The following is a 470,308-nucleotide window of genomic DNA, read 5'->3' as shown; positions in this document are numbered from 1 at the left end:
GCTCTGCACGGGTAGATAGGTACATACGTGGTCGGAAACCGCTGACATTAAGGCTGGCTGCGGGACGTGGCAGGGCGCGACGCGAATAAAAACATCGCGCTTGTGTCGCGTTTCCACTGCCGGGGACCGTGAACGAGCAGAAGATTTTGTTTCCCGAAGCGGAATTTGATGGAGCCGATAGATCCTGAAAAGTGACAGGGACTCTTTAACGCCCGAAGGTGGTGAAGGCTTTGATTTCCCTGCTGCTCCCGCGGCGGCCCCGCCGTGTAACGCAGTGCCCTCTGACACCACAATGCGGCAATGAGGGTGCTGCATTTATTACGCTTCTCCTCCGGCTCCGCTCTGTCAGCTGAAGCCGCCTCTTGCTGCGGGAGACAGCGCGGGACTTCGCGGGCTGGTCTGTCAGCTGCGTTTGAGACAGAGGTGGCTCAAGGACAGAGCCACCTTTAAAATAACATTACTGATTTGATTAAACCTCTGTGCGCGGAGGTACGCGATACTGGAATAGTATCACAGGCAGAACTGTTATTCCGGCACTTGCCTATCTTTCAGACTTATTTGTTTTAGATGGGGTTATTTCAAGTTCCGAGCAGCAGCCATCACAGTAACCTTATTTCGTCCCTTCAGCCTTTGCCTTCTCCTCCACCAGTTCCAGCATTTCCCCTCCCATCTCCCTTCTCATCACTGATCTGGCTCCAGTGTTGTCCCAGAGGACAGCCTGGTTTGAGGACAGCAAGAGTTCTGGATCATTGGGTAGGGCTGCAAAACAGTCCTAAGAGTACTTTCCTCTTGGCCATGTTTCTTATGCAACTCTGCATATAATCAGCATAGACGCCAAGTCTTCCTGTACTCTTTCACTAAGTGCGTGACTCATTAACTTAAGGAGTTTTAAGTTCACTGGGAATTTAGATTAGCTCAGTAGGACTGTGAGACCACAGCACCGGGGTAAATTTTACCTTCCGAAGAAACGCCTTAAAAAGTTGATTTGAATTAGTCGCAATTAACATTACTGCAAAATTTGGTCAGGTTGGTAAGCTTTCTAAGATATAATGTGATTTCTCCCTTCCCTAATCTCCTTTTCTTCTCTCTCCTATGTTGAAAGTTAAAAGTTCACATCTGAGAGGAGGAATCTTGAAATTTATTGTTTCTTCTCTCACTTCTGACCACAGACGCGCTTTAGTTTTCCACACAGTCTGTCTCATTAAATCTGAGACCAAGCTCTGCATAAACCAGCTCTCTTTACAGGAGATTACAAGTGATACATATAATCATAAATACAGCTCTTTCTGTATGGACACGCATCAAGCTTCCGTTTTGCCTAGAGCATTGTCAAAGCTGGAAATCCTCCCTGCCAGAACACTTAGACCTTCTTCAACCTCAACATCAAAACAGTCATTCATCTCTTTGTATGGTCAAATAATGCTCAAACTTGTTCAAAGATTGAAGAAACAGAACAGGAATTCAGCGTAAATCGTAGCGCTCTCTGGTAGAACTAAGTTCATACTGTGATGAAAGGGAATTCCATTTCAGCAGAGGACAGCAGTTCAACCTGCAGCCAGTGGTGGACTGACACAAAAAAACCCCCAACTATTCCACACAGAGTTGACTGAATACCACCTTGTGCCCCCAAAATCACTTCACTGTGCACAAAAGCAGTGCCAATCACATATATGCTACAGCCTGTGAAAAACAGGGCTCACATTCTTATATTAGGCCAGTATGGGGGCAACGACTGTAAATGGAGCAAGATATGTATATTCAGGCCCTGAGTCTGGTTGCAAAAACTATCAGACAGTCTTTTAACAACGAGGAAAATAGCACCTTTTTCTTCAAATCAGCTATTGCCATGCATCCCATGCATGGACTTCGCTAGGCCTCTGTGCTGCTTATACATTTTATATATATTTTATATATATTACTTATTACTTATAGCATGTATATATACATTGTATATATTTTATTACTATATTTACATATATATTTACTGTATTTACATATATATACTATACTACTATTTAAAAAATATATACCTATACATACAGGTACAGTAAATTTAGCTCTCATGTCATAGTGCAAAGGCAGTGGCGTTGTTTTCGGAGTCCTCTTCATGTGGAACTTAAACTGGTTCTGCCTTCCAAGGGAATGGAGGGTGATCAGAAATGAGTAATTTACACAACGTCTTTGTACCAACAACTGGATTCAGATTTTAACGCAACTTGAGCAATAACAATTGTTTTCCAACTTTTAACTTAAACATCTTTATGAGTCTATTAACTTCTTTATAAGTCTACTAACATCTTTATAAGTCTATTAACATCTTTATAAATGCTATGAAGTTATAATTTTAAAGATAAAAAGGTAAAGGCAGGACTATTAATTGGAAAAAAGTTAGTTCACCAAAAGACAATTTATGTGAACCTTTTAATTTACTATTTGGAGGTTTCTCGAGGGACCACTTTAGGGAATAGTATTTTCAAGCTGCTGAATATTCTCTTCTGGTTACAAGGTGTTTCCTATGCTTTTTACATTTAGATGAAAAAAGCTTAGACACCCTTGGAAGCCAGTAAGACAATAACAGCTATCAGAATTTTAAAAATACATTTTTATTTGTAAAGTTTTTGCCCCTTTTCCAAGTGTACCATTTGAAACAATTCAGAAGCAACATTATTAGAGTTGTCTTAGTCTACTTTTTGGATCAACACTATTGACCTTCCTGTGAATTACCTCTATATATGAAAGCTGAATTTGTCTGCGTGGGGATTAATGTACATGCTGGTGCAGTAATTTGACTTCATTACTTATAGTAACATAGTTTAATATATGTATAAATATATACTGGCTTGAGGCCACATGTGCTGAATAAATACATATATGTACTTGAAAAACTGCTTGGGGAAATACCCCTCAGTGGTTAATAAAATACTGTTTTTTTTCAATTTAAAAAATGTAAATTATCTTTATGCATATTCAGACACTAAGTTTTTCTTGTAGTGAATTAAAAGAGATTAGTGGTCTAATTATATCTATCATCAGCCATGCAACCTCCCAGCGTGATGACACTATTATGATGCTGTAAATAATTTACTGATAGTCAATCATACTTTAACATATTAATCTTTTCGATTTTAGTCTTTTTGATATTTTTTTCCTAAATATTAAAAGTCAGTTGTTCTCTGAACATTTTCAGTTATATTCAGAATGCGTCATCCTGGGAAAGACTATCTCAATCTTTTTTCTTAGAAGAAAGGCTGGCTAACAGTCTATGCAGCCCCACTGGTGAGCATTTGATTTAGACTATTAGGAACAGGACAGGAAGTTTCTGGGGAAAAAAAAAAAAATCCTCTCATTTTAGATAAGTATCCCACGGTTATTTTTACTTTTAACACAATCTATTTTTAAATATGCTTCTTGTGTCTTCTGCTGTCCTCAGAAATTCCATGTGTCCTTTTAAGCACTAATACTTTCTTTGTAAAGAAATTCTGTCTCTTGGCTTCACTCAGTGCAATTTTTATTGGTGTTTCTTGACTCTTGCAATAACATTTCAGCATTCTCTTCACTTTTCTCTCTACCTAAGAAAGCCGAGGTGTTATATATATTTATTTATTTACACTTTAAATCTAAATTTAAATCCTGAACCGTATTTTGACTGCAAATGTAATGCCATTAGTCATTATATATGCCAACCAATGACACAGAATTTCAGTATATTAAATTTAATGCCACTCAAATCAATTTCACTGTTTCACTGCCCAGCTTTCACTGGGAAAGAACTTTTCACATATGAGACATGTTCTTGACTGAAACATTCTTTATTATGTCCTTGTTTTTCAAATTAATGTTTTTAATTAGTGTTTCATACTGTCCAAACTTTTCTATTTCACAACAATTGTCTGTGATTATCTCAGATGTGAATGATATGCTTTTAATAGGTTCAAAATTTAAGAATAATTAAGGCATAGAAGACTCTCTGTCAATGGTAAAGATATCTCTATGTCATCATAACAGTTGGGAAAGTTCTGGCTATGGACCGCTTCAAGTACGGGGAGTTTCTTTGAGCTTGCCTGAGCTTTGACAGCAACTTAAAAAAAAGTGAAAAAAAATACAGTCTAGCACAAACAACTTCCTACTATTCAGTAAAAACAATCAGTTTTCCCAAAATACTAATTTATATTCCTTTTTCCTCTCAATAATCACATTTTTAACAAAATTGTGGCTAAAGTCAGCTTTTCCCAGCTATACATATTTAATTTATTATCTGCAGAGAATACAGGAATAACATTTTTGTTTGTTTTTGTGAAGGAACCCTACAGGTTAGCATAACTAGCTATGGACACCAGTGTTAATTTTGATACCTACGCACCAGATGGCACGGAGTCTTTCCCACTGACCTGAAGGCTTGAGTGAGCTACTTTAATAAAGCAGGCACAAAATGTTAGTTGCCTTCTGTTTTTTCCACCTAAGTAAACTGAACAGTAACTACTTCAGAAACAGCACTAGTTTATACTGACAGAGTAAAGCCCTTCCTTTACTACAGACAAATGAGCTCTGCCTGTCGTGTTCTGCTGCTGAAACGCAGGACTATGTATCTTCTGTGAAATGTCTATTGTTTTGCTAAGTTTATAGCAGGAAGTGAATCAGGAGACGGGGAAGTTTTAGGCAGAAGTTCTATTGTAAAGCTAACAGCAACAAAGTAGCTTTAGGGATAATACTGTTTCTTTTATTCTAATTAAGTTCCTAAAGCCATGTGAAGAAGCTATTCTGTGGGAATCTTATTAATTCCTTCCATGTCAAAGAATTAATAGGGAGAAAGGTTAGTACCCAGGAAGCAAGCCCCACTATTCAACTCTAGCAATAAGCTCCTTCTACACTGATGTCATTATAACAATTCCCATAGCTGTTTAGAGCATGTCTATTCACACAATACTGTCATTATACCAGTGATCACTTGAGCGTATGAAGAACAGTATTTTAGGACTGAGACACACGTTTATTTTAGCTCTGCCCAGCAAGTTATTACACTAGCTGAAGTCAGAACTTTTGAGCACTGTTATTTCTGATTTATTTTGCTCCACTGAAAGCCAAACCAGTTTCTTTATCCTACAGTTAGATACATTTGGAGGATGACTGGCCTAGGGCCAAAGTTTGCTTGTAGCTTGTCTGCTTGCAGTCACTCAGATTTAAGCCCACTTAAGCCCTCTCAGCCAGAGGTAAAATAGTCTTCGATCTTTTGGAGAATTAGGCTCTGGCAAAAAGAGCTACCTTACCTTTGAATAAGAGCATCCACACGAGGTTTAACGTCTTATTATACAAGTTAGCATCACACCTTTAGTCAATTCCCCTTAACTCGTATAGCAGACGCATGCCCCAAGTGGTGTATACATCTTTCTAATCACCTCAGTTTCAGCTGATAGCAGAGCATGCCCCAGGCTATTATCAGTTTCTACACCACTTTGTACCATTAGTTCTGTGCTACTCCAGCAATAGATTTAGTTAAGGATGCAGGAGTGAAAGGTTTAAGATTTTATCCCTGTGTAGGCAATTAAAGTTTTCATTTCCAGTTTCTCTTCCCCCTTACCAGATTTTCACCTTTACCTTTCAAGGCCATGTACAAACAAGCACTTCACAGGGTAATATCCACATACTACACTCCTCTCCCTCCTCCAGAATTATTAGCTATGACTGCTTTTGTTTCCTTGTCATCCTCCTGTTTCTGAGTCTGCAGACAAGCTGCTTCATGCACAGAGCAAACTCTCATTCCAGCTAACACAGAACATGACCCTTGCCTTATTCAAATTCCTTCAAAGAAGCATTGTATTTTTCAACAGGTTTTATGGGGAAAAAATAGATATTACATATCAATGGGTGTTCCTAATTTTGAGTTTCTCAAGAACATTTCACTTCAGTACGTAAGGCTCCAAGTTCTTCATAGAAAAAGGAGACTTCCTTCTTGCTTGCAAGTTTTTGGGGGTTTGTTTGTTACTGATAATCAGAAAGCCAGTTTTAGTCATCTAGAATTTAATCTTATTTCAGTTTTGTTCCTTAAAACTCCCTTTGCATGCATAGGTTTTTCATGTATTAGAAGTGAAAATATAGTTAGGTCTTCAACCTCTGCAAAAAGCCTGTTGGAAAAGGAAACGAGGAGAAAGTCTGATGTAGCTAATCACTAGTCTATTGTTTTTAAAAAGAAAGTGGAATGCGATCAGGAAGAGAGGGTCACTGTATCTGCAGTCCGTTTGACTTCTTGCTCTTTAAAGAAGAACATTGCATTACTGAATTCATGTTTGGGTCAGCAGGATGAATTACTAGCAATACATTGGTTGGAGATATAATGTGTAAAATGCGACTTCAGCATTTGAAATCTAAATTCTGCTTCTGGGATTAAGTACTATACAGCCAAAGATTCCTATTGGAGCTTCCCCACCCCATAAGACTTTAATGTTTTGATTTTGAGGTAGTAATGATAATTTACTAGATATTTTACAGAGATATTTCACAGAGATATTTCATCCTCAAGTGTTTGAAATATGCTGCCCCAATACTACAGTGGCCAGAGAGAAGGATTTGCTTGTTCCAAATCGACAGTTCTGCTACAAAAATATTTTCCATGTAAAATACTGCTCTGCAAATACTATACGTGAATGAAATATATCTGCTACACACTGGGACGGTTGTTTGAAAGCAATAGTAAGACTTCCACTGATTTAACATGATGACAATTTTTCAATAGTTAGGACTGTAAGAAAGAGATGCATTATTATACTGAGTAATAAAGAGTGCAAGCTCAAATGAGTTGACATTTTCCAAGCCATTAAAAAACACCCAAACAAATAAATAACAATATTCAATATTAGTAATATTACAGGTAGTGCCATTCCCATTCTATCTTGGCAATGTCTGTTTTCTGCAGGCCCTCATTCAATTCACTGTCTAGCTGTAAAGACACCATTGCCAACACCGAGTATCATCTACAAACAAGTTTGGAAGAACAAGATTATTTAGATGCTACCATCAGTTTTGGTTCATTGTGAAATTACAGCTAAAATGTATTGCCTGGATTAAGTCTCCAAAGCCTTCTACAGCAATAAATCCTAATAACCCAGACCTGTTTTTGCTCTCACATTAAGCCTTCCCAAAAGGGAGGCTGAAAGTCACTGTAGCTCAGTTCGTATGTTATGGCTTCTACATACTCAAAAAGTAACAGTGTGAAGTTGACTTTTTTACCAGAGTCTACATTTCTCAATATACCTCTTGCCCATAAAGTCCCATCAGTGTAGGCTGCATGAACAGGAAAGAAGATAAAGGGAAGGAGTAATCATTCTGTTGTAGCCATCTTTGCTAGTGCTGCTGTTACGACAGAACAAAACTACAACAGCATCCTTTGTCCAAGCTACTAAAGAAACTAATCATAAGCAGTGAAAACGCAAGTGAGAGAAAGCTCCATTTTCCTTCTAGCAGAGTATCCTTGTTGTGTTGCCTGCCTATAAGAAATATAACCATACTACAAAATACTATGTACTACAGCCTCACAGTTCCTAAGGCTGTCACATACTTCCTAGTAACAGGCAGTTGGGGGTAAAGCCAGAAACATCTGCCCACTAAATACCACATCATTAAAACACCACTTAATATCTGACCACACATCTACTTAAGAGTAGCTTACCTGTCAAGGTTCAAATATACAAGAAAGACTCACACTTACGTACTAAGAAAAAAAAAACAAACCAAACACAAACCTCCAACCCCAAAAGCTATGAGACCTGGAATTTAGATGAGCTTTACTATCCTGCAGTAATCTCTTTTCTTAGCCTTATTTCAAGAGCCAACTTGAATATGCTTTTGTAGAGGCCAGTGAGAGATTCAAGTCTGATGACCAGAGAATCAGCTGGATTTTGGTCTTTATTTTAATGGAACATATAAGATTAATCAAGATGAGGATTACACTTAGAGTGACTCATTCAGTCTACATATTTCATTCTTTGCTGCAAGGATGAATCCCAGGTCACGTGTAAGGGTACTGGTCAGCCCAGCCCACATCTGCCCTCCCTCCCCAGCCCAAACTGCTCTTGCCGGATTGTGTTCAGACTGAGAGTCATCAGCACCAACTGTCCCAAAACCCGCAGTTTGCAAGTAGCTGCACTCTCCTATGAGGACCTTCAAAAGCAGGAAAATGACTGACATTTTCTGTGGTGCAGGTGGTCTGTTTTATGTGTTCAAGAAACACAAAACTTTTGGGAGAGGTTATGTTTACTTGGCACGCACTTTAGTGGCCTGCCACACAGGAGGGCAAAGCATGTGGCCTGCTGTGGCAGGCAGAGATTGAGTATCGCTGCACTCGTGGCATCTGGATTAGGGTGTATTATGGCTACACGGACATTTGCAACTCTCAGCCTCCTTCATCTTTCTCTCCACAATACTCCACCATCAAAAAAAGAAAAAAAAAGGGAGAAGGGGGAAGGAGAATAAAGACAACTAGAACTGCACATTGACATTTATAAATAACTGCCCAATAACTGGTGGAAATGCAAGTGGAAGCAACAGCCAATCACCGACCCAAGTAGTTTATTTATATGCTATGCTGTTAGAAGAGTGAAATACCTATTTTTAACTTTTGCTCTATACATTTTGGTAGGTAAACATCACAGCTTTTGTTATCAGAGCTACCAGAAATAGCTTACCATGTGCAGCAATGTTTTTGTTATAGCGCGTACAAAATATACAAAAATATACAGATATTGTACTTATATACATGCATAAATACACAAAGAGATTCTGGTGCAAATAAGGATTTATCATCAGCTCCAAGCAATGAGATTTATTACAGTATGTAGTTGTTCTGTTTTTCCACAGACATGCCATACCTTGAAATAAAACTTAATGGCTAGTGAAATAATGCATCAATATACCATTTGAAACACTCCCTCAGCCCATGAAACTTTCTACCTTTAAAGAGTTAGCAATTCAAAACACTTAAAGGAAATTAAAAAAAAATCCTCAGCATATAAAGAGTTGCTTTTCAATTTCTTAATACTGGTTGTAAATCATTAGCTGCATTAACTGACAATAGCCTCAATGTCCATGCATTGCTATTTTTACTAGTTACTCTTCTTTTACTAGCAAGAATCTGAACCATCATTGTGGCAATATTAATGCTCACCACTATCACCCTTTTACAGAATCCACACCTAGTTTATTATAGGGAGTTAGGGACAGGCTACTATAGGAAATAAATTACATCCAGAACAGCAAGGGGTTTCTTTCAGGATGCATATTTTGAGTTATCATCTTTGTAAAGAAAGTTCTTAATCACTACTGAGAGAATATTGTGTATATATATATAAATAATTATAAATACATGCATGCTATATATATTATTGTAATAATCATCAAGTCAGTGTACGTCTAGTACAGTTCCTGGTTTTAGAGTGTTTGTTTCACTTCTTTTCAAAGGCTGTATTGTCCTCTTTTAATATTTGCCACATGCAATGTAGCAAAATAGAGGTATCTGTTCAAAAACTGCATTTTTGTTCATGATGTCTTCCTACCAAGAGTTCAGCTGCTTTTTCTGCTATCACTTCCAGGTGGTTAGTACTGGCTTTCCTGAATCTCTTGCACGATTTGCTTTTACTCCAGTGGATTGCCCAGAACGACTTCGCAAGTCACGATCAGGGCCATCGCTTTGCGCCATCTCTTCATCATATCTGAAAAAAAGATAACCTGTTCAATGCCTTGTCCTGCTATTCACTACAAAAACAAAGAGTGGGTCCTCTCTATTCTCTTTGGCTTAATATCTAGCACTGAAATTCAATACAAGCTGTTCTACACACAGGTTTATACATGCATAGTTTGAGACGCAGCTATTATTCAAGGAAATATACTACCACATGATGTTACAAGACAGATCAACTGAAATATCCTCAGCTACTTTTTCAAAGAAACAAATCATCTGGCAGCTTTGGTTAAACTCCTGAGTTTGTGAAATTTTATGCTTGTGAAATTTCCCATGTACTTCTGTATTTCTCCTCACTACGTAGGTCTGTGGTTAAGCAGGAACATCAGACTGCTGGCAGTTTTAATAAAGTCTTAAGCTATTGCTTCAAATAGGATTGTTAGCTGCAGTGTTAAAAAACTCCACTGTTGCATCAGAGAGCGAGTAGGGAAAGAATGAGGTGAACAAACAACAGTGCACGTAAATTAAATGCATTTGATGACATGTATTTTGTAACACACAACCACAGTGACAAGTAGTTCTTTAAATATCTAAGCCCATTATGGCCTCAGATAATCTCAGTATATACTTACCTCTCAGCTGCTACGCAAATTCCAAGAAGAAATTGGCTACAGATGCATAATTATAATTATCAAAAGATGATACTACAATATTTTGTAGAACTGTCATAATATATACTTATATACACTACTCTACAGGTATTCACAGCTACCATGTAGAGAACATTCACTAAAACTTAAATCATACTTCAGCCAACACTTATACTGTCTTTACTAGTATATAGAAAGAGTATTTAAGATCAGTATGAACAATGGATCAACAATGTACATAACTACATTCCTGACATACTGAACAGTTGTACCACTAGTACTAGAGAACCTATCTAGTTTGAGACAGAACACTGTCTCAAAAAATAAAAGAAACTGTACCATCAATGTGGCATTTAAATCAGTGTTCCTCTGCACAAGACCAATCAATCCTATATAAATCCTTTAGACACTCCAATATAAAGATCTCTGTGTCCTTCATTTCTCTCTTTGTAATAGAGATTGGGGAATTTAAAAAATATCTGACAACTCATTATTACTACAACCATGAATTACAGGAGTCAAGAGGCATCATTTCTATGAACTGAAAGAAAATTTGTATCAAATAGCTATTATATCTATTTAACTACCATCTATATATTACACTCAATACCATTAAAGTTCTATACATGTAGAAGCCTAACACTCTCTTTGCCTCTGTCCCTCAAATCTAGGTGCTGGAAGCTCAGAAGGTGCAGGCAGGGGCTTATCAGACAAGTAACATTCCCTCTGGAGATGAGGCAACTCTGCTTTAATGCACTCCCACCTCCAACATTGCTATTGCAGCTCCAAAAAAAAAAATGAAGTGGTACTTTGTGCCCATTTTTCACATCAGAATGAAGTTCACCTTATCTCTGTGGTCTACATTACACATTGAAAAAGTGAGGTGACTGAAAAACATTTGCATTTATACAGAACATTGATAAAACTTACAAGACTTCATAATTGCCAAGAACCTCTTTTGGTGGAGATTTATTCCATTTACAGTCTGGAATTTCCCCATTAGGCACAGCAATGTTAAGTGTGTCATTAATAAGATTATACTTCAAGATGCGATCATTAGCAGTACTGGAAGTAAGAGAAGGGGAAGCATTAACCTACAAAAGAAAAAAAAATGTCAGCATCGATTTTTTGAGTGGTATATAGTTCTCCAAACAGCATGTGTGATGACTATACGTTCTATTTGTGAAATTAAGAGTCAGCGTCTCAAAGCACATCTCTCAGTTCCTCAGACATTGGAAGGAATCCCCCATTGGGCATTTTTCTTTTTACTTAAAAGCAAAAGCACCATACCACTAAGTGTCTGCAGTGTCAGCATGAAGATTTTTGTTCAGACTAGATTCACCAGGGTTAATCAGACAAGACATAGATGTTTAATTTTCTAAGCTTACATGGATACCAAACCCATAAATTTCAGTGCTTACAATTTGCCTGGTTCACTCCAACAGCTGTCATCTACAGGAATCTGTGGTTTTCTTCCAGCTAAACAGCTTTTACTTATGTTCTTAATCTGAGTTCTCCCCTGTTAAACTGTGAGCTGGAGAAACACATACGTGCACTCTATTCAAAGCACTACATTGCATCTTGTTTTAATTAAAACTGATTTCAGTTTTATTTAAGCTTCATTTAACATATGTCTTGTGTTCCACATTTATTATGGAGAAGTGGTATCAGAACAATAAACAGATTTATTTATTTATTTTTATAAAGTCCATTTACCTTTGATCTTTCACTTCCAATTAGATTGAGAAGGAAGAGGGCTGGATGAAATTTATGTTGAACATACAAATCCAAAGTTAATATACTAAAGAGAAATCTATGTGGAAAAAAAAGTGCCTTCCAAATATCCCAATTATCCCTTGTGTGCCCCTTTTCTTTCCTCTCAACCTGCAATATTAAGGCCATGACAGAATTTAAAACAATTTTGATGTTATGCTCCATTGAGCCAATGCCAATTTTCCAGCTACTGATACAGTATCTAATAGGGCTGCTAACATTCAGAGTGCCTCTGAATTCCAATTGTATGGATGCACTGGATTTACAAGACAAAACAGAGAGCCACAAACAAATAGAAACACCAAACAAATCAGAAACAAAAGCACACGCTAGCTTGGTCATCACATGGCATATTTTACTTTCCAACATTTTTCTTAATCCACTTACCTGAGGAACAAAAGTTTCAAAAGAAGAAAGACTATGTTGAAATCTACTTAGTTTTATTCTGTGAAATGAGAAGGAAGTTTTTTCCTGTATTTTATGTAACTTTACCTCAATTAGCCATGGTTTAAGCTTGTCATCAATGATAATGTCATATCCATAACACTCAAAGCAGTGTTTATCATTATTCATTACAGGCTAAAAAAAAAAAACCACAACAATATGTATTAAAATCAACAATTCAGCAAGTAACCTGATGACACACTTTGTTTGCTAGAAATCACATGCGATTACATTATGAATCTTCTACAACATTTTTCAGTGTTGTAACTCTAATATAAGCTTGCCAACTAGTAAGTTCAGGATTGCCTCTTTTTTCCAAGCTGTAAGTAAATATTTCAATATTAATGATTGCATTAATGCCAAGTACTAAGTTACATTAATTTTCCATTATGTTTCCAGCATGAAAATAAAAGTATTTTCATATTTTGCAAAAGTAATAACAATATTTAAAGCCTGCATGCATCAGGAGAAATCAGGAAGTTTTAAAATTTACATAATACATAATCATGAATTCTTTAAACTTCAGAAAAAGGAGACATTCCAAGACATTTATTTTATTACGCTGCTGTAACTATGCAGAAATTTGAGGTCAAACATTACAAGATACATTTTCAAAATTATAATTAACTCAAGTCAACTATGATCCCGAAAGCCAAGAGAGGCCACAGACCAAGTTGTGCTTAGATGCACATCTTCTAGAGGATCAGTAGTTTTCCACCATCTGCTAAACATTTGCAGTATCCACGGTAAGACTTTTCTTCTATGTAAATCTTATTAGATCTTTTAAAGAAACCTTTTTAACAGGTCAGCGAGATGCCTTCCCCTACACTAATTGTCCTGGTTTCGCTAGGATAGAATCACAGAATCAACTTTCTGTTCAGAAAAGCTGCACTTTTGAGAAGACTGCAGCACCTGACACAGTGGGAACAAAGTTGATAAGACACTTTGTTTTAGTCTGCTGCCAGCCATGGCACGTGGGTTTCCATGGTGATCAAGGCCATTAGCAGTTTTGAGCTAGCCAGGTGCTTAAGCTAGGAGGAGCGAAAGCCAGGGCAGCTGGCCCAGGCTGGCCAACGGCAGTATTCTATACCATAAACGTCACGCTTGCTATAAATTGGAAAGTTTGCTGGGGACAGCCCCTCTCTTCTCAGTGGTTGCCATCCCTGGAGGGTCTCGCCCGTCATCCTGCTCCCGAGGCCGCTCTCCCGCTTGCTGTGACTGTCGTGCTGTCGCTGTCGCTGCGGTGCTCACCGTGTTTGACATCGGGCATTCACTGCTGGGACTGCACAGCTCGCAACCACCATATGGGCTGAGTATAACTCTGTGTGTTTTATACTAGCATTAGTATTAATATTGGTTTTCTTATTTTATTAAATCTGTTTCCATTTCAACCCATGAGTCTCCCTCCTTTTCCCAATTCCCTTTCTTGTCTGGGGAGGGGTCACTGGGTGATAGAACAAGTGGTTATTGTTTAGCCCTGGGTGCAGGCTAAACGGAGACACTAATAATGAAAGCTTTTCAGTTCTTCAGGGAGTGAAAGGGGGAAGGAGGAACAAGCATCTCTCATTACATTTGCCATTGTCAGAAAGACAGAGGATCAAAACATTTCATGCTCAATAATTCTCAACACTTTTTCTCTTCTCTTTTAAGGTTCTGCTAATATTTGGATTAAATCCATTTTCTTCTCACATCTGTTTTCAAATATGGTCGCACAGCAGAGGCTGAGTTGAGCCATGCTTCCCCACCTCCCACTGATCCTAGCTTCATGATCTTGTTCCTCTTTCTCGTGCTGATTGTGGTGTTCCTCTGGTCCTTCAATGAGGTGACTCAGCTTACTACACTGGCAGAATACTAACCCATCAATAAAGCAAGATAGAAATTGTCAGTTGGGCAAGTGAGCTGATTCAGCTCGTGATGGTGCCAGGACCAGCCCAAAAGAGATGAAAGGACCATGCACTTGGGAACAGGACAGTCCTTGGCACCAGTTCAGTTACCCCAGCTGACCCACACAGCGATACTTGCTCTCTAATGTAATCATGGGATATTACCCAAACACTAGAAAGTCACTCAAGCAGAGAATTGGTTGCTACTTTTATTTCTTTTAAATAAGAGTTCATGATAACTAACTCGTATATAAAAAAGGTAAAAGTAAGTTATGTAACTCTGCTGAACTAATAGTCTTACATTTTCTTTGATAAATTGTCCTCCAGAGCTATTTTTTCTTTGACACATTTGTTATTGCTGAAATGACGTCACGCGCCTTGGCAGAGCTTAATACTATTCACAAGGGCAGTATCAAGTCATATTAAATAGTTCACAGAGCCCTCAAGGAAAGAGATTCATTCACTTCTTCAATATGTGCAGATCGCTCACCCATCCACCCGCCTACCCAAGATTCAAGTTCACTCAGCTCAGTGAAATCAAGAGATAACAGAATTGCAGAAATCAGCATCAACATCGTCACTCAAACAGCAAGAAATAGATTTTAGGGGTTTTGATGGCAAACTCACTTTCATGGTTATGAGAAGCCTGCAGCCGTAATGTATCGCTGGCAGCGTTCCAGGAACAGTACTCACCGCAACAGCCTTCAGTGACTGCACAATTATCCAGTGAATTTCATCAAATAATTTGTTTGTGACTTCCTTTCCACGGGTGCTCTCCAGATACAGGCGTAAGTTACTCACTGTCCACTTGCCTCCATGGATATGATTGTAATCATCCTGAAGAGTTAAGGAGTTAATTCAGTCTGAGATTTTGAAGTTGTTCAGCAGTTTTGTTTCATTCACGCAAAAAGCCCACTTACACTTACATACAAGTACTGCTCTAAAAACAAACTCAGCAAATTGTTTTTACTATTTTACAGCTTTATGAAGACTTCAGCTGTACTTTGAACTGCCCTCTATATAAACAACTGTTTTTATTATAGCTGTATGTGTTTATATCACACATTGCAAATCAAGTAATAAATCTTTCTCAGCAGAAAAAAACAACTGGTGCTTTGACAGTTTTATAGTAAAACATAATTTATTATTTGAAAATAAAAGTTTTAAAATGTGAAAGGAAAGAATTGAACTTTTTTCTCCTCTGAGGATAAGGGAGAAATAATTAAGTGAGCAATAGCTAAATTTCACTGAAGTTGGCTGTTGTAAAATGCAGCACTTGAAAGTGCTTGTCTGTGTTTATTCATTTAAAATGCAACTTGTCTGTTTCCCAAAAGGCAAACACAGTGTCGTCTTAATGGTGCTACTGACAACAGTTCCATTCAAGAAGACAGTGAAATGACACCTGAATTATTTTTAAAGGTTAAGTTTTCAAGTAATTCAGTATTTTGGTATAGAAAAACCACTAAATGCTACTGAAACAGAACAGGGGAAAAAAGGAGGTTACCTTATATTTGTCTTTTCAGAGGCTATCAAGGCTCTTCACTATATTCTCTTTAAATGGAAAGACAAGAGCAAACTGAGGGTATTCTTACTGATGGAAAGATGCTCAGCTCTTGAATAACTCCCAGGACAAATGCTTTGTCTCTTTATAAAGGTTTTCCTCAGAGCATTTCTAAGAATTAATGATTGTATGCCTGCTAAATTATAAAACACAGAATGCATAGAACAGAAAAAAGTTCTCAGAGGAACGAAATCTGCCGTCCTCTAAGACAAGGTCAGAGAAGCCTCTATTTTTAGGCTTTTTCTACAGCTCCCCCCTTAGTAAATTTGGAAAACTGAACTGTACAAATAAAGATCTGAAACACGGTTCTCAGGACTTGCTGCATGGAAAAAATGTCTTGAGACCAGAGTCCAGCAAGGAAACAGAGATCAAAGTTTCAACCCTCTTTGCATTTCAGAACAAGTACTCAAATCAAAATAGATTGCACATGGGTAGAGCATTACACAATCACAGCTGTTTAATTAAAAATATTAAAACAATATAGAATATTGCAGGCTACATAGAAGATCACTAACTGAAAATAATTAAGTAGAAGAACTACTGTTGTTTCATCTGTATTACACATGCAGTGAATAATGACTTAGAGCTGTATTTTCAAGCACAAACATTACGATGAGTATACTGACTTACCCTCTTACCTTCGTTTTACCCTTTCCCTCTCCCTGATATTGACTTGTACACTTTTCAAATTAGGGATGTTTTCCCATGAGCTTGCAGGGTACAACCACACTGGAACTCTGAAGTTCATGTAGGGCTTAGAGTAGAGATTAACAGCTAGAACTCAAAGAGTTTTTCTAGACCTCATCATAAATTTGATAAATTACTTGACAGTTCAAATTAGGTTCTTCTTCTAAACCTGTACAGCCTAAGTGCCTCCAAAGTTACAGACACATTTAAAACAGAAGGACAGATAGAATGGATAGAGTGGCTTTACATTGAACTTCTCTCACTTCTTTCTGCAAAACTCAACAGATATTAGTGGGTCAGAATTTATAAAAAGTTTTTCAAATACTCTAGCAATGACTCCACATTTTTAAGCTGTTACTTCTATACCCATTTCTGTTGTCCTTTCTTCTCTCAAAGTGACCTCACCACTACTTTCACTTCTACTTTTATTTGGGAGAAATCTCGAAGGCCATTCTTTAACTGGTGGAGAAGATGAAAGGGCGCATAATAATGGGACAGGCAACATATCACGTGCCTCACCTCTTCCTGCTACTGGCAACACCACCAGGATTTATGCTCTAAGTTGTATGGGATCTGTTTTCACCACAACTAATTCTCAGTGTGCCCTGTCAAACCGTAATATGTTTGAAGCACTTCACAAGTCAACATCTGAGCAAGAAAATGTTCATACTACTGAAAAATGCCACATTCTGACACTTACCCTGGTTTATAACTACCATCATAAGTGACATTTATAATTCACATCGTTGTTACAGGAATACCCAGATAAGAATAGTTCTGCTACACTGCACATCTTACAGAACAATAATAGACAAGGCACATTTAGCAAGGTTGCAATTTAAAATACATTATATGTATCCTGTGTGCGAGTGTATGTGTATACGCATATGAATATATATGCATGAGTGTATGTGTGTGTGTGTACGTACATACAGGTTTATTTTCCACACTCTTAAAATAAAACCTATGAAATTAGGAAGTGCGACAATAGAGTTTTAATTACTGTAACAGAGGCATGGTTTATAAATCACAGACATCCGCTAAAAACGCAAAAGGGACAGTCATCATCATCAAGTGGATTCCCTGAAGAAGCAAGACTTGGTCAGTGACAGTGTATGCCTATCTGTCCATGTCACCCCTGACCCACTAGCCTTTCCTCCCACTGCTGAATTTCAGCCTATTTTGACGTAGGGAAGTGCTGTCAAAGCTATCAGGTTACCACATGTTTTATGAATGTCAATGGCAAACTACAGGACAGAACTGTTCTGCAGGCAGAACTCTGTCCATTCAAGAGGAAGCCACCAGCTGGCCAGGCAGCAAATATTTATCTCCAAGCTCACAACTGCACATTCCCTTTCTTACCCAGAGAAGGAAGGTGGGGGTGGGACGGGAAACATAGGAAGAAGCTGGAAAGTACTGTAATGAGTAAGTGCTGGAAACAGGAAAGCTAAATTAACTGCATGGGAGAGAAAGAGGGAAGGGGAGATCAGGAAGGCAATATTGAAGTGCTATTACAAAATACAAATCCACAGGAACCAGGCTTCATTAATTCCACTGCTCACAGAATCTATTGCTAAGTGAGCCTATTAGCATTTAAATGACAGGAGACTTGAAGAAAACCCCTGCTTTCAACAACTGCAAGTCAATACTGAAGATCTCACAGTCTATTACAGAGCTGCAACTCATTATCTTGCATACTTTTCATCTGCAGTCTTCTAAAATTTATTTATTTTTAAGTTCAAGTTGAAGTATTTTAATTGCAAGATGATGAAGAATATGACAATTAAAACCTTTTTATTCCAAGTTTTTGGGACAACTTAAGAAAATCAGTCTTGCTACAGAAGAGCACCTAAGAACTCAGTACACTTACCCCATGTTTCTGAATGGCAACATTTGTAAGATGTACAAACATGTTATCCAGTTCACTTGTACTTGGTGTATATTTCACTGTGCAAAACCGGCAAAATCCAAGTTTATACCTTAAATGCAAAAAGTCATTAAAAAATGTTAAGCTCCAAGAAGAAACAAGGAAAAGAGCATCCTAGGATACCATGCACGTACTAAAATTCTTTGTGCAGCAAGCATAACATTATTTTGACTACATTAAACATTCTCTCAAAACAAAACACAAATATATACAATCTTACATGTAACATCTCAGTGGACGATATGTAGATACTAAAACATATAGACGAAGATCAAATTTCTTTCCACCAATAAGTAATGGATTGTTGATATAGAGAGAAATCACATAGGCTTCTTTGGAAGACTGAGATACAAACCTGAAAAACACAATTCATGTTTCAGATATTGCAGAAAGATACAATCTGATAAGTCTTTTTCTTCTTTAGAGGCAGTCTGCAAATTTTGGATCGACCGAAATCTTGCATCTTTTGCCAAGACAATGTATGAAGTTGTAGTGGTTAATAATACGCACTTGGCATCAGTCATTATATACCAAAAAAAAAGTTAAAAATACTAAACAGATGACCAAGATCAATTAACCATTTAAAGTCAGTTTTGAAGATAACAGGGTAGCTGATCGAGCCAGAGCAGAATGATCTGTAGAGCAGAATGCAGCTCTACAAGCCAGTCTTTTCCTTGGAGAGCACTTATTGCTTGGCAGAATGCAGATAAGCAAAGAGTATGTATTACATTACCTTGATTAGTTAAGGTCTTATACTCCTAGAATATCTTATTTATGCTTGGTGTGCAATTGCAAATCACTGTGAAAACCTAAGATAACTTTCAGATTGCGACATTCTTCAGATTCCAAGTCAAATAGAAAAAAAAAAGAAGAAAAAAAAAGACTCGAGTGATATTCAGCCAGTCACTTTATAACAGGAAAAAAATTAACATTAGTTGTGTGATTAAAACTTTTACTAGTCAGAGAAAAAAATAGATTGCTAACCTGTTTCATACATTTGGAAGTAGATCACCAGCATGAGGTGTACTATTTTGTGCTCCGAATGGAAAACATATTTATTTCATATAAGTGCATTCTTCCTTTGCGCTAATTTTAAAAGTGAATGAACATATATTAAATAAAATAATTATTGAAATTGCTTAGGGAAAGATTTTTCTCTTGCTTCCTCTTATTTAATACTATGAAGCAGAACAATTAATTTTTGTGCAGTTTTTCCCCCAACAACACTGAAAGCACTTTTATAAAGAATAGTTAGTCGAACAGTTCTTTGTACCTCCTCATACCAAAACAAATCATATTAAAACCTGTTTGAAGGAGGAAGTCAGATAACAACTAAGATTAAATGCAAAACTAACTATATAATGACAAAGCAATAATAATGGAATATTTTTGCCATGCATCAGACAATTAGCATGCTGATGTGGTTCACCTGATTATAGAAAGTACAATAAAGGATACGGGTTTTAAGAACTTACGAAGATGTTTTGCTATCTCGAGACCATTTTTTAATTTGGGAGAGTTTATTGATTAGAAATATTCCTTTTCCTTGAGCTTTGCCACAAGGTTTCATAATCCAAGTGCTGGAGGGATTTTTTCTGAATTCTTCAACAAAGAGATTGTAATCAGCAGGAAGCATAAAAGTAACAGGAACAAAATCTGAGTTAAGGAAAAAAAAGGTGCATAATTAAGGACACTATATCTGATAAGGCTATTGACACATATAGACTAAAAAAAATTTCTTTGAAGTTTTCCAGTCTAGCATGATCCACCTTTACTAAGACTCATGTTGCTTTTTATCTCATTTAAATTTTAGGTTTTATTTTTTACTTAAACAAACAATTGCAAAATATTGCAGGCTGCTAACTTCAGATTAATAGATTTTAATTCACATTAATAAATTTTCTTCTTCTGTTTATATGCTGTGAAATTAGAGTATTATATACCACTCCAACTTATCAAACTTTCTCAATTTCCTATGTCAGCTTTTACCATACCACTAACCACTGTATCATCCTCTTCGCATGCAAAAATGTGAACGTTGATGTTGCTTCCTCTTTGGATGTGGTAATTTTTATTTCCATATAACTACCATTAGTCATTCTTATTCGCTCCCACAATCAGTATTACCATGCTTACCGAAATCTAAAGAAAAGCATTTCTCGCTTTTTGCTATCAGATTATCTTCACTTCCATCCACACAGAACTGCTTCTTTCTTACACAGATGGAACAGTGCTTTCATTTCACTTTCCCAAGATGTAAATAAACTCAACATATCCCCATCTCCATTTCACTCCAATGCCTTCGGACCTCCAAAACAACTTTACTCTCCTCATTCCTGATCTATTGCTGGTTTGGTTTGGGGTTTTTTTGGGGTGGTTTGGTTTTTTTTTTTAATTTTATTTTCTAGCAGTCATTACTTGTTTTCCAACTTCCCCCAAATTTCTCCTCTGAAGAGTTTGTTCATTCAGTTCTGTCCAGAGCCTTTCTGCAAAAGTTTATTTTAGTTTTTGCTCCACTATAAGATAATGGTTTTTTCACTTTTGAATTAAAGAAACTCCAAGCCTGTCTCATATGAAGTTCCAGAGCCCTTTGGTTTCACCACTAATCTTATTGCAATGTACCTTAATCCCACAATTTTCCCTCTTCAAAATAATAATAAAAACAAAACAAAACCAACAAAAACCCAACCAACCAACCCCTCCCCCAGAACTCCCCCCCAACCACAAAAAGCCTAGTTACAAATCTATTTCTGTACCCTCACATTTAAAAATAATTACTTCATTATCACTTCATCCAATGTTGCTTCAGCTAATGCCGCACTGTTCAGTCTTCTTTAAGGACCTTACTGCTTACAAAACTAAGTCTAAATACAACTTCCATGCACACAAACTGTATTTGTGCTCCTCCTTCAGTACTGCTGAATACTAGCAAGTACACAGTGGAGAAATTGGGCCTTAGTGCTGTGGTAATATGACAGGGAAACAGAAATGTTCAATCTTTTATTCCTGCTTTGTCTCTAATTTCAACAAAGATCCTGAACGAGTGGCATCCCATCTATTCCTCTCAGTTTTGTAAAATATTAGCATTATCCTTCAAAGTAAGGTTTGTGAAAAGCTTTGAAAATGTAGTATTTCATATGAAATATTCACTAGTACTGTTTTTATCACTTTCCCTATTCCTGTGTTTCCTTATACTCTAATGGCAGATTTGAGGGGGGGGGGGAAAGGAGAAGAAGACAGAGAGAGAAGGCTGTTATGTTTGCAGAATGCAGCAAACAATTTTAGGATAAAGTGCACTTTATTTAATTGACAGAGACAGAGCACTTCAAGATAGTCACTTTAATGTTCTAACACTTCAGAGGTTCAGTGCTTTATGCTCAGAAAAGCTAGCTCAATTCCATGTTACTGACCACAGAGGAAAAAAAAGATTAATGCTGATAATGAGAACCACATACCCAAATAAATATATTTCCCATTTTCATCCTTTTCTGCAAGAGGACTTCCTTCTTTCTCAAGTTCTTTCCTATATCGCTTGATATTCTTTACCATCAAATCTTTTCTGGTCAGTTCATAGTGGTTTGGGAAATGATTGACAATTTGGTCATCAGAGAGGCGGTAACCAGTTTCCACACTGAAAACATTTCTGATTGTTTGTACGCTCATCCTGAAAGCAAAGACAGATACCAAATGAATTTATTCCAAGAAACACAATTCGGGAGGACAAAGTTGGAATTTTTTCGTTACACTCACTTCATCTTTTCTCTCTCTCATTTCTCTTTATAGTAAAATATTTTGCTGCAGTGACAATCCAACATATCCTGAACTTCTATTAGCAAAACCAATGAAATCCTGCCGGAGGTTTTATCGATCCCTCTTCTACTACTGAAATCGGCACAGAAAGTGAGGAAAGGAAGATGACAGCTTGGCCCTACTGGATTCTGGCTTGTTGATAGTCAGGTCAACCCCCAGCAGAGCCTAAAAATGACTGATGTGCACCCAAATGCTACAGAAGCATCTTTCTAAATCTGTTACTTCACTCTCTGGAAACTCAGCTTTCCTCTTAAAAAAAAAAGCTACAAAAACAATCTCCTGCTGACTACCTTGCTATTTGGATTGTAAAGGACTTCAAGCACATGAATCGAAATCAGTGATTCAGAGATCTTGCTAAAAACACCTGTAAAGGCCAGATGAGAGGGCTGCAGTGACAAAGTCATCACAGCAGTTATCTACTTAATTTTTCACAGAAAACAGGGCCACAGATACGAAGAATTTTCTGTATTAGATGTCTCACATTGGAAATTTAAGAATATTTGCTGAATGCCATCAATCTGCTACGTTATCATTTCAGGAAAAAAAAAGCCCAAAACCAAATCAAAACAACCAGTCACACAACAGTTTCCACAAGTGCCCTGTTCCCCCACTCCCCCCAACCGCATTCCAAAAGCATGAGCAGATTACTAGATTCCTACCCATTTAAATAAGTGGTTCACAAAGGGTACACTTGGCAGCACAAACCGCCATTCTGTCGTATTTGAAAGGGACAATATAAATTGTTTGGTTTACTTAAAGAGTATTGTTTCTGCCAATTAATAGATTACTGCATTCTAGGACAGCATTTCACAGTCTTGTATTAGCCAAATGCCAAATAAGAAGCTAGATTATTTACACTCCTCCTTTCACCATTATCTTGATTTAATTTCACATTCACTCTCAGTATTGAAATGTTGAATAACTAGCTTGTATATAAATCATTATCATGAAGGAGAAGGAAAGTACAGTTCTCAAGGCCTTTATTACAGGAGCCTGGACTCTAGTAACAGGGCAAGCCTCCGTTACATTGATAAAAGACTATTTTATCACATATTGTAACTGTGTACTCTTGGGTTATTTTGCTTATGTTGTGTTGCAGAAAATTTTGGAAAAAGATACATTCAAAGATCCCCCTCAGGCCACAAATCCCCTCCAACAGTAAAGGAAAAATTCTGCTTACTGCACACACAAAAAAAATCAAATAAAATCAGGTATCACATTTCAAAACAAAAAACACTGAGCACAGCCTTTCCCCTGGGCTTTTTACAATTGGTATTCCCAGATGTGATCGATATCTTGCTAGGTCACTGACTTTCCACTCCCTGACAAAACCTTTGGCAAACTGCAAAGATACATAAGATCAGTTAGCATGGGAATGGATCCATGCAGATGGGACCTTCTACCCTGAGGAACCTCAATGACTTTAGCAGGCCTGCACAGATCCAGGAATCTACCGATGCAAATCTGAACAGAAGACCAGCAATAGCCTAAGGAATTACAGAAGCAATGAAACAATGTTACACTCTTAGGAGCACTGCAGTGAATCAATTATAATTTCTGCATCTTTTATTTTTCAATATGCATTTTGTTTTATTATTAATGGTATTAGCATATTAAAATACTTCACAAATTTTAAAATTGGTATTTTTAAGGTACTTACCAATAAAAATTCCAGTCTTCATTTTCTGTCACCTGAATCCAGCCTCTTTTTTCAAAGTTGTTTATTAGGACAGATTTTTCTATGTCAGTTACCCACTTTACTTTTCCTGCCATTATCCTAAAGCAGAATCAACCTGTTAGTAAAGAAAAGTTTAAAGATATGAAGTTGAAAACAGGGAAGAATACAAACCAGGAAAGGCAAAGCAGAAGAAAAGCGGCACCTAGAAAGCACTTCAACATTAAGTAAGATAGAAGAAGTAAATTAATTTAAAAATCAAGGAAAATAACATCTTAGGTTCAGACTGAAACCCTGCATTTGTCAACTCGACAACTGCAAACAGCCAGTCCACCTTTTACGAATGAACACACAACTCGTGTCTCCCCTTAAATATACTAACGACAGAAATCACTATCGTACACTTACTGGGTAATGTTTACAGAACCAAGTGTAGAGCACAGACACTATTATTTCTAACCAAGACTTACATGCATATAATTTTTGCTTTGTTTTGAAGTAGGAGACTTCATATGGATCACTCGGTGACCGTAGAAGAAAAGAAAACGATTCCAAGAGAAATCCCTTACATGCTCTATCAAGAATCACGATTTGCTATACTGCAAGGAAGGGAACCCAAGTAACGTTACCAACTTTGTGTTGTCTTCTCTGTATTTCATGCAGCCATGATTTTACCTTCTGCTCTAGCTGGGGGGATATGGATAAGCTGATATCATTAAACCCTTGACAGCAGGATTTCCCTAAACTTGTTAGCACAGTGCTTATAAGCTGCATTTCAATTCATGACACCTAGGTGTCACCTTCTACATTAGAGCTCTCACTTGTCCAGATCAGCCTTTTCTGTTAGGATCACACCATCATTCTAGCTGGAAGGGACCTCAGGAGGTCTCTTGTCCAGCCTCCTGCTCAGTGAAGGGTTAGCTATGAGGTCAGACCAGGTTGCTCAGAGCTTTACCCAGACACGTTTTGAAAACTTCCAAAGATGGAGATAGCACAGCTTCTCTGGGCATCCTGTCTCACTGCTTGACTGGCCTCATGGGGAAAAGTTTTTTTTCCATATATTTTTCCACATATTCTGAACCTCTCTTCTTTCAGCTTATGCCTGTTTTCTCTCATCTTCCCACCCTTCATCAGGCTAAAGAACCTGGGTCTGTCTTTTTTATAACCTCCTCATAGGTACAGGCAGGCTGCTATTAGGTGACCCCAGGGCCACCTCTTCTCCAAGCTGAAGAAACACAGTTGCCCCAGCTTCTCCTCACCAGACAAGTGCTTCAGCCCCCTGACCATCTTGGTAACCCTCCGCTCAGCTCACTCCAGTTTACTGATGCCTGTCTTGTTCTGGGAGGCTCAAGTTACTTTTGCCATTCCTCTGATATATTGTGTTACATCCTTGCCCTTTTTGTTTGAGAAAGACGGCCAGGTCTAGCAAAGTGGGAACGCACAACAAATGCACTGAAGAAGGAGGCAGGACAAGCCCATCATCCACAATTGCCATGTCTCTGAAGGGCAGGCTGAAGCTTTCTGACAGCAGCAGGCACTCACCAGCTTGCACTTCCCTTTACAAGGGCTGTTTGGTGAGATCCCCTTCACACGGTGTCTCATATCATGCATTAATGTAATACCAATGAAGGTGGGAGCAAAGAAACACGAACTGAAGCATGTCGTCCTTCATGCATACATAGTCTAAAGCCAAAAGCCTACAATCCAGTTGATGTGGACAGAACACTGTACTTAATACAACGAACAACATATTTACCCTGTCTCTAAGTAAGTGGTGAAGCCCAGCCTCCCAGGAGCTAGGCCTGATTAATATACAACTATTAAGCAAACTAACATATATTCCTGAGCAAATGATAATAACTGATAAAGTCAAGGGCAGACAGCTCTCATAAGCAGCTTCAATGTTGCTGTTTAGTCTTCCTGCAGTTCATTCCACAAATTAGTTTTATAACTGCAGCCTAGTGAATTTTCATAGTTATGTTTCACAGAAACCAATTGCAGAGAAGTGCTAATTCAGAAGAAAGTCTCTTTGAGCCAAAAGCAGATTCTTTGGCACATGCCTCTCCCAAAAACCACCATGCAAGGGAGTGGGAGAGAGCAGAGTTACACGCACACATCTAACACTGTCTACTACTCCCTCTACATACAATTTTCCATTGAAAAGTCAATTAAAACTTCAAATCACCTTTACTAATGTAGTACTGTAATTAATGCAAGTAATGAATGTAGTTAATACTATTTCTGCAACTAAGATACTGGACTGGAATTCATGGAGTCTTCATTTTCCAGGACTAGATACGGAGATCTACGTTTGCCAGCACACTAACACCCCTGCGGTTTCTTTCTTCCTGGGAGGCATAGTGCATTATATAGTGCTCCTTCCTTTCCCTTCCCAGAGTATTTAAACTGCCAAATTCCATAAGGCAGAAATGTTTACCATTGACTTTGATTTTAAAGAGTTTTAGACACACTTGTTTTATTCATGTAGGTAAAACAAGTTGAAATCAAGCTTAAATAGACAGATAGAAAAGAGTATATGAAGGCTCAGGGTCTGTCTTTTTGTGTGTGCTTATACAACACCTAGTTCTACAAGGTCACGATCTTTCTCTGGGCCTTCCAGATACTACCAAAACAAAAATAAATGAAACAAAGGGATTCATTTATTTGTACTGTAGTATGTATGATTCACAATCAGTGACTCACTTGTACCACATACCATCTTGTTGTGGTTTTAAAAGTTCAGGGATTAGTCAGCTTGGAATAGAATTGTCCCTTCAAAAGGAAATGCATTAGATGCTACAATAGCATTAACCAGACACAACATAAAATTCTCAAAAGGCCTTAAAACGTGTCTTCCACATCTCCAAGCTACCCCATTAGGTTTACCAACATCCAATGACAATGCTATACCCATTTCTCTGTTACCTGACTCCTTGATCTGTCTCCCTATTTCCCAAGTGTGTCTCACTCCAGTATCCTTAGTACATAAGCTACAACTGCCCCCAGGGCCCATTCTTCCAGAAACGCTGCATCAGACAAATGTAGCTGCCTGCACCTCTGTCATTATAGAAGCACATAGCTGCTGTCTGGCAAAGATTAAGAGACTGGGTGCACTGCCACAAGCAGGGCTAATTTGCCAACACTTTTAATGCTGCAACTGCATTTCTACCTCGGGATGCAACAGCTGTCATAGTATCCTCTCTATAGGATTCTTTATGAAGAGATTTCAACACATGCTACACATCCTATGGCAAGGAACACTGAAGGATTGCATGTACCGATCCAGCAAGTGGATTTTGTGGTAGCAGGTGGGACTGCTTCATGACTAGTTATGCTATCTGACTCGCAGAGACTGCACTGTTTTGATTTCAGAAGCCAGAGACAATTTAACAGAGGACTTACCCACAGGAAGGTGAGTTAAAACTACACCAAAGCTAAAAATTGAAGATAACTTCTATCACAAATAAAAAGAATAATTACAAGAGTGTCATTCTTTTCCTGTTTTGGGAACTTCAAGCCTTATAGGTCCATCCCGCTACAGAAGGATTGAAGGAATAGCAATACAACAGCAGATTGAAAATTAGTCCTTGGTTTATGCAGACAGTTTGATCATCTCAGATGATGTTTAACTGGCCTGTAAATAAAATCATAGAATCATAGAATCATAGAATGGTTTGGGTAGGAAGAGACCTTAAAGATCATCTAGTTCCAACCCCCCTGCCACGGGCAGGGACACCTTCCACTAGACCAGGTTGCTCAAAGCCTCATCCAACCTGGCCTTAAACACTGCCAGGGAGGTGGCAGCCACAGCTTCTCTGGGCAACCTGTTCCAGTGTCTCACCACCCTCACAGTAAAGAATTTCTTCCTAATATCTAATCTAAATCTACCCTCTTTCAGTTTAAAACCATTCCCCCTCATCCTGTCACTACTTGCCCTTGTAAAAAGCCCCTCTCCCGCTTTCCTGTAGGACCCCTTCTGATTTTGTGTAATTTGATTACTTAAACCCACAAACAAAGAGTCATAAAAAATAACTTATATTAAGTTTTACCAAAAACTTTCTTATTTTCAATAATATAATTTTAATACAATATAATTTTCTACAGGAATCCTCTAATCTACAATTAGGTATTCTAGATACCCTGATGAGATTGCATGAGATAACCACGCATTCAAACTTCTGGTCAGCTGAGATCCTCAGCTTTGGTAAACGTCAAAGAAGAGCTGTATAACACAGCCCTAGCCTGGATATAGTAGGGTAACGGTACACTAAGTCAAATCCTTCGCAGAGCACCAGACCTCCTACTCAGGAAACAATAAGTATATAATATAGGCAAGAGCAGGCCTGACACTTCCCCAAATTCATGAGGCGATGGAGAGATCCAAAAGCATCCCAGTCGTTATTACCGCCACTACAGAAGCTACTCATGCTCATCACAGACCGTCTTTTCACGCTGCAAAATAAGCGCAAGTGGTGCTGGTGTCTGCGGCACCTGATCTAGCAAGCTCTGTTTGCTTCCAACGGTTGAAAAACGTAATTGTGGTTCATCATTAAGTTTATTACTGGAAAATCCAGTTCGGCTGATGGGGTTGTGCCACCAGAGGAGGCCGGGAGGGCCTGCCACAGCGATTCCCAAAATGTCAGGGATAAAAAGGAGCCGGAGACCGAAAGAGCCGCGTCGGGGAGCTGTGGGAAGCCGGGGGCGTGCGGGAGCAGGAGATGGCCACGCGCTCCCGCAGGGCACCACAGCGGGGGCAGCCGGGCTCGGGCCTCCACCAACGCCTCACCCGCGATGCGCGATGTCGCGACAGCCGCACGAAGAGGCTGACCCCGACTGGCTTTGCCCCCGTCCCTCCGAGGCACCCTCCGAAAGCGGGCCCGCAAGGGGAACCTGGGCGAGTCGATAACCTCCCCGCTCCACCTCCCACGAAGGGTCGCGATCCCACAGGGATCTTCAGCTGTCGCGACAGCCCCGGGGGGGAGGGAGGCCGAGTGGTTGCAGCCCGCACCGTGTGTATGTGTGTGCGTGGGACGACCCGACCCGACCCCACCCGCGCCCCCGCGCTCACCTGCCGGCGGGAGGGGCGGCCGTACCTCCCCCTCACGCCCAGCCGGCCCCGCCGGCCGCTCCCACCGCCCCGCCGGCGGCTCCGTTGCGCGGCCGCGCCCACCCCCCTCCTCCCGCCCCTTCCGGCGCCGCTCCCTAGCAACCGCGACGCGCCGGGGGCGGAACTTCCGGAGCGGCGGCGGCGGTGGGGGGAGCTCTGTTGGCAAGGAGACGGACAGCGGCCCCGCCCCGCCAGCGGGAGGGGCGGTGCAGCCCGGTGCCGCCGGCCGCCATCTTGTCTCCGTCACGGGGAGAGCTGCGGCGTCTTTCCCTGCTCAGGACTGACGGTCACGTCAGCCCGAACTGTCGGTAGCCGCGCTACGAGGGAGGAGGGGTGCGGAGGGTGCCTGGCGAGGCCGGGGCCTGGCGCAGGCCCCGCAGGGAAGGGGCGCATTCCCCTTGGGGCCTGTGCCAGGCCCCCGACCTCACCTGCCCTTTTCCGCCACCCTCCGCATGCTGACTGGAGGGCCCTGAAGCCTGCCCAACGGTCTCGCCATCATCCACGATGCCTGGGGCAGTTTTGATCTTAAGCCTCTGCGGCCTGGGCCTGCCCCATCGTCGGAAAAAAGTCCTTGGCAAACATCTGATCATGAGTAAAGGGTTTGCGGAAGGTCGTCGCGTGACAAAACCTGTCTGGATGTCACCAGAATACCTAAAAAAACCCAGGGTCACTCAGAAGCCAAAGCTCAAGTCCCTGTTGGAGCACATCAAGTGTTAAGAGGTTCATCACCATATGGCTGTAGGAATATCTGTCTTTGTATCCATACTGTTCTGAGGAAGGGTGCGAATTTTCCCCTAAATGATGAACAACTATAATTTGCAGTGAGAGAAATAGTGGGTGAAAGAAATAGTACCTAAGAAGTTATGGCATTAGTGCCTGTGTAGAGACGCCTTATTCACACATACAAAATTCCTTCCAAAACGACAGATGATGTTAAGACGCCTGACATACATCAAGGTTACTGACATTTTGTGATAGGCTTAATACAAAACAATAATGTATTACAATGAACTCCAGTCTCTGAGGAAAAAATAAAGGTAAAATAAATTACTCATTCTGTAAGACAAATTACTTATTAAAAAATAGATCCATCAAGACAGTAGCTGAAATGAGCAGTTTGCACTGTGTTGGCAAATAATTCTGATATGAATCTACATTCCCTAAGAGCCTCAATTCCCCAAATAATCTGAATATAGTAAATATGCTTTATGATTTATCAGATCATCCTATGGTAATAGGCTCAGCTTCAAGGATGCAACTACAAAGAAACAGTTAAATTTAATCATTAATATAACTGGAGCTGTTAACTATTCCCTAGTTTAACTACGAAAGCAGCCACAAAATGCAGTGTATCTTCCTTCAGTCACGTGCAGTGGAAATTTCCTGGCACCACAATACCTCTGGCAACAGAAGAGAGCATGGAGCAGCCTTCACAGCCGTCTTTCAGCCAAGAAGATCCGTCTGCTGTGACAGCTGGCAGCAAGGAAAGTGAACCTGAATCTTCTCCTTGTTATCCTTTTTTGTCCCTGTATCCATCATACCTCAGGGGAAAGCTGAAAAAGTACCACTTTTTAAATGTATTAAATAATTCATTAAGGACAGAAACAGTTGTTCTTTTTTTTTTTTTTTTTAATGTGAGAGTCTTTTAGCCTAATTCAGCAGTCCTTGATCGAAGTTGTAGTTCCATGGTATAAAAAGCTGTTGTTTTGTTCTCTCTCCGAAAATTACATTGACAGTATTACATCACAGCTAATAATAGATGATCTCATTTTTAATATTAATGCATCTCCACTTTGTAACGTTATTGTTCCAACAGGGGAAGTCAAGGAGAATTTGAGAGCAGCTCAGTAATGCTTACTATTATTGTATCAGGAAATGCTGTTGCAGCATTGGTGTGCTATCTTTACGACAGAAATCACTCCTACGATGACATTTGCGTATTTTATTTTAAGCTTGAGTCAAACTCACTGAAATAAGCAAGATCACCTATATGTGCAAAATTAAGCCTGGTTTCGGGAGGGGAACTATTATTGATTTGAAGCAAAGTAAACAGGAAAATTGAAATATCAGAGCTGGTAAATAGGACATAGTCTTGTCAAGAAGTGGTATCACTGAGGTTAATTTCCCTTTTATTATATTGTACTTTCGAAGCAATTTAATCTAGCCTATCGCATGTGTAGGTGTAAACACCATCCTCACAACGCAGCCCTTAGCATGAGTTGGAAGACAAGCATTGTCATGTCCATTTTAGAGATGAGTAAACCTCATGTACGGAGCTCAGAAGATGAGAGAAAAACATCCATGTTACAAGGAGGATTATTACACATAGTGCAAAAAAGAAGTGGTTTGTTTAAGTGTATACACACACACACACACACACAAGCACTTCTGTACATTTAAAAACTTAGCCACGCAAGTCTGTATCGCAGCTTCAGGCGGAGTGCTGTACCTATGCCACTGTTCTGCCGCTCCTGGTGTTTACCTTCACTTGCACAGAGACGAAATCATACTATAAAGAGAGAGCAAAGTCCACCCTCACGCATTACCCGATAAAGTCTCCTGTTTGACATGACAATAAAGTGTGGAGCAATAGGGCGTTTGGGTTCTTTACAGCTCTTCTGCGGTAAACTCTGCTCTGCCGGGATGGGCGATACTGACTGAATCGGTCACCACACTGCTATCAACAGCACAAAAGGAAAACGCTGGAAGTCCCGTGACCTCACTAAACCTTTCAGGCAGAGGTCAGTAGGGTTTCAGCAGCGATCTCTCTCTTTAACCCCTCCGTACCTCTGCACTGGCTGTGCTGCCAGGCCTTCTCCTGCTTCCTGCCCCGCACCCTTCTTCCTCGGGTACCCTCGGGACAGCTGGGAATGCATGCCTGCCAGCTCTGTTGCTTCTGCTAAGCTGAACAAACTCAGAGGAAAACCTGCTCCTCCCTGTTCAAAAGTGAACAGTACCACAACATTTCCAACATTTTAAAGACTATCTTTAGATTACAAAATACATATTGACACCCAAAGGGATGCTTGAGCAGCACTGATCTGTGCCACGAAAACCAAAGCCACGCTGAAGCCCACCACCAGTGTGGGCTGCACCATGCTCAGGGTGCTGAAAAAACCACATGGGCCCACTTAGAGACAGGCGAAGCCATTTGGAAAAGGAGCCATTTGGAAAAGGGTTCCTTTGGCAAAAGGGGACCGCAGGGCCTGTGCGTGCCACCTGCCATCTCCACCGGTGCGAGCGCAAAGCTCACGCCGTGGTGGCCAGAGTCCCGTCACCACGGTGGGGGCCATCCCACCATGGCGGCTGGTGCCCCACCGCGAAGCCCTTCATCCATGGGGCCATCCCCGCCTCGCCGGCTCCACCTCGGCGCGGACGCCGCCCCAGACCCTGCCGCCGCAGCCGCGCCCGGCGGCGCCAGCCCGGCCCCGGGGGGCAGCACGGCCCCGCTCCCCCGCCGAGGCGCTTCTCCTCCCGCCGGCAGCGGCCGCCCGGGCCACCGGGCCCGACCCAGCGGGGGCGGCGGGTGTCCCGGTGGGGCGGTGCGGTGCGGGGCGCGGGGCGGGGCGGCGGGCGGACAATAGGGGCAGTCTGAGAGTGACGCCGCGGTGAGTGGCCGGCGCGGTGGCGCGGTGGGGTCAGGGCGGGGCGGGGGGCGCGGGGACCCCCGTCTCCTAACGCCTGCCTGTGTGCCCGCAGGGCGGCGGTGGCTTCCAGCGCCGGGCGCCGAGCCGAGCCGAGCCGAGGTGAGCGGCGGGGTCCCGGCGGGAAAGGGGCGGTGCGGCGGCGCCTTTCCTTGAGGCGGGCGGGGAGGAGCGGGGGCAAACCGGCCGGGCTCTCCCGGGCTGACCCGCGGCGGTCAGCGAGGGGCTGAGGGCGGCCGGCGGTCCCGGGACCCGCCGCCTCACCTGCGCGCCCGGCCCTGAGGGGGGATATACCGGCCCCGGGGGTGGGTCGCGGCACGTTTGCACAGGCAGCCCGCTCCCACGCACCTCCGCCGCGCCTGGCGCCGCAGCATCTTCGGGCTCGGGAGGGGGGCATCGATGTCGTTTAAAAAACACGCCGGGCAGGGGTGAACACCGGGCGCCGAGCGAGCGGCCGGAGCCGCCGGTTGCAGGCAGCGCCGTGCCCGCGGGCGGTGGGCACGGCAGGGGCAGGGGCCGGGACCCGGGCCGGGAGGCGCCGGGGCGGTGAGCCGCGCGTCGGCAACGGAGCGACCTGTCCCGGCTGCTCAGCCTCCGGGAGGGACGTGTGTGCCCTTCCGAATGATGCTGCGGGGACCTGCGTGCTTTGTACTCAAGAGCTATCCTCTAAGCAAATGAGGAGCGGAGTACGTGTACTTTCACTCTTAGCAAAGCAGGAAATAAGCCCTCAAAATAAGTCTTAAGATGTATAGCAAAATGTGCCACCCATAAACATTGTTAAAAGTTCCTCAAGAACTCCTTTTCTATATCTGTGTACGTTTATAACAATGCTGATAACAGGAATGATGTGCGACAGCAGAGATGGATAAACAAATCCGTTTGGCGGTAAATACCGAGTAACGTTTAAGTCATTTCACAAGGAGTGATTACAGGAGCGTGGCGAGTTCTGTGATTAAGCAGGTTTCTAGGTGTTTAAATTGCAAAGTGAGTATTAGCTTGAGTCTGCTTCTCTAGGCTGTAGCAGAAAGACAGTGCGTATGACAAGAAGATGGAATGGTCTCCATTACCATTTTCTCTCACAGGTCCATGGACAAAGTTTTTTGAGTTAACATATTGTGGGTATGTGATTTTTTTTTTTTTGCCATTTAGTGCATGTCAGTTGAACAGGAGTTAGGACTGAGTATACTGAAAAAGAAAATCAATGTTTGTTCAAGGTATTTGATCTCTTTTCATGTCAAAACGTCACCGCTGTAGAGACCCTGTCTCTCTGAAAGGAGAAATTTCAGAAAATTGCCTGCTTCACCTGGTCGGTAGGTGTCTGTGGTAGCTCTTTTTAAGGATTTTCATATCAATAGGCCATTGACCATAAGGCCATTTAGAAAGGACTAAGAAAAATTGAATGCACTCAGCTTCTGCAGGTTAACAGCCTGCTAGCCAAAGCAAGGGCTGGTGTGAGTAGGATACCAACTGTGAGCTTGATCCTGCAGTTACCGAAGGGAGCAATAAAACCCCTCCTAATGCAGTATGGATCTGAAATGAAACTAGGAAGCCAAATACTGAAATCAAAATTTATATTAGTAAGGGCTACAAATCTACAAAAAGAAAATAAGTGAAGAACACACTGTGTTTGAAGGAATACAGTGGGGCAAGATAACTCCTGTGCATAAAAACTTCTTCGTTTGCTCTTCACAGTCAGTTTTATACATTTGATCTATTTAATAAGACACCCTATTTTTATTGATGGTTACACTGTCTGCAAGATGTGTGGAATATACCTTACCAATGGTAACTTGGTAATTTTGTTATGTAAAAATACCACTAAAATATTGTAGTTGAACTAGATTTTACATCATAGTCATTTTATTGCAGTGTTTGTAACACTGTTATTATCAGCATTTTACCAATACAGGAAACCTAAGTAAAACTGAGAACAGCGTGGCATTTTAGTTCTTTATACTGACGTGCAGAACAAGAAAGCATAAATAGTGAGTTAAATTTGAGTTCTTAGACTTACTTACAGTTATGCTGTACCTGCAAATCAACAATCTGGCAGCAGTAAGTGGGATCCCAGAGGCACCTGGAGGAGAAGACCACCAAAGGTCATAGAAGATGCTGAGTTTTCTGACCACAAGTCCAATAAAGTGTCCCTGTTAAATGGGACAGATGCAGGTGCGAGGTGGCAATACCTGACAGTGTGTGTGCCACGCTGCGCAGTGCTAAGAGGGACCAGGTGAGGGAAAACGGCAGCCCATAGCTATCCCAAATGTGCCAGCCAGATATGAATGATCATGTTTAAATTAACAATATTATTTAGTTCATTGAAGCTAAGCATCTGCCTAAGTATTTTTATAGATTATGACCTTGGTGATCTGCATCCTTTAATCCTCAATTTAATATCAAGGCACGAATTCCATGATCTGCTTGCTGAGGATGCCAGCAGGCTCGTTGCAGGTACTTCACTCTTCAAGAGCATGCGATGGTAGAACAAGGTCTCTTAAGTACATCAGATTTTTTTTTCAATTTAATTAAACAGATGTCAATGTTAGATTGAAGTATTTCAATTTTATTATGTAACCATATTAAGAATTGTGAGCATTGAAAGAATTTTTCTGACTACCGATAACAACTTTTCTATCTGCATCACTTATTTTAGGAGCTTTCAAAAATTAAAAAATCTAAGATACAAAATTTTAGAATAAATGTGAACAAAGAAACATTTTCTATAGCTTTATCGTTCATTCATGGATTACTGAGCTATATACGTTGTCATACTTACCTCCTACAACTTGGCCGTGCAATGCAAGTAACAATTTTAAACAAATTCTTATTTATTATAAAAATATCTTGACCTTTTGGTGAGACTGAGAAGTGCAACGGGCAGAAGATGTTTTGAAAAGGAAATGTAAATGTTAGAGCAGAAGCTTTCTGACTTAACCTAAACCTTAACTCTTTGTGAACAAGTCGAACAAAGGCGACATCCCTGAGATATGCGGTGCTGCGACAAAACAAAAATCGGAGTGTGGCAGAAAAAATGTTTTTTTTTAAATAGAACGTTTTTTTTTTTAAATAGAAATGGTTAGCTTCAGTTTGGCATCAATACATTTTTCTCTCCAATGTTCTTAGTTGTACCTGTAAAACTTCTTGGGAATTTATGTTTTCCTTTTAATAAAAGCGGACCCCCCTCGTTTCTCTGAGTATTTAGAAACAGGTTTCTGAGCACTGAAGGAACCAGTAGACTCTTCAAGGAAAGTGATACTTTGTAGGCTTATCAAATCATGGCTTTTTAATGCAGACATAACTGTACTATCTACTTCTTTTAAGGTGGAAACCTCTTGTTCTCTACAGTCATATATTAAATGTCACAGTAAGGACTGGTGCTCTCGGAGTGCTCTAACAGACAACATGCAAATGCTGATGATGCATAAAAGTCTTGAGAGCTTCTCAGTGTCTTGACTCAGAATTTCAGTCAGGGCCCCTTAAACATTTTCAGCAGAGACTGAAATAGAAAATACCTGTGTGAGCTGTTATCTTCAAAAGATTTCCTCCATTTAAAGTCCGCTGTATGCATTTCTTTCACTACTGAGGCCACAGGACTTGCTTAAGGAACACATTTTTTTGTTTTTAAATATAATCAAACGCTTCATTCCTATCCTGTTCTGAGGTAAGAGAACCTGTGTTAAATTCCCAGTGAAGGCCCGTTCTCATAGTGACTTACTGAGCATGAAAACGTAAATGAAACGAAATGTAAGTAGAGCTCGTATTTTTTAGCTTTACAGAAGTGTGCCTTTAATAGCTGTTTGAGGCAATATTAAGAAGTGTTTATGCGTAAACAGTCTCCAAGGTCACTGATGTTAAGCTGACTGGGAACACAGTATGAGACAAAGAATTAATTTATCTTTGCTCCTTGACCTGATACCGATTTAAGAGTTAATCCAGCAACCTGGTTTAACTAACCTGCGCTATTCAAAAACGAGTAACGATGACTTAATCTCTCATCTTTCTAAGAGAAACTGAGGTTGCTGATGGCCACCTTGCGATGCTTTGCCACGAGCTGTGGTGGTTCCAGATGCAGGCCCGTGGAAGCCCAGGTGTCTCTCCAAGGGAAGGGACAGAGATATTGGTTCCCACCGCCTGTGTGCTGCCCATGGCTTACGGCTTCTGACTGCAAGGGAGGAGAGTCAACAGCCGGGGGCAACCACTGCTAATCAGACAGTGGTCACAGGAGAGCCCAGAGCTTAAAGAAAAGAAAACAAAAAACCATCTGGGATCTAAAAGAGTGTATTCTTCCTCACTGCGGCACCCTGGGTGTCCAATATTCCCATTTCTCTGAAACCTTAACTAGCTCTTAGTCTTCAGTCATCTTATCGAAGACTCGTCCTTGTAAAATGGCACAGAGATTTGTATTTGCAACAGCGAGGATGATGTCATGTTTTGAAAGAGTTGGCCATGGATTGGAGGTATATATGCAAACAACCAAGCCTCTGTTTGTTTTTCATTTAAATTTAGTTTGCATGGGCAGCTGGTAGAATCTGAAACAGTTTGAGATATGCTTTGGTACCTCCGGGCTAAAGGACGAGGGTCTGATCTGGCAGTCCATATTTATGTAGGTAGGTGCTGGGAATCTTGAGCCCGAACATTGGAATTAGATTATCAGTAGTAGTTTTCTACTTTCATAACCAGCTTTAAAACATACTAAATCACATTTTGTAATTATTAATAGCTTTACCGTGTCATGTCTGCATAAAATATGTAAGATTGTATGCGTAAGACATAAAGTGCACATAAATTATACTATCACTAACTCATAAAGTACATAAAGATAATATATAAACTATAATTAATACATTCAGTGCATTATACTGAAGTATCATCGTGCCTGTCTTCTTAAAAAATAATTACCACAGCAAATCTAATTGAACTGACTACAAGTAAATTTCAGGACCTTTCATCATTTTCCCCAACTCACCTGCCGGCATACATGGTTTAGCAACATGTTCCATTTTCAAGATTTTCTGTTCTCTTTTGCTAGGTAAAAAAAGACACAAATAGAAAAAACTGACTATGCAAGTAAAGACACCATCAACATACTCTTTCTACCGAAGATGCTTCATTATTCAATCGTAATTGTGTTCATAAAAAGCCATAATTTCCATCATATAATTAGGCATTTAGAGGGCTGTTCTTTTTTTTAATTTGGAGCTAGGCCTCTATTCAGCAAAACGGTAAGTATGTATTTAACTTGAAATACATTATTTATTCTGCTGAAGGCATTTCACCATTGAAACTAAGCTTTTAGCTTGCTCTGTCAAAGCCTCACAGAGAAGCAAGAGCTTTTTGACCCGGTTGCTAGTTTGGAAACGATCTCTCTTGCTGGCACGGGATCCTGCTGCCGCCTCCTCAGAGGCGTTGTGAGGACTCGGTTGTGGTCACTTGCTCTCTAAATGACAAGCCATTACTCATGTACTCATACGACCTCTTGGTTTCTGTAAACCAAAAATCAGTTTGCCTTTTCTTTGTGTATAAATGAGAAAAAGAAGGAACGCGTGAGATGGGTGGTAGAAGATAAACATATCCTGCTTTGGAGAACCAGAAGGGCCTGTGGACTTCTTGCCCAGCTCTGCACGGATCCAAACTTGAGGAACAGAACAGGTCCATATTAACGCAGCTTTTGTGTTCATTTCTACATATACCTAGATTTTAGTATAGTCAGTAAATGGCCTCAATTTGTTCCTTACTTGCCAAGAAGGCAATTGCTAAGCTTTGCTTTGAAACTAAATTAGATGGATCTCATACATTTTCAAGACAGTAGCCCTTCCAGACTGCCTTTGGCCCAATGCTGTCTGTCCCATAAAATAGATTATAAATCCCCTCTTTGTTGGATTGCCCTTACATTGAGACAAATCGGTGGGCAAAGCCAGCATACCAGGCTGCAGCTGAGTTGTGGAGAGCATGACCCAACAGCTACGACAGTTTCTTTTTTAGCCTGTGGGAGGAAGGTATTATCATAACAGGTGTGAGGTAGCATATGTTGCGCTTTGGGCTTTTGTCATGGTATTGTATGGTTTGTTTACATGTCTGAGTTCTGTAGTGCATTGACTTATTATAGGTCTTTTTCAGAACACGGTTTTCATCTCTCACAGATATAGACATTCCCATTGTGTGGCCCTGTGAATATGAAACTAGCATCTAGTCTAGAAATGAAAAAAATCAACCCACGAAAAAACAAGAGAGAAAAAGAAAATACCTTTTTTAGATATTTTTTTTTTCCACAATGCACGGTTGTAAAGGCTAAGAATAGTTAGTATACATGTGCAATAGACAGCTGACTTTTTATGCTGGGTTTTAATACATTTTAGCCACTATAGTACTTTTTTTAGTAGAAACCTTTAATGACTTTATAAGCTGTGAAGAAACATGATCAATACATTTCCATTTGTTTGAATCTCCCTGTGGTACACACAGGCTATAGGAATACATCACTACCTATCTAGATGTTTACTTGGTACATGTGAGCATTCAGTTGGGTTTAACCTTGAAAAGTCCACCACTGTCTGCTTTGACTATTTCTCTGTGCAGTCCACTGAGACTAACTGTATCCAGAGAACTGACGCTTTGGATGCCTGAGTACTTCAGCATCCCTGGGATCCTCCAAACTTTGCTCAGCCATTCCCAGTTTATCATTCATGGATCTTCAGGACCCCTTGGAGCTCCTGCCTGAGCTCTGGTGGAGTTCTCAAACGAGGAGCTGCCCTGGGTCATCCAGTCTGTACTGCAATAGCGTATGTGTCGCATCGGACCTTGCACAAAGTATGGACAGGGATGCACTTATGGGAACATCATCAGCTGTTGACCACCACTACACCCAGTAAGCCACTGGTCTAGATGTTCCCTTGGGAAATGGAAGAGTCAGTTTAAGTACCTGCTCCAGTGAATATGGATTTATTTAAAGTTATACAGCTTCACTGTGGGGTACGTACGGAGCCTTGGCACCTGATTCAGAGCTACAAAGTCCTTGGGGTGACTGGGCATCTGGAAATCAGGTATGGTGCTGGAATGCCCAAAGTCCCTCTATGGACATTACCCATTTTTTCGTGATTTTTGTTTGGACTGGGGAGAGAGACATACACCAACACATAAAGGAAGTGTTCAAAACAGGACAGGGCATCTCTTGAGGCAAATACAGCACCTAAAACTACTATCTCTCTTTTTTAAAAGATCATCTTATTTAATTAAGCCTTTTAACTCACCTGTAAAGTATGTTCAGATTCTGCCTCTCTTACATACAAATCCATAGGTGCTGCCTTGGAAGAAAGGACTGTGGTATTTCCCCTCCTCCGGGTCACACAACTCCCTCAGCAGTCGCAATAAAATGCAGAAGGCCTGACCCCAGCTTCTCTTTGTCACTGCTAAACTACACAGCTCTTCAGAAATCTGGATATATTTAAAGTCCTAGATTATAAACATCTATAGGATTAAAGCAGAAATGCTACATATAGAAGGAAAAAACCAGAATATTAAACTACAAACAGTATGACACATGATAATATCTACCCAGCAGAAAGTAGTCAGTAGCATGCTTTTCCCCAGCCACATTAAACATCGGTAAGAGGAGCCTTCACTTCTGTAGAACCGAGCATATTTTCATTTGTTTACTATCACATTTCTGTGTGTTTGCTTATGCAATAATGTATATATATATTAATTATTAATAATTTTGCTTTGTGGAAAATGTAAATTTCCTTTAAATATTGAAAGAAGATCAAGGCTCCTTCGGGGCACAAAGGTCCAACCTCATCCCGAATGTAAAAATGTTTACAGGATTACAGAAACGTGGCAAACCAAATCCCCGCCAAGCAGCATTACGACAGATACCTTTTGCTTGGTTTAGCTCCATCTCTGGGAATATTTTATACGACTGTTATTCATTTGACCCGCAGAGACCATGCTTAAAAGGAGAAAGGAATTCAGCCGGGGGGGAAATCCCCTTCACTGCTGTCCAAGATCACTCTGTTGGCAAAGGGGGTCAGTTCTGTAATGATGGAGCTGGGAAACAAAGAGATCATAAAAGAGCTGTCCAAAAACATGCCAGATAAAAACGGAGCATCTCCAGAAGACTTTCATTTACTTCACCATCAGGTACCCTCAAGAAAACGTGCAGAGCCTTCCACCACAGCAAATGTCCAAGGGGCAGAAGGAGCGTTACCTGCCCAAGGGCGTGTGTGTGGTTTGAAATAATCCCCATCCGCAGCTCTGATGTCATTTCTGTTGATAAGCCAAATAAAACAATCGTAACGACTACAAAAACATCAGCTCCGCTCCAAGCTCTGCTGCTGGTGAACTGAACCTCTTTAGCGCTTTCAGGGAAGCGTTATCCAAATACTGGCAATATTAGAGACGCACCACTTATGCTGAAACCTGTTACGTTTTGCCATTTATTTCGCTGAGAAGACAACCACCTCCTATGAGGTGCTTACGTGCTAGAGCCCGGCTACCGGTTGCGAATAACTTTCCCATTGTACAAGCAGGCAGCTCCACTGATTTTAGCAGTTCCTACTCTCCACTCTTCCATTTGGAAAGCTATTAATCTGTTTAAATCTTTGTTATATTCTATTTCTATGATGAGCTGCTTGTCATTTCGACGGTGGTGGCCTCCAGCTGAAGAACCTAAATTAAAGACTTACAAAAACCTGTTGAAGTTGTCTGTTTTAGGTACTTTTGCTGCCCTGGGATCTCCATCAGTTGAAGTGATTTAATGCCAGGCACGTCGTTGCAAACAGCACAGGAAAGCATCTTGTACTCAGTGAAACTACTGAGAAACTATACTTATCTATGCTAGCTATATTTATCTAGATTTTTTCCCAATTTCTAGGCTGTTTTGAGCCAATATGAAGCAGCAGCCATCTAAACGCTGCATGTTTGAATTGCTGTACATCTGTTGGGTCACTGAAACTTTCCTTTGACTACTCAAAATAGTTATCTTAGCAACGCTCTCGTTCTGACTGGAGAAGTAAAAAGGGTAACGTTAAGAGCGCTTTAAACAATTTCTATCTAAACTGAAAAGACCTTGTGTTACAAGAAGCCACGGGGTTGTCTTTCATGACTCGTTGCAGAATAAGATGTCTCACACGAGGAGAATCCCCAGGCACTTTGTCCTCTCCAGCTACCCCAATGGAGCACCAGAAGAGGAAACCTACAGTAACCTCCAAACGATTCCAGACACCACAGAGCAAATGGAGTTTAATATCAGGTATCACGCCGCATTAATACTCCTTCTGTCCTCCCCGTCCTCGGCCCCCCCCCCCCCCCCCCCCCAATACAAACCCCCAGACTTTCCAGAAGACTTTGCTAAGCCAAATAATCATAGTGGATACTATTGGAAATGGAATAGATGCAAGTGTAGATAACCTGTAGTGCTTAACACTGACCATGCAAGATTATGCTGCATTAAATGTCTGTAAGTTTTTATCCTGCACAGGGACACAGATGTGGCTCTTCATTAGAAACCCACCTGTTATAGCAAGCAGCTGAGGAAGCCATTTTTACATAATTCTCTAGGCGCCTCTCACAACAAACTGATAGTGCTGCTTTGGGTTTTTCTTAATCCCATACATAGATTTTTTCCAGTTCAAGAGTCAGGGGCTGCCTTTTCCCCTGTCTGTGAAAATTCCTTTGTGTTTGTTTTTTTTTTTTGTTGTTGGACTGACCAAACCAAGTCCAAGTTTTTTTAAGCAGATCTCTAGAATTAAGCTCTTAAGCCCACGTACTATTCAGCAGATCTCATAAACAGATCTCAGCAGAAATACAAGTTAAAATAAAAATGTATAGTCATATTATTTTTCTACCAAAAAAAAATGAACAAGTGTTTAAGAGAAGCAAAATCTAATCAGAAATTTTCATCAGGAAAGTGTAACCAGTTTTTGGCATCAACATGTGCCATAGACATTGTAGTTCAAGGTTCTGCATGCCCCAGCACTTTCCTAAGAGGCTTTAGGTTTTGGTCAGTTCATACCCTGGCACCACCCATTAGCTGGAGACCCGCACTGCATTGTGGAAACCGCTGGAGTGAACCTGTGGGTGACAAAGCCAGCAGTTATGTAAGATGAAATATTTTGAAAGGTCTGACGTGCAGGCTGTTTCAATATTTTGACTTTAGGGGGCTGGGAAACAAACTCAGATGAGAATTCCATTGCCTTGTATAAAGACATTAGACACCTAGAAAACCAACATGGTTTTTCAGAAGTGCCAAATATGCAGCTTTTTATGAAAACATCAAAGCACTTCTGTATGCATACAATTACAGGCGTAAGATGCCTAATCAATAAAACCATAAATAACAAGAAAAAAAAACCCCAAACCTCTTAACATTTCACTTTTACATGCTCAGCTTAGTCCAACTGTTAGGGGAATAACTGTGCCTGACATTTGCAGGGTGCTTTTTAGAGAATTGCTGTTGCAGTATTTTCCTCTAACGTGCACATCCCGAACGCCTTACAGCTCAGCTACCCAGGTTGGCCATCAGCTGGCCTTGATCGGAGATGAATTTAACAGGATGTACCACAGGAAGTTCGAAGATACACTGCTTCACCTGGCACATGGGTAAGTTACCTTCCTGGCTCTGGCAGTCTTCAGATCCTTTTAAAAAGTGTGTTAGATAGATAAACAGTAATGTTTTGTTAGATAAACAATAACATTTCTGTACACAAAGTAAAAATTTTATTGCTATTACTGCTGCTTCATACAGAACCTGAAAAAACAAGAGAGATACTGCAGCCTGTTTTACAAGGAAGGGCTTTATAATGTAAATTGTTTCCACAGACTACAGCCATTTACAGTCAAAAGACTTAAAACAGTTTCTTCGTATTTAAAATTTCACAATAGCACAGTAGGTTAGACAGTGTCTTTAAGCACAACTGAGCGATGAGAGGTCTGCAGCCTAATAAGTGTGTGATGCTTCAGGGATTAACATGTTACTGCATGTCAAATAACCCACCCGTGCACATACAAGAAAACGTGGCTAGACTAGTTTGAATTGCCTTTTATCTGCTGTGAGCTGACAGGGTTGTCATGGATAGTTATTAACTGCCGATTAACTGACATGCAGTAATGCCCTAACCCGAGACACATAATCTGTGTCCGAACCCCCAGGTACTCACGTGCGGTTCTACCTCTTCTCTCCTTGGTTCGGGGAGAGGACGGTCACTTATTGCAGACTTACAGAGAATGCAATTCCGTTACAGCTGTGGTTCTGGATATACCATATAGTCAGATCTAACTTCTGCCTCAGTAAAGCTGGATTCACGCTGCACGAGTCCCTGTGGGACTGCTGTGTCAGTCCTGTATTGCTGCCCCGAACTTGATTCATTAGAGATCAACAGCTCTCGTTGGGTTGCGTCAAGTTTGAAAGAAGAGCAAAGGCACAAGATTGCCATTCAAGAGCTCTGCTGCATGTTTCCTTGTGTGATGTTAGTGGTCAATTAATTCTGAAACCAAATTATCTTTAGCTTTCAAAGCCCAACTAAGTTGCCAGGTCTTCTTCCTAAATATTTAGAGAAATACACATGTATACATAGACTTTCAGGAAGGAACATACTGTAGTTTTGGGTTTCTTTTTGTAGTTTTCTAAACCTTGGTATTTTATTTGCCAATTTTTAGAATAGATTTTTCTATCCCCATGCTTTTTATTTTGTTTTATATTTTTTTTTGTTTAAATCATCAGGGTTGCTATCAGTGTTTTCCAGACATGGAATGTTATTAAAAGTGTTATAAGAAGCTTTGGAAATATTTTGAACAATAACTGGACAAAGAGGATCATTGGTTATGGAAGTTGGGTATGCTCTCTCCCTTTTCTCCCACCTTTTTGTTGACAAGTAGGTAACAGCAACGCTTAACTCCCATGTAAGCATCAATGAGTAAAGCATACAAATGTGGCTCTAGGTTTGGGTTTATTCCTTAGTTTGTTGGTGTCCCCCCCTTGCCTCCTTTTATCTTTTTAGGCTGAAATTTCTCATTTCGAGACAGAATATACCAAATGTCTGCAAACAGCAGCCCAGGTCCCACACAACTCATTGGAGCTGTGGGAAGTTGTAAGAGTCTACTCTAGGGGAGATAAGCAGGGCTGCTACTGGCGGTGTTTTACCCTGTGTTTACCCCAGAGAAGAGAGGAGGATTCTTTAGAGGCTGGATATGCCACTGCCACTGCAGCAGTCCCAGTAGCCACCATCAAAACTAGACCCCGACGCGTGTTTCCGCAGCAGAACTGGACTGTACTCTCCATTTCACACTCACCTCGCACGCAGGCATTCTTGTTAGCTTTTCTGCGCCATCTTTTTGCTGCTTGTTATTTCTAATCACCTTCCCTTTTTTTCCCGCAGATTTGCAGGCTTCCTTTCAGGTGCGTCTGCCAGAAGCTGGTGCCTGCAGCCTTGCTTGTTGTTGCCTTTTGGTGGGCCGTGAATTACAGACTACAGAATTAACACACAGAATTACAATAGGAGGTCACTGCTGGACTCTGACCAATATCGTTAACACCCAGGTGGTGGCAGTTGGTTTGATTTTCAAATTTACACTGATAAAAATCTCTTTTATATTTAAAACCTAGGCTAGTGCTGGGTCACTGCTGTTTCATACCTTTTTTAAAAAAGATGTTTAAAATAAGGAGGTTGTTGCTGGATAACTGCCTGACTTGCTAGTTTTGAAATGTGACTCCAGGCGATTAGAAAGTCTGTCTTTTTTGTGTTTGTTTTAATGCAATATAAAGTGTCTATTTCATATAAACGAGTTTCTTAAAGAGATTCTGGATGTGGGGAAGACTGAAGGCATGCTGGACATCCTTTAAATTTTAACACTGTAAAAGCAATAGTAAAGATTAAAACCATGATACTTTTTTAAAATTAAATTGTTGCTTCAAATATTTCGCAGTGTTATCTGCTTTATTTTCCAAGATGGTGCTATCACACATTAATAACGATGTCATGTACATTTTGCTATCTAAGACTACAGGACAGGCTTTACTTGATTCTTATGTAGTAAAATCAGCATATGAAGAGTGGTTTGGATGAGCTAGCAAGCAAGTTGGTTGGGTTGGTACTTGAGGGCCACTCAAGCCAAGCTATTACTTTTCCAGAATTTTTCAGAAATCTACTAATAGATTTTATATTCTTCTGCCTCTTTTTGAAGTAAAACTTTTGAATTGCCCAGAAAAAAACACAAGAATTTGCAAGAGGGATTTTTTTGATGACACGTCTTTTTGGAAGGCATGTGCTTAGCGGGAAATAGATGACTAAGGGAAACTTGAGCACAGCTTACAGGATGGAGATGGTGTAGGTGTCACCCTCACATACTCAACAGGCAGCCACTGGGACACAGTGTGCTCTCGACAACACGCCCCCAACCGTACCAAGTTATTCTCTACATCTGGGTGCATCTTCCCTGCCCTTTGCTGTTGAAGCAGTTTTTCACTGTATACAGTTACAGATTCTCTCTCAGCGAAAGAAAACGAAAGCGCATATCTGTGGTTTGGGTATTCCCCTCAGCAGAGGGGATACCTGCTTCCTGTCAGGTCAGGCGACTGCTACGGTTAGCACACTTTTGAAACAGGAAAATGCAATATTTAATGGCCTAGTGATTTAAGCACTCATCTGAGAGGTTGGAGTTTCAAGTTTGAGTCCCTGCTTTAAATCAGACAAGGGATTTGAACCACTCTTTTCTTCAGTGGAGATGAACGCCAAACCCAGTCAAGTTTAAGCGGGTTGAGGAATGTGTTTCCTCTTTCATGAATGGCCCTACAATGATCCTAACTGCTCATCTCAAAAAATTCTTCTGGGAAGAAAAAAAAAGAAAAAGATTCAACTAGAATATTTAATTCAACCATTTAATGTTAAAGGACTTTGACATATCTTTGATTGATTGACTTGAAACGCAGAGCAAAAAGAAGGTACACAAGGAAGGTATGTAGAGGGTGATGACTCCAGCATACCCCGAAAGTTCAAGCAGCAGCAGAACGCATTCTAGTGTCACCTTTTTCCAAAGTGCCCTCAAGCCAATTTGCCCTTCAGCAGCAGGTAGGCAAGTTTTTCCTAGAAAAGCACAATTAGCACATCTGGAACCTCAGTCTCACTCAGGCCAGAAACTGGCCAGCTGAATTGCCCATATAACCAAAAACCAGACCAGAGTTTCATCAGTGCATTGACTGCTCTGTTTAACTCCATAACAGCAGTGTGATAGAAAACATGTTAAAGTTATTACTTAGTGAAGGGTAAAAGTTCCCATCAAGAGTCTAATAAACAATCTATGCATGCAATGTAATAAAAGTACCAACTGCCAAAAATTTGATTCTTCCCGGCTGAACCACTTTAACACCACAAAATAATTTCAGTTATTTCTAAATAAATAACCTTTATGCAGAGGGGAGCAATGATAAACAGGAGACTGCCGCCCTGTCTCTTCCACCAGAGAGCTGCGTGGGATGACTCTGCTCTTTCACGCTCTTGCGATCAGTAGTGTCACATTTTGAATCACAAAGAGAGGGGAAGTTCAGCATCCAACACGTACGGAGCAAAACACAGTCTCAAGGAATACAAAATGCAGTCACACCCATGAAACAAGTGAAACACAAAGCAAACAGCATCTGCAACAAGATGAGCACAAACTGGAGTACCGCAGTGAGCAGTAATGACCAGGCTCCCCTCTCACCTGTGGAGCTGAGCAAAGAGCCACTTAGTTCAGGCTCCGCACTGTGAGTCAGGAGACCCAAATTTAATTATCTCTCTTTCTTTTTTTTTTTTTTTTTTTTCTCCTGCATACTTCCTCATGTGACAGAGTTTACAGCACTTAATTTTTTTCCACATCCTGTTTCTGCCTGTTCCCAGGTGAAGGAACTGCACTGACTTTTCACATCTTAAACGTTCAGTTTCCAGAAGCAGAAGGGATAGATAAGTAAGCACATAAAAGAAAGGCAGGTAACAGTACTAAGATCCAGGATTCTTAATTACTCTGCATGCCACTCTCCGCCTAGCCACAGACGAGCTTTACAACACACACGAGACACCCTTCTGCTCATTTACAACCAGACACCAACGTGACATTGTGCTGCCAGGCACTGCACGAAAGCAAGCGAACACTCTCGATACAGAGGTATGAAGGCCTCCTCCATCACACTTCTCTAGCTGATATAAAGGCAACATCAGCACAAGAGTATCATACTGCTTGGCTTCTGGTTTTGAAGACCTGAGGCTCGCCGAGGAGCAGCCTCAGCAACGCACGGCTCGCTACCTCGGCTCAGGCTCAACCGCTGCACAGAAGAAAAGCAAACACCTGCGCAGTGGCCATGGTTCCGTCTTCCCACTAATTAAACAGGGCCCACAAGAGCGGGATGCTCTCAGGATACAGACATCCCTTCAGCACGCTGCAGCTGACAGAGTGCAAAGGTTATGTAATGTTCTGCATTTGCAAACAGAGATTTTTAGCATTATTCTCCCAAAGAGCTTTTATTCCAGGCAAAGTGAGCAACAAAGTGAAATGAAGGGGGGGGGGGAATTATGGTAAGAACAATACAAATAGAAAACAAGTCTCCAAAATTTCCACCAAAAAAGTCAAATAATTAAAAAAAATAGTCCAGAAACTATAAAGCACTATACTAAAACCAAAATTAGTGCCACCAACATGCTATGCTCAGTTCCAACTATCATAAAAGCTGGTTTCAAAGTCACTAACATTGCGTTTGGTCTTACAAGACGTAGTCAGAAACTTCTAACACAGCACATAATTCAGTGTTTAATAATATGAATGGGATTTAGCTGAGATATTCTAACCACCTAGTGATGGATTCAATATGCTTTATTGCATAATTAACACCTTACCTGTAACATAGGAGCCTTCACCGAAATAATTTTCTTTACAGTAACCCCAACCCTTAACTGGCAGCCTCTAAGAGTCCCATGATTAGCTGACGAATTCTTCTGTATTTTACTGATCACTAATGTTTACAAATGCCAAAAGTGGAATTTGTACTGTAAAGGTAGGCTCAGCTGCCAATTTCGGTTCACAAAAGAAGTGTTTAATAATACACTGCACTGAGCAATCATAATTGAGGCCAGTATTGTTAATTCACTTTCCCTTTCAGAAATGTGAAATTACAAAATGATTGATACTACAATTGGAAATTATTCTGCATTTCATAACACATTATTGAAAATGTGCATGGTCATTTGATTTTAGTAACATATCCTAAATTTTTCCTATATCTCTCTTAAATATACCATTAAAATACCAAAAATAAAACAAAACCAGCTAGAGTTCAGTTGAAGCTTCTGGTCACACTCTAATACACCCTTCCCTGCTTGTTTGCACATGATCCCATAGCAAATACTGTTCTCTCGTATTTCCTAAAGCTTTCAGTACCCCGTACAGACAAGAGCAAACAAAGCAAGCACACATTGTCTGTGCACCCTGCAGGTATCTTGCACAGGCAGCACCACGTTGTAACGTGACTGGACCTATTTTCATATGCCAAGGGCTGGTTACAGAATCCAAACCCATGCATTTGGTGCTAAAGTCGTTCCAAGTGCCACCTGGAGCATTGCAGGCACTGGGGAAGGTGCTGGAGGGGGTGCGTGCTTCCCCCGCAGCCAGCCAGCCAGCCAGCCCAGGGACCTGCCACCAGCCCTCACCCATCCCACGACAGTGCGTGCTGACGAGGGAACTGGGAAGATCCTTCCAGAAGGGCTCAGGACAACGTGCTCCTCTCCAGCTCATCTCCTGCTTTCGGAAAATGTACAAGCTGGCAAAAGGCTCGGTCAGGGATGACAAAAGCCCTGCACCTTTGGGGAGGTGGGGAATTTTGGTAAGCTTTTTCTTCCAGTGAAACATTTCTTGTGTAACTTAGCACAACTAACGCGGCACTGGACAACTGGAGGGAAAATTACTTCCATCCACATGTGGACTAGAGGCCTGTAACAACACACCCCACAGCATTAAAAATACCAAGAAAAGCTTCGTAGTTCATTTATAGTTTAACCTTAAGAAAATCATGTTCCTAATAACATCTTCTGCCTTACCTGGTTGCTACCTGGCAATACAGACACAAAATAAAAATAATTTTATGCACGTGAACATCCCACAAGTCAGTTGAGTTAGAAAACAGGATCACCAACGTTACTGAAAGCCGTACCAACCAGACGGCTCCTCTAAACATGCCCTTGAGTCCAGCGCTGAGTCCAGCGCAGAGCCCGCCACAACCCGGAGCAAACAGCCTGGTTCTACCCCCATATCCATGCAGAAGATCCCTGCACCAGACAGCCAAAGCTACCGACTTTAACGTGAATCCACGCACCCAAAAAAATTCAAATAAAAAAGAGAGGGGAAGTTGCTCGCAGGATTGAGGCCAAACAGGCGGCTATTTGGCATGTTTATTGGCAGTTCTGCACACGGGGAAGGGAAAAGTTCACTGCGATTATGCGCACGGTGCTCTTTTCATCATGAGAAGCCACGAATGTTTAAGACTTCCTCTTTTGGGAGTACAAAGTTATTTTAAAATTAGGCAGAAAAAACAAGTTGTGTGGATTTTTCTCAAAAGGCTACTAGGTCTCTGCTGCTTCCTCATCTTCCAGAGCATCTACATGGTTATATTGTTTCCAGGCCTTTAAATTACACTTTTTCAGAACGGCTCCTAGTTGCTTCCCGGGCCCCACTTCGTACGTGTAAGGAAATTCTGTTCCTTGCTTTCTTTCGTATACAGAATGCATGGTCTGTTCCCACATAACAGGTGAAACCACCTGCTTCACTAACAGCTTCTGAATGTGCTTTGAGTGCATGTACTTTTTGCCATCAACATTGGAATAGACAGAGACCAGTGGTTTCTGAATCTCAATCGATTTTAGGACTTCAGCCAATGGCTCTACTGCTGGTTCCATAAGTCTGGTATGAAAAGCCCCACTGACTGGAAGCATTTTTGTATGTGTAAAATAATATTTTCGGGCATTCTCCTGCAAAAATTCCAAAGCCTATAAAAAGAGAGAGAGAAGTGAGAGTCTTGCATGACAAAGGTTTACTCAGTCACCCCACAAGAACCACCTCATCAGACTTATCGTCTGGATAAGGGATTCCTTTCCCTACCCAACAGCTGAGCACACACTGGAAAAAAAAAAACCCCACAGATCTAATAGTTTGGTTTGGACAAACTAAGGCCGTACGTAACTTCCACACAGAAGTGCAAAGTAAAAGTTTTAAAAAATGAAATGTTAAATTCAACTAAAGGGATAGGTTATTCTGAAGCAATACCTGTAAGTGTCCTGCAATGACTCTGCTGTCTGGAAACAAATAGTTTGAAATTACACACACGGGGTTTTCTATACCCAGTGATTCGCAGTGTTTACGGGCTTCCAAGCAGGCAAATTTGTAATTTGCCTCTCGCCGACCGATAACCGTTAGCATTCCGCTGGGGACAGCTTCCGACGCCTTTTGCATGGCTTCGGCGCGCACTTTCACCGCGTACAGCGCTAAGGAGAAAAACAGAGATGCTCGGTAAACGTAAGCCCCGAGAAAACACCGTTAAAGGCGCCTTGCATCTGTGCGCAAGAAAGGGCGGCTGTTTACTCTCATGAAACGTCAATGCTTTTAATGCTGCATTACACATATTAAAGTGAACAGTGGAAGTAGAAAGTAAAATTTATCCTCTAATTAAAAAAAAAGCAGGAGGGAAACGGTTGTAACAGGCGATGCTTTGGAAAAAGCATGGGGCGGGGATGCGAGATCCTACTAGGGGGTTCAGCACGTTTCCCGGGCACCTTCGGCAAAACCCAGGGCTCCAGCGAAGACCAGCGCCGCGAACTCCCCCACGCTGTACCCCGCCGCCGCCACGCAGCTCTCCACCACCTGCACGGAGACAGACCCGAGGCCAAACATCAGCCGGCTCCCGCGGGGGACGCCCGGCACGCCGCGCCGCCCCGTCCCGCCCCTCTCCCCCGGGCGCCGAGGCTGTACCGAAGCCGGCTCGCAGCCGCCCGGCGGGGCCGAGGCCCGAGGCGGGGCCCGGCCTCCCCCCGCCCCCCCCCCCTCCCCGCCGCGGCGCGCCCCTCACTTCAGGCTGCTGGTGGTTGAGCTTCTCCACGGCGGCCAGGGAGGCGACGAACACGGCGGGCTGGCAGTGCCGGGTGCGGTCCAGCTCGTCCCGCGGCCCCTCCAGGCAGAGGGAGAGCAGGTCGTAGCCCAGCACCTTCTCGGCCAGGCGGTACATGTCCCGCACGCCGGGGTACCGCAGCAGCCCGTGGCCCATCCCCACGAACTGGCTGCCCTGCCCGGGAAAGAGCAGCACCGTGGCCTCCCGGGGGGACGGCCGCTCCCGCCTCGCCGCCGCCGCCGCGCCCGGCTCCTCGGCCCCCACCGAGCTCTGCAGCAGGTCGCTCAGGGTCCCCGCCCGGTCCCCACCGCCGGGGCGGAAGCTGCCCCGCCGCCGCGGTGCGCCGCGGAGGCCGCCGCGCCCGCTGCAGCCACCAAGCCGCCATGTCGCCGCGGCCCAGCTGCCCATGGCCGCCGCCCGGCCTCCTGCGCCGCCGCCGCCGCGCCCCGCGTTGCCACGGGAACCGGGCGGCCCCCGGCAACCACTCCCCCGCCGGGCGCCGGGATGTGGGGAGAGGGCGGGAGAGAGATCGGCCGGCCCCAGCACCCGCCGCCCTAGGCCCAGGCCTCACCACGCCGCTCTGCTCCTCCCGCCCGGCGCCGGAGGTCCCTCCCCGGGGCGGGGCGTGCCAGGCCGGCGGGAGGGGCCCGGGCCACCCTGAGGGCGGGCGCCACCGCTTCACGGTAGAGGAGGCGCGACGAGCGGCGGCAGCGCGGGAGCGGAGGTAACCCCGGGGCTGCCCTGCGCCCCACGCGCGGCCCTGCCTGAGGGACGGGACGGGACGGGGAAGCCCGCGGGGGTGGCGCAGTCCGTAGCTGGGCCTGGCACAGCCGCCAGACGGGCCGCCGCGGCGGGGCCGGAGCCCGCCGGTCCTGCTGGGGCCGCCCGATCCCGCCTTACCCCGGGCAGCCCCTGCGTGGGTCCCGGCGGCGGCACCGCTCCAGGAGCCACCGGTACCCGCCGCGGCCCCGGGCGGGCCGCAGGGCGGAGCGCGGGCTGGCGGAGGAGTTTGAGGAGGGCGTCTTGTGGCGAGCGCGAAGGCGCTGGCGGCAGCCCTGCCTGCCCGGGCCAGCAGGTCCCTCACGGGGAGGACGGGGACAGGCCGCGGGCGCTGGATGAAGACACGGCCCGGGGGGCATCGGCACCCGCGGCTGCCCGTTGCGTTTCTGCTGGCGGGGCCGGGACGGCACCGCAGCTCACGGGCAGAGAGCAGTTAGTCAGGCACACACTGACTGCTTTTCCGTGCCGGGATTTGGCAAGGAAAGTGCTTTTTTTTTTTAAAAAAAAAGAAAGGGAACTCAACAAGGAAGCTTATTGTTAATTTTCTTTTTGCATGTGAGTTTTCCGGTCGTTCACAGCTGACCAGCTGTGCACGCACGTGGCTTCTTCCCAGCTCTGTCAGACGCGGTGACCGACAGCAGATACCACACGTCTTACTCCTCTGGTCTCACGGGGACCTGCAGCTCTGCCGTCTCACACAGCGCACGTGTACTCTGTGCGCTCGAGGGAAGGTTATCTCAGGCTGCTATTTCAGTAAAGGTATTTTTTTCTTCAGCGTCACTGTAATTTGCTCTTAATTGGACATTTCTTTAAGGGCGAAAGAAAGGGCTTGTGTCTTTTTTTCTTCTGAATTTCCAGGTAATGCTTATAAATCAGCACAAAATGCGCTTTACTAATTTGAGCGTTCAACGGCAGGATTATTTAAAAAAAGACAAGGTGAAAGTTGCCATGTCAAAGTTGCAGTTGTGCAATGACTGCATCACTACAGGTTATGAAACAGTATGAAGCAGTGAGTCAGACTTCACAGAGCAGTTGAATAGATGAGATTGTATTAGTTTAACTCGGGAGAACGAAAATGGATCGGAATAGCAAGAAATTCTGTTGACTTTTTATTCGGGATGATTCAAAAGGGCAGATTTTGCTCACTTTTCTAATCTCTGTCCTTATGTAAGATGGTGTCCTCCAGTTTTGTCAGCCTCCAGGTAAACACCAGGAAAAGCCAGTGAGCTTCTCAAGTTAGCTGAAATATATGGGCAGTAATACAGGATATATATGACATATATATGACTACATCCCAGTCAGTGGCTGCCTCTATCTGTCATGGCAGCGGTGATACCTCTTGTGCTCAGTTAAGAGGAGACACTGGGTGCCACATTATCAGCTGGGCCAACTGAGGTGGTACCTCAGTGAAAACTCTGAGAGTAACTGCTGCTCTCGTTACGTTTAGCTTGTGCGCTAGAGCTTTTAGGCACCCTTACTACCAGCTGCCTCGACAGCCCCGACAGCAAGGGTCACCCTGTTTGCTCCAGGCCACCGGATTACAGTTCACCCTACTGGATGCCCATCAAGCCCTGGGAAGATTTGCAGTTGTGACCTTCACATTTGAGGCTTTCAGAGGCAAAGCCCAGGACAGAGTCCAGTCCTGCAAACCACTGCAGCAGCCCAGGCAGTAACGCTGCAGCTGTGAGCGTGCCTCAGTGCTACCATTTTATCTTTGGTTTGCTGCAAAGGGTGCAGACCGCTTGTAAAGCACTCGAGACTTAGCAGTGGTGACGCCCCGTGAATGTCCCACCGCTATTAAAGCGTCCCTTGGATGTGGTGCTTGTTACATTTTACCCTGTTAAAAGAATACCTCGCAAGCTGAAAAGAGGCAGGCCTAGGCAGCACTTAACTAGAAATATCCAAGAGAAACTTAACCTTTTTTAAGAATAGATGTGGATGACACTTTCCAAGTGGGTGGACAAAGAAGAAGAACCTACAGCAGGAGGTTGGGTAGCTGTTTAGAAGGAAGGTAGTCAAAGGGGTGTTTGGTCTTTGAAGTACACTGCGTGCAGAGGATTTTATGCAAACATACATAGAGATAATTAGAAGAGATTGAGCAGAATCTTCAATAAATCACAGCTTTATTTGCACAACTTGTGCTCTGCCGTTTTAAAAGAAGTGTAACCTGGGCAGTGAGATTGGTTGTCTTTAAATCTGATGAGTACACCTTGCGTCATATCCTGAAATAAATACCATGATTTTATTTTTAGTTATAAATACATATTATAAACATATACTATACACTTACTTGTTAGATATTTCTATCGTATTAATATAATATAATATATATTGTTGTAAGTTTTTCTATTTCTTGAGATCAGATAACAAAGATAAGACTGATTTTTTTTGTGGTAGCCGTATTCTGTGTCACAGCCTGTGATATAACTTTGTTTTTAGTGTTGTGACTTCCCAGGAGTTAAAGCCACAAGACAGATAAATAGTTTATCAATATAAATTAAGTATGTACCCCTTAATTCTTCAGGCAGCTATCTCGGGAAGAAGTCTTTTCCCCAGGGAAAATTTGCATGCTGCGTCTCGGACCTGGGTAGAAACTTATCTGCCCTCAAGAAAATATACTGTAGAGGACGAGAGGGAGAACCTATACCTTGGGGGACGCCCCGACCTCCAGTACTTTCACAGCTTTGTCAGTCTGCCTCAAAACAGTGGGGACTAGAAACCCCAGAACCACGTGGGTGATTTAGCCCTGCTGAGAGATTTTCCTTCATGTTTGTAATGCCATACCTATAATTTAAAGCCCCATGTGATTGGGTAGCCAGCACTAAGTTGCCCAAGAAAAGGATTAGTCAGTGTTTTTTCAGCACAGGGATACAAGAAAATGCAATAAAAGTAGTTGTCCTTTCCTTCCTTCTCCTTCCCACTGACCGAGCGCTCCCTGGAGAGCTCTCCTGGGAGCACCTGGAGAAGGGGAAGGGACCCACCTGCCTTTCAGAGACCTGCTCGAAGCAAAGAAGCATTTTAGTTAATTTTTAATCAGGCTGAAGCAAACTAGCTCCTCTGTCATGATATATCTAGTCCCTGTCTCAGTGCACCCCATCCCCTTTTTTGGGTGCACAATGTTTTTTCCAGAAAGAGGAGGACACCGAAAGCTTCTGTTTGATTTTGCTGCATGTTACACCACCACAGAGAAACAACCTGCAAAAAGATAGAAGCCCATTAGGCAGCGAGTTGCAGTATTGTTTTTTTCCTCCCTTTATTTCTCGTTACTTTATGTAGCTGGAACCAGCTTTGGGCAAGTCAGATATTTTGAATACCTAGAAAAATTATTTTAACATGTTTGTAAACCACACTGGTCCACAGCAGCCCTCACTGCACTGCTGAAACTGCCTGAAGTCAGACTAGGGCTAAACAGAAAATGGGCAGGATGATGAAGAAAATGTTTCAGGGCAGAGATAAGAGGTGGAAACAGAAATTAACAAGTTAAGTGTGTGTGGGGAGAAAAGATTTCCAACTGTGGTGGTTCTTAGAGGCAGATATATGCTGGGCACACTGCAGATATCATCCACAGACATCCAGGTTTCCTCAGTATGAAAATAAGGGTGCAAGAATATTGTGCAACCAGATCTCACCCTGAAGTGGAGCTGGGATATGATTGGGAAAGTAGTAATTATTTCTAGGTTGTGTAACATAGATGCAGCCAGAGAGGCTGTGTTAGCAAGCCTGTGCCGTGTAAGTTATCATCAATTAATTTCAGGATTATCAGCTATACACTAAAAGGAAGTCAGGGCTGATAATCCTGTATATACTCTGTGATTACATTACTTTCAAAAAATGTACTGGGTGTTCTATAAACATCGCACAGATCTTGTGCTGCGCAGCTCACCAAACCAACGCTACGGCACTGACCGAATGCACTGACTCTCCAGTGCATCCCTGCCATTTACTTATTTTCTCACCAAAGACCTACACCAAGTACCCAGAGGAAGATGGACAGGGCTTCTTCTAAAATCAACTAGTGCTGCTCCCTGAGTTAGCTACTGCTTTTTATAGGAAATTGGTATTAGCATTTCATTTCTTGGGAATTAAAATACAGGAACTCCCACTGCTGATGGACAGCTGTGGTCTACTAGGCTGAGCCTACCGGCACATTCTGATCTTGCTGCATGGCTTTGTTCCTCTTTCTACTTGGTGCTATGCAAGAGACAGTATTTTGCCATGCCTGGGAAGTCCTGAGAAATACTATTGGAAAACAGTATGTAATTAGTAGTAATAGTAGTCAAAAGACTGTGACACCAACATTCAATTCAAGCCCGTATGGTCAATCTCTTGACTTCTATTTCTTCCCCTTTCCTGGCCGTGCATGGCCTTCACTTTCCCTGTTCCTTTGTTTTGTACCTTCCCCATTTCTGTTTGCCTGCCTGATTTTCTTTCTCTCGTCACTTAAGAATTATTACAGCGTTCTTCCTCCAACATGCAGAGGGACAGATGTGTAGTACATCATTTGTTCACTAAGGACTGCAGCAGAGCTGTACTTTTCCAATTTGATAGCATTTAGCACTTTCAGCTTGCAGAACATTTTCAGGCTTTCATCCCTGGGGAGAAACTGACAGAACCCCTGACAAAGTCCTGTTGCTTAATACCTGCAGGAAACCACCCTGATATTGTTACATCCAAATAAAGCATAAACCCCTTTGGGTCCTTGCTTATCACTTAAAAAAAAAATTAGCATTTGACAGCCACACTGGAGCTGCACAGATGACCAGCACTTTACAGCGTGTGTAGAGAACTAAGCCTAGTGTTCTCTGTGTAGGCAAAGCAAGAGCGACAGGGTTAAGAATTAGTGAGATCTTAGTAACTTTAAATTTCTAACTTAACATTTGGGAATTACTTATCTGAAGGCAACCAAAGAAAAAGAATCATTGTGCTTGGAGCTCCCATTCCCGTTACACCTTGTTGCTCCTGCACGCAGCAGTTCCTTCACATCCCAGTAAAAGCAGAGCCTTCCATGTTGTCAGCGTGGGTGACAAGTAGTGTATACTGCAGCTGACAGCCTGCTCCCTCAGGAAAGTAACAATACAGGTCTAGGCGTAGGAGAACATGTTAACTCCTTTGCTCCATTTAAGATGCTCCCTGGTAAATAGCAAGTGGAATCCATTAGGCAGGAAATATGGCAACAGTGATTACAGCAATGAGCTATGCAGATTTTTTCCTCCCTTCCTCGTTGTCCATCCTCCACCCAAGACCTAATTGATACTACTCCAGCAGACTAGCACATCACTCTCCCACTTCTTCTCCCTAACCTTGGTTCTGAATTCTTCCCTGCTTAGTTTTTCTTTCACTCCTTCATTCTTTTGTTCTGTTTTTGACTTTGTTGTACTGCTTTGTCTGCTGCCTTTTTTGTGTGCATTCCTATTCATTGCCCTCCCACGACTCTCCCCTGAGGCATGCCCACAGGCCCTTTCTTGTTTACTCCCTACAAGCTTTCTAACCCTGCATGCTTTATCAGTCCCTCCATGCTCTCTGTTTTACCCTCAAAATTCTGCTCTGCTTCTATCACCAGGATCCCTTACAATCTGGCTTGTGGTCCCAGCCACTGAAATCTCTTCATTAAATCTGCAAAACTGTATGGGCAGACCCCTGAGTATAGGGACAAAAACCATGATGCAAGAGAGCTCCCTTGCTGGCAAAGCTTATACCTGTTCTCCAAACAGAAATCCACTGCACCAGAACTGCGACAATGCAACGTCATTTGTGTGCCATTTCCTATCAGTTTAAGCACATCTGTTACAAGTGGGATTTCCTCTTCCCCACTCCCTGCCTCCTCCTCATCCTAGCAGTCATAACTATAGCAATAAAAACTTTTAACATAGGCCAAGACAACAGCCAAGTCAATAAGGCACTTCTCTTTGACACGCCTCTGAAATGACGGTTGCTCTCAAACTTTATTCTCTCTCCTGGGGCTTCCCACAGTCGCTCTTTCCCCACCGCTGCAATCTTTCTTACAATTCCTTCCTGATGTCTCCCCCTCCTGCGTAACAGATGAACAGGAATTGGGTGTATTTGCCTACTGTATATTTTAAAAAATAACACGTTTCAGTTCTGCCCTTTTTTATCATACCTCTAATCTGTTTACATTTTAGCAAGCTAAACACAGCTCTTCTGTAGCATTTGGCTTTTGGCCAGAAAATCAGCAGTAAAGCTTTTTCCTGCTAACTTGCTTTTTTGACTGCTGCCTGTACTCTAACTAAAGCACCACGGCCTACCAGAACAAGGCATTACTTCGTCTTACTTCTGTAGGCAAATTTAATCCAGTACACTTCATGGGTTTGGCAGCTAAGATTGCTGCAACTGATTGAGTGCTTCATGAAGAAGCCACAGGTACTCCTCATTTATCCACCTAGATCTCCTTCCTTGTTTAGCAAAACATCATTTAAGTACTTATCTTCTTTTCCTGCCTGGTGTTTATTTTCTGAGGCAGCTTCTCAAGTGTCTGCTACTAATTCACATCACTCTTACTAGCCATTGAGCATCTTTAGCACCCTTTTAAGGCTAAAAATGCAACACAGGGTATAAAATTATTTTGCTTTAGCACAGGAAAGCACACACTCTTCTCATACTCTTGACTATGCCATTTCATTGAGTGAATGGGCTTTTTGGTGAATACAGAAATACACACTGCTTAGTGCATTTTTTTTTTCCCCAGGTGGAGTTCATATAATATCAAACTGCTTTATTCCCCTGGCATACTTATGGATGATTATATTTATGTAGGTAAAATTCAGTAATCTTAGTGCACAAAGCTGAGAGGAAGGTAAAGGCCTCACTCCCCCCCCCCCCATGTAAATGGTAGATTCCTTTATGGGGATGAGTATTGTCCAGTGAACCTGGTATAAGATCCATTAATTTCAGTTGCAGTATTTCTCAGTGACAAAGACTAGGCTGTGGATCACATCCTACACATGGGTGTATTTTTAAAATCTGCTACAAATGGAATTTTTGTAGTTGCGTTTTAAAATTTCTCTGCCAATCACCATGTTTGGGTTTGTTTCAGATTCACTGTCTCAATGGAAGTGGTACCAGCCTGGGTCCCAGCAGTGGGTTTCACACTCCTGCCCCATGCAGGAGGATTTTTAGGAAGCAGGATAACCAAAAAGGAAATCCCAGTGTGGTATGAATCTCTACAGAAGCCATCCTGGTGTCCACCTAACTGGATGTTTGCTCCTGTTTGGGGAACCCTCTATACATCTATGGGGTATGTTTTTCACATTGTATTAAGGCACTTATCTGACCTCAAAGTTGCATATTGTACAGTGCTGGACCAGAGAACTATTATTGTATTACTGTGGCTGTATGTTTGTAAGAAACTGCATCAAGCTGCCTGTTTAACAGGTAAAAACGTGTTTGGGGAGTTGTCTGTGGGTTTGTATGCGTAAGTGTCCACATCAAAAGCAGGAGTTTGAAAAGCTGCCATTAATGTGCTTTTCTCATTCATTCTGAGGGGAAGACCTGCCAAGCTGGCAGATGAAGCAAGGCAGCACTGGGATTTCTTCTATGTATGTCCTTCCGTAGCTTTAGGAGAATAAAGGGAAGAGAGGGGATTGGGACAGAACTGTTCTAACAGAGCTCAATTAAAAGAAACTAAAATCAAAATACACATGTCCTTTTGAATAGAACTGCCAGGCTGTTTAAATGTTTGAAGCCATCTACTGCCTCCTTATTTAACTAGTTTAAAATACTTGACAGCACAGCAATTACTATCAAATGAACAGGGAATCACAAGGCCAAATACCATTCCCACAGGTACCTTAAAAGTTTAATAATACTGTATTTTGGCAGCTGTTACTTTTAATAGATGTAGCAAAAATATTTATAGAGGTAGGTTGTCTCAGGAGATTGATTGGGCAGTTTCGATACTCCTCACAGACTGCTCTAGAAGCTGTCCACCCAACATTAGGTGCTTTTATGTTAACTCTGGTGAGCTGTGCTACAGAGGAGAGGTAGTGCTCTGCTCCTAGAGCCTCAACCGACGTCGGTGCAGCCCCCAAGCACAAAGTGATGCTTCGTGTCTCTTCTGCACTTGGTCATTAAGAACTACCTACATACCAAGATTCAGCATGTTTTTTCCTAGCTATCAAATATACACTGTTGCTAATACAATAGTAGTAATTTTTAGGCTGCAATATGCCTTTTATGGCTTACCCCTCCCATTTCTTCCATCATGACAGTACATTTTAAGTGATTTGTAGTTTGTATATTGCACTGGCTTAACTATGTAAAGTTTCAAAGAGACCATATCTTTTCCAAGTTAACATTACATAGGCATCCTGCAGGTTATCTTAAATACCACACCACCTGTTGCAAAATACGGCAATGATGCAATGTCTGAAACTGTATCTGAATGCTAAATTGGCTCTCACATATTCTCTCATTTTGGTTTCATTTTCTTTCCACAAAAGCTTTCTAATTTTTATAGCCTCATGTACTGTCCCTCCTTTCCCATCAGTATTCTCTTTTCTTTCTCCTCTTACAGAATGTACTTTTAAAAATTGCTCTCTCCTCTTGCATATTGTAAGAGTTTGCAGTTGAATCAGATCATTACTGTCCCGTGAATAAAAAAAAAAAAGCCTTTTATCAAAGAGACAAGAGCTGAGTGGCTTTCCCATGAAGGGCTCCCTTTAAGTTGACTGCACAATCTGTAACCCTGTTTCTGGATTCCTCATCATAAACCTGGATATAAAGTTAAATATTTTAAAAATCCAAATTGTGACAGCTTATCACTTACTTTGATAATATCGGAATCCATATATTCTGAGGTGGATGGTCCTGGTTATGTACTATACATCTAGCTCAGTGAAAACATCATCTTTATTACCAGGCCTTTTCTTCTGTAATCCATCATGTGCACACATTCCTTGAATGATCAAGACATCTCATTTCTTCAGAATCTCTTGAATATGTTAAAAGCAAGATATAACTAAAAGCAAGATTTAATGAGCTTACAGGCCTTTCTTGACACTTAGCTTCCTAGCAGATTTGTACATGATGATCTTGGTCTGAAGTCAAAGTTAGATGTACAAGCAACTGTTAAGTCCACACTGTGGCTCTGTAAATCACTTAGGAACAGATTCGGGTCTTGATGCCTTTTATGAAGACAAACTGTTAAGTTTCTAATGCTTATGCTGCCCCCTTTCTTTTTTTTTTTAATACTCTGCAATCAGACTGCCAAGATATCAAAGCTGCATTGTTCAGTCCTTATGAAAGCAATGGCCAAGAAGCAAGCCTGGGGCACTGAGTTAAAAAATCCTTCTTGTATGACCTACAAATGAAGACAAATTCCTCGCAATTACTCCTATGGAGTTTGTCTGCTCCTAAAAAAAAAAATAATGCTTACAAGTTGGCCTCCATCTTTGCTCCACTGCCAGCAGAAATACGTATGAGTCACCTGCCATCCAGCATAGTGCACAGTCCAGTTAACATTCCTGCCAAGACTGAATCAGTATTCAGTTACTAATTCTGAAACAAGGGTATAATTCCAGATGTTGGCATTTTATCCAGGGGATTCTACTGTAGTCACTTGGAATGGCTGTGCAGTCATCTGGATTGAAATCTAGCTAATGTCTAAAGGATAAGTGAAACAAGAACACGAGAAATAGTCTTAGGTGATGAATGCTCCCTATTCTAATCAGGCTCCTTCAATGCAAAAATAAACCTTACATTAGTAAATCTCCCAAATCCTGAGAATTCCTGTCTTTAGCAGCTTACATTCTGGGATCCCTCCAGTGCACTGTTCTTCTGTGGCATTAAGAAGACCTGTTCAAAATTTTCAAAACCTTTTTGGAAGATCTTTCAGTAGACAGGATCCTGCAGACAGGAAGGGTACTGGATGCTCCTTGTGGTTAATTCTTTCCACAGAACTCCTAAAATCTTTTTCTCCCCAGCTTTGTCCCCTTCCTTCTGAGAGTGACTCTAGGGTTCCTCCTGCTCTAACACCATCCATCCCTACACTCACCTGTGCTTTGGGATGCCACTCAGTTCCTACTTCTCCTATATTCATTTCATCCACTTAAAAAGTTAGTGGCTTGTGTTTTTTTTTTAATTTATTTTTAAAGCACCATCTCCCAGTACCAAAATTAACAGTTTCTTCACCATTCAGAGACTTACCTTTTATGCTTGCATCTTAGACTTGCTTCCATTTCAACACGACATTCTCTTTTAAGACTGAAATGCAGTAGGTCGTCTGCTGCTCTGCACCCAGAAGTGAGAACTCTGGCAGGACAGGGAATTTTTCTCTCCCCATAATGCTATTTGCAGCAGGTGATCAACCCTCTGCAGTCAGTTACTGTGCCAAGTAGTACTTGGATATCTACTTTTCCAAATTAATTTAGACCCTAGCACTGAAGTGATTTCATTTGATCAAGAACGTGTGGTTGCTTTCTACCAGTGTACTGAATTACGCCTTACATTTGCTTTCTCCAGATTTGGCTCCTACCTGGTGTGGAAGGAACTGGGGGGCTTCAGTGAAAAGGCAGTGGTTCCTCTGGGTCTGTATGCAGGGCAGCTGGCATTAAACTGGGCATGGACTCCAGTATTTTTTGGAGCTCACAAAATGGGATGGGTAAGTGGAAAAGTAAGTTTCTTAATTACAGGCTTCTGCTGTCATTTGCAAGGTGCTAAGAGGAACGTTTTGTGTCAGATCTTTTCTCCCTGAAAATGAGCCCAAGTACAGAATATGGCTTGCAGTTTTCTAAAGTTCTCTGTAATGCATGCCAGCAGCCACCTGAGAGAATTTACATATCTACAACATCCTTAAGTGTTTAGATTTCAAGTAGCTCTTTCTGCCACCCTTTGATAAGAGCTGTGTGTTACTACAAAAGGTAAACATTTATGCCCTAGTAAAATTCCTAGGTATCTCTGGCAAACAGCAGTGATAAGAAGCTTATCATAACATCAGTTAGGTAATCAGCACCCATTTTAGACAAACTAATTTTCTGCAGTCTGAAGAGAAACAGCGTGCCTCAAAAATAAAAATCAATAATAAAAATTATTTGCCTGATTCTCTAAATATATACGCAATGCTCTAACAGTGGAAGACTTTGCAATCCACCATTGATTCATTCACACCACCTATCTTCAGGCAGCATCTATGACATGGAAAGATTGGGTAAGTTTACTTAGCTAAGTGACTTGCTCAAAGTCACCCTGGGTTTGTAGTCAATGTAGCAGTTTCCGCTGCCAAAAAAAAGAGGGTATGGGTGAGAGGGATTTTATTCTCCCTCTCCTGCTCGCAGCTGCAATGCCCTTGTGACTGTTGTATTGTTTCATGAGTCAATTCAACTCATAACTCAGCAGAATTTTTTTCCTGGCTAGTTTTTCTGAGAAGGAACTGGCTCAAGTGCCAGAGCTAAGTGGAAATAGCCACATAAAGCCTATCTAGTCAAGAAAATGCAACAAGTGAAAACAACACTAACCACCTTTCTGTGTTTCAGGGGCTGGTGACTCTCCTGCTCACGACTGGTATGACAACAGCTACAACTGCTTCCTGGTATAACATCAATAAAACAGCAGCTTATTTGATGGTTCCTTATTTAGCTTGGCTAACCCTGGCTTCTGCACTCAATTACCGTGTCTGGAAGGACAATCGCAACAAGAAACAATCTGAATAAACAGCTTTCAGACAAGCAGATTTTTTTTTTTTTTTTTTCCACAAGAACTTTCTAAAGTTATGGCCTTATTTTATTTTTAGCCAAACTACTTACACCATTAGTTTGCTAATTACAAGTTAACAAAGCAGTACTTGTTTAAAACAAATATGTCTTTACTAGGCAAGTTACAAAGGGGTGTATGCCTGACTGGGTTTTATAGCAAACTAAGAGATAGTGCTGATTGAAAAGTACTAGTTTGCTATACTACAGCGTTACATTTTGTATGACAACAGCATTTTAACCAGAAATAAGCATGAACTCCAACATCATTACGTTCAGAGGAAGAAATACAGCCATATATTAACACAGCTTCCAGAAAGCTGCTCCAAAAAGTGGCAGGCATGATTGTAGTCTGACTCAAGTGACAGGCATGATTGTGGCCTGAACCTTCCAGTTTACCACTAGACACGGTACTTTAGTGCTATGTGCCCCACTACAGCTGCCAGATATTTATCTTCTGGTCATTGTACTCTGGGAACATTTAGGATGAGGCCTTTTTCACAATTTGTGCCTTCCCCCTTTAAAGCATTGTACAATCTAGTGTCAGCTAAATGTATTAAACTAGATGTAAACTTACCTTGTTCCTCTGTTTTTATTGTTTTTAAATGGTTTTGAGGAGAAAAATACTGAAGGCAACAGTATGCTATAGCCTCAAAGACAGCCTCTTCATCTCTTCTCACCATTGCAATGGGCAAGACACAACAGGAAATTCAGAGCACCTGGACAGAAACTGAGAGGACCTAAACTTTCAGCAGCTCCCTGCACACACCTCTGAGGCATCACCAACAGCACTGGCCAAACAGCACTAACATGCTCCACCTGGACCCTCGGTGTGATGCCAGTTCACCACTAGACCTTGACAGTAGAGCCAGCAGCCAGGCCAGGGGTGGGTCTGTTGTCCAGCAGGGCAGTACATACACTGTAGCTACCAGTGTCTCCTGCCTGCACCGTCTCACTTTAGCTGCTTAGAAAGAAGAGTTTCTCCTCTTCAGGGTTATGGTAGCTGACACAGTAAGATCTGGGATGCTTGGTTCAACCAGTTGCTTCCTATAAGATAAAACACATCTCTTTTGTCTAAGAGCACAACAACAGACTTTTTGCCCACAGCTTGTGGTCTCACTGAACAAATCTTACTACTTTTTTGAAGTAATTCGTCTGTTTTGCTAACCGTGACATCACTTTTCCCTTTGTGATGAGGGAAACCTTCCCCTTTACTCTAGATCCATAGGCACTTTGTTACGTGTTTTCAGGTACTCTGAAGGCAGAAAGTGCTTTTTGCTCTCCTACAAATGACAAATACATCTGGTGAGCAGCACTGCAATGCCCCCTTATGAACACTCTCAAGCACCTGTTACTATATTCTGTATCACAGACAAACTTCTTCCCTGCATCAGTAGTAGTCACACCATCTATGTTAAGCACTTCACCATGTTTCTTTAATCACATTTAAGGCTCTCCCTTCTGCCCCACCTGTGCAGTGACTGAATTTTCTTAAGAGACAGGTTTATTTCTCCAGCTTCTGTTCCAGTCAGTGGAAAGAAGTAGGTTGCTGCAGCCCAGCCTGAAATATCCTGATCAGGAGGGTTAACGTGCTGCATATTTGCAAAGCTTGAAGCAAGGTTTAGAACATTTATACAATTTTATAACTGTACTTCGGTCTCAAGCAGATCCTGATTGCTGCAACTAGCTTAAAAAAAAATACTACCCACGTAATACATATTTCATGACAGACGGCAGAATTTTTGCAACTTGTACATGCATACAAAGCAACATAAATACAGCCTAAAATTTCTAAATTTCAGCCAGGTACTCTGATTTGAGGAGGGAGGAGAGATTAGGAATGATTAATTTCAAACTGACACCCCATTCCCAAATACCTCTATCTTAGGCCCTAAACTTTGAAGTCCAAAGACTGCTTGGGCTTCTAGCAGTTTCCCAGATCCCTTTAATTCCTTCAGGCTTCTGCATTCCTGTGCTGCTCTAGACATTGCATCCTTCTCACTTCCTGCCTGACCACTTCTCACAAATCCAGTTTAAGGGGCAGGCTAAGGATGACAGCCCATCAGTACAGGGTTCCTAAATGTTGTGGGGTTTGTGTGCCTTTTTTTAAATAAGAAAAATGGGAAGAGCCATCAAATCTTTCATCTCATTACCCTAGTAGTTCATTGCACTAAAATACCGTACTATTTCCCAGTAGAACATTTTACATCTTTGTATAAGAGAGATAAGAAAGATACATGAATGCCAACATGACTCAGTAAATTATAGTTTTAATGTTGAAATGAGGAACTTGTGCAATGTTTCCCAGCAAGCAAGCAATCAGACTACCTGAGAAACAAGTCAATTGCTCCAGTTACTGTCCTATTTTGAGGTCTCCCACATTCAATAAACAAGATATTTGGTCAACACAAACCAATGATTTATAGAACTAAGCAAGACAAGGAAAATGCAGACAAAATGATTATCAATACAGTATATGGTATACACATACTCTTCTGGTATGACTTTTTCCTGGGTTGCCAGTATAGGAAAATAGTTGCATCAGCAGCTCATAGAACTGAAATATAAATCTTGCTGTTAAGCATAACTGGAAAGGAAATTAATAGTCAAGCCTCCTGTGGCTAAATAATGCACGTCACATGGCAGTTGTCTGTTTCATCCAGAAACAGGGTGCTGAAGACATCATTAAAAAAGGTAGGGTGGTATTTGCAGGCTCTATCACAGTCAGGATTAAAGTTCACCTCCAGGATCTGAGGCTGCATAATTCTTTTCCCTGTAAAGGGGAACACAAACATTGCCTCTTAATACAAGCTCTGCCGAGATCCTGAATCACTACCTGTCTTTAAGCCAGAGAAAATGATTGGAAAAAGACATCTTTTATGACCCAAGGTGGCAAGCCAGTAAGGTGTTTTTATTTCAGTGGGTTTGGGTTTTTTTTGAGGGATGGAGGTCTGTTCTACCATTATTTTCCAGAGGACAATTATCCAACAGATTCTGCAATCTCTGTGCTAATCCAATGCCTCATTTAGAAAGAGAATTTGCAGCAATTTAACGGAATCTCCCCGATACAACTGTCTTGCTTGACAGTCTGAAATATCTTCCAGAAAACTCTGCTTCTCCTTTCACGTTTCAGTACAAACCTTCCTTTCTTAAAGCTCTTAGGTATCTATCTTTCTAGTTCTAGTAGTCCTGTCCCTTTACGCTCCAGCCACTCCCACCTACCACTTCATCTCACTTCTAGAAGGAATTCAGGAAGTTTAATTTTCTCTTAAAACTTCATCAGTACAGTTCAGAGTTCAGAATCAAATGCATTCTGTGCAAAGAGAAACAAAGGATTTTTTTTCCTGTCTGGTGATGGGATCATAAGTGGGGGTACAAGCTTATGATGCATAGGTAAACCATACTCTGCTCTGCACAGATGCAACTAACCTATTTGTCCATAGGCTGCCTACAGCATCACAGCCATGACTTTGCCACCCACGCCCCCATCTTCAAACGGCTAGGGACCTATGCAGTTCAGCCAGGGCTGTAATGCGAGGTTCGCCCTTTTACCACAATAGTTTTCCCCGAGCTAGTAATAATAGTGAATTGCTTTGCTTCTCCCACTCAAGACAATTCTGGGACAGCTTAAAGAGCATTCAACATGGATGCAGCAGACCCAAATTCAACCCCTTGCTCCACTTGATCTGAACAGGAAAGGCTCAGCTGTACACCTCCTGTTTCTCAATCATTTCACTCCATTAAAGTGATTCAATATTTACAGAATCAGCCACTTCAGGACAGGGCTAGGGGCACCCACCCAACATACAACATCTAATCACTCCTCCGGCAAACCTGAGCACAAGTGATGAATTTTTCCTGTGTCCCGGGGGCCACAATGTCACAAGAAAAGAGTACACTCAGTTCTGTAATAATCCCCCAGCAGTCCTTTTTGTGTTGGTGCCTCTGCTGCTTTTCTACCTACAGGAGACACATGTCTGCGTTGGGCACGTTTATAGAACGTCTTTGAGCCTCTTGGTGAGATAATGAAGAATTCATCCTGTTTGGCAAACTTTGCTATCAGTGGAAGAAAGGCTCCAGGTAGTTAGTCATGCTGTGGCAGTAACACGAATCAGCTTCACGTACCTGCTCTTGCAAAGACTTGGCAACAACTAACTGAGTGACATCAACAGCACTGAAATGGTGAATGAGGTCCCTTCCCTGCTTTAGTAAGGAACTGTGCACTGAAGACACTGGGCCAAGCCTGGAAGCCACACACAGTAAGATATCTCTTTAAGGTTTTCATAAAGAGACAGGTATTTCAGACATTTCTCTCACCATAAATGTGAAAGAAAACTTAGTGCTGTCAGAGTGACTGGACTGCTGTACAGTTGGGTTTCTTTTGGGTGTGTGTGGTGGTTTTTTGTGTTGATTTTTGTTTTGTTTTGTTTTTTAAAAAACAGAATGGCAGTAGCAGGGGCACAAGGGAAGCAAGGACTCAGCCAAGCACAGTGAACAGTTCCCCCATCATTACTGTTAACCAGCATGGCAGATGCTAACCCCACAGATCTGCAACCCCAGATACGCTTTGATGTCAGTGGGAGGCACAAAGCACGCAGCTCACACTGCTTGAAAAACAGTAAGGGTTCAGACAGCAGAAAAATTTCTGAAAAGGTCTGCAAATATAAAGAATTCAACACTGAAAGAAATGAGCTTCTCACCATCTCTGCTGGTGTCCCATTTAAGCATCAAGTCAACGGCATATATTGCTCTTGATGACGGATAATCACAGATGCCGAGAGGTGCAGGTTTAGCTGAAGCAACTTGGAACAATTCAGCAAATGCCTTAAAAATATTTGCCTAACAACAGAAAAAGGTCTCTGAATGAGCAGTGATGTTCCATAAAAGCAATAAACATGTTTTTAATCACTTAACTCATATATAGAGTTTGTATAAATTACACTAGCCAACAGAGGAATCTGCACAGTATTAGCTTCAAAATGTGCATTTACACCTAAAGGCAACACAGAGAAAGTGCTGAGCACACGGTAGTATGTATGGACTTTTCTGGGGAGCAAATCAGTACTACAGACATCCCTCAAATAGGGCATTTAATATTAGAATTAACTCCCTTCTCAGGCGTTATGTACAGTATTGCACTTATGTGTAGAGGAGGGGGAAAAGAAAACCCAGGAGAGTTCTATGAACACCAGTAGTACAACTGTGAAGTTCTGACTTTTTCCTGCCTATGAAGTTGTATTCTAGCTTCATTTTGTTTTGTTCTGCAATGAAAAAACTTCTGCCCACTTACACACCTCTAAAAAGGGTGATGGGGACATGGAGATTTTAAGAACATACTACATGGTTATTTTAAGAAACAATCAGATATCCAATGTGAAAGTGAAATAAAACAGGAAGAACATACAGGTGTAAATTTTAGCACTGAGTTTATACTGCAGTGAACCATTCCTTCTGCAAATGAAAAGATGGTGTAATACTTCCTAATCTGCAGATGGTGTAATACTTCCTAATCTGCACACAGGACTACTATGGGTAACCTACGGTATATATTTTGACATCTCTCTCTTCACCCCTTGTAGCCTCTTGCAGACTATTTTAAACCTAATGCCGCAAAACCTGTCATACTCTGAGTATCATTGATTGGATATGAGGTTCTAGTTAAAACTGATGTAAATTAATTTATGGAAATCAACCCACAGTTGGGTAATTTATTCACTTTTGAAAGCATACGCACATATAAACGCACAGCTACTGTTCATTCTGCATCTTCTAGCTCCTGATAAATACGGAAGAATGCAACAATTCCATTTTGTGCATGTTTCTGAACCATCTCTTCACATTCAGCTTTTCTTTCAAGCATGAATTACAGGCAAAAATCAACAAGGCGGGTCTCATCTGCCTTCCTGCATCTTTTATGGAACTACAGTATTTGGAGCTTTTCTCTTTGCAGATAAAAGATGCCCTAGTATTGGGGAACCATCTGTTTTCTTGTGAGAAGTCATTAATGCAATGACCAGGGACAAGGCTCTCACCAGCTTGCTGACACAGAGAAGCTGAAGCAGCAGCTGGAAATTCTCCATTGCAGCCTTAAAGGCAAGATTTAATTTCACGAACAGTCGTTCTAACTTACTAGCTCAGAGATATTACATTGGTGGAGGAGGGGTCTTTAAGAAAAGAGAGAAGACCAGCCCAGCTTGTTTTCTTTTAAGTATGCCACAGTACACAAATGCAGCCTCAGCACTATCCCATCTGGCAGTATAACCCTTCAAGCACAGTACCCCTGGAGCAGGAGCAGTGCTTATTTCTATCAGCCACTTGGGCACAGCTGGGCACATCCTTCTCTTGTGAGTGAGCTCCAGTGCACCACACAGCAAGCTAACCTGAAAGCGTACAGGGAGCTCTTTAGACTGACAGCTCTGCTTAAAATAGGTAAATCAAAACCTACGACGCCATTCCACTGAGATTACTATATACTGTAATTTCCTATTTACTTTAGTTCCCTACTTGTTCTGACACCTCCTTATCTTGTGAAGCCATTTTAAACAAAGGAAACAAGAGCCTGAATACTTCAGTGGTTCAACTTTTCAGGATCAGAGTTAATATTCTGCTGAAGAGTAGTGAAGGCTTTGAAAACAACTTTTCCACAGTCACGTGAGCAACATCCGTAGAGATTAGCACACTTTATATTCTGGACTTCCCTGCCTTTTTGCATAAAATACTGAATCTTCACAACCATGGGCTTAGTTTATTGGCAACCTTCTGCAAAAAAAGATGGAACTCAAAAGAAAAAAAGATTCTGCTCCCAGGATCCCGAGGGTAGTCAGGACTGGCTTAATTACTAAGTCCAATATAAAGAATTCTCATACTGTAACCATGAAATAGAATTCTCAAATGCTAATAACAAAATGTTTGAGGGGGAATTACTCTAAGTTAATAAATGCTTCTAAAGTAAAGATTAACATTTGTTGTCCTTTGTGGAACTGATACACATGAACTATGTCTTATGAATAAAAACCAAAAAAAACCCCACCCACTACTTTTGGAAAAGCTAGTTTGCTGAGTCAAAAAAAACCCAAAACCAAACCATGAACATTTACATGAGAAAGATGAATTACTGACTTACTTGTACTGTTGTCCAAGGATATTCAGGATATTGTTTTTCAAACAGAGGAATGAATTCTTCACAGTGTACCTAAAACAGTTTAGCAACATCAAAGACTGTTTTGGCTGGGAATGACAAAGCAATCAGGTGACAAGAGAATGGAACATCAAATTTTTTTTGCCATTCATACAAACCCAGGTAGAGAACTAGAGAATTAGACAGTTCCTGAATACCTTTCTTGTTCCAGTATTTCTTGTTATAAAAGATCACACTAAAGTCTTAGACAATAATTAGCTGCCATTTTAATAATTCATTTACTGATCTCTATCAATGTGGGTTATATTCAGGATGTAGGTGTGTATTACCTTATGTAATCGCAGATGATCAGGGGTCCAGAGGGGGAAAAGTCTAGAAAAATATTTGCTTAGGGTACTTTCAACACCCTGACTGCTTGGTTTAAGTGGATGCAAAATAGGTTATTTGGCAACAGTCACAAAGAAGGCACTGGAAGATTTTCTAACAACAGAAAGGTGAAGGAATGTTTTGGAGTGTTGGCTTACCTGTTTTAATACTACACCGGGAGCGTAATTCATGACTGTGAAATGCTTCTCATAGTCATCCAAGTCATCAAGTGAAAACGCCCTAAGGAATAAAACAATTCCTTAGTTTCCAAGGTATCAGATTTAATTCTAAGCCCCTCCACACTAATGGGAATGTAATTACCGATTTGAAAAGCGCAGCCAGAACACATCATAGATATACAGCTTGAGTGGTTTTATGGACCGCAGCAATACAACATAACGGATGTCAAATTTAACCATCCCCACATCTTCTCGGTGAAACAAGACTGGATTCTCAATATATTTGCACACTACCTACAACAAAGCAAAAACACTCACAGTAAATATAATTCAACTGAAATGAAAACAAAGTGTCACTGGATCTTGATGACTTAAGGTATCCTTGCATGCATTTCAGTTTTTCTTTAGAAATGTGCATGAATACACAATGTTGTTATGCAAATAGGTATCTTATCAAACTCTGACATCAGGGTGGGGAAAGTGGGAGGCCAGAATGTACTCATTTTTACAAAAAAAAAAAAAAAATCAATTAATCTTCTTTATAATTTTGGTGACCTTGCAATTCTTTGTGCATTTCTGCATTCCAGAAAATACATGCAGTCCACACACCAACAGAAATAAAGCTGAAGTGACACTGTGATGTATGACTGCATATTGTGGACAAAATATGCAGGCAAAAAGCTCCATGATTCATCTATTGTTGGCAAAGACGGTACTTTGTGCCACTGAGCAGAGCTGTGGATCAGCAGTAACGATCAACCAGGGAACAGAAGCAATAACGTTCCAAAATTTGTGACCAATGCTAACTATAGCTAATGTGTGTTTATCTGCCAGTCTGAGGATTAGTGTTGAAGCAGCAGCACACTGGAGTATTCATTACTGTCAGGGCAAGTTTTATTTTTTAAATAAGAAAACAGCAGGCTCTGAGTTCATCATTGCAACAAATGGAGCTGACCAATTCAAATCTGAATCAATTCTGAATTGATTGAAACTGTATGCTTATGGCCAGCATATGAATTTTGAAGAAAATAAATTTCTTCCTTTGTATTTTTAGACCTCCTTCTATGAAGGGTTTTTTTCAGCTCTCCCCTTTAAATCACATTCCAAACCATGCTCTCTAACCTTTGGGCTGCTTTCCCTATGCCTGATGATATTGTTAAGGCTGTTGGTGATGTGGGTATCCAGGCTCCTGGCCAAGTTCCACGGTTTGCATATCCAGTGATTGTCTTCTCCTCTGAGAGAGAGAGAAAGAGAGAGAGAATAAATATACATTATATAAATATGTTATAAAGCTGTAGGCTACAGTGCAAGAACTAAGGACTCTTGACTGAGAGCTGGGATCAGTAAGCCTTAGGTGTAAAGGGGAGAAAAGGCAGTGGTAGCTTTCACTGTCTTTTCCATTAGGGCCTAGCATACTCTCACTGTTTATTTCCTTCTTCCACATCTGACTCCTTCAAAAGAGGAAAACAACCCATCAAGAGGGCAGCATCATCATGAACATGCACAGGTCACGGTGCAGAAATCATTCTGCCAGGAGTCTGAGAACATTCTGACAGAGTATCGTGCAGCCTTCCAGTACCTGAAGGGGGCCTACAGGAAAGCAGGAGAGGGGCTTTTTACAAGGGCATGTAGTGACAGGACAAGTGGGAACGGTTTTAAACTGAAAGAGGGTAGATTTAGATTAGATATTAGGAAGAAATTATTTACTGTGAGGGTGGTGAGACACTGGAACAGGTTGCCCAGAGAAGCTGTGGATGCCCCCTCCCTGGCAGTGTTTAAGGCCAGGTTAGATGAGACTTTGAGCAACCTGGTCTAGCGGAAAGGTGTCCCTGTCTGGGGCAGGGGGGTTGGAACTAGATGATCATAAGGTCCCTTCCAACCGAAACCATTAAAGAAAGGAAAAATATTGCAAGAAAATGAAATCACCACCTTCTCACTTTCTAGTACCTAGTCACCTCAAGGGGCAAAATTATTTGAAATATCCTTGAGGAAAACTGGCAACATGCTGGTCTTTCAATGTATCTTTCCAAGTAAGGGCAGGGTGACACTTGATGTCTTCCTTTCCCCAATCTATTAAAGCATCCTGAGAAACTCGAGATTCATGATATACAGCATAAACTCAGATGAAGTTAGTGGTGTTAACAGGGTCTGTTTTGACTGTTTATTTGAAAATTCCTATCCCCTCCTTCCCATTCCCTACGCACACATTGCATTCACAGCCAAGTCTTGATATTAAGAAGGAACTAAAACACCACAGACCAGGGATACATGGAAGGAGCGCTCTCTCCTGGTCATGCCAGCCAATAGCAGAATATGTAGAGCAAAGAATGGCCAAATGAAATGCCTAGCAGGTGGTACCTCAAACAAGTGTCACCAAAGCCACCTTTCAACCAGAATACTCCATACCAGGCATAAGAGGTTATTCCAATAGTAGTACCTAATGTGCTCTCTCTTACCAAAAGAAAATCTTAGTTTCCATCCACTCCAAGGCAGCTGCAGCAGAAGAAAGAGTGTGGATTTAAAACCCTAAAGCTCCACAACTGCTTTAGGCTAACATTAAAACTCAATTTTACTTTCATGACCTTACAGAACCCAAGTACTTTAAACATTTTTCACTCTGGCTTAAGTGCAAGAACAATTGCTACAGGTATCCTGGAAAAAAACCCCAACATTTGTTGCAAACACATTTTGACCCTTTGTATATCTGTTAAATACAAGAGGTAAAATCTTGACTAGACAAAAAGCAACAGCCTTCAAATATGTATTCAAATCATGGCAAAGTTTCTGTATTTCAAAATGCATTGCTTAACCACTCTTACGTTAAAGAAAATACCTAAAAAGCTCATACTTTCCAGGTAAAATTCACTTGAACATAAACACAGCAAGAGCAAACTCATGGTGGTGTTAACAGCTGCCAAGACCAAAATGGAGGCTAGGGATCTTTGAGGAAAGTGGGATCAAGAAAGCACAAAATGTAAGGAAGTGGAAACACAAGCCACCTTCTGTCGCGTTGCTGAAAGTAGCTGATGAACTGAGGCAATTCTGTTTGGAGGTTAAAAGTACGAGGCAACCATCTTGGCCCATCTGGTCCTCCAGCTCGTCTAGCGATGGATGCCAGGCAGTCTTTGACAGTCAGGAGATTCTCACATGGAAACTGATTCAGCATTACCTTAGGCCTTTCCTCACTTAGCTTCCTATAAAACAGAGAAGTTGTTGGGTGAAGGAGGAAGGCTGGGGAGGCCTTTGGGAACACAGTTTTTACAGCAACAAAAGAATTTGTATTATCATGGGAACAACTGCAACCTATAATCTTTGAAGTGTGAGAAGTTGTAGAGGATGTCTGCTTCTCCCTCATTGTCTGTGAATACAAAACGGGGATGCGTCAGGTTGTTGAGGACTTGCTGAACATCTGTGAAGACCCTAGAAGAAAAAGGCATATGAAGAAAAATGTCAGTTTGGTTTCTGAAACTGATCAACTCTTGCTTGAACAGAAAAAAAAGTTTTAAGCTTGGCTTCCTACAAGAATTACGCTTTACCAATACACACTATCTGTGACAATCTCTTCTTAGCCCACAGAAATATTTTAAATTTAAGTGAGACAGATTTTAAAAATTGTATTTTGAGACAGAAATCTCAAAGATAGTTTAGCTCCTACAACTTTCACAAAAATAGCAATTCAGAAGACAGTGACTAGGTCCCTGACAGACAAGCACTAACATGAATTCACTAATCTACATGAAAAGTCCCTGAGTGAGAGAGACCTCGTAAATGCCTCCATTGCTGGAAGAGCCCTAAAAATTAACCTGCTGTCATTCACAAGAAAGAAATTTATAGGAAATCTTGTCAGTTTAACTCAGTAGCTTCAGAAGACTGTTTTCAGAACTTCACACAGAGACATTTCCAAACAATCAAAGCATATGAAAGTACGTACATTACGTACGAGCACAAAGTACACACAACTTTGAGGTTTAATACAAATCCCCTCCCAGCCCCATTAAAAAACCACATCAAAACCCAACCCAAACCTGATACATATTACAGAATATAACCAAAATGAGGCAAAATGTTGTATATCTTGGGAAATTCCCCTCTCAAATGAAATCAGAGACTTGGCTATCTGACATGCTAAAATAAGCGGATAGCAATAGAGGTTATTTTGATGATTTTACACCTTAAGTGAAGTCACTTAATTCAGAATTCAGCATGATGACTCAAAATGCAAGACTGTCATAGCAAACATGGTAAGGGAACATTTAAACAGACTAAGCGACCGCTAATTTTTTCCATGAGAAACCACTATATTCTTCCTCCTCCCCAGACCTATTCTTATCAGTTGTGTAACTTTCCTCTCCTCCTCTGCTGTGAAAGATACATTCCTCAGAGAGACTTGTCTGAAATTATGAACTGTAAAAATAGCCCAGTCACAGGGGGAAATATATTCTTTAAAAAGAAAAGTATGTGAGATGTTTTGCATAGCTCCATGTGACATACTACAACAGTTATACTATTTATGCTGAAGCTTAAGACTAAGAGAGATGACTTCACTGTAGATGAAGAGAGGCAGTCTGGCATCCCTGTTGAAAGAAGTCACCAATCTTTCCCCACTGTTGAAACAGAGCAAAGTTAGTATCTTCATACAGCCTCACCAGCATTTCTTTCTGCAATATGTGGCTTCTTGGCTGCTCCTTGTAATTTTGCACACTAGGTGAAAGCATGATACCAAATTTGATGTACTGGATCCAGCACAAGTTCTGACAAACCCATTTCATATACAAGCTATCCAAATATCCAATATTAGTTGGAGCAACTTTTAGTCCTTGCTGAAGCAAAAGGGAATGGCTGCACAGCCATTCAGAGAGACCTAGACAGGCTGGAGAGTTGGGCGGGGAGAAATTTAATGAAATATAACAAGGGCAAGTGTAGAGTCCTGCATCTGGGCAAGAACAACCCCATGTACCAGTACAAGTTGGGGATAGACCTGTTGGAGACCAGCGTAGGGGAAAGGGACCTGGGGGCCCTAGTGGACAGCAGGATGACCACGAGCCAGCAGTGTGCCCTTGAATGTGCCAATGGCCAAGAAGGCCAATGGCATCCTGGGGTGTATTAGAAGGGGTGTGGTCAGCAGGTCGAGAGAGGTTCTCCTCCCCCTCTACTCTGCCCTGGTGAGGCCGCATCTGGAATATTGTGTCCAGTTCTGGGCCCCTCAGTTCAAGAAGGACAGGGAACTGCTAGAGAGAGTCCAGCGCAGAGCCACGAAGATGATTAAGGGGGTGGAACATCTCCCTTATGAGGAGAGGCTGAGGGAGCTGGGTCTCTTTAGCTTAGAGAAGAGGAGACTGAGGGGTGACCTCATTAATGTTTATAAATATGTAAAGGGCAAGTGTCATGAGGATGGAGCCAGGCTCTTCTCAGTGACATCCCTTGACAGGACAAGGGGCAATGGGTGCAAGCTGGAACACAGGAGGTTCCACATAAGAGGAAAAACTTCTTTACGGTGAGGGTGACTGAACACTGGAACAGGCTACCCAGAGAGGTTGTGGAGTCTCCTTCTCTGGAGACATTCAAAACCTGCCTGGATGCGTTCCTGTGTGATATGATCTAGGTAATCCTGCTCCGGCAGGGGGATTGGACTAGATGATCTTTCAAGGTCCCTTCCAATCCCTAACATTCTGTGATTCTGTGTGATTCTGTGAATCAAAGTGGTGATCTGAAGATACAAGGCCTTATAATGCTGGAACAAAGTCTCGAAGCATCCAACATCCTCACACAAATATGCACGCAAGATCACAGGCAACAGAAGAAATACTAGAATTTAAGTTGCTCATACAGTCCCAGATCAGTCCCTTACAAACATACCCTACAAGACACGTTATCATCCCACAAAGACGTTGGTCCTGCGTAGCTGGATCCAAACCCAGCTAATAGCTCTTAGTAGTAAGAGGATCGTCAGATCTACCCAATGGACCTATTCTGCTTGTTAGAACTACTCAATAAATGGGCACAGCAACATGTTTGGGTTTTTTTTTCCCCTTCTTGTGATTAAGCCCCTTCAGCATGGTATGGAATATTTTGCCAAAATATGGCACATTTTCTCAGCTGAAGAGCAAGGTGTTCTTTACAGAAATCGGGGATTCAGCTGAGAGGTGGGTCACCTCTTCTTGCACATCCAAAAATCCACTTCCCCCCAGTGTTAATTCACTTCCATGCTCTACATAAGCTCTACACCACACAGAAATACAAGTAGTGACCTGCATTCAGTCACTCCAAACAGCAGGCTTAAAGAAATATTCTGGTACTCTTTTGTTTTTAATACTTAACTGGGGGAAAAAGAACCCCCTTCCTAAAACCTAATACTTCACTTTCAAAAATTTCCCGCTACAACACAGAGCTGCCTTTATAGATACACAGAAGATAGTTGTACCTTCTATGATATACAGTTATCAAAGACTATCAGAAAGATTTTTTTTTTCCCCAGTAGCTTACAGCTATACAGAAGATTTCACAGAGGTGCTTTCACATGAACAATAAAAAGTCTGCTTTCTTAATCCTGAAGTCTTGCTAAGAAATAATCCAGAGTGCTCTGGCACATGAATCTTAAGACTTGCTTACAGAACACAAAAATGGAGCACAAAAGAAACAGGGGAGCTCAACTTAACTTTGCAAAGTGCAAGAAGACCACTGAAATATACTGATGGAGGTTAAGATTAGAGGGAAAATAAGGCCACCACTCGTTCCAAGTTTTTAAGTTACTCCATCCATTCTATATGCGATTCTCTTACCATAAAAGTCTTGCGACAGTTAAAGGCTCTGGAAGGTACATGATTTAATTTCGAGAATGAAGATTTCATAGAAACACTATATAAAATGAATGTATTTCACTGCCAATACCTATCACTGAGTTCAGTGGTCAGATGCCCTTAGGTACTTTAGTACATTCAGTATTAATGCATACATCTGAAAAAATCAGACCTCTGCACTGAAGAACACAGACTATAAGAGTCTGACACCTGACAACTACTGGGCGATTCCTTTGTTGTTATCCAAGGAGCACGTAAGATCTTCTGTGGTATTCCCTTGTTTTTAGTTAAATAAGTTGGTACACATTCCAGTGTCTACTCTGATAATATGCATCCACATATATACATAAAAATACAGACAGATAGAAATGCACCAAGTCCCATTCTGGGTTTGACAGATGACAGAACCTCTACACTGCAATACTGTGGTATTAGCCAACCTATTCTGGCCGTTTCATTCCGATACCAATGACACACTGAACTAACGAAGCCAGCTAACCATACTTCCTGAATGATTTTTTTGTTTCCCTTGTCATACAGAAGTCCTAGTAGGGATGCTATAAAGTCTGGGATTAAAGATATTATTCAGTGGAATTGTGCAAATAAGATAAACCATGTTAGATGTTACTTAATTTACTCAAAGCATTTAAAGCTAAGAAACAGTTACAAGAATCAACTCCCAAGCTGACAAGACCAATCAAAACAAAGAGTTGTTGTCTCATAACAGCTCTTTGGGCATCTTTAAAAACTGACTCATGTAGCTGGAGAGAAACATGAAAGAGAAGATCAAGAGCAAAGAGATGATCAAGCCCAACACAAACTGGAAGGACTTTTCATATGAAATTTGTCTTTAAAACATTTAGTTCTTTTATCCACATCAGCACAGCTGGATAGAACAATCTCCCTACTGTTAATGCTACAAGACCTACTTGAACCTGTAATTTTGCTATATCAAACTACATGTATTTGCTCCCCTGCTTTTCAGGGTTCAGGTTAAACATTTATTTTCCCATTCTCTTCCTTAGCTCTACTTGGAAACAAGATGACTGAGAATTTGTTTGTTGGTTGCAGGTCTGCAACCTCATGCATTTGATTTCTTCCAAATCCCCTAAAACAATGGCAACACACAAGACAGAGCAGGTACATTAACACACATCTGCCCAGCTTCACACGTTCCCATCTGCCTGTCCATGGTGACAGCCTTAAAACCTTTGAAGCTTTGACAGGGACCAAGAGCACTGGAAGACTGCAACTCCCGCTAGGTCATCTGGACTCTGAGATGCTACCCTGCTCCTGGAGGAACTTTAGTAGATGAAATTCAGAACACAAGGAGGACCTTCTGGCCTCCTGTGGATGGTGTTGATGACATTCCTTAGAAGCAGAGCAGGAAGGATGTGGCACATGTTTCCCCCCTCCTTCCCTCCCTGATGTGAATGCCATTCACCTGAAATATGGGATGCAAAATAAAGAGGTAGCAGTGAAAAATAAGTCAACATTTGCCAACATCCTCACTGTTTCTTTCCATCCCTATTAGAAAGCATCTACCTTCGACTCCCTTATCTGAAATAGAGGCAAGTACACTGGAGGAAAAAATAGCTTTTGCTTATCCTCACAGTCTTGTAACCAGTGATTTCAACTGCATAATAAAATCTGGACTATCATTGAGCAAGTTAACAAATGCCTCTCAACTTGAAATAACTTTGATTTTCAGTAGTTCTCAAGTAAAGCTGACCTAGTGAATAACAAATCCCCTCACACAAGAAGCTGGGGTGTGAGTATACCTACCAAATGCATTTTAGCCTAACCTTTATCCCTTAAGCAAAAAATGCTGCAAGCAAGAACTTGTATCCCAGTGTCAGACTACAAACACCCTGGAGTGCAACTCACAGCAATGTTATGTAACAGTCTGTGTTTCTGGAATACAACTAGTAATAAGGCAGTCTAGCTGTGCAGTGCCACGGCTTTTGCTCACAAAAATCCCTTATCTTTGCAATGTTCTTCCAGCTTTCTTGTGCAATAGTTTCACACCATACACTCCATTTTTGCAGTAAGGCACACATCCAATTTAAAACATCCCACGTTTTGACAAAATTCCTGCTTGGCAATCTCATCTGAAGAAGGGTAACAGTCTGTTATATTCACACAGCACAGAGAAGCACATGTACCCCTACGGACGTACATCCTACAATGCAGAAGAGAAGTCTTCAGTCTTTCTTATATACCTTAGTTATACTCCTTAGTGGAAACAGTGTTACAACACTATGCAAGTTTTCTTTCCCTCAGAAGGCTGCACATATTTAAAAAAAAGGCAAAATTTATTTTTAGAAATGCTATGACAATCCACTTACTCTGAAGAATCCAACAAGAACAACTAGTAAGTCAGACTCTTAAGCAAGTGGCTGCATATAAATACACCTTCAACTTCTCTCTGTTGTTCAAAGCTGGAAAAGGCTGTTCAGCCTCAGCACACTGCAATTATTATACTTAACCTTGGTAAGAAAGCATTTTGTTTGCAGATACTTACTTGAAAACTTTGCCTTTGTCATAAACTGGTGGATTTATTGCTATAGGCAGTTTTTCCTTGTTTTCTCCTAAAATAGCCTAAAAACAAACAAATAAAAAACCACAAAAAGTTAATACTAGGCAGAATAAATGAGCAGCCTTAGGTCAAACTCCACAATCTTCAACAGATATGAACAGCAGCTTAGATCAAACTGAATTTTACAGTGTGCATAATCAGGTTTATAAAAGAAGTGATTGAAAAACAACATAACCTTTAAGGAGAAGCTACAAGTAAAATATTCTGTATGACTCAACGTTCAAAGTATTTTATTAACTATAGCCTGTTGAAATTTTCTCAAATTGTAAACCTTTATGGATCATTTTCTGCAATTCCTTATCTCCATATCATTTGTACAGGTGCATTTGCAGTCACAGTAAAAATGACAGTCCATCTGCACATCTCACCGGTCCGTTGTCTTCAGTGCAAGTGAATTCCACCAAAGCTGCATTTTGAGAACTATATTATGTTGTGTAATATGCTGCTCAGAAAAAAAAATCAGTACAAGAGCAGAGACATAAGAGAATCTTATGGTAAAAGGCTATTAGTAAAAAAGGAACAAGAAATATGGCTTCAAGACCAGGGCTTATCAACACTGTTGAAGCACCCTGAAAAAATTCCTGTTTCTCCTAAGCATTAAACAAAATATTAAATCACAGATGATCATATGCAGCAAAAGCCAAAGTCACTGTAATTCCAACAAAATGGAAGATTGACCGTTTAGCCATGATGTTTTATTACAGGTAACTTAAAAAATTATAGGAGGCTGGAACCTAATTCTGTTCCTGTAAAAATGAGCAAAAGGCTTTTTTGCAGTTTTCAGCAGTAAACATGCTTAAAAAAATCTCACTCCATCTTTTACCCCACCTCTGACTGATAAAAGGAAATATACACATTTGGATCATTGCTGATACCCTGGCCAAAGGAAATAGCTCACAGAAACTCTGGGATGGGAGAAGTGCATCTTGAGAAACCAAAGTAGCTGCTGTTCTGCAACAGCTCCCCGAGTTCCAGCTGCTGCAGGCTGTCCTCAGAAGTTGCAGTGGTGAAATGTTTGTCCAGCCACAGACATACCTCTTTACCTTTAAGGTTGTTCTAGAGAACACAATCATACATAACTGGAAAGCATAAACAAAAGCATAATTGTAATCAAACATCTTAGACATCACCTTCTAAAACAGACTGGACAGTATAAATACAAAATAATTCCTGCAGTCACATAAGAACAGGAAGGGAGCCTGTACTTTTAAGAGAAGACTACAATTCTCAGAACAGTACCAGAGTATTCATTACTGTCTTTTCTGCAACTTGAATGCAGGGAGCTATTGCAGAACAGCAACTACTCTAGTTCCCCCAACAGATACTTCTTCCATCCCAGACACTTCATTAGAAGCCACCTCCTCTGACACTGGTTTCTGCAATCACTGCCCAATCGTTACCCATAGGACCACTTAAGTTACAGCCTTTGTGGTCTGTGTTGGAGACTAGAATTAGGTAACAGAACAAAAACCAGGTGAAAGTTAAGCCACAATGTTGCTGTAACAACTCTTGTGATTCTTTTAAATAGAACACTGAAGCCTTCAGGTTTGTTTAAAGGAAAATTAGAATAAGAAATACAACATCCTTAGCTATAGTGAAAACCAACAACATAGCACATCTAGTAAAGGAGTTGCGGAAATTGTACAGGGATAGCAGCAAATTATTTTGAAACACAGTCTGACTTGCAGAAACATTCAGAAACGTTTTCACACGATTCAATTTCCCTGCAGAACTGCTGGCTCACATAGAATCATAGAATCGTAAACAGATCTCTGAAGTTGTCTCTACTTTTTCGTGCATGCAACTCTGCTTATGTGAAAATAGGGGAATTAGAAGTGTCAGCAACATGTTATTTCTTCCTAGACATCTCACTTTTTGTGTTTAAGGCTTTGCTATGCCCTAAGCTATTCTTCCCTGGTCTGTCACCAGTTAAGGCTTTAGTCTAAAGCTAAACATTATTGAGTAAAAGAAAGCTCTGCTGGTAATCAATATTTTGCTGTCATCTCTTCTTAATAGCTGAGTGGCAGAGACACAGTAAAGAAAAAACAGGATGCTTTGAGAAGATGTTTTTAAGGTGGGGTGGTAAAGGAGAATACTGTTTGTCTATTTGCCTTATATAGTTCTTTAACTTGAATTGATCATCCTAAAACAGAATTAAAACACAGGCAAAAATTTGCCTTATCTGAGACTCAGGCACTTTTGCCAAGAGAACACCTGTAAGACGTGAACTGTGGGTGCATTGTTGTTCCTCATCTGTAAATGCAAAGTACATCTACCCCATTCCAAAAATGCAAAATCCCAACCAACCAACCTGACTTAAGTTACAAAACAGCCTAGCTATTTTGAATGTATACCTTTATTTGGCTGAAGCAGGTTAACTTCATTTCTGACCAGATACTGTTTAATAACAGGCTGGATCCAGCATTTTCTGCCTATCCTCTATCATAAGAAACAGATAGTTGAGGTACAGATTCACCTTTAGAAGCTGCACTCTGAATGCTGTTAGTGACCAGTACAGCATCCTCATAGGCATCAGGTTCCTTCATTTTTCTTAAAGAACCACCTCATGCAGACTTGGTTCATGAAAAGGAGATTTCCAAACAACATTAATTTCACATCCTTAAAATATCACAAACCTTTAATAGAAAGGAGACCTCAAAACAAAACAGAGTACTTTACAACAGTGCCATCACTGGAGCAGACATCTCTGCTTCAATATTTAATGGTTCTAAACCACGACATTAAATGAGTAGCCAGGCTGAAAAATTTAACCACTCCTAAAATAGTAATATAAATCTTCCTGTAATTCAAGACTGACTAGGAGTGCTACAGTAATGAAACCAATCCGTAAGAGTATTAGACAATGTATCAAATACCTAACTGGAAGGTGGGTACCCCATATGAAGTACCTTGTAGCATGCTTATAAAAAAGTTACACAATACCACAGTAACATATTAGAACTCATTTGTGTTGTTTCAGTTTTTATACAGTTAAATATCATATTTAAGACATTTCTTGTCTCACCATGCTTCCTTTGAAATTATTTTTTTTATTTAATAGCTATATTCTGAATCAATCTTGAAGCCTAAAAAGAAGCAAAATCAGAACTCTTGCAATGTTTTTTAGACACTGCTTCTTCTTAAAAGAGATAAAATATGAGATTAACTTGTTAAAATTATACCTGGTAACGCTCATCTGATGGCTCTGGTGTAAAACAGTTGACATCCAACACTTCAGTAGGCACCCATGGTAACAAAACACATTTCCTGATCAAGCGATCTGCTTCCCCATAAGCATAGTCACGAGTCACTTCGTCTGCAGCAAAACAAGGAGAACCTTCTAGGAACTGCCTTTCATTCTCCACTGAAAATCATCCTCATGGCATATCACACATGACAGTTGAACAGTTAATAATTCAACAACTTTTATTATTTAAATGTAAAATTAGAGATAATTAAAGAACTACCTTAAAAAGGCTATTATTTAGGATGCAAAAATTAGTCCGAAACCATCTGACTTATGTCAGTTTAGTCAGAATGCTGGACACCTATCTCCTCCACATGACTGGGGCCATAAGGTGGCCCCCAACCAAGATGACAGGAGTAAATTGTTGGCCTGGCATTTCCTAACTTCCAGTACTTGACTTTCTGACTCAAGGCTAAAACACAGACTTTTAAGGAAATTTGTTTAAACTCTCAGATGACTGAATCAGTAGTTTCACTAAGACAGTGACGCAAGATTTAAGTTCTCTGTCAATAAAACATTAGCAACATTTTCGGACTGATAAAGGCCTCTACCTCACTTAAATTATCGAAATATCAGGCAAAGAACTTTTAAATTCAATAGCATTACAAATATGCAGTCAGTTTGGTCTTGAAATATTTGTTTGACTGCAAAGTGCTCAATGATTTGTAAGAATATAGTCTGTCTTCTATTATGAGCATAAAAAAACCCCCCAAACTCAACAGGCACACACTTACCACCAGTTTCAAGGTCTCTTAAAGGCCAGAGAACAGTGTAAGCAATTTGTTGAGGCATATAAAACAGAGGTGCTGTTGCAAAACTAGGCTGATCTGAATGCTGAATGCGTGATCCAAATTCATCCATAATGTACCAGACAGGAACCTTCTCCTCTGCAGTCTGTACGATTAAAGACAGTGAGACATCCTGCATGTATCAATTGCTAGAAAAGCACTGCAAGACAGAAGGCACCAGCAGCACCCCCTACACCATTTCTCTGTTTCCTGATCTAGCTAAGATTGTGAGCAGCTGTGAAGTACAGAGTAACACTCCTACCCCTGCAACTCTGAAGCTAAGCCTGCCTAGCATCCAGACACTGCTGGGAACAGCCTGTTCCCATCTCACCTACAGTCCCATCCTCTTTCTCATGCCAGTGCTATTGCTTACCAGACCCGATTCCCCTCTACCAAACTAGCCAGTTCAGGAAGCTAAACCAGCAGAAGGCTGTTTGTTTTTTTCAGTAGGGTTAGTTTTCCTGCAGTTTACATCAGAACCAGTTGTTGCAGAATAATTTTAGTTAATTGAATTCTTTTAACTGTATTCTATTGTCTGAATAGTCTTGCTTAGCATTAGTAATTAAAAGTTGCTGAAGCCCTGTGCCACAACTGTCGCGAACTTTTGAGTCTATTTTGAACTGTTGCTCGGATACATGAAGGAAGGCCTCGAGATCAGTGCGAACTGGAAGATAAGGAGGCTACAGCTGTCAGAAGAAGCTGTAACTCTTGCAGATAACATGCTTCACAGCTTGCTTGGAAGACCAAGAATCCAGTAAGAAACAAAAGGACCCCAGACCACTAATTACCATTGGACCAAGAGGCACATACAGGGCATGTGAACAGTGTGTGAAGAGCAGGTGCATAGGTTGTAAGGGTATAAATGCCCAGGGATTTCTTTGTTCTGGGTCCCTCCCTGGAGGCACCCAGCTCAAGCGGTCCTTACGGCCACACTATTCAATTAAATTATTTATTTTCCTGGAAACTGGTGTCCGAGACTCTGCTTCAGGAAACCTAGAGCAAAGAAGTTTCTTTAACACAGTTCACTACAAGGATGAGTTCAAAGTTTACAGCTTAAAAGTGAACAAGAGCAGAACTGCCCCCTGCAACAACAGATGGATGTAAGAGTGTTGAGGCTGCATCACCAAATCATCCCCTCCTGCAACACTTGTCATGATAAAATCCTGAATGAATAAACTTCAAATTGCTTGGTAGCACTACTGTCACACTGCTACAGATGCAGAAATGGAGGCACAGAGATTAGATTTAAGATATTCAAGCAGCCCAGTGCCAGAAAGGGAAATAGAAGACAAATTCGGCTACAAGTTGAATGAATAGTCTTCCAGGAAAGCACTTTTCAAGTGGTAACACAGATAATTCCACCTGACTCACAAGCCATTCATCACAACGAGATGGAAAACAAAGACATAGGGTAGAAAGATCGAGAGGTACTGTTCAGATCTCCCTTTTATTTAAAGAAAAAAAAAACCTAGAAAAAAAGAAAGCAGTCACAACTATCCCTTTCTCAGGGATTTTTCAGGCCTGATACTACTGTGAGCTAAGCTAATACCTTAACTGACAAAGGTGTCCACTCCAGGAAACAATCTCAAGCCGCTGAGCTAATAGGTGCAAGCTGGTCATGCTCACGTTGCTCAGGGCTAGCCCTGCCCATTCTGCACAGGGCTTGGCCCGAAGAGTTTGCCTTTCTCCTCTTTAATCCAAGATACTCACAATAGCCTAGGAGGTACATTGCAGCCCCTACAAAAGAGTTTTTAACTGAACCTTGAGGGTTGTATTCCCTCAGAAATGGCATGTATGCACTTGAAGGTGTTTGAAGGCTGACAACCTGCTGGTACAGTGCTGAAGGACTATGCAGGGCAGAGGGACCAAACCTGGTGTGGTCTTATCCACACTACCTAGAAGTAGCAGCCCTTGGAGTAAACTATGCCCAGAAACACTTAGGCTCCATCTTGAACCTAGCTGGTTCTCACCTGAGGGTGAGCTCACATTTACACAGTACAGACAATCAGTTGCCAAACACAAACCAGGAAGTTATCTGACAGTGTAGATATATCCCTGGTATGTAAAGCACTCTGTACAGGTGAGGAAAACTGTGAACATAGCTGAGACACACACTTTCATGTGAGACAGTTGATTCATCACAGATTCTTTCCTTCACTGTGAGAAAGTTTGAGTAGAAAAAACTCACATAACATACAAGCAGATGCCCCCCGCTTCTAGCCCCCTTCCTTTGCAGCAGACTCTTCCCCTCTCTATAAAAAAAACCCTCCAAGTTCTCATCAAAAAGCTGGTAGCAAGCCGCTGTGCATTTTAGCCCTACATGGCATTTGCTTTCCTTCCAAGCAGAACTTTATTCCGAAATGCCTGTAAAGGACCTTTTTTGTATTGAAAATGTACATTTGTTCATAGCCATATATTGGAATGCCTTCACTCAGGATTGCTCAGAACTTTTTAGCATCCTAATTAGGCTTTAGAGACTTACCCCTTGAGAAAGCTGGTAGGTCTGATTGTATTTCCACATTTCCCGCAACACTTGCTCAACACTGCCCTCATCCGGGATCTCTCCGTGAAAGTCGATGCCCATGAGGTTTGTCATTCTGTGCAGTAAACCGGGTACGTGAAGCAGCTGCTGGCGGGCATGTTCAACACGGTATGTCCAGGCATGGTCAATGAGGAAAATGCTTAAAGAGAATTTTGGTGGCATTACAACGGTGTATTTGCACATGTATATAGCCAAATGTTCTGTGAATAAGAGCTACATTTCCCTGTCGATGGTTTGATAACTAAGTCTTCTCTTACTCCCAAAGTCTCTCCCACAGTACACGCTGTGACATTACAGGTTAGGCACGACTTCCCAGCAGTAACTTGCACTCTGGTTTTGTTCTAGAAAGCTTATTGTGCATTAGTATTTCCATGAAAATGAGGAGCAAACACAGAACAGGGCACTCAATTTGTAAGCCCAGTTCCCTTTAAAGGCTGGCAGCACAAGAGTTTCTTCCCTTTTGATCATTATTAACTCCGCTGCATCAACCTGATATTCTTGCCTGAAGAAGGAAAACAATACATTATTTTGCAAAATCTACTGTCATCTGTAAAAGTGGGTGGAGATATCTGATCATCAAAAGCCCATATCATTTGCTATTAAAAAAAAAAGGCTTAAGTTTTTTGTGATCGTTTCTCTTTGGGTTTTTTGGGGTGTTTCTCTCCCCACCCCCTGCCGGTCTTTTTTGAAAAAAATGTGTTGCATTAAAAGAATTACCAATCTAATCTGAAGCAAAATCATACACAACTCGCACACCTTCCCTTGACAAGTTTAACCCTTGTTTAGGCTGCATGATTTTTACAAAAACCACAGTTGTTCAAACAGAAATGTTCTCCATATTTTAGTTATATCCTCTCACTGAATCAAGTCAAAAAAGAATCTGAATTCTACTTGCTAAAAAAAACCCCAACAAAACCAGCAAACAAAACCAACAATTCCCCCTCAACAAAACTACCCCACCACTCATATTTCAGAAAGTTAAAAACATGTCAGCTGTCACGTACACCGAGTATCCTTGAACAATTACTGTATCTCAGATTTCACATACAGAAGAAACCTCATTTAATTTTAAAATCGAAGACTCCAGAGAATGCTACGGTCAAGCTCTTTGGAAATCTGTTAGCAAACAGGCGTGCTGGTTTTCTGCTCCTACATTCCCACACATCTGAATGCTGCAAGGAAGTCCAAGATCATCACAGGAGCTGTTCTGAACTTCATAATTTAACTGTGTGTTCTCAGATTTAGAAAGGCAATGACTTAGGCTAAAGCAGGCATGTAAAGGCAAGTATCTGTGCTCTATGTTGTTTTTACTCACCAAGGCTAAATTTAGTTTTTTGGACTTTGTATGTTTACCCAAGACCTAAAAAGTATGAAAGTTCTGCCAAAAGGCATTCTACAGAACTGAGCAGAATTGCGTTTAGATATCCAGCAGAGTTGACTTCATCTCACTGCCCTTTATTAATATATCACAAATAGTCTGTTCTATGTTTAAAATCAATAAGAACACTAAAAGCTGTGTTATAACATTAAGTTGTTTCTTCTACAACTTTTTTTCTAGTTTTATAGCTGCATACTAGCCCCACATTCATGAGAGAGAAGTTGATTCTGAAGAAAGCCAACAGTAACTTGCTGAATTCAATTATATATGCATGCATAGCATGCAATCACACGATCACAGTCTTGAATTATATTTTATCCAACTGGAAGAAATTTAATAATCCACGGATCATTACTTTGAAGCTGTTTAGTACCTCCTTAGCCTGAGATTTGTGAAAGTCACAATTATTTCTTCAGGTTTTTTTCTTTTTTCCAAGGGCACACAGTCTTGCAGATACAAAGTTTTTGTTTTCTTCCTGCAGAATCCATTTCAAGGTTGCCTTTGCCCTATTTTCTCCCTCAGTTTACTAAAACCGATTTCTAAGCATCTTCCTGCATGATTTAAAAAAGAACAACGTTAAGATACTTGCACTCCTAGTACCCTTTGCTAGAAGTGCCTCACAGCATGCACCTTTCCTCAAACAGGCACCTATGTCTTACAGTAAGAAAAGAGGATTTCTGAATAGGATCAAACAAGTTTTAAAGCAAACTGTCCATATCATTTTAGGGGTTAAGACTACTCAAAGACTGAACACTAGTTCTGAAATCACTACTCACCTATTGGGATTGGAGGCTTGAAGCCCATTCTCATTTGTTACGATAACTTTGAAACAAGGTTCATTTCCAGGATTTGGTTTCTTTTTAAACTCTTCTTCCATTTCTTCATCACCTTCTTCCTCATCATCCACCTCTTCTACTTGCATTATACCGAAGTAGTCACCAGCATCAAATACCTGAGATCGAAAGTGCATAAAATATCAAGCAGTTGGTTGAGGCAGTACCCTGATATGCATAATGCAACACTGAAAGACACCTGTAGACAATTTTGGCCTGCAATACAATAAAAATTGGCATTTTTAACTTAATAGATAAATGAACAACAGTATTTATTCTTTCACATTTTAATAGAGCTGTTTGTTTAGGAAGTTTCTTTAGTTAATATTGGCAGGAAGCTTTGTTGGTTTCTTTGGTACCAGTAAGTCTACCGATGATTGTCTATTTGTTTAACTCCTCATAAAGAATTACAGAAACTGAAAACAGAGTATCTTTGCTCAACTTTGCTAAAATCAACAATTTAAGACCTGCAAAACCAGGTATTACTCAGGCTCCACAACCATACTAAAGTACATTAAAACCCCTGAGGAAAAAGAGCTTTTACCACTCGCGTTCTGAAGAGTTAAGAATGTTTCCCCTCCTCTTTCCCTACACAAGGAACTGCCTGTGCTCATTCACCTCTGGATGAGCTGGGAGATGCCTTATACTGCTGCAAGTTAATATCTATACAGTTACCTCTACTGATGCGCTGAAAGGGATTTGTTTGCATTCTTGCCTACTCTGGATATAACATCTTGATCTAGAACCTACATAAATTAAGTAGGTCACTACACAAGTTTCCCTTCTGCCAAAATCTTGCCAAATGCTGGGCTTGCATACCTTTTGCAGAACCACTACTCTGCTGACAACTTTCATGTTTTCAAAGTGAATATGTGCTTTTAAAAAGAAAAAAAAAAGTGTGAAGTCCCAGAAGACACTTCAAATCCTTTCTGAGGGAGTTATTTTGTTAAGTCACTCACAATGAACCAGGCAGGAGCAGACAAATCATTTGTCTCAATCTAATCTCACTAGAAAGTAGCAAGGAGGAAGAAAGACCTAGAAGTGTGACCTCTAGAGTTACAGGTTTAACATGTCAAGCCCAAGTACACCTAGTCTCTGACACCACATTATTAGAAGTCATTACTTCTAGACATTGACAACTTACTAGCTGTAAAATTCCAGAGGCAGTGACAAGCTTTCATTTGTTCAAGTGAGCGTTCCTTCAGGATAATTATTTCTGCTAAGCCCCAACAAGGAGGGGAAGAAATCAACTCCAAACCTGTAAAGCAAGGCCACCTAGACAAAGCATATAGCTGCCCAAAGACAGCTAGCAAGGGATGACGGCGGTGGGGAAACATCATCTACTTCAGATCTTAAGCTACAGCATGATATCATAGACCAGATCCAAGTAGAGAAGTACCTGAAATACCTTTCTGAGGATCAGGGGATGGCATTTTCCTTTGGGCGGGGTGGGGGGGGGGGGGGGGCAGAAAAAGATGGCCAGCAATATGTTGGCTAATTCCATGTATACATTTTTCTTAATGTAAGGAAAATTACTTGTCAACCACCTCACTGGAAATGAAACATACACCTATTTTTTAAAAAAATTAGAAACTGACTTAAAATCATCCACTTCAGCAGGCATCAAAATAGCTCGCAATTTTAATTTATTCCTAGTTTTCCAGTTTTGCTAGAAGAGGACAACATTACTCAATAGTAAGTAATATCATGATCTCTTGCTATTACAATAGTAGCCACCAACGTATCTTTAAGTCTCTGCTCGGTTGCCTGTACAATTTGTAGTCATTCTAAACTGAGGTAACCACAGGCAGGTCCCAGCAAAAGGAAAAGTCCTTCTTTGTGTGGCCACCAATGGTGCTCCCAATTTATTTTCATCAGGTTGGCTCCCAGACGGATCAACTCCTTAATCTGCCTCGCCGCACAAGTGCTAATCCCAGCCCACAACAGGCAGTAAAAAAGTGCACAAGGGCATGCATATTCTACTCCTTGAAGTGATGCTTCACTGCTCCTGCTGATGGATCAAGAGCTGTCCTCATCAAGGTAATTAGCTAGCAGAAGAAACAGCAGCTAAGTGACTGACAGTCATTAGAAAATGAAAACCTCAGGTGTGATACACTGGAGCCCACTTGACACCTGCTACAGTATGGCACTATGTATGCTTTCCACACTTGACTTTTTGTCTTAAGGAGTTTGTAAGAGCGGGAATGTGAGGTGAGCCAGCTGCTGACTCAGAGATTAGCCTTCACTCACCACAGGCTCCACCCATTCACCAAACACCCATGATGAATGTTAATATTAAATCCTTCCCTAACTAAGGGAAGCTGTTGGCTTTATATTTTATTAAATATCGACTCAAGACTTAAAAAAGAAGGGACTCCAAATCCTCTAAGCCAAAGTTTTGACCTCTCCCTCCAACAGAGCATCAGTTGCATGAGACTGTAGCAGTTGCAGTTAGCAAAAATGCTCCACTTTTAATATCTTTTCAGCAGAATTACACCAAAAAAAAAATTCTCCTTGAGAATTTATAACCTTGAAAAAGTGAATTAGGTGTATTCATCTGAAGCAATTCACACTTCTTGGAGCAGCAGCTCAAGACCACCTTAATCAGTGGCTTCTTGTGATGTTTTTGTTGTTTTTTTTTAAATTCATAATGGATAATGCAAACAGTTCAGCAGTGAACTGACCGGTTTGGCAGAAGTACCTGGTTGGTAGTGTGGACACACAGCCTGTTGAGCAGGTGGACAACACTGCTGTCCTCTCTTCCTCCCTCCCTTTGAGAGGGTCTGCCACACCGTGAACCTACTAATGCAGCAGCTCCATTAAAGGAATCGTAAGCTACTTAAGCAAAAAACAGCTGGATAAGGTCAATTTGAAAAGCATAACCTTTTGCTTGAAGCAGAATAGGGAGAACTGGCATGAAGTACTCTGCCAGAGTAAGTAATAATCTCCAGAAGACAGCAAAGGGGTAGCAACACATTTCGGTGGCACAACTATTTGCAAGCAAAACATGTTCGGGCAAAATCATTCCCTCTTCACATTCAGGTGCAGTTCCTAACCAACCTAATGAACCAGAGAATGTGATAACAAAGCAGGCACATGTCATGACAATTGCCATGCACAGGCATCTTCAGCAAATTCCTTCTAGGCACAACGCAAACTGTTTTGAAGGCCACAGGTAGCCTCTGAGCAACAGCCTGCCCTCCCCTGCTCTGGAAAATAAAGTCTAGTAGTATTGATCATGCTGCATTTCTCCTAGTAATTAATTAAAAGCCTCCATTTCTAACTGCGATGAAACTCTAAGCAGTCCTTTGCCAGTGACATCTCAGGGTCACAAAAATCTTGCTGCAATAAACAGAAGCCTGCCGCATAATTTAGCATATGGCTGGAATAGAAAAAAAAAAAATATTATGAATAAAATTAGATGCTGGCACTGTATTTCCCAAGCTTATAACCAGAATATACACATTTTCTCCAGTAACATAAGAAACAACCACTGTATTGGAAATAGAATTTTAGGGTTTATAGTAAATTACTACACATGCATATGTTTTGTTTTTCAAGTTTCTGTCAGAAACGCAGAAATGTGTGCTTCCCAACAGACACTGAATGCTAAGTGCAAAATAAATAAATAAAAGCAGGTTTCTTGATCTAGCAGATATACCATGTTTTGAACGAGCAATCCAATTGAATTCATGGTTACATAATGCTCTCAGAAGGAAACTTGCTCCAGCAGATCTCAAGGCAAATGAAAAAAAAAAACAAACCCTCCACTTCTCTCGCAGGCTTTAACATACACATAGGAGGGAGGGTGTGTTCACTCTGTCAGTTGAAGCACACGTGTGTGTGTATGTGTGTGTGTTAAAAAACAGCTGCCTGAGCTGGGTTCTAGAGGTACTGATGTAAGAGAGATTTTTATCTGTATTATGGATGGAAATTTTCCAAGTTCAATGCTAGAAAGTTTTAATCTTTGCAACAGGTTAGGACAAATGAAAAATTCCTCTCACCTTCACATATGAAACAAGGAAACTCATTCTATGCTCCATGTTGCACTGATTTCTCCCCTCCCTAGTTCTTCTTTATTACCTAGACTCCCAAAACATTTTCACCCTTTCCCTTCACCTCTTTTGCTTTCTTTCCTGCTGCTCTTGCAGCCACTCCACACAATCCAGTTCTAAGTAAGGTGCTGCAGCTCTCTCTCTACCTCTTCAAGAGCTCATCCCAGTCCATAGCACTCCTCACAGTAATTTTCCCTGGACATTCGAGTCTTCTCCATATCCTTTTTCCCTTCTTCTGGATAAAACCCAGAAGCTGCAACAGTAGAGACAAGCACCATCAGCAGACTAATTTATCTTCCCAAGCACATTGAAATAATTAAATCTCTCTCTCCGCATGCACTGGAACACTTAGTACAAAAGAACACGCTCAGTCACCACTGCAAGCAAAATGAAACAGAAGGCGTAGCCTGTCACCTTAGGGCATATGCTTTCTTCATCCTGCCTTTCTCCATCCCAGTCTCCATAAAAGGATGAGGACTATGGGTCTCCTCACTCTATTCTTTTACATTCTAAATTTCACAATACCCCCCTCAAAGTTGGTAACATTCAAGGATTTCAGCCACAGGACACAAATCTTAAGCCTGCGTTATGTCACAGTAGAATTCCAAAGTTTGCCAGCTACCTCCAGCTTCGTAATACTGGCACATGGCAATGCAATAGCTTGCAACTTCAGGTTTCCCTACCAGCTTTATACTGCCTTCTATTTCATCCTGTTCCAGTACATCCCTTGTCATACCTTCCTATTTAAGCAGAGCAGTAGATATTCCCTGCTCCGAGTCACTTGCATGTATGCTTGTTGAGAGAGGAATAATACAACAGGAAGTTTGTGACTGGGCATATGCTTGAGTTAATGTAGATATATTTTCTCTGTAATACAGACATATTCCCATTATTAACAGTACCAGATACACAACAGTTAGAAAGCAGCAGGAACACATACAGACCCTTCCTGACTGTATGTGCTATAAACACTCAGATTATATCATGACTTGCTATGCTTCCCTTCTGTCTCAACTTTAAAGCTGAGATGGGTAAAAGAAGCGTTCAAGTAATTAGAAATTAGTTTACTTGTAAACATGTGTTAAACTACAGTGCCCTCTCTTTCCCCACTGTCCTATACTTCCTGCTCAAGCTTCTCATCCCATCTCACTTGCTTCTCCACCGCTCATCGTGCCCTCTCGCACCCCACCGCTAGTTCCCTTTTCTCCCCACACCTTGAGGTTCCCATCAGATCTCTTTCTCCCCCCAGGACTGAAAGTTCACCTCATTCTTATTTCCTTCTCCAGGTAGACTCCTCCAGACTCCCTGGAGCACACTCAAGTCTCCAGACAACTACTTTTGGGTTGTGTCTCCTTCCTGCCTCAGTTCCTTGTTCCTTTACTCCAACAAATCCAGGAGAGCTTTCCTCACCCCTGAGGCTGGCTGTGTATGTGTAAAATGAAAAAAATTTCTAAATGCAACTCGAGCCTTTACAAGCTCTTTGTCCAAAACAACTCCTTTTCTTAACTTTGTTTCTCTTCCCTTTCTCACCGCAAAGCTCCACGGAGCAAGCAGATGGTTGCTAAAAACATGGGCAAAAAGAGATTCTCCATCCTGGAGTGCGCCTGTGCCCCTACACTCCCTTTAGTTCAGGGTCAGGTCCAGAAACTCCTGATGTCAGCTTCAGATGAAACATACCCAGCCCCTGCAAAGGGATGGTCTGTATGCTGCTTGGGCAGGGCTACAACAGGGGAATTAAAAACGGCTCACAAAGGGCAATGTCCCCAAATTATGTCATTGCATCTATGAGCGGTGATTTTACAAAGGCTTAAAACGTGCCCAAAATTTGGCCTGATAAAAAGTCACACAGCACCACCGCTCTGACATGCTCTAAAAAGCAGTCCTTGCATTGTTATTGTTTTAACCATCGCCAGAACGTTCTTCTACCACCATCCCCCTTCTCTGCAAGCGCTGAAAGGCTTTTACTCAGATCAGGAATAAATGAGTAAATCAATGGGACAAAAACGCTCCAGAAAACAGCCTGAGACAGGGAACTCATGCATACACAAGACGAGTTAGCTCTGCACAGTTATAAACGATTGAGAACAGGGTAGACCAGTGCGGGAGTGAAGACAGACAGGAGAAAAAAGTAAGATCAGATAAAAGCCAACCCAAACCATAATACATTAACATAAGACAACGTCCTGACTTTACTACTACCACCGTTGCTTCTCTAAATTCTGCTTTGGCAAAAACGCCTGAAAGCTTTAGGACCTATTCATCACCTCTCTCCATATTGCGTCTCCAGTTACCAGGATCCCCAAACACTTTCAAGCTTTACGCTGACAACAAGAGGAAATCAGATACGCACGATACACCTCATCTCCTTTACGGTCCCAAGCTGCAGCTTCGCTAACACAGCGGGCACGGAGCTTTTCCCACCCTCCCCTGCTGAGCAACCTCTTGGCTCTCTTCTTCACTCCGGCTGGAAAAGGGGGGACCCGCTCCCCACCACGGCTCGCTTGAGAGCTTGCCCCCCACCATCCCCTCCACACCCATCTGGGGAAGCGAGGAGCGGGGACCCCACGCCGCGCCACTGTCTTCTTCACTGAGGGAAGCTCTTTCGTCGGGAAACACCGCGCGGGGCCGGGGGCGGGGGGCCCCCCGCGAGGTGCTTCCCGCCGAAAGGGCTTCCCTCAGCACCGCTCCCCCCCGGCAACGGCCCGCGGCCACCCACCTCGCCACGCAGCTTGCGGCACAAGCTCTCCCAGTAACGCGCCGGGACCTTCGATGCGCGGAGAGCAGCCCCGTGCAAGGCCACGAAGGCCGACAGATCCTCCTCCTCCTCACCGTCTCCCGACATGGCCGAGCACCGCCGCTCCCCCGCCGCCCGCCCCGCCGCAGCGCCCGGTGCATGCCGGGTGGGAGCGGCCCCTGAGAGGGAGGGAGGGAGGGAGGTGCGCGCGCGGTGCCAGGGGCGGGGCTTCGCCGCGCTGAGGGGCCGTTATGGGCGGTAGCTCGGGTCAGGGGAGGACGCAGTGGGTTTAGCAGCCACCGCTAAGGAAAAGGGGTGTGAGGGGGCTCTAGTCTGCAGAGCAGGTGTGGGTTCTGCTTGTGCTTTGCTCTTCTCCTGCCCTTAAGCATTAATAAAATCACATAATAAAAAAAAAATACGCGTCCGTGGCACGGTGCTGACCGCAAGATTTTTGAGTTTCCCGGCGTGTCGCGGTGAAGGAGGTTTTCAGGAACCTCTCGCAGCCTCTGAACTGGGTTACAGGTGGGGTGTGAGGCATGAGAGGGGCTAACTGCTGGCCATAGCCACGGGAAATGCTTTGAGTTTTGCAGAGGAAAAGCTGGCACCACAAACGGTGCAAAACAGTCATTTTTTAAATTAAAGCTTTTTTCTTAAAAACTTTGAAAGTTAATTTTAACATTAGGCTTCTCTTAAATATCTGTCAGTGTAAGAGGGATGTGTGTTCTTTGCAGGCGCCTGTAGGAGGGAGGTGGCTTCCCATTATTTTTCTTGGGTTGTTCGGAAGACATTTCTAAGAAAATCCATTACTTCTCATATTTTGTAGGGAATAGCCTAAACGAGTTTAACCTGAGGGTCCCTAAACATTACTGATAGCTTTGGCCTCAAGTCAGGTATGGTTACAGAACAAGAGCGAAGCAATGTGTCTGACACCGGAGGCTGCTCCGAGTGCAGGCCAGGCTTTGCTGTGCCTGCTGTTACGGCTAGCGGAGAGCTGTTGCTGCTGCTGGGAGCGCCTCCATTGCTTCCTCTCTGGATTGTCTGCTCCAGGGGCTGTGGAAACTAATTTTCTAGCCAGCCTATCCACAAATCAAGCCAGAGTCTGACTTCAGCTGGCACCATGCTGAGAGAGGTGTCCTACAACCCTGGAAATAAAAGGCAGGTTCTAGAAATAGGAATTTAGGGTCAGTAGCTGGTCAAGAAAGCCTCAAATTCATGGAACACAGCCAGTGGAGAATATATGTGAATGCCATGTTCAAGAAATACCTCTTTGCTTGCTGCCCTGTCTAGTGTCGCTGGACTGGTGTCCTATATAATCACCCAGACCAGCAATCCCTCTCTCTGCGTAATCACAGAGTTATCAGGTGAAGGGTCTGTAAATTAAAGTGCTGCAATAGCTTGACCAGGCACAGAGAGCACACAAAGAGATTAAAAACGATGCCTACGTGCTGTAACTATACATCACCGTTCTGCAGTTGAGGATCTAGCACAATCTGCAGGTTGCATATCTGAATAGTGAACACAGGCAAATCTTCCTCTTTGCCTGAGACTGTGTCTGCCTCACCACGTGCTGTGTTCCCACACTTCCCCAGCATAAAGGCTTTACTAGGATGTCGCTAAGGAGACCTACCTGATTAAACTGCTGAAGATCAAAATAGTTGTATTTCCAGTGTTCCTTGACTGGGTTCCTGCTATGGTACTCTGAGTTTGAGGATGTTTTTGCTAATATTGTTATTTGGAAAAAGAGAATGGCTATGGTGGGGATCTTGCACTAGTATTATAAAATGTGGAGACTATGTCACTTACCAGTCCTCACAGCGATCCTGCTTGCCAAAGAGGTTCCCAGTGCCACCCTTCCCTCATTTCTGTCTTTGCCATAGACTCAACACCTGATGGCATATTATATATGTACACAACGTGATACGGTTCTTCACAGGCTATGTCGAGTATATCAAGTTACACGACATGTTTTTTTGCATAGATTTTGCTCACTACACCAAATGTTGTCTCAAGTTGGGAGTGTTTACTACTGCTAATTTGAACTGGTTGTTTGTTTACTTTTTTGCCAGATAACTTATATAAAAATAAGAAAGTTCCCCGAAAGTATATAATAATAATTTTATAGTTAAGTAAAACTTTTTAGTTACTTAAGAAAGTCAATTTTTCCCTAGACAGACCAAGTAAGAAAAGTGGGATGTATTTTCATTTCTTTGTTCAGTAGAGCCACACTGATTATGCCCTGTCCAGAGGCAAGGGGAACGTGATCCTGCTCCAACATGAGATTTACATAATTCATGTTCTCGCCAAGTATGGGCAGGTGCATTCTCAGTGCTTGCTTCCACCTCACTTTGGGTAGGAGTTCTGGCCACTGGCCAGCCATCTGTGGTTCCAGGCTGTTTGGGTGAGTTTGCAGGTCTGGGAGCAGGCTATGCTGCTGCTGATAAACTCCGAGTAGTAATAAAACACAGTCAGAATCACTGGGGTTAAGAGTAGGTAAGACCCTGAGGCACAGAAGCAACTGTTGTGGGCTATTCCCTGACTTTGTCTAAAGGTTACCTAACAGGGTCTAACTCAGCTGCTGTCCTTGGCAGCCTACCCCACTTTTTTGCTGGTTTTCCACAACAGGAGTAATTCCCGGAGCAGAGAGTGGAGTCCAGCACTCATCACTCTCCGTCACCACTTCAGCTGCCAGCTGCAGTCGTTCCTACTCTGTGGCATAGATCACCTATGATGCCAGAGCCATAGACCAGAGATACCACTGTCAGCCTCTCATTGTGAAAGCAGGTATTTGTGGATAATCTTTGTAAAGAAAAAGTTACCACAGTATATTATTCTGATTGTTTTCTTAGGAAGAGTGACTAATTTACAGTGCCTGAACAACGCAGTCCTTACTCAGATGAAGTGCTTGTTAATGGGTTACTTTACATAGGTATTTACAGGGAATGCAAAAAATTCTCAGCAAGGCAGAGCTTACTAGCACTACCTCAGTCTGAAATAAGAGGATTTAGCCTTGTGGCACTATCTGTAGGGGACCAACCCATGCAGCCGTTGTGTCTCTCTGTCACAGCAGTCCTGGTGACTTATCCACCCGTTACCTCATTTAGTTCCTGCCCTCTAGCAGAATTTAGCATGAGTTAGCATATGTGAAGCAGCATTTGCCCGCAACACATGCAACTACAGTTTTATAAAGTTCTGTGAGTCTGGCAATTTCTGGCTTTATTCCAAATGTTTATGGCTATCTATCTGATCGCAATAGATCGAATGTGCATTCCCCACTTAATTTTCCTGTTGTTTCACGTTAGAAGCTTCCTCTTTGGCAGCATGTCATGGAAACCTTCTCCGGAAGAGAGGTAGGGATGTAAGGGGCAGAAGACACCCTTAACATAATAATAAAAAGGAGATGAGGGGACATATTTCTGGTGCATTTTACAATAAATGCTGTAATATGTTACCACAGAAGCCATTTGCTTGCAAATAAACAGCTTTCTCAACAGTAAAACTACCACTTCTAAGCATGGAAAGCTGAGATGGGGGCTTAGATGAGAGGAACATCATTGCTGTAAATACTTTCATAGCTGTATCTGAGAGCCTAAAATCTCATAGATGCTGTTACAAGAATGCAGAATGTATTCTTCTGCATCAAAATAGCAGTGATTGTGTGTAGCTTTGCTTACCTGCTTTCATGGATAGGTATATTTTTGGGAAGGTACTGCATCCCTCTAACTGCAAGAATCCCCAGAACAGCATTGACTATGTTTTGCACTCACCTGGCAGGGAACCTGTGCAGAGGCAGTGACAGCAACCAGCTGTGAGGCTGAGAGCGTGACTCTGTGACAAGCCACATAAGGCTCAGACAGCGAGGTCATCAAATCAGAGCTTTGAACTGCAGTGATGTCCCAGCATGTAGCCACACACAAATGCTGCATGTACAGCTGTAGAAAAGATTTCTGCATATGCCATGGCTAGAAGCTGAACCACTGACAGAAGGAGGAGAGAAAGATAAAACACCAAATTTAGTTAAATTTGCAACACCCACCTGTCAGCTGGAGTCCATCAAGGGCCTTATATGAAGTCTCTTTCCTGTACCCTGGCTACCATATGACAGTGGGGCTACACTGTCCTGTTGTGTGGCTGGATCGGTACCTGAGTGAGGAGGGCAACCCATGTTTTGACCTTGGGGTGAGTGCTCATGTGAGTGTGGAGTTTGGAAAAAGCCCTGGAGAAAAAGAGCCATGGAGGGCAGCATGCCAGTGGATGAATGATCTTAGCAGCTTGGACTCAGTCTCTGGCCTAAAAGTCTGACAAGAGATCAGTGTCTTAAGGGTAATAAGCCAAACAAATTGTCCGGCACAAACAATACTTTTACTCATTGTATCCCCAAGAATCATATTTACTTCATTTGTGTTATGCGCTGACATAACACACACTGACAAGTGCAAGTGTTTTAATTTCAAAGATGCTCTCTCACTGCTCACACAGAACTGGGGTGGAGGGAGGCTGCCCTCATACTGGGGTTACAATATGGAAAACCAGCTTGCCAGGCAGCTCCAAGGATCTTCACCTCATGTCACATCCATATAGGCAATCCAACCAGCTGCCCTTAGTCCCAAGGCATCCTGCCACACCTCCACAGTCAGCACTGCAGTTTGTCACAAACTGCTTGGGTGTCTTCAGAAAGGCAGATCCCTGTTCTTCCCTTTCCTGTGTGTTTAGGCATACACAGCATGTTGTCTAATGTATTGCTTTTATAAAAATATGACCATTACATAGGAATACTGTTATATACACAATGCAAGTGAGCTGGAGGTGATGTTATTCTACACATTAAGAAACGCTGTTGGAGTGTAGTGTCTCTCACCGTGCGTCAGCAGGTGCACAGCAGAGGTGACAACTGGTACGTGTGTCACCTTTGTGCTGGAGTGGCTCAGGATGCTGACAGGTGGCTCTCCAGGGCTAGTCAGTGAGGTGTCTCCTCAAATGATCATAAAAAAGCCGTGGCTGGTAATAGTGCTGACTCCTAAATAAATACTATATTGGAAAAAATGCAGAGATGGGCACTTACAATACTTCTCTTGATTTATGTTTTATACATAGAAACATTTTGTAGCAAAACTAGTCCATGGCTACCTAGAGCAAGCGCATGCATGTTTATGTTGCCTGCCTAGCAACATGATAGAAGGAAATTTATTGGGGCACAAGGCAGCAACAGCAGCAGCAAGGTGCACTCATGGGCAGCAGAAAGCAGACTGCAGCCCATTGTTAGCTTTGTGTGCTACAGGAGTTCAAGCATGGCTACATAAAACGGAAGGAGAAAGAAAATGCACCCGGGCAGGGGAATGTCTCCTAAAAATGCTCTGGGAATTATGTCTGGTTTGCAACTTACATGAAGATTTGGAGACCTGTTGTCAGCGATTCACAGGGGACTGCCCATTTGGATGTAATTTTTAAGAGGCAAAAATAGCCATTTATGATGATTGTACAGGACAGACCCCTTCTGTGACACCAGGAGTCTGTCAATGTTGATGGCTGAACAAAGAGAAAAATAAATCTATGCCCAGTGTGCCTTCGCTTACCTGCTGGGTCACGCCAGAGTGCTGTTCATCAGGCCATTATGTCTTGTGAGCAAAAATGAGGGAATTCATGGAAAGATCTGAAATGAGAATGGATCCCTCTGCGACTCTCACCAGGCAATGCCTGTTTCAGTAAACTAGAATCTTGTACTCCAGTGTGCATTGTCACAGCTGCTGAACTTTCATCGGCTTTTGCCCTTATGCGCAGTACTTCATTACTAGTAATTAATTTGACTTCCAATGACCTTTAGGAACTTTTGAGTTCAGCTTTTCTCTGTCTTTGATAGGAGCTGACTTTTCCTGTTACTCCTTTAAAGCTGTGAAGCTATAAAGACAGCTGGGCGCCGTCTCATATGGCACCGTCTGTAGTCTGATAAAAGTGATGCTCTATCTCCTTGGAGTGTAATGAGGGTAACTGCCCCTATTACCTCAGTGGATTGCTACTAGCTGAAAAAGGCAGTAATTTATTTTTTGCAGCCAGTCAGAACGGAGCTGTCTCTCTCTTTACGCCTTTCAAACCTGTCAGTGACACCAATAGTCACCAGTCATACTGACAGTATTTATATCATTTACAACATATATAAAATCAGTGGAGCATACTGTCGTATGATAAATGCTTTTTCCTAACAAGATAAACTGCTTCCATGAGAGTATCAGCAGAATACCACGCACCATGCTGGCATGTGAGGTCTCCCGTCTGTTCTACAGTCGGTGGCTGCTGTACCGTTTACAATGCTCCACGGGCCGTGCTCGTCTCCTAACAAGCACTGCTGCGTGGCAAACCTGGTATCAGGTGTTATCAATGGAATTAATCACATCGTGCTTTCTGTCTGGTCCAGCGTGCTGTGTACCCTTAATGGCAACTTGCACTTCTTAAACTGCAAAAAATGATTTAAATCTGATCTGAGCTATTGATGTCACCTCAGAGAGTCTATTTTCTGTCAGCCTGTCATCATCCATTTTCATCATTACCAGCATCAGGAGTTTCACTTGAGCCACTGATGCTTTGTAATCTTGGACTGCAAAAGTGTTAACTATCATCATAAAATTCAGCAGCAAGGAGGGCCTGGGCAAATACACTTTTTCTACAGCTGGGCTAGAGGGGGAAAGCACACTTTTGATCTCTCTTTAAATCATTGTTTTGGGTGCAAGCGTAGTTTTCTCTCAACCTAGTCCTCAGTGGGACAAGCAGCAGGTGAGTTTGGAAGTCACCAGTCTTCTCGGCAGCTTGTGGTGGAATAGCCCATCTGGCCACCAGTGGAAGAGAACTTCCTTTCTCTTCCTTTCTTTCTTTGAGGCAGTTTCTCAATAGAGGGAAAGGGCACCTGCATGATACACACATAGTAACGCCAGAGTTATTTTAAGAAATGGTTAAAGGTCCTGGAGGGATGCTGGTGATGTGGTGCTTTCCTGTAGCCAGGATTTCTTCTTGCTCTGAAAAATTCTCCTTGAAGTGTATATGGAAGGAACTTAACTCAGTGTTCCCAGCACTCACAAACTCCAGTTGTTCGATAAGAAAGCAAAAGCTCTCTGTTGCCTAAAGATGAAAACCAGACTGACATGTGTGAATGCTATCAAAAAAGAGAAATTCTCTTCTGATTCCTGTCCACATTACACTGGTGTGTGGAGCCTTTTCCATGTACACAAATAAATGGCAGGCAGATGTATCCATTCCATTTTACATTTATTATGAAAGTGATTTTAACAAAAAAGTTTTATTACATGCTTCGTTTTGAGCTTTGACATAGAAATCAAAGCTATTAATATACAGAGGCAAAAGGAAATGTATTTTCTTATAAGGTACATTTACAACAACAATTTTCTACTACAAATCTGACAGCATTGTTAAAATATTGGTAAAGCTTCAACCACTGTATTTTATTTTCTAAGTATCAAATTTTGTACAGTTATTCACTATCTTTGCTCTAAACTATCAGGTACATTTCATATGGAAATAGCTGTTTGTACATAATTTACATTGGTAATAAAGCTTAGAAGTCCCAGCAGCATCCACAAGGGATTAGTTCAAAATGTCACTCGTGCCCACTGATTTACACAGAGCAAATTGGTACAGAAACCAATGTTACACATACAGGTATCACCCCCCGAAATCTAGTCTACCAGAAATTCCTGCTTAAGAGATGATGGACATGATCATAGTGAACTTTATGCAGGTGAAACTACCACTGACCTCAGTGGCAGTTTGGCCTAAAAAAGGCTCTATGATCCCATCCAATATCAGGTTTTATCACTTCCACTGCTACGTAAGTGCACAGAGATACCATACCTTTCCTTGTCTTTATACTATATTTGGGCGTAATCTTTTGAATTCCCTTTTATTTCTGAATTTGGTTGTTGTTTGTTATCATAACAATGGAAGAAGAACTAGCACTAACTTTAAAATATATATCTTTTATATGTTATGAAGATGGTAAGCACTTCAGAATGACACTTGAGAGTGAACTCTATGAAAACTAGCAGGTTAAACTGTCCCAGAAAACTCTTCCTATGACGCCAGTGAGACTGCAGAAATAACAGGAGCAGTGATGTGGAAGGATGAATCTGACTACTGACCACATCCACCCCAGTCTCCTGAAGCACCTTTTTAATCACTGTGTTGAGTATCTGCTGCTGTCAATGCAAATTAACGGCCTTTCTAAGGTATAAAACATAGAAAACAATATTTACAAAATAATTTTAATTATAAAAGTAACAAAAACAAACTCTAAAAAAGATATTTTCACAATCATTAAAATAAAGTTTAATTAAGCAAAGCCACTTTTTTCCTAGATATTGAGAAATTCAGCTAAAATTGAATTGCAATTGTTTGTGTATCTTTAAAATTGTTATCTCCCCTTCCTGAATACAGATGGTTTAAATTATTACATCTAATGGTACTTCTGTACATTTTACTCTTGTATATTACATATTAATTTTATAGATTAAAAGCTTAGTGATGAAACAGAATAAATAAATGAAATAACAAACTGGAATTGTATATATTCGGATACTTAGATAACAGGTTTTTGACGTGAAGAGTTTATTTCCCAGTCTGTTTCTATTCAGATGAAAAACGTTATGATAAAACATGAGACTTCTCTCTAAATCCAAGTCCTGTACTTAGGAATAAGTTTATATTACCTTACAGAAATTTCCCTTCTTCCATAAATTCTTATGGGAGACAAAAAATCTCTTCCCCCAGCCCCCAAGTGCTTACAACAGTCTCTCATCCTAGAAAACGATTTCATTAAAGTCTCACAGTATTGAGAGTCTAGAGAACTTCTACAGTTACTACCATTCGAATCAATCAGTGGTTTTAAATGATGAAAAAAATGCAACTACTTGAACTCATGACAGAGAGACAAGTAACTGTGGGTGTTGCTCATTCCCAGCATTAGAAAAGGGAAAATCCAGACCCCTGAGGTGGCTGAGAAATTTGCCACTGGATTCAGTTGTTGAAGATTTTTCTTCAGCTTCTTTTTTAAGAGCACTCAAAGGTATTTGGAGTCCAGACATGGGAACTGTCACAGAGCAGTTAGGTTTTGCTGGCCAAGGCCCATCAGCAGTTGCTGTATAAGAATCATACCACTACTTTTGCTCCTGATGTTCGTAACTTGTTATCCGCAAGATTAAAACTGGTTTGTTTATACATAAGACTGACCTGATAAATTTTAATCTGTTGGGCACGCTTACAAAGGGGCGTGGGGTGGAGTTTGACTTTCCTCTTTGAATGTTTAATACATGTAAGCATGCTTCTCGTTCATGTGGCATCATCCTCGCGTTCTGCTTACAGACAGAGGACCACAGGTGAGCTGTGCTCTTTCAAAACCAGCTGACAACTCAGAATGCGGACTCTGAAAACTGCGACCAAGCCTGTATTTATTTAAGCTAGTCTAAAACTAAACTAAACCTAGCTTACTAGGTAACCTAGTTTTAAGTAAGCTTGCTTACTTTTAAGTAAGCTTACCCTAGTATGAAGCTGATGTGTAGGAAAGATCAGCCTAAATCATCAGTAGTTGTAACACGCTGTGATTTAACTTTGTTCTATGGGGGAGGCACAATGAGGAAATAAATTTCTTTTGAAAAGGTGGTCTTTAGGTAAAAAATCTAATGTATGATGGAGGAAGGAAGACAGGGCAAGAAAACAGGCTGAAAGAAGACTTCAGTGGCTTTAAATCCAGTTCCAGTGAGCTAAATCTTCAGGCAGAATAAATCTTGCTGTTGCAGGCAAGATGCAGGTGGCAATCTATTGAACACCAAATCCCAATGCTTCCTGTACTCAAACGACACACACGCGCACCTTGCCCACAGCAATCACTAACAAGCACTTTCATAGCATGACTTAGGGCTTGATTAGCAACTTCTGATGGTTGCAGTCTCCTGGACTGCGGCAGGTATGCAGGCAGTGATTTGGTGGCACATGAGAATGTTTAGGGATGAATCACCACCACCTCACTAAAAATAAGTGCAGTATTTAAAGCAGGAGGAGAGGCTTAAAACAGTAAGTGCTACAGGTGCAGCTTTTCAGCACACAGGCATTTGCAAATTGAAAGTAAAAAGCTTAGTTTGTGATGTGGAATCAGGCTATCACAAATGGACACTTCTTCAGCCTTCCTGTAATAACGCATAAACATGTTGTTGCCCCTATCCTCCATACAACGTGTAATTCTCTAAGAACAGATACAGGGCTGTATTTATTGAATATGTTTAAACGCAATATTTCACGTTTAGGGTAAAAGCCAAAATTTTGTATTGATTCATTTCATGAAGCTGGTTTTCTTAAAGGCGGCCATATTTCTCCTTGTGTTTTTTGATTCCCAAATGTGTCTAGGTCTTCTCCATGGAAGACGACATTCCTTGTTGTACTGTTATTGTATAGTAGCAATATGTTGCCTGACTTCTGACAGTGAAGACATCCTACACCTGCATGAACAAATGAAGAGCTGAGCTCACCTTTTATTTGGTGACTGCCAGTTTCTGTAGCTATAAATCTAGTATGAAAGTCAAATCATTTTTAACTTTTAAAGCCAATGTAATAATCCTGTGCTGTTTTACAAATCAGCTGGAATCGGTTCAGACAGTCCTATATACCACTTGTCATTACTTATTTCATCAGAAATTTGCACATCCAAGGGCATTTCTATGCAGAGCTGCATTCAAACCTGACTCATTTGCTAAATATATTCACATATGAAACCCCTGTATATTCAGACGCATTTCACGCTATACATTTGAAGGCCAAATTATTCTCTTTCTTTCACTGCTTTCAGCAACACAAAGTCTGCATTTGCCACAGAAGTCCCCAAGCGCTCTGTCCTGACTGTGGAGTCCACGCCCTGACGTGGCTCCGGGGAACGTGAGCTAACACATGCTCTCAGGTTGTCTGTCAGGATGAACTAGACAAAACCCTTGTTTTGTCTAATGTCGTTCTAAGTCAGGGTGAGTTGTACCAGAGCTAAATGCAGCTATATGCTCCTGTATTCACCTCTCACAGCTGTACCAAGGTCCCACTAACAGTGCTCACAACCAGGACACATTCCTCTCATGGTCGCTATCTGGCACTAAGAACCTGGAAAACTTTACGGTGCTGCCAGGGGTTTTTGGACTCGTAAGGCAATTACTTTCAGCCCTGTTCTGGGCTTGTCCTGCTTGGCACCAGTGTCATACAGTGGTATTCTGTCCAAACATGTGGGTTGTTACAAGCAAAAATTTTAGCAAGGATTTTACGAAACTCACTGCACAGCATCAGGTTCCAAAGTTTGCTTACTGAAGTGTGAAATACTAAAGATCGCTGTAAATCGTTCAGTAAATGAGGAAGTTATTTTTCTCCATATCTTTCACATCTTTTCCTTCGTATCTTTCAGTAGGATGGCTGCAATCCTGACCCATTCTAATCATTCTGGGTAACCTATCAGACTTTGAAATACTGTTTGGCTGAAGTAGCTTTTTAGCTATACACAACTAAGTACCTAAAAAGATTTTTTCTTTTTTAAGGTTTATTTTTTTTCTAGAAATAACTCCTGTTAAGGAAAAAAAATACATGTAACACTTTTTTTGTTCCAGGCGGCAACTGAATCTAGGACCGATGATATGTTCTCCTTTGAATGTCCACCTTTAGTAACCCATACTGAATATTTAGTAAAAGTAGTTTCAACATCCTCAAAAAAAGCTAGGTTTAACAGCCTTTAAAAAAGGACTTTTATGGGGATGTTACATTTTGAAACGAGGGTTAATATATAAATATGTACATATTAAAGAGAAAGCTCATCAAAGACCTAAGATCTGTAAGTGAAAAAAGAATTGTTAGAGCCTAAGTTGAAACTGTTCCGGCACAGAAGGAAAAAAAATTATACTCTTCAACAGAAAAGGAAAGAAGGCAAGCAAAATTACATGATGGCTAAGTAGAAAAACTCAACAGAATACTTAAGGTGTCTCTTAGAAATGGAATATTCAACCACTTCTAGCCAACAGAAAACAACTTTGTAAATTTAAGCAGTACATGTTCAAAGACAAAAAAAACGTGTAAGAAGTTAACCATAACCACCCTTAATGTACGTCTTTGAGAGCATCCAAGGGTATGTTAAACTACAGGGTAGATATGCAAAAAAAATTCAGCGAAGCAAAACTGTACATTAATCTTTTTGTGAAAGGATGCTGGCATGATAGTTAATTTCTCCATGTAATAAATTTGTAGGATCAAAAGGGAACATGATATACAAGAGGAAGGGACTTAAAAGTAAAGAGGCTGAAATACTAATAAAAAAAAATCTACTCTCTCACTGAAATTAGCTCCTCTGCCAGCAAACAGCAGGAAACACAGGATTTATCATAATCTCAACCCACCAGTACCTGTTGCTCTGTGAGGGAGGCCTGACCATGAGGCTCATGCTTTCTTGCAGACCATACAGTCCCCATGGCTGATGGGCACTGTGGTTGCAAATTCGTGAGAAAAGGGAGTGCCAGGTCTCTGAAGATGGCAGGGCCTGCCCTCCAACTTAAGTGCAAAACTGTGTCCTGTTCACCCCCTCACCCCCCTCAGAGTATGGGCCCAGGGCACAGGTATGTTCCCAGTGTTTTAGAGATGGCAGGTCCAACAAAAATTCCTCCTTGGTGAGCTCCTCTCACGTGTGTCGTCCTCAGGGGTAACTGTTGGTCTGCATGTGAGGGGCGCCCAATGAAGAGGCAACAGCCAACCCTTTACTGGACAGCAGTTGCATCTTAACACATGTTATTTTTCCTGAAATAATGTACGTTGAAAGAGATTGTCTCAGAGTAACTATTATCCAGTATTCTAAAACTCCAGCAGGCTCCAGGTTTGGTGTTAACGGAAGTGACAAGCACTTGGAGAAGTCATTTAATCATCTAAGCAAAGTTACAAATAGATATGAGTAAATAGGGTATGTGGGAGTAAAGATTTAAGCATGAATAATATTTACAGTAACTAAAGATAACATTACTAATGTACCCACAAATAGAAGTATATATTTATATATTTATATATTGTACTTAATTAGTTGCTCTATTAACAGAAAGAAAAACAAGACTACTACTGGTGTGGTTGTTCATTTCTCACCTATCCTATTGTAAATCCCTTCAAAGGGACCAACTCATGTACAGAAATCCAGAGCTAAACGTGTTTCAGTGAAGTAAATGACAGTGGAAAACCTCTGAAGAAGTTTAGAAGAGGACAGATAAAAACATTAGGACATCAGGGCATGGGACTCAATCTCATGGAATTCATAAAACAAAATTATACATCTGTTTCAGTTTGGTTGTTTTTTTTTCCTTTTTTTCCCTTTTGATTTCTACTTGGACAGAGGTTCCACTAAGTAACAAATGAGAAATAACAAAATTTAGATTGTTTTGTTTTCTTCTAACAATTCAAATATAAACTTCAAGTGCAATTCAAAATCCAAACATTATTTATACTACATACTTCTTTCTACAACAGAATTTATCTGCAGGTAGTTTAATCAGATTTGAACAGATTCCTTCTTTGCTTTGACAAAAATTATTTTTGATGAAAAATAAAAAGCTAGAAAGAGTATTGTCTACATAATGTAATTACAAATGGAAAGTGAAGACACACTAGTGCAGAGACAAATTTGGATCTTCAACTAGATGCACTCAAGAGATGCACAATTTTTTTTGTAGTAAAAATCCCATCCAAAACATTGGCTTTTAATGATTATAAAACATTATAGGTATTCTTAAATATACAATTGAAAATAAAGACTGCAAAAAAGAGCCTTCAAATTAGCAAATGTTTCTACTATGGAGGAAAGACGATATTTGACAGGAATGCAAAGTAACCCAAAACTGAATACCACTAGACTATTTGTATGGTCGTAGAAATCTGGAAACTTTTGATCGCAGCAGCTTTATAAATGATCTGGGAAACATCTCTTTTGACTCTTGTGCTGTGTACTTGAAATAGTTTTGTGGGTGTGCCAGTACATCAAAGAGAGCTTTAATCAGTTTCTTGTCCTATGGGAGACAACATATATATTAGATAAAAACAGGGTTTGGATTTAGTTTCTGTACAGCTTTCAAAATTAACAAACAACAATCAGGTTTTTTTTTACAAAACTTGATTCTGGGTAAAGCAGTGTAAGGCAACTGCTCCATGTTGCTGTGGAGTTTTATCTTTCTACTGTGCTGGACGTTTTTTTGCAATTAGCGTTCCTGGAAGGTCCTGAACGGAGAGGGTAGCAGCTGGGTTAACCACAAACCAGCTGCAGAAGTCAGGCGTTAAATTGCAAACTGCCTCTGACTGCCCTTCCAGCCTGTTTCACGCTGTTGTCCAAGGCCTTCCCTCCCCAAACAAGAGAGAAGTCTGGTCTTCAGTGATGCTGAGCTCTTTAAGGTCCTTCTCCTGTACCTTGGCAAAGCCTCGATTCAGAGCCTCAATGGAGACTGTGCCCGACCATATACACTGGAGTTAAGACCTGAGCGACCTCAAAGCTCTAGTGAGAGAATACTGGCAGGGCTGGGGCAGGGATGGCCAGGGAGGCTGGCTGGTCATCAGTTCCTGTCCTTCCAAGCCGTACATTTACACGGCTGAATTTTGCCTTCTGAACAGCCTTTTTTCAGTTTTAATTAGTTAGTTGTTATAGGTGGCAGCCCAGCAGCCTTCCTGCACAATTCTCTCCAATGTGTTGCTTGTGCCTTTGGAAAACCATTTCATGGACAGCTTACAATGCTTCATTATGGTTATATCTTGTTGAGGCAGGAGAGTGATTTAGGTAAATACATTTTATAATGCACAGGAAATTCTAACTTAATGACTCATTTAAGCACATGCCAGACTGAGGCTGAAGAAGGCTCTTCAAACAATAGGTCCTTCATTCTTGGCTGATTGATTTCTCTAACATACAATCATGTTAGCATACATTTCATTTAGTTCCTGATTCAGCAAAGGACGTATGCACGTGCTCAGCCCAGCTGAGCTACTGATTTTGTGCTGCTCCAAATACCAGCATAAACCTCAGAAGACAGAGAATTTAATTTGAGATCACACTTGAGGTTTAAATGTTATGACTCTATCAGGGTAATGAGAACTATCTTGGGGAAATATTTAGGGAAAGGAATTCTTGGTTAGCCTCAGATAAAGCAGAATTTTCTTACCTTTAGAATTTCTTGATGATTTTCTGATGCATATAATCGCCCATCCCGAACAATATCTTCTATTAGTTGTTGGTAATCCTCTGCAAAATAAAGATCAGTTGTGTGACTGTTTGTGACATCTTTTGGGAGGATAACAGCCAGACATTCACTAGACCTCCTCTTCAAGACAGAGCTGAGAAATTTAGTATCCAGTTTATTAGTTAGTGTCTCTCAAGCTGCTGTAGTCTAATCTAATCACATTAAAATTCTGTACTGCTTTAGAACAGTAATTTTGAATTATCCATATACATAGTAACTTAGCCCCAGAAAACTGCTCCCTCCAGATAATAATGCTTTATTATCTGCACTCTAGAGATGAAGAAACAGGACCAGGGATATGAAATAACTGTCAAAGGTTACATGTGAAGTCAGCAGCACAGTCAGGAACAGATGCTCGTTTTCTGCCCTGAGAACAGCTCTCATTTTGATTCCTGAATCACCAGCTTAAGAGAGATTTTTCTCATCATTTGCAAAGTTGTGCTAGTGTTTAGAAAAGAGATGGACTAACAGCTGCCAAAGGTATCACATAAAAGTCTTTGTTTTGTTAAAACAGAAATCATCCCAACGTCCAAACTGTACAGCTCAATGCATAACTTATATGACAAGCCAGGCTGTTTTAAAATGTAGATTTATGAAAGTGGTTACTGAAAGGATATTTCTTTTTGCGTCATTGTTTTTCTCTGTTGGACTTGTGATTTTATTAATTTGCAATTATCAAAAATGTGTGGGTTACCAGTAGGACTTGATGAAGGGGCTTCTTAAAATGCACAGCAATTAATGGTATTCTATTATGCATATGATAAATGCCAATTAAAAGGAGTTTCATTGAATTCAGTGGGATAGGGATTAAGTTTAAAAAATCTTGTGTAACTTGCTGTCCATCCTTGAAGTATTAGAAAAAGTAATACAAATAAAATCAGGTATTATTTCAAAGTCTTTGCAACTGGTTTTAAAGTAACTCACTGGACTAAAAATGAGTTACATCAAAGTTTTTCCTCATTCTTCTCTCCCTGTACTAAGTGTAAGAGAGATTCTAAAGGACAATTTTCTGTAATTCAAATATTACACAAAGATGGAAAACAATCCCATTCTCACCATCGTAAGTCACATAGGGGACCTGAAATCCTTTGCCACTGTTGCCTTCATTTGACTTGAACTGAATCCAGAGCTTCCTCGATCTTGAGGTAAATGCAATAGGTCTCTCGTAAGTCTGACATGTTTCATACGTAGTAATTGAGGTAGGAGAAGCTAGGAAAAAGGTTAAATAAATGAATGTTCTTTATAAAGTAACTTTTTGCACCCTTCCTGATCTAGAGGTCAAAAATGTCAAATCGACAACGCACTTCTCAGCTGACGTATTCCTGAGAGCAGAAGTGTTTTCTGATAGAAGGGGTGTAGTCTTTATCTGTCTTTAAGGAGAAGTAAAGTTTTCCACAAAGGAAATGGGAACCCCTCTGTCCCACTGCAAGAAGCTTAGGTAGACAGCGAGGTGCCAGAGATAATTTTTGACTTTTATAAAATTACTATCAATATTACTTATTTTGTGTACTACTCTAGCATTGAATTCCAGGGTTCCCATATGCTGGGCCCAGACAGGTAAGAACAAGTCAGCGGCACCCCAGGCGGACGTGGTAATCAGCTCCTATCTGCCCAGTTTGGGGAGTTCATCTGAGAGCAATAAACCACTTAACAGAATGTAACAGCCTGGTGTAGTGATTCTGACCAACAGACCATTGCACACCGAGGAGTTAGCCATCCACTGAGCAGTTAACCTGGGTACGGCCAGGCCTGTGCTGTGCTGCGCGTCCAGCGTGGCCCTTCAGGCCTGTGTTGTGCTGCACAGATCCCATGGCTGCAGGATAACCTCAGCCAGCTTGCTGTAACGAGAGGAACTTGCAGGCAGCTCCCACTCGGTACCGGTGATTATGCTACTGCGTGGCCTCGCCTTTATCTAAAAGTGTGGCAAGAAGCGCTCATGAGAATGTTCTTTCTGTTTGGCAGCATAAATGATAGCTAGAGTTGTTTCCTTGTAAGAAAATCCTGTAATAGCTCGAGTGACTGAAAAGGGCAGAATCTTTTCTACCGACAGGGTCTGCCCAGCATGCTGCATGAGGGTTGGAGGCCCATTCGATGCTACACCGCCTATCATTCCCACCATCAAAGGGATGTAAGATTATCTATACTATTCTCTCCTTATGATAGCTCCAATAAATAGCATTTTAAATGATACCTTACAGAGTCTCAGTGCCTTTCTTACTGGGATCATAATGGAGTAGCACCTCCCAGTGCAAAACACCCGGTTGTAGGTTTGAAAAGAAAATCTCATTTATCTATACTGAAACAGAGCTAATAGCTGGGAACCAGAAAGGCTCCCATTTGCCCCTAATGTAAGTAACAGATGGAGAGTGCACGATGTCGTCAAATCATTATGAATGTATCATGAGGCTCCTCTAAGTTGAAATTAATTTCAAACAAAAGAAAAAAAAATAGCTTCTTAACTAGTTAAAAAAAAACCACTCCAGAGTCACAGGATACTTAGGGAAAATAACAAGTGTAACCTAAAATCTCCACTTGCTAGGGCTGATTCAACTTTCACCAATGTTAGCAAAAAGAGACCTTTTGAACTGAATGGGATCTGGATTCTTGAAGTGCAAAAAAGTGGATTTAACTATAACTGCTATCAGTTTTTCCACAGTAACGTTAGCAGCTGACCTTACATGAACTACAGTAAATATTTGGTAGATCTACTCTTCTGATGCCAAGCACAGTGATTACAAGTAACAGCTCTGAAAAACTGCCTTAATTTTCCAGTGTTGCTGTTGTTTTAGTACTGTTATTGGTACTGAAGTGGAAGTCAAACTTTTCCCTGATGTGCCTAGCTTTACTTACTGTTGGAACCACAGCTTGGGATTAGAAGGACAACTGATTTGTTCTGCTACAGTAAGTGTTTTGCTTTTAAAAAACTGATCTGCACAGATATAATTTCCTTCCATCTATAGTAAGCAGGTTTCTTCTGATATACAGAGATGTCAACACAAGCCCTCAAGGATAAAAAGTTGTGAAAATTGTTTTAGCAAATAAAATACACTGTTTTAGCAAGTAAAATATGCTGTTTTAAACAAAGCTCCATAAAAACAATTGCCTTTTGGGTTTAGCGCTTCTCAGATCACCGGAAGCCGGGTGCTACATAGGACCGAAGGAGAAGTGCACCTCATTGGTGTCTTAACTTCAGAAGCTGTTGATTAACTTCATAATCAAAGACACAACGCAACCCCCACTCCACATAAAATTGGGAAAACTTTGGATTTCTTGAGGGTGTGAGGTGGACCAACCTGTGTCACTGCCCAGATTTAGCAATAACTGCAGCGTATATATACTTGCAAAGGACAAGTGAGAGCACAATTTGTTTAGATGACAGGAGATAGCTCTCCCAATATAACTTGGTGTATCTTTGCTGACTTCTAGAGTGGCAGTGATTTATCCCATGTGATAATTGGGCCAGACAGAAGCCCATTAACTGCTTTGTGATTCAGCCAAGATACTTGAATAATTAATATCACTCTGTTAATTTTTATTGTTACAGTGTTCCGTTTTAACTTGCTGTGCCAGTTCATTCAACAAGCCTTTTAGAAACACCAGATAGATGAAGACAGTCGTCCCTTCAATATGAACTTTCCACTCAGTCAGTTTGCAATAAATATTTCTACAACCCCCGTCTGGCAACTTACCGCTTTTTCTCATTACTAAAACATCACCGCATTCATCTTCAATTGGGAGAAATATCTCAGGTACTACGATGAGTATTCTCCTCTTTGGGGGTGGATTTATATTCCAAATGCATTCAACATTAGCTGGGTAGTCTCCGGGATAGTTGGGCGATTCAATGTAGCCAGTATAATCTCCAAGTTCTCCTCCACAGTGCTGGTCTGTGGAGAAACATAAATTAGCATTTGTGTTAGCTGATTAGCTAATTTCAGGTGTTTTTCCAGATCTGTCAAGATCAAGTCTAAACTCCTTGTAACTTTAGAAATGCATACATTCTCCAGCTGCCTCTTTGTTTAGCATGGAAAGCCTTTAAAGGAATACTCGATCTGCAGGGCTCCTCCAACTGATTTGCAAAACTTTAATCTCTGGTGTATGAACTGATTCAACGCTGCATTCAGGCTGCTTTAACATTTGATTAAGAAACGAACACAGGTAAGTAAACATGATGCCGTTGTGGAGGTACTCACACAGTGGTCGCTACTGAGACCATGCTGACATGCAGAAGGTATTTTGGTGTAACTTCACTTGGTTTTTAACCTGATTTAGCTGAACGAGTGTGACGATGCTAATAGGCAACATTATTTTGGTTACAGATCTGCTTTGCTTTATTTGAGATTAAACCAGTTAATAAAGAATCTCCACTGATGGATCAGTTTTACTTTTTGAGCTTTCAAAAATCCTATTGAATTTGCCACAGAAGCCTGATTCACTAAGTCACTTAAGCTTGATCTCTCCAGGCCTACTCACCCACATAAAACTAGATATATGTTTAAATATTTTGCTTAATCCAAGCCTCAAAGATTATGCAAGGTCAGAAATTGGCTTGAAAACAGAGTATCTAAGACAGCAACATGCCAAGGATGTTTTTATTTTATGGAAAATCAACAAACTCTTTCACATTCCTTACAAACATCTAATTTACTCAAATTACATTAGAAATGATGAAGGGCTTCAAAGATACATAGCACATAATCAGAATAAAAACTTACTATAGACTTGCACATTTAGTTTAGATGACATTACCTAACTATGGTAGAGACATTCCCATAAATTAGCATGGTAGGTAAGAAGAAAATTTCATGCCTTAAAGAATCAGTCTTTCACAAAAGATCAAATAAAACTACACGGGAATAACTGGGGATATTTAAAATGGTAATTGAAGATAGAAGGCCGAGTACTGCAAAAAAGCCAATGAGAAGATTTCGCTGTCATGAGCAATTACCTGGCAACTGCAGTATGCATGACCATATCTCCTAGTATTTTATAATGATTATAAAATGGCAGTTACTCTGATAGAAGATATTGTGCTCTACAGTGTGACGGACAGAGTTTGTATGCCTTAAACAACTTGTTTGACAACTCTGGCTGGAGGAGGGTATGTGTACTACAGAGGCCTGCAAGTCTGGCAAGAGATAAGGGCCTTGGGAATAGAACAATACCCCTGCTGTGCCTTAATTGTTGTGATTTACAACTCTGGCTGAAGGAAGAGATAAATCCTGCGGAGGCAGGATGGTATCTTTTCCTTGGGGCCAGCCTACATGTGCAACAACTTTGCAAGGCCTCAGCCACGCTTGTGCAGAAGCGGGGTCATACAGCGGACACCACAACTAGGGGATCACGACCACGAGGCACCCCTTGGGGGACCACGGACTCATTTCGAGAACAATCGAAGACTACAAAGCGTAGGCGTCCCAATTAGCATGGGAAGCGAGCAGAGGGGGGGAGACAAGAGGGATGTTACCACCCTCTCCTATCTCGCATGCAAATGACCTTCTCACTTGGGATGCTGGCGCGCGCTCCCGCCCGCCACCTGAGGACCGATCCTGCAAGCGATTTACCGGAGGAGCAACTCTGCAAGCAACTTACCAACTCTACAGACAACTTACATCGCTGGATCCAAGGGTGGTGATCTCTCTTTTCCTCTCTCTCATAGTCTCTATCCTCTTTCTCTTTCCTTTTCCCTTTTCTCTCTTTTCTCAATGCCTTTAGAAACCCAAGACACTTACAACCATGCAACTTTCCCTGTATTAATAAATTGTTCTTAATTTCATACCAGTTATTTGGTGTCGTTTCACCTTAATTTACTCCAAGGGATTTATGAACTAGTTGCGACCAGGTCGTAACATACAGAGACACGGAGGAACATGCATCACTGCAAGACAACTTAAAGGACCTGGGAAACCAAAAGCCCTGGTGTTTTAACATGTAGCTGGCACTCTGCCAAACTACATTAATGCTAAAACAATGATATGCATCAAGTGGTACTTTTCCAGTTCTTTTTTCTCATTGTTTTCCCAATTTTTACTATTCCCTACGGCAGTAGATATATGGTAACTCAGAAATACAGAATTGAAGTCCAGCCTGACAGATGGAACCTTCAAGTTGCAGTTCAGATCCAAAGATACGCTTAATCTCACAACTAATATAAATGCAACTTACTTTTGCAGTGCGTGACATTAGTGGAGCCATCAAAATCTGTACTTGTGTTCCCAGGGCAGGTGATGCAGTAGTTTTGACCAAACTCAGGCTGGTATGTTCCCACAGGGCATCGGATACATCTGTGTGTTGTGGAGTTGTAGTAGTGTCCGGGAGAACAATGAACTGTAAGGTATGAGGTGTATTGTTTTCAGAAAGTAGCAAACTTCAGTGCAGAGAGAACTTTACCCTGGACATACCTCATGATCCCTGTTCTGCAACATACTTGTTAGGCCATAAAAGGCAAAAAAGACAGTAGCTCCCTGTATTTCCCCTTTACAGAGGACCTTCTAACTAGAATTACATTTCAGAGACTAGAAACCCTTACAAACTAGTAACATGTGCTACGTATGTCTCTCACTGTATTTAATACTGTGGTTTCCAATGAGTTTGTAATAAATGGAAGCTGATACATATCTGCCTCAACAATAAAAATGCCTTTCACAACCGCAGGAGAGAGGTTTCCATTAGTGTCTGTTTGCCAGGGCCAGCATGTCATTCTAGTAACTAAACCAAAATGCATTTGGGCAGATTCCTCCTTCAGCATTTGCACTGGAAGTTGACATTGTGGAACACACAACGTATTGCACGCTTACAGTTTCTGCCTAGCCCACTAATAATCAATCCTTCATATAATTTCTGTAGTGTTTAGTTCTTCTAACTTGGTAAATAAAAATATACAGGACATGAAGGCTAAAGCATCGTCCAATGCAAGTTTGTCTTACTTCTTACCATGCAGTGAGGCTGATTCACTTACCAGTTGCAGCGCTGACTCTGTACCTGCCTGTGGCAAATTCCAAAGAAAACCGTAACGCCTGTTCAGGCTCTGCAGCCTCAGGAGATCATTCCTAGGTTACACGTTTCCTGACCATTTAATTTAATCACACACCGTGTTTCTACATGCAGTGAGTATGTTTGTTTTGGGGCCTTTCAAAGCCCCTTAACATTGAAACTTTCAAACAAAATGGCAAGCAGCAGGAATATGAATTGTGGAAAGATTTGAAATTCACCTTTGGTTTCACAGTCTTGAAAGGAAACAGCACCTTCGTACTTGGTCACAAGCCCACCGCCACATGGAAAGCAGAGAGTTCTTCCTGGTTCAGGCTGGTATGTACCAAGAGGACAGACTCTACAAGGTTTAAAACCATCTGAAGAATAGTGCCCAGGAGAACACTGCCCTAGAAATCAAGAATTATCATCTGTATTAGTTAGAATTATCACCTGTATTAGTAAGCTGACTTCGCTGGACAAAGTATAAAACCCACTAGTAGTTAGCGATGCTTCCTTTAACTTAAACACATAACATCAAGACAGATGCAGATCAAATTCTAATCTTATCTGATGATTTGGTATTGTTCCTGTAACTGCTTCCTAAAAACAATGCCATAAATACAATTAGTTTCTTAATAAGCTCTTTGCTACCTCTGTTTCTGTTTGTTTTTGTTTAGCAAGGGCTCTATTAAGATGTTGTTAGAATACTTTGTACTTTCACCAAGTCTTTCATCTGAGAATTTCAAAGCGCTTTGCATGAAAAAATGAATCTTTGCATCATATCTATGAAGCCAGTAATTGTTCTTTTATATCTCCATTTTACAGATATGGAAACAGTAGATCATGGGATTTACCAGACTGGATGGGACCAGTCCAGCACCCTGTTTGTGAGAACAGCTGACACCAGCAACTTTCCAGGTAGCTGTGAAAACTAGTGTTTGTCAGAAGCTCTCCTGCCAGAAAATGGTGATTTGTGTAAAGCAAAGCACTTTGTAAATGAGTCTACTGACAGATACAAGGTAGTTTCAAAACTTGCTCTCCAGGCATTTCCTGATAGGTGTTTGTTTGGCTTGGTTCTTGCTAGCTGGAGTACTTTACTCCTTGACAACCTACCCGAGAATCAGGATGTCAAGTTTTTCAAGATTATGGCATTAATGCGTACCTTCACACTACGCCAGCCTGTGAGACCAGCACTTTGAGATGTTAGGTGTTCCCTGAGGTTGCCTAATCCCAATACTTTATAATTTAGCTTCCCTAACAACTGAACAGTAGGCAGAAACAACTGGCTTGAAAACATGCAAGTTTTGAGAGCTCTAGGTGGGGCTGGGGTCTCTTAAGAACCCTGATACTTGCTGGGAAATGTTGGGTGCATCCAGCATCTTGGGTACTTGGCACTTCGGATGAACTAGAGCTCCTGAGTGAAAGCAAAGTTCAAGTTCTGTCCCCACAAAAGTCCAACTCCTATGGACACCTGTGGGACCAGGATCTATGGGATTTAGTTGCGCTTCCATCCCAGCTGGCTGGAGTATGACTGTACAAGCTGGCTGTTGTGACACAGACCTCTGAGAAATATTATGATATTACTAATTTGAAGGCAATTCTGCTATTTTTTTTGTAGCAAAACTGATCCATCTGGTCTGGTCTAACTGGTCACTGGACTTTAACATGAAGGCAGTTAATCAAGAGTGGATTTGGATCTGGATTTTAGTGTGAAAATTAAGTACTTGTGAAACATAGCTTTTACAGGAGAGATGCAGTTGGGTTTTAATACTGCTAAATATCCAATGGTTTCAGCACTAACATGTCTCAGTCCTTACCTGTATATAAGAATAAACTAAGTTGCTCCCTTTTTGCCTTCTATATTGAAATTGCCAACAAAATAAATCTGAGGTGATTTCCCTGAGAAATGCTCCAAATGACTGGGTTTCCTAATTGTGTTTTGGCCTTGTACCTACATGGATGGCATGTACCTTAAGTATCGCAGCATCTTACTCACTTGCAGCTACAACATAAGAGTTCTACGCAATAGCCACTTAAAAATCTCTTACGTACTTGTATGTGCCTCACCTGCAGGGGTGAGGATTTTGGTCATAGCTTATTTGTTACTACACAGGCATTACTGCTCCAGAAGATATGATGCAAAAATACTATTGATTACAGGTGGTGAGTACATTTCTGACAAAATCTGTGTTCACCAAAATACACTGTTTCATTACATACGCTGAAACATTTTATGGAGAGATACTGATTTTGAGAAAATCTTTGACAGGGAGGTTTATGAAGTCCAGAGCATATTCTTTCTTGCCACTTTCAGAGAAAGAGAAAAGGGGAGAGTTGAGCAGAAAAGCAGACCGTTGTGATCTGACAACAAACGTTTTAAGACGGATCCGCTCTGCATAAATAATCAGAAGGGTTTCTTTTTGTTGTGTAGAACAATAATTCAAATGCAAGCCTGGAAACAAAAGTCTGTTTCCTCTAGTTGCTGTGCTGCTTTGGTCTGTATACTATATTCAGCCTTCATAAACGCACATTTTATTTTGATAATCTATTCCTGTTGGATTTTGGATAAATATAAATCAACAGAACAAAGATGCACAGGCATTTCGAGAATTTTTCTGTGATACTTCCTTCACACAGTACATCAGCAAAAGCTACCATATGTTTGGACTGGAGACACTAGAGTTATCTTTTATTCAGCGGATGGGGAAAAAGCAGCAGTTTCTCAAGTGTCATTCATTGCGTGTTCACTCTAGAGATCCTTGAAGAAAGCATTAATGTAAATTACATGCATGAGTTTTAAAGTTAGAACTTGCATAGCAGATAGAACAGATTTCTTTCAAAGTCAAATAACGTATCTGCTATAAAGTAGATTTTGCTCATCTGTAATGAAATAAGGTAAAGAAAATAATTAACAGTTGTGTCTTAAAACCTTATCTTGATCAAGTTATAGTAGAAGCATTAACAAACTGAACTTCCCAGCTCTCTTCTGAACCAGGTATTATCATCATTATCATCTAATTTGTTCTGTCCAGGGGCGGATCAGGAGCGAGTTGAGAGTTTGTGGGTGCGAATTAAGGGGCAGGCTGGCAGGGGTGATACTGTTGTGGGTGTCTATTACAGGCCACCGGATCAGGATGAGGAAGGTGATGAGGCCTTCTACAGGCAGCTGAGAGCAGTCTCGCAATTACAGGGCCTGGTTGTCATAGGGGATTTCAACTACCCTGATATTTGCTGGGAGGCCTACTCAGCCAGCCATCCCCAGTCCAGGAGGTTCCTCCAGTGCGTTGATGATAACTTTCTGATGCAAATGGTGGATGAGCCAACTAGGCGAGGAGTGCTGCTGGATCTTATCCTCACTAACAAGGAGGGTCTGGTTGAAGAGGTGAAGGTTGAGGGCAGCCTTGGTTGTAGTGACCATGAGATGGTAGAGTTCAGGATCTCATGTGGCAGGAACAGAATAGCTAGCAGAATCACAACCCTGAACTTCAGGAGGGCCAACTTTGGCCTTTTCAAGCAATTGCTAGGGGAAATCCCATGGGACAGGGTACTAGAAGGTAAGGGGGCCCAAGATAGTTGGTTAGCATTCAAGGACTGCTTCTTCCGAGCTCAAGATCAGAGCATCCCAACAGGTAGGAAGTCAAGGAAGGGTACCAGGAGACCTGCATGGTTGAACAGGGAACTGCTGGGCAAACTCAAGTGGAAGAAGAGGGTGTACAGATCATGGAAGGAGGGGCTGGCCACTTGGGAGGAATATAAGTCTGTTGTCAGAGGATGTAGGGAGGCAACTAGGAAAGCTAAGGCCTCCTTGGAATTAAACCTTGCAAGAGAGGTCAAGGACAACAGAAAGGGCTTCTTCAAATACATTGCAGGTAAAGCCAACACTAGAGGCAATGTAGGCCCACTGATGAATGAGGTGGGGGTCCTGGAGACAGAGGATAAAAAGAAGGCGGAGTTACTGAATGCCTTCTTTGCCTCTGTCTATACTGTTGGAGGCTGTCCTGAGGAGCCCCGGACCCCTGAGGCCTCAGAAGAAGTCAGGATAGAGGAGGAATCTGTCTTGGTTGATGAGGGCTGGGTCAGGGACCAATTAAGCAACCTGGACGTCCATAAATCCATGGGCCCTGATGGGATGCACCCGCGGGTGCTGAGGGAGCTGGCGGAAGTCATTGCTAGGCCACTCTCCATCATCTTTGCTAAGTCGTGGGCAACGGGAGAGGTGCCTGAGGACTGGAGGAAAGCGAATGTCACTCCAGTCTTCAAAAAGGGCAAGAAGGAGGACCCGGGTAACTATAGACCGGTCAGCCTCACCTCCATCCCTGGAAAGGTGATGGAGCAAGTTGTTCTTGGTGCTGTCTCTAGGCACATCAAGGATAGGGGGATCATTAGGGGCACTCAGCATGGCTTCACCAACGGGAAGTCATGCTCAACCAACTTGATAGCCTTTTATGAGGATGTTACCCGGTGGATAGATGATGGTAAAGCTGTGGATGTGGTCTATCTCGATTTCAGTAAAGCGTTTGACACGGTCTCCCACAGCATCCTCGCAGCTAAACTGGGGAAGTGTGGTCTGGATGATCGGGTAGTGAGGTGGATTGTGAACTGGCTGAAGGAAAGAAGCCAGAGAGTGGTGGTCAATGGGACAGAGTCCAGTTGGAGGTCTGTGTCTAGCGGAGTCCCGCAAGGGTCGGTACTGGGACCAGTTCTATTCAATATATTCATTAATGACTTGGATGAGGGATTAGAGTGCGCTGTCAGCAAGTTCGCTGATGACACAAAACTGGGAGGAGTGGCTGACGTGCCGGAAGGCTGCGCAGCCATTCAGAGAGACCTGGACAGGCTGGAGAGTTGGGCGGGGAGAAATTTAATGAAATATAACAAGGGCAAGTGTAGAGTCCTGCATCTGGGCAAGAACAACCCCATGTACCAGTACAAGTTGGGGGCAGACCTGTTGGAGAGCAGCGTAGGGGAAAGGGACCTGGGGGTCCTAGTGGACAACAGGATGACCATGAGCCAGCAGTGTGCCCTTGTGGCCAAGAAGGCCAATGGCATCCTGGGGTGTATTAGAAGGGGTGTGGTCAGCAGGTCAAGAGAGGTTCTCCTCCCCCTCTACTCTGCCCTGGTGAGGCCGCATCTGGAGTATTGTGTCCAGTTCTGGGCCCCTCAGTTCAAGAAGGACAGGGAACTGCTAGAGAGAGTCCAGCGCAGAGCCATGAAGATGATTAAGGGGGTGGAACATCTCCCTTATGAGGAGAGGCTGAGGGAGCTCAGTCTCTTTATCTTGGAGAAGAGGAGACTGAGGGGTGACCTCATTAATGTTTATAAATATGTAAAGGGCAAGTGTCATGAGGATGGAGCCAGGCTCTTCTCAGTGACATCCATTGACAGGACAAGGGGCAATGGGTGCAAGCTGGAACACAGGAGGTTCCACTTAAATATGAGGAAAAACTTCTTTACGGTGAGGGTGACTGAACACTGGAACAGGCTGCCCAGAGAGGTTGTGGAGTCTCCTTCTCTGGAGACATTCAAAACCCGCCTGGATGCGTTCCTGTGTGATATGGTCTAGGCAATCCTGCCCCGGCAGGGGGATTGGACTAGATGATCTTTCGAGGTCCCTTCCAATCCCTAACATTCTGTGATTCTGTGATTCTGTGAATTTATATATCATGAAGTTGAGTCAGAGATGCCTCATCACTTGTCAAAAGCTACAGTGAATTCATGCAGCGCTGAAACTTGCAATCATTAGCTCTGAGTCCAGGTTACAGATCCCTGCAGCATAACTATCTCAAAATTACGATTGCTGCCGATTAGACCAGGTAAACTGCATCTCATGCAAAACATTAAATCAGCAGGTTCATTAGACTCACCAATACCAGTCCAAAGTAATCCATCCCTTTGGCTCACAATATACCCGATAAATCCTTACAAGTCGAGGTATGTCCAGATTCCATACCTGACTTGAAGCAAAGTGCTTTGCTTGGCTTGCTCATTTCCATACCATAACTCACATTGCAGCAGCAGGTCCCATCTTCTTGTCAGCAATGTCAGCGGATGGAACAAGCCAAAACATTTTGTGTATTGCTTGTAAGTGCACAGAGATTTCTTCTGTTACCTTTACAAGACAGAAGTGTGGAAGGCTCTCCCCTCTTTTAGCCTCCATGCCTCACAGACTGTGTGGCAACACCCAATCCTTTTATAATAAAATTACACTTGCCTCCACATTCTGACACATTCCGGGCACCCGCTAGTCCCTGTCCATCGTTACTTGGGCAAGGCTCACAGGTAAGTTGACCTTCGGTGTCTTGGTATGTTCCTGGTGAGCAAGGAATGCATTGATTATGTTCTCCGCTATAAAAGGTGCCCGTGCTGCAGGTAACTGAGAAAATAAAAGGGGAATCTGTATAAGGACTTTCATTTTTATCACGTCATTTGCCTTTATATCAAACATTTAGACTTTGGCCCCAGTATTATAGTAGCATATGTTTTGTGTATGTTGGTCCAGGATCCTCACCTGATGTAAAAAGGCCCACGTCCAGTGCGGTCTAGGTCAATTTACATCAGGGTGAGGTCCTTCTGCTACTCTTTAAGCCATTAAATGGCATTGTACTGCACTGAAGCATTTATCAGACATATGTTGTTAATAAAGCTGATGCAGTCTTAAAACATTATATTGCAGTTTAATTAAGGCAGTGATGCATAACGTGTGGGAAGCGATGTGAATTTTTAGTTTACACTAGGTGCATTTATGTGTTGGTTTTATGGAAGACTACTACAAAAAGTCTGTCTCCTGAGATCAGTTCTCGAGATTTCTCTGAGCGCAATGTATCCCATGTAATATTTTATGTTTCTTGACACTCAAATACCCCAACTGGAAGGCATTTTAAATATAGATATGAGTCCACATGCTTTTCTTGCTGCAACAAGGTATATAACAGCATTAAACGTTTTTCTCTGCTGGATACAGGTAGTTAAAATGTATGGGTTTCTAGACACTAATAGCAACAGCCTTTCAGTACAGTTTCTAAATCACTGTTCCTACGTGATGAAAACTGCCTCTGAACCAACTCATTAGAGGCACCTATCAGATTTGCACATAACTATTTCTTTTTGCTTGTAAATCATTTGGTGTCTAAAGGAAGCTGGAAAAATAGATATGCTGATTTTGAAAAGATGACTCCAAGTAATTAGAAAAATTGCAGTGCTGAGGACTCCCATTAACAGGTTTGCGCTAGCGCCTTGACCCCCATAAAGCACTAGAGCCTGATAACCCGTGAAAAGCCTTAAAGAAATTAGGTATTTTAAATAAAGTTAAAATGATTTCTATAGATTTTTTTTTATTGGACTTCTTCAGTGTTAAATATAAATATATCCATGGGTCACAGATTATTTGGTGGTGAGGAGAGTGAGAGAGGTGATACAAAACTAAATACACAGCATCTAGGCAAACACCATTTTATTGTTTTATAGAATTGTAATTATGTTTTCATAAGATGCTGGGAGCAACTGGGAAATAATTGTCAACATTGCCCTGCGGCAGGCCTTGATACATACCAGCTGACAGCATGGGAATGTATGCATATATATGCTGCTCTTGTTTTCCTGCAATCATTTAATGAACTCCCTTCGAAGTCTTATGAACCAGCAGTCGCCCATGCACATATGCTGCATAATATTGATCTAAATTGTCTGTTATCTCATAGATTTCCTGCCTGGCTCATTAGGGACAAGCTAATTTTGGAGTGTTTGTTTTTGGGGATATGGCTGAACAGAGTTGTTGTGACTTACCACATTTTCCATCCTGCAGCACTTGCCCTGTACTGCAACCTTCATGCCCTTCAGTAGCTTTAGCTGGCTTCTGAGCCACTTCATATTCTGTCCCAGAAAACTGAATGTAAAATTGCTGTTTATTAATAGATTTCCTCAATGTTTTGATTGCAGTTTGCAGCTTCTGCTCCATCCTTTTCCGAACACAGTCAATGTTACAGGTGTCTAGATGGGAAATGATAAGAAAACTAGAAGCAATTGAGATTCATGTTTAAAAAGAGGTGCTTAACAAAAACCTTAGCCTGCGTTGCACTAGGACACCTCTGTTTGCTTCACCGTCTCCTCCATGTAAATTGTAGAAGCAGCTCACTGTATTCAAAATCAGGCCAGAAGACAGTACACTGAGGTCCATCAAATTCAATTCCAAAGCCTGTAAGTGCACACTGAGTGCTGATATCTTATCTCTAACATTAAGAAAGCTGGTTATACTGAGTGCACAGGGAAAGGGCTGCAGAAAGCATCAATCTAGCCAGCAAAATCAAGCTGGCACTCTGCAAGAATGCTGTACTCTGTTGTACATAGTAGCAGTGACTGGTGCTTTGTGCACTGCTAGAGGAATGGTGAATTTCCCACTGTGTTGTATTTCCAGATATGCATTCAGTGTGCCACCACTAATGTTTCTGAATTTTCTCTGCCCATGCTTTACTCAGTTGATTAGGAATTCTCCCCAGTTTCCTGACCAAAATACAAGTGACACAAAGAAAGGTGCTTTCTGGCACGATTACTGTTTGAATCACTTGGCTAGTGAGGTGCCCTTCATGGGTTAAGAAACCTGCCTTTGAGGACTGACATGTTTATAGAATTCAGCCCGCATTTTCTTTGGCTGGATTTTATAGCATAATATTCCATCTCATGAATAACCTGAAGCAATTCTTCTTCTTCTTCTTCCCGAAGTGTGTTATGAAAACATGAATTTACCAAATGTGTGATAAAAATGTTTGATTCTCAGACTGAAGTTTCAGCAACTTACATTTTGGAGGATATTTTTATCATCGTTGTTGCAGAACTTCTATCTAATCCTTACGTTCTCTGTGCATCAATTAGCACTTCTGCTGTTTAAAGAAATCAGACTAAATTAAAGTACATGACTTAACTTGAGGCTTTGAAGGAATTTTGCTGCAGGTTCAATCTTTGTTCCTTTGGCTTAATTTCATACCTGATTCCTTTCAATTAAATCTCTGAAACTTTGCGTTTGGAAAGGCTGTTGAACGAGGCTTGCGCTAAAAGGTTTGCATGGCAGCTTCATGAAATAGCATCAAAGAGATGCTAACAACACACTGAGGAACTGAATTCTGATTTCGCTCTGCAGAGAGATCTTTCACAAACCTGAGACTTCTTCTGACTTCATCTCCACTTCAAACTCTGCAGTGATATGGGACACTTCTTTTGATGGCGACTTGCGGCCCCGGCGTTTTTTCTTGGAGGAATCGCACTTGAGATTCACAAAGGTCACCTGGCAGTTGTCTGTACAAGGGAATTGACCTCCTTTGCATAAGAGAAGCAACATAAAAAAGAAATCAAGTAGCAAAGTAGCAAGTGACAGGCTAATAAGCGATATCTCAGCTGGGTTATCATGAACGCAGTGACAGGCTTTGTAACATTTCACATGCGTTGTTAGACACCTCCTTCTCAGTGCAACTTTGGGTTTGCTCATTTTGCTAGTGAATGCAGGAGGCAAAAATACAGTGTGGTGATGCTAAGCTGCACAGTTGTACCTCTAATGCCTATAATTTCCTGTCTCTTTTCTGCATAAGGATTAGAAAGAGCTTTACAGAAATTAGTTAAGATCAGCAACACTATATACAGTCATCTGATGGTTAAAAAAAGCAAGAGAGTCAATTTTCATAAATTCATGAGAGCGGCAGGCCTGGGACTAAAGCATAATTGTATGGGCCTCTAGAAACTAGCAGCTGGTATTCCATCTCTTTCAGCAATGACAATCACCAGATAGCAAAGGTTTTAGAAGCCTTTTATTGGGAGGTTATGAAAATATATTGGAAGGCTTTATCTGAGGGGAAACCATAGAACCATAGAATCATTTATGTTGGAAAAGACCCTTAAGATCATCAAGCTCAACCGTTAACCTAGCCTTGCCAAGTCCACCACTAAACCATATCCCTAAGCACCACATCTACACGTCTTTTAAATGCTTCCAGGGATGGTGACTCCACCACTTCCCTGGGCAGCCTGTTCCAATGCTTGACAACCCTTTTGGTGAAGAAAGTTTTCCTGATATCCAACCTAAACCTCCCCTGGCACAACTTGAGGGCGTTTCCTCTCATCCTATCACAAGCCAGAGGAACTGAATGCCCTCGTCAATTATGTGTAACCACTGAGGAGAAAGGCTACCGTCTGTTGGGACTCAATCCCATAAGCATTCTCTCCCTATACAAAGAAACTGATGTGAAAAACATCCTTTTTTGTTATAGGCAACGGACCTTCCAGGTTAGGCAGAAATTTCTAGCACTCAAGCCACCAGAAGGATTTCATTCCAAGTGTGTGGTTGTATGATATAATCTTACTGTTAGACCCAGAAGTTCAGATGACATAACAAACACAAAGCAAAGCAAAGGACAAGGAAATGCATCCAAGAAATACATTCCTATGGTGACTGTATGGACCAAAAAACCCAACTTCTATGACTTTAAAAATGAGTCTGATAATCACATCTTATTAAAAGAAGACAATACGTAAGGACAAGGTAAGCATCTTGACAACTGAGACTTGTTTTAAGCCAATACTTGGAAGCTTGCTGTAAGCTGCTAAGTTACTTTAAGCAACAATATGAACTGTTGCAATTACACCAATACTGTGTATTAAAATTTGAAAATTTACAGTTAATATTAAATAATATTTTAAGCTGTGGTAATGCACAGCAATAACACCCAAACATGCTTTAATTGCCCCTGTCATCATATCAAGGAGATGGAGGACAAGAAATAAAAGTAATGAAGATCTGTTAAATACATATCACTTTTAAAATCTCTTTTTAGTTCAACTTTAAAAGTGATGTTCAAAACTAACAATAATAGAACCCCATACCTAGTCACAATGAGTTTTAAAAACATTTGATTACTTTAATTCAGCCTGACACGATTTTTTTTTTAAATTTCAGATTTTTGATAATTATGTCTAAATCTTCTAAATATTTTTTCTAACATCATAACTACTCCCTCCATAACAAAAGATCTAAGGCTGTGCAACATCAGATTTTGATTATAACTTTCCCACTTGGGTTGTCTTTGCTGCTGCAATGGGATACTAATTCAGCATAAAACAAATAAATAATAGCTTTTGTTTTCTTTTATAAACCTAATTTAGGAAAACTAAACCAAACTGACATTGTTTCATGTAACTTTGCATTGGTCATAGCGTTTTGTCTCAGGATATTTCTGCCATTACCAATGCCAGAAAAAGGATCACCTTAATTCCAAACTCACGTACCTTTGAACAAAGATTTTTTAAAGCAACTGGTGACTTTTTATCACTGTCAAATCCAAACCCAAGGCACTGCTCAGACAGAGTGTGAACCTTGGACTGAACTTAAAGTCAGGTCCAAACATGAAAACTATTACTTTTTTCCTGTCTGCAGTGTGAAAACAAGGTATGCAAACAAGCAGACAAACAAAAAAAAGTTAGAATGCTGTTTACATGTTAGAAGAAACCACATACCTAAACCAGCTTGCTTCCCAGAATCTTTTGTTTTTTCTTTGCTGCGAGGCCGTAAATGACACTTTGCATCTTTAATTTTAAAACGAGCTTTCTGCTTGATTGGAGGGGCTAATGAATCTGTTGATGTAAAGTAAAAAAGTTATCATTTGGGAAGCAGATGAAATCAAGTCTGAAAGTTATTTTTAGAAACAGATTCAAAAGTCTCCTTGTGACACAGAAGAGAGACAGTCCAAGAGTTATACACCTTGTACAAGAGGATCCATTTCCATAAGCTCATTTTTTTGCATAAGCACTTACTCTTGAGCACACAAAGATCAATGAATTTGCTAGTATTGCACATGTTCTGCACATACACTTCCCTTCCAGCACGCCTGCACATCTTGGTGGAATTTGGGTGAATTTGTCTCTTACTATGAAAAAGGTTAATGCCTACCTTTTTTTTCTTGACTCTCTGTCTGTGACTTCCCATATTATTTGGCTGTAGTTCTGCTTTTGCTAATGCCAACCAGGAATAAGATTAATTTAGTGGAGCTACGTTGTTGGCAGTTGAAAACCACCCAAAGGAAACATCTTTATTTGACTGTGGTCTATGGCTTGCAAGCTTTATTCTTCAGCTTTACATCCAAGCCAGTTATGCCTCATGACTTTAAAGGCTGTTATACAGCCATGCACTGCTTAGAAAATGTAGCTGCTGGCTGACTTCCTCACAGAGTCCATGGTGGAAAAGGCTGAGCCTGGGCCATCACCTGCCAGCCGCTGCGGGCTACCCATGGGACCTGGAGCAGGTGGAGGGTGGTCACAGGTAAATGCCACAACGTGGGTCCCTCTTTCTTTGGGAGGGCCTTGCCCAACCAGGACCTACCCCTGTGCCACAGGCAGCCACATCTGCTGCCATGTTACCTCACTGCACAGCATCGTACCTCCTAACGCATTCTACATATATAAGAAATATGTGGTTAGAGAACCGTCAAATTGGAGAGAAGTGCAGCAGGTAATGATACGTAAAGTGGGCTGACACTTCCCACTGCTGGATGCTGTTTCAGCTGCTTCTAATTTTGCTGGACTTCAGCCATTTTGAGCTGAGCTTTTTTTTATGCTATCAGCTTTAGGACACATTTTGAAATGTCTCTGCAAAAATAATCCAGCCATTTCTGAGAACAAGATGAATGAAACACAGTATGTGCTCCTAAGAGTCTCATAATCTTTTTATTGGGAATCCCCAGTAGGAGGATCTGTGCTCCTAGGGAAGGACTTTGCAGATGAGGGCTGGGACCCACCGTAGCCTTCTGCTTTTGTGCTACTGATGGGCCCCTCTGTCTCACTTCCAAGTCTGGGAAGAAATGCCATTTTTATATGCTCACTATTGCCTTGCTGGACTATGGAAAGTAAAGTATTGTAAATATTTGTCCTTATTGAATATATCTCAAACCTCCACTGCTCCTATAGTGACCTACCAACACAACGCCACACTAGAGGGCAGCTAAGCACACTCCAGCCCTCAAGGAGAGGCTGCAGAAAAGCAAGTGTGCCCATGATGAAATACAGGCTACCTTAATTCTGGCCTTGTGTAACTTGAGAGCTGTATGTCTTGTAACTCCCAAATGGTCTGGGGGACCTCATCACGTACCTCCTAGATGCCAAGGCCTGGGCGAGCAGGTGAGCACCTACCTGCGCAGCTGGGCAGGGTCACGTTGCGTTTCTGCTGAGCCTTGCCTTGCTGGACAGGAACGCCACAGCTCAACGTGTAGCTGTTCTCCGAATCTGCGGGGCAGAACGCAGAGTCAGCACATGTGGCAACAGCCTCACAAAACATCTGCTCCCCTCGTCACCCCCAGCATTAATGCTCGATGCTTGAACAAACTTATTTATACTGCTAAATAAGGAGACATCTTAAGTGCTGAACTTGGATTTTAATGGCTGAAATAGTTTACCAAAGGCTACTGCTTCACAGTGTTGACTACAAGTTTTGTTTCTTCCAGCACTGAAATGTTATATTTTATAAACAATTCGGCAGGAGGTTTGCTGTAAATAATTCCATGGTGCACAGGTATAAAATATTTTGTGCTTGTCTGTGGCAGAGTCCTTGTGCTTTGATCATCTCTATAATTTAAAAAATAAACCACGTACTTTAGTAATAATTTTAGCTTCAGACTCTGGCAGAACTTATTGGCAGAAACAAAAAAATAACATACTTAGAACCGTAACAGGGTTTACATACTGCACAGATAAAACTGTGCATTGGTGCATACAAATTAGATAAATGCATGGTGCCAGTAATCTCTGCTAAACTGAAAATAAAGTGTGAACAGCTCTACTGCATATAATGCCAGGACTAACATGAAAAGTAGACACTCTTGTGGAAAATAATCCTGTGTCAGAACCAGAGCGTATACGAAAAAGTAATAGCAAACCCCTGCCCCACCTGCCCTGCAAAACTGTGTAGATGAAAATTACCTGTAGCAAATGATTAAAAAAAAGGTGGGGGGAAGATGAGATGGCTGAGTTTCTACAAACGACAATGACTGAGTTTCTATAAATAACACTCAGGTGAACTATTATCAACAAAATGTATTAAAAACCAGCAATTGCCAGCAACTAATATAGAGAGATGTTTTTCCCATACAGCCTCCTGAGACAGATTTAGTTGGATCCATTTTGTACGAGGCAGTAAGACAGGTTTAAAGCTGTTGCTATGTCATCCTTTGCTCCACTGGCTCAGCTGATGGAAGTTTTATGCTACGCTGGCTGCTGTGGGAGCTCGATCATGTGCTGTAGCAGCCGCAGCATTAAATTGCCCAGCATGTCCCACTCCTCCTCTCCTGCCCCGGCCTCACAGTGTGCTCGCTAAGCTGAGTTTGTCTCAGGGGAACCCTCCACTTTGGGAGTCGTTTCTGCTCCTGCTCAGTCACACAGTTACAGGGTATTTCAGGCCGTGATGCAGAGTCCATCATTTTAAGCTGATGCCTGCACGTGCACAGGGGACTCTACTCATATTGAAAAACATGTTACTAAAAATTAGCAGGAATTCACTGAAATCAACTGTTCATTTTTCCCCCCACTTTTGACATAACAATTCAATATATTAAAATTTTTCTTTTCCACCATCCTGGTTAAAGTAGGTGTATCTCTCAGGTTTTTGTTAGAATTTCCACCCCTCCCCCCCAAATGACACCTCAAATCAAACGACGAAGGGCCAAACCTCTAACATAACTGACAATCCGCTCTTCTTGTATCTAGTGATGTGCATGTCTGGTCCAGTTTAATTTGTAATTATGTTTTTGCTCATTTACAGTTGCCCATAACAAAAACAATGCAAGAATCTTGAATACATCAGCAGAGAAAAATACTGAAGTCACATTCTAAACTTAGGAGGACAAATACTTTGTACGAACCTGGAACGAAGAGAGTATTGGACGGGCATGACAGGAAGCAGCTCTCTATGCCTCCTGTCTTACTACACACTAGCTGAGCCTTGGGAGCTGGTTTGGCATTCGGAAGACATTTCACCATCTCTGAGGAGAAAAAAAAAAAGAGAAATGGAAAAAAAAATCAAACACTGCCCCCTGTGCATCCACTTGCATATAGCAGTGAGGAAAGGTAGAAGTAGCAACAAAGCAAATTCACAGGCCCAAGCATTTCTGAAATAAGAACATATTAGGAGGAGAGTGTCTGGATCTTGAGCTTGAACTTGAAAATGAAACTCCTTCATATTTTAGACCTAAACTCTAGATGGGTCTTTCCCTCCTGTCCTTTACTTTGGGACTGTTCTGGTTCCAGATCTGCACTCTGAAAGGCAGCTGTCTCTCTAATTATGAGCACAATTCAGTGTGCACAACTTGATCACAGAAACAACAGGTAATACTAATGACCTGAGATGTCCTATCCCCCCTTTTGGAGGCAGAGCTCTCTGGTTTAACAGGCCAACTACCACACCACGCACAGGAGTCACCCTCGCAAAGATGTGTTTATTTAGATGATGGCTAAAATGGTATTTTCCACTGCTCACTCCAGCTCTTACAGACTTTTTAATTTCAGCTCCATGCTCAAGCTTCTGGAAGTAGGAAACTTCCCAGCTAGACAGAGGTGAGGCAGGACATGCTGGGATGGAGATGGATAGTCCCACCACATAAAGGCAGGTGGTCAGCAGGGAGATGACACTCATTTTAAGCCTCATAAAATTCATCAAATAAACCAGTGAATGTCAACAGAGAAGGGTGTTCTATTTTCCATCTTCCAACTGAGTATTACAAATAATGAAGAGAAATTTACAACGAGGACAATATTTTCAATACAGCCTCTTACCATGGGAACAGCATTCTTAGTAGGCTGAGAGGGAATATAGCACAAAACTTCCGTGATCTAACTATATATCAGACCTCCAAAAATTTTAGTCCCTGCTGTTAACTTACAAACTCCTTTCCAGAGGACTAACTGGTACATTGCAAGAGAGACCTAGTAGATAACTAAAAAAAACCCAGAGTTAACCATTTCTTACTCCTATAGTTCTTACTTCTCTATATAGCAGGTAATATATATAAAGGTAAGAGGGAAAAATGAGGTACTTAATTGTGGTTAAGAAGAAAGTCTGTGGCAAAGGCTGAAACCTAACTTGAGATACTCACCCCCTCACACCGCCCCACCTTGGTTACAAAGTGCTTTCCATACTGCTTTATCCATGTAAGTGAAAAAATGCCACAATTGCGTGATCATGCAAGAGGCCAGTGCAATGTTCTCTACTGCAGACTATAGTGCCTTCCCTCAATATGTGCAGAGATTTCCTGAAGTAAGGTCCCCCCCTTTCTTGTTCTGTCATGCTCCCAGTTAGGTGTTAGGCATCAGCCCCAAATGCATTTATGAGAAGTTATTTGTGGTTAAAAAAAACCAACCCACAAACAAAATCCCCACAACCTAAATTTGACTATGAAAGACCTAAGGTCTTTCCCATTAAATGCCATTCCCATTAAAAACATGAAAACAGAATTAAAATCTCCCAGAAAATACTTTGCCATGGCCAAGATTTGCTGTGCTTCAAATGAGACCCCAGAAAAAAGAAGTCATCTACTTAAAGGATACAAAAATTCAGATCTGCCACAAAGTAAGTGGCACTAACAGTAAGTGCCATAATTTTAGTGATCTCAGGATTTCTGCTCATTACAGTTAAGACTTCTGACATGGCTAGTGTCAGTACTTCATATTAAGCAGCACACCTTTGGAGATAACTTGAAAAATTGGGGTATGGTGCTGTGAATGTAGATATTAACCCAGATACCTAAATTAGCCTTAGAGGGAAATAGAATTATAGCTGAGGTCATAGAGAGGGTCAAAGGACAAATAAAAGACAAAACTATAAATAATATATATATAAATATATAATACATAAATAAACCATAAAATAATAAGACTTAGATTTGTGTGAATGGAATTGTAAAATTAAAAAAAAATAATTCAGCAGAAACAAAATCCAGCATATTGCCGATTCTCTAATCCACCTGCAGTTATATCCTAGCCTATGGACCCCCATAGGATCAGGTTTTATCTGAGTTTATAAAATGAATTTGGGGATCTCTATTGTGAAAATGCAGTATCCCTCAGACAAAACCACGGGCTTTTCCACCCTCCTGGAGAACAGGAGCATCACCACAGTCACCTCTGAGTCAGTCTCCCACACTTACCAACGCAGTCCTTTTTATTCCAGTGCAGTTTCTTTCCAGGTGGACAGACACACTCATAGCTCCCCATTGTATTAAGGCACCCATAGTCGCAGCTACCATTGCTGATGCTGCATTCATCAATATCTGAAATGTAATTAAAGTTGAGAAGAGTATTAACTACAGGTACACATATACACTGTGCATTAAGATACTAGGCACATAAGGTATGTTTTTATATCTCTTATATTTAAGTCTATATAAATATGTATAAATGCAGGCAATACTCATATCAAACAATTTTAGTGCATATTGTATGTATTTGTCCTTAGACACATGTATAGCTCCTACTTTTTCACAGACTTATGCATATGATACAATTTACTTGCCAGGACTAGTTACAATGAAATCCTTGGAAGTACTCACAAGATACAAAACATGCTCAAAAGTCTCTGCAGCATCTGGACAATAATGTATATTGCATTACATGGAAAAATGTCAAAGGCATAAACTTCTGTGAGATTAGATCACTTTTGCATAACAGGGAGATAAATTCTCCATAGTGATTCACAGAGTTTGCTTTTAGAAATGATTCAGATGAAGGGGGAAGCTATATAGTAGCTGAAGTGTAGTTTGTTTGGTCTTCTACTCCTCAAATAAAAATGAAAGGTAAAAGCTTGCAAGAAGGCAAAGCAATTACTGGATATGTTATCACCGATATTCCACATAATATCTTTCAACTTTAGATACATTAGAAAAGTATTTAGTCAATATGAGGTATAACCTTTTTAGTTTATGCAATCAGCGTTGATATGCTTGTGCTGACATGGCCGATCTCTCCTCTCCTCCCACCACCAGAAAGGACGTTTGTCCATCGTGCTCAACAGGAGTTGTGCTGCCATGTGCGCACCTCTGGATCATGCTCAGGCACATCTGGGACGCTAGATGGCACAGGCCACAATTGTCATATGGCACTAGTGAACCATCAGTTGCGCATGGCTGCTCCAGACTCTTTAACTGGTACAGCCATAACCTAAAAGCCCTTGTTATGAACCACAGCCCCGTTAGTTTAGGCACTGCAGTAACCTCAACAACTGGTTTCTGCCCTTTGGACGCAGCAACCTACCTGCTTGCTAAAACAGTAGCGTTACTGTAATAGACTTTTACAAGGCACATAGGTTGTGCCATTTGACATATGCTCAAATGAGCTAGAATAGCACCAAATCAACGCAAGATATACTGACCTGCTAATACTCTGGCCTAATGATGGGCCTCAAAATGTAACTCTAGAAGGAAAACTATCACTTAATGTGTTTCTAAGGGAGGTCTGGCCATAAAGGCTCACAGACTGAGTGTCTAACTGCCTTTCCAAACCATGCCTGAGCACAGGTTTGAGCTCCGACTGCCGTGTGCTTGGCACTGTGTGAATCCATACGGTTTGTAGGAACACAGTCTGAGTTCAAGCCAGTTCTCCCCAGGCACCAGTTTTGGAGCTCAGTGTCCCCGTCTGAAGGTGTGGTACAGGTAGAAGGAGGGTCTGATGAGGGACTGGGCTCAAGCACACACTTAGGCCCTGCACTGATTAAGAAATGCAGGCCTATACATATTAGCCAAGTCAAACTCTGGCATCTTGGGGCACTTGATGGGAACATGAGAGTATTTACTGGGGCAGCTGCTGGAATCCAGAAATGGCTTTCTTTTTCTGATGCCTGTGTGGCTAAGCAAAAATCTAGAAAAACGTGGAGTACATGCATAAAAGAAACCAAGACAGACACCCTAATACATCAGACGTGTTTCTAGAAAACGTTATGATTTTTGAGTCAGAGTCAGGACTCCTGAAGGTCTTGGGTCAGCAGTTCCAAAAACCGACGAGGGAGAGAGAGTTCCAGAAAAAACCTTTTCTGGGAAATTTTGTACGTAGTAGCCAGGCTTCTGATGAGTGCAACAGTGGGATCTGCTTGCTAACCCGTACTTCAAAACACTCACTTAATCCACGGTGCTCCTGCCACTAAGCTCTGGCTGAACTGTTCAAACATGAGCTCTTGCCGTCAAGTACCTCAGCCCAGAATCAAGCTCCTGAAGAAGGAGCCAAATTCCCAAAGGCATTGAATAGTCCTGCAGATTCTACTGACTTTCCTAAGGTCATTTAACGAGCCAATATATACTGCAGGTAGGGCTTTACATAAACACGTGGTGTAAGCATTAGCATTGTCCTTCTAAAAGAGCCCCTTACGATACATGATTTTTATTACAAGAGATGTCATGAAAAGGATCCCAGAGAGAACAACAAAGGTTTCCCCTCAGCATGGAAGGCCCAGAACAAGGACATTGCCACATGGTTTATTAATTACTAGTAGAGGGGAAGCAAGATGGAGAGAAAGCTTATTAAGAAGTGAGCTTACACCAAATTTTTTTGAAGGTTCTCATTATTTCTCTCTAGTTTTGACTTCTGCTCAGTGCCCCATGGATGGCAGCCATGGTGAGTTATTTGTTCCATTGTAAACTTTACTCTCCAGGGGCTGACTAAAACTAATGATAGGCTTGAGCAGCAAAGCTCAAGGCCTGGCAAGTCTGGATTCAGAGCTGTGATTTTGGATCTGCCCATTATAGAAAAAAACAGGCGGTTTGGATGAGGTTATGTTTTTGCCCGAAGTTCAGCACTGAGTATTTCCAGTTAAGAGCTTTGGTCCTACTTCAGTCTTATTTAAAAGACTGAAGCTGAACTGAGGCTGAAGATTATTTAAAGATGGAGGCTGAACCCCAAACTTTGAGGATTTCTCTAAACTAATACATAAATAAAGTCATTAAGGAATTAACAGTGAAACTGAAGATCAGTCTCTCCACACCCCACACAGGTCCTCAAAACTTTCAGACTCTGATTTTGCTTTCAGAACTGCCCTCAAGTGGAGTCTTTTTGCAAACTCTTTCCTTAGACACACTCCTAGTTCTCTTCCTGCCTGCCTCTACTATACAGTGAATTCATTTGTTACCTATCCTGCTCTATACAAGCGATACTAATGTACACCTCCTACACCCTCTCCCAAAGAGAAGCCAGGCAGTGATATCATTAGCAGTGTCTCACATTAACCCTATGAAATCAGGTGAACTCAGCACTGGGACAAGTGAGGGGCTGGCACCTGTTTCTGTTACGTCAGTTTGCATGGCACAAACTGAATCACAGCGGAATGGAAACAACATGAGCCTTTAACAGTATCTTTTTGGCTCCAGTCTGTAGCACGATTAACTTAGGAATACATAGAGGATAACTGTTGCATTTAATATGTACCACAATGCTTGCTCCACAAAATAAGAGTCGTTAGGGGCCAACACTGTTCTCAGCAATTCCTCTAGCATGCTTTCCCTGGGCTAAGTCTGACTCAGATCAGAACCTGGCCTAAATGGGTTTTGTGGGTTTAAAGTCAGGACTTTATTTATAGTATGATGCAAGCTTTACTTGGTTTGTATCTTGAATAATTTGAATAATTAAATAATTAACTATTAACCGTCTTTTAACTAAACAAAACCATTTAGTTTTACATTTAAAAATAGCATGGAGAGTTTCTTTTGTGTCAGTATTTTCTAACAAGTAATTTAGATTCAGGGCTTTCAGGTTTTATTATAATTTTCTCTTTTCACTTTTGTTTGTGTAATGCTGACTTAATTGGTTAAAAGCATCACTCTGACCTAATACACTTAATAAATCCCTCAAAAACCCCCTTTGCTCTCCTTTGACCAGTGTTCTGAACACGATCAAAACCTAGCTGTTGGAGCGAGTCCAGAGGAGGGCCACGAAGATGATCAGAGTGCTGAAGCACCTCTCCTATGAAGAGAGGCTGAGAGAGTTGGGGCTGTTCAGCCTGGAGAACAGAAGGCTCCAGGGAGACTTTATAGCAGCCTTCCAGTACCTGAAGGGGGCCTACAGGAAAGCGGGAGAGGGGCTTTTTACAAGGGCAAGTAGTGACAGGATGAGGGGGAATGGTTTTAAACTGAAAAAGGGTAGATTTAGATTAGATATTAGGAAGAAGTTCTTTACTGTGAGGGTAGTGAGACACTGGTACAGGTTGCCCAGAGAAGCTGTGGATGGCCCCTCCGTGGCAGTATTCAATGCCAGGTTGGATGGGGCTTTGAGCAACCTGGTCTAGTGGAAAGGTGTCCCTGCCTGTGGCAGGGGGGTTGGAACTGGATGATCTTTAAGGTTCCTTCCATCCCAAACCATTCCATAATTCTAACCCACTTATTAAATGTTCAGGCAGGAGACCACAGCGATACCTGGGGGTGTTAGCCAGGCTGGTGGCAGGCAGTCTTTTACTGTGACACCCCTGGCAAACAGTGGACTTAAATTGAGTGCTCTGAAATTCTCCTGCCTTGATCAAGTAGAAGTTGAACCTCTAATTTGGTCATTGTGGTAATACTGCCCTACAATGCACTTAAAAATACCCCTCTCCTGGATAACCAAACATTACAGCATCAATTCTTTCCACTTATGCCAAAAAGGTTGAAGAGCTGAAGTAGCTCCACAGAAGATGGGAAGAAGGTACCCCACAGCCTTCTGTTATGAGTTTCACAGGCAGTTTATGTCACAGTCAGGTAAGGACAAATACCAACAGAGCCAAAATGTGTAAACTTTGTAAAACCGACATCCTTCTCCTGTTCTCTTTTGTTGCCCATCATTTGAAGCCTTCCTTCTGTAAATACAATTGTGACTAACCTCACTCCTGTAGAGGTACCAATTGGTACTCTGCACTTGTAAACTCTGGAAGGAAGCTTACCCTGTACAGTGAGATGAACCCCAGCCAGGAGGCTGCTTTGTGATGTTTGTGGAAGAACGGCTGCATCCACACAGCAGTGGATGCAAGTGTCACAGCTGCAGACTTCTCATCTATACTGAGGCTGCTATATAGCACCATCAAAAAAATGCAAGAAGGTTGGTTTTTGTTTTTGTTCTTCTGGGAATGCTTCAGCAAATTTAAGATGCTGAAATTTTAGTCACACCCAGCTTGCGCCATTTTAGCTTTATTTTAACTTTATTGGTTTATCTTTTTCAGTTCTAAAATATTCAGCTAAAAGAATGTGTGGTTCAGTAAACAGTTCACAAAGCAAACAAGGAAACAGATAAGCAAAACTCAGTTTCCAAACCTCCACAGTGCGTCAGTCCGTACAAGGTGTAGCCTTTGTGGCAGAGACATTCAAAGCTTCCAGGGTAGTTGATGCAGGTGTGATCACAGGTCCTTTCGAAGGAACATTCATCTATATCTGAATTCATAGAAAAAGCATTAAGAAATTAGAATTCAGTTAAACTGAACGGCTGGATTTTCACATTCAGTTGCAAAATCTTGTTACTGATAAACTAGCAGATATCACTCCAGGTAAAATTTGATTAAAACATCAGTCTCTTTGCTCTAATGCCTTATAAAGAAAGAACTTGCAGGTACATGGAGAAAGGTAAGAAAAGAGAATTTAAGAAAAAACATGAAGACTACATCTTCACCATTAGATGGCAACCTTTAACTTCTGATCATATTTTCCCAGCAGGGCTGTGGGGGTGTTAAGGTTTTGGGGGGTTCATGGCACAGTGGAAAAAAGTTTTGGGTTGAACCAAATAATTCCTTCTTTCACTGATCACTCCTCTGACGTCTTACCCACCAGGACAGGGAATCTCTCGCAGACTTCTGCTCTGCCTACGCAAGACTGTACAGACAGTTGCACAGCTACAAGGGGCATAAGCAAAATAGTGCCTGAGAATAAGCCAGTGTAAGGAATGGACGGGCTGCACCTAAGACACAGGAAATCTCAGTCCAAAGTCCACATTCTACCTAGTTGAAGAAAATTTGACCTCTTCCCCTTAAAAAAAGTCAGGCATCTCTAATTATCACTGCTCACTAATTGTGAAACCCTTATTTACATAGTGTCTTCCATCCAGCAGCCTATGAAGAAAGCAATTAACAGCACATTGTTTCAAAGATAGTACAAAGGTTTTGCTGAGCAGGGTGACATAAAGGTTTATTTGACAGCAGCCATCACAGAGTGGATGTGCTGAAAACCATTACATTAAAGGTACTTTACATAGCAATGTTTGCAAAATAACGGCACTTTCGAGTGAACTTTATCCTCAGACAATTGGTTTTCCTAGAATCCTCTTCAGTGATTATTTTTTTCTGTTAAAAGGTCAGAGAAATTAATACAATGGCATTATTTAAGAGTGGTAATTTCAACAAAAATTGCATTCCTTTAATATTTCTGAGGTATAAATGAATGGAATAGTATTCCTTTAATAGCTTGCACATTTTCTAGAGTTGCTTATATATAACTTGGACCTTCATATTCTACATGCTTAGAAAGGTGTGGGTGCTTGAAAAAATCTGAAAATTCACAAATACTTAAGGATGTGCTACCCAATTCCTATATTCAAGTATTATTTATATAGTTTTGAAGTTTAATAAAACATTCTAGGTCTCATCATGCTATTGTAAATGCAAATATTTAACTTCAAGAAATATAAAATTAAGATTTTGTGTATGTGTACACAAACCCAAAATCTGTGTGAGAATTTATGCACAAATTGAGAATGTTGTAAACAGCTATATTTTATACGCTCTCCAATTTTAAGCGTTTCAAAACATTCATACAAAAGAGAAATCACAATGTGAAAAGCAACTGTTTGGGTAAATGCACAACATAAAATGAAATACACGATGACCAAAAATCTATGCTATCCGGTTTTATGTGTGCATCACAATAACTTGTTCCGATTAAGTAATAAAGAAACAGACAACTGAGATTTCATCTTTTTTACATCTATTTCATTTTTAATGCATTTTCCTATGCATTTTAAAATACCATTATTTGAGTTCTGAAAGTAATTTCTTTTTAAGGTTTCCTTTATAGTCTTGGAAACATGCAGCTTTTGAATACACATAAATCGCGAACTGTTTCATTTTTCTCTAAATAAATATATAAAGTAAAATCATTTGGGAACGAACACTGCAGTTATAGTTTTAAAGGATTTTTAATGCATAAGAAGCCAAATCATACATCATGGTTTCATTCATGTGTAACTTTGTTCGCTGTATGGTATTGCAGGAAATTTACAGAAGTATTTCATTTTCTGGCCTCTGACTTACCATGGAAAGCTCTTTTTCAAAAATAATTTCATATTTCTCAATAGCGATCTTATCCTGTACTAGTTTAGTCAATGGGGTTTATGCATTGCTTTCACACATACTGCTGTGTGTTGTTACGTATTATGGCTTAGGCCTTTACCGGTTTTTCCTCGCATTAAGCAGGATGCATACCCCTCTTTGCCCATGGAAACAACAGTCTGCCTAATAATATGACCAGTCATCTGCTTGCCAAGTAACAGGCACTCACGATGGACAAAGGCATTTCTATTACACCAAATATCAGCTACTCATAAACTTATATTGCTTATACTGGCTGGCAGAGACGCTGAAACAAACACTTTTAGTATAATACAAAGATGGCTGTTAAAAGCTTTTTTCACCATTTAAACCCCTCATCCCACCTCCTGCTGCTGTTCTCATAAATTCAGCCTCTGCTGAATTCAACATCTTGCTTTGGCTGATCGAACGCGGAAAGCCTCTGCACAGATTTTTCCTTACTTAACAAGAAGTCCATTGGCCCCCTCTCCTCCCTGCCTGTGGAGGGCAGGGCTAGGCACTGCCCGAGGGACCCAGCTTTCTGCAGAATCACCAGTCCCCTGAGGAATTCAGCACTGCTCATAGAAAAGGGAAAAATATGCACCACATACTCTTCACTAAAAGAAACCGGTGGTGTGATACAGGATGCTGAAATCCTCTTGCACCTTTTTTTTAAAAAAAAAACAACTCTGAAATCTGTGTTCTGGGTGCTGTTATCCCCTGGCTACCAGAAACTTTGAAGCTGGCCCTCACACCTTTGTGGTGCTGCATAATACTTCTCCATATTTACCCTGAAAGGATGTGCTTATTTCCCACCACCCTCAGGATACAGGTATATCTCCTAAGAGACTGAGGAGCAGGGAATCACACCTGGTTTTCACCTTCACAGCTCTAGGTTTCAAATCCTGCTTACCACACAACTGGGAATGAACGTAGGCATCTAAATCTTGTGTAGTGCTGTTTGCACAGAGGAGACAATCTGGTGTATCTACTGAAGAGAAGCCCAAAAATACAAAAGCAGAGATGTGGCAGGTTACAGCTAGAGAACTGACAGCAAATAATTTCTCCTTCAGTTTTGTGGTTAACTTCCTCCCCAAACACACGTACACAAACACATATACATTTTGTATTGGGTTGCTCTGAATTTCCCCGCTCCCACACACCAAAATAAATACCGAGAAATGAACTTTCTGGGTCTGAGGCACTCTTTAAACAATTTAAAGTTATTTAAATGAAGTTTTTGAACTGTTTTAACATGAAAAGTCAAAATGTTTTGTTTTTGAGGAACTGCAGTGGAAAACTTCAACTTGAGGTTGAAGTTCCTATTCTATTCTTAGTTGATTTTGGCATGAATTCACAAATAGTCCAAGTTGTCTCAGAACATTTCAGATTTGCTAATGCACTTATTGGACATCAAACACATTCTTTTTACTTTCACTTAGTCAAAAATTCATATCACATTCACCACTGTAATCAGCATATGCGATTGTGACATTTCAGCATATTAAGAGATGTCTTCACAGCCTAGCTGTTTGAAGCTTACAGGAACTATGGGGCTAAATTCATCTCTGGTAGTACGCAATCACTTTCCTGCCAAAGGCAGGTTATTTTAGGATTACTAATGACAGCATATAAATGCTAAGATGAGCACCCCCCTACTTCACAGCAGACGACCCAGTGGAAGCGCCAAGTTCAGAGGCTGGAGCAGACGACCTCCAGAGATCCCTTCCAACCTCCACCACTGATTCACATGCACCCTGGCAGTCCCAGCCTTCTCTAAAGGCACCCTCTTTATGGTGTCCTGTGCTACTGAGAGGTCTCCTTCCAGGCGCTGTTTCCATGACATCCAGGCATCATCTCAGGCTGAATAAAGTCCAACATCTCTTCTATCAATCCACGTTCTCATCTCCAAAGATAATGTTTGAACACTGGAAGCACTCTTTTATTTTCACCTAAAGGGATTCAACTCGAAAAAATTGTTCAATAGTTTAATAAAAGAGCAGGATTTCCCTGTGTTTTTGAGGGAAGCAATTGTTGCCCACAGTGGTCATGCTTGATAATATTTGTTTGGCTCTGTTCCTATTATTTCAAGTCAGCATGTGGATTTTATTGTTGATTTTTCAATCATACTTAGCATTTTTTTTTTAATTCATGCTTTCACACATTAAACGATCACACAACGATCTTTATTTTTCTTGAATATAATGTTTGTTAGTGGGTGTCAGATCGTCAGCACTGGAAAGTAAAGCCTTCCATCTATCTCCAGAAGCTAACACAGATCAAATTTCTTCTAAGTTTCCTCACACAGAGGTGTCTCAAAGGTGACCTGAGGGAGCAGGGAAGAAAGCAGCTCACTTTCCGTGCTCATTCAAGTCCCTGCCCTTTCCACTGATGCTGCCAGTTGACTCCCAATTACAGTAGCACTAATCGTTCTGGTGGTTTGTGTGATGTGGACGCTGACTCATTTGTGGATGTAGAGTGCAGGGCACCAAGAAGCCATCACACAGGAATGACTTTTGCCAAGTCTGAAACTGAGCTGGATTCCAACCAGCAGCTCTGAAGTGAAAGGCTCCTTTCTCTACTCTGTTTCCAGTCCTCAAATGCAGTCCCCTGTATTCTTGATTGTCATTGCTTTCTTCTCTAAAATAAATTTCAGAGTAACTAAAAGAAACCAATGATCAAGAAATTAAAGTGTAATGCAGGACATTTCCAAAAAGCATGAGCATTGCAAGCAAGCAGCTCAACACTAAACACATACAGGTGAGGCTGGTAAATAGGACTGGATTTAGAGATGTTTTGAGGACTGCAAACTGATGTACAAACTGCTCTGACTCCCTGACAGAATGTACACATGCAAAATTCACTTGCACAGAGGTACACGCGTGATTTGGGGATTGTGGTTATAGAACTGAACAATTCAATGCCCAGTTTGCCCAATCTCACATTAAAAATTTACTGCAAAAGTAATGATTTCCCCCTTTCTTTCTCCTGTAATATCATTTTGTTTGTTAGTATTAATAAGTGAAGAGATTGGTTAGAGAAAACTAATGGTCATCACAACAGCTTTTCTCTGAGACATACATTAAGCAACTAGGTTAATTTATGAAATTTGGAGCCTCCTTCCAAAACACAGGCCACATATGATGTTTGAATAAGAGTCTGGTCATCCTGCTTGAAGTATTTTTCACATGGTCCAAAAATAAAGGTGGCAATGGGAGGGAGATCGCTGATGTTCGATGGTGCTATTGTGTTACAGAGAACAAGAGCGGAGGGTCTCAAAGACAACCAATAAAAGCTATAACAGGGATTTGGGACAGACTGCAGACTGTCATGATTCTGGACACTGTAAGCAAAGGACCCATCTTATATTTGATTTGTCTGTGTTCAGTGAGGTAAGACATGAAGTATATACTAGATCACTGCATATACGCAAAATACATACATTAAATTTACATATGCTATTTCAAATAGAGATAAAATAGAAAATAAATACTTTTTGCTTAGAAATAGAAAGTGAAATAAAAAGAAAATGAAATATCTGTCTCTACTATCAATTCCTTCATCAGTAGAAGCGACTCATAACACCTTGAATTCTGATAGATCACTTCAGCCAAAAATGATCACAATATTACAGTAATACTTTGAGGAGCTAGCACAGTCATGCCTCCATACACTCCCAATCCTCCCAGTTAGCTTAAGTATACCTTCATTATGGCAGCAAAAATTTATATATATCTCATAATTGCCACCCAGGATGCTGTGAAGAACATACACAGCAAGGAATCTGTGGTTTTCAGATTCATGCATTAGTAGTGTTTGACCACCAGGTCAGAAGCAATGGCCCAGGTGTCCCACCGCATCGTGGACAGCAAAGCCACCCCTCAGTACAGTGGGGTTATCTCCTAACATGGCCCCATTCTCCTAATGCAAAAGTCCACAATACATAGTCTTATTTCATCTGTCTCACACACCCTTGGTTTATTTTTAACCCCCAAGCCAAACGCGCACTCAGTGTGAGGTACCCCACTCAACTGATCATGCATACAAGTCAAACTCAAGGCTAGTCTGAACATTTTGTGTTCACATTTCTCAGTTTCCAAGTCATTGGCTCCTCTGAGAAACAGAGTCTTTCCTTTTTCTCATTCATTAAGCACATATACATAGAAACTCTAAAGAAGTGTTACATGATGTTTTTAAAATAAACACTAATGCTTTTTTATATGTATTTTGGCTGAAAGTTATTTTCTGTCTTCCCCTCCTCCTTCGATTTCTGCAGGGAACCGATACCACCCATGTAATGTTGTTCACCTTACAGCCTAGCCAGCGTGGTTTCCAACAGTATTTGACAGACATTAGGGAAACCACATATCTTAATCTGAGTGGTTGCTGGACCATAGGGAGTCATGATTCAAGCTATGTTCTCCAACAAATGCTGGTTTAAATTCAGTATTGGGGAAGATATTATTTTGCTACAGCAGTGATATGATGGGGTTTCCACCACATCTCACGTTTTGTGATCCACAGTGACTTACCCCTATTCACAGTTAGTAAAAATGAATCCTCCATCTGAGAACATAACTCTCTAATACATACCCAGCACCGACCAGAAGGAATAGCTTATAGCTAACCTCTCCTTATGTTTCAAAGTCTACAATAATAAAACCAATGAAGAGGAAGCACGGAGAGATGTAGTAATATACAAACCTTCTACTTCATTACCTTCCCACTGAGTGCTTCTGGAGTGGGCTAACACAAAGGGGAAAAAGAAAAAAGGCCATAACCCCAAACCTTTAAAAGTAATTGAAAAACCACACCCATTTAGCCTTCCCACTGCATTACTGACTTGCAATCAAGTCAACTTGTTGCTGAGACTTACTTGTTAATAACATCCTAATGACCTGCAGAAAAACCAGATCTGGCATTGATTGCTATAGTTTTAACATGAATGTAAGTGCCTAAGTAGCACAGTCATGTCTTGTATTTCAGAAATTTAAGTGGGAAACTGTCCATTACGGCTAACTTTGACTTGGACCAGAGCATTTATTTATTTAAGAACTTTATTGCTCGCAGTTAACTATGTGATTAGTGAAGACCAAATGTAACACGCTAATCAGGGAATGAAAGACTTCTGAAGGAAATGGATTCTGCTCGCAAGGAAATGTGCTTTTTATTAGAGATGATTTGTTCTTAGAATGCAAAGTGGTAGTAAAACAAATAAATGTATATAAACTGCAAAAGAAAACAGCAAAATATACTCGAGACAGGGGCAATAAACAATTAGAAACCTGTGACTTATTATGTAAGCATCCCACAGAAGTATTTAAAGGATTTAGCAGTACAAAATGAAATGACTGTTACTCAGGGATAGGCACACAGTAGGAGTCAGTGATAAATTCTGCAGAATCTTTGGTTCCTACCCCCTCACATAGGTAAGACCACTGTTCCATACATTACTTAAACAAGCTGCCATGGTTCAGTTAAGGAACAGAAATTTGCTTGTAGCAAATTAGAGCTAATCTAGTTTCCCCAGATCAGACAAAGCGTTTAATTGTACCCTTGATTCACTCATACCAAACAGTCTCTGATCTCTAGCAACAGATTCAGGCAGTAATGCTATAAGCAGGTCTATGTCTCGGTCCACATGGGAGCCACGGAAATCAACGATGACCTGCAGTGGCATCAGGGTCATAAAGATATGCCTCCAGTCACATTCCCACTGGAGGAATTTGCGTCAAGTTAGCTTCTGCTCTGCAACCCACAGAAGGTACTTGCTGCTCCACAGGGCAACACTTTGTACCACAGCAGTGGCTTAACACAGACTTCAGTCATTATGACACATTACTCTGGGTTCAACACACTGAAGTGGCTGCTTCCTTGCAAGCTACTTGGCAGCCTGAGCTTCTGCCACAGCAGTAGGGTCTCCACGGACCTTGAACCTGCCAGCTCGTGCAGGCTGGCTAAGCAAGAAATGCTCTGCCAAACAGCCAAATGCCCTGGAAGATGCAACTAGTCCACAGTTTCCACTTGCTTATTCCAGCATGGTATGCAACACCTGGAGTGGGAATCCTATCCCTTCCAATCCATAGCTGTACTAAGGACCACTCGTGTTATCATCTACCTAGTTCTGCCTCCCGGCCTCAGTATCCTTTTATGCCTGTATGTTTTTAATCAGTATATGGAGATCCTGGAAACAACTTGTCTTCATCTTCCTCCCAGCCCACCTGTACCCATAGTAAGTTCAATAACCTGATATCTCTGTTCTTGAGGCTGTCAAACTGCTGATCACTCTTAAGAGAGGCCATGTCTTTCTCTGTCTTTATACAGTACTAAGTGCAGCATCAACACTCTATAGCTCTGGTGTGAGTGCAGTTTAGAGAGCCACAGTTGTCTCTCTGTTTATCATTATGGTCTGATGATTTTAGGTACTCTTATTTTGCTCTAAGGAATATCTGGGCACCACTGATTTCTCCTTTCTCTGTGTGTTCTCACACTTGTGATACATAACCAAAGTTGAATGATGTCTTCCAAGTCCTAGCAGTGTGGATACAAACTAGATGTTTATTTTGATAGAATGAATGTATTTAATGCCAGCAAGATGACCATATTCATTTAGTCTGATCTCCTGCACTTAAGCAGCCTCTAGCATTTTGCTTGGTAACCTCCAAAAGCACCTCTGTTCCAGAAAGGATTGTCTAGGTGTTTTCTTGGACTGATCTCTCAGTCTTCTCCATCAGCCTAATTTTTAGAGTTCAAATTGGTGTGATCCTTTTTTAATTGCTAAATTTGGTAGAGGCTGAAAAATTTCTCTTCAAATAAGGGTGTAAGTGTAAGGCATATCTGATCCTTCTAGGAATCAGCAGGAACCTCTTGATACATTTCTCATATTATTTTATTGGGTCCGAGGTTACACACAAGAAAACAGGATACCAACTAAGTAGCTCCCTTGGGCTGGCTGGCTGCCTCTATTAATTCGTATCACTGGAGCAGCTAAGTTCAGAAGACAGTAATCTTTCATTGGTCCCTTCAGTCATCAGAGGAACTGCAGTAGTCAGATCCTTCTTTGATGCTATGCACCAAGGGGACAACTCTCAACCCAGCAAACTCATCACCTTCATTAACATGAGAGCAACTGGTTTCCCACTGTTTACCTAGCAAGGGGAACTGCTGAAGAACAAGACAGTACATTTGGGAGAGTCTTTAAAGGTAAATGGCAGCTCGTTTTCTTTATCTCTGCTATCAGACCCTATCAAAAGAGACCAGTTGCACTTTCTGGGAACCACTGTGCTATCTCTGGGATTTGAAAACAGAAGGAAAGCAGGTAAAAAATGAGACTTCACAATAAAATTGTAGCCTTAAACTGTTTGCTCCCTCTCCAGAGTAAATACAATCCATTCTTTAGGAACTCTTCCAAGGGAGTTTTATGTGATCTCACGTACCAACAAATTAATTTTCCCATCTCTTTTCAGTTTCTTGCAAAAATTCCCTATTTAATTTTCTTCCACACAGAGTCTGCAAGCTCATTCTCTTCCACAAGCTTCCCTCAGGGCTTCCTCAGAGTCTGCAGAAATGGGGCTGCGGAACAACATCTTAATGCAGTAAATACCTATTCCCTATGTGTTCCCCTTAATGCATGTGCCAAGTCAACTGACCACCATACATTCCTCTTCCTGTCAGTGCTGCAGAGCCAATTCTGCTCCCAGTCAGCAAGTACGGTTTTGTTCTGCCTCATTCATCAGCCACAGAACTATTTGCTTGCTTTTGGATCACCAAAAGCTTTGCCTGAGGGGCTGGGAAGATTTATGGTTTTGGAAGGAAACTGCAGAATTTGGCAATTTCAGCCAGGCAAAAATTGGCAGCTAACTTTGGGGTCTTTGGGGGTATCTTTGACTACAGTTGGTGGGATTTGGCCCAAGGTTTTTTACATTTCTATAATGAAATACATCATCATCACCACCATTATTATTACATTATTATTTCTTTGCTTTTGGGCAAAGAAAAAGGTTTCCAACATTTTTCCCTGCAGCATTATGAAGGACCCCACTACCTTCTTTTTTTTTCGTAAGCAGAACCAAACTAGAAAACAGAATAATGGTAGAGGATTACCTGATAAATTCCCTTTCTGGCAGATAATAATATCTTCCAATATTTTAAACATGGTTGTGCAAAACCGCTTGCTAAATCTCGGCACTGCAAGGAGAGCTGGAGAACAGCCATGGCAGGTTTTGCCCATGGGACTGCTGAGGAGAAAAAGGTGCCCAACCTCGGAAGTGCCAAACCAAGCTTCCCTCTTCCTCCGTTTCTTCAGCTGAGATGAACTGCTCAGCAATTCTGAATTTGGTCAGCTGTCCTAGCAGAGAGAGGAATGAGAAAACTGATGCTGGGTCCTGAGGCTTTCTGAGTGGCAGGCAGCAGTATATTTCATATCTAATGAGCTAAGCCTGTTTTGTCTGTGCAGACACTTCACCCTGTCCTTCACATCAGGAAACACATCCAGAACTCTCCCTAGCCTAATGCTCCCTGATGCCTCTGACCATATTTCAACCAACCCTGCCATGGCTTCTCCCCATTTGTGAAATCACTTGACAACCTTAGTCAACCTGGTGTTCAATTTAATGACCAGCTGCACAAGGTGTGTGAGCTTCTGGAGCTGGGGAGGCCACAGATCTGTGCTGTGGCTGAGGATGGATCACCTCTTGTGAGCCTGCACTCTAAGGTACCTACACATCTGGCCACGTGGCACCCTCTGTACATCCCCTCTGTACAGACACCCCCTGGACACCCTCACATTGAGTATTCATGTACTCCAAGAGAAGAAACTTGAGGGTTTCACATCTACCCTCAGCAGGGGAAGGGGGCAGAGAGAGCAGAGCCCTCAGCTAGTGGAGTCTCCCCAGAGGGTTTGCAGAGAGACTTGCCAATCAGAGACAGCTCTGTAGTAGATACTTTCAAATAGAGAAGTTTAAAAAATAAAGGAATTATTTTTGCAGGTGAGAAAGTTTGCTGCATCTCTTATGGAACATGAAAAAAAACTACTAATAACTACACACAATGGTATAAAATTAATAAGTCTGCCCAAGGTCACAGACATGAAGGGAGCCAAGGGGGGTGTTTTACAAAGGCATTTGGAAAGGAAGATTTCAAGTCATTAGTGGTTTTCGCTATCAAGCTCGTCATACTTAGCCTCACCATAAGCTCATGGCAGTTGCTCTCATATTACTTTTTCTCATTATTGTTATCCTTGAGAATAACAATTTTTAAAAGGACTTCTAAAGGGTTTTTAAAAGATTTAAAAATGCACTATAGGGATGTGAACCTGAGTAAAGCACCGCTATCTTCTAAATACAACCAAAGCTAATAGTATAAAAAAAAGCATAAGTACGTTTAACAGTATTGTTCATTTTTAGAACCTATTACTTTTAACACCAATACAAAATGAGTTGAGCTAGTCACTTTGTCAGATCACAGTTTTTCCTAAGAGCTACAAAATCTACCCCCTATTGGATCAGGAAGGGCTGGAACTGCTTGGTGAAAGGACATGTGCCAAAGAAAGTCTAAATGCATTTCCAGCCTTTCAGTGATAGCAAATCAGAGGAACATCAACATAGCTGTGATAAATGAGCCTGTCTTAAAACTGTACCTCCGAAAGCTTAGCCTGGAGAATGAAAGTGCAACTACAGTCGATGGTTATTTGTGGTAAGTCAAATCTGTTACATATGCTAGCACCAACAAAGTTGTAGCACTGTGGGCATCGGGATGTATAGCTCTCGGGACGACAGCTCTTCTCAGTGCCCTGTACAAGCACTTTGGTACAGTCTGTGCAATCACATATTCATTGTTACATGAAAAGAGCACACACATGCTAACAAATGCACTGCTCTGCAGATGTGGGGAACCACCATCCCCAACGCATCTCTGACATTCCCTTTGTTTGCTTCCCAAATTATGTACAGATTGTGTTTGACACAAGATTTTGAAACAGAATTATTTATGGTATGAAAATAAAGATCCTTTTGAGCCAACTTGCTTGTATGGGTATTCCTACATGTGACAATTGGGCACAATCACTTAGTGGCAACACAAGGGCCTCCAAGCTTTGACAGCTGAATCTGCTGGAATATGAGGTGAAAGAGAGAGAGACAAGAAAGGCAAAAGGCTAAGTTTCTGTGTGATGAAGATCTTGAAATTGGAAACTGAAGTTGTGTCAATGTGTAGACTGTCTGTAGACTTCTCAGATATTACCCTTGCTCTTGGGTCTATGCTTACCTGTCCTAGCTCTTTCTCACCCCTCCCAGCCGTCTCTGTTACATGAGGGCTTTGTTGTGTTCGGGCTCCTCTATTATAATCTGAGGAACCCAGTAGGAGGCAATTGGCTTTGGCTCCTATTATGTTTATCCTCTTACCATTGTTTTGCTAGGACAATCTAAAATGCAATTAAAGTCAGTACTTTCTCAACATTTTTTTGAGAAAACAAAGTACTTTCATCAAAACATTGCCAAGATTTTATAAGTAAACATGTATCCTTTTCCAAATTCAATCATTTTCCAAAGGAAAGGCAAGTTGAGTTATCTACTGCTATTATGGCAATAAACTGTGCTACTACTTCAAGCGCTTGGGGTAGGAGAAGCCATATATCAAGAGTAGAAGTGCATTAAAAGAAACCTCAGGCAGGTTTATTTGTTTCCTACAAACATAAACATGTTTAGTAGTCTGCACTCTGCTCATGCCACTATTTACAAAGCAACTCTGGAAGAGCAGCATAACAGCCTGATGAGGCAACATAAGAAAGGCTTTACCCTCTCTGTATCAAGCAACGAATATTCCCTCTATCACAGAATCACAGAATCAATCAGGTTGGAAGAGACCTCTGGGATCATCGAGTCCAACCATTGCCCTGACAACACCATGTCAACTAGACCATGGCACTAAGTGCCATGTCCAGTCTTTTCTTAAACACATCCAGAGATGGTGACTCCACCACCTCCCTGGGCAGCCCATTCCAATGTCTAATGACCCTTTCTGAAAAGAAATTCTTCCTAATGTCCAACCTGAACCTCCCCTGGTGAAGCTTGAGGCTGTGTCCTCTTGTCCTATCGCTAGTTGCCTGGGAGAAGAGGCCGACTCCCACTTCACTACAACCTCCCTTCAGGTAGTTGTAGACTGCAAAATATCCTGCAATACATTTAATTTTTAGATGTATTTCTGAAAAGAGGAAATAGGTCTCTTTGCTAAGGGTGTTTGTCTCCATCACCCTTTAGTAGGAGCTGCTAGTGAGACTTCTTGAAGGAACAAAAGACTAGTCTGGGTGAAAATGTGTCTAGTGTTATTTGATGGTGCTGAAGGAGCAAGTACAACAACACAGTTTCAGTTTTCAACTGAAAGCTCAAATGCAGCACTTCCCTTCACCTCCTGTGGACCTGACTCTGCATTCCCAGCTTACTTCAAGCTCTTGCTGAAGTCAGTGGCCACTGAATATACACAAGAATTGCTGTTCTCTGACTCTGCTTCAAAGGCTTGTTTCAAAACTCTGCCCAGAAAGGCTGGCCTCTGTGGAGTCGAGAAATGGCAGGTATCCCTCGGAAAACACCAACAGAAATGTTTTGGAAATATGCATCAAAAAAACTCCACCTAGCAAAACCCCAGAATATACTCCTCCATTCCACTGCCTCTTAATACTTGAGCTTAGATTTTTGTTTTCATCTCACCTATCCTAACTAAGGCCTCATCTCCAAGTTATCAAAATAAGTAGTAGCAGTTCATAGCATGGCCACTGGAAGAAAATCACACTCCTTTGTTTCAATAGGTTAGAGTTTTATTATCACTAGAACAAAATAAATGAAACAGGGCACTTTAAAAAGGCCCAGAAGGGTAGATGCTAGCACAGGAAAATGAAACTCTTCTGAACATTTGGGATAGGGTTCTCACTTTATTGCAATTCTGTATAGCACTTAGTGTAAAGGATATCTGACCTTAATCAAGGTGATTAAACGATTGAATGCAGTAATATGGCATTATCTCAATGTGCACCACTGCAATAGTGGAGAATATATATACATATAGTCTTTCTCTGGTTCTCTTTAAAAACAATTCCTATTGAATTATGGCTTTCTGCACTATTTATCAACAGATTATTGTTTGTAGAAGAATGCTACCTTCCTGCTCAAACTATTCCAAGGCTGACTCATATCCTGGTAATTCATTAATACATAACATGATTTAAGTCCAGTAAAATCATTTCTGCACTATACACATCATAAATCCTACAGCATCAACTGCAAAACATATCTCGAATTCTCCTTCTAAACACTAATGGAACGTTTTGCTTGGCTTCCCACACACTTCACCAAGGGGAGGGGGCCAGACAGCTGTAAAAAGCTATTTGATAGCAGTATATTTAACATAGGAATATAAGACCTACCATACCGAATGAGACCTGAGGCCAAACTACTCTAGTACCTTACTTCCAACAGTAGCCTGTGTCAGAAGCTTCATGGGAAAATAGAGGTGGAATAATCTCTCCCATCTGCCCTCCCCACATTAGGTCTCATCCTATCAGAAACTGATTTAAAGCCTAGATTGTGAGGTTTAATATTCCTTCCAAGGAGCAGCAACCAAAGAAAATTTGCCTTTAACTTACGATAACACTGTGCTACAGAGAGGAGAACTGGAGGTGGGAGGGACGTATTTGTTTTCATATTTCAGCAGACTTAATTGCTACAACCAACACAGGAGATACTATCACTTGGCAAACAAACTTGTATTGGCTAGAGCTGTTTTTCCTTCATGCCTGGGGCATTTATTGTTTCTGGGTATGATCTTGCAACCCTTTTTTTCTCACAGAGGCAGATTGTACCACTATTGACAATCTCACTGACACTACGAGTAAGCACCATGTGTAACAGAAAGGGTTTGAGAAGTGTTCCTTTTATTGACAGTGTAACATGTTGCTCCCAGAGGAGTATTTTTTTAATCTGATGCTAGAAGCAATGTGGTGCTTGTCATAAGCAAGGCATTTTTGTAAGGCTCAGTGACACAGAATGCCTTAGAGAAAATCTGCACAGGGAATGAACATCATCAGTGACAGGGAAATCATCCTGAAATTTCTTTCTGCAAGCTAGTCTGATTTCCACAAGCAGCTCCGAGTAACTCCTCCAGTGCACCACTGATTCTCACTGGTTCTTGAGCTACACTGGCAGCTGAACCAGCACTGTTGTTTATATATTGAGTGTCCAAACAATTAAACATACTGGACCAGACTGAGCTGGACTGGCTGAAAATCAGCCTATATCAAGTCAATGTATTTTATATCTTACAGCACACCTATCTGATATGGATGAGTGTCTGAGTGCATCAAGGCAAAATCACTCTCCTTCATATGTATCACACAAATGAGTTGATTGATAGGGGAATAGCCTGACTTCCTCCATCCCTCTCTCTCTCATTAATCACCCCCACACTGGCACTGACTCACCCTGTTCAAATGGTGTAAGATAGTAAGGTTCCCTTAGTGTGACAGCACTCTAACTCTGCTGAGTACAGCAGCCTTCTCCCTGATATAAGTGAGAGCAAAATGAAGCCCTGGATATTTTCTCTGACTGCTGAAGACCTCAAACTTACAGCAAACACCCATGCAAACTCGGGCAAAAGTCAGCAAGGAGACTTGTAAGCCTGCTTGCTCCTCACCCCAGACAGCAAATGCTCTCTGGGAGCTCCACTCCTCCCTCCCTACCACTCTCTACCCGCTACAGTTCAGTCCTGACCATGAGGGTAACAACCTCAGTGAGAGCTTTGTGTGGGTTCAGGTAAGAATGTATTTTAAATATTAAGAAAAAACCCCACACCAAGCAGTAAAATTCCTGCTGGTGTCCTCTTTATACCGTCTCACCTGGCTGTGAAGATGTATGTTATCATCACTCCAGAAAGAAGGGGAAGGCTAAATAATGTTACTTTTATTGAACATTTGCTTCTTTTATTTATTTAATGAGGGAGAAAAGGAAAGGAGGTGGGCCAACAATAAAACTTTCCAATATTTTTCACTGGAAAGCTGGCCAAACCGTAATGTCAATGCATTGAATCTGAGGGGTCCGGGCCTCACCTGTTGTCTTTTAAACTAACTTATATGAAACATCAGTTCTAGCACTGATACAGATTAGCTGAAGGGTTTAATCAGTCTCTTTACTGCTGCATGGTGCAGCTGTGCCCATTTAACATTTCTCACAGCTCACTGCCCTGGGACAGCACTAGGGTATACTCAGCTATATGTCAGTGCGAGAAGAGTTGGGGGAGTAGCAGTAAGGTAAAAAGATAGTTTAGAGAATCATGACATAAAATTCCCCTGTCCTGCTATTCCAAGGAATTTCCTCAGGATTTTAAACCTGGGACATAGGACATGGGATTCTCCCTGTTCTCTGCTTTCACAATGCAATGAAAGATAGAGAGAGACAGATGCTCCAGCCCTGACCTCTACCCATGCATTTAGGTAGGTAATCTAAGATGGGTGACTGTGTCCTATGTAAATCAATGCAAGGGGTGTATCCTCATCCTGAGACCTTCATCAGGTTATGTGACTGGGACAAGCCAGTTGCTTTATGGGGTTACATGATCAAATGTGGGTGGTAGGTCACTGTCATGTAACCCAAGGGTGCAAACCTTTTTGGTCCCTGTTTTATTTTTTAATTTGGTCACTCTATGTCAAAGATGTCTGGTGATTCAGTGCTGCCTGTGTGGATGCACTGATTTACTTGGGATTAAACTGGTCCTATACAGCCATATTTATCATCAATGGTTCTATACAGAAGAGTATAGTGAGATCTTTGTAGCTAATCTTTGTGGGCTTCTTTAGGCCAAAAATAATTCCCACAAACACTTTCTATCTGTCCTTCCCTCTATGATTAATCCCTCACTTCATACCCATTTTCAAAATGGAGATACCATGCTGGGAGATTCAAATCTTGCCCTTGGAAGGCTAATAGTGCATGTTTTGTACAAATAGGTGACAAGGTGGATGTTATGAGAGCGTATTACATATCCAGCTAATATGGCAATGTTTCAAGACCCGGCCTGTAGGATTCTTGGATCGTAGACAGTTAGTGTATTTTTCAAGGTGCTATTTTTCTTTCTCTCATTCTGGAATGAAAGAAGGCTTTTCTTGACAATTATGCACTGGGAGCCCTGTGTAAAGCATCCCTCTACCGACAGATTGATAATAGGGTCAGCTAGGTCTAATCACATCAAATTCTCTGGAATAAAGACCTATTTGGCAGTAAACAAAGGTCAGTCTCTCATCTAACAGTATTATTTTAGGACTGCATGGATTATGGTTCTGTGGTGCAGTGGGTTAACACAGAAGGCTTGATGCTGGGTTCCAATGTTATTTCAGATCATAAGTAAAAACCAGTTGTGGATGACAAGAGTTGGGAGGTTTGAGGTGTTTTGCAGGTCAGCATTGCAATATGCTGTCAGAGTTACTAAGAAAACTGCCTCAATATCTGCTCACAGTATCCTTGGCTCTAGCCATTACTTCCAGTTGCTCCACTCCATGAGCATCAAGTTTTTGAGGAACACTTGTCTGGAAGTGAAGCTAAGGAGAGAGGAAGGGGGGATACAGTGGGACATATAAGAAACACATTTGTTTTAAAAGAGAGAAAGAAAAGTCCAAATACACAAATATTATAGTGGATATGCTCATGTCTTTCTTTTCTAATGAGAGGAAAAAAATACCTCAAATCACCTATTTCTATGGGATAGCTTTGTAGTGTTAAAAACCCCCAAACGTCTAGCAACATGTGCCCACAGAAAATCACTAGAGGGAAAATTCAATATATCATGAAGCTAGGGGCAAATTCTGTTTGGAATTTCCTGTTATATAAACCTGCATCACTGAATTTCCTTTGAACAGACACCAGCACTACCAACAGCAGACTATGAGGCCCTGTATTGCAGTGCCTAGTTACAAAGAAGTCAATTTCATTTGTTTAAAATCTCTAGGAAGGTAGTAAAGAATAACCAATAGTCAAACAGGCAATACATCAAAGCAAATAAAAAATGGCATCACCTACTGTGTGCGAACATGTGGCCTTAAAGAAGCCGCAAAAATGCCAGATGGCCCATGCAGGTATCCCACATGCCCCAGAGGTACTTTTGCCTGGTGGACAATCATCTCCTTTACAGTGGCTGTATCAACTGGTTGGTGAAAAGGCTACTTGCGCAGACTTCATTAAGGCTGAACATCATGTCTGTGAGATCTAGCAATCATCAAGCCCCACTTAAGCCTGCTTTGGAGGCTGTAAGTGGACTAGAATGATGCAAATGCCTTGAACTGCCCCCTGCAAAAGTTTAAAATCCTCAGTGCAGGAGGATTTGGCTCTATTTTGGACAGAGGTGGAGAGGGGCAAAGGGTTAGAGTGTAGATTTAGCAGGCCGAAGTATTACATGTTGATGACTGGATGTTACCAGCAAAAGCACTTTTTTTCTGAATGTAACTCATCTTTCCAACTCTACTACACCCTGGAGAGAGCTACGACAAATGTGTGTGCTGTCTCTCCTTGTCTTGCTTTGCAAAAGGCAATTCCTACAGCAGGAAGAGAAAAATATTTATGCTACGATTTCACACATTTTTCTGGGTGCTTAATGAAGCTTGAACTTGAGTGGAGCAGAGAGACTGTTTCTTGTTGAATTTTTTTTGAGATCACTGCACAACAAACAGAAACAGAATAAGCAATTAAGTTAACTAGCTTTAAAACTCATATTGGCTGAGGATTAAGGAAATTATGTCTGCGCTTACACATATTCATTGCAGCTTTAAACAGTCCTGCTTGCTGTTTCGTTGCTGATGTGATTCTAAAACTAATCTGAGTTGTTGTCCTGCTGTTAATCACTACGAAGGTTACAAACACAAGCTCTCCTTGCTATAAATATAGCTATGTTATTTGTATTATATGTTTAAAGGAGATGCAGGCCTCTTTTGCTACATTTACACAAGCAGATCCAACCATTTCTTCCTGTATCAAAGAATTTACAATACCTTAGACTTAAGGGATCTGTTAAAATAATACACAATAGATGGGTTTGGTATTGTCATACAGTGATTTCACCGTCAAAGGAGAAAAAACCCTATTTTTACGTTTGCATGAAAAGAGAGGCTCTGGGAAAGCATTATCAGTCTCCACAATATCACTGGCAGGGCAATGTGGATTCTTCACCTTCTGGGTTACAAATAAGTTTCCTTTTAAATGGCTGGAATGCAGGGGAGGGGAAAGGAAGGGAAACCCCCACATTCTCCTTGTCTAACAAGGAGCCACAGCGTGAGAACCACTCCCTAGCAGAAGTAATCTGTGATTGACAATGGTTTTCTTTGCAGCCAGGGCTAAAAATGGTTCAGCGGTAAACAGACAAATGCAGAACATTTTAATGCCCTTTACAAAGGCAAGGGCTTCTCACACAAGCCCTCTACATGCAGGGTGGCTAGCTAGTGGCACCAAGCGAGCAGCAAGCTTCAGAGTTCCTGAAAACTGATGAATTTTTGTATCAGGGTACGAGCAGAAACACAGGAGGAAAAAAGTTTATTGTAATGGGCAGATTCACAGAGAGCAGATTCACAAAAACTGGAGGTTTATTCTCACAGAATCACAGAATCAATCAGGTTGGAAGAGATCTCTGGGATCATCGGGTCCAACCATTGCCCTGACAACACCATGTCAACTAGACCATGGCACTAAGTGCCATGTCCAGTCTTTTCTTAAACACATCCAGAGATGGTGACTCCACCACCTCCCTGGGCAGCCCATTCCAATGTCTAATGACCCTTTCTGAAAAGAAATTCTTCCTAATGTCCAACCTGAACCTCCCCTGGCGAAGCTTGAGGCTGTGTCCTCTTGTCGTATCGCTAGTTGCCTGGGAGAAGAGGCCAACTCCCACTCTGCTACAACCTCCCTTCAGGTAGTTGTAGACTGCAATAAGGTCACCTCGGAGCCTCCTCCAGGCTAAACAACCGCAGCTCCCTCAGCTGTTCCTCGTAGGTCAGACCCTCCAGACCCTTCACCAGCTTGGTCGCCCTCCTCTGGACTCGCTCCAACACCTCAACATCTTTCTTGAAGTGCGGGGCCCAGAACTGAACACAGTACTCAAGGTGTGGCCTCACCAGTGCCGAGTAGAGAGGGACGATCACTTCCCTAGACCGGCTGGCTACACTATTCCTAATAGAGGCCAGGATGCCATTGGCCTTCTTGGCCACCTGGGCACACTGCTGGCTCATGTTTAGCTGGATGCCAATCTGCACCCCCAGGTCTCTTTCCACCGGGCCGCTTTCTAACCACTCTTCCCCCAGCCTGTAGCGCTGCATGGGGTTGTGGCCAAAGTGTAAGACACGGCACTTGTTCTTGTTGAACCTCATGCCATTGGTCTCGGCCCATCTATCTAACCTGTCCAGCCTGTCCAGGCATTCATATGTGTGCTCTTAGGCAAGCTGCTTCACCCTTGCTGCCTGAAAAACTGAGAGAGAAATACTTTCCTCTTCACAGCGAGAATGAATGTGCATAAGGCATTTGGTACGATGGGGTGGGAGCTCTGCAAACAACCAGAACAAAGTCCGAGACTTTGATACAATTTCCCTGCAATCCTAAAGTTGCCTCTGAGGTCTACAATGAAAGAATATAAAGGAAATGAGGTGAGGTGGGACAACCTCAGAATTTCACAGGGAATATGAAGGAACCTTTTTATTGAAATATGTAAAATTGCCTTGTGCTGAAGTTAATGATCATATGAAGAAAGTTACGCAGCAACAGCTTACTTGCATTTTTCAACAGTTTGAAAAATGTTGCTAACATGAACTGTATCTCTGTGGCTTTATTCTTCTTCACTGATTCTTTCCTGTGAATCAGATACAGTCATAGACTTATCCAGGGATTCTGCAGGTCATAAAAGGGCAACCTTACCAGCTGTTTCCATAGGCATTTTGCCTAGGGTTAGCAGAATCTGTTCCTTGATGTTAGTGATGAACTCACTTGGAGATGAACTCCTTATACACTAGGGAGGCCACCTGAACTAAATAGGGCTCAGCCCCAAACAATGTAGACTTCTAAGGTCCTAAATGAGTATTTGGCAAACGTGTTGATTCGTAACTGAAAGAAATCTTTATTTTAAAAATGAAAACCAGAGGAGAAAGGCAATGTTGACAGCAAGATCATAAGTCATAGAAACTCTATTGCGAATCAAACCAACAGATGTAACATGAACAACAGCATCTTTTATAAATACAAATTAGACTTTTCTATTTCACGTATTGGAAAGGCTAATATGCACAAAATAAATTGCCCTGAATCTCTCTGTAATGTTCTATCATCAGTGTTGACTGGCTGTTACCAAATATAACCCACGGATGATTTATATTCCAGCAGAGTCACTAACCCCAAACCACATTTTTCTGTCAGACTAATAACTATAACCACTTCCACTAACTATATTCTCTTTGCAGAGAAAGAAGCCAAGTACAGGTGATTCATACATCAGTGATCTCTTGATCTACATTCACTTTCCTTCTTTCTTTATTAGCAGGCCTACTGACTGCATGAGTCACCAATTATCACCTTAAGCACCAGACAGGAACTAAATTATCACAGTGCTCCTTCCACAAAGTAGGCACCATACCATGTTTGCTGCAATCAGTCTCTGAGGCCCAAATACCTCAGACTTCAAACAGGAAATAACTTTGTCCTCCCTGTTTCACAGTATGAAGAACCAGCATTTCTGGGACTGGAGGAACTTCTCCAGCCCAAAAATTCTCTGGGCTTAAACTAATCTATCTGTTACAGCAACAGATAAGCTACAGTTGACGAATCAAAGTACCATGTAGAGGCAGACAGCGTGCCTGCACTTGCTCACTGACAATGGAAAAAGTAGGATGGCCAGATCACGTTTATATTTCCATGTCTGATCACACGAGGGAGAGGAGAAGATCAGCTACTGCTTCGTTGCTTGCATGATATGTACTATTACCAGCGACTCACTCATTCAGTAGCCCAGGCACACGAAGAAACAAAACTCAGCAACAACATTTACAGAGCTGCTTCTAGTTTCCCATTATCACGATAGAGATCTGATTATTTATAGGTAGCTTTCAAAGCCTATTACTAATACTTTGATTAATGAACAAATAATTTTTGCACCAGCTCTTGTCTAACAAGAATGCAGGGCTTGACTTTTCTCGAGTTTTTCACTGGTGTAATTACAATGACTTCAGTGGTGAAACCTCTGACTGATACCGCAGTGAGAGCATGTCACAACAATTCATGAACCAGAAAGTACTCCTAACTATCTCTAAATACATCATGAAGGGAATGTTTCTTTTTAACATTTTGTCCCTATTTTTAGCAGGTACATCAAAACCTGACAACTTACCCTTGTCTGACATGATCCTACAACGTTATTTCTGCCTAGTCATGTGGCACTAACTGTGCCACTCTCAGCTCTTCCCATCCTGTCCCAGCTTGAAACCAACCTTCACTGACTCCTTTGTGTCTAATCACACAGTCAGGGTGGAGTAGGCTTCTCAGATGATGGGAGTACCGATGAGATGCAATGGAAAATTTTTTGAATGACATTGGTTTCTCTTTTGTTGATGAACAAAGAAGATCTAAAATACTAACGCTGTTTTGGACTTCATAACTTCTACATGTTCACAACCCATGCAAATAATTATGTATCAATAAAAAGGCAATTCCTGCACAAAATTTTAATTGAATATGTCCTCCTTTCCCTTCTCTCTCTACAGATGTGTGCTCATCTTTCTAGCCTTTTCTTAGGAGGCTTTTAAACAGTAAAGTTACGGAGCTCAAATGCTTACAGTGTCATTTCTCCAAAGGTACGTGGTTAATACTTAAGTTGGAAATGATTATGCACTTAGTCATAGAATATATAACATCATGTGACTTAGATAACAAATCATGACACACACAGCAAATGATATAAAATATACATAATTTGAATTCTCACAAAACACCTCCATTATCCCTCCATAAACAGATTCTGTCAGGCAAAGGTGAGCTCACAAATTAGACACTTTTTTACAGTTTAAGTGTTGCAACCGCTCTATTCCAACAAGGTACTCTAAATTACCCCGGTGTAAATACGATAAGCCTCTGTCCCATTAAGATCATAGCGAATTAGAGGATTTGAACATATGCCTCTTTGCCTGAGCCTATTCCACTACACTACCTGCATTTTCCCACTTCATCAGGACACTGGCATTCCTACTATTAAAAATGTTGAAACAAGACACTTCCAAAAATCTTCTAGCCCCACATCAGAAAATGGAAATCTGGTAGGTCTTTTCTAACTTCACTTCCTATGACAGTACGATCAAAACCTGACTTAATCGCAAAAAAAGAAAAATCCACTGAAAATAACATATTCGTTACACAAAGAGTAAAAATAAATGAAGTATTACCTTGGCAGGTCCGTTCATCTGTGAGTAGTTTATAGCCTTTCTGGCAGCTGCATTCAAAGCTGCCAACCGTGTTTCGGCAGAAATGGTCACAGCCACCATTGTTGACCAAGCACTCATCAATGTCTGCAAAGAATGAAAGGGAAAAAATTTAGTTCATGACAGCAATTCAGTAGTTCAGGGAAGGAGTATCAGAGTTTACTCAGATCCCCAAGGAGGCTGCTGTCCCTGTTAGGAATCAGGCTGGTCAGATGTATCCCTTCCCAAACCTTCCTCGCAAGGCTTACAAAAGAGCTATGGGCTGAATTGTTCTGGAGACAGAGGTATTTCTCTCAGAACTGGAACCACCAGATGACCCAAGCTGAGGCACTCTGACGTTACAGAACATTCGGGGGAGCTTCTTTGTAGATGTAGTGGTCTGCCTGACAGAAGACTTCAGCCTGTGTGAGACATGAAGCCCTTATGTTATATAGGAACTATCAAAACCCAAGAACACATGAAAAATTGAAACAACAACAAACATGAAGTAAAATATATTTGAATTCTGAAAAAATACTTCCATTAGGCCTACATAAACAAATGTAGGGATACATTTGTTTGGAGTTAGCATTATATGCTGGTTTGTCCATTATGAACACAGTGCCACTGAATATCCTTCTTCATGTGCGTAACTTTTTTGATTTGGTGTAATAGAAGAGCAACTGTGAGTGCAAGTGAAATGTTGCTTCTTCAGTTGTTCTGAAGGCAGAGCATCTATTACCTTTATTTGAAAGCCTTATATGTGTATGGAGGATGGGATCAATGGTTAGTACTTTAAATAATGATTACAAAGCGCATTGATGAACTTGATAAGACCTCTGTTCTAAATTTCAGACTGGTGTTTCTACTTCCTCCACCTTGTATCTTCTCCCAAAGGTGTTGAAGAACTGGAACGACCAGTCCCTTTTTCATCCCATAAAAGCTTGTGCAATAAGTATATAATAGGTCACAGAACCTCATTTGAAATACAGGGCATCTTTCCATCCTCCCCCACTTATAAAACCATGGATTCATGTTTATTTGAAAAAGAAAAAAGTAGGGTTTTTTTTTTTTCAGGAGAAGAACAGTGACAAAAATAGATTTCTTTAGGGATATATACAGTGAAGAAGTAATATGTCATAGAGCCTTGGCTGCCCACTTCTGGAAGTGAAAACAAGATCTTTCAGAAAACTGAGTGGAGAGTGATGTTTCCTACTGAAAAGCTTCTTGCTATAAAAGCTTCGAAACTTTGAGGTAACAGCTGGCCATTTAAAAAGCAAACTCTAGGTGCCAAAAGAGCTATATGTGGAGATGGAAATTTATCAAAGACAGCACGATGCTGGTGCATGAAGGGTGCATTTAAAAATTATTTGAATTTAGGATGACTTTTAGTGGATGTCATTAATTCGTTTATGAAAACACAGGATTACCGACATAGGATAGTAGAATGGCTCTTACCACATTTCTGCATGTAAAATATAAACTGCACCAAGAGGAGTGTGGAGCTAAATCTTGAAATTCTAAAAGCTGAGAGGCAAATTTAGCCCTCTTTTCTAAATGGCACTTTGCTGCATTGACATTGACAGAAATATGCTCAGGAGGACATACTACTCAAATAAGCAAGAACAATGTATATTGTTTTAAAGGTTTGCTTATGAGTTGCATTTGTGGCAAAGAGAAAGCAAATGTGCTCTGAGAGCCTCTGAACTAATACTATTGCTTACTACATTTGTGTCTGGTTCTGCAGAAGAGTGGCTTTTGTATTCAGTCCTATTAAAAGCATGAGGGTAAAAAGGTAGGTAGTAGCTGTGGTGCTATTACACCCTGAGTGCTTTGCACAAAGCCAGCTCAAATCTTTGTGTCTCAGGTAACAAAGCTCTCAAAGTGATCTGAAACCAGGAGTCGTGTTTGTTGTCTATGGTCCTCCAGTTTTGGTGATCAGGCTAGCCAAGAACAGATAACCTTAGGCTCCCAACCTGATAAATCTGGCAAAGAACACACTGAAGGTTGCTCTATATAATGCCATGAGACTGAAGGCAGCAACCCATTGGATTTCAGCTGTGATCACCAGCACAGGTCAAGATCAGCAGTGAAAACAGAAGACTTGTTGGCCCAGTTCCTGCAGGCTGGCATTTCCATTTGTAGAAGTGATTCCTCCCAGTTCCAGTATGTGCAACTGGGACTGTGTTGCAGATCTTGCGATGGATTGCCACAACAGTCCCATCCTTTTGCACAGCACAGGTGTACCTAACTATAGTTTAGCTTGCCCTGACAAAACTGTTGGACAAATGGAATTGTGAATTAAAATTACTAATATATTATGTATCATAAACACACCGAGTAGTCATCCATCATGAAGAAGATCTCTTTTACCTATGATAAGAATAACATGACCTTTGGGCTACTCTGCTGACTGAGACTGCTTGAAGCAGAAATTAGTTGCAGCCTGTCAAACACCATTCTGAAGTAAGGATTGATGTTTTAAACGATGGCCCCTAGATTTCACATGTTAAATTCCAAATTCCAGTCTCACTAACTTTCTTTTCAGGGTCTCTGAAAACCGTAAGGGACAAAAATGAAACCCCCCTGGCCTCAGAGGGTAGATTTGAAGCTGTTAATCATTGTAATTCCACTGACAATGCAGCATATCAGTTTTACACCAGCAATTCTTTGGAATAATCCTGAACCAGGATCTGGGTAAAACCTGGGAGAGTCCACAGGAAAAGAAAGTATTTATTCTTTTCTTCTAGCTGGAAAACATGATGTGGCCTTTTGAAACCAGGACCATCAAAACAGAATAGAGGTCAAAACTGTTAGCTGCAAAAACATTCTAAATAACACAAACAGCGCCAATGTCTCTGCTTTCACTGTATTTCTTTCCACGGCCATAGCGAGACTGACAAGGCATGTAAAAATTATTTCACTCTATGGAGAGCAGTGCATTGCTGCATTTCACTTGAAAGAGAGCAGTATTCAACCGTATCATGTCTAACTGGCTGATAGAAATTGCACCAAGTCTATATCCCCACTATTTTTCTTTCCATAGCTATAAATAAATCATGTTATGGGCCATGTGAAAATAAATGATTCCACTGTGTGAGAAGGTGAGGCCCCATTTATCTTTACCCTGACTGGTACCCAACTTTGTCAAGTGCCTGTTGTGAACTTCACAGAGAGTATGCATGTCTGCCTATCATGTAGGGAAAGAAAACACAGTGGAAACCCATCATGGTATCTCTACTAGCTTTGAAATTACTTAGTCATATCTCCCCATACTATTATTGGGACTGTCTGTAGAGGAGTCATAAACCTGATGTCTTCAAACATCGTTCTCAAGTGGCTCCTTTTCAACTGATGACGCTGGTTGCAGAAGAATGGCTCAAAGTTTCCCTGTTTGAGCTTTCCCTGCTCTGCTTCCCTGTATCCTCAGGAATGAGAAAGTATATAAAGAACTGTATTTCTCCACAGGGGGTTGTATGTAAAATGCCCTGATGATCAGTGTTCAGACACTGTGCTGGTCATTTCAGACTAGGAGGTCTGATGGGTTTTCAGTGCATTAGCAATGAAATCCCAAAGGATTTCTCTTAATGCAGTAAGTCAGTACTGTTAAATGATGCCTTGCTCATACAAGCAGCTGATCTGCTACAAATACCAACTGATGTGCCCAGCACAAATGGGACACATGCAGATATGGAAAATACAGGCCAATGAAAAACCACAGAAGCATTAAAATTTACTAGTCAAAAATGTCAGGTGAAGATATGGCGTTACAGGCAACTAAGCACTCAAACCTCCCATTAGCCCTGAAAATGGTTCATTCCCCTCCCCCCATGCAATTAAAAACAAACAAAAGCAAACATGATTTGCACAAAGGTAGCTAAAACCTTCTTTAAAGTTGTAACATTTGGGGGAAAAAACCAATCATAAATATTAGTTTGGAGATGGAACTCAGCAACACCATCACAAAAGCTGTAGGCCTGTCTGAATCCAGAAAGAAACCCTGGCTCATCTTGCTATTCACAAATAGAGGAGAAGTTCCACTCCAGCTTCTGTGATTCGCTGTCATCTCTATGTGCGTTGTTAAACGCAAGCCCAGGCTTGCAGCAAATCCCATGAGCAAAGGCCTGGCATCAAGACAGACACTGTGGTGAAGTCAAGCACGGCCACTCTCTGGATCTGCTTATGTGACCCTAGAGCCTTGTGGCATTTGCTAGTAAGCCACAGTTTTGGTACACAGATCCAAGTACTCTTTTAAAATGCTCTTTCTTTGTAGTTATTTCACAAAGCTCTCCATATTCTTTTGGACACTCAAAAGCTGATTTCAGAAGAATGGAAGGGGTAATAATTTTAGAAGAAAGAAGGAGGAATAAATAAAATATTTCTGAAGTAAGTGATTATCTTAAGTTTTCTGAGGATCTCAGAATACTGCTCTGAGGGAGGCAGTGGAATCAGCTTTAAATAAAACTTTTCAGCTTTAAATAAAGGAACAGAAACTCAGATGCTTTGTGATAAGTTGCATAGCCACAATTTGACTAGATGAAAAGAAGCAGTCCGTTATTTTTCTTTTCATGTCCTTATGAAGATTAATGGGAACAACTGCTCCTGTTCCACTTGTATCTTTTTAAGCTCTGCTCAGCATAATTCATATTTGGAAGGACCTGGTTCTGATCAGGGGGGGTGTGTGGGCGCATGTGCGCATGTGTGCATATAAACTCACAAAGATTTGCCTTGCTGCACACAAGTCAGAGAACAAATTAAAAAGTAGGGATTTTAGGCAACTTAGAATTTAACATTTCACATAAGCTGCTTAAAGGCAACCGAAAGGGTAATCAACATGCAATCTTCCCTTAGCTGTTGAACAATGATGGATATGGAGATTTCCAAAGTCTCATCACAGGTGGAAGTGAGGCTTCTCCTTTCAATGGCTGAGCAAATATTTGAACTGATTTGTCTGTCTAATCCTTTGCAGATTTAAAATGCTACCTAGCTCCAGGAAAATAATATACCCCCAGATCAACCTAAAATGATTATGGAAACTTCATACCCTTCTTGTTTTTATTAATGACAGCATGTTAGGATTAATAATGCTATTACCAGCAAACAGTGGACTTCAACATAGGCATATTTTCTGCAAAGTGGGCTAGCGTGCTAGTTCTCCTTATTCCCTGCTTTCATAATTTTTCTTTGCTTTTCTTTCCTTCTCTTTTTTCATACTTCTACAAATCACCACTGTCCCCTAAACCTTATAACTAGTGTTGCCTTGTTGACACAGGTATTAGTTCCCTGATGCATGCAGACCACAAAGCACTTTATAAAGCAGCCACAAAACTTTCTAACCCTATATCAGAGGGGGCGAAATAGAGGCACAGACAAACAAACAAACTCATCCACACTTGAATCCAAGCCCAGTGCACAACCCAAGAGACTGCCTTGTTTAGCATGTCAATCAGCACAGGCTTGCACAAAACACGTGTTGTTTTACATGTTTTTCTACATGTTGCTCTACATTACAAATATTACCAAAGCCACCAATACTCAGATTGCAATTATTTTAATATTTGCCAGTCAATTTGCAATAAAACTTGAAATATATTAAGTAACTTGTGATTAATGTAAGCAACCTGTCAGGCTACACTTGCAATGCTATAAATAACATTTTCCACAGTGTCTTAAATAATGCATGCCAGGGATATTTTATTAAGGTATAAAGATAATTTCATATCCTCAGACTCATTGGATTCAGTGCCACTGTGAGAAAATCTAAATCAAAGTACAACTTAGGTTCTGCTGTTCCCTCCAGAAAACATCAAGCTGGCTGTTGTCTGGTAGTTTACAGGGAGTTAGAAGTCCTAGTCCCAGTTTTACAATGGGTTTATCTGGCAGTTTGGGCAAGTTGTAACACTCCTCTGCTTTACTTCACCTGTATAATGGGGTATTGGTAAATATAACTTGGTATTTTCAGGACCAATACTTTAAAATGGATTACTATAATTAAAAAAAGCATTATGAATCAGTGTCATTTACTATGAACATTTTTAAGTCAAATTACAGGTGTTTTTAATTTGTGGTCTGGGCTTCTGAATGGTTTGATACAGCAGCATGTTCCATGCTGGTAGTGTTTTGCCCCAGAAGATTTTGTGAATATGTGCAGAACTGTACAGCCATCTTTACTTTATGAAGTACATGTGTTGTTCCACCACCCTACCTGTCAGTGCATAGCTCATTGCGTCTACCATGCTTTGCATGTTTCAGGGAGGAATAATCCTATTTACGTGGTGTCTTCTACTTGAGGATTTCAAAGGCCAGCATCTTATCAGCTTCATTACATTAAACCTACACAAGACTTCTGCAGGAGAGATAAGTTTAATTAATTCTCCTTTAACAAATGTGAAACTGAGGCAGGTAGGATAGTGTGTAACTTCCCTGCATCAGATAGCTACCAAATGAAATAAGGCATATATTATAGCACCTCTAATTTGAGTTTTGCACTTCAGCGACATCCTCATTTTCCCTCGCACAGTGCTAATTAACTGTAATGTATGATAATCATTACTGAACTAAGTTCCACTAAGTAGCAAATGAACGTTCTCTGTTTAATTAGCTTTATGGCTAGGTTGTGGGGCAAGGCATTTTCCTAATTAACAGAATTAAAACTCGACTGGGCAGACAGGAATGAGTGTAATTAAATTTTAATCTCCCTCATCCTGAAAACAGGCTGCCCACAAAATAGAGAGCTTTGTGTAAATGCTCTTAGAGCATCGAAAGGTTGAGGCAGGTTTCAACACATTTCCCTCATGTCACTTTCTCCATTTTCACCTGTTATCTTTGCAATTTCATGAAGAAACCTGTCCTCCAACCCAGATGGTAATCTGTCACATATGGATTTAGGTGTCAGCTATTCTCCTCCAGGACATATCCACTCTGACATTATCCACCAACCAATCAATGAAAGAGTCTGCCAGGCTGCCAAGAGATCAATCACCTTGTAAAACAAACATTATGTCCTATTATTTTCTTATTACAGTTAATTAGATTTATAAAGCACAAAAAGCTTCGAAAGTGAAAAACTTAGAAATGCTGTCAGAATAGTTTAGGCCCTGATTTCTCATTTGTGAAAGGGAAGGGATTTACTAAATCTAATGTGAAAAGAAAGGCTTCTCATTTAAAATTTTTGCTGAACACTGAATTCTTATTAAACTTAAAAACATGTTAGTGCAATGCTACAAACCCAAACAGTGCAAGCTGTCTTAGGCTGTGACAGCAGAATGTGAAGTGGACTGGAGACATAAAGAAATAGATTGATAGAGTGTTTTCCTGTTTAGGCTGAGCTAAATGCAAAAACTACCCCCCCTCCGCACCCCCCACCAAAAAAAAAGGCAATAGGAATCCCAGAAAATAAAGTTAGTTTTCCTCCTACTGTAACATTTTATCAATCAAAATGCTTTTTTATAAAACACTGGAGAGGGAGAAATAAGCATGCATTTAAGACTCCCATCTGTATTTGAGGACAACAAATTAACATGTCTCTGTTTTACAAAGCATGTGGTAAGTACAGTACATCAGACTCTGGGAAACTCAGATAGTAACAATGACCATGTAAGTATATGGGGACCTGGAGGCTGAGGGTAAAATGGTGGTACAGAATTGTGTAAATACATTGGGCTGACTACTTATCTACCTTAATTAGTCACATAGCCACTATGACCATAATAATTCTATGTGTACTACGTTAGGGTTTTTTCATGACAGAAGTTGCTGAAGATTACACACAATGGCAACAGTAAAGGCGTTAGTTCAGTGTCTCCTAAGGTATAAATTAGACAAAACTGCGGAGCTGACATACCTGGGCATCTTCTCTGTATTAGGTCTCACTAAAGAACAAGGCCTTGCTCTTACAGTATACAATTTTTCCGTGTAATCTCAATGAAGAGCACAGCGGCAAGTGAGCAAGATGTGCACTATTGGACCATGAAACAAGAACCCCTAGACTCAGCATATTAACTCAATTTACCTTTACTCATAGTTGTTTTGATTTTTTCCCTTGGAATTGCTATCATCTGCTCAGGAAAGTTGTGTGCTTATTTCCAAGAATCTCAGTTTACTTCTAAAAACTGTGTTTGATTTAATGAAATAAAATTTAAAAATAAAACTGGTATTAGGGACAGCTGAAGATACTGATGCTCTCTCTAAAATCTCATTGAAACTATGGTAGCTTGCTTATGATAAAGCTACTCCTGCTGAAAAGGACAGCTGAATGCAATTAGCCCATGATAATTTAAATGCCTTGTAGCTGATAATGAATCAAAGAAAATTGGCAGGTGACCAAAAATTAACCCTCCAAAACTTTTTGAAGACATTACTTCAACCAACCAGGGATCAGTTCTGTACCTGGGAAGACAAATACTTCACTGAGAGCAGGATCTAGGCATATAAAAAACAAAACTGTATTTTATGATGAAAAAAGCAATAATAGAAGAATGAAAAAAATACTGTAAGTTTTGAATGTTGGTAGCTATGATTATGTGAGTAGTCAACCCCCAAATTACAGAAAGCACAGCACACTTTTACATAATAAACTGTGGTTGCTGATCCTCAGGGAGCTTTATATTGTTGAATAAATGCAAGGTCTTTTCAACAACTGAAATGCAAAATATGACCCTCCCAAGCATTAATTTAAAGGATTTGGCATTTTCAAAGGGGAGGTTCACTAAGACAAATAACAACTGCAAGTTTCCATGGAACAGGGATATTGCCTAGTCATGAAAAAACCCTAACGTAGTGCACATGAATTTATTTTGTGGGGATAAACGGAACCCTCGGGAGGGAATGAAACTGAATGCGTTACATGGCAGCTGAAGCAAGTCTGCAATTTTTTAATGGAAGATAATCTGTTATATTATATTTGTCTGTCATGAGCAAGTCTACAGCAGACAAATGAATTGTATGTCTTTAACCTAAAAAAAAAAAAGGCAATCCCCTCAAAAATAGGGAAGGGGCAGTGAAAGTTTCACACATATTCTGGAGTAGATAAATTTGCAGCACCAGTTAGAAAGCAGATGTTATCCACAGTTTTATTTCTTGGATTCTGCTCTCCACCCTCTCTTCTTTTTTCTTCTGTCTTCCATTCCATTTTCTTCTGACAAATTTCACCTGTATTGGTATCTCAAATTTGCATTTCCTCTCATTTTTTTAAATCCCATGGGTTTATAATTTCATTTTTCCTCACTGTGGCCTGGAACTTCAATTCTCTCTTAGAAAGTCTGGATCAAATTATGTCTATATATCTAAAATTCACTGTTCTGATGCCCAGTCAACACACATACCCATCAGTCACTGTCCAATTGCTCACTTTTCTGATCCCCTCCCTAGGCTTCTGACCACTTGCAGCCACCTACCACCAAGAGTTTTCTATCTTTTCCTCCCCTAAATCCCACACATTTTCTGCTGGGGACCAACATCTTTCTGTCTCTGCAACATCTCCCCCACTGCCTACGGTTTTACCACCAACTCTGCTGACCCTTCTCCTCTCTCTGTGGCTCCCTCTGCCCCTCAGTCAGATGCTCTGTCATCTTATCACATGCCATATTAACTCTGCACTGACAACAGCCAACTCCCTCTTTTCTTTAAAAAAGTGGGGGAAAAAATAGAATCCTAATTCTGAGTCTTATTAAGCCTTGAAAAAGTTGTTTCCAGGGCAGATGACTACAGCCCCCTCACTGGACATGACACAGAGCTTTCTACTGAGCTGCTGCAGCTGCCTGCCAGATGCTGTTACTATTTTCCTCACATTGGGTTGATATCTGTTCTTCGCCTTGAGACTGGATACAACATCGATGTAATCACATAAAATGACTGTGGCCTCAGCAATAAGGCTATCATAGACAGGCCTTAATGTTTGCTTCTTTAATCCACATTTAGGTAGCTACTTTGAAGATGTTTTTGTAGCTACCTGGGAGCTTGTGCTCTGGTCTGATTTCCTAGTCTTATCCATCTCTTCCAAAACAAGCAGCTCTCTTGATACACTGAACTTGACCATTGGTCTTCCATCAGTTACTCAGTCTTCCCTCTCTCTATCCTGATCTTCATGAGGTTTTTTTTGGATGCAGATGATCTTGCATCTTGCTCAAGTCCTACCAAAATGAAAATAACCTCAAAACTGCCTCTGTTATTTAATATTCCCTTTTGGCTTTAGTCTTCCATTTGTCACTCCTATCAAGTAAATTTAGAAAATTTCCTTTACATCTTCTTGTTTCACCAACTACAAGTCTACCTGTTATCTCTGCAGCATAGTCGATGCATATGGTTGATTCTTATGCCAAAGAATTCGCTGTAGAAGCATTTACTGGGTTGCACAATAACACAATCTTCTCGGCGCTTTCCCAAAGAGATTACAAAGTGTGTGTTCTCAGAAACTCTTGCCAGTACTCAAGCACCGAACAGGACCACTGTTTTCATGACAAAACTCCTCATTTTCCTCTCATTTAATGTTGTTTTAGTTACTTTTTTTCTTTGGTTAGGCAGCTGCATCTATTGTTTCATAGTCCTAAATCACCCGCTGTCTGCCTTTGTTCACCTCTTTGGGGCAAATACCTCTATTTTCTTAATCATATGGGTTTTGTCAGAAGAAGAGGGGTATTAGGAAGGGGAAGAGACAGGGAGGGAGATCCTTTGCTGCTGCTGCAACAGCTACCCAGACAATCTGTTGGCTTCCATAAATCACTTGAGCAGTTTCAGATTTAAACAAATCTGCCTTTACGAAGAAGATATCCGTTTGCTTCCTGAAACGGCATGTGATTTTATGATGCTTTAACTATGCAGAAGCACTGGAAAATGGTCAGTATTTGTTTTTCAGAAGACATTTTAAAGAAAATACAGCTATTTTAATTGAACATTTAATTGCACATTTAATCTGTGCATCACATATATAGAAAATATATATATATTTTTGTTCTTCCTAAAAGCACTAGTCTAGTTACAGGAGGACCCACGTTTTCATTACCATCATCCTTCACATCAGTCTCATGTTCATGAATTTATTTAGGTGCTGACTTCTCATGCAAGGCAAAGACATTCCTCTGTCCATTCTCCATTCTGTGTCATACAATTTAGGCATGTAAACATGTAAGAGGTTTTTGTATTTAATTTTTTTTCTTGGTTTTAGGATAAAAGATGGACCTCAGCCACAAGATTTGTATTTGCCTTGTGTTCGTCATGGAGAGGGCAAAGGTATTTTTTGTTTTGATTCATGGGTATAGTGGCTTGTGATTGTATCTGATCTCTTTTATTTTATGATAGCTCTTTGCTTACATGTACAGAGAAGAAAACTCAAATGGTGTCTGTATTTGAACATGCACTTACTTCTGGTTACAAACACTGGTAAGTTCTTATAGCTTGAAAGCAGAGTCATGTAAGGGGTCTGATGGAAGTAGAGTTGCTCTATAATGAATTATGAAAAGTAGATCTTGATTTGACTATTGGGAAGTTTATTCTTGGTTTAAGTTGATGAGAAGTAGAGAGAAAGACATCAGGGAGAAAGAATGGCTCAAAATAAACCACTTCAGTAAACACTTAAGGGTTGTTAAAAGACAATACATACTTTAATAACTAACTTCTAAAATTCTACTCCCTGACTCCAGACAGCTTGTGAACTGGCTTTGACAAACAGGCTACTGACTGCTGCTGATAAAAATCAAAGAAGTCTGATTCCTCTGGAATAGGATGTTTTTCTGAGGGAGTGACACAGAAGGTAGAAGGAAACCAGAGAGGAACTGGAATTTTGTGCTGCATTGACTTTCACAAGTCAGAGAAACACACGCCTCTTTGCACCACTGTATTAACATCCACTTTTTTCTTATATTTTGTTTCTATTGTTGAGATCAAGAAGAGTCACTTTATTCCTCACTGGTCAGACTCTGAAGGGAAGTGGAATGGGTAATCCAGTTCACATATATTTTCAAGGCAAGTAAAGTGGATACCCTATAGGCTGGGATTAGACTATTTACATGTGCTTGTGGGCATGTTATTGTGATAAGCTATGAGTTCAGAGGGTGCCAGCTGGTCCATGTTATTTCCCAATGCACATACCATTAAGCTTGTGCAAATAGGAGGTAGTTTAGCCATATGATGTAAAACTTCTAATCCCATCAGGAATTATCAAGGCTGATGTTCTTATTTTTCCTTGGGGACACCTATTCTTCTGACCATATTCTAAAAAATGGGACACTGTGGGATTCCTGATAGAAGTAAAACGCACAAGATCGAAAATGAAAGTCGATGACCATGAGAGCTGATGCATAGGAGAGAGGACAGGCATTCTAGTTCGGTATCCATGGCAGGGGCAATATAGGCCTTGGGGATCAAAGGAAGAGTCACAGAAGGTGCAGCCTATACAAAGGCCTGAAGATGACAACCTCAGTTTAAAAAATGAAATAGTAATTTTCATGCTTTTTTTCTGAGGTTCTTGACTTGAAATCCCACAAGCATTCAATTTTCTGAAATGTCTCAGAAATTTTCCCTAAAAAGCCTGAAGTGTATCTGGCCGATCACCTAAAAACCTTGTATCACTTGCCACTCCCAGGAATCATGGTTAAAACGTTCTATCTGCTTAGGTCAGCTTCTTCATAGAGGGTCTAAGCACTCAGTGTATCTCAATCTGTTTCTATTTGCAAAGTTTTGCATTTTTTCCCAGTGGAGATACCAAAATAGTAAATTAAAGCCTACTGAGACTAATCCTGTCTTTCCCTTAGTTACTTTTGACAGACTCTAAACAGCATGCATACTATCGCTCTGGGATATCCCAGAGCAATCCAACCCAGATGATAACTTTATTTATGTGCAGCAGGCAAAGAGAAGCTACTTATTAGCTTAAATGAAAAGCTCCTCTCACTAGTCATCACTGTACCTCTGACTGAGTGGCTAAGGGACCATTTTCCACATGTTACTTTCCAAAGCAAACTATGAATATAAGGTACCTTATCAGCAGAATGTTAACAAAATTTAATGTGCTGTACACCAAATTACTCTAGCATCAAGCAGCAATGGTATGAACCAGTATTAAGAGTACAACTGCTCTATTAATTACACAAATAATCTAAAAGATATGCCACAGAAGTAGATGGCCATTTCAGCTGCTGCAATTATCAAGGGAAATGTAATCAGAAGAAAAGGGAATAAGACAAGCAGGTCTCTGCCCTTTCTGGCTTTGCCAGACGTCCTCTTCAAAAAACCCACTGCTGCTTGTAATCTTGTGACTGACATTTATGCTGACATTTGCTGGTACCGCAGCACTCTGACTGCAGTGGAGGTGATGACTGACAGCAACTTACTTCATTCGAGTTTATTTTTTTCACATCATTTGCATGTATGTTTTCTCCCTTTTTTTTGAGAGAGAACTGGAAAATGCTAATGGCTTATTATGGCTAATGGCTAATAGCTCATAATGCTTATGTTCCTCAAAAACTATATGCATCTAATGTGGAGGACGCCATGTAAGGTAGAGCAGGCACCAATATTCTTTTCACTGTGTGGAGTATCACAGATATCACACTAAAGGATACTGCTAATGGGAGATGCACCGAAAGTAGCCCGTGGATCTGAAGTAAGAGTATTCAGGCAGCTATGAACAGATTTCCCTCTATAAGTAACCTCTAGAAGTTTAAACTCTTGAGGAGATCATTTAAATTCCTTGTAATTTAAAATGCTGATGTATGTGAATGAATTCAACAGGGAACATAATTCCAGCTTTATAGCACAGTATCTTAGTGATTCTAATGCAATATGTTCCTCAAAGTTATGCAGAAGCTACATATCTAAATTCTGTGGCTGTGCACCTTCAAATGAAGTAACACACTTCAGCAAGGAACTTAGGTTACCTTTCAGCATGCTATTTTAGTGATGTCTTCTCTAATGCTTCTTATGCATTCATGAAAAAGTCACGTATACCTTTGGTAAAATGATGGTCTCGCTTAAATGGAAACCTAAGAATTTTCTGTGGCAATCTAAAGGAGGAAAACTTGGCATTTGGGTGACTGCTTTCAAGGAGGTCTCTTTATAGCTAAGGAAGAAAACTAGAACAGTGCCCCCAAAAAAAAAATACAAAAAGTTCATTCACTTGAATTCATTTGTGCCTTTCTTGCATCTGCCTCTCAGGTGAGACAAATCTTAGTTCAGAAGACCTGCTCCAAACATATAGACTTGATTCTAAAGTCATTGAGATACTTGTATGATGTGAAAAGTGTGGTTGTGTATGCCACTTAAGTTCTGTCTGCCTTGGTGTAAACTTGACTGATGCATATATTTTACAGAGATTATCTTGCACAGGGATATATTTTAGTGGCAAAATTTTACTGGCATGTAAAAACAAAAGCCAAGTTGAGTCAGGGATATTAACTAAACAAAACCTGAGTTCATCATAGGTAACTACTCCCACGGCAAAAACTTCCCCATTTAGGCAACCAGTGCAAAAAATACAATGCTCTGAAACTTATCCAATCAATCACAGTCAAACAAAGGTAGTATCATAACTGAAGCAAGCTAATAGTTGATGGACCAGATTAACAACTGCATCTTACTAATAATCAAAAAAAAAAAAAGAACCTGCAACTCCTTCTGGTGTTCCTTTCTAAAAAAAGAGGAAACATTTTCACTTTCATATGAATTTATCGGGACTGACAAGATGCAATTCTAAAAGCTTTAGTCAATTTAATCCAATTTAGAGAAAAAACCTAAACAAAATTTTAAGTAATTTTGACTAATGGAATGATGGAGGAAATCATAACTGTTCACAGATATTCTGTAGCCAGGAAATGAAGCCAAACTGGCCAGCTAAACTGTTCATTGTGAGCTTTTCACTTAGTGTTAGTGTGTTCTGAATGAAAAGAGAGGAAAGCCTTCAACATCTGAGTCATATTCTCATACCAAACTGATGTCAACCATTAATTTTAAACATTTAATTTAATGAAACCTTTCAGTTCGTATTTAACAAAACATGACATATTTCGCTTCATTGAAACTCATTCTGCAACAAATTCTTTCCTCACAGAAACAATTCCATTTTCAAAATTTAATTCACTTCCAGGGTTTCACTTTTTTGTATCAAAAAAAATTTTTAAATTAATTTTCCAGCTGTAATAGGCTGCAATTAAGAAAGATAAAAAAAGAGCAATTACTATGTCAACCTAACAAAGCCAATGCAAAAATTCTCTTTTATTTCAATAAACTTTGATTCGGTCCTTTGACTGAAATTGTTCATTAGTTTCTATGCTCCCACTCTTCTTTTCTAGATTGCTTAATGATAAGGAAGGTTACAGAGTTTAGTTAGTGGACAAACCATTCAATGCTAAGGCATTTCTGATGCTCCCACTGCAGAACAGTCAACTATTTCAGCATGTAAGTGCCACATTTCTTTGCTGCATCTGAATGCAAAAGGATGGGGGCCAGTTTGAAGGAAGTAAGAGAGCACACCACATTGCTGGGTAACCATGACAATGAGACAGCAGGAAGAAGAAATGTTTGCCTAAACAGCATCCAGTCACATAACCCCAGCGTAACACTGCTCTAGTTAAACAATATGCCAGAGGGCTAAGAAGGGCTTACTTAGTGTTACACAGTAAATAAAATGCCCCATCTCTAGGTGGAGATGTGCAAGGACCTTTCTGTCTCCTAAATACACGTCCACAAGATCACCTGGGCTTGGCAAAGATCTATTTGCGCATGTGAATTAATACTGCTGTATTTAGTCACAGCTGGTGGCAGATTATCAATGTAACATCATATTGCTACTAAAACCACTGACATTCTAGCCCAGCTGAGTATCTACCTCCCCAAAATCCCACTGTCAAGCTTACCTGTGAAAATGATGCAAAATAGAAAGCTGGCTAAACAAAATAATACACATCTTGCTATTACAAAACATCTATTGAGGCACTGCAAAGTTAGGTGGTACTTTATAGATGTTTATGGAAAAGCCATATTTGAGATGCGGCTTTTGCTCCATAAACCTTAGAAATCCAGTTATGCTTCTCTTCTCCTGCTTAAAAATGATATTTGCTCTGCCATTTGACTCAAGGAGTTCAGCAAGTGCTACACCGTGCACAGTTCCTCTATGTCTATGTGTACAGTGCTGGGAAGCTACATTATTCTGGGGCACAAGAGTGCCTCAGGGGCACAGTTTCTTTGTTAAATCCCCAAGGCAGAGATGGAGCACATCAGACACACGGTCTTATGTTTTACACCATGCCAGAAGCCTGTGGCCCTTCCTCTTGCTCTAATTCACTTCTTAGAGAACCTACAAAGAAAGCCCCTGTCTCTCTCAGGTGTCTTTTGCAGTCATTCTCAGTCCTTTTCTACTCTAAGGATGAAGAATGCTCCCTTGCTCAGCTTCTCTCCCATCCTTCTGTAGCTGCCCTCAGGTAGACGAGCCCTTTATTGTTTGATCCAGTTTGGCAGCTGGATTTAAGCAATCGTCAGAAATCTGTGCTAAGTCTAATCTAGTCTGACTTCACTCCTTGAACCTTGTAAGTTTTTTGCAAAAAAGTCTCCTGCTTTATCAGCTATTTAAGTTGTATTTAATATAATTAAAATGCTAAATTGATGAATCTTCTCACTGAGGGCAGATTACAGCTGAATGCATGAAAAGGGTACTCAGCAGGAAGGATGCACAGAAACCAACAAGCAAGTGAGCTAGGGACCACAGAACCCCTGATAAGCACAATATAGGGGATATTAAAAAGTGGGTAGGAGGCAATGAGCAATAAGCATCCTGGGCCACTACGTCTTTTAATCCTCCGACTCCCTTTCAGTCTGCATTAGCTGACTTCTGTGGGATGACTTGGTAGGCATTTAAGGAAGTGAACTACACTGTTTTGACACGTGTAGCACAATAATTGACAGCATCAAATGAACTCAGCATCAAGACCACAGACAGCACTTTTGCTCTTATTTCACTACAAGATCAGGTGAGTAGTATATGTAAGGGAGAAAGAATCAGAGATAAAAAAGATTTTTTCAGCTTCCAGAAACCACAACAATCTTCCACTACAGTAGTCTTCCTACGGGCTATGCAGCTACTTGTACATATTCCATATTAAAACTTTCCTCACAACAATTTGTTTTCCTATTTTATTGACATTTGATATAAACCAGACTGCGGTCTCCATTAACAAAAGGAGCTTGATTCTGTGAGGTGCAATGGACTCTCATTTCCCACTGAGCCTGTGGAAGAGGTTAGCATGCAAAACTGCTGAAGGTAGGTCCCTTGTATTACTTGGAAATTGCTTTCTTGCACCCTCCATTCTCTCATACATTGGGAAAGGGACAGGAAAAACACCACAGTTTCATTCCTGACTCAGTTCTGTACTCTGTGATTTGAATCCATCCCAGCTTTTATGACAGAACTATAGAACATGAAATATGATCTTGCAAACAAAGTGTAGAACAATTAGTTACATTTAATATGGTTTATTTGCCATCTTTTGGCAAATAAAGGATGTTTGCATATACTCTTTCTTTAAAAATTGCCTTTCCTTTTGTATGTATACTTGACTTTTTTCTATACTAAACAGTTAATGAAATTCCAAACTACTAAACAAAAACCTGTGAACATTTTTGAGAGTAAACTCTTTTTCCTATTATATGTCTATACAATGCCTAAAACAGACAAGTCCTGATTTTTGAACAGAAGCATCAAGGAATTTTTGCTATTTAGAAACATAATATTTTTATTTATTTCATTAATTTAAAAATAAAAATGTTCTTTAATTTACCTGATTCCCTTGTAAAAAATAAGGAAGAAAAGTGGCAATAGATTTCCATAAAATACCAGTATGGTAAAAGTGCACTATTGAGGAAATCAACTACAAGTGAGCTAGAGTTACAGATTAATAAATTACACAATGTCCACCTCGGAGTACTCGAAAGTTCAGATGTTTCTTTGCGTCTTATTTAAGCCTCTTGAATCTAAGCAACTACATAATTTCAAAGAGTAGCTGCACTATGTAAAATGTCTTAGAGAGGAAGATGCCAAAATGGACTGAAAAATCGTAGACTTTCCAATAAAAACATTCTTTTTGGTCAACATTATTTGCTAATTTCAACCTAAACATATTAATTATTTTGCTCAACCCACAATTGCATTTTTCAGTTAGCATATTAATTATCCCTCCAATTTCTCTCAGCTTTTCTTACATGCCCTGTCTCTCTACTTTCCTTTAATAGATAATGGCATATCTTTCTCCCGTATTTAGAAATATAAACTCTCTTAAAATGATGGTTCTATGAAAAAACCTCACTTGGAGATGCTGTGACACTTGATGGACTTGAAAACTCTGCCCAAGAAAGACAGGATGTGACAGCTGCATGATCCTTGAAGATGCTTTAAAGGGTATCCAATTGCTCTTTTCACACAGATGTAATGATACAGCTAGAGGGAAAAATGAACTGTGTATATAAGAAATTGTAGGCCAGCCAAATCAAAGAGAGTAAAGAGTAAAAAAAACAAAGGAGAAAACTGGAGCTGATCACTCATTTCTTTTGTTTCCTACAGAACTCAGAGGAAAGAATATGTGCACACTGAATTTCCCCACCCCAGCCTTTTCCAGGCTTTACCTATAAGTAAGAGGAGCTGAGAAGGCATCAGTGTCACTCCATCAAAATGCTCACTTTTGCACTCAGAAGATGTAAATCTTAGAGAGCAGTCTTGACTAAGGGCTGCCCGTGAAAGCTACAGAAGAAGCTTCACTGGTCAGTTTAAGTGCAGGAAGCTTTGTGCACAGATCTAAATGGGAAGTTACTTTAGGCTCAGCGAAGCAGAATCTAGCCCAGAAATCTCACAGTGCAATACATTAGATAAATATTATTAATGACAGTTAAATTAAATGCAAACCATATATTTTAGCATTTTATGATGAAGAGTATTTCCTAAAATGTCAGTAAAGGTTAAAAAGAAATGACCTGGTTGGTTTGTTAAACCATGTGAGTTCATTTCCAGTTGCTGCTTATTTTAAGAAAGTAAGAAAGAATCTGCAGCATCATAAAAATACAGATTCTGTCTCTTATATTTTCTTCTCACAAAAAAGGGGAAAAGAAAAAATGTGAAAGAGCTTAGAGCTAGGGTATTTGGTTTGAGGATCAGTTGAATATTTAATTTTGTGTGTAGCACTAATTATAGACTTGATTATTATATAAATATTGTTTCATATTAGTTCTGTGACCAAACTTCTAAATTTAGAATTAATCTTTTTTTTCATGACTCAGTTTCAATAATAAACATTACGATCAAGTCTAGATGTATGTTACAGTATTAAAATGCTTCCTTTTTAAGCACTCGGTGGAATCACTGTTACTGCTCTGCTATGGCTTAGCTAGTCTGCCTGTAAAAATGAAGATTTATTTTTATGTGGCTTGAACTAAAATGACTGATTTTTGATGTGTGCTCACCCTTAACTATTAACATTGTGTGCAATGGCAGCTTAAATGTTTTATTTTCAAATAAACAGGCAAATGGACTGTTATTTCTATAAATACTAACAGGATCATGCCCAAGCACTGGGATTTTTCAGCCTGAAGCAAGAGGAAACCACACATTTTCTGTTTATTTTTGTGGGTTTTACTATTTTAAGTAACATCAAGCCCTGGACTGAAGATATTCTGACATTTCTGGTTACTTTGAAGGAAAAAAGTCCCAATAGTTTCTCAGCAAGTTAGGTCAACTTATGCTAAATCACTGAGTGATAAAAAAGTATTCTCTGTGACAACAATATATGTAATGTCCTCCTGGATGTCCATCAACAAGTCTCTTGCAATGGAGCTCAACAGAAATACATAGGAAGATGGGAAGATGTTTGATGGAGGGCCTGGTCCTACTAACATGGATACAAATCTACTCACGCGCACAGTGCCAGTAAGTGTGATTCTGCACAGATATTAGAAAACTGCCCCTGTCTCCTCAACTGAGAACAGATTTTGACAGTGATATCAGATGCTCTTTTCTGTTCTCTCGTCCCCTGATCTCAGTTTTAACACACTCATGAAGGACAAAATGCCAGCATTCTTGTGCTGCCTTTGGAACAGTAAGATCTGAGCATCAGCGGAATGGTTTAGACCTGTGTGCTAGTAAATGCTGTTTTGCTTTTCCTTTGTAGCTGGCTGCTTATGTTTTGAAGGGGCAGAAATGGACAATTGTCTGGGTTTTTTTGAGCAATACCTCTGCATCTTTTCCTCGGCTTCATTTAGTAATAACCAGCTGATTATCTGCAGGTAACAAAGTACTGGTTGAGAATTTTAACTCACTTTTTGAATAGATAAATTCAGACACCATTAGATGACTGAAGTTTTACAAGGGTATCAGACTATCCTTTGAAGCTGAAAGCTTTTTGCAGCCCAGAGTTGTTCCTCTAAATCTCTGGTCCGTTTGAAACAGTTTGACCTCTGTGTCTCATTTCTTTGCAGTAATAAAACCCTCTAATAAATAGAGAGAAAAATGACTGAAATAGGTAAATACAGAAAAATTATGGAAGGAGAAAGCTAATGAACTCAATTGCAATCACTATGCCAGTATTGCCTTAACTTAAAAGTATTGATTAAATAACTGAATATTTACATCTTGTACTGGAACCGCTGAAGGCAAATGATGCATTGCAAAGCAAACAGAAGCTGACCTTTGCACGTTTTCCCATCAGGCTGCAGGGTAAATCCAACTGGGCAACTGCATCGTACCCCTGTCGCGGTATCCTTGCAAGTCCGATCACAGCCTCCATTATTGACAGCACATGTTTCTGCAGAATGAAAGAGAAAGAGAGAGAGAGAGAGAGGGAGAAAGGGAGTGTAATGAAATGTTCTGGGGGAGGGGAGAGGCACCGACTCTTTGGGGCAATATTACAACATTATGAAAGCAATCTAAGTTTAAGCAAGCCAATTGAAGCAAGCTCTCAAGGTCATCAGGGCCCATGTACTGGTTTTGACTGGTAAATCATTTCCACAAGTCATTATTTCTTTCTCCCCCCAAACTAGTGTTTTTATTTATTATATTTAGTTAGTGCTTTTGAACTGTCTTAGACAATAGGATGGGTTATTACATATGAAACAAGTTTAAAAAGAAAAAAAAGTGATTGCCTTTAAAAGCAGAACCAAACATTCAGTCTGTTTCGTATCAGTCAATGTCTAGCCAAGGCTTTTTAAGGTTCATTTTTTAAATGATGTTGTAGGCATAATGAACTTTAAAAAGCAGTAGAAAGCAAAGCAGAGTGCTAGACTTGGAACTGAGAATTTAAAATCCTTAGTTAAGAAAGAGTTAATGGAAAATGAACTACATATATCACTTTGACAAGAATCTACATGCCCAATCTGTTCTTACTGAACTACAAGGAAAAGGCATCTGGGTTTTGTCCACTTAAAGCTTTTTTGCAAATTGAAAGGAGTTTGGAGTGGGTGGGAGGGCATAATTGAGGTCACTGAACCCATTCCAAGCTGTGTCATTGAAATTTCCCAGTGCTTGTAGTATGTAGAAGGGTGGCTGGGCAAACACAGGCAAGAGAAAGCTGCAATACTTCTGAGCTTTCACAACAGTGGGCAATGACTATTAGGTACCACTACATTAAAAAAAAATCTTCAACTTCATTACAGAAAAAGCAAAAACCCCTCCCTCATTGCCATTATTTTCTGTTACTCGTGTGTGCACATGCGCACACCGTACACATACATACGCACACATACCCACACACACATCCATAAAATAGATAAAAGGCAAGTGAAATGATTAACTTTGCTTTGATCCAGAGAATAGAGTGGATGTAAGGATGCCAATTTAGCATGTCAGTTTGAACTGTGCATTTATCTGAAAAGTATTTACTTCAGTGAGCAAGTCCTTTTAACGGTATCTTTTTCAGTTGCTCTGGCTTTGATTAAATTAAAATACCCCCCTGCTCCCCAAGACTGCCATTATTCTACTCAGCTCACCTCGTTCTGGCTTTCCCTAAAGAGGCTTTGTCATTACCTACTCAGATTTACAGACTCCTATTGCTGAATATTCACAGTTTGTGTCACAATTGTACCCTGTGGACAGGGTCTGACAATAAGCTATAGGATATGCTAATTGGGATTGCCTTAGAACAGTACATTGATCAAAAATTATTTACACAGAACAGAAAAGGCTTTATCTTTCAATTGGCTAGTACCAAAAGATTTTTATTTTAAAGTAGCCTCTGCTAATGCCCTCAAGGTGAACTTAGACCGGCCCTTCGGGGGGACTTCACTGCTTCAAAATAAGAGAAAAAAAGGGTAACTGTTTTTTTTTTCTTTTGCATTGGCACAGACCTCTACATCAGTTGTGGAATAACCTGCTGGCACTTATGAACAAACTGAAAGCACGGGGTTGGGGCACACATGCATTAACAGCATGGGACAGAACTCTGCTGTTCATATACATTCACACATGCTCTACTAGATAAAATTTAAATTTTTTATGCCATGTGTGCTACGTGATAACATCATGTAGAAAAAGCAATCAGTATACAAATGGATTTGCATATAACTGCCAGCCAGCACAGCTAACAAATGGATTGACATGTTTTCTGGAACATCTTTCTGAAAATGGAGCTGAGTCTGCAACTCCTTATTTTCAGACGGCGTTCTTGCTCACCTTAGGTATGACTTGCAGGACCTGAACCTAACTCTTTAAGTAATATGGTTCTGATTTTCATTTACTCCCCTGGGAAGGACTATTTTATAGACCTAGAGGCTGACACTGCTGCTTGAAGAATTCTTCTGTAAATGACAATGCTGGCATTTCCATTTGTATATGAACGTGTGTGTGTGTGTCCTCATAGGCCAACATATCAAATGTTTTTATGTTTCAGAGAAGGGAAAAGTTTTCAGATCATTTAAAACTTTTTTACCTGGGTACAGTTTAATGGTAGGATGATTTGCCAGGAGTAAAGAGTTAAGGTTAAAAAACAGTAAAAGTGCTGAAGATGTACGTTTGGCATGGCACTGCAAAGAGCAGTAAATCTTACGTTAGCAGATTAAATATGGCATATGAAGAGTCCTTTATTGCAGTTCATCAACACGAGATGAACATAAGCAGTAATATTTCTGCTTTCTGGATGACATCCAGTGAAAATGAATAGACACAACAATTTTTTCTTCCCATGGCATGGATGACTGGATCTATAGGGTAAAGGTCATTCAGTGAACAAGAGTTATTTCTATGTATAAATAGAGGGAATCAAGCCAGCTTTTTTTTATTTTCACAGAGATTTAGTAAAACAAACCAAAAAGGATAAATACCCTTCAACTTCCCTGGTGACTCTGACTTCAGTACACGATGAACTCTAACAGAATGAAGATCCAAGTGAACAAGAGGACATCTGACAGTACCTCTAACATTTTGGATAATCGGACAGATGTATTGATGAAATTCCTTAAACTCAAGGTCGTGAGAAAACATTGGTAAAAGAAAGCGAACACGAACAGCAGAATGTGGGAAAGAGGTATTATGAGCTACATCAAGTAAGAATAGCTGAGGTCTATATACAACGTGAACCGAAGCGCGTTACCATGTGTGTTTCTGGCAGAAATGACTTCAACTCATTCTTCACCTCACCACTGTCAAACTTTGGTACACATTTGAAATGCAAATACAAGTTTTAGCTCTCAAATAAAGAGCAGAAGCACATTACTTATTTCCAAGCTATCGCATTGGATATACGTATGTGGAAGGGAAAGAATGGATGTTCAAATTTTGGATCAGATCTTCATGGTGATATTGATCCTACAGACCATTTTCCACCGTTTTTTTTTTCTCTGTAAAAGGCAACATCAGCACATTTATTACTCTTTTTGTTTGTTTGTTTCAGACTTCTTGACACGTTTCTGATGTTTTTTGTTCTGATGAGGGAGCAGAAAAAGAAGTGGAAGATGCAATTAAAGCAGTGATAAAGCTCATCATTTGAAACTGTTAGACTTTACTGTGAATTTAAAGTGACATTTGCAGCCCCACTTACATCCTTATTGAATTCCCACCAGAAAACTCAGACAGAAATAGGGATCTAAAGAAAAGGACATCTATTTACATCAAGCAGTCGAGGACAGCTCACATTGTGTTTTTGCACTGTAAACTCCTAATCCTGGAACAATCTCTCATGTATCTGCTCCCTGGATCTATAGACAAGAAGTAACCAAAATCTTTACCAACATGCTGTACCTATGGCTTACTGAGTTAGGATATTTATTGTTTTAACACTAGTCCATTGCACTATGGGATATGCACTGCTTCTAGATATTAAAATATCCTATTAAAAAGCACAAGCTTGAGCTGTCAGTCCTTCAGCACTGGATCAGGGATGTTGACTAAGTGACCAGCTGAAGTTATATGAGTATTCAGTCCTTCAATACATCACTTCAGCGTCTGCAAGGGTTTAGCGGTGAAAGATCAGTTCTCCAGGTTCTAGTTCTGAAGTATTTGAACTAAAGCAGAATCTCTACCAGGTGGCGATAAAGCCTGGCCACTTTCTTAAAAAGAAGACTGACACCAGACAGGATTTATTTGGCTTTGAATGCTCTTAAATGCCTGAAACTGATTACCAGAGGGTTGGAACATCTCTCTTACAAGGAATGGCTGAGACAGCTGGGTCTGTTTAGCCTGGAGAAGAGAAGACTGAGGGGGGATTTTCTCAATGCTTACAAATACCTTAGGGGTACCTGTCACGAGGATGGGGCCAGACTCTTCTCAGTGGCGGCCAGCAACAGGACAAGTCGCAATGGGCACAAACTGAAACATGGGAAGTTCCATCTGAATATGAAGAAAAACTTCTTTGAGGGTGACAGAGCACTGGAACAGGCTGCCCAGAGAGGTTGTGGAGTTTCCTTCTCTGGAGATTTCAAAACCCACCTGGAAGCAACCCCGTGCAACCTGCTCTAGGTGAACCTGCTTTAGCAGGGGGTTGGACTAGATGATCTCGAGAGATCCCTTTCAACCCTAACCATTCTGTGATTCTGTGATATGGTTTGGGAACATTTCTGAAAACCTAAATTTCAGCTTTTATGAACTAGGTAAACATAATCATTCAAAATGTAAGCTTCTATTCAAATCTGGTTTTTGGAAGTGGCCAATTATTTCATAAAGCCATTGAAAAACTGCCGTGAAGACGTGTCTCCAAAATCTGCCTCTAATTTTTGTGACTTCATTTTATCTCCATGATCAAAAGAACATGATGTGATTTTAAGGGTATTGCTCAAAATCAGGTGAATATTGGAATCTTTATTATTCACTTTGGCGGCCTGGGTCAATTTGAACCAAGATCCAAAACAATGTTTTAGGAACTGAGATATGGTGCAAAGCAGAACAAACTTATATAGGTCTATGGGACTAGAAGGGATAAATCTGAAGATCATACAGTAATATATGTTTTAGTGAGATCACTCTCTATAATCTTTGATAAGTCATGAGGACAGGGTAGGGTTCCTAATGACTGGACAAGGTAAACATAAAGAAAGACAAGAGGGGGGATCTGGGGAAATACTGACTAGCCAGCCTCGCATCAGACCCCTGTAAGTTTACGGAGCAAAACGTCCTGGAAGCCATTTGCAAGCACATGAAGACAAGAAGATGACTGGGAATGGCCAGCACTGACTTACTGAGGGCACATCATGCCTGATTAACCCGATTGCCTTCTACAATGATATGACTTACAATGTGGACAAGGGGAGAGCTGTGGATGTCTTTCACCTTAAGTTTAGCAAGTGCTTTGACGTGGTCTTCCATAGTATCCTTATGGCCACAGTGCTGAGAGACAGACTGGATAAGTGGATAATACAAGGAATGGAAAACTGGCTGGACAGCTGGACTCAAAAGGATTCGATCACTGGTACAAAGTCCAACTGGCAGTCTGTCACTAGAGCTATCCCTCAGGCTTAGCTAATGACATTAGGGCCAATACTGCCTAATGTCTCTACCAGCAACCTAGGCTATGGGATGGACGGCATTTTCTGCAAATTTGTGGATGATACCAAACTGGGGGAGTGGTAAATACACCACAGAGCCTGGCTGCTATTCAGAGAGGCCTTAAGAGGTTGGAAAAAATGTCCTGAAGGGAACATTGTGAGCTTCAATGAAGGCAAACTCAACTGCTGAATATGGTATGGAATAATCCCATACAACAGAACAGGCTTAGAATTGACTGTCTAGAAAGCAGTTCTGAAGAAAAACCTGGGGTCCCCTGTGGACAAGTTCATTCAAGTCAGCAGTGTTTCCTTAAGGCAAAGAAGGCCAACAACATCCTGGCTTGTATTAGTATGAGCACAAGCAGAAGATCAAGAGGGAGAAGGGAAGTACCATAAACACAGCAAGGAACATGTCAAATTCAAGGCCACAGTTCATGTCTACTCAGTATCCTATTCAAGCTCAAGATCTCTTTAGAATCTGATACATTCATATTGCTGATACATATTGCCGATACATATCTGATACGTCTAGTATCAGCAATGATACTAAATTAGGAGGAGCTGTGGAGTCCCTCCTGGGTAGAGAGGCGTTACAGAGAGATCTGGGCAACCACCAACCATATGGAAATTAACAAGAGCAAGTGCCAGATTCTGCACCGGGGATGGGGTAATCCTGGTTATATGTACAAACTGGGGGATGAGAAGCTGGAGAGCAGCCCTGTGGAAAGAGATCTGGGGGTTTGGATTGATGGCAAGTTGAATTTGAGTCAATTGTATGCCCTGGCAGCCAAAAGGGTCAACCGTGGCCTGGGGTGCATCAAGCACAGCATAGCTAGCCAGTCAAGGGAGATGATTGTTCCACTCTACACTGCACTGGTGTGGCCCCACCTCAAATACTGTGTGCAGTTTTGGGTGCCTCAATATAAGAAGGACATCAAACTGTTAAGAGTGTGTCCAGAGGAGAACGACTAAGATGGTGAAAGACCTTGAGGGCAAGACTTATGAGAAGTGGCTGAGGTCACTGGGCTTGTTCAGCTTGGAGAAGAGAAGGCTGAGGGGTGACCCCTTCGCAGTCCGCAACTTCCTCAAGGGGGAGTAGCGGAGGCGGGGTGCTGGTCTCCTCTCTCTGGTGATCAGCGATGGGACAAGAGGAAATGGAATGAGCTGCGTCAGAGGAAGGTCAGATTGGACATTAGGAAAAGGTTCTTCACTGAGAGGGTGGTCGGTCACTGGAACAGACTCCCCAGGGAAGTGGTCATGGCACCAAGCCTGTCAGAGTTCAAGGAGTGTCTGGATGATGCTCTTGGTCATATGGTCTAGTTTTAGGTACTCCTGCGAGGAGCAGGGAGTTGGACTTGATGATCCTTACGGATCCCTTCCAAATTGAGATATTCTATGATTCTACAATATTTCCAATAGGAAATGCTCATGTTCGGAAAGTTGGACCATAAGCTGCTATGTCACACTTGGCAAATTACTTGTGCTGGAGCTCACAAGAAATTTCATGATATACTAGTCTCCTCACATAAAATAGATGCAGTGCTTCCTACACTCATGAGATCTTTTGAAATTCATTGGCACACATGCTCTGTAAATATAAAATATCATTGTTTTTATTGCTACCAATAGTACCAAAATTAAAAGCAAGACTTGACACTCCCCAATCTTAATTTACTTTTTGCCCTGATAGTATTTATTCCTCTGTAAATGTAGCTTTTTACAGGGATAAGAGAATTTCATCTTTTCTATCCACTCTTAAATTCCTTTAGATTAGCATAATATGCAACAGGATTAATATGAAAAAGCATTATATAACAGACAGGTTGGTGTCTCTGTTTTGTCTTAACAAAGGTCACTCATTTTGGATTGGCTCTAATTATGTTCTACTTAAAAAATTAATCCCATAAACTCTGGAATGTGTGCATATACCTGCACCTATATGCAAAACTCTGCTTTCCCAGTCTCAGTCAACCTGGTAAACCATTTGATATACTGTTCAGTGGGATAAAAATTTGCTTAAGACAACATAAATATTCAAATTATTCTCTTAAAAGACAAAAAGATTTAAAAAACCTAAAGATGCTCTACATGGGTATAAGGAATGAAATGGACAAGTGACAAAGTGATCAATCGTATTTTTTAAGAAGATCTAAACCAAAATAAGCTTATTTGGGTGGTAGGCAAGAAGGTAATTTCAGAGGAGGCAAGCACCCTCTTTGCACTGTAAAGGTGTAATCCTGCCCATCATATAAGAAGGGTGAGAAAGGTGGCAGTCACAAAGAGCCCTCGGGAAAAGATATTGAATATAACTTTAGCTTGTGCTATTCCTATCTAAAAGCACAAATGCCATTTTGCAGTCATTGTGCCATTATGCATGCCACTGAGATACCAGTCACTGTAGTGTATTTCTACTGTGTTGACCTGTGCTGCTGTACCCTGAGCAAGACAGAAGACAGACAAGTGCTGTGTGGATCTTTGCATGAAGGAGGATGATCTTAATTTCATGTTATGCCCAGAATGTATAAAAAGTACAGAAATATTGCACTAGTGATCAGTGTCACTTCCTTTTGATCAACACGCGGTTCTACCATGAAGAGCCTTTCAGCCACAAGGTATAAAAGCAAAACCAAGCCATCTAGCATCAAGGTGTTTCCTTTGGAGATACGGAGAAGTGATTCACTGATCTTTTCTGTTACCCAGCATGGCAATCTGCAGTCAACAGGATCCAGAAGTCCTATTTGTTTTCCAGCTCTTCATCATGACTGGAAAGAGCAGAGAACAACTGTAACTGAAAGAACTGTTTTCAGTAACGTGCATATAAACATGCAAAGAAGCCTTAACAGAAGACCAGAAGTGGCCAGCTGCAGTGAAAACAAATGAAATCATTTATAGCCTCGAGAGAAAATGGAGAGGGAAGCCACTAGTCATCACCTATATTGAAGGAAGTCTTGCAGCAGCTGCTATCTTGGTCATCTATCTCTTAGGAAAAGCATGAGAGGGACAGTCAATGGCACCTTCTTCCACAGAAAAAGTTGTTCTTGGAAGAAATGAAATGAAAAAATTCTGTATAGCTAATGATTGCCATCTCCTCTGAATCAGAGAGGAAGGTTAGACTGACCTCCTGTCTTAAGGCCTTGTGCAGAGGAAAAGGACTTTTTGCAGCAAAGGTAGGTAATAAAAGATTAGGTTTGGTCACATCTGTAGATTTATCTTAAATGATTAATTGTCATCACCTGTCATGATTCTTTGCATTACTGTAGCATTTTAGAGCCCTCATAAGGACCAACACCAGGACTCCATTGTGCCAGCTACTATTAAGTTACAGTTATGAAACAGTGATGATGATAAGTTATTAGAGCAGTTCTATGGGAGGGTCAGATGCTGCTCAGCTGAGTGGTACTGGCTCCCTCATCTTAAAGAATGTTGAACTCATTCATTTTAATACAAAAAAAGTATCTGGAATCAAATTAGCCCATAACTTGTATCTCATCTCCTCTCACATCCGAAAACACTCTTTGCTCAGTCTGGCTCAAAGGTAGCCTGTGCCAACATCTCATGTTTCCTTCAGGTTGGTATCACAGCACAATCTCCACCAAACACAGCTCTTTCTGAATTCCAGGTATACTGGGTTTTTGCATAGTATGCTCTTCTTCTTAACATTTATGTTATATAGGATAATCTTACAGAAATAATTTTACCACTAGTGGTATCACTGCTGTATGCAGGTGAACTGCATGACCATGCCTAACAACAAAAACTATCTAATTGGACTAAAAAACCCCTCAAAATCCCACTCAAATTCTGACCAAAGCCACACAAATTCTGAAAGCCTGAAACTTGGAAGAGATTAAAACTTAACTCAGGAAAGGCAATTTAAAAAAAAAAAATTCTGTTGATTATACAGATGAGCTTGCCTTTAAGTAAGAGCGAATATGCAGTATGAATAAGAATGCAATGAGACAGAGAACACATGGTAAGACTGCTGCTGCGATCCATAAAAGAATTTTACTGCAAGCAGCAGTACATGCAGTATATGGCATGACATCAGGGTACAAGGAGGGACCCAATGGACAACAAGCACAATGAGAAACTAAACACACAACTAAAATATTTGAATTTTCAGTTAAGTGAGAACTATGTTATTCTCATGGAAATTATGCTCTGTGATGCTGAAAGGATAGAGAAAGAGCATTCAGAAGAGTATAATAAAAGAAACAAATAGCTGTGAATAGATGAAGGAGAAACTGAAAGAGCTTCATATTCAGGGAATGAAAAAGGTGAGACAGAAAGGGTAACTTGCAGGATGTGGAATTCTTCACTCCGTTATGCTTGTCTCCTCATTTCCTTGCAATTTCATGATTGGTAGAATTTTATTTGCATGAAAATAGGATGAGAATTCTGCACTGCCACATACGGAATGTGTGAAGAAACGTCTAGGTGAATCTTGCACTGAATCATGAATCCCGCAGCTCTCATTTCAGAAAAGTTCAATTCCTCTTCAGGGAACATTACATATTTAGGGAATGTCACTTGACAGATTGGATCAGGTGTTTTATAAGCACCGGATGAGTCCAGTCCGATCCCTTAAAAACAGCACTATTAGTTGTGATTGTGGCGCTTTTTCTAAATAGAGAAGCTGCATTTAAGAAAAACTGAAATACTCCGAACATTGCTAAGGAGCATTATCTCCTGACCTTGGACAAATCCTTTCATTTAAAATGGAAAAGCAAAACAATGGAAGGTATTGGTATGAATTCTGATAAGGTCAGAGTCTTTATCATCAGCAAAGAAATGAAAAAAAGGGACTTTTACAGGAAATAGCACACCATTCACAAACTCAATGAATAAAAGTGACAATAACTTAAGATGAAAGAATCTGCCCTTGGGAGAGATAGAATGCATGAATGACCACAGGGATTCCTTCCCCCTGTTTTCTATGATTTCATATAGCAAGGCAGAACTGACAGAAAGAGTTAAAGTGAGGTCTTGGTTTCACAGTTAGTAACTGGGTTAGAGATCCTCCTGGCAATACGCCTGTCAATAATATGTTTTAAATGCTTAATTGATTAAAGGACAAAAAGATTCAGATGGATACAGAGCAGCACACTTGGCTTTCTAACAGTGAGCATTTCTAAGTCAGATAAAAGACAGAGAAATAAAGACATATTTTAAGTAATTTGAAAGAGTCCTAGGAAGCAGTACAACAAAGCTAGGAACAGAAGTACATACTGAAAAGGTGCTCCTAGCTTAAAGTGACCCTCGGTAGGCTGTAACTACAATAGAAGTTAATTGCTTTGGAAGAACACTTGAAAACAAACACTAGCTTGTCCATCTCCCTGATCTTCAAGACAGAACACTGGGAGTAGGATCACCTAGAAACTCTCATTCCATTTTGAAAGAGAACCAAAAATGAAGACTGCAGAATCCATTTTTAATTCACATTCGAATAAAACAACCTAAGACTTTTGGAAATTTTCTAATGGAAAATCAGAGCTCCTAACACTCTTTATTCCAATGGCTTGGTAGTGAGGGCATTACATGCCATGTTAGAAACACAGGTCCCATTTTCTATTCTTTTATGTTTATTGAAACTGAAAAATCCCAAGCCCTTATCAGGCTATCAGTTATCAACACTGGTCCCAAGGATAGAGCACCTTCATGAGGCAGTAATGAGTTAAGTCTATCCTTACACCCTTGAACATGGGTGGCAAATCACCATGAAAGGGTCTTCAGTATAATTTTCTCACATTTCGAATGAATGTTCTAACGAGACTACTGTGTACATTCTGTCTCCCCCTTTCTGAAGATCATTCCAGGCAAAAGCACTGTGAAAACCTGAGTCTTCCCACAAAACTTACTTTCAAGAAAAAACAAAGGCTTTTGCCAGAAAACTCTCATCAGATTAAAGGATTTTTTAGGTAAAGAAGGCATGGCTTCAGTAAGTTCTACAGTTCTATAGCTCCTTCCTGAGCTGCAAAGGAGCTAAATATGGCTCCACTACAGAGACCTGAAATCCAGAAAATCGTGGATTTCCATATGAGCTACACAACCATTGTGTGTTTTATATAGTAACTCAAGACAGAGGTTTGACTTTGGAGAAATTATTCCCAGTGAACAGCCAGAGGAGAGATCTTTGAATGACTGAAAGAATGACCAAGGAAGGTTTGCATATTGATATGACGTTATTTTCCACATGGCAGGAGAAAATCACTTTAATTATGAGACTCTGGTAATTCTAGTTAACTTTGTGGATTCCATTTTCCTGTAATCAAGAAAGAGCTGTATGTCTCTGCTGCAAAGAAAACAGCGATTCAAAGAGATTAAGTCTTGAAATTCCTAACAAACAAAACACCAGACTGGAGGCAAAAGCTTGGGTCAGGTAGGCACAATGTCCACAAGAACAGTTACTCTATGATTCAAAAAAACATAAGCCGTAACACCCCCTTGCTGTTCTAGCAAGCTTGTCGTCTTCAGTAGAAAAGACTATAACCCTCAAATTTGCAATGTGTCATACGGAGAGGCAGTAAGTAAAAAGAAGACTACATACTAGAGAAATTAGAAGGTTTTTATCTGTTATTCACATGCATGTTCATACAGGGCATAGATCCTTACAAGACCTGAGATTTTTTAGCCTTAATACCACACAGTCCCATACCACCAGTTCTTCTCAGCTCTGGAATCCCAAGAATTTCCATCTGGACTAGGAGAAAGAAGGGAAGAAGGGTGGCTGACCATAGGAATGTGCCTATGGACAATGCATCTCAAGTAAGTGACTTTGTTTATCCCCATGATTATCAATATGGAGTTCACACACTGGGTGTGTGCACTCTGTAGTCCCTATTTAATGGAAGCTACCTGAAGGAGGATCTTGATTCATCAGAAACAAGGAATGCAGAGGACTGATCTGCTAAGAGCTGCATAATGGCCTGAAACCCTCTGTGTGGGGCAACTGCAGAGCAAGGATAGTGCTTCAGATGGCTTTTCTGCCTTCAACTCCTGGGGACTATGTTCAGCTCATAGCTGATGGTTCTGCCTCTGCCCATTAGCAATCGGGCCTGACACAATCTGCTACCTGCAGCGATAATCTGGGATGGAAACAGCTATAACTAGGTACCTTCCTGCCACTGAGGCAATCAGGTTGAGGGGTGCTCCTAAAGGATCTGCTCCCAGTCAAATAAAAGTCAAAGCATGCTTGATGTCCAGAGTGAACAGGATAGCCTAATCCTTAGATAATTGTGGTTTAGGAAAAAATACCATATGGTTGATTATTAAGCTCAGATGACTCAAGATATATAAAGCTGGATACCACTTTAGGTTCAAATGGGTAAATCTGACATAAGAAGTATCAGCTATAAAGTTGTAAATCTCTCTGACTGATATATTTGATGTAACAGATGATAAAATGTTTGCCTTTGCTGCAAAGGCAGTAAGTCATGACCATAAGCTCAAATTGCATTTTTTTTTAAGCTCATTAAAATCCATTGTAGGTACCAGGCTAAAAATCTTATGAAATCAAAATAGCTTTGGCCAGGACAGGATAAACACAGTTATATTGGCTGATGTTTCTAGGTACCTTCAAGAGGCACAAGACTGGATGAAAGACCTGACCAGCACCCAGGGAAAGGAGTACTGGCATGTTGCGAAAGAGGCCGAAGCAGGACCTGTACTTGTGATCATCTACTAGTCTGCGCTGGTTCTGGCTATCTGCTGCAATGTTTGAGATCCTTGGAGCTGAACTGATAGTGGAAGTATGCTTTCCAGAGCAAGCCCTCGTTAAGGCAAAAAAAAGAGATGATTCTGTCCCATAAAACATGCAGTGGCATTCTCTCCCATAATCCATGGGAGAAATGCCCAAATTGCAATTTCCACAGCTCACATCTCGAGTGATTGCTGTGGAGAGGAAATGGTCTCAGTGGATGGCACACTTAGCTCTCCAGGCAGGTAGCTGGGTGCTCATTATAAATGGCTAGAAGACTACTAAACATGGAAGGGGAGCAATCTGCAGAAGTCAAATGACTCTTGCTGCAACAAGGGAAAATACAGAACTAGTGAAAAATACTACTGTAATTGTTGGTTATGGGCCATGAATATAGACAGACCAAAGCCCTGCCTGTAAGCCACCCTTAGGAAATCAGGGGTGGAATGTAATACAGGTACACATATAATATATCCCAGCCTGGCAAAGCTGGTCCTTGGTGTGATTTTCCAAATGACTTGAAGTGCTTCCTACGCTACAGAAACAATCTAGGCAGAGGTAAACTTTAGCAGTAACAAAGTCCAGGACAGTTTCAATGCACTTTACGGTTTATACAACCACTTCAATTGACAGTAAAATAATTTGTAGGGATCTCGGGAGCCAGCTTCAAGGGAAGGGAAGAGAACTACATTCCTGTATCTGTGGTGGGCTGCAAATAGCCTTATTGATGACCCAAGAAGTCAGTGTATAATGGCAAAACCTTAAGCTGCCCTGACATACAATGAGTTGAACAGATCTTGTGAAGGAGAGAATTTCAGTGTAGAGTCTGTGTTTCTGAAGACACTTGTAGTGATGGTATTACTACCATTTGCACCATTATCCTGGCCTTAAACATGCAAGGGAAATTACTGTGCTTCCTTAACTTCAAGATGGGCTCAATGTTCTGTTGCCCTTTGCTATACTGAAAAGAACTTTGTAAAATTCTCTTCTTGAGACAAGAAGGGACCAACTTTATATCTTCTGGGGCGAGAGGAAGAACATTTGATTGCCGAAGTGAATTCTTACAACAGTGATCTCTGGAAAGAAAGGAAAAGGTGGATTGAAGGTAAAGGAGAGAAACGTAGCCTTTGTAGTTGTTCTGAAGTCACTTGAGTTCAAGCCCAGATGAACCTGATCCATTTGACTACTAAAGAGTACAGAGAGGGAAATGAAACATGGTGAGAAATGGGTCAGGCCCACCTCTTCAAAAAGTGCTGATCAGAGGATAAGATCTAAGAAACACCCTGGACAGAACATCACTGTTGTGTTGCCTAAAGCACCTTAAGGATTCATGCAGTCTAGTAAGGCCTGTGATGATGACAATGTAGTAAGTGACGGCACTTTTACGGGCAATTTAAAAAATAAATCATAAAATTTCTTGGTTCTAAGAGTTGACGTGAAGAGTAGCCAAAGAGCAAAGCATTATCTTTGATTAGGAGATGAGGACTTCTTGAGTCTTAAGACCAGACAGTTCTGCAGTTCCGGTTCCTCAAAGAGGAAGTTTTCAGCTGCCTGTCACATCTTTGTAAGCAGTTGACTTATTTGTAATGATGCAGCCCAATGGCATAACTGATGCTATAAAATCTATTTTTGTGTCCACAGTATCAAGTTCTATGTAAAAGAAAGCTTCAGGATATCAACAGCCAATTGCTCTATAAAAACCCTGTAGCCTTTTCCAGCGAAAGACAGTGCCCAAGAAGAGAGTAACACTAAGCCAGTGAGACCTGATAATTTACAACATATAATTATAAAGCACTAGACTACCTGATGACTCATTTTTACAGTTGTAGACTGTGGGGCCACTGGACTTATGAATTCTATCCAGGGCTGCAATAGCAAAAAGAGATTTGGAAACTGGATACATGAATAAAAGCAACTTCCATTGCTGAAGATGTGGCACTGGACAAAATATTTTGAGACTATGTGTATTAGTAGGATTGAGTGGAAATTTGGTACTTCTAAAATTGTGTGCCCACACTAGAATGGCTTTCATCCAGGCAGGCAGGGCATGATATACTGTGCTTCAAACTGATGCTGGATTTAGACTGAACAATATGTGAAATGCATTAGCACACTCCTCTAATTGGGTAGGGCAGTCTCATGCCGTGATGCTACGACAGGAAAAACAGTCCTGGCAAACAGGTTCTCAAGGAAAAGAAGGTAAAGGAAAGTAGGGAGGTCTCTGTGACTGCTCCTAAAAAATATACTCAATGTATTTTCAGAAAAAATTGTGTTGTACTATACAAAACAGAGACTTGAACATAATTTTGAGAGCTGAAGGCAGTGCTCAGCTAACTGCAAGATAAACTATACCAGATGTTGAAGAAGACCTGAAGACATTGGTTGTGCCCTACTGATTTATAGTAAGTGCAAGGTGTTCTGTAACAAGATGGATGTAAATGTACCTTACAGATAATGGTAAGGCTCTGGTTTTAAGTGCTTGGACGTGTGCGCTTCTGAAGGATGAATGTGCACTTCCCTTCCTAATCTACAGAACATACATGGCTCAATGTCCAGTTTATAGCACCCACCACAGAACTCTGGCAGATGGCAGAACCTCACCAGAAGCCCACCTGGAGTACAGTTAAGGCTGCACCCCTTTCCACTCTACAATGGCAATGGCCCAGGGGGAAGTGAAGAAAATGTAAATGAGCTGTATGAACAGCAATATGGTGCAACCTTCACTGATCAGTGAAAAGTTGTTCAGTGCCATCTCTTTAATGAGAGCACTTTTTACTCTGAATCCAAGTGTTTTTCTCTGAACAGGGGAGATAAAGGACAGCTGGAAGCCCTTGGGGCTTTTCCAAACATTATGAAAAATTTGGATGAAAATTCCTAGGAATCACTGAATGGCTCTAAAGGAAGGTTTCTTGTAGATCATCAGAGAAGACTGGTTTCTTGTCTGCCCCATAAGATCTAGATAAAAATGCATCTAACAGGAAGGAAAGAAGTGTATTTATCTACTTTTCTCTATTTAAGATTTAGCCACAAGTCACAGGACCACACCATGACTAGGACACAGACCCCTGTAAGAGTCAGTTGCAGCTACAGAGGCAGCCAGTCTTGCTGTAGCAAAATGAGTGGCGTAGGCAGCCATGTCTGACAGCAGTCCTGTTCTCCTAAAGTAATCTTATGCAAGCTTATTCTTAGCCTTGGCTGATATTAAGGGTTATAAAGATCATAGTCATTTTAATAGCATGCAGCAAATGACAGGGGACTAGAAATTATCGTCTCAGGGCTTGCAAGTGAAAGCATCTTTCATCAGACTGCTAAAATTACATGAAGTCATCTACTTTTCCTACTCTCCCAAGACTGCCTGCAGGAGGGTCAAAAATCACAGTCCATTTACAAAAGCTGGTAACAAAGTTTCCTGAGGATCCTTCCAGTACTTTCTAAAACAGCTGTTTAGGAAGCATCTGAAGACACATCATATTTCATGGAAAGGTCACTACACTTTTGAAATGTAGTAAGACTCCACTCAAAAAATAAATTGTGGATTTTCTGAGCATCAGAAATCAGTAGAAATAAACAAGTAGAAAAGCCCCTAGGTAATAAGCCACTCAGTCAGATCTCACTTACTAATTAAATTTCTTTTCAGGTCTAGTTAATGTTTTTCTAAGGAATCAGTTGTTCAAACACAGCATGTCCAGAAACTCTCAGCTCTTGGCCGATACCTGCTAATACAGGAGGTACTGAAGATTTAAACAATGTATTTTGCAAACTGGATTTTTAACTCTCTCCCTAAACCTATTTCTAGATTCTATGTTCAGTTTGGAACTTGCAGACCTGGTGCAACTAAGCAGCTTGTTGCTAATTGCAACTTTTTAATTCTCTTTGCCTGGACTTCTATAAACAGTGTGAGCTCATTTTCAGGTTGGATAACTAGTTTTATCAGAGGGTGAGGCAGCAATGCAGTGCTCTATGCTGCTCAGTCCCTCTAAATCATATTGTACATACTGTTAGTGGCTGGGCAAACTCACCAATTAGACCTAGAAGATTGGATTTTCCAGTGGTCTAGAGGCCCTTTGCACATTGTTTTTCCTGACTTCCCGTGAGACTATGGGTCTTACTGAAATTACAGCTAAAAGTGTTAATAGCATCTTTAGAAAGGAAGATGAGATGCTTCATAGCTTTTGTTAGCTTAAATTAATTTAAACAGTGCATTATTCAACAATAAATTGGTATGGGTCACTTGCTAGGTCTGAAAACTAATTGCAAATTAACAATCATAGATAACGTAAATATACAGAATATATGCCCAGATTTTCACACGAGGGAAAATATTTTACCTCAATATTATCATCTAATACCATTTCAGAGTTGTAACACCAGGCCATTTCCCACACAGTGGTTGTATGCTGGCCTACGGTTAAGCAGATGATTTGTGATGAGTGACAAGATACAAATGAAAACGAAATTTTATAAATATTGTCACCTACTGCAACTATTACCCAGCAATCAGCTAAATATTCAAAGTGAGGCTTCTGGTCTCCTAGAGGTGGTCCTTCTAGATAGGTGTGGATGCTTACAGCTTGCCAAGGGCTAGCAGGACAGAGTCTGCAACAGACTTAATGGTTTTAAGAAATGAAATAGTGACCAGTAGGGAAGAGAGCAGAATCCTGTCCTGCCAGAATCTCTTCTGGGGGAGAAGAACTCCTGTCTTGTAAACAGTTCATTGGGTACATCTCACCAATGCTCACTATGTTTGAAACCTAGTGGAATTAATTATATGTGGTGAGTAGGGCATCAGAATGGAAAATACAGAGTAATAAACCACCTGAAAACCTCCAAACCGCCAGCATCATTCAGCAGTCCGTCCTACCCTGTGCTCTTTGTCACACGAAAAGAGTCTGGCAGAGGTCCAGCCACTCTAGCCTTTCTGTTCCCAAAAGGTCATTCTCGCTAACGGCCATAAACGTAACATGAAGAAGACAAGGACACGGGTGCTCAATGGGTTAACTGAGAACAGACGCTAAATAAAATTATCCTCATTGTTCAATGCACTTCCTCATCCCTTCCACTCTCAGGCTCCAACAACACAGAGAAACAAGCCATGCTTCAGTCTTGAAAGAAGAACATAAGGAAGCTCACTAGTCACTAGGGAAAGATCTTTCAGTGGTTACTAACATAGCTGCACAAAGGAAATAAATGAATTTCCAGTCATAATATTTACATTTCAATCAAAAGTACTGCAAATTTTAAGTAGGCAAATACAGTTGTTCATTTAACACCACATATGTCATAGAACATTGTTTTATATCATCATCATCATCCACTTCTAAGTCAATAGGCAGGTCTGCAACATGAGATTTTTCAGGAATCCTACAGCAACACATACACACACACACAAATCACATGTAAGAAGTAGCTTGCGTAAGGTAAGTAAGGTTAATAGCAAAAGCTTCTTTCTATGCAGAAGAAATTGAACATTAAAGCTGCAGCATTAGGAAAAAAAGTTTAAAAACAAGAAATGAAGTAGTACAACAGATGAGAACTTAACAAAATTGGTGACCTGTCCACACAGATGAAGTCAGGTTAAAAAACAACAAACCAAACCAAAACCAAAGGGACCAAATGAGACCAAAAGAGAACCTCCCCCCCACACACATACAGACAAAAGTGAGAGCACAACAAAGGAAGTGGAAGAAAAGTGTTACCCATAAGTAGCCGCCGTTTCACCCGCTTGTCCACATCAGCTACTGACGTGGCATTGTACTCAGAACTCTCAATTGCAGCCTCATCCTTCTCTAAAACACAAGTAAGGGACAAACATGGAGCAGTTGGTTAATCACAAGCCCAATTTTCCGCTGCCTAAGACAGTTTCTTGGCATGGCACAGCCAAAGCCAAGAAGCAAGGCATGAAAGCACTAATCCCCGTTAGAGAGTTAATTCCCTTTGAGAGCCCAGGAAAAAATTAAAGGCTGTTTGGGGAAAGGAGGAATAAAGAGGGGGAGGAGGAAGAATGGTGAACTACGAAGTAATTAACCACATACAGGAAGCTGGATTCCTACTGGAGAACAAGACAGCTAACATGAGTGCCCCAGAGAGGTGTTAATGATGAAAACTAAAATTCAAGGATGCTAGGTAAACAAACTACCACAGACAAACTGTAAAGTGATTCAGGCTAATGGTGGCACCAGGATCTGAAGGTGGCAGGCAGAAGACTGAGACACAGAGAGAGAGCTAGAAGAGTCCGGTGATGGATGGGCACGGATGCACCATAGTCTCATACACATTGACACATTGTGAGGAGAAACCAAACAGCAGCATGCAAATTAAACAAAACCAACAAAAATAAACAAACAACAAACCAAACAAACACAAAAAAAGATCAATTTGGGCAGTGCTGGTTGCCTGCTTGTCTATGAAACACTACTAGCTAAACATTCAATGCTAGGAAAGATGTTGCAAGAACAGGATTTAGTAATTTTGTAAGCATGCAGTGAGCAAGATGACGTCAGCAAAGGTCATTTTACGAGGTAGTCTCTGATATCTTACATGTAAGAGTTTCATACAGCAGAATGAGGACTTTAGTTTGGTTATGCTTCATTAGAAATACACAGAAACAGTCACAAGTATGGGAAGAGATGATCAGTAAGTGAAATAAAAATAAAGATTTCTGATATAGGAGAGCAATGGAGAAGCAGCAGCTGGGTAAATAAAATGATTTATACAGAGAGGGAAATGCTTATTAGGAAAACAAAAAACAAAATGCAAGTGGGGACTTTCACATGCAGCAAACATAAAAAAATAAAATAAAAGGATAAGTCAAGCAAACGAAGACAAAATATGTTAGACAAAGGGTCAACAAGTATTTATCTGGCATTGCAGAAGTTTGCATTCTTGCAGTGATGCCTGGAATATATACACCACTGAAGACAGCAAACACTGGAATCGCTGAAGTGAGGAGGAGGAGGAGGCTGGCAGGTTTTGTTTGTGGCAACACTACATGGTTGAGTGGTAACAAGAAGTTATTTTGTTTTGTTTTTAACAAGTTCTAGATGGGATCAGGCTGCAATAGAGGCTTTTGTTTGAGTTTTTTTAAATTTTGCTCTGTAAATAATTAATGAACGTCAGTTATCAGACAAGACAGGCAATCAGGAACCATCACCAGAAAGCAGGAATAAAAATGTAAAAATAAATTAAAAAATTTAAAAGTATTCTAAGAGAAAGAACTACTTAGAGGGAAGAAAATCAGCATAGGCAGTAATATGTGACTTACATCACAAGACCAAGGAACGTAACATGGAGTTGTATGTATTACATCACAAAAAATGGAAAAAAAAGTAAAAAACAAGTGCAGTGTACACAGCTTTTAAAATCATTTTTACATGCTGGACAAAATAAAACAATCCGAGGATATCAGTGAACCCTAAGAAATAGAAGATCAATTATCCATTCAATAAAACCTACTCTCAAGGTCCTCGCTCTTGCAAATCCTCTGCATCTGGAACTGCCACAGGCTTCAGGGAGGGTTATTTAAACAGAGGGACTGTACGACGGAGCCCTCTGTGTTAATCAAAAGTACTAGCTGAGAGATCCCATAAGCTGAGACATAGCTTGTGTATACAGTGCTGCACCTTGTTCAGCTCTACCTCTGCCAACACAGTGCTCACCCTACCACACAATTTGTGTAATCACACCCATCAGAAGTGAGTGAGGCTCTGGGCAGCCACTTTTATGCCATGGATCTGACGAAGGGATCACTAAAGATAACTGACAGATTTCCATGGGTTTCTAGTGCTCTGTCTTGCAGTATTGATAAAGCAGAGAAAAGCTGATAAATATGCATCCATGTTTTTTTAACCTCAGGAAATTACTAGGAATTTGTAAGAATTTGAAATTAAACAAAAAAAGTCAACATGACCACAATGCTAATGAAAACCATTATGGATTTTAGGTTCTGACCTGTGAATAAGAATTTCCAAATTTTAACTTGCAGTATGCAAAAATATCTTTTTTTTATTTTTTAAAAAAAGCAGAGTGGAAAGAAATAGTGTTAAGCAAATAATGTATTTTATAATCATAAATGTTTGCATAGCATCTCCCAAGATGCTCCATCTCTTGAATGGCTTTTTCCTACTGATAATCTGAGTGAAAGCTTATTCACTACAAATGCTGTAATTTTCAGAATCATAAGACATACAACAGGGAAGAAAGCACACCATGATGATTAATTTTGCCCGGTAACAGCTTTGAAAAGAGGATAATTTTCCTCACCTTGCTTATGCAAGGAAGTCTTAACTCATGAAAGTGAACGGAAGGGCTGAACTTTCATTAATAGTTACAAATGTTCTGCACCTTTCAACTTCAAAAATTATTAGAGTTATGAAAAGAAATAGAAGTTACAAAGAAGTAACAAAGGGATACTTCATTAACAAACATTTTGACAAAACATGCACAAAGGCTTCTCTCTCTGTACAGCGTGACCTTAGCTACTACGGCCAGGAACTGCTGTTATACACTTCTCTCAGCAATGGTCCTAAACGCCTGTGAAATACAAACACACACACACATACACACACACATACATATGTACACATATATATTCTATAAGGAATACAAAATAAAATGCGCTGCAGAAAAGTACTTACCAATGCAGGTTCGGCCATCTGAATGTAGGGCATACTTCTGATGACAACCACACACAGGACCAGTATCTGTGTCATCACAGGTGTGCTGGCAGCCTCCATTCCCATAGTTACAGGTTACTAGTTAAGCCCCAAATGAATGTGTATATATGCATATATAAATAAAATGACAATGAAACCAATTAGTCTTGAGAGCCGTTCAGAATACAGAAGAGCAGTAACAAACCAAGACATAAGGCAACATGACATTTGTATTTGCAGTTATTTGCGTTTCTTATTCTTTCTGACGCCCCTTATCTTAGCCTCCTGTCTCACGCCCTACCCTCAATCCATGCAGTGAAGTAAAAAAGAGAAAAAAAGAAGCATGTGCTACTTTTTCCCCAGTCTATTTGTATTCATAATTTTAGTATGAGTGGTTAGCCAATTCCATCTCTTCCTAAAAGCTACATGCTTCATGTCCATGATGTATATGGCATGAAGAAATGAGCAGTCTACTAACACAGACATATATTTTCAAGTCTATAGACACTATTTCTCTTTTCCGTCCCCTTCACTTTATAAGTGGAGGAAGCAGAGACCAAACAGCAAGAATAGAACCATGTAAGTCTTGAAGTCTATTATTTCAAGTACTAGTCCTCCTAGAGTAGAAGAATGTTTAAAAATAAAACAGGAAACAAGTTGTTTTTTTTTTTCTTTTCTTCTCTGAAACAATAATTAATTTGTAATTGGACCAGGTTCTTTATTGGTATATATATACTGACAGATACAGGGGAAATCCAATATACCATTATTCGGTTATATCATACTGATCATTTCAGAGGACTTCAATGTTTTGAAATGTTACAGTAATCTAAATACTGACTACAGTAATTTAAATACTGACTCCTACTAATCAGAAGGAACTTCCTCACATCGGTCTTAGCAGAAAGGATCAGGGTAGCAAACTGCAATATACAGTAAAACTAAGATAACGGTTAACAGGATTTTAAAATCATGTATCTAAATCTAAACTGAGGTTCTATCTAATCCAATAGGGCTAAACTCATATAATTTCCCGCTGACCTCAGTGACTCTGCTTTAACGCTAGCTTCTTAAAACGGAGTAGACTGGAATTTTCAGTCACAGTAACTAGAACTGAAATATCCCACCTCTGGTGTGAGTATCCCAGTGCTGAATAGTCATGCCACTCTCAGTAATCACTTAAGTATTTTGCTTAAAATGGAACAATTCTAAGGGAAGCAACTGAGGGAGACCCACCACAGCATACCCAACAGAATTCCCATTATAACCTCCTGCCAGTGTGCGAACCACAAGTTTACTCCCGCAGTTCCTGAAGTCTGGCAAAGATCACAGCAGGAACTGTCCATCTCCCAAGTGAGTACACACCAGAGGCCACTACAGGTGCAAGCATCCTTGGTCCTTCACATTGTACACTTTGAATAAAATCCTTGTGTTGTTCAGAGATAGAGAGGGAATAGTCTCATGGCCTAGTGGTAAGAACAACCCGCAAGAAGAGGGCCTGCCTGTGTTCCCACCTCTCCTCCCAGGAATATCACTGTCCTATCCACTTGGAAAGAATGCCAATGAGAAAGCTGGAGAGCAGCCCGATCCATATTCCCTTATTGGAGCTTGACAGTTTGGGTACTAGGCTGGAAAATGGGAATTGTGGGTTTAGTCCCACCAGACAGAGGAGGGAATTGAACTCACATACTCCAAGTCACAAGAATCCTAAACTTCCAAGGAACCACATTTAAAAAGACACCTAAGATACAACCACCCTCAGACATTCTTTCTCCTTCTCCAGTTTTATAACCTAACTATTAATTTCTTTTTGTGAAAAAATACATAAAGCAAACCATTGGGCTTTGCATCAAATGGAAGCAACATTTCATTTCCTTCAATGCACAATAACAATTTAGCTTTTATTTTTGACGCAAACCAAACAAATTAAAATTTTATGTCAATTCTCCATTCTTAAACCTCCCACCTTTTTGATGCAGTAATGCTGAAAAATAATTTCCTTGCTCAACACTATGCCTGTCCTTATTCACCTCTCTTTTTTTGCCCATTCTTTGATTTGCAATTTTTTGGGATTAATCTTTTTCTTATGGCTCCCTCTCTACGCCACATTATGTGCGCAACAGTAACTTCTTGCTTAATCTGCAGGTAGGTAGAGAAATACTGATTTGCAGCTTAGCTCAGAGCTAGAGGAACAGACTGAGGTTGTTTGAATCAGCTGACTGCAGCCTGACCGCAAACATGAGCTCTCCTCTGGCCAGCTGTGTCTGGGATGTGATCGAGCAGGGGCCATAAGTGGTACAGAAGGCAGCTGCTTGCAATATCCACGGTACTGGACAAGCACTGGCAGAGCTAATCCAGGATAAGGTAATTGCCATCTACTTATCCTCCCCTCCTTCTTGACCCTGTATGAAAAATCACACTAGACTGATGGGTTTTATAGTAAATCCTGCAGAATCACACACTTATAGTTTCCCTGTATACTAAAGTTACTGGTTCCTGTTCTACCCAGTCAATGAACACAGATGTAGGTCAGTTCCTTTTCCTGTCTCTTACAAATATTAGTAAATCATGTTTTTGAAGGATTCAAATTTCTGTCTAGACTACAAGTTATTTATTTATTTATTTTAAGCAACTTGAGACAAAATTCTGGAGCCTGACAGCTCTGCAGGTGAAACTGGTACAAAACCCAGTTGTAAAATATGTCATTTCAGTTTCCTCCCAGCCTTAATTCTGTGACACTGACACAGTGAGAAGTTTCTCTTTCTTAGAGGAAGAAAACCAAAATTATTTAAAAGCAAAGGTACATCCAGATCTACTCCATTTTTGTCAGAAAGTATTAAAGCAAAATTAATGAGAAATCTCAGAGTGTTCTTCTAAAAATTATTTCTGATAGCTTTGGATTCTACAGCTATGCAAAAGACTGCGTGCTCATTCAGAGTCTGCGACATTAAAAAGGCAAACAAAAAGAGGCAAAATGGTAACTTCTGATAGACACATCACTTTCAAATATTATAAATCATGTTATCATAAAAGGGATGGAAAAGAGTAAGTAATTTTTATTTTTTATTTTTTACCAAAGGAGAACATACATGTATCTGTTAGAACTCGGATATACTTATCCACTCACAGCAGATTTAAAACCAGAGTAAAACCATTGCTTTTGACACTGCTTTAGCATTTGTGCATGTCTTAAATGCAATCAAAGTGCTGGGCTCTTTCCCTCAGTGGAAGAAACACCCTGTACAACTGGCTAAAACTAGCATCTCATAGAGAAGGCTTTGTTCGTGTTGGCTACAAACATGAGTAGGATCAGCACACAAGCCCTACAAAGATGCAAACCATCTATGTAAGGTGTCTAATGCTTGTGGCCAAGTTACCAGTCTGTCCTCCCAACATTGTTTCTACAATGAATGAAGAGCTACGGGGCATTCTGAGCCAAAGCCCTGACATCAGTGCTTCAAATAGTCTTCAAACAAGATTAATTCTTTTCATTAACTATAATGCTCAGGTTCTTGAACTGGCCAGCCACCTTTCAGGGCCTGCAGGCTGGCAGCATGGCAGAATCTCCCTAACTGTCCACCTGCCTATGTTGTAAGCAGCAGCATCTATTCAGTTTGGCTGGGCTAAGCATTCCTGAGACACAGCTTTGCACGTGGGCCAGTGCTTACATCCATAGAGATATATGGACTAGTCTTGAAATGACATTTTGATGATGAAAGATAAGAAACAACTTTCTGGAAGAGGAATGACATCTTAAAAAACAAAAAGGATTTTAATGTACTTATACCACTAAATAATGATATTGATGTTCCATGCTAAAACCCCCAGAAGATAAAAATACCAAAATTCAGCCTCACTCCACAGGCTAAATCCTGCTTTCAGTGCTTCTCTGAACTTTCATATAATCCTTTTTCTGGTCTCTTCCATCTGACATGCCCATGACAAGGAGTATTGGGAAACATATGGCCAAATATTAAATCTATCATTTAGTGCCCACTAACCCAAAAAGTCCCCTAAGATGACGATGTCCTGATCTTGTCCGCATGTAGATTGAGATATATTATTGCTCAGATGCCACAGAATTTGCAACAAGTCAGATCTTTTGTTTTTGTAAGATGGCTTTCTGCAATAGTTCGAACCAGCACATTGTAATTCCAGAGAAATTAAAAATTGCACTGTTTTTTAACTAAATTTGCCATTAAATATATAATTTATATAAATATATGGGCATCTCTTTCTATGTGATAAAGCTCTGCATGCAACATTGCTTGCATTATTTATTCTAGTATGGCCTTACTTTTTCACATTCTGGAGATCTTTGTACTGACAGCAAATAGCTGCATGAGAACACTGTCAGCAGAAGCTGAAAAGCTCCACTTGGTGTAGGTGGGACGGCATTTTATTGTAAACATACCAGACAGGATTTTTAGAATTACTTAGCACTAGGCCTCCTGCTCACTTAAATCATTACTATCGGAGGGGGCAGATAGAAATAGCTGTAGTTAAGGTTATCCAGCATTTTTCATTAAAAGATTCAGCTTTCACTTTTTTATAACTGCCAGAATTATTTCTTTTAGGCTGAAACTTGCAGGTATGTGTATCTGCTTTAGGTTTCCTCTTACTTTTTCAAGTTGCAACTAAACTGATCCAGCTAACAATGAGATTAAGAAAAAATGTCTTGGTTTGTTCATGTTTGGGGAAAAGATCTTCAGTTTATAAAAAATTTCTAATGCAATCATGCTCAGAAGCAGGATCTTAAAATCTATCATGGATACAGATATAGAAAGAGGAGGTTATTTCCCCTGTTATTCCACTGTAATCTGGAACTGAATTCACTATTCGTAAGTCACTTCTTTCTGCTGCCAGCAAGTATCTATGAAAATCACTGACAAAGCATATTCCTCTTCTCGTGTACACAGAAGATGGTAGTTTACTGCTGCTTTGGATGTAAAGGATGCAGCTCTTCTGAGGAATTATGTATAGATCTGTATGACTCTGCTTGGTGTATTTCTAGATGACCTCTTGAGGTCCCTTCGAGCCTTAATGCTTCTGTGTTTTCCTAGCATGGTGGGCAAGACTTTTTTTTTTCAACTGAGAAGTTGCATGTTTAAAATTCACGCTAACAGACCATTAAGATAGCAATATTAAGAACTCAAAAGCTACAAAATCCCAGAGTTCTGGTACATAGACTTATTGTATCGTGATAACCATCCTTAATGACAAATGCAGAAAACACTCCTGTTTTATTCAATGCACAGTGGAGCTGAGGAAAGTCAAGCCTGTGGAAACAGCTGGAGAATCTTTTCTCATTTGCTGCAGAATGAGTAGTAAATCAGAAAGGGACTGTCAAGAAAGGATGGTCTTGTTCAGACAGTTAATAGAGCCCTAAAACACTCTAATCTGTTTCTGCCCCTGCCATGGAATTTCTACTTAGGACCTGGCAAGTCACTTGAATCGCATCTATTACAGGTTACTAATATTGTATTCCTTTCTCCATGGCATTTGCAACTACAGCTGGAGCCATTGGGAGCCTGGCTTTGATCATACTAAAGTGCTATAAATGCTGAGCAGGGTGCTGGGTGGTTCTTGTTAATTACCTATCACTACTAAATGACTTTGACATTAACATCTTTATATTCATTTCCCATCTGTAAGACAGGCAAAACAGTACTTTTTAACTTGACAAGAATGTTTTGAAAATACATTACCAATGCCTACAAAGCACTTCGATATTACGGTAATGAGTATCGTGGGAAAATCCATGAGGAAATTAAAAATTTTATGTTATAGGGTTTAAATATTGTGCAGCAGGCAAGCCATGACACTGAATTATAGAGAGGAAGCTATTGAACAAAAACCTGTTTAATGAGCACTGACCATCATGGACACTGAATGAAGCAAGACACCAATAGTGACCGCCTTATTAGCATGTGATGATATGGTCAGGTGATACGTTATCGTGTAATTAGGATGTAATGACAATCTGGTAATGCATGCATAAAAAGCAGGGAGCCTCCCTCTAACTTTTTATGCTTTCTAACTTATTTTAACATCTTTTTTTCCTTTGAGGAACACACGTCTCATTACTAGTGGACTTGGGCCAAAACGTCTGAAAACCCCACCCAGTATTCTGATTCAATTGCAAACTGGCTGATAAAAATTCACCTAGTGAGGTACTGGTTCTCTGCCACAGGTTCACATAAAACAAACAGAGAAGCAAGCTCTGACAAACCCTGAAAGGCATAGTCTCCTCGAGGGACCAAGATAAATCAGAATACTTGAGAGGGATACAGGGATGTACTCAGGGTATATCAGATCCTACCAGTCCCCGGTATACAGGACTACAGAACCAGTCCAGGCTGACAAGGGGCAAGTGTCTCTTTTTCAGCTTTTCAACACAGCTCTACTCAGTACTTGCAAAGCTGTAGCTCAAGATTTAAACCAATTCCACTGAAACAGTTAGCCGTGAAAAAGTTTTTTCTAGAAGTCAAGATTTGGTTTCAGAACTAGACCTTTATAAATAGCCTGCTGTAATCTCACAACTATTGTCCCAGGCTATCTGGCTACAGCTTTATACTTCTTTGCGTTTGGACAGGCTAGAAGTACAGTTGTTTTAAGTAAGACTCTGGAACATGTGGGTTTAGGGGTCGGTGTATTCTGCAGCAATCTCTGTAGCCTTGAAAAACTCAGCATCGCTACTTAGAGGTCTGTCAGCAAAAGTTCATTATATTTCCAACTACAATTTGAACACCACAGGGCACAGAATTAATTCAAGTTTTTAACTCTGTTAAACCTTGAGACATTTAGAAATACTGTTCTAGAAAAGGCCCTAATTCTCCTGCACCATCTCACTATGAAAAAGGATAATGTAATTCCTAAGGAATGTACAAATTTGTGGAAACAAATAATAAACAACATACATAAACATCCTCTCCCACTTTACCAATGTAGCTGATGTTGCGCTGCAATTAACAGCATGCAGTGCTCACTTCTAATAAACATTGAGAATGAAAATTACCATAAAGGCAATTTTTTCTCTCTGCTTTTGCCTTTGGCTTTGTGTAGCCTAACACTGAGAAGCAATCAGGCTGTACAATATCCTGTGGCATTTCCTGATGATATTCAAAAGTGATTCTTTTGACTTTGTATTTGGGAACCAATATAATCTAAGTGTGTTTATACAGTGGGGATCTCAGGAAGAAAAAAGTTGAAGTGGAAGAAAGGCTATCACAAAACTACTGTCCCTATGCAAAGCACAAAACATGTTTTATGTTGGTTTATTGCACCTTTTTTTTTTTTGTCTCTCACAAAGATACCAAGCAGGAAAGCAAGCTATTGGAGTCAGATCTAACACTCACTGAAGCCATCAGAAAGACCCCTATGTGATTTGGAAGCTTTCACATGACGATGTTGAATTACAGAGAGTCAATTATTTTAACCTACACAGAACAATTTCCAATTTTGTGGGCTAATGACTATATCTTCAGCATCCCAGCTTTGAAAATACATCATTCAGGGTTCTTCTTTGAAGAACAGTACATATATGATACAGCTGCATGTTTTCCAAGTAATAACAAGAAAAGTAGCCTGTGTGCAGTGGAATCAGGACTAGAGCAAACATTTCTACCCTTTTAAAAAAGATGAATTAACACTCTTAATTTGATAATTCTAGTGGATTTATCATTAAACGCATTCGTAGATTTATTGATGCATTAATCATTGTGGACCTTCAAAATATTGCAAGCCAGAATCCTCTATACTTTATTTGTTTTGCTTTACAAGGAAAGCCTGGATTAAACTGATCCCTCACTTTTCTGCATTCATAGGAAGGTAAAAAAGTTGATACGATTTTGCTAACAGATTCACTGCCAACGTTCTGTTACTCAATTCCTCTTATCCATCCCCAAGTACACCTTCTACAGAAAAAAACAATTATTAGAATTACAAATCACCTTTGGCCAAAAGAAAGTTGATTTCTTGGCTTCTGGAAAACAACAACAATGAAGAAAATAAGACATTGGGGGCATTTGAAATTTAATCTTCATCTACCTACATTTGCAGTCCTTCTGGTTTTTGGCAAGTTCAAAGCCAGGCCTACATTCACAGGCAACCCCACCTTTGGGCGTCTCCCGGCAGATGTGTGCACACCCATGATCTTTATTCATACAGTTCATACCCTCTGTAAAAAAAAAAATAAAGAAAAATGGAAAATATTAGTACCAAAATAAAATTACAAAATAATTATACACATCCAGTCCTCCAGTAATTTTAGTTGTAATTTTTATTTTGCATCTGGACTGTGTGCCACAAGGCAAAAGAACGCAGCTGAAAAGAGGTATACAATCAACAAAACAGTGTAATAAAGGACAAACCTCCTCTGGGGCAAATACAACAAGTAATACTGTGGAATATAGGGTGTCTCTGCTGCATCTAGAAACCCAGGACTTGTGATTTCCCTCTTCCATATCCATATTCTAATCTTTCATTAAAATATAATGGATTCAAAGGATACTCCAGGAAACTGTCTGTCCCACAGGTGATTATCAGAGTTCAATAACTGAGCTCAGTGCTGTTTTTCCCATGTATAAATGTAATGGTTGTTACTGTCTGGTGCATTTTTATTTGCCTGTTAATGTGCTTTATATTCTCTAACACACAAAATCTACCAAAGATTATATCTGAGCATTTTTGCTTGGATCTGTGTCTTCGCTATCACCATCTCAATTACCTGTGTCACCCCTCATAAGCACAGCCAATCTCCAACAAACCTACTACCACTTTTCTCCTTGACTATATTAAACAAAGCATACCAGCCGTTCAACAAATGTCTAAGTGTCATGGGTGGATTCCTGTTAATGTTTATGCCAAGGAGCAGTATCAGCCAGCTTTCTCTTAATCATCATAGGGCCAATTTTAGCTTTCTAAACCACGTAAGTGATTTAGATACTGAATGCGCCTTATGCTCTTAGAGGCTTTCATTACCAAGTTAATTCAAATCCCACATATTCACAGAAATCTTGAACTCAGTCCTTATGGGTCAGCATCTAGCATTCCTTGTGTGAACGAAGGTTAGATAGATTTGCATTACAAAGCCTTCCCAGACTTCCGCTTGCACATCTGACTTGGAAAGGAGAAACAAATTCAGAGTACACTGACAGAGAATTCACAGTGTAACTCAGCTTACTACTGTGAAAACAGCATGTATTCTCCAAAACACTGGTGCGTGCAACATCAGTGCGGACTCAGCAGCTCATTTGTCACTTTGTAATATGGCTACTCCTACCCATTTTAGGCTAATTTCTCAAAACAACTCCAGTGTAAAATGTTAGTTAAACCTACAGTGATGACATATTGTAAATAAATGTTTTTTTCAGGGCTGTTGCAAAGTTTTTGCTTCCAAAGGTGAAAATGGTCACTGCCCTCCCTTTTTATTCTCAGAGAAGCTACACGAATGTACCTGCTACCTCCAGCATCTACACACGCTGCCTTTAGGCTGAGCACCTCACGCTATCAAATACTTGAAACCAAGTGTCAAGGCTTTATGATGAATCTGAGCAAAAGTTTCTCTGCATACAGAATAGTTTTTAATTGAACACAAATAAAAGGATTAGCGATAAGACAGCTACTAAGAAACCTTGTGTACAAAATTCCGAGGAGGAAATGCTACAGAAAGTCAGTCAGAGGTTTCCTCAGGTTGACAGAAGCTAAGAGCTTCAGAAGTTACTTGTGCTGCTCAACTTTACATCAGAAAGGTTTATATTATCAGAGCAATGAAAACAGGCATCACCAGTCCAAGTGGGTACTTCTGTTCAGCTCTCCTACAAAAAATATCAGCATCTTAAATCTCACAGTCTATGAAAACCAACATTATAGACAACGGATACATTTCTCTCTTCTAAATTCCCCTCTGTGTTAGCCTGGATGAGTCTAAAAACTTGCCAAAGCACAAAATAAGTTATTCTCTGTAAACTGCAGCCTGGACAACAGATGCTATTGGAAGGTGTAACACACACTATACTATACCACCCTATACATCGAAGTGAGGTATGAATGTTTTGTTTGGTTGAACAGATATAAAAAACCTGGGAACAGCCTTATTGAAGGTTCTGAGGCATTTTATAATCTCTTTCTCTCCACTTCTCCCAACAAAGGATTTCAGACACAATGTGTTTGACAAACTGCATTCCTGTGCACTACGCTATGTTCAGAAAAGGATCTGGGAAAGATAACACATGCCTGATTGAGTCACACTGCTGAGGCAATGAGAAGAGAGGAATTAGACAGATGAAAGAAGATATTTAATGGCCCAGAAGCGTAATGAAGCAAGTGATTTTCAGTGTTTACTTACAGACACTGAATATCTGCCACTGTTAAAATCACTTGGGAAGACAGAAATTGTGCACTGCTAAAAACAGCATGAGAAATCAAAGATCAGAATTATTACATTCTGAAACAAAAGTGAAAGACAAAGCAGAATTTTATGCTGGTATTTGTGTGTATAGACCAGAATATTTCAGTTACTGCATTAACCATTTCAGTTATTGTATGCATCAGGTAGTTGGAGCTGTAGAAGAACTGTTTCAGTTCTATGTTTAGCCGGAAAAGAACACCATAGAAATCTCCTAAGCATGAAAACCATTTTTTCAGAAAATTTAAGTTTTTCTAGTGAAATGAAAGACCATTATTTTTCAGTCAAGAGCAGGGACTCATCCACAATGAAACTTCTCATTTATATTCTAGTATTTCTCAAAATCCCTAAGAATTAAATTACGAAAAGTTCCTGAACAAAATTTTGTTTTGTCCTGAAAAATTACTTAAATAAAAACGCAGCAAATAAATATTTTGGCTGGTTTAAAAATGTAATCTAAACCAAATTTGTGTCAATTTGCAAATAGTTTTAATCATTCCAAATTTTAATTTTTCAGCAAATAGCATATTTGGCCAGATGTCTTCTGTATCAATCTACATACACAAATGATTTATGAATCATTGTTGATAGATAAGATTTACTTTTTTGAAAGCTGACTGTTCAGACAACATTGAACTTTTTATGATATAGCATATAAATCACACTAAAAATACAAAAATATGCTAAATACCTTCCTAATACTAGTTCGTTTGCTATACAAATGCATATAAATGGGAGAGAAAAATACTCCTAAAATGACTTCGTTCAGTGTTCTCTTTAGCAGATGTGGTCGAGACTCTAAAATGAACTAGAAATACATAAAACACCTCACATGTATTTTCATATACTGGAACTCGATGAAGTGCACTGCTGGTAGTAAAACAACTGGTCTGCTGGCTGCACACCACTCTTGCTATCACAGGAGTAGTAAAATGTCCAAGTTGTCACCTCACTATCACCTCCTGAGAAACAGTTTTGCCTTATTTTAGTTAATGTTTAGCAGCTACCTAATGTGCACATGCTTTTTACATAAGGAGCCAAAAGTGTGAATAACAGCTTGGAAAAAATTCCCCCGATGTTAAGGGGGGATGTTTTTTAAGCATCTCAGTGCCCCAGGACAAAGGGCAACCCAAAAGGGAGGCGGGCAGCGTGCTTCCAGACCCACTGGCGCTGCCATGTGCAAGCAGCCAGAAGGCTTCTCTCCCCAGGGACAGGCAGAGCACAGCTCCAGCAAAAAGGCTGTGTTCCTTCTGGGGGTAACTGGCACAATCAAGGCCAAACAGCTTGATTTTGGAACCAGATGATCTTTAATGTCCCTTCCAACAAAAAACATTCTATGACTCTACAATTCTATGATTTGTAGAGATGAGTGGAAAACTTAGTCATTCAGGTAAAACACACGATCATGGAAAAATTGGGTGGGATTCTGCTGCTCATTTAAATGTGTTTGAAGTTTTTCTCTTAATCACCATAAGCCCCAACTCAGCAGAAGGGCCCCAGCATCCGGAGGAGTGCCCTGTGCTTCACCTTCCCAGAGCTGACCAACGTAATGCAGAATGAGGGAAGAGACAGGAAACGCCGATGGAATTATTCTAGGCCTTTCCCAAGACAGTACAGAATTATGCCCACAGCAGTTTTACTTCAGTACGTTTCATGGCCTGGGCAAAATATCAGGCAACGGATCTTCCACCTGAGCCTTAACTAGAAAGTATTTGCAGACCTACATCTTTTACGACACAGCCGTGTGGCCCTCCTCTCTTTCCTGTCGTGTGTGCGAGTGCATCACTCTGGTTTTGAACAAAAGGAGTTGTTCCTAGCTGCTTCTCTTGATTTTTGCAGTGATCTGTGTGTCCCAGCTTCTAGAACTGATGTGACTATGGGGCAAGTGACAAACCATAGTTCCCAAATCAAGGGAAAGACTAAATGTTGACAAAGGAGAAGTCTGTATCCCAAAAAATCCTTACTTTATCATCATGACACTAAAATGTCCAGCATTGAAAGGTTCTATGTTTTTCATGTTAACTGTTAATAAAAGCAGTATCTTAATTTAATATGCTTCTACTCAAGGTAGTCTCTAAGGCCTAGCACAAAAATGGGTGCATGTTCTCTTCGGCAGTGCTGGCAGACAGTAAAATAAACCTTTCAAACACAGACACATTCTCAGCAAATTCACTTTACAAAAAGACAGCAAAACAGAGTCCAATGGAAAATATATTATAAACAGGAAGAGAAATGTCACTTAAGAAAGGAAAACACTAATCTAAAATTAAATCCTCTCTCAGTATTTTAAATATGACTTAAGAAACTCTCTCCTATTGCATTCCTGGATTCTTTCTGACTTTCAGTTACAAAAGATTGTTCACGGGAGAGTGGCAGACATTGTTACATGACCTACCATCCACATCCATTTTTGTTTCTGGACTAGGAGAGATTTGAGTGTGAGTCTACTACATTAATCCAGTCTGCCATCTAGTTACCACAAATCTCTTAATAGTGCTGTTCTGCAAAATGTTCAGTCTGATACAATGACCTCTCCATTGTGTTATGCTCTAAAAATGTTTTCAGCTCAATGGCTCTGAAAGTGCTTAAATCAGGCTGACTGTGACAACTAACATACTGATCAGCCTTTATTTTTCATTAACGCTGCCTGTTCTCATCTTAATTAAGACCTCTAGCAATTATTTTACTCTATGGTTCATCATATATGCTTACATTATCCTCTACATTGTCATAATTTCACTTACTCTGTATTTATTTTGCTGCTGTTTTTCATAACTTCCAAATAAACATGCTGATTCCAAACACAATCTAAAAAAGACTAAATTGCACCAAAGATATAGTATAGTAATAACTTTTAGAATATTGTCAGAGTATACGTGGTCGAATGTGGCAAGAACATACAAGAAATCTTAAACTTAACCCATGCATACACACTGACATGCACAGTAGCATGTGCATCACTTATACTCAATCCCCAGAACTACATAATTGGATTCTCTTTTTTGTTGAGCTAATTTTAGTGCTAGCTACATGGTGAAATCTCTTACTACAGTTGCACCCTTATTTAGCAAAAAAATTAATCTTATAAAAAAAACATTAAAAAAGTTGTAGACATGATTTACGAAATTCATACATCACATAATTTTATATGCTTCTGTTCTAGTAACTTCTAGAAGAGTTAAAAGACATTAAACATAAATTATATGCAAGTCATTGAATTGCTGGACTCAGATAAGCCATAGAGTTTAATTATTTATAAACTGTTTTACGCACTTTTTATGAACATAACCTGTATGTAAAGCAAAGCATAAATCTTTATAACACAAACAACAAGCAATTGTTGTGGTTAGTTTCTCTTCATTGATCTTAGTTATAGGGGATAATTACTTCTGCTTGGGTCGGGGATCCATATTGTGCTACGAAGCTGTTACTGGTGGTATTCAGGACTTTCAGGACTTTTCTTTTTTAGAGAACTGCTAATTTAAGGAATGGTAGAGTTCAACTGTATCAGTATGTATTATATATCATAGCAAAATATAATATGAAATATATTGTAATTATAATAACTGTAAAGTAAGAAACAGAATGTAGCATGAAATATAAAGTCTTTAGATCGCCTGATTGTCACTTATGGTCATTCTCTCAATGCCTGGTGCTAGAAAGAAGGGAACATATCTTCAGCAGCAGAGTGAGGAAAGAATACAAGAGGAAACAAGCAGTCTCATTTTAGTTGCTTACTAAACCATTAACATAGTAGGATTTTTTTGTTTGTTTTGTTTTAGTTTTAAAAATTCATGTGAGAAAATACAGTGCTACAATAAAACACACTGGTCAATGATCAAGCAATTTAGAAGTCTGACAGAGATAACTCGTCTCCCAGAGTTTCTGTTTTACTCTGTTAGGAACGGAGGCCAAACAAAACACACTAAGTTTCTGATGGAGACAGGAACATGATGTTAGTGAAAGTGCAAGATGGCTGTTTCAGACAAATGTTACATTATGCACGTAAATTTTGGTCACATAAATGCAGTTAGATGGTTGACTATCCAAAAAAAGCATACTGTTAACTTTTTGGCTGGCTTGTGGAAAGCAGTTCCCCATCTACACCTGTGAGTGTCCCTGCTTTGGCCTTCTAACTCCAGCATCTTGTATGCTTCACAAGAGTGATGCAAATCAACATTTGGCTAAAAAAACCAATTATAGTCAAGAAATACATACGGTTAGATCTTAGCTCCATTGAAGCTGACGGATTGCTTTCCAACAGCCTGGATCTGACCTTCACCTTTACGCTGCACAGTTGCATCAGATCCTCTGGACATTTCTGGCTCACTAATAAGGGCCTGATTCTGGGATGCGAAGAATGTCTGGGTGAGCTCGTCTCCCCAGTGAGAGCCTAAGATGCTCTTATCTCAAAACAGAGAATCTCCTTAGATGAGGATAAAAAAAAAAACCACCAAGATTTGCTCTCTTCAGCAAGAAAACAGAGGATAAAACTAAATGGTTGAGGGAGCTAGCCTTCCTCAGCTGATCACAACGCCATGTGTACAAAGCATCCATCTACGAACAGACCACTAGAGCTAAGTGAGAAACCTTGCACTAAGTATCCTGGAAATGTAATAATCTATGTCATGGTCTAATGTTTTTCATATTCTTAACTGAATGAACACAAGAGTTTATTTCCGTCTTTATTCCTGAAATAAGTTGCTTGGTTCTGCCTAAAGCTTCAGGAAAATACAGTTGTTTCAGTGACTACAACTCACACAACAGAGGTTGAAAAGAAAAGAAAACAAATAAAGCAGGCAAACTGACCCAAGGAAACAGAATTCTACGCTATTAAGCAGGTTGGCTGGAGAAATCCTGGACATCATACAAGAAAACAGCTGCTGGTATATTACAAAATAAACAAATTCAAGTTTGTTTAGCAATTACATGTGTTTTCAGTTTGGATATAAAAGGTTCTTAGGGACAGCATCTTCAGCAGGCAGGCTTGCAGTCTGATCTCTGACAAGATGTTCCTGCTCTGAGTGGCAGCCAGAAAACCGCATGTGTCATCCAGCAATGAACAGGGATTTTGTCTTAAGATTTAGAAATAGGCATGTGTCAGAAATATAACTTCATTCTGTCAGCAGTAAAAGCAAAGATTTGCAATTCTGCAAAGGTACTGTAATTTCAGAAAAGAGGATAGAAAGATTAAATGAATGATGGGAGTGAATGGACCAAGTTTAATTTAGCAGAAGAACTGTGCAGGTAAGGAAAGGAAATAGATTCAAAAATTTCCAGAAAATGTCAGCAATTCCTGTGGGACCAAGAACAGAGAACAAGAAAGACTGGCTGAAATCCAGTCCAGGTTGGTTGTGACCGACTTGTGATTGTGTGATGGTTTTTTGGTGGATCACATGAAAGAAGTTTGCCAATCTCAGTCTGTTTCCCACATTGCAGAGCTACTAATAGAAGCCGGTGCCCACTGAAACCCCACCCAATAGTCTCCGTTACCTTCTCACACATAGATATGGTTTATCTTAAAGAAAATTCAGGAACATAGCCCACGGAATGTGTGTTGCTCCTGCTCTGGCAGAACCAAGGCTGTCAGTCTCTACCAGTATCTACTTGGCACCTGACATTACCACTGATTTCACATAAAGGGAAATAAATGGCAGGAGAAGAGACAGATAAGGACAAGAAAGGAAAGCAAAACAAAACACAGTCAACACTACTACAATCTGCTTTTAATTTTGCTTCATCTTTAAATCGCAAGTCCTTAAACAGTAAAGCAAAGCAAAACAAAAGGTTGATTTTTGGGGAGTCACTGCCACACAAAGTCCGTTGGCAGACAGAGGTGACCTTGAGGGCAGACAAGGCCATGCAGGAGACATAGCTGAGAAATGAGCTTTCTCCATTTCAGTCTTCACCCCTGCTCTCATATTTCTTGGTGCCTTGATGGGAGCTAATAAACCTTGAGTAGTTCTGATATCCTAGCTCCCAGAGATGTGCTGCTACAGCAGAGCTAGAAAATGACAACATCATCAAGGCATGCTGAAGTACCCTCCAATGGGCAGGAGTTCAGTAACTACAAAAAAGTCTCAAGCTGTTGCAAAAATGAGAAACTCCCAGGTTATTTTTGAAAATACCAGGCCTTTGGGCCTCATAGTGTCCTAGAGAGATGAAAACCTGGCTCACTCTTTTCTAAAAGGTTCTCTCTAGGGATAAAAAGTACCTATTAATAACATGGGAAAATTGTAGAGCATTAGACCAGACAATGGCAAGAAAATGTCTTTTCCCTCCCTCGTCACAGGAATACTTGGTACTTAAATAAAAATTCTCCACCTCCTACCAAGTGAAACCTCTCAAAAAGATGTTGCAAAGTTTTTAGTCCTCCAATAAAAAGACTTAAAATAATCTCGGAAAAAGACATTTTCCACAAATATAAATAAATAATTTAATTGAAAACATGGCTTTTCATAAGTGTTTCATGAGAAGGTTTTGAACAGGGTCTAACCAAAGTTTAAATCATCATAGTATCATCTGTGAAAAGATAAGGCAAGAGATGGGATGATGGGATTATAAAAAGAATCCTAAAATCTTGTATTTTTTCCCTCCTTCTGAAATCTGCACAGCTGACGTGAGACAGCCTTGGTTTCCAGAAAGTAATATTTCTAATGAAATATTTTAAAAGTAAGTATTTCTAGGGCACTTTTTCAGAGAAGAAGCATATATTTAAATAGAATAACAGTAAATATTTCAACAATAATTTGCTTTGCAGGAACTCCTTCACATCCCAAACTCTTTCCAGGAAAATTTCGTAACTTCTTGCAACATCATGTAATTAAACATAAAATGAATATCTGCTTGATCAGCACCTTTGGAAGCAAGAAGAGATATTTAGCAGGTTTACTTTCCAACTGTTATTTTAGAAAGCTGTGTAGTTAACAAACCTTGCAAAGCAGCAGGATGAAACAGATTCTTCTTTTGGGTTCCTATTAAGCTTTAACTAAGACACTTCATTCCGCATGGAACCACCCGATTATGAAGGGCCCTGGATGTGTGTGAGGGTTTACTTTCAAACTCCAAGTGGAAGAATGACCTCAGCAGTACCTATTCTGCATTGGGAATATTCTCACAACTCTCAAATTCTTTTTCAGGGAAGTAACAGTCTCTGTGGCCTCGACTTACAGGCACTACCTTTCTAAGGTATAATAAACCTCGAATCAGACAACATTGTCTGAAGAAATCTGATACTAATTTTGCTATTTTAGTAAGATTATTTTATTACCAGGAACACAACACGTAAAGGCATTTCTAAGTGCCAATGGCTGGAAAAAGTTTCATATATGCAATAGATTTTGTCGTATTTTGTTTTTACATAAACAGAAAATACACTGTAGGACTAATTACCAAAATGATACATGATATTATATTTAGTGGTACATATTATATACTATTATAGAGATATGTATCATTATATATGAACTAATTTATAACTATTATGAATATTATATATAATACTACATGTACTAATGCATATATAACCCATTTAAATCCCAAAATATGTTGTGCAATAAATGAAGACTATACACTGCTCTACAGGTAAATATGGAACACAGACCAAATGATTATCTTACATCAGGCCTATCATTTTTGTAGGGCTAAACATGACCAAGATTCAAAGCTCATTCTGTTATTTTGTTCCTTACAAAATAAAACACTGACCATGATGTTAAGGAATCCATAGACTTGCCCCCGTGCAGAAAAGACCATGTAGCACAAAGGTGGTCATGTCTCTCAAAGGGATAAAGCAGTAGCATTTCTAGCCTCCTGTTCAATTTTTTGGGAGTCGCTTCAGCTCTAGAAAGCTGAATGTGAAGCAACTTCCATATGTAGCTGTGCTACAGTCCCCAGAGCTTCACATTTCCATCAACACTTTGACAGTAGAAAAATCCAATGGTCTAAGTTACTGTCCAACAACCAAACAGCTGATTTCCCTCAGCTGTGGTGACTTTCTGAAAAATCATATACAACCTGGATCCAAAATTTTAAGAATATTTTTGGAGCCATTGAGTCAACTACAGTTTCTCTCAAAAATGAGGCTGTGGATATACTTAAGTACTATGTTTGCACAAAACACAAGTTCTTTTTAGGTGCAAAGCTCTCTTGGGTTCAAACCTCAAGGTTTGTACAGCCCACTTCCAAGCACTACTGGTGTGCAGGACCCGGTTTGTCCCTTGGGGAAGTCAAACTGGAAGGTATACAGCAGGGTGGCAGAAACAGCATCACAGAGTGCAGAATGGATTTCAGACTTGTTCCCAATTTCAATACATTCAGAATCAACAGAATCAACCATGTTGGAAGAGATCTCTGGGATCATCGAGTCCAACCATTGCCCTGACAACACCATGTCAACTAGACCATGGCACTAAGTGCCATGTCCAGTCTTTTCTTAAACACATCCAGAGATGGTGACTCCACCACCTCCCTGGGCAGCCCGTTCCAATGTCTAATGACCCTTTCTGAAAAGAAATTCTTCCTAATGTCCAACCTGAACCTCCCCTGGCGAAGCTTGAGGCTATGTCCTCTTGTCCTATCGCTAGTTGCCCGGGAGAAGAGGACAACTCCCACTTCACTACAACCTCCCTTCAGGTAGTTGTAGACTGCAATAAGGCCACCTCTGAGCCTCCTCTTCTCTAGGCTAAACAACCCCAGCTCCCTCAGCCGTTCCTCGTAGGTCAGACCCTCCAGACCCTTCACCAGCTTGGTCACCCTCCTCTGGACTCACTCCAACACCTCAACATCTTTCTTGAAGTGCGGGGCCCAAAACTGGACACAGTATTCAAGGTGCAGCCTCACCAGTGCCGAGTAGAGAGGGACGATCACTTCTCTAGACCGGCTGGCTACTCTATTCCTAATAGAGGCCAGGATGCCATTGGCCTTCTTGGCCACCTGGGCACACTGCTGGCTCATGTTTAGCTGGCTGTCAATCAGCACCCCCAGGTCTCTTTCCACCGGGACGCTTTCTAACCACTCTTCCCCCAGCCTGTAGAGCTGCATGGGGTTTTTGTGGCCGAAGTGTAAGACCCGGCACTTGTTCTTGTTGAACCTCATGCCGTTGGTCTCGGCCCATCTATCTAACCTGTCCAGATCCCTCTGTAGGGCCTTCCTACCCTCCAGCAGATCGACACTCCCACCCAGCTTGGTGTCATCTGCAAATTTGCTGAGGGTGCACTCAATCCCTATGTCCAGATCATCTATAAAGATATTGAACAGCACCGGCCCCAGAACTGAGCCCTGGGGAACACCGCTAGTGACCGGACACCAGTTGGACTTTGCCCCATTCTCCACCACTCTCTGGGCTTGGCCATCCAGCCAGTTTTTAACCCATCGAAGAGTCCACCTATCCAAGCCCTGGGCAGCCAGTTTGTCTAGGAGGATGCTGTGGGTGACAGTGTCGAATGCCTTACTGAAGTCTAGATAGACTACATCCACAGCCCTGCCCTCATCTACTAAGCGGGTCACTTTGTCATAGAAGGAGACCAGGATGGTCAAGCAGGACCTCCTTTTTCTTTATAAAAACATAAATTTTTCACTGATGAGTATCAGAGAAATAAAGTAATCCAACCCAGAACTGCAGCGGAGTTAAGAAAGAATGAAATGATACTATGCCTTAGAAAATGCTATCACTTCCAAAATGTTATTCTAGCAAGACTGTCAATACCTGAGGACAATGGAAGATTGAGTATGAAAGGCAAAATACATGTTTGCAAACTGCCTTGTGCATGGGTAATTCAACTTCCTATCAAAATGTTTTAAGATGTGTGTAGTGGCTGGGGTAAAAGCTAAGTTATCTGGAGTATTGTCATAACTAAATAGCTACTTTAATAAGCTCAGAGTGTTTGGCTCCTCCATTCTCCTCTGTCTCTTGATTGATTATTTAGTGGGTCTGGTACTAGAGCTCATAAATTTAAAAATTCTTTCAAGTTGTTTTTGTCTTTCTGATCAAAGAAATGTTTATGTATCCTTCCCATACTGTGTCTCTTTAAACCATTGGCTTTTTCAAAGTGTTTTTTTTTTTTAACACCATAATGTGATGTACACAGAGAGGTAAATGATGTCAGAATCCTTTCTGCCCCAAACCAGTCTGTAAATCTTCAGAAAAGCAAAGTTCATGGGTGCATTTAAAAGGGGCACAATCTGTTTGTGCTTAAAAGAAAGTCCCCCCTTTTTTGTGTGTGCAGAATAACAATGCCAGAATGTGTTACTCCAAAGAACTGTTGCCATGGTGATGCCATCAATAACATCATTTTCTGCATCCTTGTCCTTTAAACACATAAGGAACGCAACAAGCATTGGTAAATGTGAAAAAAGAACAATTACCTTTTCTCTCTCAACAGCAGAGGAAGCCTTTTTTTCACCTCATCAATAGAAAATTATGTAGAAAGGAATAATAAAGACTGTTACAAGAAGCACCAAGAAGCCTATTAGTGACAAAGGCTTTTTTTTTTTCTTTCCATGAATAATTACAGCTCTTCAAGAAGAAATCAGCCCAGGCTAAGGACCCTTTGCAAGCTTTAGATGGTAAAACAAACATTTGACTATACAAGGATTTCCCTTTCATGTACCTTTCCAAGGAAAAACAACTAAAATCCAGAGTGAAATGGGAGAGAGAAAACCCAAAGAAACATCTGCTGCAATTAAATTTAAAGAACTCTGCACATTCACCTAAAAGACTCATACCAAAAGCAACTAGATTAGTGACAGAATCAATATACTTTTCAAGCCAGAAGGTTAAAATTGTCTGTGGTGGGAAAGTTTGGCTTTTTAAATAGCATAATAACAGGAAGCTATTCTGATTCTGTATGAACGGGGGAAAACAGGATTTCAACACGAGATGTGTTACCAAACAGTTGTAAAACACTGTTAAGTTTAAAACCTCAAAGGCCAAAGCGAAAATGGTAGATACATTTTCTACACAAAGTCAGTTCATAAATAATGGCACCTTTACCAAAGCAAGGTTTGCAGGAACTTTTAAGAGTCGTGTGACATATAATTAGGGAGTCCTTCTGAAACATTACACTTTTGTCCTGACTCTGATGGGTGACATGCAAATGGGAGCTCTGAATGTGCTGCTTGATGTTTTCTACACAAAGTGAAGGTCAACCTGTTGTGCAATGGCTTGTTTATATCTTTTGGGCCTTTCCTTACACACGTATACTAAGGTCAGAGGCTGAAGATGATGATGGGAAAATCTCCTGCTTCCTTCTCCTTGTCTCTATGCAGTAAAAGGAACATAAGTAAGAGAAAAATGTGGAGGAAAGGAAGAAGGGAGTGACAAATTTTAAAGGTTTTTGGAGCATGTGAGTTGGAGATGAGAATAGGAGTTGATAAGCTCAGACACATATGTCCTACAGAGTTAGACCAAAAGGCTGTTAGGGTTAATGACAGCAAAGATACATAGCAGAAAACTTTAATCTTGTTTAAAGAAGTAAAATGAATTTATTAAGATGATGCAATTCCAAACTCTTTAGCTGAACAAGAATGGTCTACGAGTAAAAGATAACAACTTAACCATGCGGCGCATTTACAACAGAAAGTCAGAGCCAGTTAGGAAAGGGAATTCAAGATGTTTGAATTCTTTTCCTGAACATGTTATTGTCTTGCATTGTCCTTTGATTTCTCACTGCTTCTGTCTCTCCACCTTTAAAGTGAGAGATAACGGTTGCTCATTTTGGATAGCTCCTTCAGCTCTCCACTTGTTACTGTGGAAATCCTAAAGGAATTGTGAGCCAGTAAAGACGAACAACATATGGAGATGGCGAGAACAAATTATTTCCTTTCTGTTTTAGAGCCTCTGCAATGTTTCAAAGTACTCCACTATTCAAATTCAGTTTAAATGCTAACGCTGACTGGGTTCTGTTTCATGGAAAAAAAGCTTCCACATTCTGTCTAGATTTCAACACATTTAACAATTGTTTAGAAAGCTCTGTTGAAAGGCTTTAACAGGGCAGCTAATGGACTAACTCAGCTTATCTGAGGGGCTATTCACCAAATTCCCTAGAAAACAAAAATTAGTGAAATCTGTTTCTCAGCATCCGAACACTACCCTTTATCTTTGAAGCCAAAGGAATAAAAGACAAATTCTTGGAAGGAAATGTTATGATTCCCTTCCCTTCTGGTTTACCCGAGACTTGGAAAGAGAATGTCTACTTTTGTAATTTCCTAGCTGGACTCAAGAGGCTGAAAGCTGAACAGCAATTCCCAGTTTACCGGTCCCTCGGATCAACACCCATGCATGGCTGTCAACAAAACAAACCAATGGTTTTGATGAATTGGTGAGAGTCTCTTGAACTCCTCTCAGATACTTTAAATGCCATTGGAAGTTTATATGCTTAATTTATGGAGTAAGTGTACATGTGTTTTGTTAAGCAACAGTTTCTTAACTCTGTTGGACTCTGTGACTGGAAGGACACTTAGTAATTTTAATTGCTTATAGGTTACCTCAGAATGTGTGCAATACATAAGGGTCACTTCAATGTGAACACATTCTTGCACAGATCTTTTGAGAAAATCTTCTTTAATTTTTATTCCGAAGAGAGAAAAAGCTTCTAGGATGAGACATTTTGAAAAGATATGACACTGCTCACAATATTATTCTCTTTTATCAGTAATTAAAAAGAAAATTAAATTCCTTACAATAATCAGACATCAGCTAAATCATTCTCTTTTCCTTTCTCCTGAATCCTCAGATGGAATTTCCTCCACTTGATCATGTAAAAGCAGAAGGAATGATGACAAAATTTAAACATCCCTGTGCTAACATATTCTGAATACTAATGATGCTTCTCAAAAGAGAGATTCTTTCCATTTTAGGGATGTTTGCGGAATGGAAACCTGAAGATGAACCCAGAAGCATGCCTTTGTGGCTATTTAGAATTAATAAGACTTCTACTGTGGCAAAAGGCAAACTATCACAAAAAAGCAAACTACATCATGCCGTATCACAATTAAAATTTCAGTTGTCTTCATGGCCTCTGCATGAATGCATCCACCTCTACATCACCACCATTTCTACTTGAATGGGTGCATTTCCCCTACACTTAAGACACAAAAGATTTTTTTAAATGTTCTCAAAGATAGCATTGAAAAACTTCAGCGACATATTTCTGGCCACAACCTCCACAATAAAAGCTAGCAAGTATGTCTTACAGCTGTGCTTTTATCACCATGTAGGCAACAGGGTAGACTTTTTGTGACACACCTTTGCTAAGGAACTTGACAGATCCTTGGCTGAGAGAAAAATGAAAGCTGTTGAGTGCTTGGGCATTGCTCAGATGGAGAAAGCAGATGAGAGATGGGTCCTGGGGAAGAGGTAAAATAAGGAGATGAAGGAGGCTAGACAGAAAGGAAGGGTCAATCGGTCATTGCCACTGAGTCAGAGGATTTGGACAGAGGCCTGTAGAGGACATGAGTAATAATGCTGGCACACAGCATATAAGCAATCAGGAGAGAAGGTCACAGCCCCATGCTGGAGAAGGAAAGGGAAGTCACATAAAGGGAAGGAAAGCAAAGCTGTTTCTGATGAAGTCCTGGAAGTGATGTAGTGTGGATACGGAATAGAGAAGGCAGTGTGCTGAACAGACTGCAAAGTTAAATTCCTTGGACCTAGAATAGCAGGAAAAAAATAACAGGGAAAAAGTGGGATAATGGAGAAATGAATGGAAAGGATGGCAGACAGAGGGAGTCAATGAATACAGCCTTCAGGCTTACCAGAAACAGTTGTGCCACTCAGTTTTATTCCATGTTCCTCAATGACATTATATGACAATTGCTTGCATGCCACTGAAGTTCTTGGCTTCAGAATATGTATGTTTTTCAGCATCTCTAATAGAGTTTTGTGGGAAGACTTGATTTCATCTACTACAATTTTTCTCACCACAGCTCTGTATAACCAGACTGCTTGTGGGATGACATCAGACCAAAGAAACATTATGAGCATTCCTCTCTGCCATTGGCATAAGGACCATCATTATCAATATCCAGGAAAGCGTAACAGTGGAAACTCTGTATGTTCAGAAGCAAAGTACTGGGCCAACCCTTAATCTGTGATACAAACAGCAGTTTCAGTCTGCAGGTGCTATACTGGATGAGCTTAGCATTCTTGAGTGCTTATGAAGTTAAGTTCTTTGTGTGTTTAACAATACGCTTCTTATTTTACAAAAAAAAAAAAAAAAGCTATAATTAGCTGGGTTATTACCACAATTTAGAATAATTTGTGGACCTGGAAAGTTGCCACAGGGTGTGGGTTGTATGCTATTTTAATAGATGTTGTATGTTGTTTTTGGGTATCACTGATGTGCTTTTTCCTACACTCATTGAAACAATAAAGGAGACAAAGAACATGCACTTAGGCCTGACTTCAAATTTAAAAATCTACTTTGATGGTAATCCACATCCTTAAAAATTACAGGGTACCATAATCTGAACTGGACCCAACACATGCACAACCAACTCCAGCTACCTTACTTGGCCAGCCAAGGAAGAGAACACAACACTACTTTTGGATGTGCGTGTTTACTCAATTGGAAGAGCTACTCTCCCTTTCTGTGCAGAACTTGTTCTGCCAAAAAGAATGAAGAAGATAGGCCAAGTGGTGAGTGCCAGAAAGCAAAACTGGGACAGCATCCCCTAAGCCCCTCAGAGATGCTACAGGAAGCCCTTCTCCTTTCCCTATGCCTACAATTCTTCTGTGAAGCTGCTTTCATGACCTCGCCTTCACAAGTCTGACACACAAATTTATAGGTCTGGCACATCTCTGTAACTAGGATTTGTACTATCCCAGTTTAACAACAGTGAGTTTCCCAGCACTAGGAAGCCATTTTACATTATTTATAACACTGCTGCTCCATACTGATGCTACTGAGTTTTCATCTTCAACTTCATGGCATAAGCAAAAGGAGAGATTTTCCTTCCATCTGCTGTTGTGAAACCCTCTTGGCAGCCACTTTTTTTTCTCCATGATGGTAATTCTGAGATTTTGTAAGTACTGAGGGGGTTGCTATGTTATTTTTGACCCTGACTCTTGACTTCCAGGTCTTCTCTCTTCCATGCACGTTTTATTAATGTCAACGGCTTAAGAAATAATAAGGAATCAGACTAATGTTAGGTAAAAACGTATAATCTTATAAATAAATAGCACTTTGTAAGAGGCCTTGCACTAATGTGTTTTTCTAAGATTACATTTGCACTTACAGACCTACAAGACAGGGGTTTTTTTAATGAAACATTGAGTAATCGAAGATTGATAATTTAGAAGAGTCATTGCTCTTTACTTGGAATTTGTGATGTTGCAAGAGCTTTCAGATCCAAAAGCTGTAGTACAACGCAATAATCACTGGCAATCTTTTTAGTCAGCACAGAACCACCATCTTATTTTCTTATTAAAGGAGTAGCTAGGAAGGGGTCTCCATTTGAACAGAAAAGAAAACTGTAATTGACTCGGTTGCACTACGAGTCCCAAGCCGCTAATTTCAGAACAAAAATGAAACTGTTCAGAAAATAATTTTGCGGTCATTGATCACAAGCCATCCTAGAAGTTGTCCCTGAGGAAAGTGTATGAAAGGACTTCTAAATGAAACTGCCTGTTTTGACAGAAAATTATACAGGTTCCTTCTTCTAAGATGATGCAATCTAAACATACTATCTACTTGCAGAATGTATACAGCAGCTTTTGCTTCTATGTGAATGATACAATGGATTAACTTATTGTCACACTGTATAAATTACCATTATTACTGTCACTGAAAACTATGTAACAGGGATTGTGATAACCTCACATGGCTTATTTAGCACAAATTGTGAAAGCTTATTTTTTAACCATGACCTCTGCATAGGTACCTTTTTAAGAGAAACAAGTTGTGGGCAGATCTGTTATCAATGGAAAGTAATACATTTAGTTTAATACTGACAACTTCTTTGGTTCTATGACAACTTTTCTGTTAAAAACTGAAGAAGTTAAGTAATTTCTCACCCTCTCACACAAGGTCAAAGGCCTCAAGTGCTAAATTTCATTTTCTAGGAGTAAGGATAAATTAATGTGCATTCTATGCCATGCAGTGACATGAAGAATCAGTGTTATAGGAACAGTGCCAAAGAGAAAACCCAAAATAGGAAATATACTTAATTTAGCCTGAGTTTTCTATGATTATTGAGACTGATTCTTGATAATTATGCCTGTTTTCAGTATCTTCAAAAGTCTTCCAAAGATAATAAAGAAGTTTGAAGAAAATTAAATAGCATTGTTCTCCTAGTGAGCCAGTTAAGTCAGCGATTTTAAATGCTACTTCTCATAGCAAAAATACTGCTTCCCAGAAATCTCTAAACCAACTGCATCTTACATGAACAAACAGTAAACCCACATTTGAGACTGCTTAGATTATAGTACTAACTCTGAAGAAACTAAGGGATGTGACAGTGGGAAGTGTGTATTTTTACATTCCATCTCAAATAGTTTCTGTCTAAAGTAGGAACTCAGTCTCTGTATTCTCCCTGCATGGTCAAGGGAGAGAAATAAACTCCCCTAGAAGTCAGATTCTCTCTTGGACATGTGACATTAAATGCACAGAGACAATGTGACTATCCCTTGATTACCTTAATCTCTTAAAGAGTTTGTTGGTGAACTACAATTTTTCCAGCATAATGTCAGATGAATGTTTTTAGAAAGATGATTAAATACGTTCACTACACTGGATAACAGCCAGCTATCATGTCAGTTTTACGTCTCACACGCAAAAACTGCTTCAGCATCACAGACCTCTTTAATTCTGACTCCACGGACAGATGAAAGAGAAAATAGAATCAGTATAGCCATTTTGGATAAAATAAAGCAAGCCACTTCTATTGGCTGTCACGAGTGAGAAGGAAGGCAGTCTGTCTCCTGGTTAGACTCATACGGTCTGTGGCAAAAAGCGGAAATGACCCAATCAGCTCTTCATAGAATCATAGAATGGGTTGAGTTGGAAGGGACCTTTAAAGGTCATCTAGTTCCCATGCCCCTGCCATGGGCAGGGACATCTTCAACTAGATCAGGTTGCTCAGAGCCCTGTCCAACCTGATCTTCATTGTTTCCAGGGATGGGGCAGCTACCACCTCTCTGGGCAACCTGTTCCAGTGTTTCACCACCCTCATTGTAAAAGATTTCTTCCTTATATCTAATCTGAATTTACCCTCTTTCAGTTTAAAACCATTACCCCTTGTCCTATTGCAACAGGCCCTCCTAAAAAGGTCTGTCCCCATCTTTCTTATAAGCCCCCTCTAAGTATGGAAAGGCTGTAATATGGTCTGCCTGGAGCCTTCTCTTCTCCAGGATGAACAGCCCCAACTCTCTCAGCCTTTCTTCACAGGAGAGGTGTTCCATCCCTCTGATCAATTTTGTGGCCCTCTTCTGGACCTGCTCCTACAGGTCCATGTCTTCTAATACTCTTCTAATACTGCAAATAAAGACTTGAACATCATAAACAAATTATGAGAAAATATTACTGAGCAGTCATATGACTAAGAGACTAGAAAAAGAGTGCATGTGGATCTGTGTGCATATGTCTGTCTAAGACAACAGTCTAGCACATGGCAACCAACAAAAACATTCTTTGCTTTCAAAGGAACATAGTTTTTTAAAAAAATACTGTCCAGCGTCTAGATTACTGTGTTCAACTTCAGTTAAACTATGATATTCCTGTCTCGTGCAAAGTATAACACTGACAAAACCTGCTGGTTCTGAGAAGGTCTGAATCACAGCAAAGGGAACAAAGATGTCAAGACTACTTCTGATGAAACTGTTCTACGTGTAACATGCTGGCAGAGTGGAACAAAAAGCAGATTAGCAAAAGACTTAGCACCTAGACCTACAAATTACAAAACGGAGCAGAAAAGCTGACAAATCTATTTCACCCAGAAAGTGCAATGACTACATCTAGAGAATCTATCAATGTTTCCTCCCAAACTTTTAAGTACTTTCATTCTACTATTCTCTGCCTTCCCTGCCACCAGTATCATTGGCGGCCATTTATGTCATGGTCATGCCTCGCCTTTATATGTTCATGTCAGTCTATGCAAGTACAAAGAAATACAGGTATCAACTATCTCTTAAAATTCTGGTTTTCATTTTGGAGGTATGTAGAACCTTTCTTCAGTTTTTAGCCACTGCACTTTATTATAACAAGTAGGCTCTCTTTCTGAGCTGCCATGTGCAAACTTACTAATGAAAGCTGGAAGTGTAGTACTGAGGGTGTCAGGTTTGCTGGCTCAACTGGCTATGTTGTCCACAGGGACTGCAGTCTGGAAGCATATGATACTAGAGAAAAAAATGATTAAAACTACCTGCATGTTGAAGGAAGAGGAGGACCAGGAAGACAGATGGCCTAAAAGGTTTTTGACCCTTCTCTCAGGACCCTCCTGTGTGACAAGTGGCCTGAACCCTACCTTTGGGCGGCTGCAATAAGGATGCAATGGGAAACATGAGCTGAAAACTCAACAAATAGAAGAATTCTGGAAGAAAAACCATGTCAAAAACTAATGGTATTACTTTACACTGAGAGAATGAGTACAGAGTCCTGAAGGGTATTTGACTCATGGGGTAACTACACCAGTAAATATCATAGGTAGGGCTTCACAATAATTACATGTCCTTGCAGCTCAGCTGATAATTATTCTCAATTTGATCTCTGAGTATTTACCATGTATCTGGTCTATGGTTTAAAGATGAGATAGTTATATAATTTGATGGTATTTTTCAGGGCTAAACCCTACTATTACATCGTGCGGTACTTACCACGACTCATCACCAGTATGGTCTACACAGATGTTGGTTCTGAGCAATAAAATTCCATATGATTGGAGACCTGAGTTAGAATGCAATAGATACTTTTTCTTTTCCTAATGCCCCATGAACATGCTTTTCAATGAATTTCACACAAATAATTTGCTGGCAAAAGCATTTGCTGAAAGAGCAAATTTTAAGCTGTGATTACACATTATTTATGAAAATAAATATTTTCAGTGTATGTGAGTAAGAATTCACACAGAAATGCATTTGCCCACTCATGGAAAACTTATTTCTTGCATGATTCGTGCTTTTAATCAGAAATCCATTTTAAATATGAAGAAACTGTGAACAGCTGCCAATAAAAAAAAAACCTGCAGATGAAAAAGTTATGCCCTCAAAGGCTGTTCTACTGTACTGAGTACAGGAACACAACTCAGGAAGCCTCTTCTCTTGCAATCCCTGAAGGAAATCCACTTAAACTCCCATGCCTCTGCTTCCCTCTTCAATCTCTTCTGCCTATTTAGATAGAAAGATATTTGCTTCAGATCTGTACTTGCTCACTGCCTGAATGAATGGGCCTAGCAACACAGATCCAGGAACAGACCCACCACTGCTAGTCATCATGGTAATGTAAATCATGAAGATATGACTTTTAATGGAGCGTATACATGCGGACAGAAAAATTGGATTTAATCAAATAGCTTATTCTTTATGAATGAAGGCTCTGAGCTGTAACTACTGGATAGACTAAGCCTCCTCTTTTGTGCTACCGCAGCACTTGAGGTCTGATAAAGTACTTCTACTAATCGTTACCACTACTGGATTACAGCTGGGCCACTGAATCCAACCAAGATCAACTTCCTCTCAGTACCCATAATCTATAACCAGGGAAAGAATCCCTGCCAATGAGTTTAGCAAAGATGATCAAAAACATCTATCTAAACTTTTTTCAAAGAATAATAGTATATTTTGGTCTAAAAATAATATAAGTTTTTCTTTTAACCATTTAAAAAGATCTGCCTACCAGAAATGAAAAACAATGGTTTTCAGCAACAAAATTATAAAGTGTAGAGAAAAAAGGCCATGGAAACAGTTCTACTTCCTAGGCTTAACTTGAAATACTGGAGTAGTACACATTTGTTCACAAAATGTTAGTAAACACAAAGCACGTTATAATTTTGTAAGCAGCCAGTTCTAGATCTGAAAGTCCAAATGGCTTTTCTGCTAATTATTTCATACAATTTCTGGAGGTGTCCTTCCAAACATTGGCCCATCCAAGCCCATGTGAATTTGCTTTCAGGACATGGCAGTGATTCTTTTAGCCTGGAGATAGTATTTTGAAGGAAAAATCTTGTAAATTTGAAGGCTGTTTATTCTTTGCTTATGCATCTAGTGCTCAACATGGAGGAGTGAGGCCAGTGAAGAGCTATGAATATGATTAAGGGGTTGGAGCATTTGACATATAAGGAGAAGCTAAGGCAGCTGGGATCATTCAGCCTCAAGAACAGAAGGCTCAGGGGGATCTTACAAATGTGTATAAACACCTGATAGGAGGAAGTAAAGACGACGGAGCCAGAGTCTTCTCAGTGGTGCCTAGTGACAGGACAAGAGACAATGGGCACAAACTGAAATATAGAAAATTCCACTGAAACATAAGAGACACCATTTTTACTGTGGGGATGATCAAACACCGGCACAGGTTGCCCAGACAGGATGTGCAGTCTTCAACCTTGCAGATATTCAGAACCTGACTGGACACAACCCTGAACAACTTACTCTAGCTGATCCTGCTTTGAGCAAAGGGGTGGACTAGATGATCTCCAGAGCTGCCTTCCAACCTCAACTATTCCGTGATTCTGTGAAAATTAAGAGATTCTGTTGCCATGCGGAGCTCATGGTACTTGTGCAATGCTTTACTGACATGTGCAAGTCTTACTGAAACAGATATTCAAATAATAAAATAAGATGTTTTGATTGCAGATCTTCAAAAAAAAAAGATTTCTGAAGGTGGACCTGAAATGAACATATTTCACATAATGTTGATCAAGCAAAAAAAACATCGTGCATAAAGCTGCACTATAGACCGAATATACTTATATATCTCTACGCGTTCTTATGTAAGATGTACGTCTTTTCTTCTTTGTCCTAATAAGCCCTTGTCACAGTATGACATGCTTGTAACATCCCCATCTTTCAGCTAACACTGGAAAGGCTGGAAAATGGTTATGACTGACTCACTGCCTCTGGATTTAAAGGAGATAGGAATGGCTCTCTGAGATGCAGCATCTAAGGCACAGGCTGTGCAGTCTTCAAAAAGAAAAGCCAAATGTGGAGAGTTTCAAACTAATTTATATGCAATTTTAGAATTTGCTTTGTAAATAAAATAAAATTATTGAAAGGGAATAGAAAAGAACATCACATAGTAGCCTAGTCTGGGAATGCAAAGAAGGGGAATGCATACACAGAATACCTTCTCTCCTTGTATCCCCTCCTGAACTAAGAAGTGATCACTGTATGTGGTGAGTCCACTGCAAGAGTTTGTAAAGAAATTTACCCTAATTCCTGAATAAGAGATTTGAGCTTCAAGGTCATTGGTGAACAGTTTCAGTGTCATGCAGCCAGAGACAATTTTTATCCATGTTCACTCAGGGGCAATTTTAGAAGCACTTACATAAGCTAGGTGTCTTTAAACAATTTTTAAAAAGTTTTGACATCTTTTTTCACCCCCCAGATCAGTGCTGGACTTCTCCAAAAAGAGACAAATATGGACGGAGAAGCACAGCACATTATTCTGACTTGGTTATACATTCGTTTTGAGGTACTCCTAGGGTTACAATTGCAACATAGATCCAGAGAACACTCTTCTAGCTCAACCATTTTACACACCTCCCCACCTCCCTACCTATATGTTTATCATCATATGATCAGAACACCAATTATATCTTGCTGTCATAAAACTATTGAATAATTTAGGTTGGAAGATGCCTTTAAAGATCATTTGCTCAAAGCTTCAAAGTTAGATTGGGTCTTGCATTGTTGGATTTTGCTTTGTTAAAGGTACCTATTTCTTAGCACAGCAATTATGAACCACATTCTGCTTAGTTAAATGGCTTTTAAAAACATTTAAAAATTAATTCTGAGTATTTTTATAACAAAATTGTCAGTAATTTTTTATGCAATTACTGCTGAGTTCATGCTGGTGGTATTTATCACTTTTACTTTTGCCACCTTAGCAATGTGCTTTTATTAAAAAAAATTAATTAACAAAATAAACCAAGTTATCTGCAGGGAGGAGATACTGAAACAGTATCTCCTGAAGAACAATTACCAATCTCTCTCTTTTCTCCCACTGTAGATAACCACCTTATCACCCTTTCTTCCCCTGCTCACTACGGCCAATGTTTCCCTCAGTGCATCTAGTCAAACATGGAACAATTGTGCTCAGGTCATATTTACTTTTGAACATTCTTGTTTCTATTCCAGACCTGAAGATTTTACATGCTCAAAGCTTGCCAGGCTTTCCACGTCTATCAAGTAAGTCTGAAAAAATACTGTCTCTTCCAAAAATCCCTACCTTTCTTATGCTGTTCGATGATCCCAGCTATGACTGCCTTACTGTTCTAACAAGACATCTGCAACACACAGTGAAGTCCTCCATAGTGTGGGTAAATCCTCAGCTTTAAGCTAATGTCAAAATTTGTTGGAATTTCAATATAATTAAGTTTTCACTGTTGATGCTATTTTAAATCCTCCCTGTATTTTGCTTAGAAAAAGGATGAAGAGAGTTTCGGCATCTGACTCCAGTCAGCTCCTGTTTCTGTGAGCTAGGGCATGGCCCTCAGATGCCTGGAAATCTGTCAAAGCAGCTGTCATCAAGGGAGAGCTCAAGTGCCCCTTGCCTATGGTTAAGCTCTGCTTGTAGGGTGATGAAAGTCAGAGTTAGAAGAGATACCCAGGTGTGAAAAAAAAAGATATTTGCAACTGATCATCCTAACTTAAGCATTAGATCCACACTTCCCTATCCCTGATGCTGCACTGGATTCACAACCAGGAAATATGAAGAGCTATTACCCAAAAATGAAATCCTGTTTTGGGGGAGAGGCATTCTTTCTATGTCTTATCTATTTGTGGGATATTAACTTCCAATTTTTTTCTTTAATCCATTCCAAATACTAGGTCAAATCTACACGGATCTGATGAGAAACTTCGGCAAGTGAATGTACGCTGTGGAAAGAGTTTTATCCAAAGTCACTTCTATTGTTTATGTGCTGGAAGAATATTAAAAAAAAGACACTATTTCTATTTGAATATGTGGCTAGGTATTTAGCCATGTACAGAACTGGCTCACTGGGAAACTTTTCCTTTATGACCACATAAATCTTTTTCATTAAAATCAGAGTTAGTTATGCCTAGGACTACCTGTGCTTGCACCAGACCTGGTGGGCTAGAAGAAAGCCCTGCCAAGACCACAGACTAACCCAGCTCTCCAGGGATTCCTAGTTTGCCATAAGGAGTGGCTTAAGAAAGCAGTTTTTTGAAGTCAGGTTATGAGTCCCTGTGGGCCTCCTGTTTATTTTATAAAGGAAAAATTCATGCTACCTCTTTACCATATAATCCAACACCCATAGACAAGAGGAAATGCTTTGAGAAATTTACAGGAACTTATCTTGGAAAACTGAAGAATCTTGTACACCTTGCTCATGCTGCTGCATGTCCATTACAGAAAGACAACTCCCTAAGATTTTGTCCTGAAGAGTAGCATTCTAGGAATGAAATACAACAGTAGGCATTGAAAATACAACATTCATAAACTCCTGAGCAAATATTTGTGCTAACGAAGGTTAAGGAGTTGTCAGTCCTGAAAACTGTAGTCCTCTATTTAGCGACAGTCTAATTTCAATGCAGGCAGCTGGAGTGGAAGCTTCCCTACACTGGCCTGCCAATGCTTTCAACCCTGACCTAAAGAGACCCTCTCTAGAAGCAAGAAATAATTCATTCTTTATGCTTGTTTGGCCCTGGATTAATTTCAAGCAAAGGCTGCCAATTCCACTGAATCTGTACACAGTGGTTTTATAATATGGTCTACAGTCAACTGGGATCTGAACTGAGACCACCTAAGTCATTCCACTAAAACAACACACTGTAGTAGAAATAGAGTGCTGGGAGCAAAAGGCCAGAGCTGTTATCCACTTCAGCTTATTTTTGTGATTGGAAGGTGGTTGCAAAGGAAGGGAAAAGCAAGCTGAGTCACACCTAATAGCCTTGAAAATTGCATAATAAAAATTAGGAGGAAAGGTCAGAGAGCACTAGAAAATAGTTTGGACCTTTATATACTTGCATCACCTACTCTTTTAAACACAAATATTCCCTATTCCTTTTATGACATGAAATGCATTTTCTTGATGTTAGAATTCACCTGCAGTAGGCTCGTTGAATCTGATGCAACATCCATTAGTAATAAGTAGAAATATCTCCATTGACTGAGACAGTGACTTATCAGCTCCTTTTTTATTTAGGCCAGCTTTCAGAAATGGATGTGTCAGTATTTCAGAACCTAATTGTTTTCTGCTTAAGGAGTTTGATTTTCAGAAATTACTAAGCATTCTCCTTCTGAAAATCGGCCCATTTAATGCCAGGCTGTAGCCAATCATACTTACAGGTACACTTGTCACTTCTGAAAAGCAGAAATTTAAATGTCTCCAACCTGAAGCCCCGTCCTGCTTTTGTTGAAGCTGTTGGCAAAACTGTTCAGTAAGAGATTGTGTCAAAAGGCCTGCATTAGACAAACAGTATTTGTGTCACTCTCCAATAGAGCCTTTAATTTATTCTTCCTTAGGTGTGCATAGAAACAGAAATTTTCCACTGTTCAGAAGGGTGAAGGGTTTACTTCCATTACAGCCATTACATCTCCTGTAGGAACACACCTGCCACTCCAAAATGTCAGCTGAGAACATAGTCCTGTTTTATGAGACTCATTCCTCCTGTACTTAGAAGTTAATATCACTGCCGACATTTGTGAAGCACAGGCTCGTTTCGTGATATCACTAGAAGGGGAAAGAATCAGGTGGTATGAAAAAGTGAGTTATTTGCAAAAAATGGTTTATCTATATGATTTGTGACAATATCTGTTCCTTTAGGAAGCACGTGCATCGTAACCTGTTACACCTAACTAAACCGTATGACAGGAATTTGTACAGCAAGCAACATAACAACAGCCTCCGGTAGAATAGCATGAATAGAAACGCTCTTGGAAACTAAACAAAAAACTCGGTGGTTATGTGTATAATCCAGCTAAATTCAACATAAAGATGCACTGATATCAGTAGTGTTGGATTAATCCTGTAACTTTTTTTATTTGCTCAGAAATATACAGTTCAGATGGGATTCTCTAAAAAAAAAGAAAAGAAAATGACAAATTTTCTTTTTTTATTTTTCAGATCACTTCTATAGTTCCTTTCTTCAGAAGTGATTAGGTGCATGACAGAGGTCTTAATACTATCTAGAACACAAGCCACTACTACAGTCAGAACATGTCTCCATTTTCTTTTCACCATAGAATCATATTGATATCCCATTAAATTATCTTTATGGAGTAAAAGTAAGTATGCTTCTAAAAGTTTGCAAGATTGGACCTAAACCAATGACTTAGTAAAAGGATAACTGAAAGTTATTTCTGTAATTCAAACAAAGGAGTGAACAACACACCAACGTGGCATTTTTAACAACATATTTCCATTTTCCCTGTTATTCAGACATCCTGACACAGTTAACAAGTTCTGCTACTTGTATTTTCCACGTCCTATCAGTATAGAGCTGGCGCTTTGATACTTAGTCTAATTGTTTCCTCTTGCCTCACCCCACACCTGTATCCACTTAATGTCTCAGGAAAGCAACAGAACTGTAGAGTACACTGCAGAAAACGGTGTACTTATACTGAAAGTAAGACCATAATATCAGATATGGAATTGTTAGGCAGCCTAGTATGAAACAGGAAGGAAGAATTACCAGCCACAAAGGCAGCAGAAAGGACCAAAGCGTTATGTCTGCCTGGTTAGCCATAACTGGGCAGAAACCATGACTGTATCTTTTAAGAGAAGGGAAAAAAAGTGACCTTTTTGTACTGTCAAGTGCAACAAAAATAATAATTCTTAACAGTAAGCCACCCATATGAAACAGAACTTTATGTCAATTAGTCTGTTTGGAGAGAGGGAAATACAGTCATAGATTTTTTTCAGCTACATTCAATATTTACTTTGAAACATATTTGACGTTTTTGCTAAACAAGTCCTGGCTGTTAATTATTCAGAAATCTCTTGAATGCTTCATATTTTGTGTATGTTTCCCTTAGTACTTTTTCAAACACAGAATACCATGTAATCTTCAAGCAAGCAGACTCACACTATTTCTCATGGCTCTCTGATGGACATCAGCATGAATCTACATTGTTTTGGATTCACTGCTGACAAAGGTGGAATCAGAATTAGGAAGAAACATCCACTTTTACTCATTATAATAAATTTGGGCTGGTTTATACATGCTGGAAAGTTTAAACTATAGATTTCACCTCCTGAGGAAAAAAATAAATTCAACTACTGAAAGAAAAACCCCAACCAAAAAAGTACCCAATGGGCCTCACCTTCCCTTAGTTACATGGACCCCCTACTCCAAACCCATAGCTAGTAGCAAAACCTTACTGCATTCTGATAACCAGTAAATCACTGGTTAGATATGGGTGGCAAATGGTGTCACATGCAAATAAAATAACTGGCCCTATTTCACTGTTGGCTATATTTCCAGGTTGAGGATTAACTAAGCTGCTGATAAATTCAGGTCAGACTGGGCTAACTGCAAAATCGTGTAGTATTGTATGCTCACAAGGTCATCTTCCATCAGAAGTAATCTGCTCATCTTTGCATGCTAGGTTGTTAATAAGATTGACTGTAACTTCTGCAGTGGTACTCATGAGTCTGTACTGAACTTGTGATTGCTCTGGAAGGGTTTATGGGCTTGTGCACAACACGGCGTGAATGCATAGGGCAGCCCAAGCAGCTCACTGGAGCCTGGAGGACCTGGTGAAGCAACTTCCTTGGCTCCCAGTACAACTGTCAAAGTGGGGTGCACATCTGCATGGCTCTGCAGCTGCTGCTGGGATCCAGGTTGGTTTACCTGTGCCAGTCAACGGCTGTACATGCCAAGGCTGGACCAGATGTATGCAGCAGCATTAGAGTGAGGAGGTACCGTACAGGTCTACAATATCATGAATGAATGTGCGAGAGTGCGTACAAACCAACAGTTCTCTTTCTCTCGCACCTTGGGATCAAGAGGCCACCAAATGGAGGGAGCAGGAGCCAGGATGAGATAAACAGGAGGCGGCAGTTCTTCCAACAAGAGGCAGCAGGCCTATATGGATTCAAGGGTAGACAAGAAGAGCATGTGTAGCAGAGATCCACTAATGGCTACAAAGCAGACAAACCACACCAGGCTTAGGAAGTTCCCCCAAGCTGGAAACAGTGCCAGGAAGCATCACATGCACCTGCCCTGCTTCTCTTCCCTAGATACTTATGGCTTCTACTGGAGACAGGATACCAGGCAAGACAGACCCATACTCTGAACAAGTACTGCTGTTCTTAATATCTAAGAGGAGTCCCTCTAGCATGTTCCCTATGGCCTACATACTCTTGTGTTTTTTCCATTACTAACAGATTATTCCATTCCATGCTTTTCCTGGATAATGAAGAAATTATTTTACTCATGAGGCAGATGAGACATTTCTTAAGCACTCTCCTTTTTAGCCTTTCTGCTCCTAATTCCCAGAAATAAACTGGCAAGTAAGCACCAACTCACACACTTGCATATTTGACTCCCCTTTACTTTTACCCAACAGCTTTCTGACTGAACACAAGACAACTTTTCTAGATCAGTAAGGGTGGACCAGACTCATAATACAGAACACAAAGTTAGGTATGTATATTGGAAAATACTGGCAATTTTTTTTTTTTAAAAGACTAAGTTGCAAGAGTTTTAAATAACTTTAAACAATTTTTACCACATAAAATAAAATGTGGGGTGCAATGGAGTTTTATTTCAGAATTTAAAAGGAAAATTTCTTTTCAATTTACTTAGTGTGGGTTTAATTGCCACTGAGACAAATATTACACGCATGCTATACATTTTACACATCTATGCATTCTGCTTATATCCTTAATACTGGTGGAACAAATCCTCCTCCTTGCTGCATGTAATACCAGTGTGGCCTTCTGGAGGTGCTTTCTGCTCTCCACAGAGAGCCTCAGCTCCTAAACTCAGGTGCGCTGAATCACTTCTTGGTTAGAGTTTATAGTCATTCCTGTCGCTAACTTGAGCCTGAACACTGAAGCTTTGGAGAACCTCTTTCCCTCATACCCATAAGGGGGGTGGCTTTGTGCATCAAGCCTGAAACACTTCCGGTTTTTGTTTCATTTAGGTTTAGCAGCTAATTTTTGCATTTTTCTTGGCAAAATGAAGCATCAACAGTTTCATTTAAAAACAATCAAAATAATTTTTTAATCTGCAACTATTTCAGGTATTTTCTCCCTAAAATCTAAATGAAATGTATGTGTACTTCATTTCAAAATATTGTTTCTCTGAGTAAGTTTTCTGATATCTCTGTGAATTTGCTCATCATTCCAGATTACGTAAACATGATTTTTCAATTAATGAACAGTTTGTCTGTGAAATCTTGCCCGACACCAGTAGTGAAGGCTAGAAATCTAGTGGGCTAGAAATCAGGCGGCAGCATTCTCTCCCTAGGGAGGCCAGCTGAATACCATGCTTCCCTGCCTGTAAAGTAGGGATACACATCTTTTGTCTATCTGAATAGCAAGGGAGAGCCTCAACCTCTCCGTCTCTCTTTCTGTATAGAGTGTAGAGCAGTTAACACAATAGATCCTGACTTAAAAGCTACTGTAGTACAAATTAATACTAGTTTCCACAAGCACTTCAGTAATGCTGCCTAAATGTATTTTTTGGCCATAGTACCATCCACAAAACAAATGCATTATATCAGAGATTTTCACCACTTGTATTGCAATTATCACAGTGAAGTAAGTCTTTTAAGAATCTTAGTGGTATAAAAAGAAAATAGCATCATCTTGTTCAATGCAGCTCCTCTGCTGAAATATTCATCACCTAAGTGATAGTTACGTGCTTTTTCAAAGTGTAAAATGCAAAAGCTTTGCCATTGGCAGACTATGTTTTTACTATGTTTAAACCTAAGTAGAGCAGCCATAATTGTTAAGCGCGGATGGTCAAAAATTACAAGACATTTTAGGAGTATACATTTTTACTCATGTCATGTACAGAATTTTTTAAAAAGAAAATTAAGAAAATCTCAGAACTGAAAAATGCAAGCCTAGACATCTGAACTTTTCAAGTAGCCATTACTTTAAAATAAAATGCAGTTATAGTTACCAAATAAATGAACTGATATTTACTTTTATTACTTGTTACTATTGGCACAATTTGTTACTATTATTTAATGGATATTTGTTATTATTGTTGTTTACAAGGAAATGATGCTCGTACAACTGTGCTGTCTATCCATCTGTCAGTCCTTCCACTTAGTCACTTTTGAATCCACTGGGCAATCCCAACTCACTTAGCTAGAGGGTAGAGGTATCAAAGATAATTCCATTCCTACAAGCTTTGTGAAAATTGGCAACTAAATAGGGAGGAGAGAACCAGACTGGATGGCCAGCTGGGAAAGGCTGCAACATTAGCGCAAGAGCTACCCGCTTCACCTGGCACACCACCTAGTCAGTCAGCACGCAGGAAAAAAACAGGACTTACTGACAAAAGCACAGCTGAGAACCCACCACAGCATACATGGCTTCTGTCTTCATAGGAGATCAGAGACACAGGAGGGGTGTGGTTGGGGTCAAGGTCATATAGGAGACAGAAGTAGCAGGGGTAATTGTGGTAGCGTGTGTGCATGGGTAAGGACAAAGTGTTTCACTGACCATGAGACAACAGGTCCCAAACCACAGTTGTCTTCTAACTCTTGAATCACTCTTCTTGATAACAGAACCATAATGAAGTTTCTTTATGGACACAACCTGAGCAGTTCTACATAAGAAATCTGCAGAAACAAAATCAGCAGAGTGCTTCACTAGATAAGCTCCTGGATCAAACAAAAAGTTAAGGCAACTTCTGAAAAAGGAACTGATGAGCAGAAATTGGGGGGAGGGGGGCAGTATTAGATAAAAGCATTAATTCAAACAAGACATTCCGTTACATCCTCCTTGGTTATTCTGTATCCATAAAGGAAGTAGAATTTATCTTACCAGAATGACCAGTCTTTTGGTATTTGTCTTTCCCATAAAGCTTGTTAATTGCTCTGCTGCTTTCAACGATGCAGCAGTTAAGGGTTCAAGTGTCATCATAGATGCCCCACACAAACCCAGATAAAGTGAAGAAGATTAAATTCATGAGTAATTTTCCCTTGAAAGGGCACTGACCTAATATACTGCCATTAGTGCTCCTGCCAAGAAATCCTGTTCAATTGAGGCCAATGCTCTAGAGATTCATAGGGTGAAACCTTGTGGCTTCAACATACAGTTTCAAGTGTTGCATGAGATCTAATGAGACCCAAATGACTGCATCTCTCTGCAAAATTGCCTTAGCTCCACTCTGCTCAGGCACTTTGCCCTGAAACTATCTACACTGACTTGATTCTAGGGATTCTCTAAGGCATGCTATAAAACTCCTGGCTTTGCTTGGATATATAGGAGTGAGACAGAGCTTGTGATTTGGTAAGAAGACGAAGAATAGCATTTAGACTGGGTAGGTTTTATTGCTGTTACAATAGCTATTCAAAGCACCTGCCAGTATTTGTTTATTGGTACACTCTCTTCATATTCTGACCATGAGATTTAGGGACAAGAGGAATCTTACTGCAGGTCAGTTCAACAGCGATCATTCTGGATCTGTCTTTTATAACTGGGCACAGAACACTACGGTTATCTGGGAATTTTATTTAAGTTCCCCATGACTTCAAGGATCTAGTGAACTGGCAACGGCTTGGATTTTTTCTTTTTCTTACCGTGGTAAATCATAGTTGTGGCTTTCGGGGTTCTACTACAATTTTTGAGTTTGTTTTTCTGACAAGCGTTTTGTGGCTCGTGGTATTTAGTTGCATCTGGAATAGATGTTCTCTAAACCTTTTTGAACTATGTATCTCTTGCAACGGACTTCAGCTGACGGCCCTGGTGGTCTTTTCTAGCCATATATTGCTATATTCCTGTTATTTGTTCACTGATGTTTTTCAGACAACAATTCAATGAGGTGACATGCTGCAGAAGTCCCTGGGAGAAAAAAATCTAAAAGCGTTTTAAGAATAAAAGGATCATTGTATATATTAAAAAACTGTAAACGGCAACTACAACTGTAGCTAAACACAAATAACTAAATTAGTTATTAAGGAACTGTACTTCTTTTTGGAAGTATATTTTTCCTTTCAAATTTTCTAATCAGTCAATCAATAGATAAATTACTTAAGATTGCATTTCTGCTAAAGAAAAAAAAACCCACAGCCTTGAACTGAATAACATCTTAGGTCTATGGGATTTTTATTTTATTTTGAAATACCTTGCTCTGAGAGGTATTTATTTTGAAATGCCTTGCTCTAAAACACTCATTGTATCAAGGCACGATGTTTGATGCTTGTAAAGCGTATTAGACAGATACTTAAATGCTTTATATTAAAAAGGCAATGATTGGCTTCACAAAGAACCATACAAATACCTTTTTAATTGAAATCTTTCCATCTCCCCTACTTTCAAGTCCCCAAAGGTACCAAGCTATGAATTTCAATGAAGGCTTTGCAAAACAGTATTTAATTAGTGCTTTTCTATCAGCCTTTCTCCCATCACTCACCTAACCATTCTTGTTTCTACAGTGACACATAACAGCAATTTAATGTCATACAAAATGAGCAATATTCTTTAACAGACAACAAGAGTCTGAAACATATCCGTTCAACCTGATTTTGGAACCCATATGGAATAGTGTCTGTTTTATTATGGAGGTAGCAGACCTTTATTCATTCATTCAAAAAAAAAAGTCACTCTTTACCTGAAGGAACCAATAGCTTCAACATAGAGCTACAAAGCATAATCTGAAAATTAATCCCTTGTTTTAGAAATCCATTGATGAGTAGTTCCTTACAACGGAAGCAGTCTGTTCTATCACTATTGTATTTCAGCTGTCAATGTAAAAGTATCACCGTGCAAAAGTGTGACTAAAGCTGAACCACAGCAAATTATGCAGTTGGACACAGGACTGTATTTTGATCAGCTTGCAGACATTCTGCAGTCTCTTTTGGTTGAATGTTAATTGGTAAGTTGTCTCCCTACCTGAAGAAGGCTCTTGCACTCCTTGCCAAGTAAACCCTAACACAGCAAAGTTCACAATTAGTTCTACACCTTCTGGCTAAAAAGGAGACTGGCCACTAAGCCTGGCTTCAGTTGTTCATGACATTATCCTCTTTCAGTGGGACCACAGCAAGGTGATACACCCAGTCTCAAAACCTTCAGTGCTTAGGAAATGCTAGTGCTACACTACAAAAAACATCAGTGCATTACCTAGATTAGGCACATGAGATGTCCCCTCCATTTTCTACACTGGCTTGCCACTGAAGTGTCATCAAATTCTTGTTTCTTATCTTAAATGACTGCTACACTCAGTTTCTCATCATCTTGAAAGGAATTAAAAAATCCCTACTGTGAATGCCCCAGCTAAAAACCCACTTCTTCACTGAGGTGTAATTATCCCTGAGAAAGGTTAAGTTGGTTTATGACAGAGACACACCATTCCTGGAGGTGAATGGAAGAAGGGGAAATGAATTATGAGATCCTGTACATGCTTCTTGAGAAAAGATGAGAACACAAACAAACAATATGAGATAGAAATAACTGCTATTGACGATGCATATTAGTATTGCAGTGTTTTATATTAAGATGATTAGGATACAGTAGCATATATGGAAAGGAACAGCATCACAGCAGACTAATGCTGCTTGATCTACACCCTGGAAATATAAGTTCAACTCTTGAAGTAAACTGTAGAAAGAGATCATTCAGATGAACGTTCCCATATGAAGTCTTTAAACTAATTTCAGCATGACCAACAATTTCTTGCTCAGACAAGAGGTCAGAAATGGAGTAAAAGGGATGCTACCAGCAAATAAGAATGAGGAATTTTGAGAGGTGTGATGAAGGGTACTTATTCACACTACACCTACCTTTTCATAATATTTGTCCTTCTTTCAAATACCTTCTTAACATTATACTAAACACTTTTAGAAACAAGAAGACTGAAGCAATAATATATTTTTCAACATCTGATGGCAGGCAGAATTGGGAAAAGATGTAGTATTCAGAAATAAGACTAAGACCCATGAGGAAAGCTGACAGTATCAAATGAACTGCTCATTATGGTTCATTTTCTGTCCTCAGTCTTGGCTACAACTTGTGAATCAGTATCAAGACACTAATTTTGGTAAAGACAGAGCAGAGACGAAAATGAAAGCAGAAGTAAAAGCCACAAGGCACCACAGGAGGGTGCTACACACAGTCACTGCATTCACCTAGCAGGAAGAGTTGAAGGCAGCATGACTATGCTTTATCCATAGAGTTTGAAAGCACGAATAAGTCCTTCTCCCTCATAGTATCTGAGAGTGAATTCATTTACTTGTAATCAGAGACGCAAAACAAAACGGCAACAACAGTGTTAGCCTGGGATCTGTGTTGGTTGCAATGATATTGTCAACTGAGGCCTGTTGCTAACATTGTAAGGAGTGAGAATTAGCTTAGCAAATGACTGATTCAATGCAGAGTGTTTAATGATTGTATAAATATTTTATCGTGCTTACAATGTGTTAGAGAATAATTCCTCTCTACCTCAAAACATCAGCACCTATTCTTTGCATGCTTAATATCAATACATCTTCAGAAGACTCCAGGATTCTTAGAATGAAATTGCTGTGATATACACTTTTATGAATCAGCATGTAACAATACACTGTCTACAAGTACAGATATATTTTACTGTGCCCAGATATGTTTCCTTTCACACTTGCCACTTACTTTTCAGTGGATAAACAAACACACAGCACTGTATTGTATACAATACAACACAGTTGCCACTAACTACTTGCTGTTTACAGCAATTTAAAAGAAGAATTTTGAACTACTCATCCCCTTCCCCTCTCACCAAATGAAAGTCAGGTTGTATTGCTATATACAAGCTGATGAACATAACAGGGGCAGAAAGGATCCCAAGAGTTTTCTCCTAACTTTCCAGGGTATAAGTAACTCCTATATCCCAGTGAAGGTACGAGAGCTCACTACAGTAATCTGATGCATCTTGCAGGTCCCTGGCAATACAAAAACTGCATGTACTTTCTTTAAAGTATCTTCTAGCACAATGGAGGGTCTGTTGACCAACTGCCTAAATAAGTGTGAAATATCCTCCCCAGAACCTGTCTGTTCATTGCCCCATCTCAGTGGGGCTTCTGTTCAGAGTCACTGGGTATGGAAAAAAGGGTACGCTAACCCACAGAGGTGGCTGAACTACTTCCCTCCTCTTATGTAAGGAAAGGGAAGGTAACGCAAGGGAGACTTCCAAGCAAGGATCTGGAATTCTTCCTCTTCCCTCCTACCTCTTTAACATCACTCATCCTGTTTTCTTCTGCCGTTCTCTGACCCCAATCTAGTTACATCCTCTTGAGGTGTCCTCCCTGTATGTGTTGGTTTTCTTGTTAACTCCTTTAATCATAGAATATCTTGAGTTGGAAGGGACACATAAGGATCATCAAATCCAACTCCCAACTCAATGTAATGTTGGCCAACAGCTACTGCATTGCCAGCTTTCTTCTGTCATAACATCCCTTGCAAGTTACCACTCCAGTTTTCCTCTCTACCTCCACTTGCAACTTTGCTTTCTCTATAAACCCCTGTTTCCTTATTTCTCTCTATGACAGAGCTTGCCCTCTTCAAGGAATGATTCCATCTGCTGTTCACTCTTTGACCCTGGTTGCTTGTTAGCACATCCACTCTATATAACATCAAGCTCTTGCCTCCACCTGTCCCTATCCTCTCTTACTTGATGAGTTCCAGTTGTTCTTCAGGGAGATGGTGAAGGGAGAACAATCCCTAGCTCCTCCTTTGGTTCACTTGATTCTAGTGTTCATCACTACTGGGAGTATTACAGTTTACTTCCAGTGAAGCCCAGAGCATGCTGTACGTACATCTCATACTGTCCACGTCTTCAAGCACTTCCATCAGAGGTAATGGCACTTCCTAGGATCACATCTGTAAAGCACCCTGGGATACTTGAGGATGAAAGGTACTCTATTAAAAAACAGGTAACTACCTCAGAAGCAGCACTGTGAGAAAACAATACATACCAGTGCCTTAAAATTACTGATGGCCTACTAGTCCACATAGGAATTCCAAGTTAATGCAATCAAGCATTAAAGAGAGCATCACGATGCAGGACAGAAAAACCTCTAACAGGTCAGATAATAATGTCAATACGCAAGATAAGGTGCAGTCAGCAGCACTGCTTCCTGCAAGGTGGAACTCTGGTGCTATTGGGTATATTGGAGCTCGACCTTGCTTTGAGAAAGCCACAAAATATTAATCAAAAGTGGAAACCAGGACCTGACATAGCCGTAACACGAACGGGCTGGTGACTGGCAGCATGTGCCACACAAAGCAGTGCCAGTGGAAAAGTGGAGATACTCAGCTCGCCTGGTCAATTTGCATCAATATAGAAGATCACAAATAATTTAGCAAAAGGAGAACTCATCTGCTGCCTAATAAGTTGTGTACAAACATGTGTTTTCCCAGTTCAAATGCCACTGTCAAAATTTTATTCCAAAGGAGAAATTTGCCAAAGAGATGCACAACCACTCTCCCATACTCCGAGCTGGAAGCACAGAATTAGGCAAATGCTTTCAGAGAAGCTTCTGTCAGCTTGCGTTGAATACCTGTTGCTACTATCTCTCTAATTATTTGGCAGCTAAATTCTGTTTCTAACACTGTCTGGGACATACCAAGAGGAAAATACATTCAGTCATCGCCACTTTCACAGAAGAGAAGAAAGTATGGCAACAATGGCCACCACATATGATTTTTCTTTAGGGAACGGAGTTTGGATGGGAAGAAAAGGGGAAGATAGTTCATCTATCAGAAGGCACTGCACAAATACTGAGAAGACATTTTTACATGCAATTTCATAAATAAAGAACACAGGCTGCTGGTCACCCTATATCCTATACAAATGCTGGAAATACAAACTGTCTGGAAAGAAGAAATAGAATGCTATACCCTGGTATGTGCACTAATTCATTAACTGCTCTGTGGCTCCAATCCAGCAAAACACTTAAGCACATGAATAGTCCCAACAACAAAGGCCTGAAAGCCTGACCATACATTAAAGTAAAACGCAATGTAGGCACAAGCCTCTCCCTTGCTTTCAGAAAAACCTACAAAACCCAGAGAATAAAATCAATGCTGCCTCCCTTGGGTATAGCAAGCAAGGAGTGGGGTCACAGCAGTCACATTCAAGGACAGCTTAGGAAAATGTATTTACAAAATGCATATGTATTTGTATATACAAATTTTAAATACACATACATTGGTGGTATTATATATTGTTTTCTAAGCATTGTTAGAGTCCAGCATATCTGCAATACAAAAGGGCCATTTAGCTATGAAAAAACTTCCAAACTTTTTACTGGGTTTGCTTTTATGGGAAGACAGTTTGTCATTGTGTGGAAATGGAATATGTTGCTCTGTTTTCCCCGAGTTTTCCTCAGAGAAGGAATCTGAATAAAATGTCAGCCTGAGACACACAGCAATCCTAGCTTACACAAATCAAATGTCAGGGTTCAAGCCAGCGTGATGATAACATTCGGTGGGGGCACGAGGGAGAGAGATGAGTGATTCACAGTCTGGAAGGCGACATTGCAGGGTCTAGGTCAGGGGAAAAGTGAGAGGTGCTGGGGAAAGATGGGTGTGGAATGGAGATGATGAATATATTGCCATTTGAGAAAAGTTACCTGCTATCGAGATTTGCTCAGACGGCACCATTAAGGCATTCAAAAAACATTTTCCAGTAACCTTAGGCAACAAAATCCTTTATTATACAAGCGAGAATATTACCAAGAGGACCATTTTAAAGCACAGTTACAATTTCTCCTTTTACTGTCATTAGTATTTACATTCACCAAAATAATCCTCTTGCTTCTCTGTTCAAATGCTAAAACCAGCACCAAACACAGACACACAGTGGGCATGTACGCAAACACATTTTCCACACAACAGCAAATTCGATCCCATTCCTGTCACAAATGGTTAATTTTTTTCTGGCACACTCAGCATCAGATTTCATGTGGAGGCACCTGAAATAGCAGCCCTATGTTATTAGCCATTTAAGACCAAATGCTATCACCAACACAATGAGTGGAAGCCTAATCTGCAAGTTGTACTTCAGAAATGAAAGAAGTAGGGCAGTAGGGCAATAGCAGTGTGAAAGTGGAAGAACCTGCTTCTCTCGGAAGTCTATATGCTCTGCTGGCACATTCAGGGTGAGAAACAGCTAGTGTGTACACAAGCCAGTCTGTTGCTCTCATATCATTGCTCTTTTTCTGTGCATTGATGCTTATTTGTCACTGCAGAATAGTTTCTTCATCTTAAAACTAACAGGCTGTCTTGTGTGCCAAAGTGACTATCTCAGCACCTGTTTATTGTTCTGCTACGGTGCATACCAACTTCTTACTGCAATAACAATCACTAGTAGCGTTTGGGATCAGTAGACTATGTAATATATGTAAGCATATTCTTCAGTGCTGAACTGCCTTTAATCCTCTTATCACCCATTGGTTTCTTTCTGGCACTTTTTACCCTCTCTCAAAGCTCTGCGCAGGTCCTAGAGACACTTCTGTCCTATAGATTAGTGAAATGGTTTGCTAAGGTCTTCCACAGAAAGTGAAACGTTTACGATGGTAGTACAGTTATTCACAACTTTCATTACCTGTGTTCTTTGGTGTAACCCAAAGAAATAATCATAATTTGCATCACCTTCTGATTCAGTCTCTGTTGTTGGCAGATGTTCACAGTCTCGTGACGCCAGTTCAAATCCTACTAAAACTGCTGGGAGTTTGTGGACTTCTGAACCAGTTTGATCAGACTTGCACCTCATCTCCACTTCAAAAAAAACGCTACAGCTGTGACTGGAGCAGTCTTTAGCCTCTACAGATTTAATGGTCTAACAAAGCTATATTATTTCATCCTAGTCACCATGTATACACCTAACAGATATGCCATTTTTTTAAAAAGAGCAAGGAGGTAAAAGGATAGGATGAATGAAGATGAAGATACATTGGCAGAGCTGCATATGGAAACGAGTATGACATCTGCTAGCAGCATAACTGGCTTGTAGCCATCCCTGGTTTTAACGAGCTAAGAAAAGAAAGGTGAAGAAAATCCTGCGGAAGCCATGAGCTGTTTGCAAGAGGTCAACAAGGCTCTGAGGCAGTAAACAGAGTGCAGTCAATATTGCTGTGCAAGGTTGAACACAGAAAAGCAGAATTCTTGATAAGCAGCTCTATTTGATTTCTATACTTTGATGAAAAGCATCAGCTAAACACTGAATATGGATTTTAATTTGGGCAATATTTGTTGGTGGTCAAGGTAAGCAGAAAAAAATGGCAGTGTTTTTCCTGATATTAAGTCATATTGGAAAGCAAGGCAATCCTGTTTCTGCCTGTAAATAGACTGTGGAAGTCCAAGGAGAGAATAATTATGGAACAGGAAAAATGGGATGTCATTCAACACAGCCACACTTCTGACCACAATGTTGCTTTTGAGATAGCTCAACTTAGTATGGCTTAGCACAGAAGTATCTCCATTAAGTGAGTCATAACAAACACTAGGAGAAAATGAGGCCTTTACGGGTGTTTTTAGAGGAAACGAAGAAACAAAACAACCCCATAAAATATTTAACCAAGTGACACACAAATAAACTTTGAGCACTTGGAGATATATTTGCATTCTGGGTTTGGGCACTTGATAGCTAATAACAAGAAGTGAATTTGATGGACACTCAGAACTGGCACCATTTACACTAGGTCTAGAAAGCCTCAGAGCCGGGTTGAAAAACATATCCACAGTCTCGACAACAGGAAAATTCTGTTAGCCACCTAATGTCCCTTATGCATGAAACTAATGAGAACAACATAAAAAACACAAAGGGGCTTTCCTGTTCCCAGCAAGGTTCTACTTTTAAAGGATCTAACTACTGAGAACTACCACCAATGTTGTTTGATTTTATTGTTTTTCTGGCATTTTCCTCTACCATGGGACTGTTTCATGGAGCATTTCAGTGAGCTCCTGACAGGTAATCCTCCAGATTAATTCAGAGTTCGTTTGGCTGATAAGCGGTCAGCTTCTCTGAGAGATAGCACAGGAATGACAGCTCACTATCTCTTTCTGTGAATTCCTGGAAGATTGAACAGCACAAGGTATTTTCAACTAATGCCAGCTGAAGACAAATGGCAACTTAGCCAAACGCTAAAAAGTCATGTTGAGATCTACACAGAAAGCCTTTTCAAAATAAATCTTCAGGTAAACATACTATTCAGGATTCAAGAGAGAGATACAGATTAGGCTAAGAAAGTATTGCTCACCAAATCCTGGTTTAAAATAGCTTATTACAGGCTTTTTTCTTTGAATGATATGTTTTTCAGATGCCAATTAGAGCAGAGTAATTAAATGTCCATTAAGGAAGCACTTAGGCCAAACAATAGCTTTTCCTGGGAAGCTTAGAGGGAGTTCTGAAACCATTTTGTCTGGAGAGCGAGGAGCAGAAACACAGTACTGGAGAAGAGCATGCAGACATGCAGCTGTCCATAAGGGCAGGGTAGGCCAGTCTCACCTCAAGCACAGCTTGAATGCTGCCCTTCGCAGAGCTGGCAGGACCCTTTTTTTATTTCGTCTGGCTCCCCCAACACTGAAATATTTCACCTGTGAAAGGAAACAGGTGATTCAGAAACACTACCTGGAATATGCTCCTTCACCCAGCAAATCAGGCTTTGTGTTTGAGCTATTTCTTGTACTAAGTGCCCGGTCTCTCCTCTCAACGAACGGGCTTCATGGACATTCATGCTATGGTGCAACACAACAGCTGCCTATGAAGGCAGACAAGGCTGCTTAACCACCACTACCATACAGCGCCAAGGACAATACCTCCAGGTCTAAATGTTTCAGAGTTTTGATGTTTGCTTTTTTCTGTTTGTTTTTGTTTTTTTTTTTTTTTAATATATATAATTATTATTATTCCAGGAAAAGCAGCTACTTCAGAGAACAAAATTTGGCTTAGTGGAAAAATACACTTCTTTCAAAAATAATGTTGACAGCACTTGGTTGACCTGTTCAGGCAGTTGCATTCCACCTCACTTTTCAGAACCTACACATTCCCAGTGTCAACTTGGCTGCCTTCCCAGTACAAGGGCACAGTGAAGAGCGTCATCAGGCATCCTGAATTTCAGTAAGAAGTCAAGCTGCCTGGCACCATCAGAAATTGTTCAATTTACAACAGTGAGCCAATAGAGAACAAACAGAACAAAAAGTGTAGGGAGGAAAGGCGGGAGAGGACAGGATTTGCAAAATGCACTGTTATCCACCCGGCTCCCTGTGCTACACTTTGATCTCTAAACATGTACATGTAATTCATCAATCACTGATGTTAAAGTGCACCAGGGATGACAGAAGAGAATTAATTAACAGACCAAAAGAATGGGGCTCAGGGTATCTGCATTCTGTTCCTAGTAGAAGCATACATAAAAACAGATACTCAGTTTTACAAAACAGATTTGGTGAAATCAACATAGGATCAATTAAACAGCATGCTCTGTCAAGTGATTCCTTCACAGCTTTTCTGGAAAACTCTTGGGATTTCTACAGCCTTCCTGTATAACTCTAGGCAAATTACTTAACTTTTCTGCCTCCCATATCTATAACTTACAGCATATTTCATAATAGCTCCTATTTCAGAGCGGGTTTAGAGTCCTGAGGTAGTTTTTGTAGACTCCTGTGACATCCTCTAGTGAATTAGTAATTAGAAAAGCAAATAACTAGAAGTTCACTTCTGAAGCAGGCAGAACGAGAAATGCACAGCATAAGAATGATTCACATCACTGCTTCCCCATCTCAGCATTTGTAGCATTCCAAACAAATGTCAGTTTAAATAACCAATTCTCATTACACTAAATACTGAAATGCCAACACCGATCACGTGAATTTCTGTCAAAAATTAATGTTTGAGTAAGGAGGCTTAGGAGGCTTAGTTTTGGCCTGTCTAGTACTTTGCAGTTTGATACGGATTGAAAATAGCAGCTCTTATATTATCCTCAGCCCGTGTTAACTGTAGGGAGAAAACCTGCCAACTCTGGTAAATCACCAATGTAACACAACGCTTGCAGCACACCGAACTGGATACTATTGGCTTACATTGCTTGTGCAGTGATTTAGTCAGCTATAAACACAGAGAACTTTTAAAGGAGGTACTCCATATCAAAGAGGGACAAAAGTGCTGTTGCTTTTACTTAAAGGCAAATGCTTTATGTTGGAACAAGAGAAGAAAGATTTATTTGCAGCTTCTCAGCAATCACACTATGCATCATGCACAAAAAGCAGGTAAACTGATTCACTGCACAAGCTCAATGCTTTTATCAATGGCAAACACAGAACAGAGAGTAACTCCAACAGCACACGATGCTTGTCTCCCTGTTATACTTAATGCCTGTTTCTGCATTTCTTGACTCCTGGGAGAAGCAAAGGAGTTGAACCCTTGCAAGGGTATCACCCCGACCACTTGCGCATGATTGCAGGTTGGCTTGCAATCTCAGCACATGACACATTCCACTGAGAAAAAAATTAGTTTTCAAAGACATTGCTGCAGTTTGACTGTACCATGACCATACCATGGTTTATACAGGAGAGGAGTTAGCTAAATGGAAAGAAAACAGTGAGGGAGAGGACACTGAAAAGAAATTGCATTAGTGTGCCAGGGAATTAAGGAGACAGAGAAGAAGTATAGATTTTGCCTTGTGCTAACTGTTTCACACACTTCTTCTTCAACCTATTCTCCTCCACTTCACCTCATTCCCACTTGTCTGGCTTTCTCTCTCCCTCCTTCTCTTACTTTCTGTTTACCTGACATACCCTTGTCTCACTCCCTTCTTCCTTTGTGCCTCCTCTTAAAAATATCTCATGGTGCTAGTATGACGTTTCTACCATGAAAGCATTCACAGTGACTATGTATCTTGTGCTGTCCTCTGCCCTATGTTTGCCTTGTTTACTTAGGCTGTAAACTTTCCCAGTTTGTATGAGGTCTCGCACAATCTGGCCCCATTCTTGACTGGTGCTCAAGTACAAAATAATCAAAATACCATCAAGAACAGTAACAAACCCAACAATTTCACGACCCAGATACTTCTAAGATATAAAGCTTAACAGAGTATGCAAGTATTCTTAAGCTTGAAAATATACACAGCTATTAAATACAAGCCTTCTCCTTCTTATTTCCATTAACTCCTGAATTATTTCAGAATAGCTCAGAGCAACCTCAAACATAATTACATGGAATTGAATAATTAATACAACTCATTAAGTGCACAGTATGCATACCATATACAGGAGGGTAACGGTATATGCGAACAGGTATTTGGCATTCTTATCTTGAATTCCTACTGTTTTATAGCCCAAAACACATTGCGGTATCAGCCTCTAGAGAGTTCCTGCTGGATCACATCTCTGAGATTTGTCATCAATAGCAGAAAAGAGGAACAGTGCCTGCAACGTGGTCTGTGGCTGATTTCTCTGCATAGTGAAAAATACGAGACATACACAGAAAGACCCATAGTGACTACAGTAGGTCCGAAAGATGCTGAGCATCTTTACACAGTGTTCAGAGCAGGCCCTGAATTCATCATTGTATCCCTGATGGTATGAGAGACATATCATGACAAATACAACGTATGGTATACTTAAAACAGAGTCCATTTGTTGTGTGCATGTATGAATGCAAGCTTTTTTCCAGTATACTCTGGCTTAATATTCTTCCCAGATCTTTCTCACCTGATGTTTCAGTCAACTGGATGCTAGAGGCCTTTAAAAAACATGTCAGTTCTTTTATTTAGTATAATCCTGCTATATCCAGAGCAGACAGTATGAACAGAATATTGGTTCACTTCCAACGCTATTGAATGATTGAGTGTGAAAGCCCCTTTTGCATATTTTCTCTAATTTTTTTTTAATGTAGTACTTTCCAGTGTGTTTTCCCATTCGTGCGTATAGCTTTCCCATCTTGTCAGCACTGCCCGTCAGTCAGTTCCTGAGCTACAGACTGTTCGCTGCACTTTCTGTCACATAGGTGTGGAGAGATTTTTGATCTGACTTACAGATTCCCTGCTCTCCCTGGCAAGCTGGATGGCTGTCATGCTGCTGCAGAGTGTTTCAAACAGCTGCTCTTTCCAAGACACACTTCTTTGCATCTCCAGCTTCATTATGTCTTACACACATCTTTTTCCCCTTTAGTTTCATCCTTTCCATACCAAAAGGCATTGGCAATGGAGCCATGCAGAAACAACTACCGTACCATTAAACTATTTCAAGTTCTGGCTCACTGAGAAATTATCTGCACGTCCTAGTTTATCACTCAGTCATATTCAACTGTGCATCTACTTTTACTACTGTTCAGGCACTATATGCAAGTTACACAAGTGACCTCTAGATTACTTAGCAGTTGATGTTTTCTAGTACATCTAGGCTTTAATTTTTTTAGTATTATTTTCTTTCTTTTTTATTTTTGAAATACTTATGTCTGTTCTGATCAGTACACTTAAATCTGGGACCTGTTACAGGACAGCTTCTACACAACACTCTTAGAAAATTCAATCCCAGATTTTGGCAAAATCTGGCAATCTGCTATTGTTCCTGAGTGTTGGGAGATTTCTCCTTTGAGTTTCAATGAACTCACCATCATTGCATCCTGCTAACCAGCTGATTTACTTGTGCATTCAATCTCAGCTGAAGCAAAGCAGCAGAGGGTTTTGATTACGCAACAAAACTTGGTTTTCTTTCTGAATTAAACCTAATTCAAAGTCCCAGAAAATTTTGAAGCACACTATTCTTCCTTCAGAAGGCAAGTAGCTATAAAACTAGGGTATAATATGTAGAGACTTAATCATATTTTGTTGAGTACAAGTATGATATGGGTCTGAATTGGTCCCTAGGAAATCAATGAGGGCTTGCAATCAACTCTACTTGGCTGTATTTAATGCTGCAACTTGGGATATACCGAAACTCTAACTTGATTTCATATCCTATATCATTTCCTTATATCCTGGTTTCCATCTGGACTGTTCTGAGGAACAAGACTGCAGCTGCTCTAATGCACTGAATCTATCCTGCAGTTCAGACACAGTCACGAGAGCTTGAGATAATACGGTAATATTTACACCTCAGTTTTCTTACCTATAAAAGGAAGATTGCAGCCTCTGGTTTCAGATGCATTTAAAATTTTTGCAAGCCAAAAGTTACATGCCTTTGCCTCCAATTCTATGACATCCTAAGCAGTCACCATTTAAGCTGACATTCATTGAAGGCCTTAATGTGAAAAAGCTGAGGGGAAAAAAAACAACAGCAAAAAACTACTGACAATTTTGATACTTAAAACCCTGCTTTTGCAGTTTTATTTGGATAGACTTAGTTTTATTTGGATAGTACTTAAAGGGCATCTACAAAGAAGATGGAAGCTCTCTTTTCACAAGGAGCCACATGGAGAAGACAATGGGCAATGGGTACAAGTTGCACTGGGAGAGGTTTATCTTGACATAAGAAAGAAATTTTTTACAATTAGAACAATCATTCACTGGAACAACCTCCCCAGGGACACCGTAGAGTCCCCATTGCTGTTGGTTTTCAAGATGCAACTAGACAGGGCACTCGATAATCTCATCTAGGCTCCCTTTCCCACAAAAGGTTGGACCAGATGATCTGTCGAGGTCCCTTCCAACATGGGCTGTTCTACGATTCTATGAGACTACTTACTCTCACATCTAGTCCTAAACTTTCACTTAATATTGTTTTTACGATTATACAATTACTGCTTCCCCTCACAGCTGAACTTAAGGCAGATTTCATTTAAACTTGTTTTACACCAGTGTAACTTTACTAGTCCTAATCATGACAAATCACCGATCTATGAGAGGAGGGAGATCAGGCCTAACAGAGATTATTTTTTACTTATACCAGGTGTTTTCACCTGTTGCATTTTCCTTCCAGACAAATTTCCTTCCAGACAAACTCCTTCCATTCCAGAGAACTGGAGAGAGAAAATGTGAGGTGCCCTTCACACAGGCTGCTGGAGGGAACAAGAATCCCTGAAACTGAAGTACAGCAATTTTTGTGGGTTATACAGAGTTTCAAAAGGTTACACACTTCTACCAGGTCACAATGAGATTTAAAAAGTTTTATTAAGCCTTTTTTCCTGGATACATTCTGTGTCCTATATGCTGTGAAAGATAATCAATTGAACTATTTATTCAAAATGTATCATGGGAGTGTATAAACAGACAGGTTTCTATTACACTTAGGTCATACTACGTGCAGTTCTAGGAAAAAGCTTCCAAGATCACAGTATGTTTGTCCAGATAAAACCTGTGCTGCCTGAAAGGTTTTCTTATTATGTTATCTAAAAGCACATGAATTGATTTCCTTAAAATTTACTTTACATCTATTCCTCTACTTTACAATCATATTAGGATTCCAATTTAAAAAGACAAATAGGACTGTTCTGCTCCAGTGAATGGGATGCCTGTACTTGGGGTAGCTATGGCAAAGTATGTTCGAGTAATGGAGTAATTTAACCAGTTACATCATCATGAAAGAGCTTTCATAGTTGAGATGAGAAACCTTGTACTTCATAAAGTCTGGAACAGTGCTGGCAACACTTAATTATTTAAAGTCACCCTTCCACACTAATCTAAATATGAATAGATTATTATGCTTTCTGTAGAAAAAGCACCTCTGTCCTCTAAAGTGCTTTGCAGAAATTCTGAGTCACAATAACCTTCTTGCCCAAAGTCCCACACGGCATCAGCACCAGAGATGGGAATAAAGTCCAGAATCCCAACCTGTAACCTTTGCTGCACTGACTGGGGATCACGCTTCCTCTCAGGGAGTCCTAACACATTATTCTATCACTATAAAATTGCATTGAACTAAGAAAAGAGGTAAGGAATAAAAATAAATCATGGAAAGCAGGAATGAAAAAATTAAACAAAGGTGGTTTTATAATCACAGAATCACAGAATCACAGAATGTTAGGGATTGGAAGGGACCTCGAAAGATCATCTAGTCCAATCCCCCTGCCGGGGCAGGATTGCCTAGACCATATCACACAGGAACGCGTCCAGGCGGGTTTTGAATGTCTCCAGAGAAGGAGACTCCACAACCTCTCTGGGCAGCCTGTTCCAGTGTTCGGTCACCCTTACAGTAAAGAAGTTTTTCCTCAAATTTAAGTGGAACCTCCTGTGCTCCAGCTTGCACCCATTGCCCCTTGTCCTGTCAAGGGATGTCACTGAGAAGAGCCTGGCTCCATCCTCTTGACACTTGCCCTTTACATATTTATAAACATTAATGAGGTCACCCCTCAGTCTCCTCTTCTCTAAGCTAAAGAGACCCAGCTCCCTCAGCCTCTCCTCATAAGGGAGATGTTCCACCCCCTTAATCATCTTCGTGGCTCTGCGCTGGACTCTCTCTAGCAGTTCCCTGTCCTTCTTGAACTGAGGGGCCCAGAACTGGACACAATACTCCAGATGCGGCCTCACCAGGGCAGAGTAGAGGGGGAGGAGAACCTCTCTTGACCTGCTGACCACACCCCTTCTAATACACCCCAGGATGCCATTGGCCTTCTTGGCCACAAGGGCACACTGCTGGCTCATGGTCATGCTGCTGTCCACTAGGACCCCCAGGTCCCTTTCCCCTACGCTGGTCTCCAACAGCTCTGTCCCCAACTTGTACTGGTACATGGGGTTATTCTTGCCCAGATGCAGGACTCTACACTTGCCCTTGTTATATTTCATTAAATTTCTCCCCGCCCAACTCTCCAGCCTGTCCAGGTCTCTCTGAATGGCTGCGCAGCCTTCCGGTGTGTCAGCCACTCCTCCCAGTTTTGTGTCATCAGCGAACTTGCTGACAGCGCACTCTAATCCCTCATCCAAGTCATTAATGAATATATTGAATAGAACTGGTCCCAGAACCGACCCTTGCGGGACTCCGCTAGACACAGACCTCCAACTGGACTCTGTCCCGCTGACCACTACTCTCTGGCTTCTTTCCTTCAGCCAGTTTACAATCCACCTCACTACCCGATCATCCAGACCACACTTCCCCAGTTTAGCTGCAAGGATGCTGTGGGAGACCGTGTCAAACGCTTTACTGAAATCGAGATAGACCACATCCACAGCTTTACCATCATCTATCCACCGGGTAACATCCTCATAAAAGGCTATCAAGTTGGTTGAGCAAGACTTCCCGTTGGTGAAGCCATGCTGAGTGCCCCTAATGATTCCCCTATCCTTGATGTGCCTAGAGACAGCACCAAGGACAAGTTGCTCCATCACCTTTCCGGGGATGGAGGTGAGGCTGACCGGTCTATAGTTACCCGGGTCCTCCTTCCTGCCCTTTTTGAAGACTGGAGTGACATTCGCTTTCCTCCAGTCCTCAGGCACCTCTCCCATTGCCCACGACTTAGCAAAGATGATGGAGAGTGGCCTAGCGATGACTTCCGCCAGCTCCCTCAGCACCCGCGGGTGCATCCCATCAGGGCCCATGGATTTATGGACATCCAGGTTGCTTAATTGGTCCCTGACCCAGCCCTCATCAACCAAGACAGATTCCTCCTCTATCCTGACTTCTTCTGAGGCCGCAGGGGTCCAGGGCTCCTCAGGACAGCCTCCAACAGTATAGACAGAGGCAAAGAAGGCATTCAGTAACTCCGCCTTCTTTTTATCCTCTGTCTCCAGGACCCCCACCTCATTCATCAGTGGGCCTACATTGCCTCTAGTGTTGGCTTTACCTGCAATGTATTTGAAGAAGCCCTTTCTGTTGTCCTTGACCTCTCTTGCAAGGTTTAATTCCAAGGAGGCCTTAGCTTTCCTAGTTGCCTCCCTACATCCTCTGACAACAGACTTATATTCCTCCCAAGTGGCCAGCCCCTCCTTCCACGATCTGTACACCTTCTTCTTCCACTTGAGTTTGCCCAGCAGTTCCCTGTTCAACCATGCAGGTCTCTTGGTCCCCTTCCTGGACTTCCTACTTGTTGGGATGCTCTGATCTTGAGCTCGGAAGAAGCAGTCCTTGAACGCTAACCAACTATCTTGGGCCCCCTTACCTTCTAGTACCCTGTCCCATGGGATTTCCCCTAGCAATTGCTTAAAAAGGCCAAAGTTGGCCCTCCTGAAGTTCAGGGTTGTGATTCTGCTAGCTATTCTGTTCCTGCCACATGAGATCCTGAACTCTACCATCTCATGGTCGCTACAACCAAGGCTGCCCTCAACCTTCACCTCTTCAACCAGACCCTCTTTGTTAGTGAGGATCAGATCCAGCAGCGCTCCTCTCCTAGTTGGCTCATCCACCATTTGCATCAGAAAGTTAGCATCAATGCACTGGAGGAACCTCCTGGACTGGGGATGGCTGGCTGAGTAGGCCTCCCAGCAAATATCAGGGTAGTTGAAATCCCCCACAACAACCAGGCCCTGTAATTGCGAGACTGCTCTCAGCTGCCTGTAGAAGGCCTCATCACCCTCCTCATCCTGATCCGGTGGCCTGTAATAGACACCCACAACAGTATCACCCCTGCCAGCCTGCCCCTTAATTCGCACCCACAAACTCTCAACTCGCTCCTGATCTGCCTCTGGACAGAACTCAATACAATCTAGCTGCTCACTCACATAAAGAGCAACTCCACCACCTCTCCTTAGCGGCCTGTCTTTCCTGAACAGGACATAGCCATCCATGACCACATTCCAGTCATGCGAGGCGTCCCACCAAGTCTCTGTAATTGCCACTAGATCATAGCCCCCCGACCGAACATGGATTTCTAACTCCTCCTGCTTATTCCCCATGCTGCGTGCATTGGTGTACAGGCATTTCAGGGAGCGAGCTGGGCACACCGATTTCATCCCAGATTCACCCCCTGACTTCACCCCAGGGGGATAGGGAGCCTCCTGGTCTACCTCAACACTAGAGCATTGCCCCAGTGGTGCAAGCCCAGCTACCACCCCATCCCCCTTCGAATCTAGTTTAAAGCTCTCCGAATGAGCCCTGCTAATTCCTGTCCCAGAACCCTTTTGCCCCTACGACATAAACCTTTCCCATGTATCACTGTCACGCCTGTTGCCTTATAAAACCAGCCATTATCAAAGAACCCAAAGCCCTGCCTGTAGCACCAGTCTCGTAGCCAGGCGTTAATAGAGAGAATCCTACTGTTCCATCCCACGTCATCACCTGAAAATGGAAGGAGGGAGGAGAAAACAACTTGCGCCCCAGACTCTTTCACCAACCGTCCTAGGGCCTTGTAGTCTTTCTTCATTCCCCTCAGACTACGGGATGCAGCTGCTTCCCCACCTGTCTGGAAGATGAGCAGGGGGTAGTAGTCTGTGGCCTTCACCAGGTTGGGGAGTTGCCTGGTGATATCCCTGATAATCCTCAGAACAAAAAGAAACTTGGTAGTTTGAGGTCAGATGACTGAAGGACTCCTATGCTACTACTGCAAAATTAACAAGGGTTTAAACATATAATCAACTTTAACAAGTTACTATGTATTAGCACAAGCATGGTAAGCCACTTCATAAGCCCACTGAGCCCATGACAAATGCAAGACAACCTGGCTTAGCATGTTTCTCTTTCCTCTGGGACTAAACTGTTACACTTTTAGTGCAGGAAGAGACAAGTTGGTTTTGAGACTCTGTTTGTAGCACAGTAATTTGCTAAATTGTGGTAGTTGGACTGTATGTCAAACTCCCTAATGCTGCTAAGAAAATAAGGCTAATGGGATAAGGGGAAGTGAAAAAGCATTTCCTTGCCAAATGTTTTTTTAACAAGCTTGAAAATGACGGTGACAACCGTGTAAAAAGCTTTTCCACTGTTTGACCAGACCATCATAATTTCCAGCCTTCTGTAGCCTGGTACTTCTCCACCTCTTCTTGTCTCCTCTTACAATTACCACTCCTAATTGCACCTGCCTTTTTAGTCTACTTGGCACTAGCTGTATAAAAACATTGGCAGTGAATGATTAGCAGATACAAGACCATTAATATAACTATGCTTTAGGTAGACATTCAGGGGATGGAAATTAAAATGGTGTAAGCCTTCCTAGGCACAGAACTCCTGAAGTATCTGGCTTGTAAGCAAACACCCTTTGTGCTTTAGAAGACTTACCCTCTGGAGGTGGGACAGCAATGGCTTTCTATACCGCTTCAGCTGAGAATTTTAGTTGGCGAGGCAGTTTGTAGCCAGGGCTCCTGACAACAGTATCTTTTATAGTTGTAATGCAAACGGGACATACCGTACCCTTCATTCTGATCATTCTGAACTTGAGCAGAGTTACAGGCGTACAGCTAAACTCTGTCTATTTTGATGCTTTTTAGGCCCAATTCAGATTTTTAACCAACTTTGATATCACTAGAACTTTAAGGATGGGCCCAGAGGCTTTGCTGAATTGGGGCTTTTGGCTTACCATCAAATTAAGGGAAAACGTGCCGTAACCCACTCACCTGACTCAGTCACAGCTGTAGTTTATGATACTAATCTCCACATTTATTAAACACATGCTCCCTCTGGAGCTGGAGATGATACAGTAACAGCTGTTTTATTCTCGTTTCTTTTTAAGACATGAGGAAACAAACACAAACATGTCTCTGGTATAATTCACAGTGTTCACACCTATTATTGCAATTAAGATATACTAAGATAAACAACTGTTAAGTTCTCCCTATCTTTTACAATCCGTTCTCCCTCCAATTCTCTCTCTCTGTTGTTGTCATCATTATTGTGAGTAAACTAGCCCTGAAATCGGACTCAGGAAAGGGAAATTAAGTTTTATGCAAAAATAAATGAGGTAAGTTGTGCTGGGCATAATATCCTCCCAAAAGATACTGAGACTAAACAGAAGAAATCAGCAGGCCTATAATGAAGACAGTGAAATAAAGCAAATACTGGGAAATCAGGGTTTGCCCTGACTTTAATGTCAGCCTGGCCTCCCATTGGTATAAAATTCATATTTCTCTGTGGATCATTAATCCTTTTCGTCCACAGGAAATAATAAGAACACTTCTAAACGGCAAGCAAACATGTCATTTGGGACACAAGGATGATATTAAAAGCCCCCACTACGAACTCCAGCGTGGCTTTTAACCACAGCTTGTGGGTAGGAGCACCGTGGTACAATACACCCCCAAAACATTGGGACAAGCACAGCGCATCTCTGGAAGCTGAGGAAATTCACACAGCAGACGACAATTTTAAGGAGGGTGCCTCACACCAGAAGACAACTTTCCCTTGGCTGGTTAGTGCAAAAAGGGACATATTCCTTCCTCTGCTCAACCCCCAAGAGACTATCCAATGCCCTTTTTCAACTCTGAAACTACCACATCACTTGAATGTGCTGATAAGCTCAGAGCATGTGATCAGGACCAACCTTGCTGATGGCCAAGGCAGGTAACCTGGGCCTGCAGACAGGGCATTGCTTAGGCTTGACACTGGTCCCTCCATTCCGACCTCATCCCAACTCCAAGTACGTCCTAAGCACCTTGCAATGCTACTCCCTTTTTCCCAAGGCATTTGAAAACAGGAGGGAAAAGGTGGTAGTGAACTGCATGAAGAACCTTGTAGCTGATTGTTTTAAACTAGCTGAGTCCTTGAAAAGACTTAAGGTAATGTCAAGGACACCAAGACTCTGTGACTGCACATGCATTTTTCAGAGACAGAAAAGTAATCCCACTGCAATTAATGGATCTTATTATGCTCAAAGTCAACAAGCTTGCTAAAGGGCTTTGGCAAGTCAGCGCCTTTGTGTTTGGATTGCAATGTTAGCTGTGTGGTGTGCCTTTGTCCACTTCAGCCTTGTTTACCAACAGAGGTATAGACACAATCTAGCCCTAGGCACAATTCTGGCTAAATATGTTGATGCGTATTTTTGCATTCCAACAGCTGCTGTAGCGGCGCTTACAAGTGAGACAGATGAAAGTGAGTAAACACAGATATTAAAAAAGCCATTTACTTTCTCACCATGCATGTTTACTATTTGCAGTTCAGTCACCTCTGACAACTGAAACAGATCATTTCATTTCACTTCCTTCCTCCAGCATACTCACGCAATGTATTTGTCTGGGGGATCACGGCACTACAGTGTAATGTTTGCTGTTATTGTAAATTGGCACTTTATTTTTGAGAAGCTACAAATCATTTGTTCATAAAACACTTTGCAATCACCATTGGTCTCTTTGGTGGGTTGCTTGTTTCTTTCAGATGTAAAATAATTTGAAGACGTTGCTTCAAATTAAACTTTCATGGCTTACATGACATTTTCTTTGTAAATAAGTTAACACAAATCTATTATTCCCATGCATATTTATTTTGTGCATACAGCAGTCAACCTTCAAATCCAGTCCCCCAGTCCTTCTGGCAAACTAGGAATCCTCTTTGCCATGAAAACTTACCCTTTTCCCTCAATAAATCTATTCCTTAGAAGAAACTTTTGTCTTTAGAGTCTCATTTTTCATTTATTTCATTAGTTTCCATCTCAGATAACTAAATTCTCTTTTATTACAGCTGGGAATTTTTATAATGTGCAAATTGAAATAATGATTGTATCACAATACTCTGCAAGTGGTTTTCATTAAGCCTCCAGCTACTATTCCTTGCTCTGTTGGATATCTTTGTGTCAGGGTTACTTTATGCTGGACAGAAATTTGAACAATTTGTGTTGAAAAGAATGGCTAAAAACCTATTAGATAACAACCTTTAAAATGCAGTGGTTGACGGAGCTTAATTGTATGTTCTTGTCATAATTGAAATACCTCAATGGCTTAAAACTTAACAATCATGCTAAAAAGTGGACCTGTGAATATATTCTGGAGATTCACATTTCTGAAAATCAAAATTACTACTTGTCTTTACAATTCCGTGTAAGCAGACACACAGTGCCAGAAATAAATTTACATTTCTGAGATGCTACAATGTTTTGCTTTCTTGTCAACAGAGTCACTAAATTCATACTCTATGTTTGAGTAGGATTTTCTGATTAATTTCAGTGACTTAAAATAGTTCAGAACCATTTGTGTAGCTTGTTGAAATTTACAGCGTGCTTACACTGTTGATCACCAGACTCATCCTGCTACTTTGTCATTCTGTATTGCCTACTGGTAAATGAGTTTGCTAGCATATATTCCCATTGCTGCCAGGGTCACCAGAAGTCTGAATGAACACATAAAGAGTCCACTTAATTGCAAAGATTTATAGCTATACTGTTTTCTTTTGTCCCTTTCCACTCAAACTTGTCTTCCATGTCTGACATGTATAGAAAAGGGAGAGCTGCTTATTCTAGTCAAAATCAGCAGCAGACAAGGATCACAATTTTGCAGGGATTCCTTATTTCTACTGCTAGTGCACAGGCAACAGAGCAGCAGTTTTCCAGTCCACCCTCGACAGGGTACTGAACCAAAGAAAAATGCTGTGTCAATATAGTATCAGCCATCATCAGTCTGCAAGGACTGATGTCATGAGTCACATGACTGGCAAAAACCCATAACCTGTATAACTTTCAGAAGCAACAAGCTATTCATTTTGATTTAAGATACCACACTCTCTAAGGTGGACGACAGGTGAACTATTATACAATAAACAGACGAGAAATTTTTAAGTCTTGGAAACTCAGAAGCAGAAAGCTGCCATTTGAAAATCTGCCTCCGCCTGAGCGAAGAGCCTGCTGTTTGAACCAAGTATAATTTCTATGTCAAACTAAAGCCTTTTCCTCTGTCTTATTTATGGCTCTGCTACAAGTCTGGTAGCACAGGAATCAATCAATTTCAACTAACCAGTGAAATGACTTTGGGACCTCTGGGGATAAAAGAAATACTCCCAGTTTCTGCATTTCTGATTGAACACAGTTATTCTAAAGAGCAATATTAACACACTGAAAACTTACCAATGGAGCGATGAATGCAGGTATGCTGGTTATCACTCAGAAAAAAGCCCTCTTTGCACTGACATTCATAGCTGCCCATAGTATTTACACAAATCTGCTGGCACCCTCCATTGTTATCCTGACACTCATCAACATCTAGAAGAGAGAAGGAAAAAAGAAATGCAAGATAATGTACAGATTCAGAATATACATCTAGAAGAGCAAGGAATCCACAAAAAGGCACACTGTAAATTAAACTAATGAAAACTACCCGAACCCCATCAGAGTTAATCCAAATCAACCCATCTAATTCTTTTTTCTGCATCCTAGGTTTAAAGTTAACATAAAAAAAACATAAAAAAAACATAAAAAAAACATAAAAAAACAGTGGGGAGGGGAGCCCAGCTAAGTCTCCATGCATTCTGAGCTGCAAATTCATTTCCAAAGCACAATGAATGTTAACGTCCTAAAAAGGCTGTGACCCCATCTGCCAAGTGTGGTGTTGCACTCTGTCATTCCCACTCCACTTGGAAAGACATACTTCAGGCCTACAGTAATTTCTAGCAGGGGTAGCAGGCAAACACAAAGGGCATTACTGGGTGAAAAGAGTCTTTATAGAGTTCTGGTCTTGAACAGAACAGCATGTTTCAATTACTGGAGTCATAACCCCCTACTTTTTTAGTTTGTTTAATGTTGTTTAATGAAAAGAACGCTTCTTAAATCTAAATGTTCCATGTCTGTATTGTCATTTTAATAGGCAAATATATAAAACCACAAAGGCAGCATTAGCTACTGGCTGTTTTGAGGGTCCCTGCCTACCCCCCATCACCTCTCTTTGGCATAAAAGTTTCTATGCTGTTGTGTAACAGAGACGTATGTTTCAGCATTGGGAAACCACTGCCACTAAAAGATATCTGACCCACATTCAACCTTGCAACTCTCTTGTTTTGCTCATAAAAGGTATATCATATCCATTTTCTGTTTTTTTCCTTTGGATAAAAGCAACCTGCCACCTGAAAAATTCATGCTTTCCTTTTTTATGGAGACTCTGCAACCAGTTAGTTATTTCACAGTATGTGCCAACATGTCAGCAAATCAGTTGGTGTGTGTTTTGCTTTCGTTTTATTTTTGGAGGGGGAAAAAACACAACAAAGCTGAATGATCTACAACATTCAAACCCTCAGAGGAGCTGTCACAGCTCCTGCAGAAATTAATTCCTCCAGGACTGACCACAATACACTAAGATAAAACCAAGCTGCTTTTGCCAGTACTCTTGCAGGCAAGGCCAGGAAGCTCTGAAATGCTGGAGAAACTCAGCCGGTAACTAACGCAGGAACACCGTCTAGTTCCAGTAGCTTGCTCGGCTAAGCCTGCTATTGCTCTTCGTGCTGGTGCGCTGCCTGCAGTTCATAGGACATAAATTGTAGCTCTCTCTCACAGAGAAAAAAAGCTCTAGGGTAATTACAGCAGTACCCAGGGAAACCAGGCAGTCTCCTCCTTTCTTGAACTACAGTGCAAGCGTGTAGACAGTCATTCTCCTTTTTTTATTCACCAGGAAATGTTAAGTACTATTGCCTCAAATCTTCTGTATCAAAATCCTCCCAATCCTCAGTTCTTACTCTCTTCCAGGTTTGAACTTTTTGATAACCCCATCAGAGCAGTTTGGGGGTTTGAACCTTTTGATAACCCCATCAGAGCAGTTTGGGAGGGCATAGGAAAAGAAGTGAAGACTTCCCTTGCCTACTGCAGTATAAGAACGAAAGATAAGTCTGTGAGAAAGGAAAGACAACTTTGTGAGACCCTTCCTCTGTGAGTCAGCACGCCTTGCTGCCCTGTTACTGCCAACTCAAACTTGTTCCTTCAAAACAGTACACTGGAATCTAGATCCTCCTCTCTGGAAGATTAGTTGAACACTTACTGAAGGAAAAAGTCTCAGGTGGTACATGTACAAACCCCAAAATTTTGCTATAAAGTATGCGGCCTTGCCAGCTTTCTGTTTATGGTATCACAAAGCAACTTGAACAGTTGCCTTCCAGCTCTAATGAATAATCTGAAACAAATGCAATGATTTAAAAACATTTTTTTCTGTTTTTGATAGCAAATGCTGGTGATTTACCACTTCCGTAAAGAGCTCAATTTATCACCAAGCCCTAAATCCATATGCTGGAATAAAAGTTATTACAATTTAAACTCTTTAAAAAGTCTTACCATGAGGAATTTCTTCTAATTGTTTTCAGTTACTTGCCTCAAAATTATTTTAATATGCATTTATGAAGAGAGGGAGCTGAAGAAAGGGAGCAGCTGGGATCTAGGACAACTATATCTCTATCTCCATACTACATGCCTTCCAATAAATCTTGGCCTGGTAGTGTAGGATTAACATTTTCTCTTCTCAGGCCTCAATCCTACTAGGGTCAGGTTTTTTGGAGCACTCTGTATTACTGCAGTCTTAAAAGGCAGTACTGCTTATAGTACCAAACCAAGCAATCTGTTGGACATGGCTGCCCAGAAAATATTTACTCAATTATTTACTTGGTAAACTTTCTTTCCAATAAAGTCACGTTATGATCAGCCTATTAGTAAGCCAGTTTAGAGAATGGGGTAAAAAAGTCTTCTGAAGTTAGAAGAGAGAACTCCATTGACTCCAAAGAGCTCAAACTCTGGTAGATCTGGCAGAATAATTCCTTCACATATCTGAAAGCTTACAAAGCTTACAAATGAAATAGCTGCCAAAGGGGCTTTTTCTTTCTTTCATTGTTTGTGCAACTCTTGTTCAATGCAGCTCAAGTTACCCAGCTGAACGTGTAAACATTGGTAATGCAGCGTATGTGAGATTGCATTTTGGACCAGATTTTCTAGAGATTAAGTTCCACATAAATGCCAAAATAAGTAGCCAGGTTTTCAGTAAAGCTCTTTTGGCTCCATTTTTGGAGGCTCTACATGTCAAACTGGGCTGTTGACTGTTTTGAAAAACTGAGGGTGGATCCTCAGGAGCTTTAGCTGTTGCCACTCTGTATGACAGTTTACACCTGCTGGAGAGCTGCACCCCAGGGCCTAACTCTAGATACAGGAAAAAAAGTCACTTATGGTGTAAAATCTCTTCACTCAAACATCTACTCTAAGCCCCAACTAAACCCATTTTAAAAACTTTTAAATTTATTGAGCACAAATACAAAGCTCACTTTCTTTATTACTCTACTCTTTATAAAAAGGAGTTATTTTTTTTAGAGCAAACAGACATGTCTTCCTTGGCAACCTTTTGCACAAAATCAGCGACCACTGGTCATCTTACCCAGGACCAGGGTTGTCTCCCTGAGGACGGCAGCCCCAAGGCAGCAGGTGCAGGTCTCCCTTCTTTTAAACTGGCGTATGGAAACTCAAATCCATTTCCTAGGCTCCTTACCTGGCAAAAGTTCTTTCATCCAGCTTGGCCTCACCACCTGACAGTGTGCTGATTCCTAGAGTACATTATCCACTGCTTATGGGAGAGCTGAGCCTCAAAATCCTACTGATGATCCCAGGGTGGAAGCTGGAGCAAGGTTTCAGCAACCCAACACAATCTGAACTCACAAAAAGATGGAAAAAGGTTCTCACCTGAGCTGAGCTCAGATAGTTATCTCACATGGCTGCTCCAACCCTCATCCTCAAAAAGAGGAGGAAAAACTAGGGGAAAGTGAATATATGTCCTTAAGCCATTCTCTGTAACACTCATCACAAAGAACAGTCCTGTGATTACATCTACCAAAGATAATCCCTGATGGAAGCATCTAGAAATAACTCAGTTTCCACAGCCTTTAACTACTCATTACCAGCACAAATAAATAGCTAAGATGACCATCAGCACAAGTGCTCGAATTGCTTACACAGAGTTTAGACCAGAGTGACAAATCTAAGTTTCCAGGGGGATGAGGGCCTGGACTTCAAATTGGCCAGTCATCATCAAGGACAACCAGGAATAAGGGAAGAGCCAGCTCAGGGAGAGGCTGGGAAAGGAGAATTATCTTTCAAAAGAGAAGGAGAGATAATGGATGCATGTATACATACATACATATATAGATATATCTATCTATCAGAAGTATTATGCAAATTAATGCATATCTGAATTTGCAAATTTGCATAAGACCTCTAGCTTTTTGGCCCACTGCCTTCACATAATCAAACTTGTGTTTTGTATTTTGTTAAGACAAGGTCCTCTAGAGATCGGTAGTGTGGAACAGTATCAAAGGGTAGGAAACATTACAGTTGATAAAGATGGATGTTTTATTTATTAAATAAACAAATGCTTTCAGTTTCTCATTTAATTTATCTGATGAAGTTTTAAAACTAGCTCCACTGGTATTTCACCCTGATCTGGCTCAAAGCTTCCTGCAGTATTTGGCCTAAAGAAACTATTCTGATCAAGTGTCCTGTTTGGATACCATTGAGAAAGAAAGGTCTGCTAAGGGTACCTGAAACCAAAACCACAAGCAGGAAGATATAAAAGTGGAAACACTACACAGAGTAAATGTCCAGAACAGTATGTCCACTGTCCACTTCCTCCCATGATCTTCTCTTCCTTCCTTCTGACATTTTTCTTTCATGCCAGCATTTTCATAAGCACTTAAGCCCCGAAGAAACCTGAATCTCATCCTCAAAGCCTCCACTGTGGCATTTGGGGGCCACAGTGCAATTCACTTAGTATAGCATTAAGGTTCTTCGGAGACTTCTGAAAACAGGACTTTTGATTCTGTGACTCTGACTTGTGATCCAGGAAGCTGATCGTGCTAGTTTTTCTCTAAGCTACTCTTTGAAACTTTTGGAAGATTTCTCTAAGATGCCTATTTTACCAGTGCAGAACATCGTGATAGAGAGATAGTAATACTGCAGACTTTCCTCAAATGTCAGTAACAAAACACCACTGAGGATATCTTGTATTTGTAAGAGAAATGATTAGCAAACTTAGAAAATATGAGTGCCTGATTCTGGAATTTTAAAATCATTATACTCTGAATATTTCTAGTCAGAAAGCTGGCTGAAAGTCTCATTAAAAAAAAAAATCACATTCCTGGATTTAGTATAGTCATAGTTATTCTTACAAAAAAAGAACATCTAGCCCAGCATGCTCTCTTTGACACTGCCCTGTAGCTGATACTCAGGAGAAGACTGTAGAGATGGGACAGAACCATTGCTGGCATGCTCTCCCAGCTTTCAGCATTCATGTAGCTATTAACCTTCCCAAATCACTTGCTAGACCATTGTCACTGCTGGATCTTTCCTGTATGAATTTGTTTAATCTCTTCTGAACCCAACATGATGGGGCAATTACTTGTGCAATTTAATTATGGGTTACATAAAAAAAGACATTCTTTTGTTTATTTCAAACATGCTGCTTCATAGTCTGAATGAATGCCCCCTAATCCCATTATTGTGAGAAACAGTAAATATTCATTCCCTACTTGCCTTTTCTGCATCTTTCTTGATCTTAAAAATCCCCCTCAGCCTCGTACTGTCTACCTCATCTATTTTGAGCCCTGAAGCACAGCAATACACGAATATCATAATTAAAGAGACAACTCGAATTACTTCACAGTAGATCATGTTTAAAACAAAAAGTTTTAAAAAAACAAAAACTCATTTATAGAAGTTAACCTTAATGACAGCAACATTTGGCACATATTCTTCTCACTTCTCCATTCCATTCCCTCCAAGTACCATGATGCTCTATTGGAGTGGGTGTCTTGGAAGATCTGATTTCAAGATAGCTGTGGAAACCCAAAGAGTAAATCTGGCATGTAGGAGTGAAGCAAGTGGTATCAGATTAGAGGTTGTAGGCAGGTGTTCCTGCTGGAATGGTCATACAAGTAGTGACATGCTGTCAAGGTAGGGAGGGTGATACATTGCATCAGCTGAGGGGGACATGGAAACAGCAATCATTGCTAATTGTAATAACTGCTAAACCATCTTTCTTAGACCAACTTTATATGAGCATACAAAGGGAAATATTAGAAGAAAGACACCTCTACCTACGTACACAGCATTCCTGTCTCCAGGAGATCTGAAATCTGACTTCACAAAGAATTCAAAAGCGTGGCCCAAATTTTCTCCTATTTGCACATAAGGCCAGAATTCTGCTTTTTGTCCCCTTTCAGAAATTGAAAAATATGGTGAAGAAAACGAAAAAGAACACCACACCCTTAAATCCAGTACTTCATTCACTACCACAGCTGCAGAAATCTTCACTAGAGCCCTTGCTGAGAAAAGATCCGCTTGCAAAAAACCAGATCCTACAGCAGTGAATGTTTAGTGAAGTAGACATTAAAAAAAACCAAAAAGTGTGAAAAATTACCTTTCCCTGAAAAATAAAGCACATTTTACAGAAGAGAAACATGAAGTACTAATCACAAGGATGCTCTTGGATGATGAATACTAAAATAATTCTAAAATGAACAATGAATTGATCCCTCGAACTACTCTTTTCTTACGTACAAGGATAAAACACCTAAAATGATACCCATGATCTGTCCCAGAGAATCCCACCTCTTAATGGGCTGCAGTCACCTGTCACCTCAACACTCACTGCCTAGGCTTCTTGTTTGTCTGCACAGTTATAGATGTGCGCAACTTGAAAAGGAATGCTTAAAATCTTTTTTCTGTAGCTATTTTGTGACACACGGTGGAATTCCTGAAGTTGCACACTACACAAACACAGTGTAAATGCGGCTGCAACAGACTTCTTTGCTATGTATAGCATAGGAAATATTCACTTAATGCAGCTCATCTCTGCTGCACATGATGCCTGCCCATTTGCTGAGCTGAAGTAAACAGCCCCACGGACATTGCACGAATGTTGCATTGAGTTCAGGTCTCTTGACGTCACTTGTTTATTCCTTTCTTAAACAACTGGGCACCACTGTCTATCCTTTTAAGACACCAAAACCCTTTTCACAGCTTTTAGCATTTTCAAAATAAACAACCAAGCCCCTTAAATGACGTTAGTTGTAGCTTCTATCCTTTCACTTGGTAATCATGTTATTTTTTAGACAGACACATATACGTGATGGCCTCCTGACAACAGTGCCTAAACACACCGAAGTCCCCAATCAATTATTTTTTAATATTACCCATTCTTCTGATACATGGCTTTAAAACAATTTGGTATGAATTTGATCCTGCTTCTTTTCATCTACAGTGCCACTGTCTAGGGAATGCCAGCAGCCTCCAGCTTGGCATGAGGCTCTTACTGTGAGGCTTGGACAGCCCCAGCTGCATTAGCAATAAACTTGCGGTTCCCACTGACGTGTAGCTGCATATAGGGCACTCCAAGTTGCAATGCTGGATTAACAATCCTCCATAAACCAGAAGGAGGGAAGTTAATTAAAGATGCAAACAAGCAGCAGTTCTGATCAACTGAAGGAAAAATTTGGGACAAGTTGAGTAAATTATCCAGACTATCATCATAACGTCCCTTACTTTGTCTTACCACTGGGCTTTGTCTGGAGCATCATTAACTGTTGCAGGCTCAACTGAAGCAGTATTCTATATCTTTCTTCCAAGGCATCTACTGCTTATACCTGCTTCCTTTTACATCTACTTATAGACCCTGCCAGGATCAGAAAAATCTAGTTTGAGTTAACTCAAAACTGCATGTTTTTTTGTTTTTATTTTTTCTTACAAAAATGAAAAATATTTTGCTGTAGGTCAAACAAAGCATATAACTTAACATGAAAAATGAAACAAGATTTTCATTTCAAGTTGGTAACATTTTCCAGATCTATACAACATGAAGCATTTTGTTCCTGAGCTCTGGTAATAAAAGCCAAGGAAATGGCTAGATTCGTTATTTTCTTTGTTATCTATCACACAGTTAGGGGACTCCCTAGATTCAGATGAGATATTTTAAACTAAGCATTGCAGCATCCAGTAGGCTATGAAGTCATTCTCACTTTTGATATCGATATCGATTCTCACTTTTGATATCGATAATATTTGAGGTCCATGAAAAGTGGAAGAAACAGGAGAGTCTGAAGCACAGCCTTCAACACACTGAAAAGAGAACTCTATCAGGAATTGCGAAACACTGGCTTAGTTAGGCACGTATCTATGCATTAAACTTTTGGGAAACAGGAAAATGCTGAAAATGTTTTGGAAGTGCTGAAATTGCTCCTGTAGGTCATATCAAAACAATTAAATTTTCCTGAAAGCGTCTCCATTGGTGAAAAGTATTTTGTAAATGCAACCTCAGTCTCTGAATAGCTTCAGTGGGTACATTTTCAGTGAATTAATGCTTCATTTGGCAAAAAATGTCTGGGCAAATGGGCATTTATGCCACTGGGGAAACTAGTTCAGCATTTCCACACTCCTAAACGTGAGTAACACAAAAAGCAGTATTTAGAACAAATATTTTCTGCGATTTCTCTCCACAGAAATACCTGAAAGATATTCAAGATCTTACAGTAAACATTCATTTCTTTTTTAATATGGAACGGCAATACTGGCTTACCACTCAACCCAGTTGTGCTGTGTTACACAGTACAAGCTGGATTGGCTGGTTGGTTTGTTTTGACTACCTGTTTTTTATGAAAACATCCTTAGAAAACAGCTGGACACCTGTGCACCAGCTAAGCAGTAGCCGCCCATTAGTACGTGTAAGCTGCAGTGAATTGTGTTAGTGCCATGCAACTCAACAGATGAACACCATCAGCCACACGCATCTCTTACAGAGATCAGCATTGCCTTGATTAGTAAGAGTGCTGGGAATTATCAATGAAAAGCAACAGTGGTCAAAAAACCTGACTTAAGGAACGTCATAACTATGTAAAGAAGGGATGAATTTAATAAGCTTGGAGCTGGCATAGTAGTGTAAAGCCAAAATAAACAAACAAATAACCCAAAATAAATCAGAACAAACAACCGCCTCCTCCCCACCTTCCCCATGAAATTCACCAGAGCTGTATATTCTTTTCACTAGCACCTGGGAACACATAAATAAATTTCTAACACAGCTATATAACAGTGTGCATTTTTTCTAAAATCAAAGTACTTCAGAATCATGGTCTTCTGTTATCAGCGTCCAATATATGAAGTTAACACATCTGCTCGGTTTGCAGTTGCATCAGATAGGTTAAATACACATACATGAGAGAAAACCTTGTGTTTCATGCACGAGTTAATCTGTCAGTGACAGGAATCATGCAGAGCTTTCTATGGGCAACTTATTCCACTAAAAGCTGTCTTACCTTTTACTCTAAGATCTCTGATGTTGGTTGTACAGAATCTTAAGTCAGAGGGAAAAGTATTTACATGTTAAGGTAAATGGACTGACCGTCCACTGACATTCTGCAACTTGAAGTCCCTGAAGTCCCTCTCAGACATGTAGCCGGTGTGAAATTACAAAGTGAACACTAGTTGGAATCTTTTTATTTGGAGCTCAGTTTCCTAGAGTTCTTCTTTGAGTTCTGATTTCGAATTCAAAGACTCAAAGCAAAACTCAGTCCACACCCAGGATATTCATGTCATTTCAGAGCACAAGAATGAGTTTTCACGTTCTTTCAAAATGCAGTCGTTAACAGCCTGAGCCTGTGGTCCCTTCAGAGCCTAATCGATACTGAATTTATAGTTAGGAGGAGTTCTTCCAGTTATTTTTAAAGTGAGTAAAATCAAATCTCTTAGACTTCCCTAAGATGTTTCAGAGGTTTTTCAAAGTACTGAATAACACTCACTCGGTGGCATATAGTCAGTCTCAGGCCTATTAAAGAAAAAGCTGCACTTGTATAGTCAGCGGATATCATGACTCATATCTGGTGTGCACGTAAAAGTTCTGACGCACTGGGACTGGGGTGCTTAGCAGCTTATATCACCAAGCCCTAAATGATTCGTAAGTCTCACGACAAAATCTGGCTCCCTGTCCTGTAAGTGCAGCTCCAAGCCCGTCACTATAAATCACTAGTGGGATCTGGAACCCATTCTTTGCTGTCATATTAGTAATTTTTATTGCGTCTCTGACTAATTTCAGAAGCAGTTTCTTAGTTATGCCTTGAAAAGAAACAACTGAAATAATTAAAGTTTCACAACTTTTTCAAAGGATATCATTCAAGCTCCCCAGTTAAGTCTAAACATACCAATATATATACTCATGATACTGAATTGCAATAACTATTTTTCAGAAGGTAATACTGAAATATTGCTACTCTTTATTTGCTAATATGTAACTGGAAAATATTATTCTGGTACTTTAATATAACAGTATAAGTTATCAGTAGTAGAAAACTTCTCAGCCTGTATTGGTCATGATAGAGACACGCTAGGAATACTTGAAAAAAATCACTTCAGGGATTTTTTTTGTTGATTCAGATACACAAAAATAGATCACCTCAATTTCAAGTTGCTTGTATACTCAGAAACACATTACGTTGGAGAAACTCTGTAGGAGACAAAAATCTTGTAGAAAAATGTAGTTCCTTCCCATTCAAGCTTATTTAATCAAAAAGAATTATAAAAAATTTCACCTATGAGTTTTCGCTGTGTAGTATGTTGTCTGATAAAATAGCTAACACAAGAAAAAAATTAGCATTAAAAACTGTATGGCGTACCCTACAACAAATAAACCCCACTTTTTTCCCCTGTGAAGAACTATACAATTTTAGATTCACAACTTTCAAAGTAAAGCCAGCTTGTGAGGTCTTGCAACAGAAATCTTGTCCTCGCTGCACAACTCTTCTTATGACAGGAATAAAACCCATGGAAGTATGCACACTACCATATGACCTAGAGTACACAAAGCTAGAGGCTCCCAGAACTCTGGATGCCCAGCTCTTGTTGAGGAATGTCCGTAACACTGCCATCTAAATAAATTCAGCAAATATATCTTCCCATTCTTTTGAATTCTTCAATTCTACTTCTATTCTGTTTTAACTAAGCTATGACCACTCTGCTGAAGAGGCTGTACTATAATCTAATACTCATTGCTGTAGCAACTTTCTCTTCAGTTAGAGCTCTGTGTCCAGCTCTGGGGCCCCCAACATAAGAAGGACATGGACCTGTTGGAGTGAGTCCAGAGGAGGGCCACAAAGATGATCAGAGGGCTGGAGCACCTCTCCTATGAAGACAGGCTGAGAGAGTTGGGGCTCTTCAGCCTGGAGAAGGCTCCAGGGAGACCTCATAGCAGCCTTCCAGTATCTGAAGGGGGCCTACAGGAAAGCCAGAGAGGGACTTTTTACATGGGCATGTAGCGATAGGATGAGGGGGAATGGTTTTAAACTGAAAGAGGGTAGATTTAGATTAGATATTAGGAAGAAATTCTTTACTGTGAGGGTGGTGAGACACTGGAACAGGTTGCCCAGAGAAGTTGTGGATGCCCCCTCCCTGGCAGTGTTCAAGGCCAGGTTGGATGGGGCTTTGAGCAACCTGGTCTAGTGGAAGGTTTCTCTGCCCATGGCAGGGAGGTGGAACTAGATGATCTTTAGGGTTCCTTCCAACCCAAACCATTCTATGATTCTATGAATTTTCTTCTGTTATGATGGAGTGGAAAAGCTTTTTCTCACTTCTGTTCCTGTTCTACAGCACAACACCGTATGTCCACTCCGGTCTTATTTATTTAACAAAGTATATTTCAATTGTTTCCAAACATTTCTTTCCATATCCCATAAGGCCTCTTAATCATAAATTTTGCTTTAATCCTAAACTTTCCAAGTTCTCTAAATAAGCATTCTTGTAAAGTATGTCCAGTGACTTTTTAATTACTTTTTAATTAATGAGTAATTATTATTATTTAGATGTTAGCTACAGTAATCACAAAGTCATATTAAAGTATGGTACCATCAACTAGTCCATGTTCCTTCCTGCCTCTCTTTTATGCAAAACTACATCTTGTGCTCTGATACAATTCCAGTAAAGAATGTGTACACAGGGAATATTTTGAGATACGAAAGATCTGGAATAAAGTCTGCAGAAGGTAACGGAAGCAGTAAAAATAATCCTCTAGATTGATCCTGTAGTCTGATTGAAACTTTTTAAGTTTGCACATTGCACACTGAAGTCAAAAGGTTAACGTCAAGATGCAGAAATTAATGGAAAGTATTAGACAGCAAAAGCAGGGCACTACAGAAAGCCGAGACCTTGGAATCTACTTAACAAGGAAATTCACTACCACCCTTTCATCTGGTATCCATCCATACTGGAAAAGAGTTTTGTTTCATTTTCTAATACAGTAAGCAATTATGCAGCAGCTATTCTTTTTGATGGCAATTTCTTGACTGTATAAATCATACTGTTTATCATAAATCAACACTGCCAAGAACTGATTGCATTCTAAGCATAGTATAATGACAGTGACTATACTTGAAATCAGAGACTGGATGACTTCACTGCTCTCCACTTTGTCTGATGTCTTTTTGTTATCCATATGAATTCAGTGTTTTAACTAGGACGTCTAGGATTGACAAAGACACCTTTCCATGAGGGAAGGCTTGAATGTCATACACATCTGGCTCGTAAACACACCCATTATAGGCTGAAATCCTGCACCCTCAGGTGAATACATGTTCTCCCTTGCTTTAAGTAAGAGCTAAACACAATGTGGCTCCCAAATCGTTGGTTAGTTTAATATATTTTATAGTTCTGCTCTTAAGATATACATCAATATAGGTCACACTCGCTTAGAAATCTGCTATTATGAGAAAGTTAAGATGAATTAACAAAAGATACGAAATTAACACAAACAATACAAAGCAGTAAGGATGCAGAATAAAACTCTGACTCTGCTGAACTAAGACACAGCCATCTACAGCCATATCAGATCAAATAAGAGCATCCATATGGTATTTAACTGATTTAACTTATACATATTAACTTCACACTCAAGCTGATTATTCTTTACTTTCCTGAGTGTTCCACGTAGAGAAATCTTTACTGTGATTGATTACCTCCTCCAGGGACTAAGTATTTAAAAAAAAAAAAAAAAAGACTCAGACAACAAGAAGACTTGCAGAAACAAGAGACTGAGATTGATGCTGCTGTCACATAGCTCCCAGTTTCTTAATTTATTATGACAGTCTGAGAATCTAACTTCATAGTTGACAGCGACCAAGATTTACTCCACACTTTTGATTATTTCCCCATACCTAACAAAAAACCTGGGCCTACGCTGATTTATACTCTCACTTGTTTTGGTACTTCTCAGATCACATTGGCTTAAGGAAGCAAACAGGGCAAATTACCATGTAAAGAAAGTTATATCTCATTTGAACTCAAAAGATTAATGTGGGGTGACTAAACATTAGAGTACTTTTGAAAGGGGAAACTTTCAGATACAGAAATAGAAAAAGTAGGATAAAAAAAGCAGCGCGTTCAGATCCTAGCTTCAGAGAGGGCTGGATATCGGAGGCCTTTCTGTCAATCACAATCAGAATTCCATATTTTCATTGGATATCCAGAGTGAACATGGATGTATTTTCAAAATTACTCTCCAATTTTGGGCTCCAAACTTCTGATAGCAACAATCCTATTTTCAAAGATGTTGATTAACTGAAGTCCATGGGACTGCACCCATGAAAAAACAGGCAGCAGTTCATCTGAGCTACAGTAAATATATACTTTAGGATCATAGAATCATAAAATAGTTTTGGTTGGAAAGGACCTTTAAGATCATTGAGTCCAACCACTGACGGTGAAGGCAGTCACACACACACACACAAAATACCTATTTCTCTCTAGTGACTCCAACGTTGAGTACAGATAGATGGCTTGTATGCAGACATTTACACTCCATCAGCTGAAGCACAGCCTAAGAATCAAAGTAAGTGATTCTTAATTTGAGGGCTTCATAAGCTTTATAGAAATGTAGGGCTTGACTTCTTGGTTGTTAAATGTTTCTCAAATTTGTATGCAAACATTACGATAACAATTCTCATCTGTCCATCACGGAACCTGCCATGCAGAGAGGAGGCTGCAGTGGCTCAGAGTCTGGAAATTTCTACCGTTACCAGATGCCATCAAACTAAATCTGAGGCTTAGAAGAGGAAGATCATCAGAACTAACATATTATAATCCCATCTCAAAAGAGAGGGATTACTTATTTCTACGATTGTCTGCTACCACTTGCACCATTAAGACTCTCACAAGATGCGGGCAATGAAGTAACAAAAGTGAACCCACATATACAGAAGTTGTATGCAAACATCTAATACAGAATTCTCTATAGAACATTTACTTATCATCCTAGCTATTCGTATTTGCTCAGCACCTGGTCATCAGTTAGCGGAAGACATTGCAGAGTAGTAGTACATGTTATAAAATCTGATGCATGCCACTGTACCACAAAGACTGGATACTTCAAATTGCTGTGATGAATCACAGCTGTTATCATTCATCTAATGTACAGACCAAGCAGGACTCCAAAAAAATCTGAAAACAGTAATAGAGTAAAAATCATTTCACTGAAGAAACATATCAGAAAGTAACTCTCTTTGTCATTTAGGCTTGCATCTGAAAAACAAAGAACTTTAAAAAATGCACTCAAGTTTTTCATCCTGGAAGAATGCATTCGTCACTAAAATTCAGTTGGTTGTGCAATTTGCAGCGTGGATTCTTGTGCATGCACCCACTGCAGCTTGTCTGGGGGAGGTTCAGTAGCTTAATACCTCTGGGCCCCCATTTGCAGGGGCCTTCTAATCCCAAGGTTCTTACTGTGCTCCAAGGACCCAATCACTGTCCATCATCGTTTGCAGAAATACAGAACACATAAAGGTTTAAAACATACAGATATATGTATTGTTAAAACTTGCATTTCAACACTTTTCATCCTGTCTGTAAATATATATTATATAGGGCCCCATCTTGTGCCTAGGCCCCTCACATTTAGAACAGATCCCCACTACTCAACCACTGAGCCCCGATTTGGGAGTCTGGCCTCCTTCTCTTAAAAGACATAAACCAGCTGCCAAGTCCTGAAGTTCTGCTCAAGCAAAAGTCTCACTGCAATCACTGGAAATGAGTATGAGCTTCAAGATTTGGATTAATAGCTTTCTCTACAAAAACACCATAATTTTACATGTGTTTTAATAAAAATGAAGAGTTATGAAAAGAAGGCTATTGGGTTTATTCAACCCTCCTCTGTCTGCCAAGGAGCTTAAGATTAGCAACCACGAAAATCTGGAAGAGAGTTTATGACTAACAATATTATTAGAGGCTCTGCTGATGTGCTAGAGGAGGACAACACTTAACTGTCGGCTCACCTAATAGTCTCCTGGAATCAGGAAAGAAGGGCAAGAAAAACTGGAAGATAGCCAAGAAAATGGACCTTTTTTCAGCTTCTCGTTAAAATACTTTTTTTTTGAAACTAAAAACAACTTTCCAAAAGCTGATTACTTCTATATTAAAAATGTTCACATTAAAAAAAATAAAATCTATTTGAACTGTTGTGAAACATAAAGAAAAATAAACATCAGTAATAGAAGCATTCATTTGGAGTCCAAGTAAGCAACACGTTGTGCACAGCTGTCTGGAGAAGAAGAAAAACAAAGCTATAATAAAAGGAAGACATTGGTCTCTAATCATACCAGTGATTATGCAAGCCTAAATGAGCTACGTACCACTTCTTGACATTTTACATCTGGGAGCTTTAGAAATGATTTCTCATACGCTTGCAACTCTCCTCCCACTTCATGTTCATAGGCAGATTAGGCCATAGCTCCCCATCCCAGTGTATACATTCAGATAAACAGAAGAGTAGGAATAGGTAGATAAGTAGATTTTGGGTCCAACTGTTTTGGATTTGTTTTGAAAGAAAAACATAGAGCGCTGGAACATTCACTGAAAGAGGATAAACGATATGATGTGATATACAACATACACATGAATACCTAATAATGTTCTTTTTGTCATCTGAGTCAGATTGTAGATTACTACTACCCAGTCAGGAATTAAGCCTCCATGCCTGGGTTAAAACCTCTCCTCTCTTAAAATAAGCCAACAGATTTTAAAGGAGCACAGCAAGACAGGAACTTGGGTTTAGATCCTAACCTAATTTTTATACTGATTTGGGATCCCAAAGCCCATTTTATAACAGGGAGATGTTACTAGGAGGCCTGTGACCATCCACTCCTGGTTTGTCTTAGAAGTTTCTCCTTTAGCTGCAGGCTCCCAAATGTGATTGTTGCTCTGCTCCACCTACCAGAGCTGGCAGACTAGTACCACTCCTGGAGCAGGTTCAGTTGCTCCGGGGAGTGGTACCTCTCCTTTCCCACAGGGGCTTCCACATGACTTAGTCACTTTGTCAAGAAATGCAAAATAGCATCTGAGAACAGATAAATAAAACACTAATGTCCACCTTTCAGGCTGGAAAATCAGGCCTTCTGCCCAAAGCACACCTTCAAGATTGTGGACACAACCAGGACTTTGCTACTCAATTCTTTGCTACTGAATTCATAGAATCATAGAATGGTTTGGGTTGGAAGGGACCTTAAAGATACCCTAGTTCCAACCCCCCTGCCACAGGCAGGGACACCTTTCCACTAGACCAGGTTGCTCAAAGCCTCATCCAACCTGGCCTTAAACACTGCCAGGGAGGGGGCATCCACAACTTCTCTGGGCAACCTGTTCCAGTGTCTCACTACCCTCACAGTAAAGAATTTCTTCCTAATATCTAATCTAAATCTACCCTCTTTCAGTTTAAAACCGTTCCCCCTCGTCCTATCACTACTTGTCCTTGTAAAAAGCCCCTCTCCTGCTTTCCTGTAGGCCCCCTTCAGATACTGGAAGGCTGCTATGAGGTCTCCCTGGAGCCTTCTCTTCTCCAGGCTGAAGAGCCCCAACTCTCCCAGCCTGTCTTCATAGGAGAGGTGCTCCAGCCCTCTGATCATCTTCGTGGCCCTCCTCTGGACTCTTTCCAACAGCTCCATGTCCTTCTTATGTTGGGGGCCCCAGAGCTGGATGCAGTACTCTAGGTGGGGTCTCACGAGAGCAGAGTAAAGGGGCAGTATCACCTCCCTCAACCTGCTAGCCACGCTTCTTTTGATGCAGCCCAGGATATGGTTGGCCTTCTGGGCTGCAAGCGCACACTACCAGCTCATGTTGAGCTTCTCATCAACCATCACCCCCAAGTCCTTCTCTTCAGGGCTGCTCTCAATCCATTCTCCGCCCAGCCTGTATTTGTGCTTGGGATTGCCCTGACTCACATGCAGGACCTTGCACTTGGCCTTGTTGAACTTCATGCGGTTTGCACAGGCCCAGCAATCAAGCCTGTCAAGGTCCCTCTGGATGGCATCCCTTCCCTCCAGCGTGTCGACCATACCACACAGCTTGGTGTCGTCAGTAAACTTGCTGAGGGCGCACTCAATCCCACTGACCATGTCGCTGACAAAGATGTTAAACAAGACCGGACCCAATACCGACCCCCGAGGAACACCACTCGTCACTGGTGTCCACTTGGACATTGAGCCATTGACCGTAACTCTTTGAGGGTGACCATCTAGCCAATTCTTTATCCACCGAGTGGTCCATCCGTCAAGTCCATCTCTCTCCAATTTAGAGACACGGATGTCGTGTGGGACAGTGTCAAATGTTTTGCACAAGTCCAGGTAGATGACATCAGTTGCTCTTCCCCTATCCACCAGTGCTGTAACCCCGTCACAGAAGGCCACCAAATTTGTCAGGCATGATTTGCCCTTGGTGAAGCCATGTTGGCTGTCACCAATCACCTCCTTGATTTTCATGTGCCTCAGTATAGTTTCCAAGAGGATCTGCTCCATGATGATCTTGCCAGGCAGAGAGGTGAGACTGACTGGTCTGTAGTTCCCCGGGTCTTCCTTTTTCCCCTTCTTGAAGATGGGGGTTATGTTTCCCCTTTTCCAGTCAGTGGGAACTTCACCGGACTGCCACAACTTCTCAAAAAGGATGGATAGCGGCTTAGCAACTTCATCCTCCAGTTCCCTCAGGACCCGTGGATGCACCTCATCAGGTCCCATGGACTGATGCACAGCTGACACTGTGCTTGTGTTTTTGTCTACCACACTGAACATTCAGCTCTTGCAGAGAGCTCCATAGAATCTATAACGCATGCTAGTAATTGCATTTCTGGCTTGATTTATAATCAGAAGTTCACTCTGCTTCCCAGGACTCTTCTCAATCAGACACAGGATTAACTGCTGAAGAACCATAAACTATACTGGATCATCAAAACCTGCTTCTACAGTTATTTTCAGGAGGTCTGACATACAAGAGAATTAATTGAGGTATCATATTATAGATGTTCAAATTTATTAATTGTTACTTTTCTGTAAGAGAAACCAAAGTTACACAGAATATTCAAAATAAGAGTGTGTAAGCAGTGATTCAGAAGGGTAAGGATTCTATTCTCGGCTATGCTGCAGACATCCTGTGCGAAGACTGAGAAGCAGCTTAATCTGTTTGCCCTAGTTCCTCATCTATAAAACAATGAAAATTATACTTCTTTTCCTTACAGGATTTTCTGAGGACAAATCTATTAGTATTTACAAGGTGTTCATGTATGTTCCTATATCACAGCAATTAATACCACAGAAAAAAACTTATAAATAAAATAAATACACCTCTGAATACATTACGATAAATTTTTTCTCCATGCTCCTTTGTATCTTTTTTGTTGGTTTCTGAGAAGAGTTTACAACCTTCTTGAGCACACTTACTAATTAGAGAAATTATAAAGAGCAGAGGACTTCATGAAACCTATGCTAATCTTTAGGAGAAAGAAGAGTTAAGATGAGTGCAACCTGAAAGCAAGAAGTGCTTTTGCAAAAAAGCAATGCTTACTCCCTATTAAAAAGGGACTATCACAAATCAGAGCTAAGGAGAAAATAAAACAACACCCACACAAAACAGAAAGAGGTGAGTAGCACTTCATAGCTATCCATATTTATATCTGAATAGATAAGCAAAAGAAAATAATCACTCCATGCAATTCCATTCTTTAACCTGAAATATTTTTCACACCCAGATTTGGTTTGAGAAACAGAAAACAATGAGTGGTGTTGATTTTTAGGAAGAATTCCCTAACTATATGTACACAAAAGTCTGTCTCCAGGAAAAAAGGACAGAAGAGCAGAATGTGGAGGAGGTATTACATGGTTTTCCCAGGTAAGAACCAATGACTGTCAGCTTTTGTTGCTACATATTTTTCTTGCACACTCTTCATTCCCATTTTTTCACATTCTGATCAGAGATAGGCTGAATTTCAGAGGGTTTGGAACAGCTCGAATATCAGCTGATATGTGAGCCCTTTGGCAAGGAGATTATGCGATGCAAGGTGCTCTGCTTTCTGATCTGAACAGTTACAGCACTCTCTTCCACTGCCTATTTTCAGATGCTGAATAATTTTGTAGGACTTAGGCAGGAATACCAGCAAGAACTGCTTTCAGCAAGGTTTCTAGCAAGCTTTTCCTGGATTAATCCCAAGGTTTAGTAATCCATAATACGCTTCAGAACTCTCTTCTCTGGTGATGCGTCAGACCAACACAGCACATAATACTCTCCCAGGAAGCTTACATTTTTATACAGTAGGAGAGAGATTAATGTAAGATAATGGTACTCCACATGAGAGTCCTTCAGGAGAAATGAAAAATAATTCAACACTCTCTGAATTTCCCAAGTGGAGTAACCAAATACTATTGCATTACGTCATTCACTTCTGCAGGGATACAAAAACAAAACAGCAAAAATCTAATTCTTTGCAGCAGCCTTTTTTGGATTTGATGACTACCATGTCTTCTTTTTCATCTTCTCTTCCCTAGAAGAAAACTATACCTTTTCTTTCATTCTTCTGGCATTAGCTATGTTAGACTTCATGATCCTTATGGGTCCCTTCCAACTCGAGATATTCTATATTTTCTAGATCACTCATTCTCACTGCTCTCTTTGGCTTCATCCAAGTGCAATGCTCTAAACTGAACAGTCCTCCACCAGCTGAAGCCTTACCACTGCTGAAGGAGCAGAGAGTTTCTTTCGATATAATTCCTACCCTAATAGCTTGAAAGTAAACTAAAAAACCTGGGAAATTCTCTTTTACATTCTGGGTACATTCTGGAGCTGCGATAGTGGCAGCTATGCCAAGTTCCCCTGAAATTCTCACTGAAAAGGAAAACAAATATTCAGGCCTCCTCTATGGCATCCCCATCCATCGTGTATCTCACTTCGCACAACTCCCAGGCTTACAACACCAGGCTCAATCTCTCTCCTCTATCTGCCTTACTGAAAGCCTTCAAGAGGACGCGAAGACAGAGTACAAGTATGCCCAACTGCCAAAGAGGCCTCCAATCAAGAATGCACTTACACATATGCAAAAGTCCAGTCTTTGTACTTAATATTAAACCAAGAAAGTAAAAAAAAACTAGGCAAATTAGGAACACCTTTAAACGTCGTGCTGAATCAGAGCAGGGAGTATGTTTTGATTAATCAGTTTTAAAAGCATAAGTCTTATCCACTGATACTCTGTAGCAAAGATTCACAGATTTTACCAGGTATCTGGGAACAGATTCTGATTTACTACAAATGAGATGGGTAAAGTGTTTGGCACTAATAGGAAGTATGATCAGTTATGCCATAATCTCTCCTAAATGCAGGAGAGAACAAAAATTGATAGCATGCCTCAACATGTGAAAGACACAAAGAAGGAAAAATAAATTTATCATTAAGATCATGGAGAAAAAATGATTGAACAGGAAAAGACATCTGGACCAGTGAGCTAACTGCTTATAAAAAAACCCTGACTGGTATTTCATATATGAGAGGGGAAAATATATTTCATGACTGGTTTCAAATGAAGGATAAAGAAAACCTGTTGCATGAGACCAAATATTAGTCTTGCATCCACTGAGCAGAATTTGGAGCAATTTTGAGAAAGAACTACTGATATTTCAAGTGATTACAGTGCTAAAATAAATTATTTTTAGCCAGGCAAGGATCTCATCATAGTTTGAATTCCCTGTGGTGTCATTTCATGTTATATTTGAGAAATTCCTCAATAAAAATGTCAAATAGAAAGCCAGTCGAGTTCCCCTGAGGACAGTTTTGGACATTTTCCAGTACAAATTTTAGCCATGAATTCTTAACCAAACACCTCCTCCCAACAAATAAATAAATAAGAAATTTCACTTGATTAGAAAGAGAGAAATGTTGAAACAAGAACTCAGGAAAAAAAACTTAACCTGTCAGCTGCATCTGATCTAATTAGTTTGTGAACACTCCAAGTTCATTATTTATAAAGAAGATTGTAATCATCGTGCTATACTGACGTTACTAGAAGGACATCCAGTGAAGGTTTAAAAACGAATGTAAACCCTGTCAAGAAGAGATGGCTTAAGATTTTCCATAGTTTTCAGTCGAGCAAGAGACACAGAAATCCTGATGTAACTGTCTTGTCCATTATAACCTGTTTCCTAGAGGTTCCTAGATGGCCTACAGGGCTATCAGTGAGCTATCATGAGGTATCGTCTCTAGGCCTTCTATCTAAAATCATTAGACAAAGATTTCTGGTGATGTGTGCATGATAAAATGCAGCCCAAGTCACCGAGAGAGAAATTCAGCTGTCTAAACATTGGAGTCGGATGCCATGTTAGATTCTTTATATCACAGAATCGACTAGGTTGGAAGAGACCTCTGGGATCATCGAGTCCAACCTTTGACCTAACACCACTGTGTCAACTAGACCATGGCACTAAGTGCCACATCTAGCCTTTTCTTAAACACCTCCAGGGATGGTGACTCCACCACCTCCCTGGGTAGCCAATTCCCACCTAGCCTCCATCTCACACTTCAGATCTACTCCTGCAGATCTCACATCACATCTGCCAGCTCCAGGGTGTCCTCACTCGCATGAGACTCCTACTTTTAGGAAGTCAAATTGCCCCCTCAGAGTTCTTGCTGCCTGGCTCCCCACGTGCTGACAAAATGGACCTCAACACTAATGCCTAGAAGGCCAAAGGATGGGGGAGAAGTAGGAATAGTGTAGTCTGATGTTGGATCACTCCCGGAAAACCTTCTATCCAGGCACATACATGATCCATGGTGCTGTATAAGAAGATGATTCAGGCAAGGTTTTTAAAATCAACCTACTGCAAGTTTTATAGGCTCATCTACAAATGCTATGGAAATGACATAATTCTATACAAGATCCACTACAGTCCTACTTAACGTGTATACAGACCTAATTTCAGCATATTGATCAAACATTACATGCCCTTTCTAAGAGGAACATAAACTTGATACATAGAATATATGATACAGTACCTAACTAGCAATCTTCATTCTGTCAGTTCTGTAAAGTCCTATAGAGGTTGGGGCAGGAGGTGGGGTGGGGTGGTGGAATCAGTTAAAGAATGCGTTGAAAGGTGAAAAACATTCTCACTAATCTTATGAAGAGTCCTTTGTCTCCTTATAACCCATGAAAAACAAGTGGTTTCTCAAAAAGTGAGAAAAGGTGCAATCCAGTGGACTCATCAAAACTTTAATTCCTTTCAATGCCTATTTCCTCATGGGGAAAAAAAATATCTACATTTGGAATAAATTAACCAAGTTTTACATGCTGGGAAAATTTTCCAAAAGGTTACAGAAATACTAATTTAATCATGTGCAAATACAAGGTTTGGTTTTGACTTGAGACCTCACTGTATCCTCTTAAAAAACAGCCAACTGCATTTACACATTTCAGGTAGCATAAGTGACGGGAAACACAACTCCTCCAGAAGGGAAAAGACTAGCGTCCCCCCTTCTCAAAACTGATACTGTGCTAATGGGCACAAACAGGCTATCGCAGCAGTCAGTATAACTGATAATGCCATCAGCCAGCTAGGGACAAAATGATGACACAAAAATGAAGTTCTCTCTTTTCTAGCAATGGTGTCCCAAATCTGAGCTGGCACACAACAGGCAGTCAGAGCAAGATTTGCATGGCCACCGTCAGGATCAAAAACTTCAGTCTGAGACCTTACAACCAGACACTTTCATCCCCAGCAAACTCACCCAGATTTTAAAGAAGGGAGAAAGAGGAATGTGTCTTGATTCCCTTTTCAGTGCCTCTAAGTAAAAGCAGTTATTTTACTGAGACTTATCAAAGACTATTCACTAGTTGCAAATACTCAATCTGCATTTGAGGAACAGAAACTTCCCCCATCCGTGGTCTCAAAATTAGAAAGGCAACTGTGACCTCTTTTAGTGTCCTAAAGTTGCACACTGCGAGACAGGGAGCCCTTTGCTATTATTCCCACTCATCTGTTCACTGAACCTTTCCTAGAAGCAACATGGTTCCTGACATTTTTGGGGTAAGACAGAAAGTCAGCTCAGAGCAGACCATGAGTATGGGCAGACACTGATTCTGAAAAACCTGAAAGATCTCTTGGCAAACTTTGGCTCAATACTTTCAACCGTAGCCACCTGTTCAGCACAATGGCCTATATTATTGTAGCCCCTTTCCCCCTCCCCCCCAAAAAAAAAGTGGCTAAATAGAAATTAATGAAAAGAAAACTAAAAACTTGTCTATCTCTGTAGATCCAGCCTGTATGTTTCATGACCAGAGAGCAACACCACAGACAGCAGGGGTCCAAACAAATCCCACAGATCTCCTGAAGGGTTCATCCTTTATCAGGTCACTCCTTTCGCTGTTGATACTTGCTAACCTACTTTTCCCTACTACTATGGGAATCATTTGGAAACAAAGCTGAAAATAGCAAGCTGTTTGAAACAACGTAACTGCAGTTATTTGAATTCCAAATAGTTGAACTATTTTATTATGTTTGTGTCCTGTTTTATCAAGAGATATTTATGAACATTAGTATAAAGTTTTTCTTTCTTTTTTAAATGAATATCTGGCTGCTCTTTGTATAAGAAATAGCTTTTGCACAATTAATCATCTGACCACCTCAGGTTGAGGCAAATAAATCTATTTAGTCTGTCCTATAACAAATGAAATTTGGAAGTTTGAGTCAAAAGCCTGTCAATGGTCAGGATATATAATCCATCTGAACAAATATTACTCAGTTTGAAAATGAACCCAGTAGGAAACACATCTACTGAAAGGCTAACCAAATCCTTGCTCAGAAATTCTAGTTGTTCCATAGCTTCAGTGAGTGCAGACTGGTGTTACTGGACTTTATTATTTCTGATTCACCACCTGATTTCTTTGAATTTATTGCGAAGAATCTCAGTTTTTACCAAAGTAAAGGTGCTGTATGACACAGAAAAAATACCTCTTTTCCACACTGTTTTATAAACATACCCTTGCAATGAATTTGGGACTGTACCAAACACTGGTCATTGCATTTATATGGGGAACAGTGAGAAAGATAGTCCCTAAGCACTAGGATTTAGCTAAAATGACTACCAAGTAAGCAGGTATTGAAAACTGGATATAACAGTCAAAGTTCATTTCCAGGTAATTGGTGTGAAGCAATTTCAAAACAAAACATATACTTTTTTAGCTTATAGGATAAACCCAGCCTACTTAAACCAGAGCAATGGACGTGAATAAAAAAAACAACAGATCCCAAAATCCTCAGACTGCTGAAGCAATGAAGATCCTGCTCTGTACATGGCCGTGCCCCTCCCCTTTGTAAACAGCTATTACTGATAACTGTTTCTTTGCCCTGTTTTATTGTCCAAGTATTCCTTTATCAATCACACTTGCACTTTTATAACATTCTGTAATTCATGTTCATACAGCATAGCCTAGAACTATGTTACCCTAAAAGGGAAAAAAGGGGGTGGGAGCTTTAAAGGTATGACTGGAATTACAAAAGTTAGAAGAAACAGGCAAAATATATTTAAGTGGATGGGACAGATTACTTTCCTTAAAAAAGAAACCCAAACATCCAGCACAGGTTTTGGAGGTAGGGTGGTGGGGGGTGGGGCAGTTAGCAATGTTGAAGATGGGCAAACTGATTTGAGGATGTTAGGATTGAGAGTGCCAACTTTAAGGGTCCGGTCTAAACCACACTGGAGTCAATGGACAGGTTTGAACTTATTCAGTGTGATCTGGATCAAGTCTTTACTGAAAACACACCAGATGACAAAATGCAGGAAACAGATCAGGACTTCTTACCACAGCCATGAAATGAAACTTTCTTGCCAGCATTCACTACTTACCAAGACAGTTGTGGCCATCATGGGCTAACATGAACCCATCATAGCATGTACATCTGTAGTTGCCTGGAATGTTGATACACTCATGGACACAACCCCCATTGTAGAAGTCATTCTCACACTCGTCAATATCTAAAACACAAGAAGGGGAAAAAGAAGCTTTTGTAAGAAGAGAATACTAAGAATACAGAAAAATTTCTCCAATCAAGCATGATCTTTGCATATATGCATGTTCCTAATCTTTCTATATACTCATATTGTATATTTCATCCAACAGATGTCTCAGGGAATTACTGACTGAATATATCAGGATCATATATGACTGAAAAGCAGCAAGTCAATGTCTAGAACAATCCTTCCCAAAATAATTGTAGTATCATCACAGCAAACAATGATATGTTGTCAAAAATTAAAAATAAACATCTGATTTCGGTACATTTTTTTATATTTAACATGTAGTTTCTGGTTTTTGTCTTTAAAATAATCAAGCAGACAATGAGTTTAACCTTTGCTTTGTAGTAACAAACAAGTATCTGAAACATGCTGTTCATACGGCACAAGATGAGAAAAGTATGCCTTGTTTAACAAAAAATTGTTTTCTCAGAACAAGCAAGATCTGGTATATTCCTGACAATACATAAGGCTGTAGCTCTGTACAATAAACCTTGAAAAACACCATTTCTGAAATAGCTGTCACAGTCCACAGAGCTCTATGAAGTTACTATTGATAACTTGGCACAGTTTTGTCTGTCTCTCCCCCTTCCCCCACAAAATAAGCCCTACTATCATTTTCTGTATTAGTTCACGTACGGCAACAACAACAACAAGTCCAATGATTTATACTTAGAAGGTATGCTACAATTATTTTTAATTATCTTTTGTACACTGGCCTGTATCTGAAAGAGTACCATGAATGATAAGAGAGATGCATTCTGCTTTAACTACAAACAATCCTGTTATGATCTTCCCTCCCTCATACAAAAATCACTTCTTCACTCATTCCAGACAGTGCAAACTTTCTGCTTTTAACAGATTGTATCTTAGCTTATACGTGGAGCGTCAGCACCACAGTCACCGCTGTGAATCATTCAGTGGTGCACATCAACCAACTAAAAATACACAAATAATTATAGACAGCCTCATGGCTTGGTAACTATCAGCTCTAAATCTGTGGTGCTCTAGACCAAAAGCCCCAGCTACTGTCCCTAAGTTAGACAGTGCATGATAAACAGATAAAGTCATCTTTTTAGAAAATTACCTGTTAGTACATCAGAGCTATCCTGGCTGTACATTCCAAACGTGCCTTTCATTGCAGAGGTGGTTGAAATATTTCTGTATTAGGTTCATGTTCACACAGCCTTTTATTTTTCTTTTTTCTTTTTTGTCTTTTTTTTTAACTTCTAAAAGTACTCCAGGAAAAGCTTCGCTACCTGGTATCATACCCAGACGCAATCCCAAGATGGTACAGTAGTTTGGTAAAACCAGATTCTTCTGAAAAGCCACCTCAGATTCACGTCACTCAATGCTTTCAGCATTTCTGGCCCTTGGATTGAGTTTGGCTAGCTTCATCCCTCCTTGCACAATCCTCTGAGAAGTTTGATATGTTAGAACAGGGACAGGCTCCTCCCAAGTGTTTTTGCAAGCCTTTGCCCCCAGTTCTGCCCCTCCCCGAAACCTGCCTTAAACTCAGAATAGCCGAGGTCTCCATCCAGTTCCCTCCAATAGCTCTGAAGCTCTCCTTCTACAATCTCCTCAGCAGCTTTAAATGGGAATTACAAATTTGACTTCATCTGCAAAACCAGTTAGCTTTTTTGTAAATCAGCATTCAGCATCACAAATATGGTAAAAATAAGAAGCTGGAGAAAGGATCTTCCTAACAAAAACATGACCTGCTGCTTAAAGGTAAACTTCCTAGTCTTGCAACCACTGCTCTGTTTCAGAAAGTTCCCATCCTTTACTAACAATTTCCATCCATTAGTTGTACAAGTGCCGAGTCAGCACAGCCTGTGGATGTGCTCTACCTTCTGGAGTCCAATATGACAACAAAAAGATACGTCTGTGATTTTTCCTGAAAAAAACAACCAGCAAGTCAATTACTGCTTATTGGGCTCATTCCGAACACACCTGCAGCATGGTAGTGCAAAGTCCCTGAGAAGCCGCTCTCCTTTATTTGCAGCCCAGTGTGCCTGGGTGCATACTGCCAAAGCATTCCAGTGAGGTTTCCACTTAGAAGATATTTGCAGCTTCCATAACCATTCATTAATATTTCCAGAAACTTCCTATCATTTTCAGGCTACAGGGACAAAACCAGAGCTCTACAGTAATGCCATGTTTTAACAGGCCAAGTCAATAATCAAAAAGCACGTAACATGATTTTGATGCTAGGTGCGTTGGGTGTTCCTTCAGGACACTAAGGAAAAATGGTAACTTCATTTTAAGATTTGTTCTTAATTTTTATCCAGCACCAAGTTTCTTCAGAAGAGGGAATTCAGAAGAAAGTGTTATCAGTTGTTATGCTACTCAGCATCAGACTGCCAAGTGCTGATCAATTCATTCCCTTTTTTCAAACGATGAATCAAATAGGACTATTTCTTTAAATAAGCGATGGGAGAGCCTTCAAAAGGGACAAAAATCAAAGAAATGTGAAGCCTTTGGAATGTCTATCCTTTATATAATACTCATTTCTAAAAAGCTGACTGTGATTAGCAGTACACGGTGCTGACGTAATACAAATACTTAAGTTCCAGAAAGGGTAATCTAACAGATACATAAACCAGAAAAAACAACAAAAGGAACAGATTCTTTTCACCTCTCTCTCTCAAGGAGTTCCAGTTACGTTTTGCAAAAGGATTAGAAGATTACTTCTCCTTTTTGCATCCCAAGAGCTGTAACAAAACTAGGAGTGGAGCCAAACATTCTACCTATTTTTAAGAGCCATGCTGTGGGTTTTTTGGTGTTTCTTTCCACCCCAAAACCACACGGCTATTTAAGAGACTTCACCTGGCAGACTGACTGGAATTTCTATCTCCAGTATTGCTAGTAAAACACCAAGGGGATAAAAAAATAAAGTGTTAAATTCACCAATCTTAAGACAAAAACAAACAAACAAACCCCACCAAAAGCATGCACAAAGCCTGCGAAGTTCAAATGTTGAACTTTTTTCAAGCTCCGGCTGCATCAAGAGAAAAGCAGACAACATGCCTGCAAACAATGTGAACGCCACCCCATCTTCTCTTCTCATATACCTGGAGGAGGACATTCTTTAAAGAATGCCTCAGTGAAAATGCTGAACAACTATAATTTACAGGCAGAATATTACAGCTGACATGGCAGGATATGGCTTCCTTAGTAAGCTTAATATAGTGATAAAAGCAATAAGAGTACATTCAAACACATAAAACCTGCAGGCTTGCTCTTAATTTTATCTATTGTAAAACTCAAAATCTGCAGGGGCCAGCTATGTTGGTTTCCTTTTGGTTAGGTCATATCCTATTATTCTTTTTTTCTTGTAATTGATAGAATTGGGTGTTAACCAGACTCTTGGCTCCAAACACCTCTAATTCAGAAAGTTAACTCTTCCTACTAATTTTGTAGCTTCAACTATCCTTAACATTTTTAGTGTTTGATCACTTAATATTGTCTTTTACCATGAAGGAATTACCATAACACAAAAATGAAACCAGAGAAACAGAAATGTTGCCATCACAGACTGGTTTGGGTTGGAAGGGACCTTTAAAGACCATCTAGGTCCAACCCCCATCATCCAACCATGAAATTGCTGTGCTGGATGCAGTGCATATACTGTTGAATTAGCAAGGTTTACTGCAATCTAGCTCGCAATGGGAAATCTGAAGTTTTATCTACGCTGCCAAAATATTTACAGTTTTCACTCCAGTAAACTCTGTGCAGACAGGCAACTCTTGAGGTGCCCGGTGAAGAAAACACCTTTAAAAAGTATTGCAATTTCCTCTCTAAGAGGAATTAATTTCATATGGCATTACAATTGCAGCGATTGCAGGAGCCCTGGAATAAAATTAAATGCACCAAAATGATCAAGAAGGCGCAGGGCTGCTTATAATAATGACATAGTTTGCCAAAAACCTCTTTGGGCTTACTGTGTTCAAATGAGACAGCAACTCTTAATGCCAGAGCTGGATGTATACAACCACATCCTCAGCTGTTGGTAAGGTAGTTTTGATCATCTCTTTCTGGAACTGGTTTGGGAAATCTCAAAAATCCACTGCTTGTTTCAAAAGTTTTAAAGGACAAAATCATCAGAAAAAAAAGAGACAAAAAGAAGCTTGCTTACTTGGGCGTACTAATAACTGTAGTGGTTCAGCTATTTGGCAAGGTGAAAGAAGCTTGGAAACTACATCATAATTCCTTCTGGAAAGCAGAGGTGAATCTTTTTTGTTACAGCCTGGAAATAACTCTCTTTCAGCAACCCTAGGGAACACAGCACTGCCATGCTCTGCTGTTGTCCTCTCCAATGAGCAGTGGTGTAACTTAAAGAGCACATACTGTATGAGACTGCAATTATTATATAAGCATCTAAGAACTTTTTTTAAAAACTTAGACAAGTATCTGAGAAAATCCAAGCATTTGTTACTGTGAGGAGTGCTGTAATTTACAATCACTGTATTTCAGTTATAGGAAAAGAATTTGAAGTTGTCTCCTTTAAGTGACCTAATTCTTTTTAGTCTGGGGGGACCTGTATCTGCCTTATACAGATTGGGGTTGATTATTCTTTCATTATTAAAGCTGAAACTGACATTATCACAGAAATTTGTTTCATCTGTGTAGTCTGCAACAAAGGGATGGCACTCTCAGAAGTCTCACAAGGCCACCCTGCAGAGAAGCAACTCTTCCAGGAACACAAACAACTTGACTAAGAAATGTTCAAAATAAAACAAGAATTGATACCTTCAGCTTCCAGTATCACAGTATTTCATCTGTTTCAGCAGAAAAGAGACATCAGCATGCAGTAACTAATGTCCAAAAGACAAATCAAACTTTAAAACTGAGTGAGGAAAATGCTAGTTCCCATTTTGTCTAAACATTTTCAGTAGTGTCATGAAATCTGCTGCATGCTAACCATCTTTTTCAAGCACTAACAATCTTTGCTAGAAAGTGGCATAGACTTTATGCCAGGAAAGTACATCTACCTCCAGCAAAATCCATTCCCACTCTTCATTACACCAGTTGCCATTCCTTAAGTTCCTGAATGTCCAAAAATCATTACAACACATATAACAAAATTTATTTGTCAGCACAGATACAGATCATTATGGGCAAAGCTACTGAAATCAAAGCAAATGTTTGCATGGAGCTGATGAACTTTGGATCAGTGTCACAGCTAAACTGTCACAGAAACATTATGGCTATTAACATGCAAAAGGAAGAACGGCTGAGGCCTGAAAGTCAATGAGCCAAATTCAGCTTTTGGTGTTGCATTCCACAGATTTCTATAGAAAATGGGAAAGTTTGCATTGGCACAACTTTTATCTTGGCATCTGTCAGGGCCACAGATCCCAACACTCACAATGGACCAGAAGATGTTCAAAACAGGAGTAGGATTGGGTAAAATCTGTGTTCATTTTAAAGTATTTCTTGACTACTAATGTAAGGGAAAGATCTGGAGTTAATTTAGTAAGCACAAATTTCAATTGACTTTGAAAGGAATAATTTATGTGCTTGGACATTTTAAAATAAATAGCCAAAGGAAGCTGTCTGCCCACATCAATTTCTTCTAATTTAGAGAACAACAAACAAAACTTAGCACATAGGTATATTATGCAGATGTGGAATATTTCCTAAAGGAGCTGGATCCATAAAATAGCTAGAAAAATAAATAATAAATTCTTTGTAAGTGTATCTTGATGGATAAATCCACATATTTATTCAGTATCTGAAGAGAAAAATATTTTGGTGTTCATCTTTATCTATTTATCTAGCTGCTTTAAAAAAATACTGCCAAAGAGGCATTATGGAGACAGTAAATAACATTGTCCTTACAAACCTGCCAGCAAAGAAATTATGTTTTTACCTTCCAGCTCCATTAGAGGTTGCTGCTAGCCCCCTACAGAGGACAAAACATACCACTTGTGGAATTCTCTATTGTCAGTCATCTTCTGCTAAAAAAGTCATACTACAGTTCTACAATTGCAGCATGTTGCCTGCTTATCCAGAACTGGTATGCAGCAAAGGACACTGCAAAATGCTGGAACACACATTTCCATGTGGTAATGTTTTGCACTTTTATGGCTTCTCTCTTAAAAGCTTTCAAAAATTTTTAGTGATTCTTTACTGAGTTTTGGTCACTGTTCCTCCTAGGACTAATGCACTATCCTCATTTCCAGAGAAAAATATAGGAGAAAAGTCCCATCCTAGGTTCCAAATACTACACAATTAAGAATAGAGCTACAGTACAAACAGAGCTGTCTTCATCACTGGATAGTTTTATGCAACCTTGATCTCGGACGGTTGTGAAAGAAGTGACCTTGTAATATCCAAAGGTCATTGAAGGTTTTTCACCTTTCGCTCTGAGGTGAAAACCCAATCCTACAAAAGTCAAGAGGCATTTTTGCCACTGGCTTCATGGAGCCAGGAAGACATGTTTCCCGGGACTCACAGTAAAAAGATATGCGAGATGGGATCAGCACTTAAATTTCTTGTTCCCACTTCCAATTCAGAACAAGCAGCACTGTAGCATCAATACTGTTACTTTACTTTTAAGGAAGCAGGCAGAAATGAAGTAACACGCATGTTGACAAGAATACAAACAAGTTCCAGTCCTGGATCATAATCAGATCAACATCTTATTCTTTTCAATTACTGGATTTGGGGACTGTAAAATCCATTAAAATAAATAAAAACCACATGGGAATATTTATATATACTCTGTTTCTTTGGCAGATTCTACATTTATACTTTCAGCAGTTATACACACACACTGGATAACCTGTACCTAAGGCATTTGTATTTCTCACATCAAGTTGCACTTTCTTTAAGAAGGGAACCAGCTCCAGATCTAAAGGCCAGGAAAAAAAGCTCACACGTAGGTTAAAGACCATTTTGGTTAAGTGCAGGCCAAAATCGCCAAAATTTCAGCTCTCTGGAAAGCATTCAACCCGAGCAAGAATACTGAAATGATTAGATTCTCAAGAGGAGTTTAGCATCAGCACACTTCTACATGTTCAAAATTATTTGAAGTCCGCTCAGCCCTGCTCTTAAAATTTGCAAGAGTTGACCCAGCCAGATGTACGAAGAATCAGCTGGGAAAATGTTATCAATTCCATTCAACCTGACCTGCTGAAATATCCCTTCCCTCTGTGAGTTTTGTGATAGCAGAATTCGGTATCTTCTCCAAGTCCAAATTTTAGGAAGAAAATACTGACATATCAAGATTAACTCATTTTTTTTCTCCTCCAAACGAAACCTTGACCTTCAACTCAGAGTGAAGTCCATTTCTGAAAATCCCTTCTCATGAAAAGCTTTGTAAGTGACTTTTTGTATGAGAGAAAACAAATTAAAATCTATCATTTGTTACATCTGGTTCTTCTTGAGATACTTTATTTTTTGACTCATAAATATTAACATCTTTATTCTTTAGATGCTGTGACCTTGGAAATGTTACGATCTAATGAATCAAAGAGGAACACACAGTGCAGTTTTTATGGCTTTCAAGTTGTCATGATGTTTTCAAGATGCTTGTGCTCAAGAAAACTGTAAAATTCGATAGCCATTAGGACTACTCTGAGAGCCAAGGTCAAGGGTGAGCAGGCTGGAAACAGGGCAAAATCAGGAAAAGCGGCCTGATGTTTCTCAGTGGAGAAAGGAAAAAGAACAGGTACAGTAGGTTGTTTACCATGAGAGTTTTTCAGTGTAAATCCCTCAAGAGCCTTTCCACTATGGGTACTGTCCCTTCAATGTTTTTCCCATTAGTGCATCCACAAAGAAAAAAAAAATCAATTTTACAACTTCCTTCAAAAATGTCACAAACCCCTGTTTTCCAGTATAAAAACAGTAATAAAGTGAAAATGCCATGCCAACTTAGTGGAGATGATTTGGATGCAATCTGTGGTATTGTTGGGGCATTTTTCTGCTAGCCATTTCATACAGTTTCCAGAAAACATCAAGTACTCCGTAGCAGTTTTATTTGTTTCCTTTTCTTCTGTGACGGCTGAGCACAAAGTTCATCATGCTTTGTATCTTGTTAAAGTAAAGTACTTGTCTGTAAAAAGGGGCGGGGGGGGGAATGGAATACAAACCAAACTACATAGAGGTATGTCCAGCTAGTTAAACAGCACATACATTTTTAAAGCGTCAACAGCTTCATATTTAGAACTATCTTTCCTAAAAACATTTAGGATGCATTTGAAAGGCAGATGAGACATCATCCCATTTATTACTGGCTGTAGGATGGGGCTTTTTTCCTTTCTATTTGTCGAATATTTTTTTCTCTGACCACAATTATTATCTCCTAATTTTAGGGAAAGCACAGAGACACCTATTGCAGATCCTTATTTTGTCCTGTGCCTCAATTTGTTTCCTATTATTACACTGATTGCAGCAAGCACGAATCAAATTGTCAAGTCGTACAGAGTAAGGATGGCCTTACAAGAGTCATCTTCACTGCTCAGGAAAAAACAGACAAGCTTTCAGACACACAAGTCCTTCTCTGAGGAGGCAATGGAGTACATGAACTTCTGAGTTTATGGGCTGTAGAAAAAGTAGGTGTGTTTAGTATTTGTTATTTTGCAAGTTTTAGTTAATGATCTTCAAATGTTGTTTATTATACAAAGGGAGAATTACAGTCACATTTAAAGACTTCAGTGGCTGGACAGTGTCAAGTACCCAATGCTGTAAGCGGAATTCAGCTAACCCAGCTCACATATTGTTAAATAAAACAAGGCAATAAATGGTGAAAATCCAAACTTTCTGCAGTAGCTGAATGATTGTATTTTACATTTTTGGTGAATGACCATCACATTCTTCATTCGTGGATAAGAAACATGGTCTCTGGAGAATCCCTTCCTTGTATTTTTTTTCTTAAATTCACCTTCCCTTCTCCTCAGTTTCCTGCCTCTGTTCTTTATCCTGTACATTTCCCTGCTTCCTTAAACTCCTGGTTCAAAGAGCTAGAAGAACATTTTTAATGGCTGGACATTGATATGCCAATCAAACTGACAACAGACAAATGAATCTACCCCTTTCAATGATTCTTTCAGGGTGCCTGCAGTTCAAGGCAGGTATTACTGCTTCAGTGTACTTGTACTTTGCTAATAGAAAGTCATCATCACTGAAGTACAGGGGAATAAAGATTACTTAAAAAAATAAAAAAAGAACACAGAAATTGAAAGCTGAGATTCTGCGTGCACTTGGTGCAATTTGCCAGCCACCTAAATACTCTTTAGGGTGGCATATAGAACACTCCAGGAGCAGGAATGGAGAGGAGATCAAATAAATGACATCGAACACTCTTCATTTAGGACCTTACAGAGTTTTTGACTGCTTAATTGACAAGTCTTCCTACTGCATTAACAGGAGGTTTACATAGCATTTTTTACCTAGAGGATCCTTTAGGGGTCTAAAACCTTTGGACACCTACAGTCATTCACGGAAAAAATAATTAAGCAGAGTTCTTTCCCTGGGGTAAAATATACTTTCTATTCATACACCTGAGTATTATGCCTATGTGACATTTGCCATCTCAACCAGCACAATGGAAACTTATTTGGGACCACTCCACCTCCATTCATGGTTAATACAGTATTTTTCTAGATAAAACCAAAATTATTGTTATCCTGTATTACACATCTTGAACCCTTGATTAGAGTTTGTTGTGGTTTGACATTTTTCTTAATTGATATTTAAACAGATTGGCTACAAGTTCTTTGAACTGCAAGCAAGATACTCAAATAAAGATGGATACCTGCAGAGCACATAACAGTTTGAGAGTCTGTCTTTATTTAGCAGCTGCCATGCCCGACAAGCTCAAGCAGAGAGATTTCCTGTTCACAAGCTGTTATGAATGTGAAACATGACATTTGACAGCATTTTCCCCACCACTTCTAAATCACAGCCATTTCCACCACAATTCCCTCTTTTAATATAATGGGAAATGTTTGATTCCACATCTAATCTTGCAAGTTCTTGGAGATCTAATAGGAGAATATTTTTGTGCTCCTTACTGCCACAACTGGTGTGCACGCATCCTAATGATTATTGTTTCAGTAAGTCATGTCAGGAGGTTATTCCTAGGTCTTTAGATTGAAATATGCATCTAAAAACTTTGAGGGAGAGGTTTAAAACAGTGAAACTATCTGATCAATAGAGACATCATTCACCCACTTTTTCTTCCAATCCCTGCAGGCATCTCCCTCATTCTCAGATTGTGTACCTCCAACCTTCCTTTGCATTTCATTTAAAAATTTCTGTCCATTGACAAAAGGAAAAAATCCCAAGCTTCAATTCAGAAATAAATTTCCTTATTACCTTTCAGTGGATAAACATTAACTTATTTTCTGTGTCCCTTCATGTGGGAGAACAGAACGTGGCTATTGCTTCTTGCTCATTGCAGAATGAGTCAGTGGCAGCTCACGTATTGTAAAATGGAAGATTTCTTGATGTCATATAGCACATGCTTCATTAGTCCCTGGCAGATTAACACTACTTTGGTTTCAGGCTGAGACAGCTAAGGCCACAAGCAGTATGAGAGGCTACACAGCAGTGGTTTTCAACCTTCTTCGATCTGAGGAACTGTTATGTTTTCCAGCAGAGGTGCGAATCCTTGTACAGCAAATTTATGTCTTCTGACAGCAAGCTTACCTTTTCAAACTATTTTTTCCACATATGCTTTAGCAGTAGTCCTTGGGCTACTGCAGACTCCTGGCTGAGAACTGCTCTGCTGTGCTGGTTAACCACTTGGGAAATATAATGTAATGTATATCATGTAGGATTTGTAAAAAGTAGACCTTCCTGTCATCCTGTATTACTTGGTCAAACTCCCTACTTTGTATGGGACACATATCAGACATTAATTTTACCAGCCTACAAAAACTCCCATGAGAGTACCATACAACTAACCTATCTATGAGCAGAGCAGCTCCACGTTACGTACACTGTGGTACACTGCCATGAGAGAATCATTGCACATACTCAAATGACCTGTTCAGGGCTGCCTTTCGCTTCAACATTTACTAAAGTCGTGTGGCTGCTTCAAAACACGATACACAGGGATCCATGGAGTTGTGTCCCCTGACAATGCTCAACCTAACAGTTATGAAGCCCAAGAAACCAGCTCTGCCTATTATTTTGTCACCTGTTCCCCAAATGCAGACAAATTCATACAGTTCCCCAGCAGCATCCTTTGTGAAATGAAGGCCTCCTAGCATTTTGGTTTGCAGAGAACAGCAAAGAGCAGCCTGTAAGGACTGCCACTCCAAGTCCTTCACAAGTATGAAGACAATAACTTCCTACCTATTAAACAGCATCTGACCAGAGGATAACTTTTGGATGCTCAAAGCACAGATCCTTCTTTGTTTCAGAATCATTACATTTATTTTTGCCATAAACAGTTCTTCCAAGTACAGAAGTGTTTATCTGGACTAGGAAAGTCCACATGATAGTAAGACAGCTATAACACACATAGAGTGTACTGAAAAACGAGAGTATGGATCATTCATTAAAACTCAATGAAATAAAAGTCCCTCGCACCTCATGGCAATTAAGACTCCAGAGTAACTTTGGCAAGAGTAACATATTAATACCAGCATCTTGCTTAACTTTCAATAACAGTGATTTTACATTCCACTTTTCTTATCCAGGAAGTAGTACTGGGGATTTCATATTCTCCTTCTCTTTTTTATGGCATTGTGCACTGATAGTAAGTCTGCTTAAAAATTACTTCAGTGCTCCAGCCTAGATATAGATACATTATCTGTATATAATTTATGTTTTCAGGAGAGTGGTAAGTATTCCTTTTTCTTATGAGTCCCTTGCACGGCTGTGGGTACTCAGCACCTTTAGGAAACAAACTGAGTAAAATTAGTTGAGATGACCTTACATTTAAGAGAAACGTCTCCTTTATGAGCTTGACACATTTGCTTCAAAAAGATCTGAGAAGACGAAACTGAATAGGAATTAGATGAAAGATACACAGGAAATTCTTTAAAATCTGAGATAGGCTCACAAAATGCTCAAACTCATTTTTGTCTACCACCATTCAGCTTTGTGCGCCATATAGAAGGTAAAAAAGTTACTAGGCCACAGATTTTGTTATTATGCGAGAGTTAAAGATGATCAAGTCACATTTTGTTTCTGTAATGACAAATTCAACTTGTCACAGAATTGTGCTTCAGAATCTCAACTTTCAGTAAGCTAAACCTTATTAAACCTGTGATAATAAAGATAATACCCTAAATGTGAGTGCACACAAAGCACTGTCTGAAACAGTTCACAGCTCTAAGAGCTATTTCAATCAGAAATCAGTGGATTTGGGAGAAGTACAATCATGAAATGCGGAATTATTTTCAAGATGCCAAAACATTTGGAAATTTTGCTGCACAACTCAGAATCCTGGCACAGCCTCTCAGCTTCTTAACAATAATTCTATCTCCACAAAGTGTAAAGTACCTGCCATGTAACTTTGAGTGTACAGACTGAGGATTTTCCACTTTTTGAAAGCATGGCCCTGGCCAGTATCAACAAGAAGCCCTAGGTGCTGTTGTAGGAGATCAATGTAAAAGGGTTTTATTTTCAAACAAATATTACATTAATGTAAGTTTTTGGATTCAAGCTTTTTATTTCTGAAACAGGAACCCTGTCCTACTGTCCATTCTGCCAATGTTAAAATTTTATTCACAGAGTTCATCAGTTATGATGTAGGCTCTCCTTAGCCTACTAAAAAGCCACGCAGAAACTGGTCTTGTGAGCCAGAGCTCTAATTATCACCAGAGACAAATAATAATAGAGAAAATCTAAAAACCATTGGTAAGCAGCCTGTGAACGTATAACAATTGTCAGCAGAGACACAGATCTACATATAGTGAACATCATCATGGAACCCATCAGCTTTTCCATCATTACCCTTTACAGATTTCAAAACATTGCCTGGACTCTTTGGCCAGTAGAGAAATAAGCAAGAGCGGGGGCTCTCTGAACAGGGACTAGCAAAGTTACACACTCTCCTTTGCCTGGCATGCAGGGATGAGGGTTAGATGAGGCCAGGGCAGGCTGTACAAACACCTATTTCATACTGAGGAAAATCCAGGAAAAGCAATAAGGATGAAATTTAAAATTCAAATGTGAAAAACACCATTGCTGACCTGAAAATTATCAAATATTTTCAATTATAAGCTGTGCTCACATCTTATGTTTGGACAAGAAAGAAAGATGGAGCAAACAGATGCAATCAACTAGCTTTGCCAAGAAATTAGACATTTCTGCTCCAGCATTCAAATATCCTGTACTAGAAAGCATACACAGCTTCCAGCACCATTAATGCTATTCAGTGAAAAAAGAATGAAACCGCAGATATGGAAACAGTAACATGGGCATTTGCTGAAAATTGAAGAGAGCTCACATTCATAGGAGGAAATTTTCCTTTGTAATTTTACGTAATTATATTTCTTTGTTACGTTGGGGAGGACGTTAGGCAGAAAGAACCAAAGAAGGCCTACAACTTCTGTGCAGTCTTCGAATAATAATACACATTTGACAGAACACCTCATAGAAAGCCAGGCAGTCTAATTGTACTGCCCTCTCCAACAGTAGAGGGATAAAAGCGGGTAAGTTATATAAACATTTGTTCAGTCCTGTAGAGTTATTCCCAATACTCTCATTTAGATGATTTATCATGAGATGTCTTTTACAGCAATGTTATTTTATTAGGCACAGATAAGCAAAATGCAGCAATCACTTGACTAAAGACTTGATTAACAACCCAATAAATAGTTCTTTTTTTAAAAAAAATTGGACAGCACATCCAATATAAAACTAGAGATTAGAGAAGTCACTGTTTGAAATGCTCTTGATGAATTCCCCATGCTTCTCCTTCCTCCTTCCCATCTTTCTAGACAATCCCTCTTTTAAGGTTATATCTGGTGTATATTCTTAGTATTTCTAAGATATATAAACAGAAGTCCAGGACAGAATACATTACAACATCCTTGGTTATCCGTTGAAAACAGGGCACCAAGGCCTGACTCACCCGTGATTAATACAGGACTTCACTCTCAGTAAAAGGCTCAAAATGAAATAGTAGGGTTGTGGGCCTTTATCCATGGAACCTAGTTTAACAATGTAACCATGTCAGGTTAAACATCCAAATCAAGCTTTTCAAAGTACCTATTCATTTTTCGCAACTGAATTCACACTCTCCTTAACAAAGTCCCATTTTCAGCAAAGCGGGAAGGCCAGTCATTCTGAAGATGTTGTTAGATGCCAAGGCAAAAATTAATATCTGGTTTTGTAGGGTTTGGTCATGTAGAGAAACATGATGTGACACTCGTGGTAAACAACAGTAGATGGGAGGCTGAAAAGAGACAGGTGTATATGATTACCTGTTCCTATACAATTCTTTCCCAGTATATTAAGCATCGCTAATCACCTGTCTACCAGCTGTGAGCTTTGCAGAACACCTGTACAAGCAAATGTACTCATTTTCCATTTCTAGTTTGAAGACGCCATTAAACACGGTGATTTGAATGAAACTTTTGGCTCGAGAAGTCTCTGAATCTCTAGCTGCATTCTTCCATGTCCCATTTTTTATAATCTACCCTAAGCATCCACTATGTCAGAGACTGCACATCAAGCTAGAACGATCTTTAGTCACACTTGGTCTGGCCAGCTTACACACTTTTGATATTAAAAGGTAAATACACAGAGGCATGTGGCATGGGTAAGGACCAGAATTCTTTGAACCCACTGTAAAAAGCCCTGATTCTACCTTCCTGTAATGGGTATAATTTAACAGTCTTTGTATACTCCACCACCACAGAACATACAACAAACTGGACAATAAGGAGAAATTCTAAAAAATGCTTAAGGTGTATTGAAAGATCTGATAACTAAGCAAACGAGACTGATGTTCAAGAAGGTCTGTCCATCTGCATAACTGGCACAAGTGACTTTTCTTAGAAGTTACTTCTAAGTGCACATAAAGGTCTAGCAGGCTTAGTGTAAAGGACTCTTAATTTGTGTTTAGCTTACTCAAGCAGACTACTCAGCTACTGGAATTAAAAGCAATGCAATTTAAACAAAGGTATGATCACACGGTCTAGCAGTGCTTTCTGAGTAGGATGCACCCAGAAAAATCTTAAGGCTGAGTTCTAAGAAAACACAATTTAAAAAAATCAGCTTTTTCCTAAAATAAAGTTGTGGGGGATTGGTTTTGTTTTTTTAACTATATGCCTGTGCTGGAGAGGTGGGGACCTATTTTAAATTAAAGAATAAAAAATGTAAAACTGAGACTGGGAAGACGAATTTCATAATGATCAAATGATAATACTGTAGCTTAAAAACCTTCTGTCCTGGTTAAATTCAAAGCACAATTAAGTACAGAATATTTTCCCTTAATTTCAACGGCCTTTGACTCTCGCAGCTGCAGGCTCTTTGGCCCACACACACCTCATCCAACTTCACATGCCTACATTGTAGATGCCCGCCTCTGGAGACTGTTATTTTCAGGACACGATTTATCTGACCTATTTTGGTCTCCATTAATACAAGGTGAACTGCATTAAGGAAATTCCTACTTCTCTCCATCAACTATAAAGTGAAAGCAAGGCGAACCGCTGAAGTGTACTGATCTGTACTACTGAAATCCATATTTGGGCAGACAAAATCCACCCTTTGTTCTCTTCGATACTCCTGAAATGAACAGAAACTCTACCAGCATACCAAATGCTCAATAGACAGAGCAAGGGCCTCTCTCCTAATATAACAGACTTTATTTTTACTGGCAGTTAGATCTTAGGAAGAAGTGCAATCTGAAGCCCAAAATCAACTGTCTGAGCACAATTTAAATGTTAAACTAAATTAATTACAGGATGTATTATTAACGGTTGTAATTATATGCCTAGTACACCAATTATTTGAAGTGACTGACAAGCATTCACTTGAGGACAGAGAAATGCAGGAAGCTAATATTTGTATTAATTCACGTGTTAATTTTGTAATTTGGGACCTCAGAAAACTTTTAAAACAAAGGGCAGCAATATGTTTTCAAATTACCACAGGAAAAGTAAAGTAATCCCACCCCCCATCAGTCAAACAATTTTACAACCAGCAAAAGGCACAAAACCACATGGAGGAGATATTTTTAATTAAGTGCAATATAAGGAGAATAATGGTTACCCGTATCCAGTCTGAACAATTATTATCAAAAGGGTCTCAGCATTTTAAAATAGGCCATTTAAGAAAGGCTTACTGTTTTAAACATAGGCTGTTTCCGATTATAAAGTAGAGCTTTTAATTAAGATTAGTAAGGCCTAATTCAAGCTATAATTTGGTTCCTTTATTTAGCAAATGTCTATTAAAACTGAGCAATTAAGGTTAAATGGGTTGAAGCATTTAAAGCACTCCCCCTTGCTTCAAATACTATAATAGAAAAGACCATGTCAGTGACTAATTCAGACCAGAAGACACGTATTTCTCTTAAGTTTTATACTTCCTTGTTGATCATAAAGTTTACTAAAGAAGAATCCATTGGTAAAACAGACTTTTAGTGGAACATAACACTGTTATATGTTTGTATGTTACAGCTTACCGTGCATAATTTAAAAAATAAAATATAAATACAAATTATTTAATTTTATAAATCAGTATAAAGTTTGCTCCTATTATGGCTTTTCTACCTTAATTTTATATAGTTCAGTAATAAAAATATGTAGTAAACTTCCCAGTAGCATATTGCCCCCTTTTGATAGTTGTGTTCATAATTGGCGTAATGGTCTTAAGCGCATATGTTGTGTGTGTACTTCTGACAGGTAAAGGTAAAAGTACACTACGGTTTGTATTACTTAACATAAACCACCTTTCAAAGCATTCCCACCTCACCTTCCACTTCCCATTTTCACAGCTTCTTCAAAGACTGAAATTCTTCATGCTTGGTCTCATCTTTGAGATCAAGTTATTTTAGCAAGTTCAAGCCAAATCAGCTGAGCAAGCTTGAAACGTATTTCCGAGGGCATGACACACACCCACACATATCCCTGCCCAGCTGTGGCAGAGCCCTCACCCAGCAGGACCCTCTGTAACACTCACACCCAAATGGCAAACCTCTCATATGTTTTCTGGACTCTTCACATACACACAAATCTTGCCTATACAGATCAGATAATGTGACCAAGACATGAGGCTGTCCTTTTCATTAAACACAAGACCTACAGAATATGCTGTGTGAAAACAGGATCATTCAGGTGGCTTCACAATTACAGACACTGGGACTTTCCTCAATGAATGGCAACATCAACAGAAACATGCTAGTCCTTCCAGAAAGCATCCCTTTCAGGCCTCCATCCCTTGAGTCTAGCCTCTTACTAACTCAGGCAATTATATCAAGTAATCCTGCTCAGGATAAGGATTGATGTTGTCTTCCCATTGCAGAGTAGGCTACAGCAACTGCCTGTTAACCTTCCATATGGATCACCAAAACACTTGTCTTAAAAACGCCTAAAAATTACCACCAGTGCCTAATCATAAGATCAATAGTAATGGTAATGACTAAAAGCCTTTCAGGATAAGCAGTACAGGAACGTATTCTAGTAACTCTGTTCTACTCAGATACAGACTAACATGCAAATTTGCAAGTTGGAATTCCTCAGGATACTGAAATATGTTATAATGACATACTATAATAAAGGTTTTCTGAAGGAATGTGGGCACACACACAGGTATTTATATACGCATATGCACTCACTTTATGCAACAAAGTGCAGTGAAAGCACTCAGAAATGTGCATCGGAAACTCCTGTAATAACTCAAAGTAAATTACATCAATAAGCTATTCTAGAAAATGGAGGCAATTGCTGCTGCTATCCTGAATAGATCTGTGTGTATTCCCTATTCAGAGAAACGCTAAAGCTTTTGGGTTTTGCTTCATGAGACCAGGTGATATAGTGAACTGATTGTTTTTTATAATGCAGTTCTCACACTTCCATCAAGAAAAAGAATTTTAAAAAGATCTCAAAACAGAAACAGTGAAAGGATGTGAAGTGCCAGAAGCATAAAGAAGAGAAATTACTTTTATATAGGTTTAGAAGTGATTGTTAACATAAAACTTAAGTGACAACACCTCGGATTTTATCCATATCACAAAAAAAAGGTTGTTTCCTAGTCAACTGGAATGGTTAATCATACTATGAACAACAATTTGAGCGGGTTGTTTTCATTGTTAAAGCTTTTGAGAGAACTGTAATAGAAAAATTCTTCCATTCTGAAGCCATAATCTCCTTAGATGTAAAACGGTATACAGAATAAGCCACAGCCATTTTCACATAACGAAACAGTCTACACCTAATGAAACAGACCATACCCATCCAAACCATTTTAGCTTCAGGTTTTTAATTCAGGAAAACAGGCTGAGGTTGTCTATTCCTGCCTTATACTCATTCCCTGCCTCACTCTTGCAAGTCAAAGTAGTCACAGGTCAGAGTAATTCTGGCAGCCCTCCTTCCCTCACTTATTCCTTGCACTATGAATACCTCCACACACTCCCGTCTGAACAGAGGTAAATTCGCTTTCCTGGGAACTCAAGTCAAGCAAAAGCCACAGGGCTCCGCTCTAGTAGCCAAATAGTTCACAGTTAGCCTCCCTAGTGAAGCAGCCTCATGGCTTTGGGTGAGTCTGCGACACAGGCCAAGCGAGACTGCCCTTCCCCAGTGTGCCCACACAGACAAAGCCGCTATGAGAGTCCCTGGGAAAATCCTATAGCAGTCAGAAGCAGGAGCAATCAGTTCAGAGCACCTGCCTTTCCAGTGTGTGGTATACCGAGACCAGTATTAAGGATCAGCTGAACTGTACCCTTACGTGAGAGAAAAGTAGCGTATGGTGGGAAGGATGTGGAAAGAGCAACTTTGACCATATTCATCTTTAGACAGAAAAATTGAAATTTCTAAATAAAGTTAGACTTCGGTGCTTTGTAGTTAGAGAAAAATATAAGCACGTTTCCAAGTCACAGTTTTTATAGAAACATTTTCCAAGAAAGTTTAGCAAACAGAAAAGTGCAAAAAGAATAAAGGCACAGCTCTACTCAGTGAAGACACTAACATCTCTAGAGGTATGAAGTCAGATATCAAATTTCTCCTACATACGTGCTGCCAAAAAAATTAGGTATGCATTACCTATGCTCCCCATTCAGCACACTAAATACCCACTTACTTCAACCACTTTTTCACTGTAACAGGGAGACAACTTGCCTGAAAGTTTTGAATGCAGCCTCTGCTTCCAGATAGTGAAATCAGAACAAAGGCACTTCAGTGCAATTTCCCTCTGACAATAGTAAGAGCTAGAACGCAGAGCAGTTATGTCCTGTAGTATTTTCAGCAATGATATGTCCAACAAATAACTACTCCTGCAGAGGTTCCCATTCTCAGGTCTCTGAAGCACATTCTGCAGCAACACCCTTCCCCCCGAGAACATTAATAATTACCAAATCAGTATTATGTATCACTTTTTTTTTTTCTCAGTTAAATTTTTGATGTTCTGTGAGCATGATGCGTTTTTAAACATAAGGACTGACAGTGGTTCATGCAGACTAAGGCACAGGAACAATGCTATGCAGAGTTCAGCAATCTCAAGCTGAGAGGGTAAATTAAAATTGGCTATTATATTCTCTGAGATAACAGCTCATCTGCTTAACAAATTGATTATAGGAATCAGAACGATGTGAAGGTCATTTCATCTATTTTGTATTTCTGATTCTGTCTTTGGTGGCTGTACTGTAAAACATCAGCAGCAGTTGTGAAAGCATGGTCTTGAATTTGTTATGTCATCTATGGGGCCTACAGCACCAAACAAACTGCTTGTGTTAAGCACTAAGTTCAGGTTTAAAGCACCTGCAAGATGAAGGTCTTACATCAGCTTATTAAATGATCCAGATCTCTTTTTTTCTATTCCTTGGTCACTGAAGGAAAAACTGTGATCTTCTACAGCTCCAGAGAAGGAGCACTGTAAAGTAAAATAAGGCACTATCTTCAATTTAATAAAGCACTTAAACTTACTTTAAAGGGTAACTGCTGCTTAAGATTTAGCACATGCTCAAGTACTCTGACGAATTAAGGCATTTGAACAAAACAACTCTTCAGACTGTGATGTAAGTGTATTCCTTTTGCTGAGCATCTTAAATGTGTAGAAAACTCTTGGAATTTCAAGTGGGTCTGTCAGACCCTATCTTCAGTTTCTTATAACTCTGCCACTTACGTATGGGCTAGAATTTTTCATGCAAGCTATATGCTTTAAAGCAGGTCTTTTCTTCAGCTGAAATTTCTAACAAATATATACATACTAAAATAAACAAAGAAGAAACCCCAGAAGGTTGGCTTTTTTTCCTAAAGTGATTATACGGAAAATTCACTGCTTTACTATGTTTAAAAAAAACTCCCCCAATTACTTGAGATTTAATGCTCTCGGATTTTGTTTCCTGTAAGGAGGCGGGGAGTTACCTTTCAGTAGATTTCTTGGGACAGAAAAAGTTGGCCAAATTACAGCTGAAAATTCACCAAACAAAACCTAGCCATTTAAAAAAATCATTAAAAAAACCACAATCAAATAAATTCAAAAGCTCGCAGGTATCTGCTGAAAATTAGGTAGATGAAGTTTCCAAAATGCCCTTCTTGGTTGGTGTTTTTTCAGCCTTAGGCTGTAGTTTCACAATACAATGTCTCCAGAAACTAAATCAGATTAGGAAATCTATTCACCTTGTCCACCACCACCTTCTCCCTGCCATGTGTTTCAGCCTCTATGCCCCAGTTCATTGCCTTTTCAGTGCAGAACTGCTTATAGGGCCATACTGTAAACTTTTTTTTTTTTTTCCCTTCCACTATTGGGGGATTATTTCAGTTATATTCTTCACAGTATAGCCCCACATTAATTGCTCCTGTGCAAAAAAAAAAAGAAAGCATGATGAAGCAAACAGGAACTTCCTAAATCAGTGCATTGAGAGAGTAATACTCCTTTTTCGACCAGACTGTACATGCATTTTTCCTACAACTTCCTGCCATACATCCTCCATCCCATGGCTACCCTGAGGCTTGGTCAAACTTGCCCTGTAGTTACGGCTCCCAGCTATCCTGGTCTAGAACCAGTTGGACTCGTACCATGGGTACAGAGACTATATCCACCATCCTTTTCCACAAGTACAGAGACTGTATCCATCATCCATGATTCCCATTACCTCCACAGTGTCCTAACAGCATCATAGTGGATGTTACCTGGCTCAAACACAGAGGATACAAAAGCCACATTAGTGGAGTTTATTTGGGCACAGGTTAGGGAAGTAGCAAAAGGTCACATTCCCCGGCTCCTCCGCCATCATCCAACCAGAGGCTCCCTGACCACATCATGCACCAGCTTATGTTCAGCCTCAGAACAAAGAACATGTATTTTGGTAGTGTGACGAACACACGTGAAGACAGTCCCCATAATCAAACAGCAGCTAACAAATTATGCTAAACAGCCATGCAAATATGTCTTTCCAGACGGCCACCTGAGGAAAGAGCCATGGGTCTGCGGGGGTGGGAACAGCAGGGAATATGCTGAGGGACAGGTGAACTCTGAGCTGGTGGTGGGTGTCAGGAAAGAGGTGGAGGAAAAGGAAGAAAAAGGGAAAACTCTGAGAGCTGGTGGAAACGCTTTTGACTTGAAGACAGAACTCAAAGGAAAGGACTGGTAAAGGTACTCAGAGCTTGCACCTACCAGCTCTCCAGTCCCAGAGGTCTTGCTGTGGGACACTGGCTCTCAGAATAATACTGCTGTAACTGCAATAAGCCACTGAGAGAGAGGACAAGGGAAGGAAAACTGAATAAAATAAAGAAGAAGGAGGTGAAAATACACTAGGAGAGGACAAAAAGAGAAGTAGAATTTGCAGTAGGGAAATTACAAGGTTAAGAGACAGCTGAGTAGCAGAATATACAAGATGACATAACAAAGACTGCAAGGAAAGGGGACTGCACCAGAAGTAAAGGTGACAGGTGGGAAAACAAGGAAAACCAGGCAGTGCCAGCAGATGCATAAAGAATGAAGATAAAAGGAGGACATTCTTACATATTGAGCTTAGTACATTCTATTTATGCTCCTTAATTTTATTATAATTTTCCTGGCAGATAAATTACACTGTATATTTAGGGTAAAGGAGAAGTTCCTTCTAAATACCAAGTTTACATCACCACAGGAGGCCACCCTGGGTTCTGCAGCTTAGCAACTGTTGACACTGATGAAATTTTACATATATTTGTAAGTTCCCAGAGTACCCACAGACCATCCAGCAGACAGGGAGCTTATCACAACTATTTAGAGAAGTGTCCTTGGAAAAAAACATATTTTTTCCAAATTGAAAATTACATGTAACGCTGCTGAAGAATGAGGCCATATTTCTAGCAGCATGGTATTTGTTTATGCAAAATATAGTGATATTTGTATCCAAGAAGCATTTCTGGAGGGAAGGAAAAAAAAAAAAAAGAAGCTGGAGCAAATGTTCTTTTTCTAAGTAAAAATGGAAGATTTCCAAACTGGACCACCGGGGGAGCTGTTCACTGAAGCAGCATTATGGGCTGCCAGAAAGTAGCTCTGAGAGGTAGAACAGGGTAGGGAAGAAAAGGGAGAGGAGAAAACAATTGGGTGTGTGACACATGGGGACTGATGGCACTGTGAGCAATTAAACAGGCCATGTCATCCCAGCTAAGGGATATTCTGGTTTTACTGGATAAACTGCTGAACAAAGTCAGAAAAATAAAGCAATCAGAATAAACAAATAAATAAATAACAAAATAAAATCAAGGCCCAACCCTGGCCAAAACAAAAGCCCTATTCAAAGAACAGGAGAAGCATGAAGAAGAGAGAAAGTTATCACAAGCTGTTAATTCACTTAGGCTGTAATAAAATTCTGTTTTATTACAGAATGTTCTGAGGAGTATTTTCTTGCTTGCTACTTATCCATCCACTAAGAAACTCCATTCCCTGAAATAGTTCAGAAAACTGGCAAGCTGGGAATTGAGTATTAAATGATACTAGACAATTAAAAAAAAAAAAAGGACAGATATAGAAGACCTCAGAACTGGATTCTGTAAAACACTTTTAACAGCCTAAACCAAAAAAAGATGCATCAAGTTACACAAGCAAATGAGCAGGATTTACAGAGAGAGGAAAAAAAGGTAGATACTAGCTCAAATCAAAGAAGCCAGATTACATTCTCCTTCCCCCCTTTTTTTGACATGTACTGCTTCATTCTGGAATGAATGAAATCATTCAGTGAAATCAGCACAATGGCTCATCCACAGTAAAGCTATAATCTGTGTGAATAAAACTGAGAAGGAAGATTCAACCCTGAAATAAAAATCACCACAAAATTTGGAGGTGGCAGAGTATCTCCTCCTCTGTGCTCAGATGGGCTGCTGCAAGCCAACAGGACAAAACCAGCACCACAGACTTGTAGCAACAGATCTCATCCAGAACCTAGCCATTATGGGAGGGTGACACGAAATTCAACACATGACGTTAATGCCATCTGTTAAGGTATTGTAACTGTAGAACTAGAAAGCACAGCAGCTTCAGTACCTAATATTCACTATGGACCTCAGGATTACTGGACAATCAGTTCAAAAGTAATCAGATCAGTTTCAAAGTCTCAAGTACTAAACTGAGATCAGGTCACAAATGGTTATACAGAAAATAACAAAATTAGAATAGGATATGAACATAGGATGAAACAATATTCAGGAAAAATGTTCACATACTATCTTCCTGCAGCTTTTCAGAACAGGCAGACAAACGGTGTAGATATTTGTGGTGTTTTCAGGGGCGAAAAAACTTAACACACCAACACAGAGCTAATCAGAAAATCCTTTGTTCCTCTGACATATATGTAGTGGGATATTATTAGTAGATATTATTAGTCGATTTGACGAAATCAGCTTCCCAGAGCACCTTCTTGCAAGCAATAACAGTAAGACTATGGAAGTAATGATAATATTCAGCCTGAAATGATTCAATATTTGCAAGATCTCAGAGGATGACCCTTTCTTGAGGGAACGAATTCACCTTCTATTGCAGTTAGAAGAATCATCAATCAGGAAGAAGTCACTTAAGCTGCCTTGTTCAGTGACATCACGGTTATTCAGCAGAGAGAGACAGACAGTCAGCACAAGCCTGAGCCCACTAGAGTTGTGCAAGCATCAAGATGCTCAGGTTTCACAAATGAAAGGACACCCAGCAGCGTTCATTTACTCTCACACAACATCATTGATAAAGATGGCCCGCTTAAGAAAGAATTGCTGAGACTGGATTGATGGGACACCATGGAGCTCTTAAAAGAAATGGAATCACTGTTCCATTTAAGAGATATCCAGAAGCCCCGTACTTACTTATCCCTGCAGACAAGAGGAGGCTTCAGGGTGAGATGCTGGACCAGGAGCTGGGAAATGAGAACTCAGAAATGTCCTGTGCTGTTTCCAGATTGATTGATTCAGAGCAGCCCTGTCACAACAGTCAGATTCATTTTTGAAGAGTATGAGAAGAACTCGGCAGATATTCGAATGACTACAGTAAAATTAAAATCCAACGAGTGAGACCAGCTTCTTAAGAAAACAAAAGATAAAACAGGTGAACAAGATTAAAATTGAAAGAAGAATATTGAGTCAAGCCTGGAGAAATAATCATTATTATTCAAATGAGAGTGATGAGGAGGTATATTTTCTATGTTTTTCCAATTGCTAAGATTTGTTTCAAATCCTTTAAAAACAGATCTAACAAAGAAGCATAAGAAACTCAGCCTCACACCCACAAAATTACTGAAGATGATAATGAGTGGTTTATCTATACCATTTCTGATTCATTGTAAATGCAATGAGTTATCATTTTAAACTTTAGTGTATTGCCACAAACACCATGAGTAGTTTAAATTCTGGCTTAGAGACATTATTGCACCCGCAGCATGAAGACAGAATTGCATGTGATAGACCCAAGAGTCTCAAACATTTGCCAAAGTAAGAAATTCACTATCCTGTTGTTTCCACAAAATTAGAATTCCTAGATAAGAAAAGGGCTTTTAGTTAACAGTTTAGAGATGATCCATACAGTACTCTGTTCTTTTCTGTCTGCAGCAACAGATCATGTCAGAGACAAAGCCAGACATCACAGAACATCAATGGAAGTAACAACATCTAGGTATATCAATGCGAGTATTTTTCCAAATACCATATTGAGGATTTCCACCCACTGTACACAGACAAATATCAGGAACTATGGCAGAAGTTGCGATGAGCAGCATACCAGCCCCAGATTAGGAGATGCCTTGCTAAATTGTTTGGCTGTACATTTTCCAGAAGCTTCCTTCAGCTAAGCAGCCCTTAGATGAGCACTGGGGTTCAGAAAGGACAATTAGTCTGTGTTTCCAAATGGACACATGCAGAATATAACCAGTTGTGGAGATGTATATACCTGTGATTGAGGCAGGAATGGTTTATATTGTTTTGAGATTATATCACGCTTAAATCCAGTGAGGTGCTATCACCCGGGTAATCAAGAATAACAGCCCTCTCTGCAGATTACCATGACCACTTGCCTGTTCATCTGGAATCATTACTTAGATTAGGAAAGGGACTGCAAGTACATCAACATAAGACAAACTTGCATCATAGAACCATAGAATCTTTTTGGTTGGAAAAGACCTTTAAGATCATCAAGTCCAACCGTTAACCCAGCACTGCCAAGTCCACCACTAAACCATGTCCCTAAGCGCCACATCTACACGTCTTTTAAATACCTCCAGGGATGGTGACTCCACCATTTCCCTGGGCAGCCTGTTCCAATGCTTGACAACCCTTTCGGTGAAGAAATTGTTCCCGATATCCCATCTAAACCTCCCCTGGCACAACTTGAGGCTGTTTCCTCTCGTCCTATCACTTGTTACCTGGGAGAAGAACTGCACAGGCCTACTCAACTAGTAGTCAAGCAGAACTGCTGCTGATATAGCACAGATTTCCAACATGAGCAAAAACCTGAAAATCACCCTCTCAAGGCGGACTCTGCCATAGTACATGTATGTTGCCCTCAGCGAGAACTCCATCAACAACATTATGAAGTTTCACAGCACGAACTAAAAAAAAAAGTACAGCTGAAAGTTGTGAGCATTTCCCTTCTGTACAAAGAGTCCAAGAAACACGACAACAACTGTACGAGACTAATTATTAAAAGAACTGAAGAACAGTTATGCAAATACTATGAAAGACAGTAGATAAAATGCACCAAGATGAAAACCTTATTCAGTGTGGGAAAGTGCAGACCAGAAGCATCAGGTCCCAGTGAACATATCTTAAGGAAAAATCACATCCACCCAGTCACATCCTCTACGTATTGTAGAGAAAGTCTTACACATCAGATATCATCCAAAAGAAAAAGTAACTACAGCTTGAGCAACTCACTGAAATCATAGTCACACTGGGGATAAACAGTAAGCTGAGGGAAAAAAAAAAGTGTAAAATAAAGTTAACACACTAAATGGATATAAAATGGGCACAGATAAACATCAACCAGAAGTTAGACTATTTTAACCATTAATGGCGTGAGGGTTTCGAATAGCCCGAGAAGCAGCACAGGCAAAAAAAAAAAAATTAACTAGGTTTGAGAACTAAACCCCTTCATAAACTATTCAATGACAGAGTACCCTACAACAGCAAACATGCAACATTGGCATCAGTGACAACAGAGGCCCTGTCAAGGCCTAGGGAACCTCAGGACTTGGAATCCTTTTGAACTCTCTGGAATTTCCATTGCTTTGACACAATTTTCCAACTAACAATTTTATTGAGATACCAACTTATGGGGAGACCAAAAGTCAAAGCAGAGAATCACAGAATCACAGAATGGTTAGAGTTGGAAGGGACCTCTGGAGATCATCTAGTCCAACCCCCTGCCAACGCAGGTTCACCTAGAGCACATTGCACGGGGTCATGTCCAGGTGGGTTTTTAATATCGCCAGAGAAGGAGACTCCACCACCTCTCTGGGCAGCCTGTTTCAGTGCTCTGTCACCCTTAAAGTAAAGTTTTTCTTCATATGCAGATGGAACTTCCCATGTTTCAGTTTGTGCCCATTGCCCCTCATCCTGTTGCTGGGCATCACTGAGAAGAGTCTGGCCCCATCCAGAGTAAGGATGGGGGTAAGAAGGTAAGGACAAGACCTATGAAACATGAAAGAGCGTGCTTACAACTGAATGCAGGCCACTGCATTTGAGATACTGACTAAAATCACAAGAGGGAAGATTTCCTAGGTAATAGTAGGCCTGCCAGAACAACTGAATCAGTTATCAATGAACAGATTTTGTATATTGAATAGTAATGGACAATTGAAAGCAATTTTTTTTTTAAAGACTACCTGGGCTGGACACATTATTCTGTCCTATGAAAATGCCAGCTAGAGAATTTGTGGTCAAAGGATATTGATATATTACGTGATATAGGGAAACATCATCACAGCGTTGCTGACCATATGGCTTGACAAAGTGTAGCAGACAGCTGGTTATAAAAAAAAGGTAAACTGAAATCTACAGAGGGAAGCAGGAGACAGGACACAGGAAGAATGAGCAGCTCTTCTAGCTGGAGAAACAACTGTGCTCTGTGGAAAGAAATAGGTCATCTGTTTGAGGCAAGAAGGCTACCCAGAAAAAAAGAAAGAAAAAAAGGAGTATAGATCTGCAAACTGAGAAGTCATCCCCAATCCTCAGAAACTCTGGAAAACCCAGTCCAAAAGACATTTTGAGAGAAAAGCAAAGTTCAGAAACAAATTCCCCGCTAATGGAATTTAACAGATTGTCAAGAAAATGTTTCATTTCAGTATAATAGCTTCTAGAACTGTCCACATGTCTTTAAAGGAATGTTTGTGTCTTACATATTTCTCCCCGCCCTTTAGGTCAGAGCAGCAAAATACGCACAAAATCCTGCACAAGTGGTTGGGCTCCACATTTACTGCAATAGCCTAAAGTTCCCATTTTTTAAACTATTAATTTTATTTGAATAAAAAACTATAAATAAATACACAAAAGTACACAAATACATATTCACATACTGAACTTATTTGTACAAATATGTGCTCCATTGCTTTTATAAAACTTAAGAATCATCCAAATCATGTTAGTTCCCATACTCTACCCCCTTCTCTAAAAACGGATTTTAAGTGAATGAAAGCAATATTTAAGACTGATGTTTAAAGTAAATTAACATGCACACCTTTCTAAATTAATTGTAATGCCTCAGTATAACCTAAACTGACAGCTCACTAAAATTTATTAGAATAAATTTGATCATATAGTATAATTTCTTTAAGCTCACTGTACTATATAAATTGCAGTTCTGCTTGTTTAGTAAAATCTGGCTGTACTTGAGAGCCTGCACTACAAGGGAGTTAGTTATGCTATAACGAGTGTTCTTTAGACATGAAGCAATACAGGTAGATTGCTACAAACTTAGTTAAAGAGGCACATTATCTGTACAAAAGACATCCTTTTCTCACAGGTAACTAGTTTCAGTGATCAAAAAGCTTATTTAGCAAAGCTCAGTCATAAAGACCCAAAATCGTTTAATGACCCAGCTTTGGTTTTGGCACAACAAAAACCATTCGGTGTATTTCAACTTTTTTATTACAACCACAGTCACTTTTATCTTAAAAGCAAATTTTTAGTGGCTGATTACTGGTGTTGTCTTGTGACAGAATATTAAATACCAATCAATACTGTTACTCTGTTTATTTCTGTAGTTTTGAATGCTTGACCTCAAGATGCAAAATAAACCAACTCTATGTGAACAGCAGACCCGAGGCAGATCTTAGGTCTGCCACTGACTTGTATGACCCTTCCTTCACCTCTATAATTTTGAGTTTACTCACTTATAAAAAGGACATAATGATATCTGCCTGCCACTGAAGGTACATAACTTCAGGAACAAAGTTTCAAAGTACTTCGGGATCAGATTAAGAGGTACTACATAAGTAATCTAAAATAAGCTCCAGAGAGGAAGCATCCAAAAATATTTCAAGCTTTCTGCTTATCCCAGAGTTTGATATTAATTACAAACTTAAGATGCAGAGCTGATGCAAAATCTTTAGAACTGTTACTGTAACATTGTAAAAAGTTACATATCATGCATAGTAATACCTGATTTAGACACCTTACATTCATTTACCTAATGCTGAACAATTAACATCCATGCAGAACGTGTTGCAGTCCACCTCAGCTTACTTTACTTATCAAGTTTGTCAGACACTAAATTCCATAAGATATGAGTTTGACACCAGCCACAGAAATTCCACGATTCTGTATATCATTTTACAGAGAAATCTGATTTTTTACTACTTACTGAGCTCTCTTTTTTACTGAGCCAAGGTAAGTCAGCCAAAGAGAAATACACATATTAAATAAGCATGAGTATCAGCCAAGTCTACCATTAAACAGAGCACAACAGCTAAAATACAAGTAGTTAAAGCTTAAGGAAACTTTTGATGTGGAAAACCAACATAAGAAGTAGTATCAATTCTGAGAACACTGTAACCTCCACAGCTGTGGCCTTGAGTACATTTTCTCTGCACAGAGCTCTTTCCCTGGAAGGGATGAATAGAGGAAGAAGTGGTGCTGAATGATTATTCTGTTTGCAAGAAAGAAAATCTGGCTTCCAAATGAGCAGCAGCTCAGTGACACTAGAGCACCAAGAGGTGGACAGTATGAATTTGTCTCTGTCAGTTTAAGCCCAAGACAGAAAAAATGACAACCACAAAAATGCTTTATGAGGGCCCTTGAACAAACACTTTGGAAGTCCATGGAGAATAATATGTGGTTTCAAATTTTTGTAGACTTCAGCAAAGTCATTTCTAGGTCTTTAATCTTTTTAATGGACTGGCCATATACATTTTGAAAAAGTTTCAGTCCGTCATAGAAAGAGAGAGACTTTGAAGGAGAATTTTTATAGCTGCTAAGCATCTACAAGTAGAAAAAAAAAAATAATCTTGCATCTTTTATTTGTAAGGCATTCTGCAGTGATTACAATATTTGTTCTTTTCACCAGAGAACAATGTCTCTGCTGAGGTTCAATAGAGAAGACGGAGTTCATAAAATCTGAAATATGAGTGTACACAGTGCCTAATAAAACACGCCAGGTCTTTTTCAATTGCAAAGATTGATGTAAGGACATACAGAAGCAAAACAACTTTTTAAAGTCTGTGTACGTACAATAATCTGAAATAGTTCCTTTTAAAACAGTGCTCCCCAGACTAAAAAATACATGATCATGACACATGCATAGTGTCAAACAGAAGCAAACTCCAGCGTCCTGTTCGACTTGATGCAGAAAACACCTACTGTAACTGGCCTGGGGAGATGAGGCTCTCGCTGGGTGCGAAGAGTGACTGGAAATCACAGGTCAGCCAGGCGTAAGGTGCCTCAGAGGGACCCGAGCAGAGCGACCGGCACAGCCCGCAACACCGCGCCGGGCCAGGGTGGGGAGGCCGCAGGCCCGGCGGGGGCGGGCGCGGCCCCGCGGCTGCGGCGGAGGGAGGCGGGCCCGGCTCCCCGCAGAGCCGCTGGCCGGCCCGGCTGCGGGAGAAGGCACGAGGCCTCCCCGGACGCCTGCAGCCGGGACGGACGGCCACCCGCAGGCCCGGCGGCCCCGGCTACTCCGGGCGGCCAGACCGAGCCAGGCAGAGGCCCCGGCCCGGCCCGGCCCCGCGGCCGCGCCCCCCACGTGCTCGGCGCGGCGCTTCGAGCCCCCGGCGGCAGCGGGCCCAGCGCTGCCCGGGACAAGCTGGTGCCAACCCGGGAGTCGCCTCGGTGGGGAACGGCCCCCCCCTTTTAAAATTTTTTTTTAAATTATTTTTAAAACTAGGCTGGCGGACACGATGTTTGTGATGCCGGACAATTAGCAGAAGCAGCAGGGGGATGCTTGCCAATAAACACCGAGATTTGAGGTTAAGCAGCTGTAAGTCTGCATTAATCGTTTCAGGAATTCAGCTATTTACAAAAGCTTTTAAAGAGCAAACAAATAAGAGAAGGGAGGGCAGGAAAGATAGGAGAGGAGCCGAGCTGTCCTTACCTTCACATTGTTTCCCTTCCCCTTTATAGCCTGGCTTGCAGATGCATTTGTAGGATTTTGGTGTGTTTTGGCAAATTGCATCGATGTGACAGTCATCCGTAGCTTCTGCGCACTCGTCAACATCTGGAAGCACAGAACGAAACCCAAGGGGACAGATAAGAAGAGAGACCTGAGACACAGAAAACCGTCAAGGGTAGATACACCCCTCGAAGGAGCTGGCTGCTTGCCTGCCTTCCGAGTGTCATCCTGGAAATGGGAACATCTAAAGTTAAATAGCTGAACAAACCAACGTGTTATTCTCCTAAAGTCACTTATAAGCACCGCTCCACCAAGCTGGAGGGACTCGGTCCCACGTTTCTGCATTAGGAAATGATGAGACATACTAGAAATTAGCATCTGCTGATAGGTCTGGTACTAGAAACCTGCATCTCAGTAAAACAAGAGTGTTTAAATGACTTAAATGACCTATAAGAGGAGAAAAAAAGCCCATTTGCATGTTCTAGCAAAGAGATCTTCTTAATTTAAAAAGACCCTAGTTTAAATAAACTATGTCTGGCGGGGGAATGAGAAAAATAAATATTTGAACAGCAAAACCACATTAATCCTTTTTATTAAGAGGCAAATAAATAAATAAATGGAAGACCATATGAAACTCGGTAAGTTAGCGTGGAGAAAAGCAACCTGCAGTAACATTATCTACATGGACTAAAACTCATTTAGAAGGAAAAAGTCGCAGCTGCCTTCCCGGCCCCTGCTCGGGCGGGTGCCTTACTGGTGAGCTGGACTCTGAAAGCGGGGGACCCAGACCGCTTTTCTTGTTTTCAGGGTAGGAAGCCTTTACAAACATTTCAGTGACGGGCATTCGTTTTCTCCTCTGGATTTAAAGAGGATGGGGGAGGGAGGAGTATGAGAGTGAGTCGAGATTTGGTAGTCGAGGGAATGTTAATGAAGTGAACATAGACGGGGGGAAAAAGAAAACCTCCGACCTATTCAGGGTTGGGGTGTGCTGTTAACATGGGAACATTTAAAGCCCTGCCTAACCTGCCCTGCCCCCCGCGCTCCCCACAGACGGTCCCTGGCCACCCCGTCACCCGCAGCGCTCTACGCCAGGGGCTGCGGCGGGGTCGCCGCGGGGGAGGCGATGCCGCCGCCGAAGACCGGCGCTGCCTCGGGGAGCCGGGCCGCCCGCCGCCGTCAGCCGCGGCCGCCGCGTCAATAACGCACCTCACAGGGATTTCCTCACCGCTTGAGGCCAGAGCCACGTCTGGGGCTCCCGGGAGGAGAAAGGCAGGCAGGCAGGGGAGCCTTCTGCCCAGGAGGGGCGGGTGAGCAGCCGGGGAACAACTAGCAGAGCTGGAGGGAGCACAGCGTCCCCTTTATTTTTAGGAGGTACCGAGGAGAGAAGGGTGCTGCGGAGGGAGGGGAGCATCCAGCGAGAGACACATGCAGTTGGTTTCATGCCAATTAGATTAACAGATCCTCCAAAAAGGTGCACTAAAGTGAAAACAGTTTTATTGTGAGCTTGAAATCCTAACGCTAATTGTTTCAGAAGTGCTCACTCAGCCAGCTCCAGTGATAACACACAGATCCTTCAAAGCCACCGGGGACAGGAGGGGGCTATTTAGAGAGGGGAGCATAATCAGATATTGTGGCACGGCACACAGCAGGGAACTTCTCTGAGAGGTGCAGACCAGGACGGCCCCGCAGGGCACCTCAGGGATCCTAGCAAGAGAATTGCCTGGACTGTGTATTGTTGTTATTTTTTTTAAGAAAGAGGGGAACAGAACGCAGAGCGTTGGATTTTCTGGAGAAACGCAGGGCTGCTGTAATCTCCTTCTTTCTTGTCCATTCATTTATTTTAACCCCTGGGCCGGTTCAGATCTAGCTATGATTTAAGTGAATTAGCTTAGGGGGTCCAAGGGTGTTGCCCAGATCAGATCCAGTCAAGCACAAAAAGAAAAGAGGGGTTTTTTTTTTTGGTTCATACTTTTGACTCATTAAACCGGCACCCATCTCCCATCAAGATCAGCAAAAGTGACAGCTGGATTCTTTATAATGCCGTCAAAAATTCAAACTGCATTGAGCCAAGGGGGACATTTCACAGCAACCAGAGGATGCCTGGGAGTCAGGCGTGAATGCCAATGAGTCAAATGAAAGGGCAAAACCAAATATGAGCCCCTGCTCTGCTCCACATCTCACATTGCATTTCTTGGACTTTAAGAACTTCTACGCTGACTTCGTTCATTTTGTTGCATTTAAACGCTTGTATCTGAAGAAAGGGGATTCCCCCACCCCCCACTTCACCTTAAATGATTTCTTCTAGCACAACTTCAGACACTGCATACATATCTTTAAGAAATTACTCTGGGCATACAACATTCCTAGGCAGACGGGGGTTTGGGTTTTGGTTTTTTTTTTTTTGTTTGATGGTTAGGTTTTTTTTAAACACCGGACCAAAGACTTAATATCATTACTGCTATTAAACAGATAGGAGCGCGGCTGTAGCAACACCAGGTCTTTGGGTTAATGGGCAGACAGGGAAAACCTGTGAACATGTAACAGCCAACGCTTCCCCTGCGGACTCTCTAAGGTTCAGCACAGATTTATCTCGTAGGCACTTAAGGAAAGTAACTTTTTCTTCCCCGTCTCTCCCTCCAGACGTCCCTTGCTTGGCTCCGGCAGTGTCAAACACGCGAGAAAACGCCTCCCCACCACAACTTCCAACACCCCCGGCACTACTAGCAGCAAGAAGTGACCTCCCCCTCAACACCTTACACCAGGGAGAGGAGAGCGGACAAACACGGTCCCCCCGGGGCCACGGCTCCGCGCCGCCCGAGCCTGGGGAAGGCGGCGGAGCCCCCTCTTACCTGCGCCCCCGCTGCCTCCCGCCAACCTGCCGGCCCAGGCGAGAGCGAAAAGCAAACAGCAGCGCCGCGAAAAGCAAACAGTGCCCATGATAATGATGCGATCCCCGGCCCCCGGTGCCTGTCTGCGATAAGGGACGCGCTCGGGGCCGGCCGCGCGGAGCCGCCGGCGCTGACGCCCTGACAGCGCCCCGCTGATTCGCCGGGGCTCCCGCGGCGGGGGCGGTGCCGGCCGCTGGGGCGGGGAGGAGGGGCGGGCCGGGCCGGGCCGCCCCCACCGCCCCCGGGACTGCCCCTGCGTCCCGCCGCCTCTGCCGGGGGTGGGGGCTGGCGGTCGGTCGGTTGAACTCTTCCCCGCCCCGAGAGATGGCTGTTAGTCAGGCGTGCGGTGCTTATCGGCGCGATGCCCGCGCCCCCGACAGCAACCCCTCACGCCTCCCCACAGGTAGGAAGCCCGCAGGGAGCCGCTGGGGCCGTCACCGGGCTTCGTCCTCGGGCATCCCCAGCTGCGCGAGCGCTGAGCTTTGTTCCCCTCAGGGGCCGGGGCGCGCGGGCGGACCGTTAGCCCCCCACCCCGGGAGGGCGCCCCCGTGCGGCTGGGGGCGGCCCTGGGGGACGCAGCCCCGTGCCCCTGGCAGGGAGCCGCGAGGAAATGGCTCCCCCGGAGCCGCGGGCTTTGGAGGCAGGCGGACAGTCCGGCCAACCCGGCCGCACATCTCCTTGACAACCGCTGAGAGGGATTTTTCCCCCTTCCTGGGCTCAGACTAAAAGAAAACTTTTTTTTTGTCCCCCTTGCCTTCCTCTTAGCCTCGCCTAACGCCTGGCGCTGCCTCTCCCACCTGCCTCGGGTCATTGCCCACCGCTGGATTTCTCCAGCGTTTTGAGGGTGTGCTGCAGAGGTGCTTGCCCCTCTCCAGCCGGCCACCCCGGCCAGCCTTCCCCTAGCCCTGCTCCTCCAAGCCCCGCTGCACTCGAGGCAACCGCAGCTCCGCAGGTGACCCGTGCAGCCCCGGCCTGGCCCAACAGAGACGCTCTCCCCAAAATCATCAGGGAAGCTGTAACTGCCCCTGCTGCAGACGTGTTAATGAGTGTCATTGTCACCACCACCCTGAAGGAGAAAATCCTTCGGTTTTAAACCCAAACATGAGAAATTTGCCCCCTCAAAGCCAAATTTCGTGACCCTGAAGTCTTCGAGGCTGGCTCCTTTTGAAGGACTTAAATAGCTTGCAGACATCCCTTGATATGACTTTGCACCCCTATTCGCTTTACACCTTGTTTCTTTTATAGACCCCCCCCCCGCTACTGAAATGCGTTGCTACTTCAGGTTCAGTTTTAAGTCTTCCTAATTCCTCACCGAGGCTGTCTATTGTGTGACATCCACTTGTCATCCAGATAATAAATACAGCCCGCCATAGCTTCAGATGCCTCTTTTTGTCGAGTTCCTCCCAAATGTATGCAAGCTTCAGTACAATGCGCTTGCCCAGAGAGTAGCACCATTAAGTATCTTTAAGCCTGAAGAGATGGGAAGCAAACGTAAGAAAAGTTGCTCAGCCCAGCTGCTTGGTTAGTATAAGTACATGCCACTATCTTTTTTCCTTCATAAAACTAAATAACTAGTGCACGGTGCAAAAGCTGTTTGCTTTCTGAATGTTTACACCTCTGCTTTGGGCATTCCTGTCCTTAATCCTTTAGGGGTGGGGCAGGGGTATTATTATTTTAATTCCAGCCCCTTATTTTTGTGTGAATACGCTGAGGTGCGGTTGTAAATTCCACGCTCGAGCCTTCCCATGGATACACTGAGCGTTTTGACCCTGTAGGTCCCCAGAGGGGATTACCTGGGACCTTAGAGCTCCACCTAGTGAGTTTTACGGCATGCTGTAGCAGAGCGACCATCATCTCAATAATTACATCCGCTGATAGGGTGAAGTCTTTACCTTGTTAACACCATATGCCCATCTTTCTGGGAAGGCTCTTATTTTCAAAGACTTTGTAAGTATGAGTTTTGTTCTACGTGGAAAATAAGGCTTCTTACTGATTTTTTAAAACATATTTCATAATCAGCCTTGTCATTCCATTTCATGAAATCATGCTACAATTTATCATGGGATAAAGTGTCCCAAAAGTTTATTTTCCATGAAGGAATTCACTAGAAATGTCTAAAAATGAACTTCCTCCACTTTTTAAAAGTCACAGTGTAATAAAAATGTTTGCTAAAGCAACAGAATACTCCAATTGCCTTGGTGACTTGCTTTCTAGCATGTACTGTGTCATGTTAACTGCATCTGTTAAGTTACTCTCACAGAAATCACTACACTTAAGCCTTTTATCTTCCCTGATTTTATGCATTTATAATCTGTACAGTACTAACACTAGCTGTATGGCACTCAGAAAAGGGAGTCACCTTGATCCAAATATCATGCTATCTATACACGTCCTTGTATACTCCAAGGGTGGCATGCAATTGAAAACTAAAGATTGATCCTTCATATCAGGTGTCCCTCTTCTAGCAAGCTTGCTTTTTTTTTTTTTAAAACCAAGACCCTGACTGACAGAACGTATGAGGAAATACAATGGTATGGTGTGTTTATCAAAGGAGGGCTTGAACCTTCAGTCAGGATCATCACATACAACAAGGAATACGATCTACAGTGCCAGGCTGAATATTTCCAGTTGGGTCTTTTCAGCAGTTTTCCTTGCTAAGGGCCACATCTTAGAAAAGGGATCCTTGTGGACTGTCACATTTTACACTTGTAATTATACTTCTGTGCTTGTTTATAATCATCTGACATCATCTCTATGTCAATTGCACAGATGCTTGCATGACAAATTTAGTATTAGAAGTAATGACCAAGCTGCTGCTTCCAATGTGGAAACTAAAAGCCTGATTCATGACCATAAATCTGCGCTGTGTAACTGGGGTAAGCAAGAGCTACCTGAATTGAAGGTGGAGGGGCCTAGCCTGGGAACCACCACTGTTGTTTAAGCTCTCTACCAATGTACTTCAGCTCTGCCTGAACACCTTTGGGCAGCCTTCAGCAACAGCTTGCATGTTAATGGATTGCATGGGCTTCTAATGTTCTTCCATACCAATGTCTTTACAGCTTTTGGGGAATATTCCAATAAAATTATTACTATTATTATATATAATATAATAATATAATATTATATATTATTATTATTATTAATAATAATAGAGATATGTTTTATTAGGACCCATCTCAGTCCTAATAAAGGGTCGGTACTGGGACCAGTTCTATTCAATATATTCATTAATGACTTGGATGAGGGAATAGAGTGCACTGTCAGCAAGTTCGCTGATGACACAAAACTGGGAGGAGTGGCTGACACACGGGAAGGCTGCGCAGCCATTCAGAGAGACCTGGACAGGCTGGAGAGTTGGGCGGGGAGAAATTTAATGAAATATAACAAGGGCAAGTGTAGAGTCCTGCATCTGGGCAAGAACAACCCCAGGTATGAGTACAAGTTGGGGACAGACCTGTTGGAGAGCAGCGTAGGGGAAAGGGACCTGGGGGTCCTAGTGGACAGCAGCATGACCATGAGCCAGCAGTGTGCCCTTGTGGCCAAGAAGGCCAATGGCATCCTGGGGTGTATTAGAAGGGGTGTGGTTAGCAGGTCAAGAGAGGTTCTCCTCCCCCTCTACTCTGCCCTGGTGAGGCCGCACCTGGAATATTGTGTCCAGTTCTGGGCCCCTCAGTTCAAGAAGGACAGGGAACTGCTAGAGAGAGTCCAGCGCAGAGCCATGAAGATGATTAAGGGAGTGGAACATCTCCCTTATGAGGAGAGGCTGAGGGAGCTGGGTCTCTTTAGCTTAGAGAAGAGGAGGCTGAGGGGTGACCTCATTAATGTTTATAAATATGTAAAGGGCAAGTGTCAAGAGGATGGAGCCAGGCTCTTCTCAGTGACATCCCTGGACAGGACAAGGGGCAATGGGTGCAAGCTGGAACACAGGAGGTTCTGCATAAATATGAGGAAAAACTTCTTTACGGTGAGGGTGACCGAACACTGGAACAGGCTGCCCAGAGAGGTTGTGGAGTCTCCTTCTCTGGAGACATTCAAAACCCGCCTGGATGCGTTCCTGTGTGATATGGTCTAGGTAATCCTGCTCCGGCAGAGGGATTGGACTAGATGATCTTTTGAGGTCCCTTCCAATCCCTAACATTCTGTGATTCTGTGATCTCCTTCCAGAGTAGAAGGTCCATAACACCTGTGTATCAGGAAGAAAGGCCAAGGGCATCAATAGAAGTGTGGCTGCAGAACAGTAGCCTTGCCTCCAGAACGCCTTCTACCACAGACATGCACCATTCCAAAAATATTCGAGAAGACAGAACAGCATCTGCAGAATTATTTCTTTTTCCGGTTTGCTATTTATGAACACCTGTATATAGGGGCCAATGCTGCCTCAGGAGGCAACACAAGCTATAGACAGAGCTAGGAATGAGAACGGCCACTGGACAGGCTGCACAAACTTTTCAGTTTCAGTTTATTGTTTAGTGTGAAGGTATGTCTGTCTTCAGGCTTTCTTTCCTCCCTTGAGTTAATGCTTTCAGAATACTAAATGATCTGGGTTTTTTATAAAAGTTTAACTTTGTTTTTTTCCCTATTATTGAATAACGGATGCAGGGATATATATCTCACAGAATCACAGATTATTGCTATACCTATTATTGCTATACCCCTGTGTTTCTGTTTCTTTTTCTTCCTTCTACCTATCTCACCCATTTACAGGGCAAGCCCACTGTAGCGGGGCCTGCCTATCACTGTATTAATACAGCATCTGACAAAATAACAAACTAAACTTATTTTGTCTGTCTCCCCAGTTAGGGCTTTCATGAGGCCAGTGAGACAGATAAACTCTTGACAGGAGAATCCTTTTATTTAACTTAAGTTCTTCTCTTTCCCTGAACTGTAGCATGTGCCAGAATTTCTGCAGGGAGCATATATACTTTGAACCCTGGACCGTGTATCTCCAGATTTTATTTAAATCTTTTCTATTAGGAAGAAAGGAACAATGTAACACCATCTCTTCAAAGCAATGTAGACTCTTTTGCATTTCTACACATACTTGGGGGAAGCTTTTGAAACTAAGGGCAATGGACGTGCATAGCACCGCATGCTCAATGCTATGTTACTTCTTTCCAGGAAAATACAGCATTTAAATTTCCCAGAAGTTCAGTAACAGCATGCAGCTGAAGTATTTCAATGATTTGTCCTTGTTCTTGGGAGGAGGAAAAAAAAAGTCCACTATAATCCATAATGAAAGTTTTGTACAAGAAAATTCGGTGTCTGAGAGGAGGAGATTTTTTTCTTTTCCCTTGGAGGGGGTGAGGAATTACACAGCAGCTGCTCTAACAGTTAAAAGGGGATATTTATACTGTAGCTTTGGTGAGATTACAGTCAATTTTGTCTCAGTCTCATCAATGAGACAATGGTTGAAACCTTGTGGAAGTATTGGTAAATTTAGATATTCTGGCCAAAAAAATGTGTAAGTCAGTGCCAAACTTTGAAGAGAGACATCAACTCATGCTTGAGGACAGCTACTCCCTATTTCTACTGTGATGTTACCTTCCTGTAAGATGTCACCTGCTTCATCCAAATGACCCTCCCCTTTCATTTCCAGGGTGCCAAAAGAGATTGAAACGCATACAAAAATATTTCCTTAAACCTGTAAATCTTTTAACATGGTGGATCACGATACGCCTTATTGAGCGTTGCATATCTACAAATTCATAAGCTGCTTTTCCCCTTAACTGTCTTATGAACAGCTTTCTATTCAGAAAAATGCTTTAGCAGCTGAAGGGGGGGGGGAAATTTTTTTTTCCTTCCTGCTTGGATGTTACCACTGAGAGGGAAAGATGGTAATATTAATGAAGAGCTGAAAAATACCACCACCATCACAAAGAGTAGAGTAGAACCTCCATTACTGGCATCACTTCATCCTGATAAAAGGCATGCTTTGCCAAGATGAAGGTTACATCTCAAACAGGTGAATGAGGACTTGATGCATAAAGAGCTGGGTAAAACTTCATGACCTGCATTATGCAGGAGACCTGTTACAGCAGTCTCCCTTAAAATGAATAAAGGACACTTATAAAAGCTGCAAGAGAAATTGCACAGAACAAGGTTGTATGTACTACCTGTTATGAGATTACACTACAGCAGGTAGAAGAAGAGGACAAGGACCTGTGGGAACATACAGCTGAAAAGGATGCCTTTCTTAAAGTCCTGTTTGTTAACTCTGTTGCCAAAATACTTTTAGAGGTGGTGATGTCTCTTTGCATTCACAAGGAGATGGGCAGCAGCATTCTGAAATGGTTTGGTTTTAGAAGTGAAGGCATAAGGGCTGCAGAAGGGAAATATCAAGGAAAAAAAAAAAACAAAACAAAAAAAGGAAGACTAGGGAAACAGTAGCTGAGCATTCAGATTTCTGTGCCAGTAGATGTTACAGAGAAAGAGAATGGATGGTGAGAACACCCTCCCATTTAAACAAAAAACATACCAGCTGACGGAAGCTAAGCCACAGCGTATTTACCTGGACTTCACAGAAACACGTAGGAGGTGCTAAAATGCCAGCATCGAATCCTATCCTGACTACAAAGGGGATGAAGTGAGCAGGATCCCATTACTCTTTGTCCATCCACTAACTTTAGCCCAATGTAGGATTAGAATTTTAGCTCAATGACTCCTCCACAGAAGCCTTCAAAACAGTGACTTTACGCTAGTACAAGTTCTGGCTCCTGATCTGGTACAGATTACTTACCATTGTATTCTTATCATTGGCAGCTCAGTTACTCTCAAAATGAATTTCACCGATTATTGTAGTTGCAAAGAACGTGCTTTCCTCTTGAACACCCTGGCTTGCACAGTCTAAAAAGGTCGAGCAACTCAGAGGAAAGTACTGTCTCGGGTACTTCAGGCCTAGGCCAGTCATTTTTAACCTTAAATCCTGGATAGTCATTAACTCCTCTGACTGCACAGGACAGGAACAAGAATTCTAGTAACCCAACAGATGAGAAAGCTTTTGGGTTGTTTTAGGAGAAATTTTATGATCAGTCTTTTTAAAGTGAACTTGTCCTTCAAAAATGGCTACAGCTGGCTCAGATTTCTTCTTCAAAGCCCTGATTAGGGCACTCAAGCAGAGGTACTTTCTGTTGTTCCCTTTCTTACTGTTATCCATGACCTGCAGTCAGTTATCTGTGCACTTTCACGGTCTAATCAAGGCCCTGAACACACAAGGAATACTGAAGCATGTGCATATTCATCAGCAGGACTACTCTTGCATACAGACTTCTGCAAAGACTGTCTCAGCACACTCAGAATCGTATATTGCAACATAAAGAGAAGGGGCCACGGCCTCTACTCACAGTCCCTTTATCCTTCAGCTTAGCTCAAAATCAGATGTGGAGAGTAACATGGCTTTAATCCACATGGGCAGTCCCCTCTGCTCTGTAGAACATACCACTACAGTAGTTCAAAGGAAAAAGCTGATTTCACTTCACAGAGGACTTAATATTGTGAAATTTTATTTTGTTCCAATTCAGAGCCTTGCCTACTCCCCCCGCCCCAAAAAAAAAAAAAACCCACTCCTAGAAGCCCCAAGATTTCTAGAGGCTGCAAATTTCAACTGCAGCCTGGCAGAGCAGCTGCAGACATAGGTGAGTTGGCAGGACATCTTGCCAAGTCATGGTAAGATCCTGTAAGACCCCTGCATTAGTTCTTTTGGACCTTCTCTGAATCCAAAACGTTTCAGCTTAAACATTAACAGCAGTGACAAGACTTTAAGAAAATTTCAACAGTTCTTTAATCAAAATTTTTCCTGACTCCACAATTCCACAAACAATTTAAGGTTGTTTCTCAGGGCACCTTCATGCAGATGGGAAAGAAAAATATCTGTAATGCAGCCTCCATCCTGCCACTGAAGGCTAGAGTGAGATTTGTGCACCAATTTAAAATTCTGCTTTCTTCAGGGAGGCCCACACTACCAAAGTTATTCTCAAGACTTTCCCTTTAAACTGATATAATATGAAAGGGTCCAATGCTGTTAAGAATTAGATAATTTTGTATTGCAGCATCTGTTCAATTTACTACGGTGAAAAGAACCCTTCCATAAAAAATATCTGGAGGACCAAGGACCAGGTCAGGGCATCAATCCCTTTACCAACCCAAGTCCTAGCTATCTATGTAGTGGGGAGCTATGTAGTGGTGGGGATTTGCATACAGATTTCCTAAAACCAATATGCTTATTTTAGTGCAAATGTATATATATATACTTATCCTCTTGTTTAGCTGCAATCTTTACTACACATGATCCACAGTTCAAGAGCCAAGTGCCATATAAGCTTAATCTTAACCGAGAAGTATGTTGCTAAAGAGGTGCTTTAGATCAAGCCCTGACTTTATCCAGTAAGTCTGCTGTATTACCAAGAACAACTTTTATCCTAGACAAAACCTGTGTTGACCAAGTAGAGTTTTATTCCAAAGTAGCTGCCTATATTGAAATATAAACACATGTAATTCTTTGTACTGTAATTAAATACATTTTAATTCAGTTATTCCATTCATCCAACACAGCTGAACTGAGATCGGCTTTGATCAGAGAGCCTGCATCTCCCCTGCTTTGACTGTAGTCTAGGCCTCTTCAGCTGTGACTGATGGATATAAAATACTCCAGCTGTCACCTGGAAAGACGAGTATCAGGTAGATGGCAGCGGAAAGGCAGATCTACAGTCCTGTAGCACAAGGACTGTGGGGTTCACCTGATGAGAAATGACTAGCAGAGCAGCATCACAAGACAGTCAAAGGTTCAAAACGAGGTCCTGTCTCCTATAGTCCTGTAGTAAGCAACTCTGTTGCCATCTCTAGCTATGCTCAGATTAGTTAAGGATTGTCACAGATAAGTTTCAACCACTTCCCAGGGGAAGTGGAAACGGAATAGTGCATCTGAACAGAGAAGTGTTCAAAGCAGGGAGAACATGATTTTCCTCAGTGTCTTTTAAGAGAGAAGGAAAAAAAGAGACTGTCTTATCTCACACTAGGATCTTTAAAATCCTTGGATGAAGCTTCTTTAACTACCAGAATATTGTTTAACTTCTAAGAAGACTGAGCAGATTCTTTTATGAAAGGATAAGCTGCATTCCTCACACTTTTAGATATTCAAACACTTAAAATGTTGGTGCTGAGCACTATTGTGAGCATTACCCAGGGAAGATGAGCATTTTTTAGTTCGAAAGACTAGCCAAAGTAAATGAAAAATAAAAGTTAGACCTAGGAACACAGTTGTGTGCTTAAATGGGCACAATACAAGTAAAATTCAGTTCCTATAGAACTATGCAGCAATTGGCAAAGAGCATGTTTTCAGTAGACTCATGCCGTGCTTCTCAACACACCACACAAATCTGATGGAACGAAACTAGCATGACCATTGTGGTTAAGAGAAACTTCCAACAGAGAAGATATCACAGAAAATACCCAAGCTCAAATCTTTGCCTCAGACTTTTCTACAACATCAACCAATGCCTCCCCCATAAGTCTATACACCCATGGGTGTTGATATTTGCAGTACTTCTAACCTGAGTTTGCAGGGAGTTTATCAAAACAAAAGGTCAGCAAATCTTCATTCCTTCTACCACATTTTCCCCAAGTCCCAGGATTATGTTTCGGAGTCCTATTCTGACTGCAGGTGCAATTCCAGTTTCTGTCAGGGAGCCCATTGCTCACAGGCCGTGCTCATACAGACGCCAGCCCCCTTTCCCAATACTGCTGTGAAGGACTCAGCAGTGATCCCTCTCCAGCATAGAAAATAAACATCCCGCCCCAAACCCCGTATACTGAAAGCTTACTGCTTCTCTATGGTAGAATGTTTATCTCACATGTTTTCCCAGTAATCATCTTTAAAGGAACCAGGAATAGTTGTAGCCTAGTAGCCTACTCATCCTTAAAAAGCACAGCCTGCTCGGTTACACACTTGCAGAGGCTTTCAAAATACATCATCCTATCCAAATATACAGTGACAATTCCAGAACCATTTGGAAAACCCAGTTATCATTTTCTGCTAAATGAGATCTTCTCCCTAAGGGCTGTCTGGAGGAGTCAATGCTTTAGTGCACTAAGCTACCTATGAGGTAGCTGAAGCTCAGACTAACTCAATTCCTGACAGACAGCTGCAGTTTCAGGTGGTGTGAAATGGCAAATAAAAGAGAAGATTACCAAATAGAATTAAATGCAGCATCCTCAGGAGGCCTTGATATAGAAAGGGTAATCCACTCACCTTAATCCTGCATATTATCCTGTTCAACTGAATGGGCATAGCTGTATGAATAAAGACAGCAGGATTTGGTCTCATATGCTTACGGCTTCGCTTCTTAAATTATACGAAATGCACAGTGTAGACCTATTAATAATGTTGCAGTTTGTTAGTATTATTCTGTCATTAGAGATGGATTGGATTAACACAGGTATACTAAATTACAGTGAAAATAGCTTACAGGAGAGAACAGGATGGTAAGACTGGTTCAAAAATGTGTGCTCAGAAAGCTCATGAAATCAGAAAAAATGCATACTATCACTAAGTGAAAATACAGGAAGCAGAAGCTACTGACTGCTTGAGTGCTCCCAGGTAAGTTCTCATCATACGTCAACTGATCATGCTTTAACTACACATCTAAAATAATTTGGAATTAATTTCAGTCAAATACCTACAGTAGAATTATAGAAAAGCAAAATCAATACTTGTCCCACCAATTTCCAAGTGAATGTAAAGAATCCTTGCACATCAAAAAGGCCAAATTAGGTGTATGTAGATATCTACATGGGTCAAGACCAGGACTGCAGATAGCACATGTAAGACCTTGTTGATGTTCAGAACCTGCTTTAAACACAGCATCTCAGGTTTCTCTCTTTATGCCTAGAAATAGACAACTTCATCTACACATAAAGTGTTCACGGAACTGACATTGAACATAGTGATATCCACCTTCTACAGCTTTCCCTGTAGGTTTTGTTTTCAGCTAGCATGTGATTAAACGTTCAAACAGGGTCTCAATTCTCATCTGCTTTCTACCCCCGCACGTCCAACCCAACAACTCAGAATAACGTAGAGCTTTCTACTGAATCACAGAATCACAGAATTAATCAGGTTGGAACAGACCTTTGGGATCATCGAGTCCAACCGTTGCCCTGGCACCACCATGTCAACTAGACCATGACACTAAGTGCCATGTCCAGTCTTTTCTTAAACACATCCAGAGATGGTGACTCCACCACCTCCCTGGGCAGCCTGTTCCAATGTCTAATGACCCTTTCTGAAAAGAAATTCTTCCTAATGTCCAACCTGAACCTCCCCTGGCGAAGCTTGAGGCTATGTCCTCTTGTCCTATCGCTAGTTGCCTGGGAGAAAAGGCCAACTCCCACTCCACTACAACCTCCCTTCAGGTAGTTGTAGACTGCAATAAGGTCACCTCTGAGCCTCCTCTTCTCCAGGCTAAACAACCCCAACTCCCTCAGCCATTCCTCGTAGGTCAGACCCTCCAGACCCTTCACCAGCTTGGTCACCCTCCTCTGGACTCGCTCCAACACCTCAACATCTTTCTTGAAGTGCGGGGCCCAGAACTGGACACAGTATTCAAGGTGCAGCCTCACCAGTGCCGAGTAGAGAGGGACGATCACTTCCCTAGACCGGCTGGCTACACTATTCCTAATAGAGGCCAGGATGCCATTGGCCTTCTTGGCCACCTGGGCACACTGCTGCCTCATGTTTAGCTGGCTGTCGATCAGCAGCCTCAGGTCTCTTTCTGCCGGGCCGCTTTCTAACCACTCTTCCCCCAGCCTGTAGCGCTGCATGGGGTTGTTGTGGACGAAGTGTAAGACCCGGCACTTGTTCTTGTTGAACCTCATGCCGTTGGTCTCGGCCCATCTATCTAACCTGTCCAGATCCCTCTGTAGGGCCTTCCTACCCTCCAGCAGATCGACACTCCCACCCAGCTTGGTGTCATCTGCAAATTTACTGAGGGTGCACTCAATCCCTATGTCTAGATCATCTATAAAGCTATTGAACAGGACCGGCCCCAGAACTGAGCCCTGGGGAACACCGCTAGTGACCGGCCGCCAGTTGGACTTTGCCCCATTCACCACCACTCTCTGGGCTCGGCCATCCAGCCAGTTTTTAACCCATCGAAGAGTCCACCCATCCAAGCCCTGGGCAGCCAGTTTGTCCAGGAGGATGCTGTGGGAGACAGTGTCGAATGCCTTACTGAAGTCTAGATAGACTCTATCCACAGCCCTGCCCTCATCTACTAAGCGGGTCACTTTGTCATAGAAGGAGACCAGGTTGGTCAAGCAGGACCTGCCTTTCATGAATCCATGTTGGCCGGCCCTGATGCCCCGATTGTCCTGCACGTGCCGTGTAATGGCACTCAGGATGATCTGTTCCATCACCTTGCCTGGCACTGAGGTCAGGCTGACAGGCCTATAGTTCCCTGGATCATCCTTCTGACCCTTCTTGTAGATGCGCGTTACATTTGCTAATTTCCAGGCAGCTGGAACTTCTCCAGTTAACCAGGACTGCCAGTAGATAATAGAGAGTGGTTTGGCAAATTCATTTGACAGTTCCTTCATTACTCTGGGGTGAATCCTGTCCGGGCCCATAGCCTTGGGGGTGTCCAATTGGCACAGCAGGTCACTAACCGTCTCTTGGCTTTATTCAGCCTTCAGTTATGCATTCAAGTTCGCTCCAAAGGTGTGCAAACCCTGCCAGACCTAAATGGCAAGATGAACAACTCTGCAGAGTGCAAAACAGTAGTGTCAGCCCTGTGGGAAGCTTGCACTGCATGTCCTAGTTCAAACTGAACACAATCGAGGCATAGTAGAGCCCACAACTGTATCTCTAGTGGAAGGATACCATGAGCGGCTGGGCAACAATTGCAAGTGCTGCCAGCTGTGCCAGCCAGAGTCACCCGTCCTTCACTTTGTGCTCCCATTGCTTGCCAGCCATGGCTTGTCAGCCTGGGACTGCATACACTGTTTTGGGAAGAAAACACGATATGGATTTTCTCTCTAGGTACCAAAGTTACATAAATGTTACTCCACACAAGGAACTGACAAGATACAACTCAAGAATTACTCCTATACCAACCTATAGAAACTCCAGCAGGTTTCCAATTTGCAATTTCAAAAATTATTTATGATGAGGCCAGTATTGTACAACTCTCTTCTGCACAAAAGGCATCAATAAATATTCATGAATTAGGTCTCATAACACAGAAAAGGGGAGTATTATTCTCCAGTAAAGATAAGGGAAAGAACATACAGAGAGGTTAAATGACTTTCTCAGGTTCACATGGGAAGTTTGGAAACCCAGAAATAGAGTCAGAGTTAAGACTTTCAAATGGATTTCAGGTGTCTCCATTATACAATTCAGAGTGGCTTAATGCAGTGACTGTGAGCTCTGCACATGCTTGAAATCAGGCCACTCGAAAGGGTCCACAATTAGGCAACCATTGCTACTAATGACCTTGGCAAAACTTAGTCCATATTCTTGAATCCTGCTCCACAGTCTTTGGTACTGCAAAGCAGTGTGCTGTCCTACCAAGATGCAGTGGGAGCTAATTAAAGACTGTAACTTATCCTTAGCCACCCAAAAACTAAAGCTCCATGTTCATTAAGCACTGTTTTGTTTTCTAATCTGTTCAACGGAGCTTAAATACATTATTTTTAGACTAGAAATTTGGGGTAAGTCCTGGATTTTGTAGAATAGTTATGCTCCAAGAAATCCTTTCGCTCAAAAATAGATGATTACAACAGTTTCTATAAATATAAATTGTTTTACAGACAAAGACAGACATTACAGTTTGTTCTAGTTTTCACTGAAATTAAGCCAGCAAATCTCTCATGCCAGTACTATAACAATAATCATGCTGATAGTGTTATTTTAGTTTACCAAAGCCAAAATCCAATATGCTACAAATTAGATCAAGCACCAAATAAAATTAAGCAAAAGCTAAGCAATGCTAAAGGAAATGAATACTAATAAAAAATGAAATGTTTACATTTCTTTGCTGGGTTCAGATACAAGCTTGACATATACAAGCAATCTTATGTTGAACTATAGCTTTATTTCCCCCTGTCCTCTGTCTCCCCTTCTTTTTTTTTTTTTTTTTTTTTTTTAATTTAAAAGCAGATTTTGCAGACGAAGATATGAGAGAGCACATTTCGGTTCTAAGATACTGGTTTTAGGACAGGGGAAGGAAAACAGGGCTCAGACCAATTAAAAGCTTTAGGGAAGAAACGCAAATCAATTAAAAATGCCAGAGGGCAGACATTGCTTAGAAAGAGAAGGGACTTTGACAAATTTGAAATAGCTGTGTTCTACAAGGTCCATAACGGCAACTGAAAATAAGTTGCATTTATACCCGCAAATATTCACGGGAGAATAAGGCATCTGATACATCATGGATAATATAGATCTATGCTTTTGCAGGCTGAATAAACAAGCCACATGACTGAGGTAGTGTTTGGTGGATACTTTGAAGATGAAAAACAACATATAAAATGTGAGGTGTTATCCTTAAGACACCCAAGGCAGCCAGCCTTCAAACTCAGCTGCTGAATTATTAGTCTTATTGATCTGGCATTGCATTATTTTTTACACCACAAAACCCGTTAGTTTTCAATAGAACACAGGCACTGAAAAGACAATAGTCATAAAAAGATTTGTTATTTGGGACTTCAAAAAATTATATTCCAATTTTGGCAACTTACTAGGAATAAGAACCAAAACTGCCATTGCTGAATGTATCCTTTGACTGTAACTATAATTTAAAAGCATTGTCTGATGTAATTTCTTCTTTTTTCACACAGTGATTCCAGGCCAATTATTTATCCCCCCTCCCTCCCCCCATAATAGTGTTTTGAAGTCAGCCAATGAAACATGTTTTATTTAAGGACTATATTCCTAGAGCAATGGATTCTTTGGAGACCTAAAGGTTGCAGAGCACTTCATTAGTTCCACATAATGAAAGAATGGTGCAATTGAAGGAGGTCTCTAAGGGAGAATGGTGTGAAAATTAGAGACCCGTCTGCTCACTTGCAAAAAAAAAGAAGAAAAAAAGAAAAAAAGAAAAAAAAAGAGAAAAAGAAATTGAGAAAAAGGGGAAGGGGGAAAAAAGGGAAAAAAGGAGAAAAATGAGGCAAGGAAAAAAATTGTGGATTTTCTAAATAAAGCACACCGTCTCCATTCAGCCCACGGAAAAAGGGTGCCTACTCAATCCTCTTACCCTTGACAATATAATAAAACCAGAGGAACTTTTTTGAAGTAGATCTGCACATTCCACATTTGGATTGAGGGGCAATGGACTGTTTAAATTGCTATTTACATTTCCAGCTGTTTTACCAGTGATTTGCCCAACTTAATAGCTCTTTAAGCTTTTAAACAAGAAAATAGCTATTCTCACGATTCAAAGAAGAAACCATGGTTATTTCAGACTGCCGCTATTGTAAAAGGCTTAGACCCCTCTGTCTTTATAGATGCCCTTCCCTTTATAGTACTTCCCTTTTCCATCTCCTCCTACTTTCTAAATCTTCTTCCATTTTTTCATTCACTTTTTACATTATATACTTTTAGCAACATAATGCGTCTTTGCTGATACTGCTGATTCAAGGAAAATGTTTGCAGGCAGCCACCAAGGTTCCCAAGAGAGACTGAAATTAGCACAAAAATTAGATTTGCGTGTATAATCTTCTGTTAGTTATTGGGAGTTAGCCAATGTTAAACAAATGCTCTATAACCATTAAAAATGCATATTTATTTATCCACTTTCCTCTGGGGATGTATTAAAAAAAATTAGGCATGTGTACAGGCATAACGTAAACTGTATTTTCTGCTTATTTTTCAGGCGAAGTGGAAGAGGAGGGCAAAGGGGCAGTCCACAGATTAGAATGAGACTAAGATGAAAGGTTACAAAGGGGAGGGGGGGTTATTTCATAGTGGCTCTAAAAACCACTGCAATTATTTTGGTGTAATTGGAACCCATTAGCTTGTTTAACCTGGTGCTAATAAATTGTAAAATCATGAAGAAGAAATTAAAAAAACAAAACCCACTCCCTTCTGCTTCTTCTCTGATCAAAGCTTCAACATTTTCTTTTTTATTAACTCTAAATGTCCCTTGTGTTTACAGATGATTGCAACACTAGTCAGATAGTAGAGCAAACAATCAAATCCAAACCTTGCAGAAAGTGGTAGCAGCAACTCTGGTAAGAATTTTTGAAATTAATACAATTCACTAAAGAAAATTATAGTAGTGTTTGGAAAAATGTAAATTGTTTTCTTTTTAGATTCTACCCTAACTTAAATATTTTGAGAGAAAGGAATTGCAACAACTGGTATAATGCTAAACACCTGTGATTTTGTTTTAAAGGTAACACTTCATATTTAACAGTCAATATATCCTAAACTAAAATTCCCATTTTTTGTAAGGCTTGTAAAAGGTAGTTTATGATCCCCAAACTGGCATATTGGCTGCTGATTAGCAAATGTTTGTCCTGGTGTCATGCACTGGCACGTCACTGACAACATAACACTTTTTCTATGCAGGACAGGACCAACAATCAACATGTATCTGAGTTACTGTGATTATAAGAAAATTGGCTTGTAACTGGAATACCTGTTCCCTTCAAAAAGGAAGGGAAAAAATTTGCAGACCTGAGTCACTGAAAGGTGACAAAGTGCTAGAGAAAGCAGGTTTAAGGGTAAATCAGGTGCTATCTTTCCCTGCAAATAAAAAGAAGATTATCAAATAGCACAAAAATCAAGGTCCAGTAGGGGCTAGAAAAAGCTGGAAAAACATTCAAAAATTCTAAGTACAATTAGACTTCATGAACTTCGTTAGGGAAAAGAAATTCCATTGATTTCTAGAACTCTGCAGGAGGGTTGAAAACAAGCAGTATTTGGCAGATTTTCTTCTGAAAAACTGTTTACTTAGATTTTGAAAATTCCAAGGCAGCTCTGCTATGAATGCCAAAAAGAAAACAAATATACACCGGGGTGGGGAAAGACTTTGTAAACGTCTAATGTGACAAATCCAGCCCTGCTTAGGAGTACTGGTGAAAAACCAGCACTCTGCCTAAATACATAGCATAAGAACATATGAAAATACTGAAAGAATGGCTTGAAAGGAAGTTCGTTAGAGCAGGCATTCATATCATGGCACTCAGTTCTAAGAAACTTGATGCTTTCCCACCCTACACAAGACAGATTTTTGGTTATACATAAAATAATTCCTGTTTCTGTTACCATTGTGTAGCTGTAAGAAAGGAAGACTGCAAATAAGATCTTGTTCTGTGCCAAGGAGTCGCTCTGTGAATTTAGGTACAGTAGGTATATTCCTCTAGCCTTGGTTTCAACAACTAAAAATAGCATTCACATCCATCTTTGTGGAAGTTCCTAACAAAACAAGAGGAGAAAAGCTACTGTGTACAAAGTGAAGAGAATTAGCTTATGGTCCAAAGTCTATTAATAGTCAACAAACCTGTGCAGTAGAATAGCCACAGGAAGTCACACTTCGAGTAAAAAAATGTTTGAAAGTAAAACTTTCCAGCACCGGACAAGATTAACAGCAGATGCACTCCTGTGAGCAGCTCCATTAAAAACAATTGTTTACAATAATGAAAATAGATAGGTACAATCACGCTGCAGGATCAGGACCCATTCCTGAGCTGCAGGAGCCCTGTATTAGAAAATACATTTGTATTAAATCACTGTGACTACTTTGTCACAAAGATGGAAGTTTTACTGCCAAAGGAACCGTAGTAAAAGGCCAATGACTCAACCCAAGTGCTCTGCAGCACATGAACAGTTGCACATTTTATGCAGCATCCAGCTGCCACAGCAACCAGATCTCAGTAATGCCTCCTGGCAAATCTCCTGCTCCATTAAAATCACTGGAGGTCAGGAAAGAAGGATCAAATCCATTTTGTGTTGCCTGAGGATCTGTTGCTGCAGATCCTTAGGTATACATCTTTATACTTACCTATTTACTCACACAGGTAAGATACAGCCTGGAGATTATTATTTCTCTAAGAATCTACATAATACAGATAGTTCTTAGTGCCCACAAGGTAGGAATTAGTCTGACACAAGCATGTTGTAAATGTGGATTAACACACAGCTTAGATGCCTGAAAGCAAGCACAAGACTAGCAGGTTACCTTCACCTCTGATCTCCTCTCCCAATTTCACAGTCTGCCTTCCCCACTCCAACAAAAAAAAATGCTCCCAAGGACAACCAGGGCACAGCAGGCTCTGCATCCTTCTCCCAGCAAGGCTGCTTCACAGCCTCTTTCAGATAGCCTGCCTAAGCATTTCCAGATAGGTGAAATCTGGAAATGGCTGGAGCCACTCACCTCCCTGGGCTCCTTGCAGACTCTCCCTGATGTGCCTGGGCTTACTCAACTGCAGTCCCTCTGTCAGAGGGCCTGAGGGTGACTGGGGTGGGGGAGTGAAGGCAGCTACACCTACTATACAAATGCAGCAGAGGTGAAGGCTATAAGAAACTACTGATTATTTAATGTAGATATTCCCATCTTGAAACTTCTTGGTATTGTCTTCCCCAAATGATGTTATGAGCACAGAAAGGGATTTACAACTCCAGAAATGGTGTTGCAAGCAGCAAAGTTTAGAAATAAAGGAGTTACTCTCATCTTTATTGCAGGTTGTTACATTTCCAAAGCCTCTCAGGTACTGGGAGATTGTTTGGAGATGAGGGATTGTTTGCTGAGATACACCCAGCTAGCCACGCTCTCGTGCTGCAGGAGATGCTCTGAGGTCTGAGCAAATGAGCAAACTGCTTCCCCTGGGTACTGGAGAGAGGAGTCTCAATATAACCCTGGGCCGCTGTGAGGTTCACCAGGGAGGAGCTGGTCTCTAGGCACGGCCAATTTCCAGTGCTTCAGAGGAACTAAGCAAACACTAACCCAGAGTACATCTGGCTAATTGTATAGCGGGAGAAAAAAAAAAATCTTTCTTGACCCCAGTGGTTACCCAGCTAAACCCCTGAAGCACAGGCTTTTATTACAACCATTATCTTTATGCAAATGATGATCATGCTGAGGACTTACTCTGCCTGTTACATATGAAGGAAAGAGCTGAATGAATGATACATTCTGGACAGATTCCTTGGCCAGAAGGGACCATTCATGCCAAAGCCAGTTTGAAAGAATATCTTTTAGAAAGATATCCAGACTGCCTCTTAAAGACTCCAAGTGATGTCAATCACGCTGCCCCCTTCATCTATTGTTGTAACGTTCAGTTACCCTCACGACTAGGACACTATCTGAAATCAATGTAAAATTTATCTAGCATGAGCTCTTCCCCATCAGACCAGTTTCTGCAGTGATAAACTGCTTGGTTGCATTGCCTACTGATGGCAGTTTTATAAAGAGTTGTGCTAGCCCTGAACTGCTGCTCTATTTCAGGCTTCGGTGGGATTCATAAGGTGACAGGAGAAATTCTCTCTCAGATGCCAAAATTTCTGCAAGGGAACTACGCAAAAACATGTTTGTTTTTTTTTTTTCTTGGGTGGAAAAAACAGACAGACATACCAGAAGCAAAGAGGCAAAATGAAAATTATTCTAGTTTACAAGCTATGGCACAGAGCATGGCTGCAAGGCAAACTCTTTTATCCTTACTTATGCCTCTCTCTGTTCCAGTAATATATACTGGCCACACACAAAAAGGCTGCTTGATCTCAACCTACCAAAACAGACCCTAGGAGAAAGCACAAGCAGGGAGAGAAAAAACAATTAGTGCAACAGTAAGTGGGATCTGAGACAGCAGGATGTTTCATGCAGCTATTGGCACAAACTCAGTGTGATGGCTCAGAGCTTTAAGCACTAGAAAGGCACAAACCATTAATCTAATTGTACTGGATAAAACGTGGGTTCTTGCCAGCTGGAAATATTGCAACCAAGCATAGCAGAGGCCATCTTATACGTCTTCTTGTTCCAGAAATGTCCAACACAACAGAGAAGAGCAGTCACACACATCATCTGGCATTATTGAAAAACAGCTCCTCAGCAGCTCTGGGATGTGCTTGATCAATAGTTGGAAAATACTATTTGGTTGAACATTGAGTAGTAGCAGGTGCACTTACTATGCAGCTATTAAAATGCCTGTTCCTCCAATCAATTCCTTACACAGATACTCTGTGGCCTACAGATGTACCAGTTTTCAAAAGCTCTGTCACTTAAGGCTTTGCTTGTTTGACTCTTTTGCCACCAGCACAGCAGTCACACAAGCACACGTGTACCTGTGTTAGGTTAATCCCTGTGCTTCCCGCAGAACATGCTTCATTTTTTGCTGGGTGACAGATGCACGAACAATGCTTCCTGGCTGCATCTGGTGCCCTTCTGCACGCATTTGCCTCTGCCCTTTCCTTGCTTCAGACTGAACAGGTATTATTTTTGCTGTTCGCACAGTCACCCCACACCTGCTGCCCTGCTAGGCGGCACTTCCCTTCAACCATAAAGAACAGCCCCTTAGCTAACAGAGAATTGACTGAGAACTGTTTCTATGCCTGCTTCCTTGCTGGTATCTGACTCGTGTTGAAATCAGTCTAAGTACAGTGCATATAAGCTGAAAAATCTTTTAGTCCCTAAGGTCAGAAGTACAATAAAATTTGTGTTCCTTGACATTAGCCCACCCGATATTACTGCTGAAAGCCCTGTGCTGAGAATCCAAAATGCGAGCACATGAAGAAATTGCCTCCCCTAATTCTTTTTAGGAAGCTCAGAGATGGGAAGCAGTAGCTGAATAAAGATGCCAGGCAAAGCAAAGACTTCAGACCCTTATTGTGGATCACATTGAATAGTATCATTCTGTGTAGTTTTGCTGAGTTTCCTTTTTAGAGCATGAACTTAGTCACTGAAGATACACAATGTGTGTCTGCATAAACAGCTTAACTTGCCTTCAAATGCCCTGTCTTAATATGCCTTGTGCCTGCATGTGAAAATCTGTCATAATTTGATTCCCACACTGTAAGTTCTGACCATTTGTAAATATGTAAAAATGCTCAAAAATACATAAACACATAAATATGCTCAAGATTAGAGCCCTGGAATGCTGCATTATATGAATGCAAATACAGCCAGGACTCTGGTTCTCTGCAGGGACAGATCCTAAATTTGCTGCATTCAAAGAACCTCAGCCTCAGAGGCCAAATTTACGTAAGCAAACTATTCCACTAGCTGTGCAGAAGGGAAGCAGCATGACAAGCTGTGAGGTGTAGGTGCAGCCCCGTGAGGCTGAGAACCAGAAAGGACATCAGAGCTTACACAGCACATCTGTGTAGATGTTGCCTGCATCCTGATACGTGTGCTGTGGTTCTCTGGAGCAATTGTCAGGAAAGTTCATTTTCTGCCAGAATCTCTCTTAGCAGAGTCACTATAGCACATTTCCAAGGCAGAACAGCTTCTCTGGGGCCTAGTATTAGTATTTTGGCAGACAGTCCTTTATGCTGTTTGCGAGCACTTCTGTTCTGAGGCTGGTATATATATGCAGTATATATGGCACTGAGACTAAATTTCTCATTGCTACTTTGCCTTCTGGTGGGAAGTTAACATATGTTATTGCTCAGCAAAGGACAACATTACATTGTAGTTCCCTTATTTAAAACAATAACAACTGTCTCCTGCATAGAAAACTAATAGGCCCTGTCCCCAGATGGCGTAAATTAGCATGGCACCACTAATGTCTGATTTATAACAACTGAAGATCCAGCCTTCCCAATATACCACATGATTAAGCATGCACTTTACTAGCCTGGAAATGTCTTGAGGGCCATGTAATTGTGTGGTAATGAACTAAACTTTTAATTAAGTTCTCATTTTGAATTAGAATCAATAAGTCAATAAATAGCCTTCACTTGATTTAGATGATAAATATGCACAGCTGAGGCTGCAGTCTATGTCCTCCCTATTTTTCAGGCTCTCCTTTCTCCTCCATATGTCTGAATCTAATGAAGGAGCTCTGAAGTATGGTCCTAATATATTATTGTCACACATGGTGATAATAGTGGTAGGGTTAGGAGACTGCCAGGTTTCTATTATAAATCCTGTTCCCAAGGTTTTATAGCATGTGTGTTTCAAACTGTAGTCAGCAAAGTTGTTTTTACAAGGAGCTGTCAGCCCCAGTGTGAATTTTTGTCAAAATAAAATTAAAAATGGATTTGATTGATTCAACCTGTCAATTTTTCCGGATTTCTGAAGCTATTTTTGCTAACCTCTGGCAAAATATGCCTTAGATTTGAAAAAATGCAGTTTCATAGCAAGCTTTTAAACAAGACATTGCTGATTTTTGTTGGAAGGAGAGATAGGGCAAATAATAGGTTTGTATGGTAGTAATGACTTATATTTTAAGACTAGACAAGACCTTTCTGACCATCTAGTTTGACCCTTTGAATAGCTAGGTCACAGAATTTCACCCAGTAATTAACACATCTGTCCCAGTAACTTCCAGGTTGAATTACAGCAGATCTTTAGAAAGCTATTACCTCTCACTGTAGGGAATGTCACAGGCAAACTATATAATCCCGTACTTGGAATGGCAGAGCAGAAGTTATCACTTCAGACTTCTACTCTTCACTCCAATTCTGACTCACTGTGTGGTCTTAGGAAAGTAACTTAATTTTTCTGATTTCTCCATTCTTCCATCTTCTGCAATGAGGAAAATAATATTTAAAAGCCTCAGAGAGGGGGTGGTGAGATGTAATAAATTATTAGAGGAATGCTTTGAACTATTCAGATAAAAGATGCTATTCTGTAAAAGTAAAGAAAGCCACCACCATGTATTCCAATTTGAAAACTGATTACTTTTCAGAATGTGTTCTTTCTCTGCATTTCTGTCATGTTAACAGCTACTGTGGAACAAATCTGGTTAGGTAAAGAACTGAATCTCACAGTCCATTGTTTTGAATATTTTAAAAAGAAATAGTGTAAAAGTTGGTTTGGATATTTTCACTCAACTTGTAATATTTTTCTCTAAGAGAAAGGGTGGTTTTCATTACGACCAGATTTTGTCTTAGTTTCCACTGGATAAAGCACCTTTCAGTGGGACTCTCTCAAAACAAAAACTGTCCCTTTCTTGGCTCTCCAAGTATCTGGTAGAAAATTGGGTTCTGGAGAGCAATTGCTACCTCTCTGAAATTAATGGGGCAGTTTGTACTCTGGACTCTCACTGTGTCTGGACATTCAAAAAATAGAGGGTTTTATCTTCAAGACCATGATAGTAATACTTGGCACTGGCATGAGGAGTAATTCAGAGCATTATGCCTTACAAAATATCCAGCATCATTCAACTGGAATATCCTGGACCTTTTTCAGAGTAACTTTTACAATTAAGTTCTAATAATAATCCTTATCATTTAGTGGCTATATCTACCCTGCTAAACACATCTGCTTCAAAAAAGTGATCCTTGGCACTTAGGCTAGTGATGCAGAGTGACCTGAACACACACTGGGTATCCTGCTGGTCCAAATTGGCACCTCTTTTTCCCTAAGAGATGATATTATTATTTTATTCCAGCTTTTTAATTCAAAGTGTCCAAAAAGCAAGGGAGAAGTAGCACTGTGAGGAGGGTAAGGTCCACAGCCTATGGGACTCCAAGGTGCTCAGCTGAGTAAAATTAGTTAGTTGGCCCACTGAAGGACCATCACAATGAAAACCTCAGAGATATGTGGCGAGGACATCAGCTCTGCACATCTCAGCTCCCAGCCCTTCACTACTCACCAAGACATTTTCTGTGCAAGAGACCACAGCTGGAGCATAACAACTCCAGGAGCAGTATCTCAGTGAAGAATATGTAAGAGAGATGAGGAATACGCCGAAGCAATCATCGCTGCAGTGTGGTCAACCACTGCTACATGCAGTGACTTTCTTGCAAGACAGAAAGTGTAGGGGGAATTCTTCCAAAATAATGATAACGCTTTAGACTTACAGAAGTGGTAAATTTGGATTAATGGAGCTATGTAGCTGGTCTTGTTTTCCAAGTTCTGTACAGCCAGGTGCTTTAGAAATAAAATTTCTATGGTAAGAAATTGCATCCTTTGCCTCTGTATTTTTCCAGCTCAGTTGAATTGTAAGTTCAACACCAGTTTAGAGTTCTCAAAGCCTTTCTAGGACTCAAAAGAAATGTGTGTGATGGTTTGGGAGGTCTCAGGCTCTGAATCCTTGACATGGAGAAGAAAAGTAGACTGAAATCTAAGTCTAGGAACATGCCCTAAGCTCCCAAAGTCAAAAGTAGTGACCAGTCTCTGCCCTACCTGAGAGGGCAGAGCTAACACTACAGAGAAATAGTTGACCAGACTGTAGAACGAGCACTGACAGCCTGATACAGCTCTACTAAAGTCAGCCTTCACCAGTAGAAACTCTGATCCTTCATCTACAAACAACAGAAGAGAAAGAAAAGAGCAGCTGTTTATATTTTTACTTCAAGTGGAAATTCTTTAGCAAGCACAAGAAACAGCTTTCTAAACTGCATTCACTAGTGCTTCAACACCTACAGCAGTTCTTCCTGACTCCATACAACAGCTTTAGCGGGGTGGAGGGACAGGCTTAAAGCCATTAGTAACAATTCTGACAATTTAAGTAAGCCCAAGTAGCATTAAAGGGCTGCTATGGCCATATTCAGAGAATGTCTCCCTGAAGCACATATTGACACATCCTGTTTCTGTCTGGAACACGCTACAGAAAGCTTCTGGGCAGCAGGAGCTGGATGAAAAATGTAATTTTTCACACAACTGAAGGTCAGGTTTTCAGCAAAATGAAAATTCATGTGGAAATGATGTTTGCTGTGATAATTTCCTATTTTTAACTGAAAACCCCAAACCTGAAATCTTTTAAGACAATGCCTAAAAAAGTGGGGTTTCAATGGTGTTCAGTCATTTGCTGAGTACTGGCATTCTCTATAGAAGGATAAAAAAAAAAATACCAGACACTCAGCATCCAGGCTGAGTGTATGTTTGTTTCCCCCCCACATCTTTCTTGCTCTCTGTTCAGCTGCTGTCAAGGGCATAGTCACAACTTCAGCCATAGTTTATAAGGTACTTCTGTAAAATCCTTCTGCAAAAATATCTGGAGGACAACAGGTTCTCTTCTTATAAGGAACGAGAAAAGATCTGCCATTAAAAAATGCAGAAAACTGAATAGAATCAAACATCAGGAGTAGCACAAGACCTGCTATGTAGGCATTTGCCACAAACCCCCTGATATCCTGTACTTTGTCACAGCACTTGCATATTGCATAATATTTACTTCACTGTAATGCTTGCTTTGCATACTGAAATTATATCTGCCTGGTGAGAACAAACAGATGCAAGCTTCTCTGCGCAGGTTCTGACCTGGCCGGAGAGGAGCATCACTGGTTTAGAAGCTGGGTTGGCACGGTTTTGCATTCTGAGAAGTTTACATTGCCTCATGGCAAAATCTTCAGGGTGGTGATTATTTCACACAAGTTTGTATGAAACACAGGAGGACTGGTTTTGGTTGGCCTTGCTAGCTTCAACTACACAAAAATAACAGATTACATGTTTTTGTTCACACACAGTTTCAACGTCTTTTAGCAGTTTAAATGTGGTTGTTATTAGCAGGGACCAAAAAAGAGTCGGGAAAGGGCTTCTAAAAAGTGCACATTAGCAATTAATACTTCTTGAGCTGGGAATTTTAGATTCAGGACAATGTTAAACATAGGATTAAACACCCTACATACCATGATTTCAGCAGCCACTTGGATACAATACACCAAATACATTCCTGATTTACATAGTACTACAGTGGGGTTGTACCAAGAGGTGAATTTAACATGATGACAGTGTTCAGTGAGAAATGCATAGATGTACAAGTAAGCATCATGAAAGCACTTACAGTTTCATTTCTCAGAATATTTTCCTGTCCCTTTGGGCACCAATGGTGACCAGAAGTATATTGAAACAGAGCTGGTCAGCAAAGGCTACAAGTATAAAAATACAGAGGAAGAAGAACCAAAAGCCATTCCTTTAAGTGAACACCACTGTTTTGTCACGACTACGTTTGAATATCTACAGTCCAGATTAGTTCTGAGTGTAAAAAAATTACCAGAATCACCTTTTCTGTGAGGTGAAGCTCACCTTTGTCAGAGATAATTTAAGAGTATAAATTGCCACATAATACCTACTCATTGCTGGCTCACTATTGAGCCAGTATCATTCCCTCTTAGTCTCTAGAGTTGAACAGTTTCTGAACAGGGTGATACAGACTGTCGTGTTGGGACAGGACACTGAAATAAAAAAAATGAGAACAACCAAAGGGTTGGACAGTTTTCCTGATCTACCTCCTGACGCCACAGCTGGCAGCTGCCAGATGTATGCCTCATACTTCAGAGCATGCCAAGAACAAGCCCTTATATGAGTTCTGATACAGAGGATGACAGTGGCTTTCCTGGAGCCCCCTCTTTCACTGTATGGTAAACACAGGGTTCCTGTAAACACCAGCTTAAGCATCTTTTGCTCCCACTGCCAGGTACTGAGGTTATTCAATAGCTCCTGTGCAGGCAGAACCATGATATTAATCACAAGACATTTGCCTAGGCAGGGAAGCACAGTACTTATAGGTCACAGCTTGGCCAGCACTAATGCAGAATGGAAAACTGAATTTTACTCTCTTCTGGGTTACAAATACGGGGTTTATTGTTGCTATCCTCATTCCACTAGCCTTCATACTGAAACTAGTGTGGAAAGAGAAGACCATTACATGTGTTATATGATGTAAATGATAATGTAAATGATACTGTGCAAGGAGATTCACATCACAGGAAGATTCTTTGCTGTAACGTGTCACATTAACCAACATGCAGAAACCATATCCAAACAAACTGCTGGCTAACAGCTATTACTGGTATTTTTTTTAAAAGGTATTCAGGCTCATGGGCAGGTGTCCCACACACCTTTGCACTAATGCTAGTTCCCTTGCAATATGGAATAGCTCCTTATTCTCATTTACCAATGTGCAGCAGCAGATGGCCAGAAGTAAGTGGAAATCTTCAGGACAGCCATACGGGATTAGGTACAAAGAAATACAGGAATGTAACTGGACAGCTAACAAAACATGGTAGCACAGACAAAATTAACTTGATACTCAACAGTATTTATTCCACTGTGACAGTGCTACTAATCTCAACAGAATTAAAAGCTCCAGAGCATTTTGTCAATGATGTATAGCACAGATCTCTTTATACTGACAGTCAGCTCTCTGCCAGTGTAAACCACCCATGTAGACAAGCCCACCGTGAACACGTAGGGTGCTTACAGCGGTTGGCCTGTCATGCTGAATAAGTCTGAGCTGGAGCAGCCAATCGTTTTGATCTCCTGGCAGCGTGCAGGGCAGATGGAATATTAATCTTCTGAAATATCATACCATGCAATTTATAATAATCAGGGGACTGATGAGAAAAATCCAGACTGATATTGTGGAAAATGGGCCATTTAATAATTTGGTTTCGGCAGGCTTAGAGAAATGGGTAAGAGATTCCAGACATATTTGGAGACTTCGAAGGCACCAAGGAAATAATCCATTTAATTTAATAAAAGTCCAGTCTGGAATTGCCTCATTTGCAGCTTGCTTGACATTTGCTGAAATTTTTGGTGCCAGTGCAATAAAATTGCTCTCTCAGTATGATTAAACCACTCAGTAACATATTATTGAATGAGACATTCAGTGTCTGACTAAACTTTTTGTCTCAAAACCTCAGATATAAAAAATTTTAACATAAATGGAACATGAGAATTGAGTAGCAACATTTGAATGCAGAGACTGGTCAGGACTCCTCTACCTCTTAAGATGCTCTACCATTCCAGGCTGGGTTCTCCTTGCATTATAGGATGTGACTCATGCTGTGCTCTGCACCATTTCAAAAATCACACTTAAAAACCTCCAATTCACAGTGTATTTTTTTTCAGTTGGACCACTATTGACACACTGTGACAACTCTGTCCAGAATGGAAGCTTGTTAGCTACATTATAAATCACATCACCACAAAAGCAGATGGCCTGTGGGTGCATGTCACTTTGCACATGCTGCAGCTCCCTATGCAGTGGCTGGCTGCAGGGCTGAAACATAACACAATACTAAACCATCAAAATAATATTTATGACCTTATTTTGTCTTCCTAGACCAATGGGTATAACCCAACCTCACGTTTCCACTGATGGAATGCATCCTCTGACTGGACATCGAAAGGCAATGTCTTATTCAACAACCATTGCCTGTAAAATCTCACTAACAGCAAGAAAGGAGTCACGGTCCACGGCCAATAAAGGTCAAGAGCTTAGCATCTAACGCAAGCACAAAGACAACTGGGATACTCCTCTCTCACCTGTTCAAGGCAATGAAGAAAAATATCTTGTCAACACAGGCTGTCAGTGTGCTGCAGCTTGTCCATGAACTGACATCCTAATACAGCTAGCTGGTATTGTACAAAACAGTGACTGCCTGGAATAATTTTCCTGTTTTTGTGTAATGCAGTGCTTTCACATTTGTTTCCCAAGCCATTTGTTTGCAAATTGGCCTCTTACTTCACCAGTGAAATTTAAAGGCAAATCAATATTAGTAAAGAAAGTACAGAACCTGCGAAGTGTAACATCAGGGTTATTTGGCATTTCAGGTAAAAGGAATACATTGAATAAAGCTTAAAGAATAATTGATTGAAGCACAAAGATGACAAGGAATGATACAGACCATTTTATTTGCCTAAAAGTGAAGTGCTCCTGACACAGGATGGATGGATGGATCTGCTTTTAGTCAGAAACACCACCCAATTCTTGAAATGCCAACAGAAAAAAATTCAGGAAGTACAAATGCGGTCTAATGTCAAACAAGAGATGTAATTTCAAGTCATGAAACAACAGATTTCAGTGGAATGGCACATCCTTCATTTGGTCTGCAGATTGCACCACACGGCTACAAACAAAGCAGTCCCTAAAACTCTGTGGGTGGCAACACAAAGGAGGCATAGAGACCCTCAGGATATATTACAACATTACGGTACAACTCTTGTTTATTAAGTCAATCTTTCATTCTCTGCTTTAAAATGTCTACAGTTATTTTCCCCCTTCCATTCTCCTCCACTGCAGTTGTACCAACAGATTATTTGAACAAGTCTAACCCAGGCCACCACGGCAGCACCGAGGCTGAACCTCAGCTCTTTCCTGTGGAGGTGAAGCAGGACACTGCATGGCTGCAGCACTCGTCCCCTCCCTACCAAAGGGCTGCAGAGCTCCTAGGAAGCACCCTGAACAGATGAGGGCTACGCACCAGTATATTCCACTCCTGACGGCTTCTAGCTGCTTCCATGCAAAGAAAATAGAGGGCTTACTGGGTGCCTTACCGAGGTCTCATGGTTTCTGTCCCTGGGATTGCTTCTGTCAATAGAAGGAGGCTGGCAAAGAGCTCCAACACTACTGCCTCGTTAACAGGAAGCCCACCTGAGCAAAAGGCCACCCTACAGAAGCAACTGCCCCCCACTATAGGGATGACAGTGATGAGAGGGGATGAGCAACTGTACAGAGTAATGAAAACTGTTTGCCCTGCAGGAATTCCAGCCCCTTAGACATACTCTTCCATATACAAGAGTAGTGACACTTTTCTCTGTTTGTCTTGTCTTTTTCCTTCTTGCATACTCCCAGGTACTACTTGTCATTTCAATTCATATCCTAAAGCATTCTACTGAGGCATCATTCACTACCTTTCAGGATAGTGATTAAAGTCACCAACAATGAGATTTTTCTCTTTTGGAATGTTTTTGCTGTCACACATGGCTCACATAAGGTTTGTGCAGTTTTTTGTCATAATTCTCACAGGAAAATTAAACAATTTAAAAGCAGAATAATAGAATGACGGTGATTTCAGTTTGTTGCTGACCTGCTGTGGTGTGAGTTATTGCTCAGTAATTAGAGCTCCAAAGACTATTCTATACTTTTCTGTGCTTCACTATCACTGGCACAGCATTGCTTCCTGCTCCAACACTGATGCAGAGGTGATAATTATTTGCAAGACAGATATCTAGCTATCCAGACAAGATGTGCTGGTTAAAAAAGTACATCTCAAACATCATCCTTGTCTTAGCAAGTGACTAGAGGAATCATCAAAACGCATATCACCATCTGGATCAAGTCAGGACTATTTTTGGTTTGTATCACTTGCCAGATAACTGCTGGGTTATAAGTACAATTGAACATAAACTGGCTATCATAAGGAAAGGCAAGGAGAAAAGCAAACACTTTAGACAGATGTGCTCTTATAGTCCTGATCCTCATGCTGCCAATAAAAATAAAAATGATTAAAACAGAGATGGCTGTAATTGGCAGTCCCAGATATTTGAGATCAATAGAGCAATAAGGAATCTATAATGCAACTTTAGGTTAATTGTTCTACTTGGTATGGCCAGAAGTCACATCCTTCTGTAAGTACAATAATTCTCTTGTCCGTTGCATAGGCCCAGGACACCCTGGCTTGATCCGTATATAATATTGATATATCTGATAGAATTAAAGAATAATACTCAAAAACCTACTTGGTGGTTTCTCATTCTGCCACCATTTGACAGCTCTATGTCAGCCTCAGGAGACCATTGAGTCCATTCAGAGTAAGGCACAGTACATTGCAGTGGATTACTTGGTCTCAGCTGCAGAGCTGTGATGTCTGCCTGGTTTTGGAAGGGATACAATAACTCCACGTGAGTTGGGGATATGAAACTTTCAGGATTGCTAAGGGAATCGCATTTTGTATCTATGTCCCTTTAGTTTTAAACCAACAACAGGAAAAAGTCTTTTGATGTTGTTTTTGGAATAAGTGAACAATAGTAAATGATGTGGAACACTCCAAGAGGCAAAGGCCAGAATTAGTAAGTACTTGACCAGGCTGCAGATTTTTGCTGCTGAACTTAAGGCGATGCATTCACTGCCATCTCTTTCCCTTCCACCCACCCAAAAAGGGATGTCGTTATACCAGATTAGCAGGAGATACTGATGGAGTGGAACAGAGAGTAGGGAGTTAAAAAAAAAAATTAAAAATCTTTTGTACTCCAGTAAGATTGTTTCAATGAGGTCACCAGTCCTAATTAGAGATCATGATGAGACTCTCTGGGCAGTCTTAAGGCAGTCTCAAGGGGGTAACATACAAAACCACGTTCAGCTAACCATAGAAATTGAGCAAGAGCCTTCAGATAAGAACTGCACAAATATTTTGAATTGTCACTTCAGCTGGCTTCTTGTTAAGACTGTTTGTAGAGGTGTCAGTGCCTGCAACCTTGGTCCTGCAGCCAGAATCTGATTTACTGTCCTAGTGATGCTGCAGTCAGAAAGGATTTCACTTCTTCACTGTGGTGTCTCAATGAGGCTGCATGGAGTTAAGATGATTTTTTTTCCACAGCTACTTGAAAACCACCATTCTCGTGAATAATGTGGTGCACTTTGTATTAATTTGACACAGTTTAAGTTACAGGTACTAATAAAATGCAAGGAAATTGCCTTGAACAGTTAATTAAGAGGTGTCTTTCAGCTGAATACAAATTTAGGATTGGTCTTAATCTCTGCAAGTTCCACCAGTATCAAACTTACAAAAAACGCAGGCTAGCAGAAAGCAGCAGAGCACAGCAGTAAATCTGCAACGCTATTAGTCTTCTAGATGGCTGTTACAAATACAGCAGAAGCTGATGGATCTACATAATCTCAAATGTAAAAAGTCATACCTTTAATTCAGAGGAGTGCTTTACAACTGGTAATTAAGCCTCATGACACTGTAGGGAGTTAGTAAAACGCTAATGCCAGTTTTGCAGATGTGTAAATTAGCCCTTTTATCACTTGATATTTGAATGTACTTGATCACATCCAGGGGAAACTGAACTGGAACCTTTGTATCTATTGATTCTCCTATGCCAGAAGATATGACATCTCCAGAGACTTAGAGAAGGAATGTTACGTTTAAAAAATGAAATTACTTGGAATAGTAAAGACTGTTTAAACTTTTACCTTTCCCCAACAAAATTTAAAGTAAATATTCTCCCTCTACTGTGCCTAACACTTCAAAAAAAAAAAAAGAGATATAAATTTAGGAAGGTATGAAATAAGTTACTGTTTCTCTATTTTATTTGCCTACTAAACATTTTGAAGAGTCCTTTTCCTGTAGAGATAATTAAGAGATAAGCGTGGTTAAATTACCAATCTACTTTCCAGTCAATCCATTCCTAGATGCAAGGAAGTAACACCAGCACACAACAACATATGACTGTGATTTCTAAGAAGGAGGGGAAGGCAGATGAGAAGTAAGTGAATTCTTGATTTTCGGAGAATTTAGAAAACCTCAAATCCATTTGCTCTGGGTGACCAATTTAGTTAACACTGGAAGCTTTCAAAAGATTAGACACATTGAAAGAATAGATGGAATAAAATATTTGGTGTTGTGCAGCCTCGGTGCCACACTCGGTAAAGGGTAATGTAAGATGTCTGGCCTCTGAAGTCAATAGACGCTCGAATGAATGGCAAAAGGACTGCTGATCTCTCTAGCATATGGCACTTTTCAGAAGTGTTAAGGAAGGCCTGATCTTGTAATTTAGTGGGCAGCAAAGCAGCTGAAGCTGAGTGGTCCTAAGGCTTTCAGCTCTCTGCGCACTTCCCATCTGTTTCAAACTCAGGACCCAGCATAGAATACACTGCTGAATAATCACATAACTGATCACACAAAATTACATGGTGCCTCCCCATTGAGCTGTGTCCTAATTTGGTTGCAAAACCTTTGGGAAAACATAGCAGATGCTGAACAGGTAACTGAAAGGGACAATGAAAAGAGCTGGCAAAGCTGTAGAAGCCTGAATATGATTGCTACTAACATTACAGCTGTACAATTTACTAAGCCAGGGGTAATCAGATCCCATGTCCCGAGCAGAAAGCTGAGTCCTGCACCACCTAAAGTGATGCTTACCTCAGTTCTCTTCAGCCTTAGTTAGTCATGCTTTGGCTAGGTAAACTTACCCAGCTTCCTTTGAAGCATCACGTCCTGACAGCTGCTAGGAACAGGGTATCTGACCTATTAGGTATAGCAAATCCTAAATTCCTGGAAAGGTCTCCTTTGAGCCTACTCTTTGGTATTTCCTTTCCTGTGGAAATGGGCAGAACTGTCAACCTCCTTGGAAACTGCAATTAATCCAGGGTGAGGAGCTCATTGCCGTAACAAAGATGCAGACAAAATTGTTTTTTCTTCTCTGCATGTCTACTACTCAAACATTCTAGTCAAGCCACACACAGTAGGTTCAGCTTTGAGCTTGAAGCCAGAAAGTGCTCCAAGGCCATGCTCTTGACTGTGTTGTCTACTATAAAGTGCTGCACTAAATAAATATCTGACACATATCTGGGACTTATTCACTGCAAGGATCACAAAGTATTTTACATGCTATATATAGGAATCACTTCATCTGCCATCAAAACGTGGTTACATCTGAAGTGAAAGGGAGGGCAGAGAACAGAAACACTGCAGCAATGATGTGAAAAATAGATCAGCTACTTTCAAAGGCAGATGAATTATCATTTCTTAAGCCCGAATCAGAGCCTTTGAATCCCGCTTATTTAACAGAAGATGTCACAAAAAATCTTCAGTGATGCCCCGTTGTCAGGTTCTTGGCTCCCTATTACTGCTGAAACACAGTGGTCCTGTGCAGCAGCTCTGAGGTGCATTTGTCTTTTAATCATAATACCATTATTTTAAATATAATTGGGAACACCAGAAGGACTTGGCATGATGACACCAACTCCAAACACTGGAGATAAGGCAGTATAGAAGGAAAGACTGATAATAAATTACCTGACAACAGACATCCCTGTAGTTCTGGTGCTTCACAGTCACTAATGCATTCATCCTTACAGCAACCCTGTAAAGTAAAGATAAGCAGTTACACAGAGGAGGAACCAAAGGCTCAGGAAAACTCACATCCTCCATACCCAGCAGCTGTTCTTCAGATTAGATCACAGTGTCATAGCCTCATCAAAGCCTCTAGCCAGAGGCTGAGGATTGGCCCCTCTCTCCTTGCAGACTGGACAAGCCCCACCACGGTTTGGGGCCTCAATTGCTCAGGCCTAAAGAACTCTCACAGTCATGGAATAGGACTGACAAGGTGCAGTTTGGTGTCTTCACTTCTGGCTGTTGCTGCAGGAATGAGGTGTGTTCTAGGACATCTTCCTAACTGCTGATAGGCTGTACCCAATCTTTGAGTTCCTCTTTTATCATCGACCATGGAGCTGGAGCTCTCCTTTGGCTCTTCCCTAACGCCACACACTTCATCTTACCCTGGGGCATCTAGCCCCTCCCTTCAGCTCAGCATAACAGCTCACATTGGAAATGAAGCATCTCCAAAGCAGCCAGAACAATGCTAGTGCTGGGAGAAGGATGCCAGTGGTTCACCAGAGCTTTACACCATCAATGGCTTTAAATTGCTGTCATTCATCTTCTACCTATAGCCATGTTTCAAAGGGACTACACAGCTCACGACTCTGGTAATCAGTTCTGGAGCTTTTCACCCTGAGGTTGCAAGTTCACTGTCTCCCTCAGTTAAGACCAAAAGCTGCCCTTTGGTGCTTTCACTGACTTAGGTCTGTTGGTTGCAAGACAGTTATCTCTAATTGTTTCACCAGAAAAAGTATTTTCAATAGAACAGCATTGTTTGGGTGCAGCAAGAGTGGGGCTACTACCCAGGGGAAGACCAGGAGACAACACAAGGTGGGCACTGACCTCACCAACCAGGCACAGTCCCCCAGCACCAGACACAGACAAGCAGAGCAGGATGGTGACAGCAACAGGTCCTCCCCAGCGAGCATCAAGCAAGGTAACAAGGCAGGTGCAAGGTCAAGCTAGGAAATCCAAATACCACAGGAACAGCACTACAGACAAGCAACCCGGCAGCACAGCTCTGGCTGGGTCCCAAGGCTCAGCCTAAATGGGCAGAGGGTGTGGTCAGGGCTCCAGGTGAGGCCAGTCAGGGCCACGGTGTTACCCTGGCGTGACCACACCTATTAGTGTTCTCAGGGCCCTGACAAGCATTTCGGTTAAATGCTTCCCAGAGAAGTGTGTTTGTATAAAAAAATCTGAAAGCTTTTCACACAGATCAATTTTGGAATTGTTGTGTTGAAAAGTATACAAAGAAAATCTCTGCATGTGATAAAAATGCACTATAATTTTTAAGGCTTTTACTTTCAACAAAATTCTATGAGGGACAGAAAAATATAAACTATTCCTCCTTGTCTTTCTGAAGCAGAGGGGAGTTGCACAAAGCAAATCTAGCACTGTGTTGGATAGACATGACCATGAAGAGAGCAAAAGCTTGCTCTCCTGTCTCCAGAAGACTAGATGTTAAGTCAGTGAACCTGTGAGAACACCCTAAAACCCTGAGTCTTGCCAGGAATGTAGGATTCGTCACACTGGATCAATTAATTGAATCCTCAAGTAAGAGGAGTATTTTTGCAAATACACAGTGCTGCAAAGGAGCTGAGAAAGCTTACGTGGAATTTTCCTGTGAACTTCAGAGGCAGACTGATACCTATTTCAGAACAGTATGAAAGAAATAGATGCTGCTCCTACCAATAAGATACCTCTTCTGTAGATAAAGAAAGTTATAAACGATTAATTCACTTGCATTTAAAATAAACAATGGAACAAATAAACAATGAAAATGAAAATCTGTCTTTTCTCTGATGGATACATTTAAATTCAACAGCTTCTGACTGAAGCAAATACATAGTTTAAATTTTCCTGACTTGTCCATTCTGCTTTATTTAAAGCATTTCTGACTCTTTTTCCTAGCAAGCTACTCTAAGAATACAGGCAGTCCAGGAAAGTTACATGTAGTTGAATTTAGTGAAGATGTGGGTTTTCACATGTCCTTCAATATTTTTTTTCAAGACTCAGCTTTCAGGGTCATGTAAGCATGCAAAAAATCTCAACTTCAATTTAGAAAAAGGGAAAAAGCAAAAAGTAAGTAAGTTTTTAGCCCCTGTGGTTGCAGAGAAACATTTTGAAAATATGGATCATAAATTCTCACAAGTCAGAAGACAAACAAAAAGAACCTTGTGTTTATTATTTTAAAAATTTCATTATTTTAAAGCCAATCACATAATTTGTGGGGTGGGTGTCTGCTCCATGATATTTGAATGCCTGGTTTGGAACTGCTGGACTTTATAGTATTATTATTTCCTACCTATTTTATATTTATAGTATTGAGGCCTAAAATTCCAAATTTCAGCAGAGTAGAATGCTTTCTTCTCCTGAGGTGATAAATCCCTGAAAATAATGGAAACATTGACAGAACTTTAACTATACTGTCTCAAATAAGACACTGTGATTTTTAGTTTCTAATTAAATGCATATTTCTTTCAAAATTGGCTCTTACATAACTTGTAAATCATTTCTGTGGCAGCTCAGAGGGAAATAAGGGGAATGTTGATCTTGGCAAGGAAAAAAGAATTTTCATCTGAACTTAAAATTCTTAAAACCTCTTATCCAAACAATATATATAGTGGGTAAATGAGTTCTTTAAAAGAAAAACAAAAAAGCATCAGCCAGTTCAAGCTTGCAAACAAATTGACAGGTATTCTGCTGCCTCCCTGTGGAGACTGGGATGCCTTCATCTAGAATTTCTTTTGAAACCAGAACCAAGTGCAAGAGCGTTTTCAGTTCAAGCCAATTTGCAAGAGCATTTCTAATTACCTGTCTGGTTAATAAGTACAAACAATGCACTGGAGCAATACAGATGAATGCTGAAGGATGTCAAAGTACTCACTGGTCAGCCCACAGGAGGAAATGCCACCAAGGTACACTCTGGTGCGGGTGGCTGCACAGTTCCCAAGCTCTGTATCTGTTGCTGGACTAGGGGCTAGGGCTGGACTTTGAGTGACCAAGGAACTGCCGTGGCACCCTGCTACACATTCCCACTACTCCTTAGCTAAGCTTAAGAATTAAAAAAATTAAACAGTTTTCTACTGGTTTAGCCCCAAACCTGCTCTCTAGAGAGTTAGTGCAGGTAGGGAAGCAGTAAGCTGGCAGCAGTGCTGAGTCAGACAGGCTCAAACTGCTATGAAAACCTGACTTCCACTTTGGTTCTCCCTCATCCCCGTGGGGCACAGCAATGTGTGTTTCTATTCTGTGTCACTCTCGAGGAAAAACTATGGAGACAAATAACTCTGACCCTTCATTGAAGAAGGAAGACAACACTCATTTTACAGAAGACAGTAGCACAGCCAACAGGTTCTAGAGAAGACTTTTGCAGGGAGAGAAGCGTCATGTCGCCCTGGAGTGACCAGGCAGAGCGCAACCGCAGAAGGGGAAGATGGGGCACCAGCTGCACTTCTTGGCTAGCACTAGAGGAGATCTGAGCCGCTGTTGACTCAGCAAGCACTGCCTGCCAGAATAAGGTCATGTCAGCAGGTCAGCATTGCCCTGCTTGCACTTTAGCACTGGAAGGACTGATAAGACCTTTGCTGTCTCATATTTCCACTTCCCAAATTTCTTCAGCAACTGGCACTCTCACTGCCAAGTGACCCAGATGCAATGAAGCCTTCACTGGCACTTCTATTGGGGAAGACAGAAGAGATGGTGATCGAATTCCACCTCATCTAAGCCGCCTCAGTGAGGCAAACCATCCTCTGGAGATGCACAGCTCCTTACTTAAGAATTGAATTACTGTCTGGGAGATCTTCCTCTACTGATTATAAAGGAAGCTCAGGGGAGCTTCTTGATTTATGTGCCTGGAATTATAAGGGATTAATAGCAACTGGATAAGCAAGGACCAGGAGGACAGCCTACCGACTCACTAAATATACCCAGGATAACATACCACTGACTACGTTAGCTTCTCTGTGGTGCTTTCCCATGATAGGGCAAGTCCACAGGAGTGCAGATCCAATGGGGAGTTATGCCATTTGTCCTCTGCAAAGTGGACATTCTGCTGTCCAGGCCCAGGCCAGCACAGACTGTGAGATCATTGCCTCACACTAAAGTCTTCCAACAGATCTTGATGAAGACACCAAAACTGCAGAAGGCCATAATGTAGGTTCTGCCAACAGTTGATGAAATATCATTAAGAATAGGTATTCCCAGCAATAACTTCCCATAAAAATTTTCTGTCACATCTTCTTCATATGGCTTTAAACATACAAGGGCATGCCTAGTCCATAGAGTAATAATGCAGAGCGGGACATCACCCAGCTTGGAAACTGCTTAAGGAGATACTAGAGCAATCCACCTGCAGAAGTAGCTTAATCTTCAAATATTCACAATCTGTTGTTTTATTAGCATTAAATGTTGCAGCAGGCTGAAAAATTATCAACTCCTAAAAATATAAGATTGCCTTTTTGGCACAAAGAGCCTTAATCTGTACTTAACTCTTCGTCGTATCTCTGATCACGCTGATGTGCAAACATTAATCCCTGTTTTGCTTTTCCCTTCCACTGATCTTTTCTTATTCCTGCAAAGGTGGTACATTCTCACAGGGATCTACTTGTTCTGTCTAGGATGGCCACATGTCCAGGGCTGACCTGGACAGTCCCGGAACAGAGGCTTTACCTAGTGACCACAGCCCCATCAAGTTCCTAATTACTGAAAGAGCAAGAAGGATATGGGATCTCACCTGATTCACACCCTACATGCTGATTATGTGAATTTACTCATCCAGACCAGATGCCAGTCGAGCAAGAGACAGCAGCACCAGCAATGGCTCCATTTTCCATTTCATGTAACTATGGAAGTTTTGATTGGCAGGATTTTTTTTTCCTGCCAAATTTCTCACAGTTTTTTTTGCTTCTGTTGAAACCCTGAAAGAAAATTTCAGTTTGCAGATTTTGACTAAAAAAGTGAAACAACTTCCACGAAACAGCAGACACTTCAGGGAAAGCGAAAGTTATTTGAAAACTGAAGAAAAACACTACTGTAATTCCTAGTACCACTTATAAAAGCAAACACTTTTAATGTTGTTTGCTATCTTACATCTGTCTTCCTCCCAGAAAGAAATATTTGGGAAAAAAAGGGAATTTTGGAGAGGATTTATTCCAGTTCTGTGCTCTCTAAACCCCTTCTTCTCAAAGAAAAGGGCACAGAACTCGAAATAGAGTGTGTGGGAAGAAATCTGTCACCATTTTTCTTCTTCCATGGAATAAAAAGGAAAAATGTAACAAAGTAAGTAAAGAGCAAAAAGCCCTCTCATTTACTTTCTTCTCACCCATTCTCCATCAAAAAAAAATTGGAACACAAGCCTTCTCTCACATTTCAGGTAAAACAAGGAAGGCAAATCCCTTCTCCAATGGAAAAGATAAATTATGAAGAAAAATGTTTTTTGGTGCCTTCTGTTGTTTACGCACTTTTTCAGCTGTGGGTAAGGAAAAAGAATGGGAAAGTTTTAAAAAAGCAGGAATTCTGCCCCCTTTGCCAAATAAGAATATGACTATGTTTTATGAGTCAAATGTTCCTGTTTTTTCAAAAGCCTCAAATACTATCTCAAAAGCTTAAATAATCCATAAAATATTTACTTTTTAATGCATCACTTCTGAGGCTGTGTTAGTGATTAATGAATGACCTAGAAGATGATGCCATCTAATGACTGATTTATAGATCAAGTGAGCAATCTATCTGTGTTTTTATCTGTCTACCTACCTACTTATCACATATCTGAGTACTGCCTGGATACAGGTGTTTCTTCAGCCTGTGGCTGTCAGATCAGACTCTGTGCTTAGCGTTTTCACCCAAATATTAAAAATAATGAGTATAAGGATTGAGAACTTGGTAGAGTGCTAGAGATGAACTACTATGGCTGTAGACTTTAGCAGAAATACTTGACTGCATGTTTAAGGATTCCAGAGCTGAGGATCTGAGCAGGGACGTCCTCCCCTCTACTCTCCTGAGTACGATATACAGTTACCTGAAGAGTGCAAACAGGCAGAGGATGCATGTATTTCCTTTCTTTGGAAGGAGGACATTAAACTACGGGGCTTCTTTTAAACAAGGCCCCATTCCCACATAGGACAATCTGTTGGATCCTAGTTGTAACAACTGAGCACAGGGCCCATAGTTCAGGCAAACGACTGGCCACACATCGATGGGAAACTGTCTGAGGCTAGCAGTTTTTCCAGTTAGCCTGAAAGAAAAAGGAAGAAACATGTTTGGGCTGCAGCCTGTGTGTAGTACAGTTCATCTATCCCCTTTCCTGCCTCTTAGGAGAAGAAAACAGCTCAGTATCTTTCTTCACCTACACGAGTGATCTACCCGGGCAACTTCTTGGCCCCACCAGATCTTGGCTAACTGGTGCTCAGGCAATCAGGTGCTTTTGAGCAGGTCACCGTGAGCAGAGGATGACAACAACTGCCCCGCGGAGAAAATTGCCGAGAAAGCACCTCGCAGGGGACTCCCATCCTGCGGTGGCTCAGCAACGCTGCTCCCTGCAGGGCTGCCAACCTCTCAAGCGAAGCCGGGAGGAGATTTACAGCAGAGCTGCGAGAAACGAGGCAGTTAGGGCCGACTTGTGGTGACCGATACTGGGGTCCGTGTGAACCCGGACTCATGGCCAGCCCACGGAGGGAAAAAGCGGGCGTGAGGAGCCAACGGGCCCTGACGCTAAAGAAAACGTGCGCAGAGATGAGCGAAACCCGCCGGGCTCTGCCCGAAGCCACAACGACGTCTCCCACCCGCGCCGCTGCCCCGCGGTTCCCCGAAGGAGCGAGCGCGCAGCCGCGGGCCGCGGCCTGCCGCCGACTCGGGGGTCGCCGACACGGCACGGCCGCCGCTGCCGCAGGGCTCACCCCTCCTCTTCGTGTTGGCTGCAACGAGCCAGGAGGCGCCCGCCTGGCCGACCCCCCTCGCTGCCGCTGGCAAAACACGCGAAAGAGCCTTCGTGAGAAGTGTGGGGGCCGCCGCCTCCGCCGCGGGCGGGTCCGGGCGGCTTCGAGGGCCCGGCGCCTCACGGCTTCGGCCCCTGCCCGCCCGCCCGCCGCCCGCGCAGCCGGGGGCCGCTCCCGCCCGCCGGGCTGAGGGCAGCGCGGCGCCTCCCGCAGCGTGCCACGAGGGGGCGCCGCCGCCCGCCGCTCGCCTCAGCCCCGCGGCGAGGCCGGGCCGGGGAGGCCGCGGCGTAAAAACTCGCCGCGTTACCTCGGGTTTGGGGTGAGGTGTTTTTTTTTTTTTTCTACGTAAATCCTTACTGCGAGGCGGGGGAGGACGGGAGGGAGGACGGGAGGGGGGCCTCTCCCGCCCCCAAGCTCCTCCTGCCTCTGCACCCCGCACGGCGGGCGGTAGGTGAGGAGGCAGCTGCCCGTTGAGGTCTTCCCGTCGGAAGAGGAGTGAGCGCCGTGTCTCCGTAGAGCACCATCAGCTGTCACAAGAGATGAGACTTTGTATTTGCCAGAGGTTTTGACTTTTTTTTCCTCCCCGTATGGGCCAGAGTAAAACCAAATATTTTCAGGACCTCACAGGAAATGCCTCCCAATGCCCCTCTCCCGACTAAATATCTTGAAGAGCCTAAAAACCCCCAACCAACCAACCAGTTTGGAGGGGAAATGTCTTAATTAAACACACTGTATTTACATATTTTTCTTATTTTTTACCTTGGTGCAGGATATTAGGAAGAATGCATGATGCGAACACTCACTTGAGTCGTCACCGTGGTACAGGAGACGAACTTTTATTTAAAAAATAATTAAGAGTAGCTATTTCTGAATTCTGATTGAAACAGCTTTTTGTTTATACTTTAATGAAAAAAACCTGGCATTTTGACACTTTGGTCTAAAAAAGAGAGGATTTCTATGAGTTCTACTAGCTTGTTTTGAAATAGTAGAAGAATAATACATAGAAAAATGGAAAGGATGATAAACGAAGCCTGCAAAGCAGATTCTTAATTTTTTTCCCAAAGTGAAAAAGATCATTTCACTCATTAAGTATTGATTTAAATGAAATTGATTTTAATTTAATGAACAAAATTAGATTTTTTGAAATAGTTCTTAAATGGCAAATTTCTGGCCACTTCTGTCAGTTTTGCTATAACTGTGATAGTCTGCAAATTTCTCAGTTTCAGGGAATGCTTCTTTATTTCTTAACACTTTTGGAAAGTCTGTTTCTCTCTACCAAAATAAGAATGCGTTAATAATGGTTATGCTGAAGAAAGTGGTGGAATACAGGCTTCCATGCTTTCTCTGTTTTAGGTCTGTATGTTTCCATCCTTACGTTTACACATGTACACATATAGATGTGTTCGGAGCAGTTTAGACTACATAGGGTTTCACTGAGATGGGCAGATTAAAAAGTCACAGCTCCCACTTCACCTCTCTGCTGCAGTAAGTCTTTGCTTCCATCTCGGTGTAGTGAAGCATGCCTGTACCCAGGCTTGCTCTCAGCAACACTACTTTTAATGACCTCAAGCAACTCTACAGAGAGTAATCACTAAATGCTACATTAAACTGTTTGGAATGTTTGCTCCAAACCTTTCCTGAAATAAAAAAATAAAAATGATGTTTCAGAGAGAAAAATGTTGCCAGAAAAAATTATTCAACACACTGATTTTGCAGCACAATCCTAAAGAATTCTCTGAGAGGTTAAAACCACTGAGTTGAACGAGGTTCTTCCCTTATCCCTCTTAAACAAACACATACCTAAAACAAAAGAGTATCTGCCTAAAGGAAAATATTAAAGAAAAGCGCCTTTTTTTAAGCTTGCCTTTGATTTTCAAACCTTTAGAATTTCTGTATTCAAACTATTCCCTGCAATCACAAAAGGGGAAAAACAGCCACTTTTGAGGGGGGTATAATCATGATTCCAGCAACTGAGGCACCAAGGAAAATGCTACGTGTTGTGATGAACTGCAAGAGAGAGCAGCCCTTGTCAAGGGATGCTCAGATGGTGGGGAATGGCAGCAAAAGCTGCAGCAGTAACATGCTTCATTGCCAGTGGCTGAAGAGGCAAAAACCAAGGAAGAGACAATGGACAGAGTCTGGTGTCTACAGAGCGAGTCCCCACACAGGGTGCCCTGGGCCAGCAGCGGGACAAAGCCCACGCAGGGGTATGATTGGCAGCCTTGTTCATCCCCAGCTGTTTTGCACAGAGCACAATACTGATGGAGGTGGCCATAATGCCTTTTGCTCTTTGGCTACTGTTTGTTAAACTGCCCTCAAACTTTGCGGGTATTTATAAGCACTATTGTTTTCAAATGGGGCTGGGGACCTCTGCTTGGAAGAAATTAATACATTATTTAAGTTGGAAAGCATGCTAAATTCCTTTTTTTAGTTCATTACACTTTACTCTCCAGCAAAAGCAGCTCTGTCATTACAAGTAAGACTGCTTTACCTCAGCTCAAAGAATGTCATTTCTCAATCTTACTAAAGACGACAAGTAATAATTAGGAGGGGGAACACTGTCTGAGGAATAAAGGATAATAACAAAGGCAGCATTGCATCTGTTGTTAAAATACTGAAATAAAATAAGACTAGGCTTGTACCATCCCATTTTCTTTTACAAATGGTATGGATTTAAGGCTGTTTAATCTCTCGTATGATGTTATCACCACCTTCTTTAAATGAAAGTTCTTGCCAGGTCAGGTTTGGGAGATGAAAGCAATATGTTTATTTTAAAATTTCTGTCACAACAAAGTTAAAATAACACAGGTACTTACGCGTGCACCTTCTAGTGAATCATGTGTCACACACATCCACTGCCTCTGCTGAAATCTGTGGACAGAAAAGATGATACTTTTACTGGGATCATGGGCTGTTGGGAGAGTGATTTGAGAGGAAGGCAGCATGTTTCAAGAGAATAAGGAACAGGGGAAGCAGCAGACCAGAATCCAAGCATTGGCTTTGTTATGTTCCAGGTATGAGGTAAACACAGAGGTAGTCCTTCGTGACTCTGTTCACTCCTTGTCATTTGTCCAAACTATTTTATCATAAACTCTTTGGATGCAGAGATTGTTCCTCCCCATGAGTACACAGAGTGTCTAGGATGGTGGAGTTTTAATATCAGCCGAGGCTTCTATGTTCTACTCTAATGCAAATAATAAATGAAAAGCTTATTGTGCCTTCACACTGAAGACAGTGTCTCAAATACAATCATGATAAACACAAAACAATCTTTCTCATTTTATCCAGGTCTCTTTTTGTTCTGCCAAAACCACAAACAAAGCAGGAAAGAAAAAGAAGGTAAAAATAGCACATTTAGTCTTGCATTCCTGGTAGGGCTGTGATGACAAAACCACACACAGTGGATTATATATACTTCACTTCCCAGCTAATAACACGAACCATTCATTCCTTTCCAACAGTCTATACATTCCAAAAATATTTCATATGTATATTTAATATACTGATTATTTCCTCCATCACGTTACTAAAGGCAAATTAAATATACCTAATAATCCCTTCCAGTTCTATAGTCCCTTTCATCCAAAGGTCCCAAAACATACTACAGTTGTTAATTTGCCATGAAAAACACCCTGCAGTGGAGCTGTGTGAATAAATGATTTTGGTAGCTGAATCTAATAAACTTTTTGGTTTCAGTATGACCCACAGTAACACTTTTGGCTTTAGGGAAAGGGAAAACATTCCCTTTCAAGTGAAAGGAAACATTCTGTTTGACCTGAGGTGTTTTATTTCTGAGCATTTCTGAAAAATGAAAATTTGGAAAGAAGTGGCCAGATTCATAAGGACAGTTGTTCAAATAAAATGGAGGTTATTATTTGCCCTTGTGTAGTTTAGTGGCTAGAACAGTTTTGGAGAAAAGGGAAAAATAAGAAAGGGGATTTGAAGGTGGGTTTTTTCCAGAAAATTATCTTGTCTTTTGTTAGGGCTTTTCCGGGAAAGTGGAGACTCCATTAACTTCCCAATAGTCAGGCATCAGATGTATGAACTCAGGTTTGCCCCACAAGTACTTTAGGTACAAGACAAAGTTTAAGGGTGTATCTGAACATTGCTTAGAAGTCCTTTGTGTTGCAACCCAAACCATTTCTCTCCTATTTAGATATATTTTTGCCTGTTCCAGTAGTCTGTTTATACCCTGTTCCTCCCCCCACAAGAAAACATTTTTGCAGGGAAAAAAGTTCACTCCATTCTATTCTTCATTCAGTTCCCTTTTAGTTAAAGTAAATCAAGGCATAAGAAGATTGCGTGACTTGAAACAAGTCACTAAATTCGGTGTGAGTTTTAACATAACAGTGAAAGTTGGACAGCATCCAGAATCACTTATTGGCAGACTAGAGCCGGGAGCCCTCCCTTGCAGCCTTCTGCTGTGACCTCGCTACAGCACAGATGCCTCAGCACAGTTACAGAATTAACAGGTTTAAGGTTTTGTTATACTTCCACTGGGATCGTGGCAAGTACGATTCACTTTGTAGATGTTCTTTTATGTGGTTTAACATTGTGGGAAGTAATGAAACAAAATTAAGGTTAGTAATTAGGAAAAATGTAAACAAATAACAAATTAAGGAAGCTGGAAATTATTGCCTAATATACATGCAGAATGTAATATAAATTTTGTATACAAAGCCCCCAACTTTGTAAAATCTTCTGACTAAGCATCCCTTTAGTAGATTTAATTTTAGTCTGTATGCAGCACGTTTAATGACATTTTCTCTCAGATGCTATTGCTTTGTGATTTGGGTGTCTTGAAGATTCATTTATCTTCCAGTTCTAGTTGCTCCAGATCCATAATCAGGGTCCTTCTATTAATCTGGGCACAGCGCAAATGCTGAGAAAGAATCAGGCCCTGCCCTGCAGCTCTTACATGGTCACTGTAACTCCATCTTCTTGTTTTCTTCTTTAACCCTGAATTTTAAATACTTCTCTCATTATTGTCCATATTTAGACAAAGCTAGTTCTGTAATTCATTACATTCACAGTAAAATCCAAACAACATGAAGGTTACAATGTGTGTCCAGACCTCTGTTATATTTTACAGTGTCCCATTATGAGTCATGCTTTCTTAGTGTAATTACACTTTAGCTAAATCCCTAACACAATCGGATATCAGAAAGATGTTTTTATGCCACTGTCATTTCATCCACTTTAGAGAAATCACTCAAATCTGTTTACCTGCTACAGCTTTGGAAAGTTGCGGTGCACCGAGTTCTTGCCTTTCAAAGGATTTGCACCAGTGAAACTAAGTGGACATTCTTCCAACTTCTAGATCTATTTCAACAGCTACCAGTTGTACTGCCCTGCACCCATTTTGCTTTGTGGTTTGAATAGTGTCCAAATTTCCATGTCTCCAGTGAGTCTTTTTTTTTTTAATTTTCTTTTTGTTTAGTCTTGCTTTTATAAAGTGCCCAACACTATTGCCAAATTGATTCAAACTGTGTGAGCCCTGGAGGACCTTAATAGAGTGCCCAAGTTCTGTGTTTAGACATGTTATTAAAGCACCCCTATTTGCAAATTGGCCTACCCATGTATCAATGACTATGTGTTGAGTGCTTGCCACTGTACAAAATGCAGACACAGATGTGACCTCTGCCACCAGACCTCTTTGTTCTTTCAACAAAAACAATAAAACTGAAAAGTATTCAACTTCTCCCTCTATACACACTGCTACATAACTATTTTTTCAATTGCCTTGTGCTAAGTTACAAAACCCTCAAATCTACAAACGAGTAGTTCTTGAAAGCAGTTTACATACATAATTCTACATGTTTGAACGAGACATACACTAGTTTCTTTGCAGACCTCTTTTGACAGGTGATGGTCAGAACAACAGAAAAGAGGGGGAAACACCTGATGCAACCTATAATGTTATACCCACGCAAATTTAACCAAGGGAGTGCTTATATAAGAATGTGTTACACCTAATAAAAGGTGTAGTAGGTGAGGCAACATTACCAGGAATAACAGTATAAGAAAAGAAACAGGGTCTGCAACAATAAACCAGCTTGAGATTACTATGGTACCTACAAACATTAGAAGCTTCTTTCTAGGGTTTTTACTTGCACAATCATGTTCTCAGTGTGCACGTGCACATCTGTCCCTCCCAGAGTACCTCTACAAGTCATTTACAGCTTTCAACTAAATTTATCAGACAGCAAGGGTTCCAAACAGAGTAACTGAATTCTTACAACTTTAGTGAATTCAAGTGACCAGAAACCCTACAATTGCCCCTGCTGAGGAGAGTGTCATTTAGATTAAGATATTTTTGGACTTCAAGTATCCACGTGTGCGAGAGTGACCATGCAAACATCTCAACCACGAAAAAAGTTTCAGCCAGAGACAGCCCTTCTTTAGACACCATAAGGCATGATGAGATGTACATCTCCATAAAGTACCAGAGTAGTTTTGATATTTAAGGAATGGATTGTTTCTTTTGGTCTTTTAATATCATTGATGGCAACATTCAGAAGAATGGAGACGTTACTGCAGTGCAACTGAAGAGGGAGATCTGAGGATAAGTGAGGCTGCAGGGCACAACATTCAGCATAATGTTCTAGGCACATGGGTTTGGTTAAAGGAAAGATAGCAAGGAAGGAGGATGGTCCATAGCAGTTTGTAAAAATAGGGTGTTTGCTGGGTTCATGCTGACAGATATGTCAGCAGACAGGTATTGAGTGCTGAAAGGTAACAGTAATGAGTTTCTTCTTGGTGTGAAAAGCTGATGCAGTGATTTAAAGTGGGGAGGGGAAGCGACTGGACTATGAAGACTAATATGCAAGGACTGAGGCTTCTAATGGCTTTGCTTGGGTAAGTGAGGTTACTGTTACAAAGCCAAAGAAGAGCAGATTGTAGTATCTAAGACGAGATACAGTATGGCAAGGACCACTTTTAGCAAGAGAAGAAAACAATGTCATATTTTGAAGAAATATTTGGCAGAGTGGGGAGGAGAAGGAATGAGGCGACAGACCATGCATCTGAAGTTGTGAACCCCTTGGACTAGTTTGGCTCCAGTTTGCTTGTTATCCTATCTCTGCATATAATATCACCTTTCACATGATTAGCAAAAGCAGCTACGTCACCTCTGCTTGAAGGAGAGAAAGTCAAGCATATGGCACCCCTCTCATTCATTAATCGCCTAGAAATGCTACCAAGCCTACCTTTGCTAGGGGGGAAAAGGGCTGTTACAAAATTTTAATTACATGGGATGACTGCTTCACTGAAATGTATGCATTGGGTTTTGACCAACAGCCATTCAAAGAGTAGAAAGGACAAAGCTACTTAAAAAGCATATGAAAAGTATGGGAGTAAAAAGATGAGACTGCAGGAATTACCCACTCTGAGAAGAAAAGGAAATTTGTGTGCAGAAAACTGAAAGGGCAAGAGTGAAAAAAGGTAAAGAGCATATTTAAATTTTTGTGAGATATTTAATATTTAAATAAGGATGAGATTTCAAATAAACAACTGCTGATCTCAGATTGCAAGAAAATGTCAGGGAACATAGGTATAGGTATACACAGTTACAATCTCAGTTGTATGTATGTACAGGAAATGGGTATATAGGAAAAGTACAGGGACAGGGAAAACACCAGAGGTGGTAGGCAGCCACCAAGTGGAGGAGGACATGAAAAGAACAGCCACTTAATTTCAGCAGTATGAAGACCACCTCACTCAGAAGCAACTCTTAGACATTGCAATAAGATGTGGAATTAACACAAAGCAGCCAACTTCCACCTGGACTTGAGTGTGTGCAGTGGAGGAGAGGGATGTCGTATTGCACAGGTTATACCAGACAGTGACAAAAAAGCAACTCAGTCAGAAGGAGCAGGCTGGAGAACTGAGACCCTTGGGAGCACACATCAGATTCACAGTGGCCAGGGTTAAAGATAAGGAAAATATAAAGGGTGGAGTATTCATTTGTTCTATCAATACCTGAGGGGAGAGGCGGGGGGGCGGACAAAAAGAAATTAACATAAAGGCAGAGAAAGACAGGAAATTCTCCCTGTAAATCAAGAAAAGCAACAGAAAAAGAAGTAAAAAGGTGGATCTGAGAAGATTAAAGTAATGCATGAAGCAGAAAGGGGACAGATATTTCAGGGTCAGCAAGGAAAGATATCTTGGAGTCTCATTCTGAGAGAGAATTTTTGTAGGAAAGATGGACCAGTATCTGGTGTGAGAGTAGTTTAAGCAAAGTAACAATAGCCAAACAAACTTTTCGGTGTAACTTTAACGCCACAGATGGAATTACTCCCCTCGTCTCTTTTTTGTTAAAACCATTCTTTTAAGAAATAGTGTTCTCACACCTGCCTGAGTGTTGTAACTCTGAAAATGGATGTGTGTTTTTTTCTACTACAAGAAATACAGTTTTCAAGAGTACAAAAGTGAGTGTAGTTAGCATTCTCCCTTGTAATACTATGTAAATAAGGTTAGCTTACTCACCTACATTTAACATGTTGAAGACAAATTGACTCAATAAATTCTCTTGTCATAGAAAATAGTGAGAACAACATGTTGATGACATTGAAACAGTAAAAGATTGTATTCTAAATGTTCCAACATCTTTGACACATTATTTCTGAGGTTCTAACATCACTGGTGTGAGATTCCTATTCTCCAAGCTTAATAGTATAATCTTTCATGCTTTTTCTTGGCACCATGAACAGAAATGTTCCTACTGTGGACTTACCTCTATGCTTGTCCCAATTCCTTAACTTTAGTGTGTAGGATCCACTTCTCTCTGTGCCAGTACTTTTTTCCACCCTACTGTCCATTTGCAAACGATGAGATGACAGACTGGATCCATACGCTGAATAGAGGAGAGAAACTCTTTTCTAAACCATCATAACCATTCTAGCAAGTAATGCATATGTGTTATAACCCCTCTTACCTGCTGAGTCACAACTTCGGGCATTGCAGGTTGTTCCAGTTAGGAGAAGAAACTGGTTGGTGAAGGAGTCAGCTATTTCTGTGATGCCATCCTGTTTGCCTGAACAGAAAAGGACTCAAATAGCAGGAGACTGTCTCTGCTTATAATGCCAGTCATCTGACACAGTCCAGCCCAAAAAACTCTCCTTTGGCTTTTTGTTAGGACTGTACTCCCAATACTTGTTCGTTTTGCATACTTAGCTTTCTCTTCCCTATTTTTCATACACACATACTGCATTCCCTTCAAAGGGATTCTCACTGAAGACTCTGTGGCCACATAAATTCCTGAACAGCTTTTTGTATCTTTAGCTCTGGGCAATGAACTTTGGATTGAAATCTCCATCACTTCTGCTGCAGTGTTTCATGAGGGAGCTTTACAGCTTCTTATCACTTACAAGAAGTATAAGGCAGCAATTAGTATCAGATTCAAGGCAGTTCATAGCCACATGTCAGTTAACCTCACTTACTCATCACTGCAGCTCAGGACAAAAGATTGACACCTACAAGTCACCTCCAAAAGGAGGTAAAAATAAAAGAGTCTTTACAGAAGATTCACTACAAATTACATAGTTTTAAGCAGCTGTATCCTGTCCTTCTATTAGGATGCTTTCATGTGCTACTCCAAACCAATTGTACCTCATTGCACCTATCTTTGGACTTTTCCATTCCCTGCCCAGATTTCTTTTAGGCTACTTGGAGGGGCCCCTTACAACAGACTTCTGAACAGCATCTGTCATATGAGTGGAAATTGCTGGTTGAGGCACCCCACACATAGTGTCGTAATGGAGGAGGCTTGTTACTGAAACAGCTTTTGCAATTTCAAGATTGACAAGTATTCTCCCCATTTTTAGGATGAGAAAGGGAAAAGAATAATCTTAGCCCTGGAAATGCTCTCAGCTGGACATGACAAGTTATGTCCAAGACTGAACCCCAAATTATCTTCAATGACACTGTTTATATTCACATCAGTTCTATGCAGGTTCTATCCAAGGTTTACTCAGTTTAAGGTTTCCATTCAGATCTGGCTCAAAAGCAAGATTTGCAGTTCAATGGAAATTTGAGGGGGCTTTTTGGATTTGATTTCAGTCCAAATCAAATCTAAGTGAGATATTTTCAGGAATTCTTCTGAACTGGAAGTTCCCCAAACCATTCAGCTGCTCAGTGATTAGCACAGCTAAAATGAGCATTGACTTCACAAAGCACTGATAGGGACTCAAACTCCCAGTTCCAAGTAGTTCCATCTGTGATTTGCTCTGTGGGGAGGACATGATAGTCTCCAAAGTTTGCCAGAAACTCAGGAACTGTCTTAGATCCAGTGAAACTGAACAGGGCTTGAGACGTTTCTAACAAATCATCTTTGCTTCAGAAATGGCACTGTTGCTACTGAAAGTGTGTTGTCTGTGGCACACCCTGCAGTCCTGATCTCTCCAGTTGAGAAACTCCAAGCTTCCTTTGACTCTCTCAATTAAAATAGGTATGTAAAGGGCTGATGTACTCTGGGTCTTGTCCCAGCACAGCACCCACACCCGAGAGTAGGAAAGTACTCCTGGCTCACACACTAAAAGCATCAGTAGTAGACAGTCCCATTTAGCAGAGACTGTCTTTAAGTATATTCCAGCAAGCACAGGACACTTCAGTTTCTCCTTTTGGAATTAAAAACTTCTGAATGACCTAAATGATTGTTACCCTACAGGAACTCCAGGTAGAAGATTTTCAGAAGTCTCCAGCCCCCAACCAACAGTGAGGAGCACTAGCCTACACTCCTACAAGTTTAAAAGGAATACAAAATGCCAATTCCTGTCTTTTGTTGATAAGAAAGCCAGCTGAACTACCAGCATCCACTCTGAATTCCTCTATCTCATCAGAAGTTGGTGCACTGAGATGGTAGTTATTTAATAGATTTCCTATAGTCTCACAAATCCACAGAAACTTTTGATTCAAAATGTCTTCCCCGACCTGTGTATGACCCACTCCACAAATTCCAAATCTAATTCATCCTCTTTACTACAGTTTGCTCTACTTCACATCTGTAAGGGAGCAAGCAGGGCTATTCCCTAAAGGAAGGTCAGCCAAGGGGAACACTGGGGCCACCAAGGCAGGTGCCTCACTAGCCAGGGCCAATCCCTCAGAACTCAAGAGATTTAGCAGGACAAATCCAGAGATAGAGGCCAGATCCAACCAAAAATCTAGATCTTAAGGCAATACCATGGTGAAGAAGCAAGTCTCAAGTCAAGCTAGAAAGTCAGTCCATAGGCCAGGGTTAAGATCAGGTCCAGTGATCATGAGACAGGTCCACAGCAACAAGGCAGGTCCCCAGTCAAGCCAGGAAGTCAGCCCACAAGTTAAGAGCCAGATCAAGAGGCTGCAGAGCATGGCCATGACCCATCACTTCCCCAGCAAAGCTCAGGGAGAAAGTGAAGGGCCAGGGCTGAGTTTAAATAGAGCTCCTGGGCCCATGAGTGTGGGTGGAGGCTTCAGGTGAGGCTGGTCAGGGTCATTAAGACTTGTTAGTGCACTCAGGGCTCTGACAGTGCCTTCTCAAGTAATCTTTATGCCATTTTGTGAACTAGTTTGAAAACCTCAAGCAAGTAATAATTACTAGTCCTTATTAAAAAATACTGGAAATATCTGCTTAGGAAAATACTGCCCAACAGAGGCTTTCCCTGTCTCTTAACAGTTCCTAGCCACTTTTTTTACATCTTGTTTGTAATTCATGCAAAGGAAATCATAACACTGCAACCTCTCAAATATCCAGAAGTTTTTAAATGATGATATTACACTACAGTCTTCTTCATCAATGGCTCTAGAGCTGGCCAATAGAGCTTATAATAATCTACTGTTTTCTACCTATCTTTTATACAGAACTTGATCTTAAACCCCGAGCCATTCCACTGTGAACAGAGTTTTCACTGAGCTATGCTAAGGGAGAGACTATATTCCAGGATAGCTGTTGTCAATAGCACAGTACTCTGGTATGAGGTTCTCTCTGTGGGAATCACTTGGTTTCTTGGAAATCCCAGTAGCTACTGTTCCTCTGGATTTGCACTTCTGCAAGACACAGGAAGGGAGGAAAAAATCACCTCTTCCCAAACATGCTCATTCCCCTGAACAATCAATTCTTTGCTCCTTGCTTGTTTAGACTGGCATTTGCAATCAATCCCACAACGAAGCTATCTGGACAAAACATCAATAGCAGTCAATGTTAAGCCTGAACCCATGCTTTTGGGTTACTACAAAACCATAGCACCACAGTTATTCCAGTCTGAGGTTGGAGTAAGTTGCCCCTCTGGTTTTGAATCTGAAGACCACTGCTGGTCTGTTCCCATCACAAGCTTCCTTCCATACAAGTAGTTGTGAACATGTTCTATAGTTTTAATCACTGGCAGAGCATACGATAATCTTTCCCAGGAGAGTTTATCCATTGACTGTTAAAAAACTGTCATCCTCTCAAGTAATTTACATTCCTGTATCAATACTGAGTCCATAAACACCAGCATCTGCGTCTAATTGAAAATGAGGTTTGAAGCCCTGGTCAGTTAATAGAGAAAAAGTCAGAAGAACCTCTTTGTGTCTGAATACTAAATCACACACTGACCACTGAAATAACATTCTTTTCCTATCCTTTTTATGCAAATGTTATGTAATATTGTGAAACACATAAATAAACCTCCTCTGGTAGGATTAAAGTCCCACAAAACTGCACATCTGGGAGTCTCTGGGGAGCTGGCTGGTGTTCAAAGATCTTAAGAGTAGAATTTCCTTCCTCACTGTTGTGTGCCAGACCTAAACTCATTCTTTTTAACACAATTCTTATTGCTTTGCGTACAGTTTCAGATCAGCAGCTTTGAGCTGATCCTAGCCTATTTGTAAATATATCTAATTTTGTTCAAAGATGGGCATGTGCCCAGTGTATTATCTAGGTGTAGCGAACAGGCCAGGAGGAGTTCTGGACCAAAACCTCCTCTGGTGGTCCCTCAAATGTAGCTGCCCACTATGAAAATCAGAGGTCATCACATTGAAATTCTGCAAACCTTGCTTGCATTTTTTCTCATTTTTGGGGCCAATTTCTATTGCCAATCTTCACTTAATATTCAGTCTGAAAAATCAGATTAAATTGCTACAGGATCTGGGGAATCATCTATTCATGGTCACTCAGTGAAAGCCTTTTAAAGTATTCAAGGTAGTTTCTACACAGGAACCAAATCTACCATATTTTTTTTTTCTAACGAGAATGATGGTTGACACACAAGAACATCTGAAGGCTCAGTTATGCTCTTCTGATGTTTTTTCCATGTCATTTGTGGCCTCTTCTTTCTTTTCTTGATGGCAAAAACAGATGAGGTGGGTGTTTGGTGTGCTGGTTCTCCCTCTGATGTCCTGGAGCTGGCTTGGAACACTGCAGCCTCGATCTTTGCTGAATCAAGGAGAAAAATCAAGGAGAAAATCATGATGCTTAAACAAAGGGTCTTTTGCAACTGCCTGTTTAAAGGAACAGTACTATATCAGAATAAATCTATTAGAAACCTTCAACTGCATCTCTTTAGTGTTCCTTCTGTACACTATTCATTTACTCCAGTGGGTTTACATTCTTATGTAAAGTTCCTGCTGTAAATTTTGTCTAAAAGTTGGTTTCAGCCAAAGGTTTCTTCCTCTGAAGACTACCATAGTACTGAACTGCTTTTAGTGTTGCAGGACAGTTTGTTCACACTGGTAAATTACTTACTCCATGATAACAGATCTTCAGAGAATTTGGCACAGGCTGGATTTATAAGGTACCACCTGTCTACTAACAGTCACTATTAGTCACCAAAATTGCACAAGCAGACAGACTCTAAATTTAGAGTCTGTTTAGCCAGACTGGCCTCATAATTGTCATGTTTGAAGCGGTGTCTACTTTGGTCAGTAACCAAGCTCCCTTTCTTGTTGCCCAGCTATATGCTGGGGAGGGTCCTGGCTCTTCCATGCTTTTCCTGCTGACTATGGTGCCCCTTGTTTCTGGCTAGCTGTGTAATATTCTTTATTTTATTCTGTCTGCATTTAGTCAAACTATTTATTTGCATTACTGTCAATTTACAGTAGTTCTTATAAGCCAACTGCATTATTTTTATTGATAACTTGAAAAATGAGACAGGCTATCGTGCCAGCATGTATGCTAGCCTCAGAGCTGTGCTTACAGAGCTCACGGCAATCAGTTCTCAGCCTCCTTATGAGTGCTTGCTTCCCACCCTAGAGCACTGCTGCAAGGAATGACAGGTTTATGGTCAAATTCCATTGCCTTTCTGAGGGCCGGCAGCTTCTTCACTCGCCTTGGTCCAGAGAAACATATATAAATTCGTCTACTGACAGTTTACCTACCTCAGAGGTGTCAGTGGTATCTGTGCATTCTACAAACCTCCACAGTCCTCTGCAAGTGAGGTGAGGTCTCTGGTTTCTCCCTCTTCTTGACTCTTGGCTATCCTTTAACCCCTACAGACTTTAAATGGAAGGCCCAGAACTTCCTCAAAGATCAGGATAATGCCACCTCTTTCCGGTGGGTAAGGTGTGCAATGCTGTTCGAACTGTACGTTATGACCCACATAATTTCTGTTCCTTATCCAGCTGTCCCCTACCAGGGAGATAACAGATCATTTGAAGGAGAAGATAATTATTCTCTTTATGCTTAAACCAAACGTGCAACAGAAGAGGAAACATTTGAGGCCCTTCACCAGGCTGCAACAGAGCGGTTACTCAGATGCTGGCCATATCATCTTGCTGAAGGTCAAACAGTGCAGTCATGGTAGTGCTAGGAAAGGAAAGGAGACTCTTTACTCATGTTTTTCTGTAAATGGTAGATACACACTTCCCTTACCTCTGAATTTCCTTGTCATGACGGGTTTATTTGACTGTATTGTGTGCTTCTATGATTTAATTGTTATGTTATTAGGGTGAGTAAAATAAAGCTGCAGCTTTTCTTTTGCTGTATTAGTGCAGTTTAATTACATTTGGGAAAGGCGAAAAGGAGAGTGGGAGCTTGCCAACATTAATGCTGTCTGTCATTCACAGCCCATTGATGACAAGGAGTTGAAAGCTTGGCAGTTACTCTGGTAATCAGCAACCTGGCTGATGACGAATGGAAAAGATTATGTGAAATTTCCTGAAAGGGGGGGAAAAAAAAGAGTTCTCCAAAGAAATAAAATACAAAATAAGAACAAAGGGCAAAAAAAAACAAACCCCAACTTCTAAATCCAACACTAAATCCTTTTTACAATGTTTACATGAAAGACACTACATGAAGCAGTTATAATAAATGAAAAATTTCCACTAGTAAATTGTGTTCAATGTCTATAAAAGGGACCTGTGTTCCTAAAATAGGAGCACAAATGTGTCCACTTGATTGTTGAAATGGACTTTTTCCCCTGAGCTGAAGGATACGTATCACTGGTAAAAAAAAAGAATCCCTTTCATCACTATAGATGGCATCTCAGTTATATTTTTTAATTTATAGCCCTGAAAAGAAGCTAATCTTTAGAGCTGTTCCAAATATATAACTCTAGATCTTTCAAAATACAAATACTTTCTGTTTTCTTTTTTATTCACTCTACTTAATTTTCTCTTAATACAGGAGAATGCAGGCATTTCATCTTTCTATTAGTAACGTAAGGAACTATTCAGGCTTTAGAGTTATTTGTAGTACTCCAGCCTCTGACACAGTAGTAAACATCAAGAAAAATTCCAGTTAAATGAAACTGGGAACTACATCAGTGTTTGAGAAGGAGAAATTCTATAGTAGTTATGTGGTTTTGCTGTGACCTGTAAAATGGATGATTTGTGACATTTCTCATTTGTCTTAATTAAAAGCTGAATATAATTCCAAAGACATTTTTGGCATCTTTGGGATGAAACAATGCTGGCTTGTCTGAGGTTTTGTCCTGTCATTTTTCTGTAGCTGCTGGATATACCTACTCAGTTTCACAATTCACATAATTGTGCTTTGAGATTTCAGACTTCAGCTTTTCAGTTTCCTTGTGATGGGCAAATTAAAAGGCCCTATGGTATCTATACTATTACTAGACCATAGTTTTAAGAAGAAGAAAAACCTGTACAATTGGACAACGTACAATTGTTTGCTCGGTACGCAAGCAACTGTGAGACTTCTGTCTCTTCTATTTTGTCAAACACAACATAATACAAGCAAGAAACAAACAGCTTTTAAACATGATGTTAAGCAATTCAGGCAATTTAAAGTTTACCAGCAGGTAATGTTGACTATGCAGTACTATGAATAGGGAATTTCTCTTTCACACTGTTGAACAGACACATCACTATGTGGCTTCAGGCTTTTTCCCCATGGGCAGAGTACTGCAGTTCCATATTTTATGAGGAGTTGGAGGCAACCTCACCACAGTTGAAAGATCACTGAGGTTTACTGGAAAACTACATATGAATGAGACTGATTTGATTGATATGTTTAGTGTTAAGAACTAGCATGTATTTATTAGATTAAAAATATAATGCATGTTAGAGGCCTCCTTCCTACTAAAGAAATGACAATAGGATGATAGTCATGCATCAGACTCAGTTTTAAATTTCTGTGAAAAAGACGTAAAATTTAGGGTAAAAACCCTGTAACACATTTTTTGTGTTAGCGGTAAAGTTCCACTGCCCATGTAACAGGTCTCTCCATTCCGGACAACGAAGAGGTAAGGCCTCTTTATAGACAAGACTTCCTACATACATCATTCTCTCCATGTGGTGATTATGCCCAGGCACAACCTGATGTTTTTCTGTATTTGTCCAGGTTTTATGGATATACAGCAGTGCATCAGAGCTCATGTACACTAACTCTGACTTGCATGCTATATATTCAGGCGTCCTGGCTAAGACCACACTAAATGTATAGGTCAGCTGTTATTTGCACACATGCATTAAATCTGATCCTTCAGGAAAGCATCATAGGAGCAGAGGTCAGACAAGTTTAGGAAGTATGGACTTCAGTGCATACGCATAGACTAACTCTGCAGTTCACCTGCAGGAAGTCTGACATGTCAAAGAAGCACAGAGGATAGGAACTGCATAACCTAAGAGAGGATGGATTGCAGATTTCAGAGCTATAGGCTGTCACTCAGCAGTGGCCTACTGTTCCTCTTCTGCAGTGACACTGTGCTGACAGAAAGTCTGCACAAACTCTTATCTGTAAAAATCAAACTACTTGAGAATCATAAAAAATCCTAATGTAGATTAGATCTGTTCACTTAATGGGTGATTTTGAAGGATTTAAATTAAACTACACATAAATAATTGTCAACCACCAAAAAGCCAAATTAAGTACAAAAATTCAGCAGAAATAGTGATGCACTGTTATACAGGATTATATTTATTATCTGTTTCTGCCTTCTCCAGTGATCTTCTGAACTTCATTTACCCAACTACCTTTCACTTTAGATAAGGGGATCATTTCCTCCCCTATCACCTGAAATTAATTTTTGTCTATTGCTATGTAAGTGAAGGTTCACACAGAGTACTTTCTGTCATAAAAACTAATAATTCAAAAAATAAGATATATAAGCTCTTCCACCTTAAAGTAACAACCTCTTTCTACAACCAAGGGTAAGTGTTTAGGAGTTCCTTGCTTCATTATCCCATGAATTTGATCAAAATCCCATTACAAGTGCTGTCCTAACTGGACAACATTATTCCATATTTCCCCCCCCAATTCATTATTTTTAAAAAAATAAAGTAACATTTTGTTGATATTTTATCTGCATCTCTTCAGTTTATACTCGATATTGCAGCTAACTTAGGTTTTATACTTGCTGTCGTGTACTGACGTGAGTTAAGACAGTCAATCAAAAAAAGATGTTTGCTGCTGAAGTTCTGAAGGTGATGCCACTGAACTGACTGAAGTCACTGGCTAAGCAGATGGGGAACAGGATGTAACTGATGCAGGAAAGCAATTTTTGAGAGCTGCAGTTTCTTCTGCAGGCGGGGTGAATATCTTCTTTGTTTCAATCCAGTCAAGTAGTTCAGTTAAGAACTATTTAACTCAAAGCTGAAAAATCAGTGTAAGAGTAGAAAAAGTAAGATTGCCTATTTTCCTCTGTCAATCTACAGCTAAACCTAAGTATGAGAGGATAAGATCTACTTTCTTCAAGATTGTGAAGGACATGGCCACTAGAAGCTTCCAATTTAATTCCCATTCTACAGGTCATTATTTCAATCGTTTCATAAAATATTTTAAAATGCAAACATGCTTTTGAAATGCATCAAGCATATTTAAGGTAGTCTTAATGAACAATTTAAAATGACCTCATGTAGATTTTAATTGAATGGCAGTTTTCATACAAACAGAATTTGATGCAAATCATAAATAACTAAAAAAGTAAAGTACCATTCCCTAATTTGTAACTATAAAGGGTGAGGAATTAATATTCTGAATAGAAGATTTTAAAGCTAAAATAGATTAATTCAATGTGTACAAATACAATGTCACCCCTTCATTGATGCATCAAAATTACCAGATTTGGCAATACTGATCGGTTGCAAATTTATGTTTACATGTTTACGAAAAAAGGAAAATCAATTTCTTTTAAGAAAGACATTTAAAAAGTAAAAAGAAGATCTAAATTACCAAGATCAATTTTTTCTGCTTGCTCTTTTAAACAATTGTTAAAATGAAGGATTTACATCCAAGCACCCTTATCCTACCTGGAACATTTAATTAACAATTTTTAATATTAAAGACAAAAATAAATAAGAACAATGCTTAGCACATTTTTTGGTAGGAATTTATTACTCATATTTCCCATGAGGAAACTACACAGCCTCAGGATTTCCAAAAAACAGTGCCTGTAATTACTTTACTAAGCTTGTATTCATGCATCTGAGTAAGTGAATTGATTGTGAATATGTTCTGCAGCTTCTAATAGGTCCTAACCATTAGGCTGATCAAAAATTTTTCAAGCACATTTATATTGTTGTAAAAGCGCTGACACGTCAAAATGCAAACTTTCAAGATAAATATATGTTTTGCCAGTAACAGAAACTGTGCGGCAGGGTTCTCAGGTCCAATTTTCAGTTTCTGATGCACAGCCCAGCCTCATCTCCGTCTGCGCGCAGAACAGATAGTGGCTCAGTGGGTAGCTGAGGTATTCCCCCCTCTGTGCAGAGGCCTGTGTTCAAGTTTGGCCTCTGCTTCGGTAATACACTGACTATGGGGCTAGGCTAAGATGCATTCCTTTTTGTTTCCTCCGGAAAATTTCCTAACGCCGTCTATTTCATTCTGACATAGAACAAATGTCCAAATCGCAATTTTCTTTTATGGAATGGATATTTTCCAGCTCAGGATTTTAAAAAGACTGTTTGATCAGTGATAAAGTCACCATGTGCACTAAAAGCAGATGTAACTCCACTAATTGTTGCTAGATATCCAGCATGCTTCCTTGCCTAGTAGGCGATACGGTAACGAGCATGCAGGAATTAAATTTATTCTTGGAAGGATTTTAAAATATTTCATTTTAGAATCGCTCGACAATTGTGCAGTAAAGCCCTTTATATGTAATTTGCCTCTCCTCGATGTATGCATTTAACTCTCCTGCTCTCTACTCATAATATCATAGGAGTGTAATATTATATATTTATGATTCTATCATGGCCTGATTTTGAAGCGAAAGGAAGCTGTGCGTGCTCAGGGCCCCTGAGAAACACACCAGGCGCTGGCAGCGAAGGGGCCTTCCCTCATGACACCCCGAATTTCCCCACTGCAGTACCAGTACCTCACATTGGACTGGACCTCCGCAGACCCCCCTGGAGCCCCCGAGTCCTTCTCGCCCACCACCACCACCACCTGCACTGCAGAAGGGACGGCCAGCGGCTCCCCTGGCCCCAAGGCGCTGGCCGGAGAGGAGCAATTCGGCCACGGCGGGGACGCGGGCTCCGGCCGTGGGCACAGCTGGCCCTGACCCCAGCGGGCCGCCCGCCCGCCTAAGGGCCGGCGCGGCGCGGCCTGGCTGCAGGCAGGCACCCCCGGGAGCCCCGCAGCCAAACTTCCCCCAGATCTCTGAGGGGAGAAGGGGAGCGACCGGGCACGGGAGGCCGGGAACCCCCCTCCGCCCCCCGACAAGCCTCTTGAAAGGCCGGCACGGAGTTCGTGCCTCCCCCCCTACAGACACACGCTCCCGCAGGGTACTGCCTCAACTCTGCCCCGGAGCGGGCAGCCCGGGGCGGGCAGCCCCCGACGGGCTCCAGCGGCCTCTCAGGCGGAGGGCAGGGGGGGCGCAGCCTTCCCCTCCCGCCGGAAGCGGCCCCGCACCGCCCCCCCCGCTGACCCCCACCCGAGGCGGGAGGGCGCCAACCCGCGCCTCCGCCGCCGCGCAGGCCGGCAGCGAGTCCCGGCCCCGGCCGGGGGCCATGGAGCACCGCGGGCTCCGTACCCCAGTGGGCCGCCCCGGCCCCGGCCGCAGCCTCGGCAGCTCACCGCTCCGGCGGCGCGGGGCACGGCCGGTCGGCAGGGCTCCCCGGCCAGGCGGGGAGGAGGGGAGGGCCGGCAGTGGGGGATTCCAGGCCCCCCAAAGGCGGTGGGGGAGGCGGGGGAGGGGAGGGGGGGGGAGGGGAGGCTGGGCTCCCGGAGAAGGAGACGATCGCTCGCACAAAATCCTGCGTCTTCAAAGCAGCCCCGGCGGGCAGGGTAAGTATTTTGAGGGCGCCCCCTCCCCGACCCCCCCGCGCCCCTGCAGGGATGGGGAGCGAAGGAGGGACGCGTGCGGCCGCCCCGGGCGGGGTCTCCCCGGCGGCTCGGGGCGGGGGGATTGTGCGCAGGGCCCGTTCCCCGGTGCGGGATCGGTTCAAGGCAGCGAGGTTCGAGCCTCAGCGCTGCCTTCCCCGGCCGGGGACTGAGGAGACGGGGGGGATGGGTTTGCCTGTGTTGCCGTGCGAGGGTCTGAAACCCCTCCAGCCCCCCCCTCCCCCCCTCCCCACCCCCGAGCGCGTCAGGGCTTTGCGTCTCCCAACCAAGCCTCCCCGTGGCTTCTCTTTGCTCCTTAAAAAAAATATATATGCCCCAAAGCTAGAGAGAGTGAGGCGGTCGGGGGGGCGGGGAAGGGCTTCTCTGAGGAGCGAGAGAGAGGCGGAGGGAGAGCCGCCGAGAGCCTGGCAGCTCCCCTTGCTCTGCCTCCGTGCTGCGCTGCCGGCGCTCGCCTGCCGCCGGGCGTGAGGAAGGGGTGTGTGAAGGTAAGGGCTGTCACCGTGCTCTCGGGGAAGGGCTGCCGCTGCCCTGCCCGCGCCTGCCTCTGCGGCCGTGCGAGTGCGTGCTGCCGACGAGGGAGAGCGGCCCCCTGCCCCACGCGTGTCCGGCCGCCTCCCGCCAGCCAGCCGGCAAGTTACTTTGTTCGCAGAGTTCCCGCGGAGGCTGGGCTGCCGCGGGCGGGCGGGAGGCGGCGGCGACCCCCGGGCGTGCCGCTCCCCTACCCCCGTGCGCAGGTGTCACCAGTCGCCACCGGACACTTCCCGGGAGAGAAGCCCCCGAGGAAAATCCGTGTGCGCCTTCCCCGATAGCTTCCCCTCGCGTAGCCGGGGAAAAGGGGTGAGGGAAGTGGAAGAACTTTCCTTTGTCGGAGAGGGTTTAGTGACCTCCAAAGTTTTGTTCCGGGAGGAAACCGTGCGAGAAGTTTTTCAGGATTAATGCTAATTGTTGTGTAATTTTTGCTCTGTTATTTGGTATCCAGCACGCTCAAAGCAGTGGAGCAGAGAAAAAGATTAGAGACATTTGGGTAGGGATTTCATTGCTTTTGACACATTGCTTTTTTAATACCCGCATTTTATATTTTGCACTTTCAGATGGATAGTGTGGAATACATTTATAAATGCATATACTTGCCTATGGATAACACAGAGGGTAAAGGTGGGAAACATGCAGAAACTAGACAGATTCTAAACATTCCGTTGTCTTTGGAGGAAGATCAATGGTTGAAGATTTTTGCTTACACAATCTATACCTTGACAATGTAATAATTAAGAGATCTGCTGATAATGTATGGTATCGATAGCCATTTCAGCTTCAGTTAAGGCTTAATAAATTTAGTAGGTAATTTAGACTAATATAAAAGAGCTTTGGATATTCTGGATAAACTGATAACTAGGCAAGATTATTAAACTTTGTGATTGGCTCCTGATGAAGTGAGCTCTCAGTTTTTCAAAATACTATCAGTAGATATTTAAAATACAAGACTACATTTTAAATGTGCAATTTAACTACCAAAAAAGAGTGTATCTTTTGAGAAGACCAGTTAAGGAGTCCTTGTGTGGTGGTGATCTGTGTTGCACCCATTCATACTAAACAGTTTCATGATGCCAGGCACTATAAATTTTCTGGTAGTGTACTACACAAATGGGGGAGGTTAGTTTCTATTTTACATATGTTTTTTTAAAAAATTATTAAATGTAATGGCGATCCCATGTATGATACATATATGAATTGATTGATATTAATTATTACCCATGAAATTTTAATGGTATGTTTAAACAGTTTCAGCTTGGCTCTTCTGGTTTATTTCATTGTCTCAACCTATCTGAGAGAGAAGAATCTTAAAATTTCTTGCTTGTACATTATTCCCTCTATCTTTTCTCTCCCTGCTCTCCTTCAGTCTAATTTAAAGCAGAGTAACCACTGAGAACACCTGTACATGTTCATGTGAAGAAAAATGCCCATTTTAAAGATATACAAACCTGCTTGGACGAGAGCAAACCCCTCGTGCCCTGTACAAAACCATATTGAGCTGATATTAATAAGATCTTGTTTTGGTATTAGTTTGTGATGCCAGACAACAAGCATGAGAGAATGCAAAGATAAAGCTGGCGCTCTGATCTTTCTTTAAACAAACAGATCATGATTTTTATTTAATGCTGTGTGCTCATTACAGGAACTGTCAGCAGCAATGTAAAGCAGAGTAGAGTTCTGATTTGGCATACATGTCCAATTCTGACATTGATGCTTCTGCTTCTTGAATTAATGGTTCATATAATGTAGTGTTGTTCATGGGCGTATTTATTTAATTGAATTTATTATACGGAATTAGAAAAAAAATGTCCAGATTATGTCCTTGTAGGAACCAAATATGATCAGATCTGCTGCTTCAGGTGCAGTCCTCCTCACCTGAAGAGTTACACAGGAGTGGGCTCTTCTATGTAGTAGAACATGTAGAGGTGTATAAAAAGGTTACTATTTTTTAAGTCAGCTAGAGTTCTGCCACTGAATTACAAGGAAGGAGACTCAAATCCCCTGAAACCAGGTAACTGCTTAGTCAATTATCTAGGCAGTTTCTTTCTTCAGACATATGGAAACAATGTCAAATAATAAATAAACATATGCATTTATAATTGAGAATTTTAATATTTTTGTCCATGAAGACAGTTTTCATCTCAAATGATTAATAAACACAGTAAAAATAAGTCTATGCAGTCTGTTTGATTCTTGCTGAACCTTGTTTTGAAGAATTTAGAGAGGATGTGTAAGGTAATTTGAGGGAAGAGCCTTTTCACATGTTGCTGTTACATTAAGATATTAGAATATTACAAGGTACGGTTTGAGCTGTCAGAATACTACTGAGTGTAGTGCTGGAAACTTTAATTTGGATGTTGTGGATCATACACCAGTTTGGATTCTGTGATCATTGTCCGTAGGTAAATTTTGTCTGTGTGAGAGTGTCTGAGGGCAAGGTAGTCTGTAATTATTATTTCTAACTTAAATACATGCTTCTGTTTCAATTCTGGATATTCTAGGTTATGTTTCAAAACATAAGCAAGGTTAGTAATTTAAGAGGGTCCTTTAAGGTCACTGGACTGTCATCCTTTGACTTCCTATTAGAAAGTCATCTTTTCAGGCTGATGTTATTACAACTAAAATCACGTGTGAAAGTAATGCTTGGGTAAGGTTGCAGAGTGGCAGTCCAGTATCAGATCTATTGCAAAAAGGAGCAGAGCTGTTATGGTGATGGCTATTCACCTGCTTCTGCACTGGCTACCGCTGGAGGGTTAAGCAGTTCATTCTTTGTGACTGCTCACTGCTTGACCTTATTATTGAAACAATTGACCTTATTGTTGAAACTGTCAACAAGTGTGACAGTTTTGCTGTGATTTGATACGACAGTGGAAATTGTGTTAGAATTAACAAGTAACCATCACGGCATATATGTAGTAACGTGCAGTCATAACTGATTTGGGATTCATTACACTAACCCAAATACAAAATGCTTAATGTTTTCTATTCAGTCACTATTTAAAATGCCATTATTTAACATGGGAGTAAGATTGGGTTCATAGTGTCATTTAAGTATGCTGTATTATGTATGACTATAGAGAGCCATACTAGTATTAGTGTAATAAGGACTCATCTTTTTTACGGAGATTCAGTGATGTAGTACATATGTATAATACATTTCAATTGCAAGTATTTGCCCTTACTTGCTATATATTTTCAATTTATACATTTCTGCTAAAAAACAGATTAATATATTTAGCATATATCACTTTTTTGAAAGCTATTTTTTATGCAGCATGCCCTCTTGACCTTTTAAATTCAGTTCCTCTGCCATATAGCCAGTCCAGCTTCCCTTATGGCAGGTGAGGGTCTTGCCATTCAACCAAAGACTGAAGCCAGCAGAGCAGCTGTAGAAGCAGCATACGAAGGAGACCGATGGTTACTGGTATTTTTGACTGTTTTTTCTCTGCCTTTTCCTAATTGGCTGTTTTGCTTAAGCTCCCTCTTCGCCAGCTCTCGCAGTTGCATCACTTAGCTTAACGTGCTGTATAGCTCAAACATCCTGCTTGTCACTTTATTTCTTATCACCTTTTTCCTCCTCTCACTGACTCTATCATATCCCATCTTCTCTCTGCTTTTGTCTTTTGTGACACTAATCCCATGTATTTTTTCCTTTTCTGTAAAAGAAAATGGAAGAAACATAGTGCTCTGCCACTGCGCTGATCATTTCCCTGCGTTGCTGTATTATTTTTCTCCCATATCCTTTGTGGAGCTTCTGGAGACTGTAAGCTGTTTGAGGCAGAGATTCTCTGTTACTGCATGGTTGCACAGTGCGTAGCATGGTTTGCTGTTGGATTTCCCTTGGTTTGTGGACGTTCATGTAATAATAAATAGTAATACTACGAGTATTTCAACTTTGTGGGACAGCCTTTCTTCTGGTTCTTTGGTAGTAAACAAAAAAATTTCTTACTCGCAGCTTATCTTCACTGTATTGCTGTTCTGAGGTATTTTTTGTTTTGCCCCTCAACACTTTGTCCCTAGTGTGAGTAGTTTTTGGTTAAGATACCTTGCCTATTGCAGCGGGGGGTGGGATGGATTAAAACTCAGCTACTGCCGGTAGTTACCAATCTAGTACCTTGAACAAGCACCAAAACAAAAAAAATGTCAGCTTCAGCACATTTCAGTGGAAACTTCAGATTTGGCAACACCAAAAAAATGTTCTTGTTTCACCAGCTTGATTAAGACAGAAAGAAAAGAAAACCCCAAAACGTATAGTGGGTTCATTTCACTACTTTGATACTTTCCTCCTAAGTTTTTTTTCCTTTTGATTTCCCTTTACTTTTCACCCCTGAACTGTTTGGCTTTGTTCTAGCATCTTTTGCATCGCATGAAAATTTGTAGTCTGTCCAAGTAAAATTTTCAAAAGAGTTTTTCAAGCAGCCAGTGAATCAGCTGATGTACAGTGCATACAGCTCGGAGTCACAGTTTGGAGGCAGCCAGCTCAGTCACTGACCAGGCGTTCCTGTCACTTGGCAAAACCTGCGCTGTGTTTTGCCGTGTGATAGCTTCCACCTGAGCTAGCTGAGCTGCCTCTAGTACCGTGAATGCACTCTCAGTGTAGCTCTTCTCCTCAATCTTGTTTCTTTTATGAGGAGCTTCAGGGAGAGCAGTGATTTGAAGCATCCCTGTGTGAGGAGGGCACTGTAGGACAGGATGCTTTGCTAATCATTGGGATCCATTTTAGGTCTGAAGAATATCCAGAGGTTTTTGACCTGAAACGCTCCCTCTCAGTACCATGTATCTGGGACTTCTCCCATACTGTCTTTCCTCTCTGTTTTTCTTTGAAGGAAAGGGTTTAGTTGCCTTTGTCTCCATTTCCTGCGGACCATGTTGGGGGGCTTTTTGTGAACATGACTTTATGGGTAGGAGAGGTCAGTGGCCTAAACAACTGTTGAGTATTTTTTCCTTGTATCAGTCCTGGGGAGGATACCTGGCAAAATAAACAGAACAAATCCAGTGATTCTTTCCCTGAACATTAATCAATCAGATGACGTGAAGGATTTAAATGAGATAGATGCAGATAAATGAATGAAAAGTAGAAACGACAAAATTAATAGGACAGTATACTTAATTTTCAAAGTTTTGTGTCTAAGAGAAAGAAATGTAGCTGTTAAGGGTTTGCTTGATTAATATTATAATTTAACTCCAGGACTTAATAGAAAAAGATATACTGATCTCAGAAGTAGTATCACTATAAATATATTTACATGTAAGCTGTGTTCTATGTTCCACCTTATATATATATATTTGTGTGCTGGTACTTTGGCATTTCATTCATCTTGAACTACAGGAATAGATTGGCTGCTTTTATTTTCTGTTCTTGTGTTGATGTAGAGAGCAGCAACCTTTCAAGAGTGTTAGATTTCTTTCTGAAATTGGATGAGGATGTTGGCAATAGAAGTTCATCCGCAGCCGAGAGGTGCTGCTGTACAAAAAAGGGAAGACCCTGTGGACTGTCTTACCAGTATTAACTTGCCTCTGTGTGAAATAGCAGCTCCTGGCTCCTGCCTAACTCAGAGCAGGGGAGTTGCTGCCTCTGCTGCTGGCTGTTCCGGGGGGTGCTGTGTGCCATGCACCTCTGCTGTACTTTGCTGACCCACAAACTAACACTGCTGTTGACCGACACTGATTTTGAACGCTTACATGAAAACTACTTGAACTGTCTACTAACATAATCCTCTGCTCAGTATTAGCCTTCCACATATTCTGATGTAATTTTGGTATGGGAGAAAACATGCTCGACCAGGTGGGATGTATTCTGCCCTCGAGAGACATGTGAATGATAAAATTGGTCAAATTCTGTGCATTTATACACAATTTCCATGGAAATTGGTTTGAATAAAGTGTGTGTCACAGGCAAGTAGGACTTGACCCGCGGGTCTTGTACAGATGAAGGCTAGGAAATGAGTGTGAGGCAACTTGTCACAAAAGGGTGAAGAAAATGAACATTCTCCAGTTAAAAATTAAACGAAACTGTTTCTTAAATAGATAATGTTTCAGTACTTACATAGTCTTCTCAGTAAATAATATTTTAAGAGATTCAAAAGCTTAATCGGATGACATACCCAAATTGCAGACTGAAATGTAGAATCAAATCCCTGCAACCCTAGTTTACTCATATAGGAATGTCCATTTTTGATAATTTTCCCACATAACCTGTATTTTTAGCTATTTTCCCTTAGAATGAGTATTACCTTTTGTGGGCTTGTAATTTGTCTTTTACAAATGTATGCTCATGATTTTCAGTAATGTAGATTTTGAAATACTGCCAGAGATGAAGGAAAATTTTTTAGAGTGAGGAATCAGTTTTGTAGATTTTAGGTATTTATTTAAAATTTCTTTCCCTAGAAGTAATTACTTAAATATATTAGCTACCTCTGCAGGTATTTTGGGATAAATACAGGTAATATTGAGCCAAACCAGTATATTTTTCAATAAAAAGATTTGGTTTCACTTAAGAAAAATGTATCCATTTAAATATTTTATCCAAATATGGTAATATTTTATACATTCAGGCAAGATCGTATGTAGGATTATAATAATGCATTTAGCCTTGACAAATGTTCAGTCTATTTGTAAATCTTAGAGTATTGCAATGTTTAAATCTAAAATGTATTGGATATATTGTAAAGTGGAAGTTTAAGGTGAAAACAAAGCAATATTATTAGGTTGTGTTTATTTTTTCAATCGAATAAATGAACAGTTATTTGTATGGATGAAAATTTGATTCAGAAAATGATACTGCTGATGAGCCAAAATAAAATTAAATCTTCATAAACAGAATATACAGTTACTGTAGTTTTGGCAACCTAGGTAGGGAAATGAGAAAAAGTAATTTTAAATCATACAATCATCATTCAAAATAAGACTAGCTAGGAAGGTTTCGAAGCGGTAACTGCTTTAAGTAAATACAGAATTAGATTTCATAGGCAAATGTGCAATTTTTGTATTTTCTGAACTCATTCATCTATCTCTTTTTCTGGATGCCAGGTCAGAACTATGGCATATAGTAGGTACAGTATATTTTTGGAGGGAACTCCACAGAAGTAGATGTTAGGGCTAAGTTGCGAAAGACAAATAATTTATCTCATTTCCTATTTGCTGTGTCTATATAATCTTCTTATGACAGTTAAAGCTAACAAGTACGCTAGTGTTATTTGTAAATAAATTAATGAGAGAAACATGTATAATATTTGTGTTTGAGAGTAATGGAGGAAAGCTAATTTGAAAAAAAAATTAATTTCAGTGAAGAATTTTGTCATACCGTATTTGACAGGTCGTTATAATCAGCAAAAGAGAACAGTGATGTGTGTTTTAGCATGGTGAGAAATATCTTGGTGGATTTTGTTGGTTTTTTTTCTAGTGCAGATTAAGGTAATTGTAATTACAGAGAAATAAGAGGTTTTATTTAAGTCACTGAATTTTGTTCACATTACAAAACAGGTTGCTCAGTGCCCTGTAGATCTGCAGTTAACAAATATGCGATATATCTGATGAGGCACTGAAGTATTCATTGACAGGTGAAATAGGAGATTATAAACAGAAGAGGATAGATCTTGCATTTCTTCTCATTGAAGTCAGTAGGATTTTGAGGCACACAGGTAACTAAGAAATATACCCCCTGGTTTTGGTTATATAGGTGGGAATAGCTCTGACTTCCAGTGAAAAGATACGGTCACACAACTGAGTGTTATTGGACTGATAACAGTTAGCAAATTGAGATTCGCTGGCACAGAAAACTATCTCAGATGTGTTTTAAAACTACTGTCCAAAGAGTCCCCTTAATAAATCATGGGGATGGTATAACTTCTTTCAGCACAAGCCACTGAAGAGAGCAGAGACTGAAATACGGGATGCTTAAAATCTCTTTCAATTAAAGATGCACCATAGGCAAAAGTTTTTTGAAAATACTATAGTGGAGCATTATGTGCACTAGTTACCAGATGAGGGTTGTGAAATCCGTGCTAAGAGCCATGGTAAAGAGGCATTTGTAAAGGTTTTATTCCAATTTTTGACCTTAAGACCACTTTACAAACTTGCACAGAAATATTTTATTCCCCAAGCTGCAGATGGAGCGGTGTATGTTGCCATCTCATGGTACTCACAGAACGGATCGGTGAGTGCGTTCCGTCTTTTTTGTGGAGATAAATCTGCATTACAAAACTCACCCTCATTTATACATTTATCTGCTGCTTAAAACCAGGGATTTCTTAGCTCGTGTAGGTACGAAATTAGGGCTGCCCTTCGGTGGAGGTCGCTGCGGCAGAGGCCTGAGGCGCGCGGGCAGCCAGGGGAGCGCGCCAGGCCTGGTGCCGGTGCCAGACCCTCCGCCCGCCCGCGCTCCGCTGGGGACAGAGGGCTGTCAGCTTGAAGGCTGTAACCCTGGCACGTATCACCACTGCTAAACTGGCATTTAGAAAAACTAGTGCTCTCAGATGCCATGCTGCTTCTGTAGCTGAAGGAGGGTTAGGTTTCCCAGCAGGATTTCTAGGTCATGACGTCGTCATGAAGAACTCTGGGAGGTTTGCAAGGGTGGTCGTAAGCACCTCAAATGGCACCACATGTTATGCGATTGTAATTCAGTTATCCTTGAGGAGTCTGTTGGTCTTTTAAAGCTGTTGTTTATTTCTCATTGACACAAATTGCAGGTATATAAAGTATTTTCTTTGGGAAAAGGGGGCTTATAAGTGCATATTTCACTTCAATACGTTGCAGTTTTATTTGCTTATTTTTAAAATTCAATGGGAAATGTTTCTGTCATCGTATTCATTTAGAAGGCCTAATGATTCCATCAGTAGAAATGTGCATGATAAACCTTAAAATCTACAAGTGTCTCGATGACATGCTGCCTTTGCTTTAAAGTCCTTGTTTGTCCAGTGAGTCCAAACCAGTCTGCTAAGGGGAGACTCGATGGTTTTGGTTTGCCAGGACTTGCATTCTGTTTCAGATAATGAAGAGGAGGAAGAGGAGAGTGTATCCCTTTGGAAAACCTTTCATCTGCAGAGTGATTTACCTGGCTCATGCTTTCCCACAGAATAATGCTTTTTTAGGATTATTTCAGTATTCATTTCCCGATGGCAGAACTGAAGATAGCACACTAATTCCATTGATCGGCTTCCATCTGGAGTATCTGAAATGGGTGTTTTAGACAGCAAAAAACCTTTAGCATTTTCAGCCTATTTCTCATAGTAAGTGATTGCTTTACTGACTCCAGTATGTTCGCTTATTGCTGGTCAGTCTGTAGCAAGCTTTTGGGGGAGGAGGTTTAAAACAAAAATAGTAATTTGTGGTAATGAAGCCAATCACCAGTGGTTATAGGAATGTTACTATGACAATTGGGACTATTGCTGCAGAATACTCTAGTGCTTTTTTGGGGTTTAAATAAAGGGTCTACTTCCCCATGTAAAGGATGACCTGGCAGTTTATGAAGAGCACTGTAGTGCAGTATAGGGGAAGACCTGAACCCTTGATGAAGCTCTTGGAAGGGTTTCTGATTAACAGTATCCAAGATTTGCACAAGAAGCAAGTGTGTCACTATGCAGTCTATCACAAACTCTCACGTGCTTCTTTAAGGTATTTTACTGCTGTTATCTTACTGGCTTTCCTTGAAAAAATACAGCTTTGATGTTTTATAGCAGCATGAAAACCTCTTTTTTTTTTTTTTTGATACTACATTTCGTTTCTTCATTGCCTCCCCAAATCCCAGCTTGTCAGACTCTCTGAACAAAAGTAATATTCTCTGTAGCTACCTCTTTGCCACTGATCTCGGTACTGCCGAGAGTCGCAGCATCCTCTTCTTTCTTTATGTTATCTCACTGTTATTAGTGCAAAATCTGGCAACTGCCTCTCTTCAACTCTTGCTGGGGTGTGCTTTAGCCATGTTGTGCTTCTTGACCTCCAGAATTTTTGTAACCTAGCGAAGTTCATTGCTCAACAGATAACTCCTTCACAGTTTTCTCTCTTAATTCATAACTTCATTTTTATTATCATCATCAGTATTTTATCTTGGCTTCTAATTATTATTTCAGTGACATCTGCTTGAGCCATGTTGTTTTCAAGTCTAGATTCTTATTTTGTGTTGCTAGAATAATTTTCAAGAAATCTCAGTGTTGTTTTTAGGCTTGACACAAAGAGTAGATGATGGAGGGAACAGTGAGGATGATGGAATGAGATAGGGCAAGAAACAGCGGACATGAGAGTGAACTGAAGGGTGAACATAAAATAAGCAGAATCTGTGAGTGAAGAAGTGAGATTAAAATAAAACGTTGGCTTGAAATGGAAAAAAAAGATAAATAGAATGCATAAATAGGCTGGAAAATTCATGTAAAAGAGGGACATAATTATGCCAGCTATACAAGAAGGCTGTGGGAAATTTCAGTCTGAAAAAGTAAAGAAATACAAAGATTTATTTGAGGACCTCATCAAAGGACTTAAATATACATCTGTGTTCAAGCACCTGCTTAGTCCAGTAGTTCCTCAGGAGACATCTAGCAATCCACATAGTTTATGACCTGATGGAAAGCCTTCTGAAGACGGTAGAGCAGTGTCCATTGTACATGGTGGGCTTTGGGTCAGAGCTCTGTGAACATTTGAACATATGCTGGAGAAAGCAGAAAAATAATGCATGGAGAACATTCCCTGCCATCAGTTAGAAGATGGCTTAGCTGATTTAATAGCTTTTTCTCAGTCTGTGATTCTAACAACCAGGTTTGTGATATTTATTTTAGTATTCATGTTCTTGCAGTCCTTTTTACATTTCTCTGTTTCTCCCTGGCAGACATCCTGCAGCTCCATAAGTCTGGGGGAAGAGGATGGTTAGCATGTTGTTGCTGTGGGGATTTGAGTCTTAATGCTCTGCATTGTTAATGCTGGGCATATAATTTTAAAACTTGCATGCTACAGAAGCAGATAATTATTTCCTTGCTGCATTTTATACTCTGGTTTGGGAAAGGAAGAAATTTCAGAATATTAAAAGAAAGCAAAAGTTATGATTTGGGGACTATTGAAAATGGAAACAGAAAGAGGGGAGTAATGGGCGTCAGTCTGGTTATCAGTCAAGCTGGAAAGAGACAGCTTGTTCTGTCGAACACCAAGAATGTTAGTAGTCAGCCAACCACTTATGCAGGAAGAAAACCCTAGACTGAAAGGTAAGGTTCGAAGACATCTGTGTATGTTTCTGAAATGAGCTTGCCATTGAATTATGCTTACTGATTATGTGTTACAGATCTGATTTTTGTTTAGCATAGGCTATTCATATGATTGCTAGTTATTTAATTTTTATTGCAGGATCTGGCTCTTTCTTTTCTTCTCCAGTCTTGGATGCTTTTTATGTGTCCAGGGTTGATGTTGGGTGACTGTCATTTGGCAGAAGGCTTAGCAGTGTTGTGGCATCTTTTTTTTTTTTTTTTCCTTTTTTTTTTTCTTTTTTTTTTTCCTCCCTTATCTCAGGTGAAATATGTTGTCTTCCCATTTTCTACATGTTTATATGGTGAACTTCTTGCTGCATGTCTGTGGCTAGCATCCTCTTGAGCTGGTCTCATGGTACGATTTACACACTTTCCCATGTGCAAGGATTGATTCCCTGCTTAGACTCTTCAGCACTAAAGGGTATATCAGCACTGTGCTGACTGGTTTGTTTCTGTTTGCAAACAAATTTGTTCTTTTGAGTTAGTCTCTGTTAGTAAATGATATTTTCCACTTACCCAGAAAGAGGAAGCAGAGCTTAAGAGTGGATATGGAGTACCTGCATACATTTGGTGTTCCTGCAGCAGATTTGATGTATAACTTAAGAGAAGTCATAAAAGACAGGACCCAGAGAGGAGGCTGACAGAAGGTGTTTTCTCAGCTGCTGTGAGCTCCTGAGAACTTAACTAAGGCCAAAGGGAGATTCTAGGTCCCTAAGGCAGTGCCTTAACTCCTTTGTAACTGCAGTTCAGTTGTGTGTAAAGTGGCCATAATCCCTGAATTATAAACCAAAGGCTGTGTTTTTCAGGTAGCTTGAAATCCTTATGTAGAGCTGTAGGATCATAAATTATTAATCTTACTGGAGAATATTTCTAGAGGTCACTAGTTCTAATAGTTTCTTTGAAACAGAAGTAGGTTCACTTAGAACAGTTTGCCCCCTATAAAATCTCTGACCTTGCCTATTCAGACTTCTTTACAAATGCATCATTTAATACAGGAAGCTCCTCAGGGAGGGTTCTTCACATCTGCCATCATAATTTCTTATTTCCTAAATGCAGCAGTTTATACTTGATTATTCTTACAAGGATCGTGCCTCCTTTCCCTCCCGCTGCATTCTGTTGTGCTGCTACTTGTTCCATAGCATGAATATGGCATCTGAGAGTGTTTGAAATCCAAAATTTTCTTTCTTGTTATTCTGCCATTTACTTACCACTCAGTTCTAGGGGAGGGCATGAAGGAATCTGCTTTTTTATTCTCAGACTGTTTTCCTGCAGATTGTTAGTGACAGTAAGTTGTCATCATTTTACAGCCATTCAGCAAGTAACAAAACTGAGCTGAATCTCTCATTTCAGTTTCCTAAGGACAAGATTTCCCAAAATAAAAATACATGGTCACTTCTTGCAGCACTTAACATCTGTAGTAGTTAAGCAAAGGACTGAAGCCCAGATTTTTAAAGATGCTTAGGTGCTGACTGCCACTAGAACTGAATTGGACTGAAGTACCTGTAAATAGCTTTAAAAATCTGAGTTATTATGAAGACCTCCCTCATCCATCACGCTTGGCAGTGGTCCCTTCAGAATGGAAGTAAGGCACATTAGCAAGGTCACGTAAAATACTTGTAGTCCTGCTTTCCAGAAACTGCACATATTAAGTGAATTGCTGCATTCTAGTGTGGCTTGTCATGAAATATGTCTTCTGAAGCAGATTACTTATATGCCTTAGAAGAAAGGAGCCCTCGCTTGCATGAAAGTAAATATTTAAGACAGACAACTTTTAAAAAGGATGCAGAATTATGCTGTAAAAATACCCACCTTTATAGCTTATAATCCTTTTTTTATTAAAACTGGGAAATAAAAGTAAAATTCACGTTTAAATTACTTTCTGCTGTTTCTAGGGGATACTCTTTGCATTCCAGTTGGTTTCACTTTGTTGTTCCTCTACCCATTTTCAGTGCTGCTGTTCTAGACTTGCATAACCTTCAGGGAAAAATATATTCCCAATCATAAAACCTGTGTGAATTTTACTTTTTAAAAAATATTTAATAACATTTAACTGTGTGTTAGCCTTTGAATCACTGCCTTTTCCAGTGAATCCAGAATGTTGGGCTGGTGCTGACTGAAAAGAGAATGTGTTTGAAAGGGGGAGCCCTTCATATCCATGTCAGGAGTTCCTTTAGTGATACTGTGAAACCAGGAGCAAGTGACAGAAGGCAATTTGCTCTGTTCGTTTGGATGTAAAGAGCAACCACTTGCAATGCTTCCCCATAATAAATGGCACAGACTTTCTGAAGAACTGGTTAAACTGATTCTTGTTTAATTAACTTGCGTTTTAGTTGTGCACAGCTGTGTATTCAGTTTCAGGTTTGGTGGGGTTTTTTTTGAAGAAGGATGGGGAATAAACATCCAGCAGTGCAATAAAAAAAAGAAAGGAAAGGAAATGATTGTGTTGAAGAAATCATTTCAATTATTTGACGTGCCATTCTGAAGAATGACTGCCTTGTCTCTTAGATTTGTATTAAATGTCTGAAATACTTGAGCAAGTTGCCCCTGTGTTCTTTAGCAAGTTTACTTCCATTCCCTGCTTCCCACCCCCAATTAAAGTATGTTCATTGAATTGCTGAGTTGGAAAGGTTTGTGATGAGTTCTTTGAGCTGTGTGTCTTCATCTGTCTGTATCCCCCCTTCATCTTCATCTTGTATTAAATAAAGCAAATTCCAAACAGATTAACTGTCAAACAGTTATGCTCCATCTCTTCAATCTGCTTTTAGGTTTTTTGAAGGGGAGCACGCTGATTAGGTAAGGAGATGTCATGGTCTTCTTCTGTCGATGTAGGAAGATAGCAGATATGATCGCCTGAAAAAGCTGAACGACACTGTGCAAGCATGGCTTTCGCCCAGTCGCACATTATGGCAGCTAGAAGGCATCAGCACAGTAGACTCATAATTGAAGTGGATGAGTACAGCTCCAACCCCACACAGGCTTTCACGTTCTACAACATTAACCAGGGACGTTTTCAGCCCCCACATGTGCAAATGTAAGTATTATAGTTTTGTTATTGCTCTAGCACAGCCTTCTGAATTGTTATTGCCTTGTCGATGTGGTATTTGATGGACCAGTCGAAAAGAATTCACAGAATGCTGTTTTGATGCCTCTCTAATAATAATTACTATAATGATACAAAATCAGTCAATTTGGAAAGTATAAGTACTTTATTAAAGGATGGGAGAAAGATCACTCCACTAGCATAACTTTAATACATAATGTTTACATATTAAAAAGAGAAATAAACAACAAGCAGTGGTAATAAAATAAGAGATGCTACAAGGATGATACTTTCTGCAATCTTAATAATGTTTGTTTGCATTGTGCGCTTGCTCATTGATGTAAATAGCTGTTGAAAATACCAAGCCTGTATCTGTACAACACATACTGTTTGGTTAGTTATAGTACAGCTACATACAGGGAAAAATCACATCAATAAATAAAATAGTGTGAGCATCCATCCGACAGCTAACTTTGATACCTATGTGCCGAAGATGCCAAGTGCTTAAAGAGTAATTAAAATACTGTGTTTGTTTCTGACTTTCTTATATAATGACAACATCAGTGAAATTAACTGCTCTAAATGATTTAGTTCTAATGTGAAGTGGAGAATTATAATTACAAAATGAAACCTGCCATAAAGTTTAAAGCCAGAAGGAAGAGCAAAACAGTAAAGCTGTTACAAATAAATTAAGTATAAAGTTCTACTGTAAAATATTTTTATAGGAAATAAAAATGTCTGCACTATTTTATTATGTTTATTAAAGAGAGAAGCAGCCTTACCTTTAGATCAGAAGGCTGGTTTTCTTTTTTTTGGAGGAAACTTTTTTCCTTTAGGAAGACTGAATAAATAATCACCTCATTCACATTTTTGATATTTAATATGATTTGGTAATTTACGAACATAGGCCATGATTTCTGCAGTTAAAAACCTCATCAATTAAGATCGGTGGAATGCTGTCTATTTAGTGAATGCTTATGTACATTCTTTGGAATAAATTAGATACTATATTTAAAAAATCTGAAGACTGATAGATATACCAGGGTGATGAGCAAACGCTCAGTTTTTGGGGGCAGTGTATTAACTTATGGTCTGAGTTGGGGATTTTTAGGTACTATTGAAATGCAAACAGTAAAATGAGTTGAGTGTTAGCACTGGGAAACATCTTTTGTTTATAGAGCTGGCAAATAGTAGCAAAAGTACAAACAAAACAAATGTGGGTTCAGAAATACTTTTACAAATGAAAATGCCAAATGCAGGTTGCTTTATTTGTCGAGGCTTAGCCATTCTTTGTGAATATTCACACAGTTCCTAGGCACTCATGAGTTTGTTCACTGTTCTTAAAAGCTGAATGTTTTTAGTGGGCTGAAAATAAGTTATTTATTAGTATCCACTTTGTACTCAACAATATGCTGTTTAACCTTCTAACCAGTAACAAATCATATTACTGGAGGGCTGAGACCATCAACTGCATGAAAGAAGTTCAGCACCTAAGCAAGTAGCTGAAAATAATCTATCCTTAGAAAATGGTTCCTCAGAAGAGTTTGGCAATCTCTCATGAATGATTAATGCTATTGAAGAAGCTTCTGCAAATAGAAAAACAGGCTAAATCAGTTGAAACGTTTACCACAATCTGACCTACTCTTTCTCTTGATACAGAAATTGTAAATAATGTTTCTGAATACCAGCAAGGTTGCTTTTGCCTCTTACCAATGAACAGAAAAATAACAAAGAAGGGAAAAGTAGACATAAAAAGTGTAACAAAAGCACCTTTTAGTCACGTGATTGTTATGGGTGAAAACTTAGCCCTGCTTTAGTCTATGCAAGTTTTGTCATTAACTTAAGGGAGGTGGGGGCTTTGCCTTGTCTTTGTGTATAGTTGAAAATACCTTGATTAGTGACGTTGCAGGCAATCATAAACAGATTTCACATAGACCTGTTAACGTCTGAACTCATAGTAAACTCCTTTAACCACAGACGGAGTTTTGTGCTCCTTTTCTTCTGAATTCAATCTTGCAGCTCTTCCCTGGTCCTCTGTGAAGGTTTATATTTCTTGTTTCACGTTTTAGCACTCATAACATGCTGACAGGCCTTCCTAGCCCCATCTTAGTCTGGCATTCCTGTGCTTGTGAGATCACTAGGCTGCCACTGACAAGAAGGGTGGTGAATTCTGATTATGTTTTCAAGTCCATCAGTCGTTTCTGGGAAGTTCCTGTCTTCCTCCTTTGTGAAACCACTGAAATCTAGTCTATAAATAAACGTCTGGCAGTGTTTTTGCTCTGAGGTTTTTTTAACTTTGCTTTTCAGTTTCTCTGCAAGTTTTCATACTGCTTGAAACTGTGGAGAGGAACCTCATGAAGTTCAACAAAGGCAGGTGTAGAGTCCTGCACCTTGGGAGGAATAACCCCATGCACCGATACAGGTTGGGGGCTGATCTACTGGAGAGCAGCTCTGCAGAGAAGGACCTGGGTGTTCTGGTGGACAACAAGTTCACCATGAGCCAGCAGTGTGCCCTTGTGGCCAGGAAGGCCAATGGTATCCTGGGGTGGATTAGGAAGAGTGTGGCCAACAGGTCAACGGAGGTTATCCTGCCCCTCTACATAGCCCTGGTGAGGCCGCATCTGCAGTACTGTGTCCAGTTCTGGGCCCTGGAGTTCAAGAAAGATAAGGAACTACTGGAGAGAGTCCAGCAAAGGGCTACAAAGATGATCAGAAGACTGGAGCATCTCTCTTATGAGGAGAGGCTGAGAGAGCTGGGTCTGTTCAGCTTGGAGAAGAGAAGACTGAGAGGGGATCTTATCAACACTTACAAATACCTTAGGGGTGGGTGTCAAGAGGAGGGGGCCAGACTCTTCTCAGTGGTGCCCAGTGAGAGGACAAGGGGCAATGGGCACAAGCTGAAACATGGGAAGTTCCATCTGAATATGAGGAAAAACTTCTTTACTTTGAGGGTGACAGAGCACTGGAACAGGCTGCCCAGGGAGGTTGTGGAGTCTCCTTCTCTGGAGATATTCAAAACCCGCCTGGATGCAACCCTGTGCAACCTGCTCTAGGTGAACCTGCTTTGGCAGGGGATTGGACTAGATGATCTCCAGAGGTCCCTTACAACCCTTAACCATTCTGTGATTCTGTGCGTTAAAGAAAAACAAAATTTGCACAAAAATAATCAGCAGATCTTTATTCCTCTGCTCACGCTGCAAGCAGTGCATTGGGTGTTGGTGTGACAGCTGCTGTGGGAATGCATTACACAAGAATATGGGGATCGAGCCTTCAGAAATTGTTTCCAGTAATACAACTTAGATGCGTTTGTGAAACCTGACATGTGTTTTTACCTATATCTGGCCTCAGTCATATAGTGATAGTGCATATCACTTAAATGTGAAAATTTGCATCTCATTTATTTGTTTTTTTTTGTATTGATGCCTTTTTCCCATGAAAATTGTCTGGCCTATCGCACAGGATTTAAAAGTTATACGTACTTCAGCAACCAGGAAAATGCTTGTCTACATCTTCCCTGTCCCCATCCAAACTATAAGAAAAAGCATGTGTATTATGTGCTGCATGGGTTGCCATGGTAAGTCTGTTGTTTTTTCCATTCAGCTTCAGAGGAGCAACGTGTGAAATGCATGCTGCTCCCCAACACCCAGCTTACTGCTGTGCTGAGCTTTAAAAGATTTCTGAAGGAGAAGCAGCACCTGCTTTGAAGGCTACCCTACCATGAAAAGTCAAAAAGTGGTGTTTTAGACGAGTCCATATCCTTATGTTGTGCCAGGGTAGTATGCATAATTTAAAGCTGGCTTACTAATATGACCTGTAACTCACTTTGGGAAGTGCTGGGCAGGAAGAGCAAGAATCAGAAATTTGTTTACTGAACTGGTGTTTAATCTTTTTAGCTTGAATGGCTGCAATGATAGCCAGGGTCAGCTCCCCCTTTTTTATCCAGCCATCCCAATTCATTTTGAGGAGGAACTCCATTAACTGACCCTTCACACAGCTTGCACCTTGTGACAAGTCTCACTCACTAGTCTAAAACCCACCATTCACCATCCATATTCCTTTACACCCCTGCTACCTCCACTCACCACCCATGGAGCTCGCTCTGTGGCAGCTCTCTTCCCTCCAAAACAGAGGCATTTTTAACACGCGATGGCAATCATGCAGATGCACTGTTTGAGGTTGTGACCTCCTATGCCTAAGTCCCCCTGCATCTGTCTTTTTTTTTTTTTCATCTGCCCTTCTACATTGCCTGTGGTCCTCCTGCAACATACACACTCCCTCGGCCCTACACACAGTGTCCGCAGCTGCTCTCTCTCAGGATCCAAACGTTCCACTCTTTGTCAGCTAATTTTTACAATTTCCAGTACGTTCTTGCTTACATATCCCTCTAGCACGTACATACTGCTGGGTATGCATTAGGTACGATTTGATCGCAGCTGATTTTACTCCGTACCTCATGTTTGGTTGCTTTCTGCTCAAAAACTGGAACTTCAGAAAGATGACTACAAGGTACTTGTACTAAAAGGCTGTCTCTCCAGTACTGCTGTAAAAAACCCAGCATTTCTTCATCCTGAAAAGGTACAGAAAAGACGAGTACAAAATAATTTGTTGATACTTGAGTTTTGTTGTTATATTGTAGAAAATGCTAGGAACTTTTTCTATACTACAAGATTTGAATGTTTTACGTTTATTCCTCACTCTCTCACTAATCTTGTGAAGTTATCAAAAACGCCTCAATTTACCTGCCTATAAATTTCATAGAATTCTTCTTTGACTTAAAGAAAAGATTGCATGATTAAAGATTATCATCTTATATCTTTCAAGCAATAAAATGCCTTCTGAAAATTTACCGAGTAAACAGGGGTAGTATTACTAATAGCAAAGATCTCTAACTTTTTTCCTGAATTTATTTATATAAAAGTAAGCTCCTGAATTGAAGCACAACCAGCGAGGGTTAGGAATATGTGTTACATACTGCAACAGTGAACAAAACTAATTTTATTTGTCCTTTCAGAATAAATGTTGTAAAAGTAAAATAATTCATAACAATTCTGTATATCTCTCTGGTTTCTAGTGACATAAATGTAACTCTTGCATCTCTGGCTTTTTGATTTTATTCCATCAGAATTCCCTAACTGGAGTAGCAGTTGTGGTATAGCTGCATATAGATACATTTGCTTCTATATATTCTAACAGAATATGGATTGAGGGTAAAAAGATTGAGTTGAAAATAAGTATTCCTCATATAGCAAAAAAGGTGTTCTCTGCTTTCCTCTTCTAAATCATAAGTAAGTCTCATCAAACTGGGTCAGATCTTTTCGTTTCCTCAGTTTTGAATATCAAGATTGGGCTCTGAACAATGCAGCCTCACTCCTCCCGGCATCTGATTTCATTTAGTATAATTAAGCCCAGAAAGTTGCCACATTTGTCCTGGCAATAGTCAGGCTTGAATGTACATTTACAGCTGTTAGGAGAGTTCTTATCTTGCTTTGCATTAACACACTGAAACATATCTCCAAAATGTGTTAATTAAATTTGCTGGAATTATATAACTTGCAGAAAAAATGTTATAATTAGAGAAAAATGCATTTAAATGTATTTATGTATCTAAAAGAAATCTTTTCCCTGTGTACTGTGTAATCATATTTAAACAATGAAACAGGATAGTACTGTTCCTTTGAAACTGGCAATGTCTTTGATTTATTTGTATTTGTTTCAGAGTTACTGCCATAGTTCAATCTCTTTTCCTTAATCTCTTTAAATTAATCCATCTACCCAACAAATACTGAAAATGTTGTGATGAGAACATCAAGAATTTTTACACCTCCCATTAGTGTTAGTTTTGTTTTAATAAATCCCTTCCATCCGACAGTTCTAGAAGTCTGTGCAATCTTTTGTACAGGTAAAAAGTAGTATTAGAATTGCAAAGTAGACACTAAGAAGTATGTAAGTACTTTATAACCTTGTTATGATGCATTTCCTACAGGGTTGATCCAGTGCCCCATGATGCTCCCAAACCTCCAGGATATACACGATTTGTCTGTATTTCTGATACTCACTCAAGAACTGATCCCATCCAAATGCCATATGGAGATGTGTTAATACATGCTGGTGATTTTACTGAGCTGGGACTTCCTAGTGAAGTAAAAAAATTCAACGAGTGGCTAGGTAGGTATTGAATTCTGTGTGGATTTGAAAGTAAATTTGTTTACTGATTGTATCTGCCCCTTCTGCCTCCCGGTAAAAACCATCATGCTCTCAGAAATGATTAATATTAATTTGATTTTTAAATTTGAATGGCAATGAGCAGGAACCAGATATTTTTTTTTTTTTCTTTACAAATATTTTTGCATTTTTCCAACTGAGCAAATAAGATTTGTGAGACTATTCATCTGTTCTACCTTCACACTCTCAAGTGTACATTAAGCAACTTCTTGGTGTTAGCAACAATTTAAGTCAGTAGGCCTTTAATGATTTACATAAAACCTCTTACATACATTGTTACGACTTTGCTTCCCTGCAAAAAAAGTTGTTGTGACTGAAAACATTTGTCTGTTTAACCCCGGAGGCTCATAGTTTTTTTTATCTGAGGCTCAGCTGCACCACAGTGATGAATTCCAAACAAAGCAATACGTGTGCCGGTGGTTGCTGTCTTGGATGTAGCAGACCAGATGTAGATGCCTTCTGCAGGCAACTGTTGGCATTGGTAACTGAAATTATGTTCCACTGGGCAAGAGAGTGGTGATTTACATGTGCTTCTGCAATGTTTTGTATATGCTAAAAAAAATGACAGTGAAAACTGGAAAGCATACACTGTATCCAGACAAAAACTCTGATTGGTATTGTTCCTGCAGCAGTGTGGTTACCTTAATTTAGAATAAAAATGGATTCTGGATTCTGATGCTTCATTATCAAACAAAGGGTGAGAGGAAATGAAGGAGTTGGGGAGAAAGAAAGGACACAGTTTAAGGGTAAAGGATTTCAGTTTTTAGGTTGATTTTCTTTTCTGTAGTTGATATTTTTGCATTTTTCCTCTGTTTTTTGCTACTTATTATAGCATTCCACACTGGGAAGGCACAAAGCAGACATGCATGTAGGCTGAAATGGAATATAAAAAAAAGTCAGGACTTCACAATTTAAACAAATATTTACTACCAAATAATTATCAGCAAGGCTGATAAATATTTGTTTGATCTCGAGAACCCAGTTGTATCCCCCCATGTGGAACAATTGCATTGTTATAGGAGTATTAAGGTAGGGACAGCATGTGGAAGTAACATACTCTGTTGTAGTGCCCTCACCTCTGTCTCTGTACCCAAATGAAATAGGTTGGTTGTAAAACAGAAAGCAAATTTTCATCCTATTTTGTAGGTCTCTACCATGTGTTCTAATAGTGTACTGAAAACAGCGTATAAAGATTATACAAACCATATGGTTATCCTTTCTAAATAATATCCATTTTATTTATCTGCTGGTGTGGGAAGAAAAGTGCTTTGGGATATTGCTAGCGAGCAAGGATGGGGGCTACAGACATTACTTGCTGCAGTTTTTGCCTCCCTAGTTCTCCATCTGCCTCCCTGCTGGTCACAGCTGTACAGTGTTCTGAAGAAGTCTTTAAGCTGAAATCCTCTCAGTATGGTAGGGAGATTTCCCAAGGCATTTCTGTGATGGTCTTTTCATCATTTTTATTCCAAAAGAAGGCTTAATTTTCTGACTTTTCAGGCATGCTTCCAATTTCATGGTAGCGTGCGGTTTGGGAAAAGGTGATCTTTGTGGTTTGAGCTATATTTTTGCAAGAGCATATGTAAATTTAGCAAGTTAAAGATTTTTTTTCGTTTCTTGGCAATTTGAAAAAATTCGAAGTTTAACTTAATTTTTTAATTCATTCTGGAAAATACAATAGAAAAATAATTTGGGGTCACTGCATAGGTTTCATTCAGCTAGCACTTAAAGTTTTGTTCCATTTCAAAATTGTAAACTTTTTTTTTAAATTACGGTCAATGAGATTTCAAAATGGAAACTTTAGCTTTTTTTGAAAGTTTTTTTTTTGTTTTAAATGAACAGTTTATCAACTCTTGAATACCTTGAGTGTTTGCAAAATCTATTGTAAATGGCAGAATGGTTAAAAGTGTTCTCTTTGAGGAGAAGAAATTTCAAAAGTTTTTGCTGGTTGTCCATTTTGTTGTGAAAGGCAGTAGTCTCCAACAGTTTTGATTTTTCTAGATAGCTCCTTTCAGAACCTGCCGTGATTTTGCAACTCCCACAGCCCACCCAACCTTCTTCTTCTTCCTTGTCTTAACATTTTATTAGTTTGTTGAGAAAGTAATTGACAGACTCTGGCACAGACTTTTACCTCCACCATCATTCTTACCTGCTGCCACCAAATTTCCTTGTCTATTCCTTCATCCGATAGCACAGGGCTCACCTTCCCACTTAGTTATTTTGTTCTCTGTCAAATTATGTCTTCTGCCATTATTAGACTATAACTTTGTTTATGCCTTGGAATAAACACTAGAATATTTGTTTGTTACACCTTTCCTTGATCTCGGCTTCCTCTTAGGCACTAGATACCTGTACTACTCCTGCTTTTGCACCCTATCTTTCTGTGTAGCATTGATTCCTACCTTTTAACTTCTGTTCCATCCTACCCTCTTGGGTCTGTGCCACTCTGGTCTATCAGCCTATTTCATCTTTTCAAGAGGCCCTTCAGCAAGTTCAGATTTTATCTTTCTGTTCTGCATAAAATTTCTGTGCCTGTCTAATGCAAAGTATATTTCACATTGACATCATTAACTTTCATGGATCTTATGGTTATATCGAGCACATGCTCAAGTGTTGTGCTAAGAGGCACGTTGGCTTGCTGAGTCATACCCTAAAATATGTTCTCTCTTTTTTAGGCTAACTTTATGTGGGTACACAGGAAGGCCTGTACCAGCTCAGATAATACGTCTCTCTAGCCCAGCATTGCCTTTGACTGTGGCTAGCAGCCAAGGTGCTCTTCTTTATCGGCCCCTTAGTCACCTAGTCTTATACTTTTTTTTTTTTTCCTCTGACCCCTAAAGCCCTACACTTCATTTCGTTTCACTTCATTCTTTTTGGTAATTAGTTGCTTTCTTTCACTTTTCTTTTTATCAAAGCCGGCTCCTCCCCTCCCAGGGAGGGATTTGAGGTTTTACTAGCGCTAGGCTGATGCCTAACTCTATGGAGGAGATTAAATGCTGATGATAACCGGATGTGCATATTTTCTCAGATTTCTCTGTTAGGCAGTCCAAGGACTTCTTGAGCCACAGCATTACTTTGTATTTAATATATAGATCTTCTCTGAGTTTTTTAATTGCTTTTTGGATCTATGCAAATTTTGAGTGCTGACACAATCTTGCATCAGTGTTCCACGATGTGATACGGATTGTGTGAAGAGCTTCGCTTGTTTTGAACCTGTCACCTACTAGTTTCATTTTGTATTGCCCAATACTGGAAGAGCAAGTGAACAATTTCATTCTTCATTCTGCTTAAGAATTTATAACTTCTTCCCATATCTGCCCTTAAGATACTTTTCAGGCTGAAGACTGTTTAGAAGTCCTTAAATGCCTTTGATCATCTGTGTCACTCTTTGTACCTCTTTGTTCTATATGCTTTTAAAAATGGTGAGACCAGAACTGCATATGATCTGAGTACACGACAGATTTATCCCCTGGCATAATGAAATTTCCTAGTTTGTTCTCTTTTCCTTCCTAGTGTTGTGGATTATTCTGTTTTTATTTTTACTGTGACTGAACAATGAGATGGGATTTTCATAAAATTGCTTATTATAACTCTATGAACTCTTTCCTGAATGGTAATATCCAGTCCAGAACCCATCAGTGTGTATCTATAGCTGGTATATTTTTTCCAGCACTTGAATTATTCTGCATAAATTTATATTCAGTTTCATCTGTCCTCTTATTGCCCAGTCATGCAGTATTATGATGTACTTTTGCAAGTCAGATTCCTATTTTGCTACTCTTACTCAGGGTAGCTTAGAAAAAAAAAGGGAAAAAGAGATGAATAAAAAGTTTACAAAGCTTGCCAATGGTGCCAACCTGGTCATTTCCCTCCCTTCTTTTCCCAAATTGACCCTTCTCCTGTTTTTATATTTGATCTTTTCATAGTTTCTTCTCTGTATCTTTCTTCCAAATTTGAAAATCCAATTTTGGAGAATCAGAAAAGATGAAGTACAGAATATGTATTACGGTAGGGCCAAACAGAAGGCCATGGGGACATTGAAACTTTCTAATGACATTATAGGGATGCATGGTATGACAGCTTTGAACATACGCTCATTTTCCAGTATGTCCAGGAGATTTTAATGCCATCAGTTTTTACAGCCGAAAATAATTCAGGGGAATTGTTTCTAAATACATGGACCTGTTGGAGCAGGTCCAGAGGAGGATGATGAAAATGATCAGAGGGCTGGAACACCTCTCGTGTGAAGACAGGCTGAGAGAGTTGGGGCTCTTCAGCCTGGAGAAGAGAAGGCTCCAGGGAGACCTCATAGCAGCCTTCCAGTATCTGAAGGGGACCTACAGGAAAGCTGGAGAGAGACTTTTTACAAGGGCATGTAGTGATAGGACAAGAGGCAGCAGTTTTAAACTGAAAGAGTGTAGATTTAGATTGGATATAAGGAAATAATTTTTTTACAGTGAGGTTGGTGAGGCACTGGAACAGGTTGCCAAGAGAGGTTGTGGATGTCCCATCATTGAAAATGTTCGAAATTGGGTTGGACAGGGCTCTGAGCAACCTGATCTAGTGAAAAATATCCCTGCCCATGGCAGGGGGGTTGGACTAGATGATTTTTAAAGGTCCCTTCCAACCCAAACCATGCTATAATTCTATGTAATCAAGGCTAGATAAGGTAGATTATATCATAAGATATATCAAGCTCACTATGCACTGTAGCTATCCTTGTCCTCAGCTTTTTCATTATTGTTGTTTTTCTTATTTATTCCCTACCTGCATATAAAGCAAATGTGTTGTAGGACAAATAAAAAGACACATGTCCTGCTTTAGTGCACTCATCAAATAACTACTCCAAAACCATCTCTGTTTCTTATCTCCCATATTGTTGGCACTGGAAATAGCCTGCTTGGCTCAGTTGCTCTTGTAATTCCCTTTGCTCAAGTTTTTGATACCATTTCCAAATTGTGTATGCTCCAGGACCCACTGTCACTTTGAGCTTGTGGGTTACTTTCCTGGAAATTTATCTTAATAGCTGATCTGTGATATAAGCTGCAACACATACTTCCATATTCTCTCTGAAAATGTTCTTCTGTGCATGGATTGGAAAGATTACTTAACTAACACATTTTGTAATATTCATTGTTTCAGTGTGTTTGCTTGAGATTTTTGAATGTCAAAGACAGTCTTCCTATGTGAAATTCAAGTTCAAGCTAAAGTTGAAATAAGAAAATAGAAGGTAGTTTTGCATTGTAGTGGAAAACAATAATTAGCTCTTCAGAGCATTTTCTTGAAAATGTTAATCTTACTTGCATATCGTACACACACAAAAAAATGGATTAAATTATTTGACGTGCAGTTCAGGAATTGACCTGGGCAGATTCAGGTCAAAAGACAACACTTTTATTTCAGACTAAAAATATTTTAGAGTGAAGATGCCTTCCAGCTATAGTAACTAGCACTACTAGAATCACGTGTTCTTAGTATTAGATTGTAGAACAAAATCAGCTAATTTTGGTCAATAAACATCATCCCTACTTTTAATTTCTTGATAAAAAATAAAAGATCTTCAGAAAAGCCTGAATCACTAGGCTTAGCTTTACTTTTCCTTTACTGTTCGATCTTGCAAAATGATGGTAGTTTTTTTTCTTCCTCTCTTAACAGATACTTTATATTTCTAGGTTCGAAAATACATTTAAAACAGGTTAGAACTGTGTTCAAGAAGAAAGAAAATCAGCTTCAGAGCAGCAAAAGAAATTAGAATTTATAAATTGTAGTCATGCCATTTTGACCATCAGTAATTACACTATTTTTATGTTAATGTAGAGACCCCTTGAAAGAAGTATTTAAGCACTAATTATCTATTTACAAAAGAATGGCGTTGGAAATGCAGTGAAAAACATTGAGCTGTGTAGGGATTTAGAACAGATGTCATTTTTTAAAGACTGGGCATACTAAAAAAAGTGCTGTTTTTTATTGCATTTCTTAAATGTGTGATGGCTCAGATCTGTTTGTGCATCTGAGGCTCAGACAGTACAGCACAGAAAAGTGCACTGCAACGCACTCTTCCAGTATTGCTCCAGTTCTGGGGACTTAGTATGTCCTGAAGACTTCTGAACATTAAACTGGTTGCCAGGAGTCTCAGGGAATATTTAAGCTACAGCCCTGTATTGGGAAGATGAGCCAGAACAAATGTTTTCTAGGTTTGCCTCCCATGCTGGTGGTGAGAAGCTGTAGAAGCTATAGGAGTGGTAGGTGTTAAAGGATTTTTCCTTCCAAACACATGTATGCTTTTGGGGGATTTCTTGCACTTTGTAGTAATACCGAGGTTGCTTTTTTCCACTGATGGAGTGGAAAATAGCCAGACTTCAAGATTCTGAGTCTCTGGGATGACTCACCTAAAAATGTCCTGTGATTTCATAAATATTGAGATCCCTGCCCCCCAAAATAAGCAAGTGAGTAAAAATATCCAGTCTTATTCCAGACTAGCAGACAAGCGTAGCTTTAGGAAGATGGGGCAGCCCAGAAGTGCAGAGAGCAACCATGGAACTGAAAGATCTGGAATATGATTCTGTGAACTGCCATTGCCTCTGGCAGAGATATTTGAAAGAGCCTGAGGAAGACAGGCAACGAAATTCTAGTTCTCTTCAGATTTGACAGCCTCTTTATCGTTCCCCCTTGTCAAGTTGTGAAAATGATGCTTGATCCACCTACCACACGAATGTGTTGGAGGATTAATTATTCTCAGTACAGCACTTTGAACACCTATTGCAAAGCACTATACACAAACATTAAACATTGTTATTAGTGCTGTGCACCTCGTACGGTGACATGACACACAGCTCTTTGTAGTCTTCTCTTCCAGAAGGTGACAACTAGGAGACACTGAAAGCACCTTTGTGGGATCTGAAGATCTGAATAGGTATCTCTATCAGTGTGCAGAGATCCATGTAGGAAGTCTAAAGCATTTTTTAATTTTTACTTTTTAACACAGTTCTCGATCTCCTTTGCTTTCATTGTCCCCCAGATACATGTTGTAAACCAAAACTAGAATATTCTAAAGGGCAGAAAAGCTGTTGTAGAAATTTATCTCCTCAGAAAGGTGTCTTATTTAAGACTATAACTATTCCAGGAAGTAAAAAAAGAAAAAACATTTATGAAAATGGACCCTGTGGCTTATGTAGTTGGGGATTCTCAAACCATTAATTGCCATAATCTAAGGGGACATAATCAAAGGAAGGTTCAATCTAGGCAAACCTTGCAGTCGTACGATTTTATAGGCATGTGTTACTGACCACTAGTGGATAGAAGGTACAGAGCTACATAATCTTTTGGTTTGACTCACTACAGCTACTCTAATGGCCTAGTTTGCAGCATGCGTTGGGTTGGTTCTGCATAATTGCAGGGTAATTAAATGAACTAGCGTAAAAGGAAGCCACTTTTCCTTCAGAAGTAATTTGGGCCAATTATTATACATGTGTGGGTGCGTATAAAACACAGTATATCAAAGAGCCTAAGTTGGACTACTATCAGATATTTTTTAGTTTGATTTGCCTTTATTTATTTTAAGGAATCCTGTTTTGCAATTGTGAGCAGTATTTTATGTGTTTGCTCTTTTAGTGTTTGATATAATTACTGGCTTTTACAATGCAAGAATGTCTAGAGCTAGCAGGTTACAAATGACTTGGGAGGGAGTGTTCATTTACAATGTTATTCCAGATTACACACCATACAAAAAGTATGTTAATGTGAATTTCCCAGACATCAGCCCCAGTGTTTAAACACTGAACTGTCAAAGAGATGCTAAAAAAGCAATCTGAGACAGTTACGCAGTCTTTTTACTATATCACTCACTGCTGTATTCTAAAAGGTTGAAATGAGAAGGAAGAAGCATTAAGTGGGCACTTACATGATTGCCACTGCTTTAATGAATGCTAAAAATTCTGCTCAGTACAATACCAGGAGAAAAGCAAAGCACATCTGCTTGTACAAGTTTGCATTTATCTTGGTGAAGTTGCAAGCTGATAACAATTGTAAGCTGCGGAGGAGGTCACTGGCTGGTAAAGGTGCCTAACCTCTTAGTACAAGAGGAGCCTGGAGTATAAACATCATGCATTTGCTTTTGAATTATTTGCAGTGTTGATCTAATTTACGGAGAAGACGACTTGCTGACAGAACAGGATGAACCTTTAAGCACACAGTATTCTACTTTGAACAAACTCGGATGCAGAGAAATAGCAGACAAAGACATATTGTTCAGTACTTTCCATTATGCAGTTTGTAGTTCAAGTAATGGTTCCCCAGCATTTCAAGTTATTTTGTAAAAATTATGTTCACCATAAAAAGGACCTACTGTAGTTTAGAAGTTAAGAATTGCTGTAATAATTCTGTAATTGGTGCATAAAGATGCAAAAAATTAGATGTTCGGTTGATTTTCTTAATTAGTAATCTACAGTAATGAAAGGAATAAACAAAGATGTTACTAGCTAAACAATATATATGCTCTTATACACGTTATATTTCGAGAACTACTATCAAATTCTTATACTAAGCAAACAAAGGCTAAGAAACTGAGGAGGGCTTGCCACAACTGACAAAAACTCCATGTATCTAGTTAAGAAGTTGGTAAGATGATAGTACCATCTGGCTATATAGAAGCTAAATATGGTATCCCAGACTTTTTGATAGTAAAATAATCTCAGAGAGTAATAAATTACATTGATTTAGGAGATTTAGGGTGGATTTTTTTTGTGTGATTAATTGTTCTGGGAGCAGAACCACTGCTGCCTGACTTCTTGGATGTTGTCTCTTAGACCTCGTGTGGGTTCTTAGGTGTCTCATAAGATGAGGTGTCTCATTCCTTTGAAGCCTCTCCTACAGACTGGGCATTAGTCTTCTTAGACACTTTCAGGAAACTCAAGGGAACATAATTATCTTTGAGGCCTTTACTCCTCTGCTGAATATAGTAAATGACTTTTGAATCTTTTGGGCATTTTCAGAGGGATATTGAGAGACAAGCATACAGAAGCGTAAAGCATCGTACTCCTGCAAGTTTTGTTTCTGTGAGAAAAAGATACCCTTTGCTAAAACTGCTAAATTAAGTGCAAGATAATGTGTCTCCAGCATTTTTCGGCATACGGGGGGAGATTACAAAAAGGAAAGGAGAGGGAAAAATGAAGGAGGAAAGATGAAGAAACATGTAGCAGAGAAGAAGGAAAAGGAAGGGAAAAAATCTGTCATCCCGTGTTAAGACAGAGGCTGAAAGAGTGGATGGTGGCTTGGAGCCCCATTCCAAATCGGCAGAAGGCAAAAGTTGCATGTGGCCTGAAAGAGAAAGCCCTGAAGCGCAGGACAACATTGGAGCCAGTGTGTTTCTGACAGAATTTTGATGTGTAAACATTTCTGTTGATTCCAAATCCAAATAGGATGAAGTGGCTAGAGGTTGATTGTGGAGGAAAGGAATTTTAATTTCTTGTAAGTTCTGCCAGAAATTTTTATTCACCCCAAAATATTTTAAACTGACATTTTACTTCATTTTGTTTCCTTGGTAATGTCAGAATCACTACATGAATTTCCAAATATATCCTATTCCATCCAAGTGGCCTTTTAATAATTTTAATATAGAAAACTGTTTAGGTAAAATTTTTCCAAGCAATTATAGTTGTAGTTCATCTCCAGGTTGTAGGGGTATTTTAGCAGAAGCTTCTCAGTTGCCAAGGGCAGGGGGATCCCTGGTCTTTGGGCAAAAACTGTTGTCTTGTTTTGGCTAGTCAAAAGAAGAGATCAGGAAAAAAGTGTAGCTTTCCCCCAAATTTGTAACTTTTCCTTTTTTCTGGTTTGAAAATAGATCTTTTGACTCCCATAGCATATGTTCTTGCATGTGTTTCTTGGCACTCCTGAAGGGCAGATCTATTTCTTACATGCTCACTGCCTTAATTTTACTGGGCAATGGATTTTGTCCTGGATATGTGTGCAGAATTCCTGTGACAGCCATAAATTTTCTGTAATATCTTTGTATACATAGAGCTTCTGTATTAATACCAAGTTTGCTACCTGCCCACCAGCAAAGCCATATGCTAGCATCAAATGTTAATTGGCTATCAGTTGGGTATTTAGTCCTACTCATCTGCTAAATGGATAGTACGAGAAACTTACACCAAAGTTAATGAAACATAATATCTAGTCCTGTTAAATTGCATGTCTACCATAGATTTGTTCCATTAGAATCACAACACGAAATGAGTTTTTAATTTCTTTCAGCATTGCAGGCTCTTTAAAATTCTTGTTTGTTTTCCAGTGTAGGCTTACAGAAACCTAGAATCACACAGGATGGAGGGGACCTCTGGAGGTCATTGAGTCCAAATCCCTGTTCAAAGTGGGTCTAGTTAGAGCAGGCTGCTCAGAACTTTGTCCAGTTGAATTTTGAATATCTCCAAGGATGGAGATCTCACAGCTTCTCTGGGGACCTATTCCGCTTTTTGACCATCCTCATGGTAAAATTCTTTCTTTATACCATGTTCCCACTTGTGTTGGTTGCCTCTTGTCGTATCTGAGAAGAACCTAGCCCTGCCTTCTCTTTATCCTGAGATCAGATAGTTGCAGACAGCAGTAAGGACTTCTCTTCATCTTCTCTAGGCTGAACAGACTCAGATCTCAGCCTCTCCCTGCGTGCCACATTCCCCAACCGTCCTGGTGGCCCTCTGCTGGACTTGCTTCAGTTTGTCAGTATTTTTCTGTTACTGAGGAACCCAGAACTGGACACCAGTTGTGGTCTCACAAGTGCTAGATAGAGGAGAAAGAACACTCCCCTTGTTCATCTGGTTTCACTGTTACTAATACAGGCCAGGAAGTGGTTGGCTGACTGTGCCACAAAGACACACTGCTGAGTGTTGTTGAATGAAGTTACTCCATCCTAGGTGCAGGAGTTTGCATTCGCTTTTGATGAAGTTTATGAGGTTCCTGTCAGCCTGTTTTTCCAGCCTTTGTAGGTTCCTCCGAATAGCAGACATGCCCTCCAGAGTGGGAGGCAGATCTCCACCCCTAATTTGATGTTGTCTGCAAACCTGCTGAAAGTGCACTCCAGCAAATCATCCAGGCTGTTAGTAAAGATGGGAAGCAGTATTGCCCCAACATCACTAGCTGCGGGATACCTCTAGTGACTGACTGCCAGATAGACTTTGTACCACTGATTCTAGCCATTTGAATCCACTATTCCAGGTGATATTCAAGCCACCTTATCATCCATCCTTATGTCACCAGTTTGGCTATAAGGATGCTATGGGAGATTGTGTCAAAGGCTAAAATCAAGGCAAACAACATCCAGTGCTCTCCCTTATCCACAGAGCCAGTCATCTCCTCACAGAAGGCAATTGGGTTAGTCAGGTATGATTTACCCATGTTAAATCAATGATGGCTGTTCCAAATCACTTTCCTGACCTTTATTTGCTTGGAAAATTACTTTATGGGAGATCTGTTCCATAATTTTCCCAGGCCTGATATGAGGCTTGATGGTCTGTAGTTCCCCAGATTCCCATTCTTGGCTTTCTTGAGGAGGAGTGGGACATTTGCCTTTTTCCAGCCATTGGGAACTTCTCCAGTCCTTTCCCAAGGTGATAGACCAGTGATAGGCTTGTGTCCATCCATTGCAGCACTCCAGTCAGGTGAGCTATCTCACCATGTCTCCATAATCTCAGATAATGTCACAGCTCTCCACTGTGCATGGATTTCTCCTTTCTCCTGGTTATACCTTATGCTGTGCATGAGAGGAGCCCCAGTGAGGCTGCTTTTACAAGGGTAATGCAAGAGCCTTCATCATCCTGTTGTCCCCCAGCTGCTTTCTCACTGCTTCCATGCCTCCACTTCTCTTCACAGCATGGCAACCTTTCCCCAACACACCTAATTTAAAACTCTTCCCACTGTATTCATGAACCTGTGGGCAACGACAGTCTTGCCCCAGTTTGCCAGGCGAATGACATCCCTGCGCAGCAGTTCTTGTTCTTCAGAAAGGGTCCTGTGGTCATAGAAGCTGGAGCCCTGCTTGCAGCTCCAGCCACGCAGTGTCATGTTGACTGTTGGATGCATCCACTCCCACCTAAGCAGTGAGCCCCCTCACTGGGAGGATTGAGGAGGTACCACCAGGGTCACATCCCCCTCACTGTTATCTCCGGGCTGTCAGTCACCCTTGGTATGCTCAAGGTTGCTCTAGTGGTACCATTGGTGCCCACACGGATGAGCAGTAAGGGAACTTAGTGTTTAGTGCATATGGCTATTTTGGAAAAGAAGAAGAAAAAAGGAAAGCAGCAAATGAAAATGTTAGCCAGCGCCTTTACTAAGACTTGTTTTCATGGAGTTTGTAAATGGAAGACAAAAGGAACCCACTGCAATGGGTACATTGTAGCCACTGCTGTGTTAGGAATTGTTGTAAGAAGGATGGAAACATGCATGAGTGGGAATTCAACATTCTCAGCTAATTTTGTTTAACAAAGGACAGGAAATGTGCCCTGGTGTCTTTTCTACCCAGCTTGTCGTTAGCACCCACTAGCAAGTGTGGGAATAAACTGGTCAACCTGGAAATGTTTGAATTCTCTCTGATAAAAGAGCTGGTGGCACAAAAAATAATAGTTGGAAAAGTGGTTGTTCTAAAGCTATGGACGCATGTAGAAACACAGTCATACAACAACTATTAGGGAATGTGCTCTTGGGGAGGTCTTGGTCCTAGCCAAGGACTGAGCCAAGGCTACAAATTGTGCAGTAGTTTGTGCCTAGGGGTGGAAAACCATGTATTTTGTGGGCATAATGGAATAAGAAAATACAGAATAATTCAAATAATAACATATAAAAAGGAAAAGTAAGAAGTTGTAGGTTAGAAGTAGGAAAGAGTTGCTGCTTTAAGGTAGTTTTCAGGTAAATATTGATTAGGTATTGCTCATGTTTGGTGGATCTTAGTGCTATAAAAAGCGCTTGAAACATTCAGCATTTCTCAGGGTTGTGCTGACACACCGTGTTGGACTGTGGTCCTGCTACAGTAAGGTGGTGTTGGTCCCTCTAAGGTCAGTGGTAGGAGGACCACGCCTTTAGTGCAAAGACATGTTTAGTGTTCAGTGTTGACCTCTGCATGAGGACTAGAGTGCGCATTGGCAAGTATGGATCACACTGGAAGCAGGGAAGATGGGGAAATGTGTAATCCGTGTTGTGGTCTGATAGCTGAGGGTCTTTGTCTGCCACCACTCAACTGGTATCTTATAGTTCGTGACAGTGGTGCCCAGCCAGGAACAAGGTTTCAAAGATTTATACCTAAGGTTGACTTTGCACTTTGAGAGCACTTGGGGTAAAAAGTGAAGCATGTTTGTAAGGCTTTTAAGGAAAAAGGTTTAAACAAAAAATCGTTAAATTTATGTGCAAGCAGCAAAAAATGCCTGTGTTGGACAAAAAGATTCAAAGGGTAAAGAGGGCTTGTGGAGACAAAGAGAGGGAAATAGGTTTAGCAAGTTGCCGCCTGGTATGGAATGAGAGGAAAAAAAACTGAGCTGCAAACTCATCAAAAACACAGTTGTTAATTGAAAAGCTGACGGACCTGTAACTACAGCAGTGCTTCTGGCCGCCACTATAATAAATGTAACTGTACATTTAGAATAATTTGCTAATTTGCCTAAGTAACACCCACAGACAGCAACATGACATAAATACATTAGTGGAAGCAACAACTGTAACCAGCTCATACAGGTTCTTGGCTGCTAGATGGATAGATCAGATGAGCTGGAAAAGATTTACAAAACAGAACAGAAATGGAATTGTTAACAATATTGTGGCATACAGGATTTCTTGATTTTCCTATTTCCCAAGAATGCTTTAAGGCCTGTAGATGCCCATACATGTTACACCATGTAAGTAACATTTTTAACTTGTGTATGTATGTGCAAACACACACGGAAAACTCGTAGAAATCACAGAATCAGTCAGGTTGGAAGAGACCTCTGGGATCATCGAGTCCAACCATTGGCCTGACACCACCATGTCAACTAGACCATGGCACTAAGTGCCATGTCCAGTCTTTTCTTAAACACATCCAGAGATGGTGATTCCACCACCTCCCTGGGCAGCCCGTTCCAATGTCTAATGACCCTTTCTGTAAAGAAATTCTTCCTAATGTGCAACCTGAACCTCCCCTGGCACAGCTTGAGGCTGTGTCCTCTTGTGCTATCACTAGTTGCCTGGGAGACGAGGCCGACTCTCACTCCACTACAACCTCCCTTCAGGTAGTTGTAGACTGCAATAAGGTCACCTCTGAGCCTCCTCTTCTCCAGGCTAAACAACCCCAACTCCCTCAGCTGTTCCTCATAGGTCAGACCCTCCAGACCCTTCACCAGCTTGGTTGCCCTCCTCTGGACTCGCTCCAACACCTCAACATCTTTCTTGAAGTGCAGGGCCCAGAACTGGACACAGTATTCAAGGTGCAGCCTCACCAGTGCCGAGTACAGAGGGACAATCTCTTCCCTAGACTGGCTGGCTACACTATTCTTAATAGAGGCCAGGATGCCATTGGCCTTCTTGGCCACCTGGGCACACTGCTGGCTCATGTTTAGCCGGCTGTCGATCAGCACCCCCTGGTCTCTTTCCGCTGGGCTGCTTTCTAACCACTCTTCCCCCAGCCTGTAGCACTGCATGGGGTTGTTGTGGCCGAAGTGTAAGACCCGGCACTTGTTCTTGTTGAACCTCATGCCGTTGGTCTCGGCCCATCTATCTAACCTGTCCAGATCCCTCTGTAGGGCCTTCCTACCCTCCAGCAGATCGACACTGCCACCCAGCTTGGTGTCATCTGCAAATTTACTGAGGGTGCACTCAATCCCTATGTCCAGATCATCTATAAAGATATTGAACAGCACCAGCCCCAGAACTGAGCCCTGGGGAACACCGCTAGTGACCGGACACCAGTTGGACTTTGCCCCATTCACCACCACTCTCTGGGCTCGGCCATCCAGCCAGTTTTTAACCCATCGAAGAGTCCACCCATCCAAGCCCCAGGCAGCCAGTTTGTCCAGGAGGATACTGTGGGAGACAGTGTCGAATGCCTTACTGAAGTCTAGATAGACTACATCCACAGCCCTGCCCTCATCTACTAAGCGGGTCACTTTGTCATAGAAGGAGATCAGGTTGGTCAAGCAGGACCTGCCTTTCATGAATCCATGTTGGCTGGCCCCGATGCCCCCATTGTCCTGCATGTGCCATGTAATGGCACTCAGGATGATCTGTTCCATCACCTTGCCTGGCACCAAGGTCAGGCTGACGGGCCTGTAGTTCCCTGGATCATCCTTCTGACCCTTCTTGTAGATGGGTGTTACATTTGCTAATTTCCAGTCAGCTGGAACTTCTCCAGTTAACCAGGACTGCCGGTAGATAATAGAGAGTGGTTTGGCAAGTTCATTTGCCAGTTCCTTCATTACTCTGGGGTGAATCCCATCCGGGCCATAGCCTTGTGGGTGTCCAATTGACATGGAGTACACATCTGCAAAATGCTAAGCGTTAAAGAAGGAAAGATTACAAAGTTTATATCTCAAGTAGTCTTTCAGGTAAATAATTGAATCTCCAACAGTCAACGTGTAATTATAAATATCTGAAAAGAGTTTCTGTTAATAGATATTCTAAAGGCACATATGTATTGGGTCCACAGGAAAGACTGGAACCTCTACAATCAATTCTCCTAATATGGGTGTCACAAGTGTCCGAAAGTTATACTTTAGAGTTATCTAGATCTTTTCATTTGGCAGATAATGAGTTCAGCCAATGAATGTGGCATCTCGTCTGGCCTAGCACTGTTCTCTGTCTTCTGTTTCCATACCTCTGAATCACATTGTTGCATTTTATTCTTAAGTGCTACTCATGCCAATTTTTGCCACTGCATATGTGCTGGTGGTTTACATCATTGTCTAAATATCCTACCTCTAGGTTAGGCTTGGGGTCATCACTAAAGGTTTCTATGTTATCAACAGTACATTTTTAAAATAAAAAATTACAAGATTGCTGCTATGCAAGGTGGGTCTCATTTTCAATAAAATCTTTCTCTCTGCTCCCAACCTCCTGTTCTGACTGTCTTCATCCTGATGCAGATTAATAGTGCAGAAGCAAAGCTAATGAATGCAGCTTTACACAGTTTCTGTCTTTGTTTCCTCTCAGATATACTTCGAAGGTTTCTGTTGAGCTTTTTGAGACAGGTGATGACTGCTCTCAAGGGCAGAATCCAGTTGATAACCAAATGTGGAGTCAGGTGGAAAGTTTCTATTGCAGTGCTGCTCTCAGGAAGAACCCGCGTGTGTGGGCATATATATTCTTGCCTTCAGCAGGAGGTTGTTGTAAGGTTTTTCACTAAATACGGGTTGTAAAATATTCTTGAACGTGAGTCACTTTTTAGTCCACGGATCTAAGGAAGTCACTGAGAAAATGGAGCAGGAAAAAACATGGGATAGAGGCAAATCGTGAGACTTCTCTGTGGAATGTGGAGTTTTGGCATCTAAACCCAATCCCGGTCTTGCTTGAAGGCTTGATCTTATTGTCAGGGCAAAGAGGGCAACAGGCCCCTCTGGCTGACCCAAGTTCTGACTCTGTAAGTCCTCCTCAGTATGAGCTGATAAAGACCACAGCTCAGCAAAAAGAAAGCTGACATTATTTTATGAAACATTATGGCCGATCTTCTTTGAACCCTAATTTCTGTCAAAGAGTTATCATCACTGTCACAGTAAGTGATACGTGCAGTACAAATGGCAATTAACTAGAATTAAATAGTAGAGCAGAAGTCTGCAGACTGGTTTTTAAGGTTGATGAGTTGAAAGTAGTTTCAACACATTAATGCTAAGCATGCTAAATCATAGTGTGCCCTGAAAAAGACAGTAATGTAATTTACCTGAAATCACCAGGAATTACAGTAACATATAGTAGGGATATGCTCAATTGTTTCAAATATGTAAGCATATTATAGGAATTGATAATAGTTTGTGAGTCTGTCTGTTTTATTTTATCAGATTTTCCATAAAACAAGTAATTTGTTTGTTTTTCACTGTTTTAGGTAGCCTGCCCTATGAATACAAGATTGTGATAGCAGGAAATCATGAATTGACCTTTGACCAGGAATTCATGGCTGACTTAATCAAGCAGGACTTTTACTATTTCCCCTCTGTTTCTAAGCTGAAGCCAGAGAGCTATGAAAATGTACAGTCTCTTCTAACAAACTGCATCTATCTTCAAGACTCTGAAGTGACGGTGAGGGGATTCAGAATATATGGCTCCCCTTGGTAAGCAGGTTTTTAAGCATACATTAAAAAAATATCGTTGATTGCTATCACATCAGCCATTTCGTATGCATCAGCTATATTTGGATTGCTGTGTTAGGAAGAAAAGTAATACTCAGTTTGATAAAGTTTTATATTTTCCTGTAATGAATCATTCCTGTGACACAATAATGTACTTGTACTATGGGTATTGTTAACCAAATAACGATGGGAAAAAGGTAGTGTGCTCTTTGAACTTTCAGCCAGGAGCAGTTCTCTGACATATTCCATATAAGGTTTTTTTGTGTCATAAAATATGTTTTCTACACTTAGTGAGTTTATATATTTACAGGTTAATTTTGTTGTCTTTTGACAATTTCCATCATACAGATAATATTTAAGGTTCATTAGCATATACAGTAGTCATTTAACACAGCAAGCTTGTTTCATTATTTGTTTAGGCTTTCTTTTTTAATATCCCTCAGAATCTTACTTTCTTTTATATAATAATAGCTTTCCTCAAGGTCTAGTTGAGCTTCTAAACTAAAGTCAACAATTCAGTGGCAACCTAGTATTTAATGGATTTTGCTCTACTGGATAGAGTGAATACTTAGAACTCCTTGACAATATCAGAGGCAGATGGGCTTTGGCTTCCTGACCTCCACCTTGGACCTTGTGTGTGCTGCTTCTGTGTCTCCTACTTACCTTACATTACCACTATGTTTATTTCTGCTAACAGGACTGAAAATGTAGTCTTTTATGAGCATTTGGTATACATTTAAAATAAGTTAAAATTTATTTTCAAAGACAGGTTTATAAGGGAATCTGTTATTCTTCCTTTTAAAATCACATCAGGCTGGAATGTAGCAAACAAGTTGTCAAACCTGATGCATATACCCCAATGTGAATTTTCAGTGTGAATAAACTGTGAAATCTCTTGGATTTTTTTTTAATGAAAATTGGCATTTTCCCATTTGGTTACTTGAGATGGTTGTTAATTTTCTCTGAGCTTATTATTCTACATTTGTCTACGTTAAATAGCTTCCCTCTTAAACGCACCCTTCTCTCTCTGCATCTTAGATCTCCAGATCTTTCTGGGTTTTTTTCAACCTACCCACCTGCTGTGTTGTAGTTCATCTTCCACTTGTGTCTACTGTGTATTCAATCAATGTACAATTTACTTCATTTTCCAAATTATTAGGGAAGATATTAGATGGTATCAGTCCCAATATTAACTTCTGAGAAATGCCACTTGGCATCTCTTCCCATTTTGATGTTCAACTGTAAATACTGTAATTATGCTCTGTTTACAATATGTCTGGCAACTTCATATCTTCATTGCAGTATTCATAACCAGGCACCATATTTCCAGTGTCAGTAATAATTTTCCAGGCAGTAAAGTATCAAAAGTCTCATTAAAGTCTAGATAAATTAAATTAAAGCAAAACACTATCTGTGAAGTAGCACTAACTAGAGGCTAAAAGGAAACCATTTGAACTTTCTGTGTATGATTAGATCTGTAAAAATCTGTTGAGAAAACTTTTGTCCACCCACTAACACATAAATAATGTTTCTGTAAAAATCAGATCTGCCGCATTCGCTTTGTGCACTAACCCTGTCAGTTTGTGCAAGTTGTCTAGGCTATCTGGCATCACTTGTTCTTAATGAAAAAACATTCCTTTCCATCTTTTATGCGTCTTTAGGTTATACCTAAACTTCCACCTATATGTTTCACAGTGTTGCTTACTCATCTTCCACCCCCTTACAGTCCTGGAAGATGAGTGTTGTAAGGTCCTTTGAAGATCTTTGCTTACTCCTTATTGGGAGAGTCTTGATGGAAGTCTTCCAGCCACACTGGGCTTTTTGCTTGTTATTATGCAATGCTGAATGAAGTTGCCATGCTAATTGATGTCATGTCCAGTGGAAACTGCAACAACAACAATAATAGCAATAAGAAGTTGCTTTTCATTAGTCTATCAGAACAGCAAATGCAGAAGTAACTAAGTCACATCAGCCAGCCCAGCAATCAGAAAACTTAGGAAGAGAAACAGCTATTTTGTGTGGGTTAAACTAGCTGCCTGCTAGATTGAAGGCTGTAATACAAGTCTGTGCCTACTTATCACTACTGTTCTTTAGCATTTCTTTTTGTTTCTGTACTTCATTCACTCTGAAAAGAGAGGTTTGTCATAGCCTCTCTGGGAAATCAATCTCAGTTTCCTTCTACGTCGTAGTAATGTAATCTCTAAAAAAAGTACAGAACTTTGGTGAACTTTCCATGGTGAATCTTTTTTTAACCTTGCATCATGAAGCCAGTCCTTTAGAAAGTGCTCATGAACCTAGTCAAGACTTCAAAATTTAGGAGTTCTTTAAGATCTCAGAACTCAATAAAGAAGCTAAATTTCATACAGTTGCTTGTTTAGTCTCCTAAAATAATTTCTTTTCCAGCTTTGAAAATATGCATCTAGCTTTATGAATGAATTTGTTTAACTGGAGAACTCCCAGTTACGGTTTATGTTTGTTGTCCATACATGACTCTGTTTGATGAGAAGGTGAGCTATCTAGAAATTAAAAGACTAGGGCCCCAGATCCTGCCTTTCCATTTCTGGTTACAACCCTGACTTTCTGTCTTACTTCACCCTATGTAAAAATCAGTAAAAGCTATAGATATCCCTTCTTTATAACGGGTTAATCACTAGTTGCAAAGTACTTTGAGAACACTGGAGTAACGTCTGAGTGAATGCCAGCCAGCATTAACTTAGTGTGTTTACCTGTAGCCATCTGGGTTTTTATACATGACCTGTACACAATTAGGTTGTACTTCTGCTTAGGATGTTTTAGTTACAAAGTAAACCATGAGAGCTTGGTTGGTTTGTGTAACATGCCAGTCTCTAAGGCCTTTTAAATAGGTACCATTTGTGTGTGGTTAAATATTTTCAATAGCACTTTGGTATTTTGACCTCTATTATTATCTAAAACTCAGTGGTTATTTTTAATTGCATGGAAGAAATGGGACACTATTTTGTCTCAGAAACCAATGCTCTAACTCTCCTGGGCTCCAAGGGCAAGATTTCAAGTGCCAGACTGAGCCTCTACTCACTAACAAAAATTGAACTGCTTTAAATGTTAAAGCAGGGAGCAGCCATTTTGAAATGCAAGCTGCAAAGCACAAAAGCTGCTATTTAGTAATTAGTATTTGCAACACTGGTATCTTGGACCATGGATTATGAGTATAGATAATGAGGGAAAGGAGTATAAAAACATTAGATGCTTCATGAGAAACTTGGGAATGCCAAGGTGTTAAATGTGTAAAGAGCAATCTTGAATTTTAAGGGTGGCTATGTTTGGCCTAGGGGGCTGATGCTTTTGACAGTGCACCATACAGTGTTTATTGCCAGATCTGGATGAGCAGGGCATTGGTAAGAATGCAGTGTGCTTCCTTCTAGTGTAGTCAAGCCGCTGGGAACCATAGAGTTTTTTTTCCATATAAAGCCTGGACACCATGTTTTTTTTCATAACAAGCTAGGTGCAGGAAGATGCACTCTGGTTTCATCCCAGCAAAACTCAGGACATATAGCCAGAACATATTCACAGACCTGGAAGCAATCTTGCGTAGAGAATAGCCATAGTTACTATGAATGTAAAACAAAGACTTTGGTTCCTCAGTAGCATTTATTGTAAATTGGAAAGCTGCTGGTTGGAAAGTACTTTTAAACACTCTTCTGGACTGCTATGAGAAGGGTCAAACTGGCAGATAGAATAACCCAAATAATTCTATACAATACTTCTATATAATGTACTTTGGACTGCTAAGACTTCCCAAAGATGAAACCATTTTCCCAAGGGGTTTAATTTGTTTTTCAGTAGCATACAAAATCGTAACATAGAAGTAAAAATACAGCAAGCAGGAACACCAGAAAGGTGGCAAACACCATCCTTAGGTGTTTTCAAGACTTGGCTAGACAGTCGTGGCTGACCAGATCTAGTGGTGATGAATGGTGGGGAGTGGTAGGTTGGACTGAAGTTCTCCAAAGGTCTCTTTTGAGCAATGTTTCTGTCATTCTGTCAGTCCTACTACGGAGCTAGAGCTTGGTGTCAGTGTTGATACCTGAAGTGAACAGGTATCAACAAAGTCCTTACAACAGGGAGCTTTGCTGTTGATATCAAACTCCCTGCAAGCAGTAGATGGTCTGACAGGTGGTTTGGAAGTCAGGAAGCTGAGATAATAGTGCAAATTTGAATTTGGATTTGAAGCAGAAGGTCTTTTCTGTGTCATCAGGCTGGGTATTATCTCTATGATGACATCATTCATGGAACCATATTAATAAATGATTAGTGAGTGTTTCAGTTATAGATTTTCAGCCTTCTGTTATAGTTCACTACCCCCTGAATGTGTATTATTTTTGCAGGTAGGAGTTTTAGTGTTAGCTACAGCTGGAATGAAGATAGGCTATACGGTGCACTTTTGCCTCTACACTGCTAAAGCTTTTAACTGCACAATTACACACTGCACAAAAAACCTGATGCATTCAGTGCACAAGATCTGCTGTGCTTGCTGAATGAGTCAACTATGTATTATTCCTTTTATAGTCATTATCCAGAGTTGCCATATAAAAATAAATGCCTATAAAGGTGCACATACATTTTTGTATCAATGTGAGAACACTTCTCTGAGGTTCATACTTGCATGTGTGATCCTGAGTGTTGCTACGTCTGCTTCTCTGCTGCACGAGGCTCCAATAATGGACTCTGCCCTACTACATGTTTTTTTCATTGAGTTTTTTACAACTCAATGAATAAGTAACTTGGCTCTCTGTTCCTCTGTTGCATGCAATAGCTAATGATAAGACCTGAAGACTAATGAATTGACTCCTGATCAATAATTAGAAGCTGGCAAGGCCAGCCAAGAAGCTGGCTTTGTCTGGCAAGGGTTATACTGGCTGTTCCCCTAATGTCTAATATTGCATCCCTGCCTCAAATGTATAGAAAAGATGCACATCTTCAGAAGAACAGGTATTCTGTGTGTATGCTCTGATCGTGTGGAAAATGGCAGGAATTCCAGTGGCATTTTCTATTAAAAGGTGGATTATTGTGCATTAATGGCAGGGTTTTACTTGACATAGGAAGAGAAATGCAAGTGGCAGAAGGGAAACATCTTCTTCCTAGGCACTGGATTTCCACAATGCTTCTAAGCAGCTGTACACAACTGCAGCAGAAACTTTGGTCCTTCTTCTTTCAAACAGGCATGCAAGGTGGCAGGAGAGCATTTTATCTCTTTCAGCACTTTTTTTCGTTTTCCACGATGCGGGAAAGGAAGGGACAATCAAAGCCTTCTTGCCAAACGTAGGACAATTTCATTATTCTAGATGACATATTGGCCTGGATAGCTTAAAGAAGCCCCTTAGGATGAGATTGCCTCCAGAGTCATTATCCAGAGAGGGGATTTTTGCTTGGCTTTGATTATCTGGAGGGATCTATTCCTGTGAAACAGAACCTCATTTTTCTTTTTGCAGAATTACAGTTTTTTCTAGTGTCTATGTATTCTCATTTCTTCCTTCATTCTTTTGTTGTAGGCCATCTGGAACTTCAGAAACTTTCATTTCCCAGTCAGGGAAAATGGGAGAGCAAAGATTAATATCAGCCTAGAAGGACATTTGTGACCATTTGTCCTGAAGTGACAGACACCCAGGCTGGACTCCTGAGTTTTTGTAGCTTCTCTTCAGTGGAACGTTGATTAGACGTGTCCCCTGCATGTTTACACAAGGGCCAACAGCGTTTGTACAACATTGTTGTTCAGATAATGGGAACTGAGTGAAGAAAGTTAGGGATGTCTATGTGGGGAGTATTTTTTTTCTGTTCAAGTATTGTTTTTACTGAGCTTAGCATTCTGGGTCAGGGCCATTCAGTGAGCTCTGGCTATGTCAGAGAAGATGACTGAATTTCTTCCCGTGTAAAACACATCAACCTGTAGGTTGCATTAGTGAGTATCAGCCACCAGCTCAGCACGAAGCAGCCTTGACAGGGGGCTTATTCTCCAAATCATTACCCCACTTTGGTGTGAGGGCTGGAAATTTCTTTCAACCTGTTGGCCCTTTTCTTGGTGCACCGTGGCTGTCTCTACTATTCCAGTATGCAGCTGAGTGTCTTTACGCAAGCTGTATAGTCCAGTGTGATCAGTAGTGCTTAGCTATAAGTGTGTAACTCTCAAACGATTTGTGATTTTCTTGTCTGATTTGTTTTTTCATCACAAAGTACGTGACTTTGTTATACTCCTCCTCAAATGTTCTCTCTCTTCTTTGTGTGTGTGTGTGTGTGTGTGTGTGCGCATGCACGTGCACATGTGCACTTTGGATAGGAAGACTGGTAACTTGCATGTATAATTGGGGTAGTTTCAAAGAGCATGCAAAGGACAAAATGAGGCAGACTTCACACAGACTCCAGGCCACCCATACCCTAGGTCTCCGTTTCAGTGCCTTCTTCCTCCATCTTTTCAAGAACAGCTATAATAGTCTCTTTCATTCCTCACTGAACTCAGTTTCCATCAGTAAAATAATGTAGCAAAGATTTATAGATTCATTTCATGAGAGGGACACGCTTGCGTTTTGCCAGTGATGAATTGTCTAATGTTTACTTTCCCAGACCTTGTACAAATCTTTACAGTCATTGAGGTGAACATCAATTAAAATGAAACTGTATTAAAATAAAATATTGACTTCATTTAACTTAATATACCTCCCAAGTTGGGAGTGTGGCTTTCAGATAGAGCAGCAGCAGTGCAAGATGTTATATAGCAGGTTTCTTTCCCTGTAAAATTCACAGAAAATAGTAACTTCTGCCTCAAGGAGACCACTCTGATTCTTAGTTCTTATGCCCCCTTTCAAATATGAAAAAAACCTTTGCAGTACCTTGCACATGACTAAAATATATAGGGACTCAAAAATTTGTGTTATTGGACAAAACCATACTAGAAGTTTTTCTAAGTAAAATAGCTGGTCCTCTTACATTCCCTTCTTTTTGCACCCTGACTTCATCAAAAGATAAAAAGACAAATAACTAAAGTGCAATTGCTTCTGTACTGATTTCTAAAGCAATAAAATACCACTCTAAAATTCTTGCAAACCTCAGATTAAGTAGATTTTTGAGCAGGTGGCTTGTTTTCATGTCTAGCTCTGTCAGTGCTACGGTTTTGTATGGATGGATGTGGAAATGCTGGATGTGCACATATTAGAGAGTGCTGGGTTTTGGTTGCTCAGAGATATGTTTTAAAAATGGTAGATGTTCCCTGATTTTTAAAATTGGGAAATATTTAGAGCTTTTTTAATTAGTGACTTTGAGGCAGGCAATATAAGTGAGTAATTTAGGTAGACTGACATGGTTTTCGAAGAAAATTAAAATGATGAGTGGGAATAATAGACTCCACTCATTATTTAGAATTGAGACATCTCAAGTTTCAGAAATTTTGGGGAGAAGGTTGGCATCTAAGCCTACCTGATGTGGCTGCATTACTGTGGTTAGAATGCTGAGGATGTTTTGTTTCAGGCATTCAGTAAAAGATGTGACGTAAGATGTGACAGATCTGTAAGAAATAACAACGTGTTTAAAAGAGAGAAAGCAGAATTCATCATCCTGTTAAAATATATTAATTAACAGTCTGAGGCACATAGATACACGTTTAATTGTATTTGAATAGAATGCTGGAGTCATATTTTTATTTCCATACTCATCAGAAACCATTTTCCATTTTGGAAAGTGCTGCTTCTAAAAACACTTTAAAACCACTACTCTGTAGTTTAGTTTGCAGCATATGGAAGATCATAAGAATAGTTTTTCCTGCAAAATGATTTTGATCTATTAAATTCGGCTGTTCAGGGAAGGTGGTGGGGAGAAATGTAAGATATTGAACTCCTGAAGTGTGAAAGATTTTCCACTGGCAGAAAGGGAGACTTAATGAGTGCATTCTGGCTGTTTTAACATCAGAAGCAGATCACTGGATCGTTTTTCTCCTCATTTTTTCTTTTTTTTTAACTAATGGCACTTTGCTGAAGTTGGGGCATTTCATGTGATAAACATGTCTTGGAAAGCGTTTTTTTTAACATGACTTGGAAAGACAGGAAATGTGAGTCTCATTCAGTAGACATTAGGTATACAGGTGCTATTGCTCATGTGAGCAATCATGCTGAATTCAGGAGAGGTCTTTTTAATAAACACTGCAGTACAAATTAAGTGACTGAAATGAATTAGCAAGAATCGTTAACGTTGGTGAAAAAAAAAAGTGTATGGAACAAAAGAAAAATTTCTCAGACTCCAGGTGAATTTTCTATAGCATGTTAAAGGAACATAGTTGTTATTAAGTAATTAAACTCTGCAATAGGTATGTAAGCAAATGAAAATGTAAACTGAACTACACCTATTGTAGCCCATAAATATCATCAAAGTCAGACCATTGTGATAAATTCTAGTTATTATGTGCTCCTGAGAAATTTTAGTTTTCCATTTCCCACAAGATTTTTTTGAAGTCACAGCAGTTTAGAATATCCCTTTTTTCTTTTCTTGTTAACGAACATTCCAGAAAATGTTCTCTCAAAATTTCTTCCCAACATTGCCCAGGGCTGAGGAGTCTGGAACAGTTCAATCCTAGAATAGTCACAATAGAGGAAAAACAGCAAGTCAAACACCTTTGCATGCTGCTTACTTGTACGTGTTTGTATGTTAGGGATATGGATCAATTCTCCCAACACATTTCACAGTGACCTCTTGCAGAGTGAGCAAGAGTAATCAGTTACTGAAGCCAAAGATGCTTTGCGTTCACTTTGCAGTTGTGTTCCTCCACTGTGTCTGTACAAGTGTGCAGGACATTACCCTGCCTGTGTGTGCCTGTATCCTGAATATAGACCAGAAGTTATAGTGATTTCACATAATATTTTGGGGCAAGTCCTGTTTCTTGTAATGTCTGAACACATTGTGTGGCTTTATATTTCTGTATGTGAGTGGGGATTTGCATTTGCTTGTTTTGTTGCAAATGTTTCTAGCTTTAGTTAAATTTGAGAGCAGTTGAAAAATATATTGCTTTAGTTTAATTAGCTTGATAGAAGAAAGTCTTTTCTTGGGCAGTAATTATTAGTTGTATTATTAAAAGGCAGTAGTTCCCATTCAGTTACTTAGCAGAAATAATTGAATCTTCTGATCCAGTAAACTAGCTCACTTTGGATTCAGCTGGTTTTTAATTTAAGACCTATAGAAGAGGAGACCTGTAATCTCACTACAGGGAATTGGCTTCACTTTCCTGCAGTTCATAAACCACAAGAGTGAAATTGCAATCCCCCACAGCAGTTTTCTCTTTATTTTTCACATGTGCTTGAAAGTTTAATTTTATGAGACAGAGCTGATTTTAAAGTGCCTTTTTTGTTGTTTTGGTGCTTTTTTCCCCATTTTTTCTTGAACAAAAGAACTACCAGCTCTATCTGTAGTCTGGGCTGTAGTCTCAGACAGCAGCAATTTCAGGATGTTTCAAAGATGTAAACACAGTTGGGTACTGCATGAGCCCTTTGGCGATATTCCAAGAGAAACACAAATAGTGAACTAGTTTGGAGCAGATCTACATGAAGCTGATTCTCAGCTGGAGTAAATTGAGCTCCACTGGCTTTTGAGCCATTTACACCTGGTGAGAATCAGCCTCCCTACTTCACAGTAGCTTGTATGTACGTGTTTTCCCTAGGTTTTTACATAGTAGATGCATTACTACATCAAGAAGTAGATGGTGACCTTACATTGTGCTCTACGTGAAGAACTGTAAATAGAGCCACCATCACAGGAACTAATTGTAACACAGTTATCTGAGTTCTTTCTCTTTTCCCTGACCAGATTTTAAGAGGAAAAGTAATTTACCACTTGTTGTGAAGCTGTTTAACATCAGAACACTTCCTTTGGATTTGTTGTTCATAAATTAATTTTATTTAATAAATTAGCGTTGTTTAATATGAATTAATATGAGGATTTTCTTCCCCAGTAAGAAATTAGAATAAATTGGAACTGATATTAAAACAGAGAGCTGCACCTCTGTGTGTCAGATATTTCTAATTACATAACTTATATCAGATAAGTATATGATTTTTTTAAGGTTATCTCAGAATTCCTAGCTAGCTGAATGAGCATCTAGGTGTTAAAGCTGTACCTTTTTGGTATAGAAAGTTATATTGCAGCAGTTGGTTTCCGCCACTGTACTGTGGGGTGAATTTAGGACTGCAGAAAAACATGAATTTGGAATTTAAGATTGCTTGGATGTTGTTCACTTCAGGTAGAACCATGGCATGTGAAGTATCAGTATGTGCTTTTTTAAACAAGAAGTAAGTTCATCTGTTGCTAAATTGAAAAAGTTAAAAATAATACACTTTATGCATATATGCACACGTGCTTTATTAATTTATTAGTTTTGGAAGCATTTTCATGCTTGTTTAACTCAAAATGCCTTTGAATTTTCTAAGGAAAAGAAGGTAAAAAAACAAAAAGGAAGGAAAAAAAGAGAACTGGCAGACAGTTAGTCCATATGGCCCAATTACTCCTAGTATTTTGAGAAAAGATTGTAAACCTGGTGAGTTGCTAAACTGAGAAGTGGCTACTGTGAGGGCCTTTTTTATCGATTCTCAGTGCACTTACTACCTTACATTACATCCTATGTATTTTAGTCATGTTTCATCTAGGAGAGTCCCTCCAGGAGCTGCATCGTAAAAAAATCCCACAAGTATAGCGTCTCCCTTGGAAGGGATATTCCATCTCCTCAGTTAGCAAACTTCTACAAAGTCTTAGAGGACTACAGTAAACACTAACTAGCTGGATGTGTGGAAGAACATTCTTTTTCTTTAGCTGTCTGGTCATTTGGTAGTGGAAAAACTGTAAAGATGCCATGCATAGATGGGCCTCAAATTATTTTTCCTTACTGATTGGCCCACTTATGTCAAGTTTTACATTTAAAATAAGATGGTGACTGTACTGTAGACAGAGGGGCTGTTAACTCCTCCTCTCTCTTAACCCTTCTTCTTTCTCTGACTATCAGTGTCTGAAGTACAGCCTTGATAACCTGGCTGTACCTATGTTTTTACATATTGAGAATCAGAGAGACTGAGGGAACAGACTGAGACATCAGGAACTCAAGACCTTATCTTTGCATTAAATCCCTAAGACCATACTGAAAGTCTGTACAGTTCTACATCTGTACCCTCAGCATTGAATCTCTTGGCTAATTATTCCAAATTAGCTTTTACGTTTGTTTGTTGAGTTTATTTTATTATTTTAAAAAAAATCAGATGGGATATTATCATTTGGCTCCCAGCAGAATGAAAAAAAAAAAATTGCATTTGGTGTTGGCATGTTTTAAATTCAGTCTTTCATTAATTTTTCTCCTTATCTGTTATCTCCTGTTTTCTTCTTATGAAGATAAAGTAGATTTCATTTTACTTTTCATTGTGTTGTAACAGATTAATGTTTAGAAATGATCAGTTCCTATTAGTCACAGCTCATTCTTTCTTCTTCCCAGTCAGAGATGTATAAAATCCTTTACTAAACAAAAGATGAATGATTTAATGTGTAACTCAAATTGCAAAAGAAATAATTACTGACAAAGGGCCATATTCTGATTTTTACCCTCCTTTCCTTTTGTGAAAACAATAATTTCATTTGATTCAGAGTTTCAAGAATGACAATCTTGGATGCAAAGCAAGTAAGGCAAAAAAACAAGAACACAGCAAACTTCCCCATGGAAGAAATGTGTCTGTTGGGGCCAGCAGACTGACAGAGGATCTTGAGTTCAATTTGCTGCTCACTACAGCCTCCCTACCTAAGGCTGTGCAAGCCATCTCGTGTCTTAGCACCGACATTCCCCTCCCTTCTGCTTTCTCCTTTCCACATGCTGAGCTGTACTTCGTGGCGATGTGTTCCAGGGGATAATCTTATATGAGATTAACCATCATTTGCATTTATTAGTTTAAAGTATAAGGCCTTAGCTTTCATTAAAAAAAGCTCTGGTTCCAATATTATGAATGAATGGATCTAAGTTTCTTTTTTTTTGCATAATTTAATTGGTTTTGTACTGGTTTCGTACTGCTCTTCTCTAAAATTGTACCACCCTTGTCTCTCTCATATGGAAGTTAGTCATAATATGTCTCCTCATACTCCTCAAAACTTCTGAAACCTCTTTTTCTTTAAATCTCAGTTACGCTGTTAAAATGCTCAGATGCCAAGATGTTGAATGGTGTTTTAAAGCCTATAAACAAACAGTGCCCTGCCAGTCCTTCTTGGCGCTAACGGCCTAATAGCTAGTTTCCTGCCTGCTTTGGATGGTCCTCTTGAACCAGAGGAAGAGAAGAGAGAAAGATGAGTGTTATTTCACAACCGCTTTAGATGTAGTAACAGCCAATGCCTCACAAAAAAAATAGGTGGACTTTTATGAATCCTGACTTGGAGAGAAAATTGAGTAAAAAGCAGTAGAAATACTCAGTGATCTAGGTGGTTACTTACTGAGGAAAGGCTAAAAAGGCACTTACAGAATTTTGGTAAATTCAACTAACGCAGTGATGGGGAATGTAAAAATACGAACACCTGAAGGGTGTGAACACTAGGCAGACGAGGAAGGTATACAGTGTATATAGTACCATATACCCACGTTCACAGATCTGTAGCTAGTTATAATAGTAAGATTAAATCAAGACCAGGAAAAATTAGACTTAAATATCCAACAGTGAGATTTCTTGGGTTGGGAATCAGGATGTGTTGTAGTTTTGCATGTCATTGCCACTGCTGAATCTTAACTGCTTTTCAGTGCTCCATGGCCCTTGACCAGTCACCTTTACCAGTATGACTTTCAGCATGCATAGTCCAGTCTTCTAAATATTGAATATGTGCAGCTCTGCAATGGTCAGGAAGGAGAGCTGGAATGAGAAGACTGATTTAGTCCATTCTTTTCCCACTGAGATTCTTTACAGTCACTGGCCAATATCTGTTTTTTTTCCGATAGGAGAAAAATGACAACTGTTAGGGAAGAAAGACTGGAGCAAGTTACATGTGTTTGTGAACCTTTGAAATTTATTTTGTAAGCAAAGCAATTGTAGTGAGAGAACTTGCCTTTCAGCTGCAAAAAAAGATTTCTGTAGGAAACTTTATGGAAATAAGGAGGTACAATGATCTGTGCATTATGGTTTTGCTGCTAAGGTGTTTGCAAGAGTCTGCCCACACAATCCCTTTGACACGCTAATGGCCATTCAGTCAGTTACCATCCATAGCTCTCTGTGGGTATTGGACTATGCAAGGGAGTTTTCCCTTGAAGTCAAAGAGAGTAATTGTGTGCCTACTGGTGACAGGATCTGTCGTATTCAACTGGACAACTTAGATGCAGCTGATGCAATAAATCTTACAGCCCTGAAGTTCTTGTGGTAGCTGACACCCCGCGAGCACCACAGGCATTGCTGTGGTGGGAATATTTCTTTGACTGCCTGCTGGCTGACTGCCATGTTCATCTGTAGCCGATGACCAAGAACTGTGGAGGGTCCCCTTGAACTGGTAAGTGTACAGAGAGGAAGGGAATCTGTTCTTTCAGGTAAAATGTTTAAATTGAATCAGGGTAGTGGAGAATCAGGTTTCACTCTCTCATTGCTTGTAATAGAAAAGTCCATGCACGTTGGTAGTTTTCCCCAGTCAAGTATCCTTTTTTTGTGTCCTCTTTTTGCACGTCTGCTGAGCAGATTGAGATGGGTACCAGCAGTATGAAAATTGAAAACCTTCAATTTTCACGCAAATTACAGGTCAAATCTGTGTAGTGCATCACCGCTCTTTACAGTAAATCACATGTAAAACTAAGTTATGCCCCATTTAGATGACAAAAGAATTCTTGGACTACATGGTAGCTCTTTCCAGTAGCAGCTGAATAAAAGAAGAAAAACTAATAAATAATTAAGATGGTGATATGTTTGACCACTTTTTTTTTAGTATGACTTTTTTCTGTTATTACCATGACAGTAATATTCCTTTCAAAGACAACTAAAGCACTAATGATAGCTAAGAAGGTCATTCCTAGGAGGTTAAACTGGTTTAATTAGAATTTATGAGAGGGTTACTATAAGAGTGCAGAAAGATGTTAAGGGGTTAACCTATAAGAGATTACATTGTAGTCAGTGTTCTGTTAAAGTTTGAATTAATTTTTCCCATGGGTTTTTCACATTCTAATTTTCAACTAAATGAGACATCTGTTTCAGAAAAGGAAAATTTGCTATGGTTGTCATAGCAACTATCATTCTGTAAGAAAATTATTCCAATGGTTACTTTAGAACAGAAAGATAGAAATTCAGTACATAAAGCAACATCCGATTGCTAGCACAAATTCTGATAATTCAGCCCTTTTTGTATGGTAGATTATTTGACCTGAAAAACTTGCTCATATGTTTTTAACATAAGGTGAATTGTGCTGTAAACAAATTCACTTCCAATATATTTTCCCCCTGGAGTCTTATATGTAGACAATCATTATTCTTATCATAATAATAATACTGTTGAATTTCAGTTTTATGTGTAGAGACTCAAAACGGTTTGCTCTAAGAAGACAAGACCTAAATCAAAGTACGTTTCTACACATAAGCGCTTCACTTCAGAGGTGAAATACATTCATGATATATGTCTTTAATTGTCAAATACATTTTTCTTGGGGTTTTTTTTGAGAACAGATTTTTCTCTTGTAGGACATACATGACAGTATTTTCTTTGTATAATGTAAAATGTTATTGAAAAGCAATTTATGAAAGAACACTTTTACTGAGAAAGCAGTAACTGAGGTTCCAGAAATTTGGTGCTTGATATGAAGACTTTACCTTTGCTTTCAGGTTCCATCGTAAGTGGAAATTTTAAACAAAGTTGTCTGTGCATGATATCCAGGTCACAGACTTGTTAGTGGGTATTAGAGAACATTTTTGTTCCCCTACTTGGAAACTTTGATGGCTGTTTTGCAATAAATTTTCAGAAGAAGGGCCTTGCGGATTCGTAAAATCCCCGTGTGCGTATAAAGATGGTTTTGCTTTGGGCGTGGGGGCACTGAAGTGTATGATTTGTCTGTCTTCTCTCAGATGTAAAGCATGCCAACATCCTCTACTGAATCCTTTCTTGGACTTCAGATTTTTTTTTTTTCCAGAAATATTCCAGACATTTCTTTCGAGCTCAGGATTGTCACAAAAGACAGCACAATGGCAAATCACACAAGTTGTAACATCTCCCCTTCACAAAAGAACAGCTCCAGCATGCATAACTTACCAGCCCTGTGCTCAGGCTGCTACGCGCTGCAGTCACCACAAAGGGAGGGAGGGAGGTACGGGGGAAAGTGCTGCTTGTCTTAATAAGCAGATCATGCCTATTCATAAGCGGAAACGGGCTTTTTAAGAAGTGGCCATGTATAGGCTAGCCCTAGTAGAGGCAGGCAGAGACTCTTACAGCTGCATATGCCATTCATGATCATTTGGATTTCAGCAGGATTAAGCTGACTTCTGGCAAGACCTGTGACAGTCACGATTATGTCTCTCTGTAAATGCTTCATTGTATCCTTAAAATAATTATTCCATAGGTTTTTGACCTTTTCTTGTTGGGCAAATATTGATCTTTCTCCTCGGTTTCTTTCTGGGGGCACAGAGTGGCTATGGCCCATTCTGCTGTGTCTGGCATACCTGCAGAGTGCAGGATGGTGACTCGCTTCCCACCGAGGACCTGGGGACAATCCTGTCCATGCCCAGCAGCACCGGGGCTAGTGATGGGTGGCAGCAGGGGCCTGTATTCACTGAGTCTCCGTGGCTTTAAAGGCATGTTTTATTATGCCTATACTTCATTTGCCTCCTATTTGCCCTTGCAAATTTTCTGTCAGTGAGATTTTGCTCCTGAAAAAAATTTGCTCTGGGTCTAAAGACAATTTGCCAAACAGTTGAATATTTTCATCTTGGTGAAGAAAGATACTTGGCATGTAAGATGTGGAACGCAATCCTAAGGCAGGGATGGGTGGAGAGTTTAGAAAAAGCCTAACCTCTGTGTATTTTTATTAAGCCTCCCACTTCTGTAATATCCAAGCACCTTGCAGACTTCAGTTTATTTATTTTCAGGGTCTTCCTGTGAGATAAAAACACTTCCATGCTGTCAATGGTGAGCTGAACGTAAAGACAGGCTGATCAAACTGCACAGACTGTGGTTTGGTTCTGCGTGACAGTGTTATACAGGGACGTCACTGGTAGCTTACTGCAGAATAAGCCAGTAACTAGACATGAGTTGCCACCCAGCAGTAGGAAGGTGAGAAGTCATGTACCTGTGAGCCACAAGCTGTTCTTCCTATGAGGAAAGGCTGCTAGGAGATGAACACGTAACCAGAAAAGCGTGATGTCATATACCTACCGTAGGGATATGTCTTTTTCTCAGCCAATCACCCTGGTCTGAGCAACCTGACTCAGAACAAGATTTCCGCTTCATTGCTACTGCTATGAGCATCTCTTCTTCACACACCTTCTTCACCTCCCTCATCACAGCTTCTGGAGGCTAGGATGTATTTCTGGTCCCAGTGGCAGATGTACAAAGTTTCACCTTTTTTTTTTTTTTTTCCTGGGACACCTGTTTATCCGGACCCTGGTTATCCAGGGTGCTGTGTGATGAAGAGCTAGGAGATGAGCTTTTAGCCATGGACACGGAAAGCCCCTCAGTCATCTGTCTAGAAAAGTTGAGGCTTTTTTTTTTTATCTGTGGAAGAAAGGCAGGAAACATTGTGCAAAACCCCCTTCTTCCTCTCCTTGTAGCAGAATTTTCTTTTCCCTTGGGTAAGCCTCATCCCTTTATATTTTAGCAAGCTCTATATTTTAAGCTGTTTTCAATAGACATGTGCTTCACAGCATTCCGAAAGGAAAAGTGGGAAATATATCATCATGAAGATTGCAGACATGCTAATTTTTGAAACGTTAGTCAAGCATCAGTAATGGAAGAGGATGAATAATAGCTTTCTGGGCGTTTTCTTTTGTTTTTGCCATACATGATGTAAAATGGAGTTCAGAGAATTTGTTTGAAAGAATTCTTTCTGTCTTTTGATGCGGCGAGGGAGTATAAAGCTTTCCTCGACAAAGTAACATCTCAAAGAGAACTCTGGTTGATGTGTATGTATTTATAAACACTAAGGCTGCAATTATCATAAACCTTATTAAATCACAGCAGCCTATTTGTTGTTCTCCAAATATGGATATGACCAGAACATGTCAGACAAAAAATTATAAAAAAATTCCAACCTAAAACTAACCCCTCAATTTTATGACCTAGAATTAGAGCATAGTCAGCAAGACATAATTTACCATTGTGATATAATTGCTGTGAAATATAGTTTTTTAATCAATGGGATAGCAAGATATGGATAAATTGTGTTCTGACTGGCAGTGTTACAGTCCCACTGCTCCGTGATGAGCTGCTCCATAAATATGTTTTAAGAAATGTAAATGTCCGTCTGATAAGAAATCCTGAATATGGAAAGTCGTACTTAAAAGCAAGTCAACACACCAGAGGACAGAAGAAAATTATATGTAAGAAAAGAAGCAATATTCTTGTTCTGATGAGATGCTTCCTGTCAGGGAACCAAAACAGCATAGATGGTGTCTCCAACTTTGGAGTGGGATCTGTCATTGTGCTAGGGTCTGTCCTTGCCCTGCTGGTCATAGGCTGAGGGCCAAATGTGATGGGAGCCAATGTGAAACATATATCAACACTTAGGTATCTGAGACAGGTGTTCTTTTAGATGTTGTGGGAGTCCAGCGTGGTAATTCACACATGGAGATCTTGGTATCCAGGTCTTGTAAGAATTACTTTTCACCTAGTTAGAGGAATACTGTGAATATTTTACTGTATGCTGCCTACTGAAAGTGGTAAGGACTGCACTGATTTTCCACACAAATTAAATAACACTGGTTGTATGGAAAGAGGGTTTCACTGTGCACAGAAAGAAGAAAATGAATGCTATTTGTGTCTCCAAATTCCATGCTAGTAGAGAGTCAATCTCCGTATTTTAATTAGATAACCAGTACATGGAAGTAGCACTGAAGACATTCTCCTCCTCTCTTGGCAGGCAACCTTGGTTTTATGGCTGGGGCTTTAATCTTCCACGAGGCCAAGCACTATTAGAGAAATGGAACCTTATTCCAGATGGAATAGATATTCTTATAACACATGGACCACCTCTCGGTAAGAAAATACAAGTGCTCGTAGCTGTGTATTTCAGATGATTGTACAGTAACTGATGGCTCTCCTTAGACAAAGAGTGCAGTCCTGACTTCAAAAGTTAAAAGTAGCATCCGTACTGATTTCAGCAGCACCAGGACTTCAGCTCAGTTTTATGTTTCATGTTTACTTATGCTCAATTGTAGGGAATTAAATAATGGCTTAAAAAACAAAGCCTTAACACATAAAGCCTTAATGAGCTTTATAAATAAGCAAGGTCTAGTTTTCCTATGCATCTGTCCACTCTGCCACTGGTGAAATTAGAAGTTTTCAAGCATGGAGCCTGCTTGAAGAGAAATACAGAATTGAGATCTTATTTTTTTAGCACTTTCTCCCTCACTTACAGTAGCATTCCTCTACTAACAAGTACCCAGAGTCTGTGTTTTTCCTCATCATACTGACTTGGTGCATCTTCTGCCTCACAAACCCAAATGCTGCCATTGTTTGCCTGTTCTTTGGACAGTGTGGGTGAATTGCCTATCTCTCTTTAATACAATCTGGCAACACTAACAGACCAACAAGAAATAGTTTTGCGTTTATGTTTTACAAATATTAATATAGGTGATATAAAAAGCCAGGAGAGATTTCTTATATTCCTAGAGAATAGTGAAATTATCTGTTATGGAAATAATATAATCACAGAAACTTGTCCAGATCCATTAAAGGCTTAAGGCTTTTAACATGTTTTTCAACGTATTTAACATATAGGAAGCTATATTTAATGCAACTATGTGTTTAACTCTCACTAATTTAATAAATGGACAGGGAAGTGAAGCATGTACTTAAGTGTTCTGCTGAGTCTTACTGCGGAGGAGTGCTTTGTGTGAAATGAAGGCAGTTGGTTTCTCTAAGCCTTTCAATTCCCCGATTTCCTGAAGCTAAAACCCTGTTGTCTTCCACCCTTTCTTCTCCTCTTTCAGAGCTTGGAGGAGAAAGTATCTAAAGGGTTTGTGTTTTGTTGTTTTCTTTAGAAAGACATGTTTGCATTCCACTGCTCACTAATCCTGGGGGAAAGGGCTTCTTTGTGAGCATGGTTTCTCACAGTAAGGGCATGTGCTTTGATTTTAATATGGACCTGTATCGCAAAAGTGGATGGCAGAAATTAATTGTTTAGACCTTCCTCCAAATGGTTAGTACTGGGGATAATCACTGTTAGGATCCAAGGCATGATGCTGGGTCTTTGATACGGTTTTATTTATAAGTCGTATTTAAAACTTTTTTAGAAGTTTTTTCAGCACTTTTAAAGCCATGTTTAAAACCAGCTGATCAGCTGTAAAGAAATCCAACATTCTGCTGATCCGAAGAGTACCCCTGTATCTAGCACTTGAAATCCAGTGTTGGAAGGTGGAGAGAGGGGTTCGTACCACCCAGCTTCAGCCACCTTGCTAATTTAGCCACCAGGCCTCTCCAGGCAGCCTCTGGGATCAGCAGAGGGTGGAAAACCTCTAGAGAGCACTGCAGACGTGGCACTCAACAGACATGCTTTAATAATAAATTTAATAGTAAATTTAATAATTGAAAAATAATTTAATAATTGTAGTAATTCGGAGGAAGAGCTGCCCATTTCCACTGACTGTGATGGGGTAACATTAATTCCCCCCCATCTCCATGTCTTAGTATTTGTTCTCTTTTTTTTTTGAATTCTTAAGCTTCTACTGACCTCCAATGATTTTCTATTTAAAAGTTCCGTTTCTTTGTCTTTTTCTTATTGATGCATTAATAGATGGCTCAGGCACAGAACCCTCTGCCTGAGGGCATCAGCTGTTGGTCTCCCTGACACCCATGGAACAAATATATGACGCTTCAAAAGAAATGAGCACTCTGCCTAACTTACAGAACCTCCTTATTGTGTAGCTCTGTCCACAGACATTTTGGGAGACAGGGTCCTCCTTGACCCTTCCAGGCAATCATTGTAACCAGAAAGCTGGTTACTGTTGTTCTGATCTTGGACAGTATCACCAGAGCTGTTCCTAATGATAATAAACAGCAATCAGTGCTCTTGCAGATTCCTCTTTTTTCTCCAGCATGGCTGCCTAAATTCTGTCTATCATCCATTTTTTGTGCTGCTTTCTCATTCCCTCACTTCAAAAGAGCGCGCATCCTCCTAAACTAATTATACTACATTATTAGATAGTTTTAAAATTGCCTGCATGATTTAGATGCAGAAGCACCGTTAAGAGTTAATGGACTTTGTGTTTCTAAGTCAGTTACGCACATAACAAAAATCTGAGTAATTTGTTTTTTCTGTTTTAGAGTAGTGTTTTGGGATGCAACCAAAGCAGGGATACACAGGAGGTTCACAAACAATGAGAAAAGAAAAGTTAAAACAACTGTTATTGACCATTTTATTAGTAACCTGTTTATTGTTAATAAAGATATGCCATATATTTCATAGCTTATGAAATATAGTATTCATGATTATGGGATCAGTGCTAATGCTCATTTCTAAATCGGCATATTTTTGTTGCTTTTATGTATAGTATAACTTTTTCAGTCTTTTCCCTGATTCCTAAAGATCTGCATTTATGATTCTTTTATTTTTCTTCAAAAAGTTCTGTTCTTTTCTTTGTTTTTAATTTAATTTCACCTTTAAGTCTTCATTTGTAGCTGCCTGCTTGTTTGTCTGTGACAGAGATTTATACTTTCCTGACAGCTGCAGAAACCTGTTTCAAGTAACCAAACATTAAAAAAACCCTAAGATGAACTCTAATTGTTAGCTAGGTGTAATCAATTATTCTTAGTTTGTGTAGTCAGGTGTACATAATAAGCTGCAAACATATGGGAAAGCTTCAGAAGGGTGATAATGCATGTAAACAAAAACATGTTCAACATAAATAATGCTTAATTTAATGGAGAAGTTAATTTTATGGATTTTTGTTTGTGAAGTTTTTGAAGTGGAAATACTTTTGGCTTTATGTTCACCACAGACATTTTGACAATTAACTGTTTCGAAACATTGAAGTAACAAAACCTATGGTTATAACACGTTTGCTCTGAAAAAAGCATGACTGGATTCCAGAGGAGCTGGTGGCCCCACTTTGACATCTTAAATACTTATTTCCTCCAGTGAATTTTGACCAGTGTTGGATACCAAGAGTGGCTGGTAAAATAGGTTACCAGAACTGAGCATTACTCTGCTCTGTCTGTAATTGAGCGGGGCTTTCTCTTTGTACATTCCCCCGACAGGAGCCAAGCAGCGTCTTCAGAGGTGTCTGAAGGAATTAGGAGTCTATGGCCATTATCAGAACTTCCTCTTTTCGATGCTTAGGATGCCGCATTCCCAACTCAGTTCTGAAAATTGGACTTAGCTGTCTGAGTAACCATGATACAAGGCAAATTTTTACCATTTTCATAAAACCCCACAGTATCCTGGGCCCAGTTTTCAAGCACTGGCATCTAAAGAGGTATTTATTAATGTGTGAACCTGCCCGGAAGCTCTAGCAAATCTGAGAGCTTTTACAAGAGCTTGAATACCACAATTCTGGTCTTTTAAGCCAGTTGGTTAGCTGCTATTTAGCCATGCTTGAGTGGACCTCAAAAGTAAATGAGTGAAAACTAGGTCCAGTCTATACCTCTCTGGCTGACTACCGTTTTCTCAAAGGCACAATATATTCATGCTGTTGCAGCAATCTAAGTCAGAGATACAAAGCTATGACAAGCACACAGGGAAAGTACCAGAACAACTAAAGAAAAACAGAATGATTTTATCTTTTAGGTTTCCAAATTTGAGCCTGATGAATATGGCAGAACTATAGAAGGAAAACAAGATTGTTTATTGCAAACCCTCTAACACAACAATATCCTTCTTATACTGCTACTTTGAAGGAAAGACGAGACTTCACTTGGCAGTAAGCATCCCCCTGCAATATGTTTTTAGACATATAAGCAAGTTGGTGTACATTTTCATCTGTATTCATAAAAATTCATTTTTATGCAAACTTCGTGCAAGTAAATGTAGCCCTTAAAAACATCTACTGCAGAAGGGCTGAGTTTCTCTTCCTGTCTGAGGTCCATAGATTTACTGTAGTGGGGCTTGCTGTGTCATGAAGCGCTTAAATCAGTTTTACTTGAGAGTGTTGTTTTTAGGCATGCTGTGGGTTCTTCACCCAAGTTCCACTGCTGTAAGATTCAATGTGATAACAATATAGTTTTATTATTAGCAACACAGATTCCATTACACCAGTTAGTGTTCAATTTTAAAAACTAGATCCCAGGACTAGATTTAAGTAGATAAATGTTGACTTAGATTCTTTTGAGACTCACTTCGGACATACTGTTGTTTACACCTCACTCTCTTAAGGGAAGAAGAATGGATAAAACATTGAGTTTTCCCATTAATAGCAGTGCAAAAATGCTTTAATTGCAGTGCTTTTTTTTTCCCCTTGAAAAACAACTGGCAAGAGTTATCATAGTCCTTTTTCTTCAGATGAGCTTCTGTGGTTTTCCTCAAGTATTTTTCCTTCCTTCCTCTTCTCCTTACCAAGCAAACACTGTTTTTTCTGTGTCAATTCTTCTATGGCTGCTTATGAATAGCCACGAGACATGAAGTCTCAGAAATACTGTATAGCAGTACAGCTTTGCAGATAACCTGTCTTCTTTTAAAGCTTTCCTTTTTTTTTTCCAAAGGTTTTCTAGACTGGGTTCCTAAGAAAATGCAACGGGTAGGATGTGTTGAGCTGCTGAACACAGTCCAGAGACGAATACAGCCAAGGCTTCATGTTTTTGGACATATCCATGAAGGTCAGAACACATTTCTCTCTATATATATATTTAAAAGCCATAAACACAGAAGTTGTCTGGTTTAACTAGCATTTTCAAACTTCAGTCTGAACTGAAGCACTTCTGGAATACAGATACTTATTTAGCTCCATTTATAGAGATTAGATTGGCTGATACCCACATTTCAATATTTGTACTTCAGCTTCTCTTTCAGTTTCTACATCTATAAAACAGGGTAATGCCTCCTTCATGGAGAGGATTACTGTGAATTTTAAAATAAGTACATGAGTCCAGTAGTTACAGAAAGTGACTAAATATTAGGAATGATGGATTGTATTTTCCTCTGCTGAATCTCTGTGACTTAAGATAATTCATGTAAGCTCTCTGTGTGTCAGTTTCTGTGTTTGTAAAATGGGTAAGAATGCTTTGGGAGTTGCTTCTAAGGCTTAATCTTCACGATTGTACAATAAAGGTTGTCTCTCCCCATCAGTGTGTATATGAAGTTAAAATCAAGAGGGATGTTACCACTGACTTGTGTAAAAGTTCAAAATATTTAGTCATGTATTTATTTGCTTTGGCAGGGGAAACATTTTGTACCCAGACGAAACAAAGCAGTTCGCATGACTATCTGATTTTTAACTGGAAAAAAAATAGTTCCCTTAAGTCAGTAAATGGTGACAGATATGCTTCCCTGAAGTCAGTGACAGTAGGGGTTTGTCTCCAGGCAAAGGGAAAGGTAGATGCTGTCTGCTATAGAGAAGTCCGTCTTGTTCACGTATTGTGGCAGCAAGACTTCAAGCAGTGCCCCTACCAAAAGAGACCACTGAGCTGTGCAGAAGTGTACCATTGGCATGTAAGAGTGTATTATCAGCTGCTTAGTTCTTGGCAGTGTTAACTTACTGGCAGGAAAAGGTTCTCCACAACTGCCAGTTTTCTGCTTCTGGGACTGCTCTAGCCTTTGAAGGATACCTGTGGGTCTCACCAGTGTAGAAATGAACAAACAGAAAAGCTGGAGTAGCTGGCACTCAGATACTTCTGGTTTTGTGAAGAACTATTACTCTTCCCAAGAAATCCCACTCTGACTTGCTACTGGGTGGTTTCACCGTTCTAGGTTAGGAGTGACAATGGTGAGAGGTGCACTGGTGTAAAGTTGTTGGAGAAGACATTCAGATCATTATTTTACAGCTCAGGGATTAAGTCCATTCTCCTCATGTGTCTCATCTGCATTGACCTGTTAATGCCTAGTTAATGTCCAAGGTGCTGTTACATCACAGAGTAAACAAAAAATACATAGACAGTATTTTTCCTAACTCTTTGCTATTATAGCAGTCTTTGAGATTCTGTACAAGAGAGCTGGTGAATACAGTTCAAAGTCATTGTCTTTTCCGAAATCATAAGCCAAGTGGGTTGAAGGGGATATAAGCAAACACTTAGCAAGCCGTGAAGCTTCAGGCAGGTAAACAAAATCACATCTACTAAGACCAAGCCCAACTTTGGCTCCCAAGGGAAAAGAATGGCACCTCCACAGGATGGTAAATCTTGTGAATTAATACAGTTGGCACAGTAGGTATCAGAATACAGAAACAAAGTACTCTTCTTATTAACTCTCATAATTTAGAGAAAGCAAATGGGGAACTGCATAGCCTGTTTTGCAGTGGGATGCTAAATCTCTGCAGAGGAGAATTCCCATTGCAGACAGCCTGTGCAAATGAAGCTGCTCTTTGTAGGGAGAATGCATGATTTGAACAGATGAGTTCCTCCCCTGACTGAGCATAGCTACATCTGCAGCAGTCATTTACTGAACATCCAGGAGGAAGAGGTGCATAGAAGAGGTGTTTATTCCCTATTCCCCCTCTGCACTGCTGTCTCTGCCAAAAAATATCTCTACATGTGGGCTTGCTGCTGATCAACCCATGGAAGTGACAAGCAGCATGGCAGGGGCTGTGGCTAAAATCCTGGTTTGCCCATTACAGCCAGTGGTTGGCTGAGGTCGTGGCCGGGGAAGCTCTGTTCGCAGTAGGGTAGGAGTGAAAACTGTAGCATTAGGAATCTTCCAGCAAAAGGAATGTGTTAGCAAGCTGATTCTGTTCTCTCCAAACGTGTAGCCGAGGAGACAGAAAGTCCCAGCAGCAAGGCTGACTGTCCTCTGTGCAGTTTGTGTTTTACACAGAACAATTGTTCTGTGGCAAACAGCAAGTGATTTAAAGAAATGTCTGTGACAGGAACCTGACAAGAGTTTTCTTCCCTCCCTAGTCCCTAATTATACTGTGGTTTTTCCGTGGGGAGCCCGGGAGGCCCTGCATTATTCAGGGTATTTTAAGGAACAAAAAAGAAAGGAATTTGGCTACTGTTTCTTTGTTTGTAAATTCTGCAACTAACAATGCTTCTGTAAGACATGAAATTGCAGAAAAACTGTAGGATCCTAGGTAACTACGATTTGAATAGCCTGAACTCGGTGTATGTAGCGATGAATATGTTTCACCATTAACTTCATTAATGATGAGATTGAATCTTAGTACGAATGCTTTTTACCAGGTGATTTCCCCAAAATCATATATTTCTGATTGTGAATGCATTTCTTCATGTTGATCTTAATATTTCAGTACAAATTTCCAACATTAAATTTTTAGTTTTAGTATAACCAAGCTTATGTTTTTTCCTGGTCATTCATGAAAAGATTTTTGACAATGGAGAGTGCGTCTACTTTTTCGTAACACCAGGGCAGTTAAAGGGCTGCTTCTTCACTTTCTGAAACAGCCTTTCGCTGTATTTCTGCAGGCATTAGAGCTGGAAGTTTGATTTTCTGCAGATTTAGCTCTGGAATTGTTTGGCTTGGGTGTCTAGTCAGACATGAGATGTAGTTTAAAAGTTTTTCGGCACTGGTGAGGCATACGGAAGGGTGTTTTCTGCCATGGAAATGTTATGGCGTCTCAGGGTGTGAATTCACCTTGTCTGTCAGAGAATGCGTTAATAAAGCCCTTTTTTCTCTGCCTGGGCAAAGACTTTCCATCAAATATGGTTGCAATTAGTCAAGTTTAAACACATGGGGAGAAGAGGCTCCTATTAGACAAATCCCGCCCAGGTGCACATGAACACATACTCCCCTTAGTTAGGCAATACTTTTTCTTCATTGGTTGCTTAAAAGGTACACAACACAGGACAGAAAAAAAGATGGAAAAATGAAAATTGCCCAAAGTTTGCTGTACCGATGGCTGCAAAACTGAATGATCAGAAGTATGTTTTTTTCAGTGCTGCAATTGCCTGAGCTCTATCTTCTCATCCTTTCCAAAACTGAGAAGGTTTTAAGAAGAAAGTTTTGCAGAGAAAAATGCCTGTCTTTCTAAGGAGGCTTGGCTACTGGCTGCCAGATATTATAGCCACTAGCTAGTGGGGGTCCATTTTACTTTTCTTACACAATTTAAAAGATGGCAAAAAGTTCTGCTGTAGGACAAATGGTATTTGTTCAGGAGACCTTTATGTTTTTCATTAAGAGAATTTTTAAATTCCTTTTGAGTAATAAATGTGGCACTTATCATTGTGTGATAAAGGTGAATAATTAAAAAAAGATAATAATGAATAATGAGAGTAACTAGAGTTTTTCTTTCTTTGTAGGTTATGGTGTCATGGCTGATGGAACTACTACCTATGTGAATGCATCTGTGTGCACTGTGAATTACCAGCCACTTAATCCACCTATAGTTATTGACTTACCTACTCCAAGGAACACATGATTATAATGAGGATTTAAAGTTGTGCCCAACACATTAGCAACTTTGTATTGCTGGCTGAGAATCCCGACAGGGAACATTCAACAAAAAAAGCGAAAACCTTCTTCTTTTTTCCCTGCTAGCTCTTGCAGATAAATTTTGAGTGACAAAAGTGGATGAGGAACAAAGACATTTTGGTGCCAGAAACAGATTAAAGACTTTAACATTTCAACATTAAAATATTTGTGAACACGGAAAAGTGAATGCATTCCACATATATATATATATATATATACATAAACATATATATCTCTCTCAAGTAGGGACTTTTGTATATACCGTACATTATATTGGACTTATTAAAAGAACAATGTCTTTCAAAGGAGTGTTTCTTTAAGAAAGTTGGCAGTTTAAACTTAAGTGTTTAGACTAGGATTTCCTCATTTCAGATGTTTCCTAGTGAGCTCTTGGTAAAAGAAAAATGATGGTAAAGATGTTTTCCCTTAATTAACATGGCAAATATAAACGATGGTGCACGAATGACCAGTTACAGGAGGAAAGCTATTACTTCAAGTCCTCCAGGTCTACATCTTTGCATCTATTTGAAACCAATGCAACAGAGGCCCTAATTCACTGTACTGAAATGAAGTCTTACTACATCTGGCATTACAGATGGTAAGGGAAATGGTGCATATTGCCAGCATGCCTAAACAGCTCAACATTCAAGAAGGGAGACTGTGTTAAGTGCAGTATAAACTCAGGAATTTGTAACCTGTACTCGCCTGTGAAAAAAAGGATGACATTTCCCTTAAAAAAAAAGGCAGAAAAAATATAACCATTTTCATATGGTAAGGCGATATGTGATTGTATGTAAAAAGCAAAAAAAAACCCCACCCAATGTTAAGTAGTGGTATTTTAAATAAAACCCACTGGGATTACTTGTTTAAAACCTGTTAATGGGACATGCAGCCAGTGATGAGATTACTGGTTTGAATTTGGCCCCAGTCAGATGTGATTAAATGTCATTGTGATCCTTTTGTCCTTGGGGGACCCTGTGGATGTCAAGGGGAAGGGGTCATCTCAAGGTGGAGTTTGGGCATTCACTTTTGAGTAGCTCTGTAGTAGCCTGAGTGCTATGAGTGATGAGTACATGCCAATGGGTACAGAGCAGGGTCGCCTCACAAAAGCTGTCATTGCTGTCTGCCCGCTCATGGACACTGCTGAGAGAGGCCCAAGACAAAATCATCAACCAAGCTGAAATCCATCTGTCATGTTGCATGTGACGCCAAGCAAAGCAGGGGATGTGTCAGGAGCTGGTTGGGATGGCCAACGCTAGTACTGCCCGTGCAGCTTTCCTGCAGGTTAGCAGAGGTGTTGAAGCTGCTGGAACTTCAGTCCTGTCCTAGGCAGAAGCTTGAGAATTGATTACAAATCCACCAAAAAAAAGAAGTGCTTCAAACGTGCCCTACAAGAAACACATTTCTGCCTTGAACTAACAAACTTCTCTGTGCTCAAAGAGGAGCCTTTTTGCCTCGGTGGAGGTAATTTAACTGCTGTATTCTGAACGTGGACATCCTGAATTTGGGGCTGACAGCATCTAGACATTAATCTTTCCGCACACAGTGGGCAGATCATCGCACTACCAATACAGGGTTGTTAGCAGGTCTGTGCATGGGCCACTTCTGCACACACGCAGTGGATAATTGTGTATGTTACATTTTGCCCAATACATGGATGTAAATGTGAGCTTTCCGTAGCAGCTGCATGTGCATTATATGCATACACAATTTAAAATACCAGTATCACAAAACCAGGCTATGTCAGCCACAACTCTAAGCGAGGTAGGCAGAAACACCATGTTCCACTGGCTTCCCATGGGCGGCTGCTGCTGGGAGCAGCGGCATTCGAGCCCAGTAACTAACGTGGGCTGTGGACCCACCAAAAACCACCAGATCAGCAGAAACCATGACAAGTCTTGGGTCTGTCATTTCTTGTCATTTTCTTCGCTGTTGGGTGACTTGGAGTCTAAACTAATTTGCTGCTTTTTCCTGAAACGAAACCCAAAATGATCGGTGGTGCCTGCAAGTGGTTTTTGGGTGAATAGTTCACAAGCCCTTGAGCAGTCTGCCATGAATTCAGATGGGGCCACTTTTGTCAAATCTATTGGTGTAGAAATTGCAGGATCAGCTCCTAAATCGGCAAGGACTGAAATTCATAGTTGAATATGGACTCCCGCCATCATTAGGAAGATGAGCAATAGCGAGTAGCTAGAATAAAAGTGTCTTAGCTAGTCACAATTCAAGCAGTTTGAAACAAATGTGGCAGGAAATTGGCTGTATGTTAAAGACAACTGAAATGTTTACATTCGCTCATGGCACTTAAGAGACTAAAATGTTAACGTGGGGGGGAAGAGGTCCTTTTATTAGCCTCAACAAAATTTCTATGTTGACCATAAACTATTCTCTTAAAAATAATTTTTCCTAAGGTATCTTCAAAATACTGTGTATTTTTATGTGGAAAGGATACAAAAGCAGCTGTTACTTCAAAATATCATTTAAAGTACTTGAGGTATGAAAGCTTAAAGGTTATTTAATCATTTTGGCATAACTTGATTGTTGTTGTAATTTTTGGTCCAAGCATGTTAGACAAATAAAGTCTTAAAAAAAAAAAACGACAAAAAATAAGGCCTCTTTATATCCACCTCATGCATTCAGCTCCATGTGGGACAGGCTGCCTCTCTTCTCCAGGTGCAGGAGCCAACCTGTGGGACATTGAAGTTGTTACTGCGACAGGCTGCGAATCAGCTCAGGGGGGCAACTGGCAGAGGGGCTGGGGGCGATGGGCAGAAGGTGCCCTGCTCCGTCTGCCAGCTTCAGGCCACCACATCTCCCGTGGAAGGGAGCAGGTTGGAAGTTGGGGCTGCAGAGGGGAAAACAGCAACCCATTCCTCTAACTGATGTATTTTGGTGGGGGAATAGGCCAGAAGCGCCCGTGAGGTAGGGAAAAGCTACAGTGAGGGAATGTGACGGAGCCATGAAGCAGTCGGGAGCTGGGGTGCCGTCCTTTGGGAATGGTGGGCAGTCAGGGGAAGGATGGTTCATGCTGTGAGTTGAGTGTAAGGACACGAACCTCCCAGAGAGGGAGATAAAGCCGAGGTGACTTATTATTTTAACTTTGTGGGCACAGTCAAGGCCTGGGCTTCTTGCCTTAAATCTGATCTCTCTCAGATTAGGGAGGCCATGAAAAGGAAGGTTTCCACACATGCAGTTTTGCAATTGTCAGCTCTATTTAAATTCAGGGATGCTCTCTCAAGTCACTTCCTGCCCCACCTCCCCATTGCTGACCTTCACTGATACTTATCCAGGTAGCATCGCTCCTGAAGGTGTGCTGATGTGTATCACAAATACATGCATTCCCGTCACCAGGCAGAACTGTCACCGAGATTAATTTCAGTTCATTTATGCGATGAATAGGGGAGATAGCACTGCATGTCCATGAAAAAAAGATAAGATTATTTTTACCTCCTTCAGTCACATATGGCTGAAGATGTGAAACGTTCCTTGGCTACAAGGAATGAGCAAGCTGGGAGTTGGCATCCGCCCGAGCAGCTGCCTTTTCCCAGAGAGCCCCCACCCACTGCCGCTGCACCCCAGCCTGGGGAATGGGGTTTAGGCTTTCAGACGATGCTATTTGGTAGCCCCTGAAGCCAGAGACTCCAAAACTATGATGGTCTTCAAGGAGATCGCTGCAGGAAGCGAGGCCGGTGGCAGCAGCATGCCGGGCTGGCCCTGCCAGGTGCTCCACCGGCGAGGTGGCTGCGGGGAGGAAAGGTGAAAACCCCTGTCTCTGGGTGACAGAGCGGGCGGGAAGGTGCTCTGGTCTTGCTACAGGAGGGAGTCAGAGGGGATAAGAAGTAGTTTGTCTTCTTCCATTGCTGATTGCTGCCAATAGCCAATATAAGTGCTTCAGAGGAAGGAGGAACAAGACATTCCTTAGAAGGCAATTTTTGGAATAATCTGCCCATGGGGATCTTTGCCCCTCTCCCATTTATTCTTGTTTGTATGAGAATTTCTCTCTTAAAAGCCCATGTTATTTCTCACTGCTAATGTAACTCACATATAGTGAATATAACTGCAAATGTTCTTTTCTTTCAGGTACATTCCTGTCCCTTTCTTGCAAGTCTCTCCGCATCTGCAATTTTAGTGATATTTTGGAACAGCGAGCTCCCCGGGTGATTATGCACAGTGCATTAGAACAACAGTATTTCTCTTATCCTTGTACGTGTGCTGCCGTTCGGGTTTATTGACTGTCCCTTTGTTCTCTTTTTATATGAAAAGTGTAAATAGGAGTACTTATATGTACCTTCTTTGTGCCATTCGTTATTTTGTATACTGCCATTATGTTGCTTTTTACTCACTTTGTCTAGAAATTAAAATAATTTCAATTCTAGCTAGACTCTATTTCTAACCCTCTTACTTTCCCATCTTGGAAATGCTCCCCCCTCTCTTTTTGATGTGTCCTTTGGGAGCTGGTAAGAGGCAGCGATGCAAGAAGAGGACCTCTTCTTCCTCCCTATCCGAGCATTTGGACACAGTTCCCTGCTACTTTATCTCCTGATCTCCATCCAATTCTGTTCTTCATTTGTTTAGGATTTTTTGGGGTAATAATATATATTTGCAACCCCCAGTGGAGGACTGTGGTGAGCTGCCCATGGCTCTAGCTGGGTTTTCTCTTCGAGAGGTGGCAGCTGATCTGGACTTACCTGGTTTTCACAACCATCATCCCCTTCCTCCCAGGGAGCCCTACCCAGGCTGTCTCCATGGGGGGATCCTTTTCCCCTGCTCTGGCCCATTCCTCTGACTTTGGTGATGCCCTTTGCAATCCTCGTCACCCCTGGTTGGGCTTTGCTGTCGGGAGCACCTCGTCCGCTGTGTGTGGTGAGCAGCCCCGGGGCTGGGGGTGCTGCTGGGTGGGTTATGAAGCCATGTGACATTTGCCCAGTCCTTGTTCTGCTTTTGGGGGTTTTGTTTCTTGGCTAGTGCCTAACCCGTGACCCTGCTTTGCCTCTCGTGAATAGCTCTTTCACAAAAGTCTGTATCAAAACCTTGTGAGTGTCCACACCAATTACATATCAGAGATACCTCTTCTTGCCAGGACTTTGATGTACCAAAAGCTTTCAAATAGATTTAAAGGAACAGGTTTTCTCTTCTACAAACCGTTCCGCTTCCTCTCCCCCACCCCAGTGAAGTGTATTCCCACTCTAGAGCACGATGGGCTAAAACCAAGCACAGTAATTAACCTCACTACCTGCCACTGGGCCAGCGCACAACGTGCCCTCGCACTCGTGCCGTTTACTCTGATTCAGTGCAATGCGACCCTGGTTAGTGGACAAATCGCTTCCCACCACTGGAGAAGATGCTGTTCGCTTGCTCAGAGCAAAACCAATAGCACGGCTGCTTCGTCCCTGGTTTTGCTGGAGGAGCACTGCCGCACGGTGAGGTTGTGCTGCCGGCTCGCAGCGAGCCTCAGGGGCGGGGAGGGACAGCCATAGGAGACAACGACCCAGACAGGTTTGCTATTTCGCTTGCTCGCATTACATTTTTCTTTTAATGCTTTCTGCTTTCTGGATGGGATGAGCAGCCTGGGGAGGGCCAGATGGGACAATGCTGGTTGCTATAAACATGCTGCAATGGCTTATGGTAGCATTAAACTGCAAAATTAGTGTAAGGAAACTGCTCTGCCTCACCAGCTGAGCTACCCAATAGCCAGGAAAGGCAGGGGGAAGTCGAAGGTGACATTGAAGCACCCTCCTACCAGCCCAGCCCCAACTCCCCCTTCCCCACTGCAATTTGAGCCAGGCTGTGGGCTCACTGTGGGTCTGGGCTGGACGCCGGGGCTGGCCCCGCTCCCTGACGAGTGCAAACTGGGAATATTAGAGACTATTGGGGTTGGTGGTACGAACCTTTCCACAGAGGCCACTGGAGCAGTGGGAAGGGGTCACAGAGGATCCTGCAGTGCCTTCCCCCAACAAGTGTCCCCTTGTTTGTGAGGGAACAGCTGGGGACACCACAGCATGTGCCCCAGCAGGGACCCTGCCTGCGGGTGCGTGGAGCCAGAGCTGATGGTGTGGGGGGTAGGTGACTCTGTCGGCACCTCTGCGTGGCGCAGAGCCAGGTGGCCTCAGTGTTGTGTGCTGTGGATTTCGGAGAGGCTTGCCCCTGTCCTTTCAGGCTTCCATTTCAGACCGGTGGTGCTGCTCCTCCACCGAGACACAGGGACATGAAGAAGCGACGGTCGGGCTCCCAGCTGCACGGCGCTGTGCCTCGCCTCCAATGTGCTGACGGAGGGCTTTGTGCAGACAGAAATACCCTCATCTGTGCGGTGTAATAACCCACCCTGGCAGGCTGCTGCTGCTGCAGTGGGAAATTTCATAGCCTCCTGCAAACTTTACCTCCCACCATAATGGTCTGGGCCAAATTTTCTAGAAGTAATGAAGTTATGCAAGATAAAGGAATTTAAGTGGAGTGGGCAATTAAACCCGTATTTATATTTCTTCTGCTGTTTTATAAGGCTGTTGCATGGCGCAGACATTCTGATTGCATCTGTTACCTGATACTTTAAAATTAACGGAGAGCTTCTTCACACAGACATGTATCGGCTGCTGATTACCTTTCCGTTGTCACCGACTCCTCTGATTCCCATGGTCGGCCCTGTTGGTCCCTGCCAGTTCATGCCACTCGTGGTGGGGGTCCCTGAGCAGCTTCTCACCATGTGTACCCCCACTCTAGATACCTGTGTGGTCTCCCCAGGGATGATGTGCAAACCATCCTGGTCTTGCTTTTGAGCCTGCAGACAAACCCTTCCTCAGCAGTACCAGCTCCAAGGACCTACAACAAGCCGGGAGTGGTGTAGGAGAAGGGGGCAGGTCCTTCTGCTTGGGGTGAGCCTGGGGACATCTCCCAGAACTCACCTGAGCCTCTCCAGGTAAGTGGGTACCTGCACATGGGGTAGCTTCCCTGTGTGGGGAGGGAAGAGCCCTGCTCTGGGGGGAAACAAATGCCAACACCAGACAGAGCAAAGGCAGCTCATCACCAAGGAGAACCAAATGCCAAGGTGAAGCCTGGCAGAGCAGGGCGAGCCTCCAGAGACAGGTGCCCAGCAGGGTCCCCCAGCCTCCCAGCATCAGAGTTTGTCCCATCTGTTTGTGAAACAGTGCAAACATTTGGCACCTTGATAACCTTGTGGCCTGCCTGGGACACTCTGACCAGGATTTCCACCCCTCATTCACATGTCAGGTGATGCAGCAGCTCTGCCCTCATTTGCACCCCCCTGCAGCTACGTACACAGGAAAGGAAAAGGAAAAGCCACTGTGAAGCCACCGAGGAGTGAAGGGAAGTAACTGCTTCAGACCTGCCGCCCCATCGTTTCAGCTGGGGAGCAATGGTTTACCCGCACACCTTCAAAAGCGCCTTCTTTCCCTGCCTGTTATGCTTGTAACACAGTGTGTACATAATGATGTTTATTGCTTGTTCAGAAAGAAATAATAACTCTGAAGTGCTACCTATTCGGTTCGTTTCTGCAGATGCCTGTAACAACAATTAATCACACGTATTAACATGCGGTCAAGAGACTTGTCAAAACTGGAGCTCTCGAGCGGTAAACAGAGCTCATGCAATTAGCAGTCCCAGCTCTGAAAATGCTTGGATTGATTCATTGTTCCTCCCAACACCTAAGAAAGTCAGGGAAGTAATAAATCATGAAAATATAGACAAGGCACTCGACAAACTATGATGAAGACACTTCATCAACTGCCTTTAGCACTAGAGTCGACACTGGCTGAGCTGGCTGCATGACAGCTGTAACCAGTGAGTTGCTCACTAACACTGTGGTAAACTTGGAAATACTGTGCTCTCTCCTAAGTTAAAAGTAGAGGATTTCTTAATTGCTTTTAATTCACCTGCTACCGAGCACGTCGTTCCTTAAAAAAGGTATAGGAACATTTTGTGCACAGATTTTAATCTAAAGCGTAGGACCTTCTCCGCCGAACCCCCAGGGTTGGGTAGACCAGAGGGGCAAAGGGTGCAGCTGACTTTGCTGGTCAGGAAAGGGTCCTTCCACCCCTCCGCAAGCTCAGGATGCCGCAGCACAAGACACCCGGCTCTCCTGGATCCTGGTTATGCTTTGTTAAAGCAGGTCCTTTTAACTTGAAAAATAAAATCAACATTTGCTAAAGGAATAAAAGAAAAAAGGACAACAGCAGCAGAAGAGGAATGGTTCCTCCAAACTTTGAAGCTGGTGTTATCTATTAGAAACAACAAAAGGAACTCAAAGCTGGGAGGTGGAAAGCAACGAAATGTATGAAAGCAAATTACTTGAATGGGGCTCTCAGAAGTGAATGTGATGTTTTGTGCTCCCTATTGGCTTCATTTCTGTTTCTGAGCGAAAAAGGAGAGTGTCCTTTAAAGAATAGTGTTGTCTCGGCAGTCTCCGCACTGGCATTATTAATAGCAGTTGTGTTCGGCAACTGTGGTGTTGCTCTAAAAATCATCAGGAAATCACAGCCCACATGTAGAGCTGCAATGGGAAGGTAGTGTGTGTGGTTTTTATTTTTTAATAAAGAAAAAAAGACTGGTTTTATTCTTTAACAGTTCCTTATGGATGTAAAAGGCAGTTACTTCTCTTGACTCCTCGGTGGCTTCACAGTAGCTTTTCCTTTCCTGTGTACATGGCTAGAGGACTGCACAGCTGTTCCCACAAGAGGGTACAGTTACCAGTGTAAGTGAGAAGCTTACCAGAAGTAAGTACCAGAAGAGGGTACTGATACCAGTGTAAGTGCAAAGCTGAGCTGAATCTGTGCAAGACTCTGTCAAAAGCCCCAGGTCCACTGAATCTGGAAACCAGTGTACTCTGTGAGGAGCAAAATACCCCAAGTCTGGTTTCTGAGTCACTCAGGCTGGAGAACCTCTGGAGGTACCTGGCCCAACCTCCCACTTGAAGCCCATCCAGCCAAGTGGGCTGCTCAGGGCTCCTCTGAACAAATTTTGAGTATCTCCAAAGATGGAGGTCTCATTACCCCTCTGCGTATCTGTGCCAGGTTTGACCACCCTCATGGTGAAAAACTCTCCTCCTTGTAGAAGAGAAAGTTCAATGTCCTGTGTTCCCAAGAGAAGCTACCTGCACTGCTCCCCATCCCCAGTGCGCCCCAGCCTGCGTGGCTACGCAGTGATGTACTGTATGGTGACTTCCTGCATGGTGACTGGCTCAGAGCTGGCACATGGCCTCCAGGCAGCCGGCATGTCCATTTGGCTGTCCCAGCTGCTATAAAACTTAATGGGAGCCACAGCAAAACCCTGGGGCCTGCTGTTTTCCTTTCTTCTTCTCTGATGACTTCAGTGCAACGGCTTGATTTGCTTTGGTTGTTTTGGGAAAGCAGAAAGAAAACCTACTCTGAAGAAATGTGTACTGGAATAAAGTCTTGGTCCTGCTGAAGTTGGTGGAAGTATGAGCACTGACTTCAGCAAAATGAGCATCTAACTCAGTAAGTTTGAGCCAAGAGCATCCTAAAATGACTCCACCCTAAGGCTTATGCAATTTTTTGGGATGTTGTCAAGAGTAGCCATGTGTATCATCTCTGCACTATGCCCTTTTCTAGCTGAGCTGGAAACGTCAAGAGAGACACCCTTTCTGCTGAACCTTCACTTCACCTGGACACATGAGAGCAGCCTCCATTCCAGGGGAAAAACCCTGATCACGTTATAATGAAAAATTGTGCTCATTATGCCTAAATTTACAACACACTTGCACTTAATTTTTGTGACTGTTTTCCAAGGGACATTTCAGCTTTTTAAGGGAATACATCTTCAAAGCAGAACAACTCATCAGCGGGGCACAGGTACATGTCCCCTGCATCACTCCCTGTAAGAGTCAGACACTTGGTGTGCTGGACTATGTAGCTATTTGCAAACCATGGTGGTTTGATTCAGGTTTAGCTGGGATATGAGACTTCAAATGCAGGAACCTGAGCTATAGCAAGCAAGAAGGTTTGTTCTTTGAGGAAGGATTTTGTTTTAGAAGTTGTTCAATTGCTGATTGCCTTTGATAAGTAAATATGGTGCACAGCCTTTACTATTTCTATGAGACAAGTGTAAGAAATTTTATGTACTGGGACAGTGAAATGCAGAGAGCATCCCCGCACTGGGTGGTGGGAAGAAGCAGAAAAGGACAAAATCACAGAGGCAGATCAACTCCCGTTGCATGGATAAGAGGAGGAAGAAACATTGTCCAAGGGACAGGCTGGCACCAGAGTGATGAACTGACAGAAAGAATCACAGCACAAAGGACACCACCATGAAATCAGCAGACGCTGCTGCACTGATTCATGGTCCAGCTTAGAAAAAATTACACTCCAAAAGAAGCTGAGGGAGAGGGATGTCTGAGGTATCCTCTTGGAGGAAAATGGAGGAAATCAGGAGATACAAGGACCTGACACTGAAAATGCTGCTTAACTAGGAAGTATAAGTTAAAGAATTTGGGCTTTTAGGACACTAGAAAAACTGCACAGTTTGGAAGAGCTCCTCTTCTGTAGAAGACCAGGCTGTCTGGAGCTTCAAGGAAGGGTTTCAATTAAAAGAAGTGTGTGAAAAGAAGGGACCACCAAACCCTCAGACTGTACAAAATCTTTGTGTTGGCAACATATAGCAGAGACAAAGACTATTCTGTGCGGATATTCTTAAATTGATTATGTATCAAGATTAGAAGCCCAGGTAATAAATGCAAGGAATAGAAATTGCTTGTTTAGAAATGTGCGTTTGAACTAGCTGATATTAATGAACCCTAATAGGATGACACATGACAGGAATATAGATTAAGTTGTTTATATTCTCTTTAGAAAAGTTCAACTCAGAAAAAGGGAAATAAAACTGGCTCACAGTATAAAATGGTGATGCCGGCAACAAGTCAGTCAACTGGAATATTTATTCATCCACAGAACCTAAGAAGTAAAGCTGGGGTGTCCTGCCATGTGATAATCACTTGACACTATTAAATTCAATTGAGCTTTATGAGTCATCCCCATGGAGGATGACTGCTACTTAAACACGTATCAATAATGTTTGCAACACACCCCACACTCATCGTTGAGAGGCAGTTCATTCTGAATGGTATAAATTGGAGATTTCAGTCTTCCAGAATTTCTAAAGTCCCCAGATGACAATTTTCTGACAAAAAGGCTACCTCCAGCAGGAACATCTGCACATCTCATCTTGATGGACAAGGAGAACTGGTTCACGGAAAGAGGATGCTGAAGCAGCCTGAGGTATCAACAGCCTTGACTTTAATCACATCCACTGTGTAAACGTGAAATAAAGAGACAGACAAGTCAGATAAACTCTTTTGTCTTTTAAAAAGGGGAATTTCATAAAGCCAAAAAGTAACAAATCAGTTGGGAGAAAAAACATTTAAATAGGAAAACATAGATGGTATTTTCAAACCGTTTAAGAAAGTTTGCCAAAGAACAGTCCCAGAATCCAGGAAGACCCAAACTGGTTTAAAAAAAAAAAAAACAAACACCACCCTGTTTTTCAGGGTAAATAAAAGCAGACTGAAAAAAAAATAAAGATGTATACCAAACTGATGAAGGAAGAAATTTGTATTAAAAAATGACGAGGAAACCAAATATGCGCAGGGACTATCAATGTCTTGAAAAGGTAATGATAAGAATATGAAAGCAAATGGGAATGGGAGATTCACCAACAGTATTATTAAAAAGGTGGAATTTTTAAGTAAATATTTGCTGTGTGCAGACAAAAAGGCCAGGTGATAGCAGGACATTACACAGTGCTGGTGACCAAGTACTTTTCAGCCCAGCAGTCCTTAAACAGCATGTTAAACAGCAATTACCAAATGTTTTGAATTGGGAACTTTGTATCTGAGAAGTCGGCTGAGGAGCTTTTTAAACTGCTAATAATGAATTTTCATATACGTCAGGACATGAGAGAAGTCTCAGCAGTCCAGAGAGAGCTGAAATTGTGCCAATATTTTAAAAAGGGAAAGAGGATGGCCGAAGTGGGAGAGCGTTAGCCTGACTTTGATCCCCAGAAAAAAGCAGTAATGGGATTGATTGTGCAAGGCTTGAGTAATAAAGAATTAAAAGGGCTAATAAAATTAAATGCTAATCAAGGTGGGTTTAAGTAAAATGGATCTTCTCAAACTAATTTGATATCTTTTTATGAGATTACAAGTTTGGATGACAAATGAAATAGTGTTAAGGTAATAGACTTCTGTAAGGCACATGACTTGGCACCATTGCTAGTATTTTGAGGAGGAAACGGGAATGATATAATTTCGACATGGCACACGTTAAATGAATTAAAAACCACCTAACTGATGTAATTAAATGAGGAATCATCTTTAAGAGGCTACGTGTTTTGTAGGGTCCTCCAGGTAGTGGTTCCTATCCCGACATGATTTAACTGCTAGAACTTGACCGGGAAATCTGCCTCTCCCCCCCCAAAAAAAGGCGTTACTGAAACCCTTTATAGATGAACCAAGTGTTGCACTGCAGGAAATACTGAATAGGATGGCTCACAGGTACACTCTGATCTAGATTTTTTTTAAGAAAATGAGGTACAGCAAATTGGTCTACATTTCAGTATGGCCACGTATGAATCACAG

At 40.7% G+C, this 470,308-nt stretch overlaps 6 protein-coding genes across 16 annotated transcripts; 2 read left to right on the top strand and 4 right to left on the bottom strand.

The window, feature by feature from the left end:
• Positions 1-8,542: 8,542 nt before the first annotated feature.
• Positions 8,543-29,229, bottom strand: TTLL1 (TTL family tubulin polyglutamylase complex subunit L1). Its single transcript, XM_068401482.1, has 10 exons — positions 29,146-29,229; positions 24,063-24,195; positions 22,048-22,256; positions 20,068-20,248; positions 18,813-18,947; positions 18,536-18,644; positions 15,111-15,254; positions 12,583-12,669; positions 11,248-11,411; positions 8,543-9,698 (listed from the first exon to the last, which is right to left on the bottom strand). The coding sequence occupies exons 2-10, from the start codon at positions 24,173-24,175 to the stop codon at positions 9,569-9,571; spliced, it is 1,272 nt and encodes a 423-aa protein (XP_068257583.1). The 5' UTR covers positions 24,176-24,195; positions 29,146-29,229; the 3' UTR covers positions 8,543-9,568.
• Positions 29,230-50,194: 20,965 nt separating this feature from the next.
• Positions 50,195-52,551, bottom strand: MCAT (malonyl-CoA-acyl carrier protein transacylase). Its single transcript, XM_068401423.1, has 4 exons — positions 51,904-52,551; positions 51,611-51,698; positions 51,105-51,322; positions 50,195-50,827 (listed from the first exon to the last, which is right to left on the bottom strand). The coding sequence occupies exons 1-4, from the start codon at positions 52,348-52,350 to the stop codon at positions 50,405-50,407; spliced, it is 1,176 nt and encodes a 391-aa protein (XP_068257524.1). The 5' UTR covers positions 52,351-52,551; the 3' UTR covers positions 50,195-50,404.
• Positions 52,552-52,563: 12 nt separating this feature from the next.
• TSPO (translocator protein) lies at positions 52,564-64,983 on the top strand. Of its 3 annotated transcripts, none has more exons than XM_068401424.1 (5): positions 52,564-52,666; positions 53,283-53,481; positions 59,774-59,974; positions 63,199-63,337; positions 64,209-64,983. In XM_068401424.1, the coding sequence occupies exons 3-5, from the start codon at positions 59,787-59,789 to the stop codon at positions 64,383-64,385; spliced, it is 504 nt and encodes a 167-aa protein (XP_068257525.1). In that variant the 5' UTR covers positions 52,564-52,666; positions 53,283-53,481; positions 59,774-59,786; the 3' UTR covers positions 64,386-64,983. The 3 variants fall into 3 exon arrangements, with proteins under 3 accessions (XP_068257525.1, XP_068257526.1, XP_068257527.1); XM_068401425.1 differs by having other exon boundaries at positions 52,568-52,666; positions 53,336-53,481; XM_068401426.1 differs by lacking the exon at positions 53,283-53,481 and having other exon boundaries at positions 52,571-52,666.
• A 1,691-nt stretch (positions 64,984-66,674) lies between these two features.
• Positions 66,675-97,228, bottom strand: TTLL12 (tubulin tyrosine ligase like 12). The gene is made up of 14 exons (XM_068401419.1): positions 97,063-97,228; positions 90,235-90,410; positions 88,021-88,219; positions 85,485-85,644; positions 84,686-84,819; positions 81,429-81,505; positions 75,411-75,527; positions 75,107-75,301; positions 73,230-73,341; positions 72,250-72,401; positions 72,087-72,168; positions 71,548-71,616; positions 69,125-69,263; positions 66,675-67,197 (listed from the first exon to the last, which is right to left on the bottom strand). Exons 1-14 carry the CDS (start codon positions 97,186-97,188, stop codon positions 67,046-67,048), a joined length of 1,890 nt encoding a protein of 629 aa, XP_068257520.1. The 5' UTR covers positions 97,189-97,228; the 3' UTR covers positions 66,675-67,045.
• A 13,753-nt stretch (positions 97,229-110,981) lies between these two features.
• Positions 110,982-331,191, bottom strand: SCUBE1 (signal peptide, CUB domain and EGF like domain containing 1). The gene is made up of 23 exons (XM_068401065.1): positions 331,104-331,191; positions 328,237-328,359; positions 296,950-297,078; positions 271,888-272,022; positions 215,412-215,537; positions 207,341-207,457; positions 204,404-204,493; positions 185,731-185,847; positions 165,062-165,184; positions 141,602-141,718; positions 136,490-136,612; positions 134,210-134,329; positions 132,486-132,578; positions 130,818-130,934; positions 128,472-128,630; positions 127,107-127,310; positions 125,536-125,697; positions 119,564-119,731; positions 118,518-118,679; positions 116,042-116,239; positions 113,409-113,561; positions 112,275-112,354; positions 110,982-111,134 (listed from the first exon to the last, which is right to left on the bottom strand). Exons 1-23 carry the CDS (start codon positions 331,189-331,191, stop codon positions 110,982-110,984), a joined length of 3,057 nt encoding a protein of 1,018 aa, XP_068257166.1.
• A 61,151-nt stretch (positions 331,192-392,342) lies between these two features.
• MPPED1 (metallophosphoesterase domain containing 1) lies at positions 392,343-460,299 on the top strand. Of its 9 annotated transcripts, none has more exons than XM_068401916.1 (8): positions 392,563-392,634; positions 396,564-396,646; positions 407,277-407,478; positions 413,471-413,656; positions 430,758-430,979; positions 449,059-449,174; positions 453,837-453,950; positions 457,542-460,299. In XM_068401916.1, the coding sequence occupies exons 3-8, from the start codon at positions 407,327-407,329 to the stop codon at positions 457,658-457,660; spliced, it is 909 nt and encodes a 302-aa protein (XP_068258017.1). In that variant the 5' UTR covers positions 392,563-392,634; positions 396,564-396,646; positions 407,277-407,326; the 3' UTR covers positions 457,661-460,299. The 9 variants fall into 9 exon arrangements, 8 of the variants coding, with proteins under 8 accessions (XP_068258019.1, XP_068258013.1, XP_068258014.1 ...); XM_068401914.1 differs by having other exon boundaries at positions 407,213-407,478; XM_068401918.1 differs by lacking the exons at positions 392,563-392,634; positions 396,564-396,646 and adding an exon at positions 392,343-392,450.
• Positions 460,300-470,308: the final 10,009 nt, after the last annotated feature.

The sequence above is a fragment of the Nyctibius grandis genome, chromosome 5 (assembly GCF_013368605.1).
Source record: "Nyctibius grandis isolate bNycGra1 chromosome 5, bNycGra1.pri, whole genome shotgun sequence".
Classification (NCBI taxonomy): Eukaryota; Metazoa; Chordata; class Aves; order Nyctibiiformes; family Nyctibiidae; genus Nyctibius; species Nyctibius grandis.
The sequence above is the reverse complement of the archived record's forward strand: the minus strand, read 5'-3'. Positions and strand labels throughout refer to the sequence as shown.

Coding starts and splice junctions, on each gene's coding strand:
- TTLL1 (XM_068401482.1), bottom strand. CDS start 24,175: ATGGCAGGAAAAGTAAAGTGGGTAACTGACATAGAAAAATCTGTCCTA. Junction 15,255..18,535: donor TTGCCATTCAGAAACATGGG/GTAAGTGTACTG, acceptor TTAACTCTTCAG/GATGATTACAATCATATCCA. Junction 9,699..11,247: donor CTTGGCAATTATGAAGTCTT/GTAAGTTTTATC, acceptor TCTTTTTTTCAG/ATATGATGAAGAGATGGCGC.
- MCAT (XM_068401423.1), bottom strand. CDS start 52,350: ATGGGCAGCTGGGCCGCGGCGACATGGCGGCTTGGTGGCTGCAGCGGG. Junction 51,699..51,903: donor TCAACCACCAGCAGCCTGAA/GTGAGGGGCGCG, acceptor GTCTCCGTGCAG/GTGGTGGAGAGCTGCGTGGC. Junction 51,323..51,610: donor AGCCCTGGGTTTTGCCGAAG/GTGCCCGGGAAA, acceptor TTTTCTCCTTAG/CGCTGTACGCGGTGAAAGTG.
- TSPO (XM_068401424.1), top strand. CDS start 59,787: ATGGAAGTGGTACCAGCCTGGGTCCCAGCAGTGGGTTTCACACTCCTG. Junction 59,975..63,198: donor ACCCTCTATACATCTATGGG/GTATGTTTTTCA, acceptor TGCTTTCTCCAG/ATTTGGCTCCTACCTGGTGT. Junction 63,338..64,208: donor GAGCTCACAAAATGGGATGG/GTAAGTGGAAAA, acceptor TCTGTGTTTCAG/GGGCTGGTGACTCTCCTGCT.
- TTLL12 (XM_068401419.1), bottom strand. CDS start 97,188: ATGTCGGGAGACGGTGAGGAGGAGGAGGATCTGTCGGCCTTCGTGGCC. Junction 88,220..90,234: donor CAAGCCTCCAATCCCAATAG/GTGAGTAGTGAT, acceptor ATTCTCTTTAAG/CATTTTCCTCATTGACCATG. Junction 81,506..84,685: donor CATCAGATGAGCGTTACCAG/GTATAATTTTAA, acceptor GTTTGTTTTTAG/GCTATTTTAGGAGAAAACAA.
- SCUBE1 (XM_068401065.1), bottom strand. CDS start 331,191: ATGGGCACTGTTTGCTTTTCGCGGCGCTGCTGTTTGCTTTTCGCTCTC. Junction 185,848..204,403: donor GAAACGGCGGCTACTTATGG/GTAACACTTTTC, acceptor TTCATTCTGCAG/AAACATGTGCTGTCAATAAT. Junction 130,935..132,485: donor GACCCTGCCCAGCTGCGCAG/GTAGGTGCTCAC, acceptor TTACATCAACAG/ATTCATTAGCCCCTCCAATC.
- MPPED1 (XM_068401910.1), top strand. CDS start 409,842: ATGAAGTTCAACAAAGGCAGGTGTAGAGTCCTGCACCTTGGGAGGAAT. Junction 410,311..410,946: donor CACTTACAAATACCTTAGGG/GTGGGTGTCAAG, acceptor CCTATCGCACAG/GATTTAAAAGTTATACGTAC. Junction 453,951..457,541: donor TTTTGGACATATCCATGAAG/GTCAGAACACAT, acceptor CTTTCTTTGTAG/GTTATGGTGTCATGGCTGAT.